Consider the following 576716-nt stretch of genomic DNA (forward strand, 5'->3'; position numbering starts at 1 on the left):
TCCAGAACTCTTTTGGTTAGGAAATGACAATCTACATTCTCGAAAATGCATAAATTTTGTTTCATTAGAAGACATTGTGTTGATTCTAAGAAAACCAGTAAGCTTAAATTTAACTCTGAATATAACGGATTTCCTAACAAGAATAATGAATTATAACAATTGTACTAAAATAGGTGAAAATTGTCAGCATTCCAGAGCTTGGAGTGAAAATTACTCAAGAAATTGTGAAATTAAAAGACCTTGTGGAAGACATGCCTTGACAACACATAGTATGTTGCACATATCTACTCGTTTTTTAAAGCTGAATTCTTCAGTGTGATTGTAGGGTCATCAAGCGTAAGCTATTGAACACATCACAAAGGAATATATAATCTGAAAAAGTTAAGAAAACTATCCAGCGATATCACTCATTCCCTAGAAAAAATACAAATTAAGTGAGAATTTGTAACTCATTACACCATATTCATAAGAGGGAAGAGAGAAGCACAAATACAAAGTAATGACTCTTTCTTCCAGAGTTTGTAGCCAGTCCTCCACATTCAATAATTTTTCCCAGACTAGATGAAATAGTTACCTGAGTCCAGTTACTACCCTTTCTATATTTAAAAGCTCCAGGGTATTCATGATTTCACTACCTTTTTGTACAACTATCAGGAAGTAAAAGAAATTTGCTTCTGAAAAGCTAGAGAAGCAGTAGGATAACTGATGAAATAATAATTTGAAGAAAAATAAATAGAGCCATAAACCTCGGAGGTAAGCATACAGGCACGAAAGGTGTGCATTCCTACACCATGTCAAGTCATTTTCTCAGGGCTTGAAAAAGAAAATAGCAATAAGTAAGGAAAATGCAGGAAATTGGGTATTCTAATCTATTTGCTAGGGTTTTCAAAGAACAACACAGGGGGAGACTTTAAAACATAGCAACCGAGTTATATACATAAACAGCCAGATCTCAGCAATTTACCCTGTAAGAGGGCAAAAAAGAAAAGGGGAAAAATTAAGGGAGAAAGGTAAATACTGGAAAGACTGCTTTTACCTACAGGTCTCTACAAATATCACTGAAGTGGAGTCAGATGCATGGCATCTCCACTCATACTTGACTCCTCTCCAGTCCAGGACCTTCAGAGGACCCTGAACCCCGGGCAGGTGTGTGTGGCAGCCAGGCCTCCTCGTGGAGTGCTGTGCACCTGCCCTGGGCCCACAGAGTCACAATCTATGAAAATGACTGTGAGGCTCATCAACCTAAAAGGAAGGCAGAGAATTGAGACAGAGTTCAGGGTAGAATGACAACAATAATGGAGACCTCTAAGGAAACATTAAATAGAGTCATTAGCCTGGAGAAATCTGAGAAGCTGCATATTTATCGATCTGTAAACAAATTATGGCTTATCCCTCAAAGGAAAGTAGTCTATACTTCTTACTCCATTGAGTATCACAAAAAGGAAATGAATTTAAATTGCACCATGAGATATTTAAGTTAGACGTAAAGAGATTTCCAGGTAGAGACAGAGAGAGTGGTTTAAAAAATTAACTTTCTCTGGAGGTCATTAAATGTCTGCCATCATAATTGGGTTAAGCCTAATGCCGCCTCTGTAATTTTCTATCACGTTTCCTTCAGTGCTGTTAAATTGCTGCCCCTGTTATTTTGGCAATCTAACAAATTATATTTTTATTATGATGGCATCTATTCCTTTGACCGAATGACTTTCACTCTGTTTTTAATATGTGCAAAAGATACAAGGAATAAAATCAAAATGGCTTGTGCCAGCCCAGTGCCTTTCTCTTTGTTCTTTTCTGTTGAGATATTTTAGGGAATATTCTTATCTCCACATGGATTTCACTTTTAGAAAAGGTTAGGACAGCTTGTCTGCTTCTAGGAAGACTGAAATCTGGAAGAAAATAAAAATTATTCCAAGTATTCATTAAGCTAGTGCTATGTAGAGTTTCCAACTCTTCTTCTAGCCCCTGGTGGGTGGTATTGAGAGCAGTTGTGGAGAAGACACTGCACTGCGCCCTCCCATGACCAGTATGCCTGGGGTTTCTTTCCCTTAGGAGGGAGGCTACTTCTAGCAAGTCAGGACACCAAAGAAGCAGGTATCTTTATTTATTTTTATTTATTTTATTATTTTTTTAGCAGGTATCTTTTTTTTTAAATTTATTTATGATAGTCACACACAGAGAGAATGAGGCAGAGACACAGGCAGAGGGAGAAGCAGGCTCCATGTACCGGGAGCCTGATGTGGGATTCGATCCCGGGTCTCCAGGATCACGCCCCGGGCCAAAGGCAGGCGCTAAACCGCTGTGCCACCCAGGGATCCCTTAGTAGGTATCTTTAGACTTAAGGAAGACTTTTGGGGGGGGAGTAAAAAATATATATTTTTTTTAAGTTTAAGAATTTGAAACTCCATTTTCAGGAACCTTTGTCCTAGTCTTGTTAGTACTGAGTCTAATCAGAGAATTCAGGGAGAAAATAGAAAGCCTTAGACCATTCAAACAATTCAATGAACTCTGTCTTCCAAAATGCTTCTAGTTCCAATGTTCTAAATCAAACTTATCCTTCATTTATTGAATCCTCATGCAAGATTCTAGAAGGGAAATATAAAATGTGGGTCAAACTGTTGTTCCTACATGATTTCAGTCTTTAAAAGTGACTCATTTGTAGTTGGCTGTTATTTTAAAAATTAGTTTGGCAAATTATCAATGAATCTCTATAGACACACTAATATGAAAGCCAGTCGCCATACGTGGCTATTTAAATTTAAATGAATTAATTAAAATTAAGTCAATTACATTTTTTTTTTTTTTTTATGATAGTCACAGAGAGAGAGAGAGAGGCAGAGACACAGGCAGAGGAAGAAGCAGGCTCCATGCACCGGGAGGCTGATGTGGGATTCGATCCCGGGTCTCCAGGATCGCGCCCTGGGCCAAAGGCAGGCGCCAAACCGCTGCGCCACCCAGGGATCCCAAGTCAATTACATTTAAATTAAATTTAAAATCTAGTTACTGGGATGCCTGGGTGGCTCAGCAGTTGAGCATCTGCCCTCGGCCCAGAGCATGATCCTAGGGTCCTGGGATCAAGTCCCACATCGGGCTTCCTGCGAGGAGCCTGCTTCTCTCTCTGCCTATGTTTCTGCCTCTCTCTGTGTGTCTTTCATGAATAAATAAATAAAATATTTTTTAAAAACATAAAATCTAGTTACTTAGTCACACTAGTCACATTTCAAGTGCTCCATAGCTTCATGTGGCTGGTAGCTACCATACTATTGACGAGTACAGATACAGAACATTTTCATCACATAAATTTCTATTGGACAGTACTCACCTAGATAAATGAAGGCATAAAGGCATATTATATGAATATTTATGACATATGAAATATTCTAACTTTAGCATCTCAGAAGTAAATCCTGAAGCAATCTTTTATGACCTCCTTGAGATGGAGACATTAGCTTGCCTTGATAACAAACAGTGGTCAACTGTTACACCATCTTTTTTTTGTTTCCTCTCTCCATTCCTTGCCTCAGTTTCTCATCTTCTTTGTCTCTTTATCCTGCACTCCTGCATCCCTGGGATTGCACTCCCAAATTATAACGTAACACATAAAGCTTTGTCTTAGGTTTTGCTGGGTGAGAAACCCACGGAAAGTTCCAAGTGAAAGAGCCTGCAGGCAGAGGGAGGTTTTCAAGTCCTTGGGTTGGGAGCATGCCTGCATTGCTGAGCTATGGCTAGGTTCTTGAGTCTTGGCCTTCTTGTTTTTAAAATGTGGTGGTTGGGCAATTTATCACTATTTATAAAAATCTGAGACTCATATATGTTATTTGCACATATGAATCCTGTGTATTTATAAGATTACACCTAATGTTTATTGTCTTTTTCATTTATGCCAAGTTTCTTCTGCTTTTACAATTTTTTTAATGAGGGCATCTTATGGAGTTTCAGTGGAGTTTTTACGTAAAATGGTTGTAGTAAGTCTAGCTGGTTTACAGCTCTTATACAACTACTTTTGAAATTCAAGTGAGATTTTTTTTCCCTCTCTCTCTGATCTAATAGGCCAGAATTTTTGAAGTCTTTGTGAGCATCTGCCTCCCCTGGAAACTCTCTTAAATGCCTACATTTTGCCCCCATCCAAGATATTGTTTCAATTGTTCTGAAGAGCAGCCCCACAATCTGTACTTTTCACCAGTATGAGAAGGTCCTCCCAATGACTACACTTTTGACATTGCGTTTTGACATTGTATCAACTGCAAATGATAAGCCTCATAAAATTGGGGCACTTTGGTGGTTTAGAAAACTTGGTTTAGAAGCCATCTCTTTCCATATGGGTGTGCACTTCTGTGGCACAGGCAGGTATAATATGAATAGCTATAAACTTTCCATTTAGTACATTATTTATCCATAGAAACAATTCACACAATTTATAGAAAAGCAAACTTTAATTGACGTGTCAAGAATGAAAACATTTTAGCCATTAATTGCATAGAGCTGCCTCTACTAACGTTATTCTGAGTACTAGTATTCAACAATTTTTCATCATGGTAAATCATAAATCCATTAAAATAATGATTTTAAAAGATGGATGATGGCAAACCAAAACAGTAGAATCATTATTCTAGTAAAGTTTGGCATTCACTCTACTCAAGAGATGCAAATTTTCTTATATGAAGATGGAGGCATTAAATGTTAGCAGAGGTTGTGATGTCTGAAAAATTATTGCTGAAAAATCTATAGTTATTATTAAATATTCAAGATACATGGGGTATTTGGCATATTATATTTACCACATCACTTTCTTTTTCTAAAATCCTTCAAGAATTCTTTCTTATACTTGCGGAAATAAGTCCATTCTCCACAGCTTTTCCTCGTAAGCATTCTGTAATGTGCTGCTGATTTGGTATTCTGATTTTAACTCTTAAAAAATATCCTAACAATCCCACTCATATGCTCTATGCTTGTTTCCAATAAGGTAGTGTTGCCCACAGGATTCCCTAAAAGCACTAATTTGGGGGGACTAACAGGTGTTGCATTTTAATTTTAAAAAAGTCTCCAAAAATGCATTTGGGCAGTTAATTTTCTTTTCTATAATTTTCAGACTCTTTAGGATCCTAGAACCTAGAATTAAGAATGGTCAGGGATTGCATGTAGAGTGAAATATTTCCCAAATGCATTTTTTCACAAAATACCTTTTTTATCAAGTACCTGTTGAGAACTGCATTGAAGGACATAGTTGAGGAAAAATGCAGATGTTGAGAAGAGCGCACAGTTTGAGATCTGATAGCCTTGGGGTCAAATCCTAACCCCAGTTCTCACCAATGATTTGACTATGGACAAGTAAAATTTTAGATTTGTGTTTCTTGCCAGAAAAATAGGGAGAATTGTGTTTAACTTAGACATCATTAAAGTAATTAATAAGGAAACGTATATTAAACACCTAAAACTGATCTTTGTCATATATTATATGGTCAGTAAATATTAGTTTTGTTGTTTTTCTTCAATTTCTAGCCAAACTAAACTCCTCAGAGTTTCCTTGAATGCATGTAATTCTGATTCTGGAGGTGAAAGAACTCTTTGAGAATCTATTATTTCTATGCATTCCATCCTTTTAAAAAATAATAATAATAAGTTGACACATATACTTGTTTCTTCATTTGATTTTTGGGCCTCTCTTCCTAACTGTTGTTATTCCCCTTTCCCTCAAATTTTTTTTTTCTGTGTGAAGCCTTTTCTTTAATCTTCACATTAAAATTAGAATCTCCCCTGTTTGCATTCTTATGGAAATTTTTCTTGCACCACCATTTTATACATCCTTAATTTTGTGGGAAATAGAATAATAAACTACTAAATTATAAGTTCTGTGTGTTTAGACATCAATTATTATTTGCCTAGCATAAAATATTTTAATTGAGATGAATGTATAATGTATAAACGATAGATAATATGTTTATTTTTTTGATTTCTAGAAAAATCACAAACAGTAAGACTGTCTCCTTACCTCATACAGAGATGAAGTTTAATGAGTGATTTCTGATATCAACAAGCTGCCTGTTGATGCCTGACTCAGATTTTTTAAAATTAATTTTTAAATTTTCTATTTCTTTCAGGGTTCATTGGATGATGAAAAACACAGTTTATACATGCCTCTTAATAACATTTCATCACTGTTGGCTCAATCGTCTCCTGTAAAATTTTGGTAAAATGTTGAACATATTTTAGATATAATTATATTACATAAATGTAGTTTTAGGGTGCCTGGGTGATTAGTGGCTGGGTATCTGCTTTTGGCTCAAGTCATGATCCCGGGGTCCTGGGATCAAGTCCCACATTGGGCTCCCCACAGGGAGCCTGTTTCTCCCTCTGCCTGTGTCTCTGCCTTTCTCTGTGTGTTTCTCATGAATAAATAAATTAAATCTTAGAAAAAAAAATGTAGTTTTATTAAAGTCTATAAAAACTTGTCTTGTTAATAAAATTTAATTTCAGTTCTCCAAAATACGCGTGACGCTATTTTAATATTCTTTACTTGCTTCAATATTTATCAACAAATAGGAAATTTGATGATTCCACAGAGAATGGCTGGGAGTCCAGGGTGTTCCTTCGTCTTCATCCTAGATATCACCCCACCAGACTCTCTTTAACAACCTTCTCACTAAATAGTAATTATGCACTAAATTACATTTCTCTGGAAATAGTCTTTATTTGTTTACTCTTACTCTTGTTTCAGTAGAAAGTCCCAATGAATTGCACAGAAACCAAGAAAGAATAAATTCCACATCTGAAAGAGAAAGTTATGAGGACATAAGAAACGGTTAGGATTTAATTTGATGTGTGGCCTGATGTGATATTTCAACATATCAAGACACAGGGAGGCTGATGTAGCAAATATGTGAATATTAGTGAACCTCAGATTTACCATAAGGACAGAGCCTGAGTCTAAAGTTACATAACCAGGCCTATTGGAAAGCCGCACTGATTTCACACTACCCTTCCCATTCCAATTCTCTCAGCTGTAGTAGTGATTGCTTGTATATTTTGATAAACTCATTCTTGATATTGGTTCTCTTTTGTTCTCTAAGTCACAAAAGAACCTGCAATTCCTGCCAATAAAAACCAATCTCTGGTCTTGATAGGCATTTCATTGGTCTTCAACTGGAAGGGAATTAATCAAGGAAAAGAGGGAAGCATAATAGTTAATACTTCAGAGGAAGAACGGTGAAAGTGTTAGATAATCAAAGGATTATTCCTAAAAGACTAGAAAGACATATTTATTCTGGATTGAAAGAATAATTTTGATCGCAAAAGATAGTTTCTTAATGCAGATAATCAATTTGGGGCTATATTTCTGTTGCTGTTCTGCTCCTATCTCTGGGTAATGTGCTTTTATTTTACATAAAAGAAGTCAACGTTCTTAGAAAATATGAGATGAGATCAAAAATAAAATAAAATAATCATCACAATGACTTGGCTTAAAATGTATATTTTAAACTAACCCAAACATGCAAATTTTCCCCTGACATTTAGGTTCCCTGGGTATCTAGTAGAGAAAGATGATTATTCCTATGTAAATAATTTTCCCCAGTGGAGAGGAAATGTTGTATTTATTCTATCAAGTCTAAGTTCTTTGTGTTTCACTAGAATTACCAGCAGACCACTGCTCTCTGCCTGATGCCTATAATAATCTTAAGCCTTCTTCTCTTCTGGCTCAGATCATCTAAGTCGAGTACTCTTTTTCTTCTTACAAGCACCCCAAGTCTTTCTTATTAGATCAATTCTGTCTTCGCAGGTTATACTAATCCTGGTATCTTCTGAAAACAAGGATACGTGTTTCTTCGCAGGCATCATATCATTTATCACAAAGGAAAAGAGCAACCACACAGAAAGCTCTAAAGATAGAGAAATTGGCAATGTGCTCTGAAGTGGAAACATGAAGAGGGAATAAAATAATAGCGTTTCCAGAGGAACTGACCCTGCTTGATTGGATTTGTGCAGGGTTCCCACCAAACTAACCCACTCACCGTCCCCAGGCACATTTTCACCTGCTCTCCTCCATGCTGGTGCTCTTGGTCTTCTCCCAGTTTTGTGCTGTCGCCCAGCTGGATGGCATCCAGTGTTTAGCCATTGGATAATGCTCTACTTGTTTGGGAGCTGGAGCTGATCGTTTTATTCTCTGAATAAGCTTATTATCTATTTTTATTGGTAGCTATTTTTCAGTTTCCCAGGACAGTACTTCTTCTCTTCTAGTGCAAGCTCCTTCCTTGCTTGCTTCCTGCTGAACCTTGCTGTTCAAGCTGGACCTGGCCTCTTTTCACAGCTCCTACTGTCATTTGGCCAATGTGGAGCAACCAGTGTCAGTCCCTGGCCAACACCAGGCCAATCGTGTTATTACATTCCCATACCTGGCCAGTTTGCTTCCTTCTTGGTGTTAGTTGGTGTGTTTCTTTTGTTTTTTAACTTGGGACAAGAAATATTATTGAATCCATCTATTATACTTAGTATAAGAAATGCGATCTTGGGACCCATCTTTTAGTACTTGTGTAGAAGCAGCTAATACCAGAGAATAAAACTGACACGCCATGAAGAGGGTGTGCACACAGGAAAAAGAGACAGAGAGACAGAGATTGAGAGTTTTGGAGTACAGTGATTATAATCTCAATTTTAATCATGGGTGAAATCTGGCTATACCCTTGCACCCTTATGAGTTTTTCAAAGTAGATTTCTATACTAGAAATTAAAAGGTAGCAAATTAATATGATGATATCATTCTTTAAAATTATAGGATATCACACTTTTATCAGTCTTTATATATATGGGGGATTTCAAATTTCTTGGGAGTAGCAACTATATTTTATGTGTTTTTTGCAACAAAAGGAATTCAATCATCACTTGTTGGTTATATGAAAGGACACATTCTAGGGTTGCTTCTGATCTTTTGAAGTCATATCTTGTCATTCTAATCAAATTCTGGCACTAATATTAACAAGCTAAGGGGGAAAACATCATAAACTACCTCATATTAATTAAAAGCCATGTATTCGGTATTTGGAGAGAACAGTAACTTTTATACAAAGAGATCATAAAGGCCAACTCTCCCATCTTCCAAATATGGAAACTGAGACCCAAGAATATTAAGTAATTTTCTCAGGTACATGCAGAGATGATTGGAATAAGGATTAAAAAGCCAGTTCACCCAAACTAGGATTCCTCTGAATCACATCTTTATATTTCTTGTAATAGTTAAATGAGCCATTAAAATGAACTACTTGAAAGTTCTATCAAATGGATTTTTAGATAACTGTCTTCATCACTGACATATATTTAGGTGGGTCAAATATAGTGCCATAAATCAGATAACATAAGCAAGTGGATTTTTGTAACTTTTTACTTCCTACACAAAAAATTACTTTGGTGTCTAAAGTATCTAAACTCTTACTTATTTTATTTCTTACAGGCCTTATAGAAAGCTTGATCTTCCTACCAGTAAAATAAAATAGAAAATGAGATATCAAATGGGACAAAGAGAACACTGATGATAGTAATAGACCTAGAAGCATAAAAATTAGTGACAACACAAATCCATTTGTTTAGATTTTTCTTATTGTGATTTCTTTGGAATGGAATCATATAGTCAAGTGCACTTTTATCAAGTTAAAATACTAAGTCATATTGATTACTATTACTAGGATAGAAAGCTTATCTCTGATTGCACACCTGGTCTTCTACAAAGTGTTATGACATTTCAGAATATATGAAGTATACACAAAATTGGCTGTTTGATATTCTAATTTGCATATCAAAATCATTGCTTTTCATTTGCTTCTTGATGGCAATTGTGTAGTCTGAGATCGGGAATAAAATTTTTGAGTTTGGGAGTGATTTTTATGATCTAAATTATTTTTTTTTGCAAAGATAACAAAAAGTTGGAAAGCACTAGAAATTAAAAACTTTTATTGTCAGGTTTAAAATAAGAAAATCAACAAAACACTTAAGCTACTAGGTAGATAAGTGTCTGTTCTATTATGTATTTCACCATCAGGAGGTCAATTACCCTTGGCTGTGTTTCCTCACAGGTGATTTTCAGATTTCTCCAGGAAATCTTTCTTTATTTGAATTTCACTCTTTCTTCTCAATATCCTATTCTGACCTACTTAAGATTTACGAATACTTAATAATCACTTGTTCGTTTCTTTGAAATCGAGTTTGAAACCATCACTGAAGCTCCAATTGACTTACCTATATACATGTGAACTTGTCACTTTCATGAGCATGACTAGCACTTCTTGAAAGTATATGTGAGGGGCGCCTGGGTGGCTTAGTTACTTAAGTGTCTGCCTTTGGCTCAGGTCATAATTTCAGGGTGCTGGGATTGAGCCCCAGGGTCAGGCTCCCTGCTCAGAGGGGAGTCTCCTTCTCTCTCTCCCTCTGCCCCTCCCTTGCCACTTGTGCACTCACTCTCTCTTTCAAATGAATAAATAAAATCTTTAAAAGAAAAAAAAGTATGCATGAAATTTCATTAGATATGTTATTATTTTAATACTTCAGAATAATTCATGTATGTGTAAATTTATATACATGTATATCTCTCCATTATTTTCTATCTTATGATTGCATCAAACCCAATCCTGTCATTCTTAACAGAATCCTAACAAAACCAATAGACAAAATCTACATGATAGATTCAATATATAAGTAAATAATTAGAAAAAAGAACACAACTAACCAGGCCAGATTAGCATTAGTATAATCTAATAGGACTGGATTTAGAAACAAAGCAATAAAGGAAACTGAGAAGAATCAGCTGGTGATATAGAGGAAAAACCAGGCACATTATAAATAACCAATGTCAGTTTTTCTTTTCTTCATAAATAATTGCTTTACAATATTTACCATTCATGTAGGATATAATAATCCCAAAGCAATGCTGTCAATCATTTCTCTTTGTAATTTTATAAATCCCTTTTGATATTGCAATAAGAGACATCTAAAAATACATAATATAGTATTAACTTTTCTACTATGAGCCTTTGAGATTTGATTTTAAGTTTTTTAGGAACAATCTTTCAGAGTGGAAGGTATCACCATCAAGTTATAGAGACATATGTTTACGAGACAACCTATTTTACCATTATTGTCTAGAATATTTATTTAGTGGAATATCCTGAAACTTTTAACAATTATACACCTACTTGGGATAACGGACTGGGATAAAAAATAAAGTATATTGGGGACAGTATATTGAAGTCCTAGTTATTACACTTCAAGTATTGTTACATTTTTGAGACTTCCTGGCCCAAAGTATAAATTTAGCAAATAATAGTAGTGACCACACAGCTTTTTGTGAATAATTTTACTATTTATTGAGATAAAGCTCTTCATTATATTATATTGCTTGCTTTTATCTGAAAAGTGTTCACAACATGTGGTATTTATATATACTCTAGTGACAGTAAAATTATAGCTATTACTTTAATGATTGAATTCCCATTTTTTTGAACTTTATTTATCTAAATAATCTCTACACCCAATGTGGGACTCAAACTCACAACCCAAAGATCAAAAGTCACATACTCTGTCAAGTGAACCAGCCAGGCACCCCTGAATTCCCACTTTTGACCTATTGAAATTGAAGAAGCTTAAAACTTATATTTGGAGTTGGTTTGCATTTTTCTGTTTCTTTGTTATCTAGTAATTTTTTATTATAGACATTATGTATTTATGTTGAGTGTTGTGCTTTTTTGGTATTCTTTTAAGTGATTAATTTTTTTTGGCAGGCACTAAAATTACTTGCAGTGTCCCATGACCTTTGGATCCTTTATTTTATAATATTTTAGGGTAGATCTAGAGTGGCCTTTATTCTAGGGTTGAATAAACCTTTTGTGTAAAACCTGATGCTTCTAGGATAGCTACTGAATGTCCACATATTTAACAAGGTGAAAGGTAAAACAACACCCAACCCTGTGTGAGTTCTGACAATTTTCTAGCTTAAGTCCCAGTGTAATCGTTGTTTCATCAGAAGTTGTGCTTAACTGGCCTCATGGAGTCTCTCCCTCTGCATGTAGATTGCTGTTCAGTGAAAGACTCAGGGAAACTTCTTTGTAGATTTCTATAACTCTCTGTCTTTCTCTTCTTTCCTTTTAGGTATTTCCCACTGCAAATTTGAGCTATTTTCACCTCCACAAACTCCAATCTCTGGCTTTTCAACTTTTAAGTACCACCAGATTCACACATGAGATTTCATTCTTTTAATTCATGAAGAGATTGAAATAGCAGATAACTAAATTATAAACATTAACTTATTTTGATATCAATATTTTATTCATTATTAAGATTTATTTATTTATTTGAGAGAGAGAGACAGTATGCACATGTGCATGTAATGGGGGTAGGGACAGAGGGAGAGGATCTTTAAGTAGACTCCCCACTGAGCACAGAGCCCCACACATGGCTTGATCTCATGACCTATGAGATCATGACCTGAGGCCAAATCATGAGTCCAAGGCTCAACCAACTGAGCCACTCAGGTGTCCTATTTTAATCTCAATATTTTAAAATAAATACAATTTAAGACATTAAAATTTTAAAAATAATACTTATGTAAAAGATTTTTCTTAATATTAGGAGTAAACATTTCAAAGATATTAGAATAATTTTTAGCATGTTATTCCAGGAACAAAAAAGAACAGATTTTTTTTTTTCAGGAAAACTGTGTTTCTGATGGTACTTAGAGATTAATAATTTTATCTTATTTATGATTTATAAAATAAGAGACTGTAAATGTGGTCAGTGACCAATAGTAAAATAAGATATTTCTAAACTGGTAAGTAATATTTAAGCCATTACTATACAAAAAAAAATGCAAAATTATTTGCAATTTTGGAAGTCTGATAGTCATTACAAACCTTTACATTATGTGATCTGGGTTTTATGCCACTGCTTATCATCCATACATATTTTTTCCTCCTATTTGAAGTTCCTAAAGCTTCTATTTAGTTACACAAGTACTACAATATTGATTTATTAAGTAATTTGTATTATTCATTATTTTAGTATCAGCAAAAATGTTATTAAGTGTCTGTTTTATTCCAGGCAATATGATGAATTGAAATATGATTGGGGTCCATCACTGAAGAGATCACAGATCAGATGAAATTTCAGAAAAGTAAGTAGACAATTATAATTGAGCATCTTGCTGGCAGGATACAGCAAAGAGAACAATTAAGTTGGCTTTGGAGAGGGGGCTGGACAATATTCTTCTTAAAAATAACATGCAGGTGGGGTTGCCTTGGTGGCTCAGTTGGTTAAGCATCTGCCCTCAGCTCAATTCATGATTCCAGAGTCCTGGGATTGAGCCCATCAGGCTCTCTGCTCAGCGAGGAGCCTCATTCTCCCTCTCCTCTCCCTTGTGTTCTCTTTCACTCTCTCCCACACGTGCAAATAAATAAATAAAATATTTTTTAAAAAAGCATGCAGGTGGGATTTTGAAGCATGAATAGAGGTGACATATATTTGTATATGTGTTATATATACATATGTATATATTTGTAGGCATTCATATGTATTTCTATATGTATAAATTATGTATGCATTTATACAAATATATGTATATCATGCATATTTGTGTGTTTTTGTATACAAATACAGAGATGTATGTTATATATACACTATATATAATTCTATACTATATTATATACTCTATATAATATATATAATAAATATCAGAGAGGAAGAGAGATCTATATGGACAGATATCTATTTCTATGTAGATATGTGATAATATTTGCTGAACACATCTTGGTAAAGTGGCAATACAAACATATAAGAATCCAGTGTTTCACCTTAAGTATCCCAGAGTTCAAAATCCCTTTACCACCTAGTATGCTGGTTCTACCCATTGCAACACTTTCATAGTAACAATAAAGAATGTATTATTTTCATAGAAGTGAGACTTAAAAATTAAACTCTTTTTACCAAAATGTTTGGGTCAGTAACAACTTTGGAAGTAGCTTCCAGAATTAATAAATCCCATTAAGGTTAATTCACATTTGTTTTACCTGTCATGTAAAGGAAATACAGAACTACATCAAAAAGTTTAGATAAGTGATTAAAACTATAAAGAACTAAGGACGACCTGGCAGTAAATAAAAACAATAACAAAACCTATTGACATCAAGTATTTTCAAGAATTTCATGGTATTTTCAAGAATCTTATAATTTTGGAGAAGCATTCTTTCTTGGTTTGAGAGGTACATGTGAGCCCTTAGCTCACAGGATCTGAAAGTTTTAATGTCTTTATTCATGAAACATAATAAAATTCATTGTCCAAAGTGTGCTTCAACCTTGGCATGTATGAATGGCTTTATTATGCTTTCTTGCAATGGATGAATTGTAGTTTATATAATTAACATAACTAGAGTGTCAAACAATGAATGAGTATAACAGTATATCACGGCGGAAAGCAACAACAGCGTGATCACACCCACTGAAAACATTCATGAGATACCACAAAAACAGATTATACTGGCACTCAGGAACCTCACTTGGGCTTTGTCCCTGGGCCGGTATGTGACCTGCTGTCTATCACTTAACTTACCTGAAAAAGTGCTGCCTCTCTGAAAACCAAAGGGGTAGATCTACATCATCTCTATGTTTCCTTTGGGTTCTAAAATTCTGTGATGCAACCATTTTTATTGCCTGATGAGCGAATATATGATCACCGTTCAGAAAAGTACTGTGTGAAGTAACACGGGCCATTTTTTAAATCTCTAATTAACACCCTAACTATCTTGAGATATACTCCGAAAGACTCTCAAAGTGTAAGAATATAAAATACATTTTTGGTAAATGAGAACCCAAGAGATTCTAAGTTATATCACACCTAATAGAAGAGACATTCTGAGACTTAATTATAATGATTTACCCAGTAAGGAAGGAAATAACAGAAATCTTTTACAACCCACTGGTCAACTGCAAGATAGAAGTTTACAAATAGTTGCCAATAAATATAATCATAAATTTAACAACACGTAATCTTTTTTTTTCCCCCTTCTTAGGGAAGTAAGAGATAACTGAGAATTAATTCAAGTTTAATTCCAAAATAGTTCATTGAAGTATGCCTGTTATTACTGATGCCAGCTTTCAGCAAATTCAGTTTTTTTGTGGAAAGAGCATATGCAAATAAAAAGGGGGAAAAGCCCTAAACCGAAAAAGAGTGCCTATTAATTGCTTCCTAAAAAATACAACAAAGCCCAAGTTACTGAATCTACAGCTGCGGTTAACACTCCATCGTTGAGCTGTGATGGACAATACTGGCACTGTACAGATTCAGGCTACATTAATGCTGTGCATTTTGTTTCTGAAGACAAAAAAAAAAAAAAGAAAGAAAGAAAGAAAATAAAAAGTGTATGAAACAACTTCAGTTCTAACTAAGCCGAATCTGCGATCCCATCTGTTCAGATTTCATGCTTTCAGAAGAAAAAAGAAATCAACCTCAAAAACAAACCTCCTTCATCCTAATACTATTAAGATATTCAGCAGAATGACTAGATAAAATCCTTGGGTTTTTATTCAACTTGAGCAATTGTAAATAGTGAAGCTGCCATGGAATATCCAGGCCAACTTGCTCTTCTAAGGAAGCCTGTGGATGAAGCAGGGAGCTGGACCTGTAAAAAGCAACATCACCTCCTCTCCCTGGCACAATCTGAGCAGTGAACTATACATTTTAAGGGTGATAGCTAAGAATTCCTGTGAAGTTCTTCCATTTTACTAAAGGCAGAGAGGTGATCTCTTTGAAACCATAAAATAGAAGCATTACATTAATTTTTTCCTTTTAATTTTTAAGTAAGCATTGAAAAGGATAAATAAATGCCCATCAAAAAATTTTAGTGTTTGTCCTTTGTTTCCTAGTAAGAAAGAAATTTGATACAAACACAAAATGCTATTGCCTAGCACAAATGAAATGCTTGCTAGAGAATAACTAATTGGCTAAAAATAGCTTCATTGTAGTCTTGATTAATTTTTTTTTTTTTTAAGTTAACATTTGTATTGGCTTCTGGGTGCAAATCAGTATTACATTTCTTTAGGATTTATGATATTTGTGAATAATCTGCTCTATAATTTAAAACACAGTCAATGACACATGGTTCAACTTTAGGAAAAAAGCTTTAGATTCTATAATTTCTCAGAATTAATGTCATTATTGATTATGATAATTTTACATGTTCCAGTAAAGTTTCAAAACAGATGATATATTGATGACTTTGCACTTTATTAAATACGGTTACTTTTATGATACTCTTTTTGTATTAAGCTGGGTATAAGAACTTATATCTTAATGTTCCTCTTACCATGACTTAGATATATTTTCCTTTGCAAATAAAAATCTGAAAAGAGACTGAAGGCCTGAAAGCTCTGTATTGGATACCAGGAATTGGGTAAAGGAGGAATGTGAAAACACCTGTCATGGATTAAGACAACCTATACAGACTCATTAAAAAATGTGCTAAGTACACTCATTTTCCACCCTTCATGCTAGTTAATAGAACAATTATGGCATTCTGTGATATGAATGAAATTAGAGAATTTCTTTTTTAAGATGTTCCTAAGTCTTTACCCTTTGGTATTTTCTTTATACTTAAGAATAATAGATAACATTTAGTGAATATTTACTATGTGCCAGATACCGGGCAAAATTTTTTAGTGTCATGTATTATGTTATTCCGTGTGATTTTCTGTATAGTCTTCATTTTACCCCCATTTTTCATATGTGAGAAAATGAAAAATAGAGGGGTGAAGTAATCTGCACAGTCATACAGCTGCTAAGTGGTGAAACTTGAAATTCAAGCCCAGTCTATATAGAATTTGATATCCATAGTAGAGTGGTTAAAGATTTTTTTTCAAAAGATTTTTCATTAAAGAGAGAGAAAAAATCAGAACACTTAAGTACATTGTATGTTATTTGTTTTTCAATTTACTGTTTAACTGACATTCAGATCATGTAGGGATTGGAGTCAATGGTCTCAATAATTCTCCAATTTAAAAAATCTGTATTTCAACAATTATGTTTGGGTAAGTTTCCTTGACTATAAAGGATCAATGAAAAATTGAAAACTAGCATTTGAAGACAGCTACTACAGAAGACTTCTGTTTGGGGAAAAGCTCAATAAATTTGTTACTCATTAAATATTTATTTTTTCTCTAAGGCAATTTAATATGTAATAAATGTAAGCAGAGAAATATGTATGTACTTATGTTATGCATTATAATCCTTAAAATAGAACATGGGGTTGTTTGTAAAAGAGCAAAAATAAATAATTCAGGAAACAAAGCAAATAGAAGAAACCAAATTTACCTATTGCCATAGATATTACCTATAGCAATAGTTTAACTTGGAATATTTGCAATTTCTCTGTCTCACCTTGGCAGCATTCTATGTGGGTTCAGTAAGCTCAATGATAAGATATAAAAAGAATGATACAATATATAAAATATGTTTCAGCCTTTCTTCAGAATTTAGAGGCCTCTGCTGCACTGATGATCTCACTTGAGAAGATGAAATAATGACCATGCTCTCTTCTTTATCAGGCAAATGGGGTACCAGGTGGAGTTTCTCAGTACAGACCCTGGAGAAATCCTTTACTATAAAGTCTTTTTCAATCCCTTCCTGATGGTAGGGTCATGATAGGATTTATTTTTATGAAAGGTTAATAGGATGATACCACAAAAGACACAGTAGAAGAACACTTAGAAAAATTGGAGACAATGACAGGGAATATTTTAAACATATTGAGATTGATAATTGTACACCCTCATCAGAATTTCCAAAATATTGTTAAAAATGCAAATTAGTATTTGAAAATGATAAAAATGATTCCATCTATGTAGGTATAAGAATCATTCATTTGGTAGGAAGAATTTAATCTTGAAACTAGAAGAAAATAATAGCCTAGAGTACAGAATCAGAAGGAGACAGGAGAGTTAGAGGACAGGTCAAGGATTAAACCTTAAAGTTCAGGCATTATCTACCTTATACTTGTTATGTTTCCCAGATGCAACAGGTTATTTTACTTCTGTATTTCTAAGATTTACCTACTATACAGTACTATTTGCCAGGAAATAAAACCTTGACAAGCCAAACCAGAAGATGGTACCTTTGCCTCATATCTGTGTGCCTTTTACAGATTTAGCTTCATCCCATTAAAAGAGTCCTTCTAATGGATAATTTTTATAACATCTCCTCATATGGAATTTCACTTCTTTTGTATCTCTAGTTCAAGGGTCCCTGTACTGAGGTCTTTAGTTTTAAATCTTAACCTTGTTATTTCCTTACTTTGTTACAACCTCAAAATTACACATTAGTACATTGAAATAGCTTGTATTATGGGAAACAAACTTATTATGGTGGAGAATTGGTATGTAAAGGAGTGGGCATTACTCTGCAACACATTTGGTATAATAAAAGCTACTCTCTACCATTCCCTTGGATAGATGAATATTTTGACCCAGACATACAGGCAACTTGGCGTTAGGGGCAAAGATATATTTATGGAGAGAGCTTAGGAGCCTAGATGTGTTCTCCTGAAATATAAAAGGCACACTAAGAAGGACCACTATCCCAACAGATAGAACACTGAATTAAGAGAAGTACCTAAATCTTTGCCCAGACCCTGCTGCTATCAATATGGCAAGTAACTTGACCTCTTTGAGCTTAAATGTCTTCATCTTTTATGTTAAAAAATTAGATTAGATTACCTTTGTGGATAATTCCATTTACTTCTAATAAGCTCTAACTGTTGTACATAGAGGCTAGAGTGTTAATTTTATTACAGTATAAAAAAATATAGTCTATGTAAATAGCCATCACCAAAATTCAGCTTAGGTAGAGAACTGTATTGTTTGGAAAAATATATTGATAAGCGTTTGATTATAGAACATAAGAAACTAAGAGTTATTATTATGAGTGAAATGATTCTAAATAAGACATGAGAAAACAATGTGTATGGCTCCTTGAAAGACGAAAGATGAGAAAATGAGATTAAACAAGGAAGATGCCAAAGGGAACTTATTTTGAGATGAATCTCTTTGCAGTAACCTCTGAGAGCCATGGGAAAGCCCACTAGAGCCAGGAAATACTGTGGAAATTACTTAGGGAATCGATTCAGGGGTTGACTTGTAAATCCCTGCACTGTGTGGGGAAGAGCAGATACAATCTGCAAGCAGCCCAGAGCACAGAATCAGAGAGAAGCATAAAATAGTAAGCTTTTGAAATTCGCAGAAACCGTGGGGAAGGATCTGAATTCCATCACAGATGGAGGAATTGGAACTCAGGCCAAGCCAAACAAAATCTTCAAGAGCAAGAAACCATGATATGATATCTGGCTTAAAATTTAAATTGTGAGTTGCATCTTTGCTCTGTTTGAAGCCTCTTCATTTACCCATTTTCCTGAAAATAACACCCACAGTCGTTGACATGAATTATAAGACTCCTTCATCTAGCCCTCGTCCATCAAAACAGCATCATTGTTCACACCCTTCTAACGATTAAATTCCTTTTAGTAAGTCAGACTCTCTATTAATCCTGGACCCAATATTTCACCTTTTCTGTACCAAAAAGCTACCCCTACCGATTTCCATTTGACCCTTAACGATAGAGTCTTGGCTTAAAGTTTTTTCTCCAGTTGGGCTTTCCTGACCCTGTAGACTAGGTTTAGTCTCCATGTTTTATTCTGTCCCAAAACATCTTCTGGTTCTAACTCTTTCATACTGCTCCTCATACTTTGTTTTATTTTTTTAAAATTTTTTAAATTTTATTTATTTACTTATGAAAGAGAGACAGAGACAGAGAGAGAAGTAGGCTCCCTGTGGGGAGCCCGATGCAGGGCTCAATCCCAGACCCCAGGATCACGACCTGAGCTGAAGCCAGACACTTTACCAACTGAGCCACTCAGGTGCACCTCACACTTGATTTTAATTTCATCTTTGTCCTTCCTTCTAAACCATGGAGACCATCTCTCTCTCTTTTTTTTTTTTTTTTTTTTACATTTTATCCACAATACTTAAAATACTGCTTAGAATATGGTAGGAGCTAAATAAATCAGTACAGAATTACTGATTTATGGAAATAGTGAATGATTTCACATTCTAGGACAGGTTTGGAACAGTCCTTGCAAGTTCAGAGTTATACTGTGGCAGTGCCATTCCTCACAGAGTGGTCATATTTGCTAAATGATAAAAGCATCAGGAATTATCACCCCTGTAAATATTAGTAATCCAAAAAGTAGAGATACCACATTCTATCCTTTTTTGCATGATAATATCATTAATCTGGTCACTAGCCAAAACAGATTCAAACATACCACTTTCTAACCATCCTTTCTCAGGCCATTTGCCATAGATTTTGCATAGATGGCTTGATCGATCACTCCAGATTCTCTTTTTTCAAGATTCTTATAAACTGGCCTGCCTACTGCCATAAAATCCATTTTATACCAAGGAGCCTCATGGATCATTTTAGAACATAAATCCAGTCCGGCTAGGCTCTGAATTAAACCCTTGAAAGCATTATACTCTGAAATCAGCAAGCCAAAATCCTTAACATGATTTTCAAGACCATGTGTAATCTATACAATTTGACTCACACTTCAGCTCCATAACTTTGACAAATATTTATGACAGCAATATATGCTAGATATTGTTTTAGTTAGTTCTGTGGATGCAGATTTCCTGCCCTCATAGAGTTTGCTTTGCTGGTCAGATGAAGCTAAATCACACTCTTTACACCACCTCCCAACCCACCATCTCCTCTCCGGATTCCATCCCATTAATACTGCGCTTAATTAGTCACCAATGAACATCATAATGAAAAATCAAGTGGGATATTTTTAACCCTCATCTTACTTAGCACCTCCCAAACATATGGTAAAATTTCCCCTATAAACATTCTTGTGTCCTGGGTTTTTCCCTACCCAAACAGTGACACATTCTCCAGCTCCTGGACCAATTCACCCAAGGCAGAAGATGAGAAAAGTTTGGAGAGAGAATGAAGCCCCCAGAAGCTTTACTATTTAAATGAGTAGATTAAGAAAAGAATGAATCACTGCCTGAGCCCCCAGATCAGATCTATTGACTATTGTACACGTAGCCTACATACTCCTGTGCAGTAGGAGCCTGCACTAGTCCTCCATGGAAATTTTCAGTTTCTTATCTGTGTAATTACTTATTTCATCTTTATCTTCCCCACTAACCCTATTTCCCCATTAAACCCCCTAAAGTTGTCAATCTTGTTCCCTGTTGCATCCTCAGAGGTAGCTTGAGGTTTGATTCATAGCAAATGTTTAGTATTGGGGAATAAATGAATGTACAATCCTACCATGTTTGTACACTCATCTGCATACTTTTCAGTACATAGCTGTATGGCTGTGTGTGTGATACCCAGGTGGTAAAACAGGTAGCTTCATGGGACACTGGGTGGCTCAGCAGTTGAGCGTCTGCCTTTGGTTCAGGGTGTGACCCCAGAGTCCCGGGATCGAGTCCCACATCCCCTCTGCTTGTGTCTCTGCCTCTCTTTCTCTCTCTGTGTGTGTCTCTAATGATTAATAAATAAAATTTTTATTTTAAAAAATAGGTAGCTTCATGCCCTTAAATTACTAACAATAAATCAATATCCTGACATTGGAAGAGGTCACTGAGAGGATGGTTGACCCTTGAGCTGGATCTGGGCAGTTAGAGGCTCCTCCTCCTTCCCCTGTCTTTGGAATATATGTTTTGCCCACTGTTCCCACAGTAGGAACTGGTTTCAAGGATGCAGCCTTGAGAATGCTATGGGTTGTTGAGGCCACCTCAATGTGCCTGAACCCCATTAAGGACTCTTGATAAACTTTTAAGATTCTGGCATGTTGGGGTGGAGATTTTGGATTTGCAGCTGCCCAAGACAAGCATCATATGTAAGTTTCCAGGCCAAAAGCTGCCACCCACCAATCTGGGGTGATTTGCCTATGTTAACTAGGCCTATCCTTGTCCTCCACATACGCGGTCCATTTTGGGAACCAACAATTGGTGAGCCAGCATGGAGACCAAAGAAGTAGACTTTAGGAAAGAAGCATCCACAAGGGAGATCCTGAGTTGACCATTACCCTCCATGTGAGGAGGGGCGGCCCAAGCTTTCGATGCTTGTAAGCCACCATACATACAGGGATGCCCCAAAAAGCTGGCTGGTTTATGTTCATCACCTCTACTGATCTGAGGGAAAGGGGCAGGTCTCAGGAATGGGTACAGGCTGTGGGAGAGGCTTAAGACAGAGAGTGAACTTAAGAAGTCAAAGGTTCACCCAATCAGCTGTCAAATGTCCAGTAAAAGTAACTTAGACATAGATGTGGTTGGACCTCATGGCTGCCAGGCCCCCGTTTCAAAAGATAAACTGGCGACTTGACGCTGTGCTGGTCAGCCTGTGGAGAGCCTTACAACTTGAACATCAGTTCACATCTACCCTACCTTCCTCTACCATCCCCGCTGCCCTGCTCCAGAAGAGGCCTCAGGGGCATCATCCGATTCAGAGTAGGATGTCGGCCAAGATTGCCTCCAGATGAGCCCTGGAAGTCATCATAAGTCTCATGTTGACTTTAGTGTTCACTGGTCCCCCAGAAATAAACACAAAGTGGTGGCTCTGGTTGATACTAGAGCAAATAGACTCTAACACGTGGTAACCTCAAAAGTTTTCTGGCCTCCTCAGTGCCTTCAATGGTTACAGAGGACAAGTTGTTATGGCCAGGAGAGTCACTCTGATGCTAAATTGAGAATATGAGGTTTTTATCCGTGCAGTGCTGGAGGACATATTAGGTGCTGATACCCTACAAGGTCAAACTCTGCAAACATCTTTTTTTTTTTTTTATTTAAATTTCAGTTAGCTAACATGCAGTGTAATGCTAGTTTCAGGTGTACAATAGTGATTTAAAACTTCCATAGGACACCTGGTACTCATCACAACAAGTGCCCTCCTTAATCTCCATCATCTATTTTACCCATCCCCCCACTTCCCTTCTGGTAACCACCAGTTTGTTCTCTATAGTTAAGAGTCTGTTTCTTTTTTTTTTTTTAAGATTTTATTTATTTATTCATGAGAGACAGAGAGAAAGAGAGAGAGAGAGAGAGAGAGAGGCAGAGACACAGGCAGAGGGAGAAGCAGGCTCCACACAGGGAGCCCGATGTGGGACTCGATCCCAGGACTCCAGGATCATGCCCTGGGCTGAAGGCAGATGCTCAACCACTGAGCCACCCAGGGATCCCCTAAGAGTCTGTTTCTTAGTTTGCCTCCCTTTCTCTCTTTTTCTTAAATTAGGAAAAAAAAATTATTTATTTATTTGAGAAAGAGAGAGAGAGTTCACAAGTGGGGAGAAGAACAGAGGGAAAGAGAGAGGGGAAGCAGACTCCTCCTGAACAAGGAGCCCACTCTGCAGCTTGGGACCCTGAGATCATGACCTGAGCTAATACCAAGAATCGGATGTTTAACTGACTGAGTGCCCCTCCCTCTCTATTTTCCCTATTTGTTCATTTGTTTCTTAAATTCTACATATGAGTGAAATCATATGGTATCTGTTTTTCTCTGAGTGACTTATTTTGGTTCATTAGCATAATACTTACTCTCTACCTCCATCCATGTTGTTACAAATGCCAAGATTTCATTCTTTTATGTGGATGCATAATATTCCGTTGTATTTATATACCGCATCTTCTTTATCTTTTCGTCAGTCTATGGACACAGGCTGTTTCCATAATTTGGCTATTGTAGATAATGTTGCTGTAAATATTAATATTTATATTAATATGCTATTAATATATTAGGGTGTGGGGCTGCCAGGTGGCTCAATGGTGGAGCATCTGCCTTTAGCTCAGGTCGTGATCCCGAGGTCCTGGGATCGAGTCCTGCCTTAGGCTCCCTATGGAGAGCCTGCTTCTACCTCTTCCTATTTCTCTGCCTCTCTCTCTGTGTCTCTCATTAATAAATAAAATCTTTTAAAAAATCAGGATGCATGTATCCTTTTGAATTAGCATTTTTGCATTCTTTGTGTAAATACCTAGTAGTACAATTGCTAGATCATAGAGCAGCTCTATTTTTAACTTTTTGAGGAAACTCCATACTGTTTTCCAGAGTGGATATGCCAGTTTGCATTCCCACCAACAGTGCAAGAGGGTTCTATCAGTGAATTCTATCTCTGAGTTACAGTAACCAAACCAGTGCTGAAAGGAACACCAACAGGGAACAAGTAAGTCTACTGGCCTCTCAAAGAGCTATAACCATCAAATAATACAAACTGCCTGGGAGCATGAAGAGAGGAGAAACTATCCAAGAATTGCACTGAGTGGGTATTATACATCCTGCACATAGTGCTTTCAACATCTCAGTATGGCCAGTAAAAAAGCCAGATGACTCATGGCAAATCACCATGGACTACTGAGGATTGAATAAAGAGGTATCCACTCAACTATGCAGCCATGTCCAAAATTGTCACCATCTTAGATACTTTGCCCATGATCCTGGGAGTTGACTCTGCTGCATTGAACTGACCAATTTTTTTTTCTTTTTTCTTTCTTTCAAGTATACCTCTGAGTATACTTGAGTATGGCCTCTGAGTCACAGGATCAATATGCCCCCACATGAGAAAGGCAAAAAATGGGTCTTTCGAATACTCCCCCAAAGCTACCTGCACAGGCCCACAATATGTCACGGGATGGTAGCCCAAGACCTGTTCCCGTTCTCTTTCTCCACATCAGTAAAATGGGCCCAGGGTTGATGCATAATGTTTACATGTGAAGACTTGCCTCCATTGCAGAACATTCTGCAGACTTACTGAACCATCTATGAGGAAGAAGATGAACAGTCAAGCACAGAAAATTTAAGGCCCAAGCAAGCACTGCTGCAAAGGTTTTAGGAGTTGTTTACTTGTGTGAAATAGCTGCAAGCTAGAAGTGTTGAAATGCACTACCTGAAATGGAACATGCACCATTGAAAGAGAGGAGAAGCTGAGGGCCCTAAAGATCAGAGCACATTTGTAATTTTTATGAAAAGGGGAATACCTTCCCATACACGTTTCTGTTAAATACCTGTCACTATGCTTTACACATTTTTTAAAGATTTTATTTATTTATTTATTTATTTATTTATTTATTTACTTGAGAGAGAGAGAGAGCACAAGCAGAGGGAGAGGGGCAAGCAGACTCCTCACTGAGCAGGGAGCCTGACGTGAGACTTGATTCCAGGACCCTGGGATCATGACTCGAGCCAAAGGTAGATGCCCAGACAACTGAGCCACCCAGGCGCCCTTAGACCTTAAGCTTTTGTTGCATCTTATAGTACATATGGAGGCTCTTACTAAATTTACCCAGCAAGACTTAAATGATAGCAAATAAAATCTATGTTTAGCTAATACTGAAATACCTCTAATGAGAAAAGCTATCCTCCAAAATAGAACGGCCTTGAACATTAATATTCCCTTGCAGGAAGGTACCTGTGCTATTTTCCAAACAGAATGAGACTGCTGAGAGACTGCTAATTTATTATATTTATTAAATCACATGAAGGCACAGGTGAATGCCTTGTTTGACTTGGCCCTCAGCCTAGGGGGCTTAATAAATCAGCGTTTCAGATCATGGGGTTCTTGATTTAAAAAAAAAATTGTTACTTATTTTGGGAATCATTATCTTAATCTGTGTTTTCTCTTGCATGTGCTTTCTTCTGCATCTGCCTCCGGCACAGCCAAATAGCAACCAAACAACCCACCTCCATGCTAAACAAACAAACAAACAAACAAACCCTTGCAGGGCACATCATAGAAAAAGGGAGCATAGGATTGTAAGAGCCAGTCATGAGGAGCGAAGTGATGGAGGGGGTCATCAAGAGAATGTGACCACTGGTTGACCCTTTAGCGGGGCCCAAGCAGGCGGAGGGTCCTCACCTCCTTGCTAGTCCACAGGAAGTATGCTTTGCCCACTGTTCCCGAGGGGGATCTGGTCTCAAGGATTCAGTCTTGAGAGAGAGCAATATGTTATTGAGACCATGTGGATGGTGAAGGCCTCTACATAAACTTTTAAGTTAGTGATGGGCCACTGTGAAGATTCATTCTGAGGCCACCCAAGACAAACCAAAATAAGCCTTGTAAGTAGGTTCCCTTGTCTTTTACCTTGAGTGGCCTGTCTGCCTGTTTTTCTGGTCTTCTGTCCTTGTTTTCCATACAAAGGGCCAGTTTCAGATTTCACCCGGGGAACTCCCAAGGTGGGCACCCAACAAATGAAAATAAAAAGTATTTATAATTTATGGTTACTCCGGCAGCAAAATAGTCTTTCCTAATTTTACCCAAGATCATTGATAAGGGATTTAAGTATTTCTGTTATTTTACTGTTCTAATAATCTTTCCTAATTAAATCTTAACTTAGAAAGTAAAAACTGATAGTGATTAAACTGTTGCAGATGAGAGTATATAAGAGAAACGAGGCCAAAAGCTGAGAATATTAAATACAAGACCCTGATAAGAGATCCAAAGTGCATTCTCACCTCCCTCTCATTATAGGAGGTGTCTCTTTGTTTTGCTTATTTTGTCCTATCATAAATTCACTGGATGTTCTTATACAAGTAATGTGAATCAAGACAAAACATGCAGAATCATACACTAAACAACAATGAGAGCAAACTTTCGTGTGTGTACTTGTTAATAATAACTATCTAATTCAAGATTCTAAGATGTAATTTATTCAAAGATACAGAGATATTTTTCAAAGTCATCTTAATTTTAAACGTGGTCTACAAATCCTTTTGGTAATACTGATTTTTTGTTTTTATTAGAAATTTTACTTCAAAAGAAAGCACTGGATAGTGATAGAAGTGGGACGATGCTATCAATATATGTACTTTATAAGTTATACCAGTGTACATATATTTGAAATATATTTGTCCTCTTACTTAAGTCTAGATTGACATATATACAAATATTGAAACAATCACAGACATGTATACCAATATGTTCTTTGGTATTAAGATATGCATTCAACACAGTATTTCCTCATATTTTATTTCACCTCCTATATTCCCCAATTTGAAATCTTATACAATTTAATATAATTATCATACATACAATAGCTACATATTATATAATAATAACATAATAATAATATAATAATAATGATATCATGTAATGCTAACTAGTTCGTTAATCATATGCAATCAACTTCCTCAGTTGAACTTCTTAAAAGGGCTTTTTTTTAAATCAAAGAATAGTTCTATATTATAGAAATAGAAAGTGAACCAAGTAATATGGGAATGAACTATTATGTTTCCATACCAAATTGCCTTTTTTTTAAAATGAAAATGGTTTACATAATTTTGTGATGCTATTTTCCCCATAAGTAATAAAAAAAATGACTCATATAAAATAGAATGTTTATCCTAAGGGTCATGAATGGATTTTGGAAGAGGTTTTGATTTCCTGAAACTACACTAAAAAATATGGTGGTATAAGTTCATGAGTATTTTTCTGGAAGAAGGACCTTATTTTCTAACCACTTTTCAGTTATGTGATTGTCTAAAATATAAGTACCAATAATATATAGAAAAAGATCTACAAGTCCACAGTGAAACAGTTAGTGAAATTAATGAGATTTCAGAAGACCTTTTATACACAGCTATCATCATAATAGTAAAATGGGAAAAACAATAAATTTAAGATTTATTTCATCTGTGAATTAACATTATTTAGACTTTCATGTGTTTAAAATTCATGATAAATGATTTTAAGGCCAGGAATCTATGACTGAAATAACTTTAGGTGTGTCTATAAAAGTCATATTTTAAAATGGTTGAAATGATTGATTGCTACCTCATGTGCACAATTTCAGAGATATCAAAATGACAAATCAACTGGCTTAAATTGTCTTAAATCTTCTTTGACAGAAAGTGGAGTAAAAATAAATAACATTTAAAAATTGGACTGAAATCTTAGATGTTATATGGAGATGACCTAGGTCTCCAGATAACTTAATGTTTCTTAAATGTGCATTTTCATGAAATGTAACTTTCTACAAAAACGGATAATGCTCTTAACATGTTTACATGTAATACAAATATATACTGTATGCCCAGATGAAGGCATTTTGTTGCAAGTCAATAAGAGCAGCATCATCTAACCCTGTACCTTTCAATCAGATGACACTGGCAAGACAATATTTTATTAGAGAATAGAACTTGTTAGAGAAATAGGTTATTGTTATGGAATGTTAGTCTATTAATGCAGTAAATTTATCTTCACATATGTCATGTAAGATGCATTAGCACCCATTAGATGCAGGTATAAGCTAAACATTAATGGAGCTATTGTTGAATCTTTTTACCACAATATCCTCCCGGTCATGTGTGCACTGCCTCTGAACAGAGCTTTCTTCTAAATGGTAGACCATTCTAAGTGATATGCAATTAAGAAATGTGCTATTCTACTGCATTAAAGCACAAGCCAAATGCAAGTTATTAGCATCCATTTCCAGCACAGCTTGGCAAGTGAGAGAATGTGTGCAAGAAGGAAGTGATCACTTACCTCATAATAATAACAGTTTAAAAAACTGATACTTGCGACCCATGTAAGCTGGCTAGAGACGCTTTCTGCAAGTCCTTGGTAGGTATCCTGACAACCCAAAAAAGTAAGTTCAATATTAAAGAACATTGAATCTTAGGTTAGAAAACATTGGATTAAATCTTTTAGTATTAATTTCCAGTCCTCTAACATAGAAATTAAAAAAATACCTATGTTGTAAGGATGGTGGGAATTATTTAAACACTATTGTAAGAAGCAAATGCTACGTGGATATTGTTAACATTAGAACTAATATATAATTAAACAGTTGACCTACAAAAAGTATATTTGATCATAAAATTAACATTGGCTTTCCCCACATTCTCTGATGACACTGTTTCTCTCCTCATCTCTTCATGGCATCCTATGTCACAGATGTATTAGTGATGGAAAAGTCGTATATGAAACTCTTACAAAGGTGTTTTTAAAAAACCTGTAAGTAATTAAGTTTCATTTATTTAAGGAAAAATCACAGATCAAACTTTCAAAACAATGAGGAATTTATGACAAAAACCCATTATTTTCTGCTTTAGACAAAATGACTTACTTGTGTTTAAAGCACATAAGTCTTATTTTATAAAATTTCCTAGTTTCCTGGAATTAATGGATTTAGTTCACATATAAAACTGGAAAGTCTCATTTAAAAGATGATTTGCAACATACTCAAGCAACAGTTCCCAATATTTACATTCCATTCTATCTACCCTGCTCTTCAATTAGGAGTAATTTCTCAATGCAGAGTGCTAGGGGCTGAGATGTCACCAGTCATTGTCATGGTTTCTGAACCAGACTTCAGCAGCAAAGACCAAATCACATAAACTGCCTCTGTTTTATACACACTTCAGCAAATAATACCTGTCCTATTACAGAGAACCTTGCAGATTACAGATCTCATTTAATCCTTATATTGTAACTGTCAAGTTACATATATAAAAAGGGCATAAAGAGGATCAGTGAGATGAGGCTTCACATGGCTTTGAGGGTCAGAGCCAGAATTTGAAATCAGATTCCAACTTAAATTGAGAGTCCTACCCATCACCCTAAAGAGGTTTGTGTCATTGCTAATCCCTAGACAATTGTCTGTGCAAGAGGGAAATGTGCCATTTTTAAAGATTCTGTAACTCAGGCAAAGATTTTGCTTTATGAGAGGAAAGAGCTAATTCACTGTCTACCCTGGTATATCATGTTAAACACTGTTCTTTGTATGTATAACAGATGCAACTATCTTTGTATGATATAATTAAACTTCCTTGGAAGGAGTTCAAGACCAACTTACATTACATTGAATTTCATAATATGGCAACTGATATTACATTAGATTTCAGCAGTGTCATTATGTACTACGACAGCAAAAGAAAGAAAATCAGCTTGTAAGAAATTATGTTCTAGCTGTAACATTTGTGTTTTCAAGAATATCAGAGTTAAATCAGAAAAATATTTCTAATATTTCCAATACTATACTCAGGCTACATACATTTCTTACTGCAAGTAGTTAAGAACCAAAATGGGAGGCTTCGTTTTTGTTAGCTACCTCAGTATTTCCCTCTAAAAACAGAGTTGTGCTCTGTTTTTCCTCTCTTCATTGGAAGAGTGGGGTAGATACCCTTATTGAAAAGACAGTGCAACATATAACACTGCTGCATTAATTTTTATTTGAGAGTAAAATAAGTTAAATGTCCATAATTAAGGCCCTGAATAAATTTTGAGACATTCATCATGCAATACTACCAAGCTTTGTGGAGTAGAACTTCCTGTGTTTATTAAGTGAATAAAAGCAAGATAGAGAACAATGTGTATATATCCATTTTTAAATCAAAAAGATACATATTTATCTGTATTTATATGTGTGTGTATCCCTTTGATTCCTCTCTTTCATGTATCTCTATGTCTATCCAGTTCTCTATCTATTCATGGCAGATCCATGTGCTCAGCACATTTTTAATTATGTCTCTATATATTTTATCTTCTATGGAAGATAGAGAAAATATGCCTGGACAAATCTAGAAGATTCTAAAAAGCTAGTGGCAGCAGTCAACTTTATATAATGAGAAGACCTAGAAGCTATAATGCTGAGATGGCTCTGTATAATTTGTTTATGATTTGAATTGTTTATCATGTGTAGAGGTGTGCACGCACACAAACATTCATACATATATGTTAATATGATAAACATGTAGGCATATATATACATATATACACACATGCACATATATATATGGTATCTGTGTGAGAGAGAGGCCCCCAAAATACTACCTGTTGCCTACCATCTTCCTTTATTCATATCACTTGAAAACTCAAACTTCACAACAAAATAATTATTATTTTTTTCACGGTCTGATGAACTGAGTGGTTGATCTCCTGACTTGAACAATGGGAAATTCAAAGCTGGTAAAAAATAAAAGCACAATTATAGGCTGGAACCAGAATAAAGTACTGCCCACTGGAGGCACTGAGACCACGTAGGGACTTAGGCAACACTTGGGTGGAAGAAGGGAGAAGAAGTTCAACACCACTGAGGCGCTCCTTGATGAGCTTTTAACATCACCTTCTCAGTACTGGCTTTTTACTCCAAAGTAAGTCTTGTCTTTTAAAAGAAGGTTTTACTGAGAACTTCCAGGTTATTCCAAAGGGGTTTTACTATCTTTCCTGGTAAAAGTGTAAATAGGTTCATTCTTTCTGGAATGTGTTGATTTCTGTGCTCAGCTTTAGCATTTTAACTTAATTTAGTATCAGCTGTTGATTGCCAGCTATGTTTAAAGCATTTGGCTACATCCTTAGAATAGACAAAAAATGATGTCCCTGAGCTGAAATTAAAGATCTTTGAAATTCAATATTATTTGATTAACAATTGTGCATGGAAAGTAAATCTTATATATGAAAGTCAGGATTTATAAAAAGTAAATAGGGAAGGTTGCTGTCTCATGCCAGCGCCACCCCTAGCTCACCGAAGTCCAGCCTAAGGAGAAGGGGGCTAAGCAAGGAGGTCTCTAACACGGCTCCTACAAAGCCAGAACTGATGGTCAATCCACCTGTGGTACAGCACCCAGGAAGTGGGTTTCAAAACCCGTTCCCAAGAGTGGGTCCTCTCCTGGAGGCGTGGTACTGGCATGGGACTGTGGCTCGCTGTGAAGCCAGACATTCTCCGAAGTTGACTGGGCTTCTGATTCGCTAGCTTCCTTTCTAGAGTCTGGTGTGAAAAATTGCCTGGGACTTCAAACAGATCTGCACTTCCGGGGTGCAGCTGTTGATGCTTTGCCGGAGGCAACTGAGGCCTAATTGGTGGGCCTTTTTTGAAGACACCAACCTGTGTGCTAAGTGTGTAACAATTATGCCAAAGACACCCAGAGAGCATGCTGCCTAGGTGGAGAATATGCTTACAAAACCACTATGATGGAAAACATTTCATTCTTTTTTTTATATATATTTTAAGTATTTATTCATGAAAGATACAGAGAGAGGCAGAGACATAGGCAGAGGAGGAAGCAGGTTACCTGTGGGGACCCCTATGCGGGACTTGATCCCAGGACTCCGGGGTCACGACCTGAGCCAAAGGCAGACGCTCAACCACTGAGCCTCCCAGGCGTCCCAACATTTCATTCTCTAAACAAAATTTATTTTCTTCCTGTTATTGGTAGTTCTGAACGTTAGATTTTTTTTTTCTCTATGGGATCAAAAAGTATCTAAGTACATGATTGTAAGTGGAAAAATAGGGAACAGAAATCAGGTCTTGGCAGCTTTTCCATTTTCATTTGTGTGTGAATTTTTAATACAAAAGTGGGGACATAAAGTATTATTTCAAGTCAAAATGTTTCAGGGAACAAGTCTCAGCAGTTCAACTTTATAACAATTATAAACCCATTAAATTTTCCTGGGCAATGTCAGCATTTGGATTTTTTTTTAAACAAGTAAATTTCTCATTTACAAAAACTAAGAAAGAAAGAAAGAAAATAAATAGGAGAATTTATATAAACTAAAAAAAATAGTTTTATAGTCATTAAATAAAGAAAATAAATAGAATTTATATAAACTAAAAAATAAACTAGTTTTATAGTTATTGAATAATTTAAATAATTTGCCAAGGAAACATCTTTCCTTCATTATCAGATGTACTAACATTTCAAATATATACAATTTCACGATGATACGTGTCTAACGTTCAGCAGACATCTAATACAGTTAAATGCAATCTATAAACACATCTGAGATGGGGATGTTGGGATTGCAGAGAAAACTATACGGAAAAAGAGCAATGGAAATAGCTAACAAAGTTAAAAAAAAAAAAAAAAAGGAAAAGAAAAAGAAAGAAAGATGCTGCTGCCCCAGAAAGATAAAATGAAGGTCCGCCTTAACTCTCTGGATGGCTTTCTATTTATAGACTTCAGTCTTTCCTGTAACTTGCCTTCCTCCTCCTCTGGAGCCCCCGATTCTCCATTCTATTACACCAGGCTAACTTTCTTGTTACTCAAGTAATAAAAATAACTCTGGACAAGAGAAAACTGAGACTCAAAGAAACTAATAACGTGTCCATGGATACCCGGCTTGGAAGTGTCAGGGCGAGGATGCCAAGCCATGCCTGTCCAGGCCCCCTGGCCTAGAGCTTTGCCTCCCTCACCAAGATATCAGAAGCTCTAAAATGCTGTCCAGATTTATGCTGCAAAGAGGTAAGTATAGAAGTGTAAAGAAGTCAATCAAACTCTTTTAAAAATCTTGCAGAATTTTCTATTTGAACACTTGTAGCACGTTCACCAACGTAATACACCGCTTTTCAGAAAGCAGTGTTATTAGACACCATCTGTATCTGATCCTATGTTACAATCACTGGTATGTGAGATAAAACTGAGGAAGAAAATCTAAAGGTTGTAAATGATTATACCGAGGGAAAGTTGTATCAGAAGAGAGGAACTGAGGAACGTTTACCCTACTGTGTACTGGCTCTACTACTGTTTCTGTGAAACAGAAGTTCAAGGAAATGACCAGCCTTATCTAACGTGCAGACATAATTTTTTTTAGAGCCTCATTCCTTTAAACTATTGTTACTAATGGTGTAATAAATGAAAATCCATTGCCATAGTTTATTGCGGTGTTCTCTTGCTAAAAGGGATTCCATGATCAAATAATATTGGAAAACCTGAGTTCAATAAAGCTAAATAGGTGTTTAGTTTTATTTGATGTTGTTTTGGTTTGATTTTAAGGCAGGGCTCCTCAGAGCCTTTAATATGCAAATATGCATCGTGAAGCTAAGTAGTCTGTCTTAAGTGTTTCCCAAATTTCTGTTAGGACAGAAGCCTCTCCACTTCCATTTTTCTTTCTCTTCTTCTTGGAGGAGTAGGGGAGATGAGGAAGAAACACTTGGATAGCAGAGCATCAAAATAGCTCAGAAGGTTAGTTCCTAAGAGACTCTGCCAACTGACAAGCAAGATGGGCTAAAAACAAACAAAACAAAACCAAAACGAAAAACAAACCCTAAAAACTCCCACTCAACTGAAAAAGAGAGATATGAAGTTTCATTCCAAATTGATTCAAACTTCTGGTTCTAACAGCAAAAAATAAAATAAAATAAATAAAATAAAATAAAATAAATAAAATAAAATAAAATAAATAAAATAAAATAAAATAATAAAAAATAAAATAAAATAAAATTTCATAATGATTTGAAGAAAAGTCTTGAGCTCTAAGAAAGGCTATGATTAAATTAATGATTGAAAACTGTCTGAATTTGTAAATAAAAAGACACTAAACTGTATCGAGATGCCTACTGCTTTTTATAGGTAGATTTTAGAAAATAACAGTGGGTCTTTTTTTTCAAACTATTGCCAAGCTAGTGGCAAACATTAACTGTTGCATATTGCTTTGGTTAAAAATCAGACAACATCTTTTGTGAGATGTTTATTTTAAAGTTTTAAGGGAAAAACAATCACCCTTTTACTTGCTGAAACTTGGATGTTTGGGTAATGAGGAAACACCCACTCCTTTACATTCCCCAGGGCAGTGGCTATCAACCAAGGCTATGCATTAGAGTCATCATGAAACTTAAGAATCCAACGCCCCCACCTCACCTCCAGAGATTTAAGGCCTTGGAGTAAGACTCCGCATTTATTATTTTTAATCCCCCCAGATGATTACAATGTACAGTCATGACTGGGGCCCACTACCATCGGAGGAAATATACTATTTCTCTAGCACTGAAATGATAAATCTACACATAAACTATCAAAAGAACCTAAAGGTACAGGTTTCAATAAGGCATGGGAAAACTTACATTATAAGATAATTTCTTTAAATCATGGCTTGCTATTTATGCATCATTAAATAATTACAATGAAGGATGGAAAATTAGCAAATTTACTCTCAGTTAAAAAAAAAAAATCAACCAGAAATGAAGATGACTTCTTGGAAACATTATCAATGGCATTTGAGCTATAAATTAAACACCTGATATACCAATATATTTGTTACTGATAATATAATATGTACTTTTTATATTAAGTTATAAATGAAAGCTAATGAAATAATGATTTGTGTCTATCTACATATCTTAGGTAGGCTAGAAATTAAGAGATAAAATGTTAAGGTTTTGGGTTAGATATGAAAATGATACTATATCTCATTATTAACAATCAACATATACATTTTAATGCCACACATATATAACTTGTATATCCTTAATTATTTTTGATTATATATTTATATATGTTTTTATATATATAAATACATAGCTGACTACATACATACGTATTTAGGTATTCATTCATTCATTTATATAAGGATTCATCCCATATGTATATAAATATATATAATGAATGAATATATATATATATAATGAATATATATATATATATTCATCCCATTATCATTATATCACATGTTATATCTCCCTTAATCTTCAGAAAAACACTTGGAGGTAGGTTTTATTACCTCTATTTTACAAATGAGGCAACTGTCCATGGTCACAAAACTACTAAGTCAGACATAATAGATGCTTATTACATATTTGGATATTACATATCCATATATGCATAAGGAAATTCAATAATTATAGCTATAGAGACAGATGTGTATAACAGCTCATCTACACACTGAGTATAAGACTTTATCTTAAAAAAATTTTTTTTAAGTAATCTGTTTGCCCAACATGGGGCTCAAACTCAAGACCTGGAGATTAAGAGTCTCATGCTCTACTGGACTGAGCCAGCCAGGCTTCCTTCCCATCTTATTATTATTATTTTTTTTTAGAATAAACCCTTGTCTTAGAAACTTCTCTACCAAAAGTTCTCTGAAAACTGGGCAAGAATCTAGATATCCTTTCATTTGTCGTATAGGTGTAGACCTATATGTAGACCTCTGTTCTCAAACAAGGATGAGTATTAAAATACAGTTTCCATGGTCCAACTCCAAACTTTCTGAATTAACATCCCTGCTAGTGAGACCTGGAATTTGTCTATCTTTTAAAAGTCTTCATAAGTAATTCGTATGAATTAATTCATAAGATTTGCAAGTATGGAAACCACTACATCTGATTGCTCAGGGTTGAGATTTAATGTTTGGGTCTTACTGGTACTCTGTAGACAGAGACTGCATGGACAGAATTAATACATTCCTGGTTGGTTCCCTTTTTCAGAGGCTGAAAGGTAATCGTGGTGCAGCAGACAATGGTGATACAGGTTTTGAGCTCTGACCTCAGACAAAACTGTGCTGAGTCCTAGCTGTGCCACTGGCCAGGTTTGTTACATTGGCCAAGTCCCCTGATGCTTTGAAAGCTATGTGTCTTTTCTATAAAATGGAGATAAGGAATTCCTTGTCTCATAGGGGTTTCGTGGGGATGAAAAACGTGTTCCCCCCTGCACGACACTTAAGCACACTATGTGTCTTACCGTTATTGAAACATCCGAAAGTAGTAGAGATCAGAAAGGAGATAGAGGTCTGATCCGCAGGGTCTTATTTTTTCAGGTTCATTTATTTATCTTAAATTATTTTTGTTCTAGAAACACTTCCCCCCCTTCTCTCAACTGCACCCCCATTAACGCTCTGAGTAACCTCACGGTTCTTATCAATGACCTTTCCACAGAGGGGGAAAAACTTTTTGAAAAAGTTCCATGGAAAAAAATCTCTGGGATACTTCTACTTAAAAATACGGGCGGCCCAGTGGCTCAGCAGTTGAGCGCTGCCTTCAGCCCAGGGCATGACCCCAGTGACCCGGAATCAAGTCCCACATTGGGCTCCCTGCATGGAGCCTGCTTCTCCCTCTGCCTGTGTCTCTGCCTCACTCTCTCTCTCTGTATCTCTCATGAATAAATAAATAAAATCTTAAAAAAAAATACGACAATTTGACTCTACCCCCCCAGACGATTCTAGAGTGTGTATGTCTCAAACAAAACAAAACAAAACAAAACAAAAACAAAAACAAACAAAAAAACCCAAAACTGTTCTAAACTAAGAGATATTGAAAGCAAATATTCTGTACACTTTTAAAATGAGAAATTTTGCAAATGCATGAGCCGACTGGACTGTATGGCTGGTATTCATATAATGCACGGTGCAAAGTGCAATTTGTAGAACTAGTTTTTTGGGGTTGTTTTTTGTTTTTGTTTTGTAGACCTAGTTTTTAATTCAGTTCTAGTGAGTAAACTGGTTGGACTCTGTCAGGGGCGGGGGTGGGGGGAGTTGAAACCCTCATCCCATCACTAATCTGATCCTCACTGCCCCCAAAACACAACTCCTGTCTCTTTCTGCGGGGCTGATAATGAGGCTGAATAACGTATGTATTTGCACGACACTCTGCTGGTGAGTGATGTTCTTCTGCCACTTGGTGGTGCTTGCCAGCCTCGGAATCTGCTGCTGGGTGGCTCTCCAACACGGAGCACAAAGCCAGCTGAACCGGGATCACAGCATTCCTGCCGGGAAAGGCTTCTGCTGGCAACTGTGTAATGATCTCAAGAACCTCTGTGGAGGTAACTGCATGTGTTAACCAGTCACAACCAGTCATTAACTTTCCTTTGGGGTTTTAAGTCACTTTGGGCAACATGTCTTCGGAAGAATACATCCTATTAGAAAGTAGGCCAGAGTTTGGTTAGCAGGGGCTTGAGGAGCACTCCCACCGCGCTAGGAGGGTCGGTGAGGGTTCCACTCGTGGGCCCAGCGCCCAATCCTATAGCAGGTCCCCTCGCAGGACCCTAATCGCTGCCTCAACACTAGAGCTCGTCCAACACGCCTCCTGTTTCCTTGGAGAATTCACCTGCGCCGTCTCCAAGCCGGTTTTCCGATGCTTCTTCCAGCGTCTGGTCTAATTGATCTGTCTTAATGGGGTCCTTGTCGGTGTGGGGGAGAGATGCCACCGACCACAACTGGGACCTGCGGCTTCATCGCAGGGAGGGAGACACGCGGGATCCGAAATATTCGGGAGCGGTTGGGGGGCTGGGGGGGGCGGGGGTGCAACCTAGGGGCGGAGGTGGAGATGCAAGATAAGCGATGGGTCTCACCTGGGGTGGGAGGGGAGATGAGGTTTGTTTGAGGCTCTGAGGTGCTGCACGATGGCATCTCTCAAAGGAGAAGTTAGAAAGCAAGGCAGTGGGAGGAGGTTGGAGGTTAAAGTACTTAAAAGGAGAGCTGGGGCGCAAGTCGTGCTTCTGGCGGGGCCTGCGGAAGACGGAGGGTCCCCGCCGGCCAAGGGCCCCCGGGGCCTCCTGGAAGCGACCCGGGGTGGACGCCGGTTGCCCGCGGGGGTCCATCAAGCACGCCCCCCCCAGTCCGGGGGACCCCAAGGAGGGAGGGGAAGACGAGGGGTGCAAAGGGCGAGACGGAGATGAGGCCTCCTGAAATAGAGAAAGAAAGAGAAGAAAAGAAAAGAAGGAAGGATGGAGAGGGAGGAAGGATGGAGAGGGAGACGGAGGAAGGATGGAAAGGGGTGGGGGAGTTAGGAGGAGAAGGGAGGGAAGGAGGAGGAGGAAGGAGGGAGCGAGGAAGGCAGGCTAGGAGGAAGGCAGGGGTGGGAGGGAGGAGGGAGGGACGGGGTGACTTACAAGGAGGGTGCCGGGGAAGGAAGGGAGAGAAAGAAACCTGAATCACTGAGCAATCGCCCCGGGAGGAGCTTTCTTCCCGTGGGTCAGCCCCACACCGCGGCCGCACCGGGGCGCCGGGTCCCCCTGGGATGCTGCTCCGCATCCGAGTCCCGGGAAGCTCCCGGGCGGGGCTGCGACTCCGCGGGGCGCTCCGGGGGCTGTGGCCGCGGCAGGAGGCGGCGTCCCCGAGCGCAGAGCCGGCGCCGGGGACACTCGGGCCCGCGGCCGCGCGCCTCTGCGGGCCGCCCCCCCCCCCCGCCCGGGGCCCTAGGGCGCCGCCGAGCCCCAACGCCTCCTCGGAGCCGCTTCCCCAGGCTGCACCTGCCGCCGCCGCCGCCGCCGCCTCCCCCGCGGGGCCGGCCCGATCCCACCCCGATCCCACCCCGCGGGCAGGGTCCCCGCTGCACCGGGACCCACCGGCCCGGGCTCCAGACCTCGGCTCCCCCCGGGGGGGGGGGTCGGGGCTCCTCCAGGGAGGGAGGACGAGGGAGGGGGAAGGGGAGGGGGGAGAGGGAGGGAGAAGGAAGGAGGGAGAGAGGGAGAGAAGGAGAGAGGGAGAGAAGGAGAGAGGGAGAGAAGGAGAGAGGGAGAGAGAGACAGGGACAGAGATAGAGGGAGGGAGAGAGGGGGAGGGAGGGAGGGAGGGAGAGGAAAGGGAGGGAGGAGAAGAGAGATAGAGGGAGAGGGGGAGGGAAGGAGAGAGACAGGGAGGGGGGAGAGGGGGAGAGAGACAGGGAGAGGGGGAGAGAGAGGGGTAGAAGGAAGGAGGGAGGGGGAGGGAGAGGGAGAGGGAAGGAGGGAGAGAAGGAGAGAGGGGGAGAGGGAGAGAGGGAGGGACAGGGAGAGGGAGAGGGAGGGAGGCAGAGAGGGGGGAGAGGGGGAGAGCGGGGAGAGGGGGGAAGCGGGGAGGGAGCGGAGAGCCCGGAGGGCGGCTGGGTCTGCGGGCGGGCGGTCCGGGGTCGCGGGCTCCCGCGGTAAGTGCCGCCGCCTCCAGGCCGCCCGCCGCCCTCCCCCCGGCCCCGGGGCCCGGTCCCCGCTCCGCTGCGTCCGCCCGGCGCGAGCCCGGGTGCGCTCCGGCCCCGGCTCCAGCTCGGAGACGCGCCCGCCGCGGGGGCACAGGCGGCCCGGGGTCGCGCGCGGGAGCGGGGCAGGCGGCGGGGCGCGGGGTCCGCCCGGCAGCCGCGCCCCCCCGCCCCCAGCGCCCCCCGCCCCCGCCCCCCGCCGCCCTCTGCGCCGCCGCCGCCGCCGCCGCCGCGCCCCGCCCCCGGCCCCGCCCCCCGGGCCGCATCCCGCTCGGCCAATCGGCGGCCGCCCGCCCCCGCCCACGTGACCCCGGGCGGGCTGAGGACCTGCTGCTTCCCGAGCGCCGGGGGATGCGCGCGGCAGAGCGCGAGCGGCGGCGGCGGGCCCGAGCGGCGCCCTGACGGTGCTCCCGGCCCGCGTCCCGGCTCCCCGCGCCCCGCCCCGCCCCGCCCCGCCCCGGCCCGCGCCCCCATGGCCGCAGCGCCCCGCGCCCCCGGCGCAGCCCGCCGGCCGACCTCGCTCCCGCTGCCGGGCCAGGGCCGGGGCGCTGCATGTTTCTGAAACTCCGGCGGTGCCGCGCGGGTCCGGCCGCCGCGTCCCCGCCCGGTGCGCGCCCCCCCGCCGCCGCCGCCGCCGCCCGCGGGATGCCCAGGAGCCCGCCGCCCGGCCCCCGCGATCGCGCGTTGCCCGGAAGCCGCTGGCCGCTGCGGAGCCGCGCCGAGTAGCCATGGTGCTGGCGGAGCCCCCGCGGCCGGGCGGCGGCTGGACCCTGTGCGAGGGCTTCTGCTGGCTGCTGCTGCTGCCCGGCGCGCTGCTGCTCGTCGCCCGCCCCGCCAGGCTCGCGGCTTTCCCTACCTCCCTGAGCGACTGCCAGACGCCCACCGGCTGGAACTGCTCCGGTGAGTCCGGGCGCCCCAGCGCCGCCCCGCCCCGGCCCGCGGAGGAGCCGCGTCTGCAGCCCGGGCGCCTGCCAACGTGCGTCCGCTCGGGCCCCGGCATCCCTGAGCCGACCCCCGTCCACCCCGGGGAGCCCCGTTTGCAGCCCGAGCACCTGCCTCCGTGCGTCCGCTCGGGCCCCGGCATCCCTGAGCCGACCCGCGTCCACCCCGGGGAGCCCCGTTTGCAGCCCGAGCACCTGCCTCCGTGCGTCCGCTCGGCCCCCCGCATCCCTGAGCCGACCCCCGTCCACCCCGGGGAGCCCCGTTTGCAGCCGGGGCACCTGCCTCCGTGCGTCCGCTCGGCCCCCCGCATCCCTGAGCCGACCCCCGTCCACCCTGAGGAGCCCCGTTTGCAGCCGAGGCACCTGCCTCCGTGCGTCCGCTCGGCCCCCCGCATCCCTGAGCCGACCCCCGTCCACCCCGGGGAGCCCCGTTTGCAGCCCGAGCACCTGCCTCCGTGCGTCCGCTCGGCCCCCCGCATCCCTTAGCCGACCCCCGTCCACCCTGAGGAGCCCCGTTTGCAGCGCGAGCACCTGCCTCCTTGCGTCCGCTCGGCCCCCCGCATTCCTGAGCCGACCCGCGTCCACCCCGGGGAGCCCCGTTTGCATCCGGAGCACCTGCCTCCGTGCGTCTGCTCGGCCCCCCGCATCCCTGAGCCGACCCCCGTCCACCCCGAGGAGCCCAGTTTGCAGCCCCCCCACCTGCCTCCGTGCGTCTGCTCGGCCCCCCCTCAGTCCCCCCCATTCCTGAGCCGACCCCCGTCCACTCCTTGGAGCCGCGTCTGCAGCCCCGGGCACCTGCCTCCGTGCGTCTGCTCGGCCCCCCCATTCCTGAGCCGACCCCCGTCCACCCCGAGGAGCCCAGTTTGCAGCCCCCCCACCTGCCTCCGTGCGTCTGCTCGGGGCTCTCCCACTGTCCCCCCCCCATTCCTGACCCGACCCCCGTCCACCCCTTGGAGCCGCGTCTGCAGCCCCGGGCACCTGCCTCCGTGCGTCTGCTCGGCTCCCCCCATTCCTTAGCCGACCCCCGTGCACCCGGAGGAGCCCCGGGAGCCGTTGCAGGCCGCTACGGTGGGTGGGAGGGTGGGCGGGGCTGGGGGGCCCGAAAGTGCAGGTGGAGGGACCTTTGCATCCTTGCACTTAGGACTGCGGATGCTTTTTTTTTTTTTTTCTTTAAGAAAGAGTAAACGGGATGGTTCTGTGGATCCACCCAAAAGAGCACCCGACCGACCTTTGTGGGAAAGCCTAAAAGCAGACCTTTTTCCCGTCATTAAAGAAAAAAGAAAGAAGGAAAAAAAAAAAAAAGTCTAGCTAGAAGGAGCGAGAAATAACTTTATGAGAGAGAACCAGCGAGAAAGCGATCAATCAAATAGGGCCCCTGCAGGGGATGCGCGGATCCCGGGTGCCAGCGAGGCGCCCTGCTCTGGCCCTCGAGCCCAGGTCACACGGATCCTGGAGCTTAGGTTTCGGGAGATTCCCATCCCTCCTCCCCCCTTGCTCCCTCTCTCACATCCTCCTCCTCCTCCTCTTCCTCCTCCTCCTCCACTTGGCTGCAAACGACGTCGCGTCTGCAGCCCAGAGATGCTTCTCCCCGGTGTCCCCGAGCTGCTCCGGGGCGGAGGGAAGTTGAGGAAAGAGGCGGTTCGCGGGTCTCCCAGGCCCGGGGCGGGGGCGGGGGGGGGGGGCGGTGCGCACAGCCGGGCCTGACCCAGGGGCGCGGGGTGACTCGGCTCCAGGGGCCAGGCACCCTGCACGCCCGCCCGGGCCCCTTGGGAGCTGGGAGCTGGGCGGGCTCCGCGCCCCGAAGCCTCGGAGGGAAGCCGGGCCGGGGGCTGGGGGCTGCTGCACCCCAAGTGGCCTTGGCCGTCCTTCCTGGAGCCGGCCCAGCGCGCATCCCCAGGCCGGGGTCGTGGTGCCATTTCTCTGGCTTTGCAAACCGCGTCAACCTGCCCGGGGCATTGTCCCCCTGGTCTGCTGTCTGCTCGTGCTCGCGAGTATGCATGGAATTTTCTCATCTTCTGTAGATGGGATCCTGCTGTAGTTAAATCTGGCTCTAAATAAAGTGGTTCCCAGGGATGCATGCAAGCTCAAGTGTCTGGAACTTCGGGGAGGTGGGAACGGCCAACTGTAACTCACAGGATGAAAAAACACGCAGACCAAGGCTGCTAAGGGCTGTAAATTCCACCAGGAAAATGATTAGGCATCATCATAGTTAGTGCTTTCTAAAGACAGGTTGAGCTCTGCAGCCCTGTTAAATTTGGGTCAAAGAGATGGCCTTTGTTCTGTTTTTGGCAATTTCTAAATTTGGTTATTCTCTGTAAAATTGAACAGGTTTTCTTTAACTCCTTCCTGGTTCGTAGGTGCATATGTATATATATATTTGTGAGAAGCTAAGTTCCACTCTGCAGGTGTGGAATCCCTTCTCCAGTGCTTTATCATAGATAGGCACGTTCAACAACCTGCAAAATCACTTGTTTGAAACGGTCACAGCTTTGTGGTCCAATGCGTACTTGGTCTGCTACCTCCTAAGCATAGTATTGTTTTAGGAAATAACTAACCTAAGTGTGAAATTGAGTTTGACAATTAAGAAATGTATTATTGTGAGCCAGCTATCTTAAAGAGATCTGCAGAAACTAAAGAGAACAAACTTGTTTTCCTGGCCGATTTTTGAGAACCTGGCACACCTCTCCACCCCTGTTAACTTAGAGGTGATCAATCTTCATTTGAGCCAGACAGACCATCACGGCAAACACTGTGCCTGTTTATCTTTATTATTGGGGCTTTGTTTCCTCTTTGTCTGGAGAAATTCCAAATAAGGGGCCGTTCCAGACCTTAAAGTAAAAGAATGATTAACAATGGAGAATTGGTAAAATGACATTCAGAGACCATCACCAGCTCATTTCTAAAATGTGGAGTGTGGGGGTCATAAACTACCGTCTACTTAATGAGAAAAAAAAATAATGAAGCTAGGAAGCAAGTGTGAAACCTTCATTTACTGCTGCCAGCATTAACCCTGGCTAAAATAAAATAGTAATATCAAAAAAGAATATTAAAGGAGAATTGGCTAGAAAAGAACTGTGAAAAGAAAGAAATGAATATTGATCACTTAACTAGATTTTGGAGGTTATCAGTAGAGAATGACCTTGCAGTATAGCTGTGGTTATTGGAATTAAAATTTAGAGCAATGCTTTTAAAGCTTCAAGATAGTGCTTTTTCTTTTTTCCCCCTAAGGTCTATAACATTTTTTAATGACTGGAGTATTCTCTTTAAATTTGAGGTTATGATGACAGAGAAAATGATCTCTTCCTCTGTGACACCAACACCTGTAAATTTGATGGGGAATGTTTAAGAATTGGAGACACTGTGACTTGCGTCTGTCAGTTCAAGGTAAGAAGTCTGATTTTTGCATCTTCGTATTCATTAACGAGACTACAAAGGAGGGATCTCCCTTTACAACCCATCACCTGGCAATTTATAGCTATGCAAGCTAAGAGGAAAGCTGGCACCAAGCAAGAGTACTGTACTGCAAAGAGAGCCAACGGATGTCAGAAAAGACCGAGCTTTTTGGAGAAATGTGTATGCCAGAGTTATGAATGCCACTGGCGGTAGAAAGCTTCAGGTTGTTCTTTTGATGTGTCAGAGGCAAATTATGCTTATGCGTCCCGTCTAGCATGCATTTTATAAATCAGCTGCTGGGGCTAATAGCCAAAATAATCAATGGAAAAGAAGTGTGGATTTGTACTTTTGTTCTTTTTTCGTTGGGGCTATCATTTTTTGATCCTGTTGCTCTGCCTAAATGGCTTTAGGTTTTATTATCCTGGCAAGCCGGTTAAGTATTTAAATAAACTCCTTATTAATGTGACTCCAACACCACTGTGCTAGTTTTTGAAATCGTGGAACTTATTAATATATATCAACTTCTCATGGACCACATTCAATTTTAGCTGAATCTCCCAGGAATCCAAAAGAGTACAAATAGCTGCAAGTCATTTCATAAATGTTAGAAAAATGTACTTTGCCTCATGTTAAAAAAATAAATAAAAAATATTTTAAAAAAAAGAGAGAGGAAGATTGCAGCACTGGTATCATCAAAACTGGGTTATGAGTATCTATAGAAGGATAGAGCTCTTCAGTCATCATCTAACAACTGCTTTACCCTATGTAAATTATAAACCTTCTTTTCTCTCAAAATGTGTATACAAGCATATATGCCTTCAACTATCATAGGCGTTGTGCTAATGTCTTCTATTCACCTTTGAGTGTTGCTGAATTACTTTTTTAAATGCACATGAATTCTAACACAAGGTTCAACCAGGAAATATGCAAATAAACAAAACTACATAAGTGGGATCAGGGAAAACTTTTCCAAGATTGTAGGCAAAAGTAAAATTTAAAAAGGAAGAAAAGAAAAGAAGGATACAGAATAAATGAATACAGAATAAATGAAATGAAAATATTAAACCCAAATTCGGTCTAAACAATTGATACAGCATGTAGTATTTAGAATTGTTGATGAAATTAAATATTTTAAGTTACATTCAACCTCCTGGTGAGAGAGATAAGGGAATTCATATTTAAATATAGTTTGAATGGTTTATAGATAAGCTAAAAGCTGCTTGGACTTTATTTTCTTCTTTCTAAGAAAAGCAATAAAAGGACTGATATTTGCAAAGTGCACCACCTCCTGGTGGGTCAGTATTGTTGTGACCATACTACAGTCTTTCAGACCATACTAGAGTGTTAGAAACATATTTGTGCATATTTAATATGCATGTAACACCAACCTCTAAGGTCTCCAGCCACACTGAACAATGTAATTATGTTCTTTCAATGAACTACATGAGAGAGATGGAGCATGAAAACTCTCCAATTCATACTTTCCCCAAATGCTAACTAAGGAGAAAATACAGGTGGATAAATCATTAATTAAAGACTCAAAGTATTTTGTGGATTTTCCCCCCGTTTGGTTTGTGATTCCCATAAATTTGTGTTACTTTCATAACCAAGGGTAGAAATAAGAAGTGAATTCCTAAACAGTATAAAGTGAACCAAAAGGAATGTTCTTCAAATGGAAAGCCATAATTCTAATACGATTTCAACAAGAGAAAAATAACAGAGTTCACAACATTCTAAATGGATGCATGCTACTAAAAGGGACGCATGGTTTTCTTATTAAAGAAATTATGTTTGGTTTTCAGGTTCCACAAAGGGTTTTGGTAAAACTTTTAACGACAAAAATATTTATGTTTTTCGTGTTTTGGTCAGCCCGTTACAAGTTCGTCACTAATTTAAATACCTTTTGAGTGGAGTAGATTTGGGAGTGGGCAATGAATGCAAGTTTGAATAAGAACCTACAATGTATTTTTTTTTTCCTAATGCCTGTAACATTTAAATTTACTACGAGATTACTACTGCTATTAGCTTGTGCTTTGTGATGGTTGTCAATCTGTCCAGAGAAAATAAACATTTCCTTCTGGAAAATTTAGACTCTACACATAGTGAGAATATAGAATGGCTGGATTAAGTTGAAGATCAAAGAAAATGCACAAATTGTGCAAAGGATAAGAGGATATTTTAGGTTAAGAGTATCTTGATTCAGTCCTTTTCTGGTACATTCCACTGAGTTTGAGGTTGTTGTTATTTGTTTGTTTGTGGTTTTTTTTCCCCTGTATGATGAAAAGGGAGATGTCCTGATAATTTATTTTCCTAAATACTAAACTAGCTTAGATTGTCTACCCTCTGTTTATTCTGTTTACAGAAATTCTTTCATTCAAATAGGATGGAAACCATGGTCATTCTGGCTGGAGAGAGAAATTTCAGAGAAGTGTGTGTGTGTGTGTGTGTGTGTGCGTGCGTGTGATCTACAGTTTTCCAACTTGGAACATTAAAGTGAACATATATTTGCCTTAACTTCTGTTAGATGATTGAAAATAAACATATTTGTCAGAACTGAGTGGTAATTATTTCCTCCTCCTTTTACAGATGAGGAAATTAAGGCCCAGAATATAAATAACCATCATTAAGTGGTGATCTTAAAGTAAGAACCTAAGTCCTTTGACACCAAATCTAATTTTTTCCCCAAATATTATTATACGTGCAAGTGAGAATATCAGCAACAGCAATACCAAGTTATCGTAGACAATTCAGTATCCAAGGTAGTACAGCTGTTTTTTAGGTGATGATGTGAGTTCCAGATACGGCCTGGAGCCGTGTTCCTATCAGAATACCAGATGGCATGCTGGTCAATATGATATATCAATTGTGGAGAGGAAAATTTAGAGATAATTAGAGGGATGGATGGATAGATGAATGAAAGGAAGAAGGAAGGAAGAAAGGACGAAAGGAAGAAGCGTAGTGGTTATCCATAGATAGTATTGGTCATACAATGACCAATTATCAGTTTGTAATTTATTTATTTATTTATTTATTTATTTATTTATTTATTTATTCCATTTGTAATTTAAAAATATGATGAAGCCTTCTGTCTTTCAGATATCCTTTATTTCACGTATTCATTATTTGTATTTGATAAGCATGCTTTAGGTCTATAATTGTTCCACTTACTAGAACTGCATAACAAATTGCCCAGAACTTAGTGGCCCCAAAAATAATGAACAGTTCTTCTGCTCATGAATCTACAATAGGACAGGGCTTAAGGGAAACATCTCATCTCTGCTTCCCTTGGCATTAGCTGAGGGAGAGAGAGAATTCAAAGGCTTGGTTCTGCACTCTTCTCAGGGCTCCCACTCATATGTCTCACTGTCAGCTGGACACCCTGGTCCTTAATGTGGATCTCTCTCTGTATGTGCTAGTTTGAGTTTCCTCAGACCACAATGGCTGGGTGTCAGGGGCAAGTGTCCAGAAAGAGAGAAAGAGCCAGATAGAAGCTGTATCCTTTAATGACCTAGCTTGAGAAGTCACACAGAGTCACTTTCACCATAGCCACAGGCTTGCCCACTCTTAAAGTCATATTTTCTTTCATTTAAAGAAATGTGGTTACAGAGAAGAAAAAGTTACTTATGGAACGATCAAAGGATTGGGACATGTGCAGGTTTTTTATCTTTTTCTTTTTTGGAAGAGAAACCTACCATATCCTAAGCCATTATTCTTAAGCCTTTGACAACTGGGAATATAACAAGAATTCACTTAACATCTGTGGAGTACCTTCTACATGCCAGACTCTATGGAAGGTGCTGACAATCTATAAAATATAAGTTCTACATAGCTTCTAGATGCTGAAATCTCAGCTAAAAGAAATCCTTATTAACCAAACAAGCAATAAATCATAGGAAAAAACTTCTCACATACATTTTTGTTCATTTGTAGTAAAATGAATCCCATATATTCTAGAGTGTCAAGTCATTGAATACACTAGTGTGATATGTAGCTACTTTCTTAAGCAATGTGGACACTTTGGAGCAAAATCATTCCACTGGAAAACACATATTTGGAAAATAAACTTAAGATTTTTATAACATCTTAAGAAAAATAGAATCACTCCTCCCCTGAGAGGGAGTTTGTACAACACATACATTTATGGGTCTAGCCATCTGGGCCTGAGTGTTGTTTTTTCTCTTACCAGCCAACTTTGTGGCCTTTAGCAAGTCACTTAACATCTGAATCCGTCCTTTCATCTGAAACTGAGCAGTATCATGATTGCCACTAAAAACTACTTCCAATAATTTGGCATACTTAGGCTTAACAGCATATTTAGGTTATTTTTATGTGTGGGGGTTATTCTGTTTTCCTTTATTTCTATAATTTTAGACGTGTGTTTAGTGTCAGTTTTAGATGGTGTGTCAACTATACTCAAACAACAAAAAAATGTTTAGCGTGAGACACAGATAATTTACATATCTTTTTATAAATGAGTATTCCAAAGTATTTTAAAGACATGACTCTGTTAATCCTCCCAAATGCCTTAGGTAACCATTTCAAATGGGAAAACTGAGCTACAAGCTTGTTAAATATTTAATAGTTGTGAGATACACACAAGGCCCTCCACCAGAGCAGTGAGAGAAATTGAGGAAACTAGGACCAGACTTCCACTCCTGAGCCATAATGATTGAGAGTGTGCTTCCTCCTTGTATTATTCATATTAATGAGTGCAAGGCATGGTATTAAAGGCCAAAAACATTGCGCTGATAATCTACAGTTAAGCTCTTTTCAGCTCCATACAAATCTCCCTCTTGGCTTGTGCATGGAACTTGGCAGCTCTGTTTTTAGCACTGTTCACATTTGGCTTACTGCATCCCTCAGAAGTGGCATATGAACACTTTATCAGTTTGTTCCGTCTTTTAAGATGCACATCAGCATTGTGTGTTAGTGCTTGACAGAGATGATAAATACCTCCCGCCCCTTACCCCCTGTCCACTCACTACATCTAAATATTCGGCAGAAGTAGATGAGAAAGATAAATAGAGAGGTTCCAGGGATTGGAGAGAAGAAAATGTGGGCCCAAATAATCTACACATTGTTGTAGGCAGGTCTGAAGATGGAGATTAAAAGGTAGCCAAAGACTAGAATTCTAGGACCTGAACAGGAGAAGCTAATAGTCCAGCCATCACACTAATTTTGACTATTTTCTGCCTACTGCAAGTGTCACCAGGTCCATTGACTGTGATAGGTTACAGTTGTTCCCTGCTTTCCGATCTCTCCTCCATGTGCTCAGGTAACCACTGTGGTGTTAGTGGGTCTTCATAAATCCTCCCTGGTCCTGAACACGGCACATTTATCAAGCACCTGTCCATCCACCTGCCTCCCAGGCTATGGTTCTGACCATGGAGCAGAAGCCCCATGTAGTTGGTGTTCCCTCCGTACTGCTCACTGGAGAATTCGACTCCTTACTGACGTTTGGCCATTGCCTTTCTTCTTCAGTAGTGATAATGTTTTGCGTCCTGTGGTAGGACAATTCTCAGATGTAAGCTAAAAAATACATATGTATTTAGAAAGCTTGTGGAAGGCAGCCCTTACACACATATTACCTGATCAGAAGTGCATGCCTGTTGAGTTAAAGATCCTTGTTAGTGAAAGGTTCTAATCAAAACAGTTTTTATTTTTATTTTTATTTTATTTATTTATTTATTTATTTATTTGTTTGTTTATTTGTTTATTTGTTTATTTATTTATTTATTTTTCAAAACAGTTTTTAAATATAGTAACACAGGTAGACTGAGTTTGGGAGCCAAGAATGTAACTGTGGAAAGGAATTACTGCAGAGAGGGCTTCCAGAATATCTAAATTAGGAATAATAGAGAAGATTTCTAAAACGTGTCATATTTAAAATATTTAAATCATTTTAATCACATGGAAGTGATTTCTAAGTAGTTATGATTTAATATCTAAATCATCATGTTAGCCGTTAACGGAGATCATAATATGAGTATCATACAATTTGGATTTACTATTGCAAGAAAAGTATATCGCTATTACTAAGCTATGTTTCAGTTTTTTAATAACAGATACAAAGAATCATAAAATAAGACTTTCATTGCAGACAACATTGGCTTATCCTATTTCATATATAAATTACTCGGATGATTAAGCCATTGTTACATAAAGGCAAAGAGCAAGAGTTAAATGATTGATGAAGAAAGAGAAAGTCCAGATATTCTAAGGAAATAGAGTAAAAAAATAAATACCAGGTTTTTATGATAAGATTATAATTTTATTGGGAATTTGTACTTTTTTTGGTATAAATCTTTGAGTTGAATTTACCTTATGATAGAGTTTTAGGTTTATTACCCTATATGTTAAAAGTTTCCTAGCCATCTCACTAGATCATGGGTTTATTTTGTATGTGTTATAAATTTACAGCCATGAAAAATCCAAGTATTTTAATAAGAACTAGAAAATAGGAAAGTGTTTCCACATGCATGTGTACATATGATTTGCTTTACTTAGTTTCTGGCATATGTGTGTATTCATAAATAATCATCTTAGTTATTGCATTTGTTACAATTAAGCAATGAAACACATCAGTAGTAGTAATCATGAGATAATCACATCTCTAGTGTAATTAGCAGGTATAGGACACAGCCAAGGATCGCTAATGCCTTAGAGTGTGATTATATTATGATGAGTATACCCTGTAGGTTGCCTAATTTCCATTGTGAAATGTGTACTTTTTTTGTAATGAGGCTGTTTTAAAAATGAACTCTTCTCTTTATGAAATATATATTAATAGTCATGCTTTTCAATAATCAATACCGCTCACATAGATTTCAACAGTTGTTGTTTTTTTCCCCTCTGTTCCATATTCTTTTGGTTTTTTCTTGCAGTATATCTGTCAATATCTAAAGATATGTGGCAGATTAATTAGTAACCCAAATGTCTTATCCAACTTATAGAAGTTTGTAAAGATTAAACTTCAACAGAGAAAAAAACCATACTAAAGAGTAACTGATTTCATTGGCATTTCAGCGATACACATCTGCTCTAAACACAGATAGGCAAAAACAAAAAAAAAAAACACAGATAGGCATTACCTATTTTTAATAACTTGAATATTGTAGCATGTTTTGATATTTTCCCCCCGCCAAGCCAGATGGGTGTATATCTGAAAACCAGTATTAAAAAATGTTGATAACATTTGTTGCTATACCTTTTTAGTATTGCTAAAAGTATTTAGTATTTTAGTATTGCTTGCCAATCACTTTGTTGGAATCACCTAATTTAAAAGCTCCCCCCCCCCCACAGCCCCTCAACGGAATCAAATGACTGATTGGCTGACTTAACATTACTTCTGTGTATCTTTGAATGATGCTCTTACAAGGTTAAAGACTTTAGTGGATACAATGGGATTGCTGAAAATGAAAACAAATGCCTTCTTTGGTAAATGATTATTTCTGTTCCAGGTGTCAAGGCCTCCAGTACTAACCTACGCTTCTCTCTGTGTGTCCCTCAGTGCAACAGTGACTACGTGCCTGTGTGTGGCTCCAATGGGGAGAGCTACCAGAATGAGTGCTACTTGCGGCAGGCTGCATGCAAACAGCAGAGCGAGATTCTTGTGGTGTCTGAAGGGTCTTGCGCCACAGGTACGCGTGTGATCCCGAGGACTCCCTGAAACCTTGGGAAACTGTGTCTTGCTTTTTCTATTATCTCCAAATAAATAATTCAGACTATATACTGGCTGGATAAGCCTCTCATTCTTTTGTACAAAGCATACGTTATCCTTATTTTTTTTTTTTTACATTTCAAATCACTTCTGGAAGAAAAAGAAAATCTGCCATAAGGATGTTGATTTTAATGCATATGTTATTTAATGAAATGCAGACAGTTGAATAATATAATTAGAAGTCTAGATTTACTGCCCACGTCCCAAATATAGAGAAACCTATCTACTCACAAAAAAGGTTGGTCGGTTTGTTTTGAACAACAGCATTGTCTGCTGGAGGGCAGTTTTGCAGATCTGGGTTTGAAAATAAAAATGTGGGTGACCTCCGCAGCACTATAAAATATTATTCTTAACCATTTAGATGGTTATGTTGAAGAATGTATTTGTGAAGGACATCTATCCTTTCTAACACAGTCAGCCTGGGATTCCACAAAGCTCTTTTAAGTTGTCTTTACCAAGAGTGCTCTGAAGGGAGTGAGGAAGAAGAGTGAGTTTCTCAGGTTTTCCTTTGGTGTGCAGTGATTGTTAGAGCTGAACAGTATTACAGGAAGAACAATAAACAAGGGCAACAAAGCCCAGCTTGAGAGAGTAATGCTTTAAAATACAGCTGAGTTTACAGATTAGGCTTGACACATTAAAATCACATATATTACAGTCTTTAGTGTCCATGATAGCTGTCTTTAATGGCACACAAGCATCTTTCTAGAAAGTCATAATTTCCGAGGAATTGGATGGCATAAGCATGTCAGGGAAAATTATAATGACCCAAAATAGGAACTTCCTTCAAAAGTGAAAAGACAAAATAGTGCCAGGAAAAAAAAATCTAATTTATTGGAAAGATAACAAGTGTTAGATAACACATATTTTTCGGATAACAGGTATTTCTGTTCCAGGGAACCATGTTAATAGTCACATGTAGATTGAGGCGGGTTGGAAAACCAGCAAAGAGGAAGGCTTGTATTCTTTAAAAGATTATCTTAAGCCTATTGATTGTTAGTAATCGATAGTGTTCCAGATGTTACCAGTGATTACTTAAGTTCCTAAGAACTCGCAGAAAAGAATGGTATTATTCACAGATGATGATGTAGGCCTTTGTTTTGGTTTTGATTTTTAAGTAGTCTTTTATATGATTCTTTGCCTCGTGAACTAAATGTCCTTGCTGGTGCCCCACTTGCTTGTGATTTGCTAACGCAAAGGGATCACTGCCACTCCATTTGTCTGAAAAATAATGAATGAAAATGACAGTAACAGGGGAGAGTCAGTGGACTTGCTTCTCCGGTGGGGAGGGAGGAGGACCAGCATTCTGCTCTCACAGTAAAAATGGGGGGAACAGAAAGAGAAGGAGCAAACTAGTTATAAAAAATCAATCTACCATACCCTTGGAGAAGAACATTTAAAGTGAGATGTTAAGACAAATTGCATAGGGAAAAATAATGGAAACACTCTAAGAAACCAAGAATGATGGAGGCCAACGCCAGGGAGTACTGAGGAAAGGTTCTCCTATTCCAAGATCACATAGGATACCAGCCTGTCTCTGATGTTCCCAAATTCTCAGTTGCCAGTTGTCATAATAAAGAGTTATGAAGTTATGGTAAGGCTAATAATATTTGGTACCAAAATCTCTCTTTCTTACTTGCCAACTTCCAAGTTCTTATAGGCTCAGGCATTCACATTCTCCTGATTTATTCAAGTCTTTACATTCTAGTCCCTAACGTGTTATTTGTACTATGAAAATACATACATAGCCAACTAGAACATTGAACCACAATTGAGTGATCCATACCTAGCTGATTCACATACTTAGATTTCTGTAGGATTGATTTAGTAAAAGCCAGTTTTACTGAATGTGTGTCCTATTGACTTGTAAATCTAAAAGGATTTTGAGCTGAATAATGATAGAGGAACCAAAGTAATTTTGATTAGCTGGGTCCGACTGTAAATAAATTAGAGTTCTGACGTTTGAACCAAAAGAAATTCTCATTCTTTTCTTTGCAGATTTTTCCATTTATTTTTTAATGCTATTTGACACTGAATAGAGATGGCAAATTGTGATCTCTAGGAATAAAAGACAGTAGAAAATATAACTTTGTTATATTTCATTGAATTTACAAATTCTTTTTTTTTTTTGTCCCAAAATGGTTTCCGATTGGGCAGTCTGCTCAACAGCCTCAATGTCAACTTCACTTTTTTGTGTTATAAGAAATGCATTAACGAGGCGTTCAGACTCTTAGATTCAAAAGCATGACTTCTTTAGGTGTCTCACCAGTAAGACTTCAGTAGGCTACGTATTTATCTTATACTAAAGAAATCATTAAAGCTTCCCATCACTATCTCATAATGATGTGTTGGACTTGTGATTATTTTTTTCCACTATCACTTCTTTCTTTCCTACTTACTTAATTTGGGTCACATCAAACAAAGTTGTCTTAAGAGCTATGCCCTTTGACTTTTTAGAAAGATACATGAGAAAGACAAGCCAATATACTACTACCATTTTCTTTTTTTTGCTTTTCCCAAGCCATTATGTACTTATTAGAATATCCATAGATGAATAGGCTAAATGTTTATTCAGAATCTTAATTTTTATGTTCTAGATACAGTGATAAGCATTTAAAATATGCTATTGTGCAGTAAGCCTCAAAATAACCCAATGAGATAGGCATCACTATATTCATTGAGTAGAGGACAGATAAGCTTAGGAAGCTTATGTAACATTCCTTATGTTATCAAATGAGTAACGTTCGGAGGTTTGAATCTGTAAGGTTTTATGTATTTACTCTTACATGCATATAAGTATAAAAAGCTGAACAAGACATGGTTCTTGATTTACAGTCTTAGAAAGAAAAGAGAAACTATACACATTCAACTAAACCTCGTGGAATGTATTAGTGTTATCATACTACGACCTGTTAGCCTCTGATGATAAGTGATACTAAATTAAGCTTTCAAATTAATCAAACTAAATTTAGTTAAAATTTTAGCAGTGAAATTATACAAATATCGACCATTCATGTATTGACCTGTCCAAAAGTGATGTTTCCATGAGTTAGGGTTACCAGTTCAGTTAACAGGACCATTCTTTTTTTTTTTTTTTTTAAAGATTTTATTTATATATTCATAGAGACAGAGAGGGACAGAGGCAGAGACACAGGCAGAGGGAGAAGCAGGCATCATACAGAGAGCCCGACGTGGGATTAGATCCAGGTCCTCCAGGATCACGCCCTGGGCTGCAGGTGGTGCTAAACTGCTGTGCCACTGGGGCTGCCCTAACAGGACCATTCTATTAGGGCGACAAATGCTTCAGCCTTTCTTGATCTGTTATCATTAAACTGTGAAGGCATATGATCAAAATCCTTATTTGATTATACATTTACTAAGTAGGGTTTTTATTTTAACTTTTTTTACCTTGCCTTAAGAAAAGAATCTGCTGGCCTAATCTGTTAGACCCTGTGAATTTAGTTAATATGAGTCTCCACCAAGACGTATTATTTAAAATACTGCTCCATCTTGACACTGCTAATGCCTTGTATGATGGCAAGCATGACTGTTGGGGAGGCAACCACTCTTCCATATGTCAGCCTTCTGTATGCCCTATCATTTGCCCTATCATTTTTTACGCCATGCCTCTCATAAACTGTCATGGAGGCAAACAAGTAGAAGTAATGGGTTTTTGGGTTTTTGCTTTATTTTGTTTTTTAAATTGGACTAAAGCATCAAACACAAATTCATTGCGGTGGCATTTGGTATAGTTCTTGAATCCTGGTTGAGATTTTAGTGTGAGATGAGAGCATTTCAGACAGAAAATATCAATATTAGTCTGATTCCCCAGTATTAGCATTAAAAATACAGAACAAAATGTATTTAGAATGAAAATAAGTGGAGAGGCAGAAAGAAGATGATGTCTACACTTAATAGGTGGAATCAGTTGGACACTCAACGGTCTTGACTCCCAACTAGAAAACTGGGTGTCTCTGGGAACTAAGTTGTCTGAAACAGACAACTTTGACCGACTGCAATTACGTAGGAAGGAGGGGAGAGAAGAAATGAAGTAAGAGAATGCAGGAGGGTACTGGCTTTTTCTGCCAACATCACTTAGAGTTTATCCAATTTTAAGCACAAAAACAAAAATTAATCTCACTCTTCTATTGATTTCAAAAATGAAGTATGTTGTTGGTGGCAGATAAACTCCTCCACAATTGTGGTATTTGGAAAACATATTAGTAATTATATAAAAAGATAATCATCTATAAATTTTCTTTTTGTGTGTATGTGATTTACAATAATATAAGCCTTAATTATGAGTTTATTTGCCACATGTCTAAGCCTGTTTAATTTCTGAATCTCACTGTTATAAGCATTTCATTTTCAATTTTTTTTTTTTGTTAATGGTACAAAATTCATCCTGGTTAAAGTAAAAATATGAGAGATTTTACATAGTCAATTTTAGAATATAATCAAAATAGGATATAATATCAGTTAGATAATAGTTTTTTTACAAAGTTTAAGAATGAAAATAATAATTTATTTTATAAGTTATATTATACAAATTAAATAAAATTGATGTGAATATGTATTTTCAGAATAAATAGTAATCATTTTCTCCATTATATTACTGTCTTAATAAAGGAAGTAAACATGAACTAAATAAAGTCATAAAGAGTTTTTGAATATGTTTTTCAAACAAAACCAAAGTATTTCTTTTCTCCTCCTAGATGCAGGATCAGGATCTGGAGATGGAGGTAAGGTTTGCCTTTTTATATATTTGAAGAATTATATGTGGATGTTATTTATGTATATTTACTTATGTATTTACCATTATAGATTTCTGAGACAAATTCATATTTTGCATTTTAGAAAAGAGGCAAATGAAAAAGTAGCATTCTACTTATTAAATAAATGTATATACCATGAAAACTATTTAAAATATTTATGAATCTTACTTGAGAACTTTGTCATCTAATATTTTTTATTAGTTTATTTATTGTTTGTGCCCTACTTTTCTTTGAGATAGATATGCATGTCAAACTTCCTAACAGAAGCTTCCAAGATCATTTGGCAGGGCAGAAAGAATTCTTGAAGAAATCACTTAAATACAGAGATTTAAAGTATATAGCAATGCCCTAAATTGCCAGGTACTGATATTAACACATATCATGTAAACAAGGTCTTAATTACCAAATCAATAATTTGAAACGGAAAGCTTTCTTTTCATAAAAGAAAATAAGAATGATAAACAGAACTTAAGACAATGAAATTAATTCACTACATTACTTCTTTGATTAATATTTATTGGGATCCCTGGGTGGCGCAGCGGTTTGGCGCCTGCCTTTGGCCCAGGGCGCGATCCTGGAGACCCGGGATCGAATCCCGCATCGGGCTCCCGGTGCATGGAGCCTGCTTCTTCCTCCGCCTGTGTCTCTGCCTCTCTCTCTCTCTCTGTGACTATCATAAATTAAAAAAAAAAAAAAAAAAAAAAAAAGATTAATATTTATTTTTACTAAAGCAAAACATATTTTTACCATTAAATTGTGTGTTTAGGGAGACAGAAGATAAAAGAGGCAGAAACTTTTAAAATTTGGTCTGAGGTACTGCCAAATAAGACTTTATTTATGAATTGAATCTTCATTGTAAATCCCAAAATGCTTTTTCAAATGAAATTCAAAGTTCCACCTTTATGCACAGCAAGAAAACAAAATTAGATAAAATTTCAACAAAAGTAATAAAAAGAATTAACGAAGACCTACATTCGTAAGGCCTTGCTTAAGTTGTATAAAATGATCAAATGTATGATTCCAAGTAAATTTTAGTTTTTAAAAGCAGAATTTTATAAAAGATAAAGAAAAGAAGGCCTTGGGTTCAGGAAAGATCTGACTTATCACACTTTATTATCTAGTTTGGGCAATATTCCAAAGATTTACCAAGTTGCTTTATGTAATGAAAGGCTTAACTAGCTTAAATAAGCAATACCCAGAGAACACAATTACAGCAAAATATTGGAGTACAGTTTTTCCCATAAAGACTGAGATTGAACAGGAGTCAAGATTTAGTACCATGAGAGCATGAAATTTATTTCAATGTCACATGTCATGGGACAGTCATTTGATGTTAGGACAGTCATTCACTACGTCTAAGAAACTGTTTTCCTGCCAACCATCTGGCTGATTAATATAGTATTCTTAAGAAAGCTTCTCTAGCTGTTTGAAAAGAAGATCTTAATAGAACAAATTAAATCTTAAAGAGAAAAAGAAAGGAAAAAGAGTTGCTTGAGTAGCTGTTTCACCATTGGAATATTAAGGAATTCATCAATTTTAAAAGAGTTGCTTTTGGGGTGCCTGGGTGGCTTAGTTGGTTAAGCATCTGTCTGCCTTCAGCTCCGTTCCTGATCCCAGGGCTCCCTGCTCCCTCTGCCTACCACTCCCCCTGCTTGTGTGTCCGCACTTGCTCGCGCGCGCTCTCTCTCTGTGAAATAAATAAATAAAATATTTTTTTTTAAAAATGCTGATTTTGGAAGGAAGTAGTTACTGTGCAAAACCCTGTTTATTTCCCAGCTACATTTAATCTTTATATATAGATTACCTAATTTTGCAGATATTATGTTGAGTTTCAGCGTTCCACTATTCATGCAACAAGTCTTATTAATTTTTTAGCATCTTCAAAAACAAAACAAGCTAGACGAGATCGGGTGGGTTCAGGGTGGTATGGCCGTAGACCAAAACAAGCTAGAACACAGAAATCTTCATTGCTCTTTCTATTAAAATGTAATGATATACTTTTTTATGTTTGAGTCCCCTATCATATCATATATATTCTCTTCATTTTAATTTATTTTTTAAGAAGACATGGTTTATATCTCAGACACTGGCTTCCAGCTTTCATTCATTATAATTAGCTCATCCAAGTGAAAATGAAGTCAACTTCACTCTTCCTTGTTGCACTCTGTATTGAAATTTGGGGTTTATTAAGTTATCCAGGGATCTAAATAAGGTAATATTTTAGGAAATAATTTTGATGTCAAGGATACGTTTATAACTTGAACTTTATACATAAGTTAGAAACCACTTTCCTTTTCTTATTCTCTTCTCCTGTTTGCTTTTTACCCTTCCTTTCAACTATAGGTACTTTATAGTAACTTCGAGGAAAAACAAAGCAACTTCTTAAAAATCATTGCTTTAGAAAAAGAGAAGAACATATAACCCACTTAATTTTGAGTTGTACTCTTTAAATAGTAGTTGTTCTGAAAGTTGTGATAATGAGTATTTATTCCTACTACATAAACTATTTTTTTAATCAGAGACAAAACAATTTTTTAACTAAATTCCTTTTTTTCTAGTCTTTGTCTTACTTTGCTCCGAAATACTAATGATTTTAATTTTCGTTAATTTTTTAGTCTATTATCATAAGGTGCCAAAAAAGCTGAATAACTATAACCTAAAAACCTAGTTTAACCTGAAGAATTACAATTCACATATCCAGTGGATTGTACATTAAACTATATTTGACTTACCACCTCTGCTGTACAGAGGATGAACTTGCCTCTGTATTTTGATAGTGCCTATTACCAAGGTATCAGAGGAGCCAGAATCAGTTTCCTTTGAATTAACCAGAAGTGATTAAATTACCTGTGATTGTTTGGTTAATCCATCAATCCTAGCTAGTGATTGTTCTAACTGGTCTCTGTAGGATATATTCTCAATAATGTGTATTTAGTTAATAATTGGGGCATCTTTGCAAGCACTTTGGGTGGTTAATGATTATTTTTCTAATTTCTTTTAACAAAAGTTAACATAATTCCCAAATGGAATGCATTGATCTGAATAGTGAACAAATTTATTTGCAAAACACATTGTATGTATGGCTATTGTAAATGATACCATTAAACCTCCAAATCTAAAATCACTTCAAAATACATTAATTTATTACTTTTTAAAAACTGTCCAGTATTTTTCAAATTAATGAATTTTATATTAGCAATGAAGATTAGACCTGATTACTTTAAAATAAGTTTATCCCATTTGCACAAGGGCATATCCGTCATTTACTGCATTTGAGAGAACATTTTTACTACAATATGAAAGAGATTTAAAGGTTTCATGACATTGGTTAGTTCACATTTTATAAGGAGTTTTAAAATTTTTATCTATTGATCTAAATAATTCAAGGGGCTAATGTAATTTAGATAAAATGTATTTAATGATCTGCAAATGTATGTTCACTTATAAGGGTAGTCTGTAGTGTAGTAAGAAATATTGCATGCAAATCCTAAAGGTTGGCTTTGCCATTTCAATGACTGTAACCTCTTCGTGTTTAAGGAAACTTTTTAATATAAAAAAATAATTTTGTATTATTAGTTTTGAACATCAGACTTGTTGTTTTCAAACAAAAAGTTGGAAAGGCATCTACTTCAAAGACCCTTTCCGGATAGACTCGCACTTGAAAAAAAAAATCAGGATAAACTATACTTAACTATAAATGTGTCCTATAGGAAGGTAATGTGTGGTAACATGCGGACCAAAATCCAAAGAATTTCAGAACGTAGTTGAAAGGAAAGAGTTGGTGTTTTAAGTACTTTTATATATGGAGATTTAATGTTGTAAATAAGAAAACGGGTCTGTGTAGGAGGGATAATAACATCTTATCCACCCACAGACTTCCTTAAGCAACAAATACTGCAGCAAGTAAGAAAGTATTAAAGAAACCTCCTCTCAAAATCCAGAGATGTGTGGGTGGTTAAAGGATAATTTTTAACCCCTGCTTTCCTCTTAAGGTCTTTTAATCATATTATGAAGACAAAGCTATGAATATTTTCCATTATTCTCTTTTTAAAATATTTCTGGACTTATTAGACTTTTGATAGGCTCCCAAAAACAAAAAATAAGTCCAGTAAAATGAAAATTATATTTTAATTATTAAAATAATTATGAATGTATTATCTTGCTATGGGTCTAAGAAAATCCACAATTAAATTTTAATAACATCTTATGGGAAATTGTATGATAACATCTATAAAAATGAAATGTCTCTAAGGCATACAGCATAGATAGAATGGGTATATTTTCATCTCATGAGGTAAAAGGAAGCACTGGGCCTTATACAACTTATATAATCACATAGTTTTAAGAGAATTATTTAATAGATGAATATTAGATATGTATAGTGAGAAATCAAATTTATATCCATTATTAGTATAAAAACTGATTTTTTAATATCCAGGTAATTGTTGTGTTAACTTCACTATGTGAAACCAGTTATGATATATTTTTATTTAATGTAGAATTGCCCTATGGTATTACTCAGATGTCCATAATTAGGATACTCACTTTATATACATTTTGGGTAGAGCAAGAGATGTTTACATTGCAACGAATTTTAGACCCTAGGGTGCTGTTTCTGATTATGTGGATTGCTAAAAACTAGCAAACAGTATTGTAAGAAGTTTGAGAACTTAGGAATTATTTTTAAAAAATCCTTACATTTCTTATCTGAACTTGATGATATTCAGGAATTTGGTTGAATTGAACAAGCCTAATAAAACATACGTATTGTGGCAAGGTTTCTGCAGCTGTAACAATGACTACGACAGTTTTTTTTTTTTTTTTTTACTCTCAAGGAGATTACATGTAAATTCTCTTCTCAGCACACAATGGGAAGAATTATGATTCTAATTATCAAAAGAAAAATAATCCCCTGCAGAAATAAAATGTTGAATATACTGTAAATAACAAAGAGCTGAATATTTATTTCATAAAACATTCTTATATAAGGCTAAGGAAATTTTCTCTTACTCATTGCTGTACACATTCCCTTTCCTGACCTCGGTTTGTACCTTCTCTACCTTACTGTCGTGGTAAAGTTCTAGCAAACGCGATATGCCTCACCATGCATTTTCTCCATGACAGCCAAAGCCTGACAGGCATCAGTTGTAAGCAGGTTCAGCTAAAATACTGACTCAATGAAGAAATTTTACCATGTAAAGTCTGAGAGTCTTCTGGGGCAATACATATGGGGAGAAAGTGGAAACTATCCTTGCTTTTGCAGTCCTACACCTGAGAGCTGCTCTTTTGCCTGGAAATGGGTGTATAGCCATCTGAACTGCACCTGAAACCTCATCCCAGCTTTTCCTGGGTTGCAATCCATTTTACTTTCTTTTTACCTCAAAGAGAAGCAATATTGCAATGGAGTAATGAAATAGAGGTTGAATGAATGAGGAACCCTGTAATGGTGAATGAAATTGAAAAGGAATACAAAAAGCAAACAGAAGAGGGGAGGGGAAACAGTGAGAAAAGGGTGGAGAAAGGAACCTTCGTTACCAACCTGTCCGTACTTTGTTTTCACACATGACTACCATCTTGAAAATAAAAATAACTCCCTCCCCCTCCAGTAGAATAGTAATAGTTGTGTGAATTTCTAGAGAAGATTGCTTGAGAATGTCAAATGGATGATACAAACTTTTGTCTGAATCATCTATTTATGTTCTTTTTAAACCATATCTGGGGAAAGAAATGCAATCGTTGTGTGCAGTGTGATAGAAATGGCTTTGGATTATGAGTCAGAAGATATGTATTCTAAATTTTTAATTGGCTTAAAGGATGCCTATTTGATCTTTACTCTCAGTCTCCTTGGAGAGTCATTTATCTTATCAGTAAAACAGAATGATATCTACTTATAGGCAAGATGATTATAACAAACTAATGCAAGGAACTTTGAACTCCAAAAAATTAAAAATGAAATTAAAATATTTTATATTACCTTTGCTCTTTATTCCCATTTATCCTAAGAATATAATTTCTCTGAAGAGTTTAATTAGAAGTTCGAATCTTTTAATCAGTTATTTTTAAATCCATCGTTTAAAGTATTGATGCTGAGATAATAAGAACTCTACAAATCCAATCATAGTTTTCAGTATTTAGAGGAGACAGCTTACTCTGCATCTCTCAGGGAAGCGTAATCAGTGTTGATATCAGAGGAATTGCAGTTACACAAGATAGGCAAGAAATAAGGAATAATGTTTAAAATTTCAGAACAATAAATAATTACTCTTGGAACTATAATGGCAGACATATTGCCTCCACATAAAACTAGAAAAGAAGAAATGGGATGCATTCATGGTATGAGGGGTTCAGTACACGTACAAGGAAGAAGTTCCATTAGGATTCTAAGCATTGCAAAGTTGCTTTTTTTGTTTTGTTTTTCTTTTTCTAAGGAGACTTGAGGCTCTTAGAAATTCTTTGAAAATAGATGGAAAGATTTTATTATAGTCCCACTTGATGTCAGAGCATTAGGTAAATCTATTAGGATGCCTATACTCATTTATAACTATTTGTAAAATATTCTGATTTATAAAAAGCACTATCATAACATTTATTTATCCACAACCATAGCCTTTGGATGTGTGAATGATCACCATGAAGGATGAACAGTTTACCCACAAACCCAACAACAGGGAATATGATGACTAAATCAGTCCTTGAACTTCAAAAATGAAGGAAAATATAAGGCACAAGGTTACTTACCCTACCTTTCACGGTAGCTGTTTGCACCAAGTCCACCAGACCCTATATTCTGTTTTTTATATAAATCATAAATCCTATCAACAATCATGAGATTTCATTGTTCCATCTCCTTGCCCTTTTCCCACTTTCTTTTTTTTTTTTTTTTTGTATTTCTGAAATCATCTGGTCTATTCAACATAGTACTCAAACCACTCTTCAGTCCATGGTGCATAATGTTTGCCATTTATTCTCTTCTATTAATTTCCCCCTTCATCCTCTATCCCTAATCCCAATCCTAAATATTCACTCTTAGGTATTCAATATACTTTAAATTATTGATGGTGGGAGGGGGAAGTACAGTTGTGTGTGTAGCAGCAGGAAGTAATGACTAAAAACACAAGCTCTGTAGCTAGAATCTGTAGGTTCAATCCTGGCTCCACCACAGGCATGTTACTTTTACTTAGACTCTCTGTTTTTGGTTCCTTCATCTGTGATCCTGTGTCAGGGTTTCCTAGGAAGTAGGCTTGGAGGTTGAAATTTGTGCATTCAAAGTTTACTGAGTAGTGGTCTCAAGATAAGTGTCTGTGGAAGGATAGAAAGTAGGACTAGGCAGAGGGAGAAGCTGAACTGGTGCAATTAAAAAAGAAAAAGCCATGGCAGGGTGGGTATGGTGCTCTCAAGATGGGAGGGCCCCTATTAGTTGTGTTGAATCAGAACAATGGGACTGGCCTTCACATCCCACCATTGATCACCACTGATGTGGGCAATCCTGAAAAGCGAGTGTTACCTTGGACCAGGTGGTTCTCTTCAGTTGCACACTAGCCCTCAAGAGAGATTCAGCTATGAGCTGTCTATATACAACACTCCTGGTAGCGGAGAAGAGGAAAATGTGAACATTGCACCATGACATCCTTTATAATCTGCAAAATTGAAAACAAGAAAAAAAAAAAAGCAGACAACATTTCTGATCTCATTGAGCTTATTTCTTGTGAAGAGACCCATACAGTAAACAAATAAGCAAGGGGAAATAAAGATTGTCATATGATAATGACTTCTGTGTAGGAGGGAAAACGTGGGATAAGGAAAGGTTGTGTGTGGGGAGAGTGGGGGCAGGCTGCTAATTAGTTTGTGATGATCAAGAAGGCTTGGACAAAGATGAGGAAATGAAGGAGCAAAACTTGCAGATAAGCAAACAGAGGGCATTCCAGGATAATTGCAAATGCAAAAGCTTACCTGGGTGATCCAAGAAGATCCAAGAAGATCAAGATCTAAGGTTAGTTAGACTGAAGTGAGGGAGAGGGTGTTTGGAGATGAAAAAGAGGTGGGGCTGACCCTGTAGACCTTCATGCAGGCTTTGGCTTTTCCTGTGAGTGAACTGGAAGCGGTCGAGGGCCTGGAGCAGAAGAGGATAATGTGATCCGACTGGTGATTTTATGAGATCTACGTTGAGAATGCATTGTGTTGAAATAAGGGAGGAAGAGAGGAAGAAAAGAGAGTTTCTTTTATCTGGTGGTTGTTGATTTTCCAGAGTTTGTGGTATATTCTCCTTGTTTATCTTAGATGTATCAGCCTGCTAACCCTCTGAGGGACGTTGTGGTCCTTTATTGAACAGATATTTTAGATTTTGCCATAGTCTAATCCATTTTTTTCTCTTAAGGTACTTTTTATTTGAGGTTTTATTTAAAATGTCCTTCTGCTTTGTTATTTTTAAGCAAGCAGAAAATTTCACTTGTTACCAATACATAGGAATTCCTCTGTAGGCAGCAGTGCATGCCAAATTGCACTGAATTGGTTTCAAATTTGGATTTGAAAATATAGTTTTTTTTTTTACTGTACTAAATGTACAATACATATTGTAGCATATGATTTTCAATGTGTACTTAACAAAGAGCAATTTCATTTTCTCTGCTAAATTACACAGTTGTTATGGCTTTAGAATTTAAAAAAAAAATCCAGGGATAAATAGAAAACAGCGTTTAAATAATGTTAGCATCCTGGCTCAATGAGTCAAACCAAAAGAATTACTCCAGAGCCTATCGGTTAGTAAACTGGTTTTGAAACGTCTTTCCGTTTTGTATTCCTTACTGATCTCTTTGAGGGGAATAAAAGGGGAACTAACTGGGTTTTAAATAACATCTGATGTTTACAAGAACTGTTCCTTAGATGAATCATTTAAACTGACTTTATTTCTAATTAAATATTTCTTATAATCTTAATCTTTTCCTCCCATTTTCTCATTTTCCAGATGCTTTTCTCACTTCTTAATCTCATAATTTGGCTGAGTAGGTGGCTATTTTGTTATTACCTTTCTTTTTGGGGGGTGGGGGTAAATAGATCATTATTATGAAATCAGTTAAATAGGAAACCCATCTTTATGATGGTTTCTGTGTACAATAGATGTGCTCTACACATACTTGTTCCTGGCAAAATTGAGAAATTTCTCATGATCTTCTAAGCACTAAATTAGGACCACAGTCATCCCAGATACACTGACCATCCTCTCCAGAGACCATAGCACTAACAGAAAAACATGACATTTGACAAGTAGAATTTCTGATGCATTGATTTAAAGGATATTGGTTGGTGAAGACCTGTTGAACTAGAGAGCATCATCTTTCCTCAGCCTTTCAAGCTTCATGATGCTTTTTGAGATTTTAAGAGTTGGAGAGTGTACAATGTTGAGGACTTTATTCAGTTACTCAAAAGACAACCATAATAGCAGCTTGAATGTGGTTGTCTTTGAAAGTAGGTGTTATTTTTAAATATAATTAAAGAGAAACACAGCTGGCAGTTTAGAAAAAGAAGGGAATTAGTAGTAGAGTTATTATACTGCATCTTAAATGGTGAGATGACATGAAATGGTTGTACCCTGGAAGCTCACACTCTCACTGCTTTTGAGGTCCATGCTGTCCAATGTTCAGGCGTCGATTCAGGAAACTCCCTTGGCCTTTTCACTAAGAGAGAGCTCCCGTACGCCGCGCTGTGCTTTGAAATAGGATGTGGCAGAGAATAAAGCCAGTCCAATCCTGTAAATCAGCACGCTCTGGATTTTTCCATTGTGGATAGTTCTCAAATATGTATCTCCAGACCATCCACCAATCCTCTATTTCAGTCCCTAGTCATCCCTTGTCTGTAACATTGAAAAAAAAAAAAAAAAAAGCCTCCTGACAGGTCTCCCTGCTTTCAGTCTCGTCATCCTAAAATTTTTCTTACTCACACAGAATGATTTATATAAAACACTTACCTGAGCATATCATTGCCCTGCTTACAACCCAACAATGCCTGTCCATCATCCTTGGAACTAAAGTCAGTCTTCCAGGAGGAGAAACAAAGACCTCTAGAATTAGCCCAGTACTTGCCTCTCCATCCTTACCATTGTTCTTTTTCACCTCAGACTCCGCACTCCAGCATACTTTATCATTGACAGTAGTTCATGGGGATACAATGCAATTGATCTCATGCCTCTTTGCTTTGTTAATGCTCTTCCTTCTTCCTGAACACTTCCTGTGCTTTTGCTTAATTATTATTCATCTTCCAAGACTAAAACAGGGATCAATTCTACAGGATGGTTTCCTTCCATCTCCTCATTGTTCTAAATACCTCTTGTCAATTCCACTTTGTATCATCAACCTGATTCACTGAAATAACCTGTGTGTATATTTGCCTGGAGATAACTGTTAGCAATAACCCTATGCACAGGCCTGGTGCTTAGTAGGATCTCATTAAATATTTGCTCAGCTGAACTAAGACTGTGACACTAACAGCAAAAAAAGTCTGTTTGAATTTCAAAATGTTTCCATTCATGATTACAAATTGCAGCGTAAATTATTTGAAATCTGAAATAAAAGTTGAATGTGAAGGGCTTTGTGCACTAAAATAACTGTATAATTATTTTTACAAGAGGACTGAAAAACAACAAACCAAAAAAATTACAGCATGACCCATCCCACCAAGAATAGGCAAGAAGATGACTCTCAAAAATCTAAACCAGCTTCAAAAATAAGCACCCACTTATATATCCAAGACCCAAGGAAAATCAAGATAATCAAAGAGGAGTCTAGCAAAAATGGGCTGCAAGCTTACTTTGAAAGGCTTTTTCCTTTTTATTTTCATTATTTTTGAAGAGCATGATCTGATACTAGTATATCAACTTGTTCACTTGTGATTTACTTCATTCTCCTAAAAGTGATATTCAGAGAGAAAAAAATTGAAGTTATTTTAAGATTCTAGTTAGTTTGTAGGTAATTTAGGTAATTTTACCCTATGTGAATACTTTATTTTACATCCAAATTACTTATTAAAATACCAAATGACTTTGGCCAGAGAATAGAATCATTTGGAAATCCATTTGATGCCTTCATTTATTTGACACTGAACCAGTGAAAAAAGCCTGTCTTTTCTGAGTTTTCAAGGAATTACAATGATTACCCCACATAAAATGTACTTTAGCATCAAAGAATATTACTTGCAAAATAAAACACTGGATATTAGTTCCTTAAAGCCAGTTCCTTCCATCTAAAAATTTTCTTAATCTAATGAAATAAGGGAGCAGAACTCTGAACTTCAGCTGTTATGAAATATTCAACAACATGAAGAAGAGGAAGATGGATCCTCCATGTGATGCCATGGGGATTCTAGGGCAGTGATTTTAGAGTATATCTATCACTTCACTGTTCAAGAAAAGATGCAACCAGCAGATTTCATAGAGCTGTGCCTCACAAGTAGTAGGTGCTTGATAAATATTGGATGAAATAAAGGGCAGATAAATGTACTGACAGGGCAATGATATCAGCTCCCACAATAACAATTAATTGAAAAAAAAAAAAACAATTAATTGATATATGCATGACTGTGGAGTCCAGGCTTCTATTTCTCAGTCACTGCTAACTATGCCCCTCAGTTTACTTAGAGCAGGCATGAAAATACCGGAAGAGACATCATTCCTTAAGAAATGGGAGAGAGTGATTCTATTTCTTTTACCAACTCAGAGTCACAGCTCTCACCCATCCTTTTCTATCCCATCCATTTCCCTCATCAATGAAATTGGAGCAATGTGGTAATGCTTTCCTCAGATAGAAAAGAAGATATTTGTGGGAGATAAAAAAGAGGGTTTGGAGAAACAAGATAGAACAATCTGATGAGAGAGAAAAGGATGTTTCCATGAAAAATGTCAGAAGAAGAAAGGAGAAAGCAGTGATATTTAATATTTTTCTAGAAATAGAATTTTAGTGTCCAAGTAAGAAACAAAACAGGTGGAATTGTAAGTAGCTTCGGCTTGGGTAGACTGTATTTTTGTGTGTGTTCCAACTCCTCACCTTTCTTCCCATGATGAGCCCATATAATATTTATTCATTTAGTGCACTTGCTCTCTCAATTGTTTCTATACCCCTAACATGTTTGTTTTAAGAAAATCGAGAAAAATTGTGTCCCAGATGTAGATTTTCTTCCTAACTCTAGTACACACAGATTTTCCCCACCGTCTAAAATAGCATTTAATGCTGCCAGAACATATTTCATTAGGAAAAAATCGGTTTCATTCTTGCCAGACAAGACAAAGATTGAAATCAATGTTTAATACTGCTGAGTAAGGGAGCTGACAACCTTCCCCTCCCCTGGCACTTTTGAAAATGTGTTCTGTGGAACTTGAATGCTTCAGGATGCTATCCTATCAGAGGGCACCCAGGTAAATGAGACTGGGAAATGCAGGATATTTTCACCCCTTTTGAAGAGTCACATATAGAGCAACTTGTTTCCGTTTGCCCAAGTCTTTTCCATTTTAGCATATTAAATTCAGCAAACTTCTCAGTTCGGCTGAAACTGAGGCCATGGGTCAGCTTAGTCACATGCAAAAGACTGAAAAATCTTTCAGTAAGAAGCATGTTGCAATTTTGTTTAAACTGTTTTCCAAGAACACCTGACCACGAAACATTTCTCTTAAACAAAGATAAAATCAGGGGAGCCCGGGGGACTCAGTCAGTTAAGCGCCCAACTCTATTTTGGCTCAGATCATGATCTCAGGGTTGTGGGATCCAGCCCCCCCCAGGGGTCTGTGCTGAGGGTGGAGCCTGCTTAAGATTCTCTCCCTCTCCCTCTGTTCCTCCCTGCTCCCAACCTTGCTCATGCACAATGAATGAATGAATGAACGAGTAACAAAAAGATATTAAAGATCAAAGGAGAGGCACCTGGGTGGCACAGTGGGTTAAGTGTCTGATTTCGGTTCAGGTCATGATCTTGGGTCCTGGCATTGAGTCAGGTTGCGCTCCCTGCTCAGCGGGGAGTCTGCTTATCCCACTCCCTCTCCATCTGCCCCTCCCCCTGGTCATGCTTTCTCTTTCTCTCTCATAGATTAAAAAAAAAAAAAAAAAACTTAAAAACCAAAGGAATTCACAATCTATGATGCATACTTTAAACTCTAGATGATTGGCTAAATTTGAATTTATGAAAGGAACTCTGTTATATTTAATGATGTATTTGATTCAACAAAGACTTATTTTTTTCTGAATTCAGAGATATTTTTCTCACTTTTTCTAGTAGTTTTCAGCTCTACATATCTGAGAATTAAAAAGTACTATTACTGACATTTCCAGGACACAGTATTTACTGATAATCCTGAGGGAGCATTTCTTTTGACAAAGTTTCTAATTTTTGTATATCTGGGACAAGGCCAAGCAGAAGAAAAATGCAATAGTTGCATACTACTCCCTGAGCTTACTGGGAATGATACAGAATAGATGGAAAAGGGCTTCAAGTAGAGTGTTACTTTGAGGTATGCTGCTTTCTAATTGAGTAATTACGGAAACACTGATAAAGACACATCACTGCTAATTTACAAATATATGTGTATATATAATTACATGAGCCACTAACATTCATATAACTAATCTTCTCTAGTAATTGATAAGCCCAGTGTAACACTCCAAAGACTAATTCATACTTCTATTAAGAGACTTGTAATGAATGCCTACTATGTGTCAGGAATTTTATAGCCATACAGTAAATACTTGCTATAACTCTTCAAGACCTATCACCTCTATTTTCCAATGAAGAGACATAAAGATTGAGTTCCTTGTCAAAGGACCATGTAGTTAGTGGCACAGCCAGAGTTTAGGCTCAAGACCCTGTGGGTCCAATTTTTTCCTGTTTATTTATTGTTTCATGTGCAGTTTGCCATAGTTTTAAAGTCGGGGATTTAAACTTAAAAATTGCAATATTTTGGGATCCCTGGGTGGCTCAGTGGTTTGGCGCCTGCGTTTGGCCCAGGGCGTGATCCTGGAGTCCCAGGATCGAGTCCCATGTCAGGCTCCTTGCATGGAGCCTGCTTCTCCCTCTGCTTGTGTCTCTGCCTCTCTCTCTCTCTCTCTCTCTCTCTCTCTGTGGGTGTGTCTATCATAAAAAAAATAAATAAATCTTTAAAAAAATAAAAATTGCAATATTTTATGTGAAAATATAATAAACTCATGTATGAATTTAAGTGAAAGTTGCTGTTAAGTAGGAATTTTGTACTAATAAGAGAAAAATCTATGCTATTTGTTTCGTGTGATTTGACCTTGGCTTATTAGTCCCCTACACACATAGATTTTTTTTTGAAGTATGTATTTCATGTGTTTTCTTATAATGTTCCTATGTTATACGGTATATTCTCTTGGTATTGATAATACAGCATAATCTATTATACTCTGTGCCAGCTGTGCTTTTAGATGCTTGAGATACAAAAAAAGTCCCTGTTAACATGAAGCATAATTCTAAAGGGAAGAAACAGACATAAAGTAAGCATATAAACAGATAAGAATATTTCATCGAGTGATCATTTCTTTTAATAGAGTAAAACAAGGGTATGTAATACAAAGTGACTGGGTTTTGTGGGAAGAGAGAGCTTTACACTGAACTCCTGAATTATAGAAAAGAAAGGTGCTCTATGATCCAGACGTAGGGCTTTTGGAGCAAAGAAAGAGCAAATGTCAATGCTCTAAGGGAGATCTTAGTCCAATCCAGAAACAGAAAGAAAGGAAGTATAGTCTGAGCACAGTGATTAAGCAGGAAAATGGTAGAAGCAGAGAGTGGAGAAGTGATAAGAGACTGGATTTTACTCATACTGCCAGGAGGCCTTAGAAGGGGAGGGTTATAATCTGGCTTATATTTTTAAAAGACTACTCCCTTCTGTGTGGAGAATGAGTCGTAGATGAAATAAGGGAGGAAGCAAAGAAACCAATCAGAAGGACAAGTAAAGGTGACCTTGACCTGGCCCCATCTACTCAAGTCACTTTCCATTCCTTCCCATACTGACACTGGTATGAGCAAAAATGTTATATGCCATGTAAAGGAGGATCTGGAAAGGAGAAGGAGAAAAAAAAGATAATCCCATCACCTCATTATGTAGTCCTCAATTTCTCCATTCACATTCAACATGAATGAATATAGAGCTTTGCTTTTAGGACAGGAAAATCTCTATCATTAAAAAATTAAAAAAAAAAAAAAGCCCATGCATTGGGCCTATTATACTCATTTAAGGCCATTTTCTCAGACTTCAAGAGGGAAGCAGTTTGATGTCCTTTTGAGACTTCAACCAATGGCTTTTCTATAAAGCCTTCATATATTAATATTTCTGTTTTTCATTTACTGTTTTTAATTTATACTACTTAAGCATCACTACTGGTATGGCAGTAAAAGGTAAAATATAAAAATAGGCAGCTCTATAATTTGGCCTTTAAATGGCTTTATGTATTTATATTCTATGTAGGATATGTAACAGATTGTGATAACAGAATCCAATATAATCAAATTGCAGCCTTACGAATATAGCAGATATCATGAAACAGCTCCCTTCTGCTGACTCAAAGAGTGGGAGTTCCATTTCTTTCATTATATTTTTTTTTCTGTAACAGCTTATCACTAGCAACACCTTTGTAGCAGTTCTCCTGCCTGTCAGTGCGAATGTCCCCACAATAGCACTTTTACCTGTATTTGCCATGATTCTCACGTTGAATTTTTTTTCTCTGGAGACAGCTAATTTGAGTGGCTTGAAATATAAAACTTACACCTTCCATGTTTAGTTTCCCAGTGCAAAAAACCCAAGGCTCTCAGATAGACTTTGTTGAGCCTTCCTGGTGCTACCCTATTTTTCTCTAAAGCCCGTAGCCTCTCATACGTGCTGCTGGAGGGATCTATCAACACCACGGCAGGTAAACCTTGCTTGCCGATATTTTGGAAAGCAAATAAGGACACTAGAGCATCCTGAGAGTGACAGTCCTTTTAATTCACTCTCCATCCTCTGTCCAGTCCTGGGTGGAGACTCAAAAGGTGCTGTCAAGTATTTGTTAAGCTGCCTATTGCGTATTTCTTTCACAGAGACCTTTTTTTAGAATGAGCATAATTGTTTTCCTGTTTCGTTTTGTTTGGGGTTGTTATGTGGTTTTTAAAAACTCACTTAGCTCTTCCTCCTCTTTAACATCAGATGGCGATTCTCTTTTACCCTGGAACTCACAGGTGTGATCCCTGAACTGGGTTCATGAAGTGGGAATAGTATTGTACCAGCAGGGGGAGCTCATACCATGCCTATTTTGTGGGTTGTAGAAAAGTTAACTTTTGTAGGTTTGTTCACTTAGGGTGGAGCTATTTTGATTCTAAAGCCCACAGAGATTATGGATTGCAATAAAAGTTATTTCCTCCAGTTGAGAAGTTAAGATTTGCTAAAGCCGTAAATCTTATTTAACTACAGTAAAAGTTTAGGTGGCTTTGGTTGATGGAACTGCATGCTGTGGTTGAATTTTTTCAGATATCTGAAAAATGTGGCTTTAAAGCATGTTAAAACATTTCTTCCCTGGCTTTGGTTGATGGAACTGCATGCTGTGGTTGAATTTTTTCAGATATCTGATAAATGTGGCTTTAAAGCATGTTAAAACATTTCTTCCCAAACTACTTTCCTCCATAAATAACAGACGCAGCACCTGACTTAAAGTGCTTCTTAAAGGGCTTCTTTTTTGTTCGTTTGTTTGTTTATGACTGTAGGTCGATGTAAACATGGCAGGTCACGGATGAAGTGGCAATGGATGTAGGGTTGAATGGATAACTGCTTAAACTTGCACTTGTTTTTCTCATAAATGTGTCTTAAATAAGTTTACTTTGGGGCTGTTTGCCTTTCTTACTAAATTGGAGTCCAATATCATCTGACAGACGCTGGGATCATTATTAGCTAAGTTTTACCCAAATCCGTAAGGGCCTAAAGTACCCTTCTCCCATTTTTTTTTTCTTCTTCAAAGTTGTCATGTCCTTTGAGTTGTCAGCATCCTTGAAAGTACTCTCTGTCATTCTACAGTCTCTAATATGGTGGCCGTTGAGCATCTTGTGCTGAATGTAGTTTTTTCTTCTCTCCTGGCATTTAATGTGTTCACAGGAAATGCTCATTTCTTACACTTTACTGAGCACCCATTTAATGCCAGGCACTGAACGAGACCCAAGATTAAAAAATAAAAATGAACAAGACTAGTTTCTTCCCATAGCAAGCTTGTGATCTAGGCAATTCACCACCCAGTGTGCTGGGGAAAGAATGGCTCCAAAGTAAAGTTCTCTTCATCAGAAGAAAAGGGCACAGCTGTCTCCACACTAGTCTGAATGTTTGATTTTCAAATCATTTCTCGCTCAAGCCACTTGACTAATTGCTTACACTATGTATAACAAATTGAAAGTCTTTGAATTTGAAAGTGTACAAAGTGCATTTGTAAGGACTTCACCTACGCGATCACTTCCATCACAGAATTTTCATCCACAGGAATGGGCTATTTCTTAGGTAGAATCTGTGTGGAAATGGTGGTATGGAAGTGACAAGACAGGAGAAAGAAGAGAGAAGAATGTGAGGGGAAATGGGAAGAAAGGACTGGAAGGTGGAAAACTGCCTAGGCATTGGCTCTTGTTTCCTCGGGGTGAGCTCTGCAGTTGTCCAGCAATTTTCTAGCGATAAAATAGCTGTCCTGTGGTTGATAAGCTTTTGGCATGACAGGGTGATGGCCCTACTCTGGATTCTCAGATTTAAATAGCTCTGTGGTTCTCAAAAAGCAAAGCTCTTTTCTCCTATCTCCCCTCAAAGCAGACTTTCTTCTGCTGTCAGCCTTACTGGCGTATTGTTCCCCCTTCAGTGCTTAATGGCATCATTGCTGCTACGATGCCTCTTTCTCTCTTTGTCTACAATTCTTTCTCCATGTATCTTACTTTTCCTGACTTGAATTTCCCTGGAAAAGCTATTCTATAAATGCTCTCAGTCCCGCATGAGCAGAGTGACCATGGCAATGTGCAGAGGCTGTTACGTCATGGAATGGATGCAGCTTCACCTTCTGGGCCCCTTCCAGGCCTCTGTACATAACCGTGCATTTGTAGTATTGTTTGGTTTCTAAAGAAGTTCCATTAAATGGTATATGCTCAGGCTCTACAGAAACTTGGATCCATCTCTGCCCATGAATGTTCATATTCAGATCTTTGGCTCACTTCTCAATTGCTTTGTTGTGGTGGTGGTGGTTGTTTTGTGGCTCCATAGGTAGCTTGCAGTAGTGCTGGCTCTTTTCTTAATGAATGTATTTAATTCATTTATTTTTCTTCCAAGCAACATCTTGGTCCAAAGTTGTGTCAGAAGCTGGGCTTTCTAATGAAATTCAATGGATTTTTCAACTATTCTTCTAAAATGTGGTATTTAAATTTCTAACAGATATTATAATATAGATTTTATATGAATATGTTCAATAAAGTGCATAAGAGTTGAGCTAAGCCAAATGGTGACATACAACATTAATATGATTCCCCGGAGACTCAAATTTCAGGCTCTAAAGTGACTTTGACACCAGACTCCTTGTGAAACCTACTGGATATCCCCTCAGTTCCATCCACTTCTCCTTCTTCCCCCAAAATATATACACACACACACACACACACACACACGTTTCCACTACAGAGGTCAGAGGCTCTCAGAATTTCAGAAAACAGTCCCAACAGGTGCCCCCTTCCTAGACAGTAATATTACAATGAGAAATTTCTTCACAATGCTAAGCTTCTGGCGACCGTGAAGTCTGTCTAAGTCATTGCTAAAGCAAATAGTGACTCAGTAATTCTCACTGCCCCTGTTACTTTTTCATCATTAGCTCTGGTCTCCAATAAAACTGAAGTTCAAGTCCTTGGTTTAGACTTTCAGGTCTAGAACTGCTATGGCAAATGGTTTTATTCATCAATTCAACATTTTATGTATCAAGCACTTGTTCTGGGGATACAGATGTGGAAAACAAAGAGTAATTGTGTTAACACGGCAGCAATGTTTAGTGAAGCAGGGCAATGAGGTGGGAGATATTGAAGGATGGGGAATGACTTTTTAATTATCTAGAGCATTTCCTTGAGGCAGATCTACAAACTTTCAATACCAAGCAGTTAGAGTAGGCCATTGCTCAAAGGGACTGCTATGACAGTGCTTTGAATTACCAGGTTTTATTACATGTTGGGTCCATACAGAGGTTGAGCTATATAATGGCAGTAAACTGAATATGAAGTCATTAAAAATTAAGTTTTATGTTATTCTTTTGTGTGTCATGAGAGTAGCAGAATTAGCGCATTCAGTTCCCAGAATCACAGCTTCATCGTAAAGATGAGTCATGGTGAACTAAAGGGACCATATTTTAATGAACCAATCTGGTTACTGTAGCTCATCTGTGCTCAGCAGCAGACTGCCTAGGGAACAGGAGACAATCTATTTTTCAAATGATGAATTAGTCCCCGATGCTATTCCTCTTTCTTGACTCCTCTCTCAAGACTATCTGCTCTGTTCCTCTTTGAACACACTCTTGCCTTGGGGGTTTTCCTTAACGACAAATAATAGTAGTACACAACGATCTCAATTATTATGGTTGCAATTCCCCATTTGGCATTTGTTAACAAATAGGAACCACCGAATATTTATTATGTATTTACTGTGTTTGCAGCACAGTGGGGTTAGGAAGGAATCTTTATAAATAAACTCTTCTCCTTGAGGAGGAGCTCATAGTCCTTTAGGAGAGTGAAAACATACATATGTGAAATAATCAGACCAAAGGCGTGATGTGTAGTCATTTAGAAAGGAATGATTGATCAAATGGTAGGGAGAACCTCAGAAGGCAGGTAGGACATGAGTGAAACTTTGAAAAGGAGTTTAGGTTTTGAATAACTTGACTTTTTTGGGTCATTTTCCAATTTGCTTTTTTTTTTTTTTTTAAATTCACAAACTAATCATTTCTTATTGACAAATGGGTAGTGAAAAATTACTTTTATTCTTGGTTTCAACAGATCATTTTATGAATAGTTTATTTTTTTCCTTTTTTTAAAAAAAAATATTTCATTTATTTATTTTAGAGAGAGAGAGAGCAAATGGGGGCAGGGTCAGGGGCAGAGGGGGAGAAAGACGGAGACAATCTCAAGCATACTCCGCACTAAGCAAGGAACCCAGCCTGAGGCTTGATCTCACAACCCTGACGTCATGACCTGAGCCAAAAGGAAGAGTCGGATGCTTAACCGACTGACCCACCCAGGTGCCCCAGTTTTGGTTATTTTTCTAGCTCTAAGGGAAAATTCATACTAGAGGTAATAAACTCTAGTGTCAGGGAACCTTACTGGAGATAAAAAGAGAGGGAAACATTAATAATTTCCAGTCTCAACCATAGGTAACCATAGATAATTTTTATGACTTGTGGTATTCTGATACAGATATTTTAAGGTAGACTTTGAATGTATTATCTTCCACTGAGTATCATGTAGTATCATTTTGAAACTATATTAATAGCGCCAACTATATGCCATGTTATATACTTTACTGATGGTTAAAATGCTTGACTAGTTTCAGATCTGTCTAGTTTTCATGTTAAAAGTAGATTTAGAACTTATTGACATACAGTATATTAGAGGTATGATCATCAAAACATATATGCAAATAAAGATTGTCCTTCGCAAAAATATAATTGCAGTTAAACAATAATAATTCCATCAGTCAATGGATTTCCTGTCTGTGTTTCTTTCTTTTGTAGAGATCCCATTTTACAACTCCACAAATAAATTCACTTATGTTATTAAGAAATCTAAACAAAAATGGTATTGCCCTACTTGATCATTTTCCTCATTCATTCTTGTGACATTTGTATGATCCTCATGCCCTTTCTGTTGCAGACAATGTGCCAGAAAGGCATGGATGCTGCCTTTTAGGAGCTTTGTTTAGTATAAGAGGACAGGCAAGAGTTTGGCAAATGAACAAGAAGAAAAGGGCCATTTAAGAGAAAGGAGATGGTGTGTAAATATATGGAAGTATGGAACAGCATGGCATTTTCAGGGAACAACAGATGGCTTGGCATGACAAGAATGTAAAATGCAAGGAGGGGAAGGGTACATGTGATGCTAAAAACGTTATTTTAAGCCAGACAATGAAATATTTTTTAAGCTTAAAAAGAGTTTGTATTATCAAAGATTTTATCTGTCCTCTTTGCCATAGTCTAGATGAAAGTTCTAGTAAGCTGCTCAGGGATACATTTAATAAAATTTGAGAGATTTAGGACAGGAAGGACCAATGGTATAGGTAAGCCTAGAAGTGCAACATGTGGCATCAAAGTGATGTCTACTTTTTGTGAGCTAATTATTTCCCTTTTTTAACCACAGAAGGTACTGAAACGTAATTTCTGTGTGCCTTTTTGTTTTAGTGCTTAAAACGCATTGTCCTATTTAACTAATACAGCAACCTAAGTAATAGATATTCATCTCTCCATTTTACAGATGGGAAAATCAAGGCTCAGGAAAAATTGCCCAACATTTTCAGGTTACTAAGGGACAAAATCGAATTTCAAGCATAGTTCTGTTTGACACCAAATTTAATAGTTTATACTGGGATGCCAATTTCCCTTGCTCAGGCCTCATCTATATTATTATATCTGAGTGTGAATGTTCTCTATTCTGAAGAAAACTTAAATCCTTCATTAAACAGTCCCAAGAGTCAGGAAATGTTGGCATTGACTTCCCTAAATCATAATATTCATATTAAACATTCTGGAAGTTGCCAGAGAGAGAATTTCATAGCTAGCTTATCTTCAGTTTTCTATGCAGACTTGTCCATTAATTCTCAAACTTGCTGATGGGGCCCCTGGGTGGCTCAGTGGCTGAGCACCTGCCTTTGGCTCAGGGCATGACCCTGGGGTCCTGGGATTGAGTCCTGCATCGGGGTCCCCGCAGGGAGCCTCCTTCTCCCTCTGCCTATGTCTCTGCCTCTCTCTCTGTGACTCTCATGAATAAATAAATAAAATATTTTTAAAAATAATAATTCTCAAATTTGTTTAAAGAAGAAGTGGGAAATCTCCAAGTGAGATGAAGCTCTCATCTTAAAAAAAAACCTCTTCTGACCTGTTTCGCATCTCTGAAATGCAAGGTCTGGACTAACAATCTTAATGGATTGGCCTCAGGATTTGGCCTCAGGATTCTGGAAATACTCCAAAATAAATGTCATTAATTCTATAGATACAATAAAAGCTGACTTAGAGGTGAGAGAATACTTGATGTGTAATTATTTATAAATGCCAAATTCAGACTCCAATTTGAGAACTGTGATTTTGTGTTTATTTTTAAGTACTCTCATGGCCTCATATATTTCTGGCATATGTAGGATTTGTTACTGGTGATATATGCAGTTTATAAACAGAAAATTATTCTTTAAAACAAGGTCCCAATGTGTTTAATATTTAAATCAATAGAAACAAAATAATCAGGAATACCTACTAATACCATTGCAGACCCTTTGTCATCATGAGAGGCAATGGGATTGGAGAGGTTGAGGATGCGGGTTCATTCTGTGACCAGACTATGGCTCTAAATCTTGGTGCTACTTCCTAACTGTGGGATTTTAAGCAAGTAAATTCCATGCTCTGTGTCTTTCCTTCTCTGTAAAATAGTTTCTGCCTTGTAGGGTTGCTGTGAGGATTAAATGTGCCCATGTATGAACAGAACCTAGAACGGCACCTGGCCCATATGAGCATTCATGAAATGTTACCTGTTGCTAACATTTTGGATGAGATATCATTTATTTGAATTTTAAAAAATTGTAGAATTAGTGTATAAAATAAAAACAATGAAGATAAGGTCCAAGAGGACAGGGATCTTTCTTTCTTTCTTTCTTTCTTTCTTTCTTTCTTTCTTTCTTTCTTTCTTTCTTTCTTTCTTTCTTAGTTGTATCCTCAGTGCCAACCTAAGTGCCTGGCCCAGATTAGGTGTTCAGTAGTTATTTGTTGAAAGAAAGAATAGGTCAAGAGTAAATAGTGTTGAAGACTTTTTTTTAAGATTTTATTTATTTATGCATGAGAGACAGGGAGAGGCAAAGACACAGGCAGAGGGGGAAGCAGGTTCCCACCGGGGAGCCTGATGTGGGACTCGATCCCAGGACCCCGGGGTCACGCCCTGAGCTGAAGGCAGGTGCTCAACCACGGAGCCACCCAGGCATCCCCATTTTAATGTTTCTTATATTCAAATGCATTATCCTGTATATTATAAATCATATAACATAATGAGTGCTAATAGCTTTGGTCTCTAACTTAATGTCTGTTCTGGTTTCTTTGTGATATTGAAACTAGAGATATCTGAAAATCTCAGATATCATAGAAATAATTACTAGTCTTCATCTTTAAAACACACACACACAATCATCCTCTACTTATTTAATCATTTCATGGGTCGTGGGCATCCTCTGTGTTACAACAGTAGCTTCTATGGTTCCAGCTGTTGCAGTTGCTACTTGGGCAGCTGCTGGGCAGCATGGCCAACTACCTCGAATGGCTTAAAACTGATATCAGAGAGAAAAATAACCTAGGAACTCCAGAAATCCTGATAAGCCTCCTCTCCCTTGTTCAGTTAGAAGCTATGACCGAGAATCATAGATTCCAAATTTAAGACTCCTGCCCTTCTGGAAACAAATCCATGCCTATTTTGAATCCTCTAAATTTGATAAAAATCTTACACACAATCTCAGATTAGTAACAATATTTTAGAATTACAATTATGGACCCAAGTGTTCATAGGATTTTCAAAACGTTTATATTATTTTATTTAAAAACACATGCTGTCAGGGCACCTGGGTGGCTTAGTCAGCTGAGCATCCGATTCTTGATCTTGGCACAGGTCTTGATCTCAGGGTTGTGAGTTCAGGCCCCACATTGGGTTCCACACTGGGAGTGGAGCCTACTTTAAAAAAAAAATGCTTTCTCCCCTTATTCTTTCCTACACAGACATTGTTCCCAAGTCACCGTTGATCTCCAGAGTGACAAGGGCAGTCACTTTAGTTAAGGAAACTAAATTACTTCTCCCAATAGGCTCAAAGTCACAAACATGCCGATATTTAAGGTGCCTTCCAGCTTTATACTATTTTAATATATTATTGTTGTCTAAATGATTTTATTGAAAACAAAGAGTTAATGTATAATACCAAAATCTAATGGTTGTCCTCCAGTGGGGTACATCGGCCAATGGGGAAACTTCACTTTTTGTTAACAGGAAGAGCTGTAGATACCCAATTTATTGTTTCTGGGAAGGCTATGGAAGATTTTGCATAAAGATCTCATGGGCTTTCTGGGAGGATAAAGAAAAAAACAAACAAACAAAAAACCCTCCAAAGTCATTCTTCTAATATGCAATATTAGAGAATCCTGTCAGATTGGAGGAGGATGCTTTCCAAAGATGAGGGTGTCAAGAGCGGGAGAGCCTTTGAAGCCAGCTGCATGCAGATGGTGGCTGCACGGTCCTCAGCCTTATGGGGACATCCTGTGTTTAACGGGACTGTGGAGGTGGGATCCAAGCAGAGCCAACCCTCCAGAGGCTGCCTGAACGGTCTCCAGACGAAATAGAGAAGGGAACATAACTGCTATTAGCACTATGGAGGCACATATAATTTAGACAGATTATTCAAGTATTAGCATCTATTTGAATTCATATAGTCATTGCTACAGAACAGTGAAGTACACAAAGAAAGTAAAATGATGAAATTTATTAAAGTTGGTACAAAAGCTCTGTCTGCAGTTCTCATAGACATAGGCCTCCCAGTAGTTTCTAAGTAGAAACCCTCCACTCGTCTTGATCTGTGGAATTTGAGGAGGGCCTATTAGTCGTATCCGAGCCAGCAATTTAAATTAGCGTGTTTATTGTGCTAACATGTGAAGTGTGCGCGTTGCCATCATGCCCTCTTTTGCACAAAGCTCTGACCTCCCTGCCCTACCCATTAGAGAGAGCTGACACAGTGTCCTGTATTCTTTGGCACTCGTTCACTCCCGCCCACACACACTACCGCTTCTCTGGGAGACAAGTCACTGAAGTGTGACACTGCCAAAGCCAGATCTCTGTCCCTTCTGGTGTTGTTAGACTTTTCTAATAAAAGGAACCCAGAAGAGCCCCTGGAAGTACCCAGAAAAATCTGCCCCATTTTCAAAAGCAACCATGTTTCTAACCAAAAACCAGCTAATGGAATTAGCATCACCTTTCATCTCCCCTGCCTTCAAATTTAAGATACAAGCACTGTTTCTGTATTCACCCCCTCCCTCCGCCACCACGAAGGAATATAAGCTGGTTTTGATAAAATTGTATCTAAAAATGAAAATGCTGTTTTGTGTTTATTTACTGATTGAACCAGTGCCAGCAGTTCTGGTGCATTCCCAAGTAGGCACCAGCCACCTCCTGCGTAGCTGAGCAGCATCAGCACTTTTACCTCCAGTCGAGTGTACAGTATTTCAAGTATCACAATGTACATCGGTGTCTGTGGCAGATCAGCATCTTTCAAAACAGAAAACAAACCCTGTAGACAGTCCATAGTATGCATTTCTCAGACCACAGGTGTCGGTTTCTCCCCGAGGAAATAGAAGAAAGGTGAATCAACACATACCAGCCCTCAGGAGCGATGAGCCGTCTCCTGAATGTCAACTTTAAATAGTCTAATTAGAACGTCATATGGTTGGCAGAATGCAAAGTACAGCCAGCCCGCTCAGTGGATGTCGCTCTGTCATGGGCAGGCCAGGAGTGGCCACTAGGGCCCGTCCCTGGCCCTCGTCAGCGGGTAACGCGAGTGGTGATGCATCAGCCCGTGACGCTTGGACACACTGGCGGTGCATCCGTACGACGGCAGATCCGAAGCGAGTATCTGTCGGGAAAAGGTGTAGTGGAACAGTGGATGCAGAGCCATCTGAGAAAATTCTTTTTTAAAATTTTTTAATTTTTATTTATTTATTTTTATTTTTTTCTCTATCTGGGAAAATTCTTAATTTTACTAAAACTTACCATGATCCAGGAATATCATGCTGTATACAGTGCTTTCACATTACTTACAAGTGTTAGCGTTACAGTCGTACGAACACAGGAGCGCCCGGGTGGCTCAGCTGGTTAAGCATCCGACTTTTGGGTTCGGCTCAGGTCGTGATGTCAGGGTCCTGAGGGTGGGCTCCACTTGAGATTCTTTCCCCCTCCCTATCTCCCCCCTGCTCCTCCCACCCCCTGCCCCACTCACACTCTCTCTGTTTCTGAAATAAATAAATACTCCTTGAAAAATAAATATGAACACATAATTTGGTTTAGTCTCTATTTTTTCATATATGATATGAAAAAAGATATGATATTGTATCTTTTATAAAGGTCTACTGTATCTCTTAAACAAATAAACTAATTCTTAGACTTATTATAAAGAGTAATAATTTAAATATTTAAATGTAGGGTCTCTACTGAGTATTGAAGAATTTTCTTTAAAATAACCTAGTATATAGTTTAAATGAGACACTGGATTAATATTGATGAATAAGATTCTAAATTATAGGGTTCTAATGGGGACTGGCATATGACCAGTTTATTCTTACTGTGCATGCTAATTAATTCACTGAAATAATATTTTGGATAACAGTATTCTAAGGATAGTTGTCTCTGCTTATAATAACAATTAGACAACAGTTTTCTGTACTTCTCAACTTTTTTTTAAAAAAGGTTTTATTTATTTACTTGACAGAGAGAAAGAGAGAACACAAACAGGGGCAGTGGCAGGCGGGGGGAGAGGGAGAAGCAGGCTCCTAATACAGGGCTCCATCCCAGGACCCCAAGATCATGACCTGAGCCAAAACCAGACACTTAACCCAACTCAGCCACCCTGGAGCCTTATGCATTTCTCAATTTTTAATATTAGTGGCTTGTAGGTTATTCTGACATAGTCCTTTTGTGCATATCAGACAAATGCAATTGTTAGTTAAACTAATCAGGTATCATTAGTAGATCAAATAATTCTAACTTTCTTAAAATTTTTTTCTTTAATTTATACTTACTTCTAATAAGATAAATATTTACTGTCTACTACATGCAAGCACTATACTAGCTACCTTTACATATGTTCTATTTTGCAGTCTTTGTAACAACCCTCAAATAAGAAATTTTGCAATTGATAAGTGTGACTGTTCCCTGAGGGCATTCATTACTTTTATAGCAGCATCAAATCTTTTTTTGCATGACTCCTGTGTTATATGATGTCTTGGTCTCTTTCTTGCTTAACTACCTTCCAGAAGGTTAGAAATAATTCTAGCATCAATGGCACCAAATAATTTAGTGCCTATACAACAGAATGAAAGGAGAACTCTGATTCTAGTGCCTACTTTAGTCCTTTAAAAATGGTACAGATATGGGGATCCCTGGGTGGCGCAGCGGTTTGGCGCCTGCCTTTGGCCCAGGGCGCGATCCTGGAGACCCGGTATCGAATCCCACGTCGGGCTCCCGGTGCATGGAGCCTGCTTCTCCCTCTGCCTGTGTCTCTGCCTCTCTCTCTCTCTATCATAAATAAATAAAAATTAAAAAAAATGATACAGATATGGAAGGGAAGAGACCCTATGACCAAGTATCTTACTGCAAGCCTTGCATTAGTATTTAACAATACAAAAGGCAGCTCTTCACGGTCACTCACGGCCACCTCAGTGCCGTCCTGAGCTGGACAGTATGGATTACTGAGCTATGTATGAGACAAAAATTGGCAGACGTCCTAGTGCACTCAGTTCTTGATTATGCATGAATGCATTCATTATTCTTTTGCGGGTAACACATGTTTCTTTGGATTACCACCCCCCTAATTGCTATTATGGGACCTCCGGCCCTCTTCCTCCCTGAACAAATCTTTCCCAGCTACTCTAGTGTCCCCTAAGGACATGACTCACAAGATTCCTGAACAATTACCCTCACCCAATGTGGAACATCTACCAATTTTCATCTTCTTGTGCCCAACTCTCATTGGTCATATTGCTCAGGGCACCAGCTGCAGACCTGCTGGGAGTACAGCTTCAACCCACTAGTGTTGTCACTTGTTCATGCTAACCCAAGGTCAGACTTTGTAAAAAAAAACACATTACTAAAGTCCTTCTGCAGGAGTGGGGACAATAAGGATGCCATGACATGATGGTCCCTAACAAGTGGCACTTCGAGCGTGAAAGTTTGTGTGAAAACAATTTACTCTAGTTTCTGCATATACCTCTAGCATAGAGGACTGATCTTTGAAATTAACCTCTAAACTCCAATCATCTCTTTCTTGATTTTCACTAAAACAGAAACTCATGTTTCACAGTTTTCCCCTACAGTTCCTTAATCAGTGTATTTGCTTCTAGACTAGGGTTTCAGACATCCCACAATTAGCATGCAAACATAGAATGCTTGTTTTCTCTAAACAGTTCTCCATACTAGAGCCATTGTGATCATCTTAAAACACCACTTGGGTCAGTGGTTCTTAAATTTTACTGGACATTGGAATCACCTGTAGCACCTTTAAAAAATACTGATGCCTGTGTTCTTAACCCAGGTAATAAGACATTTTTAGAGAAGAAAAACTCAAAGGACATAATGAATGACCCACCCCATCTAGGACTTTCTAAAGAGAATTAAAATGTAAACTCAAGGGGTGAGCGGTGGGTGTTCTATATAAGTGATGAATCACTAAACCCTACACGTGGAACTAATGGTGCACTGTGGGTTAACTGACCAGAATTTAAATAAAAACTTGGAAGAAAAAAAAAATTGAACTTCATGTATTAAATTCAGCATTTTCTCCAAGGCTGTGGGATAGTAACGAGGACCTGTACCTGAAGACGAAGGAGAGGCTGTTGAGGAGGGGCATGCTGAGTGGGAGGTTCTTCCCTCAGCTCTACTTGTTCCCTAGGAAGTTATAATAGGAATGAATGTAAAAGGAAATTATGATGTATCTGCTGCTTGGACCATAGAATACGTGCCTAGGGATTACTCTCGATGGCTTGAGTGTGATACACATTTGGGGAAGTGACCCAAGTCAGAAGATCATGAGAATGGCACAAAGAATTTAGGATGCAACGTAAGGGTGGAATATACCCTTTGAGCATTTCTCTGGGGAATAATCTTGCCTTGTAGGATATACCGGAATCACCCTGCAAATGATCACTTCGGTTTCTGTTACTTAGATTTGTTTCTTAAGCATTGCAAAGAGCCTTCACCTGGACAGTGTTGGGCTGAGCAAGTGAGAGTTTTTCCAAGATGCTGAATCAAACCTTAATTAAGATAAATGAAACTTCCCACAGTGGCCCTTACTCTCACGGGCATGGCTGACACCTGGCTTCTCCTTTTATCCTTTGGTCAGTGTAGGTCTACATCTCATTGTCAATAACAACAATTCCTATGTGTCATTGCCCTTGTTTATTTATTATTATTATTTTTAGAGATACATTTTGGTAGCTGTATTTCCATTGAGCAAAAGACATAAATTTATAAAAATCAAAAAGATAGTGTAGTTTGTTCATTTGCTCACTAATTTTTTTAAAGGTTTTATTTATTTATTTAAGATAGAGAGAGTGCGTGAGGAGGGGTAGGGGCAGAGGGAGAGGGAGAGAATCCTAAGGAGACTCCACACTGAGTGCAGAGCATGATGAAGGGTTCTATCCCAGGACCCTGAGATCATGACCTGAGTCAAAATCAAGAGTCCCATGCTCAACTGACTGACCCATGCAGGCGCCCTACTAATTAATTTTTTTAAATGAATTTTGTGGCTATAGATAGATGAACAAGTTATGTCTCAAAAATCACACATGGAACTTACTAATATCAGCTATAAATACTGAATGGCAACAATATATTGGTTTCCAGAGCTTTATTGGGGGGGGGGGGGCTTTTTAAGTTTTTATTTTAATTCCAGTTAGTTATCATACAATCTTATATTACTTTCAGAAGTACAATATAGTGATTCAATAATTTGGTTACTAGAGCTTTAAATGGGATTGTTCCCTAATGGGTCTTCTGGAGCAGCCAATATTAGGTAGAGGTTGTACTTCATAAAGGCAGCAAAATACTAGCCATGTAGTTGTAGTTGAATACTAGCTGTGAGGTTATATAATATTTTGTTTTCATTGGATTTTGTATTTAGTCATTTCCTTCACCAAAAAATTGTATAAAAGCACATGATGATAAAATATACTTACTTTCTGATTGGAATGTGTGATCACGACCCAATTCACTACCAGTTACTTACCAGGGTAAGAAGTACTTACTTCAGGGTATAGTAGTGCAACCACTACTATCATTACTGTTAAGCATTAATTTTGAGTCCAATTACATGGTACAAGTATAGAAAGAACTTTACCAACTAAGCTCTTACTCTGAAATTCATATCTGGACAGTTTTTCACCCATCAAAGCAAATGAAATCTTGCCATTTGCGATGACATGGATGGAGCTAGAAGGTATTATGCAATGGGAAATAAGCCAGAGAACAACAAATACCATGTGATTTCACTGATATGTGGAATGTAAAAAACAAAACAGATAAACATCGAGGAGGGGGGAGAGAGAGAGAGAGAGAGAGAAGAAAGCAAACCATAAAAGACCCTTAACTCTAAAAACCAAACTGAGGGTTGGTGGAGGGGTGCTGGGTGGGGGATGGGCTAATTGGGTGATGAGCATTAAGGGCATTTGTGATGAGCGCTGGGTGATATATATAAGTGGATGAATCACTAAATTCTATTCTTGAAACTAATATAACTCTATATGTTAACTAATTAGAATTTATATAAAAACTTGAAACAAAAAAATAAAGAGAAATACGTAAAGAAAAAAAATAGATTTAACGTGCCTCGAATATTTCCTTCCCATCTTTTCAGTCCAAAGCTCCATTTCTTCAAATATTAAAAACTCCCAGGAGAGTCTTTAATAAGCACTGCTTTCTAATAAAGAAAAAGCCCAAATGAAGCTTGAAAGATGGAACAAGCATAATTTAAGCTTTTTCTTCAATTCCTCCTTCCTCTCCCTTCACTATGCTTGTCTCTCCCGCTCTTGTGTACCCACCCACTCATACATATTTTTGGAGGCAGAAGATCACTGCTTGCTTTTTGTGCAAATTAAATTTCAAAAAGAAAAAAAATGTTGATGTGAAGCTGAAATTCACTCATCAGACTAACAAGTATTTCTGGAAATGCTTTCACTGAATGCCAACCTGAGGAACGCAGCTCCCTTCCCCTCGAGTCCCTACACATGAGCCACAGGACCTCCCGATCCCCCCAAACCTGTTAGACAATAAACAGGACTTGAAGGCAAAATTAAAGGCCTGGAAATTGTAGTCACAACGTGATTGGTAGATTGTGATTGTGGGGAAATGGGAGGAAAAAATAAGCTATTCTTCTGTTCCTTGTCTCTTGTCTTTGTGGTTTTCTTGTCATTCTAAAAAAGCTGGAAATGCTGTGGGACTTAGGGACCTCCTGGACATAGAAGATAGTCTAAAAATACATTTGTTTGAAATAAAAAAAAAAAAAGTCTGCTCTAGAATTTGTCTTCTTTTGAGGTAATCTGTTACAAAAGGCTGCCATAATTTGGCTCTCAACAGTAACGACTAGTTATGCCAAAAACGGATCATAAATAAAGTCTAGACAAATGCAGTGTTTTTATTCCAGAGGCAGCCAGCAGATGCTTTGTGTACCCTGCACTCTCTTGCCGATGAGATTAATTTTGCACCATGCTTTTACTCTGTAAAGCCTTGGAACAAAACAAATTTAAAATGTGTCCTTTGGCCATTTGGACTTACTCAGATCACTCACTGTAGCATTCTTCAATAATAATGAAAAGTAAACTGTCTTTTTAAAGGCTCCTCTGATAGTCAATGACTTACTACACGGCTCCACATAGGCGAGGAGATCACAGGCAGAGTAATCAGCACTCTGGAGATGTTCTTCAATTGTCAAAATTCTGTAACGTGTCAAGTGTGGGAAGAAGGACAAGGCAAGGAAACAGAAACCTAGGGGAACAGAAATCTCAAGTTTATCCATGGACTGTCTATCAAGTCTATGATTATAATTTCTGATAACCTCAGCTTCCCCTTCTATGACATTCATATTATAGTGGAAACTGAAACCTCTCAGATCTAGCACCTTCCCCTCAGAATACATGTTATATTTGGCCAAATAACGTGGCTGCTTTTTCCAGATGGACTAGTAACAGGATCTTAAAAATCAGGCTTTTTTTGTTTTTATTTTTGACTGAACCAAAGTAATACTACTGATGAAAGCAACAAAAAGGTCAGTGGAACTTGTCCTTGAAATAAGCCCAGATTGATAACTCTGTGCATTGTAAGCATTAGCTGCAGTGATTTTGGGGAACATGATGGAGCTTTCCACTCATTACAAGCAATTCTCCTAAGCTCGATAGACAGACTTTCCTTAATTGAGGAACAGGCATTACCAATGAATTTTTATGAGTTTATTTGTTCTGGAATTTTTTTTCATAATGCAGTCAGTTTATTATATTAAAAATGTATATCACAACTGAAGCAGTTTCGTGAAACAGCATTAATACAGTACTGTATCTATTTATTCGCACCTTGGGGATGTAAGGCGAAAAAGGCAAACTGCTTACTGCTAAAAAAACATAGCCATTCAATAACTAATGGCTGTGGAGCTGGAAGTCTAAAAAAAATGCTTCCATTGGACCTCAGTCAAGTGGTTGGAATTGGTTATAATGAGATAGAAGGATTAGTTGAAATGGAATCAAGATGTAAGCACAATTGGATATTAATTCTCTTTAATGTCTGTTGAAAACATGAAAGAAGAGAAATGCACTATTTGTCATTATAAGCCTTCTAAACTACTGTATGCCACTTCTAGCCCACAGTGCACACCTGAACGTAGGTGTACCCACTGGGGGTTAGTCTGTCCCATTCTCTTAGGTATCAGTGCATATTTTTAATACATATACAAGAGTTCCTACTTGTTTCTATGACTATTGATATCAATGATACTAGAAAGAGAAATCTTAAAGCTATTTTAAAGATGAAGGGTGTTCCCCAAAAGCAGTAGTCTGAAGTGGAATCCAATAGTGATTTTAATATACCCATAGTATCTTAATAATGTCCCTTAATATATTACTCCGGTTAAAAATAAAACCTGCATGTTAGATCTTGAAAATTAAAATGGAAATGCTTATGTTTTCTTTATTGTGATTAAAGTTCTTACTTTGACCTTTCCAGACAAAAAAAAAAATTCCCACGCAGCCTCATAAAGCATCAGCACTGCTTAGCTTTCACTAGCCCGTAAATAGGGACAGAGTCGTTCAAGGGTAATCATCGAACCATTAATATGGCATTGGGTGCTCTTACACAAGTTTCTCTAGCCAGTATTACCCAACACTTTGTTGGAAGATTTTTTTTGTTTGTTTGAAAGAGATGCTAGAAAATGTGCAATTGGAAAATAATTTACACAGACACACACAAAAATTACAGGCTGTCGCCATGGGGCTCTGTAAAGCTTACAAATTCAGAAAATAGGATATTCACATTCTCTTAATGAATCAGAAATGTAACAGTCCACATGACTAAGCAGACACTTGGGAGAAGAACTTGCAAATCAGGCTATAGGGAGAATGCTGTCATCAGACTCTAAAAATCTAACATAATTATCACTTAAGGAAAGTCAATGTGGAAAATTAATTAAAATATTTTTAGGTCATTAATTTTTCTAGTTCTCATCCTCATTCCCCCTTCCACACCCGCCCCCTGTGGCATTGTAATCTAACCCAATACTATATATATATATATATATATAATCTCAAATGTCAGACTCTAAAAAACTGAAGATAAAGTTTCTATTATTTTTTTTCTTCACAGTATTTTTATTGGCCAGTAGCGTACCTTCCGAGAATAGTCTAGTTTCTCCTAACAATAAAGATTTTTAAATCTTCTATAGTTGCTCTAAGGATGGCACCTTGTAAGACAGCAGGGTTTCAGTTATTTTGTCTGGTGTGATATTTACATTTTTACAAAGATCCTTTATGGTTATTTTTATATTTGCCTTAATGATCTCATTCTTCTGGATGTCTCAGGAGAGTAAACACAGAAGTAAACATACTTTATTTCACTCAATTGCTACCATTAGATGTGAGGCCTTTTCACTTCATCAGTTCACTTAAGCGACTGAGTCACTTTTCGGGTTTTTGCTTCTTCAAAAGAACTCCGATTTTTAGAAGTGCCATATTGACATAATAGAACACATTTATATGATATTTGCTATATCCAGCTCTCTAAGTTCTTTAGCTAAAATCAAACATTTCATCATGGCAGCAACCCTAAAGCATGTAGATGAGAACTGAGGCACAGAGTTTTCCAAGATCGCATGTCTGGTAATTGGCCAAGTCAGGGTGTAAACTTAAGCAAGTTGCATTCAGAATCTAACTTTAGCTATTACGGTTCTTCCTCGTATAAAAAGTTACTTATGGCTCTTCATTTATATGGAAGGGATATCCCCGAAAAGGTTACATAAGATGAGTAGATATCCTACAAAAATATTAAATTATTATTAATTGGAATTGTTCTGATTCCTAGCATAATATAAACTTTAAAAAATGCTACATATCAAGTTGATATAAAAAGAAATACCTTATGTTAAATAAAAATTATCTTAAAAGCTGGGACTATGGATTATCACATCCTCTATTGCTTCTCTTTTCAGCTAAATATTTTATAGTAAAAAATGCATATGTATTTAAAGGTTCATATGTACAATGATAATAGAAAAACATTCTTCAGGTATTTTATAGAATACAGAAGCAGAATCATAGATACATAATCACACATTTTCTACTAAAAATTGTAGGTTAAATTAAAATACAGTGATAACTGGCAGAAAAATGCAAAATCAAATTCCTTGTATTAAATGATTTAATGTTAAATAATAATGTTAAATATTGTCAAATAATTTAATGTCTGTGTACTGTAGCTAGCGCTATATAACATATACTTTTATATCCTTGGGAAATGGGTTTTGTTCTGTTAAAAATGTTTTTCCAGGGGTTTGTGGGTGGCACAGTTGGTTAAGCAATCAACTCTTGGTTTAGGCTCAGGTTGTGATTTCAGGTCCTGAGATAGAGCCCTAGGGGTTGGGCTCCAGGCTCAGCTTGGAGTCGGCTTAAGGTTCTCTCTCCCTTGCCCTCTGCCCTCCTCTACCAAACCCATCAAATAAATAAATAAATATTTTTTAAAAAGTTTTCAGGGCACTCAGGTGGCTCAGTTGGTTTAATATCTGCCGTCAGCCCAGGTCATGATCCCAGGGTCCTGGGATTGAGCCCCGCATGGAACTCCTTGCTCAGTGCAGAGCTTGCTTCTCCCCTTCCCCTGCAACTAGTGCTCTAACAAATAAAATCTTTATAAAAAAAAGTTTTCCAATTTTCTTTAGAGAAAGGAAACTATACTAGAGAATAATATCCATTTGTTTCTAGTATGTCAACTCATAATGATTACTTATGTATGTTATTGTTTTAACTCATTAAAATTTGTATTTTTTGAAACTACCAGGAAACTCTCAAATCTTAAATTAGTCACTAGTTGGCCTTTAATTACTTTAATCTTTACACCAGAAGAGTTGACATTCACAAAATCAAGTTGGAAATACTCCACAACTGTATATGATACTTAATAGAGAAACTATAGGTTAAACCACCTACTTTCATCATGTACAACAGGACCATTTTCTCTTTGAATAAGGTAACAAAAACTGAATGAAAGCAAAACAATTCTGCATTTGACCCTACTACATTTAAATAAGCTGTTTAACCTCTTGTCATTCACTTTCTCTTACTCTGGAATGAAACTCAAAGTATTAAATCAACCTTGAAATACACACACACACACATTTATTTAGCCATCTAATGGTTGTTTACAAAACAAAGGTCGGAATCAAAATAAAGGAAATAATGGAAAACAGTAAAAATATTGCTGGCCAAGGGATGGGTAAACTGAAGAGCTGAGAGTAGCCTTTGTCTTTGTCCCACTGATACTGGACTAAGAGAGCGGGATATGCAGAGAAAACAAAATGGAGTGGGAATAGAAAGATGGAAATGTGTAGGGTCACTTTTTTAAAATTAATCTGCTTACTTACTCTCCGTTACATAAATATCATTATCTTATTATCATTCACCCTTGGCAATTAGGAAAAATTAATTTTTTATACTAATCTTTCTTAAAATATTAAAAAAAAAAGGAGGGATGGGGCTCCTGGGTGGCTCAGTCAGTTAAACATCTGACTCTTGATTTGTCTCAGCTCATGATCTCAGGGTTGTGAGATCAAGTTAAGCTTCTTGCTCTCCTTCTGGCCCTCCCCTACCACGTGTGTGTGTGTGTGTGTGTGTGTGTGAGTTAATATATAGAGAGTAAATATACATGTGAATAAATATATATATAAATGAGTAAATCTTTTTAAAAAATAAAATATAGAAAATAAAAATAAAATAAAATATAGAAAAAGGAGGGGAAGTTTTCCCAAGTGATATTTAACAAATGAAATCAGACAGTGAGGAGAGTGATGATGACGGTTACAATATGGGAAGGGATGCAAGCTTTGAATGTGTTTTCTTTGTTCACCTGTATACTTGAACAGAAGTTTAAAGCAAATAGGAATTATATATTTTTCATACCAAATAACTCAAGATTTATGATTTTATAACTGTTTTTATATCAGCTAAGGTTTTAAAATAACCCAGTAATGCAGGCAGTGTTATTTTTTTTTTAATGTAACTGCTTGTATAAACATGTACCTAACGTTTCAATGGAATTCAGACTGGCTCAACTAAGAACAGGATATTCTGAAGTAAAACTCAAAAGAAATAAACAGCTGTAATGCACATAATGATCATTCATTCTAGGTTAAGGGTGACTATTAAAGAAATATCACTAAGAAGAGACTATAGATCTTATGTCTTTCAAGGAAACCACTTGATAAATGCAGAAAATACTACAGGAATATGCATCTACTACTCAGAAATTAGCAAAAAATTGTCATTGTCATGGAGATACTTAAATTACAAAAAGAAATAAATCAGGAAATGATGAATGTAATTAATTTTTCTTGAAGTTCAACTGATGCAAGGTAAAAGCATATTTATTATGTGAATGTCTAGCCACCCGTGATATTAAAAAAATGAATAAATACCATATTTGCAATATATGTAAATTAGGCAAATTTTGTCATTGAAATTCACAGCAAATATAATAAAGTGTAGCTACTCACTTATGACTTTAATTTTCTCATGTGAGTTTGCATAAATAAATGTATAAATGAACTTATAAAAACAAAAGTCTGGATTTTTGTTACTTTTTGAACTTTTTAATGGGAACAAAATAAATCAAAATGAATGTTAATAGCCACGTAGAGCAGAAGTCATCTGATGTGTAAAAAAATTGCTATAATGCTGAGCTCTAGACCACCCCTTTAGATGGCATTCGAGCAGCTTTTAAATGCCCAATTTTGCTGCTCATGTAAGATAGAAAAACAACAGATCTGGATTAGATTAGAGAAATAGATTAGGCAAGTCAGTAACTACTATGAGTGTTTTTAAGAAAAGCAAAGAAGTAATAGGGATTGGTGAAGCCCGCAGTCAACTAAAGAGTTCATGCCATGTCTAAATGAGCAAGTTAATTTCTCCAATTGTTGTTCTGTAGGAATTTGTACCCATACATGCTCGCTCTGATTTTTCATGGGAGTCTGGACACAGAGACCTGGGTTTTGTGCAAAACCTATTTTTTAAATGTGGGCAAGTAACATAAAAACCATTGAAATCATCTAATGGGTCACAAAAGAACAGCTGCCAGTAACTAGCTTGGCCCTTCTGAGAGGTCTTCATGGACAGTTGTCCTAAAAATAGGTTAAAATCAGAGAATTTGTTGGTTGGAATCTGGAATCTTGTTGTATTTTTTTAGCCACAGGTTTATGAATATGAAATTGCCCACTGCATTTTATCAGTGGGGGCTTTTAATAAGTGATAAGTGTTTCAGTCTGTACGTGTTAAGTCTGCATTTCATGAGGCCACTGGATCTCAGGTGCACACCCGATAAATCCTGTCTATTAGTTCTTGCATTCCAAACCATGGTTATTATTATTTTTTTTTAGTTATCAATCATTTGTGGTTCACAAAAGAAGTTTAAATATGTTCCAGTCAAAGAATTTTTGCTAATTGCTACTTTTATTATTTGTCAATCTTCTGGCAGAATTTTTGCCTTCCTGACAGCAAGGAGCCACTCTCTTTGTGATACAAACTAATGTAAACTCATTCATTCATGGCTTTAGAATAAAAAATAAATAAAGGTGCTATCTTCAATCAATGTTGTAAAGTATGTGTGATTTTAGACCTATGAGTACCATATTTGGCCCCCTGGGAAGTGACTCATTCCCTGGTGATCTCTACATGCCCAGTTAAGTTCATTGTTTGTAGGAGAGCCCGAGTTTCCCACCTACATGCAACAAACACGTGGTACCTAACATTTAGGTCTGTTTAAAATTTGAATGTGTAAACTTCCTTTCTCATATAAGATCCTAAATATAATATTTTGATCCTAGATACAATGAAAAAAACACATGAAACCCTTCCGTTTCCCCTTTGGCTTTCCAAAGACATCTTTCAAAAATATCCCAGTGAATTGCTTTCTTACGTTTCCTGAGAAGACCCTGATGCCTGCGGCTGTTTCTGGTTCATATTATCATCACACTGTGATAACATACACTTGATTCCATACCCATATTTTTTTCAGTTATAGTTCCTCATATAAGCTTTTGAGGATTAAGAGAGATGTTTTTTATGTAAAGGATCTTACTTAGTGACCCAACATATAGGTAATATTTGATAAACACGAATATCTTTAGTTGCCTCTATTTTGGCCACTTTTTTCCTAACTTACCCACTGTATTCAACTTATCCACAAATGCCAATTCCTAAAATAAAATTCCAATCATGACGATTCCATAGTGCAACCTGTTAAGGAGTTGTTCTTCCCTCTAGAAGACGGGACACAGCTTCCAAGGCCCTCCCCGAGCTTGTCTTTCATTCCTTCCCTTTTACCATCATATCTTTCCAAACGAAACAACTTTCTCTTTAGCTTCTCTTTCCGGTTGATATCTTTACTAGAATTTTGCATCTATTTGAAATTATTTTATTACCTCTTTCTCTCACCAATTATAGCCTGTGAGAACCTTACACATCTTTGGGGCCCTGTTCAGTGGAATATCTCTACACCACTTCCCCTTCTCTACTTCCAGAGCACCGTGTAGTTTTAAAAATCACTTATCTCTAAGTATTTACACCCTTAAAACTAATGAAGTACACACCTCCGCTCTAGTACAAGATCACAGGTACGTTTAGGGTAAAGTCTTTTTCCCATTCATTTTTGTATACTTCCAAAACGGGGAGGTTGCCTTCCACATAGTAAATGTTCAATAAATATTTGTTGAATTGATTTGGTAGAAACCATGGGAGCCATGAAAACCAGCTTCCTAAACCAATTTAGAAATCCCCTCTACAATCTCCCCACTGCCCAGCCTCGGGCAGAAACACGTGGAATCTCAATACTTCATTACATAGTAGTTTTCCTTGTTGGAAAATTGAAATCTTTAGATAGTATTTCTTGTTTTGAACTGAAATATTTTTCTCTTTTCACTTTGTTTTCAGCTCTTCTTAAGAATTTAAATACTGAAAATTTCCCTCTTCCACTTGGCAACCCTTTAAATATTAATATTGTGCTTACCCTAGTCATCCTCTTCTGTTAAAGCTCACCCACCCCTTACCCCCCACATTTCTACTTTCCTAATAGGATTATCGTTTCAGCCACCCTTTCTAAAATGTTACTTATTTTATCAGTTTGCTTCTTTTAATGAGGAACTAAGAACTGGGCAAAATACTCTGTGAATGATTTGACCAGTTCAGGATGCAACAGAAATATTATCTCCCTCAATGTGAACACCTCACTCCTGCAATTGAGCTGACAACTTCAGCAGCCAAATCATGTCGTTGCCTCGTAGTGAGATTGAATGACAACAAAAAAACCCCGACAGTTTAGTGAGTGCCTGCTATGTGCCAGGCATCATAAAGTCCTTCCACATATGTTGTCCCAGTAATTCGTAGTTGATTAAACCTCTGAACTCATTGTTAGACGAATTACTGTTAAGATCTTCTGTCTTCAGCATGTTTAATTGCTATCCCAGCACAAATCTAGGATTTTTTATTTATCCCAGCTAAATTTCATGATGTCAGATTGGCCCCATCTCTATAGCCTGTTGAGACAGACTGATACCGTTTCTGGTGTCAAAGATTGTATTTCCTTAGCTTTGAGTCAACTACATATTTGATAAGGACACCATTTAGTTTTCAGCTAAATGATAGTATTGACAGAAAAAAAATTGGACTGAATGGAGCAGAGCCAGGGAGGGAAGGTGGCTCTCTAGAGTCCATTCTTCTGATTCATAGTTAGAATCTAAGGAGAGCTCTTTCATAGCGACAAATTGACCTAAATGGTCTAGCCTTTGTCACACATTCCCTGCATAATTACAGGGACATCATGAAATTTCTTTACATGTCTTAGACTGTGAAAGAAATCCCATGAAATATGAAATTGGATTGGTGTGCCTTAGTTTGAATGCACTCTTGCTGTTGTTTACTTATTTATTCATTCGTTTATCCATTTGCATGTTCACCACCCATTAGAGGTTCTGAACTAATAGTTTGACAATATTTTGTGATTTTTTTTTTTTAGTTTTAGTAATTCTCTGACAACTCTGTGAATTCCATACTTTGACTTCTATCCATTTTTGAAAATTGGATTATTTGCTCATCTCTAATCTTCTGGGATTTCCTCTATTTACCATCATTTCCTAGTGATTATGCAGAATGATTTGTTTCACAACCTTTCAAATGAAATTCATCGGTGTCTGGACTTGAACATTCATTTAAAGAGGCTAAATGCTCTCATAATCTTTGCTTTTATTTTGTGCTTCAATTACCTCTTTATGATGCTATCATTCCTAATGTGAAGATAATTCTCCCAGTGGAGGGAAATTGAAGCAAACCACCATTTTATCACATTTAACAGTATATCATTTTTCCTAAGTAGTGATTGCATCCATCATTTAAAAAATATTTTTAGTTTGATACTGTATTTATCTCATATATACATATATTTTATGCACATTTAAGAGAAAACTCGTTAGTGTGCTTAGCATAGGTAAGAAAGATCAGATATTTTAGCGTCTTGGTCCTCTTCTTAAAGATTGTTTCTTCTCTTTTGTTTTCATCTTTGGTTATATGTTCTTCCCTTCATATTTTACACACGTCTCATTTAAATTGGAGCTCATCAGGAAGAGAGCCCTAAGCAACCACACTGGTTTCCTTGGATACTGATTCTTTATTTTCCTCATCAGTATCATTTGTGATTGCATTATCAGATTTTCAATTTTTATTCTCTACCTCCTTTAAATTTTCTGGCCATGGAACCCCCAGGGGGACTATAATAGCTATTTCTTCTTAAATTGTTTTTTGATATAATTTCCTAAAAATTAGGATATGCTTTAGTAGCCTTTTCTCAACTACTAAAATATCATATATGCTTTCTCTAAAAGTTTCCATTATTTTAGATTCAGGACTAAGCTCTTTGTTGCTGGTAAAAATTGAATCAGGAATAGAAGCTATCTTCATTGTTTTGTTTTCAACCTGAGGAATGCTGTTTCAGCAAGGCAGCAAATTTTCTGATGTTCTTTATTAGGAGAAAGGGCTTTCTAGTAAATGTCCAGATGTTTTAATTTCCCATAGATGGCCTCTTTTAACACTTGTATGACCTTTCTAATGAAACATCAGCATCATTATTAGAAATATTATTAAAAATTATTACTGTGAATTCTGATCTTCAGCCTGTATCAGAAACCCTGAAATCCTTAGCAATTTGCATTTCAACAAGCTCTTGGGCCCACTAAAGTTGTTAGGCAGCATCTATATTTTCTGACTAAGGAGCAATGCAGGGTACTATCCCTTAGCCACTTACACTGGTTCAGGTATTGTCTATTAACCTCACAGGTTTTAAGCAGAGGTACTTCTTATTACAACATAGTAGAATGTTCCTGCCTTTCCTATCGACCTACTTCTTTTGAACTAGAAGTCTTCTATATCACAGATATAATTGCATCACCCAAAATATTGTGATACTTGTAAGATTATTCAACTTTCTAATGTTAAATTGCCAGTGTTTCCGAAATATGTCACTCATCACCTAGCGTATAAGCATGTAACTGAGGCCTTTCATTTAGTCTGACTCATTCAGGATTATTCCTCCTGAGAATTTATTGGTCCTGTCTGCCCTCTTGGTCTTCCTCAGACTAGAACAGCCACTGTATAACTACTCTCTCTACTCCCAGACTCCCTTGCCTCTGATCTGTTCTTCTACGAATTGACCCAAAAACACAGCCCTAATTATGTCATTTCCTTGCTGGAAATTCTTTGTTGATTTTGTACTCCTCAAACTGGCTTTTGAGGCTGTCTATAATATGACTTAAAGCACTTTCTCCAGAATTTCATTTCATGACCCTCTTCTTTATAGCCAACACCCCAATTCAATGGGACTAGGTATTGTTCCCGGGACTTTCCTGCCCACAGGCCTTTGCTTATACTTGTCCTTCCTCTTGGCGTACCATTGCCATCACTCTCTTGTTTCATATCCCCTTGGGGACCCCAACCTCATGAATCCTTTGCTACTTAACTTGATCAGACGTCAACTTTTCTCTCCCTCTGGTGAACACCGATAGAACACAAAACGTCACAGTATATGTTCCTGATGAACATATAGTACAACATGATTGGGGGCTTGCATACTTCTATTAAGAAGAGACTTCTGATGTATGCTTTCTCCTTAACTGTATTTATGGAATTGCAATAAATATCATGCTGTAGCAATACATTCTATAATTTTTTCTATGCACCTTATTCTTTCCTTTGTATTCTCCTTCTAAAATTATCTCAAGTGATAGAGTTAATTTCAAAGTACCTAAATGGGAAATCCAGGGCTTTACTTCTAAATTATTTTAACTTAGTGATTCAAATCAATAATGTATTATCTTTTTGATGAAACAATAATGAGCACAGTGTTCTTTTGATAAGTCTAAAGTTAATTGTTCACCTTTGAATAACTTGCCTCTAATGGAAATAGGTGAAAAACATTAACTTTAAAAACTTGGTGTTAAAAAAAATGACATAATAAATGTATATGTGGGGGGGGTGGGGGAGAAGTAAGTGGAGGAGGAAGAAAGGGAGGGAGAGGAGAAGAGAGAGAAGAAAAAAGAAATAATTCACAAAGAATGAATTTGCCACAAAGGTCTTCAGTCTTTCTTTCCCCTCCGGTCAGTAGTATAACTATTACACACTTGACGTAAGTAGAAATTTAACCTATTGACCAGAACTATTTTATTACACATTTACATACAGGTAAGTGGTAGTTATATTGTCAGTTATAAAGTATAAAAAATTATTTGTTGAAAATACCGTGCACTTGGACCGTATGTTATAATAGAGTTTAAAATTTAAAGATTTTATGAACCATAAGAAAAGCACAGATAAGAAAGTTGGCTTCATGAAAATAGAGTAAAAGGCTTAGTAATTAACCTTAGGATGAAGTATCTTTCCTTTCTTGCCATGATCAACTTACATTTAAGTCTTTAAATGGAAAATGACTTGTATTTAACCTTTTATGATTCAGAGAGCCATTTAATTGTAATTATAGCTAATCCAATTAAAGATGGATTATAATAACTGCTGAATTAATAGGTCATGAAATACTGAGCTTAATTAGTAGATTCCCATGTATTTTGAAAGAATGAAAAAATACTTTTTGAAATTTTAAAATTTTGGTATAAACTTAAAATTGTGGAGGTTGTATTATTTAAAAACAAAGAAATGGAGGAAGTCCAAGAAAGAATGGCATAACATGAAATATGGGGAAAAATCTAAGTTCCTAATTTTATATTTATTGAATTTAAATTATTATTTTTCCCTCAATCTTGAAAGAAAAATACAGTAGTAATTTTTAATTTTTTCTTTCCTTGGATAAATTAAGATTATTACAATAAAAATTGAAAATAACAATAACAGCACCAGTAAATGTCTTTACTCTTAAGATTACAAATTACAATGCAACATAATCTTAGTTAAGTATAGACATTTTGTATGTTTGTTGCATATTTACCAAAAATCATGCAGTTTCAGTTAAATTAGGCCAAGTGACCTATATTAGCATCTGGTGTAATACCTTATTTAATGTTAGTGCATTTTTTTAAAAGAGTTGTGGGAACATATGAATAAAGATGTTTAAAAAAATTAATGACTCGGTATGGCAAATAATTATGCAACTAAAATTAAATGACTATTTTATTATGCACATAATGTAGATTATACAGTGTGATGTGCCTTAATCTTTCCAGTTACTTCAACAAGCATACCAAAAAGGACTACCTTCCCATAGATGCCACATTAAGGTCAAGTCCTGAGATAGTGCTGTTGTGGAGCAATACAGGCAAATCCTTAATCATAAAATCATATTTCCTTTTTTATATTTTAACTTTTAAAATCAGGATGTATCTTAAAATTGAAATGTAAAAAATAAATATGAGGTCTTCCAGCTTTTATTCCACCACACATTGGGGATGTTTCAGGGTAACATGAGCTAAAGTATTAAAATGTTTCCCTCTAAAACTGTCCTTTTTCCTTGAATAGCCCAAGGACTTCCTACTTCATGGCCAGAAAGCCCTGCTCTGAGGATAATACTATTTATGTATTATATTTATTTATATATATAATATATATTTATATAATATGTATTGTATATGTAATATATATATATATATATTATAATAACAAGCTGGTAAAAAGTGTCAAGATATTTCACTTTTTCCCCTTATAAATCTACCACTGCGTTATATTTTCAAGATGACTAGAGGTATCCAAATGAGAGAATTAGTAGACTTAAAAAAAAAAAAATCCAGAATATACAATTGGTGAATTCTCAAAGAGTTGATTCTCGGGCCTGCAGGAAGACTGCAGGAGTCCTGGTAGTTCGTTCAGCCTTGCCCACTTAGACACGGAAACATAAACTGGCTCCAGTGTTAAGATGCCTAATTTAGGAGCCCCAGGCCAGAACAGGTTAAGGTTACTCTGTGCTTGACACACTTAAGGGGTACCCAGGAATGTCCCAGAGGAAATATGTGGCTATTGAAAGATATAAAATGGCAAAATATGTCAGATACACTAGTTACCCGGAATGCACAGTCAGGGCCACACACTGGAGTACCCCCCCCCCCGCCCCGGGGTTGCCAGTGTGCTGCTGCAGCACTTCCGTGGAGACACATTTTCTGTGAGCAGCAACCCTATGAAGAAACTGTCTTCTCCTTTAGTGTTTGGAAGCTACCAAGAAACCCATAATCAAGGTTTTTTGGTTTTTTTTTTTAAGGTTTTCTTAATGTTTTAAACAGGCCCATTATCAAAGCTACATCTCTCTGAAAGCTTCAGACTTCATTACACTCTTAGAAAAAAATTGACGTATCTGATAAGCTTTTGGCATATTCAAAATCCTGCAGCCTTGCTAATGCTGACTAACCCAGCACTTTCTTTCTTATTGTTAAGTGAGTTTCACAAGAGCTATAATATATGCTATCTACTTTTTTCTTGAGATAAGGCAGCAACAGTTATTCTGAAGTTAATTTTCTACTTGTAAATTCAAATATTCATCTTTAGCATATTCTTTCTTCTGTCAGAATATATCTGTGCAAGAATTTTAAAGGAAATTAATGTGGGCATATTTATAATAGGTGATATTAAAAGTAAATGTGAAGGTTAAAGTGATTTAGAATATTTGTCAGTTATCTAAATAAAGACTATCATCGTAGTATGCTTCACAATGGGTTGCGACTTCATAGGTCAGTTCTTAAATATTTTTAAAATGGAGAGATTTGGGAAAAATGAAAAATATATGCATAGACATTGAGTAAAATAACATTTTTAGCTTTTTGAAAATAGGCTTTTTCTGAAATGCAAAATTTAAAAAAAATGTGATGGATGCAATTTATTTGGACTTAAGTTTAATCAGTGAAAAGCTAACCTTATATAAAAGTTTAAAAATGTCAGCGATCTGCAGTCTAAAGTGGCAATGGCAAATCAAGGTTCCAAATAGGAATTGCATCACCATTCTGCACAGTAGGATTGTGCAATTTTGCACTAAGAAACTACAAAGTAGTCCAGACCTACATATCTCAAAACTTTAAAGTAATGGTTTATTAAAGATTGTATATGTGTGATATCATCATTAAAATTAAGTTTTAGTGGATGTAGAAGTGTAAGCTGTGCCGGGCAACTTTCCTTATACTTTGAAGGATTTTTGCCAAGTTTCTTTAGGAGAAAGAATAATATACAAATATAAAGAGATTATTACTTAAAATGCCCCAGATCTCAGACTAGCATATTTCAGATTTTTGAAGGATTGAGCTTTTCAATTACTGTAAAATAAAATTAAAATTATGAAGTTGAACTGCTGCCCCCCCTTTTTTATTTTACACATAGCTCTGTTCTTGTCACGCCTTAGCACTTGCTTCAACTTTTGCCCCAAATAACTGTTCCATGCCAGTAAGTCACCGATTTCTCCAAAACAAATAGAAGGACTTCTAATCTAGTTTAAAGCGAACAAACACTGCCTTTGATTTATCCAAAGTTCCCCCAAACGACTAATTTTTACATTTTGGATTTAGGAAAGAAAGAGGTAGGAGAGAAGGCAAGAGGGGCAGCACTTAAAGACAGAATAGAAACTATTCTAACACCATCAAGAATTCACAGAGATTACAGCTGTGAATTAGGTGGCTCGTGATGTTTAATGAACCCTGTGTAATTTGCTCTATTGTGAGTCAATATGTGGCTTTCTGTAAGCATTTACAAAATTATTCCTTGATGAACAATAAGGTCTGGTAAATTTTTCTTTCTCCTTGCTGCTAGAGAAGCATTTAGAAATGATCGGAGGCCATCGGGATGCCCTTATGCACTGGATGCTCTCAGCACTGGGGGAGGAGCTGCAGGTTCATTGGCGGAGAGCCTGGTGGAGGGAAGAGTTGCTTGGAGATAATAACCTCATTCACATACTTGGCGTTATAGCTGTCAGAGGAAGGACGCTTTCCTGACATAATGTACGACTAAATACAGTAGTTCTAAATTATTTAGTGAAACAACAAAATTTAAAAACCCAAAGCAAGAATTACTCCTTATAAAAATGAATCCATAAATACTGTAGAAAAAAAAATGAATGAATGAGTTGCCTAAGTGAAAAGAGACATTCTTTTAAAGCAGCCCAAGCAAGTGTTTCTGTGTAGTTGGGACATGGCCCCACATAGTGAAAGAGGACAGATTTTAGGTCTAACCGACATGGGTTTTACTACCCTGTTGAGTTTACACAGCTTTCTGAGCCTCCGTTTCCGTGATATGACTAGGAGGAGAAGATACCAAGGTGCTAAGTGTAAAATACTAAATAATTAACTAAGTGTTCATTAGTTTCCCTTCCTTCTCGTTGCAAGTGTGCCTTTCCTTTATCTCAAATGCATTTTTAGCACAGCAGTATCTCGAGTGCATCAAGCTGTGACATGAGACCTGAAAGATGTAGTCAGTATCTTCAGTTCCCAACTGGCAGTTCTAGTTGTCACCTTTTGTCCTTATACAAATCCTGGTGACTTTTTTTCCTGAAATATATCAGATAGTATCATCATACAAATAATTGAATGTATTTGAGATACTTGAATAATTTATAGGATTTTCTCTGTTACCCAACCTGTCATATAGACTTGGCAAATGTATTCACAATGAGAATATTTCCATAGAAAAGAAACGATAAATTATTCAGACTGTACTTTTTCTCCATCACCTAATTAATTAGCACAGCATATTAAGGACTTATTTTATGCATAAAGCAGTATCCAACTAGATGTAATGAATGAAGATAAAATGTTTCAGAAAGTGCTTTACAAATACTTTTTTTTTATTTACAAATACTTCACCTTTTTTTGTTTGCTTCTTTCTCGAATATCTGAATAATAGACTTAATTTTTTAAATTTCCATCTGGATTTTTGGTAAGGATGCCTACATTTATTGGTATTTACTAAAACAAAAATTTTATTAAAATTTCTTTAAAATATTTTACTTTTGTCCAAACTTAAGTGAAATTAACAGCACACAGTAAGCCTATTCTTGGTGAGCTTAAAAATTAATCCTTTAGAATGATGTCTAAATGAAACATTCAGTAGAATATAATATTGATTATAACACAAGAACATTTATATTTCTATAGCATTTTTTTAAGAAGTGCAAGGTATCTTTTAAATCAAATCTTTTATTTTTTTTAAAAGATTTTTATTTATTTGAGATAGAATGCCAAGAACACCAGCACAAGCTGGGGGGAGGGGCCGGGGGCAGGCTCTGCGCCACGCAGAGCTCCACGACCCTGGGATCATGACCTGCTGAAGGCAGATGCTTAACCAACTGAGGCACCTCCAAGGTATACTTTTAAAATTGAAGCTGTGGCGAATGATTTTTCTTCTTACAACCTAAGTGAACCTTCCTTATGTAATTGCTAGGGAATAATTTTATCTGTTTCACTTATTTGCTTATCTTCTCTCTGATGCATATATTTTAAGATCTGACTTCTATTTTAAGATAATATTCAGCTGGAGCTAAGTCAGGGAAAGTACTTTCACAAACCTTAGAGACATACTGGTTTCCAAATGTATTCCCTTCCAAATGAGAAAACTTAAAAAATCTATATGTGTATTTCTGTAGTGTATAATGTCATACAAGTGATGTTGTTTGGGACAATAAATGGTGATGGCTCTTTCATGGTATGCTTTTCCAAATAATTAATGCCTCTTCTGTGAGAAGTTTGGTAATAACAGCTTTTGAGAGACTATCAGGCCCCATGAGCTAATGGGAAAAAGTTAATTCTGGGTATATTATAAATTTAAAAAAATTGAGAGGTCACTACTATGCAAGAAGCAAAATAGTTCTAGAGTGACTGATATCTAGTCTTCAAAAGGGATGTGCTTGATGGGCAATGAGGATGGGTTATGGGAAATAAGCAGGCACCCATGACTCGTGACAAATCCCAAAATACTGGAAGAATATATTTGTGTTTCCTCTTAGTTTTACAATCAATATGAATTGCTCTCCTGTCCTTATATGTTTAAACTTCATTTGCCAGGTGTCAGCCAAGAAACCCATTTTCTACCTGCTTATTCATGTTTTCTGTCATCTGGAAAGTTTTATGTATTCAGTCTGGTTCTCTGAGGTTGGCTACATAAATTTGAAATACTCGCTGATCTTATCCATTCAGAAGATCATGACATTTCACAGTTGTGTGGGGGATCCAGATATTATTCTCAGGAGTCCTAATCTGACCAGAGAAGGTGGAAAGCATCCAGATCCACAGCATCCATCATTTCTGCCAGCCTTTGTCAGGTGACCCACAGAGCCCCATTAGAATGTCTTCAATAGGGGAAAAAGTTGACTGCATTCTCGGGTTAAGGGAAGGGGATGCAGTTTATAACCGCTGAAACAAGGGAGATGAGAAAGAGGTAGATAAATCAGTTCAAATGAAGCCACAAAGAGCACGAGTATGAGTGCTTGCCCCTGTGCTGCTGTACCCCACAACCCTTCCAATTTGCAGACTAGACATTCATTTTCATAATGATCGTATTCATGCATGTTTCTCTTAAAGTGGTGGAAGTCAGGTGACTCCATTAATGCTGCTGGATGAGATTCATTACCCAGCAGTGCTGTGTGCTCAGACTGCTTCAGTTAGGAAAGAGTGAAAGGTGCACTTAGAGGAGCAGCTGATCCGATCTTGGCAGGCAGGGTACCGCTGAAGCAACAATTTGCAGTAGTTTTACACTCCTGTCAGTGCCAGTTGGCAAACTAATGGAGATGATGGAATGAAAGAACAAAATGTCACAACAGAGAGGAGTGAATTGAAAATTCAAACATTTTCTTACTTCTCATAATCCTCCTGAATCAACATTAAATCAGTCTACAAATGAACCCACTCAATATTGAATAAAAGGCAGCTATCTGCACAGTTTTTTTCCAAGTAGGAAAATCGATCAACATTCTTGTGACCATTAGCTTGTTCAAAACATCATCATGATTTGTAATAACTCACAGAACTAGTTTATAAACAAGAATATTGATTTTAAGAGAATACGACTTAGTTGGGAATAGCAGTTGATACAGATTTTGAGACCTTACATTAAGGATTCCCGTGTAGTAGTGTAGTAGAAAATCAGTGCCACAGGAGAAAGGTCAATTTTAAACTATTGTTTTCTTACGGCAGATATAATATGTCTCCTAGTTGTCATCCTAATAATGAGCATTGTGGATTTACCACATATTTGCCTGTCACTACAGACTACATGGGGAAAACCAATTCTGTATGCACACTTTGGTCCTGTTTCTAGACTTCAAAGATTTAATAAGCACTGTTGACTTCCCGTGATTCACTCAATTTTAAGTGTCTTTGTAACCCAGAGAAATGACCTCAGTTTTCGACTCTAAGAAAAAAACAAAAACAAAAACTGTACATTTATTTATCAAAACAAGTAAGAGAAAATCAAATTAGTGCATCATATCACAAGTTCAGCACAGGATAACTAAATGTGAAATAAAAAGCTGCCAAATATCAAGAATATTGCCTCAGTAAATACACTAAAGGACAAATTTTACTTCAGAAGAACTACAAAATAGCAGCCATTAGCACATCAAGAATGAGCTACACGTAACTTGCCAAAGGTTGAAAAGTAATTTTCTCCCTGAATATAATTTTATAGTGAAGCTATATGGTAGCTTATTCACTTTCCTCCCATTTGGTATAAAAGAGAAATTGTTTTAACATTCACATGGAAAAATAGACAACTAGCTTTATCTGTTGCATGGCTGCCATAAAGCTCAGAGCCCAATCTGTGTGCTTTGTTATTATACATATATCTTAAAATAATAGGCATTCCTTAATTTCATTTCTGGGTTCCAATCTGATTCTTATACCCTCACTTTATATTTTTGCCATCCTGGTATGTTTTTCTGTATTTGTTAAATTGTTATTAAATCACATTGAATAAGGCAAGCATATAGTTCTACCTATTTATTAATACCTGATAGTATTCTTTTAAAAGGCCTATAAAATAAAATGATTTTTTTTATGTAGTGTTTACATGCATATTCGTTCTGTAAGGGTAATCTTCTGATCTCATTATTCTTCACTAAATTAGTCTTTGGATCAAGCAAATGTATACAGTTAGTTTCATAAACAAACTTGATTTCATTGCCTGTTGATCACTACAGAAGCCATACAGTGAAGGTACCAGGCAATATGTTTAAAAGGACAGGGAAAATCACACAGTTCTTTGGCAGAACTAAGCCACTTCAAAAGGAGAAATGCCTGTCCCATTCTTAAGAAAATCCGCATAATTTACCATCTGAATTTTTTTCTGAAACCTTAAAATAAAGCTCCTACTTTGGCAGCGTCTAAGTTCTCTGACATCACTTTTAGCAGAGTGGAGGTTAGCTATTATATGCCAAAATATTTTTCTTGTATATATCCTGTTGGAATGAGTCCTGTTACTAAGTATTTTTTTTTAGCCCTGAGGAAACCAAATCCTGTTTTTGCTTTTTCACTGCAGAATAGAGGGGTTGGGATGGAGCGAGGCCAGACTTTATTATGGCTGCCTGATGAATATTTTTCAGGGAACACTGCTATTGCTACTTCACTATTTTTATCAAGCCATTCCACATAATTTGCATATTTACCTGTTGAATGTTTGTACAATTTGTATCATCATTATCACATTTTGCCGTGGGTTCCCAGGGTTTCTCTCCTGAACAAGTTTCTCTCAGCAGCTCTCTCCTATCCTCATTCTTTTCCAACATGTAGTCCATACTCCTTATAGCTACAGCTTTATCTTTGAAATTCCAGAGTTTGATTGTGTTACTTCCCTGCTTAAAATATCCACAGCATTGGATTCACTATCAGAAGAGGGAGGAGAGCTCAAACCTTAGTGTTGATAGAGTCTTGCTATTCAAGTGTGGTGTGGTCCTCCAGCCAGCAGCATTCCCACTACCTGGGATCTTGTTGAGTGGAGGCCCCACCAACTGGATCAGAAAGTACATTTTATCCAGGTTGTCCAGATGATTTGTTTGCACATCAAAGCTTGTGAAGCCCTGGTTCCACAGGCCACCTCAGTGACCTCTCTTGCCTCTCCAGCTGCGTCTTTCCCCAACTCTCTTCCTTTCCTTCTACTTGACTTCCACTGGCTCTCATTTTTCTGGCATCGTTTCATGCCTCCAGCCCTCTTTATACAAAGTGATCCCTTTGTCCAAAGTTCCCCTTCCTGACTTCTCAACTTAAGCAATCATTATAATAACCTTATGACTAAGACCTGATATCTTCTCATTTGGCATCTGATTTAAAATACAGTCTGATAAATCTGAATGATCACAATTAATTGGTTCTCTCCTCTTTACTCCTACAGTGCATTTGCATATTTCTTTTTAACACTTGCTATATTTTATGGGAATGCCTGCTGACATGTCTCCAACACTAGACTGTGTTTTTAATTCCCTGACACCTAGTAGACTTCAAATAACATGGTAGGCCCTTACCAAATGATTGTTCAAGAAATTCATGAAAGAATGGCCCTATAAGAGTTCACTACATCTTGCTCAAGGCAAATAACAAACAATAATATTTATAGTACAACAATGAAAACCATTGCCGATGGGTCTGAAACCTACACCCAAGGCCAAGTATAGCCTTCCACCACTGTGATTTATGCCACGTTGGCTTTAGAAATTAGTGTTTGATGCAGATTTGATAAAGTTTCTTAATAAATTCATTCTAAAATTACAAAGCAGTGTCTACATATGACACTTACATTGCAATAAAGTAATTTTGAGAACACTGATGTTATCTGAATCACAAGTAATGTCAAGCTGCTTTAGCCACACTTGCTACAAAGTTAAATCAAGAAGTGAGATCTCCATTTCCACACAAATCTGTAGCACATATATTTTCTCAGCTCAAACTATAGTCCCACAGCACTTTTCAAGCCTCTATGCAAGGGCAAAAGAAATTTGCATTTTTCAAAATGCTTTTTGCTGTGCAATTGAGGAGCTTCCACCTAACCTTCAACTGGAAGTCATTAATCTACAATTTAAAGACCAGCTAAAAGGCAAATATCAAGATGATCTAATAGAATTCTATAAATTCCTTCCAAGAGATAAATATACTCAATTAAAGGCGTGTGTTCATGCGTTTATATCAGCATTTGGTATTACCTATCTAAGTGAAAAAATATATTCAAAGAATTAGTATATGAAGTCACATTGCAGAAGAACATTTACAATCAATTTTGATGATAGGGAACACTAACTTTGGACCACAATTAAGCAAAATGTTATCTTCTTCCAAAAGAATTACATTTTCTCAAGAGTAGATCTGTATTATGCAAAAATGTACTCCATTTTTATTACATTTTTTAATTTAATCAATAAAAAAATCACGGAACCTTAATTTCTGTCTTTTCATATAAGTACCTATGTAACGTCCTTGATTTTGCCTTGTGGTCCATGATTTTAAAGTATTTTTTTTTTTTGGCACCTTACAGAAAAAAAAATTACTTCTGCTCTAGAACCAAAAACAAAGAGATTAGAAATTTAAAAGTGGGTAACATATTTAATAAGTCTGGGAATAGCATGTAGACATTCTCACCAATTTAGAAGTTATATGATCATATATTCCCTAAATAATCTTGGTAAAGTATATAACGATAAAAATGATATGGTTTTGAAGATGTATTTGAATTCTTTTCTGGGAATAGTCATCAGCAGAAAGGGTTATAAAAACTGTATGGGAGGCAAAAATGGAAATAAACACATAGAATCTCCATATCTGAATTGATCCAGGTCTAGATCAGACTGATTTCATAAACATTTTTAAATCTGCTATACAAGGAAAACTGTCTTCAGAGAATTTACCTTTTTCAGGCATAAATTGTTATAATTTTTTAAAAGTAGAAAACAGCCTTCATATTTAGGTGTGCTGAATAAGCTCTCAGTTCCTGAAACAACTTCTATAATTAGACTCAGCGAGTATCTCCTCACTGTTTACTGAGCATCTCATCATTCGGAGGCTTTAGGGAGCACACGCTGAGGGCTCTTCAGAGCTGGAGAAGGAGGAAAGGTGTTCGTTTCACTATAACTCGCATGCATCCCTTAAACACGAAGCAATTTTCTGTGTTGAAACTTTGGTTCTCTTAGAGCCATCATAGTGGAGTAAGTTATGTCGTTCCTGAAATTTCCCCCACAAAGTGGTTGCCCGTTAGACATGGGATTCCCAGAGAACTTGCTCAAAAGCCGGCAGTCACTCGAGGTAGTCAACTGAGGGGAGTCCAAGGCATCTGATGGCACATACTTCTGGTAAGAAGTGAGCTCTAGTCTAAAATTCTTGGTACACGCCCTCCATTTTGGTTAGAACATGGTCGAGTTTATAGAGTTGAGACTGAAAAGGTTCATCGTCTTTCACATGTAAATCACAAAGGCATAAAAGCAGACTCTTCTCTAGTAGATTAGATTTATTCCCATTCTGCCAATTTTTTCAGTAGAAACCAAGAGCCTTCCATTTACTTAAACACATTTAACCCATTTTTTCTTTCCGAATATCTTATTTGGATCTCTAGCTTTCTTAAAAAAAATTTCCATTCCTCTCCACTTCAAAAATCTAGCATTTCTACTTAGTAATTAACCTACTACCACTGTTTTTTTCTTATGACAAGTTTCTGTGAGTATATGCCAATTTGATGTTAGATCGTTTTCAAGTCTGCTTACCATTGAGTTTATTATAGTTCTCAGAAATACATTGCATAACACCCATAGGTCATGAAAAATATTTTTAAATGTAGCTTTTCATAACTTTGAAAGAGTACCACACTTATATAAGATTTCTGAAACAAGTAATCTTTTTATCATTTTAGATTACAGCTATTCTCTGATAGCCCCCATCTATTGGTAATTATATTTTAAAGTTTTGTTTGTTATAAAAAATAGTTGATTAAAAAAGTCACAAATATCAGAGCTAAAAAAAGAATGACTGTTTTTAACCAGAAACCATCTATTGGGAAAATATATATATATATAATATATATTATATATATTATATATATATATATATATACATACATATCAGCACTTAGTAAAATGGAGCTGTTAGCGATGAAAGTAAGAAAAAATACGTATTCCTTCAATAAAAATAACTACATAAATAAAATGTTATTGTTCTGAATGATTATTGAGCTATAAATGTTTGATCTTTGCTTAAAAGTCTTACAAATTTCTATCAGCAGTCGTAAATAACATGCTGCACTGAGATTTAACATCCTTCAGGATTCTGATCTTCAGGTGAGAACTGCTTCTTTCATTTCTAATGTCACAGTACTGGCAGTAATGTTAACTCATATCAAAATATTCCTGAAAGATGAGTCTCCCGCAGACGCAGATCACCTCTCAAGAAAAACTTTCTTAGACATAAGTTGTTCCATTTTGAATAAAATCATGCGTCTTTCTTGCCCATCTGTTCAGTCTGTTGACATCAACAACAAAAATCACAAAATTATTTCCTTTATGGCTATACCCAATGACTGATAATATCAACAAATAATATTCTTTTGGTAAAATATAGTAAGTAACTTCACTGTATGTGCATTGAATTGATTCACTCATTTACCTTCATTTTGCTTATTGAATAACAGTCAGACTTCTATCAGGCAAGTCTTGTGATTACCTTTATTAAACATATTTATTGAATTAGCTTATATGTATCATATTTTTAACTTTCATCTTACTCCAAATATATTTTCAGAATTCAGGGTTAAATATTACCCAATAATTTAAAATTGTCTTCTACAAAAATAGGTAATTGTGTGTGAGTTTTATTTTCACATAGCTCTTTTGGAATAAGGACGATGTTCATGTTCTCCAAATCTGAGCTCTTAGTTTGATACTTGCTTTTGTGTTTTTTGTTTTTTGATGAAAAACACCCCCAAACTTAGTATTGATTGCAAGGATTACATAACACACATACGCACTCTCTAAGCTTGATCCTATATTGTTCTTGGGGAAAAGAGTTAATTTCAAGAAGAGGCCCTGTACCAGTTTTGGTTGTGAATGTTACCGAAAGAGCCATGCTTTGAAGTGAGATCCAAGTCCAAATGCCTGCTCTACTGCTGACCAGTGATGTCCCCATCTCCAGGCTTCAGCTGCTGTCCATGTGGGGATAAGAATACTTACCTCATTAGGAAATTGTAGATAAACAGTGAGATAAAGTATCTAGTGAAAACGAAGTACTCAGTAACTGTTAGCTACTATTAATGTCACTGACTTTTGGGCAACTGCCCATATTAAAATCACTATTTTATAACTTAGGGTTTTTTTATACGTTCGGTATTGTTGAAAAATGCCTCTCATTTTATTCTACGATTCTTAGAGATGCTAAATATATTTGCTATCATATATATTCAAAACAATCTAAAACCGCTTATTAGAATTAGGGTTTGTTTTGTTTTGTTTTAAAGATTTTATTTATTTATTCATGAATGACACACACAGAGAGAGAGAGAGAGGCAGAGACACAGGCAGAGGGAGAAGCAGGCTCCATGCACAGAGCCTGACATGGGACTGGATCCCGGGTCTCCAGGATCACATCCTGGGCTGAAGGTGGCGCTAAGCCAGGCTGCCCTAGAATTAGTTTAATGTGGCTAAATGCAATATTTATTTTAATAATTTCTATTAAGAAAAAGAACATTCTTAATGAAGAAATATTGAAAACAAAAATATGTTCTATGACCTGTGCATCCATTTACTTTCCATAATCATAAGACTAGTATTAATTCATGTATATTAGTTTTCTTGTTTCATGTTAACATATGATATATAATAATGAAGATATTCAAAAATATATGAAAACAGTTATATTTTCTATAGAACATTGTAATTTACTGAAAAATGGCAAGAGGAGGACTTCTTTGTCTATTCAAACTACCTAATGATTAATCTTTCATCAATAGCAATCGCTGGTAGAAAAAAGAATACAACTTAAATAATCTAACTACTGCCATGCTGATATTTTTTCAATAGTACATAAGCCTAAACATTTTAAAATTTAAAAATACCTTTAATAAATGGTAATATGAATTTTAAGTGCTTTTGTACAACTTTTAGCATTGGTGGAAACAAATGAAAACACATGACATTGTGAAATATATATTTAGAGTTATTATCCAAGAAAAGCCATTTGTATACAGAATAATAGGTAAGGCATCTTTAAAAAGATTGATTCAGCTATGTTTGAAAGAAAAGGAGTAAGTTCTCAATGAATGAAAAAGTAATTCAAAGGGACGTACAAGAATTGCAACAAATCTTTTTTTTTTAATAATAAATTAACGTGTAGTAAATACTTAATAAATGCTGTTTGTCCTGGGGAAGGTAGAAGGGTTGGGCAAGGGTTTAGTCTTGAAAGGGAGGAGAGATGTTGTTTAGACAGAAAAGAATATATAAGTATAGTTTGATTTGGGGAGCACCTGAGTGGCTCAGTCCAGTAAACTGCCAACTCTTGACTTCAGGTCACGATCTTGGGGAATCTAGATCGAGCTCTGAACTCTGCAACAGGCACCATGCCCAGCAGGGAGTCTGCTTAAGATGATCTCTCCTCTCCCTCTCCCCTCCCCCCTCCTTGATCTCTCTCTCAAATAAATAGATAAATCTTTTTTAAAAAAAAAGTACAGTTAGATTTTTATTCTAAAGATGAAAGCACACAAGCTAAAAACAACCACCAAGATCTCCTTCCACCTGTAGGTACCAACCCCCTCTTCTCTCCTTGTTGAGAAGTGTGCATACTCTAACTCAATTACTCCACTTCCTACTTACCGTTCCACCCACTTCAACTTAGTTTTCCACCTCATCTTGCCGCATAATCAGCTCTCTAGAACACCGCAGTGTTGTATGGGTTGTGAAATGCAAAGGAGGTTTTTCAGCCCTCAATTTGAGTGCTTACAAGGAGCGGACTCCACTGACCTCTTGTCTCGAAAACCCTCTGTTTCTTCAGTTTCCCTGGCTTGCCTGGCCAAATTTCCTCTTATAGCTCCAATAGGACTTCTCTGTCTCTTATGCTGGCTCATCCTCATCATCCAGGCATTAAATATTAAGTTCCTCAATGGAAGGTTGAAGATTGTCTACTGTTCTTTCCACTCTTTTTTTGTTTCATCTCTACATCTTGTTCTAAAATTTCCCCCTAAGCCATATCACCTATACCTATGACTTTAATTGTGATCTGTATGCTAATGTCTTCTTAATTTATGTCCATAATACAAAATTCTTTCAGTTTCAGACTTGAACATGTAACTGCTTACAAAACATGGCCGTTAGGTATATCTCAAAATTTCTTTAAAAACACCTGCAACGTAAAAAAAACAAAAAACAAAAAACACCTGCAACATATCCAAATTATCTTCCCACACACCATACATGCAAGCATTTTACACATATCAAAATCTGGTTCTCCAAAATTTCCTATCTCAATTCAATTCTGTAAGCCAGAAACCAAGCAGTCATTATAATATCTGTCCTTCCTTCATACCTCTGCACCATGTACATTGTAACATTGCATAATATGAACCTGGCACTCAAAGTCTATCTTGAAGCTGTCTACTTTATCCCTTCATCATCTATAATAGAAATAATAATATAAGGAGAAAAAATAATAATAATATAAGGAGAGTGTTCATTAAGTCCAGAGGCATCTCCAATAATTAGCCACTTATTATTGGTTAACAATTTAACATGACCTGTTCAAATAAAAGTGGTTAGAATTAAATGCAATGAGGATCAATGCACTAGAGAAAAAAAATACTTTGAGGGGATAGAAAATTGGTAAAGAAGTGGCAACCAGCAATGCGTCAATATAGCAGAAAGGGATTTGCAGAGATTTACCCTGCAGTAGATTATATATGAACCAACTATATGGCTCTATTGATTTTTTAAAAGTGCACTCTAGGATTCATAAATAAAAATATAGTGCATGGACTCATATTAATTATTTATTACACATAGCTTCCATTGATGCATTTATATAAAATGTAAACTATATGTAACATAAAATTTGCCAATTTAACCACTTTTAGGTGTACAATCAGTGGCATTAAATTACATTCACAAAATTGTGCAGCCACCACCACTTTCTATTTCAAAAGCATTCCCATCACCCTAAACTCTAGAAACTCTATCCATTAACAATAATAACTCCCCACTGATTAACTATAATCTGCTTTGTGCTCTATGAGTTTGCCTAGATACTCTAGTTTTTCACAGAAGTAGAATCTGATAACATTTATCCTTTTATATCTGGCTTATTTCACTTGGTATGTTTTCAGAGGTTCATCTATGCTTCGTTGTTTTTGTATAGTTGAATAATATTCTATCTGTGTATATATGCCACATTGTGTTTATCTAGTCATCAGTTGATGAATAATTGGATTGTTTACATCTTTTGACCTTTGAGGCTAATTTTGCAATGAACATGATATACAGGTGTCTTTTTGAGTCCCTATTTTCAGTTATTTCAGGGGTATACCAAGAAGTTGAAGTACTGGGACGTATGATAATTAGGCTTAATTTTCTGAGAAAATGCCTATTTTCCACAGCAGCTGCACCATTTTACATTTGTACGTGTATTGTACAGTATCCTTCTCACTGATGCTTTTTCAAGAATAGTAGTAGTCTAACGCTTAACAATTTAGGTTTGCCTTAGAGAATTTGTTGCAATGGATTAACAAAGATTATTAAAGAATTTAAAGATGAAAGTTATCAGGCATAGAATCATGACCTGGAAAAGCTTTTAGTCTAGAGAAGGCTATGGAATTATCTAACATTCCTTTTTATTACATAAAGATTTATGTTTAAATAAAGTCCTGTCCTTCCTAGAAGTAGATTATACTAACGACCTTTATGAGTATGGTATATAATTCAGATTGTTGCTAGGGTTATCAAAAAATCGTTTTGTTTCAGCCACTTGTTTTATTTGTTGTATCCAAGCTCTGTTTAACCAAAAGTACCCATTTTGAGTTTGCTGGCTAGATTAGTAACTTGTTTGTGGAAATGAGCAGTTAATCACCTGCCAGGAGAATCAATTTAAAAGGTTGACCTGCTTGAACTAACTAAGATAATGGATCACTTTTATTAGAAGACTGGCTAACGATTTGCATTTACTCACTCAATTCCAGAACAACAAAGTGAACTTATTTTATAATACATGGTCAGTATAATATTAGTTAACAGAAATTGTTTTATTTTCTTAAAATAGAGGTCACATGGTTTCTTTGGTAGAGAATCCAAGAAAGATATTGATAAGGCAAACAGGAGATGAGAAAGATGATCTGTTAATTTCCACTGTTGCCTTGTGATTCCTTGATTATCCAACACTACTCCTATATTGAGAGAATTCTTGAGATACAGAAATATTTACTGTGGCATATGCACTCATAATGACAGATGTGGAGAAGTCACTTGAATTATTTTATTTGGGAAATTAACAGAGGTCTCAGTGTCTTATAAACATAGAATAAATATCCTGTGAATGCATGAACATTTTCCAGGTCCACAAAAAAAACTTTGACCCTTGTTTTGATAGACTGTTTTATTAGCCCATAATATCATCCTTTGAGCAGTGCTGCTGTAGAAAAGCCATTTTTTTCCTAATTATGATTCCTAATTATCCACAAATGATTGTAACTAGCATGAGTATTTACACTGATATTCAAAGTAAGATTTAGAATATTGTTGTAGTCAATTTAAGAATCTTAAAAACAGTCTCTAGTAAGAGGACAGATTATTTTCTACATACTCTAATTTAAGTAAAGAAATGCTGAAGTTTCTTCTCTTTTACTTTTGTATTGATCAAAAAAAATATCAAGATTCTTTATTTCATGTAATTCTGAAGCACTCAGAATCTATGGCTCGGTTGTTCTGTACATGATTTAATAGTCCCTTGACCTAAGTATATTTAACCTTAATATTATTTATACTTAACATAGATAATGCCATTTATTTATTCAAAAAATTTTGATAGCTCCCTAATCAATAGATAATAAAGTCCAAATGCCTTAGCCTTATTTTCCAGAATATTTAGAACTTATTTTAACCCCTCCCCCCAACAGCCTTAAGTTTCACTATTACTTATCAAATACTTGCTATATAAAACAAACCATGCTGTTTACTCTGATTCCTCCAAAGGGTTTCTCATGTAACTCCCACCCTCTGGAAATGCTGACTTCCTCCATAAAAGTCCAATCTTTTCCCCAGGTCCTTCATCTCCATTAAACTTCTCTTGGTTCAATGATTGGAAAATATTTTCCATCTCCCTGCTACTGTAAGATTTTTAATCACTATTGACATACTTCTTATGTTTTGTCTGAAATTATACTTAGATTTTATGTGTTTTATTTCTTCTTCTATCTGTGAGCTCCATAGGGGCTGGGGCCATATACACTTCTGGAATCTCCCAAAGCACTAAAAAATTGTCATGTAGACAGGAAGTACTTAAAATAAAGTTTACTATTTTGAATGAATGGATTTCACATTTTCAAGTATAGATGATTTTTAAAAAGTCATTTTAAAAAATTTATTTTTCATTGAGTAGGATAACAAAGAAATGAGTAAATCACGGACCTCCTTTGAAAATGATGTACACTGAGCAGTGGCAATGTTTCAGGAAATGAAGATGCATGAAATGGTGGCATTCTTAAAATAACTATTTGGTTTTATTGTCATTATCTGTATATTGTATAAAATAATGAGAAACAAAAAATCCACAATAATAAAATTACTTTCACCTGCATTACCAAGGGTAACCCCCAAACATAACAAGATATTTAAATCCCCAAAGAGGAACATCGCTTATATATTTTTCCATAGTTTGTGGTTTCCTAGTTTGTTGTAACCTTATTTCTGTATCAGTAAATATTCTTCTTAAACATTTAGTGAATACCTAGCGTTCCTTTATTGTTTATATAATCTCTGTTCTTAGACATTTCAGATCCTAGTTTTCCACTGTATCTAAGTCACATTACCCTTCATACATGGGATTTATTTATTTATTTTTAATTGGTGTTCAATTTGCCAACATACAGAATAATACCCAAGTGCTCATCCCATCAAGTGCCCCCCTCAGTGCCTGCCACCCAGTCACCTCCACCCCCTGCCCTCCTCCCCTTCCACCACCCCTAGTTCGTTTCCCAGAGTTACGAGTCTTCCATGTTCCATACATGGGATTTAATCTTTATGCTCATCTTCATTACTTGGGATAAATTCCTGGAAATAGAATTGTCCTATTCAGGATATACACATAATGTTAAAGCTATTCATATGCATTAATAGCTTGCCCTTCAAGCTTTTTTTTTTCTTGTTTGCCAGTTTCTATCCTAAGCAAGAATATTTTAGAGTGCCCATTAGTGACTTTCTTAAACTTCCTTTTTCTGACTCAAACTGCATTTTCTAAAATATTCCTCAAAATTGGGACAGTTTATAATTCCTATCTGTTTGGAAGACATTAGTTGAAGTCCTTACTGAAGAAAAAGCAATAGGATTAAGAATGTAATAACGCAGATTATCTTTTATATTTCCTACATATCTGAAAATACATGTTTTGTAGTTGCATCATGACACAGTACTGGCAGATAGTATATGGTGACTCGATATTGCAAGTTCAGAAATGCCAACTGAATTAAAGGAGCATGCCATTGTATTTGGTATTTAGTATTCCAGTTCTGGAGTTATACTGCCTAAACTGCTACCTACCACTTACCATTGTGTGATGTTGGGCTGCACACCTAATAGCCCTTAGCTCCCATTTCTGTATTCACAAGATGGAAATAACAAAGGCACCTTCTTTGAAGGGTACTGTGAAATCTGGGTGGGATAGTGATAGAAAGTACATTTCCCAGTGCCTGCTACCTAGAAAATCTCTGTAAAATACTGGCTGTTATTATTTTTATCTACAATATTTGGAAAATAACTGCCTAAAATACAGGTCCAGTACTGCATAGATATGTTCAATAAATGATCATATTTATTACGTTTATTGTAAAATGGATTATACTACTCAAGGAAGAGAGGGATGTGCAAAAACAATATTAAACTTTAGGTTTACTTTTGTAACATTTCATGAAATACATATATAATCAACTTCTATCTCATGAACATTGAAATAATTTGGCAAAAAAAATTTGTGTCATTTTGAAATAGGTCAAATGAAAAGAGTGTGTTGCTCGACATTACAACATCAATTAGACTTCTTATGAATATTTAAAGCATTCTGGTAATAATTCATGTGGTAAAATCCAAAGACAGCCTTTTCTTTCTTTTTTTTTTTTTTGACAGCGTTTTCAATAAATGGAAAGTTTGCAGGTCAAATCTCTTCATGATATTTATACATATTTTCTTGTCTTGAGTTAACATAAGGTAACAGTCAGGGTTACTATTTCACCTATAACTAACTTAAAGAAATAAGACAGGTAAAAAGAAAAAAACTGCCTTTCATAACACAAATATAGAATTAAACTGTCAAGACTTGAAATGTTCGATAAACTACATGTAGAATAAGGTTTTTTAAATTCAAATTATTTTCTTTGAATATGATAGGAAATGAATGTATTGGCCAGAAAATTGTGACAATTAATTGCAGAATGGCTGAATTTTAATGAAAGGCTCTAAGAAAAAAAATGATAAAATGAATGTGCTGTTTGCTTTTAAATCATTTACAGTTGAATAATTTATGTTATCTTTAATTCATCCAGTTAAATTATCCAAGATGAATACAATATGAATAGAAGAAGTTTAAAATTGTCAGATTTTTGCATTAAAGTGTTTGCCAATAACCACTTTCTGCTTTTGATTACTATTTTAATGGCTTTATATATTGCAATAAGAATTAGAAGTACACAACGTAATGAATTGGCGGGATTACAAATATTTGACCTGTATCTTCAGACATTAAAATAAAATCTCATATAAGTAGGTTTATGTTCCCTCAAAGAAAAATAACTTAGCTGGAAATTGTACTGATAATCTCCCCCAAATCTGACCTACCTTATTCGCCCAATTTCTGTGTCTAAGGGCATTCTCCAGTTGTTCGTACTAAAAAGTTTCAGCATCTTGCCCAAAACTCTCAACTTCTTTTGTTCTCTCAAAATCCACATCTTGTCTATTGGGAAATCCTATCAGAATATATACAGGATTCTCACAAATGCCTACAGCTACCACCCTCGCTAAGCCACCATCTCTGACCACCCCCGCCTCAGCCTTGGTCTTTCTGTCTCTGCATCAGACTCTTTCTCTCTGAAAGCAATCTTGTAACGTTTCTTCCTGTTTTGATGGTAACTTTCCTAGAGCCTCTTTCCAATGGACCAGTCAGAATAAAAAATACATTTTATAAATAAATATGATAAATGTAAAAATAAAAATTTACAAATAAAAGTCAGAATAGGTCACTCCTCTGCTCACAACTTCCCATGGCTTTCCATCTCCTATGGAGTAAAATTCAAAAGTCATGTAGTGAACTTCACAACAATATAATGATCTAGACTCTGCTACATCTCTGATATTATCTACTGCTCTTTTTCATCTTTCTTCAGCTCTTCAAACATACCAAGAATGCCTCATCTCAAAGTTACAGCAGTTCTGCACATAAAGCATAGGCATACAATTTCATTTTCATTCTCCTTCTACTAATGACCTCACCATTGATTTGATTTTCACCATGAGAACCTTGGAATCCAACTCTAACTGCTGACAGACTGACTGACTGCCTGACTCAATATGCATAATAATATATGATTTATATAACACTGCAAGATGTTTTATTTGCAGAATTGAAAGCAAGGCTACCTTCTTAAAAGCTTCTATTAAGAATTAGATACTGAGTCACCATTAGGGCTTTGTTAATATATAGTTGGCAAAAGAACCAGACGAGATACAAAGGTTAGATCTGACTCCTCATGAAACTAAAAAATTGCTACAGTTCTGAAACGGAAGCAAAATAAAGACCAGTTGTTCTAAGGACAAATACACAAATACACGACACGTGTGAAGATGAACCCCCAAACCAAAAGGTCCATATATTGGCCAAGATCCAAGCATAGGTGTGATAGGATATGGGAGGAAATCTAATAATTGTGTCATTGATCAGTTGACACTAGCAAATGGACATAAGGAAACGAAATGCAGACAGCAACTGTACCCAGTTTGGTATACTGTTCAGGAAAAGGATATCCTAGGGAATCAGGAATAACAGAATTTTAGGAAAAGATAATATCCAGAAAGACTATATTCAATGAGAAATTGAGTCATAGGGCAACAACTGTGGTTCGCAGAATAATAAAATTCAGTTTCTGAGTTTCCAGGCAACCAGCTGTAATTCTAAATTAGTAGACTATCACTATTCCCATTACTTAGGCCCACAGTGATCCTAGAGTTTTGGGGAAAACTCAAGGAGACCCAGCTTCAATATTTCACACCACAGAATGCTCATGGAGGAAAAAAAATGATCTTCAATTTAGGAATACACTAAAGATTGCAGTTTCCCATAGGATGATTAGAAGAGCCTTACTGAAAAGTAACATTAAAATGAAAACTTAAAAAAAAAAAATGAAAACTTAAAGATGTGAGGAAGAATGAGCCATGGAGATCTCTGGGGGGCAGAGCTTCTGGGTCCTGTCTGAAGAATTATAAGACTGGTGTAGCTAGAGCAGAGTGAAGAAGGAGACAAACGTGGAAAATGAGGTTGGGGTTGGGGCACATTATGGGGGCCTTATACACCATCATTGTGTGGACTTTGTTATTTATTGTGAGTAAGATAGAATGCCATTAAGTGGCTTTTAACAGAAGAATACATAATCTATACAATAATGGTAGGCTCAAAGCATGACTTCATTCTTGGACTAACCATTGCAAAATGACTAACTAAAAGCTAAAGGAGAAGCAAATGACTTTGATTTTGTTTGCTCTTATTTTTTTTTTGTTTGCTCTTATTTTTAATGTGATAATAGTGTCTTATTATATAAACTTCAAAAAAAAAATAATAATAAACTTCAGTAATTCGTGTGTGCTGTGTTTTATACACATCTCCCTGACATGCTTTACTACTTAACACTTCAGTTCCTTCTGAGTTTTTAGATCAGTTGATCTAAAGCTAAAATAAATTATATTTATTGAGTCTTTGTATGTACCAGGTACTGTGCTATATGACTTACATGCAGAATCTGATTTATTCCTCCAACTATTTGGAACAATCATTATCTCAATGGAGATAATCATTATGTTGATAAGGAAACTGTAATGCAAAAACTTTGGAATTTCATAGCATGTGCTTTGCCTAAAGTTGGCATAATACCTGTATTTAGACTGAGTAATATTTAATTAGGAGAAAATGCATTTACCATGTTGTACTAGATTTCTAAGCAAGAAGACAGAACCTGCTTCTTCAGGAGCTTGTTACAGCCTGAGGTACTGTCTAGGATGCTGTATAGTGTAGTGATTCAGCACATGTGCATTTGAATTAGAGCATAGGAATTCCTTTTCCCGCCCCTCCGTTTACCAGCTGCATGATTTCCCTGTGTTTTATTTTGATTCTTCTGTAAAATGATCATACTTAAAGTAGGGTGCAAGCCTATTAGTCTTTTACTGAAGTATAATTGACATAGAATATTATATTAGTTTCAGGTGTACTGATAGTGATTCAATATTTTTATACATTATCAAATTGTCCTCAACAAAATATTAGTAAACCAAATTCAAATTCAACTTAATACATTAAAAGGATCATACACCAAAATAAAAAATAAAAATAAATTTAAAAATTAAAATAAAACAAATAAAATATAAATAAATAAATAAATAAGTAGATAGATAGATGATAGATAGATAGATAGATAGATAGATAGATAGATAGATAGATAGTATACTATGACCAAGTGGTATTCATTCCAGGGATGCAAGGATGGTTTAATATCGACAAATCAATGTGATATGCCGCATTAACAACATGAAGGATAAAGATCGTATGATCATCTTGATAGATGCAGAAAAAGAATTTAACAAAATTTACCATCTCTTTATGTTTGAAACTCTCAAAAAATGTATATAGGAGGCACATACCTCAACATAATAAGGGCCATATATGAGGAGCCCACAGCTAACATCATATTCAATGCTGAATAGCTGAAAGCTTTTCTCTAGGATCAGGTACAAAATAAGGATATACACTCTTGCAACTTTTTTTTTTGAAAGATTTTATTCATTTATTCATGAGAGACACAGAAAGAGAGGCAGAAACACAGGCAGAGAGAGACACAGGCTCCACGCAGGGAGCCTGACGCGGGACTCGATCCCGGGACCCTGGGGTCACGCCCTGGGCCAAAGGCAGGCGCCGAACCACTGAGCCACCCAGGGATCCCCGGCTCTTGCAACTTTTATTCAATATGGTATTGGAGATTCTAGCCAGAGCAATTAATAGGAAAAATAAATAAATAAAAGGCATCCACATTGGAAAGAAAGAAATAAAACTGTCACTATTTGTAGACGACATGGTACTATATATAGAAACCCTATAATCTCTGCCAAAAAACTGTTAAAATTAATAAATGAATTCAGTAAAGTTGCAGAATATAAAGTTAATATACAGATATCTGTTCACTATCAGAAAGAAAGAGAAATTAAGAAAACAATCCCATTTACAATCACATCAAAAAAGAATACTTAGAATAAATTTAACCAGGAAGATGAAATACCCATATTTTGAAAACTATAAGACATTGATAAAAGAAATTGAAATGGAAAGATACACTGTACTCATGGGTTGGAAGAATTAATATTGTTAAAATTTCCATACTACCCAAAGCAATTTACAGATTTAGTGCAATCCCTATGAAGCCCATAAGATTTTGAGCTCACTTTTTAAAGGAAAGCCTACAAAATTAGGTATAAAAGTGAATATTTTGGGGGGCACCTGGGTGGCTCAGTCATTTAAGCATCTGCCTTTGGCTCGGATCATGATCTCAGGGTCCTGGGATTGAGCCCTGCATTGGGCTCTCTGCTCATCAGGGAGTCTGTTGTCCCTCTGCCCCCTGACCCCCACTTATATCATCTCTCTCTCTATCTCTATCTCTCTGAAACATAGAAATAATCTTTTTTAAAAAAATGGACATTTATTTAGACAGATAAAAGAAAACACAGCAAAATGTAAATTTAAAACCCCATAAACATTATAAACTCCAGAAGAAATAAGCCTATGTCTTATGCCTTTTAGTCAAAGTGACAACTAAGGATTGTTAGAAAATAACTGGAGTCAGACGCTCCTAGAAGCCCAGGGTCTTTCTGGACAAAGGTTTCCAGTAGGCCACTATTCCAACAGAACATCATGAACAAGATCAGTTCTTTAGCCTCCAAACCAGTCGAGAAATACCTTGAAGTGTGCATGGCATACATTTTAAGTAAAACTTGTCTGCTATAGGCATTTCCTCTCTATCGATTGAGTTAAACTTGAATTAAGTTGGGTAAGACAGGTTCCTTGGTATAAAATATGCAGAAGCTTGTTGAATTTAAAACTTTTGCAGAGGGGTGCCTGGCTGGCTTAGTTGGTTAAGCCTCCAACTCTTGATTTTGGCTCAGGTCATGATTTCACAGTTGTGAGATTGAGCTCCACCTGGGGCTCTGCACTCAGCATGGAGTCTGCTTGAGATTCTCTCTTCTTTCTCTCCCTCTGCCTCTTCTCCTCTATGCCCCCCCTCTCTAAAATAAATAAATAAATCTTTAAAAAAATAAAAATAAAACTTCTTTTTTGCTATTTTGCTAACTTTGATAATAAAAATGTGAACAGAACCATAACCCATTATTAGGATAACACTTATCCTTCTGTGAATGTTTACCAGAAACTTGTCTATGACATAGATTAGTATATAAATTTATGATACACTTGAATATGAGTAACACTTATAAAAACATTTTGAAAAACTAAAAGATGTCTACATTTTTTCCGTTAATTAACCTATTTTTATTCAACAGCTCTGTGCAACCAAAATATACTGTTACTTCTAAGGCATAAAAAAAAGTGATTCAGTTTGTTACCACATGGTAGGGGAAGGCATAGGCATGGAAACAAGACCCTACCTTCTTACCGGAGCTTGATTTGATTTGTACTTGCCAATGTGATTTTGAACAATTCATTAAATGTTTTATGAAATAGATTCCTTAGACATAAAAGGAGCCAATGGGATTAGGTCTACCTAAAGAAGTTGGGAAAAATAAATCTTGAAATGAACATACATGTCTATGTGCTTTTAGTGCCTGAATCTGTTGGGTAGCAGCATAGTCTGAGGCATATGATGCAACTCTGCATGCCAAACTGAGAAAATTGAGTAGAAAACCCTTTTTCCTTTAAACAGCCTTTAAAGCTGCCAGTAATTAATTTGACATAGTTGTTAAAAAAAACTGAAGCCAATCTCTCTAAGTTGTGGGGATCTGTATATGAGCCATCTGGAACTATCAGAGAATTGGGACAATTTGAGTTATGCTTACATAATTGTGAATAAGGAAACTCATTCTGGTCTTAGTTCAAGGGTTTAGGGAAACTGAACATTACCAATCCAAGTGGAACACAATAGTAACGAGATATTCACACAAAAATACTTGGTTCGAGGGGAGTCTGGGTGGTATAGTCAGTTGAACACTGGACTCTTTCTTGGTTTCAGCTCAGATCATGATCTTGGGGTCATGAGATTGAGCCCCATGTCTGGCTCTAGGCTCCAAGTGGAGTCTGCTTGAGATTCTCTCTCTCTCCCCCTCTGCCACTCCTGTTTGTGCTCTCTCTCTCTCTCTCTCTCTCTCTCTAAAATAAATAAATAAATCTTAAAAAAAAAAAAAAACTTGGTTTGAATGAAAATATGTGTCTGAAAGTTGTGAGAGAGCCTAATGTCCCAAGCTACCCAAAGAATAAATTCATGGACCTCCCTTCAAGGAGTGAAACCTAATTCGATATGACTCAGATACTAAATACACAAATCAATAATCAAATAAATACGACAGGCATGTTGGCTACTAAGGAATGCAATTTAACTATGAATATTGCTCAAGTTCCTTCAGTTCCTATTTCTACTGAAAAGAAAACACTACTATTTGTTTACTCTAAAGATTGAAATAGAAACAACTGAAATAGATGGAAGAAGGAGAGGGAAAAGAAGGAAGGAGGTCTATATTTGATTTTTCCTCAATTCAAAATGTGTATGCCCTGGAGCTACTACCTATCTTTTGAGAATATTAACCAAGTGTTAATGTAGTTTTGGAAAGTTGACATTTTTGGAAATTTCAAAAATATAATACATCTGGTTTTATTTTTTTTTAATTTTTTTTATTATTTATTTATGATAGTCATACAGAGAGAGAGAGGCAGAGACACAGGCAGAGGGAGAAGCAGGCTCCATGCACCGGGAGCCCGACGTGGGATCCAATCCCGGGTCTCCAGGACCGCGCCCCGGGCCAAAGGCAGGCGCCAAAGCGCTGCGCCACCCAGGGATCCCCAATACATCTGGTTTTAAAAACCAACTCTAAGCAGAATTTCATGCCTGTTTTCTATCACTGAAATACTCTAAAAAAATTCATGTCAATTCCTTTTGAATAACTAAACTGACTAGTATTTTACCAAAGTCTTTCTCAGTTCTTTCTCTAAGAAAAAATCTGCAGTACTCAGTGAGATCTATGTAATGCATTATGATGATCAGCTGGTGGATGATATGCTTTTAGGGATCCTACTCAGCTGCCCTTCGGAGGATTGCCATTTACCCAGAAGAAAAAATCTTCAGGAATTACAGTTTTACTGAAGTGTCAATTTAGCTAATTTGTCCTTATTTTTCAAACTTTACTTTTATCTTCCAATAGAGAGAAGAGCAGCAAAGTGTTTCTACCTCTTAGCTCAGCTGCCTGCCATACATGATGTTGGGAAACATGGTGGAAACTTGGTATACTCTTGCTTCTAAAACTCTCCTAGCTAATCAGGAAGCTAATCTGGGAAACTATGTTTAAGCCTTGATTTCTTAATACATTGCTTACCGTGACTTTAGTACTTTTGGAGCAAATTATTTCTGAATGGCATGAAAATTAATTAATTTGAAAACCTTGATTTTATATTGACTGAAAAGTTTTAAAGTTACACATAAATTTTAAAAAATAAATTTTTTGCAAAGGGAAGTCAGGGGTCCATTCAAATAAGATTTGGACTGAGAGTGTTTTTTTCTTAGTCGAATAGGACCTTACATTTCATACTACTCGCTGGGTAAAAAGTCACTTTGTTTTTAAAGAGTATATATGTTAGTGTTTTATTTTACCCTGCTCCTGTGGTTAAATTCAAGTTAGATATTATTATTTGGGGGAGCCACTTCCTACCCTAAAGCAATATTAAATGATACTATATGCTATTAAATGGCAACCACAGAATTATCCGTATTCACTCTTGTATTTGGTTAATTGAGACGCGGATGCTTGTGACCTTTCTTTCCTTCATCTTTCTTTTCTTCTAAGCTGTTGTTTAAACAGAGTGTTGTTACCGCTTTGATGAAGTCTAAAGGTGATAATGTGTAATGTACCTATAATCATAGCCTTGCACCTTCTTCACTTCATTTAAAAGATTTTTCAGGCTAACGGGAGCTCTAAATGGGAATATATTTTTGTCGGTGATAGATTTCCATAACCCAATTAAATATAGAAACATGAGGACCAAAAAGATAGTAATAATGGAGGTCAAAGAGCACAGTGAAGTACTGTTGAAATATGATGACCTGTAATTGTCTTACTCCTTCTGCTACACCACAAGAACAAAAGGGACTACTTAGAAATGCAATGAAAATTTATTCCATTTTGGTTAGATTAAAAATGAACAGTCAAATGCTTATTTCTCAGAGAGAAGAGTGTATGGTAGGTCAACTGAAGGTATTTGTTGTATCTTAAAATCTATTTGAAATGAATTATTGCTTAAATTGACAGGTGATTGCTATCCAAGCTAACAATATATTTCTGTTAGCATAGATCAAAAAGGACTATGTAAAAAAATATATGCGCTTTGTAAGCTTTGGCTGTAGATAAGATGATAAGATACATGAATTAGGAAATGAATAAACTGGAATTACAGTTAAATCCACATAATTCTATTGTGAAATGTCCTTAACTTGCAATTTTTTGCAAAGCATGCTGTGCACAGTGTGGTAAGTGTGCTTGTAATTAACAATTAAGGCAGCTTCTCACATGGAGAAATGTACAAGCAATTTTTTAAAAAAATCATTTCAATAAATACCTGAGGTGAGGTCAACATGATTTTAAGTTGTTTAAAAAAGTGTATGCTTATAACTATTCTGTCTGCAAAATTTAGTGTATACACAAATTTGGTAATTTAATTCCTTATTAAATATTATGTTTTTATATGCAAATACTAAAAACTAATAGTAAAAATGATGCAAAAATTTATTTGTGTTTTTAAAACACTTTTAGAAGACTCAAACTTAAAGATGCATCCAAATTTTAAAATATATCTTCTTTTTATAATTTTGGAAATCATGAGTACACTTGTAGCCTTAAATTAAATCTATAAACATAGAAGACTAATTTGAAAGAAATCAGTCATGCAAGAAACATTCTTTTATATGCAGAATGTGTATCTGATTTTTAAATGGCAAAGAATAAGCTTTGGAATAGTACTCTTTAAATCATTAAAAAATTCACCCGTCTAATAAATAAAGTCACATTTCTGTTGTTTTATATTAATGCTTTATCTACATTTATGTATATAAAATTTTCAATTTTAGTTGAAAATCTCTTCATGTAAAATATTCCAACTGTCCTTTGGAACAAAGCCCAATTAATATTCCATTGATTTCATTGTTAATGGATGACCAGGTCACAGCCCAAGCAGAGGAGAAAGTTAAGTAATGTCAGCTGCTTCCTCTTTCAAAAAAGCCATAGGACATCATCCAAATTCTATTTTCTATTTTCTGTGTAGCAATGTCTCCAAATACCATAATAACCCTTCTTCTCTTTATGAAAACCTCTTTGCAGTTTACAGGGTAAGAACAGAAGACTAAGCCATGACAAATGTCCAAGGCAGTTTTTAAGGTAGTCATATGACCTGTGAATATAACTTAACCTCAAAGTATGGATTATGTCAAAAACTATGAAGCCTATTTATATTATATATATTTCATTTGTTGGTTGTGGCTTCTAAATATTTTGACAATTTATTTTATTTATTTTGTGTTTAAAGTAGGTTACAGAAGACTTTTATTCCCAGAGTGCAGGAAGCACTAGGCTTGAGTAGAAGCCCTAATTAAATACTCTGATAATATCTAGCTTTGCCATTAGCTTATCCCAGGATCATTATGGAAAGTCTTCTGGTCTTTGCCTCTAAAGTGAATTAGTGACAAGATTCTCTATATCATAAAGATTTTTGTTGTTATTATCATTTCTTTATTTTTAAAAAAAAATGTTTTCTATATTTCTTTTTCTTCAAGAAAGGTGTCGGTTTTAGTGAGTTGTCCGACAAATTTATAATTTTAATATTACTACAAACACTTTTGAAAATAAATTTAGAATAGTTTGTGACCTAATTTGTCATTTTAAAGCATGTCATTTTATTTTTAGAATTTATTTTCAAGGCAAGAAGGATAACTGCATTTTTCCCTACTGGATTTCATGACGTTATTTCAAAACTTCCTTAAGGACTTCCTTAAGAGTTCTCTACCATGCCATGCCTATAATACATGGGAGGACCCTGACAAAAGCATATATCTAGTTGGAAAAGTATATTTCTATCCATCTCTGTCCTTCATTTGGATCAATTTTTACTTCCTCCATTTATATTTATAAATTTTTTCACTGTCTGCAATAAATATGCTGCTGAAAGGAATTGAATTATATTCTTCTTTAAGCTGTTATTTAAAAGCTATAGTTGATCATTGAGGATTTGGCTCAGTAGTAAAATAAGCAGCAACTTCTGAACCTAAATAGTAGACTGTGTATAATCAATTCTACTGGTATCTAGGATTTTAGAATTTGTTGTAAACTATCGTTAGGCTCAAAACATTGAACTCTTTATGTCTTCAGCTCTGTCCTCTCACTCAAGTTACCTTCCAAGCTCCTTTCTTTGTAAAATCTGAAATAGAGAAGCTCAAGAGGACTTTCCCATCTACGGGGAAATGAAAGCTGGCAATGGATGAATCCGAACCACATGGCAAAAATAATAATTATTATTATTACGATATATGTACACACACACACAATGAAGGGAGACTAATAAAACAATAGCACACATACCAAGGACATAACAAATGCAAGAAAGAAATGATGAGGAAATAATTTAAGTTGGTAGACCATCAGTCACTATAGGGAGCCATGCGCATTTGAGGAAAGTTCAACTCTGATGTTCAAATTCAACTTTTGATCATTTGCTATGCTTAATTTAACTGTGAAAACTGTCTTACTTAAATTATCGAAAAGCAGCATAGACTCAGTTTCGAAACAGGTATAAACAGTTAATCTGGTAGAACACAAAGGAATATGTTGACTCATTTTTTAAGAGCATCATTGTATTTAGAAAGTCATTGGGTTTTATGAAAAAGTACCGTGTACCCGTTCTGTTGCTAGTGGGATGCTAGAATACTAATTTTCAAATATTCTTTATCTAAAGCAAAAAAAAGTTATTAATAAAAGTGAATATGAACCTTGATTGTTGGCACCTTAATTTCCCCCTCTCCAATATATGCGTTAACTAACTCCAACTGATGTCAACACAAATTCTGAGCATGCAAGAAAAACTAATTGTTCCACATTATTTTACAGTTATTATTGATTACCATGCCCTTTGCAAGTCAAGACAGAAATAGAAAGTGTAATAATTCTTACGGATGAATTTAACAGTAGAGGAGAGGGAGGATGTTTCCAAATACTTTCTTAATTACATATTAAAATTATAGGATATATTTGAAGGGCTTCAGTTGACTATCAGTAAAATGTGACTAAATGTTAGAATATGATGTCTAATCAAATATATACCAATATACATTATGAAGAGACTTTTCTTTTTAAGTTTGAATATTGTTTCTTCATTCTATCAGAGTGATATATCCTCTTCAGCCACAGAGAGATTAAAAGCAACATAAAAATTGAGATGGACATATCAACTATACTCACAACACACACACAATTAATGACTAAGAATGTTTCCCCCCTTAGGTATGTGGTAAACTCTTATCTCAAATGGTGAATGTTCAAATACCACTTTAAATGTGTTTAGGTCAGTGTCTATGGAACTTAGCCTTTTGTTCCATGGAACAAAAGGTGGGCAGAGAGGCTTCATTTTACATTAAAATGAGAACAAGAACAAACAAAGTAACCTAAAGAGCAGTATAATAGAATTCATATAATATGAATCTTTTATCTGTGTCCTGGGCCCCAACTTTACTTGACCCTCTCAGTCTCCATAGACCTCATAAACAACAACTAGAATACAGTCTATAAATACCTCTCCTTTTTCGAAGGTCATTTAAATAAAACAGATAAGCTTGATTTAACTCAAATTAATAGTAAGTACATTCAGGGGATCCCTGGGTGGCGCAGCGGTTTAGCGCCTGCCTTTGGCCCAGGGCGCGATCCTGGAGACCCAGGATCGAATCCCACGTCAGGTTCCCGGTGCATGGAGCCTGCTTCTCCTTCTGCCTGTGTCTCTGCCTCTCTCTCTCTCTCTGTGATGACTATCATAGATAAATAAAGAAAAAATATTAAAAAATAAAAAATAAAGAAAAATATTAAAAAAAAATAGTAAGTACATTCAAAAGTAACTGCCTGAACATCAAAGTTCAAGACGTATGAATGTACCATGTAGAGAATCACCATGCCCTACTGCTAATACCATGTGTCTAAAAACAATCCTGAAGTTTAGAAAATAAAACAAACCAAAAACCTAGTCTTGGGCATAATACTTCTGTCATTAAGAGCAGCCCCAACATGTATGAAAACCTATGACTTCCCTTCCTTATCTTTTCCTTTTCTTCTTCCCTTTATTTTTGTGTTTGTTCTGTTTATTCCTTCTAACACTAGAGTTGTCAGGGTTTAAATACAATTTCAAAGGTTCTCACCTTGGTTTTCCACTTTGAAATCACTGCAGTTGACCTAAAAGTGACCAATAATATCTGACCGAACCTAGATTTGTGTCATGAAGTGGCAAATTTTACCTGGAGATTCCTGGCACAGGCTCTTCTTGTCTGGTTCCCATGTTGCCACTGCTAAGGAAGAGAATCAAATGTTTATATGCTCTTGCATTTGAAGCCTTGAAATTCAGATTTGGGACTTGATTCCAAATGATTTGTTGTACTGTTTTCCATGTGTCCAATTATGGCTAGCTCTTACTGATGGGGTACACCTAGCTTCCCAATATGTGAAAAGCCAGTGAGACACTGTTTAAGAAAAGGAAGGAGGAGTCTTTTTAGGAGTATCAAATGAATACTTCTCCATGGACAGATAACTGATAATAACATAGGAACAGGATTTGAAATGCATTCTAGGAAAAAAAAAAAGTTATTTAACCGGATCAAATACTCCCTCCAAAATAAATTACTAGGACTAAGACATTGCTCTCCATCTCCTTGTTTGATTTTTTTTTTTTTTTTTTTTTGCCATCTACTGTATCCTGTACCTATTCACCCATTTACATAGCAGCTGTTTCTTCCCAGTAAAAGCTCCATGAGAACAGGATCACACAGATCAGGAAAACTGCCTTAAAATGATCCCTAGTCCATGAATAAAGCCATAGAAGGAAGAACAGCTCAACAAGTGGCAGCGACATGTACCTGCCCAAGAAAGGGGCAGCTAGAGAAAATATCAAAAGAGGTTTTCCTAAGTAAACCCTTTGTTTTTTGGATTTCTATCAGGCTTCTATTTCTGCTGTAACAAAATACCACAAACTTAGTGGCTTAAAAACAACACGGATGTTTTTATCTTACAGATCTAGAGGTCAGAAGTCCAAAATGAATCTTATAGGGGCTAAAGTATGAGAAGGGCTGTTTTTTACTGATGCTCTAGTGAAGAATCTGTTTTCTTGCCTTTTCCAACTTCGAAGGCCACCCACCTTTCCTGGTTCATGGCCCTGCAACACATTGACTTTTCACTACATTCTCATTGTCACATTGCCTTCTGCTCATTTGTTCTGCTTCCTGTTTCTTGTAAGCATCCTTGTGATTACATTGGGCCCGCCTGGATGATCAAGAGGATCTTCCCACCAAAGTCCTTAACCACATCTGCAAAGACCCTTTGCTATGCAAGATAACGTTCATAGGTTCTGAAGAATAGGATGTGACCATCTTTTTTTTGGTGGGGGGGCGTTATTCTGTTTTTCTGTCCCAGGCTTCCATACAAACCTCTTTCCCAGTGGTCCCCAATCAATGACAAGAATGTTTGTCCTTGGGAACACTGAAGGCTTCCCTGAAACTTTCTGAAACATTCTGATTGCCCATTTATAAAGTCCTCAGATTCTTTTTAACCAGATAAATAATCCTCTATCTTAAATACCACACATTTGATAAATGTCAATTACCATATGGGAATATAAAAGAATATTACATACTTGAAAATAAATACATAGAACCCCACCTGTTTGGAAATGAATGAAGAATACTGAAGAGAATTTCGGAGCAGTACAGTCAAACTTTATCATGATTCCACTTTGTTTACATCAATTCAATCAGAAAAAAGGAGCCATCATCACACAGAATACAACAGGAATTGTCATGACCAGTAAACAACTAGACAACAATCCGGGAATATTATTTCTTGTAACTGAGATTTAATAAGACAGGAAGAGCTGGGAACTGAAGGCTCAAAGACTGGGCAAATACCTACACTTCAGATGTTTAAGTTTCTGACAAAGAAAGCAATCCTTGTGTTTTTAAAACAAACTTTTAAGAGAAAATAATCACAACATCATAAACAATAAATCATTCTCAAGAAGTAACACACACCTGTTGGAGAGAGAGCAGAGTAGTAGGACATAGGTATTACTGGACTGTAGAAATGTTACCCCCATCTTTTTCTCTTTTTTTTTTCCAGTTTTTGAATACTTGTGCATGAAATGCACATTTCATTTCATGGTTTTTAATGAGTTGGAGATCTACATTGAAATTCAGTACTGTGATAATAACCTCCAAATTAGTATTTTCCGTCAGATAAATTGCATTTGAAAAAAAACCTAATCTTATTGCCCATAAAGTCACATAATAAAACCAGAATGCCAACTACAGCATGAAAACTCTCCCAGCAAATGTTACAGAGACAGTCCACTTTCCAAATGTTTGTTCTTTGTATTTGGTTATTAAAATAAGAGTTTAATTTAAAATGTGTGAATAAACTTACTCGATTACAGATAGGCAAAGGAAGTAATTTTTCTCTCTTTTAGAGAGCGAGTACTCCATCCTTCTGTTTTATGAATTTACAAATTCTGTAGGTGCTGCAGGGGCTAGAAGGTAGGGGTAGGGCAGAGGAAGAGTACGTTGAGTGTAACTGCTCAGTTAACTACTCCACTGCCCCAACAATCTCCATGATTTTCCTGACATTGCTGCTACTGTGTGACTTTTGCTTTGGCTGGGATTTATAATTCTGTCATTCAGGAATAGGTCTTAGAAAGGGGCCATTAAACAACTACCAAAGCATTAAACAGCTACACACATGGGAGCCTACCACAAGTACTGCCATGAGCTGGCTGTGGAGGATCCCTAAGCCTTGCAGCAGGTGTGATACTACTTAGAGTAGGAGTCTTGGGAGCTGGGTGTTGACAACATTGTCCAAAGGACTGGAGGCGAAAGAGCATGCGGCTTGAGTGTGCGAGACAGATGCTGCTTCCTTGCTGCATTCACCATATCCCACGTGTGATATTCCAACACATTAACAGAGCATTAGAGTTCGTGGCATGCTTAGTGACAGGAGTAGAACCATGAAATTGGTAATGTCTTGCCAGTTTTAAAATGTAGATGAATAACTTCTTGTCAGAGCAATGAAGTCTTTCTTATCCTATAAAAAATTTGTGTATAACTAATGAGACTCCTGAGCCATCATACCTGTTCAATTCAATTTCTCACACTAGTTTGGCTGTTCAACTACCTGTGGCACCTGGACTATGGAGGTAGGCATTTTCAGAACTGAGTAACACTCTAATAAATTAATAGACAAATTCCCGCCTCTACGTTGCATCCCGGATGTAATGGGCAAATTTGATGTTACCATTTTTAAGCTATTCCTGTTATTTCTATGTCAATTATCAGATTTCCTTGATTCTCCTTTATTTAGCAAATATGTAAATTATCTCATGTCACACATTGTGGAGGGGAGAGCCTGGAGATGGCAAGGTGTCAGAGAACTGCCATCTTGACGGATTGTACTCCTGGCAACTTATTATGATAATAGATTGCTTTTTATTATATCACTGCATTTGGCTGTGATGATATTTAACTACAGAAGATTAAAGACATGTCACGATGCCAGAGAATTTTATGAATGGGCTAGTGCATTTTTGTCATGTTTAAAATTAGCAAGCCAGAACAGTAATAAACAATCTTGGGAAACCACAGAGTCATTCCACTAAAGAATGCACAATTTTTGTCTTTCGGCATTTCTTTCGATTGTCGATAAAGAAATGTTTGTTACTGTTTGTGTGCTAGCGCTGCGCTTAGCCCATGTCAAACCCTTGACCACACATGTGACCCTGTCCTTAAAGATCCTGTAGTCACATTTATATAAGGCAACATGAAAGAAGGCAAGATAATGCATACTATTTCTAATTTACATAGTACAGAAGATAAGTGATGCTTACAGAAGAGAGAAGCAGATCAGTAAGGGTAGAATTATATAGGACAGTCTGACAGTTAAGTGGTGGATGAATAGGATTTATTAAGGAAAAGGAGAAAGGAAGACAACTTAAGGAGATCAATGCATGGAAGAAGAAAAGAACGTGGCTGTGCAGGGAACAGGTGACACCATTTCTTAAGCTTGAAGGTGACCATTTTCTAAGCATTGTGCCACCTGATTTACATACCTTTTCTTGTTTAATACTCTCACAGAGCAGACATTATCATTCCCATTTTATAGATAAGGAAACAAAAACCTTAAGAAGTGTTCCACAAAGTGTTCCCACAGCTGGGAAACAATAGAAGTTGAACTCAAGCCCAGTCTACGCATGCACCCTGAGAGGAGCACGGGCACATAGTGGGTGCCTGCAGGCTCAGTCTAGGGTGGGAGCTGTGAGAACCCAGAGGAGGACCCAGAACACAGATGCTTTCTTGGGAAGATATTCAGAGCTATCTAGAGATGAAGGAAGGCAAGGGGATCGTCAAAGAGGACTCTAAAGATTTTAACCTGCGAGGTTAATGTTGACCTTAAGCCTCAGAAAGGGAGATGAGAGTCTCTTCTCTAAAACCCCACACTCTTTGGAGTTGTCGAGGAACTTCAACAGCAGGATTCTTTGCCACTTAGAGACAAATATTCAGTCATCTTCACCTTTGGGAAAAAAAAGGCTGAGATGATTGGTCCCTAGACTGCTGACCTAGTTCTTCTATCAGTGTAACTAGGTCAAGCAGGAAGAAGAACAGCTAAGTGGGAATGGGGAGAAAGACCTTATGTGAGCCTAGAGAGATTTGAAAAGGAAAGGAAAGGAGGTTAGGGAAGACTGTACTGGAGCCCAGGGAGCTAAGGTTTTGTCTAGATACCATAAACTCCGTGACAAATTGCAGCAATTAGTTGATTCAACCCCCAAATGTCAGTTTTGTCTTGATTTTCAATATACTTGTTTGTTAAATTGAGTGCCTACTATGATAGTAAGTGGCTTAAGAGCTACAGATATGATCTAGACATGGATCCTACTCCCAGAGTTCACTGAGAATTATGAGACGACATACCTATAATTAACCCTCACAGCCAAGGTGAACATGGTGACAGCAAAGTAGGGACTATGTCTCCAGATTTCAGAAGAGGAAGACCTACTCCAGGAAAACGGGGACAAGGACTGGAGGAAGCCTAAGCACAGCACAAAAGCTGTTTTGGAGGTGATATTTGAAATATGTGTAATGGACTTTGGGCATTTGGAGAAGGGGAATGAAAGAAAGCCAGTTTTTGGCAAAAGGAATAGCATGAGTTAAAAGACTAAAAGGTAAAGGAGCATGAAATATGAATAAGAAACAATATGAGGGTCCGCCTAGACAGCAAAGGATACATGAATATTTCAGAAAATATCAGGATAATTGATTCAATTTTGTGCTATATTTTGCATGTCTGTTGTTTCATTCAAAGCAGCTGATGCTGACACCACTAGTGATGTTAGCAGGGTCAACTTGCCTCGACCCAAATGTCACTCACTGCTTCTGCCGATCAGGCGGGATGGGATCCCTCTCTCATTATGAATTCTACAGCAATGGTGGTGTGGGAAAATGCAAGGATTCCATCAGCTAAAAATACACTATCCTCATATTTCTATCGTTGGGGGGCAGATAGACCTTGTAAATGGCATTAGTAAAACTATGAGCCTCTCCTTTTCCACTACCCTTCAGTCTTCCATGGCTCTTCCTGGACTCAGTCCTTTCCTCAATATAGGCACAATTCAGCTTCCTTGCATGTGTTAAATAAATTTTATTTGTTTTGAATAGAAAGTTTCTGGATACAGTGAAAGGAATTGAAGTCCCAATACCCATATTGCCTTGTAGAGCCTGTCAAAGGAACGCATTTTCTCACTGTTAAGCTACAGAGAAAAAAATCCAACACTGAAACACTATAGTTTCCTAGTGAATCAGGTTAGCCGTAGGGATTGGAACCATCCTGGAGGGACTTTGTCATTTCTAAATCAAGGTTTGGCTCAAGTGGAATGACAGGAACTAATGTACTAAATTTTGCCTCCCAACATTACTTCTTTATAAATAAGTTTATGTTTGGTTTAATAAGCAAGATATCTCTTCTTTCGTATTCACACATACAACTGAAATATGCAATGTAGAAATATAATGAATGATTAAAAATATAGTCTTTATATGTTCATAGAGGAAGTCAACAGACATAGTACAGAAACCTGAGTCTATGGAGAAATGATACAAAGAACTTCCTCAGAAATATTATTTGTCAGCATCACATTACTGGACATTAAACAGAAAAGTTTGTAATATCATCTGTAGTCTCTTTCGTTGCATCTACTTGTAATGGATCAGTTCCCTTTCGTTTCTCTTTTAATTTCACTGTGGTAACATGCTTGAGTGAGCACAGACATGGTACATTTAACCAATTTGGCACTATGCCTTAGGTTTATTAAACAAACAAAGATTTGATGGGCTGTCTCTAAACCCTAGCCCCTCAGGTAGTTCTTGCAGCTGTAATATTACCCCTAAGGTGACTTTTCACTCCGCTGGTACTGAGACTCTGGACACTGAGAAAGTGGAATTCACACGCTTTGGGACCAATATTTATTCCTTAGATTCTCCTCTTTCTAACCTGGATAATGTCTCCTTTCTATCTAATAACTTCCACAACCCTGAGATTGTATGGATTAGGCTGTTTTCTCTCAAGGTGTTTCTCCTTAGAGTCATCATGGGGATTAAATATTTTGTGGTTAGGAAATAAATAAATGAGGAATCCCTGGGTGGCACAGCGGCTTGGCGCCTGCCTTTGGCTCAGGGCGCGATCCTGGAGACCCGGGATCGAGTCCCACATCAGGCTCCCGGTGCATGGAGCCTGCTTCTCCCTCTGCCTGTGTCTCTGCCTCTCTCTCTCTCTGTGACTATCATAAATAAATAAAAATAAAACAAAAAACCCTTTAAAAAAAAAAGGAAATAAATAAATGAAGCACTATTTGGTTTTTCCCAATGAACAGTAAAGTCCTCCTCATTGATTACATAGTTAGACTTTTTTCCCTCATGTTCTTGCCCAGAGTAGGGTATAAATATCTACCTATGAGCTCCCAGATTGAGTGTTGTGTATAGTGTGAATTTTTTTAATGTCGAAAAGATATGCATTCCAGTTCTTTCCTTCTGAAGTCCAATCTAGCAAATGAGGCCTAGTTGTTTTTTTTTTTTGAGGCCTAATTGTTATTACACATGTCATATTTTTTTTTTAATTTTTTATTTATTTATGATAGTCACAGAGAGAGAGAGAGAGTCAGAGACACAGGCGGAGGGAGAAGCAGGCTCCATGCACCGGGAGCCCGATGTGGGATTCGATCCCGGGTCTCCAGGATCGCGCCCTGGGCCAAAGGCAGGCGCCAAACCGCTGCGCCACCCAGGGATCCCCACATGTCATATTAAAAGAGAAAATTGGTTGCTAATATGTTTTTTTTTCTGCCATGTATAACAGAGAGGTAATAAACTGCAGCACTATATGTTAACAAAATAAAAATATTTTGAGGCAAGTGTCTTCAGAGGTTGCATATAGGCCAAACACAATGGGAGGTATAGTCCCCAGGGAATAAGGCATGGGAACTTATTCCCTTGGTAGATTTGCCTAATTCTTTATTAGTTTGGCACCTACCAAGATATAGAAGGATCATAAAATTTGATTGTTACTATGAACATTTTATCTTATCAGCTAACAGCCCTCTTCCTTTTTTGGAGTGTTACCAGGGTGGTACATACTACAGAGCGTGCATTACTAAAAAAAGAATTGTAGTAGGAATTTTTCATGGGCAACCAGATTGCAAGCAGTTTCCATAATCAGTAATTCGAAATAGTCTACATCAACTTTTACTCAAGCAAAATCTTGTCAGAAGCCTATTAAAAAAAAAAAGGATAAATTACAGGATAATTGAAATTACCTTTACTCATGTATGATTTTTGAAGAAAAAAAGCACTTTAAACATACTTTTATACAGTTTTCATGGCAGCTCACTGATATTGCATAGCGATTTTGAAGGCAAAAACAAACAACAAATAAGTCAATGTACCAAAAACTTAAATGCTCTTCTTTGTGGAGACATGTCAATGAATTCAACAACCAATTACTTATTAAGTCTTTCTTTTTCTTTTCTAATAGTGCTGATGATTTATGTTGGATAAAGAAGCAAACATTGCATTTGTCATATGCTAAGGCCTTTAATCTTTACAATGGCCTGTGGAATTTGATAGGGTCCCTTTTCCTGGTGAGAGAAAGAACACACAGAAGAGGTAAAGCAACCCACTGGGACGCCTGAGTGGCTCAGGGGTTGGGCATCTGCCGTCAGCTCAGGTTGTGATCCTGGGGACCTGCGGGTCCTGCATCAGGCTCCCCGCATGGAGCCTGCTTCTCCCTCTGCCTGTGTCTCTGCCTCTCTCTCTCTCTCTCTCTGTCTCTCGTGAATAAATAAATAAAAATCTTAAAAAAAAAAAAAAAAAAGCAACCGACTAAAGCCCACGATAGCCATTTGAGAGTGGCTCCCCTTCACACTTGGGAAATGGCTCCTGCCCATGAGCGGATCCTCTGAAACACAGAGCTCTTGGGAGTGCTGATTGCACGATGAGGCAATGCTGGGAGGCGATGGTAAAAGTCTCTCTTAAAAGCTTTGCAACCAGAATTACACCTTTGCATACTTACCTTTTCTGATCCAACTAGTTTACTGCATCCTGAAATTACCTCCTTAGCAGGTTTGTTTTTCCTGCTTCTGTGAGTTCACCTGTCTCCATAGATCTGGATTTCCCTTTCATATTTCTCTTCGAAATGATTATTGGCTACAAACTGCTGAAGATTCCACAGCAAGAGAGAGAGAGATGGAGCCAAACATACTGTTTCGAGGTCTGAATCGTCCCATTTACCTCTTCATGGACTGTCTGCGATGGGATCACGTCCCTCAACCTCTACGAGAAAAGCCTTTCAGCTGCTGCTGTCCATTTCACTTAAAGACCCCGCAGTGAATGGTGCCTGGCTGCTCAGTGCGGTTTGTGTGCACAGAATCCCAGGGTGCATACGGAAAGGACAGCCCTGATGCCTTGTTTACCTCATTTTGGCCTCATGGAGTTGGTTTTCAGCGATGTGCTGCCTCTCCCCTGCACTCCATCTCAATTTACTGAGCAACTGTGAGCTCAAGTAACTTATCCGGAGTCACACATGAGTGGCTTACCAGAATTCATACCCCAGAACTGTCATGGTTCCTAAATCCTTTATTATGAGCATTATACTATACCATCTTCCAGGTCTCAGTATTAACATCATGTAAATTTATTCTCCAGCATGATTCATTAAAATGAAAATGGGCCATTTTCTCTGATTCTCCAAGCACTTCAGAAGAAGCGTTACATCCTGAATACAGATTTCATTTCTGAGAAGCAGACAAGAAAAGAAGTTAAACCTTTACTTGTATTGGAGGCTGGTTCATCTTAAAAGGACTTTTATTCCAGTTTCAGTTTAAAATATTAAAAGGAAAACCAAGCAGTATTAGGTTAAGAATAGCTACAACTGCATTTTTTAGCAGCTGATAAAGCAAGGAAACTAAAAAGTGCCTGTAATTCAGTGGCAAAAACCTAATGAATCTCCTCCAGATTAAACGTTAATGTAAAACTAAAAAAAAAAAAAAAAAAAAAAAAAAAGAAAAGAAAAAAATCAACCTGTGCTAGACACCCACTCACACATTTTTAAATACTTACTGCCATCAAAAAATACATAGCATCAATTTTCTTTTTTGGTGGAATCTCATTTTCCAGTTAAACAGAGAATCAAAATGATAATAGAGTAGAGAGTAGCTACTAGTAGCTACTAATAGAGTAGCTCACATATAGAGCTCCAGTACAAAATAATATCACAAGAAATAAAGACTCAGTATCTTAAGTGTGTTTAAGATTACAGTCGAGGGGTAGAAAGGTGAAAATAAAAGTGGAGAAATTATAAAATGTGACTTTTGTCCTTTTCGTCTCTTTCAAAAAGAGAATTCTCAATCCATTCTTCTTTTGTTTTTTAAATATAAAGAGATTCCATTTTCTTTCCCACAGATACTTAGATTAACAATTACTCTCAGTAAGATTCACTTATTAAGCACCCCCTTATGTGTAAGGCACTATCTGGGTAATCAATATCACCTCCCCACTCAGGAATGTTAACAATTTGGTTGTGGAGCAGAGCATACAGTTAATGATCCAAGCATACATCTATGATGCCAGGAAGGGAATGCCAAAGAAGTGGCACACGCAGTAAATAATACACGTTTAGATAGGAAATAACTAATGTCCTAGCAAAAAGCAAACACTTCAGATCAGAGCAGAGGCACGGGAAATAATGAAGGGCAGTAAGAAGAAGAGCCTGACTTTAGGATTATAATGGACCCCTTTGCAAATCCCTTCTCTACTGCAACCAGCTGTGTGCCTTTAAGCAGGACTTTAACTGCTCTGATTCTACGTGGATAGGTAGGCATGATTATGTCTACCCCATGGAGGTGTTTTGAGTACTAAATTAGGTGTACAGAGGCACCTGGGAGGGCTTAGCTGGTAAAGCATCTGCCTTTGGCTCAGGTCATGATCCCAGGGTCCTGGGATCAAGCCCTATTCTGGGCTCCCTGCTCAGGGGGGAGTCTGCTTCTCCCTCTCCCTCTGCCTGTGCTCTCTGGCTCACTCTCTGTCAAACAAATAAATAAAAACTTAAAAAAAGGAGGTGTACCTAACTACATACTCTAGGGTTTATCTCTAGGTAGGTGCAATTCCGTGGTACAACGGTTCTAAGTGGTGATAGTATTAAGGGCATTTTTTTAAATATCCGGGACCAGAATCTGTTAGAAAAGCATCCAAATAAAATTGGGTTCCCTTCCCTAAGCCCTCTCTTCATCTACAATACAGTTTAATTCTCTAATTGCTTGAGTTGAACCTAAAGTCAAAATAAATCTTAGAAGTTTAGAAATGGAGATGGACGGGGGTGCCTGGGTGGCTCAGCTCAGTTGGTTATAAACGTCTGCCTTTGGCTCAGGTTGTGATTTCGGGGTCCTGGGATCAGCCCCGCTCCAGGCTCCCTGCTCAGTTGGGAGTCCACTTCTCCTTCTCCTTCTGCACCCCCCTCTGCTCATGCTCTCTCTCACACACAAATAAATAAAATCTTAAAAAAAAAGAAAAAAAAAGAAATGGGGATGGACATTTCAGATGTGAATAAAGAGTGAACAAAGTCTGCAAGTTGCCAGTGTTAACTGGAGCATTCAAGAAACAATACTGGATTTTTATTTTACTATTTTTATATGTGTGGGGGAGGGAGGTGGTTAAGTGTTGATTGTGTGGAGCAATCCTTCTGAGTATTCCTTTTCATATCCATCTTGAGAGATAATGATACTACCTAAATACTACGTGTGGTAACTGTTAGGTAAGGGATTTTTCCTCTACTATTTGACTTCAAACAGAATAATAACATCTTTTCTCCTACAGCTCTAAACATTTTGCTAGTGTAGACATATTCTAAAATGCAAGAAATGTAACTGATACTATGCAATGTCCTGCTTAGCATTTTGACATCTTTTACTGCCTTCTATTTGTATTTAATTGAAAACATATTTTACAGTTAAAAATAAATCATGTTACTCAAAGTGATAAAAATGGTTTTTAGGGATAACCTTTTGGGGAAGTACACCAAAATAAAACCAGATGGAGAAAAGACAATATAAATCTTCACTATCAAGGAAGGTCATTCATCTATAGAATCCCAATAAGTAGGCAAGATAATTTTTTTTTTTTTGAGGGAGGGCAGAGGGAGAGAATCTCAAGCATGCTCCATGCCCTGTGCGGAGCCCAACACAAGACTGGATCTTACAAGCCTAGGATCATGACCTGAGCCGAAATCAAGAGTCTGACCCTCAACCAACTGAGCTACCCAGGAGCCCCAGGCAAAACAATTTTAATAAAATTTATTTCAGAGTAACGGTGATTAGCAAGCATACATATGCAAGAAAGTTCATCCTCACACACTGTGTAGGGAATACAAATGCAATAGCTTTATGATAAAAATGATATAAAGTTTAAAAATGATAAAAAGTGATGAAATGTTAGCAAAGTTTTGATGATGTTGCTAAATTCATTTATTTTCAGTAGCATTGAAATTTGGAAGATCGTTTTAGAAAATCACAGGAGAGGGCAGCCCCAGTGGCTCAGCGGTTTACTGTCGCCTTCGGCCCAGGGCGTGATCCTGGAGACCCGGGATCGGGTCCCATGTCGGGTTCCCTTCATGGAGCCTGCTTCTCCCTCTGCCTGTCTCTGCTTCTCTCTCCCTGTGTCTCTCATGAATAAATAAATAAAATCTTAAAAAAAAAAAAGAAAAATCACAGGAGAAGGATAACAGGTAATGCTCAACATGCTAACTCTGACTTTCTATATAACTACAGTGGCTATTTGGAACACAGTGCTCCAAGAATGCTAAACCACATGGGGTCTTAGGAGGAAAGAGCACTAGACCTGACAAGAAGTGGGAAGGGCATAAAAATAAATAAAGATAGAAGATCTTCAAATTCTTTGATTAAAAAATCTCCACTCCTATGCACGTCTTTCAACACAAGACAAAACAACTATGCAGGTGCTCATCACAGAATTAACTATAAGGACCAAAAAGAGAACAACTTCCAAAACAAGTAAAATTGGTTAGTAAACTATGAGCCTTATCATTGAGTTTTATGCATTAAGAAATATAGTTTTACAGACCACATAGGAAACTCTTTAACACTTCCTCCATTATATTTTCTCCCTATAACATGCCCGTGGTAGGCAAACACAATAATAATTGAATTAATTCAAAAGCACTGAGACTTGTCTGCCACTGTGATCAGTTTTGTATCATTCTCCTCCCCCTTGGCATTTTTTTGATAATAGTTATGATTTCCTGATTCTTTGGAAAAGAATGCTTGATATTTTATTACAGTTAATTCAGTAGAAATTAAATTTCAGGTGTATGAATTTAATAAATTGGAATATCATCCAGCTGATTGTTCTATCTTTATTAAACTAAAATTAATAAGACTAGAAAGAAATGACTTCCATCTTATGCCTCTGTAGGGTGAAGTTTGCTAATTAAACAAAACCTCAGACTACTTAGGAGCAAAACATATTTTTATGCCCTGTCTTTATAGGCTTAGTATTAGAGTAGACAAGGTTCTTTGCAAAGACATTTTTCAGAGAAAGCTGCAAGAGTAAATTATGAAGTATACTGCATTTTCTGGAGATTTGTGGTAAACCAATAAGCTATGCACCAAGAGACGGCTAGAGCAGAGTTCCACTTTACTGTTCCAGTACTTTAGATGTTTTGAATTAGCTCCCAGTATTGCATCTGAAAATACCTATCACAAGAAGCTTTTTTTGTATTCTTCATCGGCTGTCATAACAAAATTCGCTTGTTCTTACAACATTCCTTTATCATCTTTCTAAATATCACTGCAATGACTGGTGATTTTTAAAAATATATATATATATATTTTATTTAGGTAGCACAAGTAAATTTATAAAATATAGGATTTTTAAAAAAGATTTGCTTGTAAATATCATACCTATTTGATGAAATATTTTGCAAAGCATTTTGTGGAATGGGAAGCAGATAAGAATTTGGCAAGCAAGTAAGCTTTTGAGTATATAAAACAGTACCCTAAATGAGGACACATTTAGAGTTTGGCAAAGAGATTATATAGTTCAATTCTTTATTGCTATCCAAAAAAGAAAATTAGGGAGCAGCAAAAATGGTCATTTAAACTGATACATATAAAATTTGTGCAGTTGCTATGTATCTGGAAAAAAACACAATGAGTTACTTTCTCTACCTCAATACAAGACTCATCAAAGTGTACAAAAAATGTTTGCTGCATAAGCTCCTGAACAACTGACTGTAGAAAACCTATATGATGGTAAATGATTTTGTCATAATATAGTCTAATTGATGTGAGTTAATAGACCCTATGTTTATAATAAATTACCCTGTTGCATATGCAATCATTGTTTAGCCATTTGTAAAATTATCTTTGTTCCCCCAACCTCAATTACATCACTATCATCACCTTGTTTTTTTGTAAGGTAGAGGCCAGTTCTAGAAATAATGGTAAGACATTTTGAATTAAAGGAAGTTAGTAACAGTTGACTTTATACTTATTATGACATCTCAAGTTTACATATTTTTCTCTTCTTAGGTGGTATTTGTGCAACATGATATATAAGTAACAAGCATTATAGAAATACTTTAGGCTTTTTAAACTACTGAGCAACTGAAGAATTCATTTTTTTTTAAAGATTTTATTTATTTGACAGGAGAAGAGAGAAAGTGTGTGCTCAAGAGTGGGGGAGGAGGGTCAGAGGGAGAGGCAGTCTCCACACTGAGCAAGGAGCCTGATATGCGGCTCCATCCCAGGACCTCTGGGTCATGACCTGAGCCTAAGGCAGAAGCTTAACCAACTGAGCCACCCAGGTGCCCCAAGAAATTATTTTTTTAAAAACTGGTCAAAGCTCAGAGGAAGAAGTGGCTGAGTTATATAAAATTTGGGGAGAAAAGGAAAGTCATTTTAATCTTTAACCTTTTATTTATTTGTACGTGTATTAGCTAGGATCTATTGCCATCAGAGCAAGACACCATAATACAGTGGCTCAGAAGACAAAGACGCTTATTTTGCTCTAACAGGACAGCCTGGGTCTGCAGGACAGATAGGCAGCTTTGCTCCACATGGTCATTCGGAGACCTGGTTTTTCCCTAACTTGCTCATCTGCAGTCCTCTAAACCAGAGGTCAGCAATCTTTTCCCATAAAGGGTCAGATAGGAACTATTTTAGGGTGGTTGGCTCTCTATGGTCTCTGTCATATAGACCTGCTCCTTTTTATTCTTTTAGCAATGCTTTAACAATGTGAAAACCATTTTTAGCTTACAGATCGTACAAAACAGTCCACAGGGCAGCTTTTGCCTGTGGGCAGCAGTTTGCTGAGCCCTACCTTAAGGAAATATCCTGCATATTAGAAGCTTGATCAATGCGCATCAATGTACCAACTTTCAGGGAAAGGAAAACAACAGAAGTAGAAGGCAAGCAATTTCCTCTTAAGGAATTAAAGCAGTAGTTCTGTACATCAGTTTCAGCCATATTCCGTTGCCAAGAATTTAGCCATATGGCCATATCTAGGCATAAGACGGGCTGGCAAATGAAGTCTCTACGTAGATTTCCACATGCCCTGCTAAAACTCTAGTACCATATGTGTCAGTTTGGTCCTCTGGGAAGTAGACATCAAGACGAATTTAGGAGTGCAAAAAGTTTATTGGAGAAGTGAAAGATAAAATGCAGAGGAAGCAGGATAGGGCTGGGAGAGTCCTCAAACCATAGTAGATTATAGAGTGCACTTTGTTGTCAAGTTTGTGATGTATTCTTTATTTATAAGCTGACACTACATAGAATATAATTGTCAGTTTGTAGGAGGTGAGATTGAGCCAAAACAGTGTGAAAGATCTAGTGAAGGCCCTATTCCTGAAGTCACCACAAATAATTTGCAATATAGACATAGAGAATCTGCAGTGATAAATTGCAAATTTTCCTGATTCATATCAAAAGCACTACTGCAGTATATCTTTAACATCCATGGTAAAATGGTGTTTTTAAGGATTCTTACTCTCCATTCATGTCCAAATCCAACAACTGGAATTATTTCGGATGACAGGAAACACAAAAGACTAGATTTGAATATAAATATCTTTGTCCAGATCCAGTAAATTAATTCAGTAAAGAAATAGCTCCCCATTCAGAAGGGTAAAGGATAAGATTTTCTACCACTTATTAAAAGTCTGAGTATATATCAGGATCTGTAGGTATGTTGCATCCAATCTTGTAACATCCCTGCAATAATTGCTCTTATCCCCACTTTGCAGGTGATAGAACAAAGGCTCAGAGAGCTTCAGTGACTGCACAAAGGCCTATGTAGTACAGAGTTTACCTGGAGTTGAGCTTAGATCCCATGATACCAGTGCCCATCATTCCTCAGTAATTCCATTGTCTTTCTAAAATCAACCACCCTTGTGGAATAATCATACTTTTCTTATGAGTGTTTACATGTAGTCATAATGGGAACGTATTGCTGTTCCTAAAAGACTTTAGTTCAGTACAAACTAAGGTGAGAGAACTTTGTGTGTACCTGTTAAATAGAGGCTGTTTACTTGCGGCTGTATTTTCTGGAGCTCACACACATGGGACCAGATTCAGTTTAGGGAAAAATACTTGAATCATATTTTAAAATATATGTTTTGTTGGGGCGCCTGGGTAGCTCAGCTGGTTAAGCATCTGTCTTCAGCTTCGGTCATGATCCCAGGGTCCTGGGATGGAGCTCCCTGCTGATCAGTAATCCCGCTTCTCCCTCTCCCTCTGTCTGCCACTCCCCTGCTTATGCTTTCTCTCCATCAAATAAATAAATAAATAAAAATATAAATAAATAATAATAAACAATCTCTTTCTTATTAGAAGTCAGCAAGTTGTGCTTGTGTGTGTGTGTGTGTTTATACATGAATGTAGCCAAACTTGAAACCTAAGTCTGAATATCCAGGATACCTTTCTGCATCTCCTCACATATCATTATATAATTGGCATTCCTCATTCTTGCCCTAATTATTGCCTGATCTAATGATCAAGAAATAGAATAAAGACATCCTTGGAAGGTTAATAAGCCATCCAGAAAATTAGATTAGCATGATCAAACCTTAATGATTATTATTCCTCATTATATTAGATCACCTGAAAAGTTTGAGAAAGGAAAAAATAAATTGGCATCACTGGGCAATTATACTTGTAGTTTTCCGCAGTAGGTTTTACAGATGATCACCAGTTATGAATTCTTTTCATATCTAAAACCAGAGATTTTTTATAAATTATTCTACCATTATTATAGTAATCAAAGTCCGTTTATTTGATCATCATCATAATGGAGTACTTGAAGCATTTTCTCCTTTTCTAAATTGACAGTTGGTCAGTTAAGAGGTGCTTTTCACAAAGTCTTCCATAACCCTCCTCCGGGTTTGAATTAGCTTCTAATAAATGCCTGAGAAGCTCCTCTAGATTCTTAAGTGCATTTGCTAAAACTCCCAACTGCTATTTTCCATCTTCTGGTCAAGAAATGCCTTTGATCTGCCATCTAGCTGCCTAGCTGCCTTTCTTGCTTGTGTCTCTCTGTCTCAAGCATTGTAACCCTACTCATCAGCACAATGACACATTATCATTTAGATATCATTTTCTGAAACCAAATTTCTCTAAGAGAGAAAAAGAGTGGGAAAAGGGTCAAACTGAAGCTTGGATTGCCCTTTTTGGAGAATCGTGAGGGATGGCGTGTGGTCAGAAGACTGAGCCTTGAGCTTGATGCTCACTCCTACCCTGTCTATACACCGAGGCCTTTTCTGTGCACTTTTTGGCTCACCGGCTGCTCCCTGCTCACCCACATGCCATTTCACCATCTGTGGGGGGGCCCTCCAGAGCCCAGATTCCACAATATCAACATTCGGTTCTGCAAAACTGGCTCCTTTGGTTTCACTCTCTTGGAAAGTGGTTGTAGTAGTGAGGTAAGGGAGATGAGTTGGACTAACTGAGCAACTGAACTCACTCATTTCCAGAAGAGAATGTGTGCAGTCCTAAATTATTCAAAAATGTTTTAAAAAGTCCTCACAATAGTTTAATTTCCACGATGACAGGAACATTAGTTAGCTCACTACTCTACCCCCATTACTACCAGATAGAAGGTGTTCAGTAAAAGTTGGTGGAATAAATGACTAGAGAAATGGGTGATATCATTAAATTAAAAATTCAGTATCTGGTTTTGGCTTAATTTCTCAATGTCATCATATTTTTAAGTAAATAAACATGAAGAAGATATTTTTGTGGTTCAGACTTTCACGATCGGGAGGGAATGTGATTGATCATCTAAAACTCCCGTTGACAATAGAAGAGGAAGAGAAGGACTTGGGGAGAGAGAGAAGGAAGGGAGGGTGTGTGGGAGGGACAGTGATACACACTTATTTTCTCAAATGTAAGAAAGTAATATGTAGATATATATTTGAGCAAAGAAATGTTATAACTATAAATACCTACCTGTAAATAATAAGCTTAAAAATTGAACTTTTTCTTGTCTCAGCCAAACCTATTCCTTCTTCTGTTCATAAATATTTCCTAAGTGCCTCACCATGTGAGTAGTAGGGCACAGAGCAAAATGAAACAGTTCTTACCCACAGAGAAACCATAGAAGTAGTTCCTTCCTTCCTCACATACAGAATACAAAGTGAAAAGTATAAAGGATAAAATGACATCCTTGGTATCTCTCACACTGAATTAATTTAGAAAACTTAGCAATTGAAAATCTCCTCTTTACCAGCTGAGGTTAGCTTCCTCAGTGTGTTTTCTAGTGTTTAAAAGAAGTATTTTGCAATTAGGGTGAGATATGTTAGTGGCAGCTGCAGAAACCAGAGGCTTCTATTTATTCAGATACCCATTTATCTCTAAAATATCAAGGTAATGGCAGATCCACAGCTTATCACTGCTTCTAGATGTGAACACAGAATTAAATCTCTATATGCTTTCATTTTGCTTTAATCTCCCTCCTCAAACTGCTAGTAATGAAAAGCCTGTTGATGTCAGTTGGGAAGATATTTCTTCTGTAGGAAGTTTTTAGCCAACAAAAATCAAGCCTGTCCTATTACAAATAATATACTGCTCAAGGCTCCCATGTTGTCTTGGTTTAAACTCACATGGCTAAGTTTATATATGGAAGAATTAAGTCCCCATGAAAAAGAAACATTTTTTCCAAGGATCTGTGCTAAGCAGTGTGTATATACCGGTGCTGTACTCCAGGCACGATAATTAATCTCGGTGTATGAGGTAGGCACACTAATCCAAATTATAAATATAATTGCAAGTTGGTGGGCAGAGCCTTGGACAGAGGAACAAAACATACCCATTAAAACCACATTCGCTCAATCGTGCTAGTTCTAATCTGTTGAGCTTGACACCAGTGATACTGATGCCCCTCATCAGCATGTTCAGAGACTAAACTAGAAAATAGCTATGTTTTGAGCGCTTGAGATACAGTAAGAAAACAAAGCTTTGTTCATTAAGAATTTCTATTGTGTTTATTTACCGAGGGACATACATCAAAAGTGACACACATAGTTATACCGCACACGTATGCATCAGGGTAAGATGTGGTCTTCAGCTCATGGGAAGACGAAAATGGCAGTAGTGCCATTTCTTATTTTATTATATAGGTTGAAAGGCTCTAAAACGAAACATTCATGAATACAATCATCTGCTGTATCTGAGTACATCTTTTTGGGCAGCACTGTCCAGGAGAACTTTCTGTGTTGCTAGAAATGTTTTGCATCTGTCCTGTCCAGTAGAAGTCATCACTAGCCACATGTTGCACTTATTTCTTGAAACAGAGCAAGTGCAACTGAGACGCTGGATTTTTTGTTTATTTTATTTCGTTTTAATTTACCATAAATTTAAGCAGCTACAGGGGCTGCTGGCTACCATATTGAACGATAGGATCCTACAGCACCTGATTTCTAGTTTTTTAAAGACTCCTTTTTACTGTAGTAATGTAAAATGCTGCTTTTAGTCAAATGCTAACCAAAAAGTTACATAAAACATGATTTTATCATCATTCAATAAATGTTTATAGAATATTTTAAGATCACCCCCCTGAAGTGGATTTTCTGTGTTTCAGTAAGATTCCTTCAAGGTGTTTAGAGATGAAACAAAGTACATTTCCAGCCTTCTTGCCACCACCTTTTCCTTCCACATAGCAAGGATTCGGGATTTGTGGTTTGAAATGTTAACACCAGATATAGTTGTTGCCTAAGTCGGTCTCAGAATTAGCAGCAGCAACGTGAGGCAGGTCGATATTCGGGGTTGGGTACGCCAAAGAACTGTTAACTTCTCTACTGACTTAGTAGGGGAGAGATCTGATGTCTGAAAGCAAAGGATTACTATAGGCTCCCACTCTTGTAGCCAGCCAACTATTTGATTTATTTGGTGAGTGATCTCAGCCCACTCTTTCAGGCACTGAACCATCAGAGAGTTATGTTGCTGGGTGTAAGAAACCTTCAGAGATACGTAAATCTTTCACCACTGGGAGGTTCATCTGTTCTGGAATAAGGAACATTTCTATGTATGATATTTCTATCTAGATGGCTATACGAATATTCAGAAAATTCCCAGACTTAGTCAAATTCATACTGACAAGGACCTTAAAACAGTGCAATAATTACCAAGAAGATGTCAGACATTTTTTTTAATTTTTATTTTGCTTCCAAAGGTTTGAAGGGGTAGTTAATGTATTATACATTGAGAAGCCCATTAATCTTTTGATTAGCATTTGTTTTCCTGTATTTTCCTTAGAGACCAACCAACAAATGAGGAATGTTCTTAATTTGATCTCTGGAGTAATCATAGATATGGATATTGTATCATTTAACAGATGCACTAAACAAACTCGTCGTTTTTTTTAATGTACATTTCTATGCACCAAGAATGCAACAACTGGCTTCTTAATTTTACTTCCAATCTAATGTGGCGTTTAACATATATAGTCTTGGGCTTTTTAAGAGGAGAAAAAGCCAAGTAATTTGTCTTTAAAAAAAAATGTTGAAATCTTTCCCAGTTGCATTAAAACTGATGTGAAACCTGCTTTTAAGAACACATTCTATAAAATTGACAGTCTTGGCTGTTGTATCCGACCCACAGATCTCTCTTCACTAAGAAGACTGCGTGGCTTACGGTCCGCTCACCTTGCTCTGTGTCTCTGGCAGGTGTGGCTGATACGTGATAGAGGCTGGCTTTCAAAGACACCTTCCGCATTTAGAAATTCTTCACCTGCATATTTTTCCATCCCTTTGCACCAGCTCATCTGTACACAAACAAATCACTGCCTCAACCATCTGACCCTCTTAAGAGTAAAGCTAAAGTACATGTTTTTTTTTTTTTGAAATCACTTTTTAGGCAAAAGAATGTGGTTTACAACCTTCCCTGTGACCTGCTTGTCAGGCAGTGTGGGAGCCGAGGAGGTATGAAGCTGTTGTCATGAAAGACAGCCCATGTTTCTGACACGGAATTTTACAACGCAGGAGGAGTCCTCTTCATTTGATACCTGCATTTGATTTGTGTTGGTGGAAAGGATTTCTATCTGGAGGTGTTTTTTCTTAAAAATGAATATAACGCAGTAAAGATACGATAAGCCCCTGAGTTCTAACTCATATTTAGGCATATTTTGAAAGAGATGGTGTTTAGTACATTTAAATCCCTCCTCCATCCCCCTTCTCTTGCATTTAAAAATGCTGTCAATAGCGGTGCTTGCACAGCTACATAATTCCATAAGAACGGTGCTTCAGATGCACAAAGGGAAAGCAGTTGAGTATAGAGACAAAATTAGTTGCTACATGTCAATATTTCACAAGACTTTAAGTATTTCATTTAATTAACATTTTCTTTGAATCAAACTCCATATTTTTCAGGGAAAGAAACTTCTATTCATTTTATCTGATCTAAAAATACGAATATGCATGAAGAAATCCAAGCAGCATTGGGGAAAATGAAAGCAACAGTACAGAATGTTTTGTGGGTATGAAATTTGGGCAGGAAGCAGAATGCATTTTGAGATAGGGAAAAAAATGTTTTCCATTTGGGGATACCCCGAATCAGCTGCAATCTGACCTTTACGTCAAAGGGTTTTAAGGCATTAGAAGCATGCATGTAAGTATAGCTTTTAAAATGCCAGTAATTACTAGGAAATATTTCCTATATGCCTGGTGAAAATAAAATGGGGCCTGTTTAAGGATATAGGAACTTAGTATATCCTTGCCCCCCCTTTTTTGGTAACTATTATCAATATTAGCTCTAGTGAAAGAGTAAGGCTAAGTTGTCTTAAGTGTTTCAATAATTTTTTGTATATTCTCCCCAGTGACAGCATAATAACCCCCCAAACCTTATTTACTTCCCTACCTTCCCATATAAAGCTAGGAAGCGGCCATATATTTCTGTCTTCATACTTTCATCTTCAAACCATCATCAAGGAAAGCTGGCATTATCACTCAATAAACTGCTGCTTCTTCGGAACTCGTGCTTTTTGCCGATACCACTCTTTCCCATACTTTAGGAATGAGCTGCTGAACCCCACATCACTGCCATTGTCCTCAATGAATCAGTGCTTGGCTCACTTTCATATAGTCTGTTCCAGGGTAACTGGGAGTTGGTGAAACCAACACAATGGAACAGATTGCACTCGTGTTTCTTCGCCTCATCTTCTGACACGTTCAAGTTATGCTGGCTTATGCAAGGGTATGCAGTAGAAACAAACATCTCCTAGAACTTACTGGCTTAAAAGAACCAAGGTTTATTTTTTTATTCTCAATACGTGTTTACTACAGGTTAACTGGGTGAGGTGCTGGGAGAGGACTCTGCCCATGGCAGTCACTCAAGGACCTGACAGATGGAGCAGCTCTCTTGAATGTTGATTTCATGCTTGCACCTAACCCATCAGTAGATCTTTTCCACTCTCTCTCCAAATTCTGTGCCACATCTATCAGTTTTTTGCTGTCCTTGTGCCATGGCCTCCTCATTGGGCCTCCATTCCTGCCCCTCTCGGAGCTCTTCAATGGTAGGTAAGATCCTCAACCAGCAGTCACTGCCACTCAACAAGTCATTAGCCAGAACTGGTTCCAGGGCCTACTAACACCTGAGGAAAGGTCATCTTGCCCTGTACCAAACATTTTTTGGACAACATGTAACTACCACAGAGTCTGTCTTCTATTTCTTCTCAATATTGGCCCCATAGTTCCTCAGACTGCTCAACTTCCTTTGAGCTGACTGGAAATATGGTCACACCTTGTCATTGCCTGGGACTGCTACAACACAAAGGCCTCAAATTCTGGACTTCTGCCTCCCTCTGACCACTGCTTCTTATCATCTCCCAAGACCTGTGCTAAAAATAGACATAAAAGCAAATAAGGTATATGACTTGACCTTGAAAAACTCCCAGGACTACTGGGAGAATCAGGAAAGTAACTCTACTTCCACAATGTGATAAGGACAAAGAAGGTGTTGGGAGCACAAACCAAGAGCTTGGGGTAAAGAACACAGCCTGGGGGTAAAGAACAAGGGAGGAGAGTGAGGGCATCTTCCCTGAACAGTGTGGTGCTACAGCCGAGTCTTCCAAGTTCGAATCAGAATCGACCATTAGACAGTGGAAACTGCATGTGTAAATCCCAGCCGATTGGCAGGTACAGCTATAGCATGAGGAGCAAGCCAGGAACTTAGAGATGAAGCTGGAGTGATAGGCTGGTGGTAATTCATAAAAGACTTTAAATATAGTGGTAAGGACTGGGTTTTTATCCTAAAGGTAAAGGAAACCTTTAAACTAAACAGAGTTGTAACATAATCAAGATTTATATTTTTAAGGGCACCCGAGTAGTTCAGTGGTTGAGCATCTCCCTTCGGCTCAGGTCATGACCCTGGGGTGCTGGGATCAAGTCCCGCATCGGGATCCCTGCAGGAGCCTGCTTCTCCCTCTGCCTATGTCTCTGCCTCTCTCTGTGTCTCTCATGAATAAATAAATAAAATCCTAAAAAGAAAAAAGATTCATATTTTTAAATATAATATGTATCATTGAGGTTTGCTTATTGACCAGTATTTCATAGTCATTAGAAATGCTTCATTGAAAAAAAAAAAAGTTTCATTGACTTCTAAACTGAAACTACAATCTTAAATGAATAATAGTAAACTCTGCAAAAATATGGCTTAAAAACAAAATTTTGTTATTAATTCCACCTCAGTATAACTCTTGATATTATAATACAAATGGGTTGCCCTTCTAACATGTTTCCTTCTTGGGTCTATTATATTTACTAATGTGTTTTTACTTATTCACAAAGTTAAATCATATTTTTATACCTGATAATTTTAGCATACATGTTTTTGATACTATAATTATGAAAACAAAAATTAAACAAAAGTAATAAGCTGTAGTCCTTACTAAACCTAAATCTTCATGGTTTAGGCAAACAGCAAATTTTCCTAAAACAAGATATTTTCCCCAAATCTGCAAAAACAAGGAAACTAATTTAGTTTCAATTATCTTACAATACAGGTGTAAGGTGTTCAAAAATAAAAAAGTTCGTGAATCTTGATGAAACTATAAATGAAAGTAGTCTGAGTTTAAAAACCTGGAGTTGAGAAAATTGGTCTCATTATGAAATCCTGAATAGAATATTGTTAATTTTAAAATTTTTATCGTTTTCCATTTATCTCTGGATATCTCTGGCAATCTAATGGCAGTAAAATTTCCTCTAAATTCCATGCAATTTTTTTAAAAAGTCTAGTTGTCCTTTCCACATTTATTCATTCTTTCCACTTGGCAGATTCAGACTGAGCTAATGGTTCCGTAAGTAGACATATTGATTGGTTTGAAGTCAATTTCTAACCTATCCCAGAATTTAGCTTTCTTAGATCATTTTGTGGGTTTTATTTTGTTTTGTGTTTTTTTTTTCTATTTTGTTGAAGACGTTCGTGTCTTCTTTCACACCTCAAATTGGATGATTCTGACCTTTTTAACCTTAAACTTTTGAGGATATATTTTTTTCTCGTTTTCATTTGTTTATGTTGACTTGAAATAAAGTATGTGAAAGTACTTTTGCTGGGAGAGAGTGAAACAGGATAGTGAGGCCTGCCTTACCTGGCCGCTACCAGGGGCTGATTCCAAAATAGAGCATCACAAGAGAGGTCTTCAAGATGACTAGGGAGTCAGCAATAAGCTACAGATTTGAAATGAGAACTTGAAAGACAGCTGTCAACTGGATAAAGAAATCTCAAGAGTAACCAGACTCCACCAACTAGAGCCCATAGGAAGAAGGGAAATTGTAGAAACGAAACAAGGGCTCTCAGTATAGAACAAATGAGTGTGCTGGAAGACGTGTTGCTAGATCCAGTTCAAGACCGACCTAATCACAAGCTAATCACAAACACTGAATTCCAGCCTGACATTTTCCTATTATTTTAGTGTTTGTGATTCCCAAAATTAAAGGCTGGACCTTAGATGGCAAAACTAGGCTGGAAAATATTACGGGCAATTCAGAAAAATTATTGCTTTATTGCTTTAACTACCAACTTTATGAAATGCTGTGACCTCTTAGAACTGGCTCTATTATTACTGCTGCTCTTTTATTTCACTGGCCTATTTATATCAATATGTTATATATTTAAACAAGTCTTGATCTTTATAAATTTCATTTTTAAGTCTCATTTGGACTTGGAAGTCAGAACCAGATGGAATATGTTTTTCAGGCTTTCAGTGAAAACTAAGGCCCATCGTAGATTAGGTGGGGAAAAATAGATAAAGCCCTATTGAAGTCTTATGTTCACCAATATAAAAAAGAAAGAATATATCACTTTAGTGCTTTCTTTGTTCTAAGATCTCTATTTCTAAGGACAGAAAGCCCTGGAGCTCTGGTATTTTCTGAGCATATCTTTCAGGGACTTCCCTTCCACTTGTCACCTGCACTTTCCTCCATCCTTTTTACTCCTTAATAGAAGAAACTGAATGAGGATGTTTTGGTGCAAGACTTCCTTTCTGATTTTCTCAATATTCTTATTTCTCTATTTTGCTGTTTGTTTGAGATTCTTCTTTCCCCGCTCCCACAAAGACTCCTACTTTGACATCAGTCCAGGTCCACTTACAACGGCCAAAACTTCGTGTTGATGATGTTAGGCCTTAAACATCCTTCAAAGAACCTTCTTACCTAGAATAACAAAGCTAATGACCTTTTCACCTGTAACACTTTCTTAATGTCAACCCCTTAGGGTGGCAGAGCAAGTTAGAGGGTGAAAAATGCTTTCACACACCCTCCCATTTCATCTTCACCCTGACCTGTAAACTCAACAGGGCAGGCTTCTCCTTTAACAAATAAGCAACCTGGGGATCAGGAAAGGGTCCAGGCAAACCAAATCCAGCTGTCTCAGCCCTAGGCCTGGATTCCCTATACCATGTAACTGCCTTTAGGTTCCTTCAAGTCATTTTCAGTGTTGTTAAATGGTATAATCAGATTTGCATTTCAAAAAGATACGTGGGAGATCTATTTAAGAGAGGCAAGTTTGCAAGTACGGAGGTCCTGTAGTTAGAAGTCTCAGCGTGGCATGATGCGGATCTCAACTAGCTCAGTGGTGATGCAAAGAGAAAATATTTGGGGAGTAGACATGGCATGTAAAACGCTACCAAACTGTGAAGCCCCTTTACCAAAACAAACATTAATTAGGTTAGAGTTAACCCTGTTGCCCAGTTAACCTTTATCTGATGATGCAAAGGAAACTTTCAACATCACAAAATGCCTTTAAGTTATCAATACCAACTGTCATGTACTAAAGACATACAGAAGTGAAAGTTAATAAAGATATATCTTTATTCCTCAGAGATTTGCTAATTGGAAGAATTGAGCACAGAATTGGAAAGCAACAAATTAGTATAAGAAAGACTTAAAAAGCCTTCGGTCTTCATTTGCATTCACTCTCCTACAGTATTTCACCTTCTCTCCTTTCTTCCTTTTTTTAAATTTAAAGATTATTTATTTATTCATGAGAGACACAGAGAGACAGAGAGGCAGAGACACAGGCAGAGGGAGAAGCAGGCTCCACGCAGGGAGCCCGACATGGGACTCGATCCCAGGACCCCCAAGGACAGAGGCTCAACCACTGAGCCACCCCGGGGCCCCCACCTTTTCTCCTTTCTTAGCAAGTCCTGTCAACCGCTGGCTTTTCTTTTAAGTAAAGACACAGTGGAGGCCATGAAGACAACCAGAGGAGATCTGCTTCATCTTTCCCTTTCCAGGGTCCCCTCGTCCGTACATCTGCACCCACATACTCTGCTATCCCTCCTGGAGGGGAAGACGTGTCCCCACCTCTGAGACCAACCACTACACCTGCATGAAAATCCATCCCTTCTCAAGACGGTTGTCAGATTGTCCTCCTTCTCTCACACATATGCTTGCTCCTCTCCATCCGTCATTCCTGTCAGCACACGGTGATGCCTCGACTACAGAAAAATCCCTTTCTTGACTCTACATCCTTATCCCACAGATGCCCCGCTCTGTGTTGCCTCGTCAGCAGCTCTGTACAAGACTGTCCCCCGCGTTTGCCATTTCCACTCACCTCCTAATCTGTTCTCAGTCTCCTCTCATGGGATTTAGTATTCACCATGCTCCACAGTAGCTCATTTAGCCCAAGCCAGTGTTTCTAATTTACAGGTGAAAAATAAATTTCTCATCTTTTAGGCATTTAATAAGAAACAAATTTAAATTATTTATATGAATTTGCATAAAATAATTAAAATTAAATATATTGAGAAGAATAAAAGTATTTTTGTTTATAACTATGGGATGATTGATCTGATAGAGTTTCCTGAAGTCTGGCATAGTAACTTGCCCCTATCAGTTCTGGCATGCATGATATCAAATTAAATAAGCATTTTTCCTTTTCATTTTTCTTCTTTTCTTTCTCTTATCCTCCCTTCTCTCATTTCTTCTTTCCTTATTGTATTTCTCTGTTGCTTCTTTTTCCTAATCAACCAAGTATCTTTGGTTCTAGGTCAGGAGGGACTGAATAAAATCAGTCAGATTTCAATGATGGCCATAGAATTGTGCCTCAACATAGTAGCATCATATTAATCTCTTAAATTATTTTTTAGTTGTGTAGCACATAAATTATGTGTGATTTCTAAAGAAGCTTTGTCAAGCTTTAGCAAACTAGTTTAATTATGAAAAATTAAATTTTCTGTAATGATCTCTGGAGTGCTTAATGTAAAATTACATTTACTCAGTCATGAACTTGGTTCTTAGATTTTCATGTGTTTTTTAGAATTTTAAATCATTATATGGAAGTGTAATTTCAGCCTTCCTTTAGTTTTGGCATCTAAATCACTTAAAAATTCAAAATTATCAGTAGAATTGTACCTCTTTTAATTAAAATGAAGCAAAAATAATGGATTTCCTCCCTAAAATCTGAACACATCTTACTGCATTGGGCACTGATACATATACACAATCTGTGTTAGTTTTATAAACAGCAGACCAAAATGCTACTTCTTTTGCTATATCATTTCCATAATATGATGTAATGGTGTAATTATTATTCATATAACAAATATCCTCACATTATAATATGAATAAAAGGAAAATATTTCTTATTCTTATTTTTCTTTAAAATCCTACTGAGGTTTCTAGGGAAATATTGGAAAGTGTAAAAAAGAACATGACTATGGCTCAAAAAACCACAGCTTGGAACTGTCTGAGTCTCTAAGAACTGTTAGCAACTCCCATCACTTAAATTCAACTTATATGAGGGAAAGACACAGGAGAGGTAAACTGGCATATAAAAGGCAAAATAGACAAGTTGTACCAATCAAAGTACATGGAGAGTTTTGATTTAAAAATTCTTTCTACTAAGGGGAATGTTTCCTTCATTGGAAAATAAAGTTCAGCCTTTTGGTGATAATGAAATAGTAAGCTATGCAAATTACTCAGAATGAAAAAAATGTTTATATTTGAAAAAAATTACTGTTTATAATTTGATGATTGGGGTGCCTGGGTGGCTCAGTCAGTTAAGCATCTGCCTTCAGCTCAGGTCATGATCCCAGGGTCCTGGGATGGAGCCCCACGAGAAGCCTGCTGCAGGGAGGCTGCTACTCCCTCTCCCTCTGCCTGCCACTCCCTTTGCTTGTGCTCCTTCTCTCTCTGTCAAATAAATAAATAAAATCTTTATAATTTGGTGATCAAAGTAATTTTTAGTTACAATAAATATATTGAATGTTATCACTGATAAGTCTTTTTCCTATGTAAACAAAGTGGAAAAAAATTAAGTCTGCCAAGAATTACTTTGTCATTCTACCCATTTAGAAAAGAAAGAAGAAAAGAAAGAAAGAAAAGAAAAGAAAAGAAAAGAAAAGAAAAGAAAAGAAAAGAAAAGAAAAGAAAGAACACTGAATACTAGATTGATACTAGCTATAAAATAGAAAAAAAATGCATTCAAGATTTTGAAAAAAAAATCAGATTAAGTTCTACGTAAAATTTGTGTATTATTTTTCAATTTTAGAATAATTTAAGTTTAGAACCAGTATATATATATGGGTCATATTTAAGCTTAGAAGTTTCCTTCTTTTTGTCGATACAATCTGGTGTTTTAGGGACTGCCTATTTTATTTCAGATTTGATGCATGTGGAGGTTTCTATTCATACATGTTTATATTATATTTAATGTTTATGCTACACTTAACTTAAATGAGTCACTTTATATGTCTGTCAAAGAAATATACTAGAGAGCTACATGGTGAGGACATTGGGAATCATGCATAGACTGGGATGGGTACTGCTATGTTGTGGAAAAAAATGAAAAAAAAGAAACCTGCCTTAACAATTGCAGAATATATGCTAGTATAGAAAATAAATAGTAAAAAGTTTGAAGGCAGATTTGGGGAGAATTAAAAGTAGATCTAGGGTTGTGTACATAAGTAATACAACCAAAATCTGAGATGTAGAAAATTGTGTGAAAAAAAATTTCCTTAGAATTTATTAATAGCATTATTGACATCTTAGTAGTCATCTTTCCGTAGGTAAAGCTATGGTTACAAATGACTTGAAAATCTCAGAGGCTTATAGCATCAGTGGCATAATTCTTGCTCTCATGTCTTACTCTCAACTGTGGTTCTGCTCAAAATATCATTTCATTCCGGGCTTGGTTAAAGGAACCACTTCTATTCTGAAATACGAATTTTTTCTCATGCAAAGGGAAAGAGCAAGAAAGTAGAAATCCACATGATGACTTTTATATAGCTTCTTATTTCCATTCACATTTCAATGGCAAAAGCAAGTCACAAGACCAACAATGATATTATGGAACTCAATGAAAACATGGCTATGGAAAGGAATATATGGTCCTTTTCTTGGACAGGGTAGAAAAATAATGGGAAAAAACTAAACAGTCTATGATAAGTTTTGTAACCCAATACTGTCTTCCATGGAGAATGTGAGACTATAAGTAAGTTTGAAAAGTTAGGGCAAATGCATGTCAGAGGTCAGTCATTTAACAATGACAGGCATGAGTCTTTATTAGTACTGAAATCTCTGGCTTTTGCCATAGAAATTAACCAAACCGAGTAGGACAGCAGTGTAAAGTCAAACTAATTTTAAAAAGGAATGTGAATTTGGCAGCATAGGTAGAAGCATGATATATGACAATAAAAATGTAAAATATGACCAGTAATAGTCAAAAATATATTATCATAAAGTTCCTAAACTGTTCATGAAGCAATAAAGATGGGTATTGTCATTCTTAAAGCAACCACCAAAATAATAACATAAAAAGTATAACCAAAAAATAAGAGAAATAAAATCAAATGAATTAAATAGAATATTTGACTCACCAAAGCAAAACAAAACAAAGAAAAGAGAGGAACCCAAAAAGATTGGCCAAATATGAATCAAGCACCAAGATGGTAGACTTACAACCAAACATATCACTAATTGCATTAAAGTGAATGGACTAAATGCCCTGATTAAATGCAGACGTATTCAGGTTGGATTAAAAAAAAAAGAAGAAGATCAAGATCCATCTCTATATTGTTTTCAAGAAATGCTCTTTAAACATGTTAACACGTTGGGTGTAAGTGGATAGAAACAATAAGCAAATAAAAAGCTGGTGTGGCTAAAGATCTGAACAAAGTTGACTTCAAGATGAAGAGTGTTACCAGAGATTAAAAGGGGCATTTCATAACGATAAAAGGGTCACTTCTTTAAGAAGACACTAGACTATTAAATGTTTATACATCTAATATCAAAGCTTCTAAATACAGGACAAAACAAAAGAACAAAAGCAAAAGAGAACTGGAAACAATTTTACAGTCATTGAGAGATATTTTAACACTCCTTTCTCCGGGGAAGATAGAACAATTAAACAAAAGCTCAGTATAGTTATGGATGATGTGCACAATACTAACCATCAACTTAAACTCATTAACATTTATAGAAACTCACTCCTCAAAAGAAGTTACAGCTTCAAAGATGCATATGAAATATTCAAAAAGATAGACCAGGTTCTGAGCCATAAAACAATTCTCAATAAATTTCAAAGGATTTAAATTAAACAGAATATGTTCTTCATCCATGATAGAATTATTAAACATAAATAAAAGTAACATAACTTGGAAAACCCTCAAATAGTTGGAAGTTAAAAACCTACTTACTAAACTATCAATGGATCAGGGAAACAAAATCTCAAAGGGTATTATAATGTGTATTTTGAACATGAACACAAGGAAACACAATTTATCCATATTTGTGGTTTGCAGCTAAAATGGTCTTTAGAAGAAAGTTTTTAGATTTAAATGACTATCTTAGAAATGAGAAAGGCATAAAATCAAGCTTTCATTTTAAGAAACTAGAAAAATAATAAATTAAACTTTAGGTATATGGCACAAAGGAAATTATAAAAATCAATAAAATAGAAAAAAATCAATAAAATCAATCAGGAATCAATAAAATAGAAAATTTAAACAGCCTTAAATAAAGAAATCAAATCATACTATCATACTCAAACTCTTTCATAAAATAAAGGAAATGGGCACACTTCCAGCTCATATCATGAGACAATTTTAAGTCTGATACTAAGACCAAACAAAAACAATATAAGGAAAAGAAAATTACAGCCAGTCTATCTTATGAACATAGATTTTAAAAATTGAACAAAATATTGTCAAATGCAATTCGGCGTTACATAAAAGGATTATATGCCATGATTAAGTTTGACTTATCCCAAGAATGAGAGGTTGACTTAACATAGGAAAATCAATCAACATATTTCACTACATTCGTAGGTCAAGGGAGAAAAATCATGTTCATAGGGGAAAAACAGAGACAGAACCTCAACCTCTACTTCACATAATCTGACAGCTTTCACATCTGACAGAAATTGATACCCAACATACATTAAAAATTCCTACAACTCGAGAATAAAAAGAGAAACAAGTATAATTTTTACCTTAAAAAACCCAGTTATACCACTGCTAGGTATTTGTCCAAGAGATATAAAAACTAATATGCACAAAAAGTCTCCTACAAGAATGTTTATGGATGCTTTATTAATAAATACGCAGTTATTGTTTCCGGCTAATAACTAAAAACAATCATGTCTTTCAACAAGAAAATGAATAAATAGGCTGTGACATATTCATTCCTTTGAATATCAAGCAGTTAAGAGAAATAAACTACTGATACGCGCAACCACTTGAGTTCATCTCAAAAACCATTGGGCACAATAACTCAATATTGTGGGATTCCATTGATGTGATTTCTAAAATAATGAAAACAAATCGGTGGTGACAAAAAATAAGACCACTGATCTATGTAAAGAGAGAACGTAGCAAGAGGGTAATGGCTGGGACAGAGCACAGAGGAGCCCTCTGGGAGGTAGACTTGTTCCTTGTCCTGAAACGCATTCTTCCAAATTGAAAAATAGACTTAAGATCTGAGCATTTCAAATATAAATTCTACTGAAATTTCTAGCAAAGTAAGAGGCGTTGACCCTTCTGTACATTATATTTCACTGTGTTTTCACAAATAACCTAACACAGGTTAGGATGTCCTAAGAGACCCCGGAGCCACTCTGGTGGGTCAGGGAGAGAACAGGGCACACGTTCTTCACGCTGGCACGTCCAGTGTGAACACCCAGATGGGCCCAGAATAAGGTGGAAGTAAAAGAACTTCGGTGACCTCCCGATGAAACCAATGGGGCAAAGAGCATTGAGAGGGAAGTAATTTGATTATCTCTTAGAATCTCCCAATCCAGAATCCTAAAGGATTAAATCCGTCCTAACCATCGGGCAGCACAGTTGATAAAATAGGCTTTCAGGAGCTCTCCGTCCTTCACCTGTCACATTTCCCTCAGTCACCTGCTGAAATCTAAGTTTCTATACAATAAAGGGAAATAATGATTTTACTTCCCAAAATGAAAGGATTCAAATGCAAACACGTAGCGGAAATACTGCTTTAGGATAAATGAATTTTATTCCCGGATAATCAGTGGGTGAACACAAGTGATTAAGAACTGACCCTTCTCATTTCTGGTAATATAGAAAGAACGAGAAGAAAACACAGTCCGATTCAATACGCACTTACTGAGCATCTTCCGTGGGCTACATCAGTGGTTTTCAAGCTTTTATGACTGTGACCTTTAGTAAGAAATGGAATTTATGTCGCAGCTCTGTGTAGATGGACATACGGGTAGCTAAAGCGGTGTCATGAAATAAGGCCTGTACTTGCTAAATGAGATGCACTCGGTGTTTTCTGTTCTAGTATATTGTTTCGTGTCTACAGAAACTCTGGTGAGGGACCCACTAACTCTGCTTCTCGACCCACTAATAAGTGGCCACTTGTGGTTTGCAGACCGCGGTCGCTCCGTGCTCCCCCGAATGTGGTCTGCGGACCTGCTGCTCCTGGAGCAGTGTGACCTCGGGCACCCCTGACCCCAACTGGATCAGAATCTGCCTTCTGATCACACGCCCGGGTGCGCGGCGCCTGGAAGCCGTCCCCGGGCCTGCACAGAGATGCCGGGGGCCGCCGGGGCCTTCCAGGGCTCCTTAGGGCAGAGAGGGGATGAGATCTAAGGGCTCCTTAGGTCTTACACAGGGATGGTCCCTTTTTAAAGAATATATATATCCAAGCATCAAAGTTACAAATTCAGTATCTCTGAGGATATCCCAGAGCAGTTATACCAAAAAAGAAAAAAAAACTATAAATAAATGAACAAACAAAATTTACCAGAGTTACTGAGCCCCATTAAGAACCACTAGTCAACTTGGTGAGATGAAAATGGCCTGATTTGTTTATCACGAAGGTGCAAGCCTGGAATCAGGGGTGGCTCAGTGGGTTAAGTGTCTGCCTTCAGCTTGGGTCCTGCTCCCAGGTCCTGGGATCGAGCCCCACTGAGCGGGGAGCCTGCTGCTCTCCTCACCGGCTCTGCCTGCCGCTCCCCCTGCTGTGCTTGCTCCCTCTCTCTCTGTCTGGCAAAATACTAACATCTTTAAACAAAAACAAACAAAAAAGGGGCAAGCCTGTGCTTCAGGTTCATGGAAGGACTTGATTTTGGTTTTCATCGTGGATGACTTCCCAGGATGTGTACTGATGGAGGCCCTGCTGCTGCTGCTACTTCTGAATTTGCCGCTTTTCCCCCTTATGGGAGAATTTGCAAACATCTTCATTCTGCCAATAACTGTCCATCTACAGAAATGTACTGTGACTTCCAGTGGAAATGGATTAGTTGTGCTGGGGGAGCACGACCCCCCCCCTCCAGGTTGCTTCCAGCAGGTCCCTGACCGAGGATCTCCTGCAGGAGAGCAGGGGGCGGCCTTTAAGGGACTAGGGGGGCTCATTAAGGACCTTGGCGTGGCCTAGGTCGTACTTCCTGAGTGGTGGCCAGTTTCAGTCTGGAAGCTGCTAATCTTGCTCACACTAAAAGGCTCTCTCCCATTAGCAGCTTCTGTGTTGCATTAATAATAAGAAAGTAATAAAGAGGCCGCAGCTGCTCCGTGTCCCCCGAGGAGAGACCAAGCTTCCTTCTCGTCCCCGTGGCCCACTCTAACCGTCCTGCCTGTGTTAAAGTCATAGAGTGCGTAATAAGTGCTGTCTGTTCTTTCAAAGGCTGAAACGCCTTCTTCGTTCTGGGGAGGTGCGCCTTTTTCTGAAGACTTCCAAATCTAAAACTAGACCATCTATACTTTTGCAGTTGAGGTTGATCTGTTTAAATCATGACTTTTTTGAAATGGAAGTGCAAACCATCAAGAACAGGGAGAAAAGAATTGCTTCAGAAAAACTATTTCTATCTTTCCTGGAAAAACTATAAAACAGAGAACTCTCCTAGATGTCTTTCTGCCTTTGTGTGTGTGTGTGTGTGTGTGTGTGTGTGTGTGTGTGTGAATCAAATTGCTTGTCTGCATAGCAGTAAATTAAAGAAAACCAAAGAGTAAGACCTCTGCTTTTGTAGGTAATAAAAACTCTCTTGCTAATAGACAAAGAAGCAATGAGGGAAATATCATATTAAGACAAAGTAAGTAGGATTGGATTTGTTAGTTTCAGGGTGCATGTTAATGCATATGTCCTTATTAAAGATGTTTTTAGGGTTCATAAAGATTGGAGCCAATGTCATATTTAATTGCTTATGTTCTCTTTCTTTTGAAAATACCTAACCTTTGGCAGAAGTACACTTTTTAAAGATGCTCTTGATTTAAACATCTGTTTTTAAGTATATGATCTGTCCACAGAATTAAATTATCTATATAGTAGTTAGGTTGCTGCAATTTTTCATCTCTAACCAAAACTGTTTTTACTTTCAACTGCATATTTCTTAGTTGGGTAAATAGTAATCTATCCTCTCAAAAGTGGTGCTCAGATTTTCATTCCTTGGGGTGAAAATACTTGAGTTCAACTTACACTATTACGTCCTGATTTTGAAAAGTTAATTGTATAATCAAGTTATATATTGCTTATTTCCATACTTGTAATTTACGGGAGAAAAAAAGACCAATATCCATAATCATCATCAGTGAGAAAGCATATTTTTAAAATAAAATATACGTTCACAACTGTCCTAGAGGATATCACTATGATAGGCTCTGTGCAATATTTATATAAAATTCAAGAAATTATAAACCAACTGAAAGCTGTTTTCTAAAAACTTAACATCAATATATTTTCCTTTTAAGTACTAAACACCTTGAGGAAAAACAAAGAAGACATATCTGACAAGTCGGGACTGCCCATCTAAATTTCTTTTAATTAAAAAAAAAAAAAGCTTTTGAATGAAAAAAATCTATAACTTAGGAAAGAGAAAATGCTAAATATTGTTTATAAAGTAAGCACTAGATGTTTCCTCTAGGCAAGTAACAGTCTAAATCCCTTTTAATTAATAACCCTTTCATATGGTCTATTTATTAACCAAGCTTTTTTGATAAATCCAGTAAAGCCTCTTGTTCGTTGTTTCATTCTGCTTGTAAAAAGCTGAAGTGTTTACTACATCCTAATGGGCGGCATATTATTGCCAGTGTTTTCCTTAAATTGAGGGAAGAGAGGAGGTGAATGAGACGTTCTTTGAAGACCCAAAAGCAAACAGGTCTGTTAGAAAAGAGGCAGCTTTGGTACAGAATAGTCTTAGAGTGCTGGTATTGAGCATACTTACCTGAATGCTTCTGGTTTACTTTCTTCCTTATTCCAGTTCATGAAGGCTCAGGAGAAACCAGTCAGAAGGAGACTTCAACCTGTGACATTTGCCAATTTGGTGCAGAATGTGATGAAGATGCCGAGGATGTCTGGTAACGTGTTCTTCTTATTCTTTAAACAAACGGTATAGCAATAACTAACTTCTTTTTACTCCATCAACCATCTCTTAAAAGACGTTTTCAGCATTTTGTCTTATCCAGTTCCTGAGGGGGGAAAAGGTGGGCCATAATAACAGTAAGGAATTTCTGAAGCTGAATTAAGAGCTGGACTAACCATGCAACTGCTAAGAGCATTATTTGATGAGATACATTTAAGATACCACTTAGACCCCCAAATACTGTCGATGTTAAGCGATGGAAACATCATACGCATCAGAGATCTCTCAACAACCGTGCTCAATAAACAATGGATGGTTGCTATCTGCTTTCTAAGATGGTGACTCTGGGTCCCTGCAGAGGATTTATTTAAGAGTGTATGCCGATGCACACCCATAGCTGATTTGGGAAGGTGGTAAAGGAAGGAATGACTCTGGGCTTATTTCTAGGATCAGCTTCTTCCTTCATCTGAGCCATACTCAGCATCTGTAAAGGTATTGTGAACAAATAATGAATAACATTTATTATTGTGCATGAGTCCCAAAATGTTAGTGTTCTGGGCATCCCTGGGTATTTGTTCTGCCCTCATCATACCCAAAGGGAACAACCCAGAGTTCAGACTGAGGTCTTTGTGGCATGATGGTGGAAAGAGGCTGCATTCCCCTTCATTTACACACCTCACTTTACACACATATCTTTCAGGAAAACAGCCAAGTGCCCTTTGCTTTCTTCATTATGCAGACTATGTTTGTCTAGAGGAGAGGTTTTTTTTTAAGATTTATTTATTCATTTATTTATGATAGAGAGAGAGAGAGAGAGAGGCAGAGACACAGGAAGAGGGAGAAGCAGGCTCCATGCAGGGAGCCTGACCTGGGACTCTATCCCAGGACCCCAGGATCACTCCCTGGGCCAAAGGCAGGCGCTAAACCACTAAGCCACCCAGGGATCCCCGTCTAGAGTTAATGATCATTTTGATCAAGTTGACTAAGATTAAATCCTAAATGTTCTCCCCACAAAAAAAAAATAGAAATAGTAATTATGTGATGTGTTGGGATTGTTAGTTAGCACTATGGTGGTAATACAATTGTGATATATAAGCACATTAAATCAACACGTTGTACACCTCAAATTCATACAGTTATGTGTCAATTATGTTTCAGTAGAGTTTGAGGGAGAAAAAAAATAATTTTAATCAAACTTTTGTGAGTGGAGGGAACAATTCATCTAAGGGACAGGCAGAAAAAACTGAAAGCAAGATAATTTTGGCAAGAGTGAAACAGTCTGCACTTAAAACATTTTAGGGATTTTTAAGGATTCCAAGGGAGCAACTGGAGTTCTTAGGGTAAATTAATCAGGTACTTACAGGTAAAGATCATAGCCCTATAAAATAGCCACCCTTTAACAAAGGCAGACATCGCGGGATCCCAGGGTGGCGCAGCGGTTTGGCGCCTGCCTTTGGCCCAGGGCGCGATCCTGAAGACCCGGGATCGAATCCCACATCAGGCTCCTGGTGCATGGAGCCTGCTTCTCCCTCCGCCTGTATCTCTGCCTCTCTCTCTCTCTCTGTGACTATCATAAATAAATAAAAAATTTAAAAAAAAAAAAAAAACAAAGGCAGACATCAGTGGCATTTCTGTACCTGTCAAATATTTCTCACCAATGGGCAGCTAGCAGCCAGTTGAGAGTTTACATACTGGTTTAACCATCCTGAGGTAAATCCATATTTTCCTAAGAACATCTTGGGCATCTTAATGGCTAATAAACATATGGTTCCCAAACCCAGCTGATCATCAGAATCACTTTGGAAAATTTTTAAACACACTAATTTTTTAGTTCTACTCCAAAATCAATGGGTCGGAATTTCAGAGAAGTAGGGCTTAAATTTTTACTTATCTAAAACTCCCCAAATGGCCATGAAACACTGCTCTAAAATAATCAACTGACTCAAAGAATCATTTTGCTCCCTAAATGCTTTACGGCTCCATTTTATCATAGTCATTATATATTAAAACACATAGATAGGAAAGGTATCCTTTAAATATCCCACTTTTAATGTTTGCTGGTGACCACATCTGTGGTTAACAGTTTTGTTAATTATCTTGTGTCAATTATTTTACTTTTAAAAAATTCACGTGGGTTCCTAATTCTTTCTTAAGAATTTCCATTCCCCTAGTCTCTCTTCAGTGATCATCCTTAGGTAACATGGTTCACTTTGCAAATGCAAAGATTTAAGAAATGAGATAAATAGTACCTAAAAACTGACTATGGGTTTGGTCCATCTGTATACTTTTTCTTCTCGTTTACCATCAAAATAACCCTAGGGGTAGATTCCACCATTATTTCACTTTGCAAAGAGGAAACTGAGTTTTGAAAGGTTTGAGTGGCAGGGTCACAGTGAAGATCTGAGGTGAAGGTAACCACAAGGTGTTAACATTAGCAACTCAACCAAAGATGCAATTAAAGTCGTATTTCTTTCCCACCATGCCTGGAATAATAAGAGAGCCAGATTGCGGGCAGCTTAGACGTATTGATGCAAAACCTGCAGGGTTAGAGCTGGTGACAAGGGAGGTGCCTACAGCAGGCAGTGGGAAAATGTCCAGGTAGGCAGCATCACTCCAGGTATCCTAGCAAAAGCTCAGATCTAAGGCATGAGGGCAGGTGGAATGAGGAGATGGAGACAAGGCTGGCAGCATCGGAAAGATTCAACGGTAGGTCATAAGTCCCAGTCTTCAGATAAAAAGAACCTCAGTTAAAAAGGGAACAAGGACAAGGGCAAAGCAGAACGTCGGTTATCGGGGACCTGGTTATCAGGAAAACAGAGACAGATAAGGGCAAGAGACTAGGTAGATACCCGCTTGCCGGAACCGGTGTAGAAAGCCAAGCCCTGGTTACGAGGGGCCGAGACAAGCATCTAGATCTCAGAAATAAATTACAAGGTCAGAATGAAACCAGCAGCAAGGCTGACTCAGTTGGCTTTTGGCTAGGACATCTTGTACGCCCCCGGCCTAGAGACAAGATTAGTTCCAAAATGCGGAATAAAGCTGAACCTCCAGATGGGGCTAAGTGGCTATAGCTGTGAAGATTAGAGGGATGCAGGGGGCAGGGAGCCAAGAAGATCATTATACTTCCCAGGCAAGAATGAAAAGTTGTTAGCATTTAAATAAAATGTACTTAAAATGTCCAATGTAAGCAAGAAGGGATGGTGCTGAAAATGGTAAGTGTATTGATTTTCATTTACATAAATACCTTTGTATGTTCACATATTGTATTTAGTTATGACCATGAAGGGCAGATTGGAACAGCTGAAGGACACAAGAATAATGCAATAAATGAAATTAAGTAGGCGTGGAATGAAAGAGGCTATAAAGTCCGATAGGAAGCAGTTGGGGAGGGATCTGACTGTAGGACTGGTCAGCTGAAGCAGGGGAGCTTCCATGTGCTGTTGTTTTGGGATGAAACCATGACCAGGTCCTCTTGCAAACATAAAACATTGCATATGCTGGGTGGCAACAAAGAGTACAACTCAGTGTCTAGTTTTAGTTTTTCCTTTTATTAAAGTACGATTTTATGTATACAGATTTCCTCAGTCCTGCATGATGATATAAAATACTATTATGTTATTACGGTATCTGTAATATGGAAACAAAGATAAAAAAATTAATGCCCGATCTTCCTTTCACCCTGCCTAAAGAAATTACTATTTTACATTTCACCAGAAAAATTAAATCTAGTTATTCAAAACTGCTTAGGCACTTTCTGGATGAAGATAAATCATTTTTAGGATTAAAAAAGCCAGTTGATCAATTACGATCAATCGTAATCAGTTGATCTTTTCATAGACGAGTTTTTGAGTTGCACAAGTCACACTGGACTTGGAGAAGAAAGACAGATGATTGGTAGGTGGTAGAGGGTTAAGGAAAATGAGGAAAAGGAGAAAAATAATAATAATTAGAGGATGGCATTGGTAAACCATAGTCCTCAACACATTACATTTTAATGCTTTTGAAAGAACAGATGGTTTATAAGCTCATATAAACCCCTCACTTATATTCTCGGATTTCATTTCAAGGTTTTCCTCTCACCTTTTTCTTCTTATGGAGAACATCAAGGCTGTAGAAATCAGAAGAGGGTCGGGTTTTCTCAGTAGCAGAGAAAAACCCTTGCCATAGAGGATTCTTCCATTACGGTTATTGACCCTTAGGTCAGGGAAAGGGAAAGAATTAAGTTTCCAAAAGAGAGAATTAAAAGTCCGCGTGGGAAGTGGCTCACAACACAGATAAATCCACTGTCATATGGAGGCATCCTTTATTTAGGATAGACTTCAAACAAACGGAACACCTGTGCAAAGAGATGTGCAAGCTTGTGTATAGGGAAGGGGTTAAGAGGGGAAGGAAAGAAGGGCTTAAAAGATTGTCTCTCTTTATATCTAGGTGGAAAAAAAAGTCAAAACTAATATGTTTATACATCAAAGAGACTTTCAAATACATCCTGCCAAATATAATTTATAAAGAAAAAGAATGGCTTATAAATAAGTCAAACATAATAAAATTGACTCAATGCAAAGTAATGCCCCAACGGATAGCACTGGGAATACCAACTTATGATTTCGACAAATACTTCTGATACTTGGTTAGTTTTAGAAACAGCTTTATACTCCCTTAATTATCTTACCTGATAAATTATTTCAGTAAGTCCAAAGTAGGTCATTGGTAACTTCTCTTTGCACTGGGAACTACTCCTAAGAAGTAATTAGCCTAGAACTTTCTGTTGGTCCTGTCAGTCAGAAGTAGTTCAGAGCCCCGGGGTTGATACTTGATTTTATAAGAAAAAAGCAGGCTGATAGCTGGGTCTGATCATAGGAATGACTGGGTAAGAAATTGGCTGCATGCCTAACATTTCCAGGGTGTCAAGATAGATCAAGAAAGGGAGCGCAGGTGTAAAGGCAGATGTGCCTTGTGACAAATGATATAAAGGGGCAATTTAAATTACATGTATTTGCTTCATGTGTAGGCTTGATGGCTCCTAGTCCCATTTTAACTTTGCCTTCGTATCATTCCCTACATGCTACTCAGGCTCCATTAGCAGAATCATATTGGCTAAAATGCTATTAATTCCTCAGCAGTCATTCATTTTGTCTCTGAAAGCATTAATAATGTTTTACTGCATAACATCCTTGAGTTTGACGGCAAGGGAAAGGAAGGAGAAAAGCAAAGGAGTTGCAGCAAAATGAGTTCAGAAAAACTGAATGAGCACCTATGTTTTTCTTTATTTCGTTGACGCTCCATAACTGAGGCAGGGTGTGGGCTTTGGCATCCCTTTTGTGAGTGTCTCCTACAGAGACAGTTTAGTTTGAAGTCTTTAACATCTTGCTTCTTTGATCTGAGAAGGCTCCTTGTCCCTAGGAAGGCTGTGTGTTGCTGGCATCATTCCCACCCTTAATGCATTTTGGACTGCGGAGAATCATGAATATTTGAAGCAGGGCAATGGCCGTGGATGATCGCCGGCACTAGATCTCACCATACATAGAAGCAAATTAGGCTTTAGGTCCTGCTGACTTTAGTGCTTTGGGATTATGAGTTTGATAGGAAAATTAAGACACCTCTGAGGAGAATACAGAAAATGATTTCTTTTAAAACTACTACCAGTCAACAGTTGAACCAAAGGATTGTGTTGCATTTGGAAAGTTTCCAGTTGTTTTCTACTAAGTGAAAAGAAGATTGGTCAGGGTCGTATGTGGAATATCTAAAGAGGAGGATGCTGATTAGTCGCGAAGTCCTAGTGATCCAAGAGCCCATTCATTCTCCCCCTCAGGATGCCTTTCCTTTTATGAATTTTCTTTGCTCTCTTGCCCCAGAACTGGAAATGTTCTGACCATAATTAGGACTGACTTCTAACAGGAGTTTACTCTTGGAGAGAATAAAACACACACACACACACGTGCACACACACAACAATAAAAATAGGACTGTTCTTGAAAATCCAAGATTTCTGGTGATTGTAAATGTGACTTTATGATAAAACCTTCTTGATTTCAAGATTCCTATGGTTGGGAGATTGACTCCTTCAAATTGCCTCTTCACCACCACGAAGACAATGCACTCACCTCTGAAAGCTGCCATAACAGTTTCAGATTGTATAGAAGGGTGGGGAGTTGACGGGTAAAGATAAACTTCTTTCCTCTTCCATGCCTCCAGTCGCCCAGAACATTTTTCCAGAGACTGAAATATGTAGCTGTTGATTTGAGGTCACACACATACTTCCATTTCCACAATTTCAAGGGAAAAATGCTAATATTTTTAGCTAATCTATAACCAAATGTAAAAGTTTGACTTTCTTTTATGGATTCTTCTACTTCTCTGAATCAAGAAAAAAAATTGTGTATTTTTTTTTTATTCCACACAATGAAATAAAATTCAGAATGCAATTAGAATTCAGAATGCAATTAGAGTTAAATAGGACTAGTACTTGTTATGTGGTCTGGATAAAGGTATGTGCCGACAAATACCTTATCTGTGACCCAGACTTCCTTCTACAGTAGCTGCCAGTAAACACACAAACCCGCAAGTGGAATGCGACCACACGAAGTGTCACTTTGAAAGTCAAATGCATAACCACTCAAGTGCACAAGAGGCAGTCTCAAAAAACAAACAGCAGGTAAACCACCAACCCACCCTCCAAAAATGGAGCATTATACTTTGTGAAAAGTAAAACTAAAAAAAAAAAAAATTGAAATTTGAAAACCATTCAGATTTGGGCTTTAAAACAAAGGCTCAGCTCAGGTCTTCTGTGATGCCGGGCTCCTTCAAAAAAGATTGGATTTTCACATCAGTTCCGAAGGCTTTTTAATTTTTCTCGGTAACTATGCCACAACTGTGCGATCACACAGTGATTAATGAAACTTAATTAGGACATATCAGATAACAAACATAATCTGGGGTGGACTGCTCAGAAACACGGAATAAAGTATTCTCAATTTACAGATGTTGTATATGTTTTTATGGTTTTTATTTAGCTCATGCTACATAAATCGTGTAACTTACATTTTATATAGAAATAATGAAATACCACGTGTAGGCAGAACAAAGGAAACTAGACTCCTAAGTACATAATTGTGTTTCTACCGCTAACTTAACTGTGTTTGTTGTTTCTCTTTTTACTTGCTTTTTGAGTCTTGTTTTGGACTGTACCCTGCTAACTGGGCTGTTGACTGACTTCTGGTGCTGACTCCCCAAACACTCAGCCTCAATTTCCTCTTGATTTTTTCTGAGTCTCAGTTTCCTGGATACTCTGAGTCAAAGATTCCTGTCCCTCAGAATCGGAGGACACCCGTCCCATGTTCCAGCATCCCAGTGTAATGCTCCAGCCTCAGAAATAAAAATATGAACCTCGTGGTTACTAAAATATCAGAAACTTCAGAATTTGGTTTCCCATGTGACAGGCACCATTGCAATGTTTACATACATGGAGCTAATTAATCCTTTTAATATAAATCTCATGAAGTTAAACACACTAATAATTCCCATTTTATAAGAAAGGAAACTGAGGCACGGAATAGTTAATCAAAGTGGTTTGCCCAAAGCCAAACAATAAGTGGAAGTCTAGGATTTGAACCCCATCAGATTGACTCCAGAGACCACCACTCACTGTTTTCTCAGATATTTAATGATGTAAATTGTGTGTGTGTGTGTGTGTGTGTGTGTGTAGCATGTATACACATACATGCACTGAATTTCACATTTTTTCCCTTGAAATAGAGAAATAGAATATGAAAACAAAGCCGTGAGTGATGAAATCCACTACTAACAGGTCCACATTGCTTATGATGGCCTTAACGTATTTTCTTTCTCACTAGGTATATATACTTTATTTCCTTAGAAACTGTGTGGGTTTTGTTTCTTGTTGTTTTCTTTTTTATGGAAGCATCAAATCATCTGTGGAGATTATCCTTAGGACAATATGTGTGCCCAATTAGATGAGGTTATTAGGCATAAGGTGGCTAAGAACAGATACACCTTCACCAAAACCTGCTTATTTTGAGCTGATTTAACTTCCATTAGCTGATTTTGAAGTGACAGCAGCAACCCTATTTGCTGAGTTATGGACCAAAGTGAACACTATTTATACAGTAACTACCAGTAGGTTGCAGATTTTTTTTTTTCAGACCAGAAGCATGTGACACAGCTTTTAGATACTGGCCAATATAACACTCCTCCTTCCTCTGATGCTGGTGTCCCACTATCAGCGATATTTCAAAAGGCTATGCAAGAGGCAGAGAGCACTGAGGAGTCTGAGGAGCAAGGACCTTTTTCAGTAAGCCACCTGCTAAGTAGAGTTGTCCCCAGTATCTCTGGGAATAGCTGATGGGCTCCATGCCCCTTTCCAAGTAGCAAAAGAGAGTTTGTTACAAATAATATTCTTGCACCCATTAAGACGTCATCCATCATCCCATCATTCCAAGATCACCACTGTAAAATTTGGAGGTATAGTCCCCTCAATGCCTGTGTTTCTGTATGTGTGCATACACGTGTCTATATAGGTTTTCAGTGAAAATCGAATCATACTGTATACATCCACAGAGCCTCTCTCTTAAAAATCTTACTTAACATTAAGGCTGAGTTTGGAGATTTTGGGGGAATGCTAAACAAATTTATGATGAATATATTTAGACTCGAACATAATTGCTGTGGCCCATAGTCTGATTATCCTTTTAAAATTTGTACACTTCTCAAGACAAACGGATTTTGGAGCACTGTCCTAACATTTGTGACCTAAAAATTTACCAAAGCCTAAATCTAAGTCTAAGTCTACATTAGATATTTTTCTTGGTTAACTCCAAGAGATTGGATGGTATGTATACTGAAAACATTTCATTGTATCCAGAGCACTCATAATAAATAGCTTTCTGAGATATAAGCATTATTTACAGAGAAGCTGTCCTCCCAAAGGTGTTTTAAATTGGGTAGAAACTGTTGCTAGTCTTCAGTATCTACTTCCAAATAGTAATATATTGTATGTGTTGGTTCATCTAAGCAACAAATCAGTAAGCCATCCTCGGCAGCCAACATCAGTCTGTCCCAGACACATTCCCCTACAAACAGGATGTGTACTATCTAATGGTGATCAAACAAATTGCAAAATTACATGCAACACCCAACCTAACAGTCAATATTACTGAAGATCTAAATGCTTATTATAGTTAAAAAAGAAAAGAAAAGAAGGAAAGGGATATCTGATCTTTCTGGCCCCCCACTCAATGCCAAATAAAATTAATCAGGAGTGGATCCATTCATGCCCTTATCATATGCTACGAATGAAATATAAGAAATCAGGATGATGCACTTGGGATGGATGGATGATCTTCTAAAGATTTTATTTATTTATTCATAAGAGACAGAGACAGAGAGAGAGAGAGAGAGAGAGAGGCAGAGACACAGGCAGAGGGAGAAGCAGGGAGCCCGATGTGGGACTTGATCCCGGGTCTCCATGATCACGCCCTGAACCAAAAGCTGGTGCTAAACTGCTGAGCCACCCAGAGATCCCCAGGATGGATGATCTTCTAAAGGTTGTTTACCATGGCTTTTTTTTTTTTTTCATTCATTTCAGTCTTTTCAAAGTCTTTGACATAGTAGTTTACTCCGTTCTCCGAGCTTATTCTAAAATGAACTTTGTACAGTCAAAATTATACTACCCAGGATAATAAAAGTAATGCTAGACCCACAACTAGCTATAGTGTCTGTAATCAACAACTAGTCAAAGAAGTGTAGTATGTAAAAGTTAGGGAAAATGCAAAAACAATAAATAAAATGCTAGCTTCACATTAGCAAAAAATTAGTGATATATTTCTGTAATAAACATAGATATCTACATAAACATACTACTTCATTTATTTATTTTTTTAAGATTTATATATTTATGAAAGAGAGTAGGGGCAGAAGCAGAGGGAGAGAACCCTCAAGAAGACTCCCTACTGATCACAGAACCCAATGTGGGGCTTTATCCCACAACCCTGAGATCATGACCTGAGCCAAAACCAAGGGCCTGGCAATCAACTGACTGAGCTACCCACAAGCCCCTCAAACATAGTACTGTAAAACATTCAAATATAACATTGAACTATGAATTATGACAAAGAAAATAATATATTTTATTGAGATGTGCACTTCGATTTTAATTGATTATATTTTCCTTGGAAAATAATAACTAAGCATTAGTGAGCACTTACTTTGTGCCCTGCACTCTTCTAAGGGCTTTGTGTTTATTAACTGATGTAATCTCCATAAACCTAAAAGTTGGATATTATTACCATTCCAATTCTAAATATGAGGAAGTTGAAGCACAAAGGTGCCAAGTAACTCATCCTAAATTTACTTAGCTATTAAGGTTCAAGGTCAAGATTTGAACCCAGAGGCCACACTCTGATCTAGTCTGTAAACATGTATCCCAGAAAATTGAGGAGTTTTACATTTTCTTGGGGACACAGAGAAAGAAACATATTTAATTAGGCTGGAAGTCCAGTGCACCTTCTATGGAAGTCAAGTGGGTCATCTGATTGAATCCTTCACAAAGGTGTGGTAAGTTAGGTCCTAATTTTCCTCCACTTTGAGAAAGGAGGAAACCAAGTTTGGGGGACATCAGTAAACATGGCAAATATATGTTGCTAGGTAGGGGCAGTTGTGGAATTCAACCTCAGATTTTTTTAACAAAATAATAGCTTATGTCTGAGATTGTGTGTAGTAACCGAAAAGTACCCATAGCCAAATGATGGAAAACTTAATTGTCAAATATATTAGTTAGGGTAACACTGTTCCTGGTCAGAGTCTACATTGTATTAGTGGAGGTCTCGGTCCTTGGATTCCCCACAGGAAGATTTACATGGGGATCCAGGCTGGAATAAAGACAGCCAGAAGGAAAGTAGCAAGCATAAAGCAGTTTATTAAACCAAAAAGTACACTCTCGAGGTGGGAGAGGGGGCAGGTTCCACAGAGTGGAGCTGGCCCGTAGGTAGTTTTGGGATTGGATATTCCTGGGTCTCTGGGTGAGAGAAGCAGGGATGTACAGTGAGGTGCTCTCTAATGAAGGCTGCTTCTGATCATTTGGGGAACTCCTCCCACAGGTTTGGAGGATCTTTGATCCTACAAGGTCTGTACCAGAATGCTCATGGCAGCCTTTCTCCCTCTGGTGGGGCTGTTCCTGCAAGGCAAGTGCTTTAAAATAAGCCTACGGGTTACCTTGGGACAGAGGTGAAAGAGGAGAGCCCTTACTCTGCACCGTGGCTCTTGATCTGTCAGCCTCAAGGTCTTCAAAGCCACCAGGTCAGGATGTTGTGTCCCTGGGCTTTTAATGTGTAGCTTATTTATTACCATCCTTGCTTCCACCTCCTGTCTCTATCATTCCCCTTGAGGACTTGGGGCTATGCCTCGGAACATTCCTTCCACTGCTTAAGTCCAGCTTCTACCTAACAATACTAAATGTTATAATAGATAAATGTCAAATTCTCAGAGGTGTAACCCCCACCAGTACCCCCACACACAAACACCTATTTCTTCCTCTTACCACTGTTGAAGCAAATGTTCTTATTCAGAGAATCTTCACATGGTCTTTTAGGAACTGTGTCTCTTTCCATATCATGGGCCTGCCCTTCCCTAAATCATTGAGGTTCTATTCATTCATTTAATAGAAAGCAAAAGAGAAGAAAAGATCATACATGGGAATTTTTATCAGCCAGTCTTGGAAATGGCATTTCTCACTTCCACATCTATCCCTCTGGCCAGAACATTTGCCACATAGTAAAAGTAACATTAAGGAGAAAGAACCCAGTAATAAAGTTTGGTAATGGGCCTACAAGAGAGAGATTGGAATCAAGGAGGCCGTTCAGTAGGAGTAAGTATTTATTTAGCATGTGTGCTGGGTCATCCTCTGTCTGAGCCCTGGCAATACCGTGCATGACAAAGACGAAGCTCCAGCCAGTAAAAAACTTACATTTTGGGGAGTTTCTCATCCAAGATGGTGACACAGACATACAAAGAAGAGGAGAGATGGGGGAAGAGTCATAAGTGATAAAGAATTAAAATAGTCAACAAGCAAGATACTTTCAAATAATAAGAGTTCGGAAAATCCGGGTCCTGGGAGAAGGAGATGCCGCTTAAGGTTGGGTATGTAGGGAATGTGTCTCTGATTGCTGTTGACCCAAATAAGAGGCAATAGCCAGCCCCCAAAAAATCTGTGGAAGTTCTAGAAGTCTGAGCCCAAAGGCACAAGAGTGCGGTAAGCTTGGTGCCCTGACCGAGCCGATTGAAGCTTAGTGCAGCTGGAGCCAGAAAACTAAAAAGGTCTTGGATGGATTGACTTCCTCCTGAACTTTACTAGGCCGCTCCAGAATGTCGTCATTGCCCCCTTCTCCCAGATCGTACAGCACTTTCCCTCCTTTCCATCTTGTCATTACTCCTTATGTGGAAGTGTAGTGTGGAAGTGTAGATATGGGATTTTCTCAACTGAAATGCAACCTCCTGGAGAGCAGAGAATTGTATATGATTTGGGGCTTCCTCAGTAATAAGCACAGTTCTGAGAAAGCACTTAGGGCCTGAGTAAGTACATGAATACATGAATGATGAATAAATAAATGAAGGAAAGAAAAACAGAGGGATAAAGAGCAACGTTTCCTTATATTTGGAGTCTGCAACGTGCTTTTCCCTTTTGCTATGTTTTTGATCCACATGAGCACAGTGGGTGCATGCAGAAGAGTTTGGTAATGGCACAATTATGAGAAGCAAATAAGATTTTGAGGCTGAGCACTGGGAGAGAATAATGGAAATAGGGATTAGGAGGTAGAGTCGATTTGGAGCATGAGAGGAGGGTGATGAGAAAAAATTACGTTCTGATTCAGCTGATAAAAGGCTGAGACATGGGGAATCCCCAGTAGGCAAATGATTAAAGGTTAAGTTGTGTGGTGCAGACAGAAAGCGCTGCAGGAGTGCAGAGACATCTAATAAAGAAAGTGGACTCGGGAATACGCAATGAAAATAAACACTGGAGTAGAAAAACGTTAGACTGCTAGGCAAAAGGACACAAAATGTTTATGGAAAATAATGTGATATTGGGAAGAAAGGACAAAATTAAGTAAAAGAAAATAGAATGATATCGGATCGGTATGTTTTAATTAAGAGACAAGAAATTAGAAATACACCAAAGGAAAAAAACCCAAGAAGCTGCTGTCCTCCATTTGTTAATTTAAAGATAAAATTACCACCCTCTTGCTCACTAAATATTTCTGATTGCCCAGCTCCAGAGTAGGGACAATAGGACTGAGTTACAGGGTTGTACTTCCTGGCACCCTTAGGGTTGGGATAATTTATGTGTCTAGTTCAGTACCTTGACCAGGGGGTGAGTATTGGATTGCCAGTACAAAACTCTGCCAAGCTCTTTCCTTTTTCTGGCATAGTAACTGGCGGTGTCCACGTAGGTGACTGCTTTGTCATCCCAGACCCTTGGGTGAAATGTAATGTGAAAAAGAAATAGATCTTTGTTGCTTTAAGCCCCTGAGATGTTGAGGTAGGATGTTCATTACTGAAGTGTAACATCTTATCCTAATGAGATTGACTCTTGAGGTAGGAAACAATGGAGAAGTTAAGGGTCATTAAAGAAGACCGGAGACTCAAAGTTGGCAAGTGATGCTTTGTGCTGTGGTCTGAACATCTGTTTCCTCCTAAAATCATATGTTGAAACGTAACCTCCAAGGTGATGGTGATAGGACGCGGAGCCTCTGGGAGGTAATTAGGTCATGAGAGTGGAGCCTTAATAAATGAGATTAGTGTCCTTATAAAAAAAGAACTTAGAATGCTAGCGCACTCCTTGTGCCTTGTCATGCTATAGCAAAAAGACAGTCATCTGTGCAAAAGTGGGCACCACTGGACACGGGTGCCATGATCTTGGACTTCTCAAGAACTGTGAGAAATTAATTTCTGTTTTTATAAGCCTCTTAGTTTATGGTATTTTTATTATAACAGCCCAAATGGATCAAAACATTGGGCCACGTTTCCAATGTGGTTATCCCCAAAGGCCTTGCATAGGGTGTCCCTGAAAACATAACTGCAGACATATCCACCTGCCCGTCCATGCTCTACCCAGTGAGAAATAGACTAAGCCATCTGCTTCAGGGAGACTGGTGAAGTCCTCCAGCTGGCCGGCTGTGTCATCCTCCCTACCTCCTAACATGGATTAGGGTGGACTTGCCTGAGGATCAGGAAGTTGAGAGGACAGCTTCTAGATCTCCAGCACCACAATACCTATGAAAAAGGAGGGGAAAAAAGCAACAGAGATAATCTGAATCAGAAGCATAAAGTGGGACAATTTATAAATAGGGGCAAAATGCTTGTTTGACTTCTGATAAGAAGGATATATTTAGAAAGATAAAACCAAGCTTATAAGAATAAAGCAGAAATTAATTTTCCGTATGAGGTCTACAAATAGACTAGAAAAAGGAAAAAAAAGAACAAAAAAAGAAGTAAACTTATTTTTCTTTCGATAATGTACACCATATTAGTGATTTTTTTTTTTCCGTTCAGGGAGGGATGAGGAAGAGGAAGGAAAAGGAAGGAAATGAATATCTTTTTTTAGCCCAATCTTTGACTGCTTGTACTGACCTAATTTTAAATTTGAGGATTTATACTTAAAATACATCTGAGAAAACGATATCCATTGACCATGAACCAAGAAATCAATCCATATTTTAATAGACAAAAACATGCTTTGATGGATGGGTGGGTGGATAAATGAATGGATGATTGTATCAATAGATAGATACTGAATAGATAGGTAGATGTATAATAAGGCAAATCAGTGTCTCGAAAGACCATAGATGTGTAGAACAAACCGAAGGCACAAGGTTGAATGAGCAGAGGACTTTTAAGCTAAAATTAGTTTAATTAGGAGTTCAGATGCTGAAGTCAGACTCTCCGAGCTTAAATTTTGGTGTTGCCACTTACTTGTGTTGTAGCTTTAGCAAGCTCCTTAACCTTCCTGAGTCTCCGTGTTTTCATCCATGTAAAGCAAATTAGAACATTTATTTTATAAGGGTGCTAGGAAGGTGCCTAAGAATATAATTCATTAACTTGAGTTTTCTTTGAATTTTTTATCCATAAACATATATCTCAAAAATGTTTCTCTTTGCCTATATCCTAATGCCTTATTGTTCAGACTCTGATTTGAAGAAAAATTCTTTATACTGTCATTATCAGTGACCTGTAATGGTGGTATCCTAGCTTATCTCAGAAAATTCTATGTCTCCAAAGCAGCCTTTTAAATTGGCCTTGAATGCTAGCACTTTTTCTACTGAGGAGGGGGTGAGGAGAGAGTGAAAACAATCAGACTGATTATTTGAAATTGAATAAATGAAATGAATGCTTTGAATTATTTTTAATACTTCAAAAAATAGCGTGGGTGTTAAGTAGGTTAAAGAATCTAAACCATGAAAAATCACACCATCCCAAATTCTTAGGAAAGTCATTTGTTGTAGTGGTTAAAAGGGGGAAAAAAGAGTTTAATTTACAATATAAAGTAAATAGCAATTGTTCACACTACTGTTTATTGATTTCATATTAAATCCAATTCTAAATAGTTTACAAAGGTGATTAATGTTTAATATGCAATAAGATCCTATGAGTCTTGTTATCCTCACTTCACCAGTGAGGAAACTGAGGCTTATAGGGCCATGATTAACCCTGTGCTGTATATTATTGCTAATACGGGGAATGAAGCAGAATCTAAATGTAGGCAATCTGGTTCCGGAGCCCCGGCTCCTCACTACCACACTAAATTGCTTCTCAAATAATCATAGTGCGTTAAATCTGGCTGGATGGGACCTTGGAGATCATATAATCCTGTCTCTTTGTATTACTGCCTGTAAATGTAAAGCAGAGAGAAGTTAAACGATCTGCCCAAGGTTATACACTTCCATTCTTTTCCTCAACATAATAACACAGTCTCGTTTAAAACTCATTTCTAGGATTTATACAAACTAATGGTGAAGTCATGACACTTTTTAATTGAATGTTCAATAAAAGAATCGTTTTCATCTTGTTTTTCCATCTTATGCCCATGAACAAAATGTAAAAACATGTTGCAAAGCCAAGAGTCCTCATCTCCACTATTAGCCTGCTTTTTCATAGAAGGAGGAAAACCATCCTTGCACTGAGTCTGTTCTGGATGAAATAAGCATGAAGTCATTTTCTTTGTGAAGAACACCTCTGAGGCATTAAGGGAAAGGATGTCAGGACTGACCTTCCAAGTCAGGGAACTTCAACTTAGAGCCAACACTTGGCTTGGAGGGCAGTGTGATCTCTCCTACGCTGCTAGTAGTATTCATTCTGTAAGGCGCTCCAGGTCACTTCACTACAGTGCCAGGTAGAAAGCAATGGGCTACAGGTGCTTTGCCTCTTTGATAGGCCGACTAATTTTATTTCTGAATGTTAATTTTTTATTTGATCAATCTTGACCATTGCTTTATTCAGGCTTCAGGAGAGATGTGGCCAAGTATGTATAGTTATCTGAATACTCTTCTGATGTCAGTTAGGCACTATTTTTCCTGGAAGTTTACCAAGGGGTCACTTCTACCTGTTACAAAACCAGAAAGCAGGAACAAACAACTCCAGATCATTTTCTTTGAGAACTACATACCACAGTTGAATACGATTTAAAATTGTATCTGTTAGAGGTGAAGTTTCTGTGAAAGTTTCTCCAAAAGAGCTTATTCTGGTCTTTTACGTGAAGGCCCTGCTTTGTGATGTGAGTTGAGTTGCCTAAACTTTCTGATCTGTAAAGTGGGAGAACTGGCTACACACAGAATGTTTTTAAGTGTTAATGCTAAGACATAGGGACGCCTGGGTAGCTCAGTGGTTGAGCGTCTGCCTTTGGCTGAGGCCATGATCCCAGGGTCCTAGGATGGAGACCAGCATCAGGATCCCTGCAGGGAGCCTGCTTTTCCCTCTATGTCTCTACCTCTCTCTGTGTGTCTCTCATGAATAAATAAAATATTTTAAAAATACTATATATATTATATATATATAATATATGCTAAGATACAATACTATATATATACACACTATACTATACTACTATTTATATATATATAAATACTATATATATATAAATAAATATATATATATATATATATATTTATGCTAAGACATGTATAAAACTCTTAGGACAATCCTTGGTACTCAGTAAAAATCTGATATTATCTTTGTGAGTTTTATATCCATTTATAGTACATTCATCTAGTCCCAAGGCTTCAGTTGCACCTTTAGGTACATGATGGACAAATATTTTACAGCTCTGACTCTCGTGGTCTGAGCATTCGTTTATTCATTTAACATATATTTATTATCTACTATGTGTCAGGTGTTGGACTAGGTGCTAGAGTCTCAGAAGTGAGTAAAACAAATAAGTTTCATTATTGAGCTTCAATTAGGAAAACATGGTAAATAAATAAACATATGTAGTTTATTCAAATTAAGTGCACAGGTTAAAAAAAGCATAAAAGATAAAAGTAACATGGAACTTGTAAGGACATATAGGACACATGTTAAGGAAGTGGAGAGTGAATATTGTAACTGTAGGTAGAGTGTTCAAGGAAGGCTTTAGTAAGAAGGCAACACATCAGTAAAAGGATGAAGGATATGAGGAAACGAACCCTATAGATATCAGATCAATTCCTTCCTATAGCATGACAAACATTTATTGAGCGCCAACCATGTGCCGTGTATTTTAGGTACCTCCTGCACTCAATCTGTCCAAATTTAATTCATCATCTTCCCCCCCAAACCTGTTACACCTGCAGTGTTTCTGGCAGTACTGTTCTTCTAGGTACTGCTTACTATTTTGCAGGCAAGCAAAAACTTCCTTTCCATTCTCCCTTCACACACACCAATCAATGTCCATCTACTCATCTGCCAAGTCCTACAGATTTTACTGCCACCATTCTTTCACATCTGTTCTATTCTCTTTTGTTTCTGTTAATACCAGTATATTTCAGACGTGTATTACCTTTACTTGGACTATGTTAGTAGCCACCTAGTTGGTGCCTCAAATCCAATCCATGGTGATCAATCTTCATAAGCATCAATGGGCTTGTCAATTCATAGTTTCAAAATAGTCAACAATTCACTGGCTTAACAATATCCAGACCCTGAGTCCGCTGTCTCAGATCCCCTTGGCCTTCTTCATCATTAAACAGGATGGTCACAGCAAGCTCAGGCATCATAGTTTTACAGCGCAGCATCCAAGGGCAGAAAGGAGCAAGCTTCTGTCTGAAAGAAACTTCCACATTGCTATCACCACCTGCAATGGCTGACTTCTTTTCACTGCCACTTCGTGTCACATATTTGGGCTTCTAACAATCATGGGAAAGGGAGACCAATCAACATGCACCCCCTCCCAAAACGTGAGTTTCCAAAATCCGATTAGAATCAAGAATTCCTTAATAAGAAGGAGAACAGGAGTAGCTTTTGGATTAACAACAAAGAATTTCTGCCAAACCTTCTACTCAATAAAATATTGAGTTGATACTCAAGCCTCCTGAGATGTATCTTCGTGAGATTTTTTTTTTTCCTTTTATAGCATACTTGAACCAATAAGTACTCTCAACTCTCCTATCTCCATGCCTTAGATCAGTTGTTCCTAAGGTGTGGTCCAGGGACAAGGATAGTATTTGCCTTTTTCATTTTGATTTTCACACACAGGCACAGTGGGGTTTTCTACAGGCTACTTAATATGTACTATTCAACAGATTCAATTAGAATCTAGCTTTCTTTTGTTAAGTTAAACACTAAAGGATTTTCAATAATGAGCACATTGCCATTCCTCTCACGAAAGTTATTCTTAGAAAATATATCATTTTATTAAAATGTTATTTATGCTAACATGCAATAAGTCTATGATTGTTTTTAAATGAATTATTAAATACAAATTTTTAAATGCCTCACCTTTAGTTTCTATTATGGTAAGTATCGATAGCTATCATTTTCCTAAATAAAAATTCTTTCAGGCCCTCAAAAATTTTTAAGACTCTAAAGGTCTTGTGATCAAAAGATTTGAGAAATGTTGCCCTAGCCTAGATTACATAGACTCTTCTACCTGCAATGCCACGTCCTCCATCACTAAAGCCAGAATATTTCAATAACCTTATTTTAGAAGTGATAGGCTATCATCATGTCTGCCCTTCGCAAGGCCCGATGCAAAAGGAAAATGCAATGTCCCTGGTTGAAAAAGCAGAGAAAAGTTCTATTAAAAGCATTCTTCCTTTCTTCCATTAGTCTCTCTTTCTTGAGTTGTCATAGTAATTTTTATTTGCTATGTCATTCTGCATAGAAAAGGATTAAAATCTTAAATTATTAGTATGTGTTTTACAGTTAATTTTTTAAATTGTACAAATCCAAGTTTAAACGCAAATATAAGAGCTCTTAATTTGTATATAGAGTCACTAAAATTATACAACCATACCTTGTAGCTCATATATGCACATTGATTTCATTCGTACCGGGACAGTGGAAACAGCTGCACGAAACTAACTCAACCATTTTTAATACATTTACAACTGTTCACACATTCTACCAAGACTACCTGCCTTTGATTCCTTGTAAGTAAGAAGGACCAAAGGGACAAGAAACTATGGGTTGTCCTTTCTTTTTCCTGCTAAGTCATAATTTTTAGTGCAAATGGTCAGTTAATTGAGAGAAATAAAGTGAAAAAATATATATGAAAAATACGTATGATTGAGTTCCTTGGTCATTCATGCTTTTTAAGATGCTATTGCCTTCTTCTGGACTCTAAGCCGGTTCTTGTTTGAACGGAAAGGACATCATGTCAGGCTGTCAGGACTCCATTTACTCAATTGTAGAAGTAAGCTGCTTACTTTGTCCTTGCTTTGAGGCTCACTGAACTCCCATGAATCAAGGCTTCAAAGGAATCCCATGTTCATAGAGCATCATGAACAGGTGCATGGGAATAGGATGGCTAGAAAAGGAGAAGACACACACACATACTCAATCTCACTCTTCTGCTCATGTACAAGTTCCGCTGTGTCACTGAATTTCACTTATGAAATTCAAAGATAGAACTTCAAGTCCATGACAGCAGACCATTAAACCAAGGGCAGGGCCCTGTGTGGACAGGTCATATATCCATGAAACCAGCCCTGCCCATCACTTTTGCTAAGAGGAGTTACCAGGTCCAGCCCCACACTCAGAGGGAGGGGATCACACAAGGAAATAAATACCAGGTGGCTGGGGGCATTAAGGACCTTGTTAGGGGCTGCCGACCATATCATTCATATCATTTTTCTCTTTTGGCTTGCTCCTTTCTCCCTCATATTCTATAGTGATTTCTGTGCATATTATCTTCAGCACTGTACCAGACGGTAATCTCCTCAAGGACAGGGCTCCTTCCTGATACATACTCTGGTACTCCTTTGTCCTATGTAATATGCCACACAGAGCAAGCTTGAGTGAACAGATGAATGAATAAATGATGTGGCAGCTTGATTTATATTCTCATGAGTGGTCTTTGTGAAAAGCAATCAATAAGAGAAATTGACCTTAATGTATTCCTCAAATGTTGCAAGATCTTATGACTGACTGCCTTTGTGATTTCAGATGCTTATCTTTCCACAAACCACAAACACTGCTTTCTTTTTTTACCCCCTTGTCATGGACTGTCTTCCCACCTATGCATGGGTCCTTTCTGACCTCTAAAAAGTCTTATTTAGGTAATTGTCATGAATGAATCATTGTACTTGAAAAGAGAATTAATGATACAAAGGACAGCTGGAGCATATCTGGAGAAACTTATTCCATTAGCATTTACATTTTTATTTTGGACTACATCAAATGGCGGGGGGAACTACGCCCTTTTAATGGTTCGCACATGTGGTCAGGCATTGTGTGAGCAAATAATGCTTCCAAGAGCTTGTATTCAATTTTCAGAAAAAGGAAATAAAAATGAGCAGAAGCCTTTGTAGATCTAAGCATTTTCTTCAGTTTTCTTCATTGGTCTATCCCATAATGCATAAGCTTTCACTTCCAGATCTGTTTCAAGGGTCTTTTATAATGACAGAAGCTAAGTCTTTGTTTCCCAGAGCAGACTACAAAATGCATCAGTGTGCCATTTAAGAAAAACTATTTTGTCAGTCTTGTTTATGCACTCAAGATAATACAGTGTTTTTTAAAAAAGGCTGGACCCAGCCTCTGCCTGTTTATTCAGTATAAACAGAAGCATCCCTTTTGACGTTGCAAGAACAGGATGTGTGCTGATTTCACCAAGTAAAAGCCACTGCACTTGGTTATATAAATCCTCATCTAGAGCAACCGGCTCCCTCACAATGTTGTGAAAGTCCACATGACAGATAATACGCTGATGCACATCAAATATTAATGCCCGTCGACACATGGTCATCTGTTAGAGCAGCGAAGTGCCCACCCGGAGCCACTGTAGGGCTAGGCCTTTCTTCACCTTTGTCTCCACACTTGAGCCTTCCCTTCTCCTCTGACACCCAAACAGAATAAAGTATGGTGTTTCCTAACCATCAACTCCAAGGAAAATTCTGGCCGCAACGTGACGGGTCCTCCTAGCGGTCTACTTCCTTACAATAGAATGTCTAGTGGCTGATGTGTGATCAAGACAGGAGTGGTATTTATTGTTTCAGATTTAGGATAATGTGAACCAAGCAAAAGTGCGAGCCATGCAGGGGCTCAGGGGGAGGAGGCGGGGGGCAGAAGTTCGCAAACTGTGTTTATTTCTCTTAAACCAGAATTTCTTAACCAGCATTTTAGCGATAAATGCACTGTATTTTCATCACGTTTCATGTGAGAATGTATGAAAAACCAAGCAACAGTTCAACTCTGCAGTGTAGAAATAGAAGTGTTGGTTAAATAGTTCAGCCGAGTATGTGTTTTTAATTTTTGTACAAAGCTACAAAAAGCAGCCGAGCTGCATCGGTGCGCTGCACTCAGACATTCCACGGGGGCTGCGCATCCCGCCCCCCCCCACGAGCCAGCACCCATCCCGCATCCTGCTTTGTTTCAGACTACTACCACACCTAGATAGGAAGGAAGTCCTGGGAAATCTGTTTATGCATTTCTAAATCTCCCAATTTAAAAAGACATATGCCAGAAGTCAAAGTATTGCTTCCAGACAGAATTTCTATCACTGTGGCACGTCTTGAGATCTTTTCCTATAGAAAGCGCAAGTACTGAATTTTATACCATGCTAATATGCTGAAGCAGAAATTTTGCTTTTCATTACACAAAAAAACACATTTCTACCCTTTATAACCAATGGCTAAGAGTTTCACCAACTTCTTAGATTTGAACTGTGCTGTTTTCTATATCTTCCTCATCCAGCATGCTTTTTTTTCTTTTTTCTATTATTTATTTATTTATTTATTTATTTAAGAGAGAGAGAAGGAAAGGGGGAGGAGCAGAGAAAGTGGGAAAGAGAGAGAATTTCCAGCAGACTCCTCACTGAGGACTGAGCCCTTTTCAGGACTCCTGTCTCACCACCCTGAGACCATAACCTAAGCCAAAGTCAAGAGTTGGAGGCTTAACCAACTGACTACTCAGGTGTCCCAAGCATGCTTTTTTTTTTTTTTTTCCAACAAAAATCCTATATTACAGTGAAAGGCTTTCCTATATGTTGCATTTCTTCTTCAGATAAGAGGTTTCCCAGCACCAACTTAACCAGTAAGTTCACAACTTGGTTGTGGGCCTATCATTATCCCCTACTCAATATTCAAAAGCTCAGTGGAAATGCTTTAAATTAAAACTGAGCCACCATTAACAGCCCTAGAAAAGGGAACATCATTCAAGCAAAACAACCGTAGGCACTTTCTCAGTCACCAACACAACACCCGATGTAGCTTAAAGTATGGATTTCTCACTCACTGCCAGTGCATTTTCTCCAGATAAATTATTTAGTCCTGACTGAGTAAACTTCTGATCACCTCCCCACATGGAGACATTAGTCTATCTCCTTTACATTAGGCAATGGTATACCTCATTCCTTCCCTCTTTGTGTGTGCCTTTCCTCATTAATTTTCACCCAGTTGACCAGTCAGCTCTAGCCCCCCCTCCCCACCCCGCGGTTATAGGAAATTACTCGCGCAATGAGCTTCATTTAGAAAACTGTGCACAAAAAGGTGGCAACATTCTTCTTCTCAAGTCCAGTATCTGCTTATTTTTCATGCTGCAGCCTCTCAAATGGTCACTGACAGAGAGGTAGACACTGAATTTAAGATGTGTTTGTAGAAGACATTAGACAACTGTTAAATAAAGCTGAGGCTAAACTCTAAATTAAGTGCTTGGAAAAGTAAACTCTGGCATCCGTCTTTCTTATCCTTAAGGTAAAAAACAAAAACAAAAACGAAAACACACAGGAAACATTGGCCCTATGTTTAGAGCAAGTATTTTAAAACATGTCTTCAGTATTGGAAAATATGTCTGCTATACGCAATTTACAACAATTTAATTCTACCTCAAATTTTAAAAATTTTATTGTAGAATAGCTTTTAGAATTCCACTCAAGAACTACCAGTGTTCTACATGCCTGACCCAGCTCTATGGCGTATGACACTAACGGGAGAAAGCATTCCATTTAATTTGATAAATTTCATAGCTTCTTTTTATTTTACTTGTAAAAAGACAAGAGCCTATAAATTTAAAAAACAAAACAAAAATAACAAAACACTGAAGGGCACTCATGAATTTTTTACAGACTACAATGTTATGCTATATTTAAATTGAAATAATGTGTTGGCTTAATACAGCTTGTGTTGACTTAATGCAACTTGTAACAAAATGAAGAGCAGAAAGTATCCATAAAATATAATTCCCTTTCAATATTTATGACAAATCAACTCTAAAAAAAACCCTCATGTACTGAAAATACATTCAAAATTATTTCATGAATAAAGAAATATAGGACTGTTGGGCTTTCACAATAATAAATAAGTGCATAGGGAGATTTGTCGCAAATACATCTGTGAACTGGTCCAGCTGTGGTCCCAACCCCCCACCCCCAGTGTTCTTACACAGAATTTCAGAGAAAAGACTCTAGTGTTAATATTTCTTTAACATAACTTTTAGTCACTTTGAAACTTGTGATTATCTTTAATCAATGTGAGTTGCTAAACCTTCCTTCAACAAGTCTGTCTCAAATTCAGGTAATCTAAGGATAACAGAAACATTTCTAAAAAGCAGATTAGGGGTATGGTGAAGGGAAAGATCTCCCAGTTTAATACTGAGTCTGGCTAGCAAACCTAATGAAACCTTTTCCTAGAAAAAAACAACTAGAAATATAAGTGATAGATGATAGGTGATAGATGATAGATAGGTAGATGATAGATAGATAGATAGATAGATAGATAGATAGATAGATAGATGATAGATAATATTTAAAAAACAACAACAAAGCAAACAAACAAAAAACTACCAAAACCTGCAGGTATTTTACAAACTATAAGGCCAAAAAAACCCTGGATTTAAAGATGTAGTCGGCACCCACTAATTCTTTGCCTGCAGAAACAAAGAAAGCCCATTTCTACCTCCAGTCTGAAACCAGTCAGAAACCTGGCAGCCTTTCCTATATAGATAATGCTACTTTTGAAGAAAGCCAAAAATGCTGCTGTTCCCCTCCTCTTTCTCATTATCACTTCTCTCTCTTGAAGTGAAAGCAGAAACTACAGTTCCTAGAATATAGTTAGGCAGAAGTACCTGGTGTTGGTCCCCCATCCCTGTGCACACAAATGCTACAGGTGAGGAGTGGTATAGAGAGATGCTGGGCATATCCGTGATGTCGACTTTTGTGTACTCAATCTATTCAAAGTGTCTTAAAGGTGGAAAGACTGGTCATTTTAGATAAAAAGCCTGAGCGTTGGACATTGGAATAGGATATATAGTCATCAGTTTACCAGTCAGATGTACAAAGGGCAAAAGGCAGGGAATACCAAAAAAAAAAAAAAAAAAAAAGTCCCCAACATCTTCTTTGTTTTTCATACTCATGACATTGGGAAAATTCAACATAAGTTAGTTACCATAAAATCAGTACCTAAAAAATCTTTAGGGTCATCCAAATCCTTGCTTATTAACAAAATTCCAGGCCCTCTTGAGTAACTGCCTCTTTGATCCCAATTCCCACCATGCTTCTCTTCGTGTGGTTCCTAAACTTTGCTTCCCAGTTGCAGTCACCAAATTCAGCCCACAAATTATAGGTACTCTGGAATATATGTTTGCTTTGTTTTTGTTTGTGTCCTCCTTAAATCGGTTAACTTAATATATAAGTAAAATACTGAATTTTAGGGGGGAAAGAGCTAGCAGTGTCATTAAAATCAATTAATTAAAATCAATGGCATACATAGGCAAGATGCCATTAATTAAATCTTCCCTTTTAAAAAAAAAAACAACAAAAAGGGAAATAGAGTATGAATCAATTTGATATGATTCTTGTTGTGACATGAACTTTTATTTGTATAATACAAGGGCTTTGCCCTTTCTTTGGGTGTTACTCTAGAGTTATATTGAAGCTCTTTTCACCAGATTCAAATGGTTTAGATGGTCCACTGATAATAAATGAGAAACTCAGTTTCAACTTAAATTTAAAAAAATATTCCTGGCACAGTGATATCCTCCAGGCAAACTATCCCAGCCGAGCCATCTGGAGTCCCCATGCCTCATGCCATTGCTTCTACAGGGGCAGACCCTGCCCACTTGCATCAAACTCCCAGAGGCCCTCATTTCTTTCTCTTTGCAGACCAGGCTTTGAGGAACAGTATTGTGAAAGCAGATTAATGGTGTATTTGTTCACTGATCAACAGAAGATAGGAACTGCTGAGTCTGGTTTTAAAGATGATAGTTCTGTGGGTACCAGAAGTGTTTCATCTGTTTTATCCTTCAGCTTTTCCTATATATTTTCATTTTCCTTTCTTTTCAAATTTTACTCTGTTTCCTTAATTTCTACACTCCTTCAAAGGGATGTCAGGGTCTGGGACTTTAAATAATCAAAATTCCTTCTTCTTTCTTTGACATTCTGCTTCAGCCTATTTCTTCTAAGAGTCCTGTGATCAGCCCTCCTAGGCCAGTGACTGGTAAAATAAAAGGAAATTCACTAAGCAACTGTTCCAATCCCAGAAGAGTATTAGTGTGATAAGTTAAAAAGAAAAGACAACACCTGTGTTTGGAGAGATGCAATCTCCCTGTAAGATGTGAATTAGGATCACATATTCTGAAACTTTTAAAAATACTTTTTAACTATTCAAAAAGCTTGGAAAATAAGAAAGAAGACAAATGCCTATAAATACTACTTAATAGATACAGTTGAATGTTACGCTTTGGAGAGGTCAGTTTAAAATGGAACAAAAGTTAAAAAGTAAAACAAGACATTTTCTTTGCCCTTAAAGTGTTCACATACAATTTAATATGCTGTTGAGAGCACAGGGATGGTTGCAAGTCAAATGAAGGTTATGTTATAATTGATACTCTGAATTGTTAAGGGGAAGCAAAGGTGAAATGGAATGCTTTTTATTATTATTTTTTTGTTGGAATCTTATTAAAAACTTTTAATGGAATGCAAACCAGAGACCATCTTCAAGGTCTTGAGTTAGATTAGATGTGCAGCCATTAACCGTGTCACTTAATATAAAGCTTTTTGAAAATAACTTCCCCATCACAGACATGAGTTACTGTGTTTCCTAACTTCTTTGTGTTTTCTTTGCTATTTCAGAGAAAATGTTGAGCCCAAACAATATAAAGTACTATCATCATACTTCATGATTCTCAAATATAGCTGAGAATCTCTGGATTACAATTCACAGTTTAGAAAAAATAAAATAAAAAAATAAATTTAGCATTTTAATTCAGTGTTCTCAGTTGTGCTTAAGTACTTAAGCACCTGAACCTTATGACATTCTTTGCAGATTTCCATGAAATAATGGTATTTTAATTGAATTGAGAGAATGAAAGAATGAGGAGGAAATACACCTGTGGAAATGTGACTCTTTTCAGAGGTATGCGAGTCTCTACATATAAAGAATAATGATTCATAACATATATCTAAGAATTAACACAAATAAGATTTGTTTCCTTTCTTTGTATTCTTGGTTCATTCATCATCATATAACAAACAGCACATGCCAATTACAAATTGAAGAACCAATGAAATTAAAAAAAAAATGGAGGAGAAAAACTTACAAATCAGAAAAAAAAATGTTCTGTTTTTCTCAGAGAATTGGAAAAAAAACTGTTATTATTTTATTTTAGTGACAAAACATCTTGGTTGAGCTCCCAACAGAGTCGTTTCCTAGAAGCATAGATGAAACCTACTATTTTAGTGTGTATCAGCTCAGACACATTTCTAAAACAGAACACTTTCTCTATGTGAGCAAACAAAAATAGTATTACAGTTAGTTTCTTCATATCATGAAACCTGAAGGCCTTTAAAATAATTCTCATCATGCAAAACCAATTCTCCATGCGGTGTTCTCATCATTTTGAGCATATTTATTGATGTATTATTCTAATTACTTGACTAACCTTTTCTGTCCTCTTGAATTGCCATCTAGCAACTTCTAAATGCTTTGTATTCCCAGTAAAGAAAATGTGCAAACTTTAGTATAGATAAACCATCATGAAAAGCCAATACAAAATACAAGAACCCTAAAGATAAAAAAAGACAATATTTATAAATGCAATATCTTGTGCATGTTATAATCATCATTTCAGAGGAAGGAAGCAATTCTGAAAACAAATTTTGAAAGCTATTTTTACACTAACATTTTTTTTTTCTAAATGCACAGCCATTATGGTAGAGTTATCTTTTCCTTCCTTAAGCTCAGAATTGTCAAAGTTAATTTCCTGGTATGCAATGTGCTTTTATTTTTTGTTATTTAAATTGTTTAGCGAAAGTTAGATCAGAGTACCCATTATTTCAACATCTGAGGGCACTGTGAGCTGAAAAGACAAATTCTACACAGCATATCTAGGTGAAGATATTCCTAATACTTCTCAGTGATTCTGTGTTCAGTAATCAATTAATACCTTTTACGTTTAAGAGTTCCAATAATAAATGTAAAAAAAAAGGCATCATCCACTTTAACGGCTCTCCTTTTATTGAAATCAAACAGTTGGCAAATGATCATTAATATAAAAAAATACTTGTTCAACATAATATTTTGCGATAGTGCTAGTAACCATCCAAATAGTGACAAGTAGTAAAATATTAGACTTCTTGATATTTATTTACTTTTTTACATTTATAACAATAAATGTTGCTATAAATAAAATAAATGTTAGCATAATAATTTCACCAGATTTTCCCTTCCAGAAGAATTATTTTCTAGAATGTTTTGCCTTAAAATAAATAGCAAGAATTATGGTAGATGTTATGTGAGGATGTTTAGTAGAGAGTAATAATATTATGTAATGATATTGCTGTTGCTGTGGTTAGAAGGAACTGGTTTGATGCCATAGGTACAGTGAATTAAGATCTCACATATCCTGGCTACTTTATACACGTAGCAAAGTTAATTTTGCTACCTTGAAAGAATACTGCAAATAAACCAAAAATATAATTTGTCTAATTTAATGGAAAAACCGTAACTGTAATTGGATCAAAGTTTCACAGAGAAAAATCATCAGGGGACTTGAGTGAGGGAGGGCAAGAGAGGGAGAAAGGAAAGAGAGGATCTAATGTCATTCCCAGCTAATCCCCCTCTGACATTGACATGTTCAGGATGCCAATGCAGTTGGACAAAGACAATCAAATCCCCTTTTAAATAATGATTGAATAAAATAAAATGAGAGAAAGACAAATACACTAGATTAAATGCTCAGAGTGTGAATAAACAAAAACTGTTTGCAAAACGGAGAAGATCGGAGAATCAGGAAGAGGTTATTTATGATATCTTAATCTGTGAGGTTAAAAAAAACTGTAATAAGGAGAAGCTAAAGCTTATAAGCAAACGGAAAATGTTGACCCACTTTCATTTTTTTTTCAGAGAAAAAAATCTAAAATATGTAGAATTTTTTTCTGGCTATTTTTAATGACTTTACCAAATAGAAAGAATATCTGTTTATTGACAAAGAGTAGTGATCTGAGGCTCAGAGGACCAAAATTTGCCTCTTAACAGGGCTTCTGTTTTTTCAGACTTCAACAGAACCTATCGTCTTCACAGAATCTTAAGAGTGAAGCACCACCACCGCCCCCCGCACCCCCCTACTCCCTTGCTTTCTGCCAACAAGCAGAGGTTTGTTATCTCAGATAAGCTGCCGGTTTAGGGAGCAGTGGGGAGAGTGAGGAGTAGATCTGCTGAGAGGTAAGAGAGAGAGGAAGCACCAACCCTGCCTCCTCGGCTCTGGCTTGCCCACGTGGTTGATGGAGGTAGGAAAACTGAAGTAGAAGCAAATTTCTGGAAAAAGAACAAACGTCTAATTTTTAATAATAGTTGATGGTGCCTGTGAGACTCCTACATGGGAATATCAAGCAGGTGGCTGGATTTCGGGGCTTGGATTCTAGTGGATTCCGGGCTGGAAAAATAAATTTGAACTTGTCAGGTGGTGACCAGAAGAGATTTCCTAGACAAACACTGTAAAAAAGAGAAGGAAGAGGAAGATAGGACGGAGCTTTGAAGGACACCACCCTGCAGGGTGTGAGAGAGAAAAGGAGAAGTGAAACAGACTGGGGGGGTGGCGAGAAGTACGAGAAAACCAGGAAAGAACAGTAACATGCAAAGTGAAAAGAAGAAGGGTGAGCTGCTACCAGGGGTCATCAGGTCATTCAGGCCTCACCGCTTGTCCTCTATATGGATGCATGGCTTTTGCTCCCAGGCCCCATCTTTCCAACCCACTCCTGTTCCCCCTGTTACTTTTCTGCTTCCGTTCTGCAAAGCTCTGTGAGCCTTCCCTGTGAACTTCAAAGTCCCAGCCAGTCATGGATCTGCCCACCTCTTCAGCGTCACTCTACTTCTTACCTGGTACCCAGGACCTCCAGGTCTGCCAAGCCACCTGCAGCTCCTTGAGCAGAGGCTTCAGGCCTCTGTCCCTGGGCACAAGATCTTCCCTCCAGCTTGCAGATGTGTCTTCCACTGCTGTGCCCAACTAAGTGCTCCTCAACTTCCATTCCTCTTCGAAGAAGTCTTGATGCTCCACGTCCAAGCTTAGTTCCTCTCTCAACCTTTCCTATACCTCTCGAACGGCACTCTCTTATTAATTTTTTGTCCCTTGCTCTTAACTGTAGGTAGAGGGATGTTACCTTTGTATCAAAAAAAAAAAAAGAAAAAAAAAACAAGAACACAACAAAATTTTTAAAAATGCTGCCACAAGTTAGATGTTCAGCACAAATCTATTGAGTAAATGACTAAACAAATGAGTCCATCAAGAGTCTGCCTTTTGTCATTTTTCTTTTATAGCTTTCTGCCATGCTGCCTTATTATTACCCAGCAGAAGACGCAATATTTGGTAATGTTAATGTTAAAAAATGTATAACCTAGTTTCTTTTTTTTTTTTTTTCCTTCAGTTAAGGGAAGCAACTTTTAGATTCTGAATCCCACTCGCTGGGTGAACTAGAGACATGTCCAATTTTACTGAACCTCTAGTAACCAGCTGGTAAAAGAACAAAAGTGCAAAAAGTGTGAAAGGCTGTGAGGCGGACCCACAGGGTCCTAGGTACATTTCCCCAACTGAGAGTAGGCTCCAGCTGGGAGGATCAGTGATTCACACACAGTTCATGTTCCAGTCGATAAGGCATGGGATTAAAACCCTATTACTTATTTGATTGAGTTCTTTATGCAGATAGTTGTCAAAGTGTTTTGGGTTACTGTGGGCAAACTGTAGTGTTCAAAAGGTTTGAAAGAGTAAATGGCCCTTGACCAAATCTAATCTAATTATGAATTGTTAATAAACAAAGGCAGACGTATATTCACTAATTAGATTATGTGGAATGGAAGTGAGAATCGTCCCATGCAGTTCCCTATAGTCTAATACCTCGTTGCTTATTTCTAATAATTTGTTAACAGAGTTAAGTTAATCATACCTCTCAATTTAAAGGATTTTATCGGGGATCCCTGGGTGGCTCAGCGGTTTAGTGCCTGCCTTTGGCCCAGGGCACAATCCTGGAGACCCGGGATCAAGTCCCGCGTCGGGCTCCCTGCATGGAACCTGCTGCTCCCTCCTCCTGTGTCTCTGCCTCTCTCTCTCTCTCTGTCTATCATAAAGAAAGAAAGAAAGAATAAATCTTTAAAAAAAAAAAATAAAGGATTCTATCATCGTTGGTCCATATGCAAGTTTTTTTTTTTTTTTTTTTTTTATGATATGGCCACCACTCCAAACTTGGGACCATCATCATCCTCTGTTTAAATTCTCCATTTAGAACTTCTAGGTTAAAAAGTGGTTCTCCTCCTGTGTGACTCGACATGGCGTAGATACGTTGGTTCGTCTCTGTATCGACCCTCCACACTGCCAACATTCATTTTCAGTGTCTTGTCCTGTGAAGCTTTTCATCATCTATGCCTGCAAGTGTACACTGCCGTTGGGTTAGGCTGACACAGTGATTGCTTGAACTATGACACTGTGTGTGATATAGTGAGACAACACCAACACTTGGTGACACTGGCATTATGCTTCAAGGGAAAGAGGACGGACCCCAGTCTCTCAAGCTACCTGACAGCTCTTGTACCACTTCCTGAAAGTGATACCAAGTTAAATACTGTGTACCTTCCACGGAAAGGAGCGGCCTTCTAAATGTCACACTTACTATTCATATGTTTGGATCTGCTTATTAAATGACCATTGTTTCCTGCATTTAGATTATTCTTTTAAAAATACAGCAGGCGGCATTTTATTCGGGATAGGTTGCTTAGGTAAGATTCCTACAAGGCGTATTTAATAGACTTGTGTTTCCTGCGATTTAAGAACGTTTTATCAAAAACACGATCATCCTTTAGCCTTTAAAGAAAATAGACTATAAATTGTGCAATTTCGCCACAGCTTCAGCCTTTGACATATATTCTGTCAAAACGACGCCCATGTTGCAGAATATGTAGCCAAATGAACTACCTTCAGAATTAATATCTGAAACCTGTAACCAGTTTTTAGTCCTTCCCAGCCTGGCAAGAAAACTCTGATGACAGCCTCCGGAACACCATTCAAACATATTTCATGTCCCTCTGTCAACAGTCCTATTCCAATAAGTCACAGTTATAATTTTCGGATTTAACTTTAAAATTTTTTCTTTTTTTGAGAGACAGAGCACGAGCAGGGGGCAGGGAGAGGGAGAAGCAGGCTCCCCGCTCAGCAGGGAGCCCTGTGCAGGGTTCGATCCCAGGACCCCGGGATCACGACCTGAGCTGAGGGCAGATTCATAACCGGCTGAACCACCCAGGCTCCCGTGGATTTAACTTTTTAAATCATTTTTGTAAATGTAACTTTAGATAGCAACATATAGTCCAATCCCTAATATTAACTAAAAACCACCCTAGCACTGTGCTGTCTGTCTAGGCAGAACATGTGGATCCGGAAAATAGACCATTGCTGTTGCTTAAGAAATCTTGCTAAGCAAAGGGAAGAATTATCTGCTTTGCATTTGCTTGCTTATTACCCACGTTTACTGCAAAGTAGACCCTCTAACCAATAGTCTCTAGAAACCGTAGTCCAAAAAAGAAAAAAAAAAAGTCTGTGAAATGCAGTCTTTCAATCCAAGATATTTATGCATTTAACACCCCTCCTGATTCCTATTCATGATTTAGTAATAGTTGCATATAACATAAGCAATATGTTAATACACATTTTTCTCCTTGTTCTATCTAAATTTTTGAACCTACAGAGAGCATTTTCAACCAGTACAGACCCATGTCTATTTAGTTTTCAGTAGTTGCTGCAGTATCTTTAAAATGAAATAGATCTGTTGGTAGAAGTATAATTGTGATTCAGATCAGAATGATCAAATGACCAAATTACTGAAATTAGACAAATAAATCCAGTCACTTCAAGGTGAAGAAACTGCTTGATGGTCAAAGCCGTATAGCAGACAGTAGCCTTCAATCATTCTCTACCTCGGCAGTAAACTCTGACTCCTACTATAAAGGGTAGGTGCTGTTAAGGATAGTAACAACAAAAGTTGGCACAAATTAAATAATCATTTAAAAAAGGAAGGTTGATTTGAATTTTTGTTCAGAATAAGAAAATTCTGACAGATGGGGAGTCCACACCATTTTAAGCATTGCAATAAAAAAAATATTGAAATCATATAAAATGGATTTCATTGCCAAAAATATACATAGGTAATGAAAAAACTAATTGTATGCACTGCATGAAGCGTAAGGCTGTCAAACTGTGAGGACCTTTACCCCACTGAAGAATGATCCTTGGGACATGAAATCCATCAACATGTTAAAAATAACTTAATCCACCTAACAGGGATGTTTGGCCTTTTTAAAAAAAATAGTTAAATGCCAATGCCTAATAATAACTTGTACATAGTGGCACTCTATTTGTTTAGCAAATATTTACTGCTATCCACTAAGAGCTTAATCTTTAACAGAAATTAATAAATATTGTGTATAAGAATGAGAACTACTTTTCTTGATAATTGATGCAAAATAATATGCATTGATGTAATTAATCATATAATTCAAATCAAAATTTTGTCTAGATCACTAAGGTATAAACATTTTAAAGTCAGAAGTGTTTTTTTTTATTTATTCATTTATTCAACAGTATTTACTGAGTGCCTCTTGTGTGTCAGATATTGTTCTAGGCCTGAAAAAAATACCGGTAGACAAATCAGAGTCACTTTTTACACATAATATGCAACAAAGTGGAGAAAACAGACAATTTAAATATGCAATATAATGTCAGGATTCAGAGATGGAAGTGTGCTGATTTTGATGGGTAGCTGAAGAAGGCTTCTCTGAAAAGGTCATGTTTAGAACATGCCAAGCAGAGGGAACAGCAAGTGAAATATCCTGGTGGCAGAAACACATATAGTGTGTTTAGGAAGCAGTAAAAATCCATTGTGGTTGGAGCATGAAAAGGGTGGAGAAGATTGACAAGAAGGGAAATTGGAGAGGTAGCCAAAGGCAGATTATGCAGGGCCTCATCAACCATGGTAAAAACCATAGGTTTTATTCTAAGGTTGATGGGAAGGCTTTGCTGGGTTTTGAGCAAGGAAATGATTTGATCTCATTTGCATTTTAAAAGTATCACCTGGGCTGTGCTGTGAAGGGAGTCAAGGGAGGCAGAGGAGAAATAGAGCAATCGAGAGGCCTTTGCATTTCCCTAGTGACTTACAGTGCAGAGTACATATCTTTAGCTGTTTTTTGATTCTGAGCATCTTAATGTCCTAATTCTGAATTAGCCCCTAATTTTTTATCTATGTTCAGAAAAGAGAATTTTTCATTTGTATATACTCTTACTAATTTTAGTATAAAACCTTAGTATTCCAGTTTATATACTCATCATTTTTCTCAGTACAATATTTTGAACTTCGTATGATCCAAGTTACTCTCTGATCTATGTGAGTATGAATATAAAAGGTAAAATCATTCCCATTTCTTTCTAGAAGTTTTATGTATTTTTAATTATATTGTGTTACCTTGATTAGAACTTCATATTTAAAAAATGGTTTTTGGGGGATCCCTGGGTGGCGCAGCGGTTTGGCGCCTGCCTTTGGCCCAGGGCGCGATCCTGGAGACCCGGGATCAAATCCCACGTCGGGCTCCCGGTGCATGGAGCCTGCTTCTCCCTCTGCCTGTGTCTCTGCCTCTCTCTCTCTCTGTGTGTGACTATCATAAATAAATAAAAAATTTTAAAAAAATGGTTTTTTGATATTAGAAAAATTCCAAATTAGAGAACAGAACAGTTCATTTATTTAGGGTGAAAAATTTATCAAGGAAAATATAAGCTTGAACTCCAGCTCATGTTGAAGGGGCCCCTGACTGATACAACATCTGGATGAGTAATGAGAGCATCCTGTATGGATTGTTGGCACTGGTCCCATTGATGCCTTGATATATATCTGATAACAGTCTCAGCAAGCCTCAGGTTGGCCTGCCTGACAACTGTCAAATCTCGGTAGATCATTTGTAAGTGAAAAAGGCATAGAATACATGTATTCAATGATTTTAAGCTATAATCAACTATAGGCTGATTTATTTAAATAGAAATGATTATATTTTATGATATCCTGTTATAGTGTGGCACTTCAAGGTACTTGTTTTGAAAAAATAAAAGATATTATGTGATAAGAGGAAGAAGTATTGTTCTGAATTCAAAGAGATTGTAATATAACTTGCTTACAATGGAAGATTGACAATTTATGAAATGGATATATAGCACAGGTAAGGATAAATCAAATCCCTAATATATGCTATATGTAATACATAGTCACAACAAAGTTAAAATAATCTGTTTCCAAGTTTCAGTAATTACACTTATGATAACTCTAGTGCTTGTTATAGCCAATAGCTTATTGGGTTTCATTAAAAGAATTTCTCCTCTTAGAAGTAATTCAAAATCCTCTTTTGAGAAATATATTGTGTTCCTGTAGTGGCCATTTGCTAGTGCTCAAAGAAAGTCCACATTTGATTATGCAGCTTAAAAAGCCTTCCAAGATGAAACCAAGAACAGGACCATTTTGCACACCTGTACTTAAGAACAGAAATGCAGACATTATAATTAGAATAAAAAGAATATCACCATTAGCAAATAACTCCAGCATGAAAAAAAATGAATGAAAGCAAAAGAATTCAATGTGAATTTTTGCATGTTGCTCTGTATATTTATCTAAAATCTATAAATTGAGTTTGTTTCTACTGTGTTTAAAAGCAAGTAGATTTAGCTCTCTTCCATTTCATTTATTTTGTCTTTGCAAATAAATACATTTACATCATCTTCATAGATAACATATTTTTAAAAATGTTTCCCTACATTATTAGCAGGAATTTTGAACCTTTCCATGTTTGGAACAGTAAGCTTCTCTGTTAGATGGTAAGGTCCATCAATGGCAGGAAATGTTTTCCTAAGTACTTAGAAGTACACTTTGGAGAGAGAGCAAGCAGTAAAGAGAGAAAGGTAAAGAAGAACAGGACAGAGATAACAAGGTCTAGAGAAAAAGTAGGAGTGAAACAAACTTATTTTTAATATTCTTTAATATAATGATATTCTAAAATTTTATGAGAATTTATAATATTTCTGGAAATTCAGATAAATAAGTTTAAAATATTTCAGGTAAATAGGTTTCTACTTTTTGAAAGCTACATAAAATTTAAAGATATTAAAATCAAGAGGACAAGGCCAAGTATCTCATCTTTAAAATAAAATACATTAAGGGCTCCTGGGTGTCTCGATTGAGCATCTGATTCTTCTAGATTTCGGCTTAGGTCACGATCCCGAGGTCTTAAGATCAAGCCCTGTGTCAGACTCTGTGCTAAGCATGGAGACTGCTTAAGATTGCTTGCCCTCTCTCCTCTCTCTCTCGTTCTCTCTCCCTGTCGCTCTCACCTCTATCCCCCAAAAATAAAATAAAGTGCATTAGAAATGCTATTAATAGCTTCTTTCTTTTTTAACCAAAAAAAAAAGAGAGAGAGAGAGACATAGATTAATCTTTTTAGTACTTCCAAATATGACAGGAAAAAAGCTTCAATTTATAGAGTGTAGATAAATATGTGTGGCAAATAGTTCTTTCATCCACATCAGGTCAAAGCTTATCTGCAGTTGATCAATTAAGTATAAGTGGAAAAATATTGTAGTTTGGTGGTCAGCCTGGCAAGGACTAGACCAATTTAACACAAAATGGAGAATGAACTCTCCATGAGCAAGGGAAGCTACAGAACCTGCTATGCAACAAATATCCCGTGAAGTTGCTTCCATTTTTTTCTGATTTATACTTTCAGAGAAACCTTTTGAAGTAGGTATTATAAGACAGGAGTTATTTTCCACCTTTTATGGATGTGTTAAGCAACTTGCAGAATTAAGATTTTAATTCAAGTCTATCATTTATTCATCAAGCATTTCTTAGATACAAACAGTGGGCGGAGGCTCTAATTACACGATTCACGAGTCCATGTTCTTCCCACTCAGCTGCAGAGATGTGGAACACAGGACAGGCTGGAGGGCAAGTGAGTAAGGCTGTAGATGATGAAAGAGTAAACAACCCAGCATCGGGAGCATCAGCCCTAGGAAAGAAGCATGAATGTCACACTCATTCAGTAGAGGATTTAGCAGAGACTAGGAAGCAGCGAAAACTGTAGGATGATGGGAAGGCAAGAATGTGCTAGATAAATAGAAATAATTAAAAATATGAGTATCAAGAAACAAAGGGTCAAAATTTTAGAGCTGACCACCCTGGACATCATCTTACTGGGTCAGCTTGTCCTTCAGGATCCTGCAGCCAGAGTTCCAGCATCTGGAGAATGAGAATCTCCAAACCAAGACCATGGAGCCCTGATTCCTGAGTTGGGTTCTTTCAATGGCCTGGCCTGACTTCCAGAAGCCTCTGTGACTCTGGACCCATAAATAGGACACACTTTCTGTCATTTCTGACATGGAATGTGACACAAGAGTTTTAGGGAAGAAGAAAAATGTTCTGCTATATCGCTTGCCATATAAATGAACATGCAGGAGAGGAATCAAACGAGGGATGAGAATGAGAAATGAATTGCTAGGGAGGTATCCTCAGTGGAGTAATGGATTTCAAACTCCTTTTGCTATGAGTCATCATGGAAACCACTTGCAGGAATTCTACTCCCCCTTAAACTTCCAGTTCAAGAGTCACATTCTCTATGAAGCTTCTCTAGCGCCTCTAGGAAGAAGTCATTATTCCTCCTCAGTGCTCTCAAATCATGTTGTTCACTCCAACAAAGTCTAGCTCCGATGACACCATTTTATAGATACTTGTTTTTCTCCTTTAGTTGTGATCTCTGCTACCAGAGATCACAGAGATCTGCTACCAGAGATCACCTGAGCCATCTTGGTGTCTCTGACGTGTAGCCCAGTACTTAGCACCAAGTAGGTGCTCAACTGCACTGATGGGATTAGACTGAATGAAATGAAATGTGTGATAAATGAAAATGAATGTGCCCAAGAGGGGGGAAAAATAAAACAGAAATGAAAAAAGAGTGACAGTAATGGCTACAGCCCTCCCAGCTCCTTCAACAACAGGACCTCTCTCTCCCCCCAGGAGTTGGCAGCAGGGAGGTGGTCACACCTCCTTCTCCTTCTTACCTTTTAAGCGTAATATTTTTTGAGAAACTAAAGCATGCTTATTTCAAGGCAAAATGTTCAAACATTTCTAACTTAGAATCCCTTCATCCCCAAAGGTTTCAGAATAGCTCATGACTATTCCTGGCCGACAACACTGCCATACAGCCCTGCTTCAGAGCAATCAAAACTCACCGGCAGTGCTGCAGGAAGTCAATGAAGAATGCTGGCTTGGGTCTGTTAACGAAAATGCCACCATGTGTTCACGAGTTTAACATTTCAGTGGGCGAACAAGCAAGATGAGAGAGAGGAAGAAACACAGAGATGAGTCCCTTCATAGAATAAACTCCTCTTGAAAGTCATTTTTATACGAACATAAAATCAATTTTAAATAGTTATTTACAAAGACGTGTGATTTTGTTCCGCTGGGAATTCTCCATACTCAGGCACAAACACACACACACACACACACACACACACACATATATTTTTAATTTTGTTTAAACAATTTAGAAATGAATTATACAGATCAAATCAATGCTAAAAAAAAAATATTCACCAAGCTTGGTAATTTAATCATTTTAACCAAAATGTCGAATCTGATATTTTTATTTTTATTACATTTTGAGACTATCAAAAATAATATAACACTTGGACATCCACCACCTAGTTTCAACAAATACAAACATTTTATCATATTTGCTTTTGGTAGTTTCTTAAGAACCTTAACGTTATATATAAAGTTAGAGCATCCTCCTTCCTCGGTCCTATTTTCCACCTTCCCTTTGTAGGGTTATAACATAGCATCCCTATGAATAATTTTTTTAAAGATTTTATTTATTTGAGAGAGAAAGAGAGACAGGGCATGAGCCAGGGGGAGGGGCAGAGGAAGAGGGAGAAGCAGACTCCGCACTGAGCAGAGAGCCCTACTCTCAGCTTAATCCCAGGACCCGAGATCATGACCTAAGCCAAAGGCAGACACTTAATAATCAACTGAGCCACCCAGATGCCCCATTATGAATATTTTTATTGTATTTTTTCATTATTTAAATAATGAAATTTTTGCTATCATGGTATAATATCCATTTAATGTTATTTTAAAAGCAAATTTATTTTTCATTTATTAGAATCCATATAATTTAAAGGATGACGTAAGCATAAGGGGGATCATTTAATGCAAATTTTAATTATAAACAGAATGAGTTCATGCTAGCACCTGAAACCATCACCATGAAAACCACCTGAACAGTGTGTTGGATAATATTTTCAAACTAGCAGTTTTATCACAGTGCAGAGTGATTATTCATCGACTTCTTTTTATATCTCATGGATGGAATCCAAGGGTATTATATTAAATTGTAGTTTTGTGGAAAAATCTAGTCTGTAATGATATTCATACATATTATTCCTGAAAGTCCTTGGTCAGATGAAAGCCTACCAGAAGGCCAGTGTGCAAAATATAAACATGTTGCTAGTGGAAGTGAGCGTAGGAATCCCACAGCTGGGCCCGCAGGAAAGTGCCAGAACATGCAATATGATCCTGCCCGAAAGGGGCAAGCGGGAATTCAGTACATCTCCTCTAATCAAGTACCGGGTTCATTGTATTGTTTTAACTTCCAACCTCTTATTCTGGGATTTCCATGCTTTCTGGCTTTGCTGTGCAGTGAGAGCTGTCCAGTCAGAGCGACCGCACTTCTTAGCAGTCACAGAGTCACCCTTGGTTATTGAATACGTTTTCCAGCTTAACGAGCAAGAGCTTACACCACGTAATGCTAATGAGGGATTTTTGCTTCAAGATACTTTTAAAAATGTATATGAGTAAGAAGAATTGTTTACTTTGATTATTTTAAGATGTAAATGCAGCTGCTTCAAAAAGAGAAAAATAATCCTGAGAGAAATGCAAGCAAGGATACGTGGAAATGGAGCTGCAGTTAACCCCCGCTTCAGCTCTAGTGTCCACGTCAGAAAGGGGCGAGGGCCCACTCGCTGCCTTGGAGGGGGCCCTGCTGGCTGGCAGGGTGGCAGGCGTTAGTAGCTGCCTGCTGCCTGTGTTGTTGCGGCCGCCTAGTCGCTCCTGGAGTCAGGCGGTGTGCACATTCAGAGCAAGAATCCTCCTTCCCCTGCGGGTGAGGGTGCCTACACCCACCGTGCGGCTCCCCATGGACCCCTGCCCCGGGCCCAACCACAGAAACGCTCCCACCAGGAAATCGTGTCTTCCTGAGTCCCACGCAGCTGCTCTGGTTTCCTCTCTGGAACACAGCGCAGGTCAGGAAAAAAGCAGGAAAGGGTAGAGCAGGAAGGGCACGGCGGTGACGTGTGTGCTTGGAGCCTCACCACGCCGGGCCTTAACTAGGGAGCCGTGAGCACCCCGCCGCCCCGGGTTTCCCTGCAAGCCCCTGAGCTTACAGTGCTGACCTGGTGCTTAGTCCCTCTGCCTGCACCCCCTGTGAGTGCAGTCGTCCCCAAACAGCCCTTCCATCCTGTTGACCTTCTCATCACCCTGTGCTCAAAGACCTTTCAGGACTCTGCATTGGTTAGAAGATAAAGGCCGCTCCTTCGATGGCCTTGAGCCCCTTTAAACCTGTCCAGAGGGTCGCATCCTGCCCCTTTGGTTGGGAAGAATCCATTCCGGCCAGACCCATGTATCTGTAGCTCCCCAGCCCCTGTGCGGGCCTGCCTCCTCACCGCCCCACTTCGTCTGCCCCATCAGAGATCTGTTGAACCCCACTCACCTTTGGAGATTGTTCAGTTTCCTCCTTTTGCGCCCCGTGTCATGAGCATTATTACAGCCTAGGTGTGTTGTGAAAGTTGGAGCTCTGCGCCGGGCACAAGGGAGCCTCTCCATAGCGTCACGTCCTTTCCCACCACCCTTCCTTGGTTTTGCTTGGTGAGTCACTCCTGCTGACTGCTGCACGGATGCTGGTTTTGTAGCAGTGCATTTAAGCACCTGTCCCTGTCACCTGACACCAGGCGTGGATCACCCGTAGCATGTGGAGGAAAGCCTTTTCATACAGGTCGCTGAGTCATGTATGTTAAACAAGAGTATTAAGTTCCTTCTGATGGAATGAAGGGGAGAGAGAAAAGGGTGTTTGGGAGCCAAAATAGTTGGTGTTTCTCAATAGGCTCTTCAAGCTATTTGCCTTAGAAAGAGCTAAGGAAGTCGCTAAAAATGCTGATTTCTGAGTCTTACCTCAGACCCAGTGCATCAGCATTTCTCACGGGAATGCTACGTACACTAAATTAGAAAAATCTCTTAGTCTTAGAGGGTGAGAAAGAGTATTTTCTGTAATTGCAGCTCCTCACACATGCACATCAGAATCCCCTGCTGCATCTTTGACAACTCTAGTTAGTTACTGCAGCCTCACGCAAGACCTCCCTGGGTTGCTGGCCAAGGTTGAAATATTCCACAGAAGACTTTTCTTTGCATCCAAGATTAGAAACCACTAAGCCAAGAGTTAATGATGACCAATATGTATTAGGTAATTACAACTTCTCAGAAACTTTATTAAGGAATTTATGTGCATTATTCCACTTAATCCCCACAATCCAGAGTTAGTATCTCCATTTTCACAGGCTCAGGGAAGTTAAATAACGAGATCAATGCCGTACAGCTAGTAAAGGATCAAGCCCCCGTTAAACACAGGTCTATCCGATACTGAATTCCAGGTTCTAGTCACGTTCCCCATCTACCTCTATTGTATTAGACGTTATTTCCATACATGGTCATCAGCCTTTTACCTAGAAATTGTTCCACTTTTTCAGTATATGATTCTGTTTTTGAAAGTCCTGACACCACCCCAGGGAGGGTCTCTCAGCTTAGTTTTTCTTCATTCACACACTCATTGGTTGGCTCTTTATTGCCCGAGGCCTTTTCCCAATATTCCCAAGACCTTCCATCTAATAGAATAACTTCTATACCTTATCGCCTTATAAAGAGATAGATATTGTTGGCAACTAAGCTTTTTCCTTGTACAAAATAATCCTGATCACCCTTGGAAAACTTAACTGTAGTCCTTGGTAGTATGTCTGGAGAAGAGCATTATCCCTTCCTCCTAGATTTCAAAGCTAAAAGGATAGCCCTTCTCAAATTTAAAAACAGAAACAAACAAATAACAAAAATGCATGGGCCCAAATTCACGTATGTCGACGGAGTAACAATATGGTAGACTGAGTAGTTTTACTTCCCAGTCAGTGCTTTTCCAGACTTTGTCTAGAGAGTTTTTGTTTTCAATGGATGTTCACGTCTCCTATTTCACTTTTTCCCTCACAGCCCTGTCATTCCTGAATTGTAGTTTCTTTATAGACAAAATAATTATAATCAGGCTCCATCAAGAGGAGTTCCACGAGAGTTAATGAGTAAATAGGCTGAAAGTATCTCAAGAGTCTTGAATGAAAAATGCACACTGTTTTCGCTGTTATTAGTATAATGCAGCTCCTCCATTACAGTTCTGATGGAGAGAGCACAGACAGTAGCTCTGACCTCATTTTCTGGCCGGGCCAGAGAGGGTCTGCATAACGGCCCCAGTGACAGACGGGCTCGAGGGAAACAAACCAGTCAAGGTTCAAAACAACCCAGAAAGCCATCCTCGCTGCAGTACAGTTGGGTGCTTTAAAACTGATTAGAGATGTTGTATGGACAAAATTTGGAATAGACAAGTCAAGGACCTTGGGAGAGGAACAAGTGACAGGCATGTTTAATAGATGAAACAAAATCTAGTGAGATTCGAGGGCAGCCACCAACCAGCCACATGAATAAGTAATTTGCTACCTGGCAGCTTTTGCATCCTCACACTCTGGAGGACAATGAGGCATTCCTAAATATAAGGGAAAGGTTTCCTTCACTCACTGCAGAACCCCTTAGGAAGAGCCATTTCAAGAGAGGCAGGGAACTAAATTAATGTCAAGCCCCCCCCCAAAATATTCATGAGATAATTATAAGTGCATGTGAGCCCTCATGGATACCACCTCTTACTTCCTATAATTTCGGTTCACTCCATCAAGTGGTCTTTTTAAATTATTGGACGCCTCTCTTCTTTATTACAATTCAGAGAACTAAGGTTTTCAGTCAATGTTCATTTTCTCTGACTGATTTCAGAGAGTAGTATTTCCCACATAGAGACCCCTAAAATTATTATTTTCAAGTAGGGCTGATTCTTTTTCTTTGTAGCCTAGAAGAAAAGAGATCTATATAATCGCAGTGTCAAAATGTCAAAAGATAGATAGGTTGGAAAAAAGAAGAAAAGGGAAGAAAACACACACACAAAAACCCTTAAAGGCATCCATGCAGCCCTCAGCCTTACAAATCCTCAGCTCACATAAAGTATTTGTGACATGCTGTAATTAACTAGTTACTCCTCTCAGAATGAATAATAATGCAATTATTCGCCAAAAGCAGTGAAGAAGGGATAGTTTCTGTTTTTAAAAATATCTGCCTTTCATTTCTGTAGAAAGAAAAACCGTGGATTAATTTACATAAGCTGCTAAAGCACAGAGTGACCTGCAATTTCACCATTACACGGGCTGATATTTCTGTCACCTTTTTATTGGTGTCCTGTATTTTTCAATGGTTTAAAACAGCAATAAACTGACAAGTCACTACCATGTTTAAATTATATTGGCTCTTAAAAACTGCACCCAAATACCACAAAGTGTAAGGAGCCACCTGCATGGTGAAACATGTCCCTTTCACAACTACTCTGATGCCGTTGAGGTAGCTAAGGGCTCGTGCTATGGCTCCTTTGTGGGACGCAAAGTAGAGGAGGAAGGTGGCCTTCTTGAGGTGCCAAGTAACACAGAGTTAGGGGAGGGTTTAGATGAGCATATCCCGGTTCTTTCTCCAATTACCAATTATTTATTGATGACTTGCTATGGTGCCCTCTACTAGGCTCCAGGAATTCAATGGTAAAAAAGACATATTGCCTTAAGAAGGTTGCCGAAAGTGAAGGTATGAACTAATGAATAGGCACATTAAGAATGCAGTAGATGCCACCCCAGAGCCCATTGTCCACAAACACACACGCAAATTTATTTACTCATAATACACAAAAATCTTTCTGCCCCATGAATCTGAAATTTCAAAAATTCCAGGCTCTTTAAAAGGTTCGAAGGAGCAACTTGCAAAAGATTTGGTGCTAAAGCTTAGAGTCAGTTGGAGTGTGTGTGTGTGTGTGTGTGTGTGTGTGTCTAAACATGTATTTTTATAGAAAATAGAAACAACTTTATACAGAATTTTGTTAAGGATAAAATAGTCTAAACAATTGATGTCTTAAGTAGCCTGATTAGCTTACTACATGTCAATTTGTTATTCATTCTAATAATCAGGTGTTAGTTCAGAATGTCTTCAAATGAATGTTCACTGATACATCCCAATCTTGCTAAAAAGTCTGGATCACTTGCCTGGGAAGACAGAGACTAAGAGTCACTGTGACTTAGATTCATAAAATCATGCTAAATACAAGAGTAGACATAGTCTTATTTTTTCAAGTCCTATTCATCCAAGGTATTCCTTTAATTAATTAATAGTAGGAATGTGCGTCTGTCTTGTTTTTCATTGTACTGAACAGTATGTAGAACAGCACAGGTTCTGGTATCAAATTGCCTATTTTGGAATTTAGGTTGTTCCCCACACAAGCTTTGTGACTTCTCCAAGCTTCAATTTTCTCATCTGTAAGGTGGAGATAATAATAGTAGATACCTCATAGAGACAGAATCACGAAAGGAGTAACGGCATATAAAGCATAAAGCTACTAGCAGTAGAGTTTGAGACTACGGTCCTGGAATCCTGCATGGTTTCCTACCTAATGAAGTTTAATAAACTCAGATACAAAACATAATTTGAAGATACCTGCAGAGCCCTTGTATCATATATAATTTACTCTTTAAATAGATGAGAAAACACAACTTTTTCTGTGTTCCGCTGCTAGTAACAGATAATTATGTTGGTATCTTGCAAGGAGATAATCCCCAGAGTCTCTAACACAACAACAGTAAACTGGCTTGAAGGTACATAGAACCAACTTTAAAAAAAAAAAAAAAAAAAAACCATACAACGTCCGTCCCCTCATCTCTTTATTTACTACAAATGGTTAAGGAGAACAAGGCTGATCTACAAAGTCACTTCCCCAGATGCGCGGTGAAAAGGACTATAAGCTTTTGAACATGTAGGCGGCTTGCAACTTCAGATCTTTCAGATGCCAAGGATCAACCCAGGTAGCAACAGTTGGGAGCTCAGTAGCCACACGTGGGCTGAGGTTAGGAACCACCACCCCTCGATGACTTAAGCATTTGGACATGGTTACCGTCTGTCCGAGCTATTTGTTCCTAAGTATGTAACAGTAAAAATAACCAAGTGTTCCCAAAGCAATTCTCTTACCCCCGCCCTCTCAAAATTAAGTGCATTGGCACAATTTCTGCCAGCACTTTTAACAGAGACCTAGGTGATTCTGATACAGTTAGTGTGAGGACTGCAGTCTGGGAAGCACGGGTGTGTACACGAACCCTCTCTCACTTAATCGACAAATGGATCAAGCAGCGATTCCCAGGAAGTGAATCTAGTGCCAGGCTGGCTGCCTAAGAAGGCAGCATGCTAGGCTCTACCCCCAGAGTCACTGGGGCCCAGAAACCTGCTAGTAAATTGCTATATTTAAAAGTTTTCGAGGAAACTCTAATGCCTATGGTATTAGCCTAGGTAGAGAGGAAAGGGGCTGTATGTTACTTTAACACATCCGTAGGTGGTCCTTGCTCCACAGTTTACTAGCTCTCTGACCTTATAATTGCTCTATCATTGGTCTATAAAATGGCTATTATAAAGATTAAATAAAGCAATGCATGGGAAGAACCCAGCATGTAGTACACTAGTTATTATTGTAATCATTATATTATATGCCCAGCTCAAAGTAAATCTACAGAAGTAAAATGTGTGCTTCACCACTTTTGAGAAGCATATAATCTATTTAGAAAAATAATGTAAATATTAATAGAAATTTAAAATACGGGTTTATATTCTAAGGCAATAACATTTACACACATAAGAAATATTCTGAGTAACAAAGTAGATTATAAAATACAGAGAATTATAAGAACATAGGAAAAGTCATCTAAAGCTTGCTTTAAGATGTCTAATTCTTCTACTTCAGGTAACCTAATTCTAATTAATTCACATTTTTTATGTATATTAAAGAAAAAATCATGAGGCTAATCAACTGTATTTATTACTTAAGGCCAGAATTAGAAAAAATAGTATGCATCTGGGAAAGGGGTCCACGGGACAGACATCAAGGGGCCCACAAGCACTCTGAAATTTTACACAAAAACTGGTTTTGTGGGTGCCTAAGTGGCTCAGCTAGTTGGTCATCTGCCTTTGGCTCAGCTCATGATCTCCAAGTCCTGGGGTGGAGTCCCCACATCGAGCTCCCTGCTCAAAGGCAAGTTTACTTCTCCTTCTGCCCCTCCTCCCCCCAACACTCGTGCGCTCTCTCTCTCAAATAAATAAATAACATCTTAAAAAAGAAAGTTGTTCTGTGTGAGTATGAGTATTTCTGAGGAGAGAGCCATACCTTTCATTTGATTCTCAAACCCCGCCCCTCCCAAAATGTTAAGGACCAAAGATTCCTGCTTAGCACATATCCTGGGTATCCTCGTGCAGCTGAAGAAATAGAACTCCTGATTCCACTCCAAATAATCTCTTTGCTTACTTTCTTATAAATGTCCTCTGAATCATTTTCCTCATGCTTTCACCGTTCAAATATCCTGAGAAAAGAAGTAACACAGTAAAGGCCCATTTGAGAAAATTGTAAAGCAGACTCTTTCATGGCCACCTCAGTCTATTCAAATTCTGCGGGCATCAGCAATGCAAGTGTATGTACATGTTTTAAAAGTTCCAATGGCAGAGATTTATTGATGATTATTTTCTGAGTTTTTCCTTTTCCGTTTTTTTTTTTTAACCCATTTCTCAATCTTTTGAATTATTTTCAATTAGTTCTGTGCTTCTTTTCATCTCAGGTAGAAAAGTAAAGGAACTTCCCTGGAAAGAGGCAATTCAGTTTTGCCAACTTGTATACTGCCAACCTAGCAAACCTTCCACTTTGTGTTTTAGGTATAATGTGATAGCAACGCTATTGATGTTACATTTTTTTAAAAGATTTTTGTTTATTCATGAAAGACACAGAGAGAGAGAGAGCGGCAGGGACAGGCAGAGGGAGAAGCAGGCTGCATGCAGGGAGCCAGACGTGGGACTCGATCCCAGGACCCCAGGATCACGCATGCCCTGGGCCGAAGGCGGGTGCTCAACCGCCAAGCCACCCAGGCATCCCGATGTTACTTTTTGTTTTTATTTGAAGTAAATTGGTATATAACATTGCATAAGTTTCAGATCTATGACATTATAAATCGATATTTGTATACACTTCAAAGTGATCACCGTCATAAGTCTAGTCAGTATCCATCACCATATAATTAAACCCCTTCAACCATTTTTATTTCTCTCTTCCTTTAGGTGTGTGTGCAACATCGACTGTTCTCAAACCAACTTCAATCCCCTCTGTGCTTCTGATGGGAAATCTTATGATAATGCATGTCAAATCAAAGAAGCATCATGTCAGAAACAGGAGAAAATTGAAGTCATGTCGTTGGGTCGATGTCAAGGTAATGTTTGTACCAAAATTCATTTCAAAGAATGTTTTTAGTCTTAGTATAGAAATGAAAAGTGAAGATAACTCCTTATTAGGCAAGCTGTTTCATTTCTGGAGACAGTTCTTATTTATAATGGATAGTAGAGTCTACTGTGGCATTTATGGTGATTGTAGACGTTTGAGGGCCTATCGGCAACAGCCCATATCTTTTTCTACATAAAGGGACTGTATCCTCACAATGCTGTAACACAGAGCCAATATTCAACAGACATTTCCTTGCATAGGAAAAAAAAAGTCAAAATCATCTTTAGCAAAGAGTCTGAGGATTTATTAGAAAACTCTAAAATTAAAAACAGATCACATCATGTTTATGTATTGATTCAATAGAAATATTTCAAGTACATTTTTTAAAGCAGGATTACTGAGATGTTCTGTTTCATTTCTTATTCAGAAACAAACATTTTCTTGTTTTTTGACTTGTTATTCTTTTATCCAACTTATCTCAGTTATAATTGTGAACCTTCTCTTTGTCGCAAACTCTAGAAAGCTGATATCATTCTATTTTTCGCTCTCAAAAAATTAATGTAAATCTGTCCTTGCGTAAAGGTAGGTTAGAACTATAGTCGTAAAACTTTCTTAATTAATGTGAAGGTACTATTGGAGGAATAATATAAATTTAACGTTAAGTGCTTAGGAAGTAATTAATCAATCTTGTTATTTTTTAACACAGATAACACAACTACAACTACTAAATCTGAAGATGGGCATTTTGCAAGAACAGATTATGCAGGTACATATAATACTTTCTACTATAGAGTGTGAGCACTTCCATAAAAGAGTCCTGGGGGAATCATTTTTTTACCATTGATCCTCAGTTGAATCTTGCAAGACTTCTGACATGTGCTAATCTCCTCTTGCTTTCTTCAAACTTTCAATAGGCAATGGTGAATTTTTGTTGAAGCAAATAAAATACTTTTTTTTTTTTGCCAGAGTTAAAGCAATTGTCAAAAATGTCAGTAAGATATAACTAACTTGTTTTGACAGAGCAAATGGTACAAATGACAAAACATTTATCAAATTAATGGGCATCACTGGAAATTAATGCAGTTTTGGCAGTATATTGTAATGAATGCAAACGTTCTTTGAATTTTCATTAAAGTCAACAATAAAAAAGTTTGCTGGTTTCTAAAAGAGCTGGAAAGGACAGCTACAAATAATAATACAGGCTATCTCTCTAAGTGGAAAGTTTAAAAGGTATGTGTAACTTATTCTTAAAATAATAATTTATTTTACAAGTACAGTGTAGTTCCTGACTTTTGCAGAATTTTATCAAGCATTTAAACAAAAATGTAAATTTTAGGGGTGTCTGAGTGGCTCAGTCAGTTAACCATCTGCCTTTGGCTCAAGTCATGATCCAGGGTCATGGGATTGAGCAGGCTCCCGGCTAAGCAGGGGCCTCCTCCTCCCTCGCCTTGTGCTCTCTGTCTCTCTCAAATAAATAAATAAAATCTTTTTAAAGAAGTAAATTTTATTTAGCAACTATAGAATATTATTTTGAGAACTAATTATATCTAATATAATGCTTATAGGGTGAGAAATTATCTATGGGTATGCAAATATGACTTTAATAAATTACTAAATTTTACTAAAATTTAGTATTATAAAGATAAAATTATTGATGTTGATAATGATATGTAGAGCTTTTGTTTTTGTTTTTTAAAGGAATGTTTTTGACTGTTAAACAGTTATAACTGTTTTCATTGGACATGGTTACCGTCTGTCCGAGCTATTTGTTCCTAAGTATGTAACAGTAAAAATAACCAAGTGTTTACGGTTCATATTACCTATTACCTAATTAAGGTTTGCCCATTACAATGTTTGGAAATTGAGTTTTTATTCCAAAACAATTTGTATCTGAATTTTGTTTCAAACATAATTTCTGACCTTCAGGGTCAATGCTTTTAGTTGCCATTATTTCCTATCTTATTACTTTATTGAACATGAGAAGGAAAGAGAGTGTGTTTTTAAATCAATGCAAATGAACTGTTCAGACCCTCAGTGTTGTCCTAAGTCTATTAGTTTGACATTAGATCTATCTAGTAAACTCCATAGAAAAACTTTTAAGATAAAAGTAAAGTTTAGGGCAGCTCAGATGGCTCAGCGGTTTAGCATCGCCTTTGGCCCAGGGCCTGACCCTGGATACCCAGGATCGAGTCCCACGTCGGGCCCCCTGCATGGAGCCTGCTTCTCCTATGTCTGTGTCTCTGCCTCTGCCTCTGTGTGTGTGTGTGTGTGTGTGTGTGTGTGTGTCTCATGAATAAATGAATGGAATCTTTGAAAAAAAAAAAAGTAAAGTTTAAAAATACGTGTTTGTTGAAATCCAGACTTAAGAGAGGAAAGGGTAATGTCAATTGAAGCTTGCAATTTGTCATTAAGCACTGATTACATACTTTAAAACTCCATGGAAGTTAATTTAGATGTCTTTATCTTCATTGGTAATCTTATGAAAATACAAAGTATACCCCTCATTAGACATTATTTAAATAATAGCCACATCCCTCAATATTTCCAGGCTCTCAATAGTATTTGCATTATGATAAATTTTGGGATACAAACTTTGGAAACATAAAAGGAACCAAATGGAGACTCAGTATGTCACTGTCCTCTTAATTTCTGTTTCACATTTTCAAACCTCCCCAAGGAGGTAAAATAGAAACTGTGTGACTCACATTCCTAGAAGTTTGCTATGTGCTCACAAGCTCACTTAATGTCACAGTCACTTCCCTTGTTAGACAAACATCCATGGATGCTTCCACTGGAGGGAAGTACTGGTCTTAACACACTCTCATTTTTTTCTTAGATGTTGTTAATACTAGAGGTTAAAAACTTTTAATGACACCCTCATGTTTCCCCTTTGAGCCTACCTTAAAGCTGATAGTACAAAACACACATTTCTGATTACAAAAAAAAATGAGAATTAATTTAAAGAGGGCCTAAATCTAAAAATAAATATGCTGCGTCTCATATTCAATATCATTTATAAAATAGAGACCTCAGGAAGGGCAAGCAAGGGCCGATTCACACAAAAGCAAAACCAAAGAGAGCCATGCCCCAACCAGACTAAGGGGAGGTAGACTGCAGGGTGCCTGGACTTGTGCAGAGCCATGAGTTCCAAGATACACCTGAAATGGACTCTAGGAAACCAAGGAATTTCCCAGATCATGCCAGCCAGCATTACTTTCTGTTGTGCCTGACTTGGGTCTCTCTTTGGCCCTCTCTCCTTTAATGAGACCCAAGGCGTTAGTGAGCCTGAGTCGAGAGCTTCAGATCTCTGTTTCAAGGCTGATTGACAGACCTTCTGTCTGATAAGCTGAACAGGCTACTTAATGTCATCCTGCCTTCATCAAAGACTCGAGCTTAGATGTAGGTCTTTCTCTTCACTTGCAGAAAGGCTCAGAGAACAAAATTTTATAAAAACCACAGAGCTGGAGCTTTCAGGGATTTCCATTGTTTCAAAATGCTAATATTAAACTTCCCTTCTGGAAGTTTTTGTAAGTAGCATATTTTATAAATAGCAAATGTTTTACGCCTCTTGAAATCTGCAACATTTTCTTTTTTAAAAAAGTTCCCCTCATGTCTTGGAATGAAAAAAAATGAAGTTCAACCTTTTCTTTTTTTTTTTAATCTGGTATGTGTATTTTCTGATTATGTTGTTTGTTTTTTTTTTGTCTAAAAGTCTGATCATGCTTCAGAAAAAGTAGCTACATATTTTTCCCAATGAAAATTTACTTAATTTTATAAAATGTTAGATGTAAAATATACACATGCACATAAACACACACACACGAAAAGCAAAACAAACCAATGAATTTAAACGATTTTGTCTTTTATCATCTAGAAAATAAATGATTTTCTTTTATGACATTTTGCACCAGTTTCCAAAAGGATTTGTGGTGGCTTATAATTAAAATATATTCAAAGAGATTGTTTAAAGAGAGAGTGTAAACATAAAGCAGAACTGTAGAGGAGAATAAATATATCAGCAACAGGGACTATTATAGCTACTGCATTTAGCCCTAAGCTTCCTTGCAACCAATGTAAAAAGAGAAAATATGATTGGATCAATTCATTCAGCAAATATTTAGAATGCCTTCTATATGCACTCCACTGGGCTTTGCAAACGTAAATACATCATTCTAGGTCTCTATCAAAATGGAGTTTAGGTTTTCATTGCCTGCCTGATTAAAAATAAATAAATAATTAGTTCAGAAACCAAACACATAATTTCTCTAATGCTAAACTCTAAAAAGAAATTTTTGGCATAGATCTTCTCATCACTGGAAAACACAGAATGGATAAATATCTTCAATAATGATTTTATAAAATATGCCAAGGGGCTTTTCACATGGCTGGGGATTTTTCATAACATTTTTTATAAGATTCCAGAGCATTGCATTAGAATACGTATAAGTCAATGGTAGTCTTTCTGTGGCAGATTACATAATGAGTTATATTTATGTATATTTCCAAATTGGAAAAAAAAAATAAAAACCACAGAGTACTAAGGGAAATGGCTATGAGGGAGAATGTGTTCAGCTTATCTTTCTCATGTATCTACAGGTTTAACAGGAACTGGATTAACAGAACAGTCAGAAAGCCGAAATAAAGATAAAAAATTTGTTAAATTATAGTATGTTTATGGGGAAAAGAAATTTCCCCTGCTTTTATTAGCAGTTAATGAGAAAAGTTAACCCTGAGTGGTCTCCGGCCTTGAGAGGGAGCCAGAGTCAGCTCTGAGTCTACGTACAAGCGTGCTTGGAGTCTATGTGTCTTCTTATTTGCATTATACTGTGGCCATTTGCCATTTTTTATAACATTTAGGGAGTCTTAAATTTTTAGGAAATTTTCTCCTTAGAAACCTATTCCTTATCTTTGAGCAATAATTTAGATAATTAAGCTCAGGTCTAAAAGATGAAAGAGAGAAACTGAAAATATACATTTAAACCAAATTCCATACATTGCATTATCCGTTGATTCATTTGTTCACACTAAGAGGAAACTGACATCTTGAAAGGGTATCTAGTCTAAGTGAATTGTCATGATAACCTGTTCTCTGTAGAAGCCTTCGCAATTTACAGAGGCTTTTCACATATATTGTCTCCTTCAGTCTTGGTGACAGAAATGTGAGGAAGATATTATATGCATTTGACAGGTGAGAAATGGAGGTTCAAGGAGATTAACTAAAAAAGGAGTATGTGATAGAGCTAAGGTTCAAACCATCATCACTAATTCCAGAACCCAGCAGAGTGCGAATGGTATAGGACCAGGGGAGAAGTGTCACTGCCTAACATTCTTTGAGACCTTGGGCCCCACTCTGCACCTTAGTGGTTAACCCCTTGAGAGTTCCGGACTCAAAAATGTTTCACCAAATCGTCTGCATTGCTGTAAAACGCTCCAAAGAGTTACTCCTCTCTTTGATTTGTCTATCTCTCCCAAGCATCCTACAAGTGCACTTTGAGTCTTAGATTTTACTGTTCTGTTTTCTGTTTCCCCACGCAGACAAGAGAAACCAAAGAGAACGAACAGTGTTTGCTACCAAGTAATCCTACATTAATAGAAAACGTATGTGTGATATTTTCTAGGTTTACAAAGATCCACTCACATTACCTTATTTGCTCTCATGTCAATCCAATAAAACAGGGTCACAAATACTAGGGGAAGTAAAACTGGAGCTCCGAAAAGCCAAGTGCTTAACCCAGAACCGGACACGGTATTTTGGCACATTGACCACCACCCATGCAAATATAGCACTTGCTTGATTTGTCTACTGCTTGCCTTGATTGCTCTTCCACTATATATGTATCGACATGAATATCAAGTGGTTACATATCATATTTATAACATGAATTAATTCAGTCATGTGGAAAAAAATCTGCATTTAAAATGGAAGCTTTTTTCCATTTGCTCATGAACACAAGGAACACTTCACCGGAAAGCATGTTATGTCTAGGCCAATAATTTGATCTGTAGGAAAGAAATAAATAGCAGCAAATGTAGGCAGCAGCTTGTAGCACAAATATTGGTATCAACAGTGAAATAAATAAAAATGTTTGCCCAGGCTATTACAGTGCCACCGGACTAGCCTAGAATATTTAAGCTCAGGAAATGAATTAAGATGTCAAGATTTTCTCAAGATTTCTGAGGGAAAGCGTCTCAATTCAAGTATTTTCCCCTCTGGGATTTACATTAGAGTGCTGCAAAATTCATAAAGCTTTCTATGAACTCTAACTCACAGTTTTTCCTGCTCTTTTGAACTTCTGTGCTTTCATTGTTTTCCCCATAAAATCATGTAGCCAGTCATCTGTAATATTATGTTATGTTCATGGTTATAGATAAACACAGAAATAGTATTTGCAATACAGATGAAGGTTTCCTACTGAAGGGTTGCCTTGGGCCCTGGTACACTCTGGAAAACTTTGTGTTTATGCCCCAGTTCATAAATGCATCCTGCATCATTTATGTGCACTTTTTCCTATTGGAAATGCTCCTTCCTGCAACAAATTGTTCACCTTGAGGTGTTACTCATCTACCTTTCTCTCTCATGAAGATGTGGCAGCCAGTTTAGTGGTTAAGGTCACTAAAAATCAGACAGGGCTGAGTTTAAACACTGGCCATGCTGTTTAGTATCTAACCTTGAGCCAATTAATTGACCTTTCTGAGCCTCATTTCTTCATGTGTTCAGTAGACATAATAAGCCTACTTCCCCAGGGTTAGAGTTTGAATTAAAAGACATTATGTAAAATATTAGCAAGAAACTTGTAAGCCAGCTGTTGTAATTATTTTCCTTTTGGTCTGACAATTGAAAATTTATGGGAAATATAACTCATTGTATGGGCTACAGTCTGTCCAACTCTGATACTTATTCAGAGTTTTTGTGCAAATATTTTCATTTATGAACTCCTACAATTACAAGAGGTTTATTTTTTTTTCCAACTCAAGACATAGAAGAACTTGCTTCAGGAGATTCTGGTTGACTTTTTAATTCATCTATAAAGAAGTATTTATTGAGCACTTACCATTTATAAGTATTCAGCACACTGATGTGTCTAAGTTTTCACATAGCTAACTTGTCAGTTTTCCTCCAGTTGACACGATTTTATGTACAGTACAGTTTGATCACTTTAAAATAACACGACCAAAAAATAAATAAATAAACAAATAAGATATAAAAATAAAATAACATGACTACCAGATTATGAAAACATGAGATTCAAATAGAAATTTAGTAGGAGGATATAAGATTTGAAAGGACTTCCAGAAAAAAAGAAGGAAAGAAAGAATAAAAGAAAGAAAAGAAAGAAAGAAAGAAAGAAAGAAGAAAGAAAGAAAGAAGAAAGAAAGAAAGAAAGAAAGAAAGAAAGAAAGAAAGAAAGAAAGAAAGAAAAAGAAAAGAAAGAAAGAAGAAAGAAAGAAAGAAAGAAAGAAAGAAAGAAAGAAAGAAAGAAAGAAAGAAAGAACTTCCAGATCATGGTATCACTTAGATTTGTTTTCCACTTCAACTGTAAAATTGGTCATTTATATCCCAGGGTATGTGTATGAAGGACCTATACATTCATTTTTTAAAAGAAACCTGCATAATCCGTGATCAGAGTGATGGGAAGGCATCAAGCAAAAATAACAGGAATGCGGTATATAAGAATTAATATCTGTTATACAAAACATTGTTTCCACTCAGAAAACTTAGTGTTTATGAAACATCAGTCTGAAAAAAAAAAAAGAAAAGAAAAAAAAAAAAAAAGAAAGAAACATCAGTCTGCACACGTGCACACACGTACACCATGAATAGTCAGAGCATCAAGGTCAGGACAGATGCTTACAGCAGAAACTAATCATCAAGGAAGAATTGTCTTTCCTTGATTAGATTTGTTGTTTTGTTTAGTACAGAAGGCAAAGAGGAAAAACTGGTGGAACTCAAACGTCTGGCTATCACTAGTGAAAGTGACATAATTCTCCACCTTAATTTACCTTTTTCCCCTCAAGCTTGTTATTTCCATTCCTAGGAGAAGTGGTATAAGTATTGGCAGAGTGAGAAGTTCAAAGAAGAGTAGCTTATGTCCAAATGCTCTCTATAATCTCAAGACACACTGTTTTCCATAAAACTAATAAATAGAATTCAAGCAGTTAAAAAAAAAAGGAGATATCCAGAGCACTTTGATTGCTGCTTTTGTTAATGAGTCTGATATGCTTCAAATATATGAACCCACATTATCGAGCACATTAAAAATTCAGTTCTCACATCTTGATGATTTGAGACTGTGTACAAATATAATCAACTAAAAATATTTTTAAGTATCTGTGAAACTAAAATCTCTCGGAAAAATTGTGTTTCTAAACACTGACTGTTACTTGTTTCATGGGTCACAGCTTGTTCTCTCTAACTGTTCATTTAGAAATTGCTTAGACTTTTAGTTTGAACTCAGATGTAATCAAGAGAATCTGACTTGTGAGCCAAACTCCAGGCATAACAATGTATGGAAATTGGTGATAAGGCTTGAGGGGAGAGGTGGCCCCGGAACCTGAAAACAGTAATAAGGACCAAGAAGGTCAACACCTACCCTCACCTCTGAGTCCTGAGATACAGGAGAGGAGGATCCTACATATGGCCACCTTGTGAGAAGACTCGAGGGATGTGGTATTTTAGGAGAAAGCTGGTACTTCAGGATGTTAAGAAGAGAGATGAGAATTTCAGCGAAACTTCTGAAGATGGGAGGAGGAATTTGCTGACCGTAGAGCAGAGGTCCTGGTGAGCTTTGGGAAATGGTTGGAAATTGGGGGCAGAAAGATAAGCTAGTCAAGGATAGATAACCAACAATGGCAGCATGTCATGGACTTGGTGATTCAGTGGAGAGAGACAACGGGGACAGGACAGGGCAGGAATTGGACATTGACTGAATTCATTATAAAGCTCTTGGACTTGTAGACTTAGAAATCTAAATTTTCAGCACATCAAGAGTAAGCTGTGGTTCAGCTAGAGTTGAATTCTCTGAGAAGTCCAATCATAATGAGGTCACTTAGGGAGCCTGAATAGAAGACCTATTTTTCAAATGTTTAAGGTATCAAGCTAAGATGCAAATGTCTACACAATAAAAATACCCCTACCCTCAAATCAGGAGACGTACCTTCGGCCAGCACATCCTCTCCCAGGATCAGATCTTACCTAACACTGTTGCCCTTTGTTATTCTTCTTTGTCTGAGTTTCCATTTCTGGCTAATGCTTGTCTAATCTACCTCTTTTCCAGGTGCAATAAGTTTAATCAGGATCAAGTTAGGCCTGTTCTCTCAGAAGCATTTCATGACTTTAAGGCGTTCTGGTGCTCTGGAAAAGTACAGAGCAATCTTGTTCTCCTTACTTCTGAATCCTCTGGGATCTCCCTGAATAACCCTAGAAATGATAATATTAGTACAGAGTATCAGCATTAGCCATATTGGATTGGTAGGTCCTTCTTCACTGTAAAACATACAAAAGTTTTTACACAAAGTTAACTTTTAAGCCCATTCTTTAACATATTAATCCAGAGACATCTGACCAATAACAAAGAAGAATGAATAAATCTTAGAAAGCGAAGTTTGGTATTTTGGGAGTTTACTACGATAATATGTAGCATTTATGCTAACAAATGTCATTTATGGTGATTTGTGTTTAATTTCATAAAACAAATAGGATGGATTTATTAATTATCCAACACAGAATGAGATGGAGAGTTCTGCAACTCTCCATCTGGTGGATGCATTATCAGTGTTTAATACTGTTACATAATAATTCCTGTTAAATATATTCCAGGACACACACACACAAAAAAAAAATCCACTGCTTCTCCACTTTCTTTTACATTTTCTAAGATTCAGAGCTGTGTGTGCCATATATCAAAAACTACTCCCAAGAGTATTTTGTTAAAAAATTCATTTAATAATGGAAATAAATGTCTAATTAAAAATTTTTTAAATAAATGTTTAGAAATCACTCAGAAAATGAAGCTTAAAAAACAAGCTCCATTTGTCCTCCAGAAATTAAGTATTCCAGAAAGAGCATGTTATTAGTCTACAGAGTTTAAACCAACAAGCAATTAGTGTTTTGTCAGGCAGTACACATCCAAATTCACTTCTGCAGATTGACTGTTCATGTACTGTCACAATTATTTTACAAATCTTGCACCACTGGGTTTTTTTCCTATTTATTTTTCTGTTATTTAAAGAGCCCCAGGGAAGTTGGAGGTTTCCAGTTGTCTGAAATAATCTCTGAGCAAATCCCACTCCCGTCCCCACATCCCTAGCAGCTCATCCTTCCCTACAGTTGGCACATGTACCTTCGGTCTGGTTTCTGACTTTTTAATGAAACATAGCTTGAAAGCATGAGGAGGACCCAACAGGTAGTCCAGAGGAGCTTGCCTATGTGGTCGATTTAGGAAAGTATCCCCGTTGTCATCCATAAGTAGTGGGACGATCAATAGTAGCTGAAACGCCCCATCAGCAGTGATAAGCAACGGTTAACTCTCAGTTATCTCCGTAGAGTATCAAGTATTCTCACTTTCAAGCTGGTTGCCTTCTACAATTTAGCATGTTTCTTAGCTGTTCACTTTGGCCTTGAATTGGTACATGCTTTGGAAACACAGCTAATTGTGATGCTACCCTAAGAAAACCATTGTCATCCTCATGTATAATCATTATATATTATTACAATCATGATTATCATCATCATCAGGAAAACGATCCCACTGGAATAAGATTACTTCGTTTTTTTATTCCAAAATCGACTAGAAATTATGTTTGTTATCTACTGTTTTGAATGCTCCACAAAACTATGCTCCAAGGATATGAGTAATCATATTTATTTCTTAATTCCAATTGAATTTCAGAGCACATGACTTACAAATATCATTTTATGGAAGAAAGAGACTGGAATAGCAATGCAGAAACTTGTGGCTTAGTCTCATCTCTCGCACAAGAGAACTTGAAACTTAAATAGGTAGTTAGCCTCTCGGAACCTAAATTTTCCCATGAGTAAAACTTGATGATAATATTTTTTTTTTCTGGATTTCAGATTCTACAACCAAGTATATAGCTTTAGTTCAGAAATCATGAACTTGAGGGAAAGTTGTTGACCATTACCTTATGACAGAGGTTCTCAAAAAGGGCGACATATGACAATGTCTGGAGACATTTTTGATTGTCTGGGAGAGAGGAGGTACTGTTTGCATCTAGTGGGTGGAGGCCAGCGGTGCTGCTAAACATCCCACCATGAGAGGACAGGGCTCCACAGCAAAGAATTATCTAGCCAAAATGCCAATAGTGCACACGTTTGAAAACCCTGCTTTATGGTGTTAGAAATTATGGTAAAGCACATATGACATGGGTTCGAGAAATTAAATGACACTATGAAGTCCAGAGCATTTTTCAGTTCTCCTCCAAAAGGAGATAAAATCCCAGACCAAGGATCATTGGCTTAGTACAAACTTTTATCTCACTGCTTCAAACACACACATTCTTTTTTTCTAAAATAACATTTATTCCATTAATAGAAAAGTTTCACAAATAAGCATGAATATCTATCTCTTAAAAGACCTATCGGAATAATAAAAGTTCGTCTAGCTAAAAAGGAAGTCATATTCTTAGTTATCAGAAGTGACTGAGGAAAGTCTCAGCCATAAGTGGGCCCCTCATCTTATATTCACTATTCTTAACTAATATTCTAACAACCTGGGTCCCTGCTCTGCTGTTCAAAGCTGTGTCACCTTTTAGTTCACATTAGCTGTTCCTTACAGATTTTGACCAAATTGCTGACCTGTCTGAAAGCTCTTTAATGAGGCACCTGAGTGGCTCTGGTTGAGCGTCTGCCTTTGGCTTAAGTTGTGATTATGGAGTCCTGAGATCGAGTCCCATGTCAGGCTCCCCACAGGGAGCCTTGCTTCTGCCTCTCCCTGTGTCTCTTATGAATAAATAAATAAAATCTTAAAAAAAAAAGAAAGATCTTTAATGATATTCTCTGAGAAGCAAAAAGCAACTATTTCCAAGCTTCTTTTTATTATCAGGCATTTTCACAGAATAAATATCTGTGAACCTTGGTTCATAATAATCTGTTTAAAAGCAACTGGCTAAAATCTCTTAAAGTTTCCAGCAGCAGTTCTTAAGACTAAAATTGTGCTGTTGGCGGAAAATAAATGCGTGGTGTGACATGAGATGGCAGGTGTGCATGCAAACCTCTGTCGCTGAAACAGTGAGGGGACCTGAAGCTGTCTCTCCCATGTCACCCAGTGGGCAGCCCGACAGTGCCGCACCCCTCAGGGAAGGACACTAAGGGGCAGCACAGTTTAGAAGCTCCCGGACACAGACCTTCCTTGGAATGGGGAGGAAACCCCACCATATCCCATTTGCTGTCTCCCTAGTAAAATAAAGTTATTGGTTTGGTAACAAGGACAATGAGGATATTTGTTTAAAAAGACAACTTGAAAAAATAGCAGAGACAACAGGAAATGATAAATGAGCAAGTCCTTGCTACAGTAATTACTTTAGTATTGAAACAAATGAATAACTTTCAGAGCAATGTTATTTTCTGTCTTAGATTATCCTACTACCAATCCATATAGTATGTGCACCATTGGCCTTTATACCAGCACAGAACCCTACCTAAGGAAGAGGAGTTAGTAAGTAAATTGACTGAGAGATTTGTGTTAATGTTTTTTAAGAATGTATGATGTTCTTTTGGGAAACAGACTCTCTCTGAAAGATGGAACAGTTTGGGTTTTTTTTTTGTTTTTTTGTTTTTTTGTTTTCATCTATACTCGCTTTATGCCAAAAGTTAATCATTAAAAGAAAGAGAGGTGAAGAAAATCTTTCTAGAATGGACAAACAAAATAACCTAGAAGTATCCGTTTATTGAAATCAATTTATTGGAAGTGATTCAGTTAATAATTCCCTACTGAAATGTTTTGATTTTGTGGAAAACACCCTGGACAGGATATCAGAAGACCTAAATTCTAAACTCAGCTGCTCAATTCACAAATGTTACATAATCTGGGAGAGTCTTCTAGCCTCTCTGAGAATCTCTAAAATGAAGGTTGTATATTTCCTGCCTCTTTCACATGTTTTAGATAAGAAAGCCCTTTTGTGAGATGTGACTCACTATGCAGTTATAAAAAATTATCATTGGAATATGAAAACCTATTCTAACATGTTTTTCATATTGTCATCAAAGTTTTAATTATTTTTCAGGTTGAAATAATTGTTTAATTTGGATAACATGATCTAATCTAATTTTAACAAAATTTAAACAGAAGATTATTAGCTTCTAGATTTCCCATTTTTTTCTATTTCTGCATATGGATCTATTAATTGAGTGATATAAAAAAATAACAAGGCTGTTTGACTCAATCTTCTTTTGACTATGTCTAGAGCTTTGAATTATGCCCCAGGTAGTTCTGTTCCCGGCTGATTGGCTTACGCCTTATTCCAACTCCCATTTTCCAAATGCACAAGGGCTATTTGGAGCAACCATTCATATTGTTACAATGATATTTTTTTTCCGAACACTTGATGTGTGCCTAGGTAATGGAAGAGCTCATTGTACTCAATATGTATAGAATGTTTCAGAATTTGAGTAAAAATTGTACTATTCTAAGGTAATGTTATTTAGCCCTGTTAAGAGAACTCTATTACAGAATTTGAATGTAGCAGTATGCCAATTAAAATCATGAGTTAGAAATGTTAAGGGCCTATTCCAGATAAGACACGCTCCATCATTCTCACGTTTTGACTGAGTTTCACCTACTAAGAGTCTCATCAATAAATACATAAATATTTCTAGAAAGGCAAAGGAGGGGTTTTAAGTTGTAATTCTTGTCATCTCTCTGTATAAACAAAAAAATAAATAAATAAACCATCCAGTCCACTGTGTTCATGAAGAATAAATTCTCACCCTTTCCCTTCCTCTCATATAAATGAGCCTCTATTCTGTATTTAAATTTCTTTGTAGATATAAACTGCCTTCTTTCTTAATCACATAAATCTATTAGCTAATAACTCTCAGTAGAAAAAAAATGCTTTCTTTTAATAAACAAGTCGCCCCCCCCACCCCACCGTGTTGGGTCTTGATTCCCATGGTTGCCCTTTTCCCTTTAAAAAGATAAAGAAAAAAAGCTTTCATAGTTTGCCTCCGTCGTTTATATTTACCATTACTTACCATGATATTTTTAGTAGATAGGCTACTGAGGGTTTAGCAGAATGCATCTACAAACTATTATAAGACTTTGTATTTAATTTTGAGGCTTGAAATAGCATAGTTCATTCACTGTTCTATGTGACATTTTAAAAACCTGAGCAAACAGTATTATTCTTGGAAAAGAAAAGCTCTTTCTCACTGGGTTCAGGATTTAGGAACAATATTGAATTGATCTGGATCAGAAAATTGTCTCCGAAAACCTGAAATGAATTCAAACATTCAGAAGATGATCTCCCCTCTTCCTTCCTGCCTCGGCCTTCGGCTGTGTTCTTTGAGTGGTCCTGGATCCTCACTCGCGCTGCATGTGATCCGATGCATCCCAAGCCACAGCTCACTTCCAGAGCTTTTGCCAGAGCCCGGGCTTACCCACACTCCACATTCCACAGCTGTGCGAGGCTTCTCTGCCCTGAGGTAGAGCCCTGTCCGTGAGAAGCGCCTTGTGATCATCCCACCAGGAACCGTCATCTCGGATGCCGAGATCACTCGTCTATCTTACTATGTCTTCACCCCCCCAACAAATAAATTGGTGCTTTTAGGTGAATGAAGCTCTCCTGCCTTACCCTTCAGGCAAAATTCTTACATCCCTTGGGGTGACAAAAGTTCATATCCCTTTCTGCCCCTAGAAGCAAAAAAAAAAAAAAAGACTAAGATGCATCATTAATCATGCAAACTGTCTACTGCAACAGTGCCAAGAAAATGATCATTCCCATACCAGCCATCAATATTCCTGACACCTGTCTGAAAACGCAGGTCATGCATATCCATCTGCCTTTAAAGAAGTGTCGATGTGCAAACATCCCTTCACTATTTTTAGGGTCATGTTAAAATTATTCATCACCCACCTGTCAGTTCATCCAATTTGTCATATTATCCCGACTACCAATGTCTATTACTGGTCATTTCCCTTTCACATTGTGTTTTTAGAGCATTAGGGTAGAGGATGTTTTTGAAACTGTCAGATATATAAGAGGCAGTGAAATCTTGCTATAGGGCCAGAGTTCTCACCAGCAAATTAACAATGCTCAGTGTCTCCCCAAGCTTAATGGAAAATGTGTACATCTGGGATTTTTGTGTCTGGTGCAAGTTCTACTGCCATCTAACTTGCAGTAAATAACTTTCATTAAAAACACCACAATATTCCTGTCTTGGGACATGATTTCCAAGAGGTTAAAAACAAACCTTTTTAAATTAAGAAGTTAATGCAAAACTTTTCTGATAAAACCATCAAAATGCAACCATTATTTTCTTTGAAAAAATTACAATTAAATTAAAATTTTGATAGGAAAATAGGATTCAGCATCAGAAACTTAAACTCTGTGATGGTACATCTCATCCTTTATTCTTAATATGAAAGTCATAATCCCTAAAATGGGCAAGTCAGATTTTTTACTGATCTTAAGTAGTTTTAACATTTCTTTTCTTTCACATCTAATATAATTTTAAAGCTAGTATAACTCACCCTTTTTTCCCCTCTTTTATCTGTGTCCTCTGCTAACACCCGTAAAATGGATTATGGTATCTTTGAATAAGGGAGGCATTTCCACCAATTTTCCAGGTGGGAAAATTGCAGGATTGAGATTTACTGCATCCTTGATTCTAGTCATTGCCATTATAGGGCCCAGGGAGACCTGTGGCAGCTCCTGCATCTGATCATAACCTCCCTGGGCCTTAGTGTTCTTTTTGTTGTTGTTGTTTGTTTTTATTATTGAATTCAATTAATTAACAGACAGTGTATTATTAGTTTCAGAGGTAGAGGTCAGTGATTCATCAGTTGCATGTAACCCCCATTGCTCATCCCGCCACGTGCCCTCCTTAGTGCCCGTCACCCAGTTACTCCATCCCCCCATCCTCTCCTAGAGTTGAGAGTCTCTTATGGTTTGTCTCTCTTTGATTTTGTCTTATTTTATTCTTCCCTGCCTTTGGCTGCGATCCTCTGTCTTGTTCCTTAACTTCCACATATGAGCGAAATAACTGATAACTGTCTTCCTTTGACTAATTTTGCCTAGCATAATACCTTCTAGTTCTATCCACTTTGTTGCAAGTGGTTAGATTTCTTTTCTTTTCTTTTCTTTTCTTTTCTTTTCTTTTCTTTTCTTTTCTTTCTTTTCTTTCTTTTTTTCTTCTCTTTTTTTTTTTTGACAGCTAGCCTTAGTGTTCTTACGTGAAAATCACAGGTCTTATATAGGTGATCTCAGTGTCTCCCAGGTAAGAGTCTCATCTATAACCTAGACAGTGATGACATATAAAAAAGCCACAGACTGAAGTGTTCAGTCCTTGCTAAACAATGACTTCCCCCCGAATTTGCATAAATAGGATGAAATCCTGAAAATGATTAGCAGATTAGTACAGTGTCTCTTCAGAATCATCCTGCTACAGTCAACAACAGTGCCCCAAGTTCATCAAAATAAATTCTTTTTTTTTTCATCAAAATAAATTCTAAGCTTAGAACAGTGCCAGTTATTTGCAGATTTGCAGACACTATCAAGTGACATAAGTTTAACCGTTACTTCAAGGGTGTAACCCTTGAAGTAAAGTACCCTGGTTCTCTGGATGGTGGTACCCAGGACTTCAGAGAGGAGTTACAACAAAACAACATGAGACCCACGAAATCTGCTCACGTCTTAAAGAGATTGTTATTAGTCAATTATTTGGATTCAGAATTTTAATTGGTGAGCATCGTATGAGGGGCGATCTGTTCCTCACTGTTACTGGTAATGTTTTCTTCTTTCTTTCTTTCCTTCTTTTCTTCTTTTTGGAAACAAGGACTCAGAGGCAGACTACACCCAAGTCTCTCTCTAACATTAAATTCAGAGAGGCTCTTACTCTAATAAGCACTCTTATACTAAATTATGACTGTTCAAATAACTTTTTCTACAACAAATAGAAAATAAAGCATTAGGAGTATTAAAGTAGAAACAAAATAACAGAAAATCATATTCTTTTTTTTTTTTTTACCTTGTGTCATCTATTATATATATACAACACACTGACTTATCTCCTCACAACCTGCCTGGGGAAGAGGCATAATTAGTCCTTTCTAGAAATAAGTATAGCCTGGAGATGCGTATGTAATAGAGTAGACGTTCAAGCTGATGGAGTAACGATGACTGGCAATACAAGTCAGGGGTGTCACGGAGAAGGTGGTTGCCTTGGGTTCACCTGGCAGAGGAGACAAAAGATGATTATAAACATAGGGAACAGCACTGATAAAGGCAAAAAGGCTTTGATAAGCAGGCATTTTTAGGGAACGCAAATAGTTTGGGGTGACTAAAGCATAGATAAGAAGGAGAAATAAATGGACTAAAATTGGAATAGTGGTTTGGAGCTTCAAACAAGTCTCTTTTCTCATTAGCAAGGAAAGGAAAAATTTGTCCTCTGTTCAATAGAGGTACAGTGAGGTATCTTAAATGATGTCATATTCTTTATTAAAAAAAAATACTGGCAGCAAAGTGAGGAATAAGCTAGAGAGGAAGAATCCTAGGCAAGATGATATTGGATATGGAATATGGTATTATGGAATATGGACTATGGTAATATGGATATGGAATATGGTATTAACCAAACAGAGGACAGTGAGGTTTGAATGTTGCAGATGGTGACTGCAATAGAGAAGAAACAGACTTCGTGTGGATTCAGGAGATGAAAGGTCACCAAATTTGTGAACTGGTCAGATATGAATGCCAAGAGAAGGGGAGAACTGATGGGAAGTTTCCTCAGTATGAGGAAGAGGAGACTACTTCATTGGTTTTTCCCCTGCTTTGCTCAAGGGCATCAACATCTAAGTAAGCATATGAGGCTGGAGGTCTGGAGAGAAATAGAATTTAAAATAATGAAGCAATAATCCTCAAGGAGAAGTTGAGTCTGAGGGTGCCAGGGAACTCAGATACTGTGAAAAGCAGACGACCAAGAATCAATCCCAGGGAGCAGTGGAGCCTGAAACAGGGAGCTCTGGAAGCAGGTGGAAACCGTGGAAACATTCACGAAAATCTCTCCTTTGTTTCTTTTCTTCCTTCTTCACATTTCTTAAAACTTGAAAGTCAAGTAAATGATCATTTCACTCTGAGAGTTGTATTTAAAAACCCCCTTCTTGGGATCCCTGGGTGGCGCAGCGGTTTGGCGCCTGCCTTTGGCCCAGGGCGCGATCCTGGAGACCCGGGATCGAATCCCACGTCGGGCTCCTGGTGCATGGAGCCTGCTTCTCCCTCTGCCTGTGTCTCTGCCTCTCTCTCTATCTCTCTGTGACTATCATAAATAAATAAAAATTTAAAAAAAAAGTTTTTTTAAAAACCCCCTTCTTATTGGAAAACTTGTCTTTTGTTTTATTGTGTTTTGTTTTTTTCTGGGCAGTTATGTCTAACCTAGCTTTTTCTATGCTCTCAGAGATGCCTTTCCCTCGTATCTTCCCCTAGCAGGACCCTTCATGCCATTCAGGAGAAAGCCTGCTTGACCACCCTACTTGATGTCCACCTGCACCCTATGCATTCTCTCTGCCAATATTATGTTTGCTTTTCTTCACGGTGTTGAGGGAGAACAGAATTGTGTATGTGTTTTTACCTTTTTGTTTTCTGTCTTCTTTTGGAACAATATAAACTCCACGAAGGCAGAGAATTTTTCTTGTTCTGTAAAAACAGTGTCTGGAACAAATGCCTGGTGTATAGTAGACACTAAATAGTTATTTGTTGAATAAAATAAGACTGACAGTCATCTTTCTAGAAACAAAACTATGTGAATTTTTAAAGGAAGTTCCATATCAAATTAATGTCACTTTTGTTCTTGGGAGATTTTGACCATATTAATATCTTTATCATTTTATACGACTTTTAGTGTAAAACTGCAGAAACAGAAGTTGCTGAAAGATATATATATAAATTTTCACCCCTAAAAATGTTTTTCAGCTTGAGGGTTTATTTTTTTATCTCTATTGGGCATTTAAAAAACATTTTAAGGAAGGACCTGTATAGAAAATATAATTCTAAACATTGCTTTGGAAGTAATAGCAAAGACTGTTTACTAAAAGGGGAAGAAAGAGACCTTCATATGCAAATGTATGGCATTTGAAAATGTCATATAGCTACATCTACATATAAATAAGCTGCTCTCTGAATTTCCAGGGAAGGGAGACTTTGTAGAGTATCAGCTAATTTCTATATCAAAATAAAATAAACTGATAAAGTAGCAATGAGTCAAGACATGGAGAAAAGCATCTTCACTACCTCTTCGTACGTTTGTGGCACTTCAGGTCATAGACCACGTGGCCAAGTTCAAACCAAAATGAAATCAAATCCCACAATACTTGATGAGTAATAGAAATGAACAAGCTAGAAGAAAAGGGATTCACAGATGAAAGAAAAAGAATGAAAAAAGAGAGACAACTTCCTATCAAGTATTTGCTTCCTTCTAAATATTGACAAAGAAATAAAGGGCCTCGTGACGTCTTCTCCACTTAACCTCTATGCCAGGGATTGTTTTTCATGTGAAATCTTAAAGGTTGTGCCAGAAAAGCAAAGACTTCTAATTTTTACCTCTTTCCTATTTCATATTTGTTCCATTGCCTTAGTACAAAATAGTTTACTTCGGAAAAATCCCTCTGGTAAACCAGAGTATGTAAACTACCAGATGGGGATAAGTGACTCCTTTATATTAAATGAATTATCCTTCCAGGACACCAGGGTACCACTCTAGAAAGCATATTTTTTTCTGCACTGTTTGGGGGCTCCTTGCTTCTGGAAAAGTTAACTAGCCTCATCCATCCAAACAGGCAGCCCGTTCACGGGCACTAGGTACCCAGGTGTGATTTTTACAGTAGGTCATTTGTCCCTTTCCAAGTTAAGGCTATAGAATTCATGACAGGGAAAAAAAACTTAGTAAATTATCTTATGCAACTTTTACTGGCCATTTTATGGAGTCCACCTGGGAATTGTGTTTCCCTAATAGGAGGAGCTACCTGCTATGTGTCAGGTCGCGCCTGCATCACAATTGCATCTTGGGTGCTAAAAAGTTTAACAAAGCCTGCCCTCATCCTCGCCCTGCATATTTACAAGGGTGCTGGGGCTAAGGAAATAAGCTTCTAGAATGATTACTGAAGGGAAACACTAGGGGAAAAAAAAGAAGTTTTAATAAGTGTAAGGTGTCAATGTGGAAGAAAAGGGAAAATGCAATAGTCAAAGGAACCCAAGAAATCAGAATGGTCTTCAAATGGATAATATAATTGCTACCTTTTATTGAATATGGCTGATTGCTTGGCATTTCATTAGTGCTTCTCTGAAAGGACTCTCCAATGAAGGAATTATTATCACCATTGTAAAGACAAATTTAGGCTCAGAAAGTTTAAGCGATTTCCCCAAGGTCACCTCACCAGTAAGAAGTCAAAAAAAAAACGTGTAAACTGATACTGCAAAGCTGGCTAATCTCTTCTCATTACACCAGCCTGCCTCTTGGCATATAGAGTAACAGGGAAAAGGGTAGCAGGATGCATGTTGGCTACATTTGAACTATGCAGTCAGTCTCTTGCGGCAGATATTAAGGAAACCAAAAGCAAATCCTTTATGAGGATTAAAAATATCAAATCAAAGAACATGTTCAGAAAACTAAAAAAGGAAAAAGAAGTAGACAAAATTTTGTTGACTTTTTGCTGAAATGTGCTGACATTTGGAGATATTTATGTTTTTCCGAACATCTGGTGGATATTAGTATGTTTTTATTCACAATCTTCCATTATTAATGATAAAAAGAAGCTGAGTAATTATGATATACTGCCACAATGAATGAATATTATGCATGTTTTTTTCCAGCGTATTACAGAGTCTCATCATTCCATCAAATATAAAAACATAAAGTTATTTTTAAAAAGTGGAACATGGATGTTATCTTCTTGTAACAAGCTTGTTTCCATCAGAATAGATCATATTGAGTCAGCAACTCTTGTATCTAAGACATAAGAATACATTTCAAGTCATAAGATCTGTTATTAATAAGTGATTCAAATTACACTATTAATACTGCCTTTAGTTTGAAAAATGACTTAAATCTCTTATATTTTTTTTGTTTTGCCAAGAGATAATTCCATTTCTTTTATAGAACTTCATGGAAGAGAGATTATTTTATTAGACTTAGAGACACCATGGCTTTGTCTCCTTTGTAGATTGTCAAAATGAAGTATACCTTTACTGACTCTATAATCCTACTCCCTGGCTTTTATCGAGGGTTCCTTCATCTACTCAGAGCTCTTACAAGTATCTACTACTGAATATAATTGAATCACTTCCATAAAACACCAGCAACAGCATATCCCCAAAGGCTGGCAAAGACCACCATGACAGTGAAACTACAGTTCCTGACAGAGAGGCAGCCTCTCTATGAGTGGGAACACTACACATATTTGCATGTGCCAGTAGGTGGGTGTCTACTTTATAGCGGGATGGGATAGTAGCTTTTATGGCATGTTCTGCACTCCTCAGACCATACCCTCTACCCTCATTTCCTTCCCCTATGCTCCAGAAACTGCCAGTCTCCCTACTAACCATGCTCTATCTGCCATCTGCGTTTTTGTATATATTGTTCCAACATGGGACACTCACATGCTCCTCTCATTTGTCTGATTCTTATTTATTCTTCATGTTTCAGCTTTGATAATCTTCCTCTGGGGATGGTGATGATTATGACAGTCACTTTCATTTATTGAGGACTTACTATGTGCCAGGCGCTGTGCTTAATTAAGGACTTACTATGTGCCAGGTGCTGTGCTTAATTAATAAATCCTTCTTTACATTTAAAAGCTCATTTACTCATTACACATATTGGTTAAAAATACCTATAATCCACTAGGTACTTACTGTGTGTTAGGTGTTGCTTTAAATGTTTCACAGCCATGCATAACGGTTAAATAACTTGGTTGTGGTCACAGAGTTGGGAAGTGTGGTGCAGGGAACCAAAATTGAACTATTAAGTCAATCTCCCAAGCCCATGATCTTATTGCCCCACAAGTGTTCATAGGTAGGACCATCATTTCAACTGTTTTGAAAATGAAGAAGTAGAGGCCCTTCACTCCCCACCTTCACCCTGGGTCTCTACATAAGTTCTTCCACATGCTGTTTGGCCTTTCTCCTTACCCAGCATCATATCATGTTGTGTCTGCCATTTTGCTTTTCCGTTTTCTTCTTGCTTGATGAGGAAACAGAAGCCTTGAGGAGTGAAATCACTTGCCAAAAGACAATTAATTATACTAAATGTCCATGCTGAGATTTGGGCTCTCTCTGCTCCAATGTCTGCATTTTTCCCTCTGCTGAATAATCTCTTGTAAATGTGAGCCAGGGAGTTTCTCCACACATGTGCATACCAGTGAAAATGAAAGCAAAGTGACTTGCAAGGATACAGAAAATATCTCTAGGTCTATTGCCTCATTCTTGTTTGGACTATTGCTTCATTCTTGTTTGGTCCCTTTAGATACATTTTAAAACATGACTATGAGGACATGTGAGGACAATCACTAATAATAACTAAAATGTTTATTAAGTGCTTATTGTTTGCCAGCTATTGTTCAGAGGATTTTATGTGGATATTCCCATTTGTTCTTCCCAATAACCCCATAAACGCTATTATCACCCCCATTTTACAAATGAGGAAACTGATCCACAGAGGGGTATGTGACTTGCTTTAAATCCACAACTGGTAGGTGCAGGAATCAGATTTTGAACTTACTTTGACACGACTCTTCACTTGTAGGAGAAATGACATTATTTTCATTGTTACCAAAAATTCACTGTCAATTACCAGAACTATTTGACTCATATAACATATCAATTGTGTATTATGGACTAATAGCAAACGTGACTTATGTTCAATACCCTTCAGGGAATACTTACAAATACTTAGCAAATTAAGAGAGAAATGAGTGTGCCTAAAGCACTTCATGCTCGTACTTTGCTCCTAATTTCTTTGGAATGACCTAGCTTGAAAAAGATGATAAAGGGTTTGTATGGGCCCAACTTTGCTTAGCACAAAGACAGATGGGATCTTGAGACTCTGCAAAGCTGTTCCTTCATCTTCGCTGTATAAACTGATCTTTAATTGGTGTGGAAGATTCATTATTCTGATTCTCAAAGATTCCCACACTGTATGTGTTTAAGCTGGGCCAGGCTCTGAAAAGACAGTCTTGTCATGTCTGAGCACAGTAGGGACACCATGGTAGTGCTTCCAGTGACCTGAGACCAATCAAAAATAGAGATGTGAAAGAAGTTCTAACCCTCAAAAACAATTAGTTCATCCCTGGCACTGGCAACTATGATCGAAAAGATTGTGGAGCTCCAAGAGCATGGAGTGTATACTCAGTCAAGTTTGAGAACTAGAGAATCTGTTTTTTAAAAAACAGTATGAGAGCATGAAGACCGTCAGTATTGAAGCTTTAATAAGCTAAGGGAAGTATGATTTCACATTTCTACTAGGAGAGGTTGTTAGTAAGTAATAAAAAGTTTTAAATCTAAGCTGATTGACTAAGAGTAAATTATATATATGTGTACATAGAGAGAGATAGATTTTATTTATTTGAGAGAGAGACAGAGCACAAGCGGAGGGAGGAGTAGAGGGAGGAGCAAAGGGAGACAGAGACAAGCAGACTGCCTGCTTGAAGGGAAAACTTATGTGGGGCTCAATCCCAGGACTCTGAGATCATGGCTTGAGCTAAAGTCAACTAACACAAGCTGTGGGCTTTTAATTAGTACAATTCTTGTCCAGATAGTCTGAAGGGCCTACTTAGCAGATACCATACTGAATAAATGAGCTGTCCTGCTTATTTGCTATCAGCTTTTAGACACAGCCTGATATAAAGCTTAAAATAAAAAGAATATCCCATGTATTGTCTAATCCAAGTAAAGAGACTCAAACTCTATGTGTAGTAAAAAGACTAGAAGGAAATAAATGTTGACAGTGTTTTTCTTTAGGTTGTCAACAATGAGGACTTTCTATCCTTCTTTTACTTTCTATATTTCCTACTATTCTTAAATCAATGCGAATTGCTTTTATAATGAAAAATACCCAATATACGTGATTTATAAGAAAAAAAAAAAAGAAACTAAGCAAGTTAGTCCTCTCAAAAACACCCCACATTCTTCACATTAAATGATACACAGTTTCCTATTAGTAAGTGAACACCTATAGTCATAGCTATACCTACAAATTCAAGTGGAGGAGGAAGGCAATCATAGGGATCTCTCCAGGCCAAAGAAACATTTCTGTCTCAATTATCTATATCTTTCAGACAAAATTGTTTTCAGGCCTGAAATTATCCAGATGACTGCCTCTTTCATTTTTTCTCCTAACTCTACATGTACAACTCTAAGACAATCCTTTACTATTGAAAAATTGTAAAGAAAACACCAGATTAAAAAGGGAAACACACAGAAATATGGGGTTTTGTGTATATGAGAATTCTTTGTACATATTTGTAACTCTTCTATAAATGTAAACTATTCTAAAAAAAAAAGTTCATTTAAAAAAATGAAAACACATGGCCTCTGCTAGTTTTCTGCCTTTGAGCTACTATACGTTAGGGAATAATTGACTATTTCTGGGTTCTACTTCCTAATATAGTAAGGAAAAAAAATACACATGCACACACACATTCATGTCCATTACCTAATGTTTAAGGGTGAGCTACAAAAAAACTTTCAGAAATTTAAATCATTAAACAAAATGAAATAATAATCCAATAATCTTTTGGCCGAAATAGAACCTATTTTATATAATGGAAATTGAAGATGGCAAATCTACAAACTTCTCATCTTTAAATAATTTATGTTTCCTTGTGATGATTTTTTCAAAAAGAGAGAAAAGTAGAAAAGTGCTTTGCTTAAAAGCACGCCTCAGTGATGTTTTTTTCACAGTCTAATTTTTCCCTTTCATGTCATGATATTTTTTATCTTGCCTTTAAATTTACATCTTCAGGTCCCCTGTAGACCATTATAAATGTCCTTCCTCCTACTTTAGATGTCCTTTCTCCTACTAAAGATTTCCATTTAATAATCATAAATTTGCTTAATATTATTAATAGGCATTTCACCGTTTCACCCCTTAATAGTTTTCTTACTAAACTATGAATTTATTCCAGTTAACATCAGTTGTATTGTATACATACCCAAACATAAACATAGAATTTTCAAAAATCATAATCAGAGATCGATCCTGTTTATACATCAGAGCTTAACTGATTCTCCTCCAGTCTTCTCCATTACACAAAAAAACACTACCCAGATTTTCAAGCCAAAGCCGAGGCATCCTTGATTCATTCCTCCCATGTTACAACACACAAACAAGTCATATTAAGTCTACCTTTAAGATTTATGTGCAATAGAAATTCTGTTGTTTCGTTTTCTCCCTTCGTTGCTGCTACCCAAGTCCAAGACTTGAACATTCTCTTTCACCCACACTACTGCAATGGTATCCTATTTGTTCTCTGTCCTTTCCCTTTTCCCTCTATGATACATTATTTTTATCAGTCAGATCTGCTCAAAACTATCCAAATGGTTGCCCACTGCACTGTAAGTTGGTACTCCTTAACATGACCTACAAAGTTTCACATAAAAAGGAACTCACCTATTCTCTGATTCATCCTGGCCCTCTGTCTACTCCACCTGACACCCCCTACTCTAGCCACAATGTGGTTCCTGGAACACTTATTTCCTACATTAGAGTCTTTTTCCATTTCTGTCATTCTCTCAGGCCAGAGAGTCTTCCCATGGCTCTTCTCCTAGCAGGCTCTTACTCATCTGTCCTTCTTCAATATGCCTTCCCTCACTCTCTAAAGTAGATCTTCCACCCTAGTCTGCTATATCTAAATACTCTATTTTTCCCTGTAACATTTCTAATGGAGATGTTGGGTATTTGTTTGTTTTTCATTGTGCAGACTGCCCATCTCTCTCTACTATATATGCCCTTCAGGAGACAAATTTTGTCTGTTTGACTCACCACTTGTAGTAATTGGCATATAGGAGGAGATTGGTCAATATTTTTAATTGAATAAATAAATTGGTGAATTAATTAGACATAGACAGGACCGAGGTCTAGTAAATTTCAAAACATCATAAGAGAAAAATATGTTTCTCATCTACTGTGGATCCAAAGTTCTACATAATCATATTAACAGCCAAAGGTTGTAGGTTGATACTGACGGCAATCATTGCAGAAAAAGTGAGGTGCTTTGTTTGAATTATCTATGCTATACTCCACTCCCATTTCTGGACATAGTCATCTTGTGCTTTTTCTATTTCAAAATAAATGGCTCCTTATAAGCTCTAATTCTAAATGTCAGCCGTTTTATTTCTAATGGATAGAATAAGTGTTTGACTTTCTCCAAATTCAAATTTGTACATGTTTTATAACCCCTATTGATTTCTTGAGTGGTTAACCATGTACTTGGAGAGTGCAAATTATACACTGGGAGTGTGTTAGACCTGTTAAAAGGTAAACTAACACTTAAGACCACAAAGTACCATTTAGTTAATAACTAATTTTAAGCCCTAAATGCTGTCCAAGTGGAAAGAAACCAAGATCCACACCTCATCCTTAACTATTTCTAGAGCGGTTTCTTACACTCAAAGTTATCACTGACGAGAAATTAAGGAAGTATCAGAAGCAAATCAGTTATTCAAAATTGGAAAGAAGAGAGAGAGAAAGAAGGCGTGAACCCATAGCTATTTAGAATATTTGAGGAATGAATTGTCCTAGATTTAAAAGATTTACATTTTACTGAGGGGTAACACTTCAAAAAGCATTTAATGTTCAAATTTTCTTAATGGTGTACTATAAACTCCCATCCTTCCTGCTAAATAAACTAGCATTTTCTTAATGAGTCAATTCCATAAAGCATTACCTATTCAGGCATCCTGAAAATGCAAACAGAGGTAGTGTGGGAGATCATACACCGCATGTGACCTGGAATCATTTTGTTGAAAGGTCATTGGTGTCAGTTTGATTCTTGGTCATTTGTTGTATGGCAATACAACATGATTTGTTGCATGACAAACTGATTATACAAAATAACTGCCTTTCTTACAAGATGAATTAATCAATCAGAACCAAAAGTAGCCCCTTCCATGAAGTTCTACTTTCCTCTCAAAAATTCTTCTTTACTGAGGCTATTAGCATCCTTTGACATATCAGCACCTTTAAAACATAGTTTTTGTGCTGTGAATTCAATGAACCACAGATATTTCAACATAAACTTAAACTAAGGTAACCATATGATTTATTACATAAACTCAAAAACTTTTGAGAGTAAAATTATGCTGAAAAAATAAACATAAACTGAGACTGTCCAAGTCATGTAGGAGCTGAAACCAATCTTTCAGCTCATTTTCACTGATTCTGTATAGGTTATTAGAAAAATATATTTCATTAGTGTAAGGGTTTGATTGCTAAACTGTAATTGTATTAGTTTGCTAGAGCTGTCAGAATAAATTACCCCCAACTGGGTGACTTAAAACAACAGAAGTTTTTCATCTCATAGTTCTGGAGACTAAAAGTCCGAAATAAAGGTGTTGGCAGGGCCACACTCCCTCCAAAGGCTCAAAGAGAAGAGAAATTCTTCCTTGACCCTTCCAGCTCCTGGTGGCTCCTGTATTCCCTGGCTGTCATGGTATTACTCCGATCTCTGCTTCCATCTTCACATGACTCCACTGTGTGCCTTCGTGTAGCCTTCTTATAAGAACAGTCATTGGATTCAGGGTTCGGTATGGTTTATTCAGTATGAACTCATCTGAACTAATTATTTCCAAATAAGATCACATTCTGAAGTTCCAGCTGGGTGTGAGCTTGGAGGGGGGGTACATTATTCAATGCAGTGCAGTAACTAATAAAATATGTGGCTTCTGTATTACCAAAAATCATTAGATGAAAAGTTTTACTGAGGGTAAAAATTATATATATATATAATTTTATATATATATAATACTGGGCATGAGGAATACTTGTTCATTTGTATTAAGTCTCTATTTTAACAAGCTAAATGGAGAAACTACATGGAAATCTATGATGGATTATCGCATCATTAAAAGTTTTATTTTAGGAAACAATACCACTTTTATTAGCTGTCTTAGTCTGCTTAAACACAAAGATACTTGATTTGTAGATATATACCAAGATATAATTGAGAAAACTATCAAAATAGAATAACTTTTTAATGCCATTAACCTGTTCAGGGGCTATATGCTATGTTCAGAAATTACTTCTTGGAAAAACTGTAAAGTTTTGCTTGGAATTGACTCCATGACTTTTTTATTGTCAGTTTTATTTAGAATATTAATGTGAAATGTTAAGCCAACTTTCAAAAATACTCATAACACAATAAGCTACCTTTTTTGTTTCTTAAAATTATTTTGTTTCATCATTGAATATTAGAAAAGATGGTGTACCTTCTAACCCTTTCAATGAGAATCACTTACATTAATTTGGTCAGATACTAACATATGGCAGTACTCCAACTTTGTAAATGAATCCAAATCTACACTATAAATTTTCTAATTGCCCTTTTTGGGCCATGACATCATACCAGAGAAATGTGCAAACTCATCAACCCACCTATATTCGAGTTATTTATAGGTGTCTTTCTTGTCTTTTATGGTTAGCAACACATTTTTGCTCTCCAACCTTTTGCTTTTCACTGAGAAAGACTGAAGACGCACAGCAAATACAGCTTTTATTTGTGCATCTACTCCTGACATACTGAATACATACATTCTAGTGAGTATTCTAGAGTTCTCCACCATATTGAACCTTACATCTCATTTTTTAAAGGTTGATTGATTGATTGAGGGAGGACAGAGGAAGGGGGTGAGTGTGAGATAACCTCAAGCAGACTCCTCACCAAGCATGGAGCCAGACGCAAGGCTCAACCCTAAGTCCCTGACATCATGACTGGAGCCAAAGAGTCAGATGCTTAACTGACTGAACCACCCAAGTGCCCCCATTTTTTTAAGTAGGCTCCATGTCCAGCATGGAGCCCAATGCAGGCTTAACTTCACAACCCTGAGATCAAGACCTGAGCTGAGATCAAGAGTCAGATATTTAATTGATCCAGCCACCCAGGCACCCCCTTACCTTGTCATTTAGAGTAGGGATTGTCTGTGACTTTAAGGACACATTACCTAGGTGCAACTGGCTCTTTGATGCACACAACTAAGAGGTACGAATCTTTTGAAAGTGGCCACACCAAGGTACCTGTGGCTTCCACATATGTTATCCATGCCTATATTTTTTCATTTGTTCATACTAACTGTTGAATACTCACTTTGTGCCAGTCCTTGTTCTCTATCCTGAAGATGTTACAGTAAACAGTACAGTCTTTACCCTAAGAGAAAGTATAGTCTAATGCAAAGCTTTCTCAGGTGCCCTAAATGAGTAACAGGTATGTTAGCTCATCAGTCCACCTTAGCTTTTGGGGAGCTTGGGTGGCTAGAGCCCCCAGGCTGGTGGTCTTCTTTTACCTAAAACCAAATGTTATCATTTTCTATGTGTGTCGTTATGTGAAAAATCTAAAGATGCCATTGTCCAATGCCACGTTTCCCAGAATGGAGTCTGCTGGGACAGTCCCACAAAATGTTCCTATAAAAGAGAGCTCCCTTAAATAGGAACATCCCATAATGTTTGTCCTTTCTTGTCCTCTCACAATACAGGTTAGCCTGTATTGTAAGCCTGTATTTTAAGTACTCAGAAAAGGTGATCTAGGCTGACTAATCAGAATTTGGAAATCAAAGGCATTTAGGTGATAACAGAAGCCCTAAGTTCATAGGGATCCCTTCAGGGAGAATGATTAAAGTATAAAAAGAGAAGAACTTTAGGAAGGCATCAACACTTGAAGAATCAGTTGGAAAAGAGAAGCCTACAAAATAGTCTAGGAAAAAAATAACCAAAAAAACAAGAGGTACACAGTACAGAAGTCTAGGGAGGAGAAAGCTTCAAAAAAGTGGAAGTGGTCACATGTATCAAATTACTGAGAGATTGGGACATTTGAAGTCAGAGAAGAGACTACTAGTTTTATCAATAAAGATGTTGTGGGTTGACCATGATTACAGCAGTTTCTCTGAAGGGATTACCAGAGAGCAGTGGGTAAATAGTGAACGGAAATTAGTGCAGGAAGTAAAGAATAGGAATAGAGATAACACTTTTATGAAGTTTAGCTTCTTATGAAGAAAAGGGAGACAAAAAGGCCTACAAAAGGACATGCATTAAGAGAAGTTTATAAATTTTTATTTTAAGAAAGAAAACATTCAAAAATGTTTAAATGCTAGTGGCAAGGAGCAAGGAGTGAAGAGAATTGAAGATAAAGGAAAGGAAGGAGATCACTGATGGGGAGAGCCTTTGAGGAGGACGGAAAGGTTGGGATTCATGATGGTTTGGCCTTGGAAAAAGTATCTCTCCAAGGATAGAAGGACGAAAAAAGAAAAGAACTGGTTTTCAGAGCAACAGTAGGATCCATGTGGGATAAAGAGTCAGGAATCACAAAAAGCAAATAATAAATAAGATATGGAGGCAGATATTGTCTTCTGTCTTCATGAGTTCTTAACTGCATGATCTGTGCATTATACTGGCAAGAACTGGCTTTGACCCCTGGTTCTGGTTATCGATTATGCAAATTTGTAAGATAAAAAATTCAACCTATTTGAGCTCACATTTATTCATTTATACAAAATGGGATTTTTAGAAATCTACCTTAAAGAGCCATAATAAGAAATACATTTTTATCATATAAAGTATTAACACAATGTTGGGCATGTTATAGATTCTCCAGTAAATGTAGATATATTTATCATCAGCTTGTCTTGCAAATCTATTTTCTTGGCTATGTTTAGAAGACAACAAAATCATAGGGAGACAACCAATAGATACAGTATATAGCACAGTGCCAGACACATAGTAGGTACGCAAGAAATATTCATATAACAAATTACCAAAAGCTATTTTTGGTCCTATTTACATGGTTAAAACCTTTATTTCTGCTGCGTTTAAGTGAATGTTCCAACCTAAATCCTCCTTACTCTCTGTTGGCAAATAACTTCAGAGTCATAGAGGAAAACAAATGTGTCACCTGGGAAGGTTAATCTGAACTATTTAACCATTTCTGCAAATGTAGTCCATGAAGGGAAAAAAGAGCTTGACTCACATAGCCCAGAAGGCAGAAGTGGACAGGAGCTGAACCCTCTGTCACTTGCTCTGTGATTTTCCCCCTTGTCACCAAACAGGCTCACTAAGAAAGGATGCCCAGTTAGCCACTGAGCAAATAAATTTGTCCAGAAATGCATAGATTTAGTTTAAGACCAAAGAAAGAAGGGTATTCTTGACATAAAATGGCCTCCCATACTTTTTTTTCTTTCTCTAAAGTTTGTAGTAAACTTTGTCTCCGAAGAGCAGCTTGGAAGTAAGGAGCGTTGCTGCAGCCAAAGCTCAGTGGGGAGAGCTCTAGCAAATTGCCCCAGATAAGCTTACAGCAACTCCAGCTCTGGACTCCTGAGAGGTTAATGATCCCTACCTCTTCTCAAGGCCTGATATTTATGAAGTGTTGTCAAAGACATCTTAAGTTCCCTAAAATACTATATTTTTAAAAGATCTTCAAGCTAAATCTTCTAAACCTATAGGAGTTACCCACTTGCTGAGAGTTAATAGGCTCTTGACTGAATGGTGAAGTTTGAAAATGCCCATTAGAGGCTGAATACAATTTCTCCCAGTAGCCTGCTCCCTTCACACTTTGGAGGGTGCTGCCATCCAAAGCCAGGAAGGGCATTTCGGGGCACAAGATAGAGCAAATGGCTAAAAATCTGCTTATTTTTCTTTTAATAATAAACAGATATATACATATATATATTCATTTTATATTTTACATATATATATATAGTCCATATATATTATATATATATATATATATATTTCTTGGAGGTCCAGAATTTACAGCTAAATCTGTGATTTAGCCTTATGATGCCAAGTCCTGGAATTACAATAACTGTATTTGGATATCATAAGTTAAAATGTTTACATACAAGTTTCTTTCCCAAGATTGTACAGATTTCTCAGCTTTTATCTATGTAAATATATTACCAGTAGAAACTGAGATAATAAAACCTCATGCAAATAATCGTGCAATATTGTTGCATTTCAATCACTCCAATCCCCAAATTACTATTTCTATTTCAGATGCTAGTACTTTTTCCAATTTAAATTCAAGCATTTCTTGAATAATGTCATTAAGGCCTTGCCTGAGAATGTATAACATGAAAATTAGTTTTCTTCAGCTTTATTTTAATTTTTATGTCCAATAGGAATATTTATATACACAAGTGGTAATATGGATAATCACATTCCACATCTTATATTTGTGCCTGGTCAATTGTCGGGTAAGAAAGAATTTCTCTCTATCTCTACCCATCCTACTCCCAACCCAGACCACTGCCTAACTGGCAAAATTTTGGATCCAAATAGTTTCAATGACCCTTCTGGGAAAAAAAAAAAAAAATTTCAACTGGTAGGAGAAACGTTGAATTTGTAGCAAAGAACTTAGTTTCTGTTTTGAAGTTATTTTTTTTCCAAATCTATAACAGAGATTAAATAATAAGGGACATTGTAACTGAGTCTCTGCTCTTTATAAAACTTGAGAATTGATTGTGTCCTTAAATGCCTTCGTGTCCCTTCCACTAGCCTGTCACTGTTAGCTAGCATTCTTATTTGAATCTTTGTTATGGAGGCTTGAAAAAAGGGAAGACTCTTCTCATCTACTCATCTGTGCCTTCAAGAAACTATGACAGCAGGTGAAGCTATTATGGAATTTTTTAATTTTCAAGAACTCCTATTGCATTATATTCAGAAACTGTTCAATAGAAACACTTTTCTGGTCTTTAAAAAACTTCTATTGCAATTCAAGCTAGATACAAGGCTTGACTGCCACCTCATATGTTTATTCCTAATAAGATGAGGAGAGAAAATCCTAAGAATTATATATCCTCTCTGAAACCAACTCTAATCAACAACGGGAACAATCATGATTTCACTTCTAAATTCATAATATGCTAGGTACAATATAAATATAATAGAAAGATGATTTTTCTTTGTCAGTTAAACCTTTTTTCAAATGGCCTTGGAGCTATGGCAGTAAGTAGGGGACAGATCAATGAGTAATCACAACAGGTGTGCAAATACATGAGTACTTAAGTGCTGGGGTTTCCTTGTGGCATTATTAAATGTGAAAAAAAATAGAAGTATTATATAAACATATTCAAAATGGAAGATTTTAGTTTTCTGGAAAAGTATGGCACATTTTTGTGTGCTCACAGGAAAAGCTTGTTAAAAATATAATAAACGAAATGGTACTACTCATGTGCCTGTGCTTGTCAAAGATAATTAGCAATGTTAAAGCATGATGTTAAAAACTGAATTTAATCCACAAACATATTTTCCGCCAAAGGGAGATAATGCATAAAAGAGCTCACTTTAGCCTAGAATGCCTAAATTATAACCATTGTAAATATTGAAGATATTTTATAACCTTTGATAAAGTAAAATGTCCCCATAATTAAGGCAAAGTGGTTTTCTTTATTTATTATACCTAAATAATGTTCCTATTTGTCTAATTCTTTTTCCCATCATATCAAAAACAATATTTTACAATAAATATTGGTAAATATTTGTTGGTAATTTATTTTAATAAATATTAGCAGTAAAGATAAATATTACTCTCAAAGTGCAAAGAACCTAGAGGTCTGAAACAATCAAATCTACCACACAGTAACACTCTACAAAATCCGAGCAATAGTAAGAAGGGTTTTTTTTAACACCACCAGAAACTCACTACTTCACTATGCTACTCACTCTCTTACTAAACAGCTCTAGTTGCTTAAAAATGTGCACTAGAAATCTGGCTCCCTAAAACATCCACTGAATCCTCCACGTTACCTCTAGTTTAGAATCTTTCCAACCTACTCTGAAATCTGCGCAGAAACAGGCCACTCCTCTGAAATCAGTGGCACAAGAGATAGGTAAATATTCCAAAGAAAGGCCTGATTAAAGCAAAGTAGGGTCATCTTCAGCGAAATATCATCTGACTATAGCCCCCTGACAGGCCTCCAGGACCGCAGGGCATCATGGGCCAGGCAGGTCCACTAGCCTGTAGATGCAGGAATTTCATCTTACAAAACACCAGAACCCAGTGGGCTGGAGAAAGCTGACTTATGGAAAAAAACAACAACAACAACAACAAAAAACAAAAACAAAAAACAAAACAAAACCACCCACAGAAAGTCAGAACCAATCAATTCAACTCATATGACATGTGTAACTGTCAAATGGATGCGAAATCCAGGTGGTACTACAGGTAGTGCCACGTAGGCTACATAGAAGTCAAATTATTTGAAGACTGTTCAGAGAATAGGACATCAAAACAAGAGAAATGGGTTGACTGAGTATTTAGTAGCAATAAACACAAAAAGTTTTGTGCATCCATTTCTGCAACGGGGAGTCTAGATTTGTAAGTTCAGGTTGGCTTCTCAGGGCAACACCACTCCGGAGAGCACTTGAATAGAGAACATGACTTTTAGAACCTTCTTTTGCAAGTGCTAACCCTTGACCAAGGAAACATTCTTTCTTTGAATGCATGGGTAATTTTAGTCAAGTTTTGCACTGTCGTATTTCTGCTTCAATCCATAATGTGTTGCTTTGATAGATTAATTCTTTGAACAACATCTTATTCCCAGCTTTCAGGGAAGAATAAAGCAGGGATAATGGTAAACACGCACGCACACACTCTGCACTATATTAAGTCTCTGAATTGCTCTGCCCCTTTTTTACCCCCTCTCTTACTTGACTTATAGTAAGGTAAAACCTTGCCATTCATCATTCCCTCTGTTTCTTGCCCCGCTCCCCTGACACACACACACACACACACACACACACACACACACATGCACACCACACACAATACATGTAGCTGTGCTTTCGAGAAATCCACTGCTAGAGCTCTTGACTGGAGCATTGACTAGCAATGGACAGACAACCATGTTAGCTTTGCTGCAATTAACTCAGATTATATCAGAAATCATTGGGGATCCCTGGGTGGCTCAGCAGTTTAGCACCTGCCTTCAGCCCAGGGGGTGATCCTGGGGTCCCGGGATCGAGTCCCACATCAGGCTCCCTGCATGGAGCCTGCTTCTCTCTCTTCCTGGGTCTCTGCCTCTCTCTCTCTCTCTCTCTCTCTCTCTCTCTCTCTCTCTCTCTCTTTCTCTCATAAATAAATAAAATCTTAAAAAAAAAAAAGGATGCTCTGGCTAAGAAATGGTTCCTTAAAAGGGTCAGGATCTCTTTCAGAATAAATCATTTGTGAACTTTAAGTAGGAAACTGGTTGAAGATTTTAAACAAAAACATGAGAAGTTTCTACCATTTTCACTGTCTCTTTTAGTAAAAGGAGCACGACCCTTACATTAAACCTCTTTTTCAATGGAGGACAAAGAAATCTATGTCTAAATCATCAGCCAGTATAGGAAACATACAAAGTTCCAAAGTATCATTTTTAGATTATTTTAAATCTTTAAATGCTTCAGGATTGCTTGAATACCTAGGCATAAACATCAGGGTTACAAATACTGTTGTCCATACACATATTTGGTTGGAATATTAGATTTCTGTGTCTCTATTATTCTTAATATACTCAAATCTCATTTCTAAAATATGTCTATTGCATTACTAGAAGTGGTTATATATTCAGGTTTTCAATCAACTGGTTTACTTGGTTGGATTGACTATAAATTTGTTGACATATATTGATGATTCCTCATTTTCTTGCTCAGGGATCATTTCTTCTACTCATTTATTTTCAATCTCTCTAACTTTCTTATTTGACAGTATCCTGTGAACAGCATAACAGAGCACTCCAAGCTCATAAGGAATGGTGTAAACTAATTAGCAGATTTTATGATGGAAACTATTCCCCTCACACGTGATCATCCTGTCCAGATAATGAACTTTGTGAAAATATCTGGTTATTACCACACTAAGGCAACAGCCTCCCTCAAACAAGCTCTCACTTTGTCCTTAGACTTTGGTTCATAGTCGTGAATATGGTACAAAAAGAATATGGGGTGAGAGATGGAGTTAAAAATACAGTGGCCTAAAAATGGATTTTGAGTCGAGGAAATTCTTTGATCTTCTTCTGCAACTGACAAAAAGAAAAATAGTCCTAATAGGATGTGTTTGAAAAATACTATGCCTGAGATCACAATGCATAACCGAATGCAGGGAAGTTACAGAAAATTCTCCTGCATGCAGGTGTGCAGAAGCCCTGGAGGGTTACTAACAAACACTAAGTAGAAGTGTTGAATAGTTTGTTATGAGGAGAAGATTCAGAAATAAGAGTGAGAATCCGTGCTGGTTCATTACATCAGCAGTGCGGCTGGCAAACGCCACTGTCAAAGTCGTCTTTTTTTTTTTTTTTTTTTTTTTGTCAAAGTCATCTTTAAGCAGCAAGTGCGCGGTTTGACCACGCTAGCTTGTGGCCTCCTGGCAGCAGCAACAGATGAGCCAGGTCTTCTCCGTGGATTCACGAATGACCACACGCCATCCCAGGGTGCATCAAAAAGGCAGGGTTGTCCTGCTTCTATTTTGGTCATATATTTCCCAAGTTGGAAATTTCACCCAACATTATTTATCTCAGTTTATGCGTGTTTGCTCACTACAGCTGTAATTTGTTACCAAAAACACCGTGACATGAAAATTCCAGTGTAGCTTGGAGGAATGGGAGAAGCCAAAAGAGAAAATTTTGTATAGTTTTAGTCTTTTCCATGGAAGTGGTTCATTCATTTTAATGATAATTCATCAAAGTAGAAATATAATATGACAATGTATAACAAATATAAAATACACAAAATATCACCTAAATAGGTACAGAGACAGAAATACAGAACAGATGAATGATTTAAATGCCATCTCCAGTCTCTCTAGCATACTTATGATAAATCCTTTATTAATTTGAGTCGTGGTTTGAAATATTACGCATCATACAAATGTGCATAAATATCCCTACACGGGAAAGCACTTAACATATTTTTTTCACTTAACATATTTAACAATATACTTCAAATTTTAAAGTTCTGCAGATGACTAACTAGATCTTAAAAGGTATGGATATTTTACAGCTCTGCTTAAACATAAATAATGCATTTGTCCGATTCACCCATATTAAAAGTATTTTTTCTCCTGATGAAGATACTCATCATCCATGACTGCCAGTACGAAACTATAAGGGTGCACTGTAATAAAAGCTATACCTGTATGTGAAATAATAGGAAATGATCTATTTCACAAAAACAGTAATGCATTTTTAATCTTCCACTACCAATGCTTCCATTACTTCTATTACTGTGGAATTGAAAAGTATCTCAGGGGATCCCTGGGTGGCGCAGCGGTTTGGCGCCTGCCTTTGGCCCAGGGCGCGATCCTGGAGACCCGGGATCGAATCCCACATCGGGCTCCCGGTGCATGGAGCCTGCTTCTCCCTCTGCCTGTGTCTTTGCCTCTCTCTCTCTCTGTGACTATCATACATAAATAAATAAAAATTAAAAAAAAAAAAAAGAAAAGTATCTCAGATTGAAGTCAAGAAAATGAAGTTTTCCAGGTGCTTAGGCAAGAATTTTTTTTTTAAGGCAAGAATTTTAAAGTCTGGTCAGGTCACAGATTATGGAAAAGACTCAAAAAAGGAAAACTTTGTATTATAAAATGAACATCATCAAAAGACTATTTAGAGACAGCATGACAAATGTGAAGCCAACGTATTTGGGCTAAAGGTCAGAAAAAAAAGAGTTTAATGTCTTTGTAGAAACATAAGGAAACAAATCTTGTTAATGACGGAGGAAGGAGTTCACTTTAGAAGGCAAACTCTCTCTTCATCCTAAGTTTAACTTTCACATCCCGTCGTTCACACAGGCCAGCTCCCAGGCCCTGGCGTAACTTAGGGCATGCAGTACGTACTGTGTTAGTATCTACACAAATGGTTCTGAGATAACGTTTGCTCTTTCAATAGCTTTATTTTGGCAATAAGAAAATGTATGGGTGCTAGTAGAATTCCTGTTCACAGTAAATGAAAAAAGCCTGAAAGAATACATTTGTTGCAATTTGCATTTAGTTTTGGAAAACGTCTGTTTAACAACTGAACACAGCCATATTTTAACTTTTAAGCTCCCACACTGAGAAAGTATCAAGGTATTACAGCAATTTACTCTCAGGGACATTATGCTGGCCTTTGAAATTCAAAGAATAAAATAGTTCTTCTTGAATTATTTTATGATCAATGCACAGTCCCTACACAAGGAAAATTAAAGCTGTCTAACAACTCACAGACACATCACTGGCTATTAAAGATGGGAGAAATTGCATAAAAGCATGAAAAGCACTGGGTAATTTTGCAGTTTCATCTCTAAACACAATTGTGAAGATGTCTGTCTTTCAATTCTTCTTCCCTCTTTCTTCTGAACCAGAGCCTTTTAGTTCTTACCCTTTTAAATATCTTTGCCTGCTATAGCTTTGCTTCTTAATGTACTGGTTGATCTTACTGGGCTGAGGAAGTATTTACAAGGGGTGCCTGCTTTTATCTGTATCCACAGAGAATGCTAACAAGCTAGAAGAAAGTGCAAGAGAGCACCACATCCCCTGCCCAGAACATTACAATGGTTTCTGCATGCATGGGAAGTGCGAACATTCTATCAACATGCAGGAGCCGTCTTGCAGGTAACGTTTTCGCTCTTTAATTCTTAAAATGTATGCAGTGAAAACAGAGGGCCAAATTCTGGGTGTTTGTAAAGAATTGGATGGAATTCCCCCGCAGTGATCGGCAGCAAGGCGTTTCACTGCCTCTCCTGCACACACACACACGAAGACCATGAAATGTGTGCCTTACACACCCGAGTACTAAGTAACACATCGTTATGTGTACTCCTCTTGTAGAATTTTAAATTGTACCTTGGGCATTACCAGCTTCGTAAAGGCTCAGACCCCTGTTTCATTCCCCACTCTTTCCCTTGGACATAGAGCAGCTCTTGGCACAGGACAAGTGCTTACTAAGTCCTTCTGAGATGAATGGATGAGGACTTACTGTCCCTACGAGGACATTATTGCTTTGGTGAGGTCATCTTTTCCAAAGTCCTTCTAATAAGCATTATCAGTCTTGGTTTTGCTGGGCACATACCTGTTATCCACAGGCCTCGTATAGTGAAATTGTTAGCCGTGCCTCCCCAGATTCCAACTCAGTTGAGACACAAAGAAATTGCTTGTCCGGACTTAGGTAATAAATATAAATATCTGCTGAGTATTCATGAATAGAACATAATTATTGAGTTGGCAAAAAGATGGTAAAGCCAAGGTGAAAAACCAAATTTATTTTTTATTAAAGGAATATACAGGTATCCTATGATGAAATAGGTTGTCTATTATACAGCGAAGAGTTTCTCTCTCTCTCTTCCTCCTCCCCCTCCTCCTTCTCTCTTTCTCTCTCTCCCTTTCTCTCAAGAACTGTCTTCCTTTTATATTTTCCTTCACTGAATACACTAGCACGTTCCAGTGAAACCAGCTAGAGTGAACAAAACCAAGAGGTTGTTTCTGCTGCCCTGTCATCTTTAGGAGGGCCCCCATATTGAACCCTCCGAGGCAAAAGGAAAGGCCCCAGGATGCAGAAATTCCAAGTGAAATACTGAAATAATTGCACAAAGCCAAAGACAAGCTGATCCTTGCTCGTATTGTTATGTGAACAGTTTCTTCATTTCATTGTCAAATGCTAATTTTAACACGCAGATGGTCTCCTGGAGCTTTCTGATGAGGGTTGAGTAAGTGAGAAGTGGCCTTCATTCTCAGATGAATAGCACACGGGTTTATTTTGTGGAACTCTATTGCCTACACCATGATTATTATTTTTCCTCCTGAAATTTAGCTCTCTAACATAAGTAGGCAACTTTATGATCAACGAATTAAAGAAATTACTTATTATAGTCCTGGTCTAAATATTTTTCAACATTTGTCCTCACAGTAGCATAGAGAACGCTTTATCCAAAGATAAATAAATAGCCCCATTTTACCCCCACATCCTCAGAAACAAACCTTCTGTCAAGTAATCATGTCAGCTTAGGTCGATTAAAGAACAAGTTAAATAAAATGTGAAACTTGCCTGAAAAAAAAAAAAAAACAGTAAAAAGAATGATGGTTTCTGGACATCCATTGCTTCTCTATATCATCATCATCACAAACTATGTGGCAATCCTCCTGTCTTCAAAATCTTATTTTAAGTGTAAAAGAAACACCTCATATCTTTGAAACCCAACACACAAAGGGATCTTGTTGAAAATAGAGAGTTGCTTGATGGGATGAGCACTGGGTGTTATTCTATATGTTGGCAAATTGAACACCAATAAAAAATAAATTAAAAAAAAAAGAAAAGAGAGAGTGGTAACCTATATCTACAGAGTAACATTAAAAAAAAAAGAAAAAAGAAAAAAAGAAACCAACAGCCCAGATTTCACAATGAAGATAAAAGTGGTCTAGCCAGCTATAAAAATGAGCACCCCTCCCAAAAAAAAAAAAAAAAAAATGAGCCCAACAGCTACAGGTAACTGGACACTCTCATTTCTTCCAGGTGTGATGCTGGTTATACTGGACAACACTGTGAAAAAAAGGACTACAGTGTATTGTACGTTGTTCCCGGCCCCGTGCGATTTCAGTATGTCTTAATCGCAGCTGTGATTGGAACCATTCAGATTGCCGTCATCTGTGTGGTGGTCCTCTGCATCACCAGGTCAGTAACAGTGCTCAGTCGGCCACCCCGATGCCGGAGTGTGCTGTTCCTCCTCGCCTTACTTAGATTACTCTCCTCCTGAGGCCCTTTGTGGGCTCTGCGGCCATCCGTTCTCTGGAGTCCTATTTCCTCCTCCTAACAGCCTGTGAATAGCAGCGATTTTTCATGCTGGAGTGGTACAAATTATTTTCCTTATTGTTGCATTTTGATGATTATTTGGTTTTGAAGCAAAGATCTTTTTTCTCTACTCTGTGATGCCAATCTTTGTTTAAATAAGTTCTTCTCTTTTAGCTATAGAAAGTCCGTCTTCGTTCGAACTACTAACAGACTATTTAGATGACAGCGTGGCCTTATTTACCCAGACCCAGATCAGTGTGCTGAAAGAGGTCAGAAGGAATGGTGTAGAAGGCCTAGAAAAGTGTCAAAGTAGAGCTTTCATTTACGGTACTTGGATTTCCAAGTATCACTCTCCGATATAATCATTTTGAACATATTTGGCGTAAACGACAGGTACATTTTTATCTTAAGTTAACGATATAGCTTTTAATCACAAAATTCAGAGAAAATAGCTTTAATAAAAAAGATTGTGTTGTAGTGCATGAAAACCTTTGATATATGAAAACATGCGACAAACATGACAATGAGCGTGTATATCAACCAAATGGCAATTGTTTCCTGGAAAGCTAGGTTGAGAGGGATCCAGGCACCTCATCCAGTTTCAACAGGAGAGAAAAATCATGGCTAATTAGTGATATCTGACATGGTGCTTGGAGCAAAGGAGTAGGGCCAGGTATTTACTTGCTTAGCTTCCTCAGTGTGTAAGTTCATGACAACCAAATCTGTTATTATTACATCCTGTCTAACCAGAAATCTTATTGAAGACACTCCTCTCTGACCTTATTTCACTCTCCTTGAGAAAAAAATTCCGAGAAAGTTTTTCAAGGCTTTTGCCAAATTCACAAGACATTTAAACTTTCATTCATCTGCACAGCTCTACAGTAAATCAGAATGTTTCGTCCAAAATTATTTTTCTAAAGACAAGAAAATAAAAGAAAGTATCATATCTTTAGAAAATAAAGGCCATGATACATCTCCGTAGCTGTATTGCACTATCTTCTTTGAGGACAAGTGTGGCATTTGCTCTTGAAAAAGACAAAATATGGTTCATAAATCCTTGCCGGGCCTAAAAGCTTAAGGGAATATCATCGACTGGAGCTTTGTGCTGCTCCAAGCCAAGTTGAGCTCATCAACTAGACTCTCACGTTTAGATGCCAAGTGAGTCAATGGATTATATTAAAATAGATTCTAGGGAACATAAAGATAACTCAAGAAACCAAAAATACTGAGTATAAAGGAAAGATAGAAAAGAAATCTAAAACACAAGAAGTGGTGCCATATTACCATAGGGGTCTTGAGCCTTCTGATATGTACACGCGGTCAGCACATGAAAAACCAAGTTCCTATTTAAGACCTCTAATCTCCTAACGACTGGATTTGCTACTTCATGTACTGACAAAAATGCAGGACTTTCGACATTTTAGCAGATGTTTTCAAGTTTGTTATTAATCACAGTTCTGTTCCCATACATTCCAAGAACAACGGGATACACTGGGCTCTGACCTCACCAAGCACTGTGTGCATATATGTTATGTGTGTGTGTGTCATACATGTGTGTACACACAGACACATACGCATTTACTAACATATGAAGAGAGAACAGTTATCCTCATTTGAAAAATAGAAACTCTGAGGTATGAGAAGTTAGCAAATCGTTAAGTGTACACAGCCGAGCAATAAGGGCAGCTACAGAGTCCGGGCTGCCTGGCGTCAGAACCTGTCCACTGCTCTAGTCCTGCCCCTCGGCCGGTCATCATGCTGTGTGTTCTAAAGCTCAAAATGACCTAAACTGAGCTCCAAAGTAGAAGTAAGCCATTTTTTTAAGGCATATGGCCGTTTTCATTTTCACGTAAAAAAAGGAACAAAACCTATTCTCTATTTCCTTTTGAGGAGGAGTCTAAATCAGCATTATTGTAATACATTTTATAAATCTATCTTGGGATGTCCAGGTCTTCCAAAGTATTTCCAGGAGTCATGCTAGTCAATAAGCCACACTTTCCCCAGTGTGGATTCATTCTATTCACTTGAGAATGTATTACTCAAAAACCAGATTTTCCACCCAGGCCATCTGCCCCTCACCAAACCTTCCCCTTTTCCATCCACCTTGACCACACTTTCCCATGAAGACCTATTCCAATATATCCCGTTGCTAAAAGAATTACAAATTGTACCAAGCAGAAGTCCCTTCATTCTCTTCAATTTTCTTTTCATTTCTCCATCACCTGGTCTCTCCTCTTTTCTCTCTCTCCTCCTCCTCCCACTTTCTTTTTTTTTTCTAATTGCTTCCCCTTGTTTTTATGATTTGTCAAACATCTGCCCTCCTTCTAAATACAGCATGTGTCACATAAATATAGATATCTAGAGACCTGCTCTGGAATGAAAAAGAGTTGCCCTGTTGAAAAGATGGATTTTCTATCTTTTTTGTCTCCAAGAGCTCCCACTTGCTGGGAATGTGACTTTCAGCTCCATGTTTATTTTGACCTCTTTAAAAAAAAATAGATACATAGATAACATGTATTTATTCATTTGTGAAGATATATATGAATATATAATCTCTGAAACCCATCAACAATAAGATTTTATGTGAACTTTGAATTGTAGTTCTTATTTGCATCATCAAAGTATTCTTTTATTACAAGAGAAAAGACACCAGAGGAGAGCTTTTCAGATAATTTGACTGAATTTAGCTTTTTATAGAAGCTAAATAGTTGGTACCAATTTATGTCTCTAGATTATGGGGTTAATATATAAAAATGATATCTGGCTGAACCAAAACAGTATCCCTTTTCATTACGTATCAGATATTAACAGTTGGCTCATCCTCTGGTTGGAAAGGATTTAAACTTGTAGCACTGAAATGTCAATATAACATTCATCCTGAGGACATTTAGAATATAAAATTGTTGAAGACATTTAAAGTGAGATTGGATGAGCTCACAATTTGCTTGATTGCCTTGTGCTGAGTCATTCTTGTGCCTTAATGAGTAAGTGGTTGAAGACCAGGTAAATGTATTCCTCTTCAACGTCTGCCTCTGTTCATCAGTGCGCCCCAAAAGACACTTAAAGACAACGGCCAGGAGATGGAGAAAAAAAAATATATATATATATATATATCTTCCAAAATAATCCCAGCCTCTACTGATAATAAATTCTTTTGTCTGAAATATTTTAACAGTTTGCTTAATCCACAACTTCACTCTGTAATTGTAGGACCAAACTTTAGGTAACAGCACTGGACTAAGATTTGTAAACTTTCCAACCTTCTAGGAAATGCCCCAGAAGCAACAGAATTCACAGACAGAAGCAAAATACAGGGCACTACAGTTCAGACAACACAACAAGAGCATCCACGAGGTTAATCTAAAGGGAGCATGTTGCACAGTGGCTGGACTACCAAGATCTGGGACTACACAATACAGTATTATAGACAAAAGAATAAGACAAGAGATCTACACATGTTGCCTTGCATTTGTGGTAATCTACACCAATGAAAACATGTACTACAGCTATATTTGATTATGTATGGATATATTTGAAATAGTATACATTGTCTTGATGTTTTTTCTGTAATGTAAATAAACTATTTATATCACACAATATAGTTTTTTCTTTCCCATGTATTTGTTATATATAATAAATACTCAGTGATGAGAAAAAAATGGCATTCTTAAATTTGCGGTATCTCATAAGTGTAAATATAATCAAGCTGGTACAGTCTGTGCAGGCACCAGTATTTCATCTCTCCCCATATCTTGAGACAGAGCATTAGTTTATATAGGACTCGGTGGCTAGGTTTTGAGTGATTCCAAGATCAAGGGAAATGATGGTTATTGGAAAAGAGAAAAAATAATTTATATCGAGTGAGGATAAAATATTTCAGATCTTTGAATCATCTCTATTTCATCAACTTTCTTCCCTGGTCTTCCATTTTCATCCCCAGAGCTGAAAAATCTCTGGCATATAAATTAAATCAAAGAAGAAGGGTAGGGAAAGTGTTTTATAACTCATAAAAGAGAGAGAAAGAAGATATTGGTTTTTATTGGGAAAGCATCTTAGAATCTCGCTGTCAAGTGCATATATCTGAAGGGTCCAGAACAAGCTACATCTCAGGAATACACAGAGCACAAAATCTATTCCATTTAGGTGAGTGGAATTAAGAACTTGTGGAAAAATGTAATAACATCATTAAAAGTGAAACACCAGCACCACAGATTCTCAGAAGCACGGTGCTACATTTTATAGCATAGAGTTCTTTAAAAAGGAGTTAGAATTGCCACCACATTCCTTAGGAATGGCTTTATGGTTAATGCTACGCCATTATTTGAAGTGGAATATGGTGATGATGATATTTCATAAGGACAGAGAAATACGTTGGAAGCCTATTTATATGCTGAGATAAGAAAGCAAATTAATCCCATAGCATCTGAAAGAATTTAGTGGAAAGTTGATAGGGATTTTTGAGCATATAAATAGATATGATCACTTTGGGAAGAAACAAAATATGAGAACTCTCAAAAAATAAGAGGTAAATAACAAATCAAAAAATTGCCTTATGATCGCTTAGTTCTCCCCAGCTTTCTGTGGCTAATATAGTAAATCTAGAACTTTCTTTGCCTCCTTTTGATCACTTCCGCATGGACTAAAAGGAACGACACTCCTGTGTCCAAAAAAAACCCACATAAATATCAAATCAACACATTCCGGGTATAAAATATTCAGTGAAAAATAAGTTTCCTGAAGTGATATTTAAGATATTTATTAAAAAGGTGACAAAATAAATAGGATTTAGGACTCTGAAAAACCTGGTCTCCTAGGTTAGTCACTCTGAAAAGTGTGAATCTATTGGCGTAACCATTGCGCAAATGTCTCCATAAATCTGTCTTCTGGTCCTTGTACAAAACAAACTCCATTTAAAATTGTGCATGGAGCTTTAGTTTGATCACCACGTGCAGAGATGTACTAGCAGTGATCTCCTTCGTAAGACAGTAGTGAATGGCAAACAAATCCTTCCTCCCAAAGGGAGAGCTGCAATGCAACACTAGAGCTTCGTAGACTTTAAAAGAAATAGCAACTCCACTGACCTTTCCCTGATCAGGGTATGAAATGACTTGTTTTGCTAAATATTTGGTATGCTATCTTGCAGGATTTTTTTAAATCAAAGAATCATAAACCTAAGTGTTGGAAGAGTCCTTGGAGTTAATAATACAGTGCATTCCTAGTCACCTCCATGCTCATCTACCCCATAAAGGAATTCCTTTTAAAAGATACATAGCGAATCATAAATGAGCATATACTATGTGCCCAGCACTATTCAAAGTCTTAGGGAAATACAAATAGAACATGGTCTTTAAAGGAACTCCCAGTCTAGTGACAGGTGAGCATCCCGCCTCTACTTGAATAGTCCTTATAATTAGGAATTTCGTTCTTGGTCAATCTAATGGTGAGACATTATTTTTCCTCTCAGATTGAGTTGAAATTTATTTCTCTGATTTTTACCCATGGCTCTTATTTTTCCTTTCTGGAGCAAAGGAGTGATGACATGTATTTAAAAATATTAGAAGAGATATCATGATTTTTCCACTCACCCCACAGCCCCTTTGCAAGTACTTCCTTCTCCAGGTGAAACATCCTTCATGTTCTCATCTGATGCTCATCTGATACCAGTTTCCACTTTCCCTTAAGCATCTGTGTCATCCTCGTCCATCCTCTTGGACAAAGTCTACTTTGTCTATACATGTCTCTGAGCGTCGAGCTCAGAATCGCACCGATGTAGCCTGCCCAGAGGAGAACAGAGTTGAACTCGTGAAAAGTCAGATTTAACTGGGAGCCGTGATCTCTAAATCCAAGTTCCTACTCTCAACACAAATTTGTTGTGGAACCATGAACAAGTCATTTCACATCGCCGATCCTATCTCTCTTACCGTTTCTATCTCTAGTTCCAAGATTGTAGATATTCAGAAACCAGACGTTGCCACCAGAGACCACGTGAACTATTTCTGCTGCTTGCCCTCACCTTAGATTTAAAACACTTTTTTCATTAAACTGCTATTAAGCCCTATCATTCACCCATTCATTCATGGCACATTGATTTTACCTTCTACATGTACCACGGGCCACCAATTAGCAGCACGGTGCTGAGCAATGCGAATACAGAGATAAATAGGGCAGGGTCCCTGCCCGTAAGGAGCTCACTAGCAGATCGTCCTGGTTCCTCACCTCAGAGATCTCACCCCTAGCAGGAGACTGAGAGTAAATGAACCATGATAAGAACCACGATCAAAGACCAAAGGCTAGGGATGCCCGGGTGGCTCAGCGGTTTAGTGCCTGCCTTTGGCCCAGGGCGTGATCCTGGAGTCCCAGGATCAAATCCTGCATCAGGCTCCCTGCATGGAGCCTGCTTCTCCCTCTGCCTGTGTCTCTATCTCTCTGTGTGTGTCTATCATAAACAAATAAATAAAATCTTGAAAAAAAAAAAGAGAGAGAGAGACCAAAGGCTATGCCAGTGGTCGGTGCAGAGCACTCGGCGACCCTGCAGGCCCGGTAGATGCGCGTCCTCACAGACAGTCAGGATGACTTCCTCATCCCCCGTACGAGTTCTGACTTCTTGCTTCTGACATTTTATCCACTTCTCGCTGCTCTCCGGATACCCTTCCTTTCCCCACAATACGCAGAGCAAATACCAGCTCACCAGTGAAGCCTCCACGATTCCCTTGGCAGTCTTGTCTTCCTAATTCCATCTTAGCATTTTCTGGGTTATTCCTTAATGGTCCGCACAATTAGCCTGGGAGCAACAAGGAGAAAAGAAAGCGCCTTGCCAATTGTTTCCATTTATTCAACAATCATTTACGGGGCGCCCACACCACGGCAGGCGTCGTTCTAGCCGCTGTTACGGGGCCATGAAGTCGCTAACAGACCTGTGCTCTCAAGCTCCCGCTCTAGCAAAGGAGATAGAGGTGATGAGTAATTAAACACGATTCAAAAAACAACGGCACAGCTGTAAAGTTATAAGTTCGATTCAAAGAATTAAAGAGAGAACGAGATGATTCGGGTAGCTGGGTGGTGAGCGGGGACTGGATCCCTCCAAGGAGCATGGGTACTTGGCCTCTGAAGCAAGACAGAAGGGGGCCCCAGTCTAAGCCCCACTTCGCTAACCACTCAGCCTTGGACAAGTTGCCTAATTTCGGTATCCATCATATTTTAAGTGGAGAGAGACGTCTTCCTATGCTGCGTATCACCGCCGTGAGAAGTAAGCAAGACCATCCACGTTGCGACTTAGAACGATGACCTGCCCAGAGTATACTTTCAGTACATGGAAATCTTTTTCAGGGATGCAATAAACTATTTGTTGAACAAATAATTGAGAAGAAAAAAATGTAGTTCATCAGTTGAGTGAAATATGAATGGAAACCTCTGGCTAGAGTTGGGAGGCATCAAGCTCTCACTCTGACGATTGTCTCTTGGGGAGACAAGAAAGCTGGTTCTGGAAAAATGAGGCAAGAGGGAGTTAAGAACGCGGTTCCTCTAATTTTTTTTTTTTCAAATGGGTTCACTGGCATCGTGTCTGAACAAGAGGAGGGATCATTCTTTCATTTCAAAAGAGGGTCTAGCCTGAGAGCGCACATACTGCTAAACCTCCTGTGTGTGTTTCCAGGCCCAGGATGAGCGAGTCAGTATTGCAGGGACTTTGCAGGACTGAAGTCTTCCCTTTCACGAATCCTGGAGGAGAAGTCAGTGGGGACTATCAAGATTCGACAGAGATTATCTCAGAGTCATATTAGACTCTCTGCTAATGTTTAGCTTCAGGTCCCCCGCCCTTCCCCATGCTCCGCAGCTCCTGCACCCACTGTCCCCGCTCCCCAGTCACAGCAGACATCTCACCTACATGCTTACTCCTCCGGGCATCGATGACCAGAGTTTGTCGTGTAATTAATTGCTGTCTTTGCGTGAGCATTCGCACGATGTGCAGGATGAGGGGTGACGTACCGTGAGGCTACTTGACGTCCGCACAGATATACAAAGGAATCGGGCCCTTTGCCGTCGGCGTCAGGAAGGGCCGGGTGGTGTGCAGCCCCCCGGTCACGTTCGGGCCTCCTTCCAGCCTCGCTCTGGGCAAAAGTCCACTTTATAACTCACCCGCTCTGGGAATGTGACCTTCGCTGATACCTATCTCCAGTCGTGCTAGATGAGTTCTCTTAACTTCGGTTCCTCATTTACTTCTAACTTTTTAAATTATTTCTCATGATTTCTGTCGCATCAGATAGGAAGTGAAGGAAACGGTGCCTTCCTTTATTCTCCAGACCAAATTCGATTCGGCACCAGCACCGGACTCAGAGTTAAGGGGACGTCCAAATCGGGGGTCGCGCGGGAGGGGGGCAGGAGCAAGAAGGAAGAAAGTTAGCGCCTTGCCAATTGTTCCCATTTATTCAACAGTCATTTACGGGGTGCCCACGCCATGCCAGACGTGGCCTTGTGGACCTAGTGACCCCACTGCTGGCCCTCCTGAGCCCCGGGAGGCTCCACCACAGACGGCTTGAGGCAGCCATCCTGACCCGCACAGTCCAGCCACCCCGCAGGTGTTGTGAGAGGGCTACAGGCTCCCCTCGTGGGCCCTCTCCCCTTGCCCGATTCCCAGCCACCGTCCTCCGCATCACCGAGCCTCCGTCCTCCGTTACCGCCCTTCCCTGCTGCAAGTTCGATTCTTCTCCACAGAGCGAAGGCTCGAAAGCACAGGCCTTCTCAGGAGCCCAGCTACGGAACGAAGCACAGAATAATGTCCTAAGCTGTCACCACGGGAGACGGAGTTACGAGTAAACGTGCGGCACAAATCACATTTAATTAAAATTAGAAACCCCAGATAAGCCAGAAACATAAACCACCGAGAGAGGAGCAGCGCCGTGTCGGCAGAGAGCCTCTCAGATAACTTCGGTGAACGTAAGTCGAGGTTTTTTATAAGACGATAAATAATTCTTAATGAACAGAATACGCACGAAACGACAAGTCACAAAGTGTCATAGTCACCTAGGCTCGCATACGTGTGGTTCTGGAGGAAGCTTTAACGGCCCGTCTCCATCAGGGACCAGCGGGGCCCTCAGAGTTCAGCCCAGGGTCTCAAAGGACCCCTTTGCACCTTCCCCTTTGTGCCCCCAAACCGCTGATTCCCACGCCCTCCCACGCGACTCGGGAGCGGCCCCTCCGCTCTCAGCGCTCCTACAGCCCTGCCAAGGGACCTGCCTCGTGCTCCGGCGTGTGTCCCCAGGGGTGGGGGCCAGATCAACCGTTCCTCCTTAACTGTCCCTCCACCTAACTGGAGTCTGCCTCGATCCACAGGTGCCTCAACAGCTCTCCCTCCACGCACTGTGAGAGCCTTCGCTTGCTCTCCGCACCCTGGCCAGGTCACCGTCGCGTGCACCGCACACCTGTGCCCACGCTGTCCCTCCGCCAACACCTTGCACTTAAGTCAGACCCAGCTCATGACGGTGCAGACGTCTGAGCTGAATCATCCCCCAGACTCTCCTGGGACTCTCCTTCCCCACCTCGATTGCTGGGAGAAAGAGGCCATCCATTGGCATCAACTGAGGCATGCGGTTTGGTTCAGAGCCAGGCGTTGGCATGACTAGTCTAACACTGAGCCACAGTAGATAGCAATGGCGTGAAGGAACGTACTTCTTATTTTCATTCACTCAAGAACGTATCATATACTTTTCAAAAACACTTGAACCAACTATCAACCCTGGACACAATATAAAATCGACTAATTAAAAATACCAAAAAAAAAAAAAAAATACTGCCAGACTGTTGTAGGACTTGGACAGGGCACAGATAGCAGCCGGCCGTCGCCTGGGCCGAGGTCAGCCACGGTACAAGGGCCTGGAATGAACTAGCCCAGTGAAGACGGTCTATTCTCCTAACAGGTTCTGTTACGCGTCACTGCAAGGGAGCTGTTTAGGAAACAGTCGAAAGCACTGTGGTCACTGTGGTCCTTACTACTTCCTTGAAAAAATAATTCTTAGCTGGACGTGATTTCACCTGTTCGTATCCTTAACCTCCGGACCAACAGCATCTCACGTAAGACGCCGTGGGAGCGCACTGCGGGTTTTAGGGGGGCTGGGGAGAGCCAGGGAGGGAGAGCTGAGGGAGAGCGACGGAGATGCCACGTAATTGAAGCGGGACGACAGGGGTGGTGACGGCAAGATGGTTCGTTCAAACAGCCCCTCGCGAGGAGGCTTGTGTCCAGCCCCAGCACAGCAAGGCGGCAGGTGCGCGGAGGCGGGCGGGTGCAGGGGGCAGGTCGGCGGGGCGGGGGTGCTGGGGGTGAGGCCGGGGCACAGCTCTGCCAACGATGTGCAGGCCTCTGGGTGAGGCTGAGAAGGGGTTTCCCATCAGAGTTCAGTCGTGTGCATCTCTTCTCCTGCACACTTCTTGGCCTCAAGATGGGCAGCCTAGTTCTTTGTCTTCTGCTGAAGAGCCCGGTGCCAAGGCACTGGATGTGCTCTCCAGACGCAGAAGACGGGAAGGGCTCCCCCGTCCCGGGCCGCGGGGGCATCTGACCTGCCTCGGGGCAGGGGGGGTAGTCCTGGAGCGGCGGTGGCAGGTGGCATTGGGGAGGCCGAGCGAGCAACGGAGGCCGCTGCGCCCGCTTCCCGGAGGCCAGTGCACCTGCCGTCTGCCACGGCGGGGGGGTGGGGTGCGGGCCGGGCCTGCGAGCAGAGCAGACGCCCCAAGCCCCAAGGGACAGCTTAGCTCTGAGAAGGGGAGTCGCCCGAGGAGAACCTGCCCTGCAGGGGGGTTGGGGGCTGAGAAAGGAGTGGGAACGGAGACCCAGTGCTGCCACCCTGGGTGCCCGCGAGGGCACAGAGCTGCAGGCAGCAGGTGCCTCCCCACACCCGGCCCGGGTCCCGTCTACACCCCGGGCCCTGGCGCCCAGCTCCAGGGGTGCCTGACCCCCACGCGGGTAGCTCCCCTTGGCCACGGCCACGCGGGCCCGAGGGCAAAGGGCCCTGACTCTGTAGCGGCTGCAGGCCTCGGCCCCGGACTCCCTGTGAAATCTCTCCCCTCCGTCCCCCCGCCGGGCTGAGGGTGACCCAGCATCTTTAACTGGTTAGAACCCAGCATCCGAAGGAACCTTGTGAAGTGGGAGGCCCGAGCTTGGTAGCTGAGGCCGAGCCCCAGGTGAGAAGCGCTGCCCCGGGGCCTGGCCGGCCTGGAAGGGACCCACCTGGGCAGGGCCCGAGCCTCTGCTTTTCCAGAAGCCCGGGGAGATGCTTCCTACAGAGGGCGCCCCAGAGCGGGGGGGCAGCCAAGTGCTGGCGGGCTGCCTCTTCTCGGGGGCCCGTCGCTCCTCCGCGCTCTGCTTGGCCACAAAGGGGAGCACCGCTTTTCTGGGATCAGACCTCAGGTTGCAGCTCAGCGGGGAACTGGAGGCCCCTCCAACCCCCAGGCCCGGCGCCGCAGGAGGACCCCGGCCTGGCACAGCCACGGGAACCGGCTCCCGCAAAGCTGCTCGAACCCCCAGGGAGAGCCAGCGCCCACCGCGCCCTTCTGCCCATGCGGCCACCCCCTTCCCACCCGCAGGAAAGGCTGCAAGGGGGCGAACGAGCAGGGAGTCGCCCCAAAACCCAGGCCAGAGCAGGATCCTCTACTCGGGACAGGTTGCGTTGGCAAGCGAAGGACTGTCAGTCGACACCAGGCAGACTGGCCTCCTTTTCAGAAAGTGGAGAACCGGAGAATCACACCCCTGACCTGGGGCCCGGGCCGCCTTCCTCGGTGCCATCCGTCATCACTTCGCCCGGGAGGCCAGCCACCTGCAGCACACCCAGGACCCTGCAGGAAGGCGCGAGCCCCACCCCGCAGGTCGTGGGTGGAAGCACCGGCTACGGCCCCAAAACCAGTTGACTTCGTGACCCCTGCCTGTTTGTCCCCTTGGCAGCAACACAGCGAGTGAGGAGCCCTTCCCCAAGTCCCCGGACCGGGGGGGCCCTGCTGGGGGACAGTGTGCAGGCCTCTGGTCATGCGGAGAAAATTGGTCCAGCCGTCTGTGTTTTGCTTCCTTCTTTTCATCATGGCAAATTTCTCTGTCAGGATCCGAGGCATTAAAGAGATTAAGTTGTTGATTTTATTTCTTTCTTTCTTTTTTTTTTTTTTTTTTTTTTTGCTTCCTTTCTTTGAAATCAAGGCCTTTCTGTTCTCTAGAGTTTCCATCTCCCTGACACTCACTGCCTCACATCATGCCTCATACTCTGAGATATCCTCACTTTAAAATTCATGAATCAACCTGGAATTCTCCATCCTTTGATCCTTCATTGAGTTGTTGTTTCACAATATCAAAAAAAGCTCAAAAGCTAACTTGAATAGTGGCCATACTCAAAGGAACACTAACGCCAGAATTGATCCTGAATACACAGAACCAAAACTCCTTCCATTTCAGACGTAACCCCGTTCGACCCCATGGTGAGGAATGAAGTCATCCTTCAGAGGACCGACTTTTTCTAACTATGTCAAAAGATTTTAAGAATCGCTACTCTGGCTTACTGCTCGTGATAGCGCCTGGTGTACATAAAATTATCATTTATGACTCAGGATAAAAACAAAGCACCCGGGTGGCTCAGTCAGCTAAGCACCTGCCTTTGGCTCAGGCCATGATCTCAGGGTCCTGGGATCGAGTCTCAACTAGGGCGGGGCATCTGCTCTCCCTCGCCCTCTGCCCCTCCCCCCTACTCGTGCTCTCTCTCAAATAAATAAATAAAATTTTAGAAAAAGGGAAAAAAAAAAAAAGCAAGACCGGCATGTATTAATTTCCTACCCATCTTTTCTGGGAGAGGTATTGTTTGGGGCATTTTTTGACTATTATTTCACTTATTTCTTACAATGAGTCTCTGAGACCTGTCGGTATTGTCAGCAGTTTTATGATGGAGTGGCCATAAAGTAACTTACACGGTTGTAAATCATTTGGCCAAGGTCACAGAGCTGGTATGGACCGTGGTCAGAATTTGAATCCAGGTCAACCCAAGATGCTTTCGGTTCCACTATATGGAACATGCTGTTTCCATTACTTCTTGTTTTCTACTAGCATGTCAGAAATGGTACATCTTTCAGGGTTACCTGTTGGCCAGCCAGATACTTGTTCCAATAATGCCGCTGTTGCTCCAATTCGTTTGAAATTTTTCTTTCTTTTTTTTTTTTTGCAATAGTTTGAAATTTTTCTATGGGAATTATCCTCAGAGACAACCTATGAGTCACACCAGAACTCCCGTTTCAACATATTAAAAGCGTGCTGTCTTTATTATATATTTTATATATAATATATTTTTATATGTATTTATATATTATATTTATATATTTATAAATATATTTATTTTATATATAAATAAATATATATTATATATTATACATTTATAATATATATTTATATTATATTTTATATATATTTATATATTATATTTCTTTATATATTAAAAGGGTTCCTGGCTTCCCTCCTGCCGTCCTCTCCTCCTTACTCTCCCACTTCTGATGACCTCAGTTGTCCACAGAGCTCCTAAAGTAGAGGTGCCGGGGGAAGGGGGTCAACAAGATAACTTCAGACTTCCCTGTACGTGATATCCTATCAGACATGATACTTGTTCATGTATAGGTTTTACTTGTTTCTCCATCCTTGTTCCACCTCTGGCCTCTCTGCCCCAAAGTATGTTGAGCTAAATGAGATCAAGAAGACTGCCTTGTTTATATGACCTCCGTGCTTAGAACAGTCCTTGGACCACTGTAGCTACTCAATTAATACCTGATGAATGAATGAATGAATGAGTGAGTGAGTGAATGAATGAAATCAAAGTCATCTCTGAGCTTTGCCCATCTACCTGGAATGCTGGCCACACAAGTCGTGGACATAGCTATGTTATTATGGCATAAATCAGAAGTTGAATAAGATTTATCTGGACAAAGTTTGAAAGTTACTGGTCTCTAGAGGAGGCCTCAAAGTCTCAGCTTCTCAGCTCACCAGACAGACGCTGCTAAAAGGGTCTTGAGGTCCTATTTCTTTTCCCCTTTCTTCGTCCCAACGCTCTGTAGGCCGCACCAGCTTCCAGGCAGCACCCTGGTGGTGCAAAGGCTGGTAAGGAGCTGGCGTGCTATGGACTACAGGCATTACCACATGTCAGCAGCCCCAGCTGAGACCCTTAACTCATTGCTATGAGAGCTTTCAAGGGCATCTCCTTTCTGAAAAGTTTGGGAACCTTAAATACCTCTTGAAACATACCAGGGTTGGTTGGTTGTTTTCTTTTTAACTCAGGCGACTCTGACACTGATTGGGTGCATTTTATCTCACAATCAATCGGATTAGAAGCTGTCAGTCTGAAAATGACTTGTTGCTTCTGAAAGGCGCTGGAACTCCGAGGTCCTTTCGTAAACTTGTTTTCCCCTGCGTCTCTCAGCCGGCCCTTTCAGTGCCAGGAACGAGGCAACCCAAGGCCTTGTGCCCACCTTGACCGCCGAACAAACATGCATAAAAAATCTTGCCAAGAAAATGAGGAAACAAAAAAATAAAATAAAATAAAATAAAATAAAATAAAATAAAATATAAAAAAAAAAAGAAAATGAGGGAACACTGAGTCATTCCTGGAATCTCCAGGCAGCATACACACTTCCTTTAAATACAATGGAAACAGCCTCTCATTTTATTTCTTATTTATATGACTTGGTTCTGATCTGATTTTAAAGAAGGGAAACTCATTTAATGGCTTACTCTGCACAGCGGAGCTCTGAGTGGCCCAAACGTGAACTGATATGTGGGATAAAACCCAAACACAAATCTTGTTCCCACAAGGGGCACCTAGTCTGATTTCATTTGTTCAAGACATGGGTCTTGATTCTATCATTAGCCATTCATGTGAAGGGATGCAAGTAAAAGAGAAAAATGTGAGCGACCGAAGAACAGTACTTCCAAAGCTACTGAGGTAGAAACTGTAAAATGAACCTGCTTTCCATGAGGTCAGCTGTACATGAACGAGATGCATTCAGAATAAATCACGGCCAGGAAAGGCAACCGGAGAGCATGCCACGGTGAGGCGAGCGCGTACCTTTGGATGTTGCCCACCGACCATTGTCACATGGCAAGTGTGAGAGAGAGGAGGGGAAAAGCTGTGGTATGTGACCTAACCCGAAGGGGCTGCATCGCTGCTCCTGCCTGTTTTATTTATTTTTTATTCTTTTAAGATTTTATTTATTTATTCATGAAAGACACACACAGAGAGAGAGAGAGAGGCAGAGACACAGGCAGAGGGAAGAGCAGGCTCCATGCAGGGAGCCCGACATGGGACTTGATCCCGGGTCTCCAGGATCACACCCTGGGCCCAAGGCAGGCACCAAACCACTGAGCCACCCAGGGATCCACTCCTGCCTGTTTTAAACACAGAAGTAAAAAGAACCTGCTTTGTTAATGGTTAGTAGAAATGATTAGTAGGAAGAAGGCACTGAATCTGTCAGACCCAAAATGTACTAGAGCAAAAAAAATCTGTAAGATCCAATAGGAGATTAAACTCTTCTTAATTGCATACGTTGCTATTATGTGTTTGCACATTTATTATTAAAATTTGATTACTCTTTCCCTCCTTGGGATGAGAAAAGTAAGCTGGATGTCCAGCGAGATTTAACTGGGTTGTATTTGTTGTCTGGACTGAGTCCACTTAAATCTGTCCTGGGTCCAATGAACTATTCCAAGAGGAGGCTATAGGGACAGAACTATATTAGGAGCTACAAATTCGGGGCAAGGCCAGCCTTAGGTAACTATAAAGGGACTTACAGCAAGGACCTCCACACCGGAGGCATGGGAACGAAGGCAAAGAGTTAGCAATGCACTTTTGATCTCTGTGTAGACACTTGCTCTAAAAAACAAATTGCAAGGAGGTCTATGAAACCAAGCTACCCATGAATAATGTACCCTGGGTCCTTTTTTTTTTTTTTTCCAAACAAACATCACTACCATTTTCAGGTTGAAAACCAATGAGACTCTCAGAATAAATAATTCCTAATTGATCGTGGACATTTACAGTTTAACATTTCCTTGTGTTTTCCATTCTGGGTACCGTTCTGGAGAAGTAGGGAGACCTGGGGGCAGGTGCAAGGAGGAGCAGGTCTGAGAGCACGGAGACCAGCTTGCCGAAGGTGGATGTTTTGCACATCCTTTGAAAAGTCTCATCTGGGCACTGCGATGGCCATGGCTATTGTAGCCAAAAGCTATACCACGATGGCATTTGCGTAGCGGGGTGCTTGGGCAGTGAAGGAAAACCCTGAGAGAAGCACAACCTGCCTGGTTTGATGCTGTATCATAATGAGTTGCACGTCCTAGTCATCTTTTTCAGGTGTGCTATAAGAAACAAAGCGATCTGAGGCCTTCTAAAATAATAATCAGAGCTTGCCAAGTGGTGAGGGGGTGAGGCATAGCATGTTGTTCAATGTCCTGGATACTGTTTACATTTCCTAGCAGACACGTCCTCTCTGTGAATTACCCTAGATACTCCTACAGCAGACCATCCACTTCCACGTCTGACTTGGAGTCTCTGAAGCCCTAAATAGCACATACCTGTTGAAACCAAGACCGCCTGCTGCCCTGTGCCTCATTAAGGCGCTACGAGCAGCAGGATTGGACTTGCCAACCATCCTGATGAAAGCTTGAAAGACAAGAAAGGAAACCAAGAAACTCTCCCTAAAGGAATCTCTTTACCAAGACCTTTGTAGTGCTTTTACGGTCTTCTTCAGGATGGAATTAGAAAACTTGTCCCCCTGGCTTAAGGATCTTAATTTTATGAAATGTTGCTCAGACGATCTAATTTAGATTGAAAGGCATCCTCTATTCATTTAGGATTAAAACAAGTACCTATTTAGGTCCACCGTCCTTGTTACAAGCTGTGGTAAGCGACCGTAGTGTAGCGGGACCATTAGTGGCAACGTCATGACACTGGAGCGGGGGGGGACCCTGTGCCCACGCCGGAGTGTGGGTGACCAGGAAGGCCCCCTGGGCTGTTGAAACCATCGGCGGGCTCAAAATGACTACAAATGCCTTTTGAAGGTAACTTTCAAAAGTGACACTCTCTTAAAATTGAAGAATTGTTCCGATCGTTGAAAAATTAAAACAACAAACGAAGTTCAGGATGAGAGCTCAATGGGAATGAGAAATAATTCATGTAGATACAAAAGATTCAAGAAGGTTGCCTCAGATTTTAGCTATCTTGGCATTATTAATTTAATTTCTACTCATTATGATAATACCAAGCATTTAGAATGCAGTTAGTGTTTATGTAGATGGAATCACTCCTTCTCAAAACTACAATTTTGAATTAATATGCTATTAAAAATGTCACTAGAAAGTGCTTTTATTGTTCTCCCCAGAGAATAACCGTTCCCTGTTCCTTTTCATACACCAAATTTCAGAATTTATTTTTTTGATCGTCTTTAGATTTAGAAAACTGTAATGTTTCTGTTTAAGAATTCTCCGTATGCTGCATTAGTGCCGTGTTCTTTGACAGCATAAGAAAATATGCAAATATAGCCTTTTTAATGGTGATTTTCATTTTGTTGCTGTCATTTAACCAAAAAACAACTGATGATGTTTCAACTTATCACTTACAACAGTGAAGTCGCTGAATTGATATTTATGTTCCGAGCAGATGACACAGAAACAAATATGTTTGAAACACCATCTGCACCGTGGCGATCTCTTCCTTAAAGGCACAATGGACTTGCTGCAGTTTAGCCTCAGAGGGAAAATCCGACCCACGGGCTGCGAGGGCACAGTCCGGTCCAGGACGGTGGGGCCAGCAAGGCCTGCTGGATTGGGAGAGGCTGCGGCGAGGGGCCGGGGGCACGTGAGGCCTGAAGCCTGCAACTTCACAGGCATCCCTCCCCGTGGCAGCCAGCGCTGGCCCCCGCCCCTGCCCCCCATGGCCCAGGCTGCCCATGGCCCCGGCCCCAGTGACCCCCTCTCCCTGCAGCGGCTCCATCTGCTGCTGGCTGTCACCCTGACGCTTAGGAAACCCCAGAAGCCCGGCCCCATCGCGTGGGGGTGCACCGTCCACAGTCCCATGCACCGGGCAGCGGGCCGCCAGCTGGGGGGCCGTGGGCTCCAAGAGCTTCTTGGGGTCCTGCCGAGCAAGACTGACTCTCGGAGGGGGTGCTGAAGGCTTATACCAGGAGTTGCTAGAAGATGTTCTGGGGGGCAGTGTTCTGTTACTCCAAGATGACTGCAAAGGGAAGAGGACGCCTCGATGGGCTGCAGTGGACAGACTCGCAGACTGAGCCTGGCCTCCTAACCGCCTGGGTAGACGGTGCAGGGCAACTCGATAAACGCTGCTCGGCCTGGGTTTCCTGACGCTGGCATAACCGGACCTCCTCTTCCAGGGGAGATTTCTAACTCAGCTTCTTGGAAATCCCCCCGCGCCCCCACCCTGCCACACACACACACACACACACACACATTCTACACAGTTTATCCCCATTTAGGTACCCCGTCGGCAGGCTGTAATAATTATAATGATAGTTGCCATTAACTGGGCACCGACTCTTTGACATGATGGTGTTCAGCCCCCATGAGCTTCACGTGCCAGGCTGAATCATTCCACGTGCCCTGCAGAGCCACCCTGTGCGTGCCCCCCCCCCCCACCCTGGGCCCCCCTCTCCGTGCTCTGAGAGGCTGGCCATTCCCGACTACATCCTTAGGCTCCCTTGCCTTTGGGCTTCTGGATGGGTTCTGCTGACAGATACAAGTAACGGGCAGCCCATAGGTGGAAGGGAGAAAAATGAGGTCGGGGCATCATTCCCCTTTTCCCTGTCAAAGCAGCTCAGTGGTGTCCTGCTATGAAAACCCCTAACCGGCCACCAAGCGTCACAGCTACAGATTCCTGCCCTTGCCCCTTAAGGCCTAGACGTGCTAACTATTGTGTTTCACCAGCCCCTGTTCTTTCCCCAGCCCTGTCCACATCTTTGTGAACATTCCCTCCATTAAACTCTTCTCAATCACTAGACTTGGGTGGGGTCTCTTTTCCCTACTGGGACCCCCGAGTGATGCTTATGCATAGAATCCTCTCAACAACGCCGCCGTGAGGTAAGTACGCTTTTATAGGTGAGGAAACCACGACTCCAATGGGTTTATTAGAACTTGCCCCACTCCAGGTATCTAATAAACACAAGGGCCAAAATGCAAACCCATCTTTCTGACTCGATCCCGTGTTTAACATCGCCAAGATGATCAATTCTAATAATGAAGTTTTTATTATATAAAGCGGTGTTTTTCGGAATTAATCTCTCTTGTCCTTATTGTTGCAAAACCCCGATCTCTTGCTTAGACTTACTGCAATCCTATAACATTAGGGAACATTTACTCGCTTATTTATCTGACAGAAGTCATATTTACAGAACAAAATGTACTTATTTGTATAACAGAACACAATTCAAATTAGCATAAGAAAAGAAAACCAACCTAGGGTTGTGGTGGGAAGCCTCAAATAGCCCCCACGATCCCCACCTCCTGGTATTTATGCCTTTGCCTAATCCTTTTCCCTTGAGTGTTGACTAGATTTATTAAGTTCTGATTAATAGGCTATGGCAGGAGTGATGGGATGTCACACCCAATATTAAGTTATAGGAAAAAGTGGTTTCTACCTTGGTTACCGGGATCACTCTGTCTGGCAAAAGCCAGGTGCCCTGTGAAAAGGCCCAGGTAGCAAGGGACTAAGGCCTTCCACGAGCCACAAGCAAGAGCTCAGAAATGGATCCTTCCCTAGTTGACCCTTCAGATGACCACTGTGCCAGCCCATATTTGATGGCAACCTTGTGACAGTCTCCACCAGCATCTCCCAAGGAAGCAGCTCCAAGATTCTCAACCCGCGGATGCTATAAATGTTTATTGTTTCAAGCCACCCAGTTTAACCCACACTGGTTTATCCTCAGCTACCAAGTGTGGGGATACCGTATCCCACAACAATAGATCACTTAGGTTTTGATTCTCAGGGCGGTGCCAGAGGAACAGAATCTTAAGGCTGAGTTCCCTGAATTGGCTCTGGGTTCCACCCATTGCACAGGAAAGCTGAAGTGTGGAAATGGAGCAGCAGCCCCATTGCAGCACGTGTCTACATCGCGGCTGGCAGCTCGCTCACCCGTGGGCACGAGGCAGCAGCCAGCCCGCAACTGCTCTACCTCCCCCTGGGTCTCCCCCTTCAGCCTCCCTGAATCTTGGGCCAGTGTGCGTGCTTAGCTCGTAGCCTTATCTCTAGAGACTGCGCACCCAGATCTTTCAGTTGCGTGAAGTCAAAAACCTTAAACTTCACAAGTTCCAGAAAGGGTTTAACGAAAGGCCTAAGTGAGTCGGGAGCCAGGGTAGTCAGCGACGGGAGTTTGTTGAACTTTCTTCTCCAGCTCCACCCTACTCCTCACTGTGGTCCACTAGGGTTTCTCTTCTCGGGCCTTCCAGCCCCAGATTCCATATTCTTGAGAAGTTTTCTAATTGATCCAGCTAGGGTCAGCCATCCTCCCCTTGATCAATAGGCTAGCGGTTGGCAGTATAATGTGGTAAAAAACAGAGGGAGACATGGTTTCCAAAAGAGAAGGGCAAGGCCGCTAACCCTCCACACCCCTACATCTTCCAAAAAGGTCTCCCTGCCTGCTCTGATTTATCCTCCTGCACCCCCCTAACCCCAAGGGTGGGGGGCGGGGTCACACCTTCCCAGCAGGGCTCATCTCTATGTGGTCTACAACGGCCATTGGAAGTTCAGCTAACTCACCAATACGGTCCATAATCCACATATAATGTGCACAGGCCACTTTAAAACCCCATCAGGCTACATTCAGACACAACCATGACAGTTCTCACTTTGTCTTTTGTCATAATGACTTATGGACTTCAAATCTAGTTAAGCTTTAAAATGCTTTCCATTTAAAGCTTTAAATGCTTTCCACAGGGGCAGCTGGATGGCTCAGTGATTGAGCACCTGCCTTGGGCTCAGGTCATGACCCCGGGGTCCTGGGATTGAGTCCCGCATCCGGAAGCCTGCTTCTCCCTCTGCCTGTGTCTCTGCCTCTCTCTCATGAACAAATAAATAAAATGTTTTTTAAAAATGCGTTCCACAGTTGTCTCACTTTTATTTAGTAATATACCACACTTTGGTTTTGGTCCTGTCAGTGGAAAGGCTACCTGGGGATGCTTTCTGACATTACAGATCTCATTTGATCTTTTTTTTTTTAAATTAGATTCCCACCCTTTCAGGATGTTTGCTCACCCAGTGAATGACTGCCAGATAATAAAGAAGCTATAACACCCTAATGATATTCTTTGCCAAATAAGGGCAAGTGCCGTATAAGGAGAAGGACTTAAACATACATCTGCAGGCACTGAATGGCTTTTGTTAACACAACTCATTAGGTGCACAAATGGACCACTCTACACTTGCTTGAATATGTACAACCCATTCGTGGAGTTGTGCTAAAAGAACGTTCACTAAGTGGGATTGTCTACATTTTCTAAATATCTCATAGGTATCTTAGATTATAAAAATGAGTTCTGGAAACTAGAACTGAATCTCAGTATTTTGTGTTCATAAGAATGATCTAAAGAAGTTGTTTAGAATAAGGTCCTGAGCTCCAGAACTATCAATTCAGATTTGGTTGATCCAGGATGGCCCTGGGAATTTAAATATGTAACAAGCACCCCCTGGTAATTCTGACATAGGACATCTGTCTGCCTACACCTTGAAATAAAAATTGAAGTAAACCCGGAATTTAAACCAGTCATATCTGCCCTGAATGAACAGCATAAAACAAAACAAAACACCCTCCTAATTCTTGTGAACCCAGTCATACGGCCAGATCATCCCCAATAGGCCAAAGGTGTTCCATCTGACCTGGGGCTTGCACTGAGTGAAAGGGGGAGTCAGCCATAAGGTCAAACAGGCAAAGTCCAGGCAGGAGAAAGGGTCAGAATGAGTGTGAGCACCCTTCAGCCTGGGCATCTTGATCTTAAAGCCTGTGAAGCTCAGTGATAGCTGAGGAGAAGTGATCTATAGGCTAGCAAAATGGAGAGAAAAAAAAAAAAAAAGACTTGTTTTAAGAAAAAGTTTCTGTTTAGAATGTTTGGAAAATCAGCTCATAATAGCACCAGTTATTGGTATCAACTCCAGAGATTTGGTTGCTTTTAGAATGATGTTATCAAGCAACTTCCCCTAAAACCTGCAGCCCTGTTGCCTTTGCTGTAGGTCAGACACAATTTACCCTTCATTTTGCTCTCAGCAGAGGTGTTTATATGAGACACTGTGATTTCCACGCATTGCTTCCTCTTTTTGTCCTTCCGTAGCCGCAAATATCAGGTGCCTTTCAGAAAGCCTGTGCTTAGTACAACCAGCCTATCTGTTTTCCCCAGGCCCACCCCAAGGTGATGGCTTTCAGTGGCCCTATGGGTCCTGAGGATGGCAAAGTGGCAAAGAAGGCTAAAAAGGAGCTGATTGCACCAAATGACAGATGTGGGCTCAGGTGACCAGGGTTTCCAGGCATACAGAGAAACACAGGGGTTGTGGTCAGGAGCAGGGTCAGAGGCCAAGGGGTCCACACTGAGTCCATAGGCCGTTGGAGCACGTGTGAATTCTCGTTCCACTAGACGCAAAAAAATGAACGAGTAATTATAGTCAAAAAGTCAAGGTCAATCAGCCAAACAGTTGACAAGGCAACGAGACACAAAGGAAACCCCTCCACACCGGTCAGCGGCTAGAGCGGGGAGTGGAGACAGAGTCCAGGTGGTACTTCTCCTGGACTTGGCGATGTTTCCCGGAGCGAGGTCTCTGTGTCTCTGCTCCCCCCCCGCCCCCCCCCCCCGCCCCAAGCAGGGAATGAACACGCAGAACCTCCCACATCTACGAGTGGTCCTAAGTGAGCCCCCAAGGCCCGGGCCCCCCTCCCGCAGAGGCTTCCCACGTGGCCTCGTGCAGCAGGTCACCTGCGGGAGCGGCTCTTGCTGAGGCCCTTGTCCCTCCTCCCCCCCCCCCCCCCCCCCCCCCCGCCAGCCCCTGGGCTCAAGGGAGGAGGCTGGGGTCGGGGTCTCTAACTTCAGGGCGCTGGGCCGTCTCTTTCGAAAACTAAATCTCGCCAAGGGGAGCTCATAAAGGGCGTGCAGACTGCGCTAGACATCCTCAGGGATCAAGAGGGACAGGACCAGCTGTGACGGGCCCGCGGGTCAGGAAGAGGCCGCTCGCCCACACTTGCAGAGAACATCATTTTCTTAACAGGGTGTGGAGCCTGACCACGGTCGTCTGCTGGGCTGGGGGAGCAGCTTCAGGGGATGAGCCCTCAGGGGTCGCCGTAGGTCACATGTGAGAGCAAGACGAGCACCAGCCAAGAGCCCCCCAAAGTGGGCGCCCAGGGCTCGTAAGGGAGGCAGAGAACATGGTTCTCGGCACATACTCGGGGCGTCCCCCTTGATGGCAAGGGGGGATCTTAGGCAGAGGGGTCTCGCCCCGGTCAACCCTGCTTTCTGTCCTGTGAAAGGAAGGCAGGTGATGGTGCCGCGGGTGGCTGGGCAAGCGTGCAAGGACATGCACACGTGGGGATGACCTAGGTGACCCGGGACAGGACCTGCAACCCTGCAGGGACCATGGAGCCCCCAGGCCCTCACGCGGCCCGCTGTCCCTGTGCACCTGCTGCGGGCCAGCGCTGTGATGCCTTGCTCGCGGAGGACCCCCTGGTTAGGGTCACCCCGCCAGTCCTGCAAATCTGCAGCTCTTGAAGGAGTTCCTACGAAGCCCTAAATGCATCCGAGATCCAAAGGGTATGTCAACGTCATCGGACACTCGAGATGGAATGCCAGGCCTTGCAGCGTATCTTAGCACCTGGTGAAGGCACCCTCATCACATTCTGACTCCATTATCCCAGGTCATCATTTCAGAAGTTGTAAGATAATCGTATTTTAATTAGAGGCAATATACCGAGGACGTTAGAGCAGTACAGTTAAAGACATTCATCAGCTTCCCATTGCTGGGTGAAGCGGCTCCTTCAGAGTTGGTCCTACTCGTGTGCTGCTGCAGGTACACAAGTAAAAAAAGAGTAAAGTAGAGAGTTAAAAAAAAAAAACACACACACAAAAAGCAAAAAATCCCCACTAAATATATATAGATATCTGTGTGTGTAAATTCTGAATGATTCGTAGAGCATTATGGGACTGTTGTTTAAGCCAATATAAGGCTGGCCTGTCCACTAAGGTAGCCAGTGTCACACGCGGTTTGAGGAAAGGTGAGCTAACGTAGAAATGCACTGTGACCTATTGAGCACACGTTCGATGCCAAAAGTGTGGTACAAAATACATAAAGTATCTCAACGATGTGTATCCCGGGTACATACAGAAATCATTATATTTTCAGTATTTGATCTAAATAAACTATGTTATTAAAATTAATCTCAACTGCCACTTTTTACCTCTTTAAATGTGGTTACCAGAAGTTCTTAAATTTTATGTGTAATTCAAAAAAATAAACAATAAATAAATAAATAAATAAATAAATAAATAAATAAAAATAAATTTTATGTGTAATTCACTTCACATTTCTACTAGAAACTCTTGCTCTGCATCATCTAAACAACATATAAGTTTAGGGATGCCCAGGTGGCTCAGTGGCTGTGTGTCTGCCTTCGGCTCAGGGTGTGACCCCAGGGACCTGGGATCGAGTCCTGCCTCGGGCTCCCTGCATGGAGCCTGCTTCTCCCTCTGCCTGTGTCTCTGCCTCTCTCTGTGTGTCTCTCATGAATAAATACATAAAATCTTAAATGAATAAATAAATATATAGTCCAAATCTTACTTATCTGTAGATATTATCCGTGTGGTTAAATGATAAACATAAATGATAAAATGACATATGTCAAATTGGCTCCACGTAAACTCGGAACAAATTTCCAATTACCTTTCCCCTCTGCTCAGTTAATTGAAAGAATGGAGACGAGAGTCCTAGGAGCAGTGTGCGGGAAATACCGGCAGGCAGGTCAGGGGCTTCAGGAGAAAGTTGGAAAGCACTTTCCAGAAGCAGACACAGATCACCTGATCCTCAGGAGCAGATTGTGAAATGAAGCCAGAGGGATCCCGTGGGAGATCCACGGATGAACCGCAAGCACCCCTGGGATCCAGACATTCAAGTGGAACAGAGAAAACTTCAGATTCCATCTCGTGAGTTTGCCACTTCTTGCGAGAGAGGGCGAAGGAGAAGAGATGCGTGCTTGGATAGGAGAAGTTTTCAGAACCAGCAAGCAGCCCTGGAGACTGTGTTAAAACACTTTGTTGGAAGACCGGGAAAAATGTGAGCACCGATCAAAACAGACAATCCTTAGACAAAAGCCTCTCAGGCCAGGCTGGTAACCTAAAAGGGCCAGGCGAATGGTTTTAAATGTAAAACTTGCTACTCTGGAGGAACAGGAATGTAGAGCAGGTCAGAGGCAAAGTAAAAACAAATGGTCCGTGAAGAAATGAGTAGAGCACCGCACAAGGAACTCCAGGGCAGAACCGCAAACCCTGGAAGTACAACAGCTAGAGGAAGCCAAGGTCGATCGGGGATGAAAAAGTGAGGGAGAATCAGTGAACTAGTTGCCTCAGTCTGTAAATGAGGAAAAAATTTAGAAAGAGTCTCATTTCCATCTTGCTTTTGGAAAACAACAACAACAACAACAACAAAAAACAAACAAACAAAAAAAAACCAAAACAAAAACACCCAAACCACACACACACACAAAGCAAAAACAACAACAACAACAAAAACAAGCTCCAAATGGAGTCATTTCCCTCCACGAAAGCTACCCAAGACTTAATTACTGCTTGCCCCACCTGCTTTCCAATAAAAACCTACAAAAACCTTCCATTCTATACAGCTCCCCGGAGTATCCCTCCACCAGCCACACGCCGGTTTCATGAATCGCTTAATAAACCAATTAGATCTTCAGATTTACTCAGCTGAATTTTGTTTTTTTTAACACTTTGAAGCAGACAAGTCAGAGGTATTAGAACAAACAGTGGGAAATAGAATTTTCCTAGACTTAAGTTAAAAACCAAATATAAATAAATCACCAGGACCAGACGGCATCCACCCAAGACTTTCAAAGGAACTCAAGGATGAAATAAGCACCTGTTGGCCGAAACCTAGAGCCTATTGTCACTTAAGTACCAGGGTAGGGGAAGAGGGCAGCTCGCCAGCGTGACTCACGCTGGGGGGACTCCAAGGGAGATTCTGGAAATAAGCCTCTCCGCTTGATTTCTGCCTGGGATGAGGTGATAGCTTCTGCATAGACTTTAAACAAAGCAGTACCTAGAGGAGTTAGGGTTTGTATATGAGGGTTGGCTAGTCATCTACGAGGGACAGGTTTCAGATGGGCTGTGAAGCACGAAGCAGATACAAAGAAATTCTCAAAATTTGGTCGAGTTTATTTTTAAAGACTGCTTTATCTGTTAGAAAGGAGGCTGAGTATCTATGGATAAATTATATAATATTTGGGATTTGCTTTAAAATATCCCAGGAAGAAAAACAGGAACAGGAACAGATGTAACAAGAAACAAAGCAGACTGTTGATCAGATGGGCCCCCAGTGGTTTATCATCCTTTTCTTTCTACTTTTGCGTGTTTGAAAATCTCCATAATAAAGCCAAATATTAGCCAAGGAGAGGACGTAGGAATTTATAAGCACAAGTTCAAAGAGAAACTAGTGTATTATTCATTTGGACTTTTGAGCACACTGTGACAAAGTTCCATACGAACATGCTATATGCACGCGAGCACACACACACACACACACACACACACACAAAGTGGGTTGATTTGTTTGTTTTTCAGCTGTAATGAATGGGGCAAAGGGGAAAGGCTAACGGGAATGTCTCTGGATGGTAAAGTGATAATCGTGGTATCCCTGATGAACCACTTTTATACACAATTTCCCCCCTCCCAAAAAGGACCAAATGAAGAAATCAAGTTTGTAGGCAGCCAAGTCTAAGGCAGCCAAGTGTCTGCCTTTGCTGGTCACCACCTGTCAATGACAATACAACCAAACTGAGTGAAGTTCAGTGAACAGCATCAAGGATCAGTAAGGGATTTGAGTAGACAGTCTCCTAATAGGTTTAAAAAGTTAAAACTTCTTGGCTTAGAATCACAACCCCTGAGTGATATTATACGATCAATGTTTATTGAATAAAAAAGCATATAAATAGACCGATGAGGGCTTCATTCACTGATGGACAGAATCAAAGGCTACTCCTTGAAACGTTGAAGCTTTAGTTCTTAAATAAAACTTGTAAGATACTGTACACTGAGGGCAAACTAAAAAAACACACTACCCCCAAGAATGGGTTGAAACAAAAAATGCAAAGAGATTGAAGGAAATTTTACATTTATGTCCAATTTACTGAGCAGTAGTGATGGATATTCAGAAAAAAAAATTCTACATTTTTTCCAAAAAAAAGAAGAAACTAAGAAGGGCCAAAAATAAAAAAGTGCTACATATCTCTTGGTGCTCCTCTAGGGGTTGGACTAGTGTAGACTCCATGGACAACACTACAAATTTTATTGGATTAACTTCATCTTGATGTGTTGATGTCACTTTTTCTTTTTTTCTTTTAAGATTTTATTTATTCATGAGAGAGAGAGAGAGAGAGAGAGAGAGAGAGAGAGGCAGAGAGAGACACAGGCAGAGGGAGAAGCAGGCTCCATGCAGGGAGCCTGATGTGGGACTCGATCCCGGGACTCCAGGATCACGCCTGGGCTGAAGGCAGGCACTAAACTGCTGAGCCACTCAGGGATCCCGATGTCACTTTTTCTTTTACTATAATTAAAAATTAACTGTAATGACACAAACATTTCAGTTATATAATTCAATATTATAAAGCATAGCTTTATTCATTATGAGGATAATTGTCTACCACAATTCAAAATATAACAAAAAAGGGCCTACTAAAAGTCCCAAATATTTGTATTATGATTTATTATATTATTTTTATAGAGCTAAATTCATCAATGATTAGAAAATTAGTATTAATTTTCTTCAGTTTTTCCTTAAAAACTATATTTTGCATATTTATATTTACAATTTGGTTTATATTTTATAAACACTAGTTGACTATAATTTTTTTACTCATACAGAAGGCAGATAATATTCTTAAAAGAAATTGTTTCAATGTGTGACTCATGTCATCTCTTTTAAATCCCAAGAGCTGAATATGAAATGGTTAACTCATTTTAGTAACTATTCAAGAAAGGTTTTTTTCCAGTCAGGGAAGCTAATGCAAAATAAAGATAAAATGACAATAGGAATGCTGTCCATCAAGATATTTGCTTATTTGATCTTTCCCTAAAATTACTGCAATGCTTTTCAATCTTGTCATGATCTGTGCTCAAAAAAAAATCAACTAATCACCACATTCCACAAGTAAACATTTTCATGCTACTTATCGAAAAAGGTAACATTTCTTTATCTCTCAGTTCCACTTGTTCATAGGTTCATCATGGTTTAGATAGCTAACACTTTGACCTGTGAGTTGATAAGTTATGATGCTAAAAATGAGGCTAGAGTGGAATTTCCTGTTTCTCTCTTCCAGAGGATGGTGGCGATGGTTTCATGTGTCACCTCAAGAGAGGTGAGCAATGTCTGGGACCCAGTGTAGCCACACACTTGTCCACCTTGTCACAGTGTCCCTGACCCGACTTCTGGATTCAATCTCTACATTATCTGGTAGATGTTAGGTTAATAGCAAAAATATGAGACCCTCATCATTGTGACCAATATTAGCCCTTGCCTAATAACCTTGCCTGCTTGGGGGGTTCTAAGAAGAAAATGATTCAGTTAACAACAGCTAATCAACTAAAATATTAATAATAGTGATCTTTGGCAAGAAAGAAAATGATTCAGTTACAACAGCTAATCAACTAAAATATTAATAATAATGGTGATCTTTGGCTAGTGGTTTTACTTGGTAATTTTAATTTCCTGTATATTTTTAAAAATTTTTTTCTAATTGCCTTTAATAGACATTAATTGATTTATAACCAGGAAGAGCAGTAAGAGTATTTAAAAATGGGTTTCACGATTTTCCGTCTTTATATTTATATAATGGGAAGGAATATTTAGAGTCAAGGATATCTCACTGGCAAACAAGTTTTCAGAACTGGAGTCTTATATAATGACTTCTCATTTTCTCTAAAAATAGAAAATGCATTTGATTTCCATCCATGTAGAAGTTGTGAATCAAAGTCTTTTATAAGGAAAACAAACTAAAATGGTTTATGGGGCTCCATTTTAATTTTTGATGAAGGCACATGATCCCTATCTACCATCTCTCTAAACAAAACTGAATGATAGGCTCACCTACAACAGCATACAGAGGGCGCCAGCCTCCTGTGGTCCAAGTGCCTCCGTTGCGCTCTGGATCACGAGAGGGGGCTTGCAATCTTGGAGTAAAATGCCATAGACTCTCAGGACAGGACTTTGAGAAATCTCAGGGTCTACATACAGATATCTTTCTTTGTTCTTCTTCTTCTTCTTCTTCTTCTTCTTCTTCTTCTTCTTCTTCTTCTTCTTCTTCTTCTTCTTCTTCTTCTTTTTATCCCTAGCCAAGGGAACTAAATGGGAACTTCACTTTACCTCATTCACTTAAGGCATCTCAACCAGTTTTTCCCCAAATAGCAAAGTACGGACTCAGCGAAACGACCCAAGAATTATATCACACATTGTTTATGGCTGAGTGAGCTTACAGAGGGCTGGTATATGCTGAGCACACAGCTATTTGTCATAAAGCCATCAATCAAATTCCATTGATAATAGAAATCCCTAAATAAATGAATTATAGAAATCAATGAGTCTGCTATTCTTTCAGAGTTTAAAATCATTGGAAAATTTACCATGGATTTAGAAGGCAATTAAAGAGTGGGGCATCAATATTCTCTTATTCATTTCACAGCTCTTTCGGGCCTAACTGCTCTGTTCATCAAAGACCCAAAGAGACTGCTAAAGACAGACTCCACTGGGGTTCTCCCAGGAATAACGGGAAGGAAGGCAGCAGTCAAGTTGTTACCTACTCTGTGAGCTCCTAATTACAACCTAAGTGAAGGTTCTTGGGTCTCATCTAATCACACCTGCCAACGGAGGCTGGGATCTCCCTTCGTCTTGCCTATTCTCTCAGTTATGGGGCCCAAGGGAGAAGAAGAGGCAACCCCAGAGCCGATCAAACCCCCTTGCACTAGAGTCGGTTGAACCTCCCTCCTCCCTCCCCAAACATTACTAAGACTGACCGACCTTCTGAGTCACATCTTTCCTCTTTGTCCCCCTACAAAGCATCATCACTGCCCCCAGATGAGACTTTGTAAAGGAGAGAAACAAAAGGCACAGATAATTATGCATTCGGTAATATGCTGTCAAGTGAGTTGGCTCAGCACGTCTGTGGGTACGAAGCCTAGAACGCGGCCCAGTGCTGCGTGAAAGGGGAGTGTCTGTACCGGTAGGACAATAAAACTTTATTTCTTAACAATCATGTGGCGGCAGCTCCCCGACTCGCCACCAGGACAGCGGTGCCCACGGGCTGCCTACTACGGGCCCTGCCCTGTGTTAGGCTTTGAAAACACAAACAGGACCCAAAGCAGCCCCAGGAAGACGGGGAAGACAGACAGAGAAAGCAATCCCGGCCATGAAGCGTGAAAGGCTTGGTACTGTATCAGTTCCAAGCAGCAGAACAGGGTTCTGAACTATTTTCCAGGATAGGGGCCCACAGTGGGGGGTCACAGTGGTGGAGATGTCTTTGAAGAATAAATAAAATGTAGCCAACAAACAAGAAACAATTGGCAAATTATGCTAATTTGCATAAAGGTCACAGTGTGTGCAAAGGTACCGAGTGTGGAATAGCCTGGTATTTGGGCAACAGTGAATAATCGGGCGTGGTTGGGATGAAAAGTAAGCAATCACGAGAGCCTCTGTCCTTTATGTGTATTTGTGTCCATCCTTCCTCTAATTGGGGTCTGTCGACTGAGATGAGTCCGTTTGGATTGTAAGGTTGTACGTTTTATTCCAAGGTGAGGCCCTGGTGATCCCTCCGTACTCCCGTGGTGCGGTTGCTCCTGGCCATTAACAGGCACGTTGCACGACCGGACTTCTAGGTGTGCTCTGCTGTAACCTCTGCTCACCTTGCTTGCAAACACTTTAAAGGAAAACTGACACAGAGAGAGCCGATGCCTTTTATGGAAATGTAATTACTAACAGGGCTTTATTGCTGAAAATACAAATTAAGTGCTTTCTTCCCTCCCTTATCCCTATCCATCATCCTCCCCCACTCTCCAGTCAAAGATACATTCTTAGTATGCACCAAAAATCCAGTTTTGTCTTTTTTGAATACCCTTTGATTGTAGGGATTGTGTTGTATTTATAACTGTTCCTAGGTAGCTGGCAGAGGGGCTTGCCTCCAAATGATTGATGAACAGTTCATCTGATTGCTGCCTGGAAAGCAAGCGTGCAAGCATATGCCATACAGAGCCCGCCAATTGAAGCAAAGAAAAATATTGTCCATTGTCTGCAATTTTAATGATCTAAGAAAATAAGACATAGGAGAGATCATAAACATTTGTCTTTGCACAAATCCTACCTAAAAATGAAATATTACCTATGCCAGGTAATAATCAGTCATGATGTCTTGCCTACAAGAAATGATAAGTTTGGAGCTGCCTGGGTGGCTCAGTCGGCTCAGCACCCGACTCTTGATTTCTGCTAAGTCATGATCTCAGGGTCCTGGGATCCAGCCCCATATAGGGCTCCCTGCTCGGTGAGGAGTCTGCTCATCCCTCTCCTGCTACCCCTACCCCTACTTGTTCTCTCTCTTCCTCTCTCTCTCAGATAAATAAATAAATGGAAGTTTATTGCCTAAACACTAAGGAAAATGTATTATCTCACAGAAAAAGAATCCCGAAGTTCCAGGGTTAATTACTTCAGTGGTTCAACAGTGGCATCCTTTTTATCTGCTAACTTCAGGCTTTTATTCCTGTTGGCTTCCTTTGGGGTTTTAAGCTGGTGCCGTAGCTTCAAACATCACATGATCACATAATATCCAAGTGCCAGATTGAGAAATTAGGGCACATATTTTGCTTATATTTTTCTGCTACCCCCCTCTTTTTTTTTTTTTAGGTTTTTATTTATTTATTCATGAGAGACACAGAGAGAGGCAAAGGGAGAGGCTCTGGGAGCCTGATGTGAGACTCGATCCCCGGACCTGGGGATCACGATCTGGACGGAAGGCAGACGCTCAACGGCTGAGCCACCCGGGCTCCCTCCTCCTATCGCTTTGGCCAGAATTGCATCACATGCCCTAAGCCAAAGGCAGGCAAAGGGACTAGAATTACTGTGATTGGCTCAGCTTGATCCACCTCGTGGAGGGGCTAGTCCCAGTTTCCTCCAGGATATGAAGAAAGCTGGGTTCTGAAGCAAGAAATTAGGGTCAGGGAAACACAAGAAGGATTTTCGGTTAAAGAAACAACAACAGTGTCTCCAATAGTCAATGATCTATTTAACTTTAATTTCGTTGCTCTCCTTCAACTTCCAAATGTTCAGACAACAGGTTCACCATACTTCCCACAAAAAGAGGCACAACTGTCTTTACTTTTAAGAATGAAGAAAAAAAAAGAATGAAGAAAAAATAAATAACATTTCAACCACAAAAAGAAGCAAATGAAAGAAGAGTCAAATAAGAAGATCATAAAAAATTTTAAGCATCACAATCGCTCCGAGTGGAAAACTCTATTAGACTATTGTGGATCATCATTCCAAAATAAATATTAAAATCTCAGTGCTGCATCCAATGTAGTAAATCAAAGTTCCTCCTGTATTTCTCCTGATGACAGTAAAGATTGAAAAGTGATCTTATTTAATACTGGAGACAATAGGCTAAAAGAAAAACAGCCAAAGACTGAACTGACTGGCTACAGCTCTTATAATTACATTTGCTATGTCTGCAATCTTTTACCCAGAAACATGCAGGTTTTCACCAAGTCTTTGAGGATAACGCTAATTAATTTGTTAATTTATTCAACACTTATTTTAGTGGGCAGAATAATTTAGCTCTAACCACAAGCTGATACAGTTTTAAGGAACCTTTCTGAAATTCAGTGCCTGTGACACATTCAGTGTTAATACCATGCTGCAATATTTAAAAGTTTATTAACATAAAGCATTCCAAGCTATACATTTTTAAATTAATCTCGAGCTAAATTGAAGATTACACCCATTAAGCATACCTTCAAGAGGTGAATATTGGGCATAAGAATCACCACCGGTTGCTTAGCAACCCGGGTACCAGCACTTACACTAAGTTTATTCTAAACATTAATGTAAAATCAGCGATGAATATACATCCCCTTCAAGTCTGTTTGCTAGAAAAATGTGCTTTTTCCGCTGATAATGACTCTGTCGTTTTTTCTATCCTGGGGAGTTGAATGTCAGTGGAGGGGGTGAGAAGGGGTGACTTGGCCATTAAGCTATCGCCCACTCCCAACAAGCTGTCCTAGGAATGACGCCCAAGTATTAAGGCAACGATGCCAATCACGATCATCACAGCTGCAGCGACATTGCTCTCAGAGGAGCATCTCAAAACACTTTTTTATAAAGAGCCATGTGGGCAGCTACCCCGGGCTGCCGTACATCCTAATATCCAAAAGGGGCGTGACATTAGGTTAGGGGTGCCTCGGGGCATCTTCAAGGCCATCCTCATTTTCCAAATGCCCGAGGGAGGCCCATAGTCAAAGAGTGTCGCCTGCCATCGACTCCACAGGCTTGGGGACCGGGCCCCGGGCCACGCCACCTTCTCAATTCCGCACCTGTCCCATCTGTGCGCGGCCCGGGGGTGCACCTGCCGGGAGCTGCCGCGCTGGGCCCACGGTGGCCCACAGCTCGGTGCACGGCTCAGCCCACGGCTTGGCCCACGGTGGCTCATGGCGGCCCATGGCTCAGCACATGGCTCAGCACATGGCTCGGCACATGGCTCGGTGCTCAGCTCAGCCCACGGCTCGGTGTGCGGCTCAGCCCTCGGTGGCCCACGGTGGCCCACGGTTCGGTGCATGGCCCAGCCCACGGCTTGGCCCACGGCGGCCCACGGCTCAGCACATGGCTTGGCACATGGCTCGGTGCTCAGCTCAGCCCACAGCTCGGTGCGCGGCTCAGCCCACGGTGGCCCACGGCAGCCCACAGTTTGGCACACGCAGCCCACAGCTCAGCCCACGGCTCAGCCCACGGCGGCCCACGGCTCGGCGCATGGCTCGGCCCACAGCTTGGCCCATGGCTCAGGGCACAGCTCGGCCCACGGCAGCCCACGGCGGCCCACGGCTCAGTCCGTGGCTTGGCCCACGGCTCCTGCGGGCCCCCACGCAGGACGCCGGTACAAGTCCTTAGCCTGGGCTCTGCCAGCGGGTTAGTACAGGCCGCGGGGCCATGCACCGCCCCCGGTGCAGCCGAGCGCACGGAGGAGGTGACAGGCTCTGCCCTCGGGGAGCGGGCAGCGCCCAGGGCCGCCAGCAACCCTGACTTGAGGGTGGAGCCCCGATGAGCTGGAACACCGGGCACCGGCGCTGGTCTGTGAAGTGATTGCCCCTGGGGTAGCAGGGACGCGACCAAGAAGCTCCCGGGACAGGCAGCGGGCACCGTGGGACCAGCTGCACTGTGGCAAGACGCTCGGCTCAGCGACTGTCCCCACTCGGGCGGCCGGGCACTAAGTGGGCTGCCCAGAGGGAGGGGGAGCTGGTCAGGGTCCAGGGAAGGAGGCACAGCCGTGGCCCAGTGGACGCAAGTGCAGAGGCCCCCGAGGCCGGCGAGGGAGCAGGATTAGGGACGGCTTGCAGGGTCCCCGTGAGTGACAGTGATGACTCAGAGGCTTCCCGCAATTAGTCTGTACATTGAGCACGCTCAGGGGAGACTGGGAGGGGACAAGGCGAGGGACGCATCAGGCCGCGGAAGCGCCGAGAGTAGTAAAATCCCTTAAGATGTTGGTGGAAAACCGATAAGCCTTTGGCATTTCCCCTTCGGGGCCTGGGCCATGTCAGGTTGAGGACCTGAGTGTGATGATTAAGAGAGCACTTTCTGGAAGCTCAAGCCTCTAAGCCTCTGCATATAATCAGGCTCACCAGGCAATTCTTCATGTAGGAGCAGGCCCAAGGCTAAAGTTGAACCAGAAATGAATCATTTCTCATTCTGCGCTGACTGCTACTTCTTCTGAGTCACATCTGGGGTCGCTGGCTAGACCAGCTGGGGAGCTCGTGTGTTGCAAACCAGGAGAATTACTCCGTGGACGCAAACGTAGAGCTGTAGCATTTTTTTTTTTTTTTAATCTTTCCACGAAACAACCCCAGCTGCAAACAAATATCACAACAACTGAGAACCTGGACAGATCATGTCACCTTTGCCCTGCTTGGTTTAAGGAGTGGAAACCACTTGTATTAGTGGAAACCACTGATATCTGACCACACACATACACACACACACACACACACACACACGTGATTCCAGAGAAGCTGCATATTTCAGTGGTCCACTTTTGATTTGTGATTTCTGCATTTGCCCAAACCTGTATGTCTGTCAGCCATTCCTCACGTGTATATTCTCCAAAGAGCTCCCCAGGGCCCTTTCTCTATTCGTTTTAGACTCGTGATTTAGCAACGGCATCCCATCCGTTCCTGTCACTCCCACTATCGCCTCTGTAGAGAACGACCATCAGACTCTCAGCTTCCTCCAAAGGCCTCTATAAGCCCCAGGCCCCCATGGTCAGGGCCCTCTGGAGGGTGCTGGCGACGTGCAGAGCTGGCAGGCCTTATACCTTGGCGGTCAGCCCCCGACTCAAATTCCACTCATCCGAAACTCTTCCCGCGATGCTCCCATTTCCATGCATAGCATCACTATCTCTTTATTCACCAGGTGCAAACCTGGGAACCATCTTCCCTTTTCTCTGGTCTCCCACACTCAATTTGACATAAATGGCATTGATTTTCAAGACCTCTTGTGTTGACCTCTGGATGTCACACCCACCATGCTTTTCTTTTTTCTTTTTAAGAGTTTATATTTATTCATGAGAGACACAGAGAGAGATTGGCAGAGACCCAGGCAGAGGGAGAAGCAGGCTCCCTGAGGGGAGCCGGATGCGGGACTCGATCCCGGGACCCCGGGGTCATGCCCTGAATCAAAGGCAGATGCTCAATCGCTGAGCCCCCCAGGCATCCCTCTGTCATGCTTTTCTAATTTAGGGGCCACATTATAAATTAAACCGTACTTTATGGATAAAAATGAGGACATAACCACTGGAATATTATTTCATTGGGAAAATACATTCTACATACTCACCAATCGACCAACTTCAACTCATTCCTGACTCTGTTTACAGTACCCTAAATTTATATCCAGTCACTTCCAAATCTTGTGACTCTACCTCCATTTCTCTTTATATTTGATAGCTCAGGAAAGGGTCCTGCTGGTATCCTAATTTCTGCCCTCAAGCCTTTGACCTGGAGCATCGTAAGAGCCTTCCAATCAGTCTTTGTTATACACACGTTGCTACAAAGTTAGTTTTCGAAAACATGGTTGGAATAACGACATACCCCTTATTCAAAAACGTCTATCATGTTTCTGTTTTAAGAATGGTTAACCCGGCCCTAAAGGCTCTGGGTGCTATAGCTGGGTCCTATTATTCCGATTTTCCCTCCTTCCATACTTATTCTAATATGCCAACCACTCGACATCGCTTTTTCCTGTCAAACAAGGCATATACTTCTCAGAACAACCGCTTTGGAGCAGAATGCACTAATAGCCCAACTTTAAATTTTTTCTATTGCATCCTACCCAACCTCTAGATTATGCAAATCCTCCTACATTTGAGGTATTACCAGTATCTTCTCCCACTGCGTAAACTACTAACTCAGCCACCCTATAGATACATGTTAACTCACCATTCAGTTTTGCCAGTGTTCCTTCTTTGAAAATAAGATAGCAGGGTTTGTGTCTGAGCTCATTTTGTGAAACATACTACACTTATGTTAGAGGCGAATAGTCATGATTCTTCCCTATTTTATAAATGAAAAGTAAATATCCTCATGATTAGGGTAACAACAAATTCAAACAAACGGGAGATATGACATGTCTAGATGATGAACCCCAGTGTTCTCCAAAGAGGTTCCCTACGTGGTTCCACCACATGGTCTTTGTGTCAATCCAAACCATCTTGAGGTAAAGATCAATTGGAAAAATGACCTTCTCCCTGTGTGCCCCTCTCCTGATGCCTCCACTCTGATTGGGAAGAAATCCTGGTGATTTCCTTGATTTTTCCTCCACTGATATTTACAGGACTCCCAGGTTATCAAAGACAATCATTCAGTTAGAAATAATAACTTAAGCTGGAAGAGGCTGGGAGGAGCATATTTTCTTTGGGTTGATAGTGGGCTATATACATGAGATTCGCTATGAAGTGAGCCCCCTCCTCAGATTTCTAATATGCGTCCATAATGTTGGAAATGCATCCCATATTGGAAAAGCATCCCCCCTACTGAGAACTGCTACCGTCATTAGCCCTATTACTGATTTTAGCATATCGAGTCACTTGGGTATTTTGAGAAAGAAAAAAAATATATTTTTAGAACCTCTGGTTTAGGTCATGCCAATGATCACAGCTCCCATATCACAAGGTTGTGACAATAACAAATATGAAAATGCTTTGCTAGAAAAAAACGAAATCTAAATGTGACATTTTAGGTGACCTAAATAGGCCAATCCTCCCGCTATGGAATAATCTGGGGTTGATAAATCCATCGGTCTGTCTCTGCCAGACTCATTGATGTGGCTCTTCTCTCAGATTTTACTTACCCAACGCAAAATTGAACTGAGTCATGTAAGCCAGGGGGCAAGGAGGAGGGGATATTAAGTCTGGCTCCGATTTTCTGCGTCTGTCACGTTAACTGGTTGTTTTCATATCTCCACTTTACCCTAACCTTTGTGGTCTTTTTTTTTGTTAGAGAGGTCAAGACGCACAGTCACACAGAACATAATTAGAATCATTGAATTTTCTGGCTGCAGGAGACATAGAGATCATAATTGAAAGGGAAGTTTATTTAGGAATTATTATTTTGTTTTCCCCCTTCGTGGGTTAAATGACTGGTACAATCTGCTCCAGGCTATTGTGTCCCTCCTTAAAAGTAAATTAACTGTAGCCTCTAAAGAAGGAAATTCCTTCCTCCAAGCACATATTTTAAGTGGTGGTTACTGGTACATTCTAGAGTGTTTTCCTTGTGTCTTGCTGCTGTCCCGGCAGACATGCAGTCTGGCATCCGACTTCTCAATGAGCGTTCTAATTACGACATGACCCCTTTTCCAAATGGTCTCGGGATGAAGGGAAATAAGCAGGCACGTAAAGAAATACCAGAATGAGCAACCTCAAAAATAAATAAATAAATAAATAAATAAATAAATAAATAATAAATAAATAAATGAACGAGCAACCTCGATGACACGGGGGAAATTATTATGATGAAAGAAAATGTCCTTATGCATTCCTTGGCAAAATGTTCAGAAAAGCAAACGTACTCTTTAAGCATACTTTTAAAGCTAAGTAAAATACAGTTGGCACGAGGATGATAAAGTCAAAATTACAAAGTGAAAGAGAATTAGAAGGTGTGAATTCTAATCCTGTCTCTACGTGTACACACCGTGGAGTGCACGTCTGATAATCTAGGTGGAAGTAATTAAGAAATTGTAAAAAAAATAAATAAATAAAAATAAAAATAAAAAGGTGTGCAGCCTTTTAAAGGCTGTTGGTTTTAGTCACCCTGTATTGTCAACCATTTTTGTTTGTTCTGAGTGTTTTTGTTTTGTTTTTTGAGGAGGGCAGGATTGATGATCCTACATAGCATCTTTTTTTTCTTTAATTTACATTTATTTTTTATTGGTGTTCAATTTGCCAACATACAGAATGACACCCAGTGCTCATCCCGTCAAGTCCTACATAGCATCTTGTACGGAAAAGACACTAAATAGATGCGTGTTGAAGAATACACGAATAAAGAGTACAAGAATCATAGAACGATTAGGTTATTGGATAATACGTTAAAGGGGAGGGGAGGGAACACAGCCACCGAAGGACCATAAACACCCTAGTAGGTTAGAGTAGTTGAGCAGCATTCTAAGGCCACTCACAAAGCCCTTTCTCTGTGTGGCACCTGAGAGACTACTACTAATCTAAGGTGTTTCTCTACCTGCTAACGGAAGAGCAACCTTTCAAAACACTGTCACCCTTCGGATTGTGTTTCAGCCCAAGGCGGCCAGAGGGCACCCACCAGGGCGGGAACTATAAGGGCTGTTCCTCGGGAGCTCAGGGCTAACCGATGGCCCGCTGGGGGCAGGAGGAACCGGCGGAGTCCGCGGAAGGCCTCCTCCCCAGCACGCCGCGGTGCTCACTGCTGGAGCCGCAAAGCCCACACTGGCTGAAGCGCAGCTGCTGTGTTTTGGTGGAGGGGCCCTTCTAGTGAGGAGGGGGACCGCGAAGGGGCGGCCCTGCTCGGCTGGCTCCAAACAGGACGCGGGCGCGGGGGACGGCGTGGGGACACCTGTGACACTGTTGGTCTAGGATCCAAGCATCCTCCCGATGTGAGCGACCACGAAGGCCCAAGAAAATAACCGAACTTTCCCCTGAGAAAGGGCACAGCCGGAAAGGCAGATAGTTCATCCTCGAGGTCAACAGCCCAATCGCCGGCAGCTTCCTCACTGAAAAGCTATTACGGAAGGAAAAGAAGCGTCCCGTCCGCACATAAAGCTCCCTGGTCCAGGCCAGGAATCCCATTAAATGAGTGTGTCTCTGAGATCATTTCACCTGCAGAAATAAACAGGCTACGTGAGAGATGAGACTCCTTTCAAGGACACGATGCTTCGAACACACACAGGAGACGGCTGCGGGTGGCGAAGCTGTTGGGGTTTATTTAAAGAAAAACACGATTGTCAGACATCATCCCGAGAGCTGGACTCCCCGCAGTCCTGGCTGGCGTACCCCAAACCCGCCGTGGTCTCTGGCTGGCCTGCGTGCTTGCCAGGCACAGAGCTCCTCACGGTGCAAATGCAGGCGAAGCTGCCCGAAAGCACTAGCAAGAGCCACGGAGTCCTTAACCCCACCGGAGCTCTTGCCTCCTGCGGGGAACAGCTTGAGGTTTGGTGCTGTGCCCAGAGTCAAGGTTCATCCTATCTTGGGGCGAGGGTGAGGGGGGCGCAGATACTGGCAGCCAGGGCCCCTGCAGGGAGCAGCACCGCAGTCTGCAAAGTCAAAACGCTTTGCCAGGTCCTTGCTGTTTTGCCTTAGACGTCAGGGAGAAAGCTCTGGAAAGCCTGCAAGCCAGATGACTACACCTGGCTTCAAATGAATAGGGCCCGAATATTCTAGAATGCAGTATGCACTAGGTAACCAGAAAGAGTAGGTGGGGCGAGCTATGGAGGGAGAAAGGGACACGTGTGGTTCTGACGTCGCTCCCCCAGAAATGGCTAACGTCCCTCAGGGGACAGACACATGTTGAGGGCAGTCTGGGTGCACAGCGGGTCCGGGTGCGACACTGAACACACCTGGGCCTGGCTCTTAAGTGCCCAAGGAGCGCGTTCAGTGGAGAGACTCTTCCTCTTCTTCTCCTTCTTCTACACTTTCCCCGAGCCTGGAGCTTCCGTGGGGAAAGCAGGAGGAACTGTCACCCACCAGGTGGGACCGCGTCCACCTGCGCCTGCAGAGGAGCCAGAGGCAGGGCTGGCAGGGGCCAGAGTCACACACCCGGGGGGAAGGGGGAGGGCAGGCGGCGGGGCCTTGAGTGCCGAGTGCACCAGCAGTCGGTGGCTGGGGGACGGAGAGGCCTGGATCGCGGAGCATGAACAGGCGCGGGGACAGATTCGTCCTCTCCCTGGGGCAGCCTGAGAGGCGGCTGGAGAGGAGACAGAGGGAGGGCTCCAGGCAGCCCAGCGGGCATTGCGTCCCACTCGGGGGGCTGGTGGGGACCCGCGTTCCCGTTCAGGCCATCCGACTGTGGAGTGAAGGCCGTCTGGCTCCCCTCCCTGCTGCCCACTTCTTCAGGAAGCTGCTGCCAGGCGGGTGTCTCAGGAGCCTGGGGCAGGAATCCTGGAGAAGAGCAGGGCTAGGTCCGGGGGCAGCCGGCAGGGATCAAGGAAGAGGCGCAAAGCAGAAACACAGAGAGCCAGCATCGGTCCGAAATCAGAGCCGCAGACGCAAGAGATGCAGCCAAAGTCCTGGGACACCTGCAAAGGCCCTGGGGCCGGCGCAGGCACCCCCTTTACGGTGTCGGGCACAGGTTCCCACGGGCAGCAGGGGACGTCCGTGGGGGGCCCTGCAGGGCAGGGCCAGTCTGTCTCTGAGCATCACCTCATGCCTCCCAGGCACCGGTCAAACCCCCCAGGAGGAGCTTACGAATGTGTGTTGCAGAATTCACGATGGTAACATGAGATCTCAGCACCTAAGCGCCAGACGGGGAATCAGGGGCCTCCCGGGGGCCTCCAGATCTCAAACACAGAAACCGCTCCGTATGCCAGTGACCCCGTAACTGCCCCGAGACACTGACGGGCATCTGTTCGGCCCAAGCTTGGGATTCCCACCACTGAGGACCTGGGGGTAGACTTAGGACAACAGATCGAATAACGTCGTAGGTCAACTATACTCAATAGAAAAAAATTAACTAAAAAAAAAAAAAGATAAGCGATCCCAGAGCGATGCCTCCACAACCGGTTCTTAAACCCCCGCGCACAGAAAACCTCACATTTTTGAAAAGGTTTTCAAGCACACACTCTTAGCAGATGCATTGCCTCATTTCTGCCTCATTTGAATTAGAAAGTGGCAGAGCCCGAGCTAGTTATGAGTAGCCTTTAAGGCGGTGCCACCATCACGTCAGAAGAAGAAAATAAACAAATGGTATTTTCAGAATAGGTGAATTTGCTCTTACACAGAATTTTCTCTTTGCTAGTGAGATGATGCCTGAAGAAAAATGAAGCTCCTGACAGTCAGTCTCTGACTTACTGAGCTCGTCCTACGCCAGGCCGGGGCCGGGGGGTGATACTGTGGCCAAGAGGGTAGTCTCCCCCCGCGGGGACAGCATCGCAGAGGGAGACGCAGCAAGTGGGGGCGCCTATGACACGGAAGGGCAGGTGCCACGTTAGGGGGTGCAGCCTGCAAGGACAGTGCCTAGGCCCGGGCCAGCCCTTGAGAAGAACCGACATGTTACTTGAGACTCAACAGGAGGAGCAGCGTTGGACTCAGAAAGAGGCAGTAGGAATCAGAAGACTGTTATTTTTTATTTTTTAAGATTTTATTTATTTCTCCATGAGGGACACAGAGAGAGGCAGAGACCCAGGCAGAGGGAGAAGCAGGCTCCCAGTGGGGAGCCTGATGCGGGACTCGATCCCGGAACCCCGGGGTCACGCCCTGAGCCCAAGGCAGGCGCTCAGCATCTGAGCCCCCCCCCCTCCCCCAGGCGTCCCAGGGAAGAATACTCTAGGAAGAGGGAAAAGCTTGCACTGGATCAAAACCCAAGACTAAGTCTGGGGTCAATTGCCAACAAAGTAGGAACCACGGACTCTCTTTTTTTTTTTTTTTCAATCTATTTTCAAAAGGAATCGATGTGGCAATCATTGAAAATTGGGGGTGAAAAAAGCGCATACCTTGGTAAGGCTTACGTATTGTCTCTAGGTATTTTACAGTTTGGAGTTTTTATTTTGAATTCCAAATGTGAGGTCAACACGGTCTTTTCAGCGTTTAGGGCCAGTGGTGATGAGACAATGTCCATTAGGCAGAGCTCCGAGCCTTTTACACTCAGCTGACTCGATTAATCGTCCCCCTAAGTCACTTATCATCCCATTCTATTGACGGGAAAACCGCACAGAGAAGTTAAGTAACTGGCCTGGGGTCAGACATCAGTAGGTAACAAAGTTGGAATTTGAACCTAAACAGTCTGCTGCCAGAGTCTGTGCTCCTCACTGTGGGTTCTGGCCTATATTTGGGGGGAGTGAAGCCAGTTCCCTTTGGCTTAATAAATTTTAAACTTAAAAAAAAATGAGGTTGAAAAGGAAAATGAAGATGAGGTCATGGCGAGCTTTATAAGCCGCATCAAAGGGCTTCTCCACGAGGGGCTGGGAGGTCTGCGGAGGGCGGTCAGCAGGCAGCGACACCTTCTGATTGGCGGCGGAGAACAAGTGGGGGAGAGCAAGGCTTCTGGGGGGGACTAAGGGGGTGGGAGCTTGACCGATGGGAAACCTGCTTGCTCCAGGGGGGTAGGGGGAGGGAGCAGAAGCAAGGGAAGGGGCCCCGCCTGCAGGAGGCGGTGGATGGTGAGGGACAAGCCAAGGAGGGCGCCCCCAGTCCCGGGGGATGGCGGGAGGGGGTCAGCCCTGAGCTCAGGCCGGGTGGCGCTGCTGTCGGGCCTGGTGTATACCCAGCAGGCGATGTCGTGTAGGCAGTTGGACGTGGAAATCTGAAGCCCGAGAGAGACAGTAATTGAAATTAGGGGAGCAGAGGGGACCCCCCCCCCAGCAAGTGTGCAATGGAAACAGAGATGGAAGGAGCCGCTGAGAGGCCCCAGAGAGGACAGAGCAGGCCATCGAAGCCGTGGACTTCGGAAGGGCGATGGGTCCCGGAGCCGAGAGCAACAGGCGTGCAGAGCGGGCAGGGGCCTAAGGCCACTGAGAGGCCAGGGGAGAAGGTTCTGGAGGCCCCACAGCAGGGAGCAAGAGGGGCGTTACTGGGGGCTCGGGGAGAGCCGTGCTCATGCAGGCCCCAGGTGGAGGGGACAGCACGGTGCAGGGGAGATGCAGAAAAGGGCTGTCGGTGCCTGGAAGTCTGGCTGGAAGGGGAAGGAGCAAGGGGCCGAGGGCACAGCAGCACCGTCTTGCAGTGGCTTTCGTGCCTATCACCAAGGTAAGAGCACAGAGGCTGATGGGGAGGAGAAGAGTTAGAGCCCTTGCAGGGAGAGATCCCAGGTCCCGGAGGGGACAGGATGGAGCTCCCCGAGAGGGGGCCCCTGGGGTCCAGATGACAGAAAGTGTCAGATCCACCCAACAGTGGGGCGGTCAACAGGCTGTGACCAGCGCAGCCCGGCGATGACCGTTGGCCGGGCCCTGGAAGCCTCGGCCAGGCCATCCCAGCAGCCAGCGAGGCTTCAAGCTGCAGCCGATCCATTAAGGCCTGGCTCTGCGTCCTCCTTTCCCCCGAAGACCTTTCCCTGGTTCCTGTGGGCTGGTTTCCCCATTCCTTCCCGCCCCGCTGGCCCTGCCTCGCCCGCACTGGGTGTTGCTCTCTGGGCCTCCCCTCGGCGGCCTCCGCTGGCAGCTCAGCCCAGCGCCCTGACGGCCGGTGCCCACAGGAGCTCTGCACACTCCGTAGTCTACTGTAGTAGGAGACAGAGTTCCGATGTCAAATACCGCGGATGGAATTATGCGGCAGGTGGAGTCATGCAAGTGGATCGTGGAGCCTTCAAAGAAAAAAAAATCAAGAAATTATCCTAATATGAAGCTCCTCTTCGGCTGAAGCAATGAAAAATCCTCATACTGAATGGATTTTAGAAACTTCCAGCATCTCTGTTTTTGTGTCTTTCTACATCTTGGACAGCGGGGCCTCTGTGATGCCCCCAGAGAGAACTCGTTCACGGGAAGGCCCAGCGCTAAGGATTTGTGAAGTTTCGGATTCTTTTTATGTCCCGTAGGCTATAGTAGTACAATGTTTAGAACTGAGTCAAATTTGTATTTCCAATCCCTTCTTCCTTTTTTTTTTTTTAATAAAATGGTCATCAAAAATAAAATATGTTGTCTTGCTTGGATATCCCTTTATTGGGGCCGACGTATTAAATTTCATTCAGAATCAAGGGCTAACACTATCTCTTTTGAAGAATTGATGCGCTCGCTCCTAACCTTCCTGATGACAAAAATCATGCAGTTTCCCCGGCAGGTGTCCTTCTCTGATGTGGCTATAGGGACACCCAGGGCGGCGTCAGAGCACCTGTGTTCACCCCTGTAGTTAGCATGCACCTACCTCCTTCCTGGTTCTTCTGGTCTGTTAGCCCCAGCTGATGTGTTCTTATTGGACACAAACTTTTGGGATGTGCCATGCAAATCAATTCATTAAAAAACCGACTCGATCTCGTGGATAATTGAGAACAACTCCATTTCTCCATGAACAGTTCTCCAGGTGTTTACCTGGTCTTCGTGGCACGTGATAAATCTGTTAAAAACCAAATACTCAGTTTTTGTTCTAAAATCCTGAGCCTACGCCAGAAAAAAAAAATCTTGAAAAATTGTAATAATCAAATGTGTCCACATCGACCGAGTGGGTTTCCAACCTCGTGTTAAGCCACGGGACAAGGTACAAAGAAAATAGGCAAAAGTATAATTCATCAGTGGTCAGAAACATGCTTTTGGAACCAGGATTTTGCCTGGATCCAGATATCTCGTTGCCCATTCCACCTGGCTGTCTTCCAGAAAGGGGCATTCTAATTTTTTTCTGAGGATAATTGTAGCTCTGCTTACTCGGTGGTTTTTATTCTTCGGAGTGATTTGTTTTACTCAGTTGATACCATCCGCACGCCTCGTGTTCTTTTCCAGGAGCCACCCACGATATCAAGAGACGATTCACATCTGGTACCTTTAAAACCAGCATCTGCATCGCCTGCAATAATTAGCATTTTGCTTTATGGTGCATCCTGCTTTGCATTTATACTGCACCCGGAATCAAATGACTTTAAGACCCTAAATTGGTTAATCTATACAACACTGCGATCTTGCCCAGTATCTCAGAAAGATCTGAAGAAATTTCATTCAAATTTAACCTAGAAAATGGGTGAAGAGGAAATTAGGCAAGCAAACCAATAAAGCAGGGAGCCTAAAATAAGAACACCTGGAGATGAAAAACCTAGAGCTGCATCTCTAAGCCAAGCTACTTCCCTAAGAATTCCTGAGCACTAACGAGAGCGATGAACACTGCACACGGCTTGCCTCCCCCCGGCCCCACCCCACCCCACCCCCCTTGGGCTGCCTGCTGGTGACTCTCGGTGACTTGCAGGTCTTCTCCAAGATAGCATTGCAGTAGAGCAAAAATCATTTGTGCAACAACTAAGGGCAGCTATCCTGTTGTCCTACAGGGTCTCCTCTACACGGAGCGAAACAGGTATTTTGAAATTGTTCCAGAACACCACCTTGTCTCCCCAGGAAGCGGTGGGCTGTTTAAAAGCAATTTTTACAAAAGATTCCAATGGCTGTATTGTAAGCACTCTGCGTTGCTTTTATAAGAAGTCTAATTCCCCTCCCCTTCCGTCTACCTATACACGGAGCATTGGGGGAAAAAAAAACCAAAAACTCTTGCCCTGCTCTCTGTAGATGGAATTTGACAACACGCTTTATTTTGGCATAGAAACAAGTCATTTCTTTGCTGAAATGTGAGTTTATTCGGAACCCAAAATGCATCTTCGATCTCATTAGCTTTTCTAGGATGCAGGGCTGTTGTGATGCGTTTCAGAATTTTTACTGGTTTGTAGGATGATTCACAGCTTGCAGTTTAAGAAAAACGAGTTGTTCCAACATCACCTTTCCCCTACTAGGCTAAGACAGCACCCTTATCATGGACAAAGCTCCCATGATTTTTTGGAGTCTATTTCTGCACTTCCTGTTCCTTCCTCTGGTCTGTCTATGCATTTAAGCGTGTTGCATTAAATTCTGAGGCTCCACAGCAGATTTAACATCTGGTAATACTGGTCCCTGTCCGTGTTCTTTCTCAGAAATTCATTAGCTATTTCTATTTATTTTTCCACATATCCTTTTGCATCAACATGTATATGTATTTTAAAATGCTATTGATTCTTTCATCGGCATTCCAATTCATAAATTAGCTTAGTAAGAATGATATTTTTTATTAACTATTACTATCCAAAATAAGATATAGCTTTCAATTTATTCAGCAGTTTTTTGGTGCCTCTTAACAGTGTTCTAAACTTTATATAGGTCCCGCATATACTTTATTAAACGTATTCCTAAGTATTTTGGTATTTTATTTTTTGTGCCGCTAATATATATAGGACTTTTAAAAATTATGTTAGCTTTTAAAACTGTTATTTGTAAATTGAAATTCTTGGTGTATATGTGTAAAATGTTTACCACGTTCCTATTTTTTAGCACTTTCTTTTGAGTTTATTCTTGGGTTTTCCGGGTATGCAATCATTATCACCAAATAATAGTGATTTTTTTAGACATCCTTAAAATTTCTGTGAATGTATTATCTTTCTTTCGTTTAATTGCACAGAATATTACGTCCAGTACAAGGGTGAATAAAAGTGTGAGCATGAGAATAGATACCTTATTCCTGTTTAGGGTGAGCAGCCAACTAGAAAAAAACCATATCCGTAACTTACACTCTTATACATTATACCAGAACAAATTCCAAGTCAACCAAAAGTGTACACGTGCACAATTAAATCATAAGGTAAAATATGGGAGAATTTCTTCATAAACCTTGTTTCAAGGATTTCTTTTAAAATATTCTTTGAAACCCAGAAGCCATTAAAAGAAAAGACTGATAATTTTTTTTTTTTTTACATTAAAAGGATTCCTACTGGGCCAAATAAAATAAAAACAAAGCCAACAGACAAAATAAACTGGCAACCAAAAAAGCATTTACAATTCATATAACAGAGAAATAACAACCTACATTAGTGTATAAAGTGCTGCTTCCCAAAATTGATTTAAATAACTAAAAAACAATAACCCAAGAGGAAAAGGATATAAAAGAGCTCACAGAAAGTGAAATACCAATGGTGCATAGTCTAACGAAAAGATACTCAGACTCAATCTCACAGTAAGACAAATGCAGATTAAATCGACACTAATACCGTCTCACCTATCATGTATCATGAATACAGTCTAAAAGCTTGATGGTACACTACTCTAGCAAGGCTGTGGGGAAACATTCTCAGACTTTATTGGTAGAAATATAAGCTGCTGAAGCCTTATGGATGGTAATTTGTCAATATCCCTAAATAATATAAACTCAAATACCATTTGACTCAGCTCTTCTGCTTCTGGGTATTTATCTTACCAACATGTTTTCCCATGTGTAAAATGAATAATGTACAAGAAGATTCATTATATAAAGAAGACGTGGCAGGGATATACAATGGAATAGTACTCGGCTGCAAAAAATGATGTCTTGCCATTTGCCACAACATGGGAAGATGTAGAAAGTATAACCGTAAGTGAAAAAAACTAGTCAGAGAAAGACAAATACCATATAATTTCACTCCTATGTGGAATTTAAGAAACAAATGGAAACCAAAGAAACAAACTAAAAGTCAGACTCTTAGTTACAGAAAACAAACAGATGGTTGTGAGAGGGGAGGTGGGTGGGAGGATGGGCGAAATAGGTGACGATGAGCACTGAGTAATCACATATGGAACTGTGGAATCACTACTTTGTGCACCTGAACCGAATATAACATTGTATGTTAACTGCACTGGAATTATAAAAAAAGATTATTCATTATAGCATCATTCATAAGAACAGATGACAGCAACATCCCTGATGTTTATCTAGAAAAGACTGGTTAGATGATTCTCCATGCAGTGGAATATTATGCAGCTAGATAAAAGAGTGAGGAACTTCAGTGTATGCATTTGAAAAGTTTTTGAAGATATTTGTTAGACAAAAAACAAAAATTCTAATGTAGCCCTTATGGTATACCCTTTCTACTTAAAAGAGTAATGAGGAAATAAGAAAGAATTTGCATCCGCATTTGCTTGTGTAGATGTAACCAAATTATAGAAGGGAGCACAATAAACTGCTAACAATGGTTACCTATGGCAGTGGAGTGAGAACTAATTGGAGATAGAGATGGAAAAAAGGTATTCCACTATGCATTCTTTCTTTCCTCCTTTCCTTCCTCTTTTCTTTCTTTCTTCCTTCATTCACTTATTCATTCATTCATTCAAGTTCTACAACGAATTAATTTTTTTTTTTACATAAAGCAGTGACTTGTCAGAGAATGAGAACAAAAAAGTAAGTCAAAATTCCCCTTCCATATCAGCTAAAAGCAAGCAAAGTATGTCAAGAGATGGCCTAGATAAAAGAAGACTGAATCCGAGTTCTCAAGAGCTAATTAGTAATCTTCTTTCCAAGAAAGCACAGCCCACAAATTCACCTCATGTTGCAAGGGCCACTAATAGCCCAGGCTAAACTTTTGTGCAAACTAAAAATAAGCACCCCGCCCCCTTCCACAGAGACTGGGGTATCCCAGCCTGGGCAAGTAACAACATAATCATGATAATTTTTAGATAATGCCTTTTACTCTGAATGGAAGCAGTCTTGCTCAAGGTCACACAGTTCAGTCAGTGAGAATCTAGATTCCAGCCCTCACTTAGCCAAATGCCCTCACCCAGCCTCTAAGAGTTGTAGGAAGGTGAGGCAAGAAACAGAAAGGGACAACTTGACGTGGACCCCCTTAGAGAGAAGTAGGGATTTTTACCGGCCAGGGTTTTCTGTTAGGCATTCCCTAGTCCCATTGTGATGAAATAGCTTTCTAAATTAATGGAGAATTTTTCCCAAAAAGAGAGAAAGAGAAGGAGGAAAGAAGGAAGGAAGTGGAGGATGGGGAGGAATTATAGAAAAAATAGGAACTCCCTGCTTTAGAGTCCGTTCAGTGTTTCATGAAAACACTCAAAGGCAGAAAGTACTGAGCTAAAGAAATGCATCAAGCCACCCAGAAGGGAGCACAGACAGGCAACTTCTCACCAACTGACAAATTCATCCTGACCCTGAGGCATTTCCCTAAAGCAAAAGGACATTTGCCCAGATTGGCAGGAAGATAACAGGATATGATATCATGTGCCTAAAAGCTATCACTGGGTTAAAGGGAAAATCAGATACGGAAGCCAGGACACTGGGTTCAGCAAGTAGAGAAACTGCTGTTCTGCTTTGGGGACTGCCCATGCCCTGATTTTCCCTCTCTGTCTTTCTGCCTAATAAGGAGACTATTCATATGAATCTGTATTATCTCTTTTTTTTTTTTTAATCTTAAGATAGGAAAGTAGGAGTGAACAGTGAGTTGACCCAAAGAGAATGGGCCTCTTAATTTTTGTTCAAATAACAGATCAAAATAGAGCTGCCTTCTATCAAAGATAAGCATACGAAAAATAAAGTGTTTAGTCCTTTGAAAAATTTTGGCAAGAAAATAAAGATAACACGATAATGCTGGAAGACTGTATTTTTACAACATCTGTTCCAAGAAACAAATGTTTTAGAATATTGTTTTTATAATACTTAAAAGATAAGATATAGGAAGATATTTTTGAAAGGAAGACAACTGCATTTGGGAGAAAATGTAAAGAATATAAGGTAACCAATCATGTCATGGCAGTCTTTAAAATAAAACCTACTGCCATAAAGAACTAAAATGACCTTGCGGAACATTAAATCTTCTGGGTATGCATCCAAAGGAAACAAAGTCACTGTCACAGGCATTTCCGCACTCCCAACTTCACTGCCATATTGCTTACAATAGCCGAGACATGAAACAACCTAAATACCCGTCAACAGGTGAATGGATAAAAAAAATGTTATGTGTATAAAATACATAATATATGATATATTATTATATATAATACTATATATCATATTATATATATTATATATTTATATAATTATATATAAATATATAATTATATATTATATATTTATATATTATATATTTATATTTATAATAATATATATTTATATATATTTATATTTATATTTATATATAAAATACATAATATATGATATATTATTATATATAATACTATATATCATATTATATATAGTATATATTTATATACTATATATTATTATATATTTATATATTATATATTTATATTTATAATAATATATATATTTATATATATATAAAATTCAGCCATAAAAGGAAGGAAAGGAAGCCCTGCCACTTGCAACAACATAGATGGATCTTGAGGACATGCTCAGTGAGATGAGTCAGGCAAAGGAAAGAGAAAAGAAAGAAAACAAATACTATATGATCTCACTTATATATGGAATCTAAAAACACACAAAACAGCAACAGCTAGAAAAAGAGATCAAGTTTGTGGTTATAGGTGGGGCAGGAGGGGGAAGTGGAGGAAGGTGGTCAAAAGACACAAAATTCAAGTTGCTAGATACACAGCCCTGGGGATGGAATGTACAACATGATGATGATAGCTAACACTGCCCTCTGGATATTTGAAAGGTCCTTAGAGAGTAGACCCTAAAATTCTCATCATTAAAAAATAAAAATTATTTTTTTTCTTTTGATAACTATATGGGGAGATGGATATTTACTAAACTTATTGTGGTAATTGCTTCAGAATATATGTAATTTATGTAAGTATGATGTATGCCATTAGCTTACACAGTGCTGAATGTCAGTTAGATGTCAATTAAACTAGAAGAAAAAATATCCGGGATTTGGAGAAAGATTTAACGTGTTCTTTCAGAAAGTAAAGGTAAAGGAAAAAGGAACCAAAAAGTCAGAGGAAAAGGATAAAATAGAAGAGCAAGCAGCAGAAATCTGATGTCTAGATAATTGATCTTCCTGGAGGGGAAAATAGAATACCTCAGTCCAAAGTCATTTAAGAAATAGGGCTTTAAGCTTCCAGCATTCTCCTCCAGTCTATTCTTGCTAAAAAACGAATGCTGGCTCCAATGCCCAGTTCGTTGATCCTCTTGCCCAGATTGTGGGTTGTTTTCCTCAGGAGCCAAATAGGAGAGTAGAAAATCCCTTTTTTTTTTCATCTTCAAATAAGTGTACTTATTAGATAAAAATAAGAAAGATGCAGTACTAAAATATGTGATACTGATTAGGTATTGACTAGTGAAAAATCAAAATGGCGATAACAACTTTGATATATTGAATATTTTCTATGTATTGGAGACCAAGCAAACATTATTTGACTTAATAATCACCGCAACCCTGTGAGGAAAGTATTGTTACCGTCGTGCTTTTACCGATTAGTGACCTAAAGTTTGGCAGGAGTCATTGATTGGTCAAAGATCACCCAGTCAGGAGAAGGGAGAAGAGAGACCTGAGCCTTGTTCATCTCTTTTTTGGAGTCTATGGTCTTACCTACCATGTCGCTGCTCCGTGACAAGTGCAGGTTGTCCTGGATTGTGATGTTGGTTCCCAAGACGTGTCTTGTGCGGTGGCTCTCTGGCCTGGACTTCAGGGGCGGTCAGGGAAGAGTCGGGACCAACTGGGCCTTCGGTGCAGAAATCAACACCTTGGAGTCTCTGCCCCATTAAGTTTTGATTATTTTTCCAATATGTACAGATATTTATGGCTCATAATTGGCCACAGCCCAGAACCATGTTCATCACTGAATGATGCCTCATAGTGGGTGTAAGTGAAACCCTTGGCTGCTCCAAATGGAGACGGGACAGGAGAAGGCCAAAGACAGATGATCACCTGGGGGAGCAGAAGGAGCTTTCCAACCAACCGCACGGCCAGCAGCGGGATGACACGGTCCCGGTCAGCCGTGTAGACACGGTCTACACAGGTAGGCCATTAACTATCCAGAGAACAATAAAACCACCTTCAGAGGTGGCCTTGCTGATTGGGTTGTGCCATAATCATCAGCTTGGCCATACGGGCCACTGCTTTTCATGTCAAATGAACAGACTGAGTCAATTTATAAATTGAAAGGAGAATGTTGACTTCCCCTAGACCAAGATGACAGGATAGAACATTGTCCCCCCAGTAAAATAATAGGGGGGACAAAAACCCTACCAAAAGCAAAAAAAATAAATAAACCCACAAAATGATAGGACGTAGCTGGATGTCAATCAAAACAGAAAGTGACCAGCACCTTGACGTATCCCCCCCCCACATCATCAAATTTCTAGGATGAGAAAGAAGCCCACAAGAACTCAGGCGGAAACAGAAGGTAACCCAGAATAAGTAACAAAAAATCAGGCTGCCCTCAGACTTTTCCCCCTCAAACAGTAGATCTGGTTGAAAATGAAGCAGCACCTAGCCTTATTAGCAGGATTCTTCTCCTGAGGGCTCAGAGAGCGTGTCGGCCCAGGAAAGCTCCACCAAGTCCTGCTATTCATAGGAGAAAATATATCAAATGTGAAGTCGTCTACACGTATTAACCTATTGACTTCTCATAGCTTCCACGAGGGCGATGTTTTTATTATTTTACGAAAGAGGACACTGAAGCACAGGGAACTCAGTAACATGCCTGAGTCACCTACCTAGGAAGTAGCAGATGCTGTGATTTGCACTCAAGCACTCAGGCTCCAAAATCTGTACTTAGTCCCTGTGCTGTTTGAAAACTAACAAATCACCTGAAATAAAAGATAATGTACAAGGACGGTGCCAACCGCAGCACTACAATCAGCCCATTTTGGACAGTTCCCTCTCGTCCCTTAGGTTTTAGCTGAACTGTCACTCCCTTAGGGAAATCTCTGTGACCTCTTCAGGCTACACCCGCCAGTCAGGGCATCACTAGGAAATAAGTCAGGGCTCCCTAGGTATTTCAAACAAAATGGTTGTGATGCAAAGAACCAGTTGGAAAGGTGGGAAAAACCTGAGAGGCCAAATAGGGAAGAATGAGGCAAGAGATGAGCAACAGAAGTCAGAGCAGTGGGAAGCTGCTGTGGTCTCCGTGGAGTAGCGGGACCGTGAGAACAAGCAGCATCCCAGGGACCATGGCTGTTCGGAGGAAGCTGGGGCAAAAAAATAAAACCCGAGGCTCATTAAGCCTGTCGATTTACTTGCCAATTTACAAGAAATTCAAGTCAAAGGGAACAGTTGTGCTTAAAACTTGTTTTATGTAATTAATTTTGGAAATATAACAGACACTGGAACTGTGAATGAATGCGTATCCATTGTGCAAAGTAAGCCTAGACTTCTCCAGAAATTCCACACAGAAGCAATGTTTGCCTGGTTCAAATTTTTTTTAATCTTAGGAAGGGGTTAATCTTAGTGGCAAAGGGAGACTTTTTAAAAAGTCTTTCTGAAAGGAGCAGATCACCCAGAGGAGAGACCAGGAGAGGCACATAGAGAAGGAGAGAAGCCCCTGTGCTCACCGGTCTCGCCGGTGCCTACCACCTGCTAAGCCAGTCGGAAAGGACCAGACAAGGAGGCTGGGTGACCTCTCCTCCCTGGGACACAGAGCAAGGGAAGGTTAGCGACTGCCGATAGATTTCCCCTCTACACCACCAAATGCCCCCCACGGTATCCCTGTAGCAATAGGCCTCATCCTCCTGCCCATGTGTCCAGGGATGGCCTTCACTGTGGCAACAGTGCCCGTTAGATCGGCCTTCAGGAAAGAACTTGCCCAGTCAGCTGGCAGCCCGTAGCCCCCATACCTATTGGATCCGCACTGGCACTCACACCAAGGCCATACTTTGCCAGGGTTGCTCTAAGCCAACGCTCGAACACAGCAGCGGGATCACAACTGGGCCACCCTTGGCCAATGTGACTCCTCTGACAAGTAAGCTTTGCTCAGTGCTCCCCATCAGCCTAGCTGAGATTTTTTAAGAGCCACGCTGTAGGTTGAGGTTCTTCCCACCTTGTCCACCTCTTCCTGCAACATTGTCAGACCCGCTCACGTCCTGAGGCTGCCCTCCTCGACTCCCACTCCTCCTCCATGACCCGTGACAAGTGCTTTCAACAGTCCCTTCCCCTTCTACATCCATCTCGGCGTGTGCTTTCTTGGAAAACCCACTAAACTAGAAGTTTCTAGAGAGAAGAAAATGTGTATGTCTTGTTCACTGCTAAAGTCCCATGACCTGGTGTAGTTCCAGGTACATCGTTGGCACTCAACACAGCACACGGTCCATCTTTAGCAATAAGTATTAATCACGAATAGATTTGAAACAGGCAGTAAATAACTCACCTTCAAATGAGGATTCATTATAAGTCATCATGCCTTTTGCAGCTTGCTCCCATACAAAAAAAAAAAAAAAAGGATTCTGTATCAATCATTAAAGCCAATAATATCCAAATATTCCTGGACTTGACATAGGGGATAACTCTTACAATTCATTCTTGGTTTCTAAGTAAAGCAAATCACTTTTAAATTGGCATTTCAAAATTCTCAGATTTTCACTGTTCCCTGAAAGATGTGTGTATTCAACAGATAGGGAACAAAGGATCCAGACTATATAAGGTCAGAAGACAAGATTATTAATAGGATTATTCCTGTAGTCAGGGAACTGAACACTATAGGATCCAATTTAACTGCCCCTCACACTATTGGCCCCTTATTTGAGTCTCAGACCTTTTTCACGGAGGAAAACATTTAAAATATCAGAATCAAAGCTGAGATTACTAAAACCAGGCACACAGTGCTATAGAGCACTAGCAATTTTCTTTCATCTTATTCCACAAAACCAAGAGCAAGATAAGAAGATAGGATGTCGAGAGAAATAATAGGCATCATGTTAAGTGCCAGCGTTTTTTTAAAAAAGTCTCCCTTTGCCACTAAGATTAACCCCTTCCTAAGATTAAAAAAAAAAAAAATTGAACCAGGCAAACATTTTTGTGCTTCTGTGTGGAATTTCTGGAGAAGTCTAGGCTTACTTTGCACAATGGATACGCATTCATTCACAGTTCCAGTGTCTGTTATATTTCCAAAATTAATTACATAAAACAAGTTTTAAGCACAACTGTTCCCTTTGACTTGAATTTCTTGTAAATTGGCAAGTAAATCGACAGGCTTAATGAGCCTCGGGTTTTATTTTTTTTTTTTTTTTGGCAAGAATATTTCAAACGTGATGCCGTGAACTTCCACTGGGAGGCACGTAAATGTCTAGTCGCTGTCCACTTTATGATAGTAGCAGACGATGATGCCCAATGCCCAGCTCCATCAGGGCAGGAGGAGTTGCAAAATGTTACTCTAGTCTTATCTTTTGTCTTTATTTATTAACTGGAATACTTTGTAAAGAGAAACCATCTCGTTAATAATTTAGTTACCTCAATTAGTATAGGAAAATCAGAACAAAAGCTGGATTCTATTAATTTACTTACCAGCTTTAAAAATAATGATACCATCCTCAAAGAAGACTGATGGATTTTTCTTTCTTTTTTATTTTACTGTCATTATGAAATCATTTCTTTAAATATATTTGATATGTTTTAATTCATCACAACTGTTATCTTTATTCATGCACAAATTAGTCCAAATTTAGCCAGTGACAATCCACTCAAGTTGATTGAGTCAAGTTCCTGAGTCTTTTTAAAACAACCCTTCCATTATAAATCAGCAGTATAGGCATGCAGTTAAAAAAAAACCCTGGTTATGGAAATACTGTACCATCTTATTTCTTTAAAAAAGAATGAGAAGAAGACAGAGCTAGAGACAGAGAGATGGAAAAGAAATGGGTTGATTAGAAGAGAATTAAAACAAACCCATTAAGATGGCTATTACAACACACACACACATACACTTTGGTATAGACATCGATGCTCCCCAGCAGACCTGACCCCCTCTGTTCCCACGAGCTCTTGGAACCCAGTATTTCAAATGTCCTGATCTTGTGCGATTTTTCATTTCAGATTTTAAAAATAAAATTTTATTGATTATCGTTAAAAAAACAGGAAATAACATACATTGGTGAGGATATGAAGAAATTGGAACTCTTGTGCGTCGTTGATGGGAATATCAAATGGAATTACCATATTATCCAGTAATTCCATTTTCTGGTATGTAACTAAGGGAACTGAAGGCAAGATCTTTAATAAATATTTGTACACCCGTATTCACAGCAGCATTATCCATAATGGCCAATCGAAGTGGCAATTCAAGTTTCCATCAATTGGTGGATGGATAAATAAAATGCAACATATACGCGCAATGGAATGGTATTCACCTTTGAAAAAGGAAGAAGGTCCTGACGCATGTTATAAGGTGAATGAAACTTGAGGACATTATGCTAAGTGAAATAAGCCAATTACAAAAAAATAAAAGCAAACATGACCTACCTATGTGGGGTACCCAGGGTAGTCAAACTCATAGAGACATAGAGTAGAATGGGGTTGCCAGGACCAGCGAGGAGGGAGGAATGGGGAATTAGTGTTTAATGAGTATAGAGTCTCAGTTATGCAAGATGAGATGAGTTTTGGAGAAGGATGGTGGTGATGGTTGCATCCTTTGAATGTACTTAACACCACTAAACTGTACACTTAAAAATGGCTAAGGTGGGTCCTCTGGGTGGCTCAGTCAATCATAGGACTCTTGGTTTCACCTCCAGTTGTGATCTCATGGGTGGTGGGATGAAGCCCCACATCAGTCTCTGTGCTCCTCCAGGAGTTTGGTTGAAGATTCTCGCTCTCTGCTCCTCCCCCCACTCGTGCACAAGTGCATGCTCTCTTTCTATAGTTAAGATGGTAAACTTTATGTTATGTATATCTTACCACAATTTTAAAAAAAAGAATTATTAGACATAACCAATTACAATGTTATTTGGATCTGGATTGAAGCTATGCTTAAAAAAAAAAAAAGGATGCGATAACATAGTTTGCATTCCCCAAGGGCTTGAGATGTCACTCCAGAAAAGAGAATCGTGGGAACAGGGAAGCATTACTGGGAAGGAAGAAAAGCTGATAGGAAGGTACATTAGGGGGATGGCCTACATGTGGGGCTGATTCCCGCCAGGGCCTCTGAGAAGCACATGGCAGGTTGCCGAGAATCGTTTTCTTGTAGGACAAGAGGTTGAATCCTAAGGTCACAGACTCCTGCTCCTGTACTGACTCTCGGTGTGTGTCATCCCGGGGTTGTTACGACCCGCACCCTAGGGCTGCATTATGCATCCTGTGGTGTGTTGGCCCCTTTGGTGGAGAAGGACATGGAACTCGGGCTTAGAGGAAGACTGCCAGGGGGCAGGAGTCTGAGCTCCAGTGCAACTCTGAGGCTGAAATCGGAGGAGGCTGAGACGATGTGACTTCAGATGGGAAGGCATTTCCCTTGGAAGAGCAGGCAGGACGGAAGGATATAAAGGGCAGATCGATGATGCAGAGGGATGGTCATTGACCATTCTTAGATTTGATCATTGCATGTGGTGTGTTTAAGAGAGAGAAAGAAAATTCTTGTTTTATGGATACGTTTTGAAATATGTAGAGATGAATTAATAAAATATATTGGATTTGCTCCAAAATAAATGGAGAAGGGCACTTCCCTACTTCAATGGGGGAAAACAGAACTAAAATTGGCCATGAGTTAATATTTGTCGAAGCAAACTAATAAGTACATAGGACTTTACTGTACTATTCTTTCTATTTATCCGTGCATTTAGATGTTTCCATAGTAAAAACTTTAATGTAATTGTTTGGCAACATTCATAAAGAGTGTTGTCCTAAATTCACTGAGATCAAAAAGTACATCTTTCAGGGTGGCCCGTTTTTGTTGTCTAGTCATGAAAATTAGCTTCCATTCTCAAATCCGTAAGCGCTTCTGAAAAAGATCGTTTCCATCTACAAAGTTTGAATTCATGACTAGAGAGACTTCGAAACGTTGATTGCTCCTGCAGTGTAATTATTTACTACCTATACTTCTTTTGTTTCCTGCTGCCACAAACCACTGTGAGATTTAAGGTTCCCTCTTACAATGCTGTACTGCGCACTATGGATGGATATAACAAATCCCAAAATAAGAAAGGCAACAAGCAAGTCTTTGTTGCACCGTGGCCGCAAGTAACAAAAACTAAGTCTTCTGCGAGCGGAAACCCGAACCTACCCGAACAACAGCTGCATGTTGGATCTGGATTCATTCATGTTTCTCCAGAAAACTGTCCTAAGAGTCAAAAGAGATGTTTTGCACTTTCTAGACAACCGACCGGTCCGAATTATGGCATTTCACCAATTTTTACACTGATGAATAGCTCTTTGGTGATACAGCAGCAAGGGCCAACTACTGCCCACCGAATCTAGAAGGGAAATGATTGGAAGGAGGCAGGGGAACTTGCAGTGTAAGGAGAGGCTGACCATCCAGCTGACACAGGGCACAGCCCTGAGCCACACAGACACTGTGGTACCGGGACCCAACGGAGGCTGTCTCCGGGCACCAGAACCACGAGGAACGGCCTACAACCATCTCCAAGTCTTTAGTCCCTCAGCTCAGGATTCCTTGCCCCCAGGAGTCTTAGGTCGGTTATAAGTTGGATGGAGGCCTCTCCCTTGGTCTTGATGGACAATCTTAGTTTGGCTGCATCTACAAGGAGGAGTTGTTCCCCAAAGCAGAACAGGGCCAAAAAAAGATTTGAGGGTATGGGCTGGGCAGGCAAGAGCAACAGAGGCCTTCTCCTGTCTCCCTCGCTGACCTGCAAGAGGCTCCTTCATCTGGGCATCCCCAGGGCACGGCTCAGTGCCTGGTTGTGGAAGGGGCCCCAGCAGCCTGGATGCGGGAAGGTGGCGGCGCCCTCCAATATGCCTTGACAAAGCTAGACGTGTTGGAAGGACAGATGAGCCCAAGCAGCTTAGAGCCAAACCGAAATGGGGCGGACAAAAAGGGAGAAGCACATTTCCCGTAGACCGCGTAACGCCAAAGCAATCGGGAGGCAGCACACATCCTTTTAAACAAAGTTTTGATAAAATGACAAGCCAAGGTGCTGTATGTACACACACATCTCAAGTAGACAATTCCTCAATCCGTCACTGGAGGCCGTATGCTTGAACCCCCAACTCGAAGACGGAATTACAACGCGAGACTCTGCAGTAGTGACTTCAGTATCTCCCGTTCTGTGTGCAGCGAACTATTGATCACGTATCGATCTGGTGAGTACGATCCTATGCAGCCTCGCCAGTATAGTCATTTCCGAACGTGAAGGGCAGCGGTGTTTTGCCGTGAATGTGAAGGACTCCCCTATATGGCAGAAGCACAATTAGACAAGAGGCATTCTCTATTGAAACTGAGAATGTCATATGAACAATTACATAAAACATGTCAGGGCCTCGCCATGTCTAAATCAATATTGTAGTCCATTAATATTAATAGGCAATTTATGAAAGGCTGTGAACACAAAGGTCTTTTTAAATGCAGGTAACTGTAATAGCAACATGCATGCAGGAGTCAATATTGTCTCACAATCCATTCATGCAAATGTGATTATATGCAACGCACTAAAATGATTTTGTACCGGAATATATATGAAAAACAAGTCGCTGAAATAATGTTCTGATTCTAAGGAAAGCCTCAATAAAAATGCTGGCTGGTTCTAAAACAACCAAAATGTGCTTTCCCTGTACAGACACAGAACCACTCGAACACTGAGGAGAAAGATTATATTTTAATATAAATAAATACTTTTAAATACTCCTGCACTTTTCTAATTATTTTTTTTTAAGATTTTATTTATTTATTCATGAGAGACCCAGAGAGAGAGGCAGAGACACAGGCAGAGGGAGAAGCAGGCTCCATGCAGGGAGCCTGACACGGGACTTGATCCCAGGACCCCGGGGTCATGCCCTGAGCCAAGGGCAGATGCTCAACCGCTGAGCCTCCCAGGCGTCTCTAATTATTTCTGTTTCTCTACAAAGATGCCGGATCAGCTGGTTAAATCAAAGTTGTTCAATAACCGCCTTCTTATATATAACTATGCTGGCAGGACAAGCCCGTATTCCAAAAGCACATCCCTTCTCTACTAATTGTGTTTTATTTGAAAATGGCTTCATGGTCTCGGTTCAGAAGAGCCCTAAATGTCAATTCTTCCATTTGAGCCAATCTTCCAAAGGAAAAAAAAATCTCTTTAGAGAAGAATAAAGGAGAACGAAGATCTTTCCCACGTAAAAATATGCTCCAAAAGTGTTTGTTGAAGGAGCAGTGTCAGGGATCCCAACGTAAGCCTACGTGGCTACGGCATTTCAGGAAAGTCTGCTGGCCATCCCAGGGACGCTGGTAAGGAGGACCTGGCAGAAATCTATTTGCTCCGGGGGATGAAGAACTTTCCAGAGAAAGCCATCCTAAGAGAATCAAAGTTTCCCCCAAACAATGACTCAGTTGCTGACGAGAGGCCCCACGTGGTGGGCCCAGCCTCTTCCCATTGCCTCCCTACACCCTGGAGGAGGGAGGACGCCCGGGAAAACCCAATGTCCCATTTCATGAAACTCCATTTAAATAAAGATAGCAGCAGCCCCCCTTCATACAAAACTAAGCGATTGGGAGGGGGGTCCCATCCCCGCTTGCCTCCGACTGCCTTGCGGTTGGGCCACCAACTGTGGAGAGCCAGCACCCGGGCCGGCCTGTCGCCCAGCAGGTGGAAAGCCCTGCGACTGCCATTCCAGAGAAGCGCAGCCTGCGGCGTGAGCAGGTGCTAGTGAGAGCCCATGAAATCCAGGATCTTGATTATGTGACTCCGTTGCACCTAGAGATCAACAGGCCTGCGGCGACTCGGGGAGGAAACCATCGAATGAGCCCTAGTCACTGTAGAGCACTTTTCCCTTCATGAGATTTGACTCCAAATCAGAAGACTGTGATGTCACAGAAGACTGTGATGTATCAGCTTCAAAGACGACCGTGGGCAATATCTGGGTTTATCCTGGTCAACTGTGGCAATTACCTTTTTTTTTTTTTTTAAATCCCACGGTTGCAGTAAATCAATCTAAGCAACTCCTAAGCTCCTTAAAGATTGGCTTGATTTTTATTTCTAAATATGCAACCTGGATCGTTTCTTTCCATCGTGTTTATGTCATCTTGTCCCATCATATCTGATAAGCAAAAAAAAAATTAGTTCTAAAATTAGTTCTAAATACCGGCCTTTAAGGGAGAGCTGAGCTGCAGAAGGCGTGCTGTGCCCACCGTGCCCCGTCGCGGCTCTGGCTCCCGCCGGCCTGATGTTCCACCTGCGACGTCAGCTGCGGCGAGGGCAGCCCAATCAATGGAGCCACTGTGGAGGCCGGGCCTCCATTCCGTGCCCTCCATCACAGCAATGTAAGGGCACGGAATGAAAGGTCATTTCCAGAAACCATCGTTTAAAATAAGCTCTGCTTCCGTGAACACTCACGTAGGCTGCATCTCCCTTCTCTGTGTCTTCACTCCACCGTTTATTATCGTGAGAGCCAATGTAAAAGATAAGTCCTATGCCATTTCCCTAATCAGCTGGCACTTAAGCCACGCTGTCACCCCCACCCCATACTAGAGTTTCTGGCTTGCAATCACGGGCCTTTTAAAATTCTGGAGTCGGAAACGACCGGGAAGCTAAGGAGGGTCAACCCATTTACTGTGCTGATGAGGAGACGGAGCCAGGGTGCAAGATCTGTCCACAGTCACATGGCTAACCAGTGGCCAAGCTCCTGCTGGACCCTGCGTCCCCTCAGCGCACTGCGTGGGGTTCGAGCTGCTGGGACGACCGCAGCGGAGTTGGCGGTTAGGCCTGAGGGTCCCTGGGGGGTGCTCTGTTTGCTTTCCTCTCTCGTCGCATCTCGGTGTTTAAGAGTCTGCTCTTTACGTCGAGTGGTCAAGAACCCCCGTGAATCCGCGAGGACGGGCTACGTAATCAGCCAGAGATGAAATGAAGGGAAAGCCCAAGAAAAGACCAAAGGAAACAAGGGAGAGGCCAGGACACCTGCAACGGAAGGGGCGCCGGTGGCCCCAGACATTGTCCCCATTTCTGAGATGAGGAAAGCAAGGAGCAGGTTGTGCTGCCCCAGGGGACTGGGAAGCAAACCCTTCTCAGATCTCCTCTCTGCCAGCAGCTGGACCTCTCACCACTTCTTCCCGCGGCCTTTCCAATCCCGGGAACCCTCCTGCCAGAGTCGTCACTTCAGGTTAGGTGGTGAGGAATGACATAAGGGGGGGGGGGGGCAAAGGACAGTGTCAGGGCCAGGTCGGTGCTCCCGGGGACCAGCGGTCACCAGGGCTCGGATGGACCCCAGGGAGGGGTGGGAAGCACCCGAACCTCCTGCCCCTGCCGCCAAGGCTTGAAGCCAAGGCTCTGTGTCACACGTTTGTGCCCCTTGGCAGATGGGTCAGCTGGCTTGGACCTGACGCCTGGGCTTGGGCCTGACACTGGGTTTGGACCTGACGTCTGGGCTTGGGCCTGACACCTGCGCTTGGGCCTGATACCTGGGCCTGGGCCTGACACCCTGGCTTGGGCCTGACACCCTGGCTTGGGCCTGACACCTGGGCTTGGGCCTGATACCTGGGCTTGGGCCTGACACCCTGGCTTGGGCCTGACACCCTGGCTTGGGCCTGACACCTGGGCTTGGGCCTGATACCTGGGCCTGGGCCTGATACCTGGGCCTGGGCCTGACACCCTGGCTTGGGCCTGACACCCTGCCTTGGGCCTGACACCTGGGCTTGGGCCTGATACCTGGGCTTGGGCCTGACACCCTGGCTTGGGCCTGACACCCGGGCTTGGGCCTGACACCTGGGCTTGGGCCTGATACCTAGGCTTGGACCTGACACCTGGGCTTGGGCCTGACACCTGGGCTTGGGCCTGGGTGTATCCCTGTTTAGACCAGGACACTTACTGGTCGCCCCCTTCCTCGAGTACCTCTAAACCTGAGACACCCTGAGCAGTTGGCCCTCGGCCCGCCATGCAGCCTCCCCGGCCACACCCCTCCCGAGGCCAGGGATCTTTCCTTCAGAGGTCTACTTTCCGGAGTGACCTTCAGATGTCTCCTTCTTTTCCTGAGTTCCCTTGCCTACCCCCACCCCACCCCCAGAGTCTGGGCAGTGCAGGGTCTGGAGGCAGAGGGACCCACGAGGTGAGACCCGAGCCGCTAGGGCATGGGCTCAGGATCCTGGCATCTTTAACTGTCAGCCTTCCGACATTAGCCCTAATAATGGCTCAAATGACATCATGTCCTCTCCTTTCCTCTGCGAACACCTAGGGGCCACTTCGCTGGAAGTGGAGGGAAGAGGAGAGAGGCCGCAGGGCCCTTGGGGACCCCTAGGAATCGTCCACCTGGTAAGAGCCGTGGCCAGGGAGACCGAAGGCTGAAGCGGGACTTGATGGACTCTTTGGGGGCGAGAGCGTCTAGCGACCCCTCTGTCACCACCAGCAGACCTACCTGTCCCAAAGGCTGAGTTCTCACGTCCCAGGAAGGGAGTGCAGCTCCTGGCGTAAGGGGAGTGCACCTGGGTTTGTGCTCCTGCCACCCTGCCGGGACCCGTGTGCAAGCCCAAGCCCCATCAGATGCCGAGACGTGGCAAGTGAGCGACAGCTACCAAGGACCCCCCTGCCCCACCGTGAGTCCTACCTGGTGGCACCGGGTGTCCCGCAGCCTCTGTTCAGCGGCCCCCACTGCCACGGCGGAGCTGCCAGCAAACACAGGTGTTCCTGCCACCTCTTTCGACGCCTCAATGCCCCCAGACGGCTGTCACCGAGGAAGGACCGCGGGCCTTGGGCCTCCACCGTCACCCCCCCGGAGCCCGCGTCCTTGCAGTACACGCGGAGGGCTCTGCAAACGCTCCGGAGGGTGCTCACACCTCAGTAGAGACCCCAGGAAAGCAGCCGGGCCCCTCGGGGGAGTGGGGGGGAGCAAACTGCAGTGGGTCCCGGGACCCAACACCGGAGAGCGACCCGGGCGCACGGTCTCCGAGGTCATCAGAATTTCCCATCACCTGCCAACGAGTGCTTTTGCCATATTCGTGATCCCAGTCGCTGGATGGGGAGGCCTGTGCTGGTCTGCATGGCTGCTTTGTAGAGGTGAGCCCCAAAAGGCGAACGCACGCTCCCACGTGGCTGCAAGTTGGGCCCTCGGAGAACGCAGCAAGACGAACGACCGCGCCAGGAGGAATTGCAGCATCACGACGGCCATGAACATGACAAACGGCAGGCCACATGGTCACCGGTCGGAACGGCTGGCAGGCCTGACCATCAGTGGCTCCAGAGCTTCGCCTCTGTCTGCGGCCACCCCTGATCCTTAAGGGCCGGGACGAGCCTGCAAAACCCCTGACTCGATCGGGGCTTAATTAAGAAATACGGGCACCGCCACAGGAGAGTCGAACCTCTCCGCGTGTGTGACAAAGAAAGCACGACAAGAGAGCTCACGTCCCCTTCTTAGCGCGGGGAGGCCGTTCCCTTCCAAAGAACCTGAAGGCGGGAGAGGCAAACCTAAGGATAATTAAGAAAAACGATGGTGTTTGTTGCGGCAGAAGAACTAAATCCCGCATGTCTCTCGTGTATTTATTGATCACACGGGGAACCGTGCGGCGGATGGAAGCTCCTGCTTTTGCCCCTGAAAGGTAACCCTGAAGTCCGTCACTGCGTCGTGTGAAGTGCTGATCTATATTTCTCATTTAGGATCCAGGTCCTCCGCTTGGTGGACATCTCCGCTTGCACCACCCATAAGACAGAGCCTAATGAGCCCTAATGTCGCCACAGCAAAACTTGCCCAATTAGACCAGCTGTTCCATTAAAAAAAGAAGAAGAAAAAAAAGGACGCCGTGAACTTCTAATGCAGAGTCTTGACGGAGAATCCAGAAGTCCAGAGTCGGAAAATCCGTGCTACGAGAAACCAGATTCTGAGACAGGTCTTTCCGGATGCGACCTCCCGCCCCGACTCTCCGTCCTTGGTCCTGCGGGAGGAAGGGCTCCCGCCGAGAAGCGGACGGGAGGGCCGTGGGCAGCTCCCCGGCCCAGGCCCGTCCTCCCCTGGCTGCCCCCGCCCGGAGCCCTCGGCCCCACAGAACGGCTGCCGCCCTGATCCTCACGCATCTTGTCTTTGGTCAGATGGACGGTTCCCGTCCCGCACCATCATTGAACCAAAGCGGAATGACGGCACCCAAGGGCAAAGCCCTTCCCACCTTCCTTGCACACGACGCACCAAGCCCGAGAGTCCTCAGGGGCGGATCTGGGGGAAAAGCACCCTGCACGGGCTCGAGAGCCGTCTGCTCCCACTTCTCATCCCGGTAGCGCCCCATCCAGTCGACCTGCCCCGGTCACGTCTATTTGGTGATCCTTATTGACCGAACCCTGAGCACCTTCTGGGCTCACATAGGGCCGGGGGCCTACGGGGGGCACGGGTGACACTGCAGCAGACACAGCCCACTCTTCAAGGCTGCCAGTCCAGGAAGACGTCACCTTTTTTTTTTTTTAAAAGATTTTATTTATGTATTCATGAGACACAGAGGAGGGACACAGGGAGAGGGAGAAGCAAGCTCCACGCAGGGAGCCCGACGCGGTACTCGATCCCAGGACCCCAGGGTCACAACCTGGGCCGAAGACAGGCGCTCAACCACTGAGCCACCCGGGCATCCATCATTCCTCTTTATTTCTCATCAGCATTCCACGTGTACAGTTACTTGGTTTTCATTTATTTATTTTCATTTACTTGGTTTTTATTCTATTTATTTATTTTTAAAGATTTTATTTATGCATGAGAGGCAGAGACACAGGCAGAGGGAGAAGCAAGCTCCCTATGGGGAGCCCGATGCAGGACTCGATCCCGGGACCCCAAGGCAGAGGCTCAGCCCTGAGCCCCGGGCGGCCCCAAGGCAGCGCGCTGTCTGCAGGGCCCAGAGGCCTGTTTCCACTTGAGGGCCTCGGACAGCCCCGGGGGAGCAGAGGACAGACAGGGACAGACAGGGACAGACGACAGGACAGGCACCTCAAGGAAGGGGCCACTCCGACACGGCGATGGGGGCATTGAAGGCCCCCAGACAGTGGAAGAAACACGGAAACATAAAGGCAGGAAGGTACAAAAGTGCTTCGGAGCCAAGTTGACGAGAAGCCGAGCCGCGTGCCAGGCACGCAGGCAGGCGCTGGGAGCGGGTGGCGACGCGGACTCAGGGGCCGCCTCTCCTAGTGCACCGTGACCCGCCAGGAGGCCAGCGCGGGAGCCCCCCTGCTCGCACAGTTAGCTCCCGCCGGGAGGAGCTGCACAAGCATCGGGCGCTTCCCTCAAGTTACGGGAGCTCCGTATGTCCTCACGTTCGGAGTGGTGGGAGCCAAAGGGTCAAACACGGCGTGCAGGACGCGCTGTCCGCTAAGGCAGCCCTGGAGCATCAACCTCGAGCCAAGGGTCTGCCCTGGAAAACAGAGGCCCCAGCTCTAGGACCAGGCCGTCCACGCCCGGCGAGGAGTGGGTTGCAACGGGGCTCCAGCTAAGGCCGCGGAGAGCACCGAGCCGCTGTCACAGTGGAACTTCCTCACTCCCGGGCGGTATTCGCAGCTAAAACGCTTCAGGGTTAAAGAGCCAACTGTGCTCCCCTAATTCCCTGGCCAACGTGAACGATAAACAGTAGTAATGTGGGGATCCCCGGGTGGCTCAGCGGTTTAGCACCTGCCTTTGGCCCAGGGCATGAGCCCGGAGACACGGGATCGAGTCCCACGTTGGGCTCCCTGCGTGGAGCCTGCTTCTCCCTCCTCCTGTGTCTCTGCCTCTCCCTCTGTCTCTATCATGAATAAATAAATAAATCTTAAAAAAAAAAGTAGTAATGTGGTGTTTGGGTCTAAAAGCCCCGTCTTCTTTGTCCTAGGAGACTCAGCATTTAACTTCTCCAAGGTGGTGGGTCCAGGAAAGTGTGACAGCAGGTGTGTGGGCACCGCCAGGCAGCCGAGGAGGAGCAGGGAGTGACCGGTGGCCATTCGCTCTGCATCCTTCCTGAGACTTAGGGACGCGCCCCCGTGGGTTGGTCCCGGCATCCTCACCCTCCCCACTCCCCGCTCTCGACACCATTCTGACTTCCATTTTTCCCACAACTCTGATCACTGCTTCCTCAAGTTATGAGTCATAGGGGAGGTGCTTGTCTTTTCTTTTTTAAAGATTTATTTATTTGAGAGCGAGGAATAGCAGTTGAGGCAGAGGGAGCAGGAGAAGTGGAAGCGGATCCCCACCTCCACTGAGCGAGGAGCCCAATGCAGGGCTCAATCCCAGGACCCCGGGATCATGACCCGAACCAAATGCAGACGCCTAACCGACTGAGCCACCTGGGAGCCCCAACAGGTGCTTTTCCTGATGGTGCAGGTACCTCAACAGTTCACAATTGTTAAGCTCTTAAAATCACCCTGGTATGCAGCACAGCCTCGGATCAAGCTGAACAGACAAGAAAGACTGTATTTCCAAATGCCTGCAGCAGCCTCCAGGTCAGTTGCCATCTCTGACCCAAAAATAAAAAAGGAAGGAAGAGCATCCACCAGCATAATGGGAAGAGAAATGCAAGGTGATGTGTCAGAAATAACAACGGGGGTCAAGCCAGCATTTGTTGTTACTGAGAATGATGAGCCATATGCCTTCCCCCATAACTGCCTTTGCTCCTCCAGGAAAAATAATTCAGTGTCAGTCATTATCTTGGAAAGATAATGCTCTGGAAGAGCAGTAGAATATGAAGATTCTTTTTTCCTATTATGAAATGATGGCCCCATCGTGAAATAAGGCTGAGGAATCTCTCTTGCGATGTGGCATTGTTTTTTTTAAGAATTTTTAAATTTATTTTTATTTTTTATTTATTTTTATTTTAAAGATTTTATTTATTTATTCATGAGAGACACGGAGAGAGAGAGAGAGGCAGAGACACAGGCAGAGGGAGAAGCAGGCTCCATGCAGGGAGCCCGACGTGGGACTCCATCCGGGGTCTGCAGGATCACGCCCTGGGCTGAAGGTGGCACTAAACTGCTGAGCCACCGGGGCTGCCCTTAAGAATTAAAAAAAAAAAAAAAAAAAAATCCATATAACTCCATCCTCAAAAAACACTTCGTATAGTTTTCAGGCTTTGATGCATGCATCAATCGCCTGAATCTTGCCAAAAATGAGATTCCGATTCAGAGTCCGGGGTGTGGCCTGCCCTACTAAGTCACTTCTAGGCCGGCGTCTCCCGGTCGGCCAGCCACCTTCGTGCAGCGAGACATTACAGAGCGTCTTTGGAACGATAGTTTTGAGTCCTTTGAGTATTTCGTTTTGTTTCATAGAACATGCCAGTTCCTGCTAGATTTGGGTCTTGATCAGGACCCTCGCTCTCCCGGTGTTTGCAAGTCCCCCCTTGACAGCATTTGAATATCTTCATTTTTCCACCATTACGGTTGGTCCCGTATTACTGTTCCAGCGTTAGCTGGATTCTTTACAGTTCATGCTCCGCATTTCATTAATGTGTAAGTCACTACGCTGACGGGTTGAAGTGCAGAAATTTTCTTTCTTAATTTTTTGAGCATTTAGTAACTAAATCCTTTAGAAATCCAGTAACCGAGAGTCTATTTGTTTAAGAAATACTGTCTTTCTTTGGAAAACATTAAAGGCCTATCCCCTTTCTAGAGGCAAAAAAAAGAAAAAAAAAAGAAAAGAAAAGAAAAGGTATTTTACTTATTCCTTGGTAGAGGGAGAGCTAAGAAAAATCATGGAAGGGAACTTAGAATAAAAATAATTTGAGTTTACATTTTGATTCAGATCCTGTAATTTCAAAGAAAGCCGTTGAAGACAGATTGATTTTGATAATTTCCTGCATTCCACTTAACATCACCTGGAGCCAATCAAGAGAAATCAGAATATCTTGCTCTGACATTTGGGTGTGAAGGAAAAACAACACCTTTATATTTTAAACTTCACTGTTTCTGAAAGTGAGAGGTTGAGAGGCGGAGAGGTTGAAAGTTCTGGCTTCATCCGAGCACAGAAGAAGGGAACACAACGCTGGGCCCACAGATAAATTCAAATCCGATTTGCAAAGCTGGTAGTTCTGTCTGAAACCCTCTTAAGTGGAATCTGTTGATCAAGCCAAAGTGTATCCAGTAGTTCGTTTTGCATACAAACATCCTCTAAAGTCTGTGGCTGAGAATATTTTATTTCCTTAAAACCCATGCCAATTTTAAGACTGTCAATTTATTTTCAAATTGCAGAGTTGGGATGGTATTCGAGTATGCAGGAGGATATATTGCTCAATTGTCATTTAACCATAGATTAAATGTCTGCATAAAAAAGGAATGCATTTTACAATTTTCAAATTGATGAAAGTTTTATGGGGAGGTGTAATGAGAATAAGGATGTATTTTATGCAGGAGGAAATGCTGTCTGGCACTGAGAGCCACAGACAAGGATTTAAGAGTCTAGGATTGAATCGGTGGCATCACAAAAGATGCCTTCAGGCATGGATGCTCCAAGGTAGGTCAGAAGAGCACCCGCCAGATCAGAGAGGCTCACTGCTTCCTTCGTCACCTCGAAGACTTTCGGGCTCCCAGGTGGGAGGGGAAGGCAGGATCGCCTCAGATCTGGCCGAGCGTGAGGTCGGGCCCAGAATCCAAAGCCGTGTAACAGCGAGCCCGAGATGGCGTGACACGGTGGCCGGAGGCACGGCTTCCCCGACCAGACGGCCCGCACCTAAGTCTGTGTGACCCTGGGCAGCTTACTTAACCGCCCGTGCCTCAGTTTCCAAGCTCTCCCACGAAAATGTAGATAGCACCTCCCGCATATGGTCGTGACGACGATCAGCAAGTTAACATTTGTATGACGCTCAGATCGATCCCCGACGTGAGGGTAGGCACCTTGCACTCGTTAAATAAATGAATGGATAATCCAGCGAAGTGATGGAGGCCTCTCTTCTCCAGACCCCCTGGTGCCCGGTTTCAGGCAGCTGTGGCACGCTCCGGGCAAGCCGGCGTCCGGCTGCGCCCCTGTCCCGCTGCCCCAGGTGAGGGATCCTGGGCACGGCGCCCGCCTGTCGGAAGCCCGGTTCATTCACCCGGCTGCACGCTGCCTAAGCCTGGTGCCTCCCGGTTCTCTCCCCCAGACTCGCCTTGTCAGCAGGTTCATCAGTAAGGCTTGGACTCACTGAAAAAGAGGAAAGGACACAAGCAAAAGGCCCTGCGGTGTCCGCTAGCGGTGCCCTTCCAGCAGCGTCCGTGCGTGCAGCAACCCTCCCTGGGCAGGCCCGCTCATCAGCGAGGACGCCGCTTCCCGTGCTGTCACGCAGCCCGTAGTTGACTATTTAGTTTGCAAAAATAATCTCTTCTAACCGCGTGTTTTCTAACACACACTCCATGATGATAACACCTTACATCTACATAACGCGTTACTATCTCACAGAGCCTTTCACATCCAGGATTTTATGTAACTAGACATATTGTAAGAAAGTCATTTGTCTTTGAAGAAGCAGCTTTGAGGAAATTTCCAAATTCAATTTAAAAACATGCTTTCGCTGCGTACCCGAAGTTATCCTTGAAACCAGCCTTTCCATCAGCGACTCCTTTTGGGTGAGGACTGTAGGCCGTGCGTCCCTGGATGTTGGCTGCTGAGGCCAGAGCCCCCCCCCCACCATGGGAAAGTAGCTCTTTGTGTTCCCCCCTCTCCTCCTCTCGCTGCTTCTAGCCCACTCCCACGTTGCCTGTTATTTTGAAAACCTCTCAATTTATTTTTTATTTTTTATTTTTTGAAAACCTCTCAATTTAAATTAAAAGTGAACAGCCGTACACGGAGTTTGTGCGGCCCAGGCATTAGTGTCTCCCCAGCACCCCTAAACCCACGCCCTGGTTGGCCGGCCTGGCCCAACACTAATTAATTAATTATTCATGACTTGGACTTGTCTTTAATTTCCTTAAGTGAGTAAATCTATGGCTCGTCCGCTTTCCAAAGGCGTCTGAAGTGATCCAAAAGCACATAAGTGATTTTGGAGTTCAGAGGAACAACAGAACAACAGAACTGGGCTCCAGGTCTCACCTTCGCTGTCCCCCGGCTTCCCTGGCCTGCTTCTCACTCACATGCCACACATGGACACCCGTCACTTCGCTTGCGTTATTATGGTCTTAATCTCACTCTGCCAAGTGGATGCAAACTTTCTGGGCCACAGAAGCTTCTCAACACCCATTTTCTCTCCTCTCCCCATCCTGGAATCTTCCATTCCCGACAAACGAGCCCCTGGAGAGCCCCTGTGCCTGTTGTCCCTCTCCTGCCTTCATGCCTGTTCCCTCGGGGGGACGGGGGGTTATTTTATTTACTTGACAAACATTTACGTCAAGTTCTCGACCTGAGCTGGTCCGAGTTCGAAGTGCCTTATGTAGATGAGCCCATTCAATGCTCATAACAACACTCATGGGTAGAATTGTTCTCTATCTTACAAATGAGAACACTGAAAGGGAGAGAAGCCAAGTGGGTCACGCAGAAATTTCAAGGCGAGGGGCAGGCCCAGGATGGGACTGGGGCAACTGGGTCTAGAGTCTGTGCTTGCCTGGACTCTGGCTCCACTGGTCTCCCTGTGTGATGAGGATTGATCTGCCTGAAGCCCCTGGGAGCCCCTACAAGGTCCGAGCATAGGCCACTCCGCTGTCCCCAACATCTCTGAACCAGTTTTGCTCCTCCGACATAGGCTCCTGTAGCTGCTGACCCGCTGGCTGGAAAAAATAATAATAATAACTCAAATTCATTGAGAGTGAGTTTCATGGACCCTCGTATTGCTGTATTCTGTGAAGAATGTAATTTTTATATTGATATGCATAAACAAAGTCTGAATGTAGAGATGTGAATCCACTGTTTAGATTCGAAAGGACATAAAGATGGAACCAAAATAAAACTATGTGCTAGACTGATAACAAAAAAAATGTTTTCCAGAGCTTTTTTTCTTTTTCTTGTAGGGAAAAGGCACAACTCATGTAGGAAAACACAGAGGAAGACAATTTTATAAGAAATGAGAATGCCCAGGTTCTACTTAGGTACCATGTTCTTCTCTTGCACTAACCTACAATGGTAAAATGCCAGAAAGCATCCAACAATTATGCAGACCTTCTGCTTCACCAGACCAAGTATTTTCAGCTCTAGATTTTTGTATTGTTTTTATTATTTCATACTGCCCAATAAATTACCAGCAGTGTATTGGCTTTAAATATTTATAATCTGGAGCATCACATGATCAGTGAAGGATGGAAAATTTCTTTTTTTGTTGTTGTTTTTTTTTTATTGGAGTTTGATTTGCCAACATATGATGGCAAATTTCTGTCAAAATAACTCACCCTCCATTGCTTTTGCAGGAAACCAGGCCCCACCTATTATTATCTGGCCCTGAAAGAAAAAAAAAGGAAACCATTTTAATCTTTCCCTATTTCTCTCTTCCTCCCCACCAACTCCACTGCCTGTTTCCCAAGGAAATCCTCCCTATCTCAGCCACTATCACAAAAAAAAAAAAAAAAAAAAAAGCAGTGTGCCACTTGAGAAGCAAATTTTCTCCAAATGAATAGGACCTGAATAGTAAAATGGGTTACTTCACACTAGAAGAATATAGCGTAAGTTTTCACTTCTCAAGGACTCAAAAAATTAAAAATGGAAGATTTGTAAAAAAAAAAAAAAAAAAAAAACCATGATATATTTTACCCTTACCATTTAAATATTTTCTTAACCTTGGGAAAATATTTTTGGTTGAAATTTTGGAGCATATGTTGGAGTTATAGTAAGTATTATGTCATTTAATTTCACCTTATCAATAGATGAAATAAAAGATTTCTCATATATTTTATGCCAATCCTAAAGAGATAAGATCAATAACATGCAGCCTGTATCCAAGGCATGGTTGTCATTCAATAATGCATTTGTGAAGGGAGGGAAGGATACATCTCAAACATTTAATTTTATATACACTGTAAAATGCATTAGTACGTGATCAAGAAAACACCACAAATAGTTGAGTGATGAATAGCTCATTCACTGTTGGGCAAACTGGCTCTTTAGGGAGGAAAATTTCTTTACCTCATATCAAAATGTACATATTTCCCAATTTACAATAGGGTTATATCCCAATAAACCCATCATAAGTCGAAATGCATTTAATACATCTAACCTACTGACTATGAGAGCTTAGCCTCACCCACGTTAAACGTGCTCCCAACATCTACATTTGCCTATAGTTGGGCAAGATAACACAAAGCCAATTTTTATAATAAAGTATTGAATATCTCATGCAACATATTGACTATCTCATGTAACTTACTGAACACTGTGCTGAAAGCAGAAAACAGAATTGTTGTGTGGATATGGAATGACTGCAGGTGTATCCGTGGGTGACCCTCGTGATCACGTGGCTGACGGGAGCTGCAGCTCACCGCCCTGCCCAGCATCTCAAGACAGTGTCTTACCACATATCGCTAGCCTGGGGAAAGATCAAAATTCAAGATTTTAAGTGTGGTTTCTACTAAAATTCAAAATTTTAAGTGTGGTTTCTACTAAATGCATGACTTTTATGACCAGAGTCAAAAAATCATAACTTGAACTATTGTTAAGTTGGAGACCATCTGTATTTAGAAATACACATTTAAAAAATTAAATGTAAAAATGTAAAACATATATAAAATGCCTGAAAATACATATATAGTAAATATTTAACCCCTAAAAAGGCAAGACTTTCTAAGCAACAGAAACAAATCATATGGGTTTGATTTTAATAAATCACTTAATAAATAATTTTTAATGTTCAAATATCTAAATGATTTTAATAAATCATTTTTAATTTTCAAATATCTCAAACTAGCATTAGCATATGAGAAAAATAATATATTGGGGAAATATCTGACAAAATGCTGGTATACAAAATGTTACATATAGAGTTTTGGGAAAGTTTTTCTTTAGTAAGGAAAATAATAAAACATTATTAGAATAATGAGTAAAGAATATGGATAAATAATTCATAAAAGAATACAATTGACCAATTAACACAAAAGAAAATATTTCTTCCTCACTAATAATGAGTAAAAAACATATTTCAACTGTCTTACTAAAGGATTTTAAAAATTAAAAAAATCAATTGTAAGGACTATGTGGGGAGAAAAGTGATCTCAGACACTGTGCCATGTGTATAAATTGATGTAATGTTTTCTTGAAAGTAATTTGGTAGGAGAGATCAAGGACTTCAAAAAAAATTATGCATTTTAACCCAATAATCCTTCCTACAGGAACGTAGCTAAAGGCATTAAAAGGCATTTATATACCAGATTATTTGGTGTAATAGTACTTGGTAACAAATTTTCTGACAATAAAAGAATAGTTTTAGAAGTCGGTATATCCACGATAAAATATTATGCAATTATTTTTAAATTCATAATTTAAAGGAACATTTCATGACTTGAAGTAATGCTTTCAACATGTAAATGAGCCAAACTAGCAAGATACTGCATTGTACATAAAATGATCTCAGTTTTATATATAAAAAAAATACTACGTATTACAGCATTTAGAAGGCCTGTATTTTAATAGAGATTGTCCCTTAGTGATTAGATTGTAATCACAAATACTACTCTCACTATCAGGAAAAAATAATATCTTACTTATATATTTATTGATAGAAGTATACTTAAAGCAAGAAGACTAGCTTTCTGGGATGATCTGGAAAACTGAAGACTGACCCTAGCGCCAGCAAAGTACGTGACAGCCTCTAGTAAAATTTGCCAGAAACGGGTTTCTCTCCCAGTCCTCCTGCTGACCTGCAATTATTGTTGGGAGACAAGTCTCCTTGGGTCCCTCATGGCTTAGCCTGTCTTCATTCTCGACTGTCTTCTTTAGTATGTTTGTCTGGCGAACAGCTATGCAATATACAGTATCTGCATCCAGAGCAAGAGCAGACATGCTTACTACCCACTTTCAAAGATTTGGGTTTGCCATGTTCTGGGTTCGCCCATCCTGTAACACAGCCCACCATGGGTGCAGGTGTCACCGGCCCTTTTCCCGCCACTCTGGGACAATCCAACCAAGACCTGGCTACTAATGTCCATGTGAGCGATGAATGGCCCCTGCCTCTGACCTAGTGGGCCCTGTCTTGGGCCAGCAGCTGAGGAACCGACAGGCTAACACGTTAGTCCGCAAGTTGCAGAACTTCACAATCATCTTGTTAGAAATGTATTTCTTCGGTTTTAAACGTGTTCCATTAAAAAGAGCATACTTACCACTGAACCTTGACTCATCATTTAAAACTTCGTAATATGAAAGCATGTCTAAGACCCTTTGTTGCAAACAAGACTCAGGCGGAGGAGCATATGATAAGAATAAATGCGCATCCTTCGTAGTTGAGCTCGGTAGATAACGATACCCACAAAACAGGAAAAGGAGAAGCAGACAACTAGGGAATAGGGTGACCATGCAAGGTATTGTCACTTTGGTGTATGGAAGGGGCATTACTGAATAACAGAAGAGGGTATTAGATTCAGAGCGTACAATAAATCACAAAATCACTGTAAAGGGGCTGTTGAGGCTACTCTGTGCCCATGCCCGCTTTCCCACACCTGGAGGTACTGTACCCTGACCCAACTGAGCCTTTCCAACGGTGAGCCAGGACACTGCCAAGTTCAGGAACACCAATTGATTGACCAATGTGGGAATTTCTGGCGACATACCACAGAGACTAGAAAGATTGTTTTTTATAGTCTTTGACAGGATATTTTGGTACTGGTCACAGTTTGGATTTAAAAAAAAAAAGAGGACACAATGTGTTTTTTAGTAAAAAGTTCCTCCCAGTGAAGAAATCCACAAGAACAAGTGATAGGATCAACTCGAAAGCAAACTGAGTCCCAGTTTGGTTTCCCAGGAGCAAATGCTCGCTCTCTGCACCTGCCCCACCTAGAGAGAGACAAGCGCCCTTGTGGACACCTGCCATGCCCACGATGATCTCCAGCTCGGCATTAACCAGGATTGATGGTAGACAGGATTCCCATGAAACGCTCTTGAAGTTTCCCTTCCTAACCTATAGATTGTTTTCAGTTAAATTGTTGTCTAAGAGAGAGAGAGAGAGAAAAAAATCAATACATGGATTGAGCTTTTTTATTAAAAACTCTCCAAGAAATAAGTTTCAAAGGATGAAAGAGTTAAAAAGAAATAAAGTCGCTGATTCAAATGCTTGTATCATAGAGCGGAGTCATGTCACTGTGAAGCATAGATAAAAAGGGAGCAAGCAGGACAATTGAAGACTGAAAACTTCAGTTCTCGAAATTTCCACAGGCTTTTCCGCCTTCCTGTAATCTTCAAATAAGGGACACGTGGGACCGCCGCTTCTAAGAGAATCCTGCACTTCAGAAAAACTAATAAGTAAAAAAATGACCCCTATTTGGATAGAAAAATCGTTAGCCTGTGGGACCGGAGGAGTGAATTAGAACGTGTGGAAAACATCCTTGTGTTAAGTTAGCGCTGTTTTCACTGCAGTGCTCCATCTGCATAACCTTGGACAAAGCCACTTAAGATGCTGGATTTCCCTAACCCACGCCGAAGCTGGCTAGCTCTATTTTCTCTCATTTCTATTTGAAGGAAAAAAAAAAAAAAGAAAAAGAAAAGAAAATAGGTAAAGCTCCTGTACTCTTCCATGGTGTGTGAATCCACTTAACACAATTATGATGCCCAATTAATCTTAGCAACATGAGTGATGAATCATTTCTCCAGGTGTCTCTTCAAAAGAGGGTAAATTTAGTTCCAACATTTGACTATTGTTTTAAACCAACGATAATCATGCCGGATTAATCAGGAAACTAATAATTGAACTCAAATCCATATTCAAAAATGCTCTCTCTCCCCAGGTACCAACATAACAGCACACTCACTACCCTGGATACCAATTTTTCCAGGTAATACAAGGAACAATAACTGAATTCTATCGTTTGCTTCCTCGTTTTAATCATGATTTGATGGTATCTCCTGCCATCTACTGATAGTTAAAAATAGATAAAAACAACTTTCCTGAATCATGTTGCCATCATACCATAGATGGTCCATTGCCATTTTGTTCTTCAATGTGAAAAATCGCCTAGTATATATATTTTTTAATTTTTAAAAAAGATTTTACTTATTTACTTGAGACAAAGAGAAAGGACAAGCATTGGGGGTGGGGGGCCGAGGGGGAGAAAGAGAGAGAGAGAAAGAGAAGCAGATTCCTGGCTGAGCAAGAAGCCTGATGTAGGGCTTGATCCCAGGACCCTGAGCTCATGACCTGAGCCAAAGGCAGTGCTTAACCAACTGAGCCCCCCAAGGCCCCAGAAAAATCGTCTAATCCTAGCATCAGGATTTTTACATCCAGAAACTAGAATAGGTTTGTCTCTAATAATAATAATAATAATAATAATAATAATAATAATAATAAATAATAATAATAATAATAGTAAACCTTTTAATTGCATTCACAACATTTTATATTTAAAATAATTATCATATAAGAAAAAATCATCCCTGGCTTTGGAGTCCCAGCTCTGGGTTCCTGTACGAGCCCATCCTAGGGCACAGCTTAGGGCCCTTATCCTAAAATAAAATGGGGGGGGGGGGGACAGGGGGCACTTCTTCCCAACATCAAGATGCTCTAAGGCTTCCAGGGCATTTGAGTTCTTGATAAATGCAGCTCCACAGCACAGGGCACCCCCAATTTTGCAGAAACCCCAGATTCCCACCGCCTTGTCACGGTCATAGTCGTGCTGCTGAAGCATGTGGCCCGTGACACCCAGACCCTGTGCTTCCAGCCCCCACTCCCACTCCCCCGCCCCGGGCCTGACTGGCTTGGTCCCCACCCCCGGCTCCTCTGCAGTCACCCCCCCCCCGAAGTCAGCCTGGCCATCGCCCCCAAGCTGCTGGATTGAGTGATCTGGGTCCTTTTCTGAGCTTTGGGGAACAGTCAGCCAAGGACTCCTTGCTTATCTGGGTTCACTCAGCGGGGAACCTGAAATGTCCAGGATGCAACTGCAAAACAAGGATGGACTAGAAGGGTCTCTGAGAAACACCTGGAAAGGTCCCCAAGAAGCTAAAACGCCTGTCACCAGGCTCAGGTCACTACAGTTAATGCACTTGCCTTCAGCGCGTGTATCCTCAAGATGCCTGAGCTTCTCCGGGGGGATTCTCTGGCGAATCAGACATGGTGGGGGGTGGGGGTCTACATGGCCGGGCTGCGACAGGTGACGGACAAGCACCTGACCGGCGACAGAAGAAGTGAAAATGTTGGATCATCTTAACTAAATCGTCTAAGAGAGCAAAGAGGGAGTACAATTCACTTTGGAAAGACCAGAATTGAAACTTGCTAAAGTAAAAATGATCAGAAGACTTAAAGGTGTGGTCTTAAATAAGAAAACTTCACTGTTGTAGGGTTTTGCATTTCTAAATGCTTCTCTGAAAGATGGAGCATCCCTGGAGAATGAAAACTGGGGCATGGACACAGGTGGCTTCTTCCCTGGCCACGGTCTTTAAGTCGGACTTGATTTTCCAGTGAATTTTCCCAGCTGCCTCCCTTACCCCCCACCACTGGGTCCACAGAGCGCTGCTCCCTCCACGCTCGAGCCACCCTAGGTGGACAGCGCCGTCGCCCGGTGGGGCCTCCTCTGAAGGGCGCGACCCCGGCCTGCTCCCATTGGCTCCCTCGAATCCAGCCCAGCGGGGCCGAGCGAGTAGTTTTCCAAAATCCTCAGGAGACCTTCCTCCCCTTCGGTGCCAGGCTAATCGTCGCAGGGCTCGGGGCGTGCCCCCACCTGACTTTGAGGAGTCACGCGAGGTGGACCAGGCCCGCGTCTCCTTGCTCTCGGCCTTAGTTTCCACCATCACCACTGCCGTGTGAAGCAAAATGTGTCAAAAAACAATAATGTGTAACAGATTGCAAGGAAAAGAAAATATGAATCTGCCTTTGCCTCCCTCGGATTTGCCCTTTTGCTGTCCTGCGCTGGGGTGTGAACAAGCACAGCCTGGGAGGAATCTGACCTACTCTGTAAAGGTCATAAAAGTTTCCAAAAGAAAGTGATGACTCACGCTCTAGACACCCTGATATTTCAGAGTGGTCAGGGAAAGGGCGATCCTGGTCCCACGCCCGCGCTCTTTCCATCGTCGTCTTGCCAACCCGCTGTACTTGTGAATTCCACTACAAAGGGAAGTCCGACAGCCAAGGTGAGGGAAGTTGCTCGATGTGAACAAAAGTTCAAAAGCCGGGCAAGAGGAGGGAGGCCTCTCTGTGCCTTGTGTTTATGAGAGAGACAGGTTTCATCCAAACACGCAGATCTTTCCCATACAAATATGTGGCTCAGTGTTTTGGCATCTTTCAAAGCAAAGTTTTAGGAGCTGCCTTTCCTCCCCAGTCTGTACACACACATATGCACGCACGCACAAACACCAGCTTTGAGATCGGCTGGTATTGTCTCAGAACTTGAAACCCATCCAGCATTTGACCTTAACTTTCCGGCACTTTGGGAAGCAGGAATTCTCACCCCCTAAGGCCTCTAGTTAAACGAGCCCTTGGAAACCTCTTCCCTAGAAATAGTCAATCGCGCGCGCTGTGGATATATCGTTTTCCCTTCTCATTGAAAACACGCAAGGTCACACTCCAAATCTTGACATAAATTTCTCATTTAACGATCAAGCAATATGGCTACATAACAAACACACGCAACTTGTGAGATCAATTTGCCATCTGCATGTGCATGTAGGAAACAGGAACTAAAAGGCTTCCCTTCGCAGCACACTGTGGTGAAAATAATCGGCTCCAACTGCTCTTGGTCCTCGAACCGTAGGAGCCAACATTCAAATTCCCAGGGCAGAGTCCGATTGGCCAACGCGGGTCAGTCGCCACCCCTTTGCCTGGAAAAAAGGAGAGGATCTTTGACAGAGGGAAACACCAAGACTCCGTGCAGTGGAGAAGGTGGGAAATCAGAGGACGTGGGAGTGGATGCTGAGTGGGCAAAAGCCACAGGTTGGCTCCAACTGTAACAAGGCACAAAAGCTCAGGCTTGTACAGGCGATAATGAGGATACTTAGCTGATATTGTGTTTTCCTTAATACAGGATTATGTACTCCAAAAAAGAAAATAACTTGAAAAGAAAAAAAAAAGAGGATGCAACACCAACTTTATTAAAGCCATGGAATGGCTCTTAGTTGGCTCAATTATCGCATCCTATTAAGGGATATAGGAAGAAGAAGAAGAAAAAAAAAAGAGGTCTTTCAAGCCTTTTGTCAGTCGTCCGTCAAAATGAAAAATCGAACACGAAATTTCTGGTTCCAAACACTACGGAATGTTTGAACGGGAAGGAATCTTCACGGGTCTGACCCAAGCACTTATTCGGGGCAGAAATTCTCTTTACAAGCTCCTGCAGCGTTCGCTTGCACGGACGCGTTCCATCATTGCACCACTCTAATAAGCGGAGCGGTCTTCCTGAGACAGAACAAAAATCTATTTACCCGTGAATCCCACATATTGACTCTAGTCCTGCCGGCTGGAACTACATGGGAAAAGAAAAAAAATAATTTGCCTTTCAAACATCTGAATCACAGCCCCCCCACACAGGTAAGCAATTGCTCCCTCCAGGCTGAATGGTCCCACGCTTCCGGGAGCGCTCTGCTGTGCAGTCGCCAGCGATGCACACGTGGATGGGATCCTTTCCCCCCCACCCCCCGACCTTGTTCCAAAATAAACACTATTTCTGGTGGCCGAGTTCCAGCGTCAATACCCCTTTAAAAAGAAAAAAATATGATGCCCCAAATGCGACACAGTACTCCAAGTCAGAAAGCAAATGCACTGGGCGCCGCACACTTCGCAGACAGGCGACCATATGTCACCGAGCGTTTCGGGACCTGCTGTCATCAAGGAGGAGGAAGCACAAGACTGCAGGGGAGTTAAGACCGAGTCCTGGGGTGTGTTCCAGTATCATTCAGTGTGAAGTATGCCCTATATAAGGAAAACAGCAGATGTAGTGTGCTGCTTGTCACGCGGAGCCCTTCCAACACGGGAATATCTTCCCGCAGTGCCAGGCGTTGCCTCACACCCCCTCGGGGAAACTCCCCTGGGATGTGCTAGGAGAGGAAACTGCCTTGGAAGAGATGCTCCAGCAGCGCAGAGCAGACGGCAGTGGCTTCTGATGTCAGGAGCAGGGTCGCCGCGCTCCGGGCGGGCACCGGGCCCAGGGCTCTGCAGGGCCCATGGTGGCCTCCACCCCCAGCGCCTCCCGGGTGCTCCTGGTGCATCGAACTCGGGGCTACGGAGGGGAGGGGAGGCTTGGGAAGGTAGGAGGTTGCAACCGAAGGCAGATTTTGCTCATGGGTGATCAAAAGCACATTTCACGAGCTCAACACATTCCCGTGTCTGCCAGAACCAACAACACAGAGGAGCTTCCCGTGCTCTGCAGTCGATTGTAAACTGACTCCACGTGATTTTACAACTGTTTCAGCTAATGCAGAGATTTAAAGATCCAGTCCCAGGAGCACCTTCATGCGTTCATGAAGCATCTGAGAAATCACTCATTCTGGAGACAGGAGATACCTTACTTTTTCCCAACTGTCAACTCACATTTGCTCTATTTCCTAAGATACACACACACACACACACACACACACACTCCATGCTGATCCATGTTCTATGTGTGTTAATGATCTTCTTTTAATCCAAGCGTAAGGATTCACTTTCCAAATCTCCCAGTCTCCCAAGCCATGGCAATCCTCTGTGCTTTACCTAAAGCCTGCTCCTCAACTTGTTTTTACCATTGAAAATGGTGAAATAGTGATTACAAGGTTTGGATGTAACAATGAACCATGTCTCTGTAGTATCAACAGAAAAAGAGATAAAAGCTCTGCATGGTGGCTCTGGCTGAGCTGCCAACATGTGGCTTACACAAACCTGAGCCAGGACTGGAACATCTCGCAGGCAATGGCACAGCCCGGCTGGAGACGGAAGGGCGTCACACTGGTTTTCTGGAGAAGCAGGGAAATGTCTCTTGCACACCTATTTCGAGAGAAGTCTGCCAAAGCCCGTCCTATTGGAAAAGTCAGCCTGTGACATAACTGTCACTTTGCAGGGAGGCAACCCCATTTCCTGCCCAACACGAACTGCTGCATTCCAAGGCAAGATGCAGACATATCTGCAGGACACAAGCAACTATAGAAATCCACCTGTATTCTTTTTTTTTTTTTTAAAGGAATTTTATTTATTCATGAGAGACACAGAGAGAGAGGCAGAGACACAGGCAGAGGGGGAAGCAGGCTCCATGCAGGGAGCCCGAGGCGGGACTCGATCTTGGGACCCCAGGGTCACGATCTGAGTGGAAGGTAGGTGCTCAACCGCTGAGACCCCCAGGTACCCCATGTATTCTTATATAAATAAGTTAACTGCAAAATAAGCCCCATGAGGGCAGGAATTTGATTGATTGATTGATTGATTGATTGATTGATTTTTACTCTGTCTTGTTGACTGATTTATCCTAAGCCCCTGGACCAGTGCCCAGCATATATTTATTAAATAAATGATATGAGTGAGAATGACTTCTAAGTTCAAGTGTGAAAAGATACTGTTTCTGGACCCTGTGCTCTGCTCATAAATATTAAGAAATAAGTCATCTCATGCTGGCAAATATCAGGATTTGGACTAATGTGGAGATTGGCATCAAATGAAGAATCTTGGCAGAAGGTGACATCTGGATCCATGTACATATTTTTAAAAATCATTTTCATCTTTTAGTGGCCAAGATATCATTCTTCATGTCTTTCTCTTTTTTTATTTTTTCAAAGATTTTATGTATTTATTCATGAGAGAGAGAGAGAGGCAGAGACCCAGGTAGAGGGAGAAGCAGGCTCCCTGCAGGGAGCCCGATGCAGGACTCGATCCCAGAACCCCAGGATCAGGCCCTGAGCCGAAGGCTGACGCCCAACCGCTGAACCACCCGGGCATCCCTCTTCATGTCTTTCTATATTATACAAAAGAGTTTACAAAATAAAGACCAGCAGTCTTCATAATCAGGTGATCTCTTATGTCTGTAAGAATTTAACATCTTGGGCACCTGGGTGGCTCCAGCAGCTAAGCTGCTGACTCTTGGCTTCAGCTCAAGCCATGATCTCGAGGTCCTGGGATCGAGCCCCGAGATAAGCTCTGTACTCAGTGGGAGTCTGCTCGGTATTCTCTCTCTGCCCCTGCCTCTCCCCTGGCTCACGCACTCTCAATCACTCTCAAATAAATAATTTTTTTTAAGAAAATGAATTTAACATCTTAATAACTCTTTTAACTCAAGATATTACAAGGTGAAACGAAGAAGAGGGCAGATAAATTGAGCCCTGACATCGGCGAGAATCTCTGCTAAATGGAATGTGGCAAAAAAAAAAAAAAAAAAAAGAGAGAGAGAGAGAGAGTTTCTCGGGAGACAAGGACCCAGGATGCTGAGGACCAAGTACAGACAAGGACGGGAGATTGACACTGACGGATGAAGATGTGGCTCCAGACGGCAGCAGAGCAGAGGGCCTGCAGGTGGGCCATGAGCACGGTGCAGTGCCCAGAGGAAGAGGCCCGCAGCCTCTCAGTTGCCTGCCTTGAAGGATGGGGAAGGGGACAGGTCCCTTGGCAGATGTGCTTGGCCGTCACTACAGTTCTGCTAATTGTTCTCTTTTCCTACCCACTCTGGGCTGTTCAGCAAACAGCAGATCTGATAGATGGACTGAGTGTCCTCATGAAGCTCCTATAAGCACAAATTAGCATTGGTTTGCTAGTCACATAACATTAGCACCGTTATTTCTAATAGACACATTTATGATGATAATACTAAAAGCCGTAAGATATCTATAACCTCCTTGTAAATAAGTAACAAGTGACATTTTTCCTCTAGGAACTTCCAAAACCCTATTTGTTACTTGTACATAAATAAGAACTACAGGTTAAATAACACTCCGGCCTGCTGCAGCCCGTACCACAGCCACAAAATCCAACCTAATCCATGTCCTACACATCGGTAGACTCTATTAAATTCCAGCATAGTTTGTTTTGATGGTTTCACAAAAATTCTATAATTGTGTCACATTTGAAAATGAGAGAAATGAGAAAAATATTTACAGCAGGATTTTATTATTGTATTTCTTTTTCCCCAGTCCAACACAGAGGGCAAAGATTTAGAGCCAGGAGTCAAATATTGCCTATCCTTTGAATGTACTAATTTTAAGGACCAGCATCTTTGGATTTAATAGCAAGTATTCTTAGACTGCCCAGCCCTGAGGAGCGAACCGAAACCTGTGTTGAGGGGGATAAAAAAAAATCAGGTATGTTGGAGTCAACATTATCTGTATTTTAAATATGTTAAAAACATAAAATAAAATAAGATAAAAAAAATAAAATAAAATAAGATAAAATGAAATAAAATAAAAAATAATAAAATAAAATAAGATAAGATGAAATAAAATAAGATGAAATAAAATGAAAAATAAGATAAAATAAAATAAAAAATAAAATAAAATAAGATAAGATAAAATGAAATAAAAAATAAGATAAGGGGATCCCTGGGTGGCTCAGGGGTTTAGCACCTGCCTTTGGCCCAGGGCATGATCCTGGAGTCCTGGGATCGAGTCCCACATCGGGCTCCCTGCATGGAGCCTGCTTCTCCCTCCTCTTGTGTCTCTGCCTCTCTCTCTCTCTGTCTATCATAAATAAATAAATAAATCTTTAAAAAGAATAAGATAAGATAAAATAAAATAAAACAAAAAAATAAAATAAAATAAAACAAAATAAAATAAGATAAGATAAAATGAAATAAAATAAAATAAAATAAAATGGAAAAATAAGATAAGATAAAATAAAAATAAAATAAGATAGAATGAAATAAAATAAGATGAGATAAAAGATAAGATAAAAATGAGATAAGGAGATCCCTGGGAGGCTCAGCGGTTTAGCACCTGCCTTCAGCCTAGGACTAAATCCTGGAGATCCAGTATCGAGTCCTGCATCAGGCTGCCCGCATGGAGCCTGCTTCTCCCTCCTCCTGTGCCTCTGCCTCTCTCTCTCTGTATGTCTAAAATAAATAAATAAATAAATAAATAAATAAATAAACCTTTAAAAAATAAGATAAAATAAAAAATAAAATAAAATACAACAAAATAAAATAGAAGCATTAAAACCAGCTCTGAGGCCCCGAGTCAGGATAACGTGGGAAGATTCTCACATGTGTGGGGCCGGACGAGGGACAGAGCAGAGCCAAGTCCTGTCATCCAGTGCATGTTTCCAAAGGGCAGGTCACAGCCCTCGGGACTGACTTCTCGGCCCTTTCCCAGGAAAATCTAACGTCCCTGACAAATCTGCACGTGTGGGAACTTGGGAGTCACTCCCAAATGAGATTACATAGGAACAGCCTTGTTTCTCACTCTCATTAGGCCCACGTAGCGACGGAAACTTAGCCTCCAATAGAAAACGGCAAAAATGTGGATTTAAGGATTACAGCTTTCTACTTCCTAAACCCTTACCCCTCAGATGTATATAAACCTGAAAACACAGCTTCAGTCCAACCAAGCTAATACCTGCCGTTTAGAGGCGTTTAGCTCCATCGCAGCCACGGAGTAGATGGGGGGTGAGGGTGCCGAGGGTGCCGATGTCCTCTGCAGGGCTGAGCCCCGGAGCAGCGGAAGCGGGGGAGGCCGTCCGCGTGCAGCCTGGGAGGAGGGGAGCAGGAGGGCCGAGAGGTCCCCGGGCCGGTCTTCCAGCTGCTGGGCCACCCGAGAGCAAGTCCCGAACAGGTTTGCCGGTCTCCTCATCTGTCAGACGAGGGCCTGAATGCTGCCGCTGCTGCTGGCGACCCTAGTAATCGAGGTGACAGCAGTAACAGCTAACAAGGAAGCTTCTGAGCCACACTTTAACTTAATCCTCTCAACATCCCTATGATTTAAATATAATAATCATTATCTACATTTCCATTTGAGGAAAGCGAGGCTCTGAGAGAGGTTTAATAATCTGCTTAGCTGTGTGGACTTTAGGAGTGAACTTGCTATGAGATTAATGAAGTTTAGGCTTCAGGGCCCCCTGCCAAGACTGCTAAGACTCTGTACCTAATTTTTGTCTTTTGTCTTAAAGAGGGCCTCTAAAATTATATGTATGAGTCTCAGGCTCCACAAAAATCTTGCCTGATGCGGGCAAGAGGTGGAGTCAGAGTTCAAACGCAGGTGATCCAAGTGTGCAACCTGAGCTCCCACCCGCTCTGCTGAGTGGGCTCCCTCGGTTCTCCAGAACTTCCCAGGCTGCCAATGACCGACCGAAGTCCATACCCTGGACCGGTGCTCCCTCACCCCCGCCCTGGAAATTCCTATGTGGAAGCCCTAAGCACCGGCCACTTCAACAGCGCTCGGAGAGGGGCCCTCAGTGAGGTAACTGGGTAAAGGAGGCCACAAGGGCGGGGCCTCCCTGGATCCGATGGGTGGCCTTGTGAGAGGATGGGGGGGCCGCCCCTGGCCCTCCGTCCCCAAGTGCACACCTGAGGAAGGACCGCGGGAAGATAGAGCAAGAAGGCGGCAGTCTGCAAATCAAGAAGAAAGCCCTCACCAGAAAACAGAATTTGCTGGCGCCTGGATCATGGCACCAGCAAGTTCTTCTGGCTTCCAGAACTGCAAGGCTCCCAGAACTGCAAGGAAGTAAATGTCTGTTGTTTGAGCCGCCCCGTCTGGCGTTCTGTTCTGGTGGCCTGAGCAGCCTAATATCCTATCCCAGGCCTGCCTCGTCCTGGGCTTTATGTCTCATGCAACAGGACCATCCGCATGTCCAGAGGATGGTCATTTCACAACATAGTATATTGGATGCGCCCAGGACAACGTTTTTTCTGAGCGTGACTTTAAATCATTTCTCTTAGGAATGAAAACACTTCTCTTTCTCTGATTTTGGGGAAGCAGGGCAGTATGAAATGTGGGATGTCAGACAGCAGAAGGCCAAGTGCTAATCTCAATTATTCCTGATTTGCAGGTGATATGTGGGGCCTCAGGGTCCAAGCCCTCTTAGCTTTGTTAGGTTTGATGATTGCATCTACATGGGATTGCTGGCCAGAATAATTCATCAAAATTATATTACAGAAACTTGGCTAATATAATACAGTAAGTGTCAATTGATTTCCCTTTAAGGTGTGGAATGGTCCCAAGCCCCTCAGTGCGGAAAGTGAACTAAATGGAAAATCAAATCACATGATTGTTTTGAATTCAATATAAGATACTAAACATATAGCCAATAGTGTATTTCCCCTTCTCATTGGCTTACTTGTCTTATTGGTATTTCTTTATTCGTTCATTCACAAAGATGCATGAAATACCCACTAAGTGGGGCACCCGGGGGGCTCAGTCAGTTAAACGTCTGACTTTTGGCTTCAGCTCAGGTCGTGATCTCAAGGTCAGGAGATCCAGCCCTGGGCCAGGCTCGGTGCTGGGTGTGGAACCTGCTTAGGATTTTCTCTCCCCTGTACCCACTGCCCAACACCCCAATTCTCACCTACCCATGCACGCATGAGCTCGCTCATGATCTTTCTCTCTCAGAAACAAAACAAAACAAAACAAAGCCTACTAAATATCAGATGCTCTTGAGACTACAACAGTATAGTAGGTAGAATTATAAACTGGCTTCCAGGATTCCCACCCCCTGGTGTACCTACCCAGTATAGTCCCCTCCCCTTGAGTGTGGGCAGCACATGGGAGTATGATGAGATCTTACTCCACTGATTGAGTTACATCGACAAAGGTGGGGAGATTTGGAAGAGGTAGCTCTGTGCCCTAGGTCAACTGACTCCAGTTAATCAAAAAATTATCCTGGGTGGGCCTGACCTAATCAGGTGAGCTCATAAAAGAAGGTCTAGAGTTCAGAGACTCTCCTGCTGACCTTGGAGAAATAAATTGTCATGTTGTGGGAAAGTCTCATGGCTAGAACCCAGGGAAACCTCTAGAAGCTGAGAACATCTCACCAGATGACAGTCATCAAAAAGAAAAAAAAAAGGGAGCGGGGAGGATGTAGGTTCCACAGTCACAAGAAACTGAATTCTGCTACCAATGTGAGTAAACTTGAAAGAGACTCTGAGTCTCAGAGGAGCTTACAGTTTGGCCAAGCTGGTGAAGCTCTGTGCAGAGAATCCAGCTGGTCCACACACAAACTCTGGACCCACAGAAACTGAGATAATAATTAATAAACGTGTGTTAGTTCAAGCTGCTAAATTTCAATAGGAAAATAACACAGTGAAAACTATAGTCAAGGTCCTTGCTCTCATGGGGCTCTCGATCTGATGGGGGAGATGGGCATTAGGCAGCTCACAAATAAATGGGATTATCTCAACTAGTTTATGTACAATGGAATAAAAAAGAAAGGCAATGGGGTGGTAGGGGAGAGAGAGGTGGAGGATGAGACTCACATGAGGCAGAGCAGCCAGGGAAGATGGCTCTGAACGATGAGGGGGAGAAAGCTGTGAGAATGAACTGGAAGACACTGCCCGCAGATGCAGCAGCCGGGGAGAAGGTCCTCAGCTCTGCTGGCCACGTCATCACAGAATTAACTCCAAGAGCCACAGGGAGACACTACCACACAAGACCGTTGATTCAACGGGTGCTTAATGTAATATAAATGTACATCTGCCTTAAAAACAAGCCTTGGTAGGATGGGTGCTATCAGACGTCAATCAGTGTAAGTGCCGTTATCAAAAATTCTAATTACAGTAGCCTTTTAAATTTGGCTCTTCTTCAACCTTTGCCAGGCAGAAATTTGCTTTATAGGACTCAGTACTTAGCACATAACGGAAGTTCAAAAGGACACTTATTGGAATGAATTCAACTTTATTTAAAGTTTCATGTTTGTTTGATTCTTTGGGGATAGAATCTTGCTCCTTTATAGGAGAGAAACGAAAAGCTATTAAACTGTGATTTATCCAAGATATCTGATGATTAAGTCAAAATCTCAATTAATATATTAGACTGTATTAAAATGAATACACACAAAATGGGGACACATTGGTAATTTTGGCTACCTGGCTGGTATTTATGGACGTTCTATGTAATAAGGATGGTGCGATGTTATCAAATCAATGAAACACTGAACAACACTACAGTAATTATTACTGTTATTATCATCGCCATCATCATCAGGATTTTTTTAATGAAGAAATAGAGAGCCTAGAAAGATCGAGTAATTTTCTCAATATTAGACAACTAGTAAGTGACTAGTTGGATTTGAATCCAAAGGACTAACTATAACACCAGGCCTGTAAGTCACTGGCTATATGATCATTGCGATGCTGACTCAAATGTATTAAGTGCTTATCACATGCCAGGCCAAGCACATTACATATATGAACTCACTGGATCATCATAGTAACCCTACAAAGTAGATATTCTCGGTGTTTCTCATTTAATAGCTGAATCTCAGAGGTTTAAGAAATTTGTCCAAGGTCACTGAACCTCTCTGGGGCTCAGTCCCCTCATCCTAAAATGGGACATCACAGGGCCCACCTGTGGCGGTAAACGGCAGAGGAAGGGTCTGATCCCAGCTGCTGTGACATCGCAGCCATATGACACTGCAGCACCGGGACCAGTCTATGAGCCCAAAACTAACAAGGACAAGACGTATCTGGCAGACGTACACAGCCAGACTGATGATAGTGGGAAATTTTAACTTATTCATTTCTTTAATTAGTGTGACTTGCCTTTCCTCCTTTCCCCTGGACTCGCTTACATCCCCCGGTCCCTGTTTGAGAACAGGAGTAAGGTAACCCCCGCTGTCCTCCCCAAAGCTTGAATCTGGGTAGTAACGAAAACGTCATGCTGTGCAGTTGAGGTGCATAGAATCCATTAAAAAGAGATGTGAATTGTCAGTCTGCAGCATAACCTACCCTAAGATGTATTTTGTGAGCGTGGGCTAATAAGACCAGGGGACTTTTCACGTGGTAAAAAGAAGACCGAGTTGACCTCTAATTCCAAGAGAGATAGAGACGATTTCTCAGCCTCAGTAAGATGGCAAGAGAACGTCCTAAGGACATTCAAGGATTCGAGTAACATGAAGAAAGTTCTTTTTTAGTCGATTGTATTGCAACCTTTCGTGGGCCACATGTGTGCAACAGGAGGGATGTGATCTGGGTGGGATCCAAGGGGGAGCCCGAAAGGAAACACCTGTCGGAGTTGGGTCTGCCAGGTCCTAGACCAGAGGGCTCTGAGTCTAGCGCAATGTTTCTCAAATTGTGGGTGGTAAAACATTGAATTGTTGAATAGCAACTGGCATTTTTTTTTTTTTTTTTGCAACTGGCATTTTAATCAAGCTAGAATAGACAAAGGTTTATTGCATGAGGTAAAGTTAATTATTGTTTTGTGGAACTTTTCTTTCTATTGTAAATATTTATATATACACCTTTAAGCATGTGTGAGCTGCATGTAAAAAAAAAATATGTGTCTCTCTGCATCTTGATCAAAAGTTTAAAAAGCCACTGGTATACAGATCTCATTTCAGTTTTCTACACGAGTCATTCTCAGCCTTTGGGATTTCATGGACTATAAATCACCCTCCAAAGAAGGAAAAATAGGGAACTGTCAGAGGGCTGCCAATATTTTCATTTTGCCAAATTAAAAAAAAAATAAAGAGAGCATTCTAATTCCCGAAAATCAACTTTTTTTTCTTTTTAATGTGTATTTTATTTTTCAGAGAGGGGTGGAGAAGGAGGGGCAGAGGGAGAGGGAGAGAGAGAATCTTAAGCAGGCTCCACGCCCAGCGCAGAGCCCAACCTGGGGCTCCGCCTCATGACCCTGAGATCCTGACCTGAGCTGATATCTTCCTTTGCTATGTTTCAGCACTTCCCTAAGCTGCCGTCTGTTCCGTAATTTTGCACCTGAAGAGGTGCTACCTCCACGACAGTGAGCCAGGACTAGGGAAACCATATGCCACTGGCTCTCTTTCTCTCCATTAAGACACATGCCTTGTAAATCACTATCTGGTGCGTTTGAACGACACGCATCGCTTGCCCCCAGAACTGCCATCGAAGAGTGAGCGGATAAAGTCACGCCTCTGACCTGGGAACCGGAGAATTGGATATTTTAGACTGTGGCAGGCAGAAGGGAAGCTCGGTCCAGAACAGTTCCTACCATTTTAACCCCGCTGTGATGAGCTCTCAAAGCTGACCCCTCCCCCCCACGCTGGGTGCCAGTTTCCTACATTTTTAGATCCTCTTCGAGAAAACGGCCCAGTTGCTCTTTGCTCCTGGCCGATCCTGCATCCAGACAGCCTCCCCTTTCAGGATGCCCTCAAAACTGCATCTCCTTAGCCCTAGATGTGACCTCCTTCTTTCCTGACCAATAGCCAAGCTTGAGCAGCCTCCGTGGGGGACTCTCCTTACTATTTTGTTTTACTTCCATCTTTCCAATGTCTGTCAATGTTTTTGTGCCCAAGAAGAGCTTCCAGAAGCTCGTCAGCCACGCCCTTCGCTATGCCATGGCATATGACAGCCTGAAGCAGCCAGCTGGCCTCCCTCTGTGATATCTCTTTTAGCAACAACTTTTTAGAGATAACAGTTTCAGATCTGATTGTAATAAAATCGCACAGTTTCTAGTAAACAGAAACCAAAGTGAGAGAGCATTTGCTCAGACCCTACTGATGCGTAAAGTTCTTAAAACCAAAAGTAGATTGGACTCAAGTTGACCTCTGAGTGGTTTACATACCAGGGTTGGGCGGGCAGGGGTTGGAGTCATTAAACAAATGAGCAGCATGAACAAAATGTAAAGAGCTTGATTGGTCATTTTATTTCTAAATATGTTAGCACATAAATTATATGCATGTGCTCCTGATGAATCAGGACTTCTCTGTTCATTAAGAAGGGGAATCTAATGGCACTTAAACTTAGAAATGTTTTTCCAGCGTTAGTTCGACTTACCATACATACTTGACAATAATATAATTGCATTTATTTTTTTTTAAATCGTATAACTCGGATTTTGTTTTTCTCTAATTTAGATTGGGCTTCCTTCCATTTAAACTACATTAGTTCAATCTCATGTCAGGGAGATTTACACCAGTTCCCTCTACTGGCTTCATTACCCTCTCTCTGCCCTGATTCTTTTAAAGGTCAATCCCTGAACTGGAAAAACTCCATCTTCCCACGTTTTCATTTCTCTTACACCCCGCAGAGGAGTGCAATTAGCAGTGAGAGACGGACGTGCCTAATCACCATGGTAGATTGTGGTTCCGAGTAGCTGCTGCAGTGAACTCGATACACTAGTTACAGTGTCTACACTGCAGACCAAATACCCCTTTCATTGAAAGGGTCTCAGCCCCAGGTGAACATCAGCTTTCATAACACTTGAAAACTCAAAAGCCCATCATGCCTCCTCTGTGCTCCTAAAGCGTTGTGGTGCTTTTTTCTATTACAATGCTTAACCCTGTCTTTCTTCCTGTTGAGAGCTTCTCCACATCTTTATCTTTGTACTTTGCCCAACTCCACCCTTGTGTCTTATTGAAAGGTCTTCAGTGTAGGAATCCATTAATAAATGGCTACTGAATTGAATTCCTTCATGTTACACACGAGGAGGAAACCGAGTCCCTCAAGGTTGGGTGTTCAATGCCATCTAGTTAATGTCAGAGTCAAAAATCAAGTTCAGGTCTTTTGACTCAATCCTCTCAAATGCTACATTTGGTCAAGCAACCTTGGCTGCCAGCAGAGGTGAGATCCAGTGACCAAAGGATGCTTTGTTTGTTTCTGATTTCTATTCATATTTTATTTTTCTGTTTTCTTTGTTGTTGTTTCGTTTGGCTGGTTTTTATTACATGAAAGGAGCAGAGGGAGAAGAGGACCTATGGTCGCCTGGGCAATGAGGGACAGCCATGGCCCTCCCCTCCCTTGGCTCTGAGCGCATTGCACACTGGACTTGAGATATAAGGTGGGCAGGGAAGGCAGCTGGGAGTGCTAGGAGAGGTCAGAGGTCAGCACCTGGGACCCATGTACCCCACCCCAGAGGACTCATGGGCAGAGAGGGAGCCTCCTGGATGCCAAATGCTGCTCACCTCTGAGAGCAAAGGGGTGGGCATGGGGGAACTGGACCTGTGCTCCAAGCCACAAAGCGAGACTCCAGGCCTGACCCAGGCCCTTTCCCACCCCCAGGAGGAGGAAGGGGCAACAATGTCCCTCCATTGGAAGACACAGGGCTGTGGGACAGAGTAACCAGCCCCCTCACTGGGGATGTCCCAGACCCATGAGTTTGTTTGTTTGTGTGTATTGTTTTTGAAACTGAGAATCTAAGACAATGCTGGCAAAATTACTCTGCAAAAGGGTATTAAAGCATTTGATAAATTGTAGAACTTTATCATTAGAAAAGGCTTTAGAAATCAAGCAGACAAGTTTTACAAATGAGGAAATTGAGGCCTGAAGACTCAAAGCCCCTTTTGCATTATAATACATTCCATCATGTTTGCCATTAACCAGGCCTGATATTATGACTGTGTCTGTGCAACAGCCTAAATTTTTTTAGAAAGAGAGGCTCAAAATATATTTTAATAAAGCTCATGAGGACAACCAGCCAAACACTTCCTCCCTCTGCGCTTGTCACTTATCCTGCTTACCTGGATTTGGGGCTCACTCAGTATTTATTTTTCAACTGAAAACAGAGCCATGGCTTCAACTAAGACAACAGTTCTTTGAGGCCAACAAATGTGAGCCCGAAGGGATAGGAATTTGGAATCACACATTTTTAGCACTCAGAGATAATCAAGATAGTTCAAGCACTTTCTAATTGTTAAGTATTTCTTGCCACCACCCTTCCCGACAAAAATATTTTATTGCTAAGACATGTTGCATTGCCAAAATAGTTTTGATAAAGAGCGTTTCTCCCAATGGGTTCTATATAGACTCAGCCTCAGTTTTAGCAAGGATCCAAATTTTAACATGAATACGTAGAAGTTACGTGAATATAATTAATAGGTAATTTATAGAAATCCATTATGTGGTTGTTTATTAACTCAGAAGCAGAACAGAATGAGAGGAAATGGCCTTATATTTCTGCAACAAGGATGTAAATCATCTATGAAGAAGAATTTCCTGACAAATACCAGACTTGGTTACCAAAAGGGTTTTGGAATTTCCTTCTTTACAGCTTTCAGTTTAATATAACTTCCTTTTAAGACAGAGTAAGAAGGTTTTGTTGTTACCCTTGATTTCTGCGTGTTTGCTGAAACAGAGAAGAACATCGTATGGCTTCTTCACGTCCGATTATTCGTCATAAGCCTTCAAGGAACAAATTCATAAAATAGACCTCAACGAACTAAAAACAAGTCCTATTGAACTCTGAATCAGGTGAGAAGGGAATTTAGAATTCACTTCCCAGGGGAAGATTGAAAACTCCATTAAGGGCAGCAGAAGCCCAGGAAGGAAGAAGGGAACCGGGGGAGATGGAGATGGCCTGTCTGGTTGAGGAAGGAGGAGAGCCCCAAGTTCATCTGCTCCCCTCGCTGCTCCGTCCCCAGCACTGTGTCCCCCCCACAGCAGTTAGGGCAGAAACAACTGTGGAACCCCAGCCCACTTCCTTCAACTGTTGTTTTTCAAGGTCTAGTACCTTGAGACAACATGCAGCAGAAGCTCATTCTAGAAGCATTATTACTAAGTTACCCGATCTAATTTAAATCTCTTTGCCTCACTTCCTGTTTGCTTTGGGGCTCGGTAATGAGAAAAGCAAACACCTCACTGATTGTGAGGCGAAGGGGTTTCCTGAGACGGAGAAGGGTCCCTTGTCATGGCTCCGTTAGGTATTTGCCTTCTATTGTCTTCTAATTGCTTCTTGTAAATTAATCTCGCTTTTCCCAAGACTCTGAACTTCTCCAGGGTAATAACCTTGATGTATATTTTGTGTGTCCGTTGTCTGGGAGCCTAAGTCTATGTGGAGCACTACATGGAGCAACTCACTTGAAGTCATTGACTTATTTTTCTGTAGGAAGGCCAGGGGCACCTCCGCACATTTCCTCTGGGTTGGGCCACGAAGGGCCGAGTGAATGAGCAACTCTGGGGCCAACAGAACAAGTATTACTTTTGAACGTGGCATTTGCAACACAGAACCTGAACATATTTTTGAAAAAAAAAAAAAAATCACATCACATCTTCAAGGCCATGAAGCTAAACTAGACAGTTGCGTTGAGAGTTTTTATTTATTCCATGTATGTATTTAACACATATGTTGTTTCTCATGTTACAGGCCAAACCCAAGCATTTCACAAATAGGAACTTATTTAATCCTTCTGACAACGTACCATTAAGATCAGAATTTTTATCATTATTTCTTAAAGATTTTATTTATTCATGAGAGACACAGAGAGAGAAGGGTAGAGACACAGGCAGAGGGAGAAGTGGGCTCCATGCAGGGAGCCCGATGCAGGACTCGATCCCAGGACCCCAGGGTCATGCCCTGGGCCGAAGGCAGATGCTCAACCACTGAGTGACCAGGTGCCCCAAGATCAAAATTATTATTATCTACATTTTTATACTAAAACCTGGGGCCTAGAAATGAAACACAATTTGGCCAAAGTCACACAACGTTGGTGGAACTTGAGCCTGGGAAGTCTGGTTTGGGAGTCCATGCTCTTGACCGTTGTTCTGTTTTTGAGGAAATCACCTGGGCTGGGATGGAGAGAAACAGAGAAGGAAGGAGGGAGGCAGGGAGAGAGCTATCAGAGAGCAAAAAAGAGGAGAAAGAGCCTTCATGTTGGATCTTCTATCCATTGAAGCGGGGAGAAGGAGGAGAAGCGCAGGGGCCAGTGGAGCGCCCAGCCCGTCCTTTGAAGGGCAGCGTTTGCGAAGGGCCCACAGCACTTCTGCTTCCGTCCACCCAGCAGAGCTTGCCAACCCGTCGACGCCCTGCTGAGAACCTGCCGGGAAGCGTCCTCTGAGGCTGGGGGTGCGCATGCCCACCCAGACATCATCTCTGTGTTAAGGACAGTCTGTCACTGCAGAGGAAGGCCCTGTCCTCTCACCTGGATTCCTGCAACGTGTCTCTGCTTGAATGACCCTGTAGCAAAGGCTGCCTCGACGACCCCAGGATGAGGCCCTTATGCTCTCCGCGGCCCTTATTCTGCTTTACTTGTCTTCACAGCACTTATCACTGTCTGACATTACGTTGTATTTCTATTTATCATCCGTCTCCATTCCCACACCTCAGAGCACAGGCTCCAGACAAACAGGGACTTTGTGTCTTGTTGGCTGTTTATATTCCTAGTACCTGCCTGTGGCTCGGGCATGTTTGTTGATTGAATGAATGATGAATAAACAATGTTCCAAATCATCTCCCTGCCCTTGATCTTGACAACAAAACAAGATGGAAAAAAAATTTTAGTTAACATTAGCTGGCACCAGAATTCTTCTTAGGAAAATAGGAAACTATTTTTTATGATAATAACAATGATCTATCTTTTTGAGGCAGAGGATAAAACCCAAGAGCCAGTATTTGAGTAAAATTCCCTTTCATGAAACAGAAAGTAGAGGTCAGGAGAAAACAGAAAGACCGGAAACTGGGAAGAGAAGAAACAGTAAGATGTCAGAAATCTTCCTGACTGTGACCCTGAAGTTTCATAAACATACGCTACACTGGCGAATGCTTTGTGTAAGTTCTGTGATGCTTAAAGCAGGGGCTTAGCTCACAACCGGACGGGCATGGGGTCCTACAAAAATGGCACACGGGGAAATGGGAGTCTGAGATGTGGGGTGGGGCTGGGGGGGTCCCTTGAGAATGCAAGCCCCTCTAGAATTTCCAAAAACTGTGGCCTTCCCTCAATGGCAGCTCAGGGGAGAGAAGCGGAATCTACCTCTTTTGGGCACAGTACGCATTATCCATGTGTCATGGCTCATTTGTACAGGATCTCCTTATATGCTGCTGTATGTCACGCTGACATCACTGATAGGTTATATGGGGACTTTGGTTGGGAGAGATGAGGGTCCTGTAGTCAAGTACTTTTCAATATTAATATTCCTGGTTAATTAATATTTCTATGAATATTTCTGGTGTCTGGACACTCAATTCCTCTCCGTTGCCTTGGCAAAGGGTAAAGGAAAGGTAAGACTGTCAGGCCTTCTGCAAACCATACCCTCGCTTTCATCTGAGCCCACAACAGGATGCGGTGCAGAGCGGTCAAGTGATCATTCACCTCCACAAATAGAGAAGATAACCTGCCAGTTTCACGGCAGAAGGTACTCGACTCCCGGCTCAGACATGACGACTATGACTCAGGGCATGGCAGGCAAATAAATTTCATGTTCCCATCAGTCCCCTTTCCCTCCCCTCCTCAAGTCACACGGGGGTGACACAGAGGTGGGTAGAGGTGCGTCCCACACAGGCTGTGGATTGGCATCACAGGGGAAGAACCCCAAGTTTAGGAAACTCCAATCTTTTATAAAAGGCTGCAGACAATCCGCCCAACCTTTGCCCAAGACGGAATCATGACCTTTATTATCCTGGACATCAAATAATCCTAGCCTCTGCTCCTTCTCCAGCCTCTGCCACTGCTCTGCTTTCCAAGGCCATTCGCTCTACATTCTTGAGAAGATAGTCCAGAACAAACAACTGTCAGTTTATCTGCTCAAAAGACTTTCATTAATAAAAAAGATCAATGGAGAGTTGCATCTTAGCCAGGAGACCACATAAGGAGACCTCACCAGTATACGGTGGGTGGTGGAAAGAGTTTTCACTGAGAAGAATAAAAAGGTGAAAAGATTCCTCTTCCTCCTGGAAGACACCTTCCTTTTCCTTTGTTTTCTTTTTCTCCTCTTCTTTCCTTGGGAAAAAAAAAAAAGTCGTGTTCTTTTTTTCCATGTGGTTAATAGAACCACATGACCTCCCGCTCGAGAGAGGCAACTCAATCTCTGGAAGGCTTCTGAATACCCCTACGGGGCTCATAGCGGAAGACACATGGAGTGGCCAGCTTAGCTTTTCTGATTCTTTAGCCATTGAGGAGAAGGGCTTTCTTTTCTAAAGGGATCATCATTCCAGGACTCCAATCACTGCCACAATAGTAAGACCAAGAATTCAGGATTCCTGTATGGGTTAAAATGAAAAAGGGCCAACCAAGAAGCTCACTGAGCTGTCTCTGGCATAGAAATTATGCCGCAGGATTAACTAAAACTTACTAATGATCCAAAATGGGAAACAGAGTTTGAGACCAATGCCCTAGCCAGTAATAAAGTAGGATTTTCCTGGAATGGCCTCTGCGCGTATATAATTTAGAGAGCTTTGGTCACCGCAGGCAGCCGGTGGGCAGCTGGAGCATTCAGAGCCCTGACCATACCCTGTTGTGATGAAAGCTCTCGTGGCGACCCATTCCAGCACCACACCCAGAGGTCCATACCCAATATTTATCCACCTGCCTAATTCATTGCCACACCAGTTCTTAAACCCGTCACTCTCACACGGTCAAAAATCTCTAGGAGACTCGTATCTGCCGTTGTCTCGAGTCTAACCCTTACTACCTAGATTCTAAGGAACACATAGTGTGTAATAAGTAGATTTAATTTTTCAATTAAAAATTTATTAATTTTTCTTCTAGGAGTTGATTGTCAAATTTCACTAATTTCTCCCAGATGGAAATAAGACTCAATGTTAGGTCAGCGAAATGGTGGTGCTTGTGGCTACTCAGGATGACCTCAAATTCTAACCCATCAACAGTGCTTTCTCTTATGGCCTCTTTCGCCCGTACAAACTTGTGATGCCCTTAGATCTCTGTCGCAGTCTCTTATGAGATCCTCACTATACCGCTCCTCAGCGGGCCTGTGGATTATAAGGTTGTGCAAGAAAGCAAATGACATAATACCATAAAACTGTTCACTTAGGATCACATATCGATATAATTTCCAAAAATTAAAAATTAAAAAAATATATAATTTCCAAAGGATATACTCCAGATCCATAAATATCACTATTTCTGACAAGAGGTGAGAGGGAATGGGATGAAAATGGTGACAGAAAGGGCCTCCAGCTTTATTTGTAATAGTATTTTGAAAGAAGAACGTATTCGTGTTGAGGTAGGCGGTTTCTGAAGATGGCTACAGCAATCTCCCTGTGACGCTTGCCCTTTTTCATGGGACTCTGCTGCTCCCCACAGAAAGAGGGAGAGTGTGTTTCCCGCCTCCTTGGTTCTGAGCTTGGTCTGTGGCCTGCCTGGACCTAAAGGAGCTCGGTGGAAGTGACGAGGGGACAGCTCCACAGCCTCACCTTCGGAGATCCTGAAGCTTTTGCTTCCAAACCCTGGGAATCCCTGGCAGCATGTAAAGAAGTTTGGCTTCCCTACTAGGAAGATCAGAGGGGCGTCCCTGGAGTGTGAAGACAGAGGAGAGAGAAATTCCAGCAATCTACTCACTCCGGCTAAGGAGACAGACCCGTGATTGGGACAATCCCGGAACCCGTCACAGGCGAGTGAGTACACCTAGCAGAGATGACCCATTCTCAGCGAGCCCTGCCGAGCCGGTCACAGAATCATAAGTACCTAAAACTTGATTGCTGTTGTTTTCATTGACTGGGTTTCAGGCCGGTTTGTTACGCGGCAACAGACAACGGTTGTTACTTGAGTCATTCAAAATTACTTTTAAAAAATAAATAAGCCCACGTGCAAACCTTTCACCCTATCTAACGACGAGCTTGTCTCCCCCCGCCCCACCCAACTTCATGTCTCCAGTGTCTCCACTCATCTAACTGATGGTACAGTACTTAACAACGCAATGCAAAATCAATGCAAATCAATGCAAAATCAGGGCAAAGTGATTATAATGTGAAATTGGAAATCTTTCAAAATACGTAAGAAATCATGAAGTTGATGAAGGTAATGTTAAAGAAACCCTTGAATCATGGACAAGTCCTCTGACAAATGAGAATCTGCAGCTGGAATAGTTAACATTCGAAGAAGAAGAAGAAGAAGAAAAAAAATCCATGTAGATGATGGCACAATAAGTGCTTGAAAAGGGAATGATTTGAATGTCAAAACTGAAGAGAGGCTCTTGGAAAACTGATGAAGCCCTCAAATATTTTTGCAATAATGACCCTTTTTATGATTTGCCCACAGAAGTCAAACGTAAAAGGACATTGTATCATGATACCGTGTAATTGTGTTCGAAAATTATGCTTCTCAAAATCAACACTCGATTCATCCTTTGTTCTGATATTTAACACATCACTGACCAACTAAATTTTGTTAAATGTAAGGTAAATTCACTTTATGATTTTCTTATGTTGTTTAAAGATCAAGTCCTGACCAGATGTCTTCACTTTTACTGTCCCTATTTTAAAAGATTAATTTTGAGTGGATTTGGGGGTACCAATTATCTGAGGAAATTAGGGGTCTCTGTAAATATCTTCAATTTGTCTCCCTAAGCAGCAGGTGCAGTCTCCGATCATGCTTCCCTAATATCCCCTGAATAGTTCACCAAACCTGGAACTAAGCAGAGAGCGGGGACTCACAAATTCAATAAATGTGACAACAAATGACCTGCCCATTGATTGGCTTGCGTGGAGCTTTTTGCCCTTGAAGAACGGTGCTTCTCCGTTATCCATCCCTGACCCCGCAGGAGCTGGCATCCGTCATCTCAGGACCGTCCAGAGAAGGCCTGTTACAAACTCCCTGCCGAGGCACCCTGAGAGCCTGGGCGCATTTAAAACCAGCTCACGCATGTGAAGCCATTTGAGGACGGGAGCCCAGGTCCCAAGGGCTCCCTGAGGAGGGCCGTGCTTCAGAACAGGTGTGCCACTTCACCGAGCAGGAATTTGGAAATGTCAAACATTAGGAGCCCTCCAGGAACTCCAGCTCCACCGCAGCCGTCCACTTCGGGGCGCGTGTCAATAAATGACTCGCAGAGAGAGGTATGGGGGGGCAGAAGCAGCTACAGCCAACCAGCAGGAAGGTTCTTAAAGGGACTACATTTTTTTATTTTTGGAGGGGGGAGCGTGTTCCTTTTTTTTTCCCCCTTTTCAATTTTACTTCTCAAAAGACACACTATATCTAAAATAATAATAATAGTCAAAAATTCACCTTGTATTACACTATGACCCGTCCATGACAGCATTGGGTGTTCTCACACTCCTGAAATTCAGGCTCTTTCAACTTGCTTTGCACTCCCAGGTGCAAGACTGGTAAGACTTGGGCTGTTTCCCTCGTCCTTATCAGGGTCCCTTCCGTTCCTTTGGAAATTGGAAACTCAAAGCCCAGCTGGGCTGCGGGTGCTGGTGTAGACCTGGCCCCTCTGGGGGGGACACCCTTCCTCCTGCAGCCCATCCGTCCTTCCAGGGAAGATGCAAATGGTACTTTCCGTTACTGGAACTTGTGGCCAGGAACACACACACACACACACACACACACACACGCACACACACACGCACGCACACACATACACACATACAGGCAGATGCACAGGCGCTCTGTGTTGCATCTGTAGCACAGCAGCCAGGTCTCACACACACACACATGCATGCATGCACACACACACGCACACACACACAGGCACTCTGTGTTGCATCTGCAGCACAGCAGCCAGGTCTCTCTCACACACACACACACACACACACAGGCACATGCACAGGCACAGGCGCTCTGTGTTGCATCTGCAGCACAGCAGCCAGGTCTCTCTCTCTGTCACACACACACACAGACACAGACACACACGCACACACACAGCCACAGACACACGCACAGGCGCTCTGTGTTGCATCTGAGCACAACAGCCAGAGAAAAGTTTACTCGCTGTAGCCAACTGGAGGCTGTGGAGCTGAGCCAAACCAGCGTGTTTCTCTCCGCCTCTGGATGAAGTCATGATGGAAATATGGCCCTGAACCGCTTTTCTGAAGGGAGAGAGCGCTAGGAAAGCAAAGCTGAGCCTGCAGGAAAGGGCCCGTGCCAAGGGGAGCGGGTTAGGAAGGGCGTGCATGCTCCGGAGCCCCAGCGGCTCCCGGCCTGGACCTCGCCCCCCCATCCCCCCCCAGCAGGGCCTTTAAGAGCCGCGGGAACGCCGCGCCCCGGCCAGTTGGTGCCGGGCTGAGCCCCCGCCCGCCGGCGCCCTGCGCTCCAGGCCCGCGCCCCGGAGCCCCCGCGCCCCCGAGCCCCCGCGCCCCGGAGCCCCCGCCATGGGGGAGCACCTGGCCGCCGCCGAGGACAGCCGGCACCCGGGGCCCGCCCCGTGGCACGAGAGGCCCGCCAGCCCCGGCCCCGCGCCCGCGCCGCCCGCGCCCAGCCGCCGCCCGCGCCCGGGGGCCCCGGGGGACGCGCAGGTGGGCGCCGCGCAGGTGGGCGCCGCGCAGGTGGGCGCCGCGCAGGTGGGCGCCGCGCAGGTGGGCGCGGGCACGGTGCTCGCGCTGCTGCACCAGCTGGCGGGGATGCTGGACGCCGTGCGGCGGGGCCAGCGCGACCTCGGGCGGCGGCAGGCGGGCCTGGAGGGCTCGGTGGGCCGCGTGCGCGGCGACCTGGGCGACCTCTGCGCCCGCCAGGCGGCCACGGACGGCGCGGTGGCCGGGCTCCTGCGGCAGTCCCGAGGGCTGGGCGCCCAGGCCCGCGCCGTCCGGGAGCGCGTGGAGCGGCGGGGCGCGCAGGTGGCCCGGCTGCAGCATCAGCACGCGCGGCTGCTCGCGCGCCGCCGCTTCCGCGTGCTCGTCTTCCAGGTCAGTCCTCGCGCCGCCCCGGCAGCCCCCCAGCCCGTCCCCCAGCCCCCCAGGGCCGCGCCCTCGGCGTCCCGTCCCCACCTGCGTCCCCACCTGCCAGGGCCGCGCCCTCGACGCCCCGTCCCCACCTGCAGGCCCCACCTGCGTCCCCACCTGCCAGGGCCGCGCCCTCGACGCCCGGTCCCCACTGGCCATCCCCACCTGCCCCACCTGCCTTCCCCGCCTGCCGACCCCACCTGCCCCACCTGCAGTCCCTGCCTGCCATCCTCTCCTGCCCCACCTGCTGTCCGCACCTGCGTCCCCACCTGCTAGGACTGCACCCTTGATGCCCCTTCCCCACCTGCCATCTCCACTTGCCAACCCCACCTGCCATCCCTGCCTGCCATCCTCTCTTGCCCCACCTGCCGTCCCCACCTGCCAGGACTGCACCCTTGACGCCCTTTCCCCACCTGCCGTCCCCGCCCACCATCCCCACCTGCCGGCAGCACCAGTCCGTGCATGGAACCTGCACACAGGGCCAGGCCCCGGGCGTAGCCGGCCAGGGCCACCTGGATGTGTCCCGCACAGGAGGGGAGGGCGAGCAGGTGCACATGCCCTGGCCACCCTCACCTGTCCTTCTGCATTAGGAACCCAGGGCTCTGAGCACAGCTGTGAACTGCACAGGGCTCGGTAACTCCGAGGCTGTTTTTTTTTGTTTTGTTTGAAAGTGAATGAGTCTATTATCAGGAACTTCTTAATTCCTTTTTTTTTTAGATTTTATTTATTTATTCATGACAGACGGGGGGCGGGGGGCAGGTAGCAGAGACACAGGCAGAGGGAGAAACAGGGTCCACAAAGGGAGGCCAATGTGGGACTCAATCCCGGGACCCCAGGATCAGGCCCTGGGCCTAAGGCAGGTGCCAAACCGCCGAGCCCCCCAGGGATCGCCCTCCAAGGCCGTTTATTCACTCTGTGCGGACTTCTAAGTGAGATGATGGTGTCAGTTGGGTTTGTTTGTTGTTTTTCTGTTTTTAACCAAGAGGTCAAACTCAGGACCGTTTTAAGCATTGACCAAGTACTGCAGACCCTGGCCCTTAGACTTGAACTAGTCCCTTCCTTTAAGATTCTTTTGGCCGAAGCAGTCTTCGCTATTCTCTAGCAAAACTCCCCACAGGTGCGGGAGGTTCGGGTCTCACCACCTCGGGAAAGGCCGACTGGAAGGTGAAATCCGAGCGGGGTTATCAGCTCTAGTTACAAAGGCTGGTCTTCAATATTTTTCTCTTTTCAGTAGTTGCCTTAGAAGAAAAAGGCCACTTAATTTTTTTTTTTTTAATGCATCAGTGATGCAATTAATGTGGCAAGAGGGTATCTGGGGACAGGGAGATTGCGTGGGGCCCTTGTTCGGCCGCGTGGGCACCTGTGAGCCCCAGGGCAGCCCTGCCCACTGGGGAGGCCCTTCCGCCCCATGGACCGTGGCCAGGCCTGCCTGCGGAGGAGCCCAGGAAGCAAGTGCGACCCTGCCCCGGGGCCGGCTCCCTGTGACCATGTGAATAGGGGAGGATTTCAAAGCTGTGCATGGGAGAGGCTATAACCAACTGTTTGATTGTGAAAGGCACACAAGAAGAGCCTTCATCTCCCAGGGGAGATTTAGAAATTGGAATTTAAACCGAGGGAGCCTTCTTTTTTCTAAATGAATCTGCTCTGCCAAGTTAGAACCTAAGCCTCCTTCCTGCCATAAAAGGAAAGACTCATCTGGCTGCTTTTTTGTCCTCCCCAAATTGCACTTGATGTAAAGCTTCAGGCAGCTGATGTCCTCCTATACCTCGCAGGCTTTTGCAGCCCAGACGGTTTTTAGCTTGTCATGCAAATGGAATAGCTTTTCATGCACCAGATGAACCGAAAAGAGATACAGTGACTGCGCCTTTCTTAAGCCATGGAAGATCCTTACTTTATTAGTCTAAGAGATATTCGGAATCTCAGCTCTCAAGGCATTTCTAAATTAAATACTGATCTCCAAACAAAACCAAACTTGTACGGACATGCTTAAATCTGAGTCATCAAAGGAAATTTTCCTCCTTCCCATGTGAATCAGGGAGATTATCTCTTGTCCTCTGTCCATTAGATCAGGGGGTGAGGGAAGCACCTCTTGGAGGGAAATCATAATTCGTCAGGATCGATTTATGTTTCATTTTGCCACGGATGCTCTGTAGATATTGGGGACAGGGATGGAGAAGTTACGTGACTAAAAATTCAAGAGAATTCTAAATCTGACTTAAAAAAACAACAATGGTTGGGGAACTTAAAGGCTTGGGCCGCTGTTGACCCCACCACGGTCTCCTGTTTTGCCACATCGGGTTGACAGGTGTGAAATTGTAGCCAGAGATGGTAGGAGCTCCCATAGAGTGAGTGAAGGGTGCAACGGCGGTGCTCGAGACCAGGTGGCAGCTAAGAGAATGCAAAGCAACGGATTCAGGCCCCATTCTGCACCTCTTAGCAAGCAGCCCCAAAGGACACTTTTTTTTTTTAAAGATATTTATTTATTTGACAGAGAGAGAGAGAGCACAAGTAGGGGGAGTGGGAAAGGCAGAGGGAGAAAGAAGCAGGCTCCCCCGCTGAGCAGGGAGCCCGATGCAGGGCTCAGTCCCAGGACCCCGGCATCATGACGGGAGCTCCAGGAGATGTTTAACCAACTGACCCACCCAGGTGCCCCAGGACACTTTTTTTATTTTTATCTATTTTTATTTTTTTGAAAGAACAGTTTAGGAGACAAGGGACTAAAGTCAAGGAACCGGACCTTTTCTAAGCCATGGAAGACCCACCCATCAGTAGCCTGAAGGATATTAGTAACCTCAACTCTCAAGACATTGTAAGATGATTATTTTGAAAACAAACAAACAACTACAGGTGCAGTCTCTTCGCGGCAGGGTTGTTCTTTCTCATAAAGTAGGGTTTCCACGGCAGTAATTGTGCCAGTGGATGAAATACTAACTTGTGCTGGAAAGTGCTCCAGGTTCAGGGTTGAGAAGCTATATTTTGTCCCATAGACACCGGTTCATATTCTAGTTTCACCACCACTATTTCGCCAAATATGTGATCTTGTGCACACTTTGTAGCTTCTCCAAGCTTCTGTTTTCTCATCTGTACACTGAGGATATTAATAGGAACAAAATATTTTTGAGCTCTGTTAGTAATCCCTGCATGCTCTAAGTGGCTTTCTGTGCATCATCTCATTTGTCCCCAATTCACAGATGATGATGCTGAGATTCAAAGACGCCTGTCTCTTGTTTGACGTTACTTGGTAAGCAAGCCATGAGGCCGGGATGTGATCTCAACATAAAATTGATTTCACCGTGTGCTTTTACACATGAAGCCTCCTTTCCTAGCTCTCTTACAGGATGAGGAATAAAAGGAAGAACCTATTTAGAATGCTAAGTGACTGGCGTGGTGTAGGACCTCAAGGAGTAGAAGCTCTTTCTGGGCAGATCTGAAATACCCTGGCACAGAGTGGAGGCCATCCTTCTGCTTGGTTCGATATATGGCTCTTGAGTAAAAAATGAGCCCACCCCACTCGGGATCTTAAAACAGCTATGCTTATGGGATTTATGAAAAGACACCTATGCACCCACACTCTTCGACTCCCTGCCATACATTGTACGATAACTTCCGCATTGAAATCAGTAGTGTGTCCCCAACACACCATGAGAGCAAAGGACTCTGCCCAAAGGGCCTACCCAAAATAGACCCTGCCGGTGGCAGTAGTTTTCACAGAGTGGCAGAGGGTGAGTTAAGAGAGTAAGGAGGGCAGATAATATACCAGGTACCACCCTATAAGTAGTTTGTCATTTTCAGTCCAGTTGAACCCCATGCTAGACTTTCCCTTGCTAAACTCATTGGTTTTCTAATTTAAAACAAAAACAATTGATGTGAAAATTAAAAAAAAAAAAAAAGAGAGAGAGAGAGAGGAAAGAAAATCTGTCACTTTACTTGAGCATATTTAGTACGATAGTGTTCAGAGGATTAGGTTTCTAGTAAGTAAAGTCCTGTTGTGTCCTCTGGGATCTGTAGGTGCCGTTTGGTTGGTCGCTTAGTTGGTTTGTCTACGAGGTCCTTACACGTCAGCATTTTTGTAAACCCCAAACTTTGTCCTATTTAAAATAAATTATTCATTGGGCACGTAGGTGGCTCAGGTGGTTGAACCTCTACCTTCAGCTCAGGTCATGACCTTGGGGTCCTGGGATCAAGCCGCGTTACAGGCTCCGTGCTCAGCGGGCGTCTGCTTCTCCCTCTCCCTCTGCCCCTCCCCACCGTTTATGCTCTTTCTCTTGCTCTCGCTCTCAAATAAAATATTTTAAAAAGTAAATAAATATAAGTTAAATAAATTATTTAGGGGCCCTTGGGTGGCTCAGTGGTTGAGCATCTACCTTTGGCTCAGGGTGTGACCCCCGAGTCCTGGGATCGAGTCCCCCATGGGGTTCCCTGTGTGGGGCCTGCTTCTCCCTCTGCCTGTGTCTCTGCCTCTTTCTGTGTCTCTCATGAATAAATAAATAAAATCTTAAATATACATAAAATCTTAAATATTTATTTATTTATTCAAATGTATGCTGAACTTACCACATCCTTGTGGCTTTACAGACTCCGGTGCCTTTCGCAATTACCTCAAATTAGAGCCAGGAATATCTAAAACTGGAGAATGTTCATCTCTCTTTGAGCAATGAAACAAATTGTAAGATCCTTGTTAAACTTAGCAGCTTTTCTTTTTTACATTATTTTACAATAGCTTAAGGTCAATGTTGGAATTCAAAATACTGTGATAGGACCCAGTATAAATGAAATAAGACTCAGACAGATTGGCGATCAAAAAGCAAATGCGAAAGACTAACAATAAGACTGATGCTTGCTTTGCCGGTGCATAGGGCCACCTTTCCCTAAGAATAGAATTTATACAGAAAATCAGTGAATTTACCCTCAAAAGGGAATTTTCTCTGTTGATTGAAGAGCCTAGAATTTCACAGGGAACTGGCCGGGAGGGTGTGGTGGCCTCTTATGCCAGAAGGTCTTAGTCATGATTATCTGAAAGAGCGGCTTGGGAATGATTTCAAATCTAGGGAACAAAATGAGCGTACTCATGGACAGCTTACACTTTCAACCACATAAAATTGTGAAATTGGGTGAAAAGAGTAGAGGTTGGGTGTTTGCTATGGATACATTCGTGGAGAATCAGGCCTATAAATGTGTTCAAATATTCATCATTTGGCTTCTTTCGATGAGATCAGATTTTGAGAAAAGTGCTAAAAGTGTAACATCTTCAGACTTTTTGAAAGCTGATTTCTTTTTTAAAGACCCTACTTTCTCTATCAAAAGCCACTGCTCTGAAAGTCACTAAATTATTACAGATGTCAAAGAACCGGGAATACAGAAAATCCAAGGCTCCTTTATGTGACAGCTCACCATGTGGGTGTCACGTCAATGAACGTCCCCGTGATGGCACATTGGTTTCAATGCGTGACTTACCCTTTTGGTTTCTGAGATAAACAAAATACTGGCTCTTATTATTATTTGCACTTACTGAATGTGAGCACTGCCTCAGGCATGTTAAGTGAATAACTGATTATTGTTCCTTCAAAAGAATCATTCCTTTCTCTCATTTCTGGAAAAACTGGACTGTTGCTCAGATGCAGCCCTTCCCTGTAAATGTTGCCGCCCCCACTGTTTTGTGATCTGGGTCTGTTAGAATTGAGTGAATGAAAAACATTCTCCAGAGCTGCTCAGGTCCTATAGTTTGGATCCTTGCACGAAACATGTTTGGCATTTAATCCTCTAGGAGATCTCTTCTGCACTGTGTTAATTATTTTTCATGGGATTTATATTAATATCACCAAATCAAATATCTTGGATCTGGAAAGTACCTTAATAATCGTTTAGTGTAAACTCGTTTTTTTGTTGTTGTTGTTGTTGTTGTTGTTGTTTTTATCAAAGAAGCAGAGGCTCTGTTTCTGAAAGTGACTAGCAAGTTTTCATTTTATTAATAATAGCAATTACGGAGTTGAATTGCAAAAAGAGTAAAAAAAAAAACAAACACTATTCCCGCTATGACAAAGTTCATGTTTACTGGGTTTTCGGCATCAGCTTTTAAATAATTCGGAATGATTTGTTTTCCGTTTTGGGGGAGGAGGGTTGGTGTGTGGGTAACAAAGAATACCTAACCAGTGTGATCTTAAAAAAGAATTGAACCCTTGATAACACTGAAAAATAATGAAACTTTTAAATCCTCCACAATGTGAAAGACTGCTCAGGGATTATAACTAATGCATTTTATTCTTATGACTTGCTGATTCTACCGACAGCTGCCTTCGGGGTGCAGTTCTAATCAATGGCTTTATCCACTTGGCAATCTATAGCTCAGAAACACAAATTGGAGAAAACCATCAATGTGTAAAAGAGACCTATAAATCAGAATGTCAGGTGGGCATAGTTCCATTTTAATAACTAGTATTTAGAGATTACTGGATAAAGCATCCCACAGACACAGATTTACGGTCCTCCCATCCCTTCCGGATGTCACCACATCCCTGCGGGACTGTGACAGCCCTAGCCTGTTTCTTCTACCAACAGGGATGATGAGTTAGGGATACACAAGCACGAACCGCTCGCTTCTCTCCCCTTGTTCAAGCTTTTACTCTTGGCTTCCTTGTCTAACTCGGGTCATAGGGTGGCCTTCTCTTCTCAAGCATATTCTTCTACATACGTGCAAGGATCAGCTTCCAGGAGCTCCAACCCAAGAGGGCCTCGGCAGGTGGGCAAGGTTCTCTGCGTTGGGATCCACATGCACACCTGGGACAGTTGGTTCCCGAGAACCAATCTAAGTAGCAAACAAGCCAGAGTGTGAGGAGCACCGTGCCCTCCTCGAGAGTTCTCTGCGTCCCTCCTCTCGTCCCGGGCTGCAAGCCCATCGCTCGTGCGTGCTTGGAGGGTGCTCCTTAGTTCTCCTAGAACTCCTAAGGGCTCTTGTGAACAGGCAGAACCCGCAGCAGCTGCAGAGCGGCGGCTCAGGACCTTTTTGACAGTAAGTCTGTAGGACAAGCAGCTGCTCGGGAAGCCCTGCTCGGTGGACGTGCCCAAGAAAGCAGCGCGGCCCACGGGTTTCCTACTGCCGCGTTAGGGGTCGCAGACCTAGAGGCCTACAGGAGTAACTTGGGGGGGTGACGGGGCCGAGGGCGTGGACTTGCCCCCCCCCTCCCCACCCAGGGAGCTGTCACTAGGGAATCTGTAAGAGATTCCTACATCTCCTAAGGCAGATCAAAAATGTGAGGCCAAGAGGCTGGAGGGAAGTGCCCGTCACCTGCAGACAGGTGCGCTGCCAAGTGTTTCCAGGAGGTGTGTGGGGGGGAGCAGGGCCCATGTGCAGGGCTGGGCACCGGGGCCCATGCGCTTCCAGAAGATCTCCTGCCCCAAATGCCAGCCGGTTATCACCCCCCTCCCCCGCCAGCAGCCACTTCAGAGTCCAGAATGGTGCGTGCACTCTGCGGAAGCAGTAGAGATTTTGAGGAGTGTCCATATCTTTCTGCTTCTAAAGACACATAATGGACAAGTAGGCCCCGCGTGTGCATGGACACCCGCAGATTCCTGGGTGAAGGGAAGGCCTTCGGCCTCCGACTGGAGCCCCGGGCAGCCACAGAATAAACGCCGCCCAGTAGACAGAACACAAACCGCTGCTCCAGTAATTAAAGTGACAAAGAAACATAAAGCAGTTAAGTCAAAAAGACACGTCTCACTTGTTTCTAGCTTTAGAAACACACATCGGCTCATTCTGGACTCTGTCTGCTCCCGCTGTGTTTATTTCCATAGTTGGCCTAAGAGCTCTTGTATCAATGTCCCAGCATCGCACAAAGAGTCCGTGGGTTTGGGGACGCCAGGGTGGCTTGGTCGGCTAAGCATCACCTTCAGCTCAGGTCACGATCCCAGGGTCCCGGGGTCCCGGGGTCCTGGGATCGAGTCCCAAGGCAGGCTCCTTGCCGCGCAGGGCATCTGCTTCTCCCTCCCCCTCTGCTCATGTGCTCTCTTGCTCTCTCTTATTCTGCTCTCTCTCTCTCTCAAATAAATGAAGACAATCTTAAAACACACACACACACACACACACACACACACGTGGAGTTCCGTGGATCTCCCAGCATCTGCCAGCTGCCCCCTGTGCAGCGTATGCCTCCCACACGTCGCTGGCTCACCTGACCGCACGCTTCCCTAATGTCATTTCCCGATGGCAGCTGTGATCAACGAACTTCCTTCTAGACACAGAGCTAAGCCCATTCCCTTGTAGTCCCCAGCGGGTAGGGCCACCTGCGCGGCTTTCTGGGAAAGCCCCCTTACCCAACAGGCCTGCGCCTAGCAAATGGCTGTTGAGCTGCCACGAAGTATGCCAGTTGCTGGGCCCAGCAGTGAGCAAGAGACCAAAGCGGCCACCCTCGTGGAGAGTACAGGCCCGCGAAACAGAAGCGAGTTGAGACCTGCAACATAGGAAAGTTGCTCCCTGGAACAACTGTGTTGTGAACAACTCATGGGAATCCCATACCCCTTTCCATTTTTTTTTTTTTTTTATGATAGAGAGAGAGAGAGAGAGAGAGAGAGAGAGAGGCAGAGACATAGGGACATAGGCAGAGGGAGAAGCAGGCTCCATGCAGGGAGCCCGACATAGGATTCGATCCTGGGTCTCCAGGATCGCGCCCTGGACTAAAGGCAGGTGCTAAACCGCTGCGCCACCCAGGGATCCCTCTTTTCATGTTTTACTTTGTCTCTTATCCTGTGTTCCTGATCACTCCCTATGACATTCGAAATGGGCGGTTGTGGAGAGAGCTTTGGGAAACAGAATCTGTAATCTCTTTACTCTAAGAGAGAGCCTATTTGACCAGATTTTCTGCCGTTTGCCTCTACCCAAGACTTCATCTTTCATTTCCAACCAATCTACGGAAAGGACTGTGGTATGAGTATGTGTGTGTGAGGGGGAGCCCCGGGGCTGCATCTTCGCAGAGTATGACAGTTAGACCGTTCAGTGGCTCATCAGGAGAGGGACTTTTACGTTTCCCTATATCGAACTTCGTTCATTTAGTTTTTGTAAGCACAAAGCGAAAAAATATGCATGTGTTTGATCATAACCCCAGTGTTACTTTTCGGTCAATCAAAATTGCAAGACAAAGGGGAATTGTTGCTGTTACCATGACCTTTACATGAAGTGTGGACCCCAGATAGACTTTTAAATGCACAAAATCCGATCAGCCTGAGGGTTAGTCCACAAATGATCCGGACACGGAAGCTGTGGTTGAGGCCAGGGTGGGGGTAGGCTCTGAAGCCTGGGCCGCCTGGGCCTCCCCGCAGGACCCTGAGCGCCCCTGGGAGTGCAGTCTGAAGGCTGCCAATCCGGGTCAAACTCCCTTGTTCGTATTTGGAAGAAACTGAGACCCACGGAGATTAAGTCATTTGCTGAAAGCCACGCAGCCATTCAGCAGCACGGCCAAGACCCCATCCCACGTTCTTTCTCCCGTGCCATCTCTTTGCGTGAAAAGGTGAGGCCGCCTTGCTGGCTGGCTCTCATTACCCAGCATTCGAAGAAAACTTTAAAAACGAAAGGGATTCCCATGCTGTGTGGCCAAGTCTGAATCGACACCTGCCCTCCTAGCCGTGCTGGGGCACCACTGCCCTGGCGCGCCGAGCCAAGGTCTGGGGCTCTGCTCCCTGGGACGCAGGGCCGGACACACCTTTGCCTGCGCATCCAGGAGCTGGAGGAAGAGGCGCGTGGCCGCCTGCGGAGCGCCCCTCACTCCATGCTCTAGGTCGGGCCCACAGTATTCCTGACCAGGGAAGCCCCGCGTGGCCGGCAGCTTCAGGGTTGCTGCTCACCGCACGGAGAATGGCCACGACAGGCCACGTCTCCTTATCAGGGCCCACAAAGGGCATCCTAAACCATAGGCGGCGTCGGCTTGGGGCCCCCGTGGGGCTGGCCCTGGCGTCTCTTATTCCGAAGTCATGTCATCAGAGAAATGAGTGCGCGGTTCTGAGCAGACGCGAGGCCGGCCGTGCTTTTCTTCCTGAGCCCTGGCTGGGGAGGGAACCCAGGCAAGGCTTCACATGGAGTCGGCTACGGGAGGACTTTCCAAGCCTCTGCCTTGCCACCATCCCTTTATCTCCTGACTCGGCCACCAGGCTCTTTTGCAGTGGGATTTTGGCAGGAACAGAGCCATTTGACCTTGAGGGAGGTTAGGACAGAGGCCTGCTGGGTTCACAGTGACTTTAGCTCCTTTATCTAAGCAGCTTCCTGGTCTAAGAACCACAGCCCACTTCCGGCTGCCTGTGGCTGATAGAGGCCTTGCCAGCTGCCCGCAGGCTGTTCCCCAGGAGCAGCCCTTGGCCTTGCCAGCCCCGGGAATGACCTGACCGGCTTAGCATTAACTCTTCATATTCCAGAAAACTGAAGCCACAAACGTTTGGTTTCTTGTCATGCCCCCCGTGCCAGAAAGAGACTCGCCGCCAGTTGCAGCAGCTCAGGCCTGTTTGTGAAACCTGTTATTGACCTGAACCTACGTTGTCCCTCTTTTCAGGAGGAAAATGAGATCCCTGCCAGCGTGTTCGTGAAAGAGCCGGCTCCCGGCCCGGCGGAAGGCAAGGAGGGGCCTGCCGAGGAAAACCAGTCCCTGGAGGAGACCTTGCACACGGTGGACCTCTCCTCAGATGACGAATCGGCCCACGACGAGGAGGCCCTGCAAGACAGCTCGGAGGAAACGCTGGAAGAAAGTAGGGCAGAGAAAATAAAAAGGTCCAGCCTCCGGAAGGTAGATAGCCTCAAGAAAGCTTTTTCTCGCCAGAACATCGAGAAGAAAATGAACAAGCTGGGGACAAAGATCGTATCTGTAGAGAGGAGGGAGAAGATTAAGAAGTCCCTGGCTTCCAATCACCAGAAGGTATCCTCGGGGAAAAGGTCCCCCTTCAAGGTTTCTCCCCTCACCTTCGTTCGAAAGAAGGTCCGGGAGGGCGAGAGCCCCGCGGAAAATGAGAGCAGGTGGGGAGACACACCGAGCAGTGACCAGGTAGCCGAGGAGCAGGAGCAGAGCTCCTTGGCCAAGGGCCTTTCCCAAACGTCCCTGGCCAGCGCCCCGGCGGAGGGGAAGAGCGAGGGCGGGGAGGCAGGGAGGCCGGCCTCCAGCGGGGCTAACGCGGGCCTGGAGGGCAGCGCTGAGCTGACGGCGAGGGAGGACGAAGAAGAGGAGTCGGTGGCCCTGGAACAGGCCCAGAAGGTTCGCTACGAGGGGGGCTACCTGCTAGCCTCTGGGGGCGCCGAGCGGTCGGATGAGGAGCCAGAGCAGCCTGCAGTGCTCCAGGTGGACCAGAGCGCCTGAGGCTCCCGTGTGCCCGGTGACGGGTGACCGGGGCAGCCCCCGCACGTGTCCAGCACCGCCCTGGCCCTGCCGCCGTCGTCTCCTCCATCCTAGCAGCACACGCACCACCAAGCTGTACGCTGTAGGAGGGCAGCCTGTCCTGAGCCCTGCTCCCAACTTGCTCTTAGGCTCTCTGTTTATACAGTTGCTCCAAGATTGCACAGAAGAAGAAACGGAGCAGCCGCAAAACGCTGATCGGGTTGAAGGAGTGAGGAAAGCCAGAGGCAACTCAAGATCCTCGTCGTGGAATGGGACTCGCTCCTCACCGTTCCACCAGCTTGCTGAGTGGTGCCCCAGTACTATGCTGAGCCTCACAGAACTCCGTGAATCCCAACGATTGCATTTCAAGTGCGTAATGTGTAATATACGTGTGTATTTAGGCTGAAGAGTGACTATGTGTTCAGGAAAAACCCAACTTTGTAAAAAAAAAAAAAAAGGCTCAAACAGAAGGTTCAGTTCGTTATTCACGTAACCAGTGTCCTTGAAAATGAAGGAAAAAATGGAAAGATTATAATCATCAGAAAGTAAGGTGTAGAAAAGGCAGGAGAGAAAACTAAGAAATGAAGGAGAAGCGGGAAAATAAGAGACACAGGAAAGGAAGCGTGCCAAAGACAATGAAGCCAGAGAAAAACTATGTGCTTAGAAATAAAATATTTACAGTATTAACTCAAGTATTCCATTCCTTAACTGCAATTTTAGAGAGCTTCCTACAGCCAGGAGTAATAGGTTGTGTCTTTGCAATATTTTTATTTTCTAATATTTTCAAATAACACAAAAACATAGTTTACTGTGTTGAAGCTGCATTTCTCTTCGTAAACGAAATCCAAATATTTCTCCAAGGAGGTTTAAAAGGATGTTGTCCCATTAACATTGGAATGAACATAAATCTTCAAAATTCATAAGCACTGTCTCTTGTAGGAAGTTGAATCCTACTATGCTCTCTGGTTTTCCAACTTTGAAATGACCTTTACACTCCGGATGATGTAACATAGGCCTGGAAGATGTTAAAAATCATCAGGTTTTGGAAGGGAAGGGTTCTGTTTTTCCTCTTTTTTTTTTTTTTTTTGTACATACTGCTAATTTCATCCCAGGTCATATTTTATTTATGTATTAATTTCACAGAATATTAATATGATTCTTCCAAAAGCATGCTAGTGTTTACGTATATGTGCACATTTGTTCAGACAGGCTAATTTTTACTACGGCCTGACACTCTACTAAAATACTCCTTTATCTACTTTTAATTACAGAATGCTAATGTTGTAAGGAAACTATTTTAGTTTAGAGACACTTGTGCCAGGGAGCAAACTCCTACCTTTAGTCCGTACCACTCACCGTAAGTAACCGTACAGATAGAAGTGATCCAAGACGGTATTAACAAACGATACTTTGTGTTGTAGAAGGAAAAATAGGATTAACCGGCATATTGATGGCATAACCTACACAGCTATGTCCCCATTTTGCAATAATGTACCCCAAAAATTAGATTGTTGAACTAACAATGGCTGTGTTAAAGAAGACCGAATAAACCAAAAAAATAAAAAGTCTGTAACAATGTCGGGTTTTTTTTGGCAGAACCATTTTAGAACAAGCAGGAAGAATTGATTTCTAAGCCCTCTCCCAAACGGAGCTGGAGTGTTGACTGTTTCCGTCTTGATTTCCCCTATTAACTCTGCTTTCTTTTTTCCCCTGATCTCATTTAGAAATCCAAGTCTCATTCTTCAAGTTTAACTTTCTTGACATCACCTTGCCAGCTCTGGAGAGCATCTGGATTTATTGCAGCAGCTTGATAAATTTGATAGTTCCATCTGCATTTTTATTGTTTTGTACCAGACCTTATAATACCTTAAATAGCCCTGCAAATACACGGATGTATTGAACTGTATGCTCAGTTTATTCACACAGAGAAACCTTTGTCTCGGGCGGCACCATACACCTGGTGGAAGACCCGATTTCACTCGGGGCCCAAGCATGCGTCGTCACCCTTTATGAGGTCGGTGTCCCTTCCTACAGCCCAAGAGCCGGGGGATCCGGGGCTAATGTGATGTTTACATGTTCTTTCCAAAAATGCTGACGCCATCTGTTCCCATAAACTATCTGCATGTCAGTGAAAAGTCACCCTTAAATCTTTTCAGATTTTACTGACAAACATCTATGTTCCACATTCGAAGCATTAAAATTCTAAGCAATAAAACAGCGAATTAGGCCAGATAATTGTTGGAAAACACACACTGTAGGGATTAGAGAGAGCAGCCGTGGTGGAAATGGAAGCTATTTATTCTGTATTATTGTTGAATTATTTGCATACTGGTGAGGCTGCAAAGTCCCCAAATTAGATATGTCTCCTTTCTACCCACCCAATAACGTGTTCCTAACTTTATGTGCCTGGAGCTCAAGAACTGGATTAGTTTTCCCCCACAGATTGGTTGTACATTAATAAGCACCGAGATCCATATCTCAGAAATACAATTCAGGAGTAAGAAGCATCTGTTCCATGGATCACAAATCTCACAGAAATATAGCAAAGATGTCACTTTACTGCCGGATTTTATTTTATTTTATTTTTTAAACATACAGATGCATACGTCACAACAGGAATATTCTCCTATCTCCACTTAGGAATCTGGTATATGACTGAATTTCTTTTTTATGCATGAAAATAAAAGCTCCACACGATAGGCCGATTCTGCACAAAATAAAGATTTTTCACATTTATTGTATGATGGCAGCCAAAGTGTTTCTGTTTTTAGCACCGCTCGTGTGTCTGAGTCCACTGTCGAGAGACTAGAGGCGACTTCCACGGAGCCAGGCCGCCAGTGTGAGTAAAGGGCACGATGAGAGGCATTTCCTACACTAAGACACGAATGCCCAAGCCCAGTTAATTCTCGCTTCCAAGTTTGTTTACTGCCCTACAGCCCAGGACTAAATGACTTTATATCGGAGGTTGGGAGTCGGAGGGATTGAGGGGCAGGCGGCGATCATTATTAACGGCTCCATAGCAACCGCAAGTCTTTTCCTAAAAACCAGGCCTCTGACGCTGCAACACAAGTTGCAGGTGAAATTGGCACCGTGACCTCCGCATTTCTGCTCAATCTGGGTGTCAGGATAAAGACCTCTGCAGCCGGGAGCTCAGTCCTAAAGGGCCCGGAGGCAACTCGCAGGGTGACATCCTTAACATCCAGCCTTCTCATCTGGGTTTTGACCTTTGCAGCACTGCATCGCGCTGCAGCACGTGGGACTCTAAAATTCTGACTCTTCACACAAACTGTCCCAGTTAAGAAGTCACACCTTTAGCAAAACGACTTGATGCTCCTTTTTTTTTTTTTCAAGGATTTTATTTATTATTTATTCATGAGAAACACAAAGAGAGAGAGAGAGGTAGAGACCCAGGCAGAGGGAGAAGCAGACTCCCTGCAGGGAGCCCAATGCAGGACTCGATCCCAGGACCCCAGGGTCACGCCCTGAGCTCTTGAGCTACCCAGGTGTCCCTGTTTATTTTTAAGGATTTTACTCATTTATTCTTAAAGATTTTACTTATTTATTCATGAGAGACACAGAGAGAGAGGCAGAGACCGAGGCAGAGAGAGAAGCACGTTCCATGCGGGGAGCCCGATGCAGGACTCGACCCCGGGACTCCGGGGCCACAGGCAGATGCTCACCACTGAGCCCTCCAGGGATCCCCGATACTCCACTCATAAGGACTCCCCACCAGGAGGTCAGCTCATCTGTACTGGTGGCCCACGCGACGGGTTGCGGCGGCCCTCGGTGTCCAGGGCAGGCAGGGAGCCCAGTTTCCACCGCTCACCTGCCTGGCGCTCAGAACACGTGGTCTCCCGGTCACCCTCTGTAAGGACTTTATTTATCCAAGACATGGAGGGGTGGGGAGAGGGAGTGGGAGAGGCTGAGCAGCCCCGGCGGGGCTCGACCCGGGGACTCTGTGGTCACGACCTGTGCCCAGGCGGCTGCTCTTGTCTAATCATCCGGATCCTGCTGGGGAGGCACCAGGGTTCCACGGAGGCTCCCCAGGCTGATTCCCAGTGGCTGATGAGACGAGGGTCGGGGGGGGGGTACCTCCTGGAGCCCAAGGCCCTGGGCTCTCGCTCGCCTTAGAGTTTGGTTCTTTGCCATCGCGGTTCCCCCAAGCTCCGGGCTGCGCCAGGCTGGCTGGCTGCTGAGTGTCCCAGTCCTGTCCCCGCCACCCCCCCAGGCTGCCGCACGACTACCCGGGCATCGCCCATCAGTGCTTAATCACGGTCGCTTTATAGGCTGTCAGGTGGCCCAGGGTTGGCTTCGCTTCCCATCCCTGGCCCAGCTGCACGTCATACGTGACGGGCTGCTTGTCACACCCGTGCGACCCGGTTCCTGCGGACCCATAGAGGGCTGTGACTGGGTCCCCGAGGCCCCCCGGTGGGTCCCGCAGCCTGTGGCTCCTGGGCCCTGCCTCACCTGTCCAGATAAAGGCAGGTGCCCCCCAAGTCCTGCTAGAGGGCTCACTGTGTCAGGACACAGCCTCTCGTGGGCTGAGACGATGAGCCCACATCCGGGCAGCAGGGGGGTCGGAGGGCAGGTCCAGGAAACACGGGGGACCCTGGGCTCCGTAGGCCTCCCCACGAAGCCGTCCGGTCAAGGAGACAGGAGCGTGTCCCTGTCTGGGCCCGGCCCAGTGGCCGACTGTATACTGCAGGCGCCGACTTCTTGCACAGCCCCGGCAGCGCCGCAGACCGCGGGGGCTCACATGTGAGTGCACTGGTGCAAGGCGGGGGCAACTGTCCAGGCCCAGCTGTCACACGCAGCCCGACGGGCCACCGCCTTCCTCTGATGCGCACCAGCGACGGGACACTGCGGGCACCCCGGATGGCGGCCAGCCACGCCGTCACCCCAGCCCCACTGCCGCAGCTTCACGTCCTTTCAGGAAAGGCCAGAATTTGGATCTCTTCTTCTTTTGTCATGACGACCTCCCAGGTTTCAGTTGTTGGCAACCAGCTCACGTCCTGCTGGCACGTCGCCCAAGCCCCGAGCCACGCCATTGGGGGGGAGCCGCGGGCTCTGGGGTCCTCCTGCCCCCCACCCCCCGGGCATGGACAGGAGAGCGGAAGGCCGCCAACAGGATGGGGCCCCTGCCAGGACTCGTGCAGCGTCTCGGGCTGCTCTTGCTACAGGTTAAGGCGCCGCAGGGACCGTCCCCGAGCACCTGGGAAGGTGGTTCGATGCCTGTGGCAGCAGGCTGGCTGCCTGTGGCTTCCCCCGGCCCTCGGACCCTGCAAGGACGGGGGGTTTTGGTGAACAGAACATAGGTCATGACTCCCCACCTCTGTCTCCCATCTAAAAAGTACCTGGTCCAGTCGAGAACCTGGAGTTTCTGTGGGTGACAAAAGGCAGGTCTGCAGTCAGCTGTCGCCCTACAGGGCCGCGGAATGGCCAGCCGAGCCCTCGAGCCCTCGGGGCTTCATCCCTTCATTGTTCCCGATGAGGTGCTAACGGGAAGGGACAGGGCTCAGCTTTTTGGATTCTAAGTTGAGCCTTCAGAACTCAGGGTTGGGGGGAAAAAACAGGGACAGACATAGCACAAGAGGCGAGATGTCCTTTGTTAAAGGAGAGACTTTTGCTTGCAAGCACTTGAAGCTGTAAGAAAAAGCACAGGGATTAGCTGCACCCCCCACCCCCCGCGAGGTCCACTGCATGTTAATTATCCCCCAAAACCTCAAAGACATGCAGAGAAAACCAGTGTACTCTGGTGACTGTGCCCTTATTTGAAAAATAAAATTTCCTAGGGACTTTAAAATCCATCATTTTAAGTCGCTGCCCAGTGAAAGGAAATCCCTTCCCAGGGTGGATGGAGGAAAGCGGTGTCTGGGCTTATGGGGTTGCCCTGAAATCAGCCAGAAAAATGGAGACCCATGTACGCCGGGTAGGATTTCAGGATGACCTACAGTTCCCTCTTTTCTTTTTGCCATCACTCTTCTTATTGTCAGAGACCAGAAGAGCCTTCCCAATCACCTTGTAGCTAAACTTTCAGAAATTAAATAAAAGCACTTAGACCGGAGTTATCCAATAACCACAGGGAAGTTTCATTATTTTTTTTTCTGCAAGAAACATTTAAGAATCATCATCTTGTATTAACATTAATACACTTATTGGGTGTCGCTATGTGCCGGGCCCTGTGTGGGGCCCGTGGATAAAGGAGAAGAGTAAGACTTTGACATTTAGAAACTTCTTATTGAGAAAGGGGAAGGTGCTGAGAATCCCCCAGGTGAAGAGTTTGAACTTAGAGTAGCAAAGCAAGAGGGACAAATAATTTGGGAGAAAAAGAAATCTTGAGCCTTAAGGAAGTTGTTACTTGAGAAATAGTCACTCAAGCTGGTTAGCGGAGGTACCATAGCTCGGCGTGTGGCGCATCATAAATGTCCAGGAGCGAGACAGGGGAGCTGTGTAAGGTGTAGTTGTGGGGACTTCAGGAATACACAAGAATGGGAATTTTTCTGCCCTAAAGTATGAAACAGGGACGCCTGGGTGGCTCAATGTTTGGGCGCCTGCCTTGGGCTCAGGTTGTGACCCTGGGGTCCCGGGATCGAGTCCCCCATCAGGCTCCCTGCATGGAGACTGCTTCTCCCTCTGCCTGTGTCTCTGCCTCTCTCTGTCTCTTATGAATAAATAAATAAAATCTTTTTAAAAAAAATAAAGTACGAAACAGAATGGCAGAGGGGAAGCTGAGTGGAAGAAAATCTATAGTCTTTAAAATGCAACATTGACAGCAAGCACGTTCATTTGTTTTAATTAACACGTAAACACTGGACACACGCTGTGTGCCAAGCCCTGGGAGGGGCCCTGGGTTCACGAGGTGGATAGGACCGAGCCCCACAGGCATGCGCCCCCCTCCTGCACCCAGCACGACCCGCGGTGACCGGCTTGCTCAGTCACCCTCCAGCCAGGAGCCTTCAGATTGGGTTGGGTTTGGGTCCTGTTTATTCAACTTAGGGAATTTTCCCTCCTGAAAACACACTGCTGACTATAATGCTACCTACTATCTTTCCTAGGATGAGGCAAGGATGAGCAAATTTAAAAAACACAATGAAAATCCATGAGAAATGTTGACTTTCCTCAGGTACAGTAGCTTAACATCCAACTTCAAAAGCACATGTTATCCTCACCATAAGGGTAGGGTTGCTTTTTTTTTTTTTTTAATAAATAGAACTTCCTAAATTTCTTTAATTAAAAGTATAATTATGCAGAGGAAACAAATGGCCCCTAAACCTAGTGGCCAGATAATCCCTGATGTAATTGTTCATTTTCTTAAAAATATTACAGAAAACTAATAGTTTTCTGTCACCGTGTAATAAATGACCACAAACTTGGCAGCATTAAACAGCACCCACTTATTAGCTCACCGTTCTGTTGGTGAGAAACCCAGCATGATGTGGCTCGGCACTATACTCTGTATGTCCAAGGCTGAAATCAAGGTATTGGCCGGACAGAGTCCTTGTCCGGAGGCTCTGGGGAAAATCTGCATGCAAGCTCATCCTCCTTAGCAGAACTCAGGTCCCTGCAGTTGTAGGGCGGAGGTCCCCATCTCCTGGCTGGCTATGGTCAGGGACCACTCTCAGCATCTAGAAATTGCTTTTGCATCCCTTACCGCGTGGTCCCCTCCATCTTCACGCCACCAACGATACATGCAATCTTTTGTGTTCTTTAAAATCTCTGATTTCTTCTTCTTTTTGTTCTTCTTTTCACCCCCCCCCCCTTTCTTTCTCCTTCTTACAGCCAAGAACTCTGTCTTTTTTTTTTTTTTTTTTTGAGGACTCTGTATTGAAAGGGCTTCTGTGATTAGGTCAAGACCACATGGATAATCTCTCTTCAAGTAAATGGCACCATGTGACATAAATAAAATCACAAGAGTAAAAATCCGTCGTGTTCTCAGATCTGAAGATTACGCAAGGCACGTAATCCAGGGAAGTGGGAGATCTTCGTCTATCTTAGACTTTTGCCTCCACGTAATGAAACGTGGTAGGGAAATTCAGATGACGCGAAGAGGTCCGTGTTAAATGGAAATTGGAGCTGTCCCTTTCCCACTTCTTCCAACATCATATTCCAGTGGTAACCATGGCCAACAGTTTTCCTACATATCCTTCTAGAAAAAAATATAAAGGATATATATGCATCTCTATATTTTCTCTGTATATTTAAATATCCAGGATCTTCTTGCACCCAGCTGTTCTCATATACTCTCATGGCACTCCTTCCTTAACAGCAAATGTGGATCTATGCTATTCTTTTTCACAGCTACATGAGAGCGGATTTTTATTTCTTTAATAATTACATAAGAATAAGCAAGGGATCAACAATGAATCATTCCTAAGACAAAGACAGATTATTTATTATCCCAAAGATTTTTAAACTGTAGAGACAATTTTCATAAGACCCATTGTTCTTTCTTAGAGCAGATGGATTCTCCTAGAGTCCCTATTTTGGAAGAGAGTCAACTAATTTCTCTCCAAAGTAAATTTAAATAATCACTTCTGGAGGAAGTGATCTATTTAGACACAAAAGGATTTTAACAGAACTTCCTCACATGTAAAGGAAAGGTCCAAAAAAAGAAGAACAAGGATGAGGAGGAAAAGGGAGGGGGTAGGGAAGTGGGGATGGGGGAGGGGAGGAGGAGAAAGATGATTAGAAGGAAGAAAATAGAAAAGCAGAATTAACCAGTTGAAATTAAAGGGAAGTCAGGAATTCATCTACGCTTCAGGACAGGAATAAAGTTCCAACCTCTGACCATTATCCCATCTTTTTTCCATAGCAACACCAAAGAAATAAAAAGAATTTTATTTCTTATTTTTCCACAAAAGATGCATTTCTTTCTAATTATTGTCATTCTAAAGTTCTTAAACTACAATGTTTGATCTATGGCTCTGGAATACCAATTTTTCATATCTGTTTTTTCTTAGTACAAAAAGACAAAGAGACTTCCACTACCTTTCATCGTTCTTTGAATGGGACTAGATATTAAAAAAATAGATTTACATTACTAGTCATAACTTGCAACTCTTGAAGCTCCCACAAAACTCATATATTACATTTTTTTCTACAGTAGTGACAAGTTGCTCTGCTTTCATCAATTTAAATGAAAACGCAGTAAGCAATAATAATGGTCCCAATCTCCATGAGTATTTTCTCTTTGTGAGGAGTCCATGAGCTGAAAGTTCCTCTTTCGAGCTTGGACCACTGCTCTGAAATGGAGATGGACTACAAACGTAACGTGAACACTCATGAATTTGTAGTAATACTTGAAGCATGTGTGATTTGCTCTTCAAGTCAGAATTCCTCATCTCCACTGGAGAGAGATACCCTAAAAGCACGTCACCAGAGGTAGCCTACTGGGACATGGAGGAGGGCACTTTCATGGTATCTTAGCAGCAATTTAACAATAAGCCCCATGATTGTATAAGGCAAATGCTAGTGAGACAAATTATAACAGAGAAGCTATGAAGAATTCCCATACTGCCAGTAGACCCAGGCAAGCAGGGCCCCTGTCCTTGGCTGCTCCTCAGGGAGCCTCATCCCTTAAAGTACCGTCTAATGGACTTTCTAAGTTCTCCTCTGGTGCCTGGGACCAGCCAGGGCAGGTGTCATCAGACAGGAAGACTCAGATCAGACCAGGACCCTTGTGGGCCCCCGTCTCCATTTCTCCTTTTCAGAGTACCAAACCTCTGTCCCATACAAGCAGTAGACCAGGTACCCCAAAAACCTTCAGAAGGGAAACACCACTGCTCAGCAGAATGTTTCTTTTATGAAGGTATGACTCTGGATGAGATCGGGCCCTCTGGAATAGTACTGACATACAAATTCGAGGAAACTCATATTTATGAGGGACACGGGACAAGGTCAGGGCTCTGGGATACTGGTGATACCACCAACCCCTAGGCTTGAGGCACCCATGTGTGCTGGTACAAGGGTTCTGCAAACAGAGATGCCACCTCCAGTCTGTAGCACCAAGAAAGCAAGATGGTAGCAGGTGTCCTTACCCAGGGCTGTCATTCCACTTCTTCCTCAGGTTCCATATCACATGTCACACTGTTTTCCCACAGTGGCCTCAGTCATCTCCTCCAAAAGCCTTGGAGAACTTCATTCCTCTATGTCCAGTGATTCTTCTGATCCATGTCCTCTCTTGCCTTACATCATGTGTTGATGTTTGTTCCCTGCCAGGCTGGTCTTAAACCATGCTAAATGAAGGATGGACATTTCTTGTTCAAATGGGACCACTCCTCTTGTCCCCGTGGGTCTGATTTATCTTCTCCATGAGTTGGAAGTGATAGAAGGCAGGGACTGAGCCAGCATTTAAAGAGATCACACTCTAGGAAAGCTGTGATCACCTCCTAAAGAGTTCAAGAGAAGATGTAGCTGGAAGATATATCATTCTATAGTTTTGCTGTGAAATTTTGAACACTAAATTTGGCATAACCAAAACCAATTTATCATTCACAGTTTCCTGCATATACCATACAAGACTTGCATTTGTGGTCATTATCGACGAAGCACAGTAACAACCTTTGAGACAGGTGGAGGAAATCGGTGTTCATACCATGATGGATGATGCAGAATCATGGGTAATGATGTAACCAGCATTAAATAAATGGTCTTAGAAACTAGAGAGGCAAGAAGATCTATATCATTTCAATTCATACAAGATCTGAAGAGTCACAGCGTTGTAAATAACAGCGTTGCTACCTTTTTCTCCAATGATGGGACACATGAAATTAACCAGGAACCATTCATTTGACAATAAAAAACAAGAAGATACAGCACATAGCTACTAGCTACTATGGAGAGCATTTACATGCAATGATCAAATAGTAAACAAACGTGTAAATAGCACCACTTTATTCATTATTCTGAAGATTTACTGAAAATTACCGTAACTTACGTAGGCCCATGAGTTTTACAACATTTTTTTAAATCAAGTTATTATATAGATGGAGACTGCAAAAAAGATTTGCCTGGGACTCTATATTCTAGGGATGGCCTTGAGTAAAACTCATGAGAAAGGGTAGGAAGTGATTTACCAACACACAATTTCATCTTTTCTCAGCACGGATACAGTAGGTTTCACATTACATGGTTTGGGAATCTACATGTCTTAATTTAGAAAACATTTTGTATACACAATGAGATAATTACCATTATGCATTGCAAAGACTTGGGGACTTCTGTAATGTTGTTGTTGTTGTTGTTGTTGTTGTTGTTGTTGTTGTTTGTAGCTCTAGGTTTTTGTATTTTCCCTGCTTGAAGATAATTCTCAATTATTCAGTTTTGGCTTATTGATTTAGTAATCTAACTGCATAAAATAAATGCTTTATTTCTAGATTGTCTGACCTCCAACCTTGAGTATTTTTAGATGGCCTTACTATGTATTAGTTGGTAGAAACTCAAACAATGTAAATTAATTTTTATGCTAGCCTTAAACATTTTAATAATGGAGGAAAATTTAACAATCAGATAAATGCATGCTAACATATTGAATTATTTCTGAAATATCAATCACTTGGATTATCTTTGCTTTTCATATGAACATTTATAATTAATGTTTAGCCATTTTAAGACCCATTATATCAATGGTATGTGTTTCCATACATCACTCATATTTGTACCGACAAAAATATTACATATTCACAGGTGATTAACAGGTCATCTGGTCCAACAACTATTTGGCCAAACTACTAAAAGAGGTTTATAATGGAAGCTCTAGGTCATGGTTTATTTCTAGAAATAGGCAAGAAAAAATTAGGGAAAGAAAATCAAAGGAAAACATTAGATTGTAAACCAATATATTAAATCAACTCCGACATGATATAATCATTCTATAAGCATGTGTCCTTTCTCTTACCCACTAATATTTTACCCTGCCAGATTCTGACTTAGAAAAATGCTAGTAGAAATGCTTGAGCTAATGAAAGTCAACATTTTATTCTCCTGGGCTTTTAAAATTTCAAATTCTATTGAATTTCCTTTCAGTGAAACTTACAAATACAAAAAAGACTAAAACGTTCTAAGAACACAGCATGTAAAAGTGTAAAATTTGAAGTTCATTTTTATATTCCAAATTTTTGTCTAATATAAAATTTAAAGACAAACATTGTATCTGTGCCACCATTCTTGTTTTCAAAAACTTAACAGATTTTTCATTTAGATAGAGAGGGTTATAAAATGCATGAGGGCCACAGAGAAAATAGAAGGGCATAATTCAGATTTTCTGAAATAATTCTTTTTCTTTTGACTTACCAAGCCTTGCCTCCCTCCTTCGTATCAGACAGGATACGAAGTACCTAACTTTTAAAGATCTATTTAGCCATTTCAAATGGCATGATAACCAGATGGTGAGTGAGGAATGGATTTTGAATAAGGACATGACTAACTACAATAATTACATCTACTTTCTTAGTAATGAACAGCAAGTTCCAAGCTCTTTTGTTTGGAAATTCAACAACAACAAAATGCGTTTATATTATCTTAAAAAACAGTGGCGTTTCTGGAATGGAATCCCTGGGAAATAGCCTTAAAATGTGAAAGTCTGTGATCTTCACAAATAAACTATAAGTTGTACTGTATTTAAAAAATTACCTGAGAAGCACCTGAGTGGCTCAGACAGTTAAGTGTCTGGCTCAGGTCATGATCTCAGGGTCATGAGATTGAGCCCTTCGTGGGGCTCCATCCTGTGTGGCATCTGCTTAAGATTCTCTCTCTCCCTTTCCCTCTGCCCCTCCCCAGTCCCCCCCCCTTTGCTCTCAGGTGCGTGCACTCTCTCTCTATCTCAAAAACAATTTACCTGACTTTCAGTACTGACCTTCAAGTAGATGCACCCCTAAGATTAAATGCTGTTTAACAACTTTACATCCTCAAAATCTAGCAAAAATCACCTGTGAATATGAAGAAATTGAAACAAGGTGATGGCTATAGAAAATGGCAGGGGTGCCTGGGTGGCTCAGTTAAGTGGCCGACTCTTGGTTTCGGCTCAGGTCATGGTCTCAGGATCCTAGGATCGAGACCCGAGTGAGGCTCCTGCTCAGCAGGGAGTTGGCCTCAGGATTCTCTCCCTCTGTTCCTCCCCTTGCTCTCTCTCCCTCTTAGTTAATTAATTAATTAATTAATTAAAAAAGAAAATAGCAAGTGCTTGCTTTAAAAGAATGTTTTAGATTCAATTAGAAGATATTGATTATAAACAAGCAGTAACATGGTGGAAACAAAGATGTAATTTCTTTAGACCAAAATATTGTATTGAGAATCAGTAATATTCAGTTTGGTACATCAGTCAGCATTTTTAGACATTATATTTGGTTCAAAGCCCAGTTTTGATGTCTGTGAAGATTTAAGACTTCCACTGTGGAATCATGTATCTTTGCCCCACCCAACAGAAATAATTCCTTTAAAATATTTCTGTTCCCTGTGCCTTTTTTCACCACCTTTACATACTTTCTGTTTTTCTAAGCAGCAGGGTCAACCTGACATTTCCTGGAGGACTGAGCCTGTCAGCTAGAATCACTGTTGTTCCAGTTGCTGAATCAGCCCACCCTCGGACCACTGGCTGGTAGCAATTACAAGGAGACCTTCAAATTTTGCAATTTTTGGTGTGGATTAGAATGGGCTCTAGGCCAATTTCTTTAAAACCAGTACAGATTTTCAGACACATACACAATCACATTCCTAATGCAGAGGGCCCTGAAAATCCATTTCAGACATGGATGGACTACTTGATTCCAAGTGAAAATCTTTTCTTGTGTCACCCAGATGACAACCACATACTAAGGCCATGATGTTTATTCCTATTGTGGCAGGACATGGTTCTAACTTGAAAAGCCAAGCTTTCAGAAGGAGCGCTATAAATAGAGTTAATATTAGATGAACCCATCAAAATAGAAAGACGGGAGTAGGAGTAAGTCATTGAGTTCGAATTCCCAACCTTTGTGGCTTTGATGCTGTGCCAACCATGCTTCTTTCGTGTAAGCTAATGGACAAAGGTTGCACAGGGAATGGAGCCAAACTGAGGGAACCTTCCTTCTGCTGCTACAAAGGTTTATTAAGGATCAATGGAACAGACTTCAACAACCCGGAGACAACAGTTTGTTTTCAGAGGAATTCTGGTTAATAATGGCACTGTACCTGTTAATTCATCATGACTAAATAAATTAAAATATATGGACAAACTGTTGTCCGTCTGGACACCGGAGAACCAAAGACTCAGACAGTGCATGTTTATTGAAGGGGTGATCTTCAGAGATGGCTCTTCAGGGGAGGGTATGACAAGCAGGAGAGGGAAGATGAGGGGGCTGAGCAAGGGGAGGTCCCACCTACAGGCTAGTCTTGAGCTGGTTCAGGGGATCATGCCACAAAAATGGATTCTGACCCTCTCCTTTGAGGCAAAGGGCCCAGCCATTTGTAGCCCGTAGCCATCAATTATTGGCTGCTCCTGCTGGAAGATCATAATCTCTAGGGGGGCTGCCGACAGCAAGTTTCAGGATGTGGGAGTGACAGCTATGGATCATTAGCAGCCGAAAATCACAACAGTTGGAGAAACGTGCAAGGGCCCGGTAAAGGAATCTGGGCAGGGGCACCACAGCATCTACTATACTCCCTCATTTCAATTCACTCCAAAATCAGAAAGACGCCTGGGACTCTGGCAAATTGTAGTCAGACGGGAAAGGGTGACCTCTGGTATCAACAGGTGAAGTCATTGGGAGGGAATGGCTGGCAATCTTACCCAGTTGCCTTTAATCGTATTATACCCTATGACTTGTGCTTCCTTTGCTTGTTAACAATCTACAGCCTCTGACATAATGTATCCTTAACCTATTTTGGGGCTCTTAATTCAGAATTATTCCTTCTTCCCGCATGAAAGAAAAGCTGCCAGTTTTGAGAATATCCATTAAGTTAAGGGCAGAAGGCAAAATGTTAACATTCAACTCAAAGGAAAAGCAGTGAGACTATAAATCACAAAGCACAACTCCTTTTTTAAATGAAAAAAATGGAGCTTTCCATTGAGAGATTTGGGGGGAGTAGAAAAAAGTCATTTCCTTAGCTTGGGTGTAAGTTTTAATTGCATTCCATGAGTCCTGTCACATGGACATCCTTCACCGGTAAGAAATGAACACTTCTGCCGTGGTTGGTGACTGGCCTCATTTTTCAATAATGGGCATTAGAAATTCCAAACCTGCTGTGAGTCATTTTACCTTCTTTCCTCCTGACATTGTGCTGGAGATGGAGTGATCTGCATTTTCATTGTTGGTCTGTGGTGTTCTGAAACAGTCAAAACAAATCTAAGTCTTTATTATCCAACAAGTAGATAGGAAATATGAATCCAAAGGCTGGATGGCGATAAATTTGGGAGTCTTTACCCAGATGGGCTTATGAAACCACGAAAAACTCAAACATATTATTTTGTACGTCCAACTCTTCTCCACTCCGTTTTGAGGTCATTAATTTCATCTGGATGTCTGGAGAACAGCCAGCTTTATATTTGAGTTCATTATAAAAACAAAGAAAGAAAGAAGAGATTTGCCTATCTCTACAGAAAAGTCCATCTCGTTCTCTTCTGGCCTCACCCATAAGAGAAGCCATTAAATATAATGGTTTCAAAATCTTCTCTAGAAATGCCAGTTTGGCCACAAGAGGCTTTGTTAAAAGGGCACATGGGAATCGACGGGGACGGGCATCATTGTAATAATCCACCCAGGATGGTTTGATTGCTGTAACTCTGAGTCCAGATATTTGTCCTGGATTCCGCAGCCAGCCAAGTCAGTGGGATATTTTTTTCTGAAGCAAACAAATCTCCCTGTTTCCTACTGATCCAACCTAATTCTAGCCACCCAGCCTACACATTATATATTTCCTATTTTGAGAAAAACATTCCTGGAACAAGGAGTGGGCAGTGGACTCGATTCTATTTTCCACTGAATTAAGACACCTTACAGATAAGGAAAGTCACATTTTCTGTGACAGGGAAGAGGCAGGCTACTTGCTGCGGTGGAGAAAAGAAAAAAAAGAAAGAAAGAAAGAAAGAAAGAAAGAAAGAAAGAAAGAAAGAAAGAAAGAAAGAAAGAAAGAAAGAAAGAAATCACAAACTCAGAACCAGAGGGTAAGAGGAAAGTGGCAGATTGACTTCCGGTTGCTGGACGGCCGTAAGCCATCGCAAGGCTCCCCTCCGTCCTCATCCATAAAGAAAGGCTTCCCAAGAGCAGAGCAGAGCTCCAGCTTTACAAGGGCTTCTAACCCTGGCCTCATACAGTCAAGGCCAGACCTTCACATCATAATTATCTTTCACTAACCCTTCTCCAAACATCTTTTAGCCTGAAAGCGACAAAAGCTGTCAGTCAACGTGACCAAGTCATGGCTATTTTCATCAGGGCTCAGTGGCCATTCTTGTGGCCACCACTGAGCCCCGACCTTCTCCAGAGGGGGAGTATCGAGGATCAGTAGAGTTTTGTTCATCGTCAGATTGAGTTGCTAGGTCATGTCTGGGGATTAGACTCCTGACTCGAAGAGTAAATGGCAGCTTTTGATTTTATTATTGGAGCAAGAGAGTAAGACTTTATTTTTAAAATTTGTTATTTAGTTGGGGAGGATCAGTGACTAGAGTTACGAAATGTATTCCTAAAGTAAGTAAGAAGGAGAGGAATATGGAGAAGAAGAAGAAAAGGAATAGAAACTTCTCATTAAAATTTTGCAAAGTTTACAAGGAAACTAAGATTAGACCAGTTTTCTGAATTAGCACTAACACGAATTTACCTCTCTAATGAGCCCGAGCTCAGTCTCACAACTGAGAATTTTACCCTCTTCAGAAATTCAGCTGAGGAAAAATGCAAGTTAGGTGGACTGAAGTGCTAAAGCCAAAGGAACAGCCTCTTTGCTAATAGAATTAACTGACATTTATTTCATGTTTAATGATGTCAAGCACTATTAAGAGTTCAATGCTAGTATGAAACGGTATCACTTCCAGAACACAAGCTAGTCAATGGAATTAGAGCCCAGCTGGAACATTTACTAGCTGTGTACCCCCAGAAAATACATTTCTTGTTTCTTCTCCATGTTTTTTTTTTCTTTTTCATTTGTAAGATGAGTGTTGGAAATAATTCCCATCTCACAGGTTGTCATAAGGGTAAAGAAATTAGGACACGTGAACCATTCAGCAGAGAATCTGATACATGGAAAGAGTTTAAAGAAGTATTGCCTATTACTAGCTATCACTATGATCTAACTAAAGATGAAAAAGTGGAAGTCTAAAGGTTAAGTAGCTTTCTCAAGGTCATACAGAGAAAAATGAACAAAACCCAGATTTGAATTCGGGTGCTCTATCTCCAAAGTTCATGTGCTTACAAGGTAAACCTTAATGCCTCCCTGACAAGCATGTTCCCCAAGACCTAGTATGATTTGAATCCAGCCCTTTCTGACAGGGCAGGAGCCACACAGCAACGAGGTAGTGATGGGGTTTTTAGCCAACAGCTTGTGGCAGATCATGAGTCTAGGTGTGGAACCATTAGTCACTACAAAGGCTGATACCGCACATTTGAAAGCAGGGTTAATTCCTCCAAGGAGGGAGGGGTCAACACAGGAAACATTGTTGGCCTCTCTCCTGAAATTCAAGCCTCATCATGAAATTTAAAAACAACTCATGAATTAATAGCTTTAGTGAGGGCATAATATTTCACCTAAAGCAAATAGAAATTACCTTTTGTGGTAGAAAGGTACACAAGCTCCCAACTAATACATGCATTTTATATTCACGTTGCGTTAGCTACTTTGTCATATGGTATCTCACTCAATCTCTGCCACAACTTCATGAATTAGAAATTTTTAGCTTTGTTTTATGGATGAGAAAATAGAGAAGTTAAATGGCAAGGTCACGAAAGGGCAGAGCTAGAATTTAAAACCATGTCTCAAAAACCTAGTGTTTTAACCATGAAACAGACACTGGCTTATTGCTCGTGCTGTGATGCTCTGTTTATGTATAAAATTTGCAAGGTTGGGGCTCAGGCGGTTGAGAGTCTGGCTCTCAGTTTCAACTGGGGTTGTGATGTCAGGTCCTGGGATCACCCCACATTGGGCTCCCTGCTCAGCGAGGAGTCTGCTTCCCCTCTCTCACCCTCTGCTTCTCTCCATGCTCATGCCTATGCATACTCTCTCTCCTCGAAAATGAATAAATAAATCTTTTAAAAAATTGCAGCGGCCTCTCCTTACACAATAGTATTGCCTTTGCGTGGCTTGTCATGCAGCCAATAGGCTTACCTAAGTGTTCCTTTTCCTTCTAACTATCCCCTTGTAAAGCCCTTTAGGATTTTAAAAGATCTGTTCTTCTTATATTAAATAGAGCTAAGGAGGGCATTACTCTACCCACTCCACTGATTGAAATACCGAGACTTGTAAAGAGTAACTCTCTCCAATCAGAAAGTTTTTAAGTGACGCCATAGGCCTCATCCTCTAGGCTTTTCACTATGCCTGATTCCCTACTTTGGGCAACACTATCTCAAATAGGCTATTAAAGCATCTAAAAGTACAATCGTTTCTACAAATATAAATGATTTTTATCAAAGGCAAATACTTCAGATGTCTCTACAGCCATACTAAAGACATTTCCACAGAGATGGAGTTTGGAACATGTAAGTCTCCTAAGATTGATAGATCTTTGGGATCTAACTAAAGCTATTGACTGATATCTTTGGGCTCTGGTTCTCCTAGAACAGCCACAAATATCATGTGGTTTACAGGCTCAAGACAGCTTAATGACCAAAAGTGCCTGCAAGCTGTTGCCCAGAGCCCATGAGGCATAAAAGAATGGCGGTGGTTGTAGGAGGTGTGGTAATTGAGACACTGCCAGCTTTTTTTTCTTTTTTGTTTCCTGACGATGAAGGATGAAGAGATTAAAGCAAAAGCAAAAAAAACAAAAAAACAAAGAAAGGAAAAGAAAAATCAAACAACCAATGTCTGCCACACAGCACCCAACAGCAACCACCTTAGCACTGAGCCAGTTGTATTTACATCAGCCTTAGCTTCGAATTGAACATTCAAGATTCAAAAAACAGCATGTTTGATTTTTCCCTTCCTTCCCACTACAGGATCAAGAGAGGGGAAAGATAAGCTTGCAGAAAGAAAAAGAAAAAAAAGCTTTGATTCTCCACACATGTTTATTTATGCAGGAAGGAAGATGTCTTTGCTGCCTTCTCTAGATGGAAGAGCGCTGCGTGCCAGTCGAGACCTCCTGTCTCATAATGGGCACTCAAGAAATGCTTATTGGATGAGGAGCCTGGGGCTCTCAAAATGATGGAGATGACATCAGTCCTATCCTGGAGGGACTTGCAATTGAAAACTTCTGACATTAACCCAGACAAAAATGGACAGGCAATCCAGATAATGCACCGAGAACTTGGAGCAATCAAATAAATATGCAGCTTGCTTTTTTTTTTTTAAATCATTTTTTACATCGCTCATGTTACAGTCACATACTGCCCAATTCCCAACCACCCTATGAGCAACCTCACTTCACAGCCTATTAAAAGGAAGTCACAATCCATTTCGAACCCCGGCCTTCAGGAATGTAAATATGAAGTCATTTTGGACTGGAGAGGAGCAGAATGTTTTCAAAGAACCATTAGGAGGCATTTGTGAGTGGATCTTGCATGCGATTTTCCTTTAGATTCTTTCAAAAGGGAAGGAGGATGGGCAGTTAAACTGGTTTCCACTTGGATATAAATTTGATTATTCTAAACAAAAATAAAAAAATAAATTTGATTATTCTGGCAAACTCAGAAGAGATCTAATGATCCTAATGGATTCTTAAACCGCCCTAAGTAGTTCTCTGCACTTGACTGTTTCTACAGTCACAACAGATTCAATCCTGTGCGTCTGGAAGCAGGAGTCTGGTTGGGGGTGGGCAACACAACAGGCGATGCCTGACGATTGTGCTTCCTGGCATTCCCTGGGAGCTGCGGGATAGGGTGTTATACACCCTTTTGTGCCTTTATGGCCCTTTTTGTTAACTTTCTGTAATTTCTCGTTCTTCCACAGCCTTCAGAGGATGCCTGCCCTTCAGTGGAAACCCCCCCGCACCATCACGGCCGATTGTTCTCTATGGTCTGAAACTCTTCTTGGGAACGTCTTCTGGGACCACTGCACAGAGCCCGCTTACGTCTCAGTGAAAAGCCCTAAAACATAAGGAGAGAAACGAGCTTGTAAATGCAGTCTGGAGAGGTCAGACTCAATATTTTGTTAAAGGTGGTCTCAGGAGTGGTATCTGTTTGTGAGGCAGACATGCACATCTCCACTAAGAATCAATAGTGAACCCATTTGTACTACGCTTGGTGTTCAAAGTGTTTCTATGCATTTATCCCACCTTCTGCACTTTCTCTATAAATAAATGCCGCTGGCTGTCTAGTTTCAAAATGCTTCAGCGTGTTGTGCTGTTGTCTCTGCCTGAGAGTGCAGCTGACAAGGCCGACGCCTCCTATCCCTCTTCTGCGCCCTGGTGGGGCCCTACCAATGGCACCTCCTTTCTCTGCCTTTCACCCCATGGTCTGTCTGCTGCCCTGAAGCCTTTGCTCAGAACAAGCCACCCCATTTCCGCGGGCCAACCCTCCAGGCCACATCTGCTGATTTTGTTTCCCGGCCTTCCAAGGCTCCACAGACTAAGTGATGGGACTCCTCAGGGCCCGGGACATCATACCTCCTGCCTGACACCTGTGTGTCTGTCACGCTCTCAGCACAAGTCTTGGGATTGCCACCTCTGCCACCTCTGTCGCTCTTCCTCACCTGTTCTAGCCAATGGGATGGCGGTATGGCGAGCAGAGCTGCAAAAGAGAAGGAACAGAGCAATGTGGGAAGATCCTGGACAGACCTTTGTTAAATTCCAGGCGTGGCTATTTACCAGGCGCGCTAATCAGTCTCCGTAAGCCCGGCCTACCCGGAGTAAGTGTTCTAAAGACTGAAACGAGACCTGGAGAGGGCCTGGCTCCCATCAGCCGTGGCCTGAGATAACCATTGTTACTCCATCCTGGTGAAAATGGAGGCGTTCCAGGGGTAGGTATCACGTGACCGAGGAAGCTAGAGTGACAAACATTCGGGAGACCCCAGATCCCTCGGCAGGGAGCTTGAACCCAGGCTCACTCTGGCCCTCCAACACGTGACAAACAGCCTGGCCTCTTTTACTGGCTTTTGGGATTTCTCCCCGTCCCCTAATGCACCCTCGGACAGAGTGCTAGCCGGTGCTGGAACGCAGGGACAGATCTATGACAGGATGCTGCTGATGGCACTCTTCGCCTGGGGCAAGATAGAACATGACCCCTTTCTCCTTCAAGTGTGACATCAATCACTGGTGTTCTCCAGCCCCGTAAAGAGGCTCTTCATTTCTTCTTGCCTTTACATTTCAGGAACAGATCCAGCCCTTGCCCAGTAAGCTCACCAGGACTTTACAGCACGGGCACATGAGCGGGCACCCAGGAGGCCCCCAGGAAGCACTAGATGCAAAGAAAGGAGGGACTTCATGTGACACTTCACGTCCTAGCGAAAGAATTTCCTATGGAGCTGGAACTAGGGTGGCTCCCAAGTTCCCCTTTTACATTTGCACATGTTTGAACATGACTCAGTAAGATAATATTGGAACTCATGTAGCTCCCTCTCACTCCATAGGCAGTAGGTCGCTATCAATACTTGCAGGAATGATTGCACCTGAGTAAATGTCAAGACACTCACCTTTCAAACGGAGTTGGGGCCTTACTAGTTTGCCCTTAACCTATTTTTCTCGCACACCTACATCCTTGGCCATGCTGCAAAGCTCACAGCAACTCTTCCACATTTCATTCCTTAAAGTCACATTGTTTCCCATGTGCCTTTAAGGAATCATTCTTGATCTCAGCCATAAAATTGGAAAGCGGCATAACTGACAAGATGATCCCCGAAGGCAGCTGAAACATGGGGTAGATTGAAGCCGACAGTTAATTTGTAGCAGTAAAAAATAATGATATCACCATAAAACAAGTTTAAGATTAGACCGGGCTCAAACACTCTGCGCCCACAGAATATATGGATGGGTATTGTCAAGCTCAAATAACAAAGCAAAACAAACCCGAACCTCCCAGCCTCGCCGAGCCCAATTTACTTGCTTTTTTTTGTCATGGTACGCTAACACCATCTGCTGGCTGCAGCCAATAAAATGCCTGGCATTCCCTAAGTCTTGGAATATTCTAGTGTGCGGATACTGTTGTTAATTAGTATGCATAAGAAAACATATTTTTTTAATCTAACAATATCGTTGGGATGGCACAAATAAACCAGATCTTCTGAGAACACCAAACAAACGGAGGAGCCCAGAAAGCTAGTTATTGCCAAAAGCATCCTGGTCCGCTCTGCCGAGAAGCTGCATCTGCTGAGTGCATAAGTCCTAGCACATTCCCTTTTTGTTCCAGAGCTTCCTTCTGACACGCATTCCCTTTCTGACTTCCTCCTCCCCAGCTGCCTTCTCCACCAGGCATCCTACACAGCCCTACAGTGATAGGCAAAGCAGCAGCTCTCAGCTAAAAACAGCCTCCTCCTGGAGATCCTGAAGGAAGAAAACCACTGCCACTCGTCTTCCCTAAGGAAGGCAGAGCTCCAGAGCTCCAGGGGGGTCCAGCAAGCCAGAAAGGACACGGGGTGGGGGGGAGGGCTCCCCAGGCCCTGAGAGCCGTATTTCAGCAGGGCTTCTGTAGGGCTGAACGCCTCCTGTTCAACGCCTGCCTTCCTAACTTGGCACCAAGTTTGGAGGGAGAAAGAATAGAGCCCATGTAAGCAAATAAAATCTAGTGACCTCCACAACCTGCCCATTTTCTCTGACGTGTTCAGTCTTCCTATTCCAGACTCTTCGTTATTAACATCCCAGGGCGCTGACTTCCCAGCCATCCTGAGGATAAAGGAGGCTTTAGGAGATCGTCCTTGCGCATCATGACCAGTTTCTGGATTTTGTTTTTTAATTTTGTCGATCTGAATTTAAAATTTTTACTCGGTGAGCATGCAGGAATTGTGTGTTGTAACCATGTATAAAAATCCTTGAACTTCTCATGGATCTAGAAGGTTTTTCTGGCACTCATATTTTTTTTTATCATGAGAATGTAATAATTGTTCTCAGACAAAATAGCTGGTGTTGATTGAGCCATGATGTGTCTGCCCCACACGTCGTTTGCCCTGGAGAGATGCCCACAGCCCCGTGCAGCAGCAACGAGGGACGCTCCAGCATCTCTGGACGGCCAGGCTCTCCCGGTTAGAAGGCCACAACGACCCACACAAGACTCAGGCCTTCAAAAGCCTTGAATTAATTTCCTCCCAAATATAATCCTCCTTGCATCTACCTAAACAATCACCTCACTCTCCTCAACATTCCAAGATGTGAATCAACGCGAAGGCATGCCACGTTTTCTTCCAGATGCTGCGATTTTTAAAAAGTGCCACTTAGAGGGTAGGTGGTTTCTATATAATAAAGTTAACCACTGAAAGCAATGCATCCTTGACAAAATTTTTCCTTTACGTGTTTTCCTTTTCTACAAATGTCCGGTGAATATATTTTATTTAAAAGGTTCAACGCCATCAAAATAATTGAGGTTAAATTACCCTAAAATAAAATGACAACAATTTTTTTTCTTATCAAGTATCAAAGGATTTTTCACAAATCATAATACCCACGGTGATGATGGGACAGGAAAAGTTATTCTACACACTGTTGTCAGGAGTGCCATTTGGTACGACCCTTCCGGAGGGTAATTTGGCATTGCTTATCAAAAAGCCCTTTAAAAAAAGCATCCGTGTGCTGCGGTTCATACATTACAGCACTAGAAGTTAATCCTGAAAGAATAATCATTTCTGATGAATATAATAGCATGCAACCTCACAGCCTTGTTCATAATTTACAGGCAGCATCACGGCCTCGTTTATAATAAGGGAAGGCTTTAGTATTCAGACATGGTAGACTGTATAAGGTCTTTTCCAACGATGTCCACGTCTTAATCCCCAGAACCTCTGAATATGTTACTGTACATGATAAAAAAGATTTTGCAGATATGACTAAGTTAAGGATCTTGAGGTTTTCCTGGACTACCTGGATGAGCTCCATATAATCCTAAAGTACTTTATAAATGGGAGCCGACACTATAGAAGGTGATGGGGTAATGGGTGCAGGGGTTGGAATGATGGACTTTGAAAATAGAGGAAGGGGCCATGAGCCAAGGAATGTGGCGATCTCTAGAAGCTGGAAAAGGCTAGGAAACGGACTCTCCTCCATAGCTTCCAAAAGGAACATGGCTGAGCTGACATCACAATTTTAGGGTTTCTGATCTCTAACATTATAAGATTCAAAAAATTGCATCGTGTTAAGACGCTACGTTTGTAGTAATTTGTTACAGCAGCAATAGAAAACTAACATACCAGATATCAAGCAATATCTAGAGAAATTAGTCAACTCAGGCCTTCAAAAGCCTTATACTTGAGGGTCTGAGTTATGAAAGAAGGGTTTTTTTTTTAAATCTTGTGTTTTTATTTTGATGGTAATCTAAAAAATGTCAATGTAAAGATATTCTGGACCATCTGGTAGACTGACTTAAAACTCACAGCTAAGCTATGATTTCAATGTCCAAGTTCGTGTTTGTTTTTATCGTCACGTCGGCATTGCCAAGCAAAGGCTAACTCCACAGAGTACTCTAAGAACAGAGATGATGCCGCAGCTCCCAGAGGAATGGTGGGAGGATCGAGTTATCACCTGGCCAACAGCTGTCACTATCGCATTCACACTGTGAGGAGATGGATTTGGATCTAACAAGAGTAAGTTTGGTAGCAAAGAATCTTTGTTGAAACTTGTGTTGATACCGTATTTTGAGGTGTACCATTAAAGTGATTGACCTGTAATAATAATAGACCTCTCGTTTAAGATGAGTTTATTATCAGAAGGAAAAATAATAATGATTTTCAAGATGATTCAGATGATGGTCCATGAGGCTCAAAATCAAATGAACCATGCCAAGAAAAAAAATTTTTTAAACGTTTATCATCCTACTATGAAACATCAACTATCCCTTAAGATGGCTGTTGGCATTTTAATAATATTGACTTTGTATCTAAATTTAAATGTAAATTTGTGTTTGTTTGTTTTTTAAAGATTTATTTATTTATTCATGATAGACATAGAGAGAGGCAGAGACACGGGAAGAGGGAGAAGCAGGCTCCATGCCAGGAGCCCAACACGGGACTTGATTCCAAGACTCCAGGATCGCGCCCTGGGCCAAAGGCAGGTGCCAAACAGCTGAGCCACCCAGGGATCCCCTGTGTTTGTTTTATAGTTGTAGACAAGTGAGGATCATGAAGCATTAGCCTTAATTTCATATTTCTACATAGAGGACTAATAACATAATAAAAATAATCTAAGTCAACCCTGAGAGTAACATGGGAACTTATTTTTCCTCTGGAAAGGATCCATATATCTACTCATCTGAGCAATGTAGAGTTAATTATGGTACCTCCTTCCAATGGAATACTACTCAATCATTAGAAATGATGTCGTAGAATAACATTTAATGAAATGGGGAAATGGTCAGGATGTATTGATGAAATTTAAAAATGGTTGCCAACTGTAATAGTAAAATTCCACTGTTAAAAATGAAAGAAGAAAAAAGGAAGTCATTTCTAAAGATAGAAAAATGAATAGAAGGATATACAAAAGAGTAGGAATGCATTACTAATTCCCTTGTCCTTACCCTTTTTGGGATTTTTCAAAATTTTCTACCACAACCATTACTTTTATAGAAAGAAAATCGACCTTTGAGGAGCAGATGTAGAGTTAAAACACTATTCTCTTGGCCCTGACTTCAGAGTGTTAAAACATTGAAATAACAGATTTGTCTCTCTCAACCCCTGCAGACCACTTTGCAGAAGAAAATAGCCTGTGTTCCCCTAAAAGGAGAAAAGAGTATCTAGAAAACAACTCAAGGAACCCATCGTTTGTCCCCTGAACAACTGGGAAATAGAGATGTATATATACATGTATATAATCAGTATCCAAGAAACCTGTTTACTTAATATTTAAACTATTCAACGCTAAATCATCTTCCTAGTTAGACGTTTCGGAGATTTTCATTCACTGGCTGCCACATATTCTCTTACTGCCACAGGTAATGTTCTACATCCATGAGCTTTTGAGAAGCCACATAATCCTTTTCACATTTTTAAGTTGACCCCTAGAACTATCAACGTAAGTTTAAATTATTGCAGAGGATGTATTTACCTACATGTTTTGTATTGACACGTGATTTCGATGTACATTTGTCCAAACTATGCAGCTGAAAATTTAACTTATTAAATTCATAGAAAATGTCTGCCCAGGAATGAATCGGCAAAGTTTGTCCTCACTGTCAAACCAATCTACCAAATCGAACTTGCTTTCTAACAAAAAATGTCTGACTTCCTTGTTTATTTTAATAAACATGTTAAATCACATCCTGTATTTTCTATAAATTCAAATTCATAGTGAAATAGACTGAGACAGACATGAGTTTGTTGCTAAAATAATACAGAAAGAAGGTGCGGCATGCATCAGTAATTCTTATCAAGTTTGCTCTGCTTCTCTCTTACAAAGCCATCCTCAGGAGCCATGCAGTCTCAAATATCACTGTTCTGTGGTGCAATAAGATTAGAGACGGGTCAGACGCATGCTTTTCTTTATAGAATAAAGGAGAGTGATCGTGAAGGGCAGGAGGGAAGGATAACTGGCCCACCACAGCCATTCTCTCTGGGAGATTCATTTTAGGAAAGAGTCAGTGCAGACCGAGGATCTGGAAATTGATTCCCTTAAAGGTTTCCATGACCTTCGAGCTCCTGCAATGTCTTCTATGCTTCCAGGTTTGTATGGGCCCTTGTTTGAAAGCTGCTGCTTTAAATCAAACAAAACAAATGAAAATTTCCAATTCAACTAAAAACAGAAAGGGATTCATTAAGTCAGAATACTAGCCATGATGCCAGGGCTCAGAGTACAAAGTGCACGTGAGAACACCTTCTCACGTAGGATCCCCTCTTTAAATGACTTTGAAGGTTTTCTCAGGTAAGGTACACCTTTTAAAAAAAACTTATTATATTTAAATTCAATTAATTAATGTATAGTGCAGTCTTAGTTTCAGGGGTAGAGTTCAGGGATCCATCAGTTGCATATAACACCCCGTGCTCATGACATCACGTGCCCGCCTTAGTGCCCATCACCCAGTTACCCCATCCCCCACCCTCCTCCCAGTATACACCATTTGAAGGTAAATCATGCAGACCAAATTCTTATAATCATGAAGTCCCATGCTTTAACATCAAAAAATGACTCTGAACTATCCCCAAATTCCAGTGATTATGTAAAAAACAAACAAAAACTGTTCAGAACTCAGGCAACTCGGCTTTTGAGACACATATGTAAATTATATGGTTGTGACCCCCATCTGTCCCCCCTCATCCCCGGGCTTAGATTTCCATCATATACATAAGGTCTTCATTAGGTCTATAGTCTACAGTAATTATTGTGATTAAATTGACCTTAATCACAGCACCTGGGTAGCTTAATCGGTTAAGCATCTGCCTTCAGCTCGGGTCATGGTCTCTGGGTCCCGGGATGGGGCCCCACGTCAGGCTTCCTGGTCTGTGAGGAGTCTGCTTCTCTCTCTCTCTTCCTCTGCCCTCATACTGTCTCTCTCACAAATAAATAAATAAATAAAAGCAATAAATAAATAAATAAATAAATAAATAAATAAATAAATAAATCTTAATCTACCAGCAAATTTTTTAGTGCATACTCCATGCGGGGGGTGTGCTAAATTGTAAGAAACATGTTTATCAGGTCACTCCTCAAGCTCATCCAAGATGCGGATGAACCAATGGCACATTGGTATCGCGAACTAGCATCTTACTCCATTTGAACTTAGAATGTTCTAACAAGCTACTTTCCTTGGGTAAATCTGTCTAATGTTGGCCTAACTTTGAAAAACCTTTATCCAGTGCTTCCTCGGCCCCTTCCCACCTCCCAACCCCGCTTTTAGACTAAAAACAGTGACTTTATGGACTTGCCAGAAGCCACCAGCAGCCCAGCTTTATCAAGAGGATTCTTGCTCCTTTGTACCCGCCTTTCTTGCCTTCCCTGGCTACAACCTTATCGCTCTGGTTGTAATAACGGCCTTCTTCCTCCCTACTCCCAGAAATTCTCACAAACTGGCCTCTTTCTGGAATGAACCTCTCCCTCTCGCCTCCTACTAAACTCTGCTCCCCCTACAGGCCGCAGCACAGTCGAAAAGCCCCTGTTCTGCACTCTGACAGAGACTTGAACCTCCGATCTTAGTTCGTAATCACATTTTTGCTTCTTCTATTATTTGATTATGTCTGTCTCTCTTACTAGCCTCAAAACTACATGAGGGCGGAGCCTGTGAATACTTGACTCCGTAGTATCCTTATGGTGCCTGGAACCTAGGAGAAGCTAAATCACTGTCTGTTAGCTGTATGTATGAATGGTCTAACCTTGCTTGGGAAACCCCAGACCTGGATCATCACAATATACTCAAAGGGACAAGTCTCTGAGTGTGGTCCCCAAGCCTTGTCTTGCTAGGTCCAGGGAGCCTGTTAGGTATTCCTGAGACTTTTGCAGACACCTGCCTGGTACAGGGAGCCAATGAAATAGAAACTAAGAAGTGTGTTTCCCTGGTGGTCAACCCTACAACTGCACTCTCCTGCCTCAAGAGTCCAGTGGTCCCCTAAGGCCTCTCCCCCGCTGGGCTTGAATTTCACCTGCTTTGTTCACACCTCAGCTACCTGCACCTAACAGGCTGCCTGCCACCTACTGGGTGCTCAGTAGATAGTCATTGAATAAATCAATGAATCAATCAATCCTTGACCTGTTTCCCCTTGAGTAAAAAGCCCCCTGAAACTGCCCAGTAGCATAAGTGTTTGGCACCTATGCACTGTTCAACACTTTTCTGCATTAATCTCTCTCCTTTAAAAAAAAATCCTCATTTAGTTTCTTCTTTGATTCATTAATTTCCATACACAAACTGCCAATTCACTCTGAGAGGTAGGCGGCAATATAACTTAAGTTGACCAAAAAAACTTTTCTCATAACCTATAAAAAGCAAAGATGAAAACAGTTGTCCCACTCTTTTCTTAGCCAAATGTGCCTTGAAAGATTTGATTTTTGAGCTCAGAATCCAACTCTCTAATTATCTAAACAATTCTACCAAGTACAAAACACCATATTTACATATGCAAAGCAAGAATGAAGAATTAGAATACTTAATTTATTCACACAATTGAATGTTGAAACTACAGATTCAGATACTTTTTTTTTTTTTTTTTTTTTTGCAAATTCCCATCTCCAAAGTGGCTTGATGCTAAATCTACTTTTTTACATAACATTGTGGTCCTCGGTATCTCATCTCTACATAATTGATATTTTAGGAATTTAAGTTTTTAGGTAAATATTTGGAATATGTTTGCAAATTAAGGTTCCCCCCCCCCCCACCCACCCAGCAAGGTTGTTAACCTACAGGCCTCTCTTGAAAATGAGGTCCTTGGTTTGCAAACATTTTAATACCTAGGTGAGGAACAGAGAGAGGCTGCCTGGATGGCTTAAGAGCTTTTTCTTCCTGGGTGGACTCATTTAGGTTGAAAGTGATTATTTTGAAATCCATTTCATTCTAAGCAAATGTCTCCACCCTGGGAAAATAAAATAGAGCAACTGCTGGCTAGCTCCTAAGCAATTGTTGCCATTTTATTCAGTGTTCTACCTTAGTATTCCCAGTGGTTTAAATGAATATCCATAATGGCCCTTATCCTTGTAGTCCCGTCTAAAACTTACCTCATTCAAAAACAAACTAACCAACCAACCATATTATAATGAAATTATGACCTTACGTGAGTCTTTCTAGGTCAACACTAATGCTCTCCTTTTCTAATTTTATACCAGTTCATAGCAGAGTTTAGGTCCAACTCCTTCCTGGAATGACACATTTTCCACTAAGTAGTCTTCTGGCTGTTTAGTACTGAGCATCACTCCTGGAGGGATGTCTCCCATGAGAGCATCTCTAGGTCCATAAACTCCCCTACACAAACCCCCCAGGCTGTCCTGATCTACCTTCTCTTGGCTTGGTAAGTGAAATTATCTGTAAAATAAGGGGAGAAAAGAAACTGATAGCTGAACAAGTTTTAATAAGTGGAAAAATTAAAATATAATAATTAACTTAATGCTTGGACTTTTGAGTTCCTTTATTTTTCCCAGTTTCACTTTTTCTTGTTTATTGAAGAATCAAAGCTTCTTTATTTCACTAAGATTGCCTTAAGAGCTTAAAACTCCCTTCTGCTAGTTATCTAGAGAACCTAGGAAATAGTTAATTGAAAGACTTTGCTTTTTTTCCCCCCCCAACTGGTTGCATCATTTTATCCTAGTGCAAGGACTAGCCTTGAAAGCACAAAGCCAGAATGTGACAGTGTGAGGCACATCCAGACACAGGCACTATTCCACACGGCCTTGCGGGGAGGAAGAGGTGGAAAGCATTATCTACCTGGACTGCACACTCCAGATACAGGAACTTTGAATACAGTTGTCAAATGTGTCAACTTTGCCAAGATATCCAGCTATAAAAATACCTGGAATAAAATAAATAAAATAAAATAAAATAAAATAAAATAAAATAAAATAAAATAAAATAAAATAATAAAATAATAAAATAATAAAATAATAAAATAAAACAAAACAAAATGACAGATTCATTATTGTAATCATTTAGGAAGATAACAATAAGGATTGATTAGGAATCACTCAGCCTCACTTTAGAATAAGGATTACAGGTCGGTTACCATGCAGCAGATTCCAAAGAACAGACTAAAAATAATACAGTGGGTCCCAACATGTATTTTAAATTCTCTTACTAGGAGTTAGAAAGCACCTGACCCATGGTACCAAATGATGCATTTCTTATCTGTCCTCAAAAGTACCTTCTTGGTGTCTCTGCCTCTCATGAATAAATAAAATCTTAAAAAAAAAAAAAGAAACCCTTCTTGAAAATGGTGCTGATTACCCTGTGAGGCCCCATCCCAAGATGAGTCCTAACTGCATACATTGTCACTCCTAAATGTTTTCGAAGGACACAGCTTTTCAACCAGAAGCTCTGCTAAATTCTGTACCTTTCATCAGTTGCTTATTTCCAAAGTTAATGATGTCACCCTCCAGCTTTCTACTCCTGAGTCGTCTATAAGACTGTCACCTAGACTTCCAGAATTTGCCTGATTCTTCTTTTTGGGTTATCACCTCCATGGGCAACTGAGGGAGGTGATAAAGGAGGCAGGGGTGTTATGTCCACGGTTCTTTGAAGTTGTTTTGTTAAAAGCTGAAATTCAGAAATGGAAATTCTGTGACCTTCTTCCACCCTTCTTCACAAATATCGTGCCCTAACAATGCTGCGCCCCCCTTTTTTTGTTAAGATTATTGATTTATTTATTTGAGAGAGAGGAGGAGGAGGAGCAGAGGGAGAAAGAGAGAGATTCTCAAGCAAACTTCACACTGAGCTCAGAGCCCGACCTGGGGCTCGACCCCACAACCCTGAGATCACGACCTGATGGGAAATCAAAAGTCTGTTGCTTAACCCAATCAAGAGTCTGATGCCACCCACGTGTCCCTGCTGCTACCTTTTAACACATTAATTCTGTGTTCGTGACTATGTCCTAGGGAAATAACGTGTGATATACAAAAAAACTTTATGTTTAAAGATACTAATAAAAACATATCATTGTAATAAAAAAAAATTGAAAATATTCTGAATAGCCAAGAATAAAAGAATGGTTAAGTTAACTATGAGGTATCCATTACAAATTTATTTGCAAAAGCTTAAAATAACATGTAGGTGTGTATTATAACGTGGGATATAACATAATAGATTGAAAATCTGCATACATACACACACGGTATTAGCTTCCTGTTGCTGCTGCAAAAAATCATCATGAACCTAGGAGCTTCAACAACCTGAATGTACTATCTCCCAGTCCTGGAGGTCGCAAGTCTGAGATGTGTCCCAGTGGGCTAACGTCAAGGTGTCTGCAGGACTGCATTCCTCCTGGGTGCTTGCTCTAGAGGAGAAATCGTTCCCCTGCTTCCTAGAGCTCCTGAGGCCATCTGCCTTCCTCGCACGTGGCCCTCTTCTCCAACAAGCCACCATCTTTCTGGATTCTTTCCTGTCCCCTTCTTCCACTTTTAGGGACCCTCATCGTTACATTGGGCACACCTAAACACCTTTTTTTTTTTAAGGGTCACAGCACTCTGTTTTGGAGGGGAAAAAAAATCCAGAATTCGGTTGATGTAATAAAGGGCTACGTTAAACTACAAACTGGGGAGAAGAGGCTGAAGCCGGCTAACATTAGGTCCTTGTTCTCTCGTAGGCCTACAGGCAACGCGAAGTATAAAATGCACCCAAGCTGCGTGTCACCGGCCGCATGGTTGCCCAGCCTTTCAGGGACACGTACAAACCCCCTGAGCTTCCCTGCTGTGCTTTACGGTGGCAGGAACCCCTGACAAAGATACAGCTTTCTGCTGCACGGTGGGGTGGGGTTTATTTTCTCCAAATATCATTCGCTCTATTTTATTTATCCACATGCACAGCTACGAGTTTCCCTCATGCTTTTTCTGATATAGTTAATTATAAAGCTGAAACGACAGCAGGATAATGAAGTATCGGGCTGAGGTCCTCGGTGGATGCTGGACATGCTCTGTGACCGCCCCTGGGGACAGGAGCCGACCACCTTCTGGCGTGACCTCTGACCTCCAGGCTTGGGCTCGGGTGCTGGGGAAGGAGAGGTCTGCGAGCCTCACCACCTCCTCTGCTCAGGGCATGCGAAGGTCAGGGGCGGGGCTGGGGCCCGAGGCAAGACCCCCCCATCCCTCAGAAAGGACACCTGAACAATCCAGGTAAGCCACCTACTTTCAGATCTGCTGATTAGCAGCCCTAATCCCACCTGCAGCTCTAATTCCCCTTTGCCGTGTAACCTCACATATTAGGATTAAGATGAGATCTTTGGGCTGAGGGGGATGGGCATATTATTCGACCTACATACACTGTGAAGAGAAACAAACCAAACAACCAAACAAAACTAAAAACAAAACAATGGCACAAGTAAGCACAGAAAATCTAGGTGAACATATACCAAAATGTCGGTGTGGCTCAGTGGAGTTGTGCCTTATTGTTTTATTCTCCGTGCTTTTCTGTGATTTCCAATTTTTCCCAAGATTTGTTATTTTCTTTTTATTTTTTTAAAGATTTTATTCATTTATTCATGAGAGAAACAGAGAGAGAGGCAGAGACATAGGCAGGGGGAGAAGCAGGCTCCATGCAGGGAGCCCAACGTGGGACTTGATCCTGGGTCTCCAGGATTACGCCCTGGGCCAAAGGCAGGCACCAAACCATTGAGCCACCCAGGGATCCTGATTTGTTATTTTCTAAATATTAATCAAATTCTTATTTTGATAATGGAGAAAATCAGTCTCATCAAAAAAAAAATTGTTTTAAATCCCTGTGGCTACAGTAGCCTAGAATTTTATTCTTTTATCTTTTCATGTGAATTTTCCGACTTGCAGATCAACTAGTTAAAGGGAATGAAAGAATAATAAGTGCAAATAGTTATTGATCAGTACAATTCACCCTGAAAATATATAGTAACACCAACCCCATTGACTTAGAGAGCTCAGAATTGTGTGTCACCTTGTAGTTATGTGTCTTATCTCTCCAATTAAAAACCAAACAATTTAAGAGCAAGTATGAATCACATTTTTTATTGTCAAACGGTTAAAGAGACTGTTTAAAGGAGAATATAATCTGGTTCTTACACAAATATAACATGAACATGTCAAAGATTTTAACTCAATAATTAATGAGGCGACCTGTAAGGTGTGTTCAGAGGAGAATTTAAAGGACCATACATATATAATCAGATAAGGAATTGTGAAATACATTTACAATTAGATGCCAAACAGGTCTATTCACAGGGCTATAATCAATTTCTTTCCACCAGATACAATTAACTTACATTTCCATGGACAAGAACCGTTATGTTATTATCACAATTCTCTACAACTTAGTTACAAAAATAGCTAAAAGACAATGAAAACCAGAGATAAACCAGAAAGTCAAGTTAAACAAGACATTTGAGATTCTCTTTTTTTTTTCTTTTCTTTTTTCTTTTCTTCTCTTTTCTTTTCTTTTCCTTCTTTACCTTTTGGCTTTTTCCTTCTGGCCCCCTTCAGTATTCCTCAATTTTTTTCTGACGACACAATACCTCGCACAGTGCCTTGTGTGCAGTAGGCACTCGCTATAAATTTGGAGTTTGAATATTTCATTAAAAGATTAATTATGAAAAAAAAGTTCAATTATGTGCTTACTGCACTAATTGTCCTTAGGATGTCAGTCACCCTGCTACTCTTTTTCTTTGTCTAAATCCCCTAGTTCTTTGCCCTTTTTTCCTAGCTGTGCTTAAGTTATAAGAAGAGAAACGTTTCTGGCGTCTGGGTTTAGCTGGACTTACTGGGGCAACATCGCAGGAGGAGAGTGAGTCCCTGAGAGTGGCTAGTTTCGTACAATTATGACAAGAAGTGGTCTCAGGCCTCATAAGACTAGAAATGATTGACTCTCTCCCCTATCTTGAGCAAGAACATCTGTGGCCCTAAAAAAACCAAAAACACTCCCGAGATGGCCAGGCAGCAGTTGGCATTCTGGCCTGGCCCATGAATCTAGAAGATTTCAGCAAGATTTCCCTCCGGTCTCCCAAAGTTAAAATAAGCTGTATGTTTTTCGAAAAGCTTAAAGTGTTTTTGTTGTCGTTTTTGAGAAAAATCTTTTATTTTTAAAGAATCCATTCCCATAACTTCAGCAAAGAACCATCAACATTGATGGACTTTTCCTTCAGGAGCCAAAGCAACTAAATAGCTTCAGGACTCTTGGCCTCAGGCCATGAGATTTGCCAGATGAGTAAAGAGGCAGAAATTAAGTGCAATGAGAATTCCAACTGAAGTCATCGAAACAGGAATGCTAAAACAACAACAACAAAAATCTATGCAAGGTTCCAGTTATACCAACAACTTCAAAAATAATAATCGCTGTATTTAAAGAGGTGCTGCATGGAGAGATGTCGATGCAATCTTGAATCTTGCAAGTAGGATCAGCCCCCCAGTACCCTCGGAGGCGCAGGAGCCGAGCAAACCAAAGGAGCTGGGTTTACAACGCGAGGGGCCCCTCCGTCCGTGAGATCACAACCCAGGACAAATCTTCAATAACCACTTATAACTGCCCTCAGGTGAATCGATTTTGAGATTTGGAAGCACACCTGTATTGAAAAGGCACGTTTGCACGGCACCCATGGCGCACCCTGCGCTGGGGCGACTGTCCCCAGGGGCCACCAGGCCACCACGCCACCCCGCCATGCACCCTGAACAGCAGCGGCTCTCAGGGCCCACGGGAGCCTGGGGCTCTGTCCCACAGATACCCCCCTCCCCTGTGCCTCTCCGATTCCGCAAATCGGTGGGTTTGCATGTGACATTTTAAACCCGGTTGCCTGACCTTCCTTCTAAGTGACTCTTGAACCTTGGATTGGAGGAGGAAACCACACGCCGTCTGTTTCCATGCGACCTGAATTGTTTTCCTTGAAGACCAAGCACCCCGGGTGCAGAGGCAGCCGCCCGTCCCCCCAGGGGCCGCCCGTCTAACCCGGCCCGCAGCAGCCTCTGCAGCCTTCTGGGCCCTCTTCCCACGAGCCTGCAATGTCCGGGTGCACTTGCAAGGGACCCAGAAGGAGGATGGCCCCTTGGCCACAGGCATTCCAAGCGTCTCCTTCCCTTAGGGTCCAAGCCGCCCCACATCCCATGGGAAGCCCGTGGGTCAACCCCACAACTGAGAGCGAGGAGGCACCAAGCAGACCCGAGCCAGGGGTGATTTATGATCAAGTTAATGGGATCCTAATTAGCACTATACGGCCCTGAAGGATCGCCCGCAGAGGCTGCTCTTGAAGCCCTTCTTCCAGGAGAGCCAGGGCGCGGTGGCCGTGGCCGTGGCCTCGCAGGGCCCTGCCCCACACGCTCACGCCCAGGGCCTCGCCTCCCCAGCCCGGCAAGCCCTTCGAGGCAGAAAGCTAATGATGAAGTTCTGAAGGGAAGACAAAAACCACACCTGAAAAGGCAGCAATCTGTTCGGGCCCCATGTGACCCTTGCTCAGGGGACATCTGGGTAATTGCCCAATTCCTTCTGATTTGCAACACGAATTGTCATCAGCCTGAGCCATGTTTCATGAAGCTACCAAAGAGCCTTTCGGGCCTGCTGTCCAGGTCCTTTTAAGAGTGGAATTGTTATTAGAGTTAAGAACATCTCAGAATTAAAAATGGAATGTTATTAAAAGGAAGAGTCCTTACTTACTGAGGCCTGCCTCGTGGCAAGCGTGCAGCGGTGCCTTCCCGAGCCGAGCGGGAGCCGGGGTCACGCAGCAGGTGGCCCATGAGCTGGGGAGCCAGTGTCCGGGATGCAGGCGCCGCAGCGGGAAGAGCCGCCGGGGCAACGCGGGCCGCAGGCGGGTATCTAGGGTTAGAGCTGGGAAGGGTATCCCAGGAGGGAGGGGGAGAAGGCTCCGTGCTCATTAAGGAAAGAAGACAAGCATCGAAGAGAAGCCCGTGTTCAGACTCACTTTCACACTTTTTAGATTTAATTAGCTTTTTAGGATAAAATCATATTCAAAAGGCAACAACAGCTTGAAAAATCTCTGGCGGCCAACATTCACACGCCCTTCCGTCCATCTCGGGCCCTCCTCGATCTGATTACTGGCATCCCGGTCCTTCCAATTGCCCGGCCAGTTACGCAGGGTCTATGCAGGCAAGCTGAAGGCCGGCCCGCAAAACTGACCCGCGCACCTTGGGCTCCGTGTCCCCGGCGCTCCGGCCTGCATCCAACTGCCTTCCCCTAGGGCCCTCGTCCAGAGGGATTCCAGGGCCATCGACTCCCTCCTGTTCTGACTCTTGAGCTCCGCGGTCATGTTGGAGTGAGGTGGCCGGTCAGGTGGCCGGGGTCCCCAGCAGGAGACCACCGAGCCGGGCCGGCTCCCGGGAACCTGCGTGTCCCGCAGCTGGGACAGGACCCCCCGACACTCTGCTTTGCAGCCTCTGCAGAAACGACTTGTGCCAAACACCCCGAAACGAGACAAAGAACCGTAAAAGCATTTGTCAGTGTCCGGGGCAAGGGGCAGTCAGGCCCAGCCCCCGGGTGTCAGCAAAAGGGACCTCACACGTGCACGTGGACCTAGCAGGTAGGCAGATTCGTGATCAGAGCCCACTGGGCCCACTCGGCACCACAGGATTGCTTAGGAAGGTTCCACAAAAGAGCTCGCAAGGGCCCCTAAACCCAGGAACCCTGGGGGCAACCCCCTAGGGCCTCCCTCCCCAGGAGCTTTATACTCTTGCTCAGTTAACTTGGCGTAGCTGCCCCCCCCCTTCGTCTACCCCTTCATCCTCCCAAGGGGTGTGACCGAGACCCAGGCCCTAAAGGAAAGAAATCCTACAACAGTTGCAACATGAGTTTGTGGCAGAGGCAGAAATTATCCCCCCGGTTCCAAGGCTCCTCTAGATGGACTAAGAATTACATTTGCGTGAGACGGATGAACAAGAGGAAACCGAATCTAGTTTCACGCGTACGCGGAATCCGCGCGGCCGTCAGTTCCAAGCACAGGTAACTTGAGGCAGACGCGATATCCCGAGCTAAGGAGGCGGGGAGGCAAGTGGGGTGCCGGGGCAAGGAGGCCAGTGGAGAGGTTCGGAAAACCAAGGCGCCCCGCAGGGCAGATCTGCTTCTTAGATCAAAAGGAACCTGGGAATAGCTCTGGTCCAGGTACAGGTTTCATCTAAATTCCTTTCAGACAGTTGGGAAGGGAAGGTCAAAGTTTCCTTCCAGAGTCTCTGGTCCTTGATTGTTTGCAGTTCAAAATATTCTACGTGTTTTTGTGGCCCTGCTGGGGTGGGGTGGGGGGGCGGCGTCTGCCCTTGGCCCCCAGAAGATAAACTTAAAAAAAAAAAAAGAGCTTTCATAACGATACCTAGCAATGTTTATGGCTCATGCAGCGGTTTATATAACATGGTTATTTCCTATAAATTGTCTCATTTGAGGGCAGTACTGTTCATGCCTCCATTTCACAGATGGGAACGCGGAGGCATAGAGACAGTAATAATAATTTTTCAGGGCTGTGTAGGAGGAACAGCCTGGAGACCAAGGGCTGCTGGGACACGAAAAAGCCCTCGTCCTTGACGTCTTCCCTGACACTCGGTGACTCCCTATGCCACGTCTTCCGCTCAGGGCTCCATGAATTCGGGATGCCTATTTAACTGCTGAACAATAAATAATCTTTACAAACCCTGCCCTGAAAATATAACTATGGCCCAGTATCCCCATGTGCTTAATATATTTCTAACAAGAACAATGACAAATGATGATCATGCGGACTCGCACAGAAAGGACAAATTGTCCTAAATTGCAGGATGCATTCATCAGTCAGCATGATTAAACTGTCCCCACTTAAAATAATGCTTTCCATTCCTTCTTAGTCATGCCTGCTGTCCCCGACCGTAACCGACATCCGAAAGAGTACCTCCAACTTAACACACTCAGGGCTTCCCTGGAAGAAAATTTCCTATGAAAATACATTACAGAAATCAAAGAAAACGTATGCTGTTTTTCAGGCCCCTGAGTGGTCTATTTTAAGTCATGCTGGGCATGTGTTCATCTGTTCTGTCAAAGTCTCCTGAAAAATAAAGAATAAGGCTTTAGTAAGAAAAACAAAAAACCAAAAAAACCCATATATATATATGCACATATATGCAGAAGCTGTGGCTAAGAGTACTACTTCGACTGCGTTTGACAAAATCATTTTCGGTCATTTAGGTCTAAATTGCACTGATGCCGTCAGACTAAGTCACCTGGATTGAGGCTGAGGAATCCAGAGCTCATTCCAATTGGGATTTTTTTTTCTTTTTTCTTTTTTCTTTTCTTTTCTTTTCTTTTCTTTTATTTTTTGGTTCTTTTGAGGCCTGGAGAGGATCCCTGATTAATTACTATGTAACTAATGAAAAGTGGAAGACAAAGAGGAGACAAGAAGTCTGTCATCCTTAGATAATAGGCTAGGGCCCAACCCCATGTCCTGTCCAGCTGGGCTGCACACCCCACACAGATGCTGTGCTCTGCAGGAAGCCCCTGCCCCGCCCCCGTGCACCTGCACCCAGCACCTTCCCCAGGGCTCCTGTAAGTCTGGGGGCCACCCTTCCCATGCCCAGGGTGGGGGGGACAGCGGCCTCTGGCCCTGAGGGGCCTCTGCCCCCCATTCCCAGCCTTGGGCCAGCAGTGGGGGCCTGGGCTTTCCTCCGACGCCGTCCCCAGGGCTGCACAGTGTTCACTTCGGAATAAAACCTCGGGGCTTAAAGGAATGGCCAGAGAGGTCTAAGGCCACAGCCCACCTGCCCCCCAGATCCCATGTGTGGGGCCCCAGGGCACCCAGCATGCAGGGAGCACCCCAATAGCTAAAGCCAAGTAGAGCCCCCAAGGGCCTAAGCCAATTACATCAGAGAAGGGCATGAGCTTTCTCATATTTCAAATCAATTAAGACTTTGTCAATAGCGCAGCAGTTTAGTCCTAGTATTGAAAACACAATTATTTCCTCATTATTTAAGTGGAAGGGGAGGATGAACTGCATGTGGCTCACTTAGCAGAAGCACAGCTCCAATGCTATTTTGTAAAGTTCAATCCGAGTAGACATGACTAAAGACTACAAAAAAAGACTAAACAAAAGAAAATAATCTCTCCTGTCGCTTTTTTCGAAGGCCCAGTGTGCTGCAAGGCTGCAGGTGAGAATAAACGAGGAAATAACATCACTTTCTTTTCCACGAGCAACGTCCCATCCCCACAGTTGAAGTCTTGTTTGAGGAGACCCCCAAGAGTATAGTCAGAAAGGCAGGAGGCAAACTGGGGGGCCAGGAGGATTAGCTCTGCTGTCGACAAGGGAAAGGGGAATGTGGGAGAGGAAACCACGCTGTCGGAAACTTAAAGAAAGTCTGATTTTTCAGTCCTCTGGGCCTCTCTCTCTCTCTCTCTCCCCCCCATCCCCCCTGCCCCGTCCACATTCCCTTGGGAATATAAAAGGGTAAATCAAATTGCTACCTCTAGGCAACTGTGCCCATGGTAAGCCCCCTCCCCCCTCAGGTGCCTGTGTCCTCATCCCTGGAACCAAGACTAGATCACTTGCGTGGCCAAAGGCATTTTCCAGTATGTGGATGTTCTGGGTGGATGCGACGTGATTACAAGGGTCTCTATAAGTCAAAGAGAGAGGGTGGCAGGCAAGTGACAGAGAAATATTTGAAGATGCTACATTTCTTGCTTTAAATATGGGGGAAGGGTCCACGAAGGGTGACGATGGCATCTAGATGCTGGAACACGTGGGGAAACAGATTATTCCTCTCCAGGAGGAACGCAGCCCTGCAGCCCTTGACTGTAGCCTGGTGGGACCCACTTCAGGCTTGGGACCTCTAGAGCTGTAAGACAATAAATTTGTGTTGTGGGAAGCCACTGGATTTGGGATGATTTTACAGCAGCTATAGGAAACTAATAACACCTCCCCACTTCGCTTCATGACCCTGGGCCTCTGACGTCAGGCTGTTTGCCTCTCCATCCCGCGTGCCCCTGCCCATCCCAATACAGCAAGGTCCCAAACTAAACGCAGCATCCTCTCCCCAATGAGGGCTCATCTCCCAAACTATCCTACATGGTCTGTTACTCTGCCTCTCTTCCAGGTTGGGGCTACACGCCTGTGATGCTTCCACTTCCTTCTCCCCTGTTTCCAATCTGTCTCCATCCTTACCAGTTCCTCTTGATAAAAGTCTACCAAATACCAGTGTTTCCTGCCCCTGTTGTCATGATTCTAAAAAGAATTCTAGGGGTGTCTGGGTGGCACAATCAGTTAAGTTCCGACTCTTGGTTTCAGCTCATGTTGGGATCTCAGGGTCATGATCGCAGGGTTGTGAGGTTGAGCTCCGAGGCAGGCTCTGTGCTCAGCATGGAGTCTGCTTAAGACTCTCTCTCCATCTTCCTCCCAACCTCTTTCTCTGTAAAATACATAGATTTTTTTTAAGTACATAAAAAGAATTCTAATTCCTTAAGAATTAAATTCTCAAAGGAATTTAAAGTAATTTGTATAGGGAAAATGTAGGGATTTCTATACTGCCTATACTTCTATATTATCATGTGTTTTCATTATAGGAATAATGAAAAAAAAAAGGCACAAGAGAAGAGAATGGAGGAGGAACTTTAAAGTCTCCCTTATTGGGATGCCTGGGTGGCTCAGCAGTTGAGCACCTGCCTTCAGCCCAGGGCGTGATCCCAGAGTCCCCAGATCGAGTCCCACGTCGGGCTCCTTGCATAGAACCTGCTTCTCCCTCTGCCTGTGTCTCTGCCCTCTCTCTCTTTCTCTCTCTGTGCTTCTCATGAATAAATAAATAAAATCTTTAAAAAAAATTTTCCCTTATTAACAGTCCATCATCTGGTAGGCAGAAGTGATTTTCCCACAGGCAACGAGTGGTTATCAGATAAGCTGATCGAAAAATCTTCCAAATCTGAAAATATGTAATTTTGATGGTCAAAGAAAAAAGAAAAATCTTCCAAATCTGAAAATATGTAATTTTGATGGTCAAAGAAAATGAGAAGGACATATAGAGACAGGGAGTGAAACAGGGTCCTTCCAAAAGGATTCCCTAAATGCAGTTCTAATTCACCTTGCCTCAATCTTTTCCTTGGGCCATGATTCTCATAAAGCCCATATCCAGGATGTGACCACTGCACACCCGAGGATTCTCTATCATCCCCTAGATGCAGAACCAAGTACCTGGATTCCAGTCATTCCCTAAGATAAAAGGATTCAGCAGGTAAGACTTCGTTCGTGGAAGGGCCAGCTGACCTAGTTAAGATATTTCATCCTATGAAAGTTGGTGGGAGAATAAAATATGTCACCAAAAGTTTAGTTAAACATAGAAACTCTCTAAAAAAGCCAAACCCTTAGAAACCAACAAAGGAGAACAATTCACTTTCTAATGACAGCTTGTCACTTTCCAAGAGAAATGTCTCTGCTTAGGTGCTCTCAAGACACCAGGTACTGAGTGTGTCCTGACATGTCCCACACCTCTAGGTCCAGGTTGTAGAAATCTGTATTTGTAGGAACCTGTATTGTATTGTGATCTTCATAATATTTTGCTATTTATGAAAGGCATGGGGATATGTGATTTTTCAATACAAATAGAAATAACTGACCCTCTCGCAGGGGTCGATCTCAGATTAAAGACCACTGCAACGGGCATCCCCCAGTCCCAAGTTGCACTAAGGTCACTGGGTCCCGATGAGCATCCCACACTCCCTGAAGGTGGTGGGCGGCGCCATGCTACAGTCCTGGGCCCCAAGCCTCATGGAAACCCTGGCGAGGGCTTGCCCACCAGAGCATCACTCATCCTAGATTAGATTCTAACGTCAACCCACTTCTCTAGCCAAGAGCAGTCTACACTTACTGAAGCCAAGCAACGTTTTGAACTTTGATCATGTAAATCGTGCCTCAGCTTTATAAATGCACCCGTTGGGAAAGCGTGCACATTTGTGGTTTAATAGTAAAATATCTGCCTTTCTCCACCTTCCTGGCTCTTTCCTTCTTGCTCTTTGGAAGAAGGAATATGAAACACACTGAGAAAGGGACCTGGCCATGCTTGTTCCTCTCCTGACCAGGCAAACATTAGGTAAGCACAAATTTAAGCCATTCGGCAGGATTGTTATTCAACATTTTAGTGCTCTCATCCCCTCTCAATGGCTACCCAGAAAGTGGTCCATCTCAGCCCAAGATGGGATGCTCTTCCTGGTTCTGCAAGTAAAACTCCTTCAATAAATAAAGCCACCAATAGAAAATACTGCTGACATCCTATATATTATCCCCAGTGACATTTGAAAAATAGGATCCACACTAATTATGGGAATTATAAGAAGAGCTCTTCCCTTCTTGTAAGAAAATTGAAACCCAAGAAAATGTTTCATTAACTAAACCCCATTCAAGAGATTTTTCTTTTTCGAGAGTATACTTCTGATTGCTTCTATCTCAATCTTAATTTCAATTGTTGAGAATGAGGTCTTTAGAAAAATCAGGACTGCAGAAATTATCATTTCAGAAACATAATGTTCACTTGTAGATGAAATGTCTGAAACTAGGGCAGTGAGTGAATTTGCTAAAACATGAGAGAAGATACGCTGCCATCAGGCCGAAGCAGACAGACTAGAGGATCCTCGGGGACTCACCTGGTACAAGCTTCTGGGGAACTCTATCCGCAGGTTTATAAACTGCCATTGTTAAAATGCCCAAGTAAAGGTTGTGGAAGACGTGCCCTTAGCTAAATATTCTATAAAAACATGACTCTCAGGATTGTTCTGTGTACATGGATCATAGGAATTTAAAGAAATATAAATAGCTTCAAGTTATAGTTTGTGTAGCTGATCCATTTTGTTCAATTTCGGTGAAAAACGTTATACTCTATTTTACAGGCTTCTTTCCCCTTTGAGGCATAGGACAGGTGAGAATAACTGGTCTTCTCCTTCCTTAATTCCTGACCTTTCCTCTCTCCATGTGGTTCTTGTCCTGTAGTCTATGAATATAGTGTTTCACATTAATTCATTTTTTGACTTTAAGAACAATGTCACGTGGCACGTACATTGTTACTTTTTCAAATTTAGGTAATTTGAAATTGGGTCTAGTGTATGACTAGGGAAATATTATTATATTTATTATAATTTTAGGGAAATATTCACAGCATCCTTTAGACAATTGCCTTAATTAGAACAAAGAAATAAACAGAGTATGGCAATTAAAGAAGAAATGTTTGATCTAATCAGGTGTCTTGATTTTTTTTTTTTTTTCAAGTAAAACCTAAAGAGATGCTCCTGTGTGCCACAGAGCCTGACATCAGTGGTTGCTAGAGCGGCTTTCCTGACCGGGAACTGTGTCCTTAAATTGAGACTATGCACTAGACAAATCCTCTCAGCATAACAGAATTGCAGTTTGTCTATGATCACGTATAGGAACTGAGCCTACAACCCACACCAATATAAGCAGGAAAAAAGTAAGACAGCATCTTTCCAGATACAATCAAATACATTTGAAATGTCAACTGGTGAGAAAGTACTTCATGGTGCGCCAGATTCTTGCAGGCGTCAAGTCATTCTCCCAGATCGTAGCGTAGAGGTACTTAGGGGAAGCCAGGTATGGGAACGCTCCCGGAAGACCAGAGCACATTTTCCAAACTTTGCTCCAAAGACATTAGACCCTCTAAGATATTACAGGTGTCTCTTAAAAATTCATGTCAGTAGTCATAGAAGCTCTGGAAATTCTTGCTTTCCTGAAGGACTTTGCTGCGCTACTGTGCGCTGGGACTCTCCAAGAGTGGATCCTAGGACACAGCCCTCTCCAGACTTACTTGACCAAGGAACCTTTCCACGGAGTGTCTGTGAGCATCTTCCGGGGTCCCCAGGGCTTCAAGGAACATAGTTGGGAGGTTCTTGCATTTGTATAATGTGGCAGAGCCCTCGGAGCAGTAGTTAGAGAATCCGAGGGAAGAGATGGTCATTCTACAGCCGTGCTGTTCTGAGTGGTGTCGCCACAGGTGACACATGCCACACTCCGGCGTCAGCTGCCTCATTACAGCACCTCCCTGGCTTGCAGCACTCATCGGAAGTGGCAGGTTTGAGCCAAGTGACAAACAATTGTATTCTCTAACGCCGTTCGGGAGCATTTCTCAAGATCCCCTCGTGTCCCATTCCTCAAATTTTATGCAATTGTACATTTCTGGTGCCAGGACTCTCTGGCTGTACATTTAATTTTCGGTTTTGTTTCAGAGCCTTGTCATTTCATCAATCAGAGCTATTCCATCTGCTGAAATGCTGACAAATCCAGCTGCTTTGTCACTTCTAATCAATTTCATTAATGTTCCCACGTTCTGCTTCAATTAGCAGTCTATTCTTTGGACTGTTTGATGACTTGATACTACCTACTGTCTGCAGATTAAAAATCAAATTACAAATTGCTTTGTCCTTGACATTAAAAATCCTTCCTTAAGAAAAAAAAAAAAATCCTTCCTTCTTTACCGAATCATTTCTCTTTAGCACATTTACCCCTCTTAAGTTAAATTACACTCTACCATGCTGGGAAGTAAGGAGTTCAATTGTTATACGGGGAATGGATCCATACTGGGATGTTCATCTTGACATGCACTTAATCCTCGTGCCTCATTCAGAATTGGACCTTCTTTCATCTAAGTCTTTTTATTGGTCGTGAATTTTTTTCAGCACATTGAACACCTACTTGAAATGTTATTTACTTGGCCACAATCCTCATTTTTTTTTTTAATTCATCAGACACAATACCTGTATTGTCTGTCGTCTACAGTTCTTGACTTTGAAAACTGTCAAAGAGAACCAGTTGGACGGATTCATCCTTGATACTACTGATTATACTAGCACCTAAACCCGAGCAATTATGACGTAGCCACTTGAACGCTAGTCTTCAAGTAGATCTCATATATCTTCCCTGCCTTTCTCCTCTTTCTTAATGTCATGAAAATCATTCTGCACTTACTTATTTTAATTATGTAGAAATGTACAGATCTTTATTTTTGTAACCAAATGCAGAAATAGCCTAGATTTTTGACCATCCTTTCCCATGCTTCGTGTCACAACCGACAGCATGGAGCTTTACTAGCCTAAAGCTATACAGCAACAGTACCGTGGGTCATATTTTTAACTTTAATGACAATCTGTAATTGCCTGCAGCCTGCCTTATTTCTGGCCCTGCTGATTTCTTGAGGACCTGTGATAACACAGCTCCAACTTGGCCCTCTAATCTGGCTCGTGCCCTCTTTTTATGTGTCTCTTATATTTTTTCAGGGTTATCAGGTCTTACAGTAAAGTAGTCAGAGTCTACAGCTCTCCCTCCTTCTTCAGGGCATTCCAAGGAATTAGAATTTCCTTCCAGCCTGCAAGCTTTCATAACTGTCTGCCTTTCCTGTGGCTGGAGTGGTGAAGGCTTGAATAGCAGAAGCTTTGCTTCAAATTGAACTGCCTGATACCAGCCTTGAAATCCCCTTTAGCTTTAATCTTTTTTAGACATTTGAAATTTTCAAAATACCACTTGTCAGTATAAGTTCCCTTTTCCCCCAGCATAACTGAATCACATTTGGATTGTACTTAAGAGATGCTGTTATTTCATTCTTCTTAGATGCTGTTATTTCATTCTTCTTAGAAATATTACCGTCATTAAATGTTTGCAATGAACGTATGTGTGCCGTTTATTCAACAAATTACGAATTGAACACCAATTAGGTATTAAGCATTGTCTTAGAAGTTACTAGAATTCGACAGGAAACCAAGACATTGTCACCGTCCTTCCCGAGATGCTTACGGTCCAGTGGAGGCCTACAGTGGTTATTGAGATAGACATGATTGCTAGATAGAAAGAGAAAGTGGTGGAGGCGGGGAGGCCTACGATATTGCTATCGAACAAAGATTTGTAACAAAGTGAGAAGCAGCGTAGACACAAGAGCCAGAACATTTGGTTCAGTCCTGCTCCACCACGTATTAGCTGTGACCTTGGGCAAGTTATTTAACCTTATCGTGCCTCATCTGTCTCATCCCTAAGTTGGGGCAGTAATAGTTCTGCCTCAAAGGTTTGTGTGAAGATCAAATAGTTTAATACTGTGAAGCATTTAAAACAGCACCCAGCTCATTAAAAAGCACTAGGGGACAACTTGTAAAATTAAAAATAAATAACAGATTGTAGGAAAAAGCGATGATCTGGGACATGCATATGGCTCTGCAAGCTCATTGCAGGTGGGCCTAAATTAATCTGGGAGAAGTCGTGGAAGGCTTAGAAGAAGTTGGTCGGAGGGAGGAGTAGAAGTAGCCACTGCAAGGGTGAAAAAAAAAGAGAACAGAGAGGTACCTATACAGCTAGAATCTAAAATGTCCATTAAAGACAACTAAAAATATCAGGGTGACAGTTTAGGGACCAACTTGAAAAAATTTGGACTTCAAGTTCTGGAAAGCCAGAGATCAAGAAGGTACATAATAATAGTAATGCAGAAAATTATAAACACTGTGGATAAAACAGAATAATACTCCAAAATGCTAAAATTCAGAAAATCCTTTAGATCTTTCAAGTAAATAGAGAGCCAATAAAAGGAGGTACTTCTACTTCCCTGATCATAAACATATGGGGCTAATTTCCCAAAGAAGTGACCCAGATTCAAAATAAACAGTGTCTTCTTGGAAAAATCGAGGGGATAACATCCCTACTTCCAAAGCTGGCACCACCTCCCCCAGTCCCACAAAAACAAAACAAAACCAACGAAACCTGTGGGCTAGTTGGAACAAGGGCTCATTCTTGGGTCAGTAAAGTCTTTCCATCTAGTCTTATATTCAGAAACCGAATACAACTTGGTGGTTTCTCCTAGCCACACTGCCTGCACGAAGATGAATGTGGATGGCTTACGTGCTGCCCTTCCAGTGACTGCAAATAGACTTCAGGTTCTACCCTAGGGCATCGCCCTATTTCTAGCATGCAGAATCGTATGCAATAACCACTTCCGTAAGTCAAAAATGATTAAATACCAGCGGTTCAATAGGGTTACACTTAATATATGTTATGGGGAGTTTTCAGTTTGTTGTGATGGTTTTTTGCTGAAAGATAAGCCACAGGGGCTGCAAGGGGTTTCTGTAGTTCTCTGTGAACAGTTAAAATGACACGGAGCTTCCCACTTCATAGTGAGTTTCTTTACACACATATTCTAGGTGTTAAAATTTTTTTATCCTTTTAGAGAACCAAATGTACTTTTTTAAAATAAAATCAATGCATCAGTACCAGTCCTTTACTCTGAAGCTACCTGGAACAAGTCATCTTCACCTCCCACCAGCAAGTTCTGGACATCCCACACATTCTCTAGTCTTCCTAGTACAAATCATTGGCAAATTTGCTTAGGATGGCTCCCATTCTTGAACTTTAATCTGTGAAATCAACCTCCAGATACAGTATTTCTGCTTCTTGAGAACCATCCTACACAGAGAGACATTCGGCTACACAGCTTCCTCTAACCTTAGCCCTGAGGTACTATGCCCAGGTGTGGCATGTTTACAAAAAAAAAAAAAAAGACTTATTGTTTCAAGAAAGGTATTATGGTTAGTGCCACGATTCTGAGATGACATCATTGTAAGTCCACGTAATCATTCAATTATGCAGCTGATGGCACAGTGGTTTGATAATAGTCCCTGTATGTGTGACCGCCAACAACAGAAAAAAAGACAGAAGGGGCTAGACAAGAAAGACTTCTTAAATTATTGTACTAAACAAAACCATGGAGGTAGGTGTTTCTGGGGCTCCATAATGTTAGAATGTGGGAAGGCATCTCTGAAATTCTCTTGTTTTCCTTCTAGTGTCACAAGACAGCAAGCCCCACCCACCTTGACTCTAGGTGGCAGATCCAAAGGAGAAAGCAAGGAGACGGAGGGAGAGGAAAAAGGAAAAACTCATGCTTTTTGTATCTGATGGTTGCTGATCAGAAAGGTCAAACTTTCCCAGGGGTCCTGATAGCTTCCTGGACCAAATGGATCACGTGCCTCTACCCTCCACCAGTGTTTCTCAAAGTGTGGTCTTCAGACCAGCAGCATTGGCATCCCCTGGAAACTTAAAAAACATCCATCCCACACCTCGTAAATCAGAAATTCCAGAGTTAGGGCCTGAGATTCTGGGTTGTAGTCAGTTCTCCAGGTGATTCTGACTCTGTTCACCGAGAACTACAGAAACCCCTTGCAGCCCTTGTGGCTTATCTTTCAGCAAAAAAGCATCACAACAAACTAAAAATTCCCCATGACATACATTAAGTGTAATCCTATGAAACTGCTGGTATTCAATCATTTTTGACTTACGGAAATGGTTATTGCATACGATTCTGCATGCTAGAAATAGGGCGATGCCCTAGGGCAGAACCTGAAGTCTTTTAAGTCACTGAAAGGGCAGTTTTTGAGGCTTGAGAACCACTGTCCCAAACACTGGCAAAGGAAAACCAGATGCTTTTCCGATCATTATTCATCCATTGAAGCTGGGCACATTGGGGCCTGAATTAAAATTGGGTTTCTTAAAAAAAAAAATGGGTTTCTGATGGCAGAAAGGGAGGAGAGGAGGGCAGAGATGAGGAGCAGAAGTGGAGAAAAAACTGGAGAAGGAGGAAGAGGAACAAGAGGTCCCCGATCCTCATGGAAATGGGAGCTATAGGTAGAACTCAACTCAAACTGAGCCTGTTGCTTGAGAAGCATATAAAATTATTGATTTTTGCAGTTTACAGGGTGCCAATACAACTAATAAAAAGCTGGAGGAAATCAGTTTTCTAATGAAAAATAGACTTGATTATTCTACTTCAAATGTAATTTAGGAGTGTGATAAGTACTATACCATGCACATTTGCCAAGAAGTGATACACACTGCAAAAATCAGTAGTTAATTAGAACTTCAGTGAAGTGCCAGATTTCACAGGGAGTGTGAGATGGGGTAAGAAATGTCATTTAGCAAAATGAAAATTAATGAGTTTGCCTCTCTTCCTACTTTTGAAGAACTGCCTTACATCTACAAAACTGTATTAGAGAACGCACAAAGTTTACTTTCCAATCATGTAGCCCTGCTGCCCATATGGTAGCCACTAGGAACACGTGGCTATTGAGCACGTGAGATGTGACTAGTGCTAACTGACGTGTTTTGTAACTAGAAAAGACACACTGGATTTCAAAGACTTAGAACAAAAATAAGAATGTAAAATATTAACAATTTTGGTATTGATAGCATGTTGAAATGATGGTATTATAGTATATTGGGTTAAATAAAATATATTAAAATTAGGGCACCTGGGTGGCTCAGCCGGGTCAGCATCTGCCTTCGGCTCAGGTCATGATCCTGAATCCCGCGTCAGGCGCCTGGCTCTTGCCCCGACCCTCCCCACTGCTTCTGACCTCTGTCTGTCTCTCGCACTCTCTCTCTCAAATAAACAATCTTTAACACTTATATATTAAAATTAATTTCGATTCTTTTCCTTTTCCTTTTTTGTGCAGCTACTAGAACATGGAAAATTAAATATGTTGTCTGCATTATATTTCGATTAAATAGCACTGAAGGTTTACATATTTGTTGTAGCAAACCTATTTTAATCAAATTCATGGAAACTTTTCAAATACCAACCAAGCAAATCAAAGAGAAATAGGTGGGATTTGCGGTTGCCTATGACATGGGGTCTGAGAGATTCAGAAATCATTCCCATCCACAAGTCATTTACTTTCTCCAGGAGTTAATGTCTTCCAATTAATCACATTTTCCTTTTTCCTAAAGTATCTTCACTTACTATGTAAATATACTCATGAGAGGACTACATATTAAATATGCATAAAATGGGGATGGGCAAAGCCTTCCTGAGATCTTCAATGCCCATTTTTTCCCTTTCCTAAAAAAAAATTCATCTACTCAAGGTCAAGTTCAGTCAAGATGTTGACCCAGTCCTGGGCTCTCATTTCTCTCACTTCATAAATAAATACGTCAATAAAAATAAACAAACAAACAAACAAATAAAAAGTCACACTTCTTACCCATCACAAATATTGATGCTGCACTCCTGGGGCGGTAGTCTGCAGGTATCTAACAGTGGATGAATTTGATGTTGGTGCTAAGGAAGTGAATGGTTCCATGAGTGAATTAGAAATTCTTTCCCAAGTTACTCAGGTAGTTTTTTGCTTCCAACCAAATTGAAGGAAGAGTCCAATCCAGATTTTCACTGATATTTTCAAATGTTTTTAAGAAGAAATCGCTAAGTACTTTATTTTTTGCGTACAATTCAGAAGTCAAAAAAAAAATTAAGTGACATTGTCATAACAATATTCGAATACCAATCTCTTTATATGAACAGGGTTTGTCAGCATTTGCATCTATTAAACTGACAAATGGGGTGTTATTGGTGCTGAACCCTGTTTCATTTTATCACTAAGTATACATTAACGGGTACTGAGCTAACTGACTTTTTCAAAGCTCCATACATCACATTAAAGAAATTCATTTCTAATACAATGATATGTTTAGATCTAATAATTATTAAAATTTGTAATATATTTGTGTCAACTCCAGGCTAATAGTTCTTTTAAAGGTAATTCACTGAGTGAAGGAGGATAATTTTAACTTGGAGCCTATTCAAATTTTTTTGAATGTTAAATTTAAATGTTAAATTTCAACTATTTTCTTATTGCAGAGAAATATGATGAAATAATCAGTAATCTAAAATCCTGTGAGAGAAACAAAATGAAGTCAGAGTTCAAGGAAACAAAGGAAAACTCTGAAATTTCCAACTGCTTCTTTTTTTTTTTTTCCAACTGCTTTTAAAAGGGTATGTTGGGACTCTTGGGTGGTTCAGCAGTTAAGCATCTGCCCTCAGCTCAGGCCATGATCTTGGGTCCTGGGATTGAGTCCCACATCAGGGTCCCTGCGAGAAGCCTGATTCTCCCTAGGCCTGGGTCTCTGCCTCTCTCTCTGTCTCTGTGTGAAAAAATAAATAAAATATTTAAAAAAAATAAAAATAAAGAGGGCTTGTTCATCTGTTTCTTAAATGGATAATGATAGATAGGTATCAAAGCCCATAGTCTTTGGTTTCATTGGACTCATGTAATAATTTATTTGCTTTTTTACAAATAATTAATATTTATAAAATGTAGAAAGTTATATTATTTGAAACTACTAAACTTATGTTGAGTGATGCCTGGGTGGTGTAATCAGTTAAGCACTGACACTTGCTTTGGTTCAGGTTATGATATCAGGGTCCTGAGATAAAGCCCCTTATCAGGCTCCACAGTCAGTGGAGAGTCTGCTTGAGATTCTCTCTCCATCTCCTCTGCCCCTCCCCCTGCTTGCCTGCCTGTGTTCTCAATCTCTCTCGCTCTCTAAAATAAATAAACAAATCTTTTCAAAAAATAAATCAACTTATTGATCGAAACATTTTAGATGTCAACTTTAAAATGTGCAAAATGAAACAGAATCTTTCAAAATTATGTTTGAGTGTATACAGGAGAACGTTTGAAGACCACTTTGTTCTCAATAGTGCCTGCATCGAAGCCATAAATGCCCAGAATCCATACAGGAAAAACCAAGTCAGAAATCTCTGGGAGCTTCCTCCAGCCCCCACCTATGCTTGTGATGGTCACGTGACCCAGAGTTGAGAACCACTACCACGGAGTGAATTATCTTTTCCTCTCACGTTCCTCTAGGACAGAAAGGGTCTGGAATAACACAGGGGCAGACACAGAAGAAGAAAAGGAGAGAATGGAAAGAGGAGAAAGAAGCAGGGGAAGAAAAAGCAGGAAACAAAAAGCACTAAAAACCATCCCATCCCAGTTTTGCCAAAGGATAATCCCACCTCTAACCAATAATGATTTTGTTATTACCAGTAACTCTTGGGAAGTACATTTGTCTTTTTAATTTTTTGTATTAGTGTAGTATTTTACAAAGTAGATGTTCAATAAAAGCTATTTGGATGAATTCTGGTTGTTTATCTGGCAATGGAACCTCTGTTATCTAATGAATATTGATCCTCATCAGTTTTATGCCAGTTCTTCCTCCACAGTCTTCACAATATTTAGTCCCAGAAAGAATGACCTCATCTCTTTTTGGGGCTTAATGCTACAAACACCAGGACTCGGGAATAGATACTGTTCTCCAGCTGTTCGAAAATGCTTGCAACGTTGCTATGGTTCATTTCATTTTAGGAGCCCTCATGTACAGTTTCATCCATCCTTTAAAAAAAAAAAAGCCAGTTTATAAGTGGTAAATTCCATAACTCCTTTGTTCTGGCATCACTGGGTTCTGACTCTCCATAGGTAATTGCTATTATTGTTCTGATGCTTTTGCTGTTGACACTTGTAATTTCTCTAAATAGTAGCCCACCTATGGGTACTGAATCATTCTGTGCAATCGTCAAAGGCCGTCAGAAGGCGCTTTCTTGAAATTTTATCATTTCATGAACAAATGTGAAATTCTTGGCAAAGTCACAGGTTTCTTTGTATTTGTCGTTTTGGAAGCCATTCCCAATCTGACTAGCTACGGTACGCATTTGCGAGGAATATCATCTTTCGGGTCATAAAAGCAAAGTTCTGAAGACGGCAGACAAATTATTTCCTCACTAGAGGAAAATAATTTATTATTGAGTATATTTTATTGATTTCGTACAAAACTTTTCAAGTCGAGAAAGAAGTAGGATTCCTCAAAAGCAGCCAACATATTCCTCCTCCTATCACAGTCCTCAGCTAGGCAAAGGCTGTAAAGAAATGCCTTAAATGCTTTATTATTATTATTATTATTATTATTATTATTATTTTGCCTTAAATGCTTTAAATCCAGCTGCATGAACTTGCCATTTTGCAGGCATCCCAAGTCATTAAGCAAAATCTCTGAGGCATAAGTGACACTTTAATCCCTTCCCTGACACAGTTGACAGGAGCCATGTCCACTCACCCCTAACTCTTCCTTTGGAACCCTTCCTCTCTCCTGTGCATGGCTCCTTCATTGGAGGCTCCTCAAAAGTTCTCACCAGCCATGATAGTTTGCAGATAATCTCAAGCTCTTGGCTTTGTCCAGCTTTTGTTTCTGAAGACTATTTTATGCTGGACTTCATCAGTAAGAGATGAATTAAAAAGAAGTGGCAAATTGTTGAAAGGTCTTAAAAAAAAAAAAAATCACCAAGTTTGATAGGCAGCTGTGACTCCAGGCCCCGATGCCATTTCCTGCGTTCCTTACATCAGAATGTGGCCGCACCTACTTGAGTCCATTTCTCTGTTCTACTCTCAGAGCTGCTGCCCACTTCATCCAGGCTCTGCCCCCCTCACCCAGAGTTTTGTGGCAACTGCTGACAGCTCTCTCTGCCCTGGGCTTTTCCCTCTCTCTAATTTGATTGATCTCCATACCGTTGTTTATGTTATCTTCAGAAAGGACAGCTCTGATCATAAACTTCCTCTTTCACAAAGGTTTAGAGGCTCCTCATTGCACACGGAACCAAACCCAAACTTCCTGTCTTGGCTTTTAAGGCCATGCATGCTCACCAGATGCAACACTTATGAAGGACCTCGTTTTCCAGGCACTCATGTAAATACCAAGGTTCTAGAAAGAAACAAGAATATTAAGCATTTGTTGACGTTAAGAGATGAAAAAGAATAAAATATGGTTCCCACCAGAAGTCCTCTTGTAGCTGGGAGAGGCTTGTTCTCCTCCACTCTTCACGCCCACATGCAAATCCACCTGTTTGTTCCCACTGGTGGGAACCCTCCTGCAGCCATTCAGGACCATCCACAATCCTTAAAGATGTGCAACACTCTGCTGCCTCTGTACCTTCGCTCTCATTTGGTCCTCTTCATCTGGAGCCTTCTGCCGCCACATCCTTCCTGGGAGCGCCCCTCATGCCAGCTCTCCTCACAGTCTAACTGTCCTATAGGGCTCTCTCGGAGATCCGCAGCTAGATTGACACACCTCCATTTCCTTACTGTATATTTGGTGACATTAAACACATATCATGATATGCTGTATTACTGCGTAGGTAGGGAGTCTTCTTCTCCACTAAATTTGGAAGACCTTAAAGGCACAGATTTTATCTCTTTTTTTTTTTTTCCTGTATGTCTCCCATAGCCTTATGCAGAGATAATCCCCAAGGAGTATTTGTTAATCTGCAGTAAATGCTTCAGCAATGGACCTTGACAAAGTGGTACTTGATGTATTGCTTATTTTTGTTGAAATTCCATGCCATTGTTTTCCACGCCATATTAAGATTTAGCTTCAAATACTCACTAAAGTTTTTTTATAGCTTCTTTAACCAGATTGCAAGGCAATTCTTTTTTAGCCAGCAACATAATGTGGGGAAAGAAAGACAATGTTCCTTTTCCCTAATGTGTTCTGCTATCACAGAATTCGTTGGCTATGCCTTTCTCTCATGATCCTTGGTCCAAATGGCGATTCTGTAACCATAGTAGACACTGAGCCACAAAGCAGCCACAATTCTAAATATTGGCTGGCAGAAAACAACAACAACAACAACAGCAACAACAACAAACCCACCCTCATTAAATACTTGCTAATTGAATAGCTTGGGTAAATTCCAGGTTTTTGAACTGTTACCATCTTTTGCTTTGGATAGAGGTATCCTAGGATCCCTGGGTGGCGCAGCGGTTTAGCGCCTGCCTTTGGCCCAGGGCGCGATCCTGGAGACCCCGGATAGAATCCCACATCGGGCTCCCGGTGCATGGAGCCTGCTTCTCCCTCTGCCTATGTCTCTGCCTCTCTCTCTCTCTCTGTGTGACTATCATAAATAAATAAAAATTAAAAAAAAAAAGAGTGGATAGAGGTATCCTTGGGCTCCATAACACAGAATGAGACTTCTGAAGTCTCCTCCGGCAGCCTGGAGGAGGGCTCTGCTCTGGCTCCTCTAAGACGCAGCTAGTGCAAAACTCAGTGCTCTGAAAACTGCCACCCATCTTTGTAATGATGACAAAATAGTCATCAATTAAATTTTTATTTTTTTAAGATTTTATTTATTTGAGAGAGAGAGAAAGAGAAAGAGCACAGGTAGGAAGAGGGATAGGGGAGAACAGACTCCCCATTGAGCCAGAGCCCGGGAGCTTGATCTCGGGGACTTGGTCCCAGGACGCTGAGATCATGACCTGAGCCAAAGTCAGAGGTTTAACTGAGTGAGCTACCCAGGTGCCCTTCAATTAAGTCTTTAAAAAATCAGTTCTCAATTCAGTGGAGGGAAAATCAATCAAAGTGGTTTTTCTTATCTCATACAGACAGTATGTTTGACTAAGTTTGATATTCTGCTCTTCACCACAGTATTTTACTATCATGTACATAGGAAACATTTTTGGAGGGGATTACCTATAAGATAAAAAGGTACCATATGAAACTCTCTAGTAGGTACAAGAAAGATCAGCTAAGATCTTCAAAATTACTCAGTATTTGGGAAGGTAAGATAAATATAGGGGGAAAAAAAGTTTATTTGTTGTTGTCACGTACTTTAACAATGCAAAGAAGCCACAAAAGAGTATCTGATTGATTTCTTTTTTTTTTTAAGATTTTATTTCTTTATTTATGAAAGACACACACAGAGAGAGAGAGAGAGAGAGAGAGAGAGAGAAGCAGAGACAGGCAGAGGGAGAAGCAGGCTCCATGCAGGGAGCCCGACGTGGGACTCGATCCCAGGTCTCCAGGATCACACCCTGGGCCCAAGGCAGCAGCTAAACCACTGAGCCACCTGGGCTGCCCTCTGATTGATTTCTAAATATTATCCATTAGTAACACCTATTGAGCTAATGGGAAGGTTACTAAGAATTGGAGCGGCCCAGCAGTGTGGGCCCCACTACAGAAGGCCGAGGAGAAGCCTGATCTAACTGAAGAAAAAATTTTAATTTGGATACTAATTTTAAAAAGTTGAAAATAAGCTTTTATCTATAATTCATGAAAATGAATTCACAGATTCGAAGGGTCTATACCCCTGCCAGATTGCGCGATCTTTTAGATCCACCTAGAGTGTCTAGGAAGACATGTAGGCGCCGTGTGTAAGCAGAAAGGAGGCCAACAGTCTTCCTGTCATTAATCACAAACAACGCTGGGTACCGACGCGGAATGCAGAAAGCTTCTCTGCTTTTCCCAGCCCATGGCCATGGAGCGCCCTGTGGGCCTCCTGAGCATCCCTCCATCCTTGGCCTCCTCTTCCTGTCCACCTCTCCCACAGACTCACAGGCTGTTCTTCCACTTTTTTCACCCCATTGGGTGGCAGTTTTCAGAGCACTGAGTTTTGCACTAGCTGCGTCTTAGAGGAGCCAGAGCAGAGCCCTCCTCCAGGCTGCCGGAGGAGACTTCAGAAGTTACCACGGATGCCCCTCGAGCCAGAAGCAAACCTACATAGACATTTCACTTGGACCTGCACGGTGTATTAATTTCTTTTAATTAATGTTTATCTTTTTAAAATTAAAGAATTTCCAGATTCTTCCCTTAAAAACAAAAAAAAACCCTAGAATATCCACAATGCCACAATTGAGGAATGACTGCTCACTTTTAGGCGGAGACAAGCTTTTAGTTTCCCCCATGCCTCACAGCTCCCCACTAGTTACATCTTCTCTGGTCTTAGAAACATTTTGGGGGGCATTCTTGGGCATCTGTAAGACCAACAAAACTTTAGTCTGTTATTGCCGCTTCTCATCGTATAATATCGACTCTATGAAAAGAAAAAAAATCTGGGTCTCTATTCTGTCTTCCTAAACATGTTCCTAAGATCTGATTCCATGGCAATTATAACGTGGGCAAGTGTTTAGGGTACACTTACTTGTCAAATCAGGAGGGTACCACAGAGACAGTTATGATGTAATTCACTGGTCAGTTATTAATGTGTGTTAAAAAATGTGTCTTCCACGGGAAACAATAAAGCATAGACACTGGAAAAATCTAGATCCATAAACAATCTTCTTTCTACCTCCAAAATATTTTTCAAATTCTCTGACTGGAAGAATGTGGAGCCCTGTGGTCCATTAGTCTTGGTCTTTCCAGAATTAGCTCCCATCTCCCTGTCCCACTCCAGACTGAGGCCAGGTCATCGGTTGCCAGTTTGCTGCAATAAACTCCAGGAGATTTCCCTAATTTCCATCTTGATCCTCCGTGCTCCGCAGCCCTTCTCCACACAGCAGCCTTAGTGTGGAGGCTCTTTCTCAAATGGAATTCAGGCATCACTCCTCTGCGTGAAACCCTCCATGGGGTCCCACTGCATCCGGAGGACAAATCAAAATAGTTGCTAGTATCCAGGATCCCATGAGATGGCGCCTGTCTGTGTCCCTGACCTCCTCTGGTATCATTCTCTCCATTGGTCAGGACTCTTCGGCCACACTGGCCTTTTTGTTCATCAGACAAGCATGTTTTATCAATACCCTTGCAGTTCGCTCTCCCTAGGCCTTCCAGAGGCTTTTCATTATTCTGGTCTCAGATCAAATATCCCCCCTGCAGAGGAATCTTCCCTGCCCCACCCTCTCTAAAGTAGCTCCTCCTCCCAACACTGTCACTCGTAGTTTTATTATTTTATGTTTATTGATAGCATCTCTCCCGTCCAATTATCTTATTGGTCTACTCAGATACTGTCTGTTTCTACCCGCTAGTGGGCCTGGTCCATTGAGCTTGGGCACCTCTGTGGCTTGTTCTGCGCTTATCTGCAGGGCCTAGAGCAGCCCCAGGCACTGGATAATAATGTCTCCTCCCTAAAAACGTGCCCTCCCCTTTCCCATCTCTCCACATCCTCCTTTGCCAACTCCCCTCACTGTCCAAATTCTACCTGTCATCAGTAGCCAACTCAAATATCATTTAATTCATGAAAATGTTGTCAGCTTTGCGGCTTCTCCGCTCCAGATCTTTGTGGGACTCCCCTTATCTTTCCAGCACGCCATTGAGGGAATTGGTATATATTCTAGTTATGCTTATGTCATCCTATCCCTTCCACAAAAACGGTTAGCTCCTTAAGGAGCAGACTCATGTTTCATCTATTTTTGTGACTCTAGGACCTAAGACGGTGCTTTGCCTTCAGTGAAGTAGACACCCAATACAAGGTTTATAATAAATGAATTGAATGAATTAATAATGTAGCTATGAATTCCTACCACTAAAAACATACTACAAGACATGAAAAAGAAACCCACTTGTCAAGTTGCTTTTCAACCAAATGGGCACTCCCCAGCATTTTCTTGGAAGATTGAGAGTATAAATAATTCCCTTCAGATTTTTCTAACGCTGACTTTAGTCACCTTATTTATAATTTTGTGTGCTTAGAAGCCAGCCAGCTTTGTGTTCTAGTTCCAAAAAAAGAAATTCTTAAAAAAAAAATTAGCAAATGACTCCTTGAAATGTCATTTTAAAAAATTTAAAAAATAAATTAAAAACTCACGGAGCTATCTCAGTGGATGGAGTCAATAGCAACTCACTGAACTAAAATCAACTGAGCTATATTGAAGTACTTAGTCAAAGATCTTCATTTTATCTTGGCACCAGAACAAAAATATGGAACACAATATCCAGATGGTAGGTAAACAACATTATTGTCATTTTCAAGCAAGAAAAGTATGATTTGGTTTCTATAAAGCAAGGTAAATACTGGGGAGGAGGGAAACTCTATAGACAATTTTGACCTCAAGCCATAACCCACATGTTGCAGAAAACATAAAATATGGGATCCCAGACTCCAACATTGAATTCATCATTTAAGAATAACAACAACTAACTTACAAAGTAGGGTGCCTGTATGTCTCAGTGGGTAGAACCTGTGACTCTTGATCTCAGGGTTGTCAGTTTGAGTCCCACATTGGGTGTAGAGATTAGTTAAAAATAAAACCTTAAAAGAATAAAACTAAAAGAAATTTTTTTAATGAATTACAAAGTAATTCCTACATGTCAAGGATGGTTCTGAGCCCTGTACATATGCCAACCTTTAATCAGCACAACCATATGAGCATTATTACTGTTATTGTTGTGTTAGTATTCTATGCTACATCATGAGATAGGTATTGTCACATTGCCCTCATCTCCGTTTAGTGGATGAAGAAATGAGGCACAGAAAGACTCGGTCCTTGCCCAAAGACTCACCCAGCTGGTGAGCGGTGGCCCTGGGATGTGAGTCCAAGTCAACCTGGCTCCAGGGTCCATGACCTTGACAATGTCACTGTCCTTCCTCTCCAGGTCGTTCTTTCATTTTTCCAATTAATCCTATTCATCTAAAGCAAACCAAAATCTTGATAGGACAATGGATTTGCTAAGTCCATAGAAGAAAGTTCTTTGTAGAAAATGTCATTCCCTTCTGCTTCACGACTCCATTGGAACTACCATGGGCAACAAATCCCAGCACCATGATTCTCCTGAGAACATCCCAGAACCAGGGGCACTGGGTTTCCCCATGGATTTACTCTGACCATCTTTCCAGCCGCATAGGTTGAGTCTGTGAATGAATCTGCACAGAGCCATGTGAAATCGTTTCCTTTTGAGGGACCTTTTTCCAGAATGGAGAGCAAAATGAAACCTACTAGGAAAGATTTTTAGAGAAAAATCTCTGCCTACGAGAAACTGCATTTCTACCAAAAGAAACTAGAGAGAGAGGCTAGCTTCGGCATGGTGGGTCTCTAGGCCTTCAACAGGGGGTAGCCATAAAGACTCAGCCTTCAGAGGCAGCTTCGTACAAAAGAACCCTATGGGACCAGCTTAGTGGGCTCCTGCAGACTTTTTCTAGGTCCTGTCTCTTTCTTCCTTGCCAGCCCTTCTCCATTTTCATCTAGACTCCCACACACACTCTGATCTTTGGACTGGCCTCCTGCGGGTGACCCCATTTCCAAGCACTGGAAATGCGGGCTTTGCTTCTAACTTCAGTTGCCCAGATCCTCGTTTGCCTCCCTCTTCTTCAGCATAAGCAAGAGCGAGGTCCTTTAAATCCCACTTGACATGTACATCTTTATCTTCTTCTCTTTGATCAGAAACAAAAATGGTTTTCTACTTTGTTTCTCCCAGGGTTTTCTACTACTCCTCTCTAGAAAGAAAGAAAAGGAAAGGAAAGAAAGGAAAAGAAAAAAAGAAAAGAAAAGAAAGCACTATGCAACTGATCATTTTCTTGTAGTTGTCAGCCACGTGTAAATCATCACTCCAAGAAATATCTTCTTAAACTTAAAAGTTTAACAAAATGTAAGTGGCTGCCTTGAACTTTAGATTAAATTTTATTACTCTGAGAGACTTATGCAAATTCCAACAACTCAAGAGAAAAGAAAAATGAAAAAAGCTGGTATTTTTTCAATTATTCCAAAGAAGCTCATATCAAAGTCACTTTGAGTTCTAAACTTCAAAGACACACAGACTCCATTTACTGAAGGGCCAAACAGCAATATTGATAAAGCCACCCAGGCATTCTTTAGAACAGATTAACCCTGGTTTATAGCTACCCTATAACTTCTTCGGATGAACGTAGTTCATATTTGCCATCAATTGTCAATTCCTTTCCTCTTGGATATGACGTGCTAACTAATACGAAGAGCACTTTATTCTTTATCTCCGGCTTGAACATATTCTGAGACTAGTCTGCATCTAGTTTCATTTATCCAAATTTCTGCTAACATAACCTATTGGGCCAATTCGATGAATGTACTTAGGTAAGTGGAGCTAACAGACGTCAGAGAAAGTCTGCCGTTTGCTCCTGTACTTGAACCTCTTTCTGTTTGCTTTTCCCTGCACACCTTAAAGTATAATCTAATGTTTATATAAGTAAAAACTTTCCTAGCATGTCTGTTGTGGACTAGCATTAATGTCAGTGTTCACCTTACTGTGTTTCCCTTCCTTCAAGCAGCACACGTTTCTCTTTGTGCCGCCCAGCTAATCCGACCTGCTACCCTGTACCTCCTGGCTTCCATGCCCGTATACACCTCCCGCCTCCATTGTAGCTCACACACCTTGAATTTATTCCTAACAATCTCCAAACTGTCACTCCCAAGGCCTCGGTCCTCTGCCCTTCTCTATTTGCAGTTGACTTTTTGATGGATTCTTCTAAGCCCATCGTTCTGGTCAAACCTCTACATCCCCTTGTCCTCTGCCCCCAGTTTTGTATTTCCCACCAACTACAGCCGCCATCTGAGAGGATGTCCAGCCACACCCTCAAACTCACAGAGCCCAATATCCCACACAAACATCATAGTTCTTCTCAAATAGGGCCCCTGTAGAGCCATCCATTCTCAGATACTGAAGAATCAATCCTGAGAGCTGTCTTTAATCTTTCCCTGTCTTTCTCTGATTTTCCGTCCATCACCTCTCAGAACTCCTCTTTCTTTTTGTGTTCCATTAGTCACTAAATTCACGCCCTTCAACTATGTACATGAATAACTGTAAATTCCTCCCTAATTTTCAGAGTCGGGTCTCTCCCCTCCCATCTAGCCTGAATACTACTGGCTGTCTACACACAGGAAAGGGATGCTTTCATGGGCACCCCCTATTCAAGAGCCTTCAATGGCTCCCCATCATTTACCGCACAAAGGCCCCACTGCTGCTGGCTCGTGAAGATTCCCCATAAGCCTGACACGCCCTGGTGGTTATCGACCCCTTCTCTCCTCATCCACCGTCTACACTCTCATTTCCATTAGGCTCTCTCCATGCTTCCCTCCAAAGTAGGGAGGTTTAGTGTTGACCTCTCTTGTTTTCCCTCTTTCACACTCAATGAACTTATACCTTTCCTGTTTCTTCCAGATACTGACTATGATCATTCTTTGAATGGCTACCCCAAATTTAGATTGCTTTTGCAACAAAGAGCTCAAAAGCGTCACAGCCCCTCCCGCGTGTTCTGCGTGGCCCTTGGACAGTGCTCCCCACGTAGCACTGCTGGCAGACACTGCACGAGGTCACCGAGGAAGGGAGGAATGGGTGCAGATTACCTTGACAAGACAGTGGACCCCGGGCGGCCTCTAGAGTCACGCCGTCCACAGCTCAGTAGCTTCTCCTCGCCCTGCGTCCGCTGATACCTAGTGGTGGCCATTCAAAATAAAGTCTCTGTTTTTGCATTCCTGGTCCTCCCTGATCCTGACTCTACCAGCCTTCCGAGCTGAGATCTCCACCTGTCCCTGCCGCCGTCCTTTACTCTGAACAGCGTTCCGATCATTCCCTGAGAAATGAGTTAGCTACACAAATCAAACCATCCGAAGGAGCCCAACAAAAGAAACCTAATAAAATCTGATGAGAGGAAAGAGTAAAGCTAAAGACAAATATGACCAAATTAGTATACTGAATCATATTAAAATTGTAAGTAAAAATCCAAGAGCTGGTTCTTTGGGGGGAAAAATTATAACCAATCTAAAAAGTTTATTCCATATGTAAGCAAATATAAGGAGAGAGAGAATTATAAACACAAATGAGGAGATTTTTACGGTTATTTTAATGTATTATGTTCAGCTCTATTCCAGCTCTCTTCAACCAGTTTTCAGAAGAGAATTAATCTCTAAGGCCTCCAATGCCTATAATAAGTTCACTCCTCTCCTGTGCATCTGGAATGATCGATGTTATATGCCACCTTGGTAGGATCCAAAACAGTCATCCAATCCAATCTTTGAAAGTTCAGTTCATTGAGAGCTCAATGAAAGGATAATTCTGTGAGAAAAATATAAATTACTGAAAATGATGTATGTAGAAGAAAGCTGATTAGAAGAAATCATAAAGATATTGAACAACTTTTAAAAAATGACCTCCCAAATGATCCAGAGCTGCTAGCTTTATGGGTGAGTTCTTTTAAGTCCCCATATAATGTATGCGTCAGGAAGTAGAAGAAAAAACTATAAAACACCAAAAAGTATTTTAGAAAGCTATATGCTGCCACAGTGTCAAAATCTGATAAAGGAAAATATTAACACCACAGCCTGTCTCGTTTGTAAATATATTCAATAATCCTGGTAAACAAACCACCTAGTCAACTAAATTCTATTGTATATCGCAAAGAATGTTCAATAAGCAAATGTTCAATATATCAATTATATGTTCAATATATCATGTTCATTATATATTCAATAATCCTGGTAAACAAACCACCTAGTCAACTAAATTCTATTGTATATCGCAAAGAATGTTCAATAAGCAAAATATCCTAGAAACACAAATTGAGTTTATTATTCAGAACAATTATCTAATATATTAGTCCAATAGATGAAGTTGGAAAAATGAAAACTTCAAAATTTAAATCCGTGTTTTACCCTACGAAGAAAATATTTCCTTAATATGAAAAGAAAGGCCGTTCACAAGCTAATAGCCAGAACCATTGTAAATATGACCTCTTGAGACATTAAGGTTTAAAGTGTGAATGCAATGAATACGCATCATGTTATTGTTTACATTTAACAAAGATCTGGAAGTTCTGGCCAATACTTAAAAAATTTGAAACCAAAAAAGGGTAAACTTTTAGGATATAGGATATAAAATCACCAGCATTTGCATGGGATACTATTATATACATAAAAAAAAAACAAAAAGAATCAATGGAAAAAGTCATAATTAGTAAAGTTCAGTAAAGCTGAAGCTATGTATACAAAAATAGAGAGCATTCCAAGATATCAACTAAAATTAGTTAGTAAATACTGTGGGAAAACATTCCAATTCCCATAGTAACAAGACATACAAAATGCCAGAACTAGTTTTATGGAACAACATCTGAGATTATATCAATAAAAAGACAAAACTCTATATTAATATGTATTTTTAAATTTTTATAAATAAAAGAGTACCAAGTTCTTCTTAGGTAAGAGCTTACAGATGCCATTAAAAGGATGCTATTTTTTCCAAATTAACTTAGAGATTCATCACAAATTTCAAATACTCATGACAGTTTTTAACTTATCCAAGTGATTCTAAGGTTCATCCGGAAAAACGACATATTAAGATCAGCTTTAAAAAAATGTTAACAGAAGGAGTAATGAATGAGTGCTTGGCTTACTAGACATAAAAACTTTTATGAAACTACAATAATTTAGATGGTGTGGTAATAGCACGGGACTTGACAGATTCATGAAACAGTCAAGATAGCCCTGAAATAGGACTAGAATTATATAAAAACTTAATGAAGAATGATAAATGAAAAATCACATATCATAAAAATGCTGGAAGTAACATTGGTGAATATAAAACTGATTTAAAAGCAATAGAATATATCACCAAGGAAAAGATACATAGATTTGACTGCATAATTTTTAAAATTTGTATAGCACTGAAATAAAGCTTATCTAATATAACATCAATAATGAGAACAAAACTCTATCAGAAAATGCTCTAAAAATATAAGCAAACTGCATCCTGGGAAAAATATTTGTAACCTACATGACAAGTTAAGAACTTTATTGTAGGGATCCCTGGGTGGCTCAGTGGTTGAGCGCCTGCCTTTGGTCCAGGGTGTGATCCTGGAGACCTGGGATCGGGTTCCACATCGGGCTCCCTGCATGGAGCCTGCTTCTCCCTCTGCCTGTGTCTCTGCCTCTCTCTCTCTCTCTGTCTATCATGAATAAATAAATAAAATCTTAAAAAAAAGAGAACTTTATTGTATAAGAGAAAATTTACATCTCAGTAAGAAAAATCAGAACACGTGGTGTATTCATTTCCTGCTGCTGTAACAGACCACGACACACCTAGTGGCTTAAAACAATCCCAATTCTGGACATCAAAAGTCCAGAGTGAGTTTCCCTGGGCGTAAGTCAAGATGTCCTAAGAGCGGCTTCCTTCTGAGATTCTGGAAGCCAAGCCTTTCACTGCCTCTTCCAGCTTCTGGAGACCACCTGCGTTCCTTGCCCTGAGGCCCCTTTCTCCACTTGCAAAGCCTGCAATATAATATCTTCAAGTTTCTCTTCTCGCTGACTTCGGATCCCACCATCACATCGGCTTCGACTCCAATCCTTTGATCGCCCACCTGGATAACCCGAAAGAAGCTCTCCATCTCAAGGTCCCTGATTTAATCACGTCTGCAAAATCCCTTTGGCTGTGTAAGAGAACATAGTCATATGTTTTAGAAATTAGTTTATGAACATCCTTGGCAGGCCATTATCATGTACCACACAGGAATAGAAAAATAGATAAAGAAGCAGAGACAATATACAGAACAAAAAGAAAGAAATAGCCACTAAACATGCGAAACACATATTTGATCTCACTAGAATTCTAACTGGAAAATAAAACGATAGTGAGGTATTTCTTTTGCCTAACAAATGGACACTTTTCTAAAATGTGAGTACATGATTCTACTGCGAGTATCATTTGTGAACCGTTCTAGACAATGATTGGGTGATATGTGTGAGGAGCCTTAGAATGTTCACCTCATTTAATCCGATAACTTTATTTCTTGGAATTTTTCTTAGGAACTTACTTAGGCAGGCATTTGAAACGTATAATAAGGATATTACTCGCAGGATTTTAAATGAGTGATAAATTAGAAACTATGTCCAACAATAAGGCATGGTCAAATAAATTATGATAAAGCTATATGGTTGAATATTATGCAGCCATTAAGTTAAATCTTAAAGGATGTTTTAATAATATTCAGGATATTCTCGCAATATACTGCTGAGAACAAAAACAGGATACACAACTGTGCGTATTTCAAAATATATGCACAAGAGGAAGCTAATAATGCTTAACTCAGAGCCACAGGATTATAGGTTATTTTTATTTTCTTTATTATGCTTTATTTTAATAATAAATAAATAAATAAATATTATTACTGTCGTAGTCATAAAAAAAGATCATTTAAAATTCCAAAGTGAAGGATGACAGATGTTGGACATCGAGCCTCAGAATTCTAAGCAGGATGGAAAATAGAGTGTTATACGCCCCCAAATGGCAGCTCCCACACATCAACCGGAGACCAACCATGCACATTATTCCTTTCGGAAACAAAGCCAGCCCGCACCGTGTGCAAATCAGCATCTCACAGCTAGGCACTGTTGCCAGCAGAGGACACAGAACAAGTTCAAGCACAGAACTCCAGACCCTGAGGAGAAATGGGGTTTTGCCCCTGCATTTGGGCCTACCAAGCATCATGGCCATATTGCAGAGCCCTCCAGAGCCAGGGGGAGGAATTAAGCAAGAGGAGTTTTCATTAGATTCTAACATAGAAAGGAAAAACTAATCGGAATTGCTGAAGATCGCATCTGGTGAACACCTCACACCCAGCACAGTTCACAACGCACCTTTTGTTAATATTGGCGAAAAAAAATAATATAAAATTTTGCTATAGGCTTCTAGAAGGAATACTCACTTCAAAGTGCGAGCTAGAAAAAAAATTAATTAATTAATTAAAAAAAATACCAAAAAGCAAAGTGCGAGCTAGGGTTACCTGGTGCTCAGTTTGTCAATAAACTAATAGAAAGTTAGCTTTGTGACAGCAGGATGCTTTGTTCATGGTTATGTATCTGGTGCTGAAGACGCTAACCGACACTCAGTAGGTACTCAACAGATAGTTGGTTTTGACTTCACATAGGTTACACGCCCAGCATGGAGCCCAAGGCGGGGCTTGAACTCACGACCCCGAGGCCAAGGCCTGAGGTGAGATCCAGAGCAGGATGCTCAACGGCCTGAGCCGCCCAGGTGCCCCTCGAGGGAGACGTGGACCAGTAGGATCACCACATCCCACCTTCAGCTGAGATGGCTTATCCCTGTCACAGGCTTTGGCTTCACGGACCGGAGAGGTCCTTGCCTCCTCTGCGCACCTTATACGGGGCTGTGACACGAAGGGAAATCCTGCCTCAAGCCTGGGAAGGAACTTAAACCACTGCAAACCCAGTCCTCCCGTGGAGCCCGAGAGAACGAGGGTCTTGGGGTCTACCGCAAGCCGCCCAAGGACAGCTGCTCCTGCTCCCTCAGCCGCCCCAATGCAAGCGTCAGGGCCGCACAAGTGACATTTGGCAGGTGCAGGCGGTCGCGGCGGGCCAGCCACGGGGCTCTTACCTCCCTGCGCAGCATCCGACCTCCCCTGTCTACACCCGCACCTGCCACCTTTATATTCTTAACTCTAAAACCTAGCCTGGGTGACACCACTGCTCCCAATACTAGTGGCAGGGATCGCTCTTGTAAGCCATCGGCTTAGCTGACCTAAGCACCAGCTGCCAGGAGGTTCTAGGACAGGCTCAAGGGGCTGCGCTGCTGCCAAGCCCTAGGCCTCCTGCTCCTTGCGACTGCGGTGTTTGCCCTCGACGTCTCTGTCCTGACATCTTGCCATCGTCGGCTCGTTAAATAAATTCCTTATTAAAACCAGAGAGCAGTGGGCAGCGAGTGCCAGGGCCGCTGCCATGCAGCTGCAGGGCGATGCGTGGGTTTGGGGCCACTGCGAGGTCAGGCCACGAGCAGGGCGCAGGTGCGTGGCCGGGCGTCTGCCTTCACGGCGAGGGCGATGCTCTAGCAACGGGGAGCGAGCCCAGGCTGCCGAGCCCCACCTGCCCTTCCCGGTAAAAACCTGTGATTTGCAAATGACATTTCTTATGTTCAATAAAAAGAGCTGGGCCTGTAGCTGGTGGGTGGCTCTGGGAGAGCTGGTGACAGGAGCCACCAGAGGCCACCAGGGCCAGCAGTGACCGAGCAAACCTCGGGGCCAGAGAACGATTCGACTCCTCTCCCCTCAGAACTTCTTTTCCAGACCTAGGATTCAAGGGGTGCACCCGGCCCCCCGCCAGCAGGCCCCTAGCCCCCACCCCTCACCCCCCAGGCAGCAGCAAGGGTGCACCTGTGTGATGCTGCACACGGCGACCTGGAGTGGACAAGGCCTTAGCTGAGCTGCGAATGTGACAAGTATTTTCACGGCCTGCCAGGCCTCGCTAATTGGATACTCTGATGGAGCTCAAGCTTTCCCTTCGTCACCCCTAACCCTAACACCCCCTGACCCGTGACAGTCGGGACGGGCAATCCTTGAATCCAAAGAATGTGTGACCCTCAAGGATCCTTTCTTTTTAGGTCCATGGATCCCCCAGGGGTAATCGGTGATGGCTCCTAGTAGAGGCAGGATCAGTTTTGTCCTTCAGACCCGCTAGTGAAGACCATCTTTCCCCCACTATTCACCCAAAGTGATGGAACCCGAGGACTGAGGAAACGCCCACTGGAGCCTCGCGCTTCTCTCCCGTCATCCTCATGCTACCCACTCTCCTGCTGACATGCTAGGTGGAAAGACGTCTCTTCCTATTGTGCCCGAGCCGATCAGTGCACAGGGAAGTGATTTATCATTCATGAAAAGCAATCAGATTGCTTGGGGCTGACAGCTGTTCCCAAAATGCAGCTGAGAAACAGACCTTTGGCAAAGTGTAAAATTTGGAACAAAATCATATTACTGTACTTCAGCTGGCAGCAAAAGAGGCTGACAGTGAGCTTAATAAACAAAATACCACACCACCCAAAATGTATTAGCTAGTCTACATTTATGGACAAAAAAATGGTCAGTTGCCCCATTTTTCCTAAGTTACTTTCAATCGCACAAAACACCCACAAACGTAAAATACTCTATTTAGGAATTCATGGTGTTTTGTTTTGTTTTTTAAGATTTAGACACATTTTTCGTAAAGACTATTTTTTTTCACACAATTCATTATGGGAAATGAACCAGAAAAAAAAATAGCTGAAACATGTGCAGAGGTTAAAGAGGGACACAGCTTTTACTAGAAAAGGAAGAGTTCCAGTATATTATGGCCCCTGATCCATAATTCATTTTATTTCCCATGTCGAGAATGCTCTCGCTTATATCTCTCCTTGTCTGAGATCTAACTGTCCTTGCAAACAAGAAACACGTCCTCACCAAACCTCCAGATACCACGACTCTTAGATGCTCCATCCTGAGCCTCAGTGGTCTCACCTTCCCCTGAATCCTCATGACACCCCTTCCGGCTGTGCCCTCTCTGCTCTCCTTCCCTGACTTCTCAGTCCCCGTCCCATCCATCATTCAACTGCACGGAACCCCTTGCTCTATCCAAAGCAAAATATGTTCTTTTTATACCTCCCTGTTTCCCTAAACACTGATTCTTTAGCAAGGAAATGTCCTTCACCCTTTCTTGCTCGCCAATCATATTCAGTCTTTGAGATCTCCTCAAATGTCCATTTCTTCCTTCATTTGGTAAATGTTGAATGAATGGCTATGATGATTCTTGTTCTAAACTCATAGTTAGTAGTAAAGACATGAAAAAGACAACCTCCGTCCTAAAGACACCCACAAATTCTTAGTATTAAAGACCCAAACCCTTAACTTCTAAAAGTCACCATGCCACGTGGCCCAGACTGTCACTAGGCGCCCCATCTGTCACTCAACCCTATGTCCTTGGGCTCCAGCCACATGGGCTTTCTCTCAGGTTCTCAAACTTCCCATGCTCCTTCCAAACTCAGAACTTACACATCCCATTTGTTCCGGTCAAGCACTCATCTTTGACCAGCTAATCCCTCCTCTGTTCTATGCCTCAGCCCCCACATCCCATTCTGCGGGACAATCTTCAACTCTTTTGAAAGGCCCGATTCTCTTATGAAGTGTTCTCACAGCACTGTATGCCTTCTGCAAAACCAGGGTAGCAGTCCTAGTTTGACAGTTGTTGGTTTGCTTCTTTGTTTAATGCTTGCTTCTTCCATAAGGCTCTAAGCTGCCTTTAGCACAAGCTTTGGGTCATTTTACCAGTAAATCCTCAGGAACTATAACAGTGTCTATACATGTTAACATTCAATAGATATTTCTGGAATAAGTGACCAAAAAAAAAAAAAAATCCAGTTGGTAAGACAACAACAAAGCCCTTTCTCGTGCAATAAATGCACGATGAAGGGAGTCGTGCATGATACAGGACCCCTGAGGAGGTCAGATCTATGAGGAGGCCATTGATCATTTTAATGAAACCGGTTTCTTGGCCATCAGACAGTGAAGTGAGATTGAAATCAAGGGATGAACAGCAAAGGAAGCAGTGGGCACAGTAAGTGAAGAATCTCCTTTCAAGAAGTTTAGTTGCAGGGTGGCCACAGGAAAGATTTAGAATGAAGAGGATGACTGTTTTTTTTAATGAGAGACTAAAAGATATGTATGTGCTGAATAGGTAAGAGTTAGAGAGACGAAGAGATTGGATAATTAGCAAATCCAGGTTCCTGAAGATCTGGAGGAGATAAGAATTGGAATAGAGGTTAGACGAACATCCTTAGCAGGAACAGGGACCTCTTTTTTATTAGGTAGGACAGAGGGAAGTTAAACTGTATAGGAATGCAGCATTCCTCCCACAAATATCGATGGGGCACATACAGGTAAGGGGAATAAAGTATGTTTCTGTGGAAGAAGTAGACTGGGATTCCAGACAGGGTAACCCTTATTGAGGTGACAGTTGATCAGACACATACAAAAGACCAGAAATTGATGGTGTTGCAAACGAATGGTTTCTACATTTTCTCTGGGAGGCAAAGGAGGATATTGGCTAACAGAGAAGCTCAGGCTGGGTTGAGAAGAATAGTAAAAGTTTCTATCAGCTGCTGTTGAGGATAGAAAAGGAAACTTATGTGAGAGGTGTAGAAGAATTTCTAGAAGCACTGAAGACTGGAGAACAGATTTTGAGGTCCACGTATTTGCCCTGGCACCATTCCCGTTCCACGGTCCAGTCCCAAGAGCTAAAATGGCAAAAAGGCGAACTCGTCCAAAGAGAGGACAAAAATCCTAAGAAACTGGTTGAATGGTTGAGCCCTGAGAGTGAAGCCAAAAATTGAACAAATGAATTTAGAAAAATGGAGAAAACCTTACTTCCACAAAATCTCCCAAATAGCTAGTTGCTCCTCCTTGGGCTCCCATTGCAAATTCCACAGACTTTCAATTGCAGATTATGAATTATGTTGCACTAGAGCATGTTTGTGCGTAGAGCATGTTCTGCTTTCCTTCGGATCTCCCCCCAGGACTTTGCCCACTGCCTGTTCAAGTGCAGGCATGTAGTATGCACTCATTGACTTAATTACATAATATATATTCATGTTTTACTACCTTTTATAATTATTTATCATGTATATCATCTATCTTCTCTACTTTATTACATGGGTTAAGGGCAGGAATCATGCCTGTACTTTCTTGTTTACCTTAGGTGTGTGCCTTATAAATAGAAGAAAGTCAACAATTTTTTGTTACTACTGTTGAAGGGAAAAAATGATTAAGACAGTAAAGCAAGGTCATTTCTGAATTTCTCTCTCCCCGAAGCAGTCATAAACTTATAGTTGAGTAATTGTAAAATGTTGAGAGTAGAGCAGAAAAAATGATGTAATCAGAACTGCAGTGACAGGTGTTGAAAAAGATGACTCCTTGTGTCTCCAACATCACCAAGTCCTTCTAGAAAATTATGTTCCAGGATAGAACCATCCCCAGGGTTAAGAAGGACATTTTACAAAACTATCACAGCTTGATGGAACTACCCTTCAGAACAATGATTCTTCAGTCATGGTGTGAATATCCTCAGGAGAACTGAAGGTGATTCTGTAGCTATGAGGACCCCCCAGGGTAATAAGCATGGTGCATTTCTAAATATGACTAAACGTCAAGTTAAAAGATATTGTTAAAATTGAAATAATTGCAGATGTGCTATGAGATAAAATATAAATTTTAATGATAAATATGAACCTAATTTGCATTCCCCTCCTAGACCCAGTCCATGATACTGGGATCAGAGTTGGAGGCGTAGGAGATGTGATATTCATGTTCCTTAGCTATTCTAACATTTGACGATGTGAATTTAAGACGTACTGCTTTATTACTACCAGCTCCTTGCTGATTTCATTAAACATCATGCAACTTCTTAAGTCACTTGCACTTTTTTTAAAGATTTTATTTATGTATTTATGAGGCGGAGACACAGGCAGAGGGAGAAGCAGACTCCCTGCAGGGAGCCTGATGGGGGCCTCCATCCCAGGACCCCGGGGTCACTCCCTGAGCAGAAAGCAGATGCTCAAGCTCAACCTCTGAGCCAACCAGACGTCCCAAGTCACTTGAATAGATAATGGGTCTTACCACTAGAGAGAAAGTGCGGGTCAAGATGACTTTCCCACTCCTTACCTCATATACCCCGTTTGACAAACCATGAGTTGTCCTCCGGGTCCAATACACCACCAATCAAATACACACACAAAAACATTTGTTTGCCTTCAAAAGAAAAAAAGTTATTTCCATTTACTCGGATTCCTCCATAAGTTTTAACTAAAATGTTCATTTTGTTGACCCAATGTAGATCCAGCCCTACAACCACAAATTCACCACACTGGAAAATAAGGGCTAGATTTCACACTTCAGCATAAATACTACAAGGGCATTAACCCAAGTTTTTAGCAGGCTTTTTCTCTCCTTTGACTCATTGATTTTCTACTTCTGTGCTTATGGTCTTATGGCAAGTGTCCCCTCTACTGTAATCTTAAGTTGTACGTAGCAGCAGGTATTTATAAACTATGAATTAAAATAGAAACCGAGACAGGGGATCTTTGGGGTGGTGAATAAAAGGAACATGGACAGTTCTCTTCCTTCTTCACAAATTCGCGCCACCCAAATCATCCACCGCTACCTTCAAGACTCTCCCACCCACAATCCCCAGGAGAAGCACACATTCTAAAGTGGCTTTACCCACTCAGAGAAAAGAAATGTGTAAAGAAAACAAAAAAGAAAGAGATTTGCAATATTATTTTTATGCAATCCTCCACCAAAAACCCAGAAGTAAAGAATAAAGGATACCTGGGGATAGTAACTTACAATTCATTTACTACATTTACTCTCAAACTCCTGCTTTCCCCCTAAAATATATACATCATTAAAATTCAATATTCAGACATATACATAAATTTTGTCTAAAGTAAATTAAATTTAGATGAGCTTGCATTTATGTTTCATTAATCCATTTCCATATATATTATTTGATCATCAGAACATTAGCTAATGATTTCTAAAGATTGGACTGCACAAGTAGGCTTTTTATAAATCTCATAAAGTTTTTTTCTTACTATCCTGATTGTTTGAATGTTAGTCATTTTAATCAAATTACCTTATTCAATTGCCACATGAGCCATATTTATGGAAAGAGCTGAAACGTATTTAAAGGAAACCACAATAAAGTTAACAATCATTTTCATTGGTCTTAATATGGAAACAATTTAAGGCCAATTTGGTGTTGGTTTAGATATTTTTCAATCAGCAGGATAAACTAAATTATTCAATAACAAATATTCAGAAAGTCTCTCCTCTATACAATTACCCAGATTCAGCAATCGAGGCGCGCGGTCCCAGGGAAGGCTCTCCTCTCCAATTTACACTAAGATCTGGTTTCAGAAAGGCCTCTTCCTTTCGTGCTTTTTCTGCCTCAAAAGCCCACAGCATATTTTTCAAGGATACTCACTGCCAACTGCCTTTCCAAGAAAGTACACGTCTTCACGGAGCACTTACTAGTATTTCTCCTCCATCATCCCTCCCTACGTCAGGTGTACCTAGAGGGGTGGTTCGGTACCGGGTATCCTTCTTCCTAGACAAGCACGACGTGACCCAAACCCCTGCCCCGAGAATCCAGCGAAAGCCCATGGTGTCCTGAAAGTGCCTGTGTGTGTTCAGAGTATTTAGAGTTACAATCTTTAGCTTTGAGATTCTCTCCTCTCTACACAGCACCAAATAAAAAGAGACAGGCAGAAAGCACCCACTTAGGCTAACCTTTTCAATGTAATTTCACTTGAATTATTTCGAATTGGATTTCTATTTTAGCATGCATTTGCATATTTATTACTGGGCCCTGAAGTCAAGTTTTGAAGCTGCCTCTGAACTCCCTTTACTCATCATAAAGGAAAGAGGAAAATAAAATTAGATTTTTGACACAGATGAATTTATTTGCGTTTATTAAGGCATAATCTGAAATGGAAGCAAAAGATTCCCCAAATTAGGAATTATATCTCAAACATAAAGCTTATTTATGGGTAAGATGCGCAATGTGCCCTAATTTAGACTCACTCAGCCTCCTCTGCCCCAGCCTACACCAGCAGGCCCTGGTCAGTAGTGTCTTAAAGCACTAGGACAACCAGGAAATGGAATACCCACCCCTTCCCTCTGCGTGGCAAAGACGGGATCTAGATGCTTTCCAGGGGGTCCGAGAGATGTGCAGAGCATCCAATGGAGAAACTACGTGAGACACAAGAGGCAAAAAAAAACAAGCTTTCTTCATTTTTCTCCATTTTTCCTTTCCTACAGGACACACATATCTATGTAGAATGCCTCGTACTCAATGGGGGTGAACGATAAGGGTCAATTTAGCAAAATATGCAGCAAAGTAAAAGCCTCAGACTCAGGGCCCAATGTTAGAAGATACTCTCTTGAGAGGGGTCCCACGCTGGACGCCTCCAGCCATATCCCTTCTCTCGGGGCAAGGGGACATGCCCAACAGAAGCTGTGCCATCCTCTACCTTGACCATCTCTGGCATGAAAGACCTTAAAGTCTCCTGCCTCAATAACCCGAAGCCGCTTCCAGTGCCTGCCTCTGCCTCCTCCCAGGGCCAAGCAGAGCGGCATACCTCCTTTCGGGGTGGCCCAGAAGCCCTGGGTGGCAGGTGTAACGGGATGGCCAGGCCGGCATTTGGACCCACAAACCCCATAACCCAGGTGCACGGGAGGCCCACCCAAGCGCTGCAGGAGCCAGCGGCGGGGAAGGCAAGGAGGGAGCCCGGTGCCGGCTACCAGGCGTAGGCTCCCCCAGAACCACTGATTCTAGCTCAAAACTCCTCGGAATTCTAAATTTGAGTACTTCTTTATTAACCCAAGAGTACATTTGTCAGAGGACAGAAACTGCTTTGACAGTTTGTAGGCCGGTTGTACAGTTTTTAAATATTTAGACATAGACAGACCTCCACTTGCATTTTTTTTTAATCCACTTGCACTCTTACCCGAGGTTCCACCAATGTTAAGAGGCAGGTTTACATAGAAGAGGGAAAGGAAAAGGTGGGAAGAAGGATGGGGAAACAGGGAGAGAGAGAAGTAACAATGAGCTGCTTAGGAGGATGCCAGGATAAGGGAATTTCTTTTTTTTAATTTTTTTAAGATTTTGTTTATTTATTCATGAGAAACACAGAGAGAGAGGCAGAGACACAGGCAGAGGGAGAAGCAGGCTCCATGCAGGGAGCCCGACGTGGGACTCGATCCTGGGACCCGGGGGTCACGCCCTGGGCCAGAGGCAGATGCTCAGCCACTGGGCCTCCCAGGCGCCCCCAGGGTGAGGGAATTTGTCTTGCTACATCGTACTCAGTGCCGGTAAAATGCCTGGGAACCCTTCCGCTGTTTAACATAAATTCATTGAGTGAACAAATAATCAATCCATCATTCAGTAAGGAAGACACCAGGCACACTGTGCCACGGACGCAGTTACAGGCCAAACTGGGCATCCCAGGCCTTCCTGATAGGACCCCCAACTACTTAGGCACCCGATCCCGACCTCAAGCATAAAGAAGACAAGATGGGTAACTAGTCTGCTGTGCATATGGAACTCTCCCGATCGATCCACAAAACGTCTCACCAGGGGGAGAGCTGGCCGCCAGGGAAACCCGCCTCCGCTTGGGCTTCAGGCAGACCACCAGGAAGCAGCAAGGCCGGGCAACTGCACCCACGTGGGATGAGAACCTTAAATTCGGCAGCGGTGATGGGCTGGAGACGCAGGGTTCAATGTGAGACTATTTCAGAGGAAGATCAATTTGGTCACTGTGGTCAGTAACATTATTGATTCAGATTTACTTGCTTAGACATTTAGAAATTCTATTTTCGTACACAATTAAGAAAGCATGTTAAGGTTTCTCTCCTCCGTCTTCTGTACCCACCTCCACTTACCCACACAGTGATTCTCCATCCTCGTTCTCAGCCTAGAATCGCTTGGAGGTGTTTTAAACATACCGGCGCCTGGGCCCCACGTGTAAAAATTCCAATTTAACTGGGAATAGGATCTGGGCATTGGTATTTTTGAGAATTATTCCACAATATTCTATTGTGTAACCTAGGATGGAAACTCCCGAGCCCCACAGAGTAGAGCTATTGGGTTCTTAACTTGATAACAGCACTTTCTACCTGGAGGAAAAGGAAAATCCAGGTGGGAACAAAGCTCCTCTGAGGAGGTGACCTAGAAAGTTCCAATCTAAGGAGATGGCTATTTTTTTCACCATCGTCTGTTTTCCAAATACATCTCCTTGCTTTCATCATTGGAATCTATTCCATGTTTGAATGACTCACTTTCAAATTTTTCAAAATCACCGATTCATATTTTAATTTTCCGGAACTATCCTTTCGTATTTAGACTCATCTGAGTATTTAATGGTATTCTCAATTCCTTGAGCCATATTCATAGTAAGAATGTTTATTAGGTTATTGGATAATATCACCTTCTCTGCAGATCTCAAACTTCAAGAAGCAGTTCCAGGGTGTCTGGGAAAATCGCATTCCACCCCCCAACCCAGAGTTCCCATTCTGAGTCTGCAGAGAGGCTTAGGCGTTTGCATTTTTAACAAGTCCTTCCGATGGTCCTGCTGTTGGTGATTAGCAGGCAACCCTTTGGAGAAATAGTGCTCCTCCGACATCCTTGGGCTGGTCGCTTACCCTATTGTCATTCCCTAACACAGGGCACGCGATGCAGTATGTTACCAAGTAATTAAGGGCAATCACACAAATGCCAAAAGTGAGCCTGACGCTGGGGGTTTTGGGCAACTCCGCTTGCACTAATGCCTTGGCAGTCACGCAGGATTCCGCTGTCGTTTCCTTATCTTTGGGGGTGTTTCTTCAATTATAGAGGCTAATGAAGTTGGTAAGCTGCCATTTGATTTTTTTTTTAAGTATATTCCACTATGAAGCCCAACTTGGGACTCAAACTCATGACCCTGAACTGAGATCGAGAGTCAGTTGCTTAACTGACAGAGCCACCCAGGTGCCCCTTCCTTCAATCTGATCTTAACGTATATAGGTTGTTTCCCAGCCTGTTGGTTCTTTTAAATTGCTGCTGCTTAATTGCTTGATGATTGTTTCCATTGGCTTCCCAGCTGTCAGTGGAAACTGATACCCTGCTTGCATCTTGCAGAGAATTGTCCTTCAAGATTTCTCAGAAGCCAAGTCTGGCAGCTGTGCATTGACATCTGCAATTGTTACATACTCGTTGGTCCAAGTGGTGCTTCGTTATTTTTTTTTTCATTCGCTCCGAGCGATCCTATAAGGTAGGTGATGCTATCCCCGTTTTGCAGTTGTGGAGAGCAAGGTTCAGAGGCCTTGTTTTCCCAAGGTCACTCCACTAGGAAGTGGAGACTGGAACCCAGGTGTTGTGAATATTCATCCAATTCCCTTTCTGCTGCGTGGCACTGCCAATCATCTGGCTCTGCGTGTCCAACTGTACCCAGACATTCCAGGTACTCTTTAATTACTCCTTTCCCAGTCCTCCTTGGCCTGCCAATCCCCTCTCCCGGCTGAGACCCGTGTTGGCCAAGTGTTCACATCTGACCATTTATATTAAAGGCAGAAATGAAAACTACATTAAAAGCCTGTGCCATTTCTCCATCTCCCATCTATCAAGGGATACCGTGTGTTTTCCTGGCCATCTTCTTTCGTCTGTTATTTTCGTTACCTTTAAGTAGTAGAATTGGCCGCAACGATGTGGTTGGCACCATACTAGGTGCTACTGTGGTCACACAACAAAATGACAGTCTCAGAGCGCCAAACTCACACTGGCAGCAGCTGATAAACAGGAGGGGGAGTAGATGTGGGCAGGAGGAGCTGGGCCAAAATTAACTCAAATAAGCCTGTGCTTTGACAAGGGCCAGGTGCAGAATGGATGGGGGAGAGACGGGGGTAGGGGATGCTGCTCTCCTCGCCACCCCCATGGCTGGCGGCGACCCTGTACCATCCCTGGAAGTGGACATGGAGACTCAGCGATGTGCTCACCACCTGTGCCGCTGATCCACACACCGCGATGGCTGCTGAGATGGGCACCCACTCGGGCCTCGTTGGGGAAGGTCCTGGAAAGTCCTCTCTGGCCCACTTTGGATACCTTGGAATCATTCTTTGGATTCTTTGGATTCTTTGGACACCCTCCCACCCCCCACCTTCACCTTTCTTGCCCACAATCACACATTTTCACGTTGACCTTGGACTATATTTCATGTCTGGTTGTTGAAGTTCATTGCCAACAAGAACTCGCCATTTGAAGACAATTACAATTTTAGCCAACAAAACCACTTACTCAATAATTAGCTATTGTGCGTCCATGATATATGTGGAAGTCACTGTCCTTGGGGCTAAAGGAACAGAGATGACCAGGCACAGATGTTTCCTGCCCTCAGGGAGCTGTCATTCTTGGAATTCTAGCTATTGTTTACAGAGAGACCTTCACATAACTGAGTAATCCATTTCCCATCAGTGTGTAGTGTGGAATCATACATTTAGTGAAATGGAATTTTTACTTTAATATTCCAAAGCTCAGGTCCCAGACAGTCTGTATTAATTGGTTTTGGGAGGAAGCCGAAGCACTGATGGATTGAAAAACTCCCCCAGATAACTGAATATGTCACAGGGATCAAGAACTCTGTTCCAGCGTTTCCTACCCCCTCCCTCTCAATTCTAAGAATTATGTGCAGATATGATTAAACTCGGGCCCCAGACCCACTATATTAAAATAAGAGGGCTGGGAGGTTGTATTTATAATAAGCATTTCAATAATGTTTATAATCAGACCAATTTTGGAAATACTGACTGTCGTAAAAAAAAATTTATTGACTGAAATGTAAATTAATCTATCATAAATTCTAATTTTTAGGTTATAATTTAAAAATTTGTAATCCGTTTTTCATTATTAATGAGCCAAGATTTGCCTTTCTTATAAACATCATGCCATTGTCTTATGAAATGTCAGAATGAAGTGGAATTAAAATAAACATGGCCTTATATGTTGTTGGCCTTTAAAAAGCAAATAAAAAATGGACTTTGTCCTGGCATTAACACAATTACAAATCAGTTTGCTAAAATATGTTTGGATTGAGAGCATCTGATTTCTTGTTCACAAACTAACCTAAACATTTCTTGTTAAATGAAACTTAGTCATGACTTAAAATATTTGAAGAAAAGCAGTCATCCAGAAAATTAAGGTCAACCAAAAACAGATGGCATCTATGAAATAGGGTGTTGAATTCTCTGTTATGCCAAGTAAAAAAATAAAACAAAATCTGTGTTAAAAGATAGTCCTTCTGAAATTTGTATGTCTTATCTCAGGATGTATATATATATATATATATATATATATATATATATATATTTTTTTTTTTTTTTTTTTTTTAAATAACCCAGACTTCTTAAATAGTAGCAGACCTTTCATGTTTCTTTCCAAGACTTCTGTTATTTGAAAATAAATTTCCAGGAAGCTTGGTTTTTGGAGGAAATACATTTCTATGTCACAAATCAGTTAGGTCTTCTCAGGGCCCATTACATACACTACATTTCCAATTGCATCCATTAGAAAGAAAACATCTTTTTGCTCTCTTACTGTACCCTTTTTTAAAGAACTTTATTTTCAGCCTAGTGCCGCTTTTGGAGAGAAACTTTTCCCAATTATGATGCATCTTCTCGAGTCTCAGGTGACTAACCCGTCTAGACCCTCAGAAGATGGTAGGGAGAAAAAAAAATGACACTGGCAAGGGAACCAAATGGTTTTTGGTGAAGACAAAAATAACAGATACTATTCTAGGGCAGTGAACACAATGAAGCAAATGGTCGCTGTTGTAGAGCTTTTGCATCACTCATTTCCACTACATCTTTCTATCTTTCAGATATAATGAGCAACCCAGATTTTTCCATTTACGAATGGAGAAAACCTCTTTCTAGGGCACTGGAATGTGAAAGGCATGAATAAAGATGAAGAAATGGGCATTTTCATTTTGATTGGAGCTAAGTAGTTTAAAAATGATAATAGGATTGAAATGTATTTAATAAAAATTTATGCTGTGAATAATAAATCAGGTATTGTAATTCCTACATTAAATCATTTTCTAGAATATCTCAGTTTTTCAGTAGCATATGAGTTCAAAACTAAGAACTAGGAAATACATTAGACATTTTTTCTTCTTTGTAGAAAAAAGAAAAGGCAAAACCATGCCCTAAATTGATATTTATGGATAATGCAGTGTATAGTTTCAAAATTAAATATACTGTGAAAGGCTTTACAAACATTAATTCATTAATCATGGCTAAATTCCCTCATAGAATATAGCAAAAACGCTATTAAAAGGAGTCATATCCTTGTCCTACTACCCAAATGGCTTTTCCCCTACCAGGCTCTAGTGTGAAGAGCTGTATATTTCATGACTATTCAAGTTCCTAGGAAGAATTTGGTCTTTTTCTGACTAATGATACCATTTGTTCCAAACATCTGATTTCCAAGTTGCAGAATAAATGATTCACAGTATGGATTTATTCCAACATAACTTGCTCTCAAACCATATCTTCTGACATCTCACTGAAATCTAATGATGTAAAAAGATATTCACATTATGTTGTTAAATAAAATAATTTATCAAGTAATTACATGGTACCAAAATGTATAAATATATACCTATAGCACTAGCTATCAATATGTCTGAAAGGAATTAGAGTTGATTCACACTTTTTTCCACAATTCACATGGCTTCCTTTTATGACTTAACTGTTTTTATTTTGTTTTATTTTACTTATAGTATATGGCCAGGAATAGCCTTAGTCAGTGTGATCAGAGATAAAGAAAATAGTTGTCAAGATTATAACACTTGATATTCAAATACTCTCTTAAATGAACAGAAAGTATCAAGACCACAGAACTAGGGTTAGTCTTGTCATTAGAACTTCCCAACCCGATTGATTCTTTTATCCTCTATTCAGCCAACACCTCAGCTCCCCTGTCTCCTTACAAACATTCAAGGCTACTTCATGCCCTTCAGGTTGTGTGCTGGGCATCCGGGAGCAGCCACGACTTCCCACAACATGAACAAGTCAAATCTGGATCCCACCCTCAAGGAGTATAGAAGAAAAGAGAAGTCATATTCACAAATAACAAGCATTAAAACCATAGAGGACAAGTTCCTTAAAGGGAATAAAACCATGGTGTTACCAAAACGTTAACACCTTTTCACTGCCCACCCTTTCTCCCTGGGATATCTTCGTTGTCTCTTCCTTTGAACCTTTGATCTCTGTTGGCTTCTTGCCTTAACTGTGATACCCTTTCTGGTTTTGTTCTGCTCTCTACCTTTCACGTCAACAAACCCCTGTCTTTCCTTTAGCAAAAAAAAAAAAAAAAAAACAGAAACAAAAAACCCACCCATATTTGCTGTCCCATTGTCCTATTTCTTTCCAACATGGCGTTGAGTTGTCCTCCCAAATGTAGGCATCTACGTAGAGCTGCATTCAAGTTCCCCCCTGTGCTCATGCTCCAGCCCAGAGGCAGATGAAGACATCTCCCTTGAAGGAGTCAGTCAGGACCTTCTCTCATGAATAGCTTCAGGCGTCTCTCATTACCTCTCCCAAGGAACCGCACACAGCAAAGCATGTGAAACAGGCAATGTTGAGGAAACGGTGTTAGGAATGGAATCAAGGTTGGTAGTAACCAATCTTTCCTACGCAGAGTCTGAGTTCTAAATCTGTATTTGAATGTGTCTGAGTCTATCTGACAGATCTAAAAATATTCATATATTCACCACCTTTCTTCTTCCGCCAGTTTCAGGAGATGGCTTGCTCGCTGCTCACTGCCAGGACCTTCCTTCTCCTGACATGGGTCCTCCATGAAGGGCAGGAACTAAGAAGGCAGAGAGCTGCGGACCAAGGAATAGAATAGATCTAAAGACTGAAGGAGGGAGCGGGGGTGGGGGCTGGGGGGCAGAGGACCTGGCAAACCAGGAGGAGGAGAGGTTCTGATTGACTGTCTCTGGAGAGGGAAAAGAGAGTTGGGAGCAAGGAGGTTGGGGGGGGGGGGGCAGTACCATAGCCAGGTGGGTGATGGGAAAGCTTGCCGTGTGCCATGCAATAGGATGCCAGGTTGCTACCTCTTCAGAAGACTTCAGCAAAAGCACATAGGATTGCTAAAGGCATTGAATACTTTATTTGGGTTTCTTTTAAATCTGACAGAAGCAGAAAGACCTGGGTCTATTAGGGTTTCAGTGCACATGCCATGTCAGGGTTAGTGAGGGGTGTGGGAAGGGGAGTGGGCAACAGAGAAGGACACAGCAAGCTCACGATGTCAGTAAGACCACACAGAACATAGTCCTCTAGTGTCCGATGCTTTAGGAAGACTCCATTTGGGAGCAATTTTACCCCTATTTCTACTAGACACTTAGTGCTGCCAATTTTTCCCCACTAACAAGAAATGTTCTACAGTGTCACACTAATCTATTTAAAAACCAGAGAACCATGAAAATTCTGCACAAAAAAAATCCCAAACCCATGACGAAACAAACAGAAATGTGTGTGCTGCTGTTAGGTCCTTTAAAAGCTGTCAATGTTCATTATGAAATATTAAATGACTGAATAAATATTAGCACAGATTTTTTTTTAACTTAAGTGGAGTTAGGGACTAAAGGGGCAGCAGGAACTCTGTTTCACTGATATGAATGATTCATTTTTGTCCTAAGTAAACTCCTACATAACCAAGTTTATTATACCACTCTGTATCATCTGTCTGGTTAAAAAAAAAAAAAAGATGACATTAAAAATCTGTTAATAGGCTCCAAATCTAAATTCTAAAAATTAATGTTAAAAATAAAATAAAATAAAATAAAATAAAATAAAAATTAATGTTGCCTATTAAAAATATTATCAGACTATAAAACATAAATTCATTCTGGGATTAAGGAACTATGGAAATGCAAATAAACCCAAGAGAGAGACAGAGAGAAATAATTTTTTAAATGGATGCCATTTTGGTTTATCTCATTCACCAGAGGATTTTGATCTAGTTAACCCTACTTTTGCCCAGATCAGCAGCATTAGAGTCCGACTCAGCTGCTCTTGGGCTATGTCCTAAGTCAATGCTGAAACTCAATGGTAACAGGACACATCCCCTACACAGGCAGCTGACCTTTGCCTTTCTCTGATTCATTAGGCTCATTTGTTACCAGATTTCAACTTCGCAAACCCAGAACTTTCAGTGTCTCTTGCCAAAGGATTTCATATGGACACCAATCTGTCCAGCAGTTCCTCTGCAGGATACGCCTGCATAATACCCTCTGTTCACTGTAAAGCTTTATTCCTCTGGAAGTTGAAGGTCTTCTGAATCATTATGAAAATGTCTGCTGAATGACCTCTCCTTTAGGAACTTCTAGAAAAGCTTTGTGATGGCCCATCATTTTCAAATGGGTGGCCAGGGGAGTACATACGCTCACTCGGAGTTTCCCAATATTATTACAGTCCTAATTACTGCACCTCCCTAAATTCCTTCTATCCGGCTGACTTTAATCCTTCCAAAAATAATTTCCTTCGATCTTTCACTATCATTTAGAATGCTGTACTAATCCTAGGGAAAATGCAGAAATATGGTCAGGCCATATGTTTTTTTTACTGGGGGAAAAAAACTTGATGGGGTAGGCCTGTTTATTTTCATTCTACTCAGTGCAGGTGGAAAAAAATCATGCTTATATTATTTTGTTCTTTTCATGTGCCCTGTTTACCCTTGAACAACAAAGACAAAACTGTGCTTCCTCCAAGTTTTATCTACTTACTTTCCAGGATCGTTCATCAGGAAAGATCAGAGTTAGTGTTGGAAACGAGAAAAGGCAAAAATGGGGCTCAGTCAAGTACACAGTCCCAGGCAAAGTGTATTAGGCTAGAGGAGGTGGTGAGAAATGAAAGGGGCTCAGAGCTAAAGAAGGCTTAGGTGCACCGAGGCTACCATGCTCCGAAGTCAGATGGATGGGATATACCCTTACGCTTCCTTCTTGTTTGAATTGTCTGCGAGCTGCGAATTACATCTTTATTGTTGACTTGTCATAAACATCTCCATACGATCTCCCTCCCCAGGTGCACAGGGAATGTGGTCGTGGCCACTAATAGAAACTGCTGTGGGTCCAGGAGGCCTGAACTGAGTACTGGGATATGAAATTTCGTGCTCACGATCGCAATTCAGGAAGCCAAGAGGCAAAGGCAGCCTGGTCTGGGCTTGATATCTGAATACCAGAGACCAAAATGTAAACATTAATAAACATGGAACCCAAAAGGCCTCATGTACGGAACCGGGCAAATCCGATGGAAGAGATGGGAGCACTCCAGAATTACATATGGGGCCAGTAGCCCCTGGCGTGAGCGTCTGGGAGCGTGCTGAGTCGCTAAGGGTAGGAAGGCCTCTGGACGTTCATTTTCCCCTGCCTTACCTGGGATTTTTGATCATCTGTGCTGTGCTCTAGCAGAAAGCACGGGGGACTTCTGGGTACACAGCTGGCGACGTGCAGCAGCTGGCAGCTCCTGCTGGGTCACACATTACATCCCCGCCGGCCCTTGCTCACTTACTGTTCCAGCAGTTTTGCTCTCCGAGGGCTCCAATATCTCCATTTCTCAATAACTTTTCAAAACTCTTTATCATCAACCTTACCAAAAAGCGAAACTTTTCTCCTTAAAAGCAGATTTAACTCTCCCCGGATAGGTTTTGGCAATTCTCCTCTCCATTGTTCGTTTATGGATCATCTATAGAGACATCTTTACAATTACCTTTAACCTAAAGTCCCATGGCTACTGTGGCGCCCTACAACACATATTTACTGCCGAAGAGAACATGAGATGCTCTAAAACCCAGAACTAAATGTCGTGGAGCCACAATCTGGACAGCTCCATTTTGGACTAATCTAATCTTTGGTAATTGATGCAATGATAATAACAAATACCTACGTGACATTTTATATTTTTATCACATGCTTCTAGAGTGCTTATTATGTCATTTGAATCATACAGCTAACTAAAGTAGTAGGGCAGAAAATTCTTGTTACTGCCCATTTACAGATGGGGAAATCGAGACTCTGGGTGATCATGTGACTCGTCCAAGGTGAAGAAGTTTTCACCGTCTGAGCAAGTGTCGGAGAACCAGGCCTTAGGACTCCAAGCCACACATTCATCCCACCTTTCTATAAAGTGGCGTCTTCCCATCTTGAGCCCACATTAGGATCAAAGCCTCACACGAAATGCCACTTCCCACTTTCTGGCCTACCCGGGCAGCTGAATGTCACTACTGATGCTTTCGCCCCTGTGTCCTCGCAGCTGCTTCATGGCTGCCTGGTCTTCATGTCTCCTGAATGCTTTTCATGTAGGAAATGTCGGCCACGGTGGTTGGTCACTGTCACTTCACTCTCAATGATTTGATGGAGGACGTACCAGGGGCCTCCGTACTCTCTCCTCAGAGGTCAGCTTGAAGAAGTGAGTCACTCTAAAGATAAGCATTTGCCCATTAAATTCATTCATTTTAGGCAAGGGTGCTACTTTATCATTTGCCCTTTCTTCCTTGGAGCTGATAAAAGGATGGATGATTCTTCTGGCTGCTAATTATCCTAACGAGGGAGAGAGCAGTGGCTACCGGGAATAGGAGCCGGGTTCTGCTGGAGGGACCGAGGATAGACCATCTGCCCCTGAAGCCCCAGACAGTTCCCAGGGCTGCCTCCCGTTATGTCTACTTAAATTAAAATAATGTTGGGCCAGCCTCTATGAAGACCACAGTGAAGATGCTTTGTTTTACACCAAACTTACATACTCAGAGCTCGTATGAGCTCTGGCTTCTTCCAGTGCAGAATAAAATGGAATATATTGAGAATTCCCAGAACAGCCCCCGCTACTCACCCGTGCTGTCCTGTAGCTTCACTCTGGGCATCATTCTTCTTTTTATTTATTTTTTATTTATTTATTTTTATTTTTTAAAGATTTTATTTATTCATGAAAGACACACACACACAGAGAGAGAGAGGCAGAGACACAGGCAGAGGGAGAAGCAGGCTCCATGCAGGGAGCCCGACGCAGGACTCGATCCCAGGACTTCAGGATCACACCCTGGGCCGAAGGCAGAAGCTAAACCGCTGAGCCACCCAGGGATCCCTTTTTTATTTATTTTTAAATACAAAGATTTCTTTTTAACATTAAAAGAAAAAAAAAACTCCCATATGACAATAATTGTTATCTTGGTATCTGTTAACTAAGAAAATACAGAATAAAAAAAAAAGGCTTTGGCGAAATCAGTGTTGGAGAAGGAAACTTTATTTTTTATTCACCATGGTATTACCAATTGCCCTTTGAAAAAGCATACTATGTGTATGCAAGACGTATTTATGTTTCGTCTGCACGTTTCCTCTGCACGGGGGCTCACAACCATCCCCTTACCCATACTCCCTCCCACAAATGATCTAGAACCTTTGCTTCTCAGCCTTTGCCATCGTCCGAGGTCTCCATGGCTAGGTTTTTCCAGGTATGGAAATTGGTCTTTCCACACGGAGAGCAGGAGGCACCTGCCTGCTGTGAATTCATTCACTCCTCCAGCATCCATTTCCTGAGCACCTCCTCTCCCCTGGGGTGCGGTGGATGGTCCAGGTTAGCACGATTTTGGGGGGCTTCCCCACCCACCGCTGTCTGTGTGGGTCAGAACTACCTTCCCCCCTCTAGAGCTGGGATGTCTCCACAGCCAGACTTCCCTGAGGAAGAGAATACTCTCAGGTTGTCCGTGGCTTCTCAATCTGAGCTACCCAGACAAATCACCTGGGGACTTGTGAGAAGCTATCGCTGTCTGGGTGCCCCCCAAGCCCAGTGACAGTACGTAGAGGAGGGGAACCTAGACACTGATTTTTGTTTTCTTTTTCATTTTGTGTTTGAATTTCCAGGTGATCTAATAGGCCGCCAGGTAAAAACGTGTAGGTTTCTCAATGTTTCTAAAGAACGTAGAGAAGAAAAGCAGCAGAAATTGCATGGAGATTTGCCTCCGACCAGGACCAAGCCTGGAGTAAGCGTCCGGAGAGCAGAGGGAGGAAGGAAGGCATGTTTCTTGGGCCTCATGACTCTGCCTTCGACTTGCCCTGACGCCTCTCTTACACGGCACATGCTCCTGAGCACTCGCCACCGGCTGGGCCCCTTTCATCATTTGTTCAACACGTGCTAATATTTATTTATTGAGTACCAGGCACGGGCACTCTTCTCCTGGAATTTACGTTCTAACTGGAGAGAAAGACAATGAAACAATGAATTTACCATCCTCTGGTCCTCATCTCTTTTCTCCTATTTGCTGGCACCTGCCAGGTCTTGGTGTTACCCTATGGCTCTATTACTGACGGCTCATGGCCACTGGCTCTCATAGCAGATTCTTTTCTATGTCATTATGCACAATATCATGTGAGATTTTTTAATTTTTTTTATTTATTTATGATAGTCATACAGAGAGAGAGAGAGAGAGAGAGGCAGAGACACAGGCAGAGGGAGAAGCAGGCTCCATGCACCGGGAGCCTGATGTGGGATTCGATCCCGGGTCTCCAGGATCGCGCCCTGGGCCAAAGGCAGGCGCCAAACCGCTGCGCCACCCAGGGATCCCCTCATGTGAGATTTTTTAAAAGATCTATAATTACACTCCACAAATCTATGTTTGAGGTGACCAACTCTCATCCCACCTTTAGAAAATTAAGGTACAGAGGCAACCCAGGTGGCTCAGTGGTTTAGCGCCATCTTCAGCCCAGGGCGTGATCCTGGAGACCCGGGATCGAGTCCCACATCGGGCTTCCTGCATGGGAGGGCTCCCTCCCTCTGCCTCTCTCTCTCTGTCTCTCAATAAATAAACTCTTCAAAAAAAAAAAAAAAAGAAAGAAAGAAAATTAAGGTACATTGGTTTCAAAATGTTCCTGTCTCCAGAAATGTGGAACAAAGTCAGGATTTTAAGTCACTGAGCCCAAATCCAAATTCTGACTCTGCCTTCTTAGCTGTTTGATCTCAAACCAGGTGCTTAGCCTTCTTAGATCTCAATGCTCTCATCTGTGAAGTAAGAATAATAACATGAAAATCAAAGTTTTAAATGAGAAATACACAATCAAGAGGGATGCACACAAGGAACGTTCGTAAGACCAGTGGCCAAGACCGAGGTGGCCCCGGGATGAAGATCGCCTCCCTCTGGCACTTCTATCTCCATCATCGAAGCTGAAGGCAGGCCTCCAGAAGCCCCCTCCTCTTCACCGCCGTACACATGCTCTCACCACCACCATCTTGACAACCATCTCGTTTTTTCATTCCTCCTCCGCCTGCCAGCCACCACGAAACTTCCCAGATTCCCTCTCATCTCCACACACGCATCCTCTTCAAGCTCCCTACATACTCGACTCTATCACTTTCTCCCTTCCTGCCACCCGTCCTGAAACCCATCCACGGTGCCTTCTGAACTTCCTGACCATTATTTGCATACCCCCTTTGTATTAGTTATCAACAGATTTGCTGCATAGCAAATAACTCTAAAAATTAGTGGCTTAAAAAAAATCCCATTTATTATACAGCATAGTCCTGCCGGATTGGAAACTAGATGATGGCTTGACTAGACAGTTTCAGTTTAGGGTCTCCCATGAGGCTGCAGTCAGTTGTCAGCTGGGGCTATCGTCCTCTCTGAAGGTTTAGGGAGGAAAGATCTCTTCCATTGTGGTTCACTCACATGCTGGAGGGCTGGTGCTAGTTTTGGGGGGAGGCCTCTCCTCTTCTCCACAAGGACTTGAGTGTCCTCACGGCCTGTGGCTGGATTCAGCAAGAACCAGGGTCTAAGAGAGCAAGGCAGGAACTGCTGCGCCTTTCACGTCCCTGCCTCAGAAATCACATGTCACCTCTGCAGGATTCTACTGGTCACACAACTCAGCCTAAATTAATAAGGCCAATGACTTTAAAAAGGCGTCTTTGCCAGAAGGTGAGAACCACTGGGTAGCGTGTTTGGCAGCTGGCTGCCACAGCCCATTTTCATGGACAATTCTCCCAATGCTCCCTACTCTGTTTTCATCAAAACCTGACTTTCAAAAAAAAAAAAAAAAAAAAAAACACCTGACTTTCCTCTGAGAACATCCCATCAGCCTCCCAGTTGAAGACTGCTTTTACCTTGTAGCCCTCAGACCTCTGGGCCTAGACGTAGGTAGGCATCATCCTGGCTCCTCATTACTCTCAGATGCTTCTCTTTCCCTCCTTCCTAAAAACGCCAGCTTAGATCTCACATCATCCTCTATCACACTCTATCGACGCTTCTGTTATTCTCCACATTTCTCTAGATTCTAGTTCCTAGCTTTTAAGCAGACCCTCTAGTACTACTCCTGTCTCTACTCCTGAAGCTGGGGACACAGAAGTAGATCACCAGGCCCACACCCTCACCTCTCCACCCCTCAAACTTCTCCATGTCAGCCACTCTACCACAGACTTAAGTCCCCTGGTCATAGCCCTAGACTGCGTCATTGGCAATAAATGCAACGCTTTGTGACGTTAGGCTCTTGTATCTGCCCTCTGACCACCGCTTCCAGTCTGTCCAGCTCACTTCGTCTACTCTCCTACAACCCAATCATCTTTAAAACTCACCAGGACCCTCATTCTATTTGTCTACCACCTTTCCGCCATCCCTCACCCTTACCGGCTACCCACATATCAAGCTTAAATTCAATGACCAATCTTCACCGTTGTTTCTTTATATGCCCCCTTGACTCGTTTGCCTCTCTTCAGCGTTATCATACTTATTTGAAAGACTGGAGTCTTGGTTAAAAGCTTTCTGTCCTGTGTCCACCCTTCACCATACAACTGAGTGTGACCGGAGAAAAATGTAGAGACATGCTGAATGGTCTCATTTTAAACTCACGAACAGAATCTCAAATATGCCCTTAATGCTGTCATCACTTAATTCCCCAGGACCATTCTGTTTCCTTTTCCCAAGGACCATTCTCTTGAACAACCTTTTCATACTTTTTTCAAACATTCCAAATTTCCTCCTGTCTTCACTATCCTATGTCACTGAGAAAATTGAAACAATCAGAAGAGAATTTCCACAGACTTTACCACCACGCTTGCCCACCTGCCAGCCCTGTATCTACATACTTTGCCTCCACACCTGTTGCCGTCCATGATCCTACCCGACGCCAGATCATTTCCATTTGAGCACAAATAACATGCTGATGTTATTCCCATCTTTTAAAGAAAACATTAAAAAAAGTAAAATAGTAACTTCTCTGGATTCTCCTTGTTTTCCTGGCTGTCGTCTCATTTTCCTCCTCCCTCTTGAATGAAACTCCCCCAGAAAGTTATCTATAGCTGCTGTCTGTATCTCCTTTTCTACCATTCTCCATCAAAGCCATTTTAGTCAGACTTGTTGCCTCACTACTCCACCCTAACCACACTTAACAACGTGAACAATATCCGCTGCGATCCCAAATCTGGCAGCCAGGCCTCGGGTTGCTTGCCCTAGCCGTGGCGTTCAGCAGTTGACCTCTCCCTCCTTCTTGATGCACGGCTGCACCTGACTTCTAGGACACCACATTCTCCTGTTTTCTTCCCCATCACTGGCTCCTTCTTCTTCACCTCCTTTGTTGGCCTTTCTCTCTGACCCTTTAATGTCACAATGTCCCAGGGCTCAGTCCTTATCGGTCCTGTTCTCTAACTACACTGATTCACGTGGTGATCACAGCAGTATCATGCTTAATATAACCCCAATATGCTATTGACCTCCAAAGATACATTTCCAATACCAACTCCAGACTTGTATGTCCTTCCATGTAAAATAAATATCTTATGGGGGCGCGTGTGTGGCTCAGTCAGTTTAAGCGTCTGCCTACAGCTCAAGTCATGATCTCTGAGTCCTGGAATGGAGCCCCCACGTCAGGCTCCCTGCTCAGCAGAGAATGGGCTTCGCTCCCTTTCCCTGCACCCCCCCTTCTCATGCTCTCCCTCTCTCTCTCTCTCAAATAAGTAAATAAAATCATAAATAAATATAAATAAATAAATAAATATCTTAACACGACATGCCCAGATCTGAATTCCTGCTCTTAATACCAAAGCCTGTTCTATTCTCTGCCCTCTCTCTTAGTTAAGTGCAACCCCTACCTTTCCATTAAACAGATGAAAAACATTAAAATTCTCTTTGAGTTTCTTTTACATAACCATTCCAACCACAAATCTTGTTGGCTGTACTTTCAAATTATATTTAGAATCTGAATGTTTTTCATCACCATTTCTACCTGGGCCACGCCATCATCTCTCAACAGGCTACTGCAATAACCTCTTAACAGTTCTCCCACTGCCCCCTTGTCCTTTTACAAGTTACTCTCAGCATGGCAGCCAGAGTGATATTTTTAAAACATTCTTATGTCACTCTTCTGCTAAAATCCCTGATTGTCTCCCCAATGGCACAGAGTAAAAGACAATGGCTTCCTCTACCTCATGACTGACAAATCCTATCACTTACCTCTCTGACCTCATCCCTAACTACTCTCCCCCTTGATCACGCCACTGCAGCCATACGGACCCCCCACTCTCTTCCTAGAACATGGGACAGACAAGCTCCCTATACTTTAGCTGTTCCTTCTCTGTAGATGTTACTTCCAGCTCGGTTAACTCCCTCACTTTGCTCAGGTCTTTGCTCAAATGCTGTATCAAAGAGGCTTACCTTCACCACCTTATTTATTATCGCAACAGCACAACTGCAGACGTGCACACACACACACACCTATTGACAGTCCTCACCCTGTTCCATTTCTCAAGATTTCTTTTTTTTTTAAATTTTATTTATTTATTAGAGAGAAAGAGAGAGAGAGAGCAGCAGAGACACAGGCAGAGGGAGAAGCAGGCTCCATGCAGGGAGCCCAACGTAGGACTCGATCCTGTGTCCCCAGGATCACGCCCTGGGCCGAAGGCAGCACTAAGCCGCTGAGCCACCCAGGCTGCCCTACCCTGTTCCATTTCTTTCCGTTTTCTATGGGACTTACCATATTCTAAGGTTTTTAATAATTTATTTATCTTTTGATTGCCTACTCTCTATTTTCCCCTTCTCCCTACCTCCCCCTCCTGTCATGCAAACATGAAAGTTCTTTGAGGGCAGAGATCTTTGCAATACTTACTGGTCTATCCCAAACTTAGAACTTCACATAACACATATTCAATAAATCAATAAATAATGTTTTCCTGGAATTTACAACCCTGAGATTATAGGTATAGAGTCTATAGCTAATTAGTAGGAGAGCCAAAATTAAAACTCAGGCCCTATGAATGTAAGTTGAGAGAAATAACCTTTTCTAAAACCCTTGGAGCATCACTACTATTTATTAAATTTTAACAACAAATAAAAACATATATTATTTTAATTAAATAGTTGATTATTAAGACAAACATTTTTCACTCTTCTTTGCTGAGTTCACTGAATTTTCAGTATATTTCGCACCTCCAAAACTTCTGTTTTGTGGCTTAGTATCGTTGTGTTCTTAGATCTCCTTACTTTCTTTTTATTACCATTAGCAACATTGGCAAATGATTTTCTTTTATAGCCCATTTTACACAAATAAACTAAGTTTTTTATCACTTTAGGAGAGTTTGTGTGCATGCTAATGAGTATAGAACACTGCCACATTAAAAATCAGAGGCTATGCTGGACCCTGCCTTCCTCTGAGTCATTCCAGCACATCAGTGTTGCAAAGCCTGCAACCAAAATTCATTCCTCAGCAAAACTGAAAATCACTGCAAGTTAAGTTGCTTGAAAATAGTCCAAAGCGCAAATGTTTAAGGCTCAAGTCACTGTCCTGTAATTGGACTCAATCATTACAACAGACACTATAAATTAGGGAGTAGGATACAGATGGAAAAGGAAAAAGGATGAAATCCCAATGGCTAGGAGCTCAGTATTCAGAGCTAGAAGTTTTTCCGCCCTGGACAACCCTTTAATTCTTTGAGGTGGTGGCAGTAGGAAGGTAGCAAATGCAACAACAAACTGTTGACATAAAAATGTCTTAATGTTATAACCATGACTCTTACAAATATAAAGTGTGTCAAAAGTTGTATAACTCATTAATGAGGAAATCAGGAGAAGGATAAAGCTGGCTCACAGAATACTTAGAGAATTTGAGCAGTTATAGCAACTGAAGATAAGTATGGGGATAAAATTACTAAATTAGTTACAAAGCTGGTGGATATTCTATAAAGCAATAAAACTGTAACCTTAGGGGTTATATTTTCCAGTAGACAAAAATCATTTGCATCTCATTTGCAAAAGTCTATGCATTGACATGTAACTTCACAGGATGTAGGCCCTAATTACTGGTAAATGATACACCAAACAAAAGGATATTCCCCCCAAAGAATGAAGTGATCCTTGGGTGGACCTGACACTGCAAGGATACACAGCCACCCCCTTGCCTTATTTCCAATTTTTTAGTATATATTTTTTTAAATAAAACTGAAGTAAGAGAACCTCCTTCTCAGCCACCTTTGGAGAAACACCCTATTCCATTACACTAGAAATGTGTCTGATCTGTTTTGAGGAAAAAAACAAAACAAAACCTCCATTTCCAAACTCTGAAAAAGATCCTTTCGGACCACAGCCTATTTTAGTAATAGAGTATTTTGCTTGAATAATGTATTTCTCCTATGAACAAGAAGATACTTGATTCATGAATGAATCCCAAATTTAGTTTGACGTACATATCTTCTGTAGGCAAAGAATTCATCAACTGCATTTTAGAAATGGAAAGCACCTCGGTGAGGACTCTTGGAGGCAAACGATGTCCAGAAAGGTTAAGCAATTTGCCCAAGGTCACACTGTGACTCTGAAACTGAGCTTATAGAGAAACCTAAAGCTAAACAGAAAAAAAAAAGAGAAAAAAAAAAAAATAAAGTTAAACAGAAAAACATATGGGGCTAAAGCAGGCGAATTTCTAATTTCCTGTAGTTGGTCTATGGATAACCGTGATCTCTGACCCTCAAATCATGCTTCTGTGGCAGAAAACAGGCTTTATAGCGAGAAGTTCATATTTAAGGACTGTGAAGACTTTTTTTGACTATTAGTAATCTTCTCCAATAAGACACACAGCAAAAGAAATAGGTTAATTCGATCGCAGAAAAAGACATGATGAAAGCTTAGACACAGCACCATTTCCGTTGGCCAGTCAAGTTACTTCATTTTTTATGATTCAATTTTCCTTTCTAATTTTTTCTTCCAAGTCCTTTTTTTTTCCAAGAGAAATCTGCCCCACTGATAAACACTTTCATTTTAGAAAATAAAGCTGTATTGTTAAAATAATCAAGGTTTTAGAAAAGATAGAGTATATTATGAATAAAAATAAAAACAAAAGGATTTGACTACTGATAACCTTGATGGCAGATTAGAATGTGCCATTTCTCATCTCCTTTTTAATTCTCCTTATCTACAAATTGAATTTCGAATACGGGATGGGCTGACAGTGTTGAGAGAGAGTTTTGTTACTTACTTGAAAGTATTTATGTCAGTCAGAGTAATTATGCATGAGCAATAGTAGTCTTTCATCATGAATTTGTAGAACACTGATTCTTCCCCTATCAAAATGATTCACTTAAAATGAGAGATTTGGCTTTAGAAGATAAAGCTCAATGAGTGTTCAAAATTGGTTGCTAATTGCCACCTTGTTTCTGCAATCCCTAAAGTTTCTTTGAACAATAGGTTTCACACAACTTTAATTCAAATCTACATTAATTTAAAATACACATGCATGCCACGGTAGCTCTTTTCCATTGATGGAGATAGAGAAATCTGTCAGAAAAATAGCATAACCAAACAGAAATGTCAAAATCCTGAAGTTTAGGAATAGTTGTAATATCAGTTCAGTTGCATTTCACATTTTAACTCCATATTATCCTGTAATTATTTTAAATTCTGAGGGCAGGCTTAATATGTACTGTCCAACCGGGACTATTCAAAATATCTTTTTAATTGAAATACCCTAAATATACTATTCCAAGTGACTGAAGAGAAATCTTTTAAAATGGAAGCTGATGAGTCTTATTCTGTTTTCTCAACGTTGTTAATAAACATTTACTTTTTAAGATAAATAAGTACATCCAAATACAGAACAGATGGATCAATACAATTTGGACAGCTTAAGCTGCCCGAAGCAGTACTGCCTAATAATTTTCTTGGCACATTCAAATGATTGCATATTCTCCTACTTTGGCTAAATGTAAACCAAGAGGAAAAGTATTACTAGTTTGACACAAGTGACCAGAATGGGAGTCTTGCTGGTGCCAATCCCATGCTACGACATGACAGATTGGAGCCTTCAAAGAGCAGAGATCCTCATAATTGAGAAAGCAGCCTCTGAAAGCTGGAGAAGCATCAGCATTCCCACTCCCTAAAAGTAAAGTTTGCAATTGTCCTTTAAAAAGGATGAAAGGACCATGATGCTGCCCATCTTTTTTTCCCCAGCATCTGAATAATATGCATGTGAAGGGCTATGCCTAGAGGAAAAGAGAGCTGAAAAGCCCCAGAATCCTAAAATCCAGAAACCTGTTAAATGAAAGTCACAGGTTCAAAAATGTCCTTTGGCCATTGAATCATGACTGTGTTCCAGCTGATATATACATATATATGTGTCATTAGAAATTAGAAATTTGTATCTTGAGCGATGCATACCATTTTAAAAATAAAATTCCTTATTGGAACTCAGATACAAAGTCACTAAGGTCACATTTGGCCTATTCTAGTGAATTGATAGCTGGGGCAGGTAGCGTGCTGCTCCTCCCTCGGATGCCTTGGATTCCTGAATCAGGTGAGTATTCACACAGATTGAAATGGGAAAAGCATCAAAATTAACTATGATCTTTGTGCCTGAGGCATGAAAGATGCAAGCTAAATGCGCCTTAGAAGGTTTTGTTTGTCCACCAGCTTCATAGGTGATGAGATAGAAAAGGGGAAAAACACTTTTTGTTAGATAAAGAAAAAAGCCTCAAACTAGAAATGTCAAAAATAATCTAAGCCTAATGAGACCAATTCTAAAGCCGGTAGTGACATCATTGCCCTTCACCTTACCATCAACAGACACTGTATATTTTTTAATGGAATTACATAAAAGTATGTTTATGTAATTCTAAAAGAATGAAATATCCCTATCTCAAGAGATGTTATTTCCCAAGTTATACATCCCCTTAGGGATTTTAGATTAGAACATGGTATGTACATTATATATATAAGCAAGGTAAAAAATGTTGTATTTAATGATAAAACTGGGCAAATACACTGGGAACATGACATGCCCCAAAGTCATCATTTATAATGAAAACGAAAGTAATCTGGGAATAAAGACTTTGGAGAATCAGAAACAAGTTCACAATCATGTAGATGGTCAATGTGAAGCTAGAAATTGAATTTACTAATGTATTTTGTGCCCTGTTAGTAATACACTTCACAGGTCCCTAGGTTTTCTCATGCTATGTTCAGTATTTTTGTTTTTAGTTGTTTTAATACATGGAAACATTTTATATATAAAAGAAATGATTTATTAGTAAGTGTAACCTACCAGAACACTATTGGCAGCCTATGTTCAAAACGCATAATAAATCATTTAAAACATGTTTAAATTACTCAAATCCTAGCTTTTAAAAAATGAGTCCCATCAAAGAAAACACCTAATTAAGTGGGACCAAGTGGAAAGTGGTAAGTCGCCTTAGCTAGGCAGCCAAATCTCATTTTCCCATCTCATCCTTTCAGGCTAGGTAGGTCTATGCTGTATTTTTCCCTGGGAAGGACTGGTATTTTCCTTTCTTAGTTCATGTGTAGCAAGGTCAAGCTTGAATCTACTTGACTTTTTCTCTTTGTGAGCAGTAAGTCTCCTGTAACCAAGGCAACGGACATTGGCTGTGCTTACCTATTCCGTATTGGTGCATGGCCCAAGATTATATTCACAGCCAAAATGAGTATCTTTGATAACCAGAGTTCCAGCCAATATAGGCAATCTTGGAAAGGCCTTTTCTAAATAAAGGGAGATACTTTACATTCTCCTTGTTTTTGTTTTTGTTTTTGTTTTTTTAATGAAATACTATTTTGGAATAATTTCAGATTTTTAGTAAAGTGGAAAAGACAATACAGAGAGCTCAGAATACCACAACTTGCTATTTACATCTTACATTTCTATAGTTTATTTGTCAAAGCTGAAGAAACAAACAAAAACAAGAAGACAAAAACCCCACAGGAAACAAAAGCAAAACCAAAAAAAAAAAATCCTTGGTACATTATTATTAACTAATCCTTAGATTTATTTGAATTTCACCAGTTTTTCTATTAATATTCTCTTTCTGTTCCAGCAATCCAATTCAGGTGACCACATTTCATGTACTTGCTGTATCTCTCCAGTCTCCCCTCGTCTATGACAGTTTCCCAGTATATCTTGGGACAATTTCCCAGCATTTGCCAGCTTTCTCCACTGCAAGTTCTAATTTCCCCTTCCTATAGTCTATTATTTAGAACTCAGACATTTAGTCTAGCCCACCATCAAGGCAGGGAAGTTTCCACCGTCTGAAGAGGAGAGTATCTGTACATACAAAATGGAATTCTTTTGTAAGGAAGATTTGTCTCTCTGCCTGTCTTGTCTTTTCCTTTCTTTTCTTTCCTTCTTTCTTTCTTTCCTTCCTTTCTTCCTCCCTTCCTTCCTTTCCTTCACTGTTTAAATGATTCCAGCTCTTTCAGGTTGGCTTCTGTGTTATTCTGACATGAGCCTATTCTTTTGTTTTTCTCTCTTAGCTTTTTGGACCTCTTTTCTTTATTTTTTTTTTTTAAGATTTTAAAAATTTATTTATTCATGAGAGACACAGACAGAGAGGCAGAGACGTAGGCTGAGGGAGACGCAGGCTCCATGCAAGGAGCCCGATGTGGGACTCAATCCCAGGACTACGGTAACAGGACCTGAGCCAAAGGCAGACGCTCAACTGCTGAGCCACCCGGGCGTCCCATGGCACTCTTTTCTCTAAAGTATATTACTTATTCCCTTGAGTAGCTCATCAAGCCTCTTGGCTTTAAATAACATCAGTATGCTGATGTCTCCCAAATTTGTAGCATTAGCTCAGCCTTCTCTCCTGAATTCTAGACTTCTGTGCTCTTCTGCTTCCACCTCATTTCCACTTGGATAGTTAACAGGCATCCCATCTCAATAAGCCCAAATCAGAACTTTCAGTCTTCCTCTTCCACCCACCCGGCCCCTCCATCTTCCCTTCTCAGCCAATGAGAATTCCATTTTTCTTATTGCTCAGGTCATATCTTGCATCCTTCCACCCACTCAAAATCTCACCACCTCTTGTGAGCTCCACTGCTACCAACCCAATCCAATTCACAATCATCTCTCTTCGGGGCTATTGCAAGAGCCTCTACACGAGTCTCCTTATTTCTTCCACTCAAGTCCTATGCCAGCCCATTCTCACACTATTCTTAGGGTGATCTTTTTAAACATAAATTAGATCCTCCAAACTCTTTATTGGTATTCATAGTAATGGTTATATTTCTTAGACGAAAGTTTTAGAGTAGCCCACAGTTCCCGGTAAACCTGGTGTGCTCCCCTGCCACCACCTACACCACACATGTATGCATCAACACACTCTCAGTATTACTCTCTGAATCCTTTTCCTTAACAGTCTCCCCCATGTTCACTCTGCACCAGCTACACTGGTTTCTATGTTATTGATCAGCCCACCAGGCATGCCCCTGCCTGAGGGTCTTTGCACTCACTGTTTCTTCTGTCCAAAATGCCTTTTCTCCACTTACCTACATGGCTCATGCCTTCACTTCCTTCACTGAAATGTTACACAGTTAGTGAGGCCTTCCTTAGCCATCTCCCCTCCAATCACTGCCCATCACCTTCTTTCTCAACACTACCTATTCCATTTTCTTGATTTAATCCTTTCCATGGCACATCATTAAACATGGTATATATTTTATCTTTTAATTATCTCAAACCCCGCCCCCCTTAGAATGTAAGCTCTGAAAAGCAAAGTTTTATCTCCTACATTCACTACTGTGTCCTCAATCCCTAGAACCCCATCTCTGCCCTTTGTAGGAACCTGGGCTCCAACCTCAAAGCTGCCAAAACCTAACACTGCAATTATACACCATCATTGAAAATAGTATAGCACTACTTAATCTTGAAAATGGAAATAACTTTGTGCCAGTAGTTCATGTCCTGTCCAATAGATGGTGAGCATTGCTGTGTTTCACTCAAAAATATAAAATATCCCACTGCATCTCTATGCAACACCTTTGGGAAAATGCCTGAGTCCAAGTTCAAAGCAGAGTATATACAAAATAAGCCTTAAACATATTTTTTTTCACACTCATAGAGGAAGGAAAAAAGTCCTTAAAAACTGCTAGAGTCATATCAGGTGGATTCTGGAACCAAATTGAAGAGATTCTCACTGGCCAACAATGGGACAGTTTGGTTATGGTAAGAATACTAGTTTTAATGGATTTAAACACACCAATATGTTTAAATCCAGGTGTTAATAATGATACCAAAAAATATGATTGGTTGTATTGTAGATACATTAAGTCATTATTTGAAAACAGGTAAATAAAGAAAAGTAATCTAATGTTTAGCCTCCCTTTTTTTTTTATGAAGTTGATAATTGGTAACCAAACAGTAGATGAGAGGTATTTTTCTTTATAGAAGAATTTCAGCTAGCTAGTAAATATTACCACTTACAAGATTAGAATATTACTGTTTTGCAATATCTAATACATTATAAAGTCTAGACATCAATTATCAATGGCTGCTACCATCACAAGAAAGAGTGAGAGACAGAGAAGGAGACCCAGACACCATCTTCCTGATAGAACACTACAATGCCATCTATGAAGTCGTCTTGCCAAACAAATCAAAATCAAATCATGAATCCAATCAACCTTCAACATCCAATCAATAATTTGCAGGAAAGGTAGTGGACAGCAGAATATACTAAGAGACACTATAGGGAAGCAATCAACATAAATCTAGGTTTGCAGAAACTCAAAAACTCTGTTTTTTCCACAAATAAATTTCAAGTACAAAAGAGAAGGACAGGGAAACCATGGGGATTTAGAGTATAGTGAAAATGACATTTCAAATCTTTATGAAAAAAGTAGATTATTTAACATGTGATATTAGAATCACTGGCAGGATTTTGAAAAAAATAAAAGAAAATCCTTTATACTGAAATAAGGTCAGGAAAGTAAAAGATTCAAATAGTTTCAAAATGAATGTACTAGAAATATACACCAATGATTTGATTTTTTGTGAAACTGACAGAGAGAGGGCCTATCTAGGCAAGAAGGCAAACCAAAATCCGTATTAGAAAATAATCAATTTGACAACACACAAATTTTAAATTTTTGTAGAGAAAAACACCAAAAAATATGTCAAATATAAATAACAAATTGGGGGGCACCTGGGTGGCTCAATCGGTTAAGCATCTTCCTTTAGCTGAGGTCATGATCCCAGGGTCCTGGGGTGGAGCCCTCATCAGGCTTCCTGCTCAGTGGGGAGTCTGCTTCTCCCTCTCCCTCTGTCCCTCCCCCCTTGTGCTCACTCTCTCTCTCTCTCTCCGTCTCAAATAAATAAATAAAACCTTAAAAAAAAAAAAACCAACAAACTGGGAAAAAATATTTGTAACATTTATATCAGGAAATTAGATAATTTTTTTTAACATTTAAAGAACTCCTAAAAATCAGTTTGGACAAAAACAAACACTCAATAAAAAATAGATGAAGACATGAGACATCAATTCCAAGAAAAATAAATACAAGGAGATGCATTGCAGCTTTGTTCAAGTCTTAGGGATACATGTTCATCAATGATGAAAATAAAAAATGAGATGAACATATAAAATAAAATCGAGAGACATATCAACCAATCACAATGTGTGGACATTACTTGAGTCATGATTCAAATGAAAAATTTTTTTTTAGGAATGATGTTTATGAAACAATTGGAAATTTGAATATTGACTGAATATTTGATGATATCAAGAAATCAGTGTCAACCTTTTTTGGCTTGATAATGCTTGTTTTAAAAAGTTCTTTACCTTTAGAGAGTCACATTGAAATATTTATGAATGAAACTATATGATGTTGGAGATTTCCTTCAAAATAAATATGGAGGAAAGAGATAGGAAAGACCATCAGTGGAAAGCTGGTGGAGTTGGGTGTTGAGTACATGTTGGTTCATAGAATTATTCTGTTCACTTTATTGCACACTCAAAATTCTCATAATAAAATGGAGGATTTTTTTTTATTTTGTAAATAAATAAGACCCAATGAAGAGACCACATAGTTTGGTTTTTGGAGAACTGGCTTCAGAGTCATCTGCCTAAATTCAAATTTCAGCTCAAGCTTGAGTAGGTTCTTTCTCGGTTTTCCAATATGTAAATTGCAGGTAATAATAATACCCACCTCTAATAAATAAATAAATACATAGAAGTGCAAAACAAAACAATAATATCCACTTCATCAGATTGTCGTGAAGATCACTTTGAGACAACATCCCAAAATTAGCAAACCGAATTCCATTGGCTTTGATTTCAGAAAATCATGCCATAGATATAAATCGTCCTGTTAAATGCAGTGTTACCTCTAAATTTTTCTCACGCCATCCCCAACAGTACAAGTAAGTAGATTATCAGCATCCTAGGACAAGAGGTGATTTCAGAAAATTCTGCAGAGCCTCTGATATGCTTGCTACATGGGATCATGTTCCTGACAAGCCATTATTCAGTTTCTCAGAGATGCTCACATGGCAGAAGCCAACAGTCTCCACCAACTTGCCAACCATGTGAGTGAGCCACTTTGGAAGTGGATGGTCAATGCCCAGAGAGGCCTTCACATGGCTACTGCCCCAGTCAACAACTGACTCAATCTCCAAAAAACCCTCAGCCAGAACTACCTAGCCAAGACATTCCTGAATTCCTGACCAACAAAAATAATAAAGGCTGTGAGATATAATAGATGTTACTTAGAGCTATTAAGGCTGGGAGTAATTTGTTACACAGTAACGGATAACTAATTGACATAAAAATATGAGAACATTAAAATTCAATGGTAAATATAAATTCAGCTGTAAAATGCTACTCTGGTTTGCATAATTCTCAGAAAATGTTCTTGAATGAACTTCAGAGAAGTTCCTCTACAAAATCAGTGCTGGTCATGGTTAATCCATGAATCAATTAATACAAAAGATTTTAAAGACCGGCTCAAAAAAAAAAATGAGTTTGCTTTCTTGGGGTATATTATCCACTTGTTTGAAAAAAAAAAAGTATATTCTTGAAAAATAAATATTTGATTAAAAACTATCTAATATAAAGCATAAGATGTAATGTAGATTGTCAGCAACAAACTGTTCCTCACGGCATGTGTAATTTTGGTTTGCGGTCAATTTTTTTTTTCAAGTGATCTTAGTATTTTTGTTGGAACCATCTGGCAATACTATTTCCAAACATGCATTGGAAGTTCCAGTATGGAACTTTGCATGGAGCTATGCAAATAAGGTCAGGGATAGTTAGAGCTATAAACTATAATTGACGAAGATTTTGGTTGAACAGAAGGTCCTCCCTCTATTTGCCAAGCACTGTGCTAGATGCTTGAAACAGAAAACTCAGTCAAGTGTGGATTTAAAAAAGCCCAAAGAGTCTGAGAACTCTTTTAAGCGTTGAAGGCATTGATACAGGAGAAAATCAATTCAAAAAGAAAACAAAGGCTGGTCAAGGGTTATAAGACTTCTACTTGAAGAGATATTGGAGGTTTAGTTAACACCATCACTATGTCTGTCCATTTTAGATTTTCTCTAATATAATTGTCATCTCAAATGTTGAGTTGTTGGGGAAGGTCATCAAAAAGACATGACCAAGGGCTCCCTGTGAGCTGGACCCCAGCACTCAGATGTCTCTCCCATTCCTATAATGTGGGTTCCACTTGCCTTTCCCACTCCCGGAGTCTGCTCCAAACACACAGCCTTGAGATAACGATGTGATGTTGAAAATGTCTGCACAGTATATATGACCGAACCGAATGGAGGCCACTTTTTAAATTTTTAAGATTTGGTGGGCAGGCCCGGAGATCCATTTGTCTTGCTGCCATCCAGTACAGGCCTTGTATGTAAGTCCCCTTTGGAAGAGTATTACAATGGCCACCTGCCAACCTGGAGCGGCCCGTCACTTTCTTTGCTCTCTCCTTGCCCTCCCTGCATGGGGCAGGTTATTCCAGAAGCTCCAGAGGGGCGTGAGAACTGACAGAGAAAACTCAACCCTCAATTAACTCTCATTCTGTGGGGTGGGTTCTATTATTCTCGGTATTTTTGGTAACCATAAATCCTACTTGGAAAAGATTTACACAGAAGTATCTATGTCACACTACAGTTACATTTTTAAACCTTTAGGTTAAAAACATATTAAAGAACTGTTTAGTAGATGTGTACATCCTAATAATTCCCCGTCTTTTTTAAAGAGGAGACCTCTTTAAAAAACTTACATACGTGAGCAAGAATTAATGTAGAGAATGCTCTTTGTGGTGTTGTTTATAATAGGCAATACTGAGTAGCTTTAGTGGGAGAAGTGAAGTATGGCTCCTTCATTGCTTTTCATTTTGGGTTTTGCCTCATTGTTCTTGCTAGTGTATTTCTCAAATTATCTTTAGATTTGATTTATCTAGCTCTAGGGGAAATGTTCATTAGTATTTTGTTGGTCTCGACTTAAATTTATATGTTAACTTATGACAATTGACATTTTCTATGAGATTAAGCCATTCTATCCAGGAACCAAAAAAAAAAAAAAAAATGTCTTTTCACTTGTTTTTCTGTTGGTTTTTTTTTTCTTTCAAATAGTTCACAGAGACATGCCTCTCTCCCTCTCAGATTATTGACATTGGTGAGGTGGAGCCTAAACTAATCGAGGGGAAAGAGTGGCCACATGACCCAGATTCTATGCATCAGAGTGATTATTGGGTTCAGGAATAGATATATGACCTGACCTGGACCAATGAAACCACTTGAGAATTCTTTCTGGATCTATTAGGAATGAGAGACACTCTGCTGTCATTACTATGTAGAGTATAGGCCTTCAGTTGTTTGGGAAGAACCTATGAACCAAGCCAACACCAAGAAAAAGACCACTTGGTAATGGAGCGTCAGATGCCTGACCACAATCCGCACACCACCACCCCGCCTTGCCTGACCGAGCGCGCTGGAGTCAATACATTCATTTTCCTTAAGGTAATTCAAGTTGAATTTTCATTACTTGCAACTGAGACATGATCAATATAACACGTTTTTGTTGTTGTTGTTGTTTGGAATTCCACGTAGAGCATGACTTTATTGTTATCAGGCCATTTCTCTCTACCTGGTCACTCATATTTCACTTCATCTGAATCAAAGAATTGAGACAGGGAAAGGCCGTAGTGGGAGATTTCTAAACCCCCGTCTCCGCAGAGAGAGCTCAGGTCAGCAGCCACACACACATCCCTCTCTCCGTAGACTGTCTTGTCTCCATAGCGGGATCTCTACTTAAGGGCATGTAATTAAACTTGTAAATATGTAATAAAACACGTAAATATTCAGTCCAGGAAGGATGAGTCTCTCTGGATCTAGTCCTTTCCAGCCACCGACAGTCTCATGTGCATGAGACTCCTGGGAACAGCGAGTCCGATCTGTCCTTTATTTCTGAACACAAAGATCGGCCTCCCAGTTACCGGTTGGCAAAGTAGAGATATGCTGTGCTACTGATTAAACACTGTATGTAAAGGACAGAAGGTCTGAACCCGGAGCAGTTTGAATCTGTGCAGCCACAGCTACAGAGATACCTCTAAGATCCTGTCCTCATTTCCCATATTCTGCTGCTTACGTCTTGCACCACAAAACACAAAGAGCCGGGCAATACGAGAACCCCAGCAAATGTGCAGACAGCATTTCCCAGCATCTCCTAGCAGGGGCCTCAGCCTCGCAGCGTGGGGCTCAGTCTCGGGATGTGAAAAGCCCGTCACAGACTGACTTGCCAGCTGATGCTGCAGCCCTCTTACATTCTGGATAAGCAATTTCTATACTGTTCCTTTCTCACATGAATTTCACAAATGGTTCATGTGAATTTGGCACAAACCTTCCAAAATTTCTGAAGAAATGACATTTCTATCCCTGGAAATGTAAAGTAAATTTGTGAATGTATTTGGGAATGTTGCTTTAAATATTATGTTACATATTCCAGTTACATTGTATCTATTGGCAATTAGAACCTTATTTCTCTTTATCTGCCCTATATTACACGACACAGACTCTCTAAGAATGTCTCAGAACCTTTAGAAAACTGTTAGTCCTTACTTGCTCCTATCCCTTCCTCCCACCTTAAATTAAGGATTTATTATGTGCTCATTTTCTTGAACTCTGTACTCAAATTTATTCTGTATTCCGTTTTTTATCCTTCATTTTCCTTCCTTTTACACTCTCGGCCTCTTGACCTGCACAAGGTGCTTTGCTGGGCTCTGGATAACATTCTGTGCATATGCATGTATGTATTTTGGTGATAGACTTGAATTAATCTGTTATAGGTGCATCTGCTTGACCCTAAGCTTTGTTTGCTGGAGGATTTAGAATGTATTCATATGTTTCAATGGACAGTGGAGCAACCAAACCCAGAGTCCATTTTCAGCAGGAAAAAAAAAAAAAAAAGAGGAAATGATAATTGAGAAAGAACTCATTCTAAGAGAAGAGAGAGTCAATATGCACATTTTAGTCACAGGGGTGAGGGTGGTAAGTCCTAGACAGAGGGCTGGAATAAAGTAAGGAAGCCAGGTGCTGTCACCATCTTGCTGAGTAGGAGACCCCAGCCCCCTGTGTCCCCGCAAAATAACCAACCATTGCATGGCCATCCATAAACAAATGTAGCTCTAGAAGAGCTTAGGAATTCGCTTTAGAAAGTTTGGCAGCACAGTTGAGCAAAAATTTTCAGAGAATAACAAGGCTAAAAAGGAAGGAACAGTGACTTCATTTTCCCTGCATCACCTCAGCCTCCAGGCTGACGTTACACAGCACCGAAAGGAACTTCCCAGCTCAAGAGGCCCCTTGCCAGGAAAAGGAGAACAGGGTGAGCCATCAATTTCTCCAGCCTCTCATTGTGTATCACGAAGAACCTACTTCAGTCTCATCCAGAGGCCGACAAAACAGAGACACCTGGAGATGGCTAGGAACAAGGAAGAAGGGCGGGTGTCAGGAGTAGCAGCCACGCAGTGGGAGCAACGGCAGTTCCCAGGGACGCCAGCACCTTTCAATGCTGAAGAAACCAAGGGTCAGCACAAATGCCGTCGGCCCCTTACAGATCCCACCACCGGTGTTCACACGCACAGATTTTCCCGTTTGCAAATACCGACTCCCTCTCTATTTCCTCCTCAACCCTTCCCTCCCTGTACCTCCACCAGAACTTGGACTTTTACCGGTGGCCAGCCCTAGCCTCTGCTGTGGTGTCAGGGTAAGACGCTGGCCAAGACCCTAGCACCTTACTCCCACCCTATGTGTATTCAGGGCTAGCCCTCCAGCTGTGCACCTGCAAGACCCACACTCGTCTCTGCTTCCACTGCCATGACATGCCCATGGGGAGACCCTGAAGCCAAGGAGTACATGCTGACAGCCAGGGCCTCCAAGCTGACTGTGTCCAGATCCAGCCCAGGACTCTATCACCGGCCTGAACTGCTGGTTCACCTGCAGCTAGCCCTTCCAGGTGTGCACCTGCATGCCCCTGCCCCAATTCCTGTTACTGACCTTTACTGCCATGTGCACACCATGGGGAGACCCTGCAGTCACAGGGGTGCAAACCAACAGCCAGGGCCCCCACAACTGCTAATATGGCCACAGTTGGCCCTGGCCCCCACCATGATATATGTGTCTGCATTCAGCCCCCCCCCCCATTATACAAGCACCTACAGCCAGCCCCCATACCATGCATATGCACACCACCAGCACTAACCACAACTGCTGCCTTGCTTGGTACCTAGAAGTGCTGCTGAGGACACCCAAAGCTCTTGTAACCACTGAAGCACCCCCATAGTGTTCACTAAGGACCATACGGTTGTCAATGTCATGGACCCCAGGAGCTTAAACCACCAAGACATCATGCTCTATCCCCAGGTCTGAGGATAAGCCACATATTTGGTGCCCTAGATCCCAGGCAGCACTCAACAATATGTGCCCAAAGGTCTTTCCATACTAAAGGCAGTCCATAAAATCTGAAAGAGGTTACTGCTTCCTCAAATGTGCAGATACCTACACAAGGTTAAGGAATCATGAATAGTTAGGTAAATATGACACCACCAAAGAACACAGTAAACTTCTAGTAACTGATCCCAAGGAAATGGAGATATATGAATTGCCTGACAAGGAATTCAAAATAATTGATGAAAAGATGCTCAGAGAGCTCCAGGAGAACAGAAATAAATAATTTACTGATATCAGGGAAAACAATACAAGTTCAAAATGAAAAGTTTAACAATTATCTTTTTAAAAAATTGTATTTATTTATTTGAGGGAGAGAGAGAGAGAGAGACCCAGAGAGAGAACCTGTGAGTTGGTGGGGGCAGGGACGAAGGGAGAGCTAGATTTCCCACTTAGCAGGGAGCCTAACATGGGGCTCAATCCCAGGACCCTGGGAACATGACCTGAGCTGAAGCCAAACACTTAACTGACTGAGCCACCCAGGTGCCCTCAAAAGTTTAACAATTAGATAGAAAACAGAAAAGAACCAAACAAATTTTAGAGCTGAAGAATACAATGACTAAACTGAGGAATTCAATATAGAGTTTCCATCACCAACTAGATGAAGCAAAAGAAAAGAATCAGTGAATTCAAGGACAGATCATTTGAAAATACCCAGAGTGGCAAAAAGGAAAAATAATGAAAAGTAATGAGAAAAGCCTATAGAACCAATGGGACACAATAAAAGAAACAACCTATGGATTAGTGGAGTTCCAGAAGAAGAAGGGTGGAGGGGCACCTGAGTGGCTCAGTTGATTAAGCATCTGCCTTCAGCTCAGGTCATGATCTCAGGGTCCTGGGATCAAGTCCCATGTCAGGCTCCATGCTCAGTGGGGAGTCTGCTTCTCCCACTCCCTCTGTGCTCTCTCACTCTCTCTCTCAAATAAGTAAAATTAAAAAAAAAAAGGAAAAAATTGCAGAGAGAGGAGCAGAAAGCTATTTAAAGCAATAATGGTTGATAACTTTCCAAAACCAGGGAGAGATTTAGACATTCAAGTTCATGAACCTCATAGGTTCTCCCAAAATTTAAACCAAAAATGATTTTCTCCAAGATACATTATAATAGGGACATCTGAGTGGCTCAGTGGTTGAGTGTGTGTCTTCATCTCAGGGTGTGATCCAAGATCCAGGGAGTCCTACAATAGGCTTTCTGTGTGGAGCCTGCTTCTCCCTCTGCCTGTGTCTCTGCCTCTCTCTGTGTGTCTCTCATGAATAGATAAATAAAATCTTTTTTTTTTAAAAAAAGATACATTATAATAAAACTGTCTAAAATCAAAGACAAAGAGAGGACCCTGAAAACAGCAAAAGAAGCTTGTCACTTACCAGAAAACTCCCAGAGGCTATGAGATTTCTCAGCAGAAACCTTACAGGCCAAGAGAAATTTGGACAATATATTCAAAGTGCTGGAAAAAAGAAATCCCATCCAAGAATACTTCCCTCAACAATATATCTTTTAGAAAGAGAGATAAAGATTCCCAAACAAAAGCTGAGAGAGTTCATCACCACTAGACGCACTTTATAAGATTTGCTAAAGACCCACTTCTTTACAAGAAATGCTAAAAGAACTTTAAGCTGTAATAGAAGGATGTTAATTAGTGCTGTCAAAACCTATGAAGAAATAAAACACACTGGTAAAGGTAAGTATATAGTTAAATTCAGAATTCTCTAATACTGTAATATGGTGGTATATTAGTCACTGAACTCTAATATAAAGTTAAAAGGACAGAAGTATTAAAAATAGCTGTAGCTATAACAACTTGCCAATGAATACACAATGTAAAAACATGCAAATCGTGACATAAAAACATAAATGGTGGGGAGGAGTTAAATAATAGAATTTGGGTATGCAGTTGAAGGTAAATTGCTATCAGCTTAAAAAGGCTGTTATACCTATAAGATGTTTCATGTAAGCCTCAGGGTAATCACAAAACAAAAACCTATAGTAGATGCAAACAAGATAAAGATAAGGGAATCAAAGTATACCACTATGGAAAATCAACAGTTTACATAAGAAGACAGCAATAAAGGAGCAAAGGAATTAAAACAAGCCAGAAAACAACTAACAAAATGGCAACAGTAAGTCCTAATCTATCAATAATTACTTTAAGTATAAATGGATTATATTTTCCAGTCAAAAGGCATAGAGTGGATGAATGTATGAAAAACAAGACTAATCAAATGCTGCCTACAAGAGACTTACTCAACTTTAAAGATACACAAAAGCTCAAAGTAAAGGCATAGAAAATATATTTTATGTACCTGGAAACCAAAAGAGAGCAAGATTAGCTATATTTATATCACATAAAACAGACTTTCTTTTTTTAAAAAATTATTTATTTATTTCTTTATGATAGTCACACACACACACACACAGAGGCAGAGACATAGGCAGAGGGAGAAGCAGGCTCCATGCACCAAGAGCCCGACGTGGGATTCGATCCCGGGTCTCCAGATGGCGCCCTGGGTGAAAGGCAGGCGCTAAACCGCTGCGCCACCCAGGGATCCCCTAAAACAGACTTTCAATTAGAAATTTTAACAAGAGAAAAACAATCATTATATAATGATAGAGGTGTTAATTTATGCTAATTCGGAATTTATCAAAAATGTGTGGTAATAAATTGTATAAATATATGTGCAACCAACATTGGATCACCTAAATATATTAAGCAACTACTAAAAGATCTTAAGGGAGTAATAGAAAATAATATAATAATAGTAGAGACTTCAATATCTCACTTTCAACAATGGATACGTTATCTAGACAGAAAATCAATAAAAAAACATTAGACCTGAGCTATACTTTAAACCAAACGGGTCTAACAGACATATACAGAGCATTCCATCCAACAGCAGCAGAATATACATTCTTCTCAAATGCATACTGAACATTCTCCTGCATAGATCAAATGTTAGGTCACAAAACAAGTTTTCACAAATTTAAAAAGACTGAAATCATACCAAATACATTTTCTGACCATAATGGTATGAAACTAGAAATCAATAACAAGAAGAAAACTGAAAATTTCACAAACATGTGGAAATTAAACAACATGCTCTGAACAACCAATGATTCAAAAAAGTAATCAAAAGGGAAATAAAAATATATCATAAACAAAAATGGAAACACAACACACCAAAATTTATGGGATATAGCAAATGTAGCTCTAGGTGGGAAGTTTATAGCAGTAAGTGCTTATCTTTTAAAATAAGAAAGAAAGAAATATCTGAAATAAATGCCCTAACTTTACATCTCAAGGAGCTAGAAAATGAAGAACAGGCTAAGCCCAAACTTAACAGAAGGAAGGAGATAACAAAGATCAGAGAGAAAAATAAATGAAATAGAGAATAAAAACAATAGAAAAAAATCAACAAAACTAAGAGTTGGCTTTTTGTAAAGATAAATAAAATTGACAAACCTTTAGCTAGAATAACCAAGAAAAAAAGAGAGAACACTCAAAGTTATAAATAAAAAAAGTGACATTAAAACTGATAGCACAGAAATTCAAATGATTGAGAGTACTATGAATAATTATATACCAAAAATCAGACAAACTAGAAGAAATAGATAAATTCCTAGAAACATACAACTAAGACTGAATCATGAAGAAATAAAAATCTGAATAGTCCAATGATGAGTAGGACACTGAAATTAAAAATCTTCCAACAAAGAAAAGCCCAGAACTAAATGGCTTCACAGGTGAATTCTATCAAACACTTTAAAAACGAACTAATACCAATTCTTCTCAAAATTCTTCTGAAAAATTAAGGTAAGGAAACACTTTCAAAACCACTTTATAAAGCTAGCATTTCTGATACCAGAACCAGAGAAGGATACTACAAGAAAAATATGTCAATCTTCTTGTTGAAAATAGATGCCAAAATTCTCAACAGAATACTAGCAAACCAAATTCAATAGCATATTAAAAGGCTCATACAACATAATCAAGTGGGATTCATCCCTGGGATGCAAGGATGTTTCAACATACCCAAATTAATAAATGTTATGTATCTCAGTAATAGAATGAAAGATAAAAATCATGATCTTCTCAATAGATACAAAAAACTATTTGACAAAATTCAACAACCTTTAATGATAAAAACTCCCAACAAAGTGCTTATAAAAAGAACATACTTCAACATATAAAAGCCATATGTGACAAGCCTACAGCTGACATCATACTCAATGGAGAAAGTTTGAAAGTTTATCCTCTAAGATCAGGAGTAAGACAAATACTCCTGCATCACCACTCCTATTCAACAGAGTACTGGAAATCCTAGCCAGAGCAATTAGGAAAGAAAAAAATAAAAGGATCCAAACTGAAAGGAAAAAGTAAAATTGTCCCTGTCTGCTGATGATATACCCTTGTATATAGAAATTCCTAAAGACTCCACCTAAAACCTGTTAGAACTAATAAATTCAATAGTTTAAAATAGATATAAAATAGATATAAAATAGATATAAAATCAACATACAAAAATCAATTGTGTTTCAGTACACTAGAAATAAACAATCTGAAAGAGAAATAAAGAAAACAGTCCCATTCACAATGGCATCAAAAAGAATAAAACACTTAGAAATAAATTTAACCAAGGAAGTAAAAGATCCATACATCAAAAACTATAAGACATTGGGGAAAGAAATTGAAAAAAAAAAAAAAAAACTAAAGAACTAGAAAGCTATCCTTATTCATGGATTGGAAGAGTCAATTTTTTTAAGATGTCTATACTATCCAAAGCAACCTACAAATTCAATGCAATCCTATCAGAATTCCAATTTTTTTTACAGAAATGGAAAAAAATAATCCTAAAATTTATATGAAGCCTCAAAAGACCCAAGTAGCCAAAGAAATCTTGAGAAAGAAAAACAAATGTAAGTGCATCATACTTCCTGATTTCAAACTATATTACAAAGCTAGGATAATCAAAAAAATATGATACTGGCATAAAAAGAGACACATGGGACAATGACAGAATAGAGAGCCCAGAAATAAGCCCATTTACACGCAGTCAACTAATGTTTGAAAAGGGAACCAAGAATACACAGTGGAGAAAGGATTGTCTTTTCAATAAATGGTGTTAGGAAAACTAGATATTCATATGTAAAAGAATTAAATTAGACATCTATCGTAATAACTCTCACAGAAATGAACTAGAAATGGGGTAAGTATTTAACTGTAAAACCTGAAACCATAAAACTCCTAGAAGAAAACATAGGGAAAAAACTCCAAGACATTGATCTTGGTGGATATTTTTTGCACACGACACCAAAACCACAAGCTACAAAAGCACCAACAATTACATCAAACCAAAAAGCTCTGCACAGCAAAAGAAACAATCAACATAATGAAAAGGCAACCTACCAAATGAGAGAAAATTCTTACATACTATATATCTAATAAGAGATTAATATCCAAAACATATATGGAACTCCTGCAACTCAATAGCAAAAAAATAAAAAATAAAATAATTCAATTTAGAAATAGGCAAGGAATGAATAGACATTTTTCAAAAAAAAAATTCAAATGCCAAGAGATACACGAAAAGATGCTCAACATCGCTAACCATCAGAGAAATGCAATCAAAACCACAGTGAGATATCACCTCACTCCTGTTAGCACTTAGGATGGCCACTATGGAAAATAGTATGAAAGCCCCTCAGAAAATTAAAAGTAGATCTGCCATATGATCCAGCAATCCCATTTCTGGATATATAGCCAAAGGAAATGAAATCACTATCTCAAAGAGTTAACTTCATTCACACATCCATTACAGCATTATTTGCAATAGCCAAGACATGGAAAGAAACAAAATATCCATCGATGGAAGAATGATAAAGAAAATGTGATATACACACAATAGAATTCAGTCATAAAAGAAGGAAATCCTGCCATTTGCAATAATATGGATGAATCTTAAGAAAATTATGCTAAGTAAAATATGTCAGACAATGACAAATACTCTATAAGCTCATTTATATGTGTAACCTTAAAAAGCTAAAGTAGAGAGTAGAACAATAGTTCCCAGGTGGGAATTAACGGGTGGGGGGTGAGCAAAATGAAGAGACAGCGGTCAAAGGTTGCAAACTTTCAGTTATAAGAGGAATTCATTCTAGAGCCCTCATGTACAGCATGGTGACCACAGTTAACAATATATTCCAAGTATTATATAATTGAAAATGTCTACAAGGGTAGATTTTAAATGTTCCCACAATAACAACAACAGCAAAATGGTAGCCGGAGGAGATGAAAGATGTGTTAACTAACATTACTGGGGCAAACATTCCACAATATGTGTGTCTATCAAATCACCACATTTGACACCTTAAACTCACATAATGTTACATGTCAGTTAGATCTCAGTAAAGCTGGGTGGCAGAAAGAATGAGAGGTGCTGAAGCAGGCAGAAATTTAGAAGAGTCGAGTGGTTGGCCCTGAAGCCAACCTTCAGTACATGGTCTACATCCCTCGCAGCCTCAGCTGCCCTCAGCCCAGATTTAGGAACAGACTCTTAGTTGCCTCATCACCCCATCTGGCAGTCTCTAGGACGCAGTACTAGGTACTAAGGCAGTGGGGCCAACAACAGGGAAAGCACTGGGGCAGTGAAGCCATCAACTGGCCAAACTGACCATCACTGATGGTTATTCAGGCATTGGTGTCTCATGCTTTAGTAGTGACAGGAAATGTCATCACACCCGGGTCTGAAGGGAACTGGCTCCCAGGCTGTGATGGGCTAAGCTGTGCCTGCGTTACTGATCACTACTGAGCCAGCATCTAACACAGTAGCTGACGCGTAGTGGGTGTACACTGAATATTCGAGGTATGAATGAGTGAAAAGTGGATGAATGAATGAATGCATGCATGCAAGCATGGATGAATGAATGAATGAATGAATGAACCAGAGAACATCGCTGGATATATGTTTTCATCTATAGGAATAAACTCCAAAGGTGGTCTTTAAAAATGCATGGAGGGAATGTTTGTGAACACTCAGAATTCTAATCAAGGTAACAGAAGAGTCTGAAGGAGCCAGAATTGGCATTTGATTAGAAGTCGGATCCTAATCACGTATATTGGACTCGGGTTTGAAAGAAAAACCACATGAATAGAGAAGATGATCAGTCGCATAAGCAGGCGAAGAAGGGCGATCCCAGAGGAAGAAAATGTTTACGAGTAACTATGCGAGTGTTGTCTACAGAAAAAGAAATGCTGACCGAGCACTAACTACCATTTTGAATTTCTTGGCAACATTATCCCCAGAGTCCCTCGGCCTGGCCCAGCTGGGGGCCACTTCTTGAATCAAATCGCTACTAATATGTGGATTCCTGACTCACCAATCTTCCCCAACCCAGGCCTTTTTATCTCTAAATGCTCTCTAAAATTTGACAAATTTGTCCATAGAGACACGCCTTGGGGAGCCTGGTTAATGCTGGGCCACCTGAAGAGATGGAGCCTCTCAGCATGCAAGATTTCTGAGCCCCGGGGCTGATGGCAGTGGCACTCCCAGGGTGACTGCTCCAAGGGGCCAGCCCGTCTGTCCTCTCTGCCTTGCCCTGTGCCTTTGGCAACACAACCCATCTGCCAGAGAGCCAGGAGAGGAGAGGACACCACTCGTCAACTCTAATCAACACAAGAAACAGGCCGGAGTCCTCCAGAAGTGTGCAAAGAATTTTTAAATCCCTGAATTTTTCTACAGAGACAATAGAAGCAGAACCAGGGAAAAAAAATCCATTCTGTGTCTGTCACTATGACTACACGTTGTTGGGCCAGTGTCTCCGGTCAGCTTTGTTGACCCTGTATTTATCCCAAATCTAATAGAATTCAAAGTCACTATTTGTTCCTGGGCATCGCCCCAAATCACCAAACCCCCAAATTACCGAGTTCATAGTTCACTGATTATCTTGGTGCTTCGGAAGCATTTGACATTGTAGAGCAGCAGCTCTTCACGCTCTTCACATCATTTTTATTTCTCATTAGGCACAGCGCTGTGCCGGGCGCTGGCTCTCTCCCTTTCCCGTCAGTGGCTCCTTCACAGTTCGGATCTCTCCTCCTAATGCTACCTGCAGTTTTGGCCTTTAGACCTCCACCCTCTGCCCTTCCCCTGGGGAGTCCTGACCAGCCTGATTACTCTACCAATGCTCAACCAATATTTATTTATTGAGGAGCTCCTGTGGGACGTACCCCCATGTCCTCACCATGGCCCAAGCCCAGCCCCGACTGGTGCCCTGAACCTTACATCCATGCCCATAACAAAATCCCTGGACATTTGTATGGACATTTGATGGGCTAATTGTGCCTCCAACAAAGCACAATAAAAACATTTTTTTATAGATTGTCTCACAAGGAACAGGATAACACAACCAAAGTAGCCTAAACATATATGAAAATTATTGACTTGAGCCCAGGTACAAAATAAACTTTAGCATTCCGACTTTTTTTCCACTCTTTCCCTCCCCCCCCCCTCTTTCTCGGGCTCTTGGCCTTCACACCATCTTAGAAATCGCCTCACCATGGCAGCCAAGTGGAGAAAGAAGCAAATGCACAGGCTAGAGCACAAAAGAAGAAAGATGGGGCAAAGATCTAAGTAAAACCACTTTAAAAAAAAAAATCCTCACATGAGCTTCCTCATGGTAACAAAATGGTTGCAGTAGTTCCAGGACTCAACTGCACACCTCAGATTACAGAAAAAGAGAGCCCGCCTTCCATAGCCTTTGAACAGAAGCTGAGGGCTGTATTTTGACTAATGAACTGGGGTCAGCACCTACCTCTGTATGGTCTCTGTGGCCAGAAAAATGCTTTGAGCATTAATTTAGACCACAGCTCCAGGCTTACTCCTGAATTAATTACTGGGACAAGGGATGTGATCATCAGGATTAGCTTAGGCCAAGTAGCGCCCTTCTCTGAAGCAAGAGGTGAGGCTAGTCCCACCGACAGCACGGCTGCTACATAATGGGACAGGAAGGAACGGATGTGTATAGTTTTAGCTACATCCCATCCATGTGTTTGGAACCCAGGGAAAAAGAATAATTCTGTATAGCTAAGCTTGTAGGTGAGGGTTCACTTCGCTCCTTACATATCCTTAACCAGTTTAAATGATAGAGTTCAAAAGTGGACTCTTTATATCTCCTACTTTTAACAGAAGTATACCAAACATAATTGAAGCATTTAATGATGATCTGAGGTCATCCTGATGTAAATTTATTATGGTACCAATTACAGAACAATGACCCCAGTAGTCACTGAGCTGTGCATGGCTTGTGGACCATTAAATGGGTCCAGAGTGCTGTGTGCACTTTAACAAATTTGATCTACATTTTATGACTTTTCTTTCTCGGCCCTTTCTCCAAATTGCTATTTCCAATCTACGGTGGAATTAGGAACCACATAAGGAAGCTTTCAATATTGAGTATAAATTAAAAGTAAAAATGAAATTGCCCAGGAGGAAATATGCCAAAATGCAAACTGGTTGCCTCTGAGGAGGGGCATTAACTTGTTTTTATTTATTTGTTTCCTCATAATTTCCTTTTCTATAATGATTAAGAGTAATTCTTGTGATCTTTCCTTTTTTTTAAGATTTTATTTATTTATTCATGAGAGACAGAGAGAGAGAGAGAGAGAGGCTGAGACAGGGGCAGAGGGAGAAACAGGCTCCATGCAGGGAGCCTGATGTGGGACTTGATCCGGGGTCTCCAGGAGCATGCCCTGGGCTAAGGTGGGCTTAAACCGCTGAGCCACCCGGGCTGCCCCCCCCCCCTTTTTTAAAGATCTTGTGATCTTTCTCTCACACACACCAACACACATGGAAAACTAACAAAGTAAATCAGAATTGGGTGGTGGCCAAGTGGAAAATCGCCTGGTTGTTACTTCTTACAGCCTGTAGTCATTCCTCTAGCAGATTCCTCTAGTGTCATTGAGTCAGGAAGCGTCCACGCTTGAGGAGGAGAGATCACGGAAAGTCAGAACCTACCAGGGGAAGGTCCATTGCCTACTGACGTGAGGCCCTGACCTGGTCGGTCACCACTGGGTGGAGGCTGGCCCTCAGCCTTACAGATGGAAAAACCCAGTTTTGCCTGTGTCCCAGGGTTGGACAGATCATGAGGATGAGGACTCAACACTGGAAACTCATAGTGACACACGTGCTTCTTACCCAGAATACCAACTTAATGACAGACAATGAAAAGAGATCTGCTACTCACAAGGAGTTTTTCTTCCAGCATAGAAGCCATACGGAGAGTCAAATGATAAATAGAAGATTGATTTGGTAAGCAGAAAATTAGAACAAACTATAAAGTGGCAAAAAGTTAAAATAGCCTGGTACCTGCATTCATTATCGCACTAGGTCATATCGGGCAACCACATCAGCGGCCTAGCAAGGCCCTAGGCCACTCCCAGCAGTGTGTTGTGGGCACTTTCCAACTCCGCCTCCATGACTCACCATTTTGTTTAGTTTGTTACCAAACAACTCCCTTTCTAAGGAGCCATTCTTTCTTGAGATAATTTAACACAATCTCAGGTTATGAATAACGATCATTGCTCTTAAAAGTACTTTACATACTTCAGAAGCATACTCCGGGAGAGCTGTTTTCAAATTCGAGGGCTGCCTCATGGCTACCTCTCTTTGGACATACTACCTTCAACTTCCAAGAGAGACGAAATCCTGGTCTTGGTCCAAGACGGCGGAGGACTAGGAGACCTCAGCTGCGACTGGCCCCCGGAATTCCGCAAGATAGCTACCAAGCCATTCTGAACACCTGCCAACTCAACCCGAGATCTAAGAGAAGAATGGCTGCAACTCTACAAATAGAAAAGTGACCCCCTCTCTGCAAGGTAAGAGGTGTGAAGTGAGTGTGAGCTGGGAGATGGGGAGGTAGACCCTGGGAGGTGGGGAGCCTCCAGCAGCTGGCCCCAGAAAATGACAGAGCAGCAGAGGGCAAAACTAGAACTTTTAGAAGTCTGCAGTGAGGGAGGCCCCAGCCTGAGTGGTGCTCAGGTGGCCCAGTGGGGTGGAATCCCAGGGGGGACAGTGTGGTGTCAGGATCCTCAGAGTTGCAGACAGGAGGGCAGGGCCCCAGGGGGCAGACCTCCCGGGCATGCACGCAGGGCCGCCGGCTGCAGTCAGGAGCCCAGGAGTGGGCTTGCAGCCCGGGGTGCCACAAACCAGGAGCCCGGGCACGGTCCGGGGACCGCTGGCTCTCCAGGTGCGCGCCCAGCTCGGGGCAGCACTGCAGCGAGAGGCCCCCAACCTCCCCCGGCAGGAGGGGTGCAGGTGCACACTGCAGGAGGCTGCAGGGCGCAGGGACTCCACCCGGACCCTGGGCCACAGGTGGGCGAGCGCGGGCCGCAGACGGGCCAGGGAGACAGGATGGTGGCCCGAGCTCCCAGCTCCAGGCCTGGGCCTGGGAGGTGCCACTGTCCCTCTGGCCTCCAGAGCGGTGCGGGAGGCCGTCCTGGGGCAGCAGCCACATGGAGCAACCGGGGCCCCCGGGCAAGAGCGGTGTGGTGCCCCCTGGGCCAAGACGACAGGACCCGCACGACAGGCCGCTCCCGCAGAAGACCAGCAGCACGTGCAGCTAAGGCCAAGGTGATGGCTGACTGACAGGTGGACATCTCCAGCGCCAGGGGAACACAGCATACAGCTTTCAGGGTTTCCCCACGATTCTTTGGTCTCTCCATTTTAATTTTTCATTTCTCTTTCCCTTTCAAAATAATTTCTTATTTTATCAACTCTTCTTAAAATTTTTTTAAATTTTCATTTTTACAGATACAGTCTATCCTTCCATTGTATTTGATTTTATTTTGCATCTATATAAGTTTTCTTTCTTTACAATTTTGTGGCACAGTTTCTTCTAACAAACAGGCCAAACTACACCCAGAATCTAGTGTGTGGCTCTGTTCTCTTCACCTGTCTGATCATAGTCTTTCTTTGTTGTTGTTTTTTGTTTTCTTTTTTAAGTCTTTTAATTTTAATCTTTATAATTACATTCTATCCTTTCAATATATTTAATTTTACTTTTATATATATTGTTTTCATTCTTCACAATTTTGAGATGTAGTTTCTTCTAACAAACTGACCAAAATATACTCAGGATATAGTGTATTACTCTATATTACTCTATTCTGTCCACCTGTCTGATTATTTTCTCGCTTTTTTTTTTTTTTTTTTTTTTAGTTTTTTGGATCTCTTCTGATTTGTTTAGTGGATATTTCTCTGGGGTCTTTGCTGCCATTTCAGTATTTTGTTCTCTTGTTCATCTATTCTCTGGACAGAATGACAAGATGGAAAAACTCATTTCAAAAAAGAGAACAAAAGGCAGTACTGACTGCCAGGGAACTAATCAGTATGGATATAAGTAAGAGGTCAGAACTAGAGTTCAAAATAATGATTATAAAGATACTAGCTGAGCTTGAATAAAGCATAGAAAACACTAGACAATCCCTTTCTAGAAAAATAAAAGAAATAAAATTTAATCAGGTTGAAATCAAAGAGACTATTAAGGAGATGCAATAAAAAATGGAGGTTCTAGCTGCCAGGATAAATGAGGCAGAAGAAAGAATTAGTGATATAGAAGACAAAATGATGAAGAATAAAGAAGCTGAGAAAAAGAGAGATAAACAACTCTTGGATCACTAGGGGAGAATTCAAGAGATAAGTCATACCATAAAATGAAACAATATTAGAACAATTGGGATTCCAGAAGAAGAGGAATGAAAGAAGGGGGCAGAAAATATATTGCAGCAAATTATAGTGGAGAACTTCCCTAACTGGGGAAGGAAACAAGCATTCTAGTTGAGGAGGCACAGAGAACCCCCTCAAAATCATAAAAATAGGTCAACACCCCAACACATAATACTAAAATTTGTAAACCTCAGAAATAGAAAATCCTGAAAACATCTTAGGATGAGAGATCTGTAATCCAAGGGTAGAAACACTAGACTGGCAGCAGACCTATCTACAAAGACCTGGCAGGCCAGAAAGGACTGGCATCATACATTCAGGAGGCCAAATGAGAAGAATATGTAGCCAAGAATACTTTATCCAGCTAGGATGTCATTCAAAATAGAAGGAGAGATAAAAAGCTTTCAGGACAAAAAGAAACTAAAAGATTTTGTGATCACTAAACCATACCTGCAAGAAATGTTAAAAAAGGGATCCATTTTTAGCAAAGAGACCAAAAGTAACATAGACCAGAAAGGAACAGACAATATATTGAAATGGTGACTTTACAGGTAATACAATGGCACTAAATTCATATCTTTCAAAAGTTATTCTGAAGGTAAATGGTCTAAATGCCCAATCAAAAGACACAGGGTATCAGATTGGGAAAAAAAAAAAAGCAAGACCCATCAATATGCTGTCTGCAAGAGATTCATTTTAGACCCAAAGACACTTCCAAATTTATTTATTTTTTTGACACTTCCAGATTTAAAGTGAGAGTGTGGAAAACCATTTATCACACTAATGAACATCAAAAGAAAGCTGGGGTAGCAATCCTCATATTAGACCAATTGGATTTTAAACCAAAGACTTTAATAAGAGATGAGAAAGGACACTATCTTAGTTAAAAGGGTCGATCAGACTATTGTAAATATTAGATGCGCCCTAATGTGGGAGCAGTCAAGTATATACACCAATTAATAAAAACAATTAAAGAAATGCATCTACAATAATACAATAATAGTAGGGGACTTTAACACCCCACTGATTGCAAAAGGCAGATCATCTAAGCAGAAGATCAACAAGGAAATGAGGGCTTTGAATGACACACTGGACCAGATGGACTTCACAGACATATTCAGAACATTCCATTCAAAGCAGCAGAATACACATTCTTCTTGAGTGCACATGGAACATTCCCCAGAATAGATCACATTCCTGGTCACAAATCAGGTCTCAATCAGTATCAAAAGATTAGGGTCATTCCCTGTATATTCTCAGACCACAATGCTTTGAAATTGGAACTCAGTCACAAGAGGAAATTTGGAAAGAACTCAAATACATGAAGACTAAAGAACATCCTACTAAAGAATGAATGAGTCAAATAGGAAATTAGAGAAGAATTTTTAAAAATTCATGGAAGCAAATGAAAATGAAAACACAGCAGTTCAGAACCTTTGGGATGCAGCAAAGGCAGTCCTAAGAGAGAAGTGCATAGTAATGCATGCCTTTCTCAAGAAACAAGAAAGGTCACAAAAACACAACCTAAACCTAACCTTACACCTAAAGGAGCTGGATAAAGAACACAAATAAAACCTAAACCCAGCAGAAGAGAATCAATAAAAATTAGAGCAGAAATCAATGAAATAGAAACCAAAAGAACAGTAGAACAGATCAACAAAGCAAGGAGCTGGTTCTTTGAAAGAAATAATAAGATCGATAAACTACTGGCCAGGCTTTTCAAAAAGAAAAAATAAAGGACTCAAATAAAGAAAATCAGGAATGAAAAAGGAGAGATCACAACCAACACCAAAGAAATACAAAAAATTATAATAACATTATGAGCAACTATATACCAACAAGTTAGGCAATCTGGAAGAAACAGATGCATTCTTAGAAACATATAAACTACCAAAACTATAACAGGAAGAATTAGAAAACCTGAACAGACCGATAGCCAGCAAGGAAATTGAAGCAGTCATCTAAAGTCTCCCAACAAACAAGAGTCCAGGGCTAGATGGTTTCCCAAGGGAATTCTACAAAACATTTAAAGAAGAATAATACCTATTCTTCTGAATCTCTTTCAAAAAATAGAAATGTTTTTTAAAGAAAAATTCCAAACTCATTCTATGAGACCAGCATTACCTTGATCCCAAAACCAGACAAAGACCCCACCGAAAAGGAGAATTATAGACCAATATCCTTGATGAATATAGATGCAAACATTCTTACCAAGATACTAGCCAATAGGACCCAACAGCACATAAAAGGATTAGTCACCACAACCAAGTGGGCTTTATTCCTGGGCTGTAAGGGTGACTCAACATCCACAAAGCAATCAATGTGATGCACTACATTAATAAAAGAAAGGACAAGAACCATATGATCCTCTCAATAGATGCAGAAAAAGCATTTGACAAAGTACAGCATCCTTTCTTGATTAAAACTCTCCACAGTGTAGAGATAGAGGGAACATTCCTCAATATCATAAAAACCATATATAAAAAGCTCACAATGAAGATCATTCTCCATGGGGAAGAATTGAGAGCTTTTCTCCTAAGGTCAGGAACATGGCAGGGATGTCCACTATCACCACCTTTGTTCAATATAATACTGTAAGTCCTAGCCTCAGCAATCAGACAATAAAAAGAAATTAAAGGCACCTGAACTGTCAAAGAAGTCAAACTCTCACTCTTCGCAGATAACATGATACTCTATGTGGAAAATCCAAAAGACTCCACCCCTAAATTGCTAGAACTCATACAGGAATTCTGCAAAGTGGCAAGGATATTAAATCAATGCACAGAAATCATCAATGCATTTCTGTAACTAACAATGAGAAAGAAGAAAGAGAAATTAAGGAGTTGATCCTGCTTACAATTGCACCAAAACCATAAGATACCTAGGAACAAACATAACCAAAAAGGCAAAGATTCTGTACTCAGAAAACAACAAAACGCTTACAAAAGAAATTGAGGAAGGCACAAAGAAATGGAAAAACGTTCTATGCTCACGAATTGAAAAACAAATATTGTTAAAATGTCTGTGCTACCAGAGCAATCTATTCGTTCAATTTCTATCAAAATACAATCAACTTTTTTCACCGAACTGGAACAAATAGTCCTAATATTTGTATGGAACCAGGAAAGATCCTGAATAGCCAAATGAATGTTGAAAAAAACCTTAAACTGGTGGCATCACAATCCCAGACTCCAAGCTGTATTACAAAGCTGTGATCATCAAGACAGTGTGGTACTGGCACAAAAAGAGACACACAGATCAATGAAACAGAATAGAGAACCCAGAAATGGACCCTCAACTCCATGGTCTGCTAATCTTTGACAAACCAGGAAAGAATATCCAATGGAAAAAAGATAGCCTCTTCAACAAATGGTGTTGGGAAAATTGGACAACTACATGTGGAACAGTGAAACTGGTCCATTTCCTTACACCACACACAAAAAAATAGTCTCAAAATGGATGGAAGACCTAAATGTGAGACAGGAAACCATCAAAATCCTGGAGGAGAACGCAGGCAGTAACCTCTTTGATCTTGGATGCGGCAACTTCTTGCCAGACACGCCTTCAAAGGCAAAGGATACAAAAGCCAAAATGAACTTTATCAAGATAAAAAGCTTTTGTGCAGCTAAGGAAACAGTCAACAAAACCAAGACAACCTACAGAATAGGAGAAGATATTAGCAAATGTCTTATCAGATAAAGCTTAGGATCCAAAATCTATAAAGAACTTAACACCCAAAAAAACAAACAATCCAATCAAGAAATGGGCAGAAGACATGAATAGACATTTCACCAAAGAAGACATACAGATGGCCAACGTGAAAAGATGCTCAACATCACTTGGCATCAGGGGAGTACAAATCAAAATCACAGTGAGATACCACCTCACACCAGTCATAATGGCTAAAATTAACAAGTCAGGAAAAGACAGAGGTTGGCCAGGATGTGGAGAAAGGGGAGCCCTCTTGCACTATTGGTGGGAATGCAGGCTGCTGCAGTCACTCTGGAGGGCAGTGTGGAGGGTCCTCAAAAAGTTGAAAATAGAGCTACCCTACAATGCAGCAATTGTACTACTAGGTATTTACCCCAAAGATACAGGTGTAGTGATCCAACGGGACACCTGCACCTCAACATTTACAGCAGCAATGTCCACAATAGCCAAACTGTGGAAAGAGCCCAGATGTCCTCTGACAGATAAAGAATAAAGAAGATGTGCTAAATATATATACAATGGAATACTACTCAGCCATCAAATAAATGAAACCTTGACATTTGCAATGATGTGGGTGAAACTAGAGGCTATTATACTAAGCACAGTAAGTCGATCAGAGAAAGACAATTATCATGTGATCTCACTCACATGTGGAATTTAAGAAACAAAAGAGAGGATCATAGGGGAAGAGAGGAAAAAATAAAACAGGACAAAACCAGAGAGGGAGACAAATCATAAGAGACTCATAATTCTAGGAAACAAACTGAGGGTTGCTGGAGGGGAGGGGGGGGTGGGGGGATGGGGTAACTGGGTGATGGATATTAAAGAGGCACATGACATAATGAGCACTGGGTGTTATAGAAGACTGATGAATCACTGACCTCTATCTCTGAAACTAATAATACACTGTACACTGTATATTTAATTTAATATAATTAAATAAATAAGTAAATAAAAGAGAAATGAAATCCAAACAGAAGAGGGGTCAAAATAAGTATAAAATCAAATTTATTATTTTTCCTGCAGTTCCTCCACCAAGCCAACTAGCTCCCCAAACTAAAATTTAAAAAAAATTAATATGCTCACCTTATACTCTTATCCCTCTGCTCCCCCTATTCTTGGGGTAACCAACCCTCACTTGCTCTTCCTTCTCAATGCCTTTCCCATTCACTGTTTTCTTTCCACTCCCATTGCCCTATTTTATATATATATCAACCTGAGTTACTGCAATAGTCCAGTCATTTCTTTCCTTCTACTCTCATCTGCATATTATTACCCCATTAATCTTCTAGAAACATTGTCATTCAAGATACTGAAGGGCTCCTTATTACAAAAGAATGAAGGGCAAAGCCTTGTACCAGTGCTCAAAGGCTTCCCAAAGTTGGATTTTGTGTTCTCTTTGGTCTTTACTTTCTGTAATTCCTCAACATGAACTCTCTATTTTAAGCTTTGTAATACTCACTGTGGACAAAGGGAAAAGTCCAATACAAAGCTTATGTTTTATAATACAAATCTATAGAGAAGGAAACCTAGAAATGAACATCAGCAGATAAAGTTTGCAGATTTTCATTTTGACAGCTCATTCAGCTTCTCTTTCCTAATTCCTTGTATTTACCTTCACAGACACATACGTACACTCATAGAACCATGGCTACTCACCAGGTGATCAACAGGTATCCATGGTTTCAGCCAGGCTTTTGAAGGAAACCTAAACCTGTTTAAGGTAGGTCATAAACTGATGACAACATTGCACAGACACTGCATAACTCAGATTGACATGTACCATCATTCAGAAATATCCTGAATCAAAAACGTTCTTGACATTTCATGTGATAGAAACTCGGCTTATGTCTGATGTAGGATATGACCTTGAGGAACATAAAATGAACTCTCAAGTTGGTCACCTTTCAATAAAATCCCAACACAAAATGATTTGAGTAATAAAGGCAATATATTGACTCATGAAACTCCAAAGTCCAGACATGGCTACATGCAAGTGTTTCTAAGATGGTCCCTGGGACACATCTTTGCATCTCAACTCCGCATTTCTCCATGTAGAGTCTTTCTTCGTAGGAGAAAAGATAGTCACTGGGACCTTCAAGCATAGGTGGCCCCACAAAAAGATGGTGTCATTTTCCTGATAATATCAATAAACATCCAAGGGTGGGTTCTTACTGGTCCAGCTCAAGTCATGTGCTCATTACTGAGCCAATCACTGTGTCAGAGGAATAAGTTGTTGACTACCCAGGATTACCCCTCCTGTCATCAGAAGAAAGGAGAACAGCTATGAAACAAATTGGTGACTGCTGGGGCAGATTCTTACCCTGTGAACCTGTCTATTTTCATTTATTTTAATATGCTCAACAATAAGTCCCACAACTTTGTAATTAAAATTTAAGATGAAGTTGGCAATTCGTATTATTATTATTTTTTAATATACATATCCTTAACCCAGCAGTTCCAGTTCTAGGGATAATAGCTAAGCCAGTAAATGCTTCCCTGTGTGCTCCACACTGGCCTAAGCACACTGCATGGAACTCAGCACTCTAGGATGAAGTGGTATTGTATCCATCCACCCTGAGCTCCAGAAGTCGAGCTTAGAGAGGTTAAGTGATGTAAACAAGGTTGCACAGCTAATAAGAGGGAAAGCCAGGATTCAGCCTTCAAATTCTTCAAAACTGTTAGCTACTTCCCTCTGGAGTCTCTGCGGCATTAGTCTTATGAATTTAGCCTAATAAAAAATATGACAGGTGAGAAAAGATGTACATCCCAGGATTTGCTTATTTATAAGCAATTGTCCACAGAACTCAAGTGTGAAATAATCAATAAATTATGTCAACCTACATACGCCCCTTCGTTATCAGTAAATATATACTAAGATCCTACATTATAACACGATAAAAGATTAATGGATTTTTGTTTTGTTTATTCATTTATTTATTTTTGGTAAGGCTGTGAAATTACAAGTGTGTTTAAACCAGCTGCCTGAACTGCAAACGCATCCACAGTCAAGGTTAATCAAACACAATGAGGCCTTGTGCGTTGTTTTATATCTATCACCATGTCAGTTTATCATTTAGGAAAAAAAATGAGCATTTACTCTGTACAGCCACTCAGAATACATCTTTATATATTGTAGCTGCCGGCTGTCGGGCCAAAGGCAGCTTTAGGCTAAATTATTTAACCTTGATGATCTCAACACTGGAACATTCCATCAGATGGGAAAGTGAGTGGCCTGGGAGCCCGTGGGCTGCTGGTTTTAACCACTGAGCCCCAGACTAAGATGCTTCCTTTAGCAGTTAGAAACCCTCATCCTCAGCCAGTCCCCAAATCAGGACCAGAGAGGGGACAGGGCAGCAAGAGCTGAAGCTCTTAAAGAGTTTTGGCTGCTAGTAAGGAAGGCTGGAGAAGCAGACATACTAGTCTGGGTTTCTGCCATTTTGCCTGGACTGGGTGGGAGTAGGGGAGCTCAAAGGATATATGTCACTAACATGCTGTTGTTACTTTTTAATTTATGTATGTATTTATTTATTGAAAGATTTTATTTATTTGAGAGAGAAGGAGAGAGAGCTGGAGCAGAAGGAAGAGGGAGGAACAAGCAGTCACTACACTGCTGTTACTTTTTTACTTTTCATTTATTTATTTTTCAAAGATTTTATTTATTTACATGAGAGAGAAAGAAAGAGAGAAAGAGAACACATGAGCAGGGGGAGAGGGAGAAGCAGATTCCCTGGAGCCCGGAGCGAGCCCCATTCAGGGCTCCATCCCAGGATCTTGAGATCCTGACCTCCGCTGAAGTCAGATGCTTAACCAACTGAATCAAGTTTGTGTTTATAGACCTCAGATTTTGCTATTTTTTTTTCTTTTTTCAACCTCTTGTAATACCTAGAAAGATCAGTTTCTAATCAGTCTCTTTTTCACCATGCCTCCATTTCCCATTATCCCCAGGAATGTATCCTCAGCAAATATAACCCTAAAACACTCCTGAAAAGTACATGAAGGAGAGGCTCATTTGAACCAGAATAATGATTTAGTCCTGTGAACTTTTAATTTACATAATCGCCTTGCCTTTCCCCACTTTCTTAAAGCCTTTGATATTTTTTTTTCTCCAAATGATGAGGGTTGGGAGAAAGAATTAAGCAGCATCAAAGTTCTAGCTCTTGTGTTCTCAGCTATTACATTAATCTTTAAGATTTTCTCTCCCATTTATTAAAAATCAGTGACTCATCCAACTTTACACAGAAATCCACATCAAAGTTAATTAGAATCTTGGGAGTCTAATGTTTGTCTCTTCCTTTATTAATTCCTAGAAGCTTGAAGCAAGCCTTTGTGTGTGATTGTGGAAGAAAGAAAAAGAGAAGCTGGTAGACATGACCTGCCAGTGGCAGGATTCAGAACCGGACCCAAGCTCATTTGGAGCAAAGAAGGACCAGCCCCCTGGGCAGGCAGCCCACTCACTGGTCACGTCAGCCTCCTGGGGAACAGACGTCGTCCTGACCGCCTTCTGAAGGATGGAGGATAGAGGTGAGAATTAAGCAGTGGAGAATAGAGCCCTGCTTGCTAATCTCTTTTTCTCTCCATCCTCTATAATCAGGAAAAGCAGCCAATTATTCTGATGAATTGACTTTCTCTCCATCCTTCCTGTAAAGTTTAAAAAACACAAATACCATGAAGCTTTGCAAAACTTCTGGAAGCAGGGGGTTGGTGGTGGGGGGTGGGGAAGCAGGAGATAGAAGCAAGAGGGAAATGATCGTGCAGGAAGACATTTTTACATTTGCTTTCCCAGGGGGCACCTGGCTGCACAGATGTAGGGAAAGGACATGGGTAGGACAGGGGACCCGATCTCATAGAGTGAGCAACCCACAGCAAGGGCTGCAGGGCTTCGTTGCCTATTGATTTTGCTTTAGGAGGTTTGTACGGAAATCACCTAAAACAGACTTCTCTGAGAAAACTAATTTTCTTCCAAACTGTTCCTGAAAAGTGTGGAGGAAATCTTCCAATGTACCTTCTTATTTTAAAAAAAATCAGTGGCATTAACATTCTAAAATCTAAAGCAAATGAAACAGGAAGGGCGAGAAGCTCACACTTAGGCCCCGCAGGAGGCTGAAATCACCCACAGTTATTAAGACAAGTTACAGTTTTATTTTATTTTTTTAAGATTTTATTTATTCACGAGAGACACAGAGAGAGAGAGAGAGAGAGAGAGAGGCAGAGACCCAGGCAGAGGGGGAAGCAGGCTCCCTGCAGAGAGCTTGACGCAGGACTCGATCCCAGGACCCCAGGGTCATGTCCTGGGCTGAAGGCGGGTGCCAAACCGCTGAGCCCCCCAGGGATCCCCCAAGTTACAGTTTTAAAAGCCTAATTAATGTGTTTCACTTATGTGTATTTGAAGCCACTTTTGTGAAGTCATGCACTTCCAGGCTGATTGTAGAGGATAATCTGAAGTCAGAGGAAAACTTCGGGCCAGAAAAGCCAGTATGGAGCATAGCAGGCCCTGGAGGGCTGATGCAGGCCCTGGCTCCCGGAGAAGTGCTCCCCCAGCCGACAGAGAGCATGAGGAGCGCCCCCAGCCCAGGGCCCACCCCGTCTGCATGTGCACCTGCCCCCCCGCCCCGCCCGCCGTGCCCTGAACCAGCAGGCACATCTACCAGTTGCAAGCCCCTTGATGACCAGCTGAGAGCTGAAGGGCGGGAGGGTGAACACAGGTTCCCAACAGGGTGGCCCGGGGGACCCGGTTCACATGTTGGCCCCTTAGGGGATCGCAGCTCTTGGGCTGGGATCTGGGGCACCCGCCACTTCGCCAAGGCCACCTGCACGGAGCACCTCCTGCACTGGTGGGGTGGGGGTGGGGGGTCCTCCACCTGGTGACCTGGTGACCTGGTGACTACGGCTTTGCTCTGGGTCCAATTCCACAGACCCAGACCCGCTCCCCCCAGGACCTTCCTCCCCCTGTCCCAGCAACTAGTGCTGCCCTTGAAGCACCCACGTTGGGCCAGGTCACTGCCCAGGTGCTAAGCCCCAGCGGCCAGCCAGCTCCGGTCCCTTCCCGGAAGCCTCTTCCACGTCCGGGCAAAGATACGGCCCCGCTGAAAGCCAGAGGATGGACCCTTGCAACGCAGAGGCCAGGACACACGCGGGGGGGGGGGGGGGGGGGTGGTTACCTGGCCGTGCGGGCGAGGGGCACAGGCTGCTGTGGATGTGTGCGTGCTCCAACCCAGGAGGCAGGGGAGCACAACGTGGGGAGGGCAGGTGTGCACAACGTGGGGGGGCGGTGTGCACAACGTGGGGGGGCAGGTGTGCACAACGTGGGGAGGGCAGGTGTGCACAACGTGGGGAGGGCAGGTGTGCACAACGTGGGGGGGGCGGTGTGCACAACGTGGGGGGGCAGGTGTGCACAACGTGGGGGGGGCGGTGTGCACAACGTGGGGGGGCAGGTGTGCACAACGTGGGGAGGGCAGGTGTGCACAACGTGGGGAGGGCAGGTGTGCACGACGTGGGGGGGCAGGTGTGCACAACGTGGGGGGGGCGGTGTGCACAACGTGGGGGGGCAGGTGTGCACAACGTGGGGAGGGCAGGTGTGCACGTGGGGGAGGAGTGTGCACAACATGGAGGCAGGTGTGCACAACGTGGGGGGGCGGTGTGCACAATGCCCGGGTGCCAGGTGCCACCTGTAACGCGCACCTGGTCCGGGTGGCCGCGTAAGACCAGAGCCCGCTTCACGATTTACACAGCCCAATCAGGTGGTTTGGTTGCTGTTTTGTGGTTTTTACCATGTCACTTTTTGGGGCCTCCTGGGGGGCTCCGTCGGTTAAGCGCCTGTCCTCGGCTCAAGTCACGATCCCCCAGCCTCTCTCCTGAACGAATAAAATCTCTAAAACAAAAAACCGTGCTTCCTCTGGACCCCCAGCCACAGAATCATTTTGAAGCAAATCACAGACACCCGGGGGTTTCCTCTATAGCCACTTGAGGACGGGCGCCGGCTGCTGGTCCCCTCCTCCTGGGCTCCGGATCCGCATCTTTGGCTCCAGGGTGTGGTGTGGACACGGGAGCTGGACCCTCCGACGGCTCTGTCCTGGCGGCCGACGGGCCGCTGGGCCGCAGAGGGACGGGCCGCTGCCGAGGAGGGAGCCGGCCTGCCTGCCTGTCCCCTGCGGACACCTGAGCCCGGCGCCGCGGGCGTCTGCCCACCGAACTGGACGCGGTTTTATGCGTCTTTTCACTTAATATATTCTAAAAATCACTTCATGGATGTGCGCAGAGGGGTTTCTGCTGCAGCTGCTTAGCAGCCCCGAGAGACTGCGCGTCCTCTAGTCGGCCGCTCCGGAACTGGTGGCCGGGGCTCGCTTGCACACTTCCAGTTTGCACACTTCCAGCTCAGGCGATGCTTCAGTAAATGCCTTTTTACGTTTTTGCCCGTGTATCTCCAGCATCGTGTCAGTTAGCTCCGGTCACGCGGGGCACGCCAGCACAAGACTTGGTGGCCTAGAGCAACATCGCTATCAACCAGGCCTGTGCAGGCCAGCGGGGTTGGCGGGGTTCAGCCCCCCTTCCTTCTGCTGCCCTCACTCCAGTGACGGAAGTCAGCTGTCAACTCAGTGGAGCTGGACAGTCCAAGATAGACTGTGACGTGCAGGGAGCCTGGCAGGTACTTGGCCCCACTGCCTCGAGGGGCCCCCACCCCCCCCATCAAGCGCTCACGTCCTCCTGGCACGCTCAGGGTCCCCAGCACCTCAGGGGGGAGCAAGGCCCAAGGCCCAAGTGCTTCTCAGTTTTCTCTTTGCATGAAGTTTGCTGCCGTCCTGGGGCATGACCCCACCGCCCCTGGGAAGAGGAGCCCACCCAACGGCCGTGCAGACGGGCAGGGCCTCCAGCAGCAGCCGCCGCGGTAGGGGCTGAGGGCCAGACGGCCCAGGCAGGCCTGGCAGTCACGACAAAAAATGTAAAATCGCCAAATCCTGCCCTTAACCCTAGAAATTAAAGTTTGCATTCCCTCAAACTAGGAATGAAAGTGTCTGTTTCTCATGGTATCACACCCAGGGCACGTTTTCACACTCTTCTATTTTTGCCAATAAAAAAGTGAGGAATGGTATCTCAAAGGCATTTTAGTTTGTCTCTCTCATTGTGAGGTCAAACACTCCATTCCTTTCATGTGCTCAGGGGCCCTTTGAATTTTGTGTGTGTGTGAACTGCTTATATTTTTTTGTCCGTTTTTCCAGAGTGAGTGGTTGGCTCCACTTCTACAAGGTTTTTTTTTTTTTTTCTTTTTTTAAATCAGGAACACAAGCCCTTTTTCAGGGATATAAATTACAAATATTTTTCACAGTTTGTCTCCACACTTTATCTTCTAACTATGCAAAGGGAGTCAAATGAACCAATCTTTTCTTCTAATGTTTCTGGATTTTGAGCCATCATTAGAAGGCTTTATTACCAAATAACAGGGGGATTCATCCATGGTTTTCTAGTATTTGCAGGGGTTGGGGCAGGAGAGATAGGACCTATCTATGTCATAGACTAAATGTCTTCAATCGGGTCTGCATTCAGTTCACATTTAAAATAGGACTAATCCTAGGTAACAACATGAATTAGTCAAATTCTGTATTTCTAGTCTCCATCTTCCCCTTTGCTAGTGTATAGCTGCACCTGCTCTCCCTTTTAAAACCAAAGCAAACTCCATCTCCTGCTCAGCAGCGTCCAGTGAGTCAGCAGCAGCTTCCAAGCTTCCACAGAAATAACTAGTTAAAAGTACAGGCTTTAGGGCAGCCTGGGGGGCTCAGCGGTTCAGCGCCGCCTTCGGCCCAGGCCTTGACCCCGGGGTCCCGGGATTGAGTCCCGCATCGGGCTCCCTGCGTGGAGCCTGCTTCTCCCTCTGCCTGTGTCTCTCTGTGTCTCTGTCTCATGAATAAATAGAAATCTTTAAAAAAAAAAAAAAAAAGTACAGGCTTTGGTGTGTGGGACTCTCAATTTCTAGTAGTGTGAGATCAAGTAAATTACTCAATCCTTCTAAATCTTTTTTTTTTTTAATCCTTCTAAAACTTAGTCCCTATCTGTAACACAAAGATAGCAAAACCTCCCTCCCAGGTTGATTCAATGAGATAACCTAGGGGACTCGCTAGCATAGTGCTGGCACACAGTAACTACTCAATAAATGACAGGGAGCCAATTAAAGCAGCAGAGTCGAGGATCCTTAAGCACCAAGTGATGAAGGAAAAGATCTAAGATTGGAAAATGTGGAGCTTGATGCAGAAATGGTGCTGCTGGCCGTGATTAACATAGGTCACGTGTGGGCACCCACGCATGAATACAGAAATAAGCTGGAGAAACCCACGATCATAGGTCTCATTCAGGGATGCTTTGCTGCACATCGAGTAGCGGGGTCTTTGTTCGGCAAGGAGCTGATGCATTCCTGAGTGGGCCAACTCTGGATCCCTAACTCTGAAATGGCAAAATGCTAAGGAGCAGAGAGGGCACTTGAGACAGCTCAGCTCTTTAAAAAAATTAAGTTTTTAGAATGCAGATCTGCTGAAGAGCTGAGCACCAGATCTGAAAACACTGGAGTTCCAGGGGTTCCCTTCCCTTCCACTCCTGGCACCGAGTACACCCCGAGAATCTTGTCGCCCTGGCCCTCAGTGCACCCCCGGCACCTGCTACTTCTCACGAGCCGCCAGAGGCTGCCCACATCGGCTGGCGCCGCCCATGCCCCAGTCCTCGGGCCGCAGGTGCTCCCGCCCAGCCAGTACCCGCTCAGCAGTTTCTGTCCCGAGAGTCTAGAACACCAAGTGGAAATCTTGGGGGGGGGGGGGGGAGGATATTAAGGGCAGAGCTGGAGCTAAATTGAAATAAGAGGACAGGATAAAAAACAAACAAAAAAATTAAAAAAAAAAAAAAAACAACCAAGGTCTTAGGATTACATTTTTGGGATGTGTGAGCCTGGGTTCGGCTGTGTCTGGCATCACTGGAGCTCTTAGACTCAGCCAGGAAATCTAGATCTGACCTTGGCACTTACAAAACGTCCCCCTTTGGTTAAAGATGGTTTTTTAAAGATCAGGAGAGTCTACTGTCCCTGGGCCTTGGGGGGTGACTTGGGAAAGCGCAGGGGAACAGTTGCTGCCAGGTGGCCCTGTTCTTGTGCCCTGAGGGGTCCAGGCTCCCAGGCACAGGCGGCCCCTAAAGGCCACAGGTGCACCCAGGACACTGCAAGGGTCTCTGGCCAATGAGCTGCTGCACCAGACGCGCTCACAAGACCTATGAGGAGTGGGTGGGTGAACGCGATGGAGGCCATGAGCCACATGGGAAGGAGAAAATCTAAGTGGTGAATGCACGAAGGTCTACTCTGAAATTCGCTCAACATCACTGTATGTTTGAGATTTTTCTTAATAACATGTTGCGAGGTTACTCGGTGCTGAGGAGCAAACACCCCTGGGTGCTGTCACTGGGAAGGCGGGCTTCCTCCTGAGGCTTGGGGCCCACTGACCTCTGACCTCCCCTCTGCGCCAGCCCTGGCCCACGTGCCCCCGCCTCTGGGCAAAGGTGTACGGAAAAGCAGCACAGGAAGCACAGCTGCAGGGCAGGCCTTTGCCAAGACCCCCTGCCCCGGGGCCTGCCTGCGGACTCTGCGCCCAGAGGAGGGTGCAAAGGCTTGGCTGTTTGCACACACACATACACCCACCAGGAGAAACCCAACCTCTGGCGCCTGGGGGTGCTCAGGGGTTGAGCATCTGCCTTTGGCTCAGGGCGTGACCCCGGGAACGAGTCCCACGTCGGGCTCCCTGCATGGAGCCTGCTTCTCCCTCTGCCTGGGTCTTCGCCTGTCTCCTGAATAAATAAAATCTCCAAAAACAAAAACAAAAACAACCTAACTGCAATAACAAATAGAAGTTGCCTAAGATTTCAGATGTCAAATAGGATTGTCTTCTCAAGGCATGAAAAAAGTCATCAGTAGTCGCCTATTTCCACTGCTCATGGAAAGAGCGGTTAATGTTTGCTGAGCCCTTGATATGGTTGTGTTTTGCACACTGGCTCACATAGTCCTCAGAGCCCCATCATCTTCGTTTCATAACAAGGCTCACGGTCATGGAGCCGGTAAACAGATCTAGGACTCAAACCAAGATCACTCAGCACAAGACTATTTTTCACTAATGCACATCATCACGGAAATTTAAAACAAGTTACGTCCTGCAGAGTTAACATCCCTACAAGAACAGCGGCAGTCATTTGGCTAGGATTTTACAAATAAAGGCAGTTTCATGTTCTACTTCAGCTGTTTTTACCAAAACACCAAAACACCACCCACCAAAAAAGTATTTTTAAGTTTACACTCCCTACCAGGATTATTGACAAATGTAATAAGAACACAAAGTTTGGTAAACTTTTCCATATTTTCTATAGCTTTGGGGGCAGTTCGGGGTTTAATAAGCCCATTTAACTGAGGGGAATTTACTTTTGATGTCAGGGTGTCGCTAGTTCATAAATTAGAACTAGATGGCTCAACTACTCCCTAGTGATCTGTATCATGAGGCCATCAGAAATTCTTAGCCAATGGAATAACGAAACCTTGAAACCTTTCGCCCACGTGTTGAGCCAGATTCCTCAGCTGCAGAAACTATATAGTAATCACCCAGTAGATGGCACTAGCCGAGCCGACTGCTGTTTTTATTTTCGCTTAGTCCTAGGACCTAGGTCAGAGGTCTTCCTCTCCTACTAGGGTTTTATTTGAAACCTAGAAGACCAAGTCTAGGTCTTCTACCAAGTGATGCCTTGCAGATCACTTGTGAATATTTAGCTGTGTACAGAACAAGACTGAGATCTCTAGGTGGTGGCTTCTATTAGGCACTCCTAGGAATGTTCATCATGCCCCAACACCACTGCTTTTCACTTTGGCCAGCCTCTCTGCACAAAATACAGTAGGGGACTGAGGAATGCTCTGGGGGCAAGAGAGGGTTGAAGATGCTATCAACGTGTATTTGCTGAGATAAGCACTAATAAAATCTATTTTCAAAAAAGCTTAACAGAAACCTAGGTTGAAAAAAGCTTTTTGATATAGGCCCAAATGAAGTTAGGGGACTGCACTGTAGACGATCTGATTTTAGTATTCTCATAATTTGAAAATTCTGCTTGAACCTAATTCAAAATTAAACACAGCTCACACCCAGAGGCCATACTCAAGACTACCCTGTTTTACTCAGCTCTGCCCTTTGGAAGCATCTAACTACAATTTCTCCATGTTTTACAAAACGGAACTTTGGTAGTCTAGCCTCACAAAGAAATTGTATATGCATTTCAAGTTATTTGCGTTGGGGAAGGTATCAAGGGCAGGAGACAAAAATCCTCAAGGCCATTATTTCAAGTGCTGCTCTACCAAGACCCACACTTAAAAAAAAATCCTTCTGATAGAGAAGAGCAGCAACTCGTACCTCCAACGGGTTCGAGGGAAATCTCACATAGGTGGCTTAGAAACCACTATGTCCGTTTCACTCAACATATCCAACAGATGGACAAGAAACTTAACTTTTCCACTCAAAAGATTTCAGTGGAGTCAAACAGAAAGTTGCTGGACTTTTGGTTGGAAATAATTAAAAAGACTGGCTTCTAAAGGCATGCCAGATCCTTCAGCTGATCTGGTCTCTGTCATGTTGAGGACTGTGGTGTGAAGGTGGCCTCTCAAGACACCGGAGTCTACTGCAGCCTTGGGTTGGCAGCCTTGGGTTGGCATGGTCTTAAAACTTGGGGCGTTGTGTTCACTTCAGCAGCACATACACTAAAAAACTTGTGGAGCTGTACTAGTTGTGGGTTACTTTTCAAGACCTTTCCAAAAGGCTTACAGTTCTACCAGTCAAACTTGTGGCAAAGAGCCCTTAGGAACATCTTTGGGCCTCGTGTTCTTAAGGAGAAAAGTGCTAAGTGAATGGCTTATTGGGGGACAGTCTGGACTTGATTTCCCCTAGTCTCCTAGTTTGTGACCTATGCTTTGAGAAACATTGACCCTTTTAGCTCAGAAACCTGGAGTGATTTGGTTCTATTATTTGGACACAAAGTCTGGTGTATCCCTAATAAAACAAACTTCAATTTGTTTTTTTGTTTTTTTAACTTCAATGAATTTGGAGAAAAGCTGAATATGCCTGGAAAGTAAAATGTTTTCCTAAGCTTCTCCCTCGGGACCTAACAACGCAGCATTCACGACAGTGCTGTTTTCCAAAGGTCACAATTAGATTTCCTCAGAAGTATACCTGAACTGTTAATCATTACAACTACCTTGTGAAATGTGGGAGTGTCGTTACCCTAACATCTAATCATTGGCTGAAGCCTGGTTTTCACCACAGCCAAGTACGTCTGCCTTTACCCCTCCCATAACCCCTACTAGAGAACTGTAACTCTCTTTTCTACCAGAAATGTTAAGACTTTCATCAGATAGGATTAAAGAATAATAGATTTCTATAAAAGCCATCGTAGGGCAAGTAATCCCAAGAAAAAGCCTAGAGGCAAAACAGACTGAGGCTGGGCAAGTGCTCCATGTTGATTCTGCTTTCATATGGTTTTCAGGGTTTGCTGTCTCGAGAACCTTTCCAAATACATTAAAGAAAAGGATCTTAAGAGTCACAGGGGAGCCCTAAGTTGCCTGGAGCAAACAGTAATCACTTTCATAACAAAAAAGGGAAGTCATTTCTATAACTAGAATGCCAGACCTATACGGACTTAAAAGTGCCATTGTGTCTTCAGACTGACGTAGAACAATTTGTACTTCTGAGAACACTGTGTAGGGCCAGTTAACCAGCTTCCTATACTTTAAATGTTCTCATAATCATAACTTTATATTAACCCCACATTTATTTGTTCTCAGCATCATCCTTTTAGCATTATTACTCAACCCAGAATTAAATGTTCTTTTAAAATATTAAATGATAACACAAGTGACAAGGACTCAGTACTAAAAACATTCAGGGCATCAAGTTAAACCGTCTTCAAAGTTAAAGCAGATTACTAAAAAAACCTACTGGAAAAAAAGCAAAAAAAGAGGTAGTATACTACAGGAAACCCTGGGTAAATGCCTATGGGAACATGCACTGCAACCCTCAATATTACACATCATCCTCTGGATTTATGAGTTCCATCTTCCCGTTTCTGTATTGTAGCCACTACCCAAAAAGCTGGCCCAGAGAGGAGGGGCCAGCAGGCTGACGAGACTTCAAATCACTTCCGAAGTGTCTTTGCAGAAATGAAACGGGACCCAATCCTAGCAGGCTGTGTATTTCTAGACTACATGGTTTTTGTTTTTGGTAGGTGTTTAGACATTTAAAAATTCACAGGTCAAAGCACCAGGAAAAGAGGAAGGTAGAAAACTTTCTTCCTCTTCTTGATGAGTACCGTCCAAGCAGACTGGTAGGGCAAATATTCATTATGGACTGTAATTCACTTTGCTTTGGTTTTGGAGGCTTCCCTTAAGAAAAAAGAGATTTGTTAATAAATGATAAAGAGCACAGAACAACAAGATTAAATTACTGAGGCAAATTACAATTACAAAATAATAGCTTAGATCGTTCTCTATTTAATCTCAACATGTTAAAGGGTAACAGTATTTCCACATCTAATGTTGCCATTTTTTTCTGTTCTTGAGATAGGACCAGACAACTAACATCTGACTGCCTATTATGTGCCAGAAATCATTCTCATCACTTACATGGAAAAACTTTAGTAACTCTCTAAAGGGATATTACTTACTTGTTTTTACAGTTGCGCAACTTAAGGCTTACAGAGATTCTAAGTGTAATAATTTGTCTGACATCAAGGTGAGGAGATGATGGGCCAAGACTGGAAGCCAACAATCCCTGATAGTTGAATTTCTGAAACCCCAAATTTCTTTCTTTTGATATCATCTTGAATATTATATTCTCCCACAAATAACTTACATTGTTATTGCTCCTACCTCTACTTAGATTTAAAGAAAAAATTATATACTCATTTTTAGTATTTTTTACTCCAAATATCTGTAATTTTGTAAATATCTTAAAAAGAATACTAGTCATTAAACCAAATTAACTATAATCATGAGTTAAAAATAAAGGGAAAACTGCTTTCTAGAACATATAAACCCCAGGTACCAAAGTACTATGAACCATGAATAAGCTCCTTGACTTTACTCATCATCTATCCCTTAACTCTCCATGGTGCCTAATAATAGACTGTATGGAAATTGTTCAATACACTGATTTAGAACAAATATTATGGCACAAACTTTCATATCCAAAGGCTGTGGAGTTTTTAGAAAACAGAAGCTACTTATTTTGTGACTTAAGGTAAGGTCAAAAAGCGACAAATCCAGAGCTAAAAGCAGTCGCCAGGATGAAGCAATCACTACAACTACAGGAAAAGGTACTGGCTCTCCATTGTAAATCAATGAAAGAGCAAAAATAAGGTAGGTCCATTAACATTAATGCAAGTTTTATTCAAGAGATAATATTGAAGGACTGAGTTTTTAACAAAGGAAAAATTAACCAGTTTTCCACTCTGCAGTAAAAAGTGGAACTGGGGACCATTTACAACACATAAATAAACTCTACCTTTACATTTCTGAATAAAGCTGTATTCACTTCTTAGAGAGAGCCATTTAACTTTTGCTGATAAGGCTTTGTGAATTGTGTTCAGAAACTTTGACAACACGCACATACATACAGACACTCTTCAAATAAGCTTAAGTACCTAGGATTTTCATTCCAGGATGTGTTTCTGCGAGTACCCAGGACTCTCTAACTTAAGACTGCATATTTTCTACATGAATTCAATTTGAATTGCCTTCATCTTTAGCTACCATGGTTTTTTTTTTTTTTTAAATAACCAGATCAATGTTTATTATGACTTTTTAACTCCCTCAAATTATACGTTAATATTTGACACGGTAGTTTCAAAAAATAAATATTCAAGGCCTCAGTTTTAAACTTCCCTTCAGTGTAATGCACAAAGTTGCTAACAAATATTAACAGGACTACCCTAAAATAAATGCAGCTTTCTTATAAAAATTACGTGTTATAATACAGTTCTCATTCTATTCCGTAATTCTGATAAAGAAGTATATATACATATATATATATATATATATATATATATATATATATACTTTTTTTTTTGGGGGGGGGGGGTAATAAAACAAGAGTTTAGAATGATTCAGTCCTTGGAAAATCTTAATGGCAGTCACTCAATCAATGAAGAAGTCGGTCACTCCTGGAGTCACAAACACTCAAAAACTGCTGTTAGCACTGACTGGGTTTTTGTGGGTTTTGTTGGTGGTTATTGCTTTAGTTGGCAATACCTGAATTTAAGACGAAAGAACATCTCCCACTAAGCCTTATTTTAAATATTACAAAATGTATACGGAAAATAGACTCATAGAGGCTATAATGCTGACGTCTTAAGGAACTCACCCATGAAATGAGTGCATGTTTTTTAGAGGATAACCACGGATCTTTTTGCTCTAAAAATAAATGCCCCTACTTTTCAGAGTGTTCCCATTCTTCAAATTCTTCAACAGGAGACTTGAGCAGCTTAACAGTTTTGCTATAAAAACAAACCACTCTTGTTAACAAATGAAAAACAAAAAGGAAACTGATAAAGGACATAGTTTTCACAGTTAACGATAAATAAAAGTGCAATAAGTGTTCAAGTAGGGCACGTAGTTTAAAAACTACATGTGAATATTTGGCATAGGTCATCTTTTAAAGGCTCTCCGAGGGTCCCTGCCATTACTTATTGTGGTCATGACTGTCTGATTATTAGCAGTTCCTTGTAGCTGTGGATTTGTAGGTCCCCGGCCATTGCTTCTACCAGCATATGAAAATTGGCATCCCCTTGATTCTGGGCCACTTTGAACCCCATTTCCTAAAAAAGAATATAAAAAGTCATCACCATTTACAGACACGGATCTATAGAAGTACACCTACTTGAAGTTCTAACACATGCTTACAAGTAGTATTAGGAAAAACAAATGCCTTTATTTTTAAGCTCCTGGGGAAAAATTCAATGTGGGCTCTAGGTTTTTCCAAATGAACGATTACTGTAAATATATTGACTTGATGCTGTATTAATAAGGAGAGAGAAACAGAGCAGTTTGAGCAACAGAATGAGAAATTAGTAGAGGAGAAAAACATAGGTAATGCATTGCCTATACCGTAAAAGAAAAAAGGAAAATGGGTAAAATGGCGCATGAACACTGGCACTGGGTTCAAATATGGTTAATAATGTTTCAAGATGGACAGTATAATTCTAACTTTTCAAAGGAAAGACAACAAAGTTTCCCACCAGCTGTGCCGAAACATGCAGCCATCAGTTCAAATAAAAACTTCAGCCAACCTCAAACTCCAATCCCAAAGACCCTTCCTCAGTTATTTATGAATAAAAACTTCAAGAAGACCTTTAACACAGCTGTAAGAACCATTAACGTGACATTTGAGAGTATTTGAGGGGTAAAGGCCAAACTTTGAAAGAGGCAGCTACCAACATGTGAAAATTTAAGGTGAGCTATTAATCTAAAGATAAAAGGCTTTTGGTGTGCCAAAATAACCAGTAATTCTGCATCTTTTATAAATAATCACTAGATTACAGAAGTTTTGTTAAAAGAAATCAATGGAAAACCTATTATGCATCTCTAAAACAGATTTCTTGTTATAAGCCACTGTTTAAGTATAGAATGTGCTCCAGGAGGTGGATGGGGGGGGTTGGGGAATGAGTGAAATAGGTGAAGGGGATTAACAGTACACTTATCTTGGTGAGCACTGAGTAATACATGGAATTGTTGAATCACTACTGTATATGTACTAATAAAACACTGTATGTTAACTACACTGGAATTTAAACAAATAAATGTATAAAAAATAAAGAATGTGCTCAATAAAGTAGCTAGAGAATATCTGCTATCTAGTATCTAGAAAATCAGTTACTTGGGAATTCCTTGTTTACCAGTAGCTCCCTTTTAGTGCTAATTTATGCCTAAATTGTTTTCTTCTAAATCTTTCATAAGATACAGTCACGTAATTGTTAACACCTGATCACAAATATGCAAAAAAAAAAAAAAAAATCTTACCCACTGGTCCAAATGTACCTGTACCCATATTATTATTCATGGAATTACTCTTCTGTTCATTGTGTGCCTAAAAAATATGTTTTTAATTTAACCAATTGAAGAATTATAAAAAAAATTATTATAATAACATGTTGTATCCATTCTTTAATTGTTAAGGTTTTTTTCTAAACAAATTTTTAGAAGATTTATCCAAGTCCATTCAATGTTACTACTTAGGAAAGTTTCTCAAGCCTTTCATAGTTTTTGTTAGATCTTAATGTGTTTTCCTGATGTTACTCTCTACTCCTCGAAGTGCTCAATAGCACATATGTTTAAAATGAGATACTAAAAACACAAACATAGACTCACAAAATACACAGAATGAAAATGACTTTCTAAAGATTTTTTTTAAAAAACTGTCTTCATTATACTCTGGGTATGACAAGGTTGCACACCTAGTCAGGGAATTATAGTATCCAGTCAAAATCAGCATAATCATAAAAATAGACTATACATTTGGATTAATTACCCCTCTGCTCTGTTGTCCTCGATAGTCTGGGTTGGGTTCACTGAAATTTGGCACTTCTGAATAAACCATACAAAATCTGAAAGAAAATAAAGCTCAAGTTAAATGACTCCTAAAAAAAAATCAACCTTTCTTTACACAACATGCATAACTTACAGGAATGAAGAATTTAGGTATCATACGAATTAACTAAAAAGCAACATGTTAACTATCCAACAAAAACGTCCTAAATGCTATGTCCCATAAAAACAAATTACTCGAAAGTATTCAACTGCCTACAATGTACAACACGCTCTAATTTTAGTGCTTCTGTACTACAAAAAATAAATCATGTCAAAGATCAAGGACACAGAAACACAACTCTGTGCTGTTTTTTCCACATAGGCTGATGCCACTGAACCATGTTTAGGGTTCCAGAGTGTTTTTTCCAGTAGTGGTGATGGATTTGCACTGATCCATTCACACCACTCTCATCCAGTCCCTCTTTGACCAATCACTGTGAATCTGCAAAGATAATCATTCAAGGTTAAGAGTGGATTCCGCAGGTATATAGAAAGACATGTGGCTATTAAGACAACAGTTGATACCAAGGCTTCTTTAAAGTTGACAACGGCATATATTAACATTACACATCAACATTTACTTAGCTCCTTGCCCCATAAATAAGAAATTAAAATCGCTTTTGGTAAATCCTAGACTGATGCTGACAAAGTCAAAGTCACTAAGAATTGAGTGACCTCCAAAGGTTCTTCACAAAATTGACCTCTATTATAAATACTTCTGTATACACAAAGGTCAGGAAAAAAAACAAATCTTTTGATGATACCGTTGCTAAGAGCATTCAAAACACATTGCTCTAACACTACTCTAATAACAAATGTAAGTAAATTCTAGTTTTCCTCCTAGCAAGAGCAAAGTGTTACCAGTTTCTGAGCTTTAAAAGTTAGCAGGATTGCTTATCTTTTCCAAACAAGAATTTTTATCCCTGCAGTGTGGAACAACATTTTTCTCGTTTTTTTTTTGGTGCCATGTGTGGCTTCTCTCTTTAAATATCCTCCAATTTGATGGCATTAAGTAGATGTCTATGCATTAACCGAACAGAATGGACTAATGATTTGGCTCACTGCCAACACAGTACTTTATGAATACATCCCAAATGTCTAGGCTAATATGGAGGCTGAATTACCTTTATACCCTTAGAGAGGATGGTTCCTCCAAGTCAGGGTAGTAGTGTATGGAAGCTCGCATTGTGGCTGCCTGTACGGTACCTAGACTGTGGATAAATACAGGACTTCAATTGTCATCACTGCAAGTCCTTTTACCATGAGTACATATTCATCCATAAATGAAAAAAGAAATTTTAAACTATTGGCCTGAAACTTAGCTTCTTATGTAGCTTCTTCTTTGGCAATTCACTAGAAAACAGAACCTATTTAAAAATGGCACTGTGACACTTGGAAGATGCCATGTTCCCAGTGCCTCCAGAAAAGGCCCCGCTGGGGATCGTCTCAGGTAGGACTTAACGCTCTCTGCCAGGGAAAACGGATATTCTCAACCACAGGAAACAATATGGACGGCTGTTCAACTGGTACATACGTGGAAAGCTGCTTTTACAGTGAAGGGGCTGAAGGCATTCAGTTTACCAGTCAAGCAAAGCTACGAGGTTTACAGTTTATACCTACCAGTTATTCTGTAGATATGTGATTTATTCAATTGCAATAAGAAATTGCATTTTAATACTTACTCCCCAATTTTCTGAAGTTCTCCACCCCTTCCAGTATAAAGTGTCAAACACCCTTTCCACATGGATGCATACCTAGAAAGAAAAGAAACATCCGTTCTGTAGAAATACATAAATTCCCTCTACGTAAGTAAAATTATGCTTATTTTTTGTATTGGGTATAGGCAGAGATCAAACTCTGTGTTTATGGTAGTAAATCAAATATAATTAATTTTGATCAACTTGTTACTTACAAAAAAACAGTACAAAGAAAACCACTGCCATATGTTCACACAATCATCTAAACTATATCTAACCCTAGAAAAGAGTCTTTTTGCAAAGCAAGCATTGTTATACTCCAAAGACCACATCTTTAGTCAATTAACAAAAGAACTTTCAGTTGTAGAGTCAAGCAGAAATTATTTTTCAGTTACAAAATACATAAAATTAACACCATTTGTTTACTTTTATACTCATTTACTTGGTCTACTCAATTATCAATATAATAGTTTTTCCTTTGCCTCTATAAACCACACAGGATTCACAAGCTACTGGAAACTTGGGAAATATTTAATCAAGGGCCTAAAAAAATCCAGTCACAAATCTCTGTCTTTCCAAATCTGCAACTTTTAGCATCAACTTGGCTGAACAGATTATTTACTCTGATCAACTCTGAATGCAGACAGCATTGTTACATATTCCTACACACAAAACTATTAAAAAAATAAGTTAATAAACATTGTAAAATCAGTCTGTGGTTTGGTTTTCAGTGGTTCTCTACACAACTACTATGGTAACTTTGTATCTTAGAATGATATATTATAACTAAATATTGTTGAAATACAGTTATAGTCAATAAATATTTGTTAGTTTCACATTATACATTTCCCTTTAGTGACGGTTATTTATTAGAGACTCCAGCACTCTTATGCTACGCAAAAAGTGACTCAGAAGAAAAATAATGCACTAATATTTCACCTTTTAACAAATGTTAATGCGTGTTGAGAAAAAAATTTCAAGGTACAAGTAAACATTTAACTTGCACTTGTTTCCAGAATGAGGTCAATGATAGCAGGGTTTTCTGATAAACCTATCAATATTCAAATTACCATTATTTAGATGCATGCTCTTCTTCAAAAACTACTTTTCTCAGATATGATCACAACTGAAGCACCTACAATAGGCCAGACTCTGCTAGATGTTATTTTAGTTAATAAGGTAATCATTACTCCCATTTTACAGAAATGGAAGTTACAGAAGTGTAATAATCTCAAGATCATGGTAAAGTCACAAAATAGTGGAGTTTCTTTAGTTTTGAGTTCTCCTTTAAGTTGCCTTCCTTAAAATCCTATAAATACTATATGGGTATCTTGATGTTAGTTTTTCCACAGATTTTTTGATGGACACATCTATGTATTTTTCCAGGACCACAAAATATGAAATATTTGAAATGAGATGCTGTATACACTGTATAAAATACTTATAATCACTGGAACGAGAAATACTTTGGTAGCCAAAAAACTTTAATTATACTAATCCTCACCACACCCTCACAGGCAGGAATGCTCTTCTGTGTGAGCTACAGATGTGGAAGTTTAAAAGACACAATCAGTGTCATAATGAGTCACTGCAGGAGTATAAAATGTCTATGTTCTGACTCTCACTTCCTTCTTTGATGATACTCTGCCTCACTTCCTGAAGATGTTGCAAGGCCTGGAAGGTCTTACCAATGGCTCTAACTAACCAGCCTCCTCCATTCAGGGCAAGCCGACACGCCCCTGAGATTCTATTTACCATGCCAACATCAATCTCCACCCACTTTTCCTGTAGTTATGACCAATAACTTATTACAAGTCTATTGGCCACAGAACTTCCAAAATCCATTTCGAGGCCCCTTTCTGGACTTTTATCTTCCTACTTTAAATATCTGGTAAAATCTTAAAGGCAGTGTAACTCCATCAAAACAAACAACAAAATAAAAGGCTGTGCTAAATTATTATTTATCCATTTATTTTTTTCCTAAATTATTTTTAAAAGCCAATCTGCCAGCTGACCCTTTTGGATGGAGGTATCATCGACACCTTCCTGCCAAACATTTTCTGCATATCATCCTGGTTTTTGCACTATGCTGACCTTACAGCAGTAGGCACAGGAAATCTTTTTTCAGAATGCATCTTCCAGATAACCGTAAACTCCCCCTCTTAACTTTTACATGGGAGCACAAACCTGACATACCACGAAAACTGCTAACCTGTCCCACAACAATCTTACGTCCTTGCTGACTAAATAAAATAGGGGCAGGATTTCAGAAGTCACTAAAAAGGGGGAAAGGTCGGAAAAGTACTGTCAACTTAAATAACTCACGAGGGAAAAAAAAAGTATGGATTATGTGAATTTTATCCACGTTTTAAAAACTCTCCGTGACCCCAAAGCAGGGTCTAATAATCTAACTTGTGAACTGAGGGGCAGCGGGTTGGATTCCTGAGGGAGGCTGACCACTCTTTCCCCGCAAAGGTGGGGACACCCCGCGATCCAAGTTAGCATCCCACCCCCCCACCCCCACCCCGGGAAAGATGCAGGCCTCGCCCAGGTTGCCCAGGTTCCCACAGCAGCTGAGCCCAGGGCCTGTGACTAGGGCAGCCCTCCCCTCCCCCTCCTCCCCTTTCCCCTTCCTTCCCTCCCCCTCCTCCCCCCTTCCTCCTCCTCCCCCACTTCCTCCTCCTCCCCCCTCCCCTTTCCTTTTTTCTCTCCCCCTCCTCTCCCCTTCCTCCTCCTCCCCCTCCCCTTTCCCCTTCCTTCCCTCCCCCTCCTTCCCCTCTCCTTTCCCTTTCCTTCCTTCTCTCCCCCTCCTCTCCTCCCCCCTCCTTCCCCTTACCCTCTTTCCCTTCCTCCTCCTTCCCCTCCCCTTTCCCTTGCCCTCCTCCCCCCTCCCCCTTCCCCTCCTTCCCTCCCCCCCCCCGTGACTCAGGCAGCCCTCCCCCTCCTCCCCCTCCCCCTCCCCCTCCGGTGCACACCTACCCTCGGGTCAACCGGATAATATCCCCAGGCTGTATGAGCCCTCCTATCTCGTCCCACACGGAGATCGTGATGCTGCCCGTTTTATCTGCTACTTTGCAGGATCTCACTTCGTGGCCGTCTTTGGTTTTGGTCACGCGTCCTGCGAAGATTTAAAAATCACAAAGGGGGGGAGGAGGGAGGGAGGGGGAAGGGGGGGAGGAGGGAGGGAGGGAGGGAGGGGGAAGGGGGAGGGGGAGGGGGGGAGGGGGAAGGGGAGGGGAGGGGGAGGGGAGGGGGAGGGGTGCACCGGAGGATGAGGACTTCCAGAAAGGCTCTGACTCCTCCTCCGGGACCAGAGCGCGGCGGAAAGACGGGAAGACGGAAGGAGGTCGAGCCCCGGGGTTCGCCGCAGGCTGGATCCGAGCCCGGCGGGGGCGCCAGGGCCACGTGGAGGGGGGAGGGGGAGGGGGAGGGGAGGGGGGAGGGGAGGGAGCTCGCGGCCGCGGCGCCCGCTGCGGCCCCGGGCGCGGGGGAGGGCGGGGCTGCGGACCCCACTTACCTATCTCCAGGACAATAAAGACGACATTTAAGTTTTTCAGTCCGGGCTTAATGTCTTTTATAAAGAGAGGGGGGTCGCTGACCCCATTCATATCGAGGCAGGTGCGGCCGCGGCGGCGGGCGGGGGCGGGACGGGGCTCCCCTCCGGGCCGGGGGCGGGCACCGGGGGACCGGCCCGGGCGGCACCGGGTCCAAAATAAGAGGAACGACAAAAAAAGGGGGAAAGAAAAAAAAAAGAGCTCACAAGTTTAAGAGAAAAAAAAAACAAACGCCGAGGCAGCTCGCCCGCGAACCGCGCTCCGAGACGGAGCAGGCGCCCTCCCCCCGATACGGAGGCGAGGCGGGCGCGGGGGACGGCCGGGTCCCCAGGCGCACACACGACCGCGCACCCCGCGCACCCCGCGCACACGCGCTCGGCAGCGGACGGGCTGGCCCCGAGAGCCCGCAGCGCACGCCCAGCAGCCGCGCACCCGGCGCCCAAGCAGCGACTGCCCGCCGCGCCCGCGCGCCGCCGGCCCCGCACCGGCCGCCCCGCCCCTTGTGACGTCACGCGGCGTCGGCAGCCCGCCCGCGGCTCCTCCCGGCTGTCAGCGCCGGCCCGCCCCTCGGGCTCCCTCGGGGGCTCTCGGCCCCGCCCCGCGCACGCCCCCGCCCCGCGCACGCCCCGCCCCGCGCACGCCCCGCCCCGCGCACGCCCCGCCCCGCGCACGCCCCGCCCCGCGCACGCCCCGCCCCGCGCACGCCCCGCCCCGCGCACGCCCCGCCCCGCGCACGCCCCGCCCCGCGCACGCCGCGTCCCCCTGCGGTGCTGCCCCCGCGCTCCTGCCGCCGGGCCGCACGCCCCTGACCTCGCCGCGGATGGGACCCGTGGGTGCCCGGGAGGAGCTGCGGCGGCGCCCGGGCGTCGGGGGCGGGGCCGCGGGCCTGAGGGCTCTGCCGCCCGTCCCGCCGCCACCCGCGGGCCTGCCGGGGAGGGGAAGGGGGCGCGCCCCGCGCCCCTCCCGGGCCCTATCCCATGGCCGACCTGTGCCTGTCTCTTTTTGTAACGGACACATTTTTAGGGCAGTTTTAGGGCCAGAGCGAAACTTAGGGAGGAACTTCCCGTCTAGGCCGACTCCAAGGCGTCCCCTTAGGGCACCCCCCCGCTCACCCTAGGGTCCCCCCCCCGCTCACCCGAGGGCCCCCCGTTCACCCGAGGGCCCCCCCCCGCTCACCCTAGGGCCCCCCCCGTTCATTCTTAGGGCCCCTCCGCTCACCCTAGGGCCCCCCTGCTCACCCTAGGGCCCCCCCCCCCCGCTCACCCTAGGGCCCCCCCCTGCTCACCCTAGGGCCCCCCCCTCCGCTCACCCTAGGGCCCCCCCCGCTCACCCTAGGGCCCCCCCGTTCATTCTTAGGGCCCCCCCGCTCACCCTAGGGCCCCCCCCCCGCTCACCCTAGGGCCCCCCCCCCCCGCTCACCCTAGGGCCCCCCCCTCCGCTCACCCTAGGGCCCCCCCCCGCTCACCCTAGGGCCCCCCCCCCGCTCACCCTAGGGCCCCCCCCCGCTCACCCTAGGGCCCCCCCCCCCCCGCTCACCCTAGGGCCCCCCCCCGCTCACCCTAGGGGCCCCCCCCCCCGCTCACCCTAGGGGCCCCCCCGTTCATTCTTAGGGCCCCTCCGCTCACCCTAGGGCCCGCCCCCCGCTCACCCTAGGGCCCCCCGGGGGCCCCTCCGCTCACCCTAGGGCCCCCCCCCCGCTTACCCTAGGCCCCCCCCCCCCGCTCACCCTAGGGCCCCCCCCCGCTCACCCTAGGGCCCCCCCGTTCATTCTTAGGGCCCCTCCGCTCACCCTAGGGCCCCCCCCCCCGCTCACCCTAGGGCCCCCCCCGCTCACCCTAGCCCCCCCCCCGCTCACCCTAGGGCCCCCCCCCCCGCTCACCCTAGCCCCCCCCCCCGCTCACCCTAGGGCCCCCCCGTTCATTCTTAGGGCCCCTCCGCTCACCCTAGGGCCCCCCCCGCTCACCCTAGCCCCCCCCCCGCTCACCCTAGGGCCCCCCCCCCGCTCACCCTAGCCCCCCCCCCCGCTCACCCTAGGGCCCCCCCGTTCATTCTTAGGGCCCCTCCGCTCACCCTAGGGCCCCCCCCCCTCACCCTAGCCCCCCCCCGCTCACCCTAGGGCCCCCCGCTCACCCTGGGGGGGTGTTGTGGGTCTACCGTCCTCCTGTCCAGAGTAGTTCCCTGTGTGCCACCTGGCCTCCTCCCGTCTCGCCTCACCCTTGCAGCCGCTGACTCTTAGGGTCCCGGTAGTTCTGGGGTTTCCAGAATATGGATCCTTGGCGGCAGATACTATGTGGCCTTTTCAGCCTGGCTTCCCCACTGAGGAATAGGCGTTTAAGTTTCATCTGAGCCTTTCAGGCCCTGTCCATTTGTTTCATACATCGTGTAACAGTAGTGGGAAACCTGAGACACTAAAGCCTGGGAAAAAAAAATGAGTAAAGTTTTCTTTAGGCCTTTACCTCTTGTAGTGAAAAAGGGCATGTGCTTTACAAACAAAGCTGGACTTGGACTCCTTAGGGTGTGATCCTTAGGACACTTGATGAAGCTTTGGAGTCTTAAGTGTAATAATCTGGAAAATAAAAGAATGCTTGCCTCTGAGAATTACACAGGATCAGAGATAAAAACTGCCTGACCAGTGCCTAGAAAATAGTAGCTACTCAATACGTAGTTCCCTCACTTCTTTATTATTATTATTTTTTATTTTTAAGATTTTATTTATTTATGAGAGACAGAGAGAGAGGCAGAGACACAGGCAGAGGGAGAAGCAGGCTCCACACAGGGAGCCCAATGTGGGACTTGATTCTGGGTCACTGGGGTCACGCCCTGGGCTGAAGCTGGCCCTGAACCACTGAGCCACCCGGGGTGCCCCTTTTTTATTGTTAAGGAAGAGAAAAACAATGGTAGCTTGAACTGTGATCACATGTTTCATCGATCCTATATGGTGAGTGCTAATTTTTATCCCCACTTTACAGATGATGCAGCTCACCAGAGACTAGGTAGCTAGAGAATGGCCAAACTGGGTTTTGAATCTAGGCGATCTTGACACCCCCTCCCCTAGGGCCCTACGGCTTAAAGGTAATTTTTTTTTTTTAGACTTAAATTGTAGTGGTAGATCTGAACTTTATAGCGGTAAGATATATCTGTAGGACTTTAAGGAATCATCTAATTAACTGTGATGGTAACAGAAATGTTGCAAAGAGCTGAGAATATTTGCATGGCAGCAGCCTTCTTTTTTTTCTTGATTCTTAGTATTTTTAGGTCAACCACCACTTCCCAAACATCTGCAAAGAAGTGGCATAGATATCCTAGAACCTGAGAAGAGTTTCAGAGACAGTCACACTAGCAGGGGAGACCAAACATTCTTAAGGAAGCAGAAGCTTCCATTTCTTGGACAAATGAGGCCTGGGAAGCCAAAGACCTTAATGGAATGTTGGAGACTAGTGTCAAATAATATCATACGTATGATTTCAACATCAAAGAAAACAAATGATGAAACATGTCAGGTAATGGCAGAACCACATCCAACCTCAGGCTTCCGAAGACTTCAACTTCAGATCAGAAGCTCTAATCCTACCAAGATCACCTAGCAGTAATCGATGCTTCATTTAGACCTTCCTCAAAGCTACATTCTTCGACACAGGCAAAAACATTCACACAAAAGCAATATCTAAGTCGGACACACACCCCTTTTTCTTAAGGTTTAGCAAGATATTTAAAAGATTAGCAATAGATAGGAAACCAATGAAGAATGTTGAGCACGGTTGTGGCCAAGAGTTTGGATAAAGCAGATCAGCCACTCCTTGCATTCTCAGTCATTTGTTCCCAGAAAAGGGATTAGTTCGGGCCGCTCAGACTGATTTTGCCAACGTGCATAAAGAGGAACCAGTTAGCAAACCAAGGCCCACAAAAGCAGAAGCTGATGCTCACTCAGCAACCCAGCCCTGCGCTAACCCCGCAGGACAGAACCAGCCAAACACCTACTTCCTTCCCATTAACTCAGCTGTTCTCAGAAAGGAAACGGCAACCCAGTGCCTTCGCAGTCACCAAACTAAAGACAGCCGTGTGCGTGGACAGTGCAGGAACTCCTCATCCCAGACCTGTTGGTTCCAGCGAACCCCGGTCACTCACAAAGGTGGTGCTTAATAGAAAGAAAAAGGAGATGTCTAGAAAAGCTATTGCCACTCAGATCATCGCTCCTAGTATACCATTCAGCGAAAACAAACCGAGGTGGCGGGTCACTGGACCTAGCCGGTTAGGTCATGATGATTACACTGTTGGTTCCTTAACTACATTCACAGGCCTCCTTCATGGTCTTCTTCCTCCTACTGTTCTTCAGGCCTTCCTCATTTTTAGAGACCAGACATAAATCTCTGAGATGAAAAAAGATTAAAAAAAAAAAATCTCTGAGATAATGAGAGGCTTATGGCCAGAATCTCAACATCAGTATCCTGTGTAAAGATGATTTAGTGCGACCCAGTATGCGTTAGAATCCTGTACATAAGGGTCTGGTCCTCTGGTTCCCTCACCGATGAAGGTTTTTCTGTCAATTTTGCCACCGCCCGCCACCCATGCTCATCACCACATCCTGGTTTCCGGGATCACCAAAATCATTTTCACTTTCATTACACTATGCATCTATTCAAAACTATTACAGCGTCTTGGGGCGCCTGGGTGGCTCAGTCGGTTAAGCATGTGCCTTTGGCTCAGCTCGTGATCCCAGGAGCCGGGATCAAGCGCTGCATCAGGCTCTCTGCTCAGCGAGGAGCCTGCTTCTCCTTCTCCCTCTGCCTGCTGCTCTGCCTACTTGTACTCTCTCTCCATCAAATAAATAAAATCTTCATTAAAAAAAACAGCTATTAACAGCATCAATATTATAGCTGACCAAGTTCTGTTTGAAACTAGACATCTTGGGCAGCCCGGGTGGCTTAGCAGTTTAGCGCTGCCTTCAGCCAAGGGGTGTGATCCTGGAGACCCAGGATCGAGTCCCAAGTCAGGCTCCCTGCATGGAGTCTGCTTCTCCCTCTGCCTGTGTCTCTGCCTCTCTCTCTCTCTCAACCTCTCTCTCTCTCTCTCTCTCTCTCTGTGTCTCTCATGAATAAATAAATAAAATCTTAAAAAAAAAAAAAGAAAAACTAGACATCTTGTGTAGTGAAATTAACAAAAAATTAACCAGAACTACAGTGTTCTCACATTACAGAGGTAATCTACTTTGTAACACTGGGTGAGGTCAAAAGAAATGGCCTTTTCTTAATCTTCTTAAAAAGATTTAACCTTAGGGGGCACCTGGGTGGCTCGGTTGGTTAAGCATCTGCCTTCTGCTGGAGTCAGGATCCCAAGGTCCTGGCACCAAGTCCCATGGGCTCTCTGCTTGGTGGGGAGTCTGCTTCTCCCTCTCCCTCCGCCTGCCAGCCCCTTCTGCTTGTTCTGTGTGTGTGTGTGTCAAATAGATAAATAAAATCTTAAGATTAAACCGTTAAAAAAAGATTTAATCAAAAGACTCGTAAGTAATGTTTAGTAATATCTACAACATAGCCGCACAAATAATCCCTGTAATGATAAATGCTAACACACACTGAGCATTTGCTATGTGCCAAGCATTTTATCCTTAGAAGCACGTTATACTTACTAATATATTATTTAACAATATAAGGGAATTTTCTCATTTTATAGTAAGTTCCAGAGCTGGGATTTAAAACCAAATGTTACGTGAAATAACTTTTTTTATGAAACAGTTTCTTTTGCCCTTAAAAGTACACTTCTCTGGTTATCTAAGTGGGTAATTGGATTTTTTTTTTTCTTTTTGAAGCCTTTGTAGTTCACAGTGATCAGCGCAACACCAGGTTATTTAATCCCTAATGTCTAATTGTGGTGGGGGCAGTGAGGTCCGCTGGCGAGGAATAACTTTGTAGTTTCTCTTGGGAAGAAATGCATCCCTAAGTAGGTTAATTCAGCGCAACTACATTATCTTTTTAATGATAGCATGAACAACTTTAGTTTCTGTGTTCCAGAAAGTTTCTTTCAAGTGCACCATACATCTAACTAGCTGCCTGGATTTATTGTTTATTCAGCTGAGAAAACAAAATATTACTGGCAACTGAACTAATTCAGAATTCATTAAACAAAATTATTTCTTTATTGGCAGATTTATCTAATTGAAGTATGTGTCACAGTCCTCATACTCCTCATACTTAAAGGGATATGATAGAAAAGGCTAGGGACGCCTGGGTGGCTCAGTGGTTTAGCGCCTGCCTTCGGCCCAAGGCATGATCCTGGAGTCCAGGGATCGAGTCCCCCGTCGTGCTCCCTGCATGGAGCCTGCTTCTCTCTCTGCCTGTGTCTCTGCCTCTGTCTCTGTCTCTCTCTCTCTCTGTCTCTCATGGATAAATGAATAAAATCTTAAAAAAAACAAAGGATATTCTGTTTAAAAAAAAAGGCTACAAATCACATATACAAAGAGAGATGACCAAGTTCTGTAGGATCAGAAGTGCTTTCCATACTGACTGTTTATAGACGCTTCAAAAAGAGTTACACTGTTTGCTGATGTTCCTCATTGTCCTATGTTGAGCTAGAGGGAATGTTCAAGTGCCACCTCAAATTCCTGTATTGAAATCTAATCCCCAGTGTAAGGTGGAATTTGGAGGTAGGGTCTTCAGCAGTGATTAGATAAGAAGGTGGAGCCCTCGTGAATGGGCTGGGTGCCCTTATGAAAGAGACCCCAGCACGCTCCCTACCCCCTCTGCCGGGGGAGGACACGAAGCAAAGACGGGCATCAGTGAACTAGGAAACAGGCCCTTCCCAGACACCAAATCTGCCAATGCCTCACTCTTTGACTTCCCAGTCTCCAAAGCTACGAGAAATCAATTTCTGTTGTTTATAAGTCACCCAGTCAATGACATTCTGTTAAGACAGCCCAAATAGGCTAAGACATGTGTAAAAAAAATAAATAAGTACATTCATGAGCATTTTAAAATCCTAGTCTCCTGTTCTCAGAAGCCCTACCAGAAGCGGTAACAGGCTCCCCTAACTACCATCATGCCTGACACACACTGCGGTGGAGGGCTTGATGACTATGGAAGATGTATTTATTCTCTTGGCTTCTCTATGATAAAAATAAATTATCTTTTCTTATTTCAAAGCACTATACAGCTTACTTTCTCTGCCTTCTCAAACATGCAAGCATACACATATACCAATGAATCACCTGGAAGAAACAGCCACTGCTTCCATACAAACCCCTAGTCAAGAGCATTTTCTAAGTGGATATGGAGCGTCTGCATTGGAAGAGCACTTACAGGTAGTGTCCTCTAACCCCTTCTCTTTGTATGTAAAGACATACATGGTCCCAGAAATGTGGACAAGAGGACCGCGACAGCCGCTCATGATTAAAGGCTCTCAGTAATAATCATTAGAGGTTACTGATATGATGGCAAGGGGACAACAGTCAAAACCAATTAAATCAGAGCCTCTAAAGGTGGCACTCAGGCATCAGCATATGCTAAAATCCCTCAGGTAATTACAGTGTACCACCGAATCAGAACCACAGCAGGTTAGAAGAAATTTTTTTTTTAATATTGTCTTTATTTTCCAGATAACTATTCTGCAATGGTACTTCCCTTATTCTAGCCTGGGAAATTCTGCACGGAGATGTTTCTAAACGTGAAATTACTGAATGTACAGTTAAGGTTTCTGACATGTATTGTCAATTGACAGTTTAGGAATTCTGAAGAGATTTATACTCCTTTTTGCCCTTTGTATATTCATTGAATGTAGTTTTTTTAAAATTTATTCAACAGACCTTTATTGAACAACTACTATGTGCCAGCACCGAGACTGCATCAGCAAAAAAAAATAATAATACAAACAAAAGTCCCTAACTTCATGGAGCTTGCATCCTAATGGGAGTAGACAGAAACAATAGACAAAATAAATATATTAGAGGATGATGAATACTAAGTCAAAAAAATGAAGCAAGGGAGGGGATAGGGATTTAGCAGGAACGACTACAGAGAATGGGCAGGGAATTGAGTAAAGATACAAAGGAGAGGGGGAACCCTTGAAAAGGCTCAGGTTGCCTGCCTTTTTTCAGGAAGAGTAAACAGGCTGCTGTGACTGAAGCAGAGTGAGCAAGGAGAGTGTAAAGGATGAGAATGGGAAGGGGGCTTATCCTTTAGAAGGACGCGGAGTTCGAGTCTGAGACAGGAATCTGTTGGACATTTTTTTTTTCTGTTGGACATTTTTGAGCAAAGACCCAACATGTTAATCAGACTTAACAGGATCACTTTGACTGCTGGGAGGAGAACAAAAGGAACGAGGGGGGAAGCAGAAAAAACAGTTAAAAGATTATGAATCCCCTTGAGATATGTTGTAGCTTGTACCCAGAACGGGAGCAGAGACACTGGTAAGATTAGATAAGCATCTAGATCTGTTTTGAAGAGCGGGCCAACAGGTTTACTGTTGGTCATAAGCAGAGTTTGGGAAAATGAGAAGAATCAAATAGGACTTCTAGATTTTTGGTCTGAACAACTGGAAAGAAGGTCGTCATTCACTGAGATGGTTAAGCCTACTGAGTGGATCGTTGAGGGAATGTGGAAAATTCAGGAGGGCCACGTTAGACACAAAAACCTGTGAGGCAGGAAGAACAGAGTAAGGAGAGTGGTGTCCTGGGTGCCAGGTGAGCTGATGTTTCCTGGAAGAGGGGGTGACTGTTGTGTCACATGCTCCCAATAATAGATCAGGTAAAACAGAAGGTAAAGCTGAAGGTTGAGCATTGGGTTTAGCAAAAAAGGAAAGTCACGGCTGACCTTGACAAGAACAGTTGCACTGGAATTGGTGGGAGTGAAAGCCTGAACGGGTTGAGTCAAGAGAGAATGGAAGTTGAGGAACTGAAAATGGTAAAGCAAGTATATCCAGCTCCTTCTAGGGGGATTGCTGCAGCCCAGAGCAAGGGGCAGTAACTTAAGGGGGGGAGTGGGACAAAGGAGTTTTTTTTTTTTTTAAGACGTGAAAAATAATGTCATGACTGTGGGCTGAAGAGAGTGGTTCAGCAGATAGAGGGAATTTCTGGAGACACAGCTTTATCTTTGAGCACGCAAAAGGGGGTGGAACAGAGACCCTGTGAAAGGGATGCTGGGAGTATAGGAGATTCTTCTGCAACAGGACGGGAGATGCTAGTGGGTGGGGTGACATGATGGTGTGACTGTGTGGAAATCCTCTGGTTTCTACTACTTTCTGAGTGAAATAAGCAAAATGATTCAGAGTGAAGATGGGGAGAAGATGCTGAAGTGTGGAAGGGGGTATGAAATAGTTGTCAGGGAACGTGGGAGAATGAGAGAAGTAGGGAAATGCATTACGATTTTACAACAGGAACAATTGCTCACTTAAAGGCAATTAACCGTAAATTTAGAATTAGACCAGTGCACATAGTTTTGTATTTTTTTTCTTTAGACACATTCATCTGTGAAGGTTTGGGCACAGACTAGGCCGAGAGTTGGATTTAACCAGTATCGGAGTTTTGCCAAATGATAGTAACCCTATTTTTTTTTTTTTTTTTTTTTGTTTGCAATGTATGGTGTAGAAATCTTTCCTGGTTTATGATTTGCCTTTTGTGTCTATATTATTTTGAACTACTGTGACTTTTTATATGGTCAAATCTACTATCTTTTCCTATGGCTTCTTCCCTTTTCTTTTGATTGAAGGATCCAGTCTTTCCTTAAGAAGGGATGATATAGGGGCACCTGAGTGGCTCAGTCCCTCAAGTTCTGCCTTCGGCCCAGGTCATGATCCCAGGGTCCTGGGATCATGCTCCCTGCTCAGTGGGGAGTCTGCGTCTCCCTCTCCCCCTGCTCGTGCGTGCGATCTCTCTCTCTCTCTCTCCTCCCCTCAAATAAATAAAATCGTTAAAAAAAAAATGAAGGGATGATATAAACTTTCTTCTATACCTTCTCCAGTTTTTTATGGTTGAATTTTTAACTTTTTATCTGTATGTATGCTGTGATTCAAAGTTCTAATAAAATAGTCATCAAAATTTCCTTCTTCTCCACATTAACTATTAATGAATCAATTCCTTATCTTTAAGTTTGTAATTTTTAAAAACATGTTACCTTATTATCTTTCTATATTTTATAAGTTCTAGTTGCAGGTTATCACTTCTGAGTCATAACATGCTATAACAATTGTATGTTTATAATTCTTCAGCATCTGATAAGGCAAATAGCAACCTCCAGCCTCATTTGTATAAGTATTCTTTAGCCATTCTTTTTTTTTTTAAAGGTAATGACGAGTTCGTTTTATTTTTTTTTATTTATGATAGTCACACAGAGAGAGAGAGAGAGAGAGAGGCAGAGACACAGGCAGAGGGAGAAGCAGGCTCCATGCTCCAGGAGCCCGATGTGGGATTCGATCCCGGGTCTCCAGGATCGCGCCCTGGGCCAAAGGCAGGTGCCAAACCGCTGTGCCACCCAGGGATCCCTAGCCATTCTTATTTTTCTAGAAAATTTTGTCATGATGCAAAAACAGACGCCTCTTAGGGTTTGTCTGGAATCAAAAGAAACCCTAAACCTTAATTTGGAACTGTCAATTTCTTTATAATATTTAAGTTCCCCGTTGAGGAGCCATGCTCTGATCATCTATGCTGGTCTTTGAAATTGTACTGGGTTCATTACTCATACATGTTTTTATACACTTAAAATCTCCCAGAAATACAGTTTTACTTTGATTTTGATTTTGCTGTAGTGATTCCTCATGTAATTTCCCCAGAAAGAAAGGCAGAAGGTAACTTTCTGATAGTTCACATATTAAAAAAAAAAAATTCTTTTCATAGACATAGAATATTTGGGGCAGGTATAGAATGTTCAGATTGTAATTTTTTTCTCTTAATATTTATCACTGAGTTCAATGGATAGAATGTTACTTGAAACACTACTATTAGAAGGGAAAAAATGGAAAGTAACCTAAATGTCAAAAAAAAGAAGAGATTTATTAAATAAGTTAGTGAATCTTTAGTAGGAAAATCTATCAACTATTTTTAAAATGAGGTAAAAATATGCACATGATTAGGAAGATTATGTGGGGGGGGGAGGCAGCTGTATAACAATATGTATACTACAATTAGATCTTTGAAAAGACCCTACATGGATATATATGATATGATACGTCTATTTCATATAGATTGATATGTCTATTTTCATATCTATTTATCTGGAAGAACACACATCAGATATTAACAGATCACAATAGGTATTAAAATTAATGTGTGTGGGGAAGAACTTTCACTTTTTATTGTCTATACTGTAAGTTATTTGAAGTTTTAAAATTATGTATTCTTAACCAACAGGTGTACAGTTTTCTACTGCCAACATGCACACTTACTTCACCTTTTTCCACACCTAAACTGTTGACCCCACTCCCTCCTACACAAACTGGGTTAAGTGCCTCTTCTAAGTGTTCTTATGACACACTACACTTATTTGAATTATAGAACTTTTCACTTTAATTCATAATTGCCTACTTATTTATGTTTTTTTTTCCAAGTAGACTGAAAAGTTGGGTACTTTCCCTGTTTCCTCATTTTCTGTTCTACCTTATGAAGTAATTGTTCAATAACTATTGCTTGCAAATGTCTATGATTTGAAAGAGAATGTGTTTTATCTAGTTCTCTGGAAAGTAAAAGAGGCAGTGTTCAGAAGATAGAAAGGGGAAGTGATACAAGCAGAGTGGAAATTACTGAGGGTGAGCAGCCAATCTAACTATGGGAATGATTCCTTTAACTGCCATCTAAGTAGGTCAAAGCGTCCGAGGTGGAGACTTATGGGGAGAGTCTATCAAGAGTACTATGAAGGTAACTGGCCTTCTCTTTTGGGGGAATTCCACACTTAGACTGGAGACTATGATGTCATTGTCTTTCTCCGGTGACCTAGTAGTTCACATATCCCATCTGGGTATAGGATACATAGGAGTAGCAGGAAACTTCTGAAGGGGAAGTTGAAAGGCAAATATCACAGGAAAAGCAAGAGAAAGCAAGACTTGCTTATGAGGGTAAACACTAAGCTGTCCCCAAAAACAAAACACTAAAAAGTATACATTTACATGCAGAGGCTTAAATGCCACAGAAGTTCATAACCTTCTCGTGTTACTGGAAGGTGAGCAGTCCAACTTGGCAGGGAGTCTCCACCCCATCAAGTCACTCCGGGATCCACCTTCCTTCCATGTATTATTGTTTCACTATTCCCTGAGGTGATCTCTTCATCTTCAGGGTCACAGTCAGGTTGTGGGCACACTCATGCTTCCAACCTATGGCGAAGGAAAAGAGAGGGACTCCAAGGCAAGTGGCTTATCTTAAGATAGAGATGACCCAGAAATAGCACACTACTCCAGCTTACATCCCCTCAGCTAAAACTTAGCCACATAATCATATCTAGTTGGGAAAAGCGGATAAAGGTGTAGTCTTTAGCCAAGTAGCCATGCTTTCTAGTGTCGTCTTTTTCTTTGGAAGACAGAAAATACAAATGAGAGAAAAACCATGGGTTTTTGCCATGTAAAGAAGTCAAATACTGTGCTCCTAACCTGACTGATAAAAGTAGCATGGAAACTCTCGTGGCTGTCAAATCCTGGTCTAAGACTACTAATATCTGTGCAGTGCAAAAACTAAGGTCTATGGAGGTGATTTAAAGCTAAAGGTAGGGACGCCCGGGTGACTCAGTGGTTGAGTGTCTGCCTTTGGGTCATCAGGCTGTGATCCCGGGATCGAGTCCCACATCAGACTCCCTGCAGGGAGCCTGCTTCTCCCACTGCCTATGTCTCTGTGTCTCTCATGAATAAATAAAATCTTTAAAAATAAATAAAGCTTAAATATATTTAATTTAAGGGATTTTTTATTATGAGGTAATGTCTTATCTATTTTTTATGTTAAAATATTTTTAATGATACAGTGAGGATGGTAGATAACATTTTAAATATCCTTTTTCTTTTCTTCGTTAGTAAAATATGGTATTGACAATACTACATCAGTATTCCATTCTCTGGTTTGTGTATATATGTTTGTTGAGATTTTACTGATTCTTGACATTTTTATGTGCGACCGATGCTCTATATGACCACCAAGCACAGAGGCCCAACAGAGCGGCCAGTAATTAGGATTGTTATTATCATCTATTTTTCCTCCAACATGAAGATGGCATCTTGCTCATAGGTGAAGTTTTCCAAAGTCTCCCTGCTGGAGCCACTATCATCTCCCTCTTCACGGCCAGTTACGTTCCCCTCCTCTAGACTCCGAGTATTCTTTACATGATTCCACCATAGCATTTATCATACTGCATTGTTTGTAAAGGTTAATATTTCTCCTACTTGAACACAAGCACCTCAAGAATAGGGACCCCGTGCCATTGAAGGTACTAGCTCTTTTTCAATAGGAAACATCTGTATTAGTTTGTTTGGGCTGCTCCAAAGTACAGCTGTCTAGGTGATTTAAACATCAGAAATTTGCCTTGTCACAATCTATAAATCTAAGACCCAAGTGTCAGCAGGATTGGTTTCTTAGGCGCCTCTCCACAGCTTGTAGGTGGCCACCTGCTCACTGTGTCCATGCTTGGTTTTCCTTCTGTGCGCACGGTGTCTCTTCAAGCACCAAGTTTCCTCTCCTTATGAAGATACCACTCAGATTGGATTAGGACTGACCCCTAACAGCCTCATTTTAACCTAATGACCTCTTCAAAGGCCCTATCTTTAAAAACAGGCTGAATTAGGACTTTAGCATAAGCATATCTGTTTGGGTGCAGACATAGGTTAGTGTATAACAACATCTCGGTTGATTATAAACTAATCTTGGTCTTTGCTGATTAAAAACTAATCTGTGTTTTTCTTTTTTAATCAAATTATACAGAAATGTATAAGTAGAAAATCAAAATCTTGCTTCATCTCACTCTTCATGATAGCAGCTCCCAGTAGTTAGAAGTACTCAGTGATTCTGGAATGAATGAGTGAGTGAGCAATGAGGTGGCCCCCATATTACACCTGAGGAAAAAGAGACACACCCAAAGGTTAGGCAACCTTTTTTTTTTTTTTTTTTTGGATCTTTTTAAAAGATTTTATTTATTTAGAGAGTGAGGACATATGCAGGGGGTGAGGCAGAGGGAAAGGGAAAGAGACCATCTCAAACAGACTCCATGCTGAGTACAGAGCCGACATGGGGCTCAGTCTCATGACCCTGAGATCATGACCTGAGCCAAAATCAAGAGTCAGACAGACGCTTAGCTGACTGGGTCACCCAGGTGCCCCAAGGCAACTTTCTTAAGGTCTCAAACCAATTAATGATAGGAGGACCATAATCCTCTTTTACTAATTTCTCATTTAATATTCCTTCTACTACTCTTTGCTACTTCTTTTTTACATTTATTGTAATTATTGAATAGACCTGTGTTCCTTATTCTTAATGTCAAAGTAGTTAAGCTGAAGATTTTATATTTCTGTTTAAAAGTTAACAAACGATGGGATCCTTGGGTAGCTCAGTGGTTTAGAGCCTGCCATTGGCTCAGGGCGTGATCCTGGAGTCCTGGGATTGAGTCCCGCATCAAGCTCCCTGCATGGAGCCTGCTTCTCCCTCTGCCTGTGTCTCTGTCTCTGTTCTCTCATGAATAAAAAAAAAAAAAAGTCACCAAACTCAATTACTTTAAATGCTTTTAACTTACATTTAGCCCTGTCTTAGGATCTTTTTGTAGCAAGAAACAGATATGCACTCTGATTAATTTTCAAGTATCTGTTGCTGCATAACAAACCTTGTCAAAATTTAGTGGCTTAGGGGCATTTGCACGGCTCAGTTAAGCATCTGACTCTTGATTTCAGCTCCGGTCGTGATGTCAGGGTGCTAGGATTGAGCCCCACCTTGAGCTTCATGCTCAACAGAGAGTCTGCTTGTCTCCCTCTCCCTCTGCCCCTCCCCTTGTGTGCCTCTCACTCTCTCTCTCACTCTCTCTCTCTTTCAAGTAAATAAATCTTTTTTAAAAAAATTTAGTGGCTTAAAGTAGCAACTATTTTATTTTTATGATTCTCTAGGCTGGCCATCAGGGAGGGATTTCTGATGACCTCGCCTGCAACCACTCAAGGCCTCTTATGGCTTAGACTCTGGAACTCACACAGTGTTGCTTTTGTCACATTCTATTGGTCAGGGTCAGTCACAAGGCCAACCCAGATCCAAGAGGTAGGCAGAGGTAGCCTCTGCCTCTTTTTTTTTTTTTTTTAAAGATTTATTTATTTATTCATGACAGAGGCAGAGACACAGGCAGAGGGAGAAGCAGGCTCCCCTCAAGAAGCCCAATGTGGGCCTCAATCCCAGATCCCAGGATCACGCCCTGGGCTGAAGGCAGACGCTCAACTGCTGAGCCACCCGGGGATCCCTAGCTTCTGCCTCTTGATGGAAGGAGTGCCAACATCATATTGCAAAGATGCATGTGGACATAGGAAAGTGTGACTCACTGGGGGCTTTATTATAATGCTTTTCCAAAGCTGACATTTCCCACAGGATAACATTCTGCTTGCCAGCCTTCCTGTTATGCCCACGGCTTCCTTTAAACAAACTGAATAGTTCATATGGTTTCACACTTTGTACTGTATAACTGCCACTTGGCTTCAAGAAGTCGGACTGGAAATTAGTGTTTATATTAGGATTACGACCAACTTCAAGTGAGACAAAATCCCACACGCCTGGATTTAAACACGATGGAAGTTTATTTTTGGCTCTTGTCAAAGTCGAGAGGTAGATTCTTCAGGATTGGTATTGGCCTTAAATTATCTGGCCCCTTCAATCTTGTTGCTCCACTAAGCAACAGTACTTTCTGTTCCCAAGGTTGCCTCATGATCCAAAGCCACCCAAGCTCTAGTTATCACAACCAATTCCACCAGGAAAGGAAAAGGGGAGGAAAAATAAAACCCACTCTAATTAAGGATACTTCTGGAAGGTGCACACCCAACTTCTCCGTATATCGCATTGGCCTGCACTTAGTCATATAGCCATACCTATGAACACGGGATTGGGAAATGTATGCTATTGCTGGTGGCCATGTGCCCCGCCAGAAACCAGGGATCCTATTACGACAAAATAAGGAGAGAGTAGATACTGAGGTATCATCAACAGTCCCTGCCACAGGGCTTGATCTAAAGGCAGACATCTGTACACTGTCCGTGGACATGTCATGTGGCCTGGTGAGAGATGTGTTATTTATTGACTCATTCCTTCTGCAAACATAGTATACAGCATGTCCTTTCTATGTGTCGAACACTGTTCTAGCTACTAAAAATAGGGCAGTAAACAAAGCAAAGTCCCTGCCTTCATTTAGTTATACTCTAGTTGGGAAAGATAGGTAATAAACAAATAAACAATATAATGTAAAGTATTGATAAGTGCTATGAGTAATTCACCTAGATAAAGGGATACATAGTTTAAGGCATATATATGGATAGGAAGGGACAGTCACTTTAGATGGGTGACATGTGAGCGGGGACACAGATGAGGTGAAGAGCAGCCTTGCAGATCTGGGAAAAAAGGCACAGGCTGACAACAGTAAGTCCAAAGGCCCTGGAGCAGAAGCATGCTTGGAATGTTTGAGGAACAGCAAGGAATCTGGCATAACTAGAACAGGGGGTCGGGGAGTGACAAGACACGAGTATAGAGACAGCCAGAGTCAGATTACAACAAGCACTACGTGGTGGACCGTGAATAAGATATTCTTTAGGGGTCTAAAAACAAGTTGTGTCAGGGGTTCTCAAGATCACCCCCAGGGTCATTAATTTGCTAGGAGGACTCAGGACTCGGCATACAGTCATACTTATGGCTAAAACAGCAACAAGGTACAGAAGAAAATCAGCAAAAGGTAAAAATGCATAAGGCAAAGTCTGGAGGAAACAAGGTACAAGCTTCCAGGAGTCCTTTCCCAGGGGAGTGACCCAGAGGAGCTCATTTCTTCCAGAAACCAGCCGCAACAACAGGTATGACATGCTGTCTACCACGGAGGCTTATTACAAGGTTTTTTTTTTTTTTCTTTTTTTGAGGATTGGTCACATGGGTGTCCTCTTCCGGGTATGCACCGAATTTCTGACTGCCAGAAGGAGAGCACATGTTTAGCATAAGCCTTATTGCTTGTACAGTGTCGGCAGAGCCAGCTACTCTTGCCATTCAGCAATGTTCAGAACCCTCCTGAAACCGAAGTTCTCAGATGCTAGGCAAGGGCCAGCCCTGCAAACGGATCTAAGAATAGCCGTCTTGGGCCTGTTATTAACTCTACTCTGCACAGAAGCTCACAGAGAGACGCTCCAAGCAAAGTGGAATAGGAGCCAAGAAACTAAGCAGAGACTAAGCTGACTCCATGAGCTAATAGAGGCAATAAGTAAATAAAACTCATGAGATAAATAAACTGAGAAGTGGCCAGAGAGCACTAATAACAGCAGGAGGAAGAGGCAGAGGGGAGAGAAACTGAATCAAGTGAATGGAAGGGTAGGTTGTGGGGGAAGACTAAATGCCCTCCTATGTGACAACAGCCCACGTTAGGAGTGCTTTATGATCCGGGAGACCAGTGAACAATGCTCTGCTTCTTCCTGAGGCCTGGTTGTTCCATTAAGATGGTTTCCCATCCCTGCCTCTTCGTTCCCTTTTGTATCTTTGTAATCCGTTTCAATCACCCAGGATCAGAGATATGTCTTGTGCTGTGCTCCTCGAAACCGGGAGGCACCTCACTAATATCCCTGGGTTTTCAGCCATTGGAAACATAGGCTAAAAGAGGAAAACTCCTATGGTGGCCAAGGGATCACTGGCCAAGTGGGTGAAGGACCAAGATTTGCAGCGTAGTGTGAACTCCCCACCTTCCACCACGAAGCCATGCTCCAGTCATATCAAACTACACACAACTATACTCAGATGCAAAGTGGACTTTTAGGCCTTTTAATCTTGATCATGTTTTTCACTCCATTTCAAATTTCAGGGCTTTTCATCCTTAAAAAGACACCTAGCCTCAAACCGGCATAATCTATGAGGCCTCCCTGACCACCTCTCTCCCCGTACTCTTCTCTGGCCCAGTTGGAATGACTCCTACCCTCTGCACTGCTTTCTTGGCAATTGGTACAGATTTCTGTAGTAACAAGTGTAAAGCATATTATAATGAACTATTTAGACATTTGTCTCTGGAACAAATTATGTTCCTAGCATAGTGCTTCAAAAGTGGTAATTTTCTAATAAATGTATATTTGGTTGAATGAATGAATGAATGAATGGATTAGCCAAGAAACAGAGGCAGTAAGTCACATCTTGTAGAATTCTGATCCCAGGATTTAAGACCACCTCCTTGATCAAGACACTGAGTTCTTAATTTTCATGCTTGAAACAATAATTTCTCTCATTTATTGGGACACTTATTATTTTCTAAAATTATATTGCTTTTATATTATTTCTTTGAGGCTGTTATTACTTTACAGGTGTTAAATGGCCATGTTGGCATTGATCCTAATGATTTTCCTAGTGAAAATAAAATTCTTTTTTTATTTTCTAATTATGTGAGGACTTAAATATACTCCATCCAAAAAAGTATATTCTAAATATACTCAATTTTGTGGTTTTCAAGTATGTTTATAGAGGTAAACAAACAGAATTCCTCTCCTGCTATGAAAGTACTCCTTATCACTAGTGCCTCATGTATATATGCATATTTTTAATTAATTTTTCAAAGGGGAATAATTTCAAGTACTATTGTTTTCACAATCCACTACTTACGGCACTGAAAGTGAATTGCCTAAGAGATTTTATGTAAAACCAATTCTGAAGACCATAGTCAGGATCATAGCAAACATTAAATGGAATCTAAGTGTGTTACTCTTTCCAAAGATCTCTTTTGATTAATGGCCTTTTAAAACCTGATAGTATATTTTATAGCTTTCCTTTACTTCCTTGAGAGTTCTCAGAATCAAGGCCTTTTTTAAAAATGCTTTGATGACATGCTGTAGCTGGCTGTTGTTAACACGCAGAGGTTTTTAAGAACTAAATGAAATATATTACCAGAAATTGAGGACAGATTTTTTTTTCAATAGCGTCATCTGAAATTGAAGCTAATTAACATTGATCTTGAATTTCCAAGATTAGTCATTGAAAGGAGGGTCTACAAATACGAGTGGATGACGTTGGGGTATTGTCCAAGTCTTGTGGGTCTGTGTGGAGAGGAGGATATTGCTGTGGGACTGGAGAAGGAAAATCATGTTTTGGGAGCATTTTCTTTGATTCAGGCACTTAATACACACTTTCATTTTGTCATTGCAACACTCCTCTAAAGTAAGACTCTTACCCACATTCCACAGATGGGAAAATGAAGATAGGAGAGAAGCTCCAGGCTACAGAACTAATATTCCATAGCAAAGACACAAACTTTGGAGTCAGAGAAACTTGGTTGTTAGTGTCTCTACCACCTAATATACAAGGCCAGGTCATCAGGTCACGAGGTACAAATAGCTCTGTGTCAATGTAACCTATTCTGGATATCATCCCTAAAGGGGAGTGACCTGCTTAGAGATTGAATAAAAAAAAAAAGAGAGAAAGAAAGAAAGAGAAAGACAGAAAGAAAGAGAAAGAAAGAAAGAAAGAAAGAAAGAAAGAAAGAAAGAAAGAAAGAAAGAAAGAAAGAAAGAATTGAAGAAGGTTCAGCAAATTTTGGCCGTAAGCCTGTTTTTGTAAATAAAAACTTACTGGAAATGCACCAAGCACGTTTGCCATGTTGCTGATGGCTGCTTTGGCCACAAGGACAGAGTTGAGTAGTTGTGACAGAAATCACATGGTCCACACGGCTCAAAATATTTACTGTCTGACCCGTTACAGAAAAACTGTGCCGACCTCTGGAACAGAATCAATATCCCGTGCTGTCCCGGAAAGATGGGTTCAATGTCAGGGGGACCGTGGAGAGCTGCTGGGGGATCCGCCAACCCTGCCTTCGCCTGGAGGAAGGCAACTGAGTCAATTCCTCTCACCTTCACCTACCGCCCATCGAGGAATCTCGTTACAAATGCTATTCTCTAAGTTCCACGGTACCTGAAAACACGTATGAAGAAAGCCACAGATAATATAGTTGCTATGGAAACATTAATTAACTATAAATTAGAACAGAAATAGAAAACTAATAGTACGCAAAATTTTTCTAGATTGGTACAGGCTGTCCATCTCTGAACCAATCAAACATTGGTAAGGGTGGTGGGATTCAGTGATTGGTTTAAATTAATCCTGGCCAGCTACTGGCAGCTCAATAACGTGGCTGCTCGTACTAAAGGTGGAGTTGAGTGGATGTTTACAGGCCAGTCACTATATTCACAACAATAAATGTGATTTTCTGATGAAAGGTCTACTAATACACAGCATGAAAAAATAGAATCTTAGTTAAACAGTACAGCTTGTCCTTATTATTTTCCCATTTGGCACTCACAGATTCAACTGATCACAAATGGACAGATATGTTCATCACACAATAATTGTTTAAAACTTCTAAAGGGTAATTCTGGAAACTTTCGAAATGTCCAAAATGGAGAAAAACAAAAATTTCATGTAGTTTCTTGGCTTTTTTCACATGACATTGACAGACATGTCATTTCCTATGCATAAACTGACATCCAACAAAGTACTGCCTTTTCTTTATTTCCCTCTTAAATAAAAAAAATAGTTTAGGGGGGTGAGGGAACGGGTGATGGACACTAAGGGGGGTGTGTGATGTAATGAGCACTGGGTGTTACATAAGACTGACGAATCACTGACCTCTACCTCTGAAACTAATAATACACTGTATGTTAATTAATTCCATTTAAATTAAGTAAACAAAAAAAGAGTTAAATATACCCAAAAAAATTCAATCCAATTTTGTGTGTGTGTGTGTGTGTGTGTGTGTGTGTGTGTGTGTGAGTAAAGGGATAGAAGTTTATTAAACAAAGATACAGAGAAAGCTCTCAGAAGTGAGAGGGGTCCCGACAGGGATGCCCTAATCCAATGTATTTTTGAGAAGATAACACATTGACATAATCATTCTAAAGGTGCTGAAGTGTGACTCAGGAGTTGTCTCTTTTTTATCTCCATTCCCTAGTCACGGCATTTTCCTGTCCCTGAGGTTACTGTTTTCCTGTGGACCGTCTCATGGATAGACGCCTTCATAAGCAAATATGTAAATATATTCTTTCCATCCACCTCTTCCTACAGCATCTGTGCCTTGCCTTTCTGCCTTTATAATACATGGTCATGATCTTTCCACGTGGTACACAGCTCGCTCTTTCCTTGAGGTCTTCATCACATTCCACTGGCTGGGTGTACTATAATTTATTTGGTTAATCCACTATCGATGGACATTTGGGTGGTTTCCAACCTTTTGATACTACAAACAATGCTGCAATACATCAACTGAGACATGTCATTTCACACATTTTGGACCATATCTGTAGAATAAATTACTGCCTTTTCATCTTTCACCAAAATTTCATTTTCACTAGAACAGTGTTTGCGCTGGATGAGAATACTCACTAAAATGTTTTTTTAAAGAGCTATTCGTTTTATTTGAAAGGAGCATACGCACGCGCCTCCACACACACGCGTGCACGCATACATTGTAGGGGGGAGGGGAAAGGCTCTCAAGCAGACTCCCTGCTGACAAGGAGCTCCACCCAGGACATGATCCTGAGATCATGTCCTGAGCTGAAACCGAGAGCTGGATGCTTGACCCACCGACTGGGCCCCCTAGGTGCCCTGCGCCAAAACACTTTAATCTCTCGTTTGTTTGATATAAAAGACTCATTCATGTCGTAGACTGAAACTATCTCTGAATTACCTCGTCCACACACACATTTACACTAAGACTCGGTTGTCTGGCTGAGAACAATCACTTTCTTAGAGCTTCACTTGTATCGTCAGGACCAGCAGTTGGGAGACTCACGAGAAATGTCACCCCTGACTGCCCAGGAAACAAGTTGAGGACAATACCGGGAAGACGAGCCGAGCGTGCCGGGCGTGGTTCGGGCCTTGCTCACTAGCATCGCAACTTACTGGCCTCAGAAGCCTTTCAATGTAAATTGACGTCTCAGCAAAGTCTCTAGGTTCGTGGCCCTTCTGGGGAAGCTCATACATGACCAAAACTTTGTAAACACTTCCTGTTAGAGTTCTCAGCGTTGTAATCCGCGGGGTATTTCGTGGGTTCCCATTAGCAAGGGTCATGAGAACTGAATGCTTTGTTTTCTAGTTGCCAGTCCAGGGCTGAAGCCAATAGACTCTGCGCAGGTTCCAAACAGTTAATTTAATGGATTACACGCCCCTTGGGCCTTATCAGTGAACGTTCAGACATTGTCCTCCGAGCTAAGTGATGGAATCCATACCACTCAGCTTCCATACAACTCCCTCCTCCAACCTAAAGTAAACCTTGATTCCAGACTCTCTTGTCCGGAGAGCTGCCACCACAAAAATATCCCTGCAAGAGGGAGCACTGCAAACTCAGCCAGTCGTCATGCACCATCTTGACTGATCTTATCACCTGGTTTACAGGAGGACATTTCAGTGGGGAGAGGAAGAAGGAGCTCTGCACAGGCAGCACAGTGGGACGGGGTGCTGCGGACGAGGGACACCCACTGGCCAGGAAGATCCCCACCAGCAGTTCTAACAATGAGCCCTGTTTACTGGCTCATGAGTAAGGACGGCACTAGACGGCCCGCCTGGGGTGCTCATGGGTGCTGGTGGAGGCGGGTTAGGACCTTCTTGTGAACACAGTCAGCCCTTCCACTGGAAGACTTTCATAGGGGTTTGTTTTTCCAGGGACTTTCTCAAGAGTCGGTCTTGGGCCTTTGAGCACAGACTAAGGTCACCTCTCGCAGAGGCCTCCATTGCCAAGGCCCAGGATCACTCAGTCTGGAGAGGACCTGGGCTAGTTGGTGCGAGGGCTCAGCGAGCGCAGTGGCGTGCCCGCAGCCGTGGGTCACACCTCGCCTTGCACAGGTGGGCAAGGGCCGAGCGACAGGCAGCGTCGGTGTCGCCCTTTGCTGGGCACCCAGCTCCACGCCGTCCTGGCGTCGACTGGTCTGGGTCATCGGTGCTGGCGGCTCACGCGGCTCTGCATGCACGGCCCTCGTGGGCTGCCGAGGGCACTTTGCTGAGTGCACGGCTGCAACAGGAGGAGCAGAAGCCCCGGGGCTGTGGCACGGACAGAAGCCCTCACGGGGAGCCCGTGGGTGTGCCCGCCACAGGCCCGGGAGTGAGGGCCTTGGCCAGCCAGCTGCCATCCCCTCGGAAGCCTCGGGCCCTGTAACTTGCGCAACCTTTGCAGCTTCTTGGGAAATGCATGAGGACTTTCCAAATCTCCTGCTCAGGCCTCGTGGGATTCCCAAGTGACTGCAAAAGCGAAAATAAAACCCCAAGCCATTTTGTGCCTTAGGATTTACGAATAAGACAGGGAGTGGAGACCACAGGCGAGTACCTTGGACTTCATAGTCGCACGGACTTTGGGGTTCTAGTGGAATCCACCGTCCCGATGGGGAAGAAAGAAATCTTGTTAATGACACAGGCTTAAGAACACGTAAGAACACGCGCCCGAGTGCTTCAGGCGCTGTTAGGGCTCGTAGGGGATTCAAAGATCATCGGCTCCACACCTTCACACCATAAACCTGAGACCAGAGAGACCGTCACTTAGGGGTAGGCACTCCGTTCATATGGCAGAGAGAACACTGAGCTTAGAACGAAAAACACTGATCTTGGGTCTTAAACTTGCCCCTCTCTGGCTGCGGCTTTCGGACAAACCAGTGAACCTCAATTTCTATATTGGTAAATCAGAGTGACCTGTGCTCCAAACAGGCTGTGGATGTTGCTTTGCTGGGCAGGGACAGCGGGGTGCCACTAGGAACTTGCAAATACATGGGCTCTTGCAGAGTCAAACTAGTAAAGTCACATATAACAGACCGAAAAGTTATCTATTGGAATAATTATGGAACTGTAAATTTGTGACAGAGGAGTTGTTTTTAAAATGCGTCTATTTTCTAATTTTAGAGTACTGTATATCCATTGTACCAAAAGAAAAAAAAAGACAACAAATAAGGTGAGGGGACGCCTGGGGGGCTCAGTGGTTGAGCGTCTGCCTCTTGCTCAGGATGTGATCCTGGAGACCCGGGATCGAGTCCCACATCAGGCTCCCTGCAAGGATCCTGCTTCTCCCTCTGTCTGTGTCTCTGCCTCTCTCTCTCTCTCATGAATAAATAAATAAAATCTTAAAAAAAGGATTATTCATAATTCCTGGTGTATATGTTTCCAAATAAGTTCTGCAAGAATGCCTCATACATATACATGGGTGGGATCATGCTATCTAGGCTTGATTGACACTTAATAAAATATTGCTGGTATGGTCTTCTGATGTATTAGAGAGTACTCAGAATCCTAAGCCTAATGAATTGGGCCTAATATCTGGGAAGCTGATCCGATCTGAAATGTGACAGCAATTTGAGAATCCTGGGAAAGACTGGGTGAAGGGAATACGAAGATTAGCAAGAAACAAAACAAAAGGAAGCCCCCAAATGCCAGAATGTGGACCAGGCATGGTGCTCAGGCTTTATAGGTTTTAGTCACTTAATGTACTCCTCACAACTACCCTACAAAATAGGTACCATTACTGTTTCCATTTTTCATATGAAGAAACTGATGCTCAAAGTAAGTTAAATAACTTAGACAACCTCATGCAGTTAGTGGACATTAGGAATTGGCTCTGCACTCAAGCAGTACACTTCCAGAGCCCATTTTTTTTTTTAATTAACATTTTCTACCGAAGTTACGTATAAATATAAAGAACCAAATAGTTCTTCAAGGTTTGCTTTGAAAATGTCAGCCCCTAACCCCTGTCTACCCCATTTCATGCAGCCCAGAGGCATCTACTTTCGTTCCTGCCTTCCCTCCCAACAGCTGATTTGTAATGTATTTACTTACCTCTATACTGATAATGTGCCTCGATTGTCACTTTGTGGGTCTTCATTTTAGGCATTCTCTATTGTCATCTCTACCAGGTGAGGGTTCAGCGTTGTCTCCCTTGTTCCCCACTCCCATGTGAGCTCTCGCCCGCAGTGCCCCTGCTCTCAGTATAATCTGCTGTGGTCAGAGCGATTGTGCCCCCCCCCCCCCATATCTTATATGAAACCTAATCTCCAATGGGACGATGTTGGAAGGTGGGATCTTTAGGAGACGATGAGGCCATCAGGGTGGAGTCCTCGTGAATGAGATTAATACCTTATAAAGAGACTCCAGAGATCCCTCACCCCTTCTGGCATGTGAGGCTACAGCGGGAAGGCCATGTAGGAGTCAGGAAGCTGGCTGTCACCAGACACCGCATCAGCTGGTTCCCTGATGGGGGACTTGCCAGCTTCTAGAACTGTGAGAAGTGGAGCTCTATTCACAGGCCACCCAGTCCGTAGCAGTTTGTTATAACAGCCCAGATAGGCCACGAAGGGCTCCTGTGATTCTCATCACATCCAGTATTCAGTATTCATGTTATTCGGAAGAGGCACATGCCATTTGACCAGTTTACGCTGTAGATCACCATCACTACTTTTCCTTTTTTTTTTTTTTAAGATTTTATTTATTTATTCATGAGAGACACACACACACACAGAGAGGCAGAGACACAGGCTGAGGGAGAAGCAGGCTCCACGCAGTGGGACTCGATTCCGGGACCCCGGGGTCACACCCTGGGCCGAAGGCAGACGCTAAACCACTGAGCCACCCGGGGTTCCCCACTACTTTTCCTTTACTGCACAACCTCTGATTTTTCCCTGGAATTATTGTCATGGTTGTTTTATTGTTGTTTATTTAGTTTTCTTTATACTTGATGCAAATTCAAACTCCCACTCACTTGTCTAAGTCTCCTTTTAAGACATTCGAACACCCTGGATGCTCTTAACCATTTCTTCTTCTGGAAGAAATCAGACTTGCTTGCTCCCATCTGGGTCAGATGCTCGCTAATATTAGTTCCAGTCAGGAGGCTAATACCCACTTATTCTGAAGATTCTTTTCACCTCTCTCTAGCCTTAGATCCAATTTCCTGCTTTCTCTGACTTTCACTTTCCTGGCTTGTTCCCTTGTTTTAATGAAGGACACACTCAGAAGCTTCCTGAGAAAGAGCACAAAGAAGTAACATTTTTGAGACCTTACATATCTGAAAATATCTTCATTCTACATTTAATACTTCCTCAGGGCATAGAAATCTATTCTTCCTCTGAATTTTGAAAGGATTTTCTCCATTGTCCTCTAGATTCAGGTATTGCTATTGAGAAGACAGATGGTATTCTGATGCTTGATTTGTTATATTGAAACTTCTCCCCCACCCCTAGAAATTGGAGGTCCTATTTCTTTGTCCTTCTTGTTCTAGATATTTTGTTTATTCTTCAGTACAAATTTATTGAGTGCCAACTGTGTGCCGGGCACTATCATAGGTGCTGAGAATATATCAATGAAAGATTTATTATGATATTCTCAGGTGGGCATCTATTTTTAGATCTTATTCTGGGTAGCTGCCAGCCCTTCAATCTGGAAACTGAGATTGTAGGATACATTCATAAAGTTTTTCCTTCAAAGGTTTCCTATCCTCTGTTCCCTTCTTTTCATAATCCAATTATTAGATGTTGGGCATCCTAGACTGGCCCTCTTATAATCAAATCTTGCCTCTCTTTAATCTGTATGTTATTGTCTTTGTTTTTAACTCTACTTCCTGGAAGATTGCCTTAATTTTATCTCGTAGCACTTATATTGAATTTTTTTAAAAAAAAAGTCATTTTTTTTTAAAGATCTTTTTTTTTTTAATTTTTATTTATTTATGATAGTCACACACAGAGAGAGAGAGAGAGGCAGAGACACAGGCAGAGGGAGAAGCAGGCTCCATGCACTGAGAGCCCGATGTGGGATTCGATCCCGGGTCTCCAGGATCGCGCCCTGGGCCAAAGGCAGGCGCCAAACCGCTGCGCCACCCAGGGATCCCGAATTTCTCATTTTTAATGTCTAAGTTACTTTTGAACTTGCTGACTATTCCTTTTATATATAAAATATGATTGTTTCATATTTTCTCTTATCTCTCTGAAGGCAAGATTGTTTGTTTTCTGAGTTTTCCATTGGCAAAGTTTGTCTCCTTCAAGTTGCTTCCTTCTGTTCATTTTGAGCCCTGCCTTTCATCAATAGGCTTTCCTCAGATCCCTGGTGATTGCTGGCTTATAGTGCTACTTTGAGAGTGGAACATTGAAGATAGGATGCTCTGTGCGTACAGAGACTCCATTGCGTTTGCTACAGAGGTCAACTCAGTGGGCCCATGTCAGTATATTTTTTCTTAGGCTGGTAAGGTAATCCAGAGAAATCCTCCAGCCCTCGGCCAAGAAAATATAAGCTTCCTGGCTAACAAGAGCCATGTGGAGGAAGAAGATTGAGGAAGTTTCAACACACAATTTATGGATCTACATATAATACTAAATCATCAGTAGCTCTTATCCTTTCCCCAACACCCCAATCCAGAGTCCTTCTGTTCCTGTCATGAGAAGAAGCCTTCAGTTTCATTCTGAATGAGGGAGAGGCCATCCTCTTCCTGCAGGGAATAGAGGTGAGGAATTGGGGCTCTATCAGCTTCTTACAAAGACTTCCTACCAAATCCCCCACATAACGTCCCCCCTCATTCCCACTTCCTAAGGTACCTATTGCTGTAACATTTCAGGACTCTATGTTGTGAGTTGGGTTGGCCATCAAGTGTAAGATTTAGTTTTCATTTTGTTCGCTTGTTTTTATTTATTTATTTATTTATTAAAAAAAATTTTTTTGTTCGCTTGTTTTTAATTTTAATTCCAGTATAATTAACATCAAGTATCATATTAGTTTCAGGTGTACAATATTGTGATTCAACAATTCTATACATTGTTCAGTGACTATCACAATAAGTGTACTCTTAATCCCCATCACCTGTTTCACCCAACGCTCCCACCCACTTCCGCTCTGGTAACCATCAGTTTACTCTCCCTCGTTAAGGGTCTGCTTTTTGGTTTATCTCTTTTATTCTTTGAGAAACACACTTTATTTCAATCTCTTTTATGTTCCAGACACACAGGATTTTTTCTCATGTTAACAATGGCTCTCTAAGAGAAGACTTATTACTTTATTGAGTGTCCGAATTCAGTTAACACCTTGTCTGTTTTGCTTTCCAGTTTCTAAAATCTTGTGGCTGTTGTCTTCCATCCTGTTCCCTTTGTCCTTGCACATTTCTATTTGGTTAATGATAATTTTACTCTTCCCTTAGTTAAGTGAAAGAGGGAAAGTATTTGAAAGCTTCTGTTCAATCTAACATCTTTAACTGGACTGCCTCAGATCCTAAGCCACCATCAGTATGTTATAGAAAAGTCTGCCAAGTTTGTTCTAACTGTTGCAAAAAGACAAACACTAAATCTAGCAAAGAAACAGTCATCAAAGAAACACGATAACCATAGTTGAACAAAATGTTCATCAGGACTCTTTCTTTTGGTTCTGATTTCATACTCACCAGAAATATTATGATTATGTGAAACTCAGCATGTCCAAGGTAAAATTCATAGACTAACACCCACACCAAGTTCTCTCATAATATTCCACATCTTAGTAAGTGGTACCTCATCTTTCATTTACTCATGTCAGAAACTAAGGAGTCATTCTAAGACTTTCTCCTTCCTCAGCCTCCACATCTACCCATTGCCAAATCCTGCTTATAAAATTTATGACATAAGTCCATTTCTTTCCATCTCTACTGTGAAGACCCCAGTTCAAGTTACCAGCACATCTCATTTATACTTCTGTAGTTGTGCCCTACCTGACCTTTCTGCCACCATTCCCGCCCCTCACCTGTCCATTTCCCACACTACAGTCATGGTCACCTTTGCAAACGCAAGTGAGATGTCATTCTGAACAACTTGTGTAAAATCTTCAATGGCTTCCCACTACTCTTGAGCTAAGGAGGACAATCCTGAGCAGCCCTGGCCTGGCTTCTCCTCTGGCTTTATCTAGTGGTGCCCGTCCCCTCACAGCCTTGCCTTCTCTCTTTCTGATCCTTCTTTCTTGGTCCTTTCCCCCCCCCCTCCCCCCCGCCCCTTCCTTGCCCCCCCCCCCCACAGTCCTTTTGAAGTAGAACAGGTCCCTCCCACAGCTGCTCCCAGCAGGCTAACTTCCCCCTTCACTCAGCCCACATTATCACCTACTCATTCCTTAGGTCTCGTTCTAGCAGTCACTTCCTCGGGAAAACCTGGTGAGGTCAGGCTTCTTTATTTTATACTCACACAGAAGCATGCTTCATTTCCTTATAGCACTTATCTCACTTGTTAACTAGGCCCCTGCTTTTTATGACTGTTTTATTAATATCTGCCTCCCCTACCAGATTGTAAGCACCGTGAGAGCAAAGAGCATGTCTACTACTCTTCACACTCTATTCTCAGGACCTAGCTAATTTCTGATTGTCTCTTTAAGGATTGATTTGAAAAGAAAAAGTAATATTTGTCTTGACTAACATCTTCCTCAAATTCAGAACTTCAGTGTAATGAATATCAGGTGATCTTTCTTGTAAAGATTAAAGGTCATTGTTATAAAAAAAAATAAATGGTATAATATAGTAAATTTCTAATCTTTGAGTCTATAGGGATAGCAACCGGTATGTTCTCAGAAGCCTCAGACTAATTACCCAGAAAAAAAGTGAGACAATTTTGAAGTTTTCAAAATGGAATTTGAATTTTTTTTATGCTCAGTAAAGACTAAGAGATTGGGGGATGCCTGGGTGGCTCAGCGGTTAAGTGTCTGCCTTTGGCTCAGGGTGTGATCCTGGAGTCCCAGGATCAAGTCCCATGTCGGGCTCCCTGCATGGAGCCTGCCTCTCTCTCTGCCTCTCTCTCTCCCTGTGCCTCTCATGAATAAATAAATAAAATATTTAAAAAGAAAAATCAAGATTGGTTCAGTTACTACCTTTTAATATAGGAAGCACTACAAATAATAATAGTAATAATAATATCATCATCATCACCATCATTGAATACTTATCATGTACCAGCATTCAGCAAGAACTTTAAATACATTATCCCACTTAATCCTCACAGCTACCCTCTGAGATAGCCAACTGGTAGAAACGCCATGTTGCCAATAAAGAAACTCAAACAGATTAAGAAAGAGGTTAAGAAACTGTGGGTCCAGGTGGTTGAGTTGGTGTTCACACCCCAGGCAATCTGGCTCTCGAGACTGTGTGTTTTAATGCTTTCAATGAAAAAGATGATGAGTGATTCTTTCCAAAAAGCCAGAAATTTGGACCGAAGGAAAAAACATTTAAAAGCAACTAAACATGAAATAAGCTGGGTTTTTTTTTTAAGCTTTTTTTTAAAATAACAGTTGGTTAATATACAGTGCAATATTAGTTTCGAGTATGCAATATAGTGATTGAACACTTCCAAGAGGAATAAGCTGTTTTCAAAAAATAAGTTGCATGTCTGTTCTGATTAACTTTGAAAACCAGAATGGACAGGCTTATGGCCCAGAAGGGTCAGTTAATGATGTGTTTAAGAGCAGGGCTTGGACCCGTTGACCTCTTGAGCTCCTCTCCAGTTCACCAACTCCAAAAGGTTGCTTAGTGCTGAGTTATCTTTTGTCTTCAACCTTTTCCCTGGTTGAAAATTTCCCTAATGTAGTCAACTTTGTATTATCCCAAGATAGCTTATCCAGGGCAAATCTTGCTTTATTGAGTTTAGTAGTCACTTTGCTTAATGACTTGCTGCGTTAACAACTTGGCATAGGCTTCATCCACAGTCAGCACCTACTCAGTTTAATTACTTGCTTTGTTGACATTATACTGTCTTCAGGGAAACACTTGGAAATCCAAAACTTAACCAATTCCTGTAGTACCACTACCCAACCCCGCCAAAAGATTATGAAATCACCAGTGTACCACAGAGGAAGAAAAAGGAGAGGAATTTGAAGAAATTGATGTGATTCTCATGAGAAGTTTGATGAACTCAAAGAGCATTTAAAAAAAGATGAAAGAAAACAGTGTGATTCATTAAATCAGACTGGTGAGATTCTATAAGAATAGTGTCAGAAGACCAAATCATTCTTTAGAATTATCTCAAGGCTTGCTGAAAATACAGTAAGGATATTTTAAAGAGGCAGGTTATATTTTTAAACACAAAGATCAATATTATAGGGCAAATGGCATATGTGTTGACAGCTGCTGTATAGAGGAAAGCTTGCTGGAAATGCTGGAACTGGGTCCCCCTGTCTTCTCTGGACTCTCCATGGAGCTGCTCTGTTCCAAGGAAGCCAGTACTCTCCAACCCCTACACACCCCATGCAAAGGTGAGTCCCACTGCCCTCACAGTGTGCTCACACTTGCTTTGGGGGAATATTTGTCTAGAGGCCTTAAAACCTTAAAACCTGATGCTCACCTTCACCAAATACCATATGTCTACCTATCTAACCTAAAACAATTAAAAAAGGAACTTCCCCCAGTCCTCTACTGAATCATTAAAAGAATATGGAAATAAAAGCTGAATTGTGTTAACTGGTTGGACTCTAGGCAAATTCCCTGCAGGATTATCTTTTGCTTAGATAATTATAAAAGTCCCACACTACAGAGTTCAATCTGGTTTGTGGAATTTGAGATCCAAAGGTCAGGGGCATCTCTGTGCAATAACCTACCCATTTGCTTATGTAAGTATTTAATAAAAGAGAACACTTATTATATAGAACCAGTTAACTGTTTTGACTGTCTTCAGAATAAGACAGTGCCGATAGTCCAAAATGACCAGACTCTCCTGTATGTGAAGATGATTGACATTAATCATTCCCCAGATACACTAAAGCTTCCGTTTTGTAAGATTTATCACATTAGGACTTATTAGTTCAGTATCTGTCTCATCCCCAAGTTCTTTGCAGGCTTTGTCTGCCAACAACGTTGAATGGTACCCTAAGAGCTATGGAAGCAACGTCCTGATCCCTTCCCCAGATCATACCCCTCTATGAGACTGTGGGGATTATGACTGTCTTGTCTGTGTTGTATTGCCAGTATTTAGCAGAGTCCTTGTCACAAAGTAAATGTTCAATAAACAAGAGGGTGGATGAATGAAAAATTTAATGGTTTGGGTATATTTTCTTTCTTTCCTCAGGACCCTGGGAAGATCACCTATTCCTTCTGTTTCCAAATCCAGCTGTATGTCCTGATCACTTTTGGAGTTGTTTAAAAAAACGGGGATTGGTCCCCCCTTCCAGGAACTCCAAATAGTAGTTTACAAAACTGCCACAAGTGGCGGTGATGTTCTATGAAGACTGAGAGGCAAAGATTTAACCCACCTGGCCTCACGTTCCTCATCTGGAAAACAGCTGGCCCTGCTACCTCACTGGATGTCGTTAAGATCAAATACAATCAAGGGCAAAGTCTCTAGCAGAGGAAGGAGTGTATGTGACTGTGTAGGGTAGGATAAGACTCAAAGGCGACCAAATGGACCCGCCAGAAGGAACAAACACACAATTTTACAACCCGGATGCTTCTCTTTGGCACATACGTGACTCATCAAATTCCAAGATTTGCATAAGATCTAAATGTTTTCTGAACAAATGAATTCTTCTTCACTTCTTTGCCTATAAGCCTCCTACACTTCCCCTCTGCTAAACTTGGCCAAAAGGCACCTATTTCATATAAAAGTATAGGAAAGTTATTGGAAAGACAGAGTGGTTTGGGGAACAACCATTCATTCATTCCTGGCTTTATTTTTTCACTTGCTCAACTGGCCATAATTGGTCATTTCAATTTCAGAAAAGATGATACCTCTGGCTACTAAATCCCTTCTCTGTTTGTGCATGCCCATGCCCCGACTTCTGCACACTTTGTCCTAACATAATTCACTTGCAACCTTCTTGGGAGAACTAGTCCTGAGCTACTGTGCCGCACAGGCAGGATGCACTCAGAGCCACCGCGCTTGGGGGGGGGGGGGGGGAGGTGATGTAACCACCCTCTGACTAACAGAGGAGGACCAAAGCCCAGCTCACGTGCCTTGAGGCAGAACAAACTACACGGTGTCACTGACACTCCAGTGCTCCCCTGGGACCAGGCTGAGAACGAGACCTTACCTGAAATGACATCTTTGCTGGGCTTCTTTCTCTTCCTTATCCTGCTTGTCTCACTCCCTTACTGCCATCTCACATAAGATCTCCCTTGGCAGTCTTATGCTCACAAGTCTTCATCTGAGTCTTCCTCCTAACATCTTCATGTGGCTCAGCTGTGGGATTTATGATTTAAAAATAACTTTTCATTGGTGCGTGTACGGATTACTGAGATGGAATATGCATCTTGCATCCGTAAGAGTTAAGTGAGTTCATTTCTTCTTTTGCTACCTCAAGTCCTATGTTTATCTTATTAATCCATATAGGTCTGTTTTGTTGTTGTTGTTGAGGTATAATTAACATACAGGAAAGTAAACCGATCTTAAGTGCATATATCAACAAATTTTCACATATGTAAAACGTAACCACCATAACCACCACCCAGTCAAGAGGTAGAGTATGTCCAGCACCCAGAGGCTCCCCACATCTCACCCCCAGTCAGCAGTCAACACTTCCAAGTAGCCACCATTGTAACTTCCACCATCATAGATAAATTTAACCAGTTTTTGCACTTCTTATGGAAGGAAACATTCTCTATGTACTCTACTGTGTTGGCTTCCTTCCTTCAACATGGTGTTTGGGAGACTTGTCACGTTGCACTTACTGTTCACTCATTTTCATTGCTGTGTTGTTTTCCATTGTACAGAAATACCACAATTTATTTACTCATTCTCTTGTTGATGGGAATTTGGGTTATTTGCATTTTGAAGCTATTATGAATAAGGCTGCCATGAACATTCTCTACAGGCCTTTTGGCAGTTGTAAGCACTTATTTCTGGGTACATACCCAGAACTGGAATTGAGGTCATATGATTAACTAGCTTTGGTTGGTGCTATAGAAAACATATTAACTCTTTGCCATGTTTGGATAAATTTCCCCCTAGTTGATTGCTTGCCCTTTTAATTATATTTCTCTTTTATCCTCCACATTGTATTGTAGTATAATTTTCACACATAAAATTCATTATTTTTATTCATGTATTTATTTATTATTTTTAAAAAATTTATTCCTTTTACGTGTACAGTTTAAAACATTTTGGCTAGGGGCCCCTGGGTGGCTCAGTGGTTGAGCATCTGCCTTCAGCTCAGGTCATGACCCCAGGGTCCTGGGAGCGAGTCCCACATCGGGTCCCCACAGGGAGCCTGCTTCTCCCTTTGCCTGTGTCTCTCTCTCTGTGTCTCTCATGAATAAATAAAAATCAGATCTTTTAAAAACAAAATTTGGCTAGGATTATAGTCATATAACCACCACCACAATCAAGATAGAGAACATTTCCATCACTGACCGCTGTCCTTAGCACTTTATTTGTAATGCCTCATTAAATCTTGCAGCAATTCTGTGAGGCATGGATTGGCCCTCTCCCAATTTCATAATTGAAGCAGAGAGAAGTTAGGTAAACTGAGTCAGGCTCAAGAGCCATGTGCTGGTTATGGCAGTGCTTCTTGCTTCCTAGGTAATGAGGTGACATAGGGAAAGAAAGCACAGTGCCTAGCTTGGACTACACAGAAATGCTAACTTTTATAATTATTATTCATCTTTGTATACTTAGTAAAGTTATATAATTGTTTTCATATAGGTCATGCACATTTCTTATTAAGCTACTCATGAATATTTTACACCCTTTTATACTTTTATGCATGGGATATCCCTATTTCCTGTATGTTTTCTCATTGGTTATAATGGAATGTGGTGAAAGCTATTGACTCCCTTCTACTGTGTAGCTAAAAGAACCCAGTGGCACATGAGTACCATTTAAAATATACCTCCAAAAAGTAATTTTTATTAGGTTTCATGCTCTTTTAATATCAAATGAAGTTAGTAGGTAGGTCATGAAAAAAAATAGAGGTTAGAAAAAACATTTTAGAGTCTTTTTCCTTCAATTAAAGAGGAAAAGAAGAGGGGGAAATGTAGAGAAAAATAATACACTCAGTTGGGGATAGTACCCAAAAAGCCACAGAATATTACCCCCACCCATCAAAAAAGCCTACTTTATTCTGTAGGTCCTTTTTAATGTAATACTTTAAAACAGTATTTACAGTTTTAATTGACTAATTTTTTTCAGTTTTATTGAGATATAATTGACATATAACACTGTGTAAGTTTAAGATGTACAACAAAATTATAGTAAATTGTTTAATGTCTTCCCACCATTTGGAGAATTCTGAGAAGAGCAACCACTTCCTCCTACCTACATGTTAGCATTTTTTTGTTCTTGTTAATCCAATCAGAATAAGGAGGAAGCTATTTCTTCTGAAAAATTGACGTCTCTTTAATAGCCAAGCACGGCACTTTGGGGTGTGTGTGAAGATTTCCTCTTGGGCAAAACATTCGAAGTATGTTTTTTATACAGTAAACATATTTTAAGGTGACTGTGTCGGCTCTCTTGAGAACATTTTAGCACCAGGGAAGGTATTTCTGTTTCGGTGTCACATGACTGGTCTGCCACCAGTCAAGAGGCCAATGGGTATAGATGCTACAAAGAAGAAAAAAAGGAATATTAACCAAAGGATTTTTTTTGCAGAAGGTATGAGTAAGAAAAGGAACTTAACAAAGAAAGATAATTTATTTGATCACAACTGGGAAATTCAGGAGTGCAAGTGGCTTCATGCGCAGCCGGATCCAGGGGCTCCAAGAATTGCAAATCTCTCAGGATGCACAAAACTGGGAAGAACCCTACCGTCGGCCTCCTCACTTATTTTTCTCAACGGTAGACGTGACAAGGGTCTGCAGGTACAAGGAGACAAGTGGAGGTGAAACTCTAGCAGAAACTCATGGCAGCAAACCATGAACGGTGGCCTGGGGAATTGGGAAGAGGATCTGGCCTGTGGGCATGTCCGGCTCTTCCACTGCCCTTCAGCTTGATCAGATTATCTGCCGTCCAGTGTGCTCTCCTACCTTGTGCTAAGCAGTGTGCAGTCTCGAGCAACGCCTAGACTCCAGCCATGCCAGTGACTGTTGTGAATCAAATTAACTAAGGAGCAGAGTGTTAGAAAGTTCTTTTGGGCAGCAATCCAAAGGCATGGGCTCAGTCAGCTTCTCAGTAGTGAAACTATTTCATCTCCATTTACCTGACCTCTACATTTATTTCTCAATTTACTCTGACTCTAGGTGAAGAGGGTTATTATATTTTGGACCCCTAAAAATTCCATCAGTAGCATCATCAGAACACTCTTTCCATCTCTCAACAGTGCTTTCCTCTGTATGCTGCATTCTTGGGCAGATTTTCTTCATTTTGAAGTAAAGATGGCAAAGTTCAAGGTTCACATTGATCTTACAGGTCACAATTTCTGTGAGAAGAAAGGAACTCTTTCATGATAACTCCTAGCAAATAGCATGGGGAAATTTTTCGTCAGTTTAGCTTGGGTCATGTGTCTACCTCTAGCTGCAAATGGAGCACCCCGATTGGCCACCCCTGTGTAATTGGGCTACTCCAGTGCTGTAGCATGGGTACATGGCTGGTGACCCAGCCTCACCCAACCATGCAGGGCAAGGATGTGGAAAGAGACCACACTCACATGCAGACGGAACACACAGTAACTGGTTTATTCTCAGTAAATTGCTAAGGAACTGGAAATGCTTTTAAAAAATCATTTTTCTTATCATTATTGGGTGCCAACTTTGGCTATCCATGGAACCACCTGGGGAACACACGATCCCAGACCAATTAAATCAGAGTTTCATGGGGTTAGGACCCTGGCATCAGCATTTGTATAGCTCTCGAGGTCCTGCTGATGTGCAGCCAAGGTTGACAAACATCATATCATATGTAGAGCATTATTTCTTCCTCTGGGGCCAAGTGAGAATGGCATTGATCTTGTTCTGTGGCTAGCTTTACTTTGTTATGCAAAATACGAAGCATGCAAGGGAAAGGAGGTTCTGGGAAGATGGAAGTAATAGTGACAGAGTTTCTGAATTTTTCTGTATTTCTACATCGAAACAGAACAACTAAACAGAAAAACCAAAAACGCATGAGTAATGTATGCAACCAAACTGGGCAAAGATATTCCCACAGCCCACGAAGTAAAAGCAGGTGATGGCAAACCACAGACAGTGTCTGCATGAAAAGATACAAAGACAAAGCAACCGGGGATCTGAAAGAGTGAGACAAGGAGGTCCACAGAATAGTAGGTTTGAGGTCACAGCTCCCTTTCGGGGCAGGGCCCCAGCCAGAGGAGGAACTCCTGGAAAGGGAATCAGATTGAACAGATCAGGGTCGATAAAAAATGAAGGAAAGAGAAGGTCCTACCCACATGGGGTGGGTGTGGGGGGGACAGAGTCAAGAACTCTTCCAAACAAAATAGTCAACTCCAAAACATGGAAGGTGAAACACTAAACTTTAAAAAACCATTATCTTTGGTAGTAAAATCTCTGAAATTTTGCATTTCAGCTTCTTGGTTTGTTTTTTGTTGTTGTTGTTTTAAGATTTATTTACTTTATTTGAGAGAGAGAGAGAGTGGGGTTGGGGGGTGGGGAGAGGGGCAGAGAGAATCTTAAGTAGATTCTACTGAGCGTGGAGCCCGGTGTGGGACTTGAACTCAAGACCCTGAGATCATGACTTGAGCTGAAACCAAGAGTCAGAAACTTAACCAACTGCACCACCCAGGTGCTCCATGCTTCTTGTTATTTAATACTTTTTTTTTTTTTTAAGATTTTATTTATTCATGAGAGACACAGAGAGAGAGGCAGAGACACAGGCAGAGGGAGAAGCAGGCTCCCTGCGGGGACCCTGATGTGGGACTCGATCCCAGGACCCCGGGGTCACACCCTGGGCCCAAGGCAGACGCTCAACCCCTGAGCCCCCTGGCACTCCTTATTTAATACTTTTTTCCCTGAGCATGTACTGCCAGAAGAGCAACCATGTATTTTGTGATGTGTCTGTGTACCCCAAGCCATATATATAAATATATATTTAAATTAATTATGGAAAAATAGTACTCTTAAATATGGGCACCTGAACTAGCTTAAACATCCCAAAAGGCAGTGCAGGTGGGACCCACCTGGAGCTCACCAATGTGAACTTGGTATCCGGGACACCCGGCGCCCCACGCCCGGTAATCAGGGAGGGAGGGCGAACACTCCAAGGGTGACCGTGTGAAGACGAGCCTCCCGTGCCGTGACCTTCCACTGCCGCGTGGTATCGCTTAGACATTGTGAGAGCAATAAATGCTAACGGAATGAAGGAGTCTCAAGTAGGCACGAAGGTCGAGTGGAAGAAAACTTTGATTGATTGTTTTAATGAGCCTTAGAAGTCAACTAAGCATTTAAGGAAAACGAAAAACCTAGAATGAAAATGATTTAGAATGCTGAATTGGACTCCTCTGCCATTGGACTCGACTCCGTTTCAATGACCCTGAAGGGGCAGCTCGGTCTTTGCAGTGACCAACACGAGACACTTGATGAATGTCCATAATTTCCCACCGTTGGTGGTGTATCAGCCACGATCCCAGCCTCCTCACGCCCTCGGAGCAACATCTTAGAATGCAAGCGAGAGATCCTTAAGTCCCCTTTTCTTAGAGTACTAGGGAACATCTCAGGAAAACCCAGGACAGCTCTGGTCAGTAACCACAGGGTGGGGAGGGCTTTGGCAGGGGAGCAGACTCCCATTTGCCTGGTGTTCCAACCACTGCCTCGAGTTTTATCTCCAGGTAAATGGCCTTACGTCTCTAAGCCTCATTTTCTCCATCTGTAAAATGTAAAATGGGTTTAATAACCATACACTTGCTGTTGATAATAAAATGAAAAGACAAATAGAAAGCATTTAGTGCAATGCCAAAATGTGGACCAATAATTGTAATAATAATAATAATTTCCAGGAACAATCTCAATATGAACGGCAATACAGTAGTAGGAGGGGAAGATGCCTCTGGAAACCAATTGATCTAAAGAGTCTGTTTTTTGCTTAATAAAGTTCTTTCCCGGGATCCCTGGGTGGTGCAGCGGTTTAGCGCCTGCCTTTGGCCCAGGGCGCAATCCTGGAGACCCGGGATTGAATCCCACGTCAGGCTCCCTGTGCATGGAGCCTGCTTCTCCCTCTGCCTGTGTCTCTGCCTCTCTCTCTCTCTCTCTCTCTCTCTGTGCGACTATCATAAAAAAAAAAAAAATCTTAAAAAAAAAAAAAAGTTCTTTCCCTCCTTATATACTTCCCTCGTCTGGTACTCAGGCTGGTAAGTCACTTATTAATTTTTAAAAATTATGAGAACCTACCCTGGATAAGGCCCATGCATATTTGATGGTAAGTAGTATTAGGTTTTCTCCCACCTTTATTTGCACATTATTTAAGTCTTGGGGTTCTCCTCAAAGGATCATTTTAAAACCCACATCACCCCCTGATGGGTGGCGGGCTGTGGAGGCAGCACTGGTGCCTCGGAGCGGCCGGCTACGGAGTTAGGCCCTTGGGGTCCAGGGCCCAGGGCGGGTGCTGGGCCACAGGTTTGCCCACTGGGTGCAGGAAAGCAAGAGTGTGTCTCAGCACTGGTGTGCGGGGCTCCCCGGGCCGGGCACCTGGGGGACGGGCCACCCTGATTGAAGCCCTGGAGTCGGGGCAGGAGGGCAACCGGCCAGTCCCTGGACCCAGAGGCGAAGGACGTGTTCTGAGTCTCTCTCCCCGAGGGCAGCCGGTCAGCGAGAGGGCCCAGGCCTGCCGGAGACTAGGCTGAGAACCTGTCCTTCGTGGTGCGAGTTTACTGTTCGTGATCTTTCCAGTCATTTTTGTCCACAAGCTGTTGGCCCCGAGAATTATTTACATTTTCGGTACAAGTGCTCAAGCCCCCTCGGGGGAAGTCCAGCTGCTTATTTACTTCCTTCTGGCAGCTTCCGTGGAAACGGCTTGGCCAGGCTCGTGGAACCGTTGAACCAAAATAAAGTGACTTTGCAAGAGCAGCACCTGCCCCGTGCACCAGCTCAGCTTCCCCTCCGCCCGGGCTCCTCACGGGCCCCAACCCAGAGCAGCGGCTGGGCCGCCGGCACGGCCCCATGTCCCAGCCTCCCTGCTCTCTGGGTGAAGCCAACCCCTAACAGGCTGGTTTGCAGGGACGAGGGCCCCACTCACCGAGCAAGCAGGGCGTGAGCTCGGCCTCTCTGGGCCTTTTCAGATAAGCTCGTCCCTGTAATCATTTAGCCCTTTTCTTGTTTACAGAGAAATATTTAACAATATTAATCTGCCTCGTCCCCCGTCTAAAACAGGATACGCTGAACAGGAAGCAAACCTCCCCTGATGGCACGTGGTCATCATTAGGGACTGACTGGTGCGTGAGCGGCACTCTGACCCCCAAGAGCTGGCGGGTGGGGGGACTTGCTTGTCCCAACATCCCAGGTGCTGGCTCCTACCTTTATGCCCCTTCCCTCCCTGTCTGCCTGTCTGCTGCGAACAGCCCCTTCCGCCCTGCTAATGTGCTATTTCTAGTCCACCATGAACTGGGAAATCAGATAAGCCCGCTTCCTAGAACTCGAGGCCTGACATAATGTTCTAGGAACAGAGTGCGTAAACTTCAGCGCGTACTTGCCCATTAGTTAGGGTCCTTTTGGCTGCAAATAATTGAAAACCTTGACTCCTCATGGTTTAAGCAAGATGGCAATGTACCGTGTCATAGAATAAAGAGGCTCCGGGGGGATGGAGTCCAGGCACAACTCTCCACGTCCCAGTTGACTTCTGCGTAATACTACCTGGGCTGCTTTCTTCCACCCTGGGCTTCATCCTCCAGCTGGTTGCAATGCGGCTGCAGTGGCTCCAGAGGCACATCCCAGACACAGCAATGTTCCAAGTTCCAAGGAAGAGATGTTCCAAGAACATCTCCTTCTGTGTCTCTCGTAGGGGAAGAAACCTTTTCCAGATGCCCCCACCCCCCTTCAGCCAACCTCCCTCGAAGGGCCCACAATTGCCTTGCCCAAACCAACCACTGACTAGGAGGCTAGAACCCATAGGATTGACCTGGGCTAACTGGCATCCACCCTGGGCCAAACCGGAACTCTCTTAGGAAAAAGAAGATAAAAAAGTAGACATTGGGAAGGGAACCGACAATCTGTATGCTAGGAATTGAAATTTTCTGTCTGCTTATGATTTTTAAACAATTTCTATAGATTTGCAACTGTGTCTATAATTAGTTCAGATTTGGAGCAGATCACTTTCAGAAAAGTGCAGTGTTGTTTAAATTAAAATCACATGGTTACAAGAAATATGTAGTGAACCACTAACTTTCAGGCTACACGTGGCCATAAATGGAGACAAACTTTGGTGGTTGCTTCTCTGTGAATATTATAGCACTTAAATGACTCCACCTAGAGAAAAAAGACCACACAGGTTATGACAGGGAGATGTTCAGAGGAAGGAGCTATTGGGTGAAGGGAAGGGAGGTGCTGTAAAGGTGACTGGCATGTCACAAAGGCCAGATACCCCTTAAATGACTGCAGGCAAGATCCTGGCAGCCAATATTTCTTTGTGAAGCACATTAAGAAGGAGGTCTTTTCTTTCTTCCTTTTTTTTTTTTTTTTAAGATTTTATATATTTATTCATGAGAAACAGAGAGAGGCAGAGACACAGGAAGAGGGAGAAGCAGGCTCCCTACAGGGATAGGAACCTGATGTGGGACTTGATCCCGGGACTCCAGGATCACGACCTGAACCAAATGCAGATGCGCGACCACTGAGTCACCAGGTGCCCCAAAAGGGGGTCTTAAGACCTAGGCCATTTTTAAGGGTGTACGCAGCCATGGATAAATTAGGCAAATTTATTTATATCTTTTGTTTCTTTTGTCGCAGATCCAGAAACCCTATCCCTAGATGAGGGACTCAAATGGGCATCTCTTCAATTAACACAGGAATCTATAAACCTGTTCTTACAGAGCAACTAATGGATCCCTCTCGTTTTATAGAGTTCAAGCTTCCAGAAGACCTCAGCTCTTCCAAGTGGTCCCTGACTCTTCTCCGCACCTCCAAGTGGGATCTGATGTTATTTCTCTTTGCTACCTTAGCACTCTGTGCACACTTCCAACGCCACACTAAGCGCAATGCATTATAACCTTTGATTTTTGTCTTTTACCCTAAATTCCAAGAATCTTGATAAAGGAACCAAGTTCTACTTATTTTTGTCTCCACGGGGTCCTGGTGCTTAATGATTATCTCTCAGGAGGATGGATGAATGGATGGATAGAGACACTAAGGAGCAAAGCAATCAACGACTTGTCCCATCCTACTCAGGAATTTAGCTGTATAGCTAGGATAGGACGCTAGATTCCAAGGCTATTTTCCAATCCAAAGATCTGCTAGGTCTATGCAGATGGGGTTTGTTGTTCTTGTTGTTGGGGATTTTCTTTCTAAATAGCTCTAGTTATAGCTTAGTTACGACTCTAGAGGCAGGACCCCGGAATCACAGCGTCAGGGTGTACAGGGCTTTAAGAATAGCACCGTGGCTCAAAAAGACTTGTTATAAACAACGAACAAAAAGACTCTAAATTATCTTCTCCAAGTCACCTTTGCACACCAGCCACTTAGGAAGCTAAACTCTAAGCCTGCCCCGTGCCCTACTTCTCATCCCAATATGTACAAAAGGCAAGATGCTGTGAACACGGGCGTCATATCCACTGGAAGCCTCCATCATTCATTTCAGCTTTGCGACAACTTCCCTGGAAACTCAACATCTTGAAGCATGACGTCTTTTGATTGCAACGTTTTATTAGTGTCCCTTCAGATTTTAATGAGATCCCAGCACACTCTTTCTTTGCCTTAGAACCAGGTGGAAAGTCAGTTTTAGGCAGAGCAGCCTCGAGGCTCATTACGGACTCATTGCTCACCTTAAGTAATGGAAAAGGAGAAGAGCTTATTCTCGTTCTAGTTTCTGTTTGACCAACAACCCGTCACAGACCTGTTGGAGCATTTATATGCCTCACCGAACGTAACTTGTGCTTGTCTCTGAAATATTAAGAGCAAGCCATTATACTGAAGGGCGGGCATGTTCTGGAAGGTAGACTGACCTGGCTTCAGACCGGATGAAAGCATCCTCTCTGCTTCAGAGTCTAGAAGATAATTGAGAATCATTAGCAGATCAAGCCCTGGCTGGCGATTCCAAGATGATTCAATCTTCACAAACAGCAGCAGATAATTTGACTGAAAAAAAAAAACGGAATTTCACCAAATACAATTTGACCAAATATAAAGTGTACTTAAGTGTTTCGTTTCAAGGTAATAATTTGGTCAGTAGGAAAATTGGTAAAAATAATATTTATGTGAAAATGATTAAGCTGCAATGACTGCTTCTTTTAGCATCGGTGGTCTTGATATGTGCGCCACGAGGTGACCTTGTAGCTCTCTGTACAACGTAAGCATTGTTATCTGACTGCTATAATTGGTTCCTTTTTTTTTTCTTTTAAAGCTAAATTTCTTATGTTCTTTGCTTCTAAAAAGCAAAGTATATTTGCTACTGAAAAGTTTGGGGAAAAGGATTGTTCAGGAACAACAGAATGGTGGAAATGGCCAACAAAAGTAGATGAGGTTAAAACAATGAAATATCTACTAATAGGGGAATTCAGTGAGACAGAATTTTCACACATTTTCTTCAATGCTTTAGCTTATTATTGAAGTTCTTTTGTTAATTTTCTCTTGGTGTGAAAGTAATGTTACTCAACAGGTACAAAATCAGAAAATATGGACATGCGGGGTCCCTGGGTGGCGCAGCGGTTTGGCGCCTGCCTTTGGCCCAGGGCTCGATCCTGGAGACCCGGGATCGAATCCCACATTGGGCTCCCGGTGCATGGAGCCTGCTTCTCCCTCTGCCTGTGTCTCTGCCTCTCTCTCTCTCTGTGTGATTATCATAAATAAATAAAATTTTAAAAAATCATTAAAAAAATTTAAAAAAAAAGAAAATATGGACATGCAAAAGGACACATTACGGACACTCATAAATTCACCCGTTCAATTGAAACATTGAAACCTTGAGTTATTTCCTTCCAGGACACACACACACACACACACACACACACACGTAGGTAGTGATGAGAACGATCTGCAAATTGGTCCACAGGAGACAGGTTGCAGGATTTCGCACAATTACTATACTTGACCTGTGCCAAAGTGAAAAAGAAATGTGATTGTTATAAGAATCACATTATTATCCGTAAAAATGTATTTGTTAGGAAGCGGTGAAAAGTTTCCTGTGCTTAGGTCTACGAGGAATTCTATCGCAGGGTCTTTTCAAGGTGGGGAATCAAGCGATATAAGGGTGAACATCCTCAGTGACACCCTGACTCTAAATAAAACAATGTCCTGTAGAAGCAGGACCAGGATCTGGAAGGGTAGGGAGGGCAAATCAGTAGCTTTCTTTAATAGTCACTTGAGATACTAGATACATACTTTAAAGAATTTTTTTCTGTATTAGAAAGGAAGTCCAATTGTGGGGATGAGTAAAGAGTGTTTCAGGAAATATTAGCGTATCTGCCTTGCCAGGAAGGTTTAAAAATAAATTAAATATAAGACAAAACAAGCAGAGGTGATGCACAGGTCAAGACGGCACAACTATCGGCCAATGCAGATGAGTTTTGAGAAGAAATGGAGCAGCGCAATGTTTTCTTAACACGCGTGACACACTCCATATTGCTGAATGCCACCTGCACTGCCTTTTTATTGCCTTCTTATTTTAGTCTGTTAAAAAGTGGAGGAAAGGCCCAGCCTGTCTTGAGCAAAATCAGAAAGTAGCATAAGCTGTGTCTCCTATTTACTTCCTCCTTGTAACTCTCTCCTCCCCCGGCTTAAAAGAGCCTTGCAACTAGACTGAAAGAAGGGAATAGGAGCATTGAGCGCTGTCTTCCTGAGGTCCAGCGTTGCTAGAGGGAGTCAGGACACAGTTCTGAAGACTGACGGCCCTGGGAGATGTGGAGCCCAGGAGCTGAGCTAACCCCTGCCGGTCGCCGGCCCCAGTGGAGTGGAGGTGGCCTTGCGTGAGCTCCAACTGGGAGAGAGAAAGAAGGTCCTACGTGCTTCCTTTATTCACAGGACCTTTCTCTGATGAGCAAAGGGCAGAGAGGGGGCCTGTTGGCCCTGTAGACTCTCAGGCTTCTCATGCCCTGTCACCCCAAGAGATCCAGTCCTTGCTTGGTATTTACTTACCCTGTACTACAAGGGAGATTTTAAACCAGAATTGCCCTTAATGAGGCTGCTAGTTGTCTATCCTGGCATTTATGGATTTGGGGAGGGAGGGTGTATCGACTAAGGAACCAAGCCTCCTAGGGACAACCCTAGGACTTGGAGCCCAGGTCTCCCAGTGCAGCTGGTTCCCTCTGTCCTCACCCCCTTGTCTATTCTCTCTCTCTGCCCCAAGATGCCGAGCATACAGGATTCATCGTCCCTGTGACTTCTGCCTGTGCCCATGCCCCTCACCTCCTGGCCCCTCCCTGCATGTCCAGCCCGGGCATGGTATCATAGCCTTCCTGTCCAGGCTGGTCGGCACTCAGCCCCCAGACGCTCGATCCTGGTTCTTCTGAAAGTGGTTGGGCACAGCTGCAATGGAGGGGGAAAAAAAAAGTGAACCAAAGAGCTTCAGTCATGGGCCTTGCAAATGAGGAGGGAACAGGAAATCCTATGACCTGCTGATGGCAGATCATGATGTCCACTTCCTTCATAATTCAGATTCAGATAAGGAGGTAGAGATCTCAAGTGACTGTTCCAGATTACACATTTGCTCATTGCCAAAGTCAAGATTAGAATTCAGTTTATGCAAATACCACCCAGTTGATGTGGCTGTCTCCCCCTGTCAGGTCGAAACAGGAAGAAAACCATGATCTTTCCAGAAATGCTCACGCTGATTAGGAGTTTGGGGCAAATACTGAGAAATCTTTACACCGAAACTATTTATAGATACTATGAAAGTAACGAAAGTCCAGATTGATTTTTTTTAAGCTTGCCTTATTCCTATAAAATATTAATGGGGGTTATATCCATATAGGGCAAAACATTTTATGAATATCATTCACTAGTGTGAAATATTGATTGCATCTTTATAGTAGCAGTCAAACTTCACCCTAGTTCCACTTGCCTTCCTTCCGGAAATTAGGCATTGTTTTGATAAACATGGTCAACCGAAAATATTCCTTCTATATCTGTCAAGTTGATAAAGGTTCTTTTTTTTTTTTGTGGGGGGGGGGATCGCTTTTCTGTTTTAAAATTGAATCGCAGCACATATGCACAGACATCAATTTCTAGGAGTGGAGCTGTTTTAAAATAGTCCCTGAGGTCCATACAGCACTTCCTCCGTTGTCCTCCCTGACTAAAAAAGTCACCTGCTACTAATCAAATGACTTCAGTAACCAGTCCCATCACACAAGTGTCTCACACCGAAGCGTCCGCTCCTGGAGGGCCACCACGATGCTGGTCTCCGAGCTTGCCATGGAGACGAGGTAGGAGCAGGGAGCTGTCGCATGAGGTGAAGCTGCAGTAGGCTGAGTGGCAAGAAGAGAGCAAAGAGCTACAAGAACTCAAACGAAGGAGGGAACACAAATATTTGTTGGGAAAAAAAATGTGCTACAATGAGTGAGAGATTCGGAAAAAACCACTCTGGAGGTAGATGCATGATATGAGCCTTGAGGGATGGGTAGGACTGGGAAAAAACAAACAACATTCTTGGGCATTGCTCTAGAGCACAAACATTCAGAAAATACAAATATTTAAGATACTGATTTTTAAAGGATTATGCAAGATACTTGAATTTAGCTTCTTCTAAAAACACTATTTTTTTTTCCATTGCGGTAAACTTCTCTAAGTTCCCAGGTCCCAGCCATTTTTGGCAGCCTTCTAATGTGAAACCAGCCTGGGGACCCCTGCCTCTGTGTCCTAGACACTACGTCCCCACTCCCCCACTCCCACCTCCAAAGCTCACACGGAGTCGTCTTCTGCGTGTGTGCTGAAGACGGTGTTACCTACAACTTAATCCACTGATTCAACAAATATTTATTGAACATCTGCTCTGTTCTAGACATTGCCAGGCGCCAGGAATAGAAGGGCAAATACAAATCATCAGGGAAATGCAAATTAAAACCACGATGAGCTATCACCTGGCACCTGTTAGGATGGCCGGTATCAAGAAAACAGAAAATAACAACCGTTGGTAAAGATGTAGAGAAAAGAGAACCTATGTTCACTGTTGGTAGGAAGGTAAAATGATGCAGCTGCTGTGGCAAACAGCATGGGGGTTCCTCAAAAAAATTACAAATTGAATTACCATCTGATCCAGCAAACCCACTTTTGGGTATTTGTCCAAAATAGTTGAAAGGAGAGCCTCAAAGAGCTATCTGGCCTCCCGTGGTCATCGCGGCATTACTCACAACCACCAGAGATGTGGAAACAATCTAAATGTCCAGGACAGATGAGCGAAGAAAATGTGGCATAAACATAGGACGGAGTATTATTTAGTCTTTAAAAACAAGGAAATTCTGCTCAATGTGACAACACGGATAAACTTGGAGGACATTATGCTAAGTGAGATAAGCCATAGATGAGATGGCCCCATGCCGCATGATTCCACTTAGATGAGGTGTCCAAGGTGGTCAGTGAGTAGGGACAGAGAACAGGGCGGTGATTGCCAGAGCCCCAGGTGGGGGGGTGCTGCTGGTCCATGGATATGGGGTTTCAGTTACGTTAGTGACCTGCCACACAACATGCCTGTAGCTCACAATACTGAATCGGAAATTCAAACACTTACCCGAAGGGTAGATCTCATGTAGTCATCGTCGTTGTTATTGTTATAAGTGTTCTTACCGTAATGAAAAAAAAAATTAAAGTGTTGTTGTTGTTGTGAAAGGGCACATACACGTTTACAAAATCAGGGACACATAAGAGGGTCAAAGGACATGAAAACAAAAGGGAGGCTGGGGCCATGGGGCAGAGGAAGAAGACCAGCAGGCCAAAACTGTCCTTAGGGGTATTTCTGGAAGCAAATTAAGCCACCCTGACTATTCTCTCGGGCTGTTATTTTCTAATACTCCAAATTAGAATATGGTGTGCCTGCTCATGTTCCAGTTCGCCACTTTGAGAGGCAAAAAAAAAAAAAAATTTTTTTTTAAAAATTCATTTTTTTCCCTGGGGCTGGAACAATATCACAGACTCCTTGCCAAGGACTCTGCTCTCCCAATTACTGGCGGGTCCCCTTCTGGGATTTGCCACCTTATATTCGGCAGTTCTGGAGGAAGCTCCGGGAAATTTCTTCAAAGGCAACATCAAAGGCCCAAGTGAAAACCAGAAGGTTCCCCATGGGCTTCCTGCTCTGTCGTGGCCTGAAGAGAGGACACTTGATAAGGGATCGGTGGTCAGAGAAATGATCCCAGTCTTTAAGTGAGACTAGCTGCAGTTTATGGGGCGTGTCCTGTCTCTTGGACTCAGGACGGAGCAGCGCCCTATGCCCCGGACGGGTCCTGCGGCCTGCGGATGACGGCGGCCCACACTCCTGCACAGAAACATCCTTCCCTCCAGGCCGACCCTACGACAGGAAGGGTGGTGGCCCAGTGACCAAGCCACGTCCTTCCCTGTAGACCATGTCCCTGGCCTGCCTGCTGGGGAAGATCCTGCCAACGCATCGACGGCTTGGTCAGGTCTGGCCTGGCTCCTGCCTCCTGCCTCCTCCTGCGATGCATCTTTCCGCTCTCCTCCTCTAGCGACAAGGAGCAGCGACTGGGTGACCAATGGCGGCTTCGGGATTTGCACTCAGGCAGGAAGACCAAGAGTTGCGTAGAATGAACAGAGCCTTTGATTTGTTGGGTTGTTCATATGCCATAAAACTCGCCCACTTTCAAGCACACGACTTCATGATTTTGGGTAAATGTACAGTTGTACAAAACACGCAAACTTTCTTTCACTCCAAAAGGAACCTTGTGTCCGTGCGTCTTCAATCCCTGTTTCTCCCCCGACCCTGCCCCGTAAGCAACCCCTGGTCTGCTGTCCCTCTCTCACAGATTGGCTTTTTCCAGAAAGTTCACATAAATGGGATCATACAATGTGCAGCCTGTTTCGTGGCTTCCTTTGCTTTGCAGAACGTGGTCAGGGCTCCGCAGCGTTGTGCCTCGCGTCAGTCGGCCCTTACCCCTCCCGCCGCAGAAGACTTCACCGTGTGGGCGTTTGGGGTCTGCAGTCACCAGCTGGTGGACGTTTGGATTTTTTTTTCCCCCAGTTTGGGACTATTATGAATAAACCTGCTGTGAACATTGTCACACCTGTCTTTATACAGACATACCTTTTCGTTTCCCTTGGGGGGATCCCGAAGAGTCGGATTGCTAGGTCACACGGCAAGTCTTAGAAACTGCCAAACTATTATCAGGCCCGTTAATAGTTTTAGAACTATTAGTGTTCTAAAGCTCACGTTTTAGAAACTGCCAAACTATTATCCCAAGTGTCTGCACGATTTCACATTCCCACCTACAGCTCAGGAGGCGCCCAGTGTCCCTACATTGTCTGGCAGTCAGTCGTTCCTGTCGGTCTTCTTTCCCAAAGTCTTTGGTGGGTTTATTTGCTTTTAGGGCTCAGGTTTGTCTCACTGCGTAAGTCCCAGAAACTAGCACAGGTAAGACGAAGGTCTGGGTCACAGCGGGCTCAGGCTTTCGAGACCCTGGCACTTTAGGGGAGAGTGTGACGGCAGGAGGTGAGCGACAGCGCACCTGGGATGGTGACAGCGGACGGGAGAGCCAGTTGGCGCCTCGGCCCAGCCTCCACCGTCCAAGCAGGAAAGACAAGACGTTTCCTCTGTTAGAAAAGCTCCCCCCTTGTTTGTGCAAGAATCAACATTTATAAAAAAAAAAAAGAATCAACATTTATGAGCAACTGTGGTAGGAAAAAATGTCGTTCTCATACAGTGCCTGCAATGAGAGTTCAGGGTTCCGGGCCGGGTGCTGAGAACAGCACATCTTACTGGGGGACAGAAGAGTAGCAGATGAAAGACGGGGCTGGGGGATGGGGGGGTGGAGGGGGAGCTCCTGCCCAGTGGAGTCCCTGTGGGGGGGCACTAAGCCCTCCAGCCCTGTGAGGCCTGGCCCACCGCACCTGCTCCGGCGCGTCGGGAGACACCAGGGTCAGGACCCCCAGGAGCAGGTCCGCAAGTCGCAGGGCGCGGTCAGTGTTCCCCCTGCATGTCCCCACCCGGTGTGAACCCCAGGCCCGCATCCTCGGCTACTCATACGGCCTCGCGGAAGCTGTTAGGGTGTCGGTCTGTCACACACTCGGGGGGGTGTGTTAAGTCAAAGCTGGCAAATGAGCATCTTCTTTGAAACCTGGTGGCGATGCGGGGTGAGTTCAGCCTCGCCAGGGCTGGTGTTGGCAGAAGACCTGGCACCCCAGAGGCCCCGGGGCTTCGGGGCTGCGGGTTCTTTCCACGGCTCCCGCCCCAGGTTCCAGCGAGGCCCCGAGTCCCGTCTGCGGAGGAGAAGCGCTGCTCCAGGAGACCGGGGACATTCCCGGGTCACACAGGTGAGTCCCCCCAAGCTCCCTCCTGCCGGGGCCCGCCCGTGGCTCCTGGGGAGGGACGCACCTCAGCGGCAGCTGCAGGTGCCGAGGGCTCCCAGGGGTCCCGGGCCTGCCCCTGTCCCCGTGGCTGCAGGTCCCTGAGGGCCCCCAGGGGTCCCGGACCTGCCCGTGTCCCCGTGGCGGTGGCACCAGGGGCTTAGCCGCCAGGCATGCCCCCTGCACGCTTGGCTCACCTGCCCACCCAGTTGGCAGCCAGGTAAGCCGCTAAGCCAGGTAAGTCTTCGTTTGTCTCGAAGACTCTGCAGAGCCACAGAGGGGCCTGCAACATCTGGCCCTCATGGGGCTCCACAGGCTGAGCCTGGCGGACTTGGGGGGTGCGGGGCCCTGTTCCGGAGGTGACTGTCGTCGCTGGCATCTGCAGGAGGGCTGGCATTACGCCACTCTGGGCTGAGCTGCCTCCCCACCCCCAGGTTTGTATATTGAAGCCCTAACCTCCACTACCTCAGAGCTTGATTCTATTTGGAGAGAGGGTCTTTAAAGAGATCATTAAATTAAAATGAGTAATTAGAGTGGGTCCTCATGCGATGACTGGCGTCTTCATAAGGAGGTCAGGGCGCAGATGCCTGGAGAGAAGATGACAGGAAACATAGGGACAAGGGTCGATCCACAAGCTACAGAAAGAGGCCTCAGGAGAAACCCACCCTGGTGGCACCTTGATCTCGGACTTCAAGCCTCGGGAATTGTCAGAAAATAAATGTCTTTTGTCTAAGCCACCCGGTCCGTGGTACTGGAGTGTCAGCCCCAGCGAACGGAGGCCCTAGCCCCGCGGCGCCTGTCCCGGTGTTCATACCTGGAGTAGAGGCCATTGAGAGCTACCCTTGCCGAGCATCTGTCTTGGGACAACTCTTTCATTTATATTTTATTTTATTTTATTTTATTTTTGACAACTCTTTCATTTAAACTGTCGATAGATGATTCATAACACTGGTTTTCCAGAGGGTGCGGCGTCAGCTCACGGAAGAGATGATTGGGCACTGCGAGCAGAGAGAGGAAGTGGCTTCCATGTACCCAAGAATAAGGAAGGGTTTGAGGGGGAAAATGTTTCACCTACAGGAAGGTAAATTCTGAACTATCAGTTAAAATCTAAGGAGAACACAGGGCGTCATTGTCACCTGTTACCTAAATACATGTATTAGACAACAACAACAAAAAAAGCCATAAACTGGGAGTTTTTAGACACAAAAGCTTTTGTAAAAAGCATAAAGGTAAATTGTTAGGGTATCCTTAGACAAAAACCACAGTGAGAGATGAATATGTATGTGAAATTCTGATTTGAATAGCTTAAGAAAGACATCAGTGAAAGAGAAAAGGCAAAAAAAAAAAAAAGAGAAAGAGAAAGACAATGGAAATGCAAAGGGGAAAAAGGGACTAAGAAATGAGGAGAGATTAAAAAAAAGAGAGAGAGAGAGAGAGAGAGAAATGAGGAGAGATGAGGCCAGGGAAAGGAGTAGAATCACAGTCTGGGTGGCTGGGGGCTGGTTCTCCAAACCTAATGAAGTCCACTGGGGTTTGAAAAGTGTTGTTTTTGGATAAATAAAAGGCCATCACTCTCTGTCTAATGAGACGATATTGTCCTCTCTCTCCTGATTGTTGGTACAAAATAGAGCACAGAGATCTAGGGCAGATCTGCATCCACATACGTGTAGATGGCTAATATTGGTGGCAACTGCGGGTGTTTGAGACCTTCCTAATCGGCCCAGGCTGAATTTGGGGTGAGCAGTCCCACTCACCCATCGCTGGCCCAAGAGCCCCTGCTTGAGCTGGACCTGCCCTGTCCTTAGGAGGCACGGGCCCTTCTGGAAGCCTGCGGGGGTAGGGAACACAGGACAGGAAAGTTTCAAGTCTTCACACATCTTCCAGGAGACTTCATTTCTTATTTCCTTCCCAGCCCTAAAATTTTCCCATCTTCTTAGAAGTGATGGCAGTTTCTAAGAATACAGAAGTGGCAACAATACTTTTTTTTTTTTACCTGTTTCTAGATATTAAAGAAGAAAATGCTTTAACCAACTTGGAGACCTTTGGAGCCACGATCTCCTCCAAGAAGTTTGCACATCAAGCTGCGAGCACATCAGAGCTGGCAAGTGGCTCCGAGACGTGGTCCCCGGGCTCGGTGTTGCCGCTGCCTGCTGCCACCCGGCTGTTGTCAGTGTTGTTCCTGTTCAGAGTGACGGGGCAGGGCGTGTGTTTGGGTTTGTTTGGGGGGTGGGGGGCTGAGGGGTCTATTTGTAGTGAGTCCGCCTTTGCTTCTGACAATGATGCAGACCATGTCAGCGGCAGGCCAGCGGACCACGCGCTAAAACACCCACCTCCTCCCCTCCGACCTCCTCTTCCCAGCAGAACTGGGCATGAGGCGACTGTTTGGGGTGGCGGGGCTACTTCTGGGCCACTCCTGACGTGTTCACCACAAAGTATGGGAATGGTTAGTATGGGAATAAAACCCAGGCATGGGTTTCTCCAAAGAGAAACCTCTTTGGTCCAGAGTCTATGGCTTGAGATTTAGGCGCTAGAACAAGACTACTGGCTAGGGGTTGAAGCTAGCCCCTGGCCTTTCAGATTCATTTAATGTAGAACTTAAACATGTCCACAGGGCACCTGGGTGGCTCTGACTCAGCATCCAACTCTTGCTTAGGGTCATGATCTCAGGGTTGTAAGATGGGGCTCCATCCAGAGTGTGGAGCCTACTTAAGAGTCTTTCTCTCCCTCTCCCTGTGCCCCTCCTCGGGACCCTACATCCCTTTCAAAAAAAAAAAGCAAAAAACAAAACCAACCAACCAACCAAACTGTTAAGAAACATACCCACACCCACACGCATCCACTCAGTCCAAACATGGCACCAGTGTTTGGCTATTAGACAATTCATTCTATAAACAGCCTGGGGGGTGGTGTGTGTGTGTGTGAAGATTACAAAAAGTCAAACTCTGACTTATTCGGTTCTCAAAGGTAAGAGCCAGGTAAACACAAATCTTAGCATTTGGGGAATCTTAGAGGTATGTCAAGTCCAGATTTCAATACAACACGTGGACTCCCTTGATAACATTACCAATTAGTGGTTAGGCACCCTCTGAATACCCCAGGGCGGGAGGTAGATTTATGTACCCTAAAATTGATGAAGCGTCAAGTCAGGACCTCTCAATTGCAAGGGCCTCTTCCAAGCCCTGTACTTAACTCTGTATTCAACATTTATATTTTTGTCTTAAAGAGGCCCCCCAAAAGTATAAGCTTCAAGCTCCACAAAACCTAAGGTGGGGACAATAATACTGCAAAAGAGTTCAATCCAAAGTACTTCTACGGCAAAACAAAATCTACTTCCCTACAAATATGCCCAAAATATCAGAAATATGTTTTTAGTATCATGGTGCTATTTCTGAGACTGAGTGTACTCACTGAGTGAGTTAGAGCACTTAAGAGGTCATCTGGAAGTCCTGCATTTAGATTTAACACCAATTGCTCTTTTTTTCCCCAGTACCTTTCTAGAAGTTCTCATTTTTGTTAAATATCTCCTACTTTCCTCTTGGATCTCAACTCACAGTTCCCCAAGATTCTCCTCCCTAACATCTCTGATGAGGCCAATGTTCGTGTCTATAGCGTCATCACACCACACGTCTGCATGGCACATAGCACACTGTAATTTCACACGGATTCTCACGGTCGTTTGACTACCTCCCACTTCCACCATCAAGCTAAGAGATGCATGAGGCTGAGACATTACCTTCCTTTTCTCACTGCTGTAAGCCCAAGTTCAGCATGGAGCCTAGCATGATACAGATCTGTAGACTGAACCAAAAATGCACAATGAGGGCTAAAGGGAGTTGGTATATAGGTTAAACACAAATTCAGTAAGAACTAAAAGGTCATAAAGAATTGCATTTTAGCTCATTATAACATACCTTGTCTGACAATTACTTGCTGTCCAACAGTGAAACAGGCGATCTTAAAAAGTGGAATGTGGGTGTTTACTACCAAGGATGTTGACAGGGGAAATTCCACAAAAGTCTAGAGTTGGACTCAGGTCAGCTAGATGATTTAATATCTGTTCCGACTAGAAACCGTGTAGGACTAGAGTCACTGACATACAGCTTTTATTGATGGCATTTATGATGATGTGCATATGTGTGGGTATGGTTCTGTGTTTAACAATAAAGACATTAAACAGAACTAAATAGTTAGAAATTCATGTTCAATATAGGTAGAAACCACCATGGTATGTATGCAAATAAAAACACAAGCACTATAATAACTGAATTCAAAAATGAATAAAGATTCTTCCCAAGATAGAGTAACAGGGGCTGAGTTTAATCTCCCACCTGAAGCAACTAGAAAAGAGAACATATGAAACAATGGTTTTCCAAAAAATGAAAAACAGAAAAGTACAGACTGTGATCCCTGAAAGGAGAGGAATAAAGGAGGTGACTCCTACGAAATAAGCTGAGCCAGCTTATTTCTAGAGGCCATTTCCAGGCTGTGGCATAGGGCGGGGCAATCCAGACAGAGCCTGAGGTCTCACTGAGTGGGAAAGAGAGAGATCAGAGGTCAGAGAGGCCCTGGAGCCAGAGGTGGGGAAAGAACCCTGGGAATGAGTAAGCGGAAAAGTTGTTGGACTGGGAATAATTCATAATCTAGAGTGAAATGCAAAGGCCATCAGATGAGGCAGGGGCTGGCAAACTACAGCCCACAAGCCAAATCCAACCCACAGGTTGTTTTTGAAAACTTACAAGCTAAGAATTATATTTACATTTTTAGAAAGAGTGTAAAATACACACAAAGAAAAATAGGCAACAGGGATTACATATGGCCTAGAAACTCTAAAATATAACACATAGCCCCTTACCAAACTTAAAAGCAATCCTCAACAACAACAGCAGCAGCAACAACAACAACAACAAAAAGCAATCCTCAAAAGGATTTTACCAATTCATAGTAAGTTAGCTAACAGTGAATTAAATCTAACACTATTTAATGAAATACAACAAAATCCAGTGCCCCACATAAAATTCACATTGAGCATTCAATAAAAGATTGCTGGATTTGCTGGGCTCCCCGCTCAACAGGGAGTCTGCTTTGTCCTCTCCCTCTGACCCTCCGCCTACTTGTGCTCTGTCTCTCTCTCAAATAAATAAATGAAGTCCTTTAAAAAAAAAATGGCAGATTTGCAAAGAAACAAGAAAACACGAGCCCGTATTATTTACCTATTGCTGGCTAACACACTGCCTCCAAAGCTTGGTGGCTTCAAACAATAATCACTTATTACTTCTTAGGATATTTGTGAATCCGGA

General features: G+C 41.1%; 3 protein-coding genes and 5 long non-coding RNA genes across 12 annotated transcripts; 4 read left to right on the forward strand and 4 right to left on the reverse strand.

The window, feature by feature from the left end:
* The first annotated feature begins 40104 nt into the window (after nt 1-40104).
* TMEFF2 (transmembrane protein with EGF like and two follistatin like domains 2) lies at nt 40105-261653 on the forward strand. The gene is made up of 10 exons (XM_026002629.2): nt 40105-40569; nt 43885-43994; nt 51514-51643; nt 56436-56462; nt 168910-169006; nt 216734-216882; nt 217600-217659; nt 255763-255886; nt 257781-257939; nt 261324-261653. Exons 1-10 carry the CDS (start codon nt 40398-40400, stop codon nt 261418-261420), a joined length of 1125 nt encoding a protein of 374 aa, XP_025858414.1. The 5' UTR covers nt 40105-40397; the 3' UTR covers nt 261421-261653.
* LOC140595943 (uncharacterized) lies at nt 206018-210402 on the reverse strand. Its single transcript, XR_011997939.1, has 2 exons — nt 207436-210402; nt 206018-206216 (listed from the first exon to the last, which is right to left on the reverse strand). It is a non-coding gene; the product is annotated as an uncharacterized lncRNA (long non-coding RNA).
* A 98951-nt stretch (nt 261654-360604) lies between the features above and the next one.
* CAVIN2 (caveolae associated protein 2) lies at nt 360605-374203 on the forward strand. Its single transcript, XM_072742872.1, has 2 exons — nt 360605-361257; nt 371823-374203. The coding sequence occupies exons 1-2, from the start codon at nt 360727-360729 to the stop codon at nt 372615-372617; spliced, it is 1326 nt and encodes a 441-aa protein (XP_072598973.1). The 5' UTR covers nt 360605-360726; the 3' UTR covers nt 372618-374203.
* A 13747-nt stretch (nt 374204-387950) lies between these two features.
* LOC140595840 (uncharacterized) lies at nt 387951-396297 on the forward strand. Its single transcript, XR_011997744.1, has 2 exons — nt 387951-392293; nt 392697-396297. It is a non-coding gene; the product is annotated as an uncharacterized lncRNA (long non-coding RNA).
* Nucleotides 396298-491185: 94888 nt separating this feature from the next.
* Nucleotides 491186-501396, forward strand: LOC140595912 (uncharacterized). Its single transcript, XR_011997858.1, has 3 exons — nt 491186-491371; nt 498555-498654; nt 501242-501396. It is a non-coding gene; the product is annotated as an uncharacterized lncRNA (long non-coding RNA).
* Nucleotides 501397-508038: 6642 nt separating this feature from the next.
* On the reverse strand, nt 508039-521269 carry NABP1 (nucleic acid binding protein 1). Of its 5 annotated transcripts, none has more exons than XR_003235547.2 (8): nt 520777-521269; nt 520239-520377; nt 517245-517316; nt 515504-515579; nt 514996-515062; nt 513663-513794; nt 513341-513473; nt 508039-511362 (listed from the first exon to the last, which is right to left on the reverse strand). XR_003235547.2 is itself a non-coding variant. In XM_026002633.2 (6 exons), exons 1-5 carry the CDS (start codon nt 520865-520867, stop codon nt 513672-513674), a joined length of 501 nt encoding a protein of 166 aa, XP_025858418.1. In that variant the 5' UTR covers nt 520868-521269; the 3' UTR covers nt 513341-513473; nt 513663-513671. The 5 variants fall into 5 exon arrangements, 3 of the variants coding, with proteins under 3 accessions (XP_025858418.1, XP_025858416.1, XP_025858417.1); XR_003235548.2 differs by having other exon boundaries at nt 511152-511357; XM_026002633.2 differs by lacking the exons at nt 508039-511362; nt 514996-515062.
* A 21065-nt stretch (nt 521270-542334) lies between these two features.
* On the reverse strand, nt 542335-546089 carry LOC140595929 (uncharacterized). The gene is made up of 2 exons (XR_011997910.1): nt 545757-546089; nt 542335-544450 (listed from the first exon to the last, which is right to left on the reverse strand). It is a non-coding gene; the product is annotated as an uncharacterized lncRNA (long non-coding RNA).
* A 27104-nt stretch (nt 546090-573193) lies between these two features.
* On the reverse strand, nt 573194-575205 carry LOC140595911 (uncharacterized). Its single transcript, XR_011997857.1, has 3 exons — nt 575153-575205; nt 573413-573598; nt 573194-573247 (listed from the first exon to the last, which is right to left on the reverse strand). It is a non-coding gene; the product is annotated as an uncharacterized lncRNA (long non-coding RNA).
* Between the last annotated feature and the right edge of the window lie 1511 nt (nt 575206-576716).

Source organism: Vulpes vulpes, chromosome 16, assembly GCF_048418805.1.
Source record: "Vulpes vulpes isolate BD-2025 chromosome 16, VulVul3, whole genome shotgun sequence".
Lineage (NCBI taxonomy): Eukaryota > Metazoa > Chordata > Mammalia > Carnivora > Canidae > Vulpes > Vulpes vulpes.

What these genes read in the sequence shown, in the direction of transcription:
- TMEFF2 (XM_026002629.2), top strand. Translation starts at nt 40,398, where the DNA reads ATGGTGCTGGCGGAGCCCCCGCGGCCGGGCGGCGGCTGGACCCTGTGC. An exon ending in GAAGATGCCGAGGATGTCTG is followed by an intron (nt 169,007 to 216,733) that starts GTAACGTGTTCT and finishes CTCTTCCTTTAG; the next exon opens with GTGTGTGTGCAACATCGACT. An exon ending in GTGGTCCTCTGCATCACCAG is followed by an intron (nt 257,940 to 261,323) that starts GTCAGTAACAGT and finishes CCAACCTTCTAG; the next exon opens with GAAATGCCCCAGAAGCAACA.
- CAVIN2 (XM_072742872.1), top strand. Translation starts at nt 360,727, where the DNA reads ATGGGGGAGCACCTGGCCGCCGCCGAGGACAGCCGGCACCCGGGGCCC. An exon ending in TCCGCGTGCTCGTCTTCCAG is followed by an intron (nt 361,258 to 371,822) that starts GTCAGTCCTCGC and finishes CCCTCTTTTCAG; the next exon opens with GAGGAAAATGAGATCCCTGC.
- NABP1 (XM_026002631.2), bottom strand. Translation starts at nt 520,867, where the DNA reads ATGAATGGGGTCAGCGACCCCCCTCTCTTTATAAAAGACATTAAGCCC. An exon ending in GAACTTCAGAAAATTGGGGA is followed by an intron (nt 515,580 to 517,244) that starts GTAAGTATTAAA and finishes ATTTTCTTTCAG; the next exon opens with ATTTTGTATGGTTTATTCAG. An exon ending in AGGTACATTTGGACCAGTGG is followed by an intron (nt 513,795 to 514,995) that starts GTAAGATTTTTT and finishes ATTCTTTTTTAG; the next exon opens with GAAATGGGGTTCAAAGTGGC.